The sequence below is a fragment of the Bufo bufo genome, chromosome 7 (genome assembly GCF_905171765.1).
Source record: "Bufo bufo chromosome 7, aBufBuf1.1, whole genome shotgun sequence".
In the NCBI taxonomy this organism is placed as follows: domain Eukaryota; kingdom Metazoa; phylum Chordata; class Amphibia; order Anura; family Bufonidae; genus Bufo; species Bufo bufo.
Genome location: NC_053395.1, coordinates 199,091,941 through 199,542,167, shown reverse-complemented (window position 1 = coordinate 199,542,167; position 450,227 = coordinate 199,091,941). Strand labels below are relative to the sequence as shown.

The window sequence follows — 450,227 nt, the reverse complement described above, 5'->3', positions numbered from 1 at the left end:
TCCCCGGTGGGCCAGTCCGAGCCTGTATATAACAGCTTTTGCTTTTCTGGTGTGAAGGGCTTTATTTTTGTGACCATGCGACTGCTATGGGGCCCAGGGCAAGAGGGGGCCCAGTCTTAGTTGGGATCATCTCCTCTTCTACTAAAGGTGAAAACTTGGTCAGGACTCTACCCTCTAAAGCAGACGTCCTCAAACTGCAGCCCTCCATCTGTTGCAAAACTACAACTCCCAGCATGCCCGAACAGCCTACAGGTATCAGCCTACAGCAGGGCATTGTGGGAGTTGTAGTTTTACAACAGCTGGAGGGCCGCAGTTTGAGGATGCCTGCTCTAAAGTAACAACTTTTAGCAAAGGAGGCAGTGGAAAAAATATCCCAAGGGTCATTGAAAAGGGTTCAATGTCCTGTGGGGGAGGGGGGGGGGGGGGGGGGGGAGGCGCTGGTTTGGTCCTTGCTATGGGGCCTTTTTTTCTCTATGTACGCCACTGATTTTTATATTTTTATATTTGTACTTTCACCCTTTGGGGAAAAAAAAATAAAAATAAAATTTTCAACTTTAATAATACTACATACACTTAGAGGGCATCTGTCAGCAGATCTGTACCTATGACACTGGCTGACCTGTTACATGTGCACTTGGCAGCTGAAGACATCTGTGTTGGTCCCATGTTCATATGTGTCCCCATTGCTGAGAAACATGTTTTATTATACTTAAATGAGCCTAGAGGCTCTGCTCTCTCTGCAACTGCCGTGCCCTCTGCACTTTGATTGACAGGACCAAACAGTGTAATGTGATTACATCTAGCCCTGTCAATCAAAGTGGAGAGGGCGCGGGCATGGGAGTGACGTCAGCTTTCCTGATATGTCTATTGTAGAAGATACTTGTATTCACCATTTTTTCTTCAAACTCTTTGTGCTGTTCCTCCTTTATGCCTCCTACAAATTTATGAATGGATAACCATTTGTCTTATAAAAAGGGGTGGGTCCCATCCTCACTCTGTCAGCACTGATTAGATCGTGTCAATCTGTTTAGCGACACCCCCCCCCCCCCACCACCACACTAGTAACACCCAGTTGTCAATTTTTTAAAAAAATTTCAAGGAGGAATAACAGAGGAAGAACACAAAGTGTTCTAAGAAATTATTCTCCATGGTTACTGGATTTTTTTTTTTTACAGGGGGAATTAAAGTATTTACTAAAACAAGACATGTCAGTAAAGGGGGCAGGTCCCAATTTGTGAATGAGGTCCTCATTTAGATCTTTCTAGAAGGCTCATTCAGTTTTAGCTTCTTAATACAGCTGCAAATCCAAGCCAAACTATTGACCCAAACTGACCGGTATCAGACATCTCTAAGCTGCTGTGACCGTGGGGCATCAAACGCACAGTCGGGCTGAAATTTGTGGCTGTAATCCCGAGGCTAAAGTGTGGCTCCATTACAGCAGTCAGAATGAGCCTCAGGCCTGATTCACACGACCGTATCCGTTTTTACAGTCCGCAGATCACGGCTCCACAAAATACAGATGCAGTCTGTGCGCTATCCACATTTTTTTTGCTGTCCCATTAACTTCAATGGGTCCGTAGTCCGCATTTCGCAGGCATATTCTTTTTTTTTTTTTTTTTTTTTTGCAGAATAGACATACGGATGCGGAAAAGCACACGGATCATTTATGTGCTATTCGCCTCCGTATGCCCATTCTGCAAAAAGGTAGAACATCCTATACATGGCTGGACCATGGACCCATTGACGTCAATAGGTCAGCAAAAAGTGCGGATGCAACATGGACAGTATTTGTATTTTGCGAATTCACAATTTGCAGACCGCAACATACATCCAGTCGTGTGCATGAGGCCTTAGGCTGTATAGTCACAGAGTTTATTTAAGTTTTTTTCTTTTTTGCTTGTTTTTTTTAAATAAAAACATTTAAAAAAAATATGTCACAAGACACCCTGTGTAAACACAGCCATATTCAGTCACAGTGATTTGATACAAATGCCACTATTGACACCACACGTATTGCAAAACAGTCGTTTATTGTATCCGTGCCACACAAACTAGTGAAAAAAACTACCCTTTTCACAACATTTTTGCTTTAAATAAAACAACTTCAAGTACAATTGGTACAAAAAATGTCTGATCTCGTTGCCTCTGACAGGCCACCATACCACACAGTAGATAAAACACAGTGGTTACAAATGTCTTTGTGGTGGTTTTTTTGTCTTAGTTTTTTTTTTGTTTTTTTTTTTTTTTCCTTTTATTATCATCATTTCAGTGGCGAGGCGAATGACGGGAAATGCATCTATGAAAAAATACTGCGTGTAGGAAATTTGTCACACGTTTAATTTCACATGGATACAAATGATTATACTTTTTTTTTTTTTTTCAGGCCTACTTGGCTTCAAATGATATGACAAAAAATGAAAATAAAATAAATCAAATATTATAATAATAATAATCATAGAAAAAACATGAAACAAAATAATATATATATAAAAAAAAAAAAAAACAAACAAAAAAACAAAAAAAAACAACACAATGTCATATCCCCTACACCCTGTTTTGAAGGCAGGCACTACCAATGTCAGGGAGACGCCACAGTGTTTGTAGAGGATACTGTACAGGTTATAGGTTAATATTCACCTAACTAAAATAAAATGCTACAATCCTTCTAAAACAGACATCATACCTGATGCCAGCAAACAATATGTACACATCATACAGATTTAAACAAGACTTAATATAAACAATAGTGAACACTATATACATAGTTTTCCTTTCGTCTTCACCATCTTGAAATACAATTTACCTATATGAGTGATGCAGCAATGAATATATATAAATGTTCTTGTAACTTTACAGTAAAGTTCCGTTCCAGTGCCGTTTCAGCACTTCTGTGTAAACAGTTTTACTTGGCTTGTTTTATTTTTATTCCATTTTTTTTTAATTTTTATTTTATTTTTTTTATTTTATTTCTTAACATTCTTGTATTTTCAAGAGTTAAAGCAATTTTTTTTTTATTTTATTTTATTCTCTAGTCTTCCTTTTCACAGAAAACGAAGATTCGGTCTGTTGTTTAATCATAAATAATTCATAAAATTAAATACATTCACTAACAGGAAGCTACAAAGTAATAAAAATATAACAAAATAATAATATTAAACAATAAAAAATAGATATTTATTGAAAAGGAATGGGTAACCATGTCCTCAGTACAGCTCTGGTGGATGAAGAATCAGTGCGTTTCGATATATTCTATTACCTATTGCACTATGACACCCTTTTTTTTTTTTAGTTTTCGGTTTTGACTTGAGTGTACGCCCCCCTGCGCGACAGGACAGGAGTGGTCGATGAAACGTACACGCAAACAAAATAAAACTAAACAAAAATGGAAAAAGGGTTATCGTCATGGTAGGATTGAGGTTGTAACCTATGACTTGTATTGATGACGCCTCGGTCTCGGATGTGTAGCTATCATGCACATTGCTGGTCTTGCTGTTATCAGGATAAAGTATCGTCAAATGGTTTCAAGTCATGTGGAAAATTTCCGTCCATCTTCTCTCAAAATGTATCCGCATTTTGTGTCCAGCTCTGCCGATTTCAGAATCGTCTTCGTTAAATGTTTCACAGTTGTTAAAGACAAGTCTGACGTCCAGTGCAAAAGCCTCAAAATTTGGGTATCTGCAGAAGTATAAAATATATCAATATCACAAGTCAGGCGCCCTCGAGGGCAGGCTCCTCTCTCCTTCTGTACCGGTTTGTAACGTATCTTGTTCATGCTTGTTGTACTTTTTTGCTTTATGTATGTGCACCCCTTATCATATGTACAGCGACACAGAATAAATGGCGCTATAATAACTAATAATAATAATGGACCTATAATGGCTGAGGGTTCGGTATACTGCATGTTGTAATTCTTTTATTTGCTGTCCGTTTTTTACAAGTGCCACCCGGTCTAGACAATTGCCTCTGAACTAAACATTTGCACTCTTTGCCACTATGCAGTAATGCTGTGGGTCTCTGCACCATGTAAATACAACCTTACAGTTTGCCTTCAGTTTAAGGCTTATTGCACACGAACGTGTGCGCTCCATGGCCGTATTGCGGACCGCATTTGCGGATCCGCAATACACGGGCACCGTACCGTGTGCATTCCGCATCACGGATGCGGACCCATTCACTTCAATGGGTCTGCAAATCCGGAGATGCGGAAAGGAACCCTACGCACGGGTTTCGTCCCGTACTTCCGTTCTGCAAAAAGATAGAACATGTCCTATCTTTTTGCGGAAACGGCCGGATCGCGGACCCATTAAAGTGAACGGGTCCGCGATCCGCTGCGGCTGCCCCACGGTGGGTTGTCTTGCATTGCGGCCCACAATTTGTGGGCCGCAGCACGGCCATGGGGTGCACACGTTCGTGTGCAAGAGGCCTAAGCATCCTCTCCTGTCTGATCTGATATCGGGTATGGAGAGATGTAACTGCAGAAGATATGAGGCCCAGCAAGCACCGTCTTTTCCAATTACTCATTGGGCATCCTACCCAGCATGCAGTTACATTTCTCTACACCCGACATCAGATTGGCCATGGGATTAGGGGGCACTTCTCCAACTGTGTATGAAATGTGCACTCCATACAGGGGAGCTCCTAGCCTTTCTGCTGCCTGAGGCGAATACTGAAACGCCGTCCCTCCCTCCCCAATGCCAATTTCTTAACCTAACCCCTTCCCTTCAGCCCATGGCCCTTCGGCTGCCCCTGCCTGGTGCTTCCTGAGGCGATCGCCTCACCTGGCCTCATTGGTGGTGCACCCCTGACTCCATACATACAGTAAGGTCCATACTTACTGGCCATTGCTCAGTTTGTCTCTGATGGTTGCAAAGTCCATAGGTTTCTTGATGACTTTTTTGTAACCAGGAACCAGTTTCAAGTTAACAGGAAGCAAAAAAGGCCAAGCGTCCTCATGAGACTCCATTTCAGACAAGATTATACTAAAAAAAAAGAATGACATTAGCATGTGATATACATGCAAAGAGGAAAACAATATTAAACAACATTTTTATCTACTTTTCAGAGTCCGAATGGTACTAAGCCACATTGGGCCGCTGGTAAGAGGTAGCTTATCTTTATGATCAAACACTGCTAATCTCCAATTCCCCAAAAAATCCTACGTGGTAGATATTGTCGGTGCATTATTTATATGAAGAGTCAGCAAAACTGAAGAGGCCCAGAAATGCTGACTGCTGGCAGGTACAATTACAAATTGTAGATTTTGACTGATAATTATCAAATATCTATAAGGGCTCATGCACACGACCGTATGTATTTTGCAGTCCGCAAAACAACGATCTTCAAAAAGAACAGTCCTATCCTTGTCCTTGTAATGCGGACAATAATAGTACATGTTCTATCCGTTTGCGGAACGGTCATACGGAAACGGAATGCACACGGAGTAACTTCCGATTTATTTGCGGACCCATTGAAATGGAAGGTTCCATATACGGTCCGCAAAATAATGGAATGGAGATGGAAAGAAAATACGTTCGTGTGCATGAGCCCTAAGGCTGAGTTCACATCACTGTTTAGCTTTCCGTTCTTCTGATCCGTCAGAATAAGAGAAAAAAAAAAACGGATCCTGTAAAAAAAACGGAGCCTGTTGCATCAGTTGTCATCTGTTTGAGCCATTTCCGTCTGAGATCCGTTTTTTAGACGGAAAAAAAGTATTGCGTGCAGTACTCAGGCGGAAATGGCTCAAATGGATGACAACTGATGCAACCGGGACTGTTTTTTTTTACAGGATATTGTTATTTATTTATTTTTCCTCTTCTTCTGATGTATCAGAAAAATGGAAAGCTAAACGATGATGTGAACTCAGGAGTTTCAGGGGTAATAAATATTTATGGGGCGTCCAAACAAAGCTAGTTACAGTATTTATATGAGTCACCTTTAATATTTATTTTGCCTTTAAAGGGATTTTCCAGGATGGGGTATTTTTTTAAAGTCAGCCCCCTTGCATGTGGTACCTAAGGAAGGAATCATACTCAACTGCTCCCTGCCGCTCGGGCCCTGAGCACTGGCTCTGTTCATTGATCCTCTGGTCCCTGGCTTGTTTACTTCCGGACACGCGCAGGGCTGCAGTCGATGACTCACCTCAAATAGCACTTGATCCAGCAGAGATGTCCAGCTTAGGGACACGTCACCACTGAGGCCAGTCACTGGCTGCAACAGCGCACATGACCCCTTCCGTATCAAGGCTGGAAGTAGACAAGCCAGGGCACAGGACCAGAGCGTTGGGGAGCAAGTGAGTATCAATCTTTCCACATGTACTACAGGCTAGGAGCCTTACTTTAAGGGTCCATTCACACGTCCGTAGTGTATTGCTGATCCACAATACACCCGGCCGGCACCCCCATACAACTGCCTATTCTTGCGGACAAGAATAGGATATGTTCTCTTTTTTTTCCGGAACCGCGGACCGGAAGTTCGGGGCCACGCTCCGGAAATGCGGATAGCTCACTGTGTGCTGTCCGCATCCATTCCTGCCCCATAGAGAATGAATGGGTCCGCACCTGTTCCGGATAATTGCTGAATGGGTGCGGACACATTCTACGGACGTCTGAATGGAGCCCAAAACAGACCCAATCCTGGAATACCCCTTCAATGATTCCTTTATACATTTTGCCTCTGCTCTCCGTATCAAAAGGAATTACAACCAAAAATGTGTCCTGGAAAAGACAGATAACATTTCTTACCTACAGAGACCCAAATCCTTAGAGTCGTCTTTGACTGGGGTTTTAGATTTCTTGGTGGCTGGGGAACTTTCCTGTTTTGCAGGACTAACATTATTTTCATCCGCTTTCCTTTTTTTGGAGTCCTTGCTGCCTTTTTTGCTAGAACCTGTAGTTGCATCTTCATCTTCGGCATCCCCTGATGCTTTCTTTCCTTTTTTCGGTTCAGAGCCTTTCTTCCCTTTGAGACTGGCCTTCTTCATTTTTAAAGTATGCCCACTTGCCTACGATACAAATACATATTACATATAGGCCACTGAAACCATAAATTAAGGTACCTTGTGGTGGCCTCTAGGCCTAAACCCTGTATTGAACTCTGCAACCCCTCCACCATCATGGTTGACACAAAATAAGCTGCTTTTACAATCACGTTGTGTCCTTGTTACTGCATATATCTCTGAATCACTGTCACTAAGGGCTCATTCACATGACCATATGAATGGGTTCTCAAATTGCGGAACAGGTGCGAACCCTATTCATTTCAATGGGGCCGCAAAAGATACGGACAACACACAGTGTGCTGTCCGCATCCGTAGTTCCGTTCTGAAGCCCCACAAAAAATGTAGAGGATTTCCTATTCTGGTCAAGAATAGGCATTTTCTGTATAGCGCCAGCCCTGTGCGTTCCACAAAATGCAGAACGCACACGGCCGGCGTCCGTGTTTTGCCGATCTGCAATTTGCAGACGGCAAAACACCGCACTGTCGTGTGCATGTACCCTTAGTGGTGTGTAGGAGAATATGTCTTACCTTAGCAATACAGGCAGGGCAGAACCAGTCGCCTTCTGGAATAGCTGTGATTTTGGGCCGATGGCAGTAGGTGTGACAACCTTTATCACAACCGTCACATAAAAGCAGCAATTCCTCGTTGTCACCTTTGCGGCATATTTGGCAGTACTGCAACAGATATAAGACACATGGGAATAAAGCGGCAGCGCCATGGACACATGAAGGGTCGAGTTATATCAAGTGGATGTACAGTATGTATGATAATCACACATCCTAAATATTCAGTATCTCATATACAGGAAGATAAAGCAACATTTATAACAGTGACAGGGAGAAATATATTCAAATGTACAGAATCCTGCTATTCTAATTCTGACAGCAACATCATTTTTTTATATTGCAAAAGTGAAAAAAAAAACAGGCCAACAGCTAAAAGAGCATATTAAAAAGAGACAAGCTTTGGAATGATTGCCTGACTGGCGATCTAAGGCCGGATTCACAGGTCCAGAGGCCGTACATGTGTCCCAGCCTAAGACACAGTCTTATTAGACTAGATTTCGCCCTTTTTTTCACTCACTAGTTGAGTATAAAACGTAACTTTTATTTCAACAGGTTTTTTAATATCTAACATTAAATATGGAAGTGATATTTAAAATACTGCAGTAGGATTCACAGTATTATCAGCATGTGCATTAGGTTAGTATACGTCTACTGCCTGTGGTCTCAGCGGTGACACTCTAAATCTCTCTCCATTAGTTGCACTGGAATATTGCGCGCATACACCAGCACTACCCACTCCTATGTGGTCTATATACTAATGTTTCCCTGCCTAACTATGCTCCTGCTGCGTTCTCTAAAAACAGCTAAACGCTGCCCCCCCGACATGTTTCACCGGAAAACTGGCGTCTTCAGGGGAACCCAGGCAATGTTTGACGCGGGGCCCGGCGAAGACAGACATTTATAAATACTCTCTTGATGACGTCCTCTCTTCATGTGCCAATAGTGTATCTCGTCTTAAATGTGCAAACCATCTGGAGGTTGACACTCTATCATTGATAAGGTAGCAGTGCGGCAGCCCTCCTTACCTCTCCTCCCCCTCTATCCGCCCCTCTGCTCTCTCCCCTCCAGCAATCATTGCGCTATTGGACTCCTGTACTGCACTTGAGTTTTCGCGCATGCGCTGGGACTTAGTATTCCTTTTTACTACTAGCTCCTTTCTGCGCATGTCCGCCTGTTTGGATCTTATACCGGCGCCTGCGCTAGAACTTTATCTTATTCCTCGCTACTATCCATTTACTGCACATGTCTTTTTGCCCTTTATACAAGGATTAGAGGTAGATTTGTTACATTTAGTTGCCACTTATTATACTTCATTGTAACCATATATCCTTCTTTTAATTACAGATATCACTGGCTATCTTTTTGCGCTTATGTTATAATATATGGATACAGTTAGCTAGTTGGATACTTAGTTGATATTAGGAGGCCATACAGTGTAGGTTACAACTGGGTATTGCTTGATTCGTCATTTCTCTAAATCTTTTTACAGGAGAGTTAGGGGTAGGAAATACATGGGGGGGGGGGGGGGGTATATTCTCCCACACATATCTTTTAATTAATTTATCAAGCTGAAACCACAGCTTCCTTTTGTTTTTCTTTCGTGATTAGGTATAAAACATTGGGATGTCAATTTATATTTCTGGGGGATATATAGTTAATTCTTTTCCCCTCTATGCCTCCTTTCCACTCTCTATAGTGTACACCTGTCACTTTATTATGGAATATGGGACTATCACTTCTCTTTTATATTAAATAAATATTTTCAATGTTCTTCCACATCATTTTCTTTTTTCTTTTCTCGATTATAGAGGTCAATATCATCTTCACTCTAGTATCTTAGTCCAACACAGCCTTTTAGAATATCGATTCTTATTTCCAATAGTCACCTTTTATTTTATTTTGTGCTTTTTTTTGTCACCTGCATTCTCTGTTTCTTCAGCTAATTAATATTTTAGTACAGGATACATGATCCTCAGATCTCTCTGCACGAAACTGAAAAACATTTCTATAGTAAAAATATTGTCAAAATCCACCTCTTTTATTGTTTCAGAGTTTTCTTCCTTTTATTATCAATATACATATCTTCAGGGCTCGAGTCCTGCAGGAACGTGTGGGAATGGCGTTCCTGCACGTTTTTCATAGCAGGAACGCCGTTCCCTTTCAGGGCCGGCCGTCTTTAACGCCGGGCAAAAGGACCAGGAAGCGGTGAAGGCTTTGTACTCACCGCTTCCTGGTTCTCGGCTGTCGGCTGTGCAGGGCTACGCACAGGCATGAGGGCTGAGGCGCTCTGTGACGTCACGCTGTGCGCAGCCTTCACAGCACAGCCGACCGCAGGATCATCGCGTAGGAGGAGAGGAGCGGCGGCGGCCAGGAGAGCAGGAGAGGGTAAGTGTTTTTTTTATTTTATGAGGCTGATGGAGAGGCACTGACTGGGGGCTGATGGAGAGGCACTGACTGGGGGGCCTGGGGGCTGATGGAGAGGCACTGGGGGGCCGCTGGTGAGAGGCACTGGGGGCTGATGGAGAGGCACTGGGGGCTAATGGAGAGGCACTGGGGGCTAATGAGAGGCACTGGGGCTGATGGAGAGGCACTGGGGGCTGGTGAGAGGCACTGGGGGCTGGTGGAGAGGCACTGGAGGCTGGTGGAGAGGCACTGGGGGCTGATGGAGAGGCACTGGGGGCTGGTGAAGAGGCACTGGGGGCTGGTGAAGAGGCACTGGGGGCTGATGAAGAGGCTACTGGGGGCTGCTATGAGGCATGGGGCTCTTATCTGAGGTCTGATTGGGGGTCATTCATATTGGGGTCTGATCTGAGGTCTTATTGGGGTCTTATAAACATTGGGGATCTTATTGGGGCTGTCAGCTGAAGTCTGATTAACATTGGGGGTCTGATTGGTGGTCTGACCTGAGGTGTAATGAATTTTTTTTTTTTTTCCGGAGCAGCTTGGAGAAAAAAGGCCTCACAGTCTCCTACACTCCTTCTGCCCGGCCAAGCCTGTCAGCACCCCTGAGGCCAAGCCTTTCAGCACCCCTGAGGCCAAGCCTTTCAGCACCCCTGAGTCTTCAGAACTGTAAGTAAATTATATATAAGGGGAGCTTATAATATAAAAGAGACTAATTACGCCTGAACAGACATATAGCGCAAATTCCAGTTTTTGTTTACGTTTTATGTTGCACTGAATTTTCAGCAAAATATATATACACTGCTCAAAAAAATAAAGGGAACACTTAAACAACACAATGTAACTCCAAGTCAATCACATTTCTGTGAAATCAAACTGTCCACTTAGGAAGCAACACTGAGTGACAATCAATTTCACATGCTGTTGTGCAAATGGAATTGACAACAGGTGGAAATTATAGGCAATTAGCAAGACACCCCCAATAAAGGAGTGGTTCTGCAGGTGGTAACCACAGACCACTTCTCAGTTCCTATGCTTCCTGGCTGATGTTTTGGTCACTTTTGAATGCTGGCGGTGCTTTCACTCTAGTGGTAGCATGAGACGGAGTCTACAACCCACACAAGTGGCTCAGGTAGTGCAGCTTATCCAGGATGGCACATCAATGCGAGCTGTGGCAAGAAGGTTTGCTGTGTCTGTCAGCGTAGTGTCCAGAGCATGGAGGCGCTACCAGGAGACAGGCCAGTACATCAGGAGACGTGGAGGAGGCCGTAGGAGGGCAACAACCCAGCAGCAGGACCGCTACCTCCGCCTTTGTGCAAGGAGGAACAGGAGGAGCACTGCCAGAGCCCTGCAAAATGACCTCCAGCAGGCCACAAATGTGCATGTGTCTGCTCAAACGGTCAGAAACAGACTCCATGAGGGTGATATGAGGGCCCGACGTCCACAGGTGGGGGTTGTGCTTACAGCCCAACACCGTGCAGGACGTTTGGCATTTGCCAGAGAACACCAAGATTGGCAAATTCGCCACTGGCACCCTGTGCTCTTCACAGATGAAAGCAGGTTCACACTGAGCACGTGACAGATGTGACAGAGTCTGGAGACGCCATGGAGAACGTTCTGCTGCCTGCAACATCCTCCAGCATGACTGGTTTGGCATTGGGTCAGTAATGGTGTGGGGTGGCATTTCTTTGGAGGGCCGCACAGCCCTGCATGTGCTCGCCAGAGGTAGCCTGACTGCCATTAGGTACCGAGATGAGATCCTCAGACCCCTTGTGAGACCATATGCTGGTGCGGTTGGCCCTGGGTTCCTCCTAATGCAAGACAATGCTAGACTTTATGTGGCAGGAGTGTGTCAGCAGTTCCTGCAAGACGAAGGCATTGATGCTATGGACTGGCCCGCCCGTTCCCCAGACCTGAATCCAATTGAGCACATCTGGGACATCATGTCTCGCTCTATCCACCAACGTCACGTTGCACCACAGACTGTCCAGGAGTTGGCAGATGCTTTAGTCCAGGTCTGGGAGGAGATCCCTCAGGAGACCGTCCGCCACCTCATCAGGAGCATGCACAGGCATTGTAGGGAGGTCATACAGGCACGTGGAGGCCACACACACTACTGAGCCTCATTTTGACTTGTTTTAAGGACATTACATCAAAGTTGGATCAGCCTGTAGTGTGTTTTTCCACTTTGATTTTGAGTGTGACTCCAAATCCAGACCTCCATGGGTTAAAAAATTTGATTTCCATTTTTTTATTTTTGTGTGATTTTATTGTCAGCACATTCAACTATGTAAAGAACAAAGTATTTCAGAAGAATATTTAATTAATTCAGATCTAGGATGTGTTATTTTTGTGTTCCCTTTATTTTTTTGAGCAGTGTATATATATATATTTTTTTTTTTTTGGGGGGGGGGGTCGGGGAGGCAGTGGATCTTGGGTGAGTTCCCACACTTTTTTTCCCAGGACTTGACCCCTGCATATCTTAAATTATTAGTTTTAGAGCGGTGTCACAGGAAAGACGAGTATGTGAACCCTTCATTAAGTCCAAATGGTGACAGACGATAAATCCATTTTGTCTCCTCTTGTTGAAGCCTTTCCTTGATGTTGTGATCTTACATGTCTAGCTAGAGGCGTGTCCTCTGCGTTGTTAATGCTGCTGAGATGTCTAGATATTCGTCCTCTAAGTTCCTGTATGGTCTTCCCTACATACAGTTTCGGGCCGGTCACATTTAATTATATAGACAACTCCTGTTGACTTATGTAGTCTCTTATTTGATACTTTTTCCCATCTACGGGATTATTGAATGTTTTGGTTGGTGTCATTTGGTTACAGAAGGTACAGTCACCACAGAGGAATGATCCTTTATTTTCAAGCCATGTCTCTATTTTCTTCTTCTACCGTACCTGAAAATGGCTCTGTACTAGGGCTACTTTGAGGTTTTTCGCTCTCCGGAATGTTATACTTGGTCTTGTTGGTAGTACTTCATTTAGATCGTTATCTGCTTGTAAAAAATGCCAGTGGAGCTGTAGTGTCCTTTGTACTTTCTCACATTGTATGTCATATGTGCCAATGCACCGTATGATCTTGTTATCGGAGCCAGATTTTAGGTTTGTCAAATGTTTCTATTTCTATCCATACTTTTAGCTTTGTTATAGGCACGATTGAGACACCTCTTAGGGTATCCTCTGTCTATAAATCTTTTATACAGAAGGTCACTCTCCTGCTCGAAAGCTTCCATAGTAGAGCAATTGCCTCGAGGTCGTAGGTACTGTCCTACCGATATTCCCTTCTTGAGGGGGGACGGATGAAAGCTTTTCCAATGAAAGAAATTATTAGTAGAGGTAGGTTTTCTATATACAGAGGTATATACACTGCCGTCAGGCTCCATGGTTATCTTTAGATCCAGGAAGCATATACTTTTTGACTGAATCTCAGCTGTAAATGATAAACCTACTGTGTTGTCATTAAGATGTTCGACAAATTCGAAAGACAGTGAATCAGTGTGTCCCAAAAAATTAGAATTTCATCTATATAACGCCCCCAAAACAAAATGTGATTTGTGTATTTTTGATATTGTTCAGTGAACACAATTTGATCTTCCCACCACCCTAAAAACAAATTCGCAAAACTCGGTGCACAAATCGTCCCCATGACTGTCCTGAAGTGTCATTACCATTGTTATATAGTCATCTTTGTCCATGAGCACAACATTTCCTCCTTTATCTGAGGGTTTGATTATTAATTGGTCATTCTCTGTTAGGTCTCTCATAGCCTTCCTCTCCCCTTCTGTTAAATTACTCTTTACATTATTACTTCTTGTTTTTATTTTTTATAAATCTTTTTTTGTAAATCTTCTGTCTACAAACATCTATTTACTGAAGGGTGGGGTAAATTTGGACTTTGGAGTAATAGTACTAAATGGAGGGGTAGGGGATACTCTTTCCCCCAATCCTCCCCTTGATAATTGCTCTAGAATTTCTAGAGCTGCTGTTTCACGTTTCTGTATTTCTCCACAATCTCTTTCTTTATTTTTATGTTCTTTATGTAAAGCTAATTTGCCAGCGAACAGATTTAAATCCTTTACCTACATTAGGCTACTTTCACACTAGCGTCGGGGCTCCTCTTGTGAGCTCCGTTTGAAGGCTCTCACAAGAGGCCCGAACGGATCCGTCCAGCCCTAATGCATTCTGAGTGGATGCGGATCCGCTCAGAATGCATCAGTCTGGCAGCGTTCAGCCTCCGCTCCGCTCAGCAGGCGGACACGGTCAGGTGTACGCCTGGCCGTGCGGAGGCAAACGGATCCGTCCAGACTTACAATGTAAGTCAATGGGGACGGATCCGTTTGAAGTTGACACAATATGTCTCAATTTTCAAACTGATCCGTCCCCCATTGACTTTTAATGTAAAGTCTGGACGGATCCGTCTGAACAACTTTCAGACTTAGAATTTTTTCTAAACTATAATGCAGACGGATCCGTTCTGAACAGATCCAAACGTCTGCATTATAGGAGAGGATCCGTCTGAGCAGACACCAGACGGACCCGCTCTGAACGCAAGTGTGAAAGTAGCCTAAAGCAATCAAATCTATGGGCTGGTGTTAAAGACAGTCCCTTTCTTATTAATGTTTCATGTGCCGATTGTAATGTTAATTTAGATAGATTATTTGCATTTTTTTAAATCTGTTTCATCAGCAGTTAAGTTTTCTGACGGTATCCCCACTTGTCGCTGTCTCTCAGTTGTACTCCTGGTACTAAAAAAAGAGGGGGTTGGCATCATATTCGGATATGATATATTTGTGTAATACGCCCATCACTCACTAAGAGGGGTCTGTTTTGGTATATTCTCCAAACTCACAGCATCATTGTGGTTTTTGATGCTGTGAGTTGGGTCATTAAACCCATGGCTGAGCTGGGAAAAATTCGGACTCGTGAATCTGGCCTAAGGTTAATCGAAGGCGGAGTACACTAAAGCGAACCTGAAGTTTAAAATATATCAATAGAACCTAAGATCTTGCGGCAATCTCTCACTGTTGGGTAAGTTGAAGGACACCTGACAGCAGATTTGTACCTATGACACTGGCTGACCTGTTACATGTACGCTTGGCAGCTGAAGGCGTCTGTGTTGGTCCCATGTTCATATGTGTCCGTATTGCTGAGAAAAATACTGTTTTAATATATGCAAATGAGCCTCTAGGAGCAACGGGGGCGTGGTCATTACACCTAGAGGCTCAGCTCTCTCTGCAACTGCCGCACCCACTGCACTTTGGTGAACAGGGCCAGGCAGGTGTGATCACATTTACATTACGTGGCCATGTCAATTAGAGGGAGAGGGGGCGGCAGTTGTAGAGAGAGCAGAGCCTCTAGGTGTAATGGTAACGCCCCCGTTGCTCTTAGAGGTTCATTTGCATATAATAAAATATAATTTTTCTCAGCAATGCGGGCACATATGAACATGGGACCAACACAGATGCCTTCAGCTGCCAAGCGCACATGTAACAGGTCAGACAGTGTCATAGGTGCAAATCTGCTGACAGATGCCCTTTAAAGACAAGGAAAGATATATTTAAAAAAATGGGATAAATCTATATTAGGGTTATTAACTTTAGAAAAAAGACGATTGAGGGGAGAACTAATTACTATGTATAAATATATCAGGGGTCAGTACAGAGATCTATCCCATCATCTATTTATCCCCAGGACTGTGACTGTGACGAGGGGACATCCTCTGCGTCTGGAGGAAAGAAGGTTTGTACACAAACATAGAAGACGATTCTTTACAGTAAGAGCAGTGAGACTATGGAGCTCTCTGCCTGAGGAGGTGGTGATGGTGAGTACAATAAAGGAATTCAAGAGGGGCCTGGATGTATTTCTGGAGTGTAATAATATTACAGGCTATAGCTACTAGAGAGGGGTCGGTGATCCAGGGAGTTATTCTGATTGCCTGATTGGAGTCGGGAAGGAATTTTTTTCCCCTAAAGTGGGGAAAATTGGCTTCTACCTCACAGGTTTTTTTTTTGCCTTCCTCTGGATCAACTTGCAGGATGACATGCCGAACTGGATGGACAAATGTCTTTTTTCGTCCTTTTATACTATGTTACTATGTTATATTAACATAGGCAATCTCAATGAAATATGCAAATTGATACATTTGATTCGAGATACTGGTATTCAGAAGGAAAAGTACAAGCAGGTTTATATTGATTTGGATCATCGGTGTAAGATATATATGACTGACAATAAATTGGAGACATTGTCGAGGGGGACAAAAGAGGGGAGAACTAGAATTATTATGATTATTTTTTTTGGAGGGGGTGCAGTACATTAAGATATCTGAAGTGTTTGTTGAATTTTTTGTAACTTTACTATGTGACCATTTATTATTTAATATTCATAAACAAATATTAAGGGGAAAAAAATGTAATGTACAGTATGGCCCTGGCTCGATACGGTCACAAGCAAGTCACAGTAAAATGTAAGATTACATACAATGAAATCACATTGCAGCAATCCCATCGATTTCACCATGACTCACACATAATTACATCATGAATTCCAGGTTATAGAGAACCTCTTATATGGCTACATTCTACCCAAACCTGTACTTCAAAAGGGCCTGTCACCTCTCTGGTTTCAAAAATACTTACGTTCTCCTGAAAATAACAATTCAGTGGCAGACTCTGTAGAGACACATCCTATTGACAGGGGAAATAGTATCACCCAGCTGTCAATGTATTTATACATTTCCAAGTGGTATAACAGAGGAACAACAGAGCTCAGAGCTCTAAGAAAAGACAATCCAAAATACTTATATTATAGGGAATGCAACAATGTAGTAATCCAGACCCTATTTAAACCAACCCTTCTAAGGACCAAAGGGTTAGGAGGTAACAGGAGAGTCTGCCTGATAACTTACAACTTTCATGATGGATTTCTCCCAAGCAATAGATTTCTGCAGCTGCTGAATGCAGAGTGATACTTGTGCGGCACTTCGGGCCTCAGACAGCGCTTTCCTCCAGATCTTCAGACCTGGAGCAATGTCATCTTCAGTCCTGCAGAAAAGATAATTGATAAAAAGAAAAACATGAGACGAATTGAATTTTTTACCCAGAAACGCACATACAGTCAATGACGATCATATTAAAAGCCAAGCAGCGACGAAACGTAGATAAAAGCCAATATGTGCAACGTTAAAGCGAAAGAATCGAATGCAGAGCACAGGTTGACTGTACGCTGAGAAACGTAGTGATAATCATATACAGGTTAGGTACAGGCTAAGCACTGACTGCAGCATTACTGACATACAGAACAAAAGTTATAGTACAAAGCACCATGCAGGATTACATGATTGTAAAAAGACACAGGAAAAGCTACAGAAAAAAAACAGGCAGGAAATAACACACTCCGCCGAGCACAGAAACACAGCGATTGGTTATATATAATATATATTAATTTCAATGACCTACCCGTCACCATCACCACTAATAGATGGTGCAGGAGCAGGGACAGTAACTGTGCCCACATTATCCAGTTTGATCTGAATGGTGGTACTTAAGGGGCTCTTCAGATACCTTCTCTCAATGTTCCTCTCCAAGTCAGTCAGCCTGGTTATGGCTATATCTAGTGGGTTGTCACTCTTCCGTTCTATAGCACATGCATTGCAGCCTTCATCTCCTGTGTGGTCTCCATCATGTTCCTTATGCCATTTGGCAACAGGTTTATGTTCGTGATAAACCAAGTCTTCCCTCTCAGAATCGAGCTCCGGGCACATCCAGCCCTAAGCAGCAAGAGAAACATTAGAACAAGTTCTACCATTCATTTTCTGCTACATGTTTAATGCGGAGGTGGGGGATGGGGGGGTTTATAAATCAATGTACAAAGCAAAAAAAAAAAATGGCGGAGCCACCAAAGTAGGGGGTGTGGGCCAAATGTGGTAGCTCTCACCATCCCTCATGTGGTTGAGGTCATCTCACGGTAAGTGATAATGGCAAGGGACCATGAGAAGGTAAGAAATATGGGCACACAAGATGTGTTCTACAAGGCGATAGAAGAAATATTCATTAAGGGGGAACTCTCTTGGTATGATAGGCTACTACTTTATGATGATGGGGGTCAAACCTCTCAAAATGAAGGGGCTGCACTGCTGATTTTGTTTTTGTTTTTTTCTGCATAGTGCTGCTTCTGGCCACCAACGAAGAGGACATCTACATAAGCGCCGTGTCCAATTTATTCTTAGAATTAGCGGGGATCCCAGAGGTCAGACCCCACCAATAACCTTTTAATGTGGTAATAGCCCCTTTAAGGAAGATGGACACTTATGCAACACTTTTTTCTCACTGTTCCAATGCATATTCAACACAACCACATTTCATATGGTCTTCATTAAGGACTATTTGCAAAGTAGATTTAAATCAAAAGAAAAAAAATTGAGTTGGAACAATCTAAAGAAATTTGTTTTGCAAATGGAAATATAAGCCAAAGAACATTTTGGGATCCCAAGGATGGGGGCTGCTATGTAAGGGTGGCTCCAACTCTGGTGGACATGGCCATGTATCTGAATGTATGGTTAAATGCTGACCTCCAAAGCCAGCTTCCAATGGGGATGCTTGCTTCTGCTAAACCGCATGTATTGGATCCTCTGGAACTCTGGAGGATCCATCTGACCTGAGCAGATATTCTACTCAGGCCTCCCGGTAACAGATATAAGAGGAAGAACGACTTCCACTATTATTTATGGGTGCATTTTTTTTTATTTTAGTGGGAAATGCTCTTTCAGACAGACACAAACGTTAAAGCTCACTAGTTCCTGTGAAGAAGTAATTGAACCCTTGAAGATTACTTTAAGACAAAACATTCAACTCTTAGTGACTAGCAGAAACTCTTGCCTTCACTTGCAGACTAGCAGAAGCCACTCGTCTCTCCAGATCTTCCACCTGCTGAAGAATGGCGATATCCACCTCCATTTCATGATCCTCCATGCACCAGTTCTCCACCACGTCTCTCGTCAGTTCTCCATGATCTTGTCCTTTTGTGTCCATTAACGCTAAATGAACGATAGAAATATAGCATAACTGAGGGTCATCAAGAGCATTCGTAAAAGTTCTATCCTTTCAGATTTACGTAGACCGCTATGGATGAATTAACACATGATTTAAATGGTCAACCTCCTGTTACATTTCATGTTGTCCAGTAAGAACTTGACTGCTGGAACCTCCACTAGAAGCTCTTTTTCTATCTGAAATTTGGTCTAGTTGAAACTTGAATGGGCTGAAGATATTTGCACATTTTAGTTCTAAAAGGTGTAAAATGCAAAAGAAATTATAATTCTTATTCCTTTAACCATCTCTGTGCCTCAAGTCTTGGCAATGTTATGGTAAATTGAAAGGACAAACTATATGAGAGATCACAACCTAAAGGGCTTGAAATCTGGGGTCCTAAGCAGGGGATCCCCCTTTACGGAATTCAACCAGAGAGTACTTTAAATTGAGTTTTTTAGACTTGACAAGTACTTTAAAGGGAACCTGTCAATATGAAAATGCTAATTAATCTTCAGGTAGCATATCATAGAGCATGAGGAGCTGAGCAGATTGCACAGCTCTAGAGGGCAGGCTGCCAGTCACTGATAGGACCTCCTCCTGGACTTCAAAGCCCGAATGAGCAGAAATGTGTATATATATATATATATATATATATATATATATAAAAAGAAGGACGCAACCATCGATTTCAACGAAACTTGGTATACACATCTCTTGCTACCTGGAAAGAAATCTTGTGGGGTTCACAGCTCTTTGGGACGTACCGTTCCTGAGATTTTCCCAAAAAATTACCTGCATTAGCTAATACAAGCCTGCAAGTCTTTCTCTTCAAATCCCAACTGCCATACACACGGTCACATGTCCCTTATCAGCCAATAGAATCTCGCAGGCCCTTAGTCTCCACATACACACAGTTTTACTCCAGGTTTTCATAACAACCCAGCCATTTTTCTTCACTGCTGTAGGTTAGCTTTAGGATAGGGCTACACGACGACATAAGTCGCACGACACATAGGGCACAGCTACACTGCGACATGTGTCACGCGACAATTTTTATAATGATAGTCGATAGTGTTGCACTGCGACTGTCGCAGAAAAATTCATCTTGGATGGATTTTTTGCAACTGTCGTGTCGCAGTCGCAGCATGTCACATGTCGCAGTGCGACACCATAGCCTATCATTATAAAAATTGTTGAGACAAAATGTCGCGCGACACATGTCGTTGTGTAGCTCTAGCATTAGAGGGGCAGGGCGCTGTGGAGGTCACTGTTAAAGGGGTGGGCAATGTGGAGGTCACTGTTAAAGAGGCGTTCACTGTGGATGTTACTGTTAAGGGGGTAGGCCGCTGTCGAGGTCACTGTTAAAGGGGCGGACACTGTGGAGGTCACTGTTAAGGGGGCAGGGGCCACTTTTAAAGGGGCAACTGCTGTGGAGGTCCCTATTAAGGCAGCGGGGTACTGTGGAGGTCACTGTTAAGGGGGTGGGCCCCTGAGGAGGTCACTGTCAAGGGAGTGGGGTGCTGTGAAACTCACTGTTAAAGGGACGGGCTGCTGAGAAGGTCAAAGTTAAGGGGATGGGCTGCTGTGGACGTCCCATTTTAAAGTGGCGGGGCACTGTGGGGTGTCAGTGTTAAGGGGTGGGGGACTGTGGAGTTCACTGTTAAAGGGGTGGGGTGCTGTAGAGGTCACTGTTATGGGAGATACTGTCGATATCTTTTAACGACACACACAAACATTAAACAAAATAGATGAAATATACCCGTGCGAAGCCGTGTTCTTCTGCTAGTTTAAATCAATAAATTACAAGTTTTACTGAATGTTTTCCCATAAAATTATATATAAAGCTGCTCAGCTCCTCCTGCTCTATAACATGCTGCCTTCAGCTCAGATACCAACATGTCAGGTTCCCTTTAAGTAATAATATTGCATGCTGTCTGAGAACCTGGCACTTACAATCTCTATTTTTTAGACAGGCTTGGGTGATGTAGTCTAAGTGCTTCTGAATTTGCTTCTGTAAAGACTTCTCTCGTATACCTCGAAGATTCAATACTTTCAAGAGAGATTTCAGATCGTCTGGATCTGTGATTCTCCACCAGCCAAACTGCATTTCTAGAAACCAAAAATAGCAGAAACGATTATTATTATTATTTATTATTATTAAAGCGCCATTCATTCCATAGCGCTGTACATATGATAAGCGGTGCACATACATAATACAGATAATTGCACTAATCATAAACAAGACGAGTTACAAACTGGTAGAGAAGGAGAGAGGGCCCTGCCCGTGAGGGCTTACAATCTACATGGTATGGGAGAAGGACACAGTAGGAGACGGTAAAGTTGGTCATGGCGGTATAGAGGCAGCAGGGTCACTGGTTGTAGGCTTGTCTGAAGAGGTGGGTTTTTAGGTTTCTTTTGAGGGATTCCACTGTAGGTGAGAGTCTGATATGTTGGGGTAGCGAGTTCCAGAGTATGGGGGATGCACGGGAGAAATCTTGGAGACGATTGTGGGAAGAGGCGATAAGAGGAGAGGAGAGGAGAGAAGGAGGTCTTGTGAGGATCGGAGAGTGCGTGTAGGGATATATCGGGAAAGTAGCTCAGAGATGTAGGGAGAGGACAGGTTATGGACGGCCTTGTATGTATTTGTTAGTACTTTGAAGTGAATTCGCTGGGCAATGGGGAGCCAGTGAAGGGATTGGCAGAGGGGAGAGGCAGAGGAGTAACAGGGTGAGAGGTGGATTAGTCGGGCAGCAGAGTTGAGGATAGATTGGAGGGGTGCGAGAGTGCTAGATGGAAGGCCACAGAGGAGAATGTTGCAGTAGTCTAGGCGGGAGATAATTAGGGCATGTACAAGCATTTTCGCAGATTCAAAGTTAAGGATAGCGCGGATGCAGGAGATATTTTTGAGTTGGAGGCAGCAGGTGGTGGAAAGGGATTGGATGTGCGGTCGGAAGGAGAGGGCAGAATCCAAGGTCACTCCAAGGCAGTGGACTTGGTTGACCAGGGATAGTGTGCAGCCATTGATCGTGATAGATCGCTCAGTTGGGGGGGGGGGGGGGGGGGGGGGGGGGTTGAGCAAGATGGGGGAAAGATGATGAATTCTGTTTTATCCATGTTAAGTTTTAGAAAGCGAGAGGAGAAGAAGGATGATATAGAAGATAGACATTAGTGGATTCTGGATAGTAAGGTGGGGATGTCTGGACCAGAGAGGTAGATTTGTGTGTTGTCAGTATAAAAGTGATACTGAAAGCCATGGGACTCTATGAGATGTCCCAGGCCAAAAGTGTAGATAGAGAAGAGCAGGGGACCGAGGACAGAGCCTTGCGGGACACCAACAGAGAGGAAATGAGACGAGGAGGTGGTGTGAGAGTGGGAGACGCTAAATATCCGTTATTGGAGGTATGATGTGATCCAGTAGAGGGCCAGGTCAGTGATGCCAATAGATAAGAGAGTTTGTAACAGAAGGGAGTGGTCGACAGTGTCGAAGGCAGAGGACAGGTCAAGGAGGAGGAGGAGGACAGAGTAATGTTTTTTGGTTTTGGCTGTCAGTAGGTCATTGGTGACTTTGGTGAGGGCAGTCTAAGTCGAGTGGTGGGGTCGGAAGCCAGATTGTAGGCGGTCAAAGAGGGAGCAGGAGGAAAGGTGAGAGGACAGTTCAGAATGGACATGTTGTTCAAGTAGCTTTGAGGCAAATGGAAGAAGTGATATGGGGCGATAAATGGACAAAAAAGATGGGACAAGTGAAGGCTTTTTCAGGATGGGTGTAATGGTAGCATGTTTAAAAGCAGAGGGGAAGACACCAGAGGTTAGTAACGATAAGGTTATATGCTTGACACATTTTAATCATGAAATAAATTTTTTCATATTTATCAGAGCTAAGAAATCAAAGATAACTAACTGTATCCAAGTGTACAAAGGCATATAAGTGGAAAATAATATAAAAAGGTAAAAAAAAAAGCAAAACACCGGCTTCAAAGTACCTTCTGGAATTGGTCGAGGGCTAGCAAAATCCACCTGTTTGGGTAACTCCACGGCAGGAGATGGGGTGCAGACAGATTTGTCACTTTGTGGCACAGGAGATTCACTTTTGCTGGCTTGAGCATTTGGGGTGATGAAAGCGTGCCCATTTCCTTCAGCCAATCCAAGTCCAAAACTTGGCATTGGAGAAGAAAAAGGGAGATTTCCTGGCGCTACTGGTGACGGCCATCCGTAAAACTGTAGTCCCATGAGAGGTAAACCAGGCTTCATCTAGATGTATAAATTGACAATTATAGATGAGATCTCATAAGAGATGATTAACTATTTATTCATATTCATTAGGCTACATTCACATGAACATATTTTGTTTCCGTGTCCGTTCTGTTTTCTTTTTGGCGTATTGGATGAGAACTCATTCATTTTAATGGGTTTACAAAAAATACGTACAGCCATTGTTACAATGGATCCACCAAAAAAAAACAGATGCCATACGGACGTCAGCCGTTTTTTTTTCGGATCCGCAATTTGTGGACCGCAAAACACATATGGTCGTGTGAATGTAGCCTTAGAAAAATAAAGAACTAAAAAAAGTCAGATAAAGAAACAAAATAACTATTTGCTGCCTACTCTTCTGCATCGTGTCTCTGCTGGAAAATCATTGTTTGGAAGTACACAAAAAGCTCATGACCTACTGCTCTCCCCTGAGAAAAATTGGGTCCCATGGCTTTGCTGATTAAAGGGTCACTGAGGTTTGATAAAATTTTTGATATGTCATAGAGACCTCTAGAACAAGGAGAGAGAAGCGCTTGGGCGTCACCCTCTCCTCGTTGCAAAGGATGGGATTAAGACGGGGCCTAACCACTTTCCATCATATCCAGTCCATCTCGCATACTATCCTGCAGAGGAGGAGGGCATGTTATGTGAGCACTTCTCTCTTCTCGTTCTAGCGATCAGTGGGGATCTCAGCCCTCAGACCCCCACTGATCAAAACCTTTGATATGTCTCTATGACATATTTTAAGTTTTATGAAAACTCAGTGAACCTTAGGTCCCATGGCTTTGCAGATTAAAGGGTCACTGAGGTTTGATAACATTTTTTATATATCATAGACACATATGAAAAGTTTTGATTGGTGGGGGTCTGAGAACTGAGACCCCAATAGATCTCTAGAATTAGGAGAGAGAAGCGCTTGGGTATTGCGCTCTCTCTTCACTGCAGAGGATGGAATAACTATGGGGCCTATTGACTTTTGATTATATACAGTCCATCTCGCTAACTATCCTGCAGTGTGGAGGGCATGTTATGGGAGTCTCTCCTCGCTCAGACCTCCACTGATCAAAACCTTTGATATGTCTCTATGACATATGAAAAGTTTTATGAAAACTTAATGAACCTTTAAAGAGGACCTTTTCATGGATTTTTTTAAGTTTAATTAAATACCTTTCCTTATGCTGCCACCCTGCCTGTTTTATTTCAAATACCGCTCGTACGCTCCGCTGTGCCCCCTTGCTGTTTTTCCGCCAGTATATTAATACTGAGCATCGGTACAGGGAGGAGGGGATGCCAGGGTTTCTCAATGGGTGTCTCCTCCTCCCTGACTGTGACGCTCTCTGCTGTGATTGGACCGCGCTACAGCCAGGGAGAAGGAGACACCCATTGAGAAACCCTGGCATCCCCTCCTCCCTGTACCGATGCTCAGTATTAACATACTGGCAGGAAAACAGCAAGGGGGCACAGCGGAGCGTACGAGCGCTATTTGAATAAAACAGGCAGGGTGGAAGCATCAGCGGGGGGTACACCGCAAGGAAAGGTATTTAATTAAACTAAAAAAAATCCATGAAAGGTCCTCTTTAAAGGGGTATTTCAGGGATCAGCAATCTCTGGCGTTCCAGCTGTTTAGAAACTACAACTCCCAGAATCCTCCTTTCACTTCTATGGGAGTTACAAGAACAGCCAAGTAAATGTGCATGCTGGGAGTTGTAGTTTCACAGCAGCTGGAGTGCCAGAGGTTGCTGATCCCTAGTGTACTACCATCTTCAGATGTGCCAAGCCTGATAAGTGCAGGTTGAACAGCATAGGATAAAAATTACATAAAGGCTTTGAAGGAACACTTCATGCAAAATTGACTGCAACAGGAGTATAAAGGTGCTTTCACTCGCATCAAAAATCTGCCAGAAAATATGCAGCAGCATGCAGACTTCCCCATGCTATCGTATAGGGCTGAAAAGTGTCAACCTGTGCTCTGCTGCGGAAAAACATTCTGTTGTGGAAATAATGATGTGCTGCAGTTTTTCTAAAGCAGAATGACTCCATTGCTTTTGATGAGGGGGGATGTAAACCACACAGAAATCTGCAACAAAACCTGCAGGAAAATATGCGCCTAAAAATCCGCACAAAAATTCTGCACCTACGTATTTTCTGGCGGATTTTTCTGCCACACGTTAAGGCATCCTTAGTACATTATGCTTTCCGCAGAGCCAAGGGTAGGAGGAGCATGACACAGTGATTCAAGATTTGGGGGGGTTACTATCTCTCCTAGGGGAGTGAGAAGGATTATAGGCCATATATGCTCCTCTGGAATTCTGGGAAGAAGGGCTGCAAATGAGCTCTTAACAAGCTCTGCCTCTAATGCCACCAGATGTAAGGCAGCTATGCTGTAAGTCAATGTTTGACCCTTTAAATAGGCCTTGAGATATGACTTGGACAGTAAATAAGCCAGCACCTTATCTGCAGACAGAGATAGTACCTCCCAAATCATGACTTCACCCGGTTAAGCCAGTGCTCTCTGCTCTGCACTGATGAGGGGAAATCACCCGAAACAGCTGGCTGCAGATGAGGTGCTGGCTTATTTATTATCCGAGTCATGTCTCAAGGCCTGTTTAAAGGGTCGCACATTAACTTCTAGGATAGCTGCCTTACATCTAGTGGCATCAGAGGCAGAGCTTGTTAAGAGCTCATTTGCATCCCTTTCTTCACAGCGATTCAAAGAACACCAAAGAGAGAGTCCTTGTGTCACACATAACCCCCTCATGCCCTTGTGTTCCTTTGAAAGCTGAAACCATTTCTACAGAGATGTCCTGAAAGGGCATTTAATTCTCTTAATTTCTTCATAGCAACAGACTACACTCTGACAAGGCTGAATATTGTAGTCTGTTGCCAAGGAAAGGCTTTGGTAGCAAATCCCTGTGCATCTGAAGCTAAACTTTAATGGTACCTACTGACCTGAAGTGGAGACATGGTGAATGGACTGAGTCCCAAACTATTCTGTACAGAAGAGGAGTTCATGCCCGGGGATGGCACTGGTGAAGGAGACTGAGATGGTTGCTGAGATTGGCTGGTAGTCGCTACTGACGTGGAATACTCTACGTGTGTTACTGAAGTGTCATCGCAGGGCGTCCGAGGAAGAAGACTGAACCACTGTCGGCTCTTGTCGGTAAGAGTTTTCAGCAGCTGTTCATTGGGAATTATGGGGGAGTGGTAAAACTTTCCAGCACCACTGACTATAGGACTGAATGGGTTCAAGTCTGTCTTTTCGGGGTTACATTGGGAAGTGCTGGCCTGCAGGTGGATGGGTGTGCTCCTGGCATTATGCTGGAAAGGCACAGGGCAGCCGTTTGGTGAAACACTTGCTTTTGGGGTTATAAAGTCCATCTCAGGGGGCATTTTGGCTACTTCTAGCAATTTGCTCAGTTTAGAAAAGGATCCAGGTTTTTGGAGAAATAAATTGGTGCTGTCTTTATCCTTGAGACATTTCTGTTCCGCAGCGCTGGTGTTCACACAGTTAGGTTTCTCGTCAAAGCTCTCAATGGCTTCTTCTTTTATCTGGATGGTTTCTACTTGGCGTTTCCTCTCCTTCTCTTTTGCCATTTCTTCTGGACCTATACATGGTTAATATGTAAAGACGCCATATAGATGGTAAGTACAGGGGTCAATCCATGATTTAGGATTTGTAAGACCACTGCAAATAAAACGTTGTTTTTTTTTTCATTTTCACCTGTATATAGATGTCTTACTTCAGCAAATGGCATTTATCATGTAGAGAGAGTTACTATAACCCACTTACTAATGTATTGTGATTGTCCATATTGCTTCCTTTGCTGGCTGGATTCATTTTTCCATCACATTATACACTGCTCGTTTCCAGGGGTTACAACCACCCTGCAGTCCATCAGTGGTGGTCGTGCTTGCACACTATAGGAAAAAGCGCCAGCCTCTCTGGTGGCCGAGACCATGTTAGTGCGCATTAGCCGCATGCACAGCAGTTCCTTTTCCGCCACCTCGTATCTGTGCTGCAGCAGAGGCCGTAACCCCTGGAAACGAGCAGTGTATAATGCGATGGAAAAATGAATCCAGCCAGCAAAGGAGGCAATATGGACAATCACAATACATTAGTAAGTGCCTTGTATTCACTTTCTCTACATAATAAACGCCATTGGCTGAAGTGACACAATCCCTTTAATGTTACACAACATTCTAAGGTTATACAGGGGTGAAGCAGTGGGGTGGTAATTGCAGGGCATGTTGAGGGATGCCAATGAGCTAACTTTGTCTTGACAGAGGCACTTACATACTGAGGGTATTTACATACTGGGCTAGGGCTGCAAACTGAATGCTTGTTCAGGGTGAAGAAAGGCAACTCCCAACATGTACATCTTACTGAGGGCTCAGATGTCATGTGAACAGAACTTATCGCATAAAGACTGCACCTCATCTAAATTTAAAGTGAGTCACCAGACAGGAAATTCACTGTTAAACCAGGTACAGTGTCTTGTAGGTCTAGCTCACCTGCATGTAATGATACCTACACTTAGCAATCGGTTTCTTCATTTTGGAGAAAAGGTAGTTTTAATCCACATGCAAATGAACAATTAAGTGCACTAAGGGTGGGCCCAAGCTACTCTGTGCACCCTTGCTTCTCCTGCCTCCTCTTCCAGCCCCTCCCTCTTCTTCTTCATTGAAAGGACCACATTGCTGCATAGTCATTTCGAGGGAGCAGGAGGAGCAAGGGCATCAGTTATGAACCAGTTTTCTAGTGTATATCTGGCGCAGATTGTGGTGCAAAGGTTATTTGCGCTGCAATGCAATCTGTGACTTTTCCCCGCTCCCACCAGGTCTAAAAAAGGGGAAGTGGCGTGGGCGGGGAAGCGGATGGGCCGGCAGAAAATGGTCTGAACATAAGCCAGCAAGGAACACTTAGACCGGCGGTGGATGCGGCAAAGTTATATAGAGGCCGGAGCCTCTACATAACTTCGGCGGATCCACCGCCAGCGCAAGGGGTTATAGACGCCATTTTAGACGCCGGCCTTAATAAATGATCCCTTAGGTTCCTAATTAAGCCCCTCACCTTCACCACTCTCCATGCCTTCCACAAATATGCCACCGCACTGTGGAAGAATCCAGTACCTACGCCGGTACCGATCTTGCCCAAACATCATAGAGCGCAAGGAATGAGATGATTCAAACAGCTTCTTCCTGTACTGGTTTTGTTGCTGTGAAAACAAGATATGGATGTATAAGAAGGGCTCTAGTGCTAGCATGTACAAAATCAGAGTCCTATACAGCGTCAGTCTACAGAACGTGACATGTTTTACAGGGAAGAACCATTTATTACCTTCAGAAGCTTTTCAATCTGTTTCTCCAGTTCTTCTACAGTTGCCGTCTGATCCCCATCGTCCTATCGTTAATAACAAAAAGTAGAAGGAGGTGAAATTACACACAGTCAACATTTGGGGTAAAGAAATGAAATGGACCACTGGAGAATTCTAAAAATTGACAAGCTGCAAGGTTGGTTTTTTCCAAAGGTGATAAGCTGGTGAGCTAAAAGTGACAAGTGCTCTCAGGGGTGTATGCGGAGGAAAGAGGACCCCATAACAGAAATCCATATGGACCACCCCCTGGTGAGGGCTGTCCGTCAACAGCTTAGCCATGCAATCAACGCCCCAACCATTCATTCTCCCCCCGTTGTGTGAAGCGGAGTTGGATATTTTACAGATTTCATAGCTATTACAAAGGATGAGGGGCCTGTTACAGGTTTTGTATAGGGGCCCAGAAGCTTCTTACTCGTATCTAATGGATCACTGGTAGGAAAGTTTAAAAATATATTTCAAACTTTGTCAATTCTATAAATATCTATTATATATTTGTTAATCCAGATAACTTCACACACAGTACATCAATGTCCTGTACCTCATCATCACAGCTCTGAGACTTTTTCCCTTTTTTATCGTCGTCCTCTTCTTCGTCTTCATCTGCTGGGTCATCAGTGTCATCCTCATCGTCATCATCAAAGTCACTATCTGTGCCCTTCCGTCTTCGTTTCCTGCCAGGTGTGGGGGTGCCCAATGAAGGGTGCTCATCTGCACCTTCGGGGCCTGCAATGGAGTCTCGCTTTCCAGTTTTCTTTGCATGTATTATTCTCAGCCTTTGTGAAAATTAAATATAACGATCGTGAGTTGGTTCTTTTAATAACGTTTCACCCTTTTTTAAATGCTGCTTATCAGCAAAATGCTCAGCCTTCTTGCCAGCCCCTCCAATTTACTACCGTCAGATCCCTATGGTGCTGTTAGTTCCTTTCATTAGACTTGTAATTAGACTGGGACTGGCAATAGGAACACACACACATAAATGTCCCCCTATTAGGCTTTTCTGACATTGGTCTAATGCTTATAAAATTTTTAAAATTAAAATAAATCAATAAATAAAATCAGCAATAAATTCTGAAACGAAACTTACTTGCGAAGCTTGCCTTCCACCATCCACTTGTCTCTCCTGAGATTGGACATGTGGTCTAAACTTTTGTCAATTTCACTACAATTGAAAATAAAATAAATGATTTCATATCTAATTATGAAGCAATGTAATGAATAGGATTCATAGAAGGACATATACCTAACAACACTTTTGCTGCAGGCAAGTTCATTAACCAGAAAAGCAAACACTGATGCCTTTTCTGCTGGGGTATGTGCTTGGAAGGATTTGGTCTTAAGACTTTCGGTGAATTCAGTCTGTCCACAATGCGCCTCCATATAGATCTGAAGGATCTCGGACACGTTGTCACGATTGATGCCGATGTTCATCAAATGTTCCCCAAGGGCGGTTTTGGCCTTAAAGAGAAAATAAAAAAAGGTAAAAACCCAACAAATTTCATAGTAAAGCTATAAATCTGGATAACCTTGATAGTTCACTAGCAGAGAATAAGTCTGGTCAAGAAGAAAATGTGGGCATTGGTGGTAAGGGCTGGCGCAGACTTAATATTGTGCATACCCAGCTTCACCAACAAAAAGATGAAGAAGGAGTTTTATAAAGGGGTCTCCAAGGACAGAGACTGTAAATTTCCCCTCCTTTTTGCTCCACCTCCTATTACACTCACTGTCTACAACAGGGATCAGCAACCTCCGGCACTCCAGCTGTTCAGAGACTACAACTCTCAGAATGCTTCCTTCCTAGTGACACAATCAGTGTAATATCTGGGTGGGATCAGAATAGTTTACTGGCTAATACCTCACATCTCGGTGGTCTAGGTTGATGAACGTGTTACTATTGATGTCCATTTTTGTATTAATTTCTAATTGCTGACAAAGCTGTAATATTTTACCTTGTATCCTGGTGGGACTCCGGGATCACACACGGCAGCAGATAGGAGTCTTACTAGCAAATCTAAAACCTCTCCCAGGCTCTCCCCCATATTTAATAAGCCTTCTTGAAAGATGTTTAAAGATGGGATATCTTTATGAATGTCAAAGTCCAATACTTTTCCAAAGTTACGGAGGAACTGTACCACCATGAGACAATTGGAGAATGTGCTACCAGACAGGATCAATCCTGGGATACGTAGCAGTTCTGGCAAGGGCTGAAAGAAGAAAGTGAAAGGTGATTAAGCATCACTTTAAATTGATTACATGTTATGTTAATAAGAAATAGCACAAAGTTGGCCTAGGGGTGACACGTTTCCTAATTTTGAGGGAAGATCTCACAATTTCATGTTGCAAAAAGTACTCAATAGCCGTCCATGAAGAAACCAAACCATAGGGGTACTATGAAAAACAATTGTCTACTAACATCATAAAAATAATTTATAAGGGTACAGCTAAGCCAGACAGATCACAATTTCCCAAGACAATGACATCTTGAAGCTTCCAATATCTTCTGTGAATGGATTGTTTCCACAATGGCATTAGGTTCCATAGATGAAACCTGTAAGTGGTTTGTACTAGGAGGTCTTCATGCGCTTACCTTCTGGTCAGCCAAACACATATCTTCAGTTGGCTTCTTCAGTTCCTTGGCCAGTTCCAGTTCTAAGCGACGTTGTTCAAGTTTACGCTCCTTATTCAGGCGTTTCTCATCTTGTTTTTCTTGTTTTAAACGTTCTCTCTCCTATAGGAAAAAGTACAATAAAATGTAAACCTTTGTTAACATAAAAAAATTTAAAAAATATTGACATTTCTAATGGTGACCCATTATTCCAGGGGTCCAGGAATGTGCCCAGGGCACCAATGGGGTCCAAACAAGGTACTTTTTCTGTATTCAGATAAGGAAGTGAACTGTATGTTTGTCCCATAACCTAGCTACAGCACCATTACAATGCCTAATAGCAACTTAATACTTTTGTACTTGCTCCCAGCTTGTCATTTCTTACATTGCCCTAACAGATAAAAAATATTCCTATAATGAAGCTTGATCAGCGGGAGTCCCATGGCTGGGACCCCTTTTCCTCCCTAATCTTCAGAATGAAGGAGCAGCGGCACCTTCCTGATGCTCTTGGCTACTGGATATGCAGGGAACTATGATGCAGCCGCATGCACTTTAAGAGATTCTGTCACCACGATCATGGACTATTATCTGAGGTAATGCATGAGTAGTACTGCACATAAATCCAGATTCCCATTTTTTTATATTTTCCTATTGCTCCCCCATTCACCTGCTGTCAGCTCTCAAAGCTTCACTGAAGTACACAGTTCAAACTGCAGGGGCATCCAAAGACCCTACAGTGAAACTTCCCGGTATCATGCCCTGCTCAGGCTATGTGCGGAGGTCTGCCAGATTAGCAGCACGTGTCTAGCCTTTTGTTCTGTTTTGTTTTGGAGTCAAGCTAGATCCGCTTCCCTTCAGGTGCACTGAGTGGGGTCGTTGGTTTCAGTTTAAATCACACCCACTCCTAGTGTTCCCTGCGGGTTATAGCTTCTGTCTGGCTCTGTGTTTGCAAGGAAGGAAGGATTGGCTGTTCCTGCTCAAAAGATAAGTTGGTTTTTTGTTCTCTTGTGGTTTGCTGTCTAGGCTGTTAGAGAGACGCCTGCCCCTCCAGGTTCGGAGGGAGCAGGCTGCCTCTGTTCCCCCTTTCATCAGCTTAGGGATTTTTAGGGTATTCTCAGCCCAGGCACGAGGACACGTTATTCCCACCTTAAGGGTCTGAACGTGGGCTTAGCAGATAGGGAGAGCTGGTAGGGGTTTATCAGGAGGTGACCTTGATCCCCAGCTTCTCGCCTAGAAACTTGTTTGTTTATTTATCTGTGTTTCTATATCCTGTCCGCCGTGACACCCGGTGGGCCGATGCCCGGGGAGCTGTCTGAGCCCTCCTCATGGCTGCCAGCCAAGTAAGTAATCATCTGACTTAGTACATATGCACCTGGCTTGCAGCTGCAGGTTCCTTCTTGACTCCTGAATTCAACTGTATTGCCATCCTGAGGCAACTGGAGTAGAATAACAGAACGTGGTGATGGAGCATCTTCTGGGGAGGTATTTTGTGCTGCTGGAGCATTATGTTGTGGTGCACTGTGGAATTTGTTTCCGCTGAGGCAGTATATTCTGCTGCACTGTGGTATTTGGCTCTGCTGGGGTGGTATTTTGTGGTGCAAAATAGAATTGCTGGCTCCACCTACTTGAGTTAGCCCCACCTACTTTTGTTGGCTTTGCCTATCAATTTGGACCCGCCTACAATATGGGATTACTTTTAGTTTTTTTCTGGGGCCACTTTATGTTCCCAGTCTGCCCCTGCTGGACTGCTGTTCTAACATATGGGAAAAGACTCCTGGGCACATGCGCAGCAGTCCTAGCAATGTATTTCAGTACAGCTCTGAGCGCTGACAGCGGCAGAACAGATAGCAGAAGCAAAATAAAAAACAGACTCCTTATCTGCACTACTACTCATGTATTACCTAAGAAAATAGTCGAAGATCCTAGTGACAGATTCCCTTTAAATATTACAGCTCCCTACACAGCAAGTGGCTGGGCTGGGAATCTCGCACGGTTCGCTCTCACCATGTGTCGCGGATCTAGAGGTCAGACCCCCACGATCACGTTGACTTTGACCCCCTTCACCTACCTCTGCCTTTTTACGAGCTTCTACAGCCTTCAGAAGCATTATGTGCTGCCTTCTCCTCTCTCGTTCCTAGCAAAACAAATGCAGAATAAGATACAGAAAGCCAAATTCACCATAAAAAAAAAAAAATTAAATAAAAAAAATTGAATACACAGGGCGTTTGGTGGACATGAAGCTGAGAGTTGCAGATTTAGCACTGACACTAGTCACAGTGGATGCTATCGATACAAGGCACATAAGGTCATGTTGTGCACGTTTTAGTCAAGGTTTAGAAAGCGGGTACACAATCATAAGCGGTAAAAGTAAAAGCAATGAAAAATGAAGACAGTGTAAAAATAAAATAAAGACTTGCACAAAGTATACTTATGTTCAGCTGCAGCATGATGTTCCATTGTGAGGTCACTAACAGGATAGAGAGCATAAGTACTGGCTGAAATGGGCTGGTCATCTCATTACCATGTTTAAAGGGTGTACCCACCTCTGAACGCCTCTTTACAGTCTACATGAAAGCCTCATTCACACGTCAGTGATTCACGGGCGTGTGCTGTACGTGCATTCTACTGACCGCACACTTTCCCATTCGTTTTAATGTGTGTATAATTTTTTTTTAGCATGGTCCGTGGATCCGTGGTTTCATGCTCTATTGTGTCTGTCCATTATGGTCCATGAGTCCATAAAAACATGGATGCAACCCATGTTTCATCCGTGTTTAACAGACTATTAGGCCTCATGCACACGACGGTTCCGTTTTTTGCGGTCCGCAAAAAACGGAAGCCTCCCGTGTGCCTTCCGCAATTTGCGGAACGGAACGGGCGGCCCATTGTAGACATGCCTATTCTTGTCCGCAAAACGGACAAGAAAAGGACATGCTATATTTTTTGTGCGGGGCCTCGGAACGGAGCAACGGATGCGGACAGCACACGGAGTGCTGTCCGCATCTTTTGCGGCCCCATTGAAGTGAATGGGTCCGCACCCGAGCCGCAAAAAATGCGGCTCAGATGCGGACCACAACAACGGTCGTGTGCATGAGGCCTTAGGAGGAGATGCTGTGGAAATTAATTTTCAGCTGTGCTGTGTCAGTGAAACACAGATGACAAACGGACCAAACACAGCTCCTTCACGGACATCATCACTGACCACCCCATCACGGACGTGTGAATGGGGCTTTACTTTGTACATACTTTGCATTACTGTACAGTGCTTGGTGTAAAGAAAGCAGATAGAGGCTTGGTAGAGGATTGCAGCTCTGAAGCATACAGAACTGTGAATGCAGCTCATGACTCAGGATTAGTACCAAATAAGTAATGTAATGTATTTACAAAGTCATTCAAGTTCTAAATGAGGTTCAAACCTGGTCACACCCTTTAAAATGTCCCATATAAGGGCAAAACTCATGCCAGCAGGATCTTCACCGATATCACTCGCTGAGCCGATAAGATGGTCGTGCAGGTGACATGCCCATTTCCAGCGCTTAATCCCTACTTTCTGGCAGCTCATCCGTCTAGAAGTCTATTTGCCTACATTGGAGTGCCGCCCTAGGGCCTGTTTGAAGAATATGCTAGAAAACTGCATAGATGGCAATTCCCTGCTACAACATTCTGATAAGCTGTGGTTTCTGTTTTTCGAGGCTGCTGGGAGTCGCACACGCCCCAGATTTATTCACACAGTCAGTGATTTCCATCATTGATTTTGAGTAAAGGGAATCGAGCTTTGGATTCGAAGTCCATTCGCTTCAAGCTTCTACTTAATGCTGCACGGAGACGGGTCTCCGTACAGCAATAATATGTATGGGCTCCGGCGAGGCGAAGTGCGTTATTCCCGAATTCGCACCAGACTTCAGTGAATAACTTCGACCATCGATTTTTTTACTTTTTAAACAATGTCACAACATGAATCCAAAGCCGACTTCGGATCCATGTTTTAAAATGGTTTTAAAGTTCAAAAATCAAATCCCGAAGTTATTCACCAAAGTCCCGCAAGACTTCTGGAATAATGAATTTGCCTCGCTCATAGATTTGGATGCTGTACGGAGACAAATCTCTGCACAGCATTCAAACGAATGGAACTAACTGTGAGCCAAAACCGTGTGCGCGTCTCATGCACACAACTATATCCATTATGCGGTCCGCAAACCACGAATCCGCAAAAAAATATGGATGTAGTCTGTGTTGCACCTACATTTAGTGGACAAGTATAGGATATGTTGTATCTTTTGGCGGAATGGAAATACGGATGCAGAAAGCACATGTGCTTCCTACATCCGTATGTCCGTCAGCTAAAAAGATAGACTATATCCGCAAAATGCAATGCAAGCAATGGGTCCGCAAATAACATGTGGATGGCACACGCACCACATCCGTATTTTGCGGACTGCAAAATAAAAACGGTCGTGTGCGTGAGGCCTTATACCTTATCTCTGTGTAGCCTGGATTGGGCTCACAATCACTGACCAAACGCTGACTGTGTGAATAACACCCGTCGGTGTGTGCTGTTCTCTGCAGCCACGCTCTAATACTCATAATAGTATATTAGGGAATGGCGTTATATGTGTATGCAAACATGAGGTCTGTTTATGAGGAATATAAACATGCATGAATGCAAAAAATAAAAGGATTATCCGACTGTGGCTCCTTGGATGCACTGCATAAAGTTAGTAACGCTGCACCGTGCAGGATTCCTCTTTTATGCTACGTATGCCTCTCGATAGATATAACTGGTGCAATGAATTGCTATATGATATAAGGCTCGGAATTTAGGAAGGAAATGTTCAGCATTTTCCAATGCAAATGTAAAGGGGGCAGGATCGTCTAAATATATACCTGTCAGCTTAACGGAAATAAGAGATCAGCAGTGTGACACGTATTAGTCTGTCCTGGGTTAATTAGCGGATGTATGCAAGGCACTGCGCTGTTAAGCCATGCAGGGGGAGATGTCATATGACAGCAGCCAGTGCTACACTTTATGCATTGCTAGGACAACCATATCACAACCAAAAAAAAATAAAAACAAAAAAAATCATGATGCGGTGTTAAGACGTACAAAAATAAACATACCCATACCATATCTAGTCTATGCCTCTCCAACTCCTGGTAGAAAGAGTTGGCACATCATTATGAAACAGAAATAAATGCAGATTACAAAATAACCATTTGTGAAGAAAAAAAAAAAAAGTCAAATTACCCCGAGAAGCACCCAAAACCAAAGCAAGGCAGGTAATACGGAAGCAGGAAATATGGTGCAATTATTATACTACTAGTCGGGTATCCCAATTATACTGCTGCTAGAGAGGAGTAGCAATAGATGCTGCATCCGGTGTACAGGATCGGGCAACAAACGGGAGAATGCTGTCTGTATCTGGGCGCTAGTGACATCACCGGAGAATAAAGAAGCGAGGCTCCTTTAAGGAAACAAGTGCAAAAGAAAACATGGCCCGAAGCGTCCAATCAGATCACATTCTCATAGGAAATGCCTTCCTTTGCACTAATCTACATAAATAAGAGCCACGGAGTCATGTGACCCTATGATGTCATTACTTGGATATCAACTTAGCTTCCAACTGGATGTAAGAAGGTGGTAGACTCTAACCGTATTTACAAATATATGTATTTTAAGGTAGCACTAATTAACAGAAGAAGAGTACAGACCTGGTGCTTCAAGAGAACGGCCTGCTGACGTCGCATTTCCTTCTCCTAATAAAAAAAATAATATATATATTTGTACAGTGAATTAAATTAATAATCATCGCTTTTAACTAAGTAGCTAAATAAAGGCAGTAATAGTAACATCTCCTGTGCAAAATCATTCAAACACTGAGAAAACCATTTTTTTTTTCATGCTGTCCCAGCTTTAACATACATGACTACAAAAAGTCCAAAAATGTTCTGCACATACATTAAACTCCAATTTCTTGTGCATAGGTCAAATGGTCCAAATTAACATGCTTTTGGAAGAGTCAAGGAACAGTGAATGCGACAAGTACCGAAGAAATCAGTTGTTGCTGTTCCATAGCTACCCAGCAGATGGCAGAGCAGAGCGGTATCTTACAGTGACCGCTGCGGACGTGAGCCATACTGGCGTAATAAAGCGGAGTTTGTCATTTGGCACAATGCGCTATGGTATGGGAAGGCGTTATCTTTAGTTTAAAGAACTGCTGGGTTACATTAGTTGGAGAAAAGAGGGGGGAAAAAATAAGCTATATTTTCAAGTTTATGTGGATTCAGTTTTGTTGCAGAAATTTCCGTTCCATTCATCTCAAAGAGGGCTGTAGTAATCGATGCGCTTGCCCTTTAAAACAACTCTATTTAGGTGAATGCAACTTGCAGAAACGTCTGCAACAAAATCTGCGCTTGTGAAGGCACCCTAAGGCCTCTTTCACACGAGCGTGGCGGATCGGCTCCGGATGCGTTCAGGGTGCGTTCAGTGAAACTCGCACCATTTTGCAAGCAAGTTCAGTCAGTTTTGTCTGCAATTGCGTTCAGTTGTTCATTTTTTTCCGCGCAGGTGCAATGCCTTTTAATGCGTTTTTCACACGCGTGATAAAAAACTGAAGGTTTACAACCATCAGTGAAAAACGCATCGCACCCGCACTTGCTTGCGGATGCAATGCGTTTTTCACTGAAGCCCCATTCACTTCTATGGGGCCAGGGCTGCGTGAAAAACGCAGAATATAACACATGCTGCGTTTTTCACGTAACGCAGAACTGATGCGTGAAGAAAAGGCTCATGTGCACAGACCCATTAAAATGAATGGGTCAGGATTCAGTGCGGGTGGTACGCCTTCACGTCACGCATTGCACCCGCACGGAAAACTCGCTCGTGTGAACGGGGCCTTAACGTTGCCAAAAAAATTGGACTTCTGTTCTTCTGTGTATCTGGAAAAACACTTTGGCCCAGATTTACTAATGTGTCTGCGCCTAGAATCTTAAAGTGGAGCAAATTGGTGTAATCTGGCAAAAGTAGGGTTTCTACAACTTTTTCTGACGTTCTCAAAATTAAGGAAACCAATAGTCAGTATAGAGTGTCTGTCCCTGCACCACATGTATCCTCCAGCCTGAGCCCCTGTGATAAATCTGTTGCAGGTCTACACAGCCTGACTGCATTTCCAGCATTTAGGCCAGGTCTACATGACGACATTTGTCGCGCAACATTTTGTTGCACCAATGTTGCGCGACAATTTTTATAATTATAGTCTATGGTGTCGCACTGCAACATGCGACATGCTGCGACTGCGACGCAACAGTCGTAGAAAATCCATTTGAGATGGATTTTTCTGCGACTGTTGAGTCGCAGTCGCAGCATGTCGCATGTTGCAGTGCGACACCATAGACTATCATTATAAAAATTGTCGCGCAACATTGGTGCAACAAAATGTTGCAGTGTAGTTGTGCCCTATCTGTCGCGCGACAAATGTCGTCGTGTAGACCTAGCCTTATAGAATTGGTAAATCTGCCCCATTATCTGACGTTCGCATATAGTAGTTCCAGTGATTTACATTGTTATTGTCTTTAGAACATAACGAGGGGGGGGGGGGATTTATCATTTCCCCTACACCACCTTTTTATGTAAAAATGGCACAAACCCCTGAAAGGAGAGGGTCGGGCCAAAGGCTCCGGCTTATTTATTTTCATTTACTCAAGTTTTTTGCTGCAAATGAAGACAGCTGCTGTAGATTTCTGTCTAGGCACATGGACTGCTGGAGGATGCGCCTAATTTACGTAAATCGCCAGTGTATGATAAAGCTCCCCCAATATTTAGCTCGACGTGTCTGCTTTTCCAGTTCTTTAGGCCTCTTGCACACGAACGTATTTTCATTCCGTTATTCTTGGGGACCGTATACTTAACCATTCATTTCAATGGGTCCGCAATAAAAACAGAAGGCACTCCGTGTGCATTCCGTTTTTCCATATTTCCGTTCCGCAACAAAATAGAACATGTCCTATTATTGTCCGCATTACAGACAAGGATAGGACTGTTCTATTAGGGGCCAGCTGTTCCGTTCCGCAAAATACGGAATGCACACGGACGTCAATCGTATTTTTTGCGGATCCGTTTTTTTGCAGACCGCAAAATACATACGTCGTGTGTAAGAGGCCTTAATCTCAAGTCTTAAACCCTCTAAAGTGCGCCGTAGTCAATTCAAAAATATTAAGGGCAACTATGGAGGCTGTCACGGGGAGCTTAATTAGAATTGGGGTTTGAGACTAACCATCCGCAAGTGCTGTATGTATACAAATGACTGAAGCTGGAATAATATACACACACAGCCTAAATCCATCCACTGGTTAGGTTACATTGTTACAGGTCTATGATTGTTTATACAGACGTCTACATACTCCTCTAGTCCATTCGTGCTCCCAGCAGGATATTTTAAGGTTGTCTTTTTTATTTATTCAGGTTAATTTGAGGTTATTCTGTTTTATCTGAATACAGTTTAAAGTAATTTCCTTGCTCACATCCACTCTTAAGGGTGTATTAAACTGAAAGATTTTCTGGCAGATGATCCCTAACGAGCATTACTATGAACGCTTGTTAGCAATCATCTGGCAGTCTAATACTGCCCACCAAATGCCCCATGAACAAGCGAACGCATGCTTAAAAATCACAATGGTGCCGGCGGCAGATTGTACTGTGTAATAGCGATCTGTATGGGAAAGAGCGATGGCATAGGGATCACTCCTCCCCATGCCACCGCAGCCGTGTCCTCCACTAGCTATCTGACGACAATCGTCTGCGGCATTGGGGTGTCTAATACATCCTTGGGCACCTAGGGGGTTATTTGTCAAACAGAAATATGCCTAAATTAGGCGTATTTCCGCAATCTGTGACTTCTCCCCCCTAATGCCAGATCTAAAATAGTGGGCATGGCGCCAGAAAGGGGATGGGCCGGCAGGCCCGTCTCATAAATTATTTTCTATGCCTGTTTTAGGCATAGAATTATCTAAATGTAAGACAGCAAGGAAGCTGGCTTACATCTAGAAGTTGGTTTACAGATGCCTGATTAGGCAGAAAAACCTATCTTGACCCAGGTGTTAAAACTTCACTTTTATTAGAATAGTTCTAAAAAGGTATATATATTTATATTATAGAGGGATGCAACATGCACCCTTTATTGAACTGAAACAACCTAGGAATGAAAAATTAAAAATACAATGCACCTCAACTCTGTTAGTGGGGATACTGCACTAGATTAGAGGGAGAGAGATGTGCACTATCTCTCAATAATTGTCCCTTAAAGACAAAGTGCTGCTGTGGCACACTGCCGTCACGCTGTCCGCGTTGATGCTACACACTAAAAATGGTGTATTGACAGCCTACTGAAGTGGTATGAGAGCAGAACACAAACCACTATGAGTGTGTCACATTAGTCGTGTGATTGGTTCACAAGCTGAATTGGCTGAACCGCACCAGGGATTCAGTGTCCAGCAACATGTGCCACAGTGTACTGAAAACTTGAACTACACCAAACACCATCGGCACCATGACCATTAGGTGTTGGTAACAATGAGGAGGTGCAGAGCAGTTAAAATCTAAGACTGCCCCCCAGGGGGGCAGTCTTAGATTTTAACTAGAACTTGCTCTATCTTTTTGCGGAACGGGGGGATCACGGACCTATTCAATGGGTCTGGATCCGTCCCGGAGGCCGCACGAACGTTCTCCGTGCATTGGTGTGCGCAGATTGCGGTCCCCAATGCACGGAACGGAACACATACGTTCGTGTGCAGGAGGACTAAAGATCTGATAGTTTGGGCTCCTGATACTGCGATCCAGGTCCCCCGACCCCCAATCTGCTTAGTGAGGCGGCCATGGTGGAGAATGAATGGAAAAATGTCCACGCATCTCTATTAATAAATTGTATCCATCAGAGAAGCAGTCAAGCTGGCTTTCTTACCAGATGGATTGGGGGTCATGTCAAACGATTTAACTTTAAGACTGGAATATCCAGAGCTCCTGCTGATGCTTAGGACTTGTCTCTTTTAGTAATGAAATAAAATTCTGGAGCATCTTTACGTCGGACTCTGGATTGTGCTATTCTTTTGCTATTCTACAGGGAAATTTTCTGAATAAATTGACATCTTGTTCATTTTTGACTGCAACTACGTTTTCATTTAGGTACATAGGTTTCAGCGCAGCAGAGCCGACTTTGATTTTGGTGGGATCAGGCAACTATATAGTTTGTATGGGGGGTCTCCCAACTGTCCTTCAATGGCAGTTGCAAGTAAGAAGAATTGGGCTGTTGGATTTCAACATGCTCAATCCTTTTGTTTTCAGAAGAGATCGGGATCTGTTTGGCAGATATGGTTCACTAGATATGCATACTGGGCAAAGCCAAGTGTGCATGTGTATGGAGCAGGGAGGGGGAGGTAGCGGTCTGCCAAACAAGTGCTAACTAATGTGTATAGCCAGCCTTAGGACTGTTGTTGGCGCGTGCCCATATTGCGTCCCGCAAACAGCTGGTCCGCAATATATGGGCCCCGGCCGTTTGTGCACCACATCACAGATGGGAACCCATTAATTTGGGTCCGCAATCCAGAAGGTGCAGTGCGGAACGGAGGCACGGAACCCTATGGAAGCACTACAAAGCGCTTATGTGGTTTTCTGTCCGTGCCTCCCTCCACACTGCAAAAATTAGAACATGGCTGGATCACGGAACCATTCAAGTTGAATGGGTTTTCATCCGTGTGCGGCAGCCATACAGATGGTGCCCGTGCATTGGGGACCACAATGTGCCCGGAACAGTCGGCAAAATCTTGGGAAGCCATCATTCAGGAAGTTCACTGTATATGACTATATTATTGAGCTCCCCCTAGTGGAGGCTGAAGGCAAACATAATTTCATCATGTAATTCTATGGCTGTGTACTGGGAGGTGAGAAATGTGTATCCCCAAAAATAAAGCTCTAACTGCCATAAGGAATATGCTGAGAAACGAATCAATCCAAATGTTTGGATCCACAGTCAGCAAAGCCGGACACTGTGTTTTAGCATTAATGAGACCCTCTTCTTAAAAAGCAATTTGACTGTGTGGCCCCGGGGCCCTTGTGCATCCTTGCTCTAGATTCTAACAAAAGCATGTCACTCCGTCTACACACCCTACCCAGTGCAAGTCAGATAGAAAATGGTTGCAAATGATGCTCTTATCTAAACTAACCTTTATTCGTTTCTCGGCCTCCATTATTTTGGCATTTGCTGCGTCTTCTTTCTTTTTCTTTTTAGCCTGTGCATGCAAAACAGGTCTCAAGGTCATGCAACAGCACAACTACAATCTGAACACTTTATCAGATGCTAGAGCAAGCCTCACGTCCTACTGGGTGACAGAACAATACAGTGCACAATAGAGCCGTGCTTCTCCTGCATGCTAATGCCTATAGTCCGCTTGCCAATTAAATAATGGGTGTGCGGCTAAAGGTGAGACACCCTTCATATTGACGCTCCGGCACCGGCTCATCATCCTGAATCAAACATTTAATATTAAGGGGTTAGATACAGTATAATGTGTTTCTATTGCATAACCCTGGCTTGGCGTTGTCATGTGCAATAATCTATCACCCGTAAAAAGTCTGTTAGGGTCCATTCACACGTCCGTAATTTGGGTCCGCATTCGTTCCGCAATTTGCGGACCCATTCACTTTCAATGGGGCTGGAACGGATGCGAATCCGCATTTCCGGTATCCGCATCCGCATTTTTGGGATCTGCATCCGCTTTTTCGGGATCCGCAATTCTGTTCCTAAAAAAATAGAACATGTCCTATTCTTGTCCGCAATTTTTCTATTATAGTGTCTGTGATGTGCGGTCCGCAAATTGCGAATCGCACATTGCAGGTGTCCGTGTTTTGCGGATCCGCAATTTGCGGGTCTGCAAAACACATACGGACGTGTGAATTGACCCTTAACATGAAGTGCACCCTATATGAGTCATGTCTGTGCACATTTCCCACGTAAAACGGCATTGGATGCAGTGCAATGAATCCACTGCCGCCGTCTAACAATCATTTTGTCTTCAGATCACAAAAAGAAAAGCTAAATGAACACTATACATTAGGCCTCATGCACACAACCGTATTTTGTTTCCGTGTCCGATCCGTTTTTTTTGCGGATAGGATGCGGACCCATTCATTTCAATGGAACCGTGTGCTGTCTGCATCAGTATGTCCGTTCCCTTGCTCCGCAAATATAATAGTGCATGTCCTATTTTTTTCTAGTTTGCGGACAAGGATAGGCATTGTTACAGTGGATCCGCAAAAAAAAAAACGCCATACGGAACGTCATCCGTTTTTTTTGCGGACCGCAAAACACATACGGTCGTGTGCATGAGGCCTTAGGCCTAGTTCACACGAACGTTTTTTTTGCAAGTGTACGGCCCGTTTTTTTGTGTTCCTTATACGGTCCGTATACGGAACCATTCATTTCAATGGTTCCGCATAAAAAACGGAATGTGTTCCGTATGCATTCCGTTTCTGTATTTTCGTTTTTCCGTTCCGTTGAAAGATAGAACATGTCCTATTATTGCCCGCAAATCACGGTGCTTGGCTCCATTCAAGTCAATGGGTCAGCAAAAAAAAAACAGAACACATACGGAAATGCATCTGTATGTCTTCCGTATCCATTCCGTTTTTGCTGAACCATCTATTGAAAATGTTATGCCCAGCCCAATTTTTTCTATGTAATTACTGTATACTGTATATGGCATACAGAAAAACGGAACGGAAAAACGGAAAGGAAACGGAAACACAACGGAACTCAAAAACGGAAAAAACGGACCGCAAAAAACTATAAAAGCCATACGATTGTGTGAACTAGGCCTTACTCCTCTCCATGTGTGAGAGCTGGACAGTAAGGGAGTCCCACCATGACGCTGTCTATTAGATTGCGTCCAAGGCACTGACCTAATAAATTGCATAGCTCACAATGATTCGTTGATTGTTAAAGGGGTATTCCCGTCTGGGACATCGATGGCATACGTCGCTAGGATATGCCATCAATATCAGATAGGTGTGAGTCCCACCTCTGGTACCCACTCCTACCTCCAGAATGGGGCCCCTGAAGTGAAGGGAGGGAAGCCAGCCACCCTCCATCCACCACTATGGGAATTCCCAAAATAACCAAGCACTGGCTCTGCTATTTCTGTTCTCGAGATAAGAGCGGGTCCTAGAGTTGGCACCTGCACCTATCTGACACTGATGGCATATCCTTTCCTGGTCAACCCCCTTTAAAGAAAGTGGGTAGTCTGTGATGAACTATTAGGCTACTTTCACATCTGCGTTTTTCTTTTCCTGGAATTGAGATCCAGCAGAGGATCTCAATACCGGAGAAAAACGCTTCCGTTTGGTCCCCATTCATTCTCAATGGGGACAAAACTGAACTGAACAGAAAGGAGTGCACCAGAATGCATGGGATGTGGCGCAAAACTGAACCGGCATGACACACAGTGCAAGTCAGTGCTGCCAGATCAGTTTTTTCTGACACCATAGAAAACGGATCCCGCACCCATAGACTTACAATCGTTTTAATGCGAGATCCGTCATTACTATTTTAAAGATGATACAACCGGATCCATTCATGACGGATGCAGCCGGTTGTATTATCAAAAACTGAAGGGTTTTTGCCGATACCTGACGGATCCGTCAAAAATGCAAATGTGAAAGTAGCCTTAGGGCTCGTTCACTCGAACGTGTGAAGCCCGTGCTGTGGACCGCAAATTGCGGTCCGCAATGCACGGGCACCGTCCGTGGGGCAGCCGCATGAGGATCGTGGACCCATTCACTTGAATTGTGTCCGCGATCCCTCCGTTCCGCAAAAAGATAGAGCATGTTCTATCTTTTTGCAGAGCGGAGGCACGGAACGGAACCCCAGGAAGCACTCCGTAGTAGTGCTTCCGTAGTGTTCCGTTCAGTGCTTCCGTTCCGCATCTCCGGATATGCGGACCCATTGAAGTGAATGGGTCCGCACCCGTGATGCGGAATGCACACGGAACGGTTCTCGTGTATTGCAGATCCGCAAACGCGGTCCGCAATACGGCAACGGGCAGCACGCGTTCGTGTGAACGAGCCCTTAGATAGCAAGGGACTCATGTACTGTTCTTGCACAGAGGCTCTATGTGGTATATGCTCACCCCACTTCTACTCTACAGGATCCAGTCTGGGTATCTCTTAAAGGCAATACTCTCCAATAAAAGATGAGAAACTTTGCAAATATTTTGCTTTCTTCCACTTGTTTTTAAGTGACCGTCTAATCTGGAGCTTAAAATCACATGTATTCTATTTATCCTCCGATCTTGATACTTGGCTGCCTTTTAGCTCAGCTCCATTAGAGCAGAGTTGTGATCTATGACTACAATTTAGCTACAGTGAGTGTAAGGTAGTCTGAGACACGCCTCCTATCTCCTCATTGGTTCAGGCTTCTGCTCCTTCCCCCCTGCCCCCTCTGATTGGCTGTTGTGTATAAACACAAGTCTAACCGGGAAGTCAGTACATGGAGGGCTGATTTCTTTTCCTGCAAAAGCTGAATTATGATAATTCAACTGTGACATGTTGTAAAAAGGGGGAATTTCACTTTAAAAATACTTCATGCATCTGTCACTGTGATAAACCTGGCCGTGTAAAAGGATATCCGCCTTTAGTGCTGCTGTAGCAGGAGTCCTGCCTAATACTAGTAATTAGTTTGTGTCAATACTAATTGTAATACACCTTTAGTGGAGACCATATCAAAGTGTCGTCAGTAGGAAGTGTCACCGATCATTTACGCACAATTATCTTCTGTTACCGCTCCTTATGCAAATGTATCCAGGTAAAAATATAAGTAGAGCTAAATGATACCGCTCACACGTATGGCACAATGCCCCAGTTTGCATAAAGAAAAACTCCAATAGCTGATGCTACGGTGTCTTTCAAATACAAACACAAAACTTTCAATGAAAAAAATGTTAAAATAAAATATAAACACATATAATAAAATCAAATATTACTTATACGTAATGTACCTCCAATATATATATTTTAAATATCTACATGCAAGCCGATTATAATCAAATATCCCAGGTGGCCCCATTAATTAAAGGGATTGCCTGACCAAAAATTTCGGTGAGGAGTGTAAAAAAAAAAAATCACTAATTTCATGAAGGTTCCACCCATGCAGCACCGTGGCTTCTATACCCATCATTTCCGGATGTGATGACGCGTCGTTCTCGTTCACGTGACCGTTGCAGTCACTGGTTACAGTGGTCACGTGTGCAAAAATGGCATGTCACTGCAGAGGCCCAGTGCCCACATGCCGTTCTTGCACCAATGAGCACAGCAAGTAACTGCAACCGGCCCATGAGCGGCAACACTCATTACCTCCGGTCCAGTAGGGACTGGAAATGGTCAGAACAGCATCCATAGCACTGCATAAGGTGTGGGACTCTTTCACACCCACCTCGCCTCTGCTGAATTTTCACTTTTGTTCGGACAATCCCTTAAATAATTATCGGCAGTAGACATCTGTGGGGCCTTACAGTTCCTTCATATGCCTCTGAAAAGCATGCCATGTAACATCTGAAGCATTGCCTCTGATATGTGCATGAGGACTAAGCCTGAATGTAGTAGATAAAGATAACAGCGGTCTGTACATACATGCCACGTGTTCCCCAGGTACCACCCTGCACTGTTCATATACAAGCCACAAAGAAGTGCAATACGACATATAAAATACGCAGTAAGATCAGAGCAGCAGATACTCCCTTATACCTCCAGAATTTGTTGGGCTCGTAGTTCTTTTTCCATTCGTATCTGCTCAATTCTCTTGATTTTTTCCTAAAATTGTAAGACAGAGTTATGAAAGAAAATTGTACATTAAATGCTATCACAATTTTACTATTCACTTCTAATGAAAAAAACATTTCCACCAGAAAATGCACATATTGTCCTAAATTTTTTTTTTAATTCAATGCCAATAGTTATTATTTGTAGTTTTTTCTGAGAAAGCATTAGCAGATGCCCTCATAGCTGCCATGAGGATTGTCACTCAGCTTAGATATACAGTAAGTAAGTATGTAAGTATACAAGTACAACGCTTGGTTTTCTCATCCGTATCATTGGTGGACACAGGCTTGACCATGGGTATAGCTCTTGCCACTAGGAGGCGGACACTAAGCACAAAGGTGTGAACTCCTCTCTTCAGCTAAACCTGTCCTACAGGAACTAAGCTAAATCAGTTTTAGCTTAGTGTCTGTAGGAGGCAGACCTCCCTGCTTTGCAGGTCTGCTAATTTTTTTCCTTTTTTTACATTTTTATTTTTTCTTTCTTTTTAGCAGGATTTCAGGCAGTCCTGGCTGATTGCATTCCCACCCAGGAGACGGGAGATCAGGGGGTCCCCCAAGCCTGCTGCTCGCTCCCGGTCTCCAGAAGTCAAGGAGGACCAGAGGTTCTTAAAGCCTCTGCATCCCACCAGGCTTCGGATCACCGCGGCCACCCACCACAAGTCCCCTCTGTTTCCGGTGTAGCGCCCCCCCCCCCCCCAAAAGGGGCTGCACACCAAAGGTGGTGATCAGGCTGGAGCCAGGGGGGGCAGAAGACGGACGGGTGAGTATTTCTGAACCCCAAAGTGCTCCCCTCCTTCCTCCACCCTCCCCTTCTTAATAACCTTCTGTGGCCTCCCCCTGGGAGGTCTTGTCCCCTCCAGGCGTCGTTCTCCGGTCAGGAGGGGGTGAGGGTGGGGAGAAGCACTCTATCCTGACCCGTCTCATCCTCGGGAGCAGTCGCTCCACGCTCTGGATTTGGTACAAGACGTTTGCATCTATCTGTCCCAGATGTCATCTTTCCGGCGGACGGATTCCCTGTTCGTCATTTCAGAGGGGCCGAGACGAGGGCTGGCTGCTTCTAAAACTTTCATTTCCCGATGGATTTGTTTGGCCATTGTGGAAGCGTACCGTGTCAGTGACTGGGCCCCACCCTTCCGGGTTACTGCTCATTCTGCTCGGGCAGTGGGGGCCTCTTGGGCAGTGCATCATGGGGCTTCGGCCCTTCAGGTATGCAAGGCGGCTGCCAGGTCGTCTTTGCACACTTTTGGTAAGTATAAAAATCTAGTTATTTCCAGCAGTCCCATAGCAGTCCCCATAAGACGCATACTTGGCCTGGCGATTGGCTAGGACTAAATTATGAAACCCCCTGCGATCCGACCCCCATCAATCAGTTAGTTATCCCTTATCCTGTGGATAGGGGATTGTAAGCCCTCGGGGGCAGGGCCCTCTCTCCTTATGTACCAGTCTGTAACTCGTCTTGTTCATGCTTAGTGCAATTGTCTGTATTATGTATGTGCACCCCTTATCCTATGTACAGCGCCATGGAATGAATGGCGCTTTAATAATAAAAATATGGGATATTACCATTGGCAAAACTCCTTTAAGATAGAGAGATGTTCTTTATCCGACTGTATATTTATCTATCTGCATTCAGGTTAGAAGGGGGAATTATTGCCCCGCCTTGGAAATGCCAGAAACCCACCCAGGAGTTTCAACCTGAACAAAAGCCACACTCATTTTTGGGCTGAGACCACTGGAATTTGATAGAATTGTCTCTGAATATTAGGCACAGTCCCTGCAATTTTTGGACTGTTGGCAGAACCTGCAATAAGATCTGTCAACAGCTGTAAGCTAAGAGGAGGAAAACGACCCTTTAAACAATTAATACTTAAAGAAGTTGTCCAACAAAAAAAAGATTCTGCAGCTTTCAAAGCAGCACCTGGATCCGAATACTTTGGTAACTGCATGTAATAAAAAATGTAGTATAGTTAGTGAGTTATTCAATAAAAAGTATCAGCATATCGCCACCTGCTGTTTGTTTTTTTTCTTATTTTTCTATCCACCTAGCTGACGTGGACACACATGCTCAGTTACATCCTTCAGGCTTCTGTGAGTTGTGATAGGGACACACCCCCTGAACTGCCAGCTTGAAAAAAATCTGATAAATAAATTGGAGCAATGAACGGGGAGATCTCTGGGTCCGTGTGAGGTACAGAGCTGATTCTAGCTTTGTTAGAAAGAAACCATCATGTGCTATATGATGCCTGATTTCCATTTTTTCATTTCCATATTTGTGGGATAACCCCTGTGACACAGTGAGAGGTTTGGTCTAGGAAGACAGGTATTTTCCTCCCAGCATGTGTTGCTGGGCTGATTTACAGCCAGGTGAGGTCAAATACCGGACCGGATTTTAAGTGCCAGTCTGGGTTTTGGCAGCATCTGGCTGTCCTTAAATAGGCAGCTGGGCTCAAAAGCCATATCTGTGTGCTGGGATCTGAGGCCTGTGCTGGGCTGGAGAGCTGAGACCCGTATGTCAGGGGAACAGGCCGCCTAAAGCCTGTATTTGGACGTTCTGAGGCAGAACTGCCACCAAGGTGACTTTCTGTTATATTAACTTGACATTGGGTGTGAAGTGTCATCTGTGACGTTTTGTTTGTGAATAAACACTGAAGTTTGAATTACGAACTTGCATTTTGCCTCTGTACTGCGCCCGCTTATCCTAACTACCATAGCGAATCCCCACACTCTTTAAATAAGTTTTGCTTCTGGAGGATTTGGGACCCATGGAATCAGTTTCGCACCTCCACATCTTTCCATGATTGGTTGACAACAGGTATTATTCCGGGTAATGGCTCCTGAATAATACACACGGCGGGGCCCTTCTATTCTATACCCCTCCTTTCCCCTTCCTTTTGTCTATGTCATGTCTTGGTCTGTCACGTCTTGTGATGTTTGCCCTTGTCCTATGTGGTTGTTGGTCTAGAATTTAGAGAATGTATACCATATGTGCTCTTATCCTCAATTCCAGAAGTCCCCATGGGCTTGTTACTTGCCAATAATGTTTTGTATTGCTAATTATAGACTGTACTACTACCTCAGATTTATTTGTATGGCCAGTTGTCGACCTCTGTATTTCTTATGTATATGTATTGGATATACTTATTCATTACTCATTTATATGCTTTAATAAAATAATGATTGAACCGTAAATAAGTTTTGCTCCACAGGCGCTTCCCTGTTATATACATGAAGGATTGCAGAGTTCTGCATTTTAAATGTATATGATTAAATAATATTTGCATATAGTAGAACATATCGATATCTAATGTCTAGTCTTAGAATGTTACCTGTTGCTTCATCATCTTAATTTGCTCTTTTTGTTTCCGTTTCTCTTCTGCCGCCATAATAGCTGGAACACAAACACAGGAACTTTTAGCATGAGACAGTTTGCAATGGAACATGTTGTAAGAAAGAACATAGGCTCCGTATTTCTACCTTGTTGTTTCTTTGCCTCTTTCGCTGCCCGCGCTTGTTCTTGTTTCTGAAGCTTTCGCAGAAGTTTTATTTGTGCAGCTTGCCTGGCGATTTCTATGAACCAGAAAAAAGACACAAAACCATGAGACGGGCACAATCCTACATGTTCCTGTGTGTACAGGTGAAACTCGAAAAATTAGAATATCGTGTAAAGTTCATTTATTTCAGTAATGCAACTTAAAAGGTGAAACTAACCTATGAGATAGACTTATTACATGCAAAGTGAGGTATGTCAATTGTCAAGCCTTTATTTGTTATAATTTGGATGATTATGGCTTACAGCTTATGAAAACCCTAAAGTCACAATCTGAGGTTCCCTTTGCTCAGGGGGTATGGATTAATTAGCTGACTAGAGTGTGACCCTTTGAGCCTAGAATATTGAACCTTTTCACAAAATTCTAATTTTAAGTTGCATTACTGAAATAAATGAACTTTTGCACGATATTCTAATATTTTGAGTTTCACCTGTATGTCTTTAGAGCTTCTTATAATCTATTGTAGTAGGCTGTTATCGCTAACTTTTAAGCTCGGCCTTCGGCAGAGTTCACAGTTTCCCTGAAAATTTGTGAGGGTCATTATTTGGTGTGGCTCCTAGATCACCCAGGTACAATCTGGGTATGCCGTTGGTAATATCTATACAGGAATATAGCAAAACAAAGAATAGTAACACATGCTAGGTGTTACTTGTTTTTTGGACTGGAACTGGACTATCCAGAAGAAACCCACATACACATGGGGAACATGAAACATTCCAGGTTATCAAACTGAACCTATAGGCCAGTGCTGCCAAGACTCGTTATGAGGGCTCATGCACATCACCATATTTTTGCATCCATGTCAGATCCCCTTTTTTTTTCAGATGGACTCCGCAAAAACAAAAAACAAAAACAGACAGCACACGGACGTTATCCATGTGCTGCCTGCCTCCATTTGTCTGTTCTGCAAATTATAGAACATTATTTTTGTTCATACTGCAGACAAGAATAGCCATTTCTAGTGATGTGAGTGAGAAAAATATGGATTGCACATGGAAGGTATCTGTATTTTGTGGATCCATGGTTTGCGGACCACCATACGGATACAGTGGTGTGCATGACACCGATCTCTAACTATTTAGCATGGAGCTAAAACACCTACCTTGTGCTTGAAGCTTTCTGAAGAGCTTAGCTTCATCGTTCACAGCAAAATCAGGGTTTCCCACATTTGGCGGTCGTCCTTTCCTGCGTCTCAGCCTTGTTTCCTCTCTAGCAAGCTGCCTCTCTGGATTAGGTGGTCGTCCCCTGCGTCCTTCCATTGCTCTGATACGTGGAACAATTTCCTCCTCGTTTAGGAGACACCATTGCAGTCCCTTAAGAAATAAAAAGAGGGTTCATTGTGACTATGGAAGAGCACCGCTGCCACCACAACTACCAGCACAATGCACATGCAGTGTAGATGCTCATGTTGTGCTTATTGCAGCATGTAACTCATCATTAGATATGTAAAATATACTGGAAAGGATTGTTGTGTTCAATAATTAAAGGGGTTCATTAGGCTTTTTAGTAAATCTGGCCTTTGTTCTGTCCTGTGGAAGAAAGATCGTTTAGTTAGTACATATCCATCCATTGCTCTGCCGACGTCGCCATCTCTGCTGCCCTCGCGCAGGCTGTGGGCTCTTCCGCTTGGGTCCCAACTGGATCTCTGCCCTTCTCTTCCTGTTCAGCTGTATAATAGTAAACGCAACTGGACAGGAGGAGAAAGGAAGACATCCAGTCGAGACCCAAGGGGAAGAGCGCGGAAGCACAGACGGGTAAATACTAACTGAACGATCTTTCTTCCACAAGACAGAAGAAAGGATAGATTTACTAAAAAGCCCAAGACTTTTCTACTGAAGATTTATTCTCTGGATAAGTCATCAGCATCTGACCGGTGAGGTTCAACACCCGGGCCGCTCGCCGATCAACTGTTTAAGAAGTCACTGGCGCTCACAGTAGTGCTGCAGCCTTCTCTCAGCTCACGAAGCACAGCGCCATCCATTTGATAGTGGCTGTTCTTGGTATGGCAGCTCAGTCCCAATCACTTCAATGGGGCTGAGCTGCACTTAAGTCATGTGACCGATGAACGTGACGTCACATGGCTTAGCCTAGGCTGCAGCTCTACTGTGAGTGCCGATGCCTCCACGATTGGTCGGGGTCCATGGTGTCGGACCCCCACTGATCAGATACTGGATAGGTCATCTGTATAAAAGTCTTGGAAAACTATTTTAAACAATGAATAAATAATGAAATGTATGATTTTGTTGCCAAGCAGGGATCCATTGCCAAGGCTATTATTTCCCGACCAGGGTTCGCTGGAGCCCAGTAAGGGGCTCCCCAAAAGACAGCAGCAGCAAAGCTGTCACTTCTACAGTAGGGAGTGGAAACTTGATTGATTTTGAAAAAGAATATTGTGCCTATGGCACCCATGAAGTAAAGATCTTCAGTTCTTAATTCCATAATCTTTAAAAACAGCATAGTCCGTATACACAAAAAAATGACACTTTCACACCTCAAACAAATTGCATTGTTCTTAACCAAGCTCAATGTGATTTGTTCGAACACGTAAGCTTCTTTTTCCTTACTCACTATGGTGGTTTTTATACATTACAGAATAAAGAACTCAAGATTATAAGTTCATGAGAGCTGGAGTGGAGAATATTGTTTTTGGAAATCACAGTTTCCTTCTATACCAATGCAGATTGCTTCCCTCCATCCAAGAGAATGGAATTAATGATGGTGAGCTGACTCACATTTCCTATTGTTGTAAGGAAAACCTATGTCAGCCTTCTCATTGCTCCTATGGCATGGCATGTTCCTCGGAATATAGAATTACAGAATGTTTAAGTTGGGCTTTTCATTACAAAAACGAAAAACTACAAAACCAGTGCTGAATAGATTGGACAACGAATACTAACAGCACCAAAAAAAAACACACACACTGACCGATAAGGGGGGTCCACTGGGTTCCATTGTGATATCCATACAGAGTCTTATCCCCATATTAGGCTTCTTTAAGACAGAAGTGGGAGCAGGGGTTCTAACATTTTTCAAGGCTATTCCATGGTATTAAGGTTGGAAATCACTGACCTATGCTAAAGCAATAAAACTAGAGCCTAATTCCACCCAAATCACCTCTTGGATACTGGGTGGAGATGGCTCACAAAGCACTTACATCTCTTTGAGATGACATAGATGTACAATAATGTAATTTAATATATAATTCATTAAAATAATGTGTTAATCTGTACAGATATCCCTTCTATTGAATTCTATACAACAGAAGGAAAAACTTCACCCAAAATATAAAGCACCAAGTAACATATAAAAAACTAAATGATGATGTTACCCATGAAAATGCTGTCATTATACCCCTGTATTGTGCATCGCTTGCCCTTGGTGCAAAAAAGAGAAATGGATCAAGTGATCTTGGTTTTGCTCACTGGCTAAGAAGGCTCAAGGCCATGGTCTGCCAAATACTCGCATTGGGATACAGGAGGTGCAGGACTCTAAACTTGCCCGGAGATCAACAAATGTATCTACAAGTTCACATCTTACACAAATCCTAATTTTAAGGTCTATCCCAAGGATTGATTCACTTAAAATAAAAAATATTACAGAAATAAGAAAGTCATAAATAACGTTTAAAAAGGCATATGTTATAGAAGCACAACATACAAACTGATTTCTTATTTTTTTGGCCTCTAATGATTTCATCGACATGCACAATTTATACTGAAACTTAAAGCAATGAAATCATGGAGCTCAGTAAAAAAAAAAAGGCGTAAAGTCTTTACCCAGTCTGTAGTTAAAGAGGTTTGCAGGAATACAATATTAATGGCCTGTCTTCACGTTATCTCATAAATATCTGATCGGTGGGGGTTCAATCCCTGCACCTCAGCCGATCAACTGTTTGAAGAGGCTGCGTCGCTCCGGATGTCCTCCTAGGCCAGAAACGTAACGTTCATTGGACACATGGCCTATGTGCAGCTCAGTTCTATTCAAGTGAATGGGCCTGAGATGCAATACCAAGCACAGCCACAATACAATGCACGGCGCTATGCTTGGTATGGTGTGAGGAGGCTGCAGCGCTCACTGGAGCAGCCTCTTCAAACGGCTGATCTGAGAGCTGGGAATCGGACCTCCACTGACCAAATATTGATGTCCTATCCTGAGGATAGGTCATCCACATCTTACTCCTGTAAAACCTCTTTAAAGGGAAACTCTTTTTTTAGTGGATTATTTTCAATTTAGGGCTAGTCAGTTTATGTCCACTGCCCGTATACTATCTCAATACAATTAATTTCCGGCATCAAGCATGTGTCATTCTCAAGGCCACCTCCATAGCCTATCGAAATTATTTTGCCAGGGGTCTGCAAATCTCAGCAGACCTGTAGCCAATGTGGCCAAAAAATATTTTTATCTCCTGGTCACAAAGATGGCCAAGTCCTATTTTTGTTATTGTTTTTTGAACCTGGTATAATATAATTTTTCCGGAATTTAAAGGGGTTCTCCTGTTACAGCAACTTATCCAACATCCACAGGATAGGGGTGAGTATCTGATCGGCGAGGGGCCAACTGCGTGCTCCTGTCAATTGCTAGAACCGATGGCCCATGTTTATAGCATGCGTGCTGCCGCTCCTTTTTCTACAGGAAAAAGCCAAGTCTTGTACAGATGCAGCCAAGCTAAACTTGATGGTTAACACGTTAAGTAAAGAATGTCAAGAAAAATATAACTTACTTTTCAATGGATTTCAATGTCTTTTGTCACGAGATAACCAAGATAACACTGTGCCATGTGTTCTCAGAGTCAAGTTTAGCTTGGCTACATCTCTACATTAAAACAACTTACAGAATGTGGATGGGGGTAAGCTGTTCTAATGGGACAAACGCTTTAAATTCTGCTTTATAAATTGATATCATAAACGGTGAAGCACAGGGGAGCTGACTAGTACTTCCTAAATTAGATTTGTCTATGCAGTTAATTGGTGTTCAGCGACTTGTTCTTTTTCACTGGATTAGCAGAACATAAAAATGCGAAGTGATCCTTGTGTCCTGTAAGTATTTACAGTGATCTATGCACTAATGTAAATCAAAAAATTAGTTTTTTACCAATTACATTATTGAAGCTCCCCACAAGTGTTAGATAGATGTTGGCACAGGTAACCATTTTCTACAACTACACTGCGTGCAGAATTATTAGGCAAATGAGTATTTTGACCACATCATCCTCTTTATGCATGTTGTCTTACTCCAAGCTGTATAGGCTCGAAAGCCTACTACCAATTAGCATATTAGGTGATGTGCATCTCTGTAATGAGAAGGGGTGTGGTCTAATGACATCAACACCCTATATTAGGTGTGCATAATTATTAGGCAACTTCCTTTCCTTTGGCAAAATGGGTCAAAAGAAGGACTTGACAGGCTCAGAAAAGTCAAAAATAGTGAGATATCTTGCAGAGGGATGCAGCACTCTTAAAATTGCAAAGCTTCTGAAGCGTGATCATCGAACAATCAAGCGTTTCATTCAAAATAGTCAACAGGGTCGCAAGAAGCGTGTGGAAAAACCACGGCGCAAAATAACTGCCCATGAACTGAGAAAAGTCAAGCGTGCAGCTGCCAAGATGCCACTTGCCACCAGTTTGGCCATATTTCAGAGCTGTAACATCACTGGAGTGCCCAAAAGCACAAGGTGTGCAATACTCAGAGACATGGCCAAGGTAAGAAAGGCTGAAAGACGACCACCACTGAACAAGACACACAAGCTGAAACGTCAAGAATGGGCCAAGAAATATCTCAAGACTGATTTTTCTAAGGTTTTATGGACTGATGAAATGAGAGTGAGTCTTGATGGGCCAGATGGATGGGCCCGTGGCTGGATTGGTAAAGGGCAGAGAGCTCCAGTCCAACTCAGATGCCAGCAAGGTGGAGGTGGAGTACTGGTTTGGGCTGGTATCATCAAAGATGAGCTTGTGGGGCCTTTTCGAGTTGAGGATGGAGTCAAGCTCAACTCCCAGTCCTACTGCAAGTTTCTGGAAGACACCTTCTTCAAGCAGTGGTACAGGAAGAAGTCTGCATCCTTCAAGAAAAACATGATTTTCATGCAGGACAATGCTCCATCACACGCGTCCAAGTACTCCACAGCGTGGCTGGCAAGAAAGGGTATAAAAGAAGAAAATCTAATGACATGGCCTCCTTGTTCACCTGATCTGAACCCCATTGAGAACCTGTGGTCCATCATCAAATGTGAGATTTACAAGGAGGGAAAACAGTACACCTCTCTGAACAGTGTCTGGGAGGCTGTGGTTGCTGCTGCACGCAATGTTGATGGTGAACAGATCAAAACACTGACAGAATCCATGGATGGCAAGGCTTTTGAGTGTCCTTGCAAAGAAAGGTGGCTATATTGGTCACTGATTTGTTTTTGTTTTGTTTTTGAATGTCAGAAATGTATATTTGTGAATGTTGAGATGTTATATTGGTTTCACTGGTAAAAATAAATTATTGAAATGGGTATATATTTGTTTTTTGTTAAGTTGCCTAATAATTATGCACAGTAATAGTCACCTGCACACACAGATATCCCCCTAAAATAGCTAAAACTAAAAACAAACTAAAAACTACTTCCAAAAATATTCAGCTTTGATATTAATGAGTTTTTTGGGTTTATTGAGAACATGGTTGTTGTTAAATAATAAAATTAATCCTCAAAAATACAACTTGCCTAATAATTCTGCACTCCCTGTATTATGTAATTATGTAAAATAATTAATTTTTTTTGCACTAAATTTCAGAAATCTTCCCCAATGTCACATAAATGGGAAATAAACAGAAACATTTGCTCCAACGGACATGCATGTATTCCCTAATACAGGGCCTGTGTTGGAGTTTCAGAGCTAGGGTAAAGGCAAGCAACGCCTAAAGGATGCTGATGCTTTCTGAAGTACGATGGCCCCTTCAGAAACACCTGGACACAGCCTAATGTGTATGGGCGCCTTCCAACTCTCCCCCAAAGACAGATGTCAGGGGAAAGAAAGGTCGGGCATGTTGAAAGTTATAGGAGCACAGGTTCTAAGGCACTTACCAGTCAAGAATATTTCTGCACACTTAATTTTGAGCAAAAACATGGGACTTTTTAACAGTTTCCACCACTCACAACTTAAAATAAAGGGGCAGATTTAACACATTTTATGCTGGAAAACTGGTGTAAATTATAACAGAAATCAACTCCAGCCTATAGCTGGTGTACAATTTTAAGTTTCCGGCATAGTATGAGACAACTTTGTGTGTGCCTCCTAATAAATTTGATGCATCTTACTCCAACTAATTTTTATTTTTTTTACTAAGACTGTCCTATGAAACTCCAGTCTTTAGTAAATGTGCCTTGTGGAGTTTTGCATCTTACACTTTTGCATCTCATATTGAACACAAGACACTCGCTAGCCTATAACTACCACCCGGTGTCATAGTAAGACGAATGGAATATGTTCCGAGCACGTCATTACCACTAAGAAGGACTCAAAAAAGCAGAACTCAACTTATACTTTACAAGGTCTCCGCAGTAATAAGCCACTAACGATGCCGCTCACGAACTATAAACTGAAGATCAAAACGTGAACTCCTATCATCTATCTCCAAGTAGCCTTCTAATCAGGACCGGAATCAAAGGCGCTGCATCCATCTTTAAAGCTGCCGCTTCACTTAGATGTCTTCGATATATCTTCTTTAGTTTCGCCTCTTATTATTCTGATCGTCCCTTGTCAGATCCTCCAGCGTTTTTCTAACTTCTAAGAAATCTCAATAAACTAGTTCATGATGTCCCTTTACATGTGGGCCCATTGGTGTAATGCACAACGAGTAATTGAGTCTGTTGACCAAATGTTATTAATTGTCATGTAAGTAGAAATTGGAGGAAGTCAGATCAACACTATTCAAAGGGTCTGAGATTTAGAAGATACAGAATTATAGTTTGATTCCCTAGTTACTATGGACCTTTACTATGAGATGTCTCAAGCCCTTAGTATTATTGTAGAGGACACTGAATCTACAGCTTTTTCAGCTTTCAGTCCTGGTGAAACAGCACCCACGTAGGACCCATGGAGAGGGAGGGTTTCATCCCCTTTCCACACGGTAAGAGAAGCTAGCATGAGGCTATCTGGTACCAGGATGGGGTGGGGAGTATAGTACTGAAAATTGTACCTTGAAGTCTGTGCCAAATACTTGTTTATATTGTCAGTTTATGTTGCTTTTGGGATTCAATGACACCTACATGCTTGGCTTGTATGACTTGCACCATCTGTTCCGTAGATACATGAAAAGCATAGGCTTATGCAAGAGGCAATTATGGATATTTTATTTTTATATTTTTTGGCACAGACAAGCTATTTCACTAGGGATAGCTCTTTTCGTATAGCAATATTAAACCCTCAATCAAAATTTCCCATCATTTTCTGTTTCCCATGACAATAATATTTTCACTGTCATTTGGGTAACTACATTAAGACTACATCTCTTATACGTCTCCTCCAAGCAATGAACAACCAGAAATATATCTGTGCAAAATAATCAAGATCCACTGATTTTATTTACACATTAAAATCCACATCATACCACTTACCATTTGTATAGGGTTATTGAACAGATAGCTAATTTAATTACCAGTATAAGATTTGCAGAAGTAATGGTAATTTCACTTCTTGCAGCCTAACCATTTTGCAGATTGCTTAAAGGAAGACTAAAAATAAAGAGAGACTCCAGGAAAAAGTTGGTGAGAATTGTGTGTTTTATTTCTTATCTGCGGCGGTTTAGTGGCGTTTCGGCCACCTAAGGCCTTTGAATTAAAGAGGAATGAGTGCTCATTTGGATAGACGTGCATCCGCACTGTAGGGTTCTGTTGTTTTCTGAAGGATTTCTACAATGCTGTTTGTGCCAGAATCATTCAGAGAGACAGACTGACAAACAGTGAGGGCAACTATAATCCTTTTTTTAACATTTATCATTCCCTTCAAGATTTAGTATTCCTTAGGCCTCACGCACACGACCGTGTCCGCAAAATATGGACAATTTCCATATACAAACTGCATTTTTCTCACTACCACTATGAACACTAACCGCGGGCTGTCCGTTTTTTTTGTCCCCCAGACCCATAGAAATAAATGGGGCCACGTGCAATCTGCAAAAAATGCGGATCAGGCACAGATACAAAATATGGTCATGTGCATGAAGCCTTAGGTTTACTTTTCCTAGCAATGAGTCCAGTTCCTGTTGGGGTGTCCACCATCCTAGTACATATACAGAAGTGGTCATAGGAAGTTTTACTTGCTATACAAAGAACTCCCTCTATGTGGTGCACAGACTTGTTTTAGGTCCAACAGAAAGCATAAGAAGACTGCACATGAGATCGGTGAACGTCAGATTAATAAAAAACAAACAAGACAAAGGGGAAATGTAGTAGTAATAAAGAGGATTCTAAGTCCTGTGCTATCTGTTGACCAACTGGAAGGCCTCGAGAAGACTTATACTGCAGTCAATGGAGATAGACTTTTATAATAAATTCAGTTGACTTTCCAAAATATTCTTTCACATGTCAAAGGAAGCAGCCACATTTGATGTCAATTCTTATTACAGGTACAGGACAAAATAGCAAACACTGACAAACATAGACACAAAACAGTACTAAAGACACACAGATAACGGCACGTTCTACTATACACATGAATAAGCGGAAGATATTGTGATAATATATCAAGTATCACAATGTCAAACAACTGAGCTTGTATTCCAACACATGAGCCATGTTCCCACTAAGCTGATCAATCAAGAAATTATATAAATCAAAATGAATACCGGAGAATCTCATGGTGGTCGTCACCCGGTTTTCAGCGCCAGCATTCGCAGACTGTTCAACTTGGAGGGAACAGTGATGATGAGAAGCAGAGAAAAGCCAGATTTCTAGGAAATATGACTTTTTACCTACATTTATACTAGATCTATGTGTTTTAAGGGGATACCTGTGGTCCATCTCTGGCTTCATAGAAGTCCCCCACTCTTACTTTTGCACTGAAGCTGAAATTGTCCCTGGTGATATCCATTATTCCATTTCTGCTGAGATACTGAAAAAATCACAGATTTTTTCACTTCAGGATTTTAAAGAATGACAGCCAGTTTGTTGCCCTTCTCCCCGTCTCTCAGACACACACACACACACACACACACACTAGGCCGGAGGGCCTTCGCATGTAACCACATATACAGAACACGAGGTAACAAAGAACCAAACTCAATGCACTACACTACGACATATAGGGGAGACACTGATATCAGTATTTAAAGTGTACATCCAGAAAACCGGACGTGTCAGAGAGACATATCAAGGTTACTCTTCCCAGAGCCAGTTCCTTCAGCTTATAGACATGGCAGTTATAGAATGGGATGGTAAGGAGTAGGTTTTTGGGGGAATTTCAAGGATTTTACAATGATGGCTTAGGGGATCTGCAGAAGGAAGGGGCTCTGACACAACGACACATTCATCCATGAAGCTGCATCTTAGTCTAACTCATTCTGATGAATGATAGGGATCGTGGGTTCAAACACCAACAGATTACACATTTATGGGCTATTTTGATATAGGACATGAATGTAAAATCCTAGTAAGCCCCTTTAAGAGCACAATGCTTCTTCCCAGTGGTATGGCAGCCTCCACACCCATTTTGTGGCATATCATGCCCCTCTCAACACGTCACACCCTCTCAGAGCATGTAGGGGCGCCAGGGCTGAGTCTGATGAAGCAGTGTCATGGCACCACACACAGTTAGAGCCCATGGAAGGCTGCTTTCCAAGAGAAATGAGCCCTCCATGCACTGTGCGGGAGATTTGCAAATGGGAGTTCCCCATTTTTCGGGAGAATTGGCAAATATGGCAGCTAGTAGCCTTTGGGTCCCAATGCAAAATCTGTAACAGGGCTCCCAGGGACCATGCGGCATTTATAACACTGGTGTCTTTTATGGGCATTAGAGCCCAGGTACAACTGGCATATCTGCAACGCTTGATGGCAATGCCCATGCAAATTTATTCTGATTGGTCAAAAATTTAGCTTTAATCTGTGCATGTAAATCCATCAAGACCCTAAAACCTACCAGCGGCTAGTAATGTTTTAGCAGACATGCCTCCATGAATTTATAAGTCATAGTAAAGGCCCGGCTGGTAGGGCTGACTGGGACCTGTAGTCCAACAACAAGAGGAAGTTAGTAAATTGCTCAAACCCTCTGTACAGAAGAGCGGACATAGCTGTACAGAAGAGCGGACATAGCTGTACAGAAGAGCGGACATAGCTGTACAGAAGAGCGGACATAGCTGTACAGAAGAGCGGACATAGCTGGTGACTACATCCATTATTTTAGTTGCCAGGCCATTTAGAGGTATAGACTACTGTCCGTCTAGGGGCACCTATATGTAAAGGAGAACTACTGGATAAATCTATACAAAATCCCCTAGGATGTATTGAAAACAATAATTTTTTTTTATATATTTTATATCTCTGCTAAAGTTTAAGGCTTCCTACAATAAATGCTCTACATGTGCCGCGCACAATGCTTTCTCCAACTCTCTGGTACCGCCATGCTATCATAGCGACACTGGACCTCATGGCAACCAATTGCATCTCTTCTTTAAAACTGCTATAATAAAAATGAAAGCTGGATTCTGTATGGTTACCAGGCATATTAGTGTCCCTATGATAACACTGAACTGCCATACCACTGGGAAGAAGCATAGTGGAGAATGAAGCTGCTTTCATACCTGCATCCTCAATATCTGAAAACTTTGCATATGGATGAGATTTTGTAATGCTGCCTTGCTACAGATCTTCTAGTCGTTCTCTATTAAAGGGGGTTGTACAAGGTTAGAAAAACATTGTTGCTTTCTTCAGAAAACAGAGCCACACCAGTCCACAGGTTGTGAATGGTATTGCAACCAGCCCCATCCACTTCAGTGGATACCAATGAATACCAGGCGCAACCCACGAACAGGCGTGTTAACCAAAGAGCCATTTTTTTTTGGTCCTGTATTAAGGCCTCTTTCATATGTCAGTGAATCGCGGACGTGTGCTGTCTGTGGTCTTCACAAACCGCTCACGTACCCACTGACTTTAATGTATGTATTCATACATCAGTGGTTTTCCATGGATCAAAGTTCAATGCTGACACCACGGAAGCACACCCTATTTTGTCCATGATTATGGATCCCTCACGCACATTATAGTCTATGGGTCCGTGAAAGCCTCAGGCACAACACGGATACCATCCGTGTTTGGTCCGTGGTTTTCACGGATTGTTGCTAAAAAATGCTCTGGAAGTTAGTTTTCAGCCTAACAGTGTCTGTGGAATACAGATGACCCATGGACCAAACACGGATCCTTCACGGACATCTTCAAGGATGACCCACTGACCATCTTGTCAAGGATGTCATCACAGATACGGATGTGTGAAAGAGGCCCAAGAGTCGGCTTGCTTCAACCAAGTACCGTCGTTTGTCTATATCATAAGAATTGAAGGGGTTATCCGTTAATTAATATTGATGACGTATCATCAGGATAGAGCATCAATATCACAACGGCGGGGGTTCGACACTCTGGACCCATGCCGATTAGCTGTTAGAAGAGGACAGCGGTCCGTGAGCGCCGCGGCCTCTTCCTAGGCCATGTGACATCACCGTACATCAGTCACACCTCTAGTTGCAGCTCAGCCCCTAGAGGTGAATGGCGCTCAGCTGTAATACCAAGCACAGCTGCCATACTATGTACGGCGGTGTGCTTGGAGAGATACTGGGAGCCAGCTGTATGGCGGTGTGCTTGGAGAGATACCGGGAGCCGGCTGTACCAGAATTGGACCCCTACCAATCATAGGTCATCATTGATCATTTCTGGATAACCCCTTTAATGATCTTTCCGTCAGCCTCGACCAGAGTCAATGTTAAAGAATACACTCTTCTGGGTAAATGATAAAAGTGTGGAAGAAATGTAATATACGCCCATATCCAACAAGACAGAACAGCACAAACATGTACGTAGGGGGGTTGCCCTCTGACTCCACCAGGTAGGTGTGACGCCGGACAGTTTTACCTTCATAACTTCTGGATATTGACGGAATTTCTTTCCGCATGGAGCAAAATAATTCACTTCTCCCTGGAGCCGTCCACCGACGTTCTTTAATCTCGTTTCTCGTTGCCAGCTATAGAAATGATTCATAGTGTTACATAAGATACAGAGGTGTCATACCTAAATCAGGTCATAGGGAAAGAAAACTCAACCTTTCATCGCAGTAATAGTTAAGGAAGTTGCAGAGGAGCGGACCGCTGACGTGTTCATATTTGCTTTAGTAGCTAGCACAAATCAACAGGTAAAGGAGATGAATAATTGAATTTTACCAAAGGTCTTCATTACTTGCATCCTGCCTGCCCGAGATCACTTTAACTAGCTGTTTTCACCTTGACATTTGCAAGGCCTCTTACTGACAAATGGCAATTATATCGCTAATACTATTTGCAGAAGTGTAAATCAGTATAGATGAAAATTGCTATGTTTTTATTACTTATGAGGTTGTAGCATCATCGTAATTGTACAGTATATAAAAAATACTTTCCACTTGTGCTTCCCAATTTCAGCTGTTTTTAGAATTATGGGATCCTTTAGGGCAATGGGAGCAGTGCTGCAGTAACCAGCTACTCCAACTACACAGTGGACAGAGCCGTGTATTTCCTGCGCCGGAGCTACTCCTTAACAGCAGATTGGCAGGTGTACAGGTGTTGGACCCCCCCCCCTCATATCTGAGTATCCAGTTGAAGTAACATTTCAGCTTGATATTAGCCTCCTTTAAGCATGGCTAATGTCTAGCCGAAACATTGCATCTACTGGATTGCTGCTAAAGTAATAAAGACCTCACTTTTTTAATTTTTACAAGACAAATGCTGCCTTTCTTCCTATTTTTTGATTTTACAAGGAGTGAATTTAGACCAAGGTGCACACTGAAATTCTCAATACTTGGACAATGGGTTCTGTATTCTTTTATCTTTATTTTTTATTTTTACGGATAGGTCATCAATTGTTAAATTCTGGAGAACCCCCTTAAAGGCCCATTGACAGGGACAATTATTGGGAATAAAAAGCGATCCCGATAATTGCCGCATGTAAATCTACCACCGATTACCCACCAAAAAAGCAAACAGCTGGTTTATCGTGCCATCTGTCATTTATGTAGCACTTGAAATCATTGTTTCCTGGCATCACATTGTCCTGTCTAAACAGGGATGCGCTTGCTGACAAACACTGAAACTGTATGGGGATGAACAATAGTAGCAGTGATCGCTCATCTCCTTACAGAAGTGATGATCGCTGCACGAAAATGAAGCTGATTGAGCTTGAAATCATTGGAAATGGACAGTTCACATCCTAATTATTGCCCCAAGTATTAGGGCCCTATGAGACTGAATCATTATTGGGGCAATTATTGGGAACAAGCATTCATAGGAATGCTCATTACCGAAAACTGGCCCATATAATCGCTCCACCAGTTAGCCGAAAAATTTGAGACTGCTCTTTTGTTGTCTGATTTGCATCTTTCATCGGGATGAATGATGCATTATTATCGGCAGCACATCTCCCTGTCTGATAATCATTAGAACTGAACGAGGCAGGCAAGGCTGCGGTAGCAATGGTTTCTCCCCCATGTACTTTTTATCGGCCCATGTAATAAGCCAATGCCAATGAGCGCTGAAGAACATCGGGCAGTCTAATAGGGCTCAGCTATCCACAATCTTCCCTTCGCTACTGTCAGCATGAACGCGCTTACCTTGGCGTATACAATATAATACAACTATCAATAACTGTTTTCTGACAGGCAATAATGAGGTTATAACAATCAGCTTTACTGTAGGCTGTAAAGCAAGATGCCTCTACCAGTCAGGAGAAAAGCCTGTAATGATGACATCAAGTGGCCAATGTGAAAACTACAACATTTCATAAGTACTCTCATACATTTAATAAAAAAAAATTGTTGTTGCTGTTTCATAAAAAAATGTAGTTAGATATATACTGTATGTCACTTGTGTTGATGTGCTTTAAATGACCTACCCATACTCCAATGGGATACGCAATTCACGCTCATCTGTTACTCTTCGCCGCTTGGCAGAACCTTAAAAAAAAAATGTAATGGAATAATTAAACTATTCTTGGCAATAATAATACTTAGGACAACTGTACCCCACATTACTAAATCATGGCCCATACTGGAACTCCATTGCACAGAGCTATAAAGTTTAACTATACTGTGGCTATGCAGATGGATAAATGCCCATTATGGGACAACCCCTCTTATGGATTCCGTCTTCCTTGCAGGACTGCCTATCCCATGAAATTTCTGCATCGATAAGATACCTGATAAAAGCTAAATGGTCCTTAAAAACATTGTACCTGCTCTATGCAAAATACTGTTATTTTGCCCCGTTGGCCAATTCTTCTGCTGATAGGGTCAATATATAGCAGTGGTGGCGAACCTATGGCACTCAGAGCCCTCTCTGTGGGCACTCACGCTCTGGAAAAAGTCTATGGTGTACCGATATGCCTTAGGCCTCTTTCACACTTGCGTTGTCCGGATCCGGCGTGTACTCCACTTGCCGGAATTACACTCCGGATCCGGAAAAACGCAAGTGTACTGAAAGCATTTGAAGACGGAACCGTCTTCCAAATGCTTTCAGTGTTACTATGGCACCCAGGACGCTATTAAAGTCCTGGTTGCCATAGTAGGAGCGGGGAGCGGTATACTTACAGTCCGTGCGGCTCCCGGGGCGCTCCAGAATGACGTCAGAGCGCCCCATGCGCATGGATGACGTGATCCATGCGATCACGTGATCCATGCGCTTGGGGCGCCCTGACGTCACTCTGGAGCGCCCGGGGAGCCGCACGGACGGTAAGTACACTGCTCCCCCGCTCCCCGCTACACTTACCATGGCTGTCAGGACTTTAGCGTCCCGGCAGCCATGGTAACCACTCTGAAAAAGCTAAATGTCGGCTCCGGCAATGCGCCGAAACGACGTTTAGCTTAAGGCCGGATCCGGATCAATGCCTTCCAATGGGCATTAATTCCGGATCCGGCCTTGCGGCAAGTGTTCCGGATTTTTGGCCGGAGGAAAAAGCGCAGCATGCTGCGGTATTTTCTCCGGCCAACAAACGTTCCGTACCGGAACTGAAGACATCCTGATGCATCCTGAACGGATTACTCTCCATTCAGAATGCATTAGGATAATCCTGATCAGGATTCTTCCGGCATAGAGCCCCGATGACGGAACTCTATGCCGGAAGACAATAACGCAGGTGTGAAAGAGCCCTTAGACTTAGACTTTTCCTACCAATTATCAGCACAGGGTGAGCTATGAACAGCACAGGCAGCGCACTGAATGTAGGCAGGATATTATAGCTAAATGATAAAGTACATGGAAGATATACTATATTGGACTGTAGTATTCAGGTTAACTTGCCGTGTTGGCACTTTGAGATAAATAAGGGGGTTTTGGGTTGCAGTTTGGGCACTCGGTCTGTAAAAGGTTCACCATCACTGATATACAGAATATGTACACTTTCTCTGGTGAAAAATACCCTTTAGATAAACGTGGAAGAAAATGCACAAAATCCTCAGAAAAAAAAAACGTTTAACAGAAGCGTCCTGACTTTAATAGGAATCAGAGCTACTGTTCATGTCCCTTCTTGCTGCGCAGTAACCACGGCTGTGGCTACATACACATTCCCTCCACTAAATGGGGATAAATCCACGTACAGATGCAGATATGTGGAAGAAATCAGAGGGTCAGCGGTGGATTATGCTGTGGATTGTTACGACAGAGTAAGGTTTTCCTTTAAACTTGGTAGAACAGTATATAAATGCTCTAGTCAATCGCTATGCTGAACTGCAAATAGCAAGGATTTCCCAGATTTAAGGTATCAGGCTGAATCAGGTTCTGGTAAATTACGATTTATTTATTTTTTTGCTGAGCCTTCACATACAAAATTCTGTCCGATTCTCCATAGAAACAGACTAGATATTGTCCTTTTAGCAGTAATGACCAATACTAACAAACTTGCAGATTGCAATCCATTACTAAGGACCGCATAACAAAAATATGTATTAGGGTAAGACCAGACGTGGCAGAAATTTACTTTGCTTCAAATTTGTAGCAAAACCCTTACTAAATTGAAAGGAGTAAAATCCATAACCTTAAAAGGCTATGTACACCTCTGGGGGCAATTTTTTTTAATTATTGCATTGTACTCATTTTGAGCTAAAGATAATTTTTACATCGGTCTTTATTAAAAATATGGCATCCTTTTTTCTGTACAGAGCTGACATGCTCTAATAGCACTCGTTGGATTTTCCGTCAGATCAGGAGCAGACAGACTCCTTATCTCTGCTCTCTGACATTATCAACACTCATTATAGCTCAGTTCTTATCTTACTGATAAGAATGTGGCTTAAATAAGTGTTTATGACCTCTTAGTAGTTTAGCGATAAGATTTATTAGATAACAGGCACAAAGTGAAAGTACTGGTCACACAGTTAGAAAAACAGTTAACCCTTTGTGACAGGACAGCTCAATATTTTTAATAAAGGTCAATCGAAAAAAAGATTTTTAGCCAAAAACTAGTAACATGCAATCATTAAAAAAATGCTTCCAAAGGTGTACATAGCCTTTAAGGCTATGGATACCTCTGGGTGCATTTTTGTATAGCATTTTACTTATCTTGAACTAAAAATAATTTTTACAATTGGTCTTTATTTAAAAAATTTCAACAGTTCCTCCTTTACTACTTTCAGTTTCACTATGCTGCAGGCTGTTCTTTCTCCTTCTCAGCAAAACTCATCAGAGAGCTGTTCTGATGGCTCGATCTCTAGCCCTTATCTTTACTTTCCTGACAACTCATAAACACTTAAGCTGATAAGATGATGACTTGAATGAGTGTTTATGAGCATAAGGCCTACAGATCGAGCTGTCAGAGCAGCTCTCTGACGGATTTTGCTGAGAAGCAGAAGGAACAGTCTGCAGATGCAGTGAAACTGGAAGCTGTAGAAGAAAACCTGTTAAAAGTTTTTCACAAAGACCAGTTAGAAATGAATATTTTTAGACTAGGATAAGTAGAATACATTAATAACACAACAAAATGAGCATTCTGCAGATCTGAAGATTTAGCCACAGGATCTGGATGAAATTTGTAAAATCTCACCCACTTGCCTTGTACTGTGATCTGCTGTGGATTTTAGTCTGCCACATAGGAATTCACCCTTATAAATGACTATCTAAGAAAATGGTTATTCTTTCTTTAAAGAAAAGTTAGTCATAATAAACTGGAAAGGATTTATCAGCATGCCAAGAGAAGATACAGAAAATGATTCAAATATGAGATACCGCATGGCGTGCTGGGGCTGAGAGTGGCAGAGGAGCTGTGGAAGTCAGAGGACGCTGTATCGGGGCACAGGGCGGCAGGAGCAGAGCTTGGACTCTTTATCACTTGCAGGTTCAGGGGTGTGGAGTGGGCTGCGATGCTGTTTGCTGTGCTGTTCGTAGATGGAGTCGTTTTGTTGAACTTCACTTTCTCTCCTTCAGTGTCACTGTCAGATTCATCCTTATCATCATCATCTTCCGATCCCTCCGAGTCAGATTCTGAATTGCTGTCGGACTCTGTTTGGGGAAAAAAAAAGACAAGTCATATTCACCTCCTCGGGTTCTGACTTCTGCATAGTATGGGGTAGAGATGGCGCCGACGCCGGTCATGAGCGTTCAGGCTGTGCCTTACAGCTGTCTCTTGATAACTACTCCTATCATCTTTAGCTATTTCATGGACCAGAGAACATACCAGCCGAGGAGTCTGTGTACCCTGCTTACACAAATATCTAGTGAGGCATAGGACTATAGGACTTTCCACAATGTAGCTTACACCTATTACATTACTTCTTATACTGATACATTTACTTACAGGTGTTGATTGTGAAAATTACTAAGTATGATAAAATCCAGGGTGGAACTGTTCTGTGAATGTTTTTTTTTATCATGTGTAGATGGGTTTCCATCCTTATGTACTACCTCCTTGGAGATTCTGTACTAATCAAGCCTATGATGCCTTTAAATCACCAGGACCCTTTTGATATCAACTAGTTCTGTCTGTTGAAGGGACTAACTAATGTAGTGCCTACAGTGCAAAGCAATGGCTCACTGAGAAAGATACTGCTCAAATCATTTCAGTGCTACCCAAATTCTTCTGTACAAGGGAACGCTTGATGGAGCACGTCATGCAAAAAGCAAATGATGATGGGAAGAATACTTGCTAAAATGAATCATCACATGCACTACATCCAAAAAAGTCCCTATATCGGATGGATATGGACTACGAGGTCTAGAAGTCAACCAATCTTCACAAAGCTAGTATGGAGGAAGATTAGGTCTTTAACAAGACGACCACTTAAAGTCTATTCCTAGAGTCACTTGTGTAAAGGGGTTGTCCACTCCTTTACAAGTCATGGCCTATCTTCAGGTATTTTTCGTATTTCCTCTTGAACATCCACCTCATGTTTACAGTGTGGGTAGTCACACTGGTCAGATCCTACAGGCGGAGTGATTCCTGCAGGCTAGCCAATAAGAATCAGCACTAGAAGCGGCTTCTTCTCCCCAGCACTGGACACATTAGGTGGATGTCCTAAGAGAGAATCAAAAGAAAAACTGGGGGTGCAATGTCTAGACACGGGAGTATTATTTTTTTTAAATATTCCAATTGAAAAATGTAACACTGAATAGTTGGACAACCCCTTTAAGCAGTACCCCTGTGTTTGTAGTAAGGGGAACTAACAACTATGATCATGTAGTTACCTGCAGTTTTGTAAAATTAACACAACTGTGCGCCATCACGCTATGGCCTTTGGGTCTTTTGCAAAGTCATATTTTTTAGTCCTAAATAACAGGTCAGGAACCTGAGACCAATGGGTAATAACAATGCATAACATGTATTTAAACCGTCAGTACAATTCTACGTATGAGTGGGTTACAAACCAGACTGACTGTCTGAATCATCGTCTTCATCCTCTTCGTCTTCCTCTTCATCATCCTCGTCATCATCCTCATCGTCATCTTCTTCATTGGAGTCATCGGAGTCCTTGCTGCTGGGGATATCCGAGTCTGTTCCTCGGAACTTGTCCAGTAAAGACTTTGCAGCATTTACCTGGTGGGAGGTTTTTATTGCTGGTGAGTTATTGTCCAGGGTTTTCTCCTTACAGAGACTATGTAATAAAGGGGATCCGCTTGGCCCAAGGACTGATTTGCTGGATGAATTCTTTTTCACACAGGAACTCAGGTTGATTGGAGAGGAAAACTGGGCGCTAGTGGAAACCACTATATTTTCACTCAATTTATTTTCCCGCTTTGATTTAGTGGTAAGCGCCAGGGGGGCATCCTGGATAACACAGGGAATGACTCCATTTGGCTGGTGATTTCCCAACAGAGCGTTTGTTAGGAAGCGATTGGAGTGACTATTCTCTATGGATTTCTGTTGGTGAGATATGGAGTTAGAAATGGGACTGGGAACTGGTGGTGATAGAATTGTATTTTTCTGATGCTTGGAGCCGTCCTGGGGCTTGTTTAGTTGTGCAGGGAATGCTTGTTTGTGGTGATCCTGCAACGAAACAGATACATGATTAGGAAATAGATCAGCAAAACACAATATATGGGCCCCTTCCTTTCCAGTAGCTTATTATAGAGCACATCCTTGATGTCTCCCTAGCAGAAGCTTTATATAGGAGTCCATTACTTTGATGAATTACAATCTCCCAGTGATGGTGAGCCATGAAACTCATAAGATCAGTCCCAGTGCTCAAACCAGCACCTGGATCTGAATACTTTTGTAACTGCATGTAATTAAAAATTTAGCATAGCTACTGAGTTATTCAAAAAAATTATCTGTATAGCGCCACCTGCTGTTTGTTTTTTTCTTATCTCACTGAGAAGGCTACACATGTTCAGTTTCATCCTTAAACTGCCTTCTGAGCTGTGATAGAAAGAGAGCTGCAGCAGAATGGACACACAGCCTGAGCTGCAGCAGAATGGACACACAGCCTGAGCTGCAGCAGAATGGACACACCCCCTGAGCTGCAGCAGAATGGACACACCCCCTGAGTTGCAGCAGAATGGACACACACCCTGAGCTGCAGCAGAATGGACACACCCCCTGAGCTGCAGCAAAATGGACACACCCCCTGAGCTGCAGCAAAATGGACACACCCCCTGAGCTGCAGCAAAATGGACACACCTCTGAACTGCAGCAGAATGGACATACCCCCTGACCTGCAGCAGAATGAACACACCCCCTGAGCTGCAGCAGAATGGACACCCCCCCTGAACTTCAGCAGAATGGACAAACCCCCTGAGCTGCAGCAGAATGGACAAACCCCCTGAGCTGCAGCAGAATGGACACACACCCTGAGCTGCAGCAAAATGGACACCCCCCCCGAGCTGCAGCAGAATGGACACACACCCTGAGCTGCAGCAGAATGGACACACCCCCTGAGCTGCAGCAGAATGGACACACCCCCTGAGCTGCAGCAGAATGGACAAACCCCCTGAGCTGCAGCAGAATGGACACACCCCCTGAGCTGCAGCAGAATGGACACACACCCTGAGCTGCAGCAGAATGGACACACCCCCTGAGCTGCAGCAGAATGGACACACCCCCTGAGCTGCAGCAGAATGGACACACCCCCTGAGCTGCAGCAGAATGGACACACCCCCTGAGCTGCAGCAGAATGGACACACCCCCTGAGCTGCAGCAGAATGGACACACCCCCTGAGCTGCAGCAGAATGGACACACCCCCTGAGCTGCAGCAGAATGGACACACACCCTGAGCTGCAGCAGAATGGACACACACCCTGAGCTGCAGCAGAATGGACACGCCCCTTGAGCTAGAAGGGCCATGAATGGAAAGATCTCTGGATTCACGTGAGGCACAGGCTGATTCTAGCTTTGTTAGAAATAAATTGTCATGTACTAATAATTATTACATAGGCTGTATTACACCATTATTATTTGACAGCTTTTCTGACCAATCATTGGCCATTTACACACACAGATCTTTTGTTATACACACACCAACTATTGGTCTGATTGGATGGAAATTGTGTTGGTGTAATACAGCTCTTAAGGTCCTATTACACCTGCAGATGAAGCCGGCGATTGTCGGGAAGGAAGTGTTTCTTCCTGGCAATCGCCTGCTTTGCTAGAGGAGGAGATTGCTGCTATTACATGCAGCGATCTCCTTCTATGTAGGGGGAGAAGCAATCGCTAATGCCATCGCTCGTCCCCATACTGAAGCACTGTTTGCTAGCAGCAGATTGTAATTACACAGCACAATCTGCTGCCGACAAACGAGGATTTTTAAACCTGCAAAAAAATTCTGATTACCCGATGAATGCCTGTTAGCGATGATCTGAAAGATTATCTTCAGGTGTAATAGGGCCTTTAGTCATGGGATAAACCCTTTAAATGCAACTTAAGCAGACAATAGGAAATAAGTCCATTTGCCTTTTAGTCTGACAATGGGCTCCCTTACCTACAGTTGCCCATAAGGGAAATACCGGTAAAAATAGAGTTTTTCAACATAAATTACTAATAATTTGGTCCCACTGATTACCAAGCAGCAGATCAAATGTTTAAGGGTGTTACCATAGTGGGAGCAAATGACTCTGCAATTGACGGGGAACCCTGTTCCCCATATGAGTAGATCAGTACTATAAATGATGCATCACATGTGGGGGCCCTGTTACAGATTCTGCATTGAGACCCAGCATTAGGTTATTAGCTGTTGGATATGGGATCAGACTACACAGGGTTTGTTTGTAGTCTGTTACCACGGAGACATATACACTCACCTAAAGAATTATTAGGTACACCTGTTCTATTTGTCATTAATGCAATTATCTAGTCAACCAATCACATGGCAGTTGCTTCAATGCATTTAGGGTTGTGGTCTTGGTCAAGACAATCTCCTGAACTCCAAACTGAATGTCAGAATGGGAAAGAAAGGTGATTTAAGCAATTTTGAGCGTGGCATGGTTGTTGGTGCCAGACGGGCAGGTCTGAGTATTTCACAATCTGCTCAGTTACTGGGATTTTCACGCACAACCATTTCAAGGGTTTACAAAGAATGGTGTGAAAAGGGAAAAACATCCAGTATGCGGCAGTCCTGTGGGCAAAAATGCCTTGTGGATGCTAGAGGTCAGAGGAGAATGGGCCGACTGATTCAAGCTGATAGAAGAGCAACGTTGACTGAAATAACCACTCATTACAACCGAGGTATGCAGCAAAGCATTTGTGAAGCCACAACACGCACAACCTTGAGGCGAATGGGCTACAACAGCAGAAGACCCCACCGGGTACCACTCATCTCCACTACAAATAGGAAAAAGAGGCTACAATTTGCACGAGCTCACCAAAATTGGACTGTTGAAGACTGAAAAAATGTTGCCTGGTCTGATGAGTCTCGATTTCTGTTGAGACATTCAAATGGTAGAGTCCGAATTTGGCGTAAACAGAATGAGAACATGTATCCATCCTCTGATGGCTACTTCCAGCAGGATAATGCACCATGTCACAAAGCTCGAATCATTTCAAATTGGTTTCTTGAACATGACAATGAGTTCACTGTACTAAAATGGCCCCCAAAGTCACCAGATCTCAACCCAATAGAGCATCTTTGGGATGTGGTGGAACGGGAGCTTCGTGCCCTGGATGTGCATCCCTCAAATCTCCATCAACTGCAAGATGCTATCCTATCAATATGGGACAACATTTCTAAAGAATGCTATCAGCACCTTGTGGAATCAATGCCACGTAGAATTAAGGCAGTTCTGAAGGCAAAAGGGGGTCCAACACCGTATTAGTATGGTGTTCCTAATAATTCTTTAGTTGAGTGTAGGTCTGTATAGGAGCTGTAGATGCAAAATAGTAGGCATATTTTTAAAGAGACCATTTGCAATGCCATTTAATTTTTCCTTTTAGATGTATTAGAGGGACAAAAATAATTGGTTGCAAGAATGCACATAGGCCTAACATTGTACACTGAAAGAACCCAGCATCCACAATAAATACATCAGTCAAAACAGCCTAAGGATGAAGCGTATCTGAACTTATTTCTAGGAAATTGGCAAGCCAAATCCAAATCCCATTTTCATGGCGATTTTAGAACACAGGGCACAATTACTTCTATATTTATCATGTTACGTTCATAATCTGCCAAAATATTATGCAGGATCTGTAAACATTTACAAGTCAAGGTTGCGATATCTATACACAAAAATAAACAATTTTATACAAGTTATCTATGCTGCCAGTTATCAATAATGCCATGGGCAAAATGTAACCCCCAGTCGCCAAGTGCTGCATCTACCACACCATTGCAAAATCCTTCCCAGATCCCTGCTTGTTGTCTGTGTATGGATGCATTCTTTATATACGGAATCTGTCAGCTTTACTTACATACACTGGCATATACTGTAAAGGACGGAAGAGGATGCTCTGAGCTGTGTCCACCCTACACCAAAATACTTCATAGTCTGGGAAAGCTGGGTAAAAACCCATGTAATGTCAATATAAGGAGTGGGTATGACTGCTGGGACCCTCACTGATCCTCAAGGTAAAGGGCCCACAACACTAGCTAAGGGTTCACATGGTTTACTGCACAGTGACACTCCCGACCAGTGTGACGCCAACACAGCCCTATTCACTTCAGTGGGGCCTTTGCAGTTACTTGACCAGCAAGTGGCCAAAAGCACTGTTCTACAGGAGAAAAGAAGGGACCAGAGTCCTTTCGTTCTCGATAATGGTGAGACCTCCTCGATTATAATGCTAAGGCATATCCGTCAGTATTCCATAACATAGGAAACTCCCTTTAAAAGCCACAATGTAAAATACCTGTTGGTTTGTCGCTGTAATTCTGCAAATCTTTCATTGCATGTCTACAAAAAAAAAATAACTCAACACCGTCCATGTCATCCTTCCTAGATAAATGGCTCCTCGCTATGAATAAAATGACTTAAATTCCCAGACTGTGCGCAAGACTTGATTGTACTTAGTGAGGACGAGCCTCCTTACTGATTTCGACAGTGCTGAAGAGGGCAGGCTTGGTTAGGGCTAAATGTCTCCCGTGGGGTAATTTGAGGTAGCACCATGTCCAACTCAGTTTATCTTTTACAATGTTTGAATAGATGATTTTCTGAAGAGTCATTATCTGTTGAGATTATTGCGATGATTTACGAGCTCGTCAGGCCCACGAAGGCAATACAGCCATTTCCTCAGCAAATAATTCCCATTTTGAGAGAAGTTTCAGCCATGGTGTCAGCAAAGAAACAGCATGGTAACAGGAGGCCAGTAATGAGGCATCTTTCTGCTTTATTGGCTCAGGACAAAGGGCAATCAGATAAAGTGCTTACTTCTCTCCAGCCTTGTCCCCTTGCCTTTGCAGACAGGGGATGGTAATGTTCTTCAAGATGAACTCTGAGCTAAAGTCTTGAAGACATTCTTGTAATTCCTGGGGAAGAAAATGTCTATCATTTTTTTTTTTAAGAATCTGTATAAACCCTTAGGAATTTGTATTGATTTCTCAAGACTTCGCATGAAACAAACGATGACTTCATACTTATAGGACAAGGAGACCAAGGCTTCAGGTTAAATATTGTCTTCTCCTGGGCCACCGCTGTGAACACAAGTAATTCCTAAGCCAAGAATGTGTAAGCGCCACGCCATGATCACAGGACGTTCACCAGTTATCTGGTGACTATAGTTAACGAGTTACCAAGTGTATGTTTTTAGTATCTTAACAAAATAACAAGCTCATTTTTAGGCTTACATCCCCATTCGTAAGTCCAAAGAGGACACATAACCGTCCACAACCTGTCTCCTCCAATACATCCTTGACCTGATCTCTGGTCCTCACACAACATCCTTCTCTACCTACTTCTTATCTGCTCCTCCTACAATCGCTTCCATTTTTCTCCTGTGCTTCCCCTGTACTCTGAAACTCTCTACCTCAACATATCAGACTCTTACCTGCCATCGAAACCTTCAAAAGAAACATTAAAACCCACCTCTTCAGACAAGCCTACAACCTACAGTAATCCTGCTGCAATTATACCGCCATATGAGCAGCTTCTGCCCACATAGATTGTAAGCCCCTGTGGGCAGGGTTCCTTCTGTGCCAGTTTGGAACTTGTCTTGTTCACGCTTACTCTACTTGTTTTGCTTTATGTACATGCAACCCTTTTGATATGTACAGCGCCATGGAATAAATGGCGCTATAATAATATAATAATAATAATAATAATAATAATAATAAGGATTTATGGCTACATTTATACTTCCTAACTTGACGGTCACTCACCATTTTTATGCTGCATTTACACTGCATTTCTGTGGGAAAAAAAAGTTTCCTGGCATATATGTCAAATGTTCACCCAATGGAGGCCAAAACTGTCTTTTTTGGCCTCCATCTAGCTGGGATACATCTTTCTTTTTTTCTTTTCTTTTTTGGAAATTGCACAGGCCACAGTCTATAGTGCACTGGGTGACAATGGCAGCTCATCCCGTATAATCTGCTATTATCAAAGGGAAGGGAGATCCTTTGGGCCGTGTCTGGTCTGCTGTCCTAAGCTACCAACAGTCCATAGTAGAAATGCAATTACTGCAGAGCAATGGCCCTTTTACATTGGCAGATACAGTAGGCAATTATTGGGAACAATACATTCATTCCTGATAATTTCCTGGTCATCAAAGGAGGTGAGATTTGCATTTAAATGTAGCAGTCACCTCCACTGAATGGGGAAGAGTGATCACCACTGTGATCATTTGTTCTCATAGGGAATTATTGTTTCTGGGCAGCAGGTCGCAGTTTACACAGGATAATCTTCTGCCTAGAAACTATGATTTAGGTGACATTCGCAGCTATGCTTTCGCCTGATGAATGAGCGTTTGCAAATTTTTTGGGTGATCGGTGGCACCTTAAGACAGGGCAGTTATCGGGAACGAGCATTCCTAGGAACACCCCTTCCCGATAATTGCCCTGATCATTGCCCTGGTAAAGGGGCCTTAAAGGGAACCAGTGAAAACCAAAATGGCTCCTAAACTGCCCACAGTACCTTACAGGTGATCTGGTTCAGTCATCCAATCTGATCGCTGTAAAGCAACTTTTATTCCGCCACTGGCTGAATGCAAATGAGGACCTTGAGGCCAAGGAGGCAGCGGCTTTCACACTTGAAGTCAAGCTTGCCCTTTGATGGGCTTTCTCGTTTCATGCACGGTTCCTTCTTGAGATGAATGAGGGACTGACACCTTGGGGGGCTGACACCTTGCACCTCTGCCAATCCTCTAATTGGCAATAGCTCCGGAAGCAGACAGCTTTGTAGTGGACGGAGGTCATCACTGCAGAGCTCCTTCTATTGATTTCAATGGGAGCAGTATTAACGCTCCCTGCACTACAGTTGACAGAGCTATGTAGTTCCTACAATGACTTCCAGCGCCGGAGCTACACCCAAACAGCAGATCAGCAGGGGTGCAGGGTGTCAGACCCCTGCCGGACAGTTAGTAATGGCCTATCCTGAGTATAGGCCGTCACAAAATAAAAGCTGGACAATCCCTTTAATTCTTCTATGGATTGTCTTCTATGACCACAGACTAATACATGCAGAAATCTCTGAACTAAAATTGAAATTCCAATTTTCTGGGTAAGAAGTTATTTTTCCTGTGCTCATAAAGTGTCCTGTAGAGAGACGTTGAAGGGCACAGCAGGAGCCTCCGAGCTATTTTAAGGAGAGCGCTCAGTTATGGATATCTTGTGGCGATGCTGCATTTTTAACATTCGTATTTTTAAGAGCTACAGAGAGCAAATCTACGCCGGCCGTTTACAAGTCATCTTAAAGTAAAACATCGGTCACAAAGCCGCAACAGGTCTTCAGGTAGCAAGTGATAGTATCACTTACAAATCATCGTCCCTCAAAGAACAGAGCAAATTCCAGGTTCTTAATCCATCTCTGACCCCAGGTTCACCTTTTTCAATTTTACTAAATTCTTCAGTTTATTAGCACATTTTGAGTTTTTCTAGATATGAGGTTTGTATGTAAAATACCTTGAGCTATAAAAATATATATATACCGTATATATGAATGACTGATACACGTAAAGAAAACATGCTACAATTAATCCTCTTCAGGATGGTGAAAGTTGTATTTTTTAATGGTACCATTTTAGGGAATATAAGTGATACTAACTTTTATTAGAGGGCTTGTCCCACGCAAAATATGATACAGATACAGCGTCTGGATCTGAATACTTTTGTAATTTGCACGTAATTAAAACATTTTGTACAGCTGCTATTTTTCAGTTATTCAATGAAATCTATCTGTAACTCTTTTTTATTTTCTCTGTCTTCCTCAATTGAGGTGGAAGCACATGCTCAGTCCCATTCTTCACCTGCTACCAGCTGCAGCAGACAGGACACGCCCCAGAGAAAGGACCTGATCCTGAGCTGCCAGCTTGAAATAAATGTAGCAGAGCAAATTAATGAATGTGGAGATCTCTGGTACAGGGCTGGTTCTAGCTTTGATAGAAGGAGATTGTCATGTTCTATATGATGTCTGATTCTCATTTTTTTACATTAATTATGGGATAACCCTTTTAAGTTATTTTATGTCTTATTGTTGTTTTATTGCCACTGTTCTCTAAGCAGAATAAATAACAAGTTGCATTTCTTGTACAGGGTATATGGCGACATCATTCACAGGGTCCATTTGATATACGCGCCTAGACGGTTCCCGACACATATGTCAATCATATTCATGGGCTCCCATTCACACAACTGGTATTAGCTATTTTTTTTTTTTTCTGCACAATAGCGTACCTGAGAGGCATTCATCTGAGGTATATGCTGGGAAATCTTCCCGATATATGCTGTTGATGTACAGCGTGAATTATTCCTAAGGACATGGTCACATGTAAAGTAATTTTCTGTCCGGACATACGGATGTCGAAAGCACACGGATCATCCATGTGTTTCCGCATCCGTAGGTCTGTTCCACAAAGAGATACAACGTGTCCTATTCTTGGCCACAAAATGTGGTCAACAGACTCACTGATGTCCATGGGTCAGAAAAAAAATGGATGCAACCGTATTTTGTGAATCAGCGTTTTGCGGACTTTAGTTGTGTGCATAAGGCCATACATTGCAACACATATTTTGATTTGTTCCTGATATAGTATAGGCTTCAGAGCTGAAATCTCCTGACATTTGTTTACAGGCTCAGTGCATCCACAGACTGAGCTGCAGTGATTTGCTTTATAGGGGTGCAATGAGAAGAGTCTGCAACGCACTGATGTATGTCACCTCTGAGTCCATTCACAATTACTACGCCATCCAGCTAAACCTCCCATTTTACACATACATGATTTAGGACATAGTCAGTAAAGGGGTTATCCTGGAAAAGATAATGATGACTTATCCTTAGGATAGGTCATCATTATCACATCAGCCGGGGGTCCAAGTCCCGCCACCCCCGCCCACCGATCAGCTGTTTCAGAAAGCTACTGCGCCGAATGAAGCTATGGCGAGCGATGCAGGCTCCTGGACAGCGCTGTACATCATATAGTGGCCATGCTTGGTATTGCAGCTCATCCCCATTGATTTGAATGGGAATGAGCTGCAACTAGGACACATGACTGATGTACGGTGACGACACCGGCCTAGAAAGAGGCTGCGGCGCTCAGGGAGTATTCTAACAGCTGACTGGTGGGGGTCCTGGGTGTTACACCCCCTCAGATCCGATACTGATGACCTATCCTGAGGATATCTTTTCCTGGATAACCCCTTTTAAGCAATAATTACAACAGTGGATATATATAGGACAAAACCCTATACATTCCTAGAGTTGCTGACATATTTTAAGCCAAGATGCAAATTTATAGCAATGGGGAAAAAAAAGGTGAGTCTTCCTACCCTTTTAATTCTCAAGTCGCTGGGTTGTGGCATGGGTTCTTCAGAGGTATTTTTGTTTCCTGGTTTGAGTCCATCAGAAGAGGGGGCTCCATGCTTCAAGCTGGCATCCTTACTGGATTGATTAAGCAAACTAAGAGGTTTGGTAGTAGAGACCAGTCCTGTACATTGTATTACACTTGTGTGTTTGTTCACAGCCTCCTCCTTGGCCTGAGAGCTTTGGAATATAAAAGGAAGATGCTGGGACAAAACCTGAGGATGTTTTGGCTGGGACTGGAATGGTGAGCGGTTCTGGGAATCGGGAACAAGAGGTAACTGCTGGTGTACGCGTTTCTCCGGCAACTTCTCCGGTTGGTTTCCATCTGGTTTCAGGTCAGGGATGTTATGAATTAGCACCTAAAAAGAAATGAAAGAAATGTCATATTTCTTAAAGAATAATGACATGAATACGCAGCTGTGTTCCTTACTCCGGCCCCGGACTCAGAAATTTTTAGTAAAGTAAAGTAAAAGTGTTCCTGGTTAATCTTTCAGACTGGATTAAAAAATGTAGAAGTCACACGCCCGTATCGATCTGCCACCACTCCTATTCCGATGCATTCCTCTGCTCACTACTTCCTGGCCCCTCTCAACACCGAAATGTGCCAATCACTGGCTGAGTGATCATGTTTCCTGTGTTAAAGGGGTTGTCCCATGAATAATTTTCAAACCAGCACCTGGATCTGAACACTTTTGTAATTGCATGTAATTAAAAACTTAGCATAGTCATTGAGTTATTCAATAAAATGGATCTGTATAGCGCCACCTGCTGTTTGTTTTTTCTTATTTCTTTGACCTGCTCACTGAGATGGCCGCACATGCTCAGTTTCATCCTTCAACTGCCTACTGAGCTGTGATAGGGAGAGCTGAGACACGCCCCCTGAGCTGTGATAGGGAGAGCTGAGACATGCCCCCTGAGCTGTGATAGGGAGAGCTGAGACACGCCCCCTGAGCTGTGATAGGGAGAGCTGAGACACGCCCCCTGAGCTGTGATAGGGAGAAAAGACACTCCCTTTGAGCGGTCAGCTTGATATAAATCTAGGAGAGCAATGAATGGGGAGATCTCTGGATCCATGTGAGGTACAGGGCTGGTTCTAGCTTTGTTAGAAAGAGGTTGTCGTGTACTATATGATGTCTGATTTTCCTTTTTTACATTAGTCATGGGATAACCCTTTTAAAGGTGACCAGGGAGTAGAGACCATGGGTAGGGGAGACCCAGGAAGCATCAGAGCAGAAGCTGCAGGTGATCATAAGGTATGACTTTTTTATATTTTTTAAACTACTCTAAACATTTTAAAAAAATTGTAACTCACTACTGTTCATGGGAATATTTTTTTTTAATATAAAAAAGGTCAAGAAAATGAAGCATTACTCACCTAAACAATCCTTCTCTCTGGCTACAGAGTTGACCTGCCATTTCCTGTGTGTCTAGCTGGTACCAGGAATTAGAGGGCAGCGGCAGAAAGGCAGCGGCAGAAAGGCAGCGGCAGGGGATTGGTGAGGTAATGCTCTTTTTTTAAAAATTGTTAACCCACCCATGTATGTGGTGACAAATTCCCTTTAAAGTCCAGCTGATCATTTGGAATGTTCTATAATCAATTTTAAATTACAATTTTCCAAATTATGCAAACAGAAAGGTCAAGTTTAGTGCAAAAAATAATGACTTATTAATAATAATTTATGGTGCTTTTTCTTTGAATAACTGAATGCCAGTCACAGACCTGGATTAAGACGTTCACTAACAAATGGTAGTGAATTGATTAGCCAATTGGTGCCATCTAAGGAACATTATCAGGGTAATTTGCTACATTCGATATTGATTTGCTTGCTAATAGACCAACACTCAAGAGGCAGTGCTTAGCTTCATGAATTGTCTTTTGAGTGCTATGAGTGAGGGCTACTAGTTTACACTACACATCACTTAAGGCTTCTTTACACGAGACGATGATTGGGGCAATTATCGGGAAGGAGCATTCCTAGGAATACTCCTACCTTGTGTAAGGGTGCAGAGAGATAACTTATTGAACAAGCAAATGCCCATTCATTGGATGAAAGAATCACTGATGGGGACATCTAAATCATTGTTTCTTAGCAGCAATCTGCTGCCCAGAAGCAACGATTCTCTATTGGAATGAATGATCACAGCAACTCTCACCTCCTCTGAATAGCAAGCAATTATTGGGAACTTGATGTATAGGCCCATGTAAAGGGGTCTTTAGACTTTGTTGCAGCAATTTATCAGGAGAGATAAATCGCTGTGAAATCGCTTATAAGCATCTGAGTTCACATTCTAATTGATAACTTGGTAGTTGTTTGTGTGGGACCTAAAGAAGGTCCTGAAGGAGAACCTGTGAACACGTAGAAGCTCCCATAAAACATCACTACTGAATCTCAAGAGTTGTCTCCAATAGCCTATCCCTTCTCGTACTATATGCCCAAGTAGGGGTGTTTGTTAAGCTCTCGGTACCCTCCTTAATATTGGAGAGCCTCATTTACCTTGGCTTTTGGGATCTGCTGACCTCGCATGTCAATTGAAGACAACACAAACTGATTGCATTCAGTAGGTGGCATCTGAATCTTCATTTTCCTGCATTAGCCCCAGCAGATAACAGATTGTTGGTCCTCCAAGCACAGGCAACCCCTTTAAAGTCAATCTCTTGCCACCTAGCTTTTGCAGGAGATTAGACCAACCAACTTTTGGAAGATTACAGGGAGGATATGACCTTGTCTCCAGTGGTCTTAGCATAAGTAATGAGAAGCTGGTTGGCTCCTCTAAGCTCTGCATCCTGCATGACAAAATAGTTTTAACCCAAGTGAGTAGTTTGGAATGTATGGAGCTGAAGTGCAGAGGGTGTCATTATGCCACTGTTCTTAGACAGGTCTGACCAGTAACTCAGAGACTAGACTTTCTTCTATGCATATGAGACCAAACTGAAACATTCCATTCTGTGCATTGGGCAATACGATTTGTACAGTGGGAGATAAGATTTGTACCTTGCTCTTATTTTTAGTTTGTGCTTCACTCTCAGATTCAGAGTCGTCATCATCACTCTCTTCTATGCTTTGGTCATCTTCCTCCAAGTCATCAGAATCACTGCTACTGGCTCCATCACTTGACGTATCGGATGAGGACCCGGAGTCGCTGGAACTGGAACTTTCAACTGTTTTTTTCCTTTGTTTTTGCTGAAGAAAATAATGAAAATAATAAGTGATGTTCTTATCGGAGTTTTTCAACTGCAGTATGCTCATCTTAAAGACTTATTCCCATTGCACACATTTATGAAATACACTGCGTGCAGAATTATTAGGCAAATGAGTATTTTGACCACATCATCCTCTTTATGCATGTTGTCTTACTCCAAGCTGTATAGGCTCGAAAGCCTACTACCAATTAAGCATATTAGGTGATGTGCATCTCTGTAATGAGAAGGGGTGTGGTCTAATGACATCAACACCCTATATCAGGTGTGTATAATTATTAGGCAACTTCCTTTCCTTTGGCAAAATGGGTCAAAAGAAGGACTTGACAGGCTCAGAAAAGTTAAAAATAGTGAGATATTTTGCAGAGGGATGCAGCACTCTTAAAATTGCAAAGCTTCTGAAGCGGGATCATCGAACAATCAAGCGTTTCATTCAAAATAGTCAACAGGGTCGCAAGAAGCGTGTGGAAAAACCAAGGCGCAAAATAACTGCCCATGAACTGAGAAAAGTCAAGCGTGCAGCTGCCAAGATGCCACTTGCCACCAGTTTGGCCATATTTCAGAGCTGCAATATCACTGGAGTGCCCAAAAGCACAAGGTGTGCAATACTCAGAGACATGGCCAAGGTAAGAAAGGCTGAAAGACGACCACCACTGAACAAGACACACAAGCTGAAACGTCAAGACTGGGCCAAGAAATATCTCAAGACTGATTTTTCTAAGGTTTTATGGACTGATGAAATGAGAGTGAGTCTTGATGGGCCAGATGGATGGGCCCGTGGCTGGATTGGTAAAGGGCAGAGAGCCCCAGTCCGACTCAGACGCCAGCAAGGTGGAGGTGGAGTACTGGTTTGAGCTGGTATCATCAAAGATGAGCTTGTGGGGCCTTTTCGGGTTGAGGATGGAGTCAAGCTCAACTCCCAGTCCTACTGCCAGTTTCTGGAAGACACCTTCTTCAAGCAGTGGTACAGGAAGAAGTCTGCATCCTTCAAGAAAAACATGATTTTCATGCAGGACAATGCTCCATCACACGCGTCCAAGTACTCCACAGCGTGGCTGGCAAGAAAGGGTATAAAAGAAGAAAATCTAATGACATGGCCTCCTTGTTCACCTGATCTGAACCCCATTGAGAACCTGTGGTCCATCATCAAATGTGAGATTTACAAGGAGGGAAAACAGTACACCTCTCTGAACAGTGTCTGGGAGGCTGTGGTTGCTGCTGCACACAATGTTGATGGTGAACAGATCAAAACACTGACAGAATCCATGGATGGCAGGCTTTTGAGTGTCCTTGCAAAGAAAGGTGGCTATATTGGTCACTGATTTGTTTTTGTTTTGTTTTTGAATGTCAGAAATGTATATTTGTGAATGTTGAGATGTTATATTGGTTTCACTGGTAAAAATAAATAATTGAAATGGGTATATATTTGTTTTTTGTTAAGTTGCCTAATAATTATGCACAGTAATAGTCACCTGCACACACAGATATCCCCCTAAAATAGCTAAAACTAAAAACAAACTAAAAACTACTTCCAAAAATATTCAGCTTTGATATTAATGAGTTTTTTGGGTTCATTGAGAACATGGTTGTTGTTCAATAATAAAATTAATCCTCAAAAATACAACTTGCCTAATAATTCTGCACTCCCTGTATCTATAGGATATACCACACATCTGATCAGTACAGGTTGCACTTCGGGGACCCATGCCCATGTTGAACCTCATCCAGTCTTGTCCAGTCACAGAATGAATGGAAATGTGGCTCTTTCCAGTCACATCCGGGAGTTAGGGTATGTTCACATATGAAGCAGCAGATCTGGCAGGCTGTTGTGGCAGCGAGCAGCCTGATGGATTTCACCTGATCCGGCATTGCCAATTCCACAGTTCATTGCCCATTGACTATCATGGGGTTTGGCTGCAATCCTGCCGCTTGCTGGCATAAATGCTTTTCCTCATACATGGCCCTCTTTATTAATTGCACCATAAATGCAAATGGTACATGGCTTGCCAAGGAGGAGGCAACCACTGAACTTTCCTTCAGGAGGAGTTTAACTCACCGCTCTGAGTCTCTTGACTCTTCAGAGTCAGAGTGGTCTTTCTCCAGCGTGGTCTCATGACATATGCCTTATCTCTGTACAAAATTATTTTTATAACATGGCGCCATGCCCAATTTCAATGCAAATTAATGACATACACTGAGACCTACACTGTTATGAATGAGTTTCCTTATTTTCCATAGATTTCTAAAGGATTGAAAACTTTTTAAAACCAGTACATTCCAATGTCTGAATATAGCCATACAGAAAGTTTTTGGCTAACTGTTGTAAAACACCATGATAGTCTACATGACAATGGGGGGAAAGTTTTAAGCAAGTTGCATGTTCCATCCATTTTCGACCCAAGGATGGTTGCATGATATCTAAGAGCACTTTTTCTGAGGCATACCATGGTGAAAGGACTATGGCTGTCTTTCCTTTGTGGCACTCTCCATAGAATATTATGACTAATGTCATCACCCCTTAGGCCAAGTTCACACTCCAGTTATTTCTATCAGTTATTGTTAGCCAAAACCAGTAGTGAAGCCTACACAGAGACCAGGTGTAATGTAAAGACCTGCACCTATTCTGTGTTTTTGACCCACACCTGGTTTTGGCTCACACTAACTGATCTGAAAATAACTGGCCAAATAACTGAAGTGTGAACCTAGGCCTTACAGAAACATATTTTGTGTATTTCCGGTGAGCAGACCAAACCTTATCTTTATTCTTTTCACTTCTGCCATCAGATTTGCTTTGCTCCTGGCTGCTTGCACGGCTCCCCGCTCCGGAGCTTGCACTCTTCACCTGTCCTGGACTATTAGTGGTAGTGGTCGATAACACAGAGGTGCAGTTACTGGTCACTAGTGTGGGGCTGGCTCCATTAACAGATCCATTCATACCTATAACTATAAAGAAAACCAAGTTACGATACAGATAAAACCTACAAACGAAGGCCTCATGCACACATTTTCAGTCTGCATCCCATGCGCATTTTTTATGGATCAGATGCGGACCCACTCATTTTAATGGAGTTGCAAAAGATGTGGACAGCACGCGTGTCCTAGTCTTGTCTCTTTTGCGGACAAAAATAGGCATTTTTAACATAGTGCAGGACCTGCAGAAGGGGAAAAGCGGGATGCACACAGACGGTATCCTCAAAAATGGATATGGTCATGTGCATGAGGCCTTAAGAAATGGGAACATACTGTAAAACAGAAAATAAAAAAGCTACATAAAAGAACGAGAAATATACTGAGTGCAATTACATGTACATTCTGCTGTGTAAAGAAATAAATAAAATGTACCCAAGACAAACACTAATTACATACATCTAGCTTAACTAATAACTGTAATTAGCATAGTAACAAGTGGCTGATGGATCAGTGATAACTGTAATTATAATGAAGGTTTATTTTATTAAAACCCCCACATCATCAAGTCCAAGGATTGACACAGAGTCTCCACCCAACCAAGACACTTGCACATATCATGCCGTACCCTTCTCGGTTCCTCCACGGTTGTTCTTCCCAGCACCTCGCAGATGAAAGGAGGAGTCATGATTCTGGGATGGGGGAGTAAATATGGGTGGGATTCCAAGCAACGGGGGGAAAAAAGCAGCGCGGGTGTGCGGATCTGTCGCTCTCCACCATTCTGCACCTCGGTAAAAGGGAAATCTTGTGGTTACATGTATCACATGGAAATCATAGACAGTGCATAAGTCATTTAAAATATACCATGGAGCTGATAGAGCCTCACTGGACCCTTCACTGTCAGACAAACAAGGCAGCCATTTTGCAATAATGAGAATAAAAAAAAACCACTTAGGAACTAGCGTATAACATGTGATAATGATAACCTGCACTGAATAAGCACAGTTAGCATATGGCAGACTTCGGGTTGTTGATGGTGCAGTAAGTAATTGAGATGAAGCTACTGTAGAAGTGACAAGCAATATGGTGGCCCTAGGACCTGCATGACTTTGATAGCAACAAGTTAAGGCCCTGCTTGCTCTGCTTATTCCCATGGCCGGACCCTCACCAGTGGACGACATGAAAGAGGAGGCCTCATTGAAAAGTTCAAAATAGTGTCGGGACAAAACCACTGGGCCAATTTCCCACCACCTTGTTCACTGCAAACAATTCATAGCCACCCATGTAAGCACAGTGGATGAGACCAACCAGGGATAGGATGGACACCCTTTCTCTAAGGTCACCGTATAGCACGACATGGACTACTTCTATGGTAGGTATGCCTTTGACACCACTGATTGCTATTTTATGACATCAATACCTGGCTATTATGTTAAAAACAAAATTTGTATAAAAAAAACAAAAAAAAAACACATATAGCTAAGACCTGGAGTTTATAGCACTGTGGCCTCCAGAAACCAATCCAGAAAACTTCTAGGGCCCATTACTTTATCCCCAAGCAAGGACTAAAAAGACAAGCAAGTAAGAAAATCCACACGAAGCGGGTTGTGATGACTTGGCATGTTTTATTTTATTATTACATCAGTAAGTAAGTTTCCTGCTGATATTCCAGGAATGGATGCGTTATAACGGCTCGTGATTTGTGACACCCTAATAGAGCCTGAGTGCTTTTCTATGCAGAATCTGGACAGAGAGAGATCACAATTTCCATAATAATTTTTTTTTTGTGTGCGCTAAAATAGGCCGGCAATGACTGATGATCAGGGCTGGGGTGTTACACAAGACACCTCTGAGGCTTTCTGTACATATAAAGGAGGAGAACAGTATAGCGCATAGATTCTGCCACTGTACAAAGCCTATTAGTATGAGGCTGTAGATTACACTATATACAATGGCTCCCTAAAGGGTAGTACATACTCAATGATTTCAAATGTCTTTGGAGAACGGCGGTAACAAGTACCATTCATTTTCTCCAAAGAGGACGAAATAAGTAGCAACAACAGCTGGAGATTTGATAGCTTCAGAGATTGTGTGTGTAAAACCTCTAGGGTGCCCGCGGCACAACATAATATGCCCTCCGAGGTAGAACAACATCTCCGTGTATAACTAAACTTTCTTATATAACTTATCAAACTAAAATAAGCTGTCTCAGAGGATGCAAGAAAAAGACTTCTCCTGGGTAAGCGATACTAAAATTTTCATGCTTCTTACAAGGTTCAAGACGACTTCTCATGCCGAATAGGAAGGATATTTTTAGGACGTCGGCTTCGATTTGCAGGAATCTGCTAATCAAAATGTTCTCATGTGAGGCAAATAATACTCTCTCTTAATTCTACTTATCCCTTTCGTACTAAATCTACAGAATCCTAGTTAGTAATTTCTTACACATATATATCGTTTTTTGACCCATTGCAGCCGCCTTAGGGATTGTGTCGTAGAGTCGGAAGATTTACCATTCAGCGGTTTCAGAAAGTCATATCAGCAGTCACCCAGCTTTTACCCCTGACCTCTCAAAATTTTACCTACCTAACAAGCAAAAAGGGTACCTCACCAGTAGGTTAAAGGGGTTTTCCCATCTCAGACAATGGGGGTGTAACACCCCAGAGTGGTGTTACCACTCCTTCACCTTGCTACTGTCTTTATTGGTCTAACCTCATGTCATCTGGTGCATTTTATTCCAGGTCCTCCACAATGTGCATTCCTAATCTGTTGGTAACTGTTATGTTCAAATGCGGCAGGTGGCAGCAAATATGGCAGAGATATCTTAGATAGAATGGAACCTTCCATTCCATTCTAACCCCCATCTGGAGAGAAGTGGGCGAGTCCCACTTCCTGCAGGAAGTGTGGAGACCAGTTCTAGTCAGTCTAGCTTACCCCCTTGCTAGGGGAGGGATGTACTGGGGCACATCTCTGCTGGATGTGCCCAAGCCAGCCAGAGCACCCTCAGCTCTGCTGGCCATGGAGGCCAAAGCTTAGAGCCTCCCTGGCCTAATCTAGAGACAGACCATACAAAGAGAAGTGCAGCATACAAGAAGAAGCAAAGTTATACAGTCAGCCTGTCAGTACAGCAGAGCCAGAGAGAAACAGATGTAGCAGAGTCGAGTTTGCCTGCCAGTTTAATGCTAAAGCCTGCTGGGACCAAGACAAAGTTTTTGAGAACGTTTACTCAAGTAAAGCTGCTGTTCAACTACATACAAGGTCTGGATTCAATCTTTCTTTCAAATCCCTCAGCTATTCCCCCTATTTATTGCTTCGGAGCCAAAGCCTGAGGTCCAGCCATATCCAGGTAGGAGCACTGTGATACATAAAAATACATTTTAGGCCGCAACATACCACTTGGCATTTCCAACACCTGGGACGAGTTTTTATATAGAGGGCCCTAGGGGGAGGCCGCCCGTTGCAGGGGCATATCACTAAGATTTGCCCCTATTGTCTGATAGGTGTGGGTCCCCCCTCTGGGACCTACAACGAGAACTGAGCAGGAAGAGCTGTGGCTGGAGGTCCCTGGATTTCCCAGGATCCGTCCACCAGCAAGCGCTGCTCCTATAGAAGTGAATGGGAGCGCACCGTGCACACGTGGCCCCTGCTCCCGTTCATTTCTATGGGAAAGACGGAAATAGCCGAGCCAGTGCTCAGCTATTTTCGGTGGCCCCATAGAAATGAATGGAGGCCGGCTGCGCATGCGCAGTGCGCCCTCCATTCATTTCCCCGCTCCATTCTCATTGTAGGTGCGGTTCCCAGAGGTGGGACCCACACCTATCAGACAATGGGGGCATATGCTTTAAACAATGTAGGGAGCATAGGCTTCGCTACAGGGGGGTAAGGGGGGACCATTGCCCTAGGTTATTCCTTGCCCCCCCGCTGATTCCCCTTTAAAACGCTGGCTGTCGCCTGTCAGTTTTGCCAAACTGAAAGTACTGCCCATGCTGCCCACCTGCTTCACTACGGGCTCCTCGGCAGCCAAGTGAATCTTCCCCCGCCCACCTCAGCTGCTATTGGCTGGGAGTGAGAGGGCAGCACTGCCATTGGCTGCCTGTGTATTTCAGCCTAGCAGGGCCTGCAGAGGCAGAAAAGAATGCGGCTTGGGGATTTAACATCAGGAAACATCGTTGCGCGCCCCTCCCCCTGCCACCACGCCTAGAGAAAGAAGGCACAAGGACAGAGCACATCAGAACTGTTAGTACCTTTTCTATCTGCGATGCACCCCTGACCAGCGCCCCCTGCGTTACATGCACCCCTGACTAGCGCACCTTGCGTTACAAGCACCCCTGACTAGCGCACCTTGCGTTACAAGCACCCCTGACTAGCGCACCTTGCGTTACACGCACCCCTGACCGCTGCACTCTGCGTTACATGCACCTCTGACTGCCGAATTCTGCGTTACAAGCAGACGTCAGGAGAAGTGAACAATATAGGACAACATATATAAACGGAAAATGCAAATGTGATCGCACACTACATCCAGCACTCTGCCCTCCATGCTGGATGAGACATTGGTTTATATTTTGGCCAAAGCATAGTAAGCCACTCACCGCGTCAAGGTCGTCTCATGAGTGGTCCCTAACTCTTGTTCCTACCTGTTCATGGGCCATGACAGTAATGGCACCGGACGGGGTTACAAGCAAAGTGTACTTGGCTTGCATGCTGACCTGCATTCCCTGGATTTTATGTGGCTGTCATGGCCCATGAACAGGTAGGAACAAGAGTTAGGGACCACTCATGAGACGACCTTGACGCGGTGAGTGGCTTACTATGCTTTGGCCAAAATATAAACCAATGTCTCATCCAGCATGGAGGGCAGAGTGCTGGATGTAGTGTGCGATCACATTTGCATTTTCCGTTTATATATGTATTTTGCCATAGTGATCTGCACCTACAGGCAGGTTGTGCTGACCCAACCCCTTATTTTTTTCTTTATAGGACAACATAGCTGATTTGAAAAAAATTCTCCAATTCAGCTCACTTTCCTATTCAGTTATGTTGTCCTAGATTGTTCCCTTCTCCAAACTCTTCACCTTTTTGTGAATAAGCCTGTGAGCGTCTGTTCATTGGTCTTCTTTAGTGACATATTTAACCGTGGGATTATTTACACAGACCTGGTGTTTTCTGAAACTGCTTTAAACTATAAGGCCTCTTTCACACAGACGTCGCTTGTGAGGGCCGGACAAGATGCGGGTGCGTTGCGGGAAAATGCGCGATTTTTCCGCCCGATTGCAAAGCGTTTAATGCGTTTTGCACACGCGTGAGAAAAATCCGCATGTTTGGTACCCAGACTCGAACCCGGACTTCTTCATAGAAGTTCGGGTTTGGGATCGGTGTTGTGTAGATTTTATTATTTAATACAGAATGCTAATTAAATTAGGGATGGAGGGGTTTAAAAATAAAAAAAATTAACTCACCTCATCCATTTGTTCGCGCAGCCCGGCTTGTCTTCTTTCTTCTTCTTTGAGGACCTGGGACGTCACTGCGCTCATCACATGGTCCGTCACATGGTCCATCACCATGGTGATTGACCATGTGATGAGCGCAGTGACGTCACCAAAGGTCCTTTTCGTCTCAGGTCCTCAAAGAAGAAGAAAGAAGACAAGCTGGGCTGCGCGAACAAGTGGATGAGGCGAGTTTAATTATTATATATTTTTTTTAACCCCTCCATCCCTAATTTACTTAGCATTCTGCATTAAGAATGCTATTATTTTCCCTTATAACCATGTTATAAGGGAAAATGATAAAGATCGGGTCCCCATCCCGATCGTCTTCTAGCAACCATGCGTGAAAATCGCACCTCATCCGCACTTGCTTGCGGATGCTTGCGATTTTCACGCAGCCTCATTCACTTCTATGGGGCCTGCGTTGCGTGAAAAACGCACAATATAGAGCATGCTGCGATTTTCACGCAACGCACAAGTGATGCGTGAAAATCACCGCTCATGTGCACAGCCCCCATTGGAGTGAATGGGTCCGGATTCAGTGCGGGTGCAATGCGTTCACCTCACGCATTGCACCCGCGCGAAATACTCGCCCCATGTGAAAGGGGCCTAAAGAAAAGTTTTCGAGAGGGTTTCTCTCTTTCTCAGGTCTGAAACAATACCGAGGAAGAAAGGAAAACTCTTGAAAGCTTGTCTTTTAAGTATTAGGTTAGTACAATAAAAAAGGTATCCCTGCATACCGCAATACTCTCGTATTTTGTAATCTTATTTATATATACTTATTTCATTTTTTTCAGTAGTGGTGAAAATTATTAGTGCCCCCCCCATTTTTGACTGTGGTATCTTATGTATTTTTTTCTTATATAAAGTCAAGAAGACCTGACTCAGCAGTGGCAGAAGTCTTATTATTACAGCAGCAATTGACTTCCATTTGAAAGCTTCTGTACGGCTATACGGGGTAGACTGAGAGTAGTCTGAGCCCTTGGAAAAAAGAGCAATTGGTTCCTATTGGGGGCCCTGAATTTAAAGTAAAATGTGTGCTGATGGTCAATGGGCTCCCTGGCACTTGTAGCCTATGGTACAATTTGACCATTTTGTGCTTCGGTTTTAAGACGGACATACACATAAAAGCCATAATGAATCTGCAGCAAAATCTGTTGCACATTTGCAGCAAACAACAAACCTGCTTATCTATGTATACTGGTTGTATAGTATGTATACTATGCTGGAATCTGAAAGAGCTGGGTGACAACATCTGTGGGATGCAATACAAGAACTGGACATGGGGCACAGAGGTTTATCTGCATGCTACAAGGATGATGACAATAAAGAGCAGGAACACAACAGGGTTATATATGATTGCCTCGTGGTGACCGGCATTGCTCTGCAGGCGCTCATTTAAAATCCGAACTGCAGGAGCTGAAAGCATCAACTCCTCGTGTCGTTTTATGTCCTATGTCCGCAGATTAACAAAGCCGACTAAGCAGCTAAACTATATTCAGAGAGGTCAGTATGTAATTCAGGTAAGTGCAAGAAATCAAAGAAGATAATACACATGACAAATACAATGTGATAGTAAGAACAGCAGCATGTTAGGGCTCATTCAGACAGCCGTAAGTGTTTTGCGCTCTGCAAAAAAAACACGGATACCGGCCATGTGCCTTCCGCATTTTGAGGAACGCACATGGCCAGCGCTATATAGAAATGCCAATTCTTGTCCGCGACATGCTCTATATCATTTGCAGGGAATGGTGTGCTGTCCGCATCTTTTGCAGCCCCATTGAAATGAATGGGTCCGCACCCGTTCTGCAAGATTGCGGAACGGATGTGGACCCGTACATACGGCTGTCTGAATGAGCCCTTACTCAACAATTTAGCAGGATTAACTCATAAAAAAATAAATTTAAGGGTTTGTCCAAGTTATTTCCAAAATTATCCCCATTCCAGCAAAGGCTATAAAGTAAATAATCACCCTATACTGTTCCATATTATGACCATCTAGGCACCGCATGTGCTATATTGTGGTGGCTCCGTGGGGTACGGTATTCTCCCCAGAAGCAATGCTCCCAAGGCAGAATATCTTTGTAAGGCTGCTTTAAGACAACCATGATACAAGTGCTTTTCTGGCCATTTTACAAACTTAATCCTTCCCGTGGTTCATTAGAACAAGAGTCAGCACCTCCAGGTCCGGTGAACTGTGAGAGTACCGAGTGTTGTCTTTGTCCCCTTAATAACCTGCTCCCCCTCCCTGCATAATGACCTATGCACAGGTCACAGAGCATTCCCACAACATTCTCCAATAGAAGTCAATGAACACCTGCACAGCACGGTGGTGCAGCGCTGGGGTCCTAGGTTCGAATCCAACCATGTACAACATCTGCATGGAGTTTGTACGTTCTCCCTGTGATTGCGTGGGTTTCCTACGGGTTCTCCGGTTTCCTACCACACTCCAAAGACGTACTGATAGGGGACTTAGAATATGAGCCCCATTGGGGACAGCTGGATGCTAATGTCTGTAAAGTGCTGCGGAATATGTCAGCGCTATATAAGTGCGTAAAATAAATAAATAAAATCAGATTAGGAAAAAGTAGTAAAAAGTATAATAGTAAAAGATATTGCTGATACTATTCCTTTTAAGGGAGCTGTAATAGCAGGAGTATTCGTCACCCGGCTTACCAGAGACAGATGATGGAATTAAGAAACAGCAGATGTGACAGCAGATGACTCGTGGGCTTTATTTTAGGTGTAAATTTGCTTTAAAAGTGTATTCTAGCCATAATCCCATGGATAAGGGTAAAATTATTATATTAATTGTGGTCTGACCACTGGGATTCTTATATGCGATGGATATGGGGGACCCTTGTTCCCCTATCACGACAGCTGTATTAGGGCAGAGATGTATCTAGTAGTAGCGGAGAATTCACACTGCTGCTGCATACAGCTCTACAGCGAGTTCAGAAACAGCCACGTTATATGTTAATGGCTGGAGTACCCCTTTGCTTATCTAGACCAGTGTTTCCCAACCAGTGTGCCTCCAGCTGTTGCAAAACTACAACTCCCAGCATGCCCGGACAGCCGGGCATGCTGGGAGTTGCAGTTTTGCAACAGCTGGAGGCACACTGGTTGGGAAACACTGATCTAGACCACCAGAGGTTACAAAAAAGTGTTGGTATTATTATATACCATGATATTGAGCGATATTATATACTAAAATGTTTAGTTTCAGTATTTACCTGGGAAATGTGCTAACTGGGGATGTGCTGCTAAGGCTGTGGGTGCACCAAGCGTTCCCAAACCACCAAATTCGGAATGTCCTGAGCTGGCTGCGTGCAGGCCGAAAACTGGGTGGCTGATCATTGGAAAGGCACTGGACAGATTGAATGGTTGATCTCCAGAAGCTCTGAACAAGTGTCCTAGAAAAGCAGAGAGAAATACACCCATTAATTAATATCGTCGCACACAAGTAAATACATTTAAGCCCATCTCCACCATCCACCATGGCTACCAAGTCCAGGGACCTCGATAGTCAACATACACATAGGCATTACTTCCAACTAACCGGGAAATTGCCAGTTTAAAAAAGTTGTATTAGAAAAGTATGGGGTTTTTTTCCCCAGAAACAGCGCCACTCTTGTTTGTGGGTTGTGACTGGGATTGCTGCTTAGGCCCTTTCAAAAACAGATGGTTTTCCTAATCTCTTACAACTCTTTCAAAACATTATTCTTTAATCCCGCAACTTGAATTCCCCTTTAATAGTGAATTAAATGGGTCTCATCACAGACAACCTCTTTAATCTGAGTGAGATCCCAGGTAAACAGCCGATTTTGCCAGGGAAAGCGGTTGCTCATTTCCCCTACAGCGGCCTCTACAGGAGAAATATAGTATTACATGTGGCCATTCAAAGTAAATGCATGAGTCCACCACTGAGAAAACCAAGGACTCCATTCCATGACGCTATTATGCCCTAAGAGTATGAACAATGGAAAACCCCTGTAATAAATCAATTTTTACTGCTAAAAAAAATATTTTGCCAGCCGAACCTGCCTAACTTCCCGATAGTGTCCATCATATTTTTATTTCTTACCGAGTGGAAGCAGTACAAACCCAGACACTACTCGTGCAGAAAGATTTTTCCACCTTTTCCAATGTGCAATATTACAAAATAGGGATTCGATACTTAAGAACACAGGGATGTAATCTACAGATTTAATAGGATTAAACATTCATTGTCTTGAATGCGTGCCAAGTGTGCTGAGGTTATAGTTTATTATACAATATGCCAGATAAGCATGCTGGGAATTGAAGCTCATTGTCTAAAATGCGAAGGAAAATGCTTGCATGGCAGGCTGAAAGGAGCAGGCTAAGAAGAGCTGTAGGCTACTAATATTTTGCTTTATATTCTATATACCATTTTGAAGAAACCAATGAATTTCCTGCTTTTGGGGGATTACCATAAAACCTAACCTACAAACAGGAACTAGCATGCTGGGACCTGTTGTTCCCTAGCGTATGGCGAGCCGCTCAGAGACATGCCTTGTAGCTTCTGAACTCCGGTCTAAAAGCTCTTGTATATACTTGGATCTACCACCTATGGGGTAATTTATTAAGACCAGCATTTTAGACACCTGTCCTAATATCCCATATAGCTGGCGGTGGATCCGCCAAAGTTATGAAGAGGCGCCAGCCTCTACTTAACTTCGGCGTATCCAGCGCCGATCCAAATGTAAGCCAGCTTCCTTGCTGGCTTACATTTAGACAATTTTTTACTTCAAAAACAGGCATAGAAAATAATGAATGAGACAGGCCTTCCGGCCCGTCCCCTTTGTTGTCCACGTCTCGTCCACTTTTTTAGACCCGGCTTGAGCGGAGAAAAGTCGCAGAATAACCTTTGAGCCGCAATCTGCGCCAGAAATACGCCTAATATAGGCGTATTTCTGATAGTAAATGACCCGCTATGTTCACACTTGCGTGATGGAAGACACAACTCAAGGTCTGTCATAGGATGGATACTACCATGGATAATTCCAGCCTGGTGTCTATCTATTGCTTTGATGGGAAGTGTGATGGAGCCTCCAACACAGATGTGAAGAGAGACGAATTAATAATTGTCGAAAGTATCACAAACTGAATAATATTACAAACTGATAAACTAAAAAGTAAAATAAAAAGTATAACACTACCATGCAGAGCAGCATCACATTGTATAGGATCTATAGAAAATAGACAGATAGTCAGCACCTTCTGATACTTCTGCTGCAAACACCTCAGCTGAAACCGGGGCAACCCCTTTATAATAACATCTACCGTGCCCCATTGTTAAGGTGGTTGCCCTAGTGCCACTTCTATTGCCTATCACGGCCGGCTAACTTCATGAACTGTCCACAACAGTGCCGGCTGCAGTAGCCCCATAAGTGCCGGCTGCAGTAGCCCCATAAGTGCCAGCCATGGTACCCCAATAACTGCCGCGCACTGAACCGTCTATAGGTGCCACCATCAGAGGGACTGTAATAGAGCAAGATACCATCTTACTGACTTCTTCCATGGTCCTGTGATCAGTGCTAATGCCTGAAGCTCAGGGATGACTGCCTGAATTGAGGAAAAGTGGTATCACTTGATTTGGTCATTACAGACTAGGAAAAATTGGTGTTGCGCTTCACGAGTAGGTACAGTGAGGGTCTGCAATAACGGGTATTGCCCCAAATCTGTTCGCAGAGACGTCATCTGAAACGTATTCGTTCACACCCTCCACAATGTGGCAACTCAGAAAGACTAAAGACAAAAATCTGTGTTCTTGTTCTTTCCTTTTTTTTTTTGCTTGTCTTTTTCTGTTAATTCACGGCAGCTTTTATGGCATGTCTAGACAAAAGGTCTTTGCATCGGCTGAATCCTTACAGAACAACAACACTAATTATTCCATGGACTCTTAATACTTCTGTCCATCTGCCCACGGTGTAGAGCATTACAGATAATGCTAGTTATTGCGGTGACAAAGAAAATGCCTACTTAACTTTCATAGCAATTAGCTTTCATCTTAGCTGTATTCCTGTAAAGCGCTCTCTCTCTCTCTCCTGCTATAATTTATAGTTTGCAAAAGAGATAAAACATCCCCAGGAAATGGAACGATAAGACAACACAGCAAAAATATTGTTTCAGCAAGATGCTACGCTGCAAAACAGAGAGTGCTGAGTATTCTGCAGGTATAATAAAATCAGTGGATTAGTTACACCAAATATAATCCCCAAAACATGCAAAACAACAAGACAGATGGGAATACTACATTGATACTGTTGTATCTTAATCCCCCCCAAAAAATGAGAAAGAGCAGTGGTAGACAGTACGGATGATAGGTAGGGATGAGCGAATCGACTTCAGATGAAACATTCGAAGTCGAAACGCTCATCCCTGATGATAGGTAATCCAAAATTTACCAATGCAATGATAAAAAAAATATTGCAGCTCACGCAAATTCATTTGATGAAGATGAGCTGCAATAACAAACATAGCCCATGGACAAGAGAGAGTGCCGCTGGTCCTGGAAAAAAAGCAGAGCCTTGCTTTGTAATCTTTAAAATAAATGAGTCCCCTATTGGCACAATGGTAGTTTAGTTATTAGTCCTGTTGTAGCGTTAGGCTAGAGGAACAGCATGCCATAATTCATTGCATCGGCATAGCTGGAAACTGCCGGAGCACCGCCAGGCCCCTTTTACTAGAATGGGATCCGGCCTGTTTCCGGCATTAGTGCAAGCAGCATTTTTTGTCCAGCCGAATCCTGGCACTAATGCCGGAAACAGGCCGGATATCTGCCTTGTCCCATTATAGTCACTGGCAGGGAAAGGTAGTATCCGACTATGCCGGAGGATAAGATGAACTGTGGTGGACTACGCCAAATCCAGCATTGCCGGATTCTCTAGTTCACCGCCGGTTCCCCATTGACTGTAATTAAGTACAGTGGTGATCCAGCCACTTTCCAGTATAAATGCCGTGTTTCGGCCAGACAAAAAACATTGCATGTGGACAACAGCATTTGCTTGACGGAGATGTGAATGAGGCCTTCGGGGACATTATCCTGAGGATAGAAGATAAGCTGATATCTTTACATAACCCCTTTAAAGAGAATGTGTCATCAGAAAATGACCCATTGTTTAAATCACGTTTTTAGGTTTATGTTAACATTTTTTTAAAGAATTTTTGATGATGTTATTTTGAATTTTCCATGTCACTATAATTAAACAAAAACCATAAAATCCTTCAGTTTCCCCACTGGCCACTTAGCCTAATAATTGGCGCCACTTCTTGGTCTATGCAGATCACTTTACTGCAGTTATCTGCTTATCTGTCATTCTAATCCTGCCTGTAATGATATCACCTCTGTGTATAGATGAGGCTACTTTCACATCCATCTGGTATCTGCACAGACGGATTCGCACTGATAATGCAAACGCTTGTATCCGTTCAGAACGGATCCGTTTGCATTATTCTTTCAAAAAAAAGTCTAAGTCAAAACGGATCCGTACTGACTTACATTGAAAGTCAATGGGGGACGGATCCGTTTTCAATTGCACCATATTGTGTCAGTGAAAACGGATCCGTCCCCATTGACTTACATTGTAAGTCAGGACGGATCCGTTTGGCTCCGCATCGTCAGGCGGACACCAAAACGCTGCAATCTGCGTTTTAGTGTCCGCCTCAAAAGCGGAACGGAGACCAAACGCAGCCAAATTGATGCATTCTGCACGGATCCTTATCCATTCAGAATGCATTGGGGCCGAACTGATCCGTTTTGGGCCGCTTGTGAGAGCCCTGAGACGGATCTCGCAAGCGGACCCAGAAACGCCAGTGTGAAAGTAGCCTGAGACAGGATCCACTATTCACAATAGGTGATTGTCAGATCTTATCTAATCTCTCCTTGTACAATGGCCTCTGCACAGGTCACAGAGAATGCTAGAAAACTCTCCCATAGAAGTCACTGAGGTCCTCTCCTGACCATTGTGTCTACGGCCATGGGGCTGCTGTAAAGCAATTTTCTTAATGCTTTCTAAATGCTGTTAAGAACAGCTCGGGTAAGATGGCCGCCATGTTCAAGAAATAAATAAATCTGCAATCAGAAAATAAAAATAGATTAGAAAAAAGGGGATGTCGCGACGCTGTCTGGTTTTATCTAGCAGATAACATTTTTGGTGACACATTTCCTTTAAATCCAATCAGGCAACATGTGCACGGAATTTGTATAGTTTCCCTCTGGTTGTGAAGATCTCCAAACGTCTAAATCATTTCTGTGGACACTATGCTAGTGCTTTTAAACTGTTCAAACATAAATACATTAACTTCCACAGGAAAATTTTTGCCTGGGATCAATAGTGAAATGTCTCCCCGATTTCGTTTTCCAAATTGCGAATAAGAAAGTGCAGGGATGGATTGTGGAGGGGCCAAAATTCTGCCGTTGAAAAGACGCAGTCAGGGGAAGGTACCTCAAGTGCCTCATGGATGGTAGACCCCTTGGTCTGGTTTATGGGGATTTCAGGCATCTGGTGGGAGATGCACATAAAGCTAAGCTCGATCTGCATGCCTATGGCGTGTTCAGTGGTACTGCATGGTAATTGCACAGTACTCTAATGTGTTCTTCTACTGAACATTGGAAGACCCTTATGCTTCCCGTTACAAATGGTCCCAGGGAGTGAAAAAAAAAAGAGGATCCCATTGAGTCAAAACTGAGAACCATGTACTGTGTTAAAACACATTTTTAAAACTTTTTGGTGATGTTTTTATACTAATTTTCCATGTCAGTATCGTCCCACTTCTCAGCAGTCATCTTATGATCATCACGGGCAGGATTACATTGAATATTCAGATAACACAGGATCCACCACTGACAATAGTTTAATGGTCACAGATCCGACCCTCCTGCACAAAGCATGCCCACAACACTTTCTTATAAAATTCAGGCAAACTGGTCACCCACAGAAAACAGAATAAAACAAATCTGAAAATATACACTTTACACAATAATGAACGAAACAACAGAGAGTGTACACGTACGTTTTTAAATTGTTCTGAGAGTAAAATATGATCGGTGAAGGTCAGACTCCTGGAACCTTTGCAATCTTCTGTTTGACGAGGTTGCGGCCTCTTCCTAGGCCCAGTGAAGTCCCATTCATCAGTCACTTGGCCCATGTGCAGCTCAGTCCTTTTCAAGTGAATGGGCCTGATCTGCAATACCAAGCCCAGCCACTATACATTGTACGGCGCTGTGCTTCATATGCAGTGAGAAGAACATTCAGCATCTTCAAAAAGTGGGTGTATTAGGAGTTGGACCCCCACAATCTAATACTAATTAGCTATCCTGAGGACAAGCCATCAATACTGAACTCACGGAAAGCCCTTTTAACACAATAATTACGCAACAGGTATTTTTTCACTAGAGGTAATCATTGAAATGATGTTTCTGCTCTTCCAAGCAGCGCTTGAGCTAATTAACCTAACTCTGTATTCTAGTAACACCTCTGATCTTGGAGTCCTTGACACAAACACATACTTGAATGCTCCTTGCCAGCATAAGATGCACTTAGGCTTTACTACAAGACTCAGGCTATAGATAGCATTCAAATAAAATGCTTAAAAATATCTACATAAGATTTCTAAACTTGGCATAAGAAAAGTTTTCTCCCCTGGGTCCCCTTCGATCTTCAGAAGCCTGGAGCGCAGAAGACTCTTTAATGTTTCCCCAGGCGCCATGGTTTGTCAACAGCTCGCTTCAGTCAGTGGATTAGGAGGAGTCCGGGGCGATTGGACATCAATGTTTTAGTCCTGGAAAACCCCTTTAAGAGGGCTGTCTGCTTAAGGGATTATCTGAAGCAGAAAAACTTTTGCCTAAAGGCTGGGAGCGTGCTTGAAAATAATAAAATAGCATGCTCATCTGTTTAAGGAGCTGCCAGTCTCTGTAGGCTTCCAGGCAGCATCTAAGCCCATGACTACTGCAGCCAATCAATGGCCACCGCAGTGATACTGCCAAGACTGGTGATTGGTTGTCCGTGGTCAATAACCACTGCCTGGAAGTAAGCAGAGACCAGCGGCCACTGGATCTGCAAGTATATATTATTTTATGAGTATATATTATTTTATCATTTTCAAGTACTCCCAGCCTTTAAGCCACATTTTTCATGAACTGGACAACCCCCTTTCATCCAATTTTCCTACAGGGACCCCCTGGTTACAGAGTGCCCGCTGCTGGAACCCAAATGAACAGCTGTGATCTGTGGGGAAACCCTGATGTAAGTGTTCAATTCCTCTGCAGTGCCTCCACAGGGGAAATGAGGCATTACACAGTTTTCATGTGTTGGAACCTCCACAGCAAGATCTTTTTAGCAGCTCTTGGCGCTGGCTAACAGATCCTAAAAGAGGGAACGGCTATGTTTAGGTTAACTGCTGTTAACTGCTATGTTTTAATAATTTACCTTAGATACTTTATGTATGTCCAATAGATTAGAGGCTTTCCTCTGTTTTCTGATATAAAACTATTTATCAATTTCATATCTATCTATCTATCTATCTCTGTCTCTTCTGTCTAGTTGCTCAGTTGGGTGAGATAAAAGAATCCAGAAAGCTGTATTTGTTTCTGCAAAGTATAGTATAGATTTTTTTGGACAGGTAGGTTTGGTAGAAGGACCTACCATTTCATACCCTCACTCCAGTATATCACTTTCCCCAGCCTGAGGACATCCCAGGTGTTGTTGGGGAATAAATAGAGGTCTCGGAGCTTCTGTCGGGATCAGAGCCTGGTGGCTGTTTGACCATGTGACCGTGCAAAGCCAGACCCCCCCGACATCCTGAAGGCTTAGGTGAGAGAGAGAAGTCTCTGTATAGTTAGCGCGCAGACGGGACGGTGTTTCCTTAATGTTTGGTTATGCTATACAGTATGTGCTGTGGCTTCACCCAAATAGGTGAAAAATAAATAAACATTGTTTGGACTTTAAACTCCCAAAGAGTCCGTCATTGCCGACCCCACCGCAATAATGCAAACCGGCAACAATATACAGCATATATACAAATACATTTTCTCCACTGGTTCATTCTAGGTATACCAATATACAAATCTTCTATTTATATTAGTAAACTTTGTGCTCCTTGAATTCACCTTTGTTTCTGATGTATGAAGGATCAGGCAGGTTAACAATGAAAGAGAACCTTGTTGTGCAACTTCCCGGTTTCACGTCAAACATAGCAGAACTTTGCGGGGAGCTCAGTTCTTATACTGTATGCTGTGTTTTTATTCTCACAGAGGTGGGGTGATGCACACACCCAGAGCACTTCCTCGCACAGATGAATAAACAGCTTCCTAATTTCATTGCCACAATATGAAAGCCCGTGCTTGTGTAAGTAGGGCAATTTAGAAGATATCCTTTGCATAAAAGTAAAACAGGTAAAGTGACTGTAATAATTATTCAATGACGGAACATGCGGAATATGACCAACCTATATTATGCATGGTATCATCATCCATCATACAAAACTAGTGCAATGTTCATTTTAGAAAACAAATTGTGATTAAAGCATTTGCTTAAGGCTTCACGCACATGACCGTATTTTTAGTCCGGTTTCTGATCCATATTTTTTGCGGATCGGATGAAAAAGATGCGAAAAAAAAAAAAAGATAGAACATGTTCTATTCGAATCCGTTTTGGGGCCAAGAATAGGCATTTGTAACATAGTGCCAGAGCTGCCGAAGTGTGGGATGCACATGGCCGACATCAGTGTTTTGCGGACCGCAAAAATGTATACGGTCATGTGCATGAGGTCTGAAGGGAATCTGTCACCAGCGACCTATCAAACTGTTTGCATATACACATAGCTGTGGTTCACCTGATCAATCTGCTGTTTTTCTTTTGTTGATCCAAGGCTCAGTTCTCGAATCATTATACTTTTTCTTAGTATGCAAATTAGTATGCAAAAAGGAGCAAAGCTTGGGTGCAACAAGAACAGTGGTGACGCCCTTTTGCACCCACTTTTTGTGGCCAATCCCTCCCTCACTGCTTTGCCACTGCCTGGCCCTGTCAATCAAAGCAATGAAGGAGGGGCTGGCCACTGAAAGGTGCAGAGCTTGTGCATAGCTGACAACTGTCCCAAATTTGCTGACACTGTCCCTGCGCTGTCTCGGTCCAAAAAATGGGAGGGGCTAATGCAAACACCGCCCACAAATTTGATGTTTCTGAGCGGACCTGGAGCATTCCCTGGGCGGGGCTCATTACACCAAAGGCCTAATTTGCATATTGAGACAAAGTATCACAACTCTAGAGCGGAGCCTTGGCTGAACAAAGGCAAAACAGTGTTTTAATCAGGTGAACCACCACAGCTATATGTCTATGTAACCAGTTTGATCGATAGCGACAGATTATTTAAAAAAATAAATTGGTCATCTTATTTTGTTAGGAGCCATAAAATGATCAGCCCCATACCTAAATCATGCAGAAAAAAAGGTCTACTACTTAAATGAAGTCTTAACAGATGACATACCCAGATTCAAGGGCGTAACTATACCCATAGCAGCTATAGCACTTGCTATAGGGCCCGGAGGCTGAGGAGGTGCAAAAACTAGTATCCCGTATGGTGGCTTTTTGCTGTAATGTGGGTCTTCTGATATATAGTCCTATTATGCATACCTTTAATTATTGCTACTTATGCTGCTGTTTACATCTTCTTACACTAGGTGATGAGGGTCCCATCCAGTGTCGTATATAGAGAAGTAAAGGCCCCATAGCAAGGATCAAACCAGGCCCCCCACACAGGACAGAAGGGTTTCCGTCTTAACCCTTTTCAAGGGACATTTTTTCCACTGCTTCATTTATTAAAAGTTCTTCCTTTAGAGGGTAGAGTCCTGACTAAGTTTGCACCCCCAGTAGAAGAGGGGATGATCCCAATTGGGCCCCCTCTTGCCCTGGGCCCCAGAGCAGTCGCATGGTCTGCCGCTATGGTAGTTACGCCCCTGGTCCCATCTTATTTTGTTATGGGGCCCTATGAATTATAGTTACGCCCCTGCACCAGATCATCATAGCTGATCTACTTCTTCTTATAATTTGTTTCAGAGTCTCAGAGAGGAAAAGCACACAATTAGTGAGTTGACTTGGTGCAATGAAATAGGATGAACGTGACCCGCTGAAGATCCTTTCTGCTGCAGAGGCCCAGACAATGGAGACTGCTCCTCTCCCCCTCCCTGGCATCATTTATTGAACTCCTCAAACAATTTATGCGCCTGGAAGAGCTGATCATTGATTAACATAACAAAAACTGACCCATTTCTCACTACCTGGTGTACTTGGAAGTCTTTAAGAGAAGATCCTAACGTTGCCTGCAGTCTCCTCTGTCCTACCATTCCTTCCTATCCGCAGTAAGGTCATATTACACTGCGATTAGACAGGCTCAGTTCTCTTATGGCAAGACCGTATAATGGTTCTAGGGTTATCTATCTCCTTTGGTCCCATTTAAACAACTATGCTTAAAGGTGTTTTGCAAATCCCTATTGTTTTTAATAGATATGCTCATGTAGTCGCTTACTTCATGCACATATTCTCCATGCTCTTTCCTTTTCAATTTGACCTCCTGACCTGTTTTCACCATGTAAATAATCCCTCCGCTTTGTTTCCATCCTGTATGTAGCACTTCCTGTTCCTGTATCCAACCAAACCCATGATGCACTTCTCCTTCCTCTTTAACAGCCCCGCCCCTAACAACACCCAGCTCCTCCCACCCAGCTAGTTACATAGACACGCCCCTATCACTGCCCCACCCATAGACATAACATCACAGGAAATAGGAAAGAGATGGTCATGTGATCACAGCCCAGAACTGGAGATAGCAGCAATAAAGGTAAAATAAATAAATTACATAATTACAGCTACTTTAATATAGGACTATTTTAGAGGATGTTGATGCAAACTAGAAAACCCTTTTAAAAAGGGGTTGTAGAAAACTCTGCCGCTCCCGTGTTGAGTAGAGATGAGTGAATGAAATCCAACGAAGTGGAATTCGATCCGAATTTCAGGATAAATTTGATTCGCCGCGAAGCCGAATTTTCTTGTGCTTCGTGGTAGTGAATCAATTTAACCTAAAATAATGTGAAAAAAAAATAAAAAAATCATACTTACCTCCTCCATTTGCTTGCGACGGGCCGGCCTCCACCATCTTGATTGATTTTCTCGGCCAAAATACCGTGCGCAGATGCTGCGATCATATATGAACTCGGCATCTGAGGGGTAAGCAGAGCAAAGCAAAGCAGCCGAATCGAATTTTCCAAAACTTTGCTCATCACTAGTATTGACTATTCCTGCATTTCTCCCAGGCGCCATTGGCGAATCGACATAGGACTGCTGTAGCCAATCACAGGCTGTAGCAGTGATGTTTTGACAAGTCATTGGATGCAGCAATCACATGTCTCCGAACAGAAATTGGCGAGGGAAGTTTTGGCACAGGGGCGGCTAGGTATTGCTAAGGTGAGTATTACTCCTTTTGGTTTTTCATACCGTTGTCAGGCAAAAATCATGAGGTTAGAAAACCTCTTTAAAGAGGACCTGTCACCGCTCCTGACATTCCTGTTTTAATAGCGTCATGCATTCCCCATGTAATAACAATTCTGGAGCATCTATTCTTATGACTCTATGTTGTGTAATTCCTTTATTATTCCTGCTAGAAGTTATGAATGAATTGCTATTAGCCTTCAGTAAGGGTACAGAGGGGCGGTAACCAGTTGGGGGTGTGTACCTGCACAGACTCGCTCTATCCAATCAGTGCTGCCATTTTCAGACTGTGCAGGGACACACCCCCAACTTGTTACCGCCCCTCTGTACCCTTACTGAAGGCTAATAGCCATTCATTCATAACTTCTAGCAGGAATAATAAAGGAATGGCACAACATAGAGCCATAAGAATAGATGCTCCAGAATTGTTAGTAGGTGGGGAATACATGAAGCTATCAAAATAGGCATCTCAGGAGCGGTGAAAAGTCCTCTTTAGGGATTTCAGAATTTATAGACAGGGTTCACATGTTAACCAATCCGAAGATACTCTCTTTGGAGAACCCAACATTGTCCATGTAATACATGGACGGCCTCTAGAGTCATGCAGTGCTTAATTTCTCCAGCAGAGGCGCTCTATCATTAAAGGAGATGGCGCATGTACAGTACAGTAAGGGTCTGTCTGGGGTTCATCTCTCAGACAGATGTCATCTATATCCCGTTCCTCAAAACGAATGACTGTACACATTGTGCTGTATGTTACAGCGTCCCCCACCCCCCGCTGTATCTGAATTTGTCACCAATAAGTTGCCGGTTTGCTTTGATCTTTATGTGTATAGAATTTAAATGGCATCATTAGTCATCCGCGGATACTTAATTAGCCGATATGCAGTCACTTGAAGGAGCTAAAGGACAGGAAAACATCAATTTGCACACAAGATACAAATACCTTTAAAGGTGACTGCATCTGCTAGAAACACATCTGCATGGAGGCGGCAGGACCATTAAATGGCGCACGGGAAGAAGAATTCGAGGTCACTTTGGCTGCATTGCATGAAAGAATCTCTTCTTTGTAAACTCATAAATTATTTGTTGGTGTGAAGATGAATACGCTGCAGTGAGCCAAGACGTGTACCAGAAAAGACATATCAGGTTTATCTCTGAATCCAGCCGAGGAAATCAGCTTCACATCACAAAGCAATCGCTCATTACCGCTCCAAAATGTCAGATCTGGGTGCAAAATGGCTTCTATAATACACTGATAACACCCGCCCTTTCCCCCGCTGCAGGGTAAAATGGCCTTAATTATCTCCGTACTGGGGGGGGTCATTGTGGGAGAAATGCCCCTGTGTGCAGGAGCAATGCAGTATATACAGTACTTACACATGAAAAAACTCCTATCCATATGCAAGGGACTTGGGGGCTCATTTAGACGCTGGTCTTATTAAAGCCCCTGCGCTGGCGGAGGATCCGCCAAAGTTATGAAGAGGCGCCGTAATGTAAGACAGCTTCCTTGCTGTCTTACATTTAGACCGTTTTCTAAGCCTAAAACAAGCAAATGGTAAATGAGATGAGCCTGCCGGCCCGTCCCCTCCCCCGCCACGCCCACAATTTTAAAACTGGGGTGAGCAGGGCGAAGTTGCAGGTAGCGGCACAACTAATCATTGCGCCGCCATCTGCACCTGAAATACGCCTAATTTAGGTGTATTCCAGTATAATAAATGACCCCCTTAATTTCAAAATAAGGGTCAGTTTACACAATGGTTTTTAGTGCTGTTTTTCACACCAAAAATCGCCCCTTAAAAACGTCCCATTAGTTTCAATGGAAGGCAGAACTTTCTTTTTTTTCGCCGCTGAAAAAAAAACTGCGCAGGAAATAAGAAGCAGCAGGCTCTATCTTGGAGTAGAATCTGAGCTGATCCTCCCATTGAAATTAATGGGAAGCGGAAAAAAAACACGGCAAAATCAGCGCTGATTCCAAATTCGTTGTGTGAACACCCCCTAAGCGTTCTGCTATGCAGGCAGTAACCTTTCTTGTGAAAAACGGCTCCTCTAATCCTGAGACATGCTTCTTTTTATTTTTATACATAAAAGGTTTTCGGTGCACCAAGGGCGGGGCTGCTCCGTTCTGTGCACGTGGCAGCCCCTGTGTCTTCACTACAGACCCTGAAATCTCAAGGACTGTCAATCAAACAAAAGGGAGGGGTGTACTGGGCAGCATTACTAGCGTCTGGCCCTGTCAATCAAAGTGAAGAAGGCGCGGCATTTGCAAAGAGAGCAGAGCCTCTAGGTGTAATGGTAACGCCCCCGTTGCTCCCAGAGGCTCATTTGCATACATTAAAACTTCATATTTCTCAGCAATGCGGACACATATGAACATGGGACCAACACAGATGTCTTCAGCTGCCAAGCGCACATGTAACAGGTCAGCCGGTGTCATAGGGACAAAACTGCTGACAGATGCCCTTTAACCCAACCGATTATCTAGGGTACTATAATATATCATGTAATACTGTAAGGGACTCTGCACATTTCTTATTTGCTGGATATCGGCTATAAGCGTTAAAAAAATTAATATAACTATATCATTAAAAATGCATCATTTTCAGGATCCACCTGTTCTCCGGGTGGCGCTTTTATACTTCTCATTCAGGTCCGTAAAAATGCTGTGGTGACTAAAATGATGCTTTAAATCTTGGGGTCTACTGAAGGACTCTTGATAATGTCTGCCTGTGTGTTATCTCTGATAGTTGTAATGGACCTAGAGGAAGCATTCTTTTCAGACTAATGCACTGAAAGCCATAAAGCCTTTGTTTTCTATTGAATGCTGAATAATCTTAAAGGGGTTGTCTAGTTTAGGAGACTGGTTTTCCTATTTTCTATTAGTAAAGAGTTAATAAAGAGGGCGCAGTTACAAAAAGCATCTCCTACTCTGGAGGACCTGTCCTGTCCTGTCCTTGCATTTCACTAACAACCCATTGATTAGAATGGACACCGTGTAATGCCTAATTTCCCCCTGCAGTGGCGCTCCACGGAAACTGAGAGTCTTAAAGGGTCCTTCTAACAAGTAAGGGTTGTCCACATCAGGGAACTACCTTAAAAGGACACGAAAATGAATAAAACAGGAAACTAGCAACACTTAACATGATATCTTCCTCTCTTTTTTTTTTATCATTTTATGTCGCATTTGGTTATTGAGAAGCAGTAAAAGAAAACCTCTTTGTTCAAGAGGAGCTATAACCATTCCTGACATGTCTGTTTTAGCAACTGCTTTCATCTCACACTTCTGCAGCATCTATTCTTATGACTCTATGTTGTGCTATTCCTTTATTATTCCTGCTTACTAGCAGTTTGCAATGAAGGTCCAGATGGGGGTTACCAGTTGGGGTGTGTCCCTGCACAGTCTGACACTATCTAATCATTGCTTCCAGTGTCAGACTGAGCAGGGACTCACCCTCAACTGGTATCACCTACCTATTGGTAAGCATTGCTGTCAGGCTGCTCAGCCATGATGGCAGGAGCACAACATTTCCATCTATTGTAGAGCAGTCTAGTGCACAGTGAGCCCCCCCCCGGCAGCTCTGCAAATGGATGCAACCAATGCTGCTCATATTCTAGGACAAGTTGCTTGCGACCATATTAAATTATTCTCGGCGAATCCTTTCGAGTCTTGTTGACTGATTTTTTTATTTTTTTATTCTCTTGTTCATTTCAATGAGTAATGAGTCCCTTTAAATTGAGTCCCTTAAAATTGTCACGATTCTTTAGTTCTCAGAATCAGCAGGATACATATATATAGGATAAAACGTACATTTGAGCCTGTGACGGCGAGCTTGCTTCCTCAGCAACACTAAGTGAATTTATGCTTGTTCGTCCTGTACGGGGAGGATGTATATTAATGGCCGTTTCCATTAAGGACTTCTGCTGACATCAGTAAGCACTTTGCATGTCAGTAAAAATCTCAGGATCTTTTTTTTTTTTTTTTTTGCCTAAGCTGCTAACCTGTTTCCTCGAATAGAAAATCAAAAATAAAATCAGCAAACAGAATTGCTTACATGTTCCTTTAGCGATATAAAACGACAGCGCTCAGAGACATGCAGCTACGCTTGCGCATTAGACGGGGGAGGGGAGGGGAGTGGGTGTGCAGAAAGTGTTTGTTTTTCCTAAATTAGCTCTATGTACAGTGCGCTGCCGTTCAATGCTGGAGTAGTTTTATGGCACGTCAATAAAATGCCAGGATGTTTAATATACTACTTCTGTCGCTGAAAAGGTCCTTTGAGAGGAAATAAAACCGCTTTTATGGTAATATCAGAAGCAAAATGACAGAACGAGAACCAAAAATACAGAACAGAAAATGATATAGAACGGAAATCTGAAATCAGTGCCTCAGCGGTAGAGTTTATTTGGGGCCGCCGTCATAGTAAAATCATGCTGGTCGCATGCCTAAAATTAGAAAACCATGCTTGCTTCTGCAGCGAGCCCCTGAGAGCCAGTGCAGAGGATGGGAGTGCTAGTGGCCCTGATGAGGTGTTGTGTCAAGGTGCACTCCCTCAGGCCATTGCCCCCGGCGATCGGTGCAGTGAAAATGTAGTACTGAGGAATGAAGCCAGAAGAAGGCAGTATAGAGGCAACAACAAGTTCTTTGGATCAAACAGTTCAGTGTTTTATTCACACTTTAGGCAGGTGACAAAACAAGCAGTCATAATGAAACAAAAAGTCACCTTGCGGTGTTGGTGGTAATTCACACCATGCGGCAATTCTGCCTCAAAGAGTCCTTGCTGATAGCAGCACCAACCTGTTTTCACACCAAACAGGTAGCAAGCCTTCATCCAGACACAAGGCTCCCAGATCCCAACACAGAGACCTCGCTTCTGAGCCCAGCTGCCTATTTAAGGACAGCCAGGTGCTGCCAAAACCCAGACCGGCATTTAAAATCCGGTCCGGTATTTGACCTCACCTGGCTCTAAATCAGCCCAGCAGCACATGCTGGGAGGAAAATACCCGTTTTCCCAGACCAAACCTCTCACTGTGTCACACACCAGATGAGGAGGTATGGTGGCAGGTTGGATGGAAAATTGATAGATATAGGCATCCACCAGGGGAAGCAGGGAAACCGTCTGCTTTGGGGCCCAAACCCACAAGGGGCCACTCAGGAGGAAGACTAAAAGATTTTATTGTCAGGGCCCCCTCAACAATGTTATACAATGACAATATATACAGAGACACTGTAGAAAACGGACAGAGCAGCTACCGGGCCTTCTCTGAGAGTCCAGTCTTGACTAGCCACAGGAGAGGGGGTTGCACGCAACTTGGGGGGTTGCAAAGAAGTTTCTGGGGGGGAAGAATTCAAAAATTTGCTGTGGGGCCCAGTCAATTGTAGTTATGCCACTGGTGTCCACTGTGTGATGCAGGCTTGAAATTAGTATGGCCTATGGTTATTGTAAGTGATGGGTGTCTGACCTGTTTTCCCTCACCAGCAGAAGGGTCTGTGAAGCCATTGTTGACTCTGCTGTTTGGGCACACTAAAGCTTCTTGGAAGTAGTGTTCTTGATTCTGGCAATCCCCTGGGGTAATGGTCTCACCGGAGAACTGGATATAGTCCCTTGGAGTAGGAGGTCTGGCATGTGCTTCCTTACTCCTCTCTGTCTGGACTTGAACTCCCCCTCCTGGCAGGAAGTAGAACCAGCCCACTCCTGCCAAGAGGGGAGGAACAGGGGGTTAGCCCTATTCCTGACAACCATACCACTTTTTGCTAGAATGAATGGCACAAATATAATATAACAATGTACAATTAAACATTATAAAATATTTGCAGAAGTCTGGGGAATTACACTTCCTTATATATATAAAAAAAAAACAACGCACATGTCGACATGTCTGTCTGATATTACCGCTCAGTTCCACAGAAGTAGATGTGACTAAGCAGCAATTCCACATACAGCTTGTGGACTGGTGTTACCCTGTTTTTGGAAGAAGGCAGCCACTTTCTAATCTTATACAACCCTTTTAAGCTGTAGGGGTCATCTCAGCAGACGCTACCCTAATAAGCATCATGCTAACATACTTACACAAACATGCACAAATATAATAATAATATAAGGCAACAGTTTTGGTGTAAGCAAATAATATTTCAAATGCATTATAGGTCTACACATTTGCTGTGTTTTCTTGGAAACTCACTTTTTAGGAAAACTGCAGTGCAGGGTCTGAGGGGCGGAGCATGACACAGGGATTGTCTTTTATTCTTTGATACCTAGTGTCATGCACCACCACCTGGAAAACCACCAATCAGCAGGTTGGAGGAGATGTGGCGTGGATGAGCTACACTACCAGGCACTGCCACAATCTTATAGGCATTCATGTGCTGCATTAAAGGGGCTGCAGTGCCCCAGCGAGAGGCTCCTGACAGTAGGGGGTGCTGGGGGTGAGATGACCATAGTGTAGATTATATATTGATGGCCTATCCAATGTAATGTCCTGGAACACCCATTTAGCTGAAGAGCAATTCCACAAAGAATTGGGCACCAGAGTAGTCTGAGGAAGAAGTCAGCACCCCTTGGGACTTCGAAACGCGTCTGGGAGGAATCTGGACCCCACATTACCACCATTGTTGGAGTACGCAAGGACATCTACAGTTATACCTTCTCATCAATAACTTCCTAAGTGATCAACTCGTCCTACATGTGAGTTCATGCTCGAAAACTCCTTGGAGTGATACACTCCCATTTTCCACTTAATCGAAAGTAAGGAGAAACCGAACACGTGGGACGCTGAGGAAACGGCGATTAAACAAGCCACACTAAGAAGTTGGAGGTAAGGGAATAAGATAGCTCGAAAATAGGTGGGACGCCACCTAGAGCTAATAACTCCTTTAATCCGATAAGTTTAAAGAACTGTGACATAAGAATTATTGTGACTTTCCCAAATATTCCAAATAACAGTTCATAACTAATTCGAAAAGCCTACGATTGTATTCTAGTAATGAAAATTGACGATTATATTATATCGAAATAATGGTGACTCTCGATTAATTCTCATCGATAAATTCTCATAGAATCATCGGTAAATAACAAATATAGTGTTATATTGCCGACAATTTAATTTTCTGTGGTGAATCAATCAGAATATGAGAAAGTACCTATTTGCTGTCTGACGTGTATACATATATACCTTGAGTGATTTTTTACTGTATCGTCTTCTGTGACGTTTTATCCTTATGTTATTTAATTTCTGTACAATTTACGTATCTTGTACGATATTTTAATCATTTTAATATGATAATTACATCAATAAAGTGATTTGTTTTGAGCAACTTTCCAGATATTGAGTGCCATATCTCCATTATTATATAAATTATAACTCTCTGGTGTTTTGGAGTTCACACTTAGATATTGAGCACCTCTCTATCCTACGGAGTGGTAGAGCCACTCCATTCTGCAAATTTTAAAACTCAATATGCCTGATCCTTTCTTCCCGCTGGCATCTGCTGTCGAGGAAAGTCAGGAAACCATCATACACATTAGATGACTGGCTGGTCCCGCTGACATTGGTCTAATGTGTATGGACGGCTTAGGTGCCTTTTAGGTTTTTCACTACTCCAACCTGTGAAATATATTCAGTAAACTGTGCTTTCCCTTTAAAGAGGTTCGGAACTTTTCTTAAACAAGGTAACATTTAATGCATTTCACTTATCCATTCCAGGCGTTTCATTACAAAAAACTCTTTATTTAAATGTAACTATTGAAATACTCCCTAATCCCCGATGAAACACATTCCTGTGGGCAGAGTTTACTTCTCAATAGGTATATTAAGCTCATGATTAATGTTCTAGCAGAGAGCTGACATTTTAAATACTGTTTTTCCTGTAACGTTGATGAGACTTATTCCCTTCTGAAATGTCACTGTGAACAGGCGGCGCACGCACAGAAATATACGAAAATGCAGGTAAATAAATGGCGACTGCACCGTGTGTTCGATGGGATCTAGAAACCGTACAGAAGTATGCAAGCTTTTAGGATTTTTCACAGGGGTGGACGTGACATTTGGGAAGCCAGCGGTATGGAGCGGTAAGGAGCTGCCATGGGGCCTAGTTGCTAAGGTGACTCCTTGCCTCACAGATAATGGGTCCAGCTGCTTTTTCTAGGTCAGAACTCTGTACTGATACATTTATTATTATAACCTTATGACAAAGCTTTGTTTTTTGTTTTTATTTTTAGATAAAAAGCACAAAAATCTCCTGAACAGACATAGATTTAAAGGGAGTCTGTCAGCAGCTTTAAATCTGCAGAACTGCTGATCGTGCTAGTTAGGTACACATACAATCATGGCAGTGTTTATTAGGCTACTTTCACACTCGCATTTTGCGTGGATCCATCATGGATCTGCAAAACCGTATTCGTTACAATAATACAACCGCATGCATCCGTCATGAACGGATCCGTTTGAATTATCTGTAACATAGCCAAGACGGATCCATCACGAACTCCGTTTTCAATTGTGCCAGATTGTGTCAGGCGGACAGCACAACGCTGCAGGCACTGTTTTGGTGTCCGCCTCCAGAGCGGAATGGAGACTGAACGGAGGCAAACTGATTCATTCTGAGCGGATCCTTTTCCATTCAGAGTGCATTAGGGCAAAACTGATCCGTTTTGGACCGCTTGTGAGAGCCCTGAACGGATCTCACAAACGGAAAGCCAAAACGCCAATGTGAAAGTAGCCTGAGGTTTTATTGCACCAGGTAGCGCTCCTGCAAGTGCACAGAAGGCAGTCCCCTTGCTGTGAAGTGCTTGGTAAGTGCTATGACTGCTATAGTATCCAACCAGGGGATCACTACCAGGCGTGGATCGGCCATTGACTCTACAGGGATAAAATTCCAGAGGGATGGTCAAGTTATGATGTCTTAAGGTGAGCTTGCCCCAAAAACTATTCAGTAGCTCAGCATTCCAGGCCTGTGTGCCACTAAGGAACTGAAAGCCAGCCAGGGGCGGACTGAGAACATAAAGTGGCCCTGGAAAGAAACTAAAAGTGGCCCCATGTTGTAGGTGGGTCCAATTTGACAGAAGATAAAGCGACAAAAATAGGCAGGGCCAGCAATACTATAGTGCAGAACAAAATACCGCCCCAGCAGAAACAAATACAACAGTGCAGCACAAAATACTGCCGCCCGCGTCCAGTAATAAACTATTAATCGTCCTGAGGACGGCAATACAGTTGAATTCAGAACAGGACCTTGGGCTGCTGGCCAGGTGCATAAGTGTCTGATGCTACTACATTAATGCAGAGAGCATCAGATTTGTATGTACCTGGACCAGAGGGGAGAGGGTGTGGAGCAGCTCAGAGAAGAGAACACTTCACAGTAGGGACTGAGGGAGCGGTTCCTGGCAGAATGCAACTTCAGTTTCTCAATCCTGCTGGTACGCTCCATATCTCCGAAAGATATGTTAAAAAATTAAACAGCACAGAATTTTAGAACTAGAAACAACATTATCTCAAACCGGGCACACATGCCTGTATATTAGCAAACTGCATTCCCAGCAATTCTCTAGTTCAAAGATTTTGGGTAAAAGGGGAAAGCAGCACTGCGTGACATCAACGCCAGTTACACAAGGACACCAAGCATTAGGACATGCTGTAAACTGTGGCTCGGTAGCCCACGTCATTGACAGTCAGCCCTGGTGTACAGTGTTTCTTCAGACTTGTCCAAGAACGCTTACCACAAATCGAGGAGCTCAGAGGGGTGACTCCTGTGGAAAGGCCTCCTTTAGTCACCACTGATGCTACAGATGGGGTAGAAGGTGAGGAAGAAGTCACTGCGGATGGGTTTGATGTTGTTATCCTCTCTGCAGACTCCATGTCTGAAAGAAAGAATTAAAAAAACAATTAAATATATTTCAACAGAGAAACCTTATGAAGGCAATGGTATGAAGCTAAGGACATACTCCATGTCAAATGAAGAAGACCAGCCATGAGGCATGAGTGAAGCTGGCCATATACACAGTCTAGGAGTTGCGGGAGATTGGACAACCAATTGTCTATAGACATAAGAAGATCCCAGACGTTCCCCATCAATAGTCATAAAGGCATATCCCATGGATATTCTATAAATGCATAAGATGGGAATACTCTTAAGCTGGGATATCAATGCATCTCCATGGGGCTTTTCATTACTCCATTGGTCCCACCAGATACGCTTATATGTGGATTGGCAAATTATTTCTTTATGGCAATTTAAACATGTATACTTTACATTACACGTGACTAGAAGACAGAGACAGATGCTGGTGACAGTGACACTTATAACTCATAAAAATAACACATATCACATTCCAGCGTGGTCCGCTAACCATAATCTCCATAGACTTTGGATGTTCTGCTGTTATAGTCCCTAGGTCTGTGTGTTTTTCCTCCAGATAATCCACATTTCTCGCATACTCTTAAAACATGCTGCACATCGGATTACTGGCTTCCTATGAAACCGTACCATGTGTGAGTACACGTGTATTAGGAAAATTACACGGTTATCTGTCTGAGGACAGGGACCACTGCTTACACTTGGCGGGGGGATATCTTGGCACTGTGTAGCTGATGAGTAAATAATATCCTCTTATCACTAAGGAAGGCTGGTCATCCAATGTACCAAAGGTTTCATTTAATTTGCCTACATACTGCACATACAGGGAACTTTCCATACAGTAGCCCAAAGTCAACTGAAATGACCTTGCACTGACAGACTAGCCATCAGGTTTCACCAAAGGAGGGGACAGGTCGTGGATGGAAGAAAGGTGGAAAGGTAAATTGATGGCCCTGTTCACATCACATTTAGAGACTACATTGGAGGTGTACATTGTGAGAATCTTCCGATGTCTACCTTTGCTGGAAGACTGCAAGGCATCCCACTGTATAGGCATACGTTACGGCAATGGGTGTGGAACCAGTGTGTCAACCAACAGATTTGACTTTGGGCTAATTCCAAGGGCATTATCCTGGCATTTCCCTGGTATTCAACCTTTAGCCCCTGTACAGGCATCTGGACTTTGTTGCAGGGGAACCACCAGGCCACTACCTCTTGGAGCAATCTCTGTGTGATTGACATCTGACCCACGGGGACCAGGAGCACTGAGAAAACAGGCAAAACTGTAGTCAGGGACAGGCCAAGTATGAGCAATCTGACAGACAGTCAGCGGTTAGTGCAGGAAGCAAAGGGTCAATATAGAAGTCAGGCAAAGGTCAGGCAATGGAGGGTCACAGTCCTGTAAATGGGCACAAAGTTGGGACATGGGCAGACAACGGAAGCAGAGGGTCAATATAGAAGTCAAGCACAGGTCAGGCAGTGGAGGGTCACAGTCCTGTAAATGTAACAACGGAAACAGCACACCTCTTCAGGACACTAGCAAGCTAAGAAACATATTGCTCAGACATCTTGTCCTGTGGGAAGGTGCCTTAAAGGAGCTTATCCCATGAATAATGTAAAAAATTATTTAGTCTCTTTCTAATAAAGCTAGAACCAGCCCTGTACCTCACATGGATCCAGAGATCTCCCCATTTATTGCTCTGCTAGATTTATATCAAGTTGACAGCTCAGGGGAGTGTCTTTTCTGCTGCAGCTCAGGGGGCGTGTCCATGCTCTACCTATCACAGCTCAGGAGGCTGTTGAAAGATGAAACTGAGCATGTGCGGCCATCGCAGTGAGCAGGTCAAAGAAATAAGAAATTAAGTGGCACTATACAGATACATTTTACTGAATATAACTCACAATACTACAATGTACAATATTTTTCGTGAGACAACCCCTTTAAGTCCTAAAAGGTGACCAGCTATTGGCTGGTGTGAATTACGTTCTGTGTGCTGACCCTTTAAGAGACATGAGGACTGCTTTTTAATCTAATTTTTGTATGAGCCATTTATATATGATTTTTAATCAAATTTATCATGTCCTCCCTTAGATGACTCATATTTAATGCTTTTAACTTCAATGCCCTGGTACTGTATTTTTCATCTCCAAGGCATCCTATATTCAAGGCAGAGATTAATCATTATACGAGTAGGTTGTTATTTCTCTGAAGCCCCCCCACCGTTATGGCAATGGCAAGTGTGTGGTCACTGACGCCCATGTGACGTGATGGGGCTCATATTGTCCGGTTTGTCAATGAAAATACAATTGAATTACTACTGCAGTTTTGTAGTTAGAGTTCCTCTTTATAAGGACAACTACACCATATTTTAAATATATTTGCATATAGAATACATTGCAGAACATATTACCATTGCAGAACGTCCCCCTTCAGGCGTTTTTTCTACTGAGATGATACACATGCTGTAATGTATATCAGTGTCCTGCACTATATCGACAGTATATATGTATGGTGTCCAGCAGCTGTTTATGCTATGGAGAACATTAGCACATCAGTCATGCCTCCTGATAGCTCAACATATGGCTGCAGTGTGGAGGATTAAGAGACAGGACTTTGGAAGGTGAAATTAAACTTCCTATCATCCGCAATAAACGCGCTTTCACCTTGTAAAGTCCTACGAGCGAGCAGCAACTTTCAAAGCCATCAACTCAGAAATGCTGGGTACTAACTGGAAGAGCACATGGCAGCTACATACAAGTGGACTTAATGGGGTTCTTCAGGAATTTAGGATGAATGTTTGATTAGCGGGGTCCGACCTCCAGAACCCCTGTGGATCAGCACAATGAATGAGCCCTTCAGATTCCCTCTATGCTGCAGGATCAACAGGATAGGTGATAAATATCAGATAGCAGGGGGTCCAATCACAGGGACCCCCCTCCTGTGATCCTGAAAACAAGGGGTCCTGAGTCTCATCTGTGCATGGAGCAGTAGTACACAATTTAGTTCTTAACTCATTTATTTCTATGGGGCGGTAGATTGACGTGCAGTACTGCTCCATTTAGAGAGGAGACCCAAAACCCCTTGCTCTTCGGGTCATTGAAGGTCCCAATGTCTGGACCCCCCAGTATCAATCACCTATCCTGTCAATAGATCATAAATAATCCCTTTAAAGTTTAAAGGGATTGTTCCATTACGAAAACTTATCTCCTTTCTAATAGTGGCTGATTGGTGGGAGTTGGACTGCTGGGGTCCCTGCCAATTACCAAAATGTGAGACTGTTCTGCTTCCCTGTTAGAATGGGGAAGGGGGGGTCGGATATAGCCAAGCGCTTTTAGGTCCCTTTCACACAAGCGAGTTTTCCGTGCAGGTGCGATGTGTGACACGAGCGCATAGCACCTGCGCTGAATCCTGACCCCTTCATTTCAATGGGTCTGTGTACATGAGCGTTGTTTTTCACGCATCACTTGCGCGTTGCGTGAGAATCGCAGCATGTTCTATATTCTGCGTTTTTCACAGCAGCCCTGGCCCCATAGAAGTGAATGGGGCTTCAGTGAAAAACGCATTGCATCCGGAAGCAAGTGCGGGTGCGATGCGTTTTTCACTGATGGTTGCTAAGAGATGTTGTTTGTAAACCTTCAGTTTTTTATCAGTTAAAACTGACTGAACTTGCTTGCAAAATGGTGCGAGTTTCACACCACGGACCTAATCCGTCACGCTCGTGTGAAAGAGGCCTTACTCTGCTATGTCCGTCAGTCCCATAGAGTTGAATGGAGCAGCTGACAGGCATGCGTGTCTTCCTCTTCATTCAAAAGGGGAACATGGTTTCCCATTCTAGTAATTGGCTGGGGGCCCCTGCGTTCAGACTTTTATGCCCTATTCTGTGGATGGGGGATAAATTGTCGTAACGGGACAACCCCTTTAAGATGACCATACACCTTGGAGACCTCTTGGGAGAACAAGCTCTGACATCAAGTGAGCGTTGGGACGCCCTCATACACATTAGATAAGCCATCATCAAGTAACAGATCAAGACGACCATAACAAGCAGCGTTACAAAAAGACTTACAAGAGCCGAGGGTGTCTGGTCGGCGGGCGCCATTGTTCTTTTGGTAAAATACAATATGTGCCATGTAAAATCTTAAGATATGTTGGAAACGTCTATCTATAGTTCAATTAAAAAATACTGCACAAGTTATTGTAGGTGCGAACTGCAAATAAAGCTGGTCAAAAAAAAAAAAAAGCAGCCTGTTACCCAAAGCAACCAACCAGAGCACAGCTTTCATTTCTTAAGCTGCTCTGGGTAAGTTAAAGCTGCGCTGTGATTGGTTGTTATGCGCACAGTTTTTTTCTGTTAGTTTTGAATAAGGAGGCTGATCTGGGGGGAGATTTATCCATATGACTTATTTAGTAAAAAAGTAAAAATGGTGTAAACGACTCCAAATTGATTAAAAAAAATATATAGCGCACATGCAATCACAATTTTGACACAACTTGCAAAACATGTAATTTGGTTCGTCTTTTCTCTGCGTCCTGGCTGGCATACCTTACATCACCATTTTCGCTCCAATAAATGGCGCAGATGAAAAACTGGGTGCATTTTACAATTCTTCTTAGCCACATCCTATTCTAAAACTGTTGAGGAAGGTGCAATCCCATAATACATGTGGCACACGCCTAAGGCTACTTTCACACTGGCGTTTCTGGGTCCGCCTGTGAGATCCGTTTCAGGGATCTCACAAGCGGCCCACAACGGATCAGTTCAGCCCCAATGCATTCTGAATGGATAAGGATCCGCTCAGAATGCATCAGTTTGGCTGCGTTTGGTCTCCGTTCCGCTTTTGAGGCGGACACCAAAACGCTGCTTTCAGCGTTTTGGTGTCCGCATGATGATGCGGAGCCAAACGGATCCGTCCATGTAAGTCAATGGGGACGGATCCGTTTTCACTGACACAATATGGTACAATTGTAAACGGATCCGTCCCCCATTGACTTTCAATGTAAGTCAGGACGGATCCGTTTTGACTTAGGCCTCATGCACACGACCGTTGTGTGTCATCCGCGTCAGTTCCGTAATTTTTCACAGTTTAGCGGAGGTCCCATTCATTTCTATGGAGCTGTGAAAAAAAACTGATAGTCCTCAGTTTTTTCTCTGTGTCCGTGATCCGTGATTCCAGTCCGTCCAAAAAATATAACCTGTCCTATTCTTGTCAGTGGAAAACGGAGGACGGACGCATTCAAGTCAATGGGTCAGTCAAAAAAACGGATGCACAACTGGTATGTCATCCGTGTCCGCGTCTGTTTTTTTCTACAAGACCTTGGTGCAATAAAATTACACTTTTCATTAACCTTCCTCTTTTTTTCCCGTCAGACAAAAAAAAAAGGAAGACACAAGGAAACACAACTGAAGCCAAATCGGACACGGACCACTGAGGCCAAATCACTGACAGTGAAAAAACGGCCTTAGGCCTCATGCACACGACCGTTGTTGTGTTCCGTGTCTGTTGTTCCGTTTTCCGTGATTTTCTGCGGACCCATTGACTTTCAATGGGTCCGTTGAAAACTCAGCTAAAACACCGTTTGTCATCCGCGTCCGTGATCTGTGGTTACAGTCCGTCAAAAAAATATGACCTGTCCTATTTTTTTCACGGAAAACGATTCGTGGACCCATTCAAGTCAATGGGAGCATGAAAAAACGTGGAGGCACACAAGATTGTCATTTGCAAGGCACTTTTTTACTTTCCTTCATGTCTGGTGATCCTCCAAAAATAAAGGAAGACACACGGAAACAAAAACGGAAACGGATCACGGAACAACGGAACACCATTTTGCGGAACGGAACACAACAACGGTCGTGTGCATGAGGCCTTAGACTTTTTTTTTTATGAATAATGCAAACGGATCTGTTCTGAACGGACACAAACGTTTGCATTATCGGTGCGGATCTGTCTGTGCAGATACAAGACGGATCCGCACCAAACGCGAGTGTGAAAGTAGCCTAATACACTTATTGGCGCACCAGAATTTGCTACATTTTGCTTAGGGTGGGTTCACATCACGTTTTATGCTTCCGTTTGACGTATACTTTAGAAAGAAAAAGGATACAATAACGCAGAGCACCGCGGTCTTGTATCCAGCACAGTCTGGTAAGAAACACGTAAAGACTTTTTTTTATAATGGAACTCTAGGATGAACGGGTGCCACTGTATGGCATCAGTCTGAAGCATCCGTGGGACCCAGGGGTGTAGCTATAGGGGGTGCAGAGGTAGAAGTCACTACCGGCCTAGGAGCCTGAGGGGGCCCAAAGACCCCCTCAGAAGACACGGGTATTATAGAAAGTGCCTGCTGGTCACGTTACACCTCTGGCTGGAGGGAAGGGGTTAGGTCAAGAATTTGGCATGGGGGGAGGGGGTGCTGTTTCAATTTTTGCCTCAGGCAGCATGAGGGCAATGTGCTTCCCTGGCCACAAAGCACTGAGGGAAAGGGGGGCCCCAGCTGAACTCTTGCACCAGGGCCCATCAGCCTGCTGGGACCGTACCTTTATCTACATATTTCTGACACCTCGTTTGACACTACTTTACACGTGACAGTTTTGTGGCATTTTTGCCTCAATTATCGCAAAGCATGCAGCAGTTTTTAAAAGAAAAAAAGATTTTTCCAATAATCTTAGAAGGTTACAAATACACCCTTAGGAAAAAATAAATACTTCATTACAATTAGGGCCCATTCAGACGGCCGTAGTGCTTTGTGGATCTGCAATTTGTGGATCTGCAAAACACGGATAGCGGCCATGAGCGTTCCACAATTTGCGGACCGCACATAGCCGCAACAATAATAGAAAATGCCTATTCTTGTCTGCGATTGCGGCCAAGAATAGGACATGTTCTATCTTTTCTGCGGAGCCGCGGTACGGAATAACGGATGCGGACAGCACACAGTGTGCTGTCCGCATCTTTTGAGGGCCCATAGAAATGAATGGATCCGCAGACCTTCCGCAAAATTGCGGAACAGGTGCGGATCCATTCATATGACCGTGTGAATGAGCCCTTATTTGTATGATGCAACATGGATAGTTTATTAATAAGATTCTCACATTCCCCGATCAATAAAAGTCAGGGTTTGTAGAAGAACTTTCTTTTTCTGGCAGCTTTGTGGCCTTTTTGCCTTGATTATTGAAAAACATGCAAGGAAATGGGTCCACAACATTTTTATCTGCTAGCTAAAACCAGATAACCAGAGATTTCTAATCTGTTTTTATTTTTTGATTGTTGATTTTTTTATTCTATTTTCTGAACATGATTATGGGGGCGGCCATATTGCCTGAGCTCTTTTTAACAGCATTTAGAAAGTATTAAGAAAATTGCTTTACGGCAGCCCCATGGGCCATAGACACAATGGTCAGGAGAGGACCTCAGTGACTTCTATGGGAGAGTTTTCTAGGCATGCTCTGTGACCTGTGCAGAGGTCATTGTACAAGAAAAGAATAGATAAGCTGTGACAATCATCTATTGTGAATAGTGGATCATGTCTTATCTCTACACAGAGGTGATATCATTACAGGCAGGATTATAATGACAGATAAGCAGATAACTGCAGCAAAGTGATCTGTACAGACTAAGAAGTGGTGCAAATTATTGGGCTTAGTGGTCAGTGGGGAAACTTTTTTGTTATGTTTTTTGCTAAAATATAGATAAGGTTTCATTCACACGACCATGTGTGCCCCGTGCTGTGGACCGCAATTTGCGGTCCGCAATGCACAGGCACCGGCTGTGCGAATCCGTGATCCGCGATATACGGCAAAAGATAGGACATGTCGTATTGTTTGTAGTGCGGAGGCATGGACCAAAAAGCCCACGGAAGCACTTCCAAGGACTTCTGATCCGTGCCTCCACACCGCGCTGAATCTTGAGGATTGCGGATCCATTCAAGTCAATGGTTCCACATCCGTGATACGGGATTCACACGGCCGATGCAGACTGCAATCTGCGGTTAGCAGCATGGGCATGGGGCACACACGGTTGTGTAATGAGCCCTTACCTGGAAAATTAAAAATGACATCATCAAAACTTCTTTAAAAATGACACATTCCCTTTAAAAGAAAAAAAAATTGTAGAACTTTATTTTTATGCAAAACCTTAAAAATGAGTGTGTGTGTGGTTAACCAGCTGTGAATGTGTGGTTAACATGTGGGGGATGAATGTAAAATAACAATGTGCCTCAAAACCGCACCCCTCAAACCATAACCGCATAATAAAGGTCTCTGGTTTACGCTTATGTTCTTCGCTCCGACACTTTGAGTAAGAGATGCAATTAATATTCAGCATTAGAGAACACATGGGGCCAGATGCATTATTAATGTAGTTAAATGGTATCTACACTTCTGAATCTACTTAGGAGGGAATTACATAAGTAACAGTTCCATAAAATGTCAATATTCGGAAATGCAGCAGGGCAGCCAAGGGATGAGCGACTGCTGTTTGTGCCGATGTATAATCTACAGGAAGATGGCTGCAGGTGCAGGTCTCATCATACAGCGTCCGAGTAATTCCTCCATACCGAGTTATAAATAATGCTGCTGTACACCGCTGTCATAGGGCCGAATACAGCCAATAACTGTCTCCACTCCTGAATAATAATAATAACATATACTACACAAGTTGTGTAGATCACAATGCTGTAATACACTGTCCAGAGTGCCTAACAGTGCTGCCATGTACTACCTAAATAGTAGCGCCACACCGTCATAGAATGCTCATAGTGACAATGTAACCGACATGTGTAGCAAATCCGCTGCACAAGAAAATCCAACACAGATCAAGACAGAAATATATAAAGTTAATAATAATAATAATAATAATAATAATAATAATAAAAAATAAATAAATACATTTCTCCTTTAAGCACCTGCTCCGTGTGAGGATGCTTCACCTCTTTACCCCACAAACACATCATTCCTTCTGATTCAGGTTGGTGACTGCAGTTTCAGCACTTCTGCTCCATAAATCAGAAGCTTTACCTGACCTGCCCGGATGGCCAGAAATATATCACACATCCTAATGCCGTATATATTTTAGAGAGATTCTCAAAGTCATCGTGGGCTTGGAGTTGGTGCCTTATGAAATGCCCCGGCAATCTGGTTATTAACTCTAGTAATCCCTCCTGCTCCGCAAGGATCACCTCTGTGCTTTATTGTACGGAACGCAGGACTGCTGCGGAGAGCTACCAGCTGGCATCATCTGATGCCCACAACGTGCCCTCATCACGATATAAATGGTGTAAAGCGGGGGCCCTCTCTCAAAGTTGGGAACCAAAAATAACTAGGGTCAGTAATTAAGCAAATCAGGCATTTATTAGAACATTTCTTGGGAATATGCGAGACGTTTTATCATCAGCCTTCACGCTATTTTAGAAGGAAATTGGTTTTCAAAAATGTGAGTAATGAATAGAAAAAGTGAATATGTTCTCTGCTAAGAGCAGAAGCCTCCATTGGGGGGAGGGGGCAGAAACTTCACCAGAGATATACATTTAAGGCCTCCTGCACACGACCGCTTTTTTTCCCCGTTTACTGGCCGTTTTTTGCGTTCCGTATACGGAAACATTCATTTCAATGGTTCCGCCCAAAAAACGGAATGTACTCCGTATGCATTCCGTTTCCGTATTTCCGTTTAGGCTCCATTCACACGTCCACAAAATGGGTCCGCATCCTTTCCGCAATTTTGCGGAATGGGTGCGGACCCATTCATTCTCTATGGGGACGGAATGGATGCGGACAGCACACAGTGTGCTGTCTGCAGCTGCAATTGCGGAGCGCGGCCCCGATTTTGGGTCCGCAGCTCCGCAAAAAGATAGAGCATGTCCTATTCTTGTCCGCAGCTTGCGGACAAGAATAGGCATTTCTATGGGGGTGACGGGCTGGTGTGTTGCGGACCCGCAATTTGCGGGTCCGCAACACACCACGGACGTGTGAATGTAGCCTTAAAGATAGAACATGCATCCGTATGTCTTCCGTTTCCGTTCCGTTTTTTGCGGAACCATCTATTGAAAATGTTATGCCCAGCCCAATTTTATCTATGTAATTTATCTATGTAATTACTGTAAACACAACAGAAACACAACGGAAACAAAAAAACGGAACAACGGATCCGTGAAAAACGGACCGCAAAACACTGAAAAAGCCATACGGTCGTGTGCAGGAGGCCTAAGGCTACATGCACACGACAGTTGTTTTTTGCGGTCCGCAAATAGCAGATCCGTGTTCCTGTTTTTTTTACATCCACATCCGTTCCGTTTGTCCGCAAATTTTGTAGGCTGTGTTTCTTTGTGTCTTCAGGTTTTTTTTTGCTGTCCGCAAAAAAAACCTGAAGGCTGTAATTCTTGAAATTTAATATATACAGGTTTCCCAGCAACCATCCGCAAAAAAAAAACGATGCGGATGACATACGGATGGCTTCCGTTGGTCATCCGCATTTTTTTTGCGGACCCATTGACTTCAATGGGTCCGCAAAACGTTTATGGCGGACAAGAATAGGACATGCAATACTTTTTTTGCAGACAGGAAACACGGACAGCGGACGCGGAAAAGAAGTGGATGAGTCCACCGCATTTTTAACGGATCCATAGAAATGAATGGGAAACCATCCGATCCACAAAAAAACGGAACGGAGGCCGCAAAAAACCACTGCTGTGTCCATGTAGCCTAATCCTAATTAGTTCAAGTATAGGTTTGTACATTGCTGAAAGCATGCCGTGTCTCCCCATCTCTGCTTTATTATTAGCCTTCATACAGTCCAGGCCTTGCTGCATTAGTTTTTAGTTTTTAGTTTTTTCTTCCAAAAATGAATTTAGGTATAGAAGAAGCAGACAATATTGGCAGAATTTAGTGTCAGGCAGCTGCTTAGAAAGCCAATACAATGATGGAATGAATAACATGAACGCAACAGAATATGACTCAATATTAAAGGGGTTATCTATGCCCGGGCCCCTCACACAGACAGTACTTACCTCGCTCCCTGGCACCAGCGTCGCTTCTGATGCCGACACGTGGGGGGGGGGGTTTGGGCAGCCAATAGCAGGCTTCGGTGGGAACGAGCCTCCCTAGCGTCACCCGCAATGCTAGGGAGGCTCGTTCGCGTCGCGGCCTGCTATTGGCTATCTCCCCCCCCATCGCCGGATGTTTTCATCTGTGCGACAGGGAGAGGCAGCGGCAGCCGCGCCGGCATCAGAAGAGACGCGGGTGCCAGGGAGCAAGGTAAGTACTATCTGTGTGAGTGGCCCGGGCATAGATAACCCCAATAATATGGGGTCAATTTTAGCACTGTAACTGGAAGCGCCATATAAAAAGTATTATGGGGTTGTTGACTTGTAGGGTTTAGAAGGTGAAAGTCGCAAGTATTTATATTACCCTCACCTACTGTGTCCTTCTCCCATACCTCGTAGATTGTAAGCTCTTGCGGGCAGGCTCCTCTCTCCTTCTGTACCAGTTTGTAACTCGTCTTGTTCATGCTTAGTGCAATTGTCTTGTGTTATGTATGTGCCCCGCTTATCCTATGGAATGAATGGCGCTTTAATAATATACAATGATAGGACTATGGCTCTGCTACAATAGAGTATGTGGCTTTATTAAAGAGGCAATTCTAAGAAAATGGAACTGAAAGCACTGCTATGAAAACAGCGTTGTGATTGTTAATGTTTAGGGGAAGAACCCTGGCGAATCCATGATGGACTGCATATGCTGAGGTTTAGAAGACACTTAAAGGGGTTGGCCACTTTCTGGTTATTGTTGCCCAAAGTGTATATAAGATGACTATATGGCACTTACTAATATAGCCTTTGTTGAAATTCTGCACCATTTTCTATATTTCATAAGGTGCACAAAGTCTTTTGTGCTGTACACACAGAGGTCTTGTCCATAAAATGGCTGCTGATGGAGGGTCACGTGACCAGGCACATCACCTCCATGTGGGGTCTCCTCCATTCAGATACACTGCCCCACCTTCTGCACTTGGTCTGTTTGGAGTGTAGTGCAGGTGCAGAGTGTTTGGATGGAGGACACATCACATGGAGGCGATTTGCCTGGTCACATGACCCTCCATCAGCAGCCATTTTATGGACAAGACCTCTGTGTGTACAGCACAAAAGACTTTGTGCACCTTATGAAATATAGAAAATGGTGCAGAATTTCAACAAAGGCTATATTAGTAAGTGCCATATAGTCATCTTATATACACTTTGGTCAACAATAACCAGAAAGTGGCCAACCCCTTTAAATGTATAGAGAAAGTGCCAGGGACTGCAGGGCTGTTGTGCAGGAGTTTTTCCTGATTGGCTAGTATGCGGCTAGTGGGCGGGGGTAGGGATTAAATACCTGGAGTCGCAGTAATCTTGTCCTTTCTGATGCGGCAAAGAAGTTGTCTGCTCACCCTTCCTTTATCTGGTTGCTGTAGGTTCTGGTTGTGTGTGATTTTGTTCTCTTATTTTGTTTTTTGCAGGTTTTACAGCTTTAAGGGGTTTTCCGGTTTGTATCAATATCCTTTAAAATAATCGATTATGAACGCCGGTGTAATGTTGTAATGTATTTATTTTCCCTTTATTTTCCCTTTATGGATGTTATGTCCATGGGCGGGGCAGTGATAGGGGAGTGTCTATGTAACTAGCTGGGTGGGAGGAGCTATAACCTAGCTGGGTGGTGTTAGGGGCGTGGCCGGAGCTGTGGCAGAGGAAGGAGAAGTGCATCATGGGTTTGGTTGGATACAGGAACAGGAAGTGCTCCATACAGGATGGACACAAACCAGGATGATTGGTTTACATGGTAAAAATGGAGTCTGTAGAGTCCAAATTGAAAAAGAGAAAGCATGGGGAAGATGTACATGAGGTAAGTAACTACATGAGTATATGCTGTAGTATAGAATACCCTTTTAAAAGAAGAAGGTGTTAGAGTCATAACTACACATTTGCTGCTGACCCAGCAGCTCAGCGCTAAAGAGGGATTGCAAGTTGGAAGCTCAGTGTGCATTTGTCTTGTTAATAAAGCTGTAATCACTCAAACTTTATTACAGTGTGAGTGTTCTAGTTGTATGGAGGGTATTTGTCACGGAAGGTGTACAGCAAACTAAAAGACACAAAAGGAAGATCCGACTGACTGGATCCAAAACTAAGGAACCAAAGGGATAGCCCTGCAACAGACCTGGCTCTCTCCCTAACTGCTCACCCTATGCAAAATTCTCAATGGTAGAAGATCGCATATCCTTGTACCTCGACTGTATAACCCCTGAACACCCTATAATAGTGAGGGGACACGACCACCGGCTCCCTACACTAGATACGGAGGGAGTCAGGGTCACCTGGGATCCAGCAAACAGGAAAATACAAATGAATGAACAAAACTTATCTGTAGAAGACTCAGTAGTAGCATCCAGCATGCATACACTCCAGGAAGTGGTATAAACCGCAAAGTGATGCAGTATGGGAAGGGATTTAAAGGGATGCAATCAGTGCAACTACATGACAGCTGAGAGAGGCTAACGAGATGAGGAAATTAAAGCAAAACAAAAGAAACCTCAAGTGGGAGGTTCTGAAGAACGTCTGTCAGAGCTTCTCAGATGTCTGGTGGTGACAGTATTGCTTATTTGCTTATTTTTGGTTTCTGTTATTGCAATGTTGTAGAAAGGGGGTTATCAGTCCCTGCTGTCTAAAAAGACTGCCGCATACCATGAAAACAAAGTGTAAGGCTGAGTTCAGGCTCCCATCATACAGGCATATTTTATTTTAGTGTCAATATTTCAGGTGTTATACACGGACCTTCTATACGTCTGCTGAAACAGACTGGTGATCTATGTCTAGTTCAGAACCGAGGGAGGTTTGGGTTCGGCAGCAATAATATGTATTGTGGACGTCTACAAATTATACTCATTATTCCTTCTTTTCTAGAATTAAAACCTGCTTAAAAAAATAAAAAAAATAAAAACAAGGGAGACCATGATTGAAAGTTCTATGTGACGGAGGGTTAGAGGTGCTCTTGTCTAAAAATATACTGAAGGGTAATGCAAAAAGATTAGCCCGACAAACTAATCAGACCAAGGACTGTACAATTGACTGCAACCGTAGGAAACACATCTTCATTGCCAATAAAAGAATGGATTATTCACTGTCTGGACAGATAGATGGCGGAATTCACTGCAGAGGGGGCACGAATGAAACAGAAGCCGGATGAGAAATTGGATTTGACTATCAATTTTAAATTGAAGAATTAACAAAAGAATGACATGACAGCTAGATACGGGGTGAGGAAGGATTTTTTTTTTTCTCCCTTTGTGGTTATATTGGCAGATGGCTCACTGGAGATTTTGCTATGCTTTCCTCTTAATCAACATAACACATGTCTAATTAATTACAGGCCGAACTTATTGAACCCATGTCCTTTTTTAACCTCAGCCCATTATGGCTTACATTTGTGGGTTTTTTGGGGGCACTGTAGATCAAAAATCTGTTCTTAAAAAAAATCACTTCAACAATGTTATTAGAACCATTTTCAACTTCTCATCAAGAAGAAAAAAATTGATTTTCTTCTCTCTAACAGAAAATGCAAATCCTAATACAGTAAGTGTTAAAAAAAAAAAAAAAACAAGCCACAATATTGGTGTGGGAAATGGGAAATATAAACAAAGAACTTAAATTTTCTGCCCTGTTGGATCCACTTCTGGTTTTGGTTAAAACAAAACAAACAAAAGAAAGCATCAAAAACTGCAAGTGGGCTTCCACCCTTTAGACCTTGTTCACATTTCCGTTTTTTAACTGACGTGTGTCCGCATTTTCCACAGATAGCGCATGTACCCACTGATTTGTGTCTGTTTACACATCATGGGTCAGTGAATAAAATCATACAGACATGCACTACTTTGGTCAGTGATGTGGACCAAACTGTCACGCTTCGGTGTGGGAGGGAAACACCACACTGAGCACAGGAGGGAAGGGGGGAACAGGGAATCAGGCCTGAGAACTAGGGAAGGAAAATGGACACCTCCTAGTGAAAACCCTAACCAAAATCCTGACTGACTACCAGTATAAACAGACCCCAAAGGTAGGTAAGTTCCTACGCAGGAATACCTAGAGTCCCATAGGACCCTGGTACTAATGGCAGGGACGAGACTACCTGCTCCTCCAAAAGGAAGGACGAACAGGAGTTTCCTTCAGGCCTAATACAAACAATAGGGAAATGTAACACACAGAACCCAAACAAAATACAAAAGGGAAAGGAAAGACTTAACAAAGGAGCAATGGAAGCACCAGGAACTCAGCCGAGATCCAAACACAATCTATTCAAACAGAAGCTATAAACCGCACAGCATAGTGGGAGAAGCAAGTATAAATAGAGAAGGTTAAATGACCCTAATAGCCACAGCTGGGTAAAGAAGGTGCGGCAAGCACCAGAAACAACACAGACGTCATTTGATCCAAACAGAAAACATGTCAGAGCAAACCACGTGTTGCCAGTCTCACAGATCTCCTACCACCTGTCGCGGGAACGTCCGTGACACAAACACGCCCTTTGAAATCTATGGGTCCGTGAAAAATCACAGACACAGCACAGATGGCATCCGTGTTACATTGACCACTGATAGGAAATGCTTTGGAAATTAATTTTCAGCTGAACAGTGTCCTCGGATTAAGGGTGACACCCGGAGGGTAAAAAACGGACCAAACATGGACTTCCACGGACGTCAAAAGGACACGGAAATGTGAACAAGCCCTTAGGCCTCACTAATACAGCATGCAATAGCCATAGTTTCTCCTCGCAGATCTTGTATGTTTTAGGTATTAAACATAGAAAAGGGGAAATATCAAACTGCTCAAATGCTAGTTTCAAGAAGCCCTACGCAAATCTCTCCGTGCCAAAAATGGAATGGAAATAAAGGAAAAAACAATCCAAAATGAAGTAAAAAAACAGGGAAATGAGCTAAATGCATTTATATAAATATACTAGAACCCTCTGATGGCTACAAAGCAATCAATGCACATCCGTATAAATGAGTCGAAATGGAAAACGTAATGATTTGGTTTTTTTTTGTGGAATGAGAGGATCCTTGGACCATGTGATACTTTGAATAAATATTTAAATGCACAAAACAATTTTTTTTTTCCAAATAACTATCATTAAAGGGATCTCTCCACGCCGTATCATTCTTTCGGTGACAAGCTATTACTTAACACCCCCTTCTCCCTCTCACCGCGCTCTCTATTACATCTTCAAGAAAAAAAAATAAAGCTCCTCAGTATTTACAGAAGCGGCCGGATAAGCTTGTAACGTCATGCATTACCAATGCTATTCCACACAAGCTTCAACTTTCTTCCACTCACATTTCAAATGAATATTATTAAGACCAAGTGTGCACAGCTGTCAAGGTCAATGGAAATATAACATTCTCAGCCAAACAAAATGTCATTTGTATGCAGCAATCTGGACTTGACGGAGAGGTGGATGAAGCTTATCAGGATGGGGCGGTGTGACATCACTTTCGAGTAAATGGAGAGCTGACCTCTGCGTGCCTGCATTCATGATGTGCCGCTTTCTCGCTTCTTTGTAAGATTTTACTTTTTCGTGTTTTTCTTTTCGGGGCTCTTGTCACCTCCCAACTAAAATGACTCTAAGTTGAATTTAACCTAAAATATATTTATACGTGAAGGCAATCAAAATCCATGAAGCATTAGGCGATACAAAATAGCCTTGTGGAGCTCTGTAACAGGGGACTACACTCTTTCCAACCATTTATCCATTATGCAGAACCAGGTCAGTCTGAAAGAGGACCTGTCATCTCTCCGACAATATCTGCTCTTAGAACTCTGCATTGTGCTGTTTCTCTGTTATTCCTCCTAGAGAGGTATGAATACATTGACAACTGTGTGTTACCATTCCCCTTGTGTCAGTGAGTGTAGGGACACACCCCAACTAGTAAGATGCTGTTGTCAATTTATTCAGTTTTTAGTTTTTAAAGCCCAAAGTCTCTTTTTTTATATTTTTCTTGCCATCCTCAGCTGAGGGGTACAGGATTAAGATAAGGTGGGCCAGACTGTGTCTAAGTGTGTAGGGTGTATTAGCAATGTGCCTCTCACTGCAGTAAAGTCTCCATCAGCCTTAAACAACGAATACCTTACTGACTGACTCCAGAGATTCTGGACCTTCTAGTTCTTTCTTTCTCTTTCTAGAGTACTGTGAAGTAGATATAGTTTCACCCCTGTGGATCTCTCAGAGATAGTGATTCTCTAGAAACCAGGCCTAGTTTTCTGGGGAGTGAGAACATGTAGCTTCCTATCACGTCTTCAGCTAACACTAGAGTGAGCTAGGGGAGGACTAAGTCCAACACCTAACTTCCTACAGGGGCAGTGTCAGGATTATTAACCCCGACTGGTCCATACAGAGATATGCTAGTACATTAAGAGGTGTTAACATATCAAATAACATTATACAACAGGAACAGTTTTCAAGTACCCTATTCTGGCCTCTCCCCCTCTACCAGTCTGCCACTAAGTTAGTAATATTTATTGTACTTGTCTTTGTAGTGTATTATATATGTATACTGCTTTTCATATGGACAGTGGCCTGAAATGAATGGTGCTTTAAAATAAATATTAATAATAATAATTTTTGCAGACTGTCATGTCGTGGTCGCAGTAACTTTTGGTTCATAACAAACCCACATTCATTAATCACAATGTAGCAGTGCAATATTGCAATTTTATGCCACATTTCCAGGGTTGGACTGGCCCAGTAGATTACCAGAGGATCCTTCAATGAGCCCAAGCTCTGACAATAATGGACCCCTAATAAAACAGGGCCCTTAAGGTCCTATATACACAGAAGATGGGTCTTCACAATCATTTCCTCTGGTGGGCCCAAGGAACTTCAGTCCGATGCTGCACATTTCCACAAGTTGTCGCCATGTAGGTCTAAGTCTAAAGAGCACTCTTGTTAGCTCAGTGTTTGATCACATCTGGCACTATTATTTGGGGGATCTCGAAGAAAATGTTATTTGTACAGCTTTTTTTTTTATTTTTATAGAATTTCTCTGCTTACAGTATCAGTTACAGAAAACCAGAATATTAATCCCCGAGTTACATTGTAATTGTATGCTCACATGTTAGCACCTGCCTTTCTAGGACAAGATCAATTTAATCAAGTATCAATCATACAATCATCCTATCATTTCACCATAGGAGGAAATCACAGCATGTGGAAAGACGCATGGAAACAGTGGAATCATACACTAGACGGTATAAATAGCTGCAGACAATGGCATGACGGCATGAAGGCAGCACGTGAGCCAACTCGCACACATATAGGGATCCAGAGGGCCTCGTCACCAAAACCAATGCTTATCCTCAACCTACCTAAACCTCGTTTCTGCTGTATATGAGGTGGCACAGTCAGTATTTTTTCTTCTTATGGCTACATCTTCTCGCTTTCATGTGGCCATGTCTACTCGGCATGCTAACAGACCAAAGATGTTTCCTATAATTTATTTTCTCATCATAATAGACAGAAGAATAAGACAGACAGATTGCTATAAAGTAAAAGTATGGGTAGTTGTAGCCTTCTCCAAGGCAACTAACGGCAACTAACGGCAGTGGGGGATGTGTACTAGGATAGTGCACAAATATGATACCTCTTGGTGCAAATACACGACCTCAATGGATGTATAGAAAAACAATTTTTTTATTTTGATTGGTACAGAGCGATAACGCGTTTCGGAGTGAATATACTCCTTAACACACACAAAAATGGTGGGAGTAAAAAGGAACGACATAATTTAAGTGGCGAACTGATAATAATAATGTTAATAATGATGATAATAGTAGTTATAATGATACATGATTATAATCGCACAGGAAAATGGTGGGAAACAAAAGGTCATTTCAGTATTTCAGATGTTTGATTAGAGGAACGAAAATGATTCAAATGGCAAAATAATAAAAGATAATAAATAAATAATAAAAATAGTAGTGATAATAATACATGGTTTATTTCCATTATTCAATTTTTATTAAATTTTTTCCTCTCCTTTCATTCATCTCCACCCCCCCCCCCCCCCCACCTAGTTCCCACAGTCCTCATCGTCGTCCCCATCTAGGAAAACCAGCTGCAGCTCTCCCGGCCACCTAGCGCATAGACAGCGTTAGGCAAGGAGAACTCCGATCTTCATGCCAAGTCAGCTGTCGATCTCAAGCCCCGCCCTCCGCCCCTCTGCTCTAGAAGGCGCGCTGCCACACACGTGGTAAGACGCGCCACCCGCAGCAGCATGGATCCCACAGGTATTTTCCCCCAGATCTCACCTTCCTCCTCTGCCTTACAGAAGACCCCAGCATACTAATTAATGTATTTTTTTTAGTTTCCATTACTTCAATATGCCATTTTATACAATCATCTTCTCCTCTCATATTATTATATTAGTGATTTCCCATCAGCAGCTCTACATAACATCATTGTTTTGCCATTCCTCTTATTCCAAAATATGTTTTGTCATACTGCCTGCCTTTAATTGCTCCACAGCTCTGTGATCAGCCACGCTATCTACACCAACTCAGACCCCAAAGGTAATAATAACATCCCCCGTTCTACCTTCTTTCTTCTTGCCTGCCCCCTCATCCTCCATCTAGGATATCGGCACACTATACCTACTACACAGTTACGAGTATGCTCCATTCCTATATTACCCCACTATATCTAATTCGCCTCCCTAACCCCCATCTCAGTTGGTGCGTCTGGTAATTCACAGCCCGGACCATCTCCAACCTCCCATCTACAGTGGTCCTCCCTTTGACCTTACAAATCAGTCACGCCAACCTCTTTTCCATTCCACATATATCCTAAACGTATGCCTATATGATCAGTCATTCCACATTCCAAATGCTTGAATTATCCTTTTCCTCCCACCATTCCCCTATGTGCTTTCAACCATGTATTATTATCACTACTAATTTTATTTTTTATTATTTATTATCTTTTATTATTTCGCTATTTGAATCATTTTCGTTCCTCTAATCAAACATCTGAAATACTGAAATTACCTTTTGTTTCCCACCATTTTCCTGTGCGATTATAATCATGTATCACTATAACTACTATTATTATCATCATTAATATTAATATTATTATTATTATTATTATTATTAATATTATTAGCAGTTCGCCACTTAAATTATGTCGTTCCTTTTTACTCCCACCATTTTTCTGTGTGTTTTTAATCATGTATTATTATTATTATTATCATTATTATTTCTATTTTGCTATTCGATTTACGTATCATGGTTTACGAATTCATGCGGGTGCCCCAGTGGGCTGGACCTATGCGTCCCTAGTATTGTTTATTGTTTGTCCGCTCACGTACTATATCTAATGATGCAAATTTTTACGTCTTCAACCATCTTTTTATGTATTGAATAATTTTTATCCCTTACTATTATTTATGACATTTTCTTATATATTTATTACATTTTCTCTTTAACCCTCCATCGCCATAAGTCACCTTTCACTATTATTATGTGTTTTTTAGACTTGAAAAAGGAGTATATTCACTCCGAAACGCATTGTCGCTCTGTACCAATCGAAAATAAAAAGATTTTATATACACCTATTGAGGTCGTGTATTTGCGCTGAGAGGTATCATATTTGTGCACTATCCTAGTACACATCCCCCCACTGCATTCTACATCACTCTTCTGGAGGACCGGCAACTCCATTTACAAGGACTGAGAGATACCGGCAGCGCCGACCCTTCGCCCTCACGAGTGTTGTGCCTGCGTATGCACAACGCCAAAAGGGGAGCATAACGATTGACACGTTTTATTCATAAACATCGTTTTATCTACATACTACCCTATGAGCGCTTTTCCCCTTTCTGCCACATTTATTGTAATATAACTGTGAATACATTTTAGGAAGCTAAATGTCTCATGAGAGGCTAGTCTGGCGTAATGTGTCAGTACAAAATGCAGTTTTTACTAGAATGTCAGTCAACAAAATTTATAGGAAAAAAAAAATAATCAGCTCTCATATGGAATCATACAATAAATCACAATCTGGTTAGGGATTGCAGGGGGTCTGGTTGCACCCTGAGTGGACCCATAAAGATTTTTTTTTTCCCACGTCAAGAGATCAGTTCTGTAAATGAAGCATATAGGTGGGGGCCCAGTTGGGTAGAAACTGTCAGGTTCAACTGATATTCATATATTGTGTATGGTCAGCTCTAGAGTAGCCATGAAAATCGTCTGAACCCACAGATTTTTAAGGGATCGGCTGACTTTTTAATGAGCACAGTGGTGTCCCAACTATACCTTGATAGTGGATGTTGGGGGAAAGAAGGATACAACATGATGATTTCACCATGCCAATCCTTAGTTCTAGCAGGGTTTAAGCCAATGTCTAGTGTTGGACTGAGCTTCCTTGTGGCCCCTGAAGCTAATGACTCTGAGGGCCCACCATCAATTTGTACACGACATGTGCATGTCTACTTCTAGTTTCACTGCATGAGAAACAGACATTAGGGGTAAGCGATTGGCTCTAAAGCAAGCTCCAAATTGAACAGATTTTGGCTGGACCTTAGGAGCCCTGTTGTATTAGGGTACATTATTGTATCAGAGCCAGGGCCCATTGGTGGATCCCTTGGTATTCTGGCAGGCTGGTCTGACACGGGGAACTTAAAGTGGCCCCATGTTGTAGCTGGGTCCAAAGTAACAGAAGGTGGAGCCACACAAGTAGACAGGGCCAACACATGTAGGCAGGGACAACAGAGGTAGGCGGGCCAGCAATACCGAAGTGCAGAACAAAATACCGCCCCAGCAGAACCAAATACCAATGTGCAGCACAAAATACTGCCTCTGCAAAACCAAATACCACAGTGCCGCAGTATGAAACTATATCATCATCTTAAGGATGGCAATACAGTTGAACTCAGGAGGGCACCTGCGGCCACTGGCCAGGTGCACAAGTGCCTGATGCTCCTACATTAATTAATGCTGAGGGCATCAGATCTTTATGTACCCGGCTGGCAGCCATGAGGAGGGCTTGGGTGGCCCCATGGGCATTGGGCTACTGAAAACACATGCTCAACTTAGCCTGCCACTTTATGTAGTCAAGAAGAAGATGCTCTCCCCGACTAGTGCCCCAAAAGCCTTCTTCTTTGCCAAGTTTTTTCAAAACAAGTAGATATTTTCTTAAAAAAAAAAAAACATTTAATGTTGGATCTACTTTCAGTAGAAAAACAAGCTCCGCATTGAAGGGTTAAAAAAAATAATAGCCATCACACATGGTACCATGACTGGAAGCCCAGCACTGATGCCTGACACAGATCTCCTGGGGTGAAAGACTCATGAAAATATGCCCTGAATATATTCTGTCTGTCACTATCAAAGAGTACATGGCTTTCATCACCATTATCCAGACACGTATCAGGCAGCGTTAACACATCTGATTATTCTACGTGAATCCCTGTTTCTACATAACAATACAGAGAACAGAATTTGATTGCAGCTTTTTTCGTATCATTTAGTAGAAGTTGTATTTTTCTTCATCTCTGGCAAACTGCAAATAAGAACAGACGGTCACCACCAAAATAATCCCTGCAGCAGTAATTAGTAAGGATGAATGGTAATTAGACATTAGACCAAATGTCTCTCTATCACTAGCCTTTTTGTCAGGACAAGCCCTGTCGCCTGCTGCACTCTCCGTCTCCGTGTCAGAGAACCTGCGCCAGTCACGGAAAAAAAAAATATATACAATTTTCAAAACCCATGTGCCACCTCGTTTTCTCTATCTGCAAATGCCAAATCTGCACTACAAACAAACTTGAGACGGCAAGCTGTAATGCGAACGGAATTCCAGGAAATCATTACTGAGTGTTGCTAACTTGTTTATACCAATGTTTTCTCGTCAGATATTTTTAGATTTCAAGTTTCCACTGAGGAAAACCAGAGAATGAGGTTTACAATAACCATCAACCTGGTGGTTCCCAACAGGGGTTCCTCACAAGGCTAATGTTTTTGTGCTTCTTCCCACTGCGCGCGCGCAAGTATCATTCTGTGACATGTCCAGTGCAAAGAAGTTTATCTGTGGCGTAACTATTGCAACTGTGACCCCCCACATCATCACCAGCTTAGTTCAGAAAGCCCACAGGCCCTCCTGTCACATCAGACTCCGGCACACCAAGTTCTGATGTTGCCCAATGTGGCACATACAAGGTCCTGACACTAGGCAGCATCAGAACTTGGTGTGCTGTGTTGCATACCAGGTCATGACAGAACAGGAGAAAACAGATGCAAAGTGTACAAAGCCAGTGACCTAGATCCCAACAAGAAGGATCCATGCCTAGGTCCTACAAGGGCATAGGAGGTCTCCAAGACATGTCCTTACCCTCCAAGGGAGAACCAACCACAAGACTATGGTCATTTCTACGTCACTCACCAACTCTATTGTTTAAAAGCAAAAATGAGCATTGTATAGATGTATAAAGATGTAATAAAATAAACCAACTGCATTTATGTATATTTTACCTTGAAGAAAAACAAAAACATCCAACACAGCTAAACTGGTCTGGTCACCTCTTGATTTCGACACTCTGATCTTTCACTCAGTATATTATACAGTAGACTGAACATCTCATTCCCAGTTAGGAATCTATCAAACCACTTATCTCACTCAACCAATGGTTAATCATCCATCAAACATGCGTGTAGGTAAGTTACCCACCAGATGCTGTTCCTGATGCCAAATGGTAGTCTGAAAGCATGAATGTAATTTTTCCCCAAACACTTTGGAAAGGAGGGAAAGAAATCGACCTCACATTTGGAAAAAGGCCTTCTCTCTGTTTTCCTTATGTTGTGTCACTTTTCGTAGAAAACTTTAAATTTACAGGTTTGATGTCTGACTTAATTGAGGAGTCTAACATCTAGGACCTGAATTAATTTTTATATTTTATAAATTACTTATTTTTAGCCTTGTTTTCTCTTTTAAAAAATTAATTTGTGGGGGGTTCCCCGAGATCAAAATTTTAGGGCTCATTTATCGGGTAATTGGGATCTTTTAACATGTTCCTGGTTTGTCGGTGGCAGATCGCGCCGTATAATAGTCGCTCTGCTGCTGACAAACAATGAGACAGTATAGGGACGAGCGATGCATTAGCGATCGATTGTTCCTATACTGAGGAGGAGATCAATGCATGTATTAGCAGCGGTCTCCTCCTCTAGCGAGCAGGCGATTGACGGGAGGGACCGCTTTCCTCCCGACAATCGTCTGCTCTATCTGCCTATGTAACAAGGCCCTTAGAATTTATGTTAATACTATGGATATTATATACATTCCTAATCTATTCTTAAAATTCTTTCTCTCAGGATATCAGGATATTTTTACTTCCGTTACTTAAAGGGCATCAGATGATTCAGAATCAACCATCACTGTCGCTCACACACCCAAACAGACAAAAGGTTGCATACTTCAGCACCTATGTCAATCACAAGAGATCCAAGCCCGTCAGTCTCCAGTGTACAAACCATTAACCAATAGTCAGATAGACCAGATTACAAACAAGAACGCAGCATGTCACAAGGTGTGATTGATGGAAGAGCGGCTGCTACAAGCTACATGGGGAACATTTTAAATATTCTGTGTAAACTTAGATCCCAGCGTGCTTGCTATAATTATCATTTCTGTTTATGAGGCACTAAAGGCAAAATTTGATATCATTAAGCAAATCTAAAAATATATAAGGCACTAATTTGAAAGAAATAATAATTGTGTATTAAAATAGCTGACATATTGTATGTGCTCTACATATTTGGGAAAGAGCAGCAATCATAAAGATTAATGTTCTTCTTTGGTTGCTCATTTTTCTGAGCTTGTGGTTTGCAAAGCTCAGTAGAAGGAGACACCAATGGGTGACACAAGATGATAGATGCCACTATGAAGATTTGAGGAGTGACTTACTACTCAGCAGAGTGTCACAAGCAAGCCTGCTAGAGTTAGGAATATGGCAGACAATGTCCAGAGACATGGGCTTATTTCTAAGCCCATTGGAGGTGGCATTGGCTAGGAACAGAACAGAAATGTCTGTCTCCTTGCCAAGGCTCTTTTTAGTTAGGTAATTGGTTTAGCTTGAGATGGAACAAGTGCCTATAATCTTATTTCACACATAAATGTACTAAACTCTACGGGGAACATGGAACGCGACTACTCAAAGGCTGTACATACAAGAAACAAGAAAGGTCTAATTATCCAAAAACGTGCTTGGACCATGGACCAGAAGGTGTAAATTTGAACATATCCTTTTAAAAGTGTATGGTGAACCACAGAGGTTCAGATGTTGGGGAGACCTTGGACTCTTGTCAAAACCTTACGGAGTATACCTTGCTTTAGGCTTGAGTTTATTGCATGGATATGTTCTAGAATATTGGTAAAACGAATAATGAATACTTCCTAATAGATACTGTTGTAGGTATTCCCTACATTTAAAGGGATTGTGCCCCAAAACACATTCTACATTTTTCAAACCAGCACCTGGATCTGAATACTTTTGTAATTGCATGTATTTAAAATATTAGTATAGACGCTGAGTTATTCAATAAAATGTTTTTATATAGTGCCACCTGTAGTTTGTTATTTTCCTTTTTTATTGTCCACCTCTCCAAGGTGGTCGCACATGCTTATTTTAAATCTTCAACTCTCACAAACCCTTTCTACTATTAGAAGTTATAGCAGTTACACAAAAAGAGCTACAACACAAAGGGCATGCCTCCTGAGCTGACAACCTGAGGAGAATCTAACAGAGTCATTGGAGTAATGAATGGGGAGATCTCTGGATCCATGTGAGGTACAGGGCTGGTTCTAGCTTTGTTAGAAAGGTATTATCATGTACTATATGATGTCTGATTTCCACTTTTTACATCAATCATGGCATAACTCCTTCATAACTTTAAATATTGGCCAGATTGTCCGATGTTCTTGTCACAATGTATATTCAGATTTGTCTGGTTCCTCTGCGTCCCTCCTAAGCGAAAACTATCACTCAGTGGTACAGATATTGAAGGCCTGTGACCCCCGCTGATCAGATATTTGAGAAGGCACTGACATTCTTGTGAGCGTTGTGGCCTTCTCCGTGCTCATTAAGCACAGCGCCGTACATTGTATAGCGGATGTGTTTGGTTTCGCAGCCCAGCCCCATTGACTTCAATAGGACTGAGCTGCACCTAGGCCATGAAACCGATGAATGTGATATCATACAGCCTAGGAAAAGCTGGAGAAGTCCGCGGCGCTGCTGCAAGCGCCACTGCCTTCTCAAGCAACTGATTAGCGGGGGTCTCAGGTGCCAGACCTCAACCGATCAGATACTGATGACCTATTCTAAGTTTTATTTCATTATATTTGCAAACTAACAAAATAACTTTATACGTCCCCAAACAACCCCTTTAACAAGAACCAGAACGTTCTACTTTCAGCCAGGGTGGATTTGATTTAAATCACTAGTCAGTAAGGCTTGATTTAAATCATAGTTTTCTACATAAAGACTAATTCTTGCTGGTATAACTTATAATATGCAAGTAGATGAAGATTTTTAGAATAACAACTTTCATATTAGTTTGATTAGGTTGATTCTGTATTCATAGGTTTGTAGAAGTTATGAATAAGGTCTTTTTCTCAACTCTGTTCATGTTATAACATTTTTGCTGTGAAGAAGAGGCATGTGATCTCTGCTGAGTCAAATTCAGTTTTGAGAACTGCAAAAGTAAAACAAGCATCTTGATAATATCTTGTAGGTAATATCTTGTAGGCAGAGAAACTGCCCAATAATCTTACAAAAACCTCTGGAAGAGCATGACATTGTGAATGGATTAATGGAGTTTTTTTAACTAAAAAAATTAAACATATACAGCCTTATTCTACATAATAAAAAAACTAATCTTTATTTCATGATGGAATAACTTTTGGATTGTAATATATTTTCCTCAAAAAGCATTTTATATAAAAAAAAATCCGATTTAAATAAATAAATCTGATTTAAATTAAAAAAATCCGATTAAAATTTTAAAAAATCAGATTTTTTTGATATTTTTTAAAAAAAATTCATTGATTTTTATCCACCCTGCTTTCAGCTGATATTTTCAATCTATTTAGTTAGCCATGGTATCATCACATGGTGTCTGTAGACATTAAAGGTCTATATAAATAGAAGAGTATCACTCTTGTCATTGATGAACAAGATTTTGCTAAGCAGAATGTTTGGGGTGACGCCCAGCTCCATTGTTCTTACACATGTTCTGAAAATGTCTTAATTATCATAATTACAACTTAGTAAATTTAATTTACCATTGAGCAAAATTCATAAAGGAAGATTTTTTTTCTGTTTAAATATAAGGGCCCTAGAAATTCCTAAAGAATATGCAATTTTCCAATGAATACAAGATTCATGCACTGCTGCAAAATCTTCCTGAAATTAGAATTGTGATCCTGAAGTACGGTAGGTACTTGAGAAGTTTGCCAAACTGTAGACTTGGAGTTAAACAGTGCGCTTCTCTCAATTTATTTTATTTTTTTGCTTATAAAATCTAGAAAAGATCTTATCTTACTTAGCTCTTTATATTTTTGTAACTGTGGAGTGTGTGAATAAAACTTTCCTTAGGCTACGAAAATGAAAAGACGGCCATTTAAAAAAGGCAAAATTGTCTATTTTTAATGGTTGTTTTTTTACGGATGCCTTTCTGGAAAACGGACAATAAAATTGATCCCTTTGAATTGTATGAAGTCTGTTAAAATAGACAGAATAGGACATGTCCTAATTTTCAATGGCCACTGGCCGTTAAAAAGGTGTTAATGTGAATAAAACCACAGACTGCAATGTTTCTGAAAACGGCAGTGTGATGGCCATTAAAAAAACAGCCAACACAAGGCCATGTTTAAGTATTGTGTGAATATACTCCATTCACACGTCCGCAAAATAGGTCCGCATCCGTTCCGCAATTTTGCGGAACAGGTGCGGACCCATTCGTTTTCAATGGGGCCAGAATGTGCAGTCCGCATCCGCATTTGCGTATCCGCACTTCCGTATTCACACTTCCGTTCTGCAAAAAAATAGAACATGTCCTATTCTTGTCCGCAATTGCGGACAAGAAAAGGCATTTTCTATGAGAGTGCCGGCGATGTGCGGTCCGCAAAATGTGGATCGCACATTGCCGGTGTCCATGTTTTGCGGATCCGCAAAACACATACGGACGTGTGAATGGACCCTTATACTTATTTTTTAAAGGGCATCTGTTGTACCTATGACACTGGCTGACCTGTTACATGTGCGCTTGGCAGCTGAAGGCATCTGTGTTGGTCCCATGTTCATATGTGTCCACATTGCTGAGAAAAACGATGTTTTAATGCATGCAAATGAGCCTCTAGGAACAACGAGGGCGTTGCCGTTACACCTAGAGGCTCTGCTCTATCTGCAACTGCTGCGTCCTCTCCACTTTGGACCTAAATTTAGCCATTTCACTAGTGCAAAACATGCCCTGTCTAAATACAAAACAGTTGTCGTTCATCGTTAATAGATCTGTTTGTATAATATGTAGTCATCTACTCGTTAACTCGTTGGGGGAGTGGCAATAGGTGTGTCTTTGAAATGTACTTATTTTTTTTCCATTGGCTAGCTTGAAACAGAAATACGTTACCGGATGTGGAATAGGACATACAGTGGGTGGCACAGTAGATGGTTATGAGGTGGTGTACACCCATCACCACAACGTCATCCATCCATTGTCACTCCTTTCATTCCACCTGAAGACCAACCTCTCGACCAAGAATCTGTCCACCATCTTTACATGTATTAACAATGAACGATTTAAAAACGAACGAGGGACGATCGCAGATATGAACGAGCAAAGGTTTCGAATGAGACGCTACGTCTTCGATCATTTATTGTGATCTGTGGGACATCTGCTAGTGTAATAGTACCTTTAGGCTTTGAAGTCAGATTATTTATCTGGTGGATCTTTACCTACCGTAGGTCAAAGCAATAATTTAATATAGGTCAATATACATAATCCATACACAAAACATTGTGAGTTATATGTACAGCGTTATCCTCTTCATGGCCAGGGGGCACTGAAACTCTGCAGACTCCACTGTACGCTTACAGCAATGTTATAATTAAGACTAATTATAAAGATGGCCGCATTGTTCTATTTTTCAGGATAAGACTCTTGTCCCTGGTGTTTTTCGGTAAAGGTTGCAAAGAAAGGGTTAAACTGATTAAGCCGCCCAAGGCACTCTACTGTCTGGCACAGTAAAGCCTCTTAGTGGCCACCAGTCAGAAGTGCCTTGTAGGCTCTGAATAATCCACTCCACTAACTTGTATTCATCCAAAAGCAAGTTACCTAAAGCCCTGACACCCCGGTGTGATATCGCTCTAATTATACGATGGTCCTGATTTATCAAAACTATTGATAAAAAGAATCATTCAAGAGGACCTGTCAGCAAAGACGCACATTCAGCTTGGTTATTAAGACCGTTTTTAGAAAAAATAAAAAATCTTGGTATTTGTTATAACAAAACACTGTAGACATGATCCAATGTTACGTATTGATGTATGTATATATGTAAAGGGAATCTGTATGCAGAACTGAGACACTGGCCACCATTTATCAGTGCACCTAGACTGTGGTGTAAATTGCACCAAAATGTGGGGTAATCTGACATATCTAATCTTAGAGAAATGTTCAGCAACTAATCTGAAAAAAGCATGATTTAACTGAAAGGGGACATGGCTTCGTGGAGAAGGGGACAAGATGGTGCCACAATCTTGGTGTAAAATTCTGTCTTCATAACGGATGCAGCCGGTTGCATTATCCTAATGGAAGCATTTTTGCCGAACCATGACAGATCCAGCAAAGACGCAGATGTGAAAGTAGCCTCAGTCAACCAATAGTTGGTATAGAGTTACGGTCCCTTTAAGGACAATTTAGCAGGCGATTGCTCGTCAGTGAAGGAGACTGATGCATTTACATGCAGCGATCTCCTCCACAGCCTGGGGAGCAGTGTTCACTAATGCCATCCTCATTCCCGTACAGAATCATTGTTTGTGGGCGGCAGAGCCAGAGGGGAAAAACATTCCCTCCCGTTTCACTCATTTATCTGGAAATCAGCGACACCTTTACACCGCCAGATAATCGCTAACGAGCATTCCTATGAGCACTTGTTAGCGATCATCTAGTCAATTCTCGGCCTGTGTAAAGCGCCCTTTAGATAAAAGTGTCTATCCCTCCACCTTATCATCCATCCCCTCATGATAAATTTACCCCTATGTATTTTCTGCATAAATACATGCCACTTTTTACTACCACCTGAAAACTAATGGCCATTTTTTGTCGTGAGCAAATCGATTCTTATGAATCCATTCATTCATCAAACGGAGGTTCTTGAGCAGAGAGGGGCCCCGCTGCTCAAGAGGCTCCTCCTCTCCCTTGATTGACAGCGCCGGACACCTCTCCTGATCTCGGCAATCTCACACCTGCACCATTGCTCTGAGTAGCAGCACAAGCACAGAGGCTCCGCTGCTGCGATCGCAGATGCCCAACTGTGCATGTGCCGCTCCACTTCCGGGTTTCCTCTTGAGCAGCCCCCTCGCTGCTCAAGAACTTCTGTTTGATGAATGAATTGATTTGTATGAACCGATTCACTCATCTCTAAAGACTGGACATCAGTGTTCAGGTGGTAGTGAGAACTAACATCTATTTATGTGGAAAAGACAAAGGGGTAGATTTACCATGAGGGAATTTTTAAACGTCAGTTTTGCTTGAGTCTGTGTTGGTGTACAATGCGCTGAATTTATTAAACATTATGCGCTGTTTGATAAATTTTGCAAATTATTTAAAAAAACAGGACTTTGTTCTAGAGATGTTATTCCAGTTTTTTATACCATCCCTGTACGGAAGTAAAATGCTGATTTTTAAAAAGTCGCAATTTAAAAAATTCTTGCATACACTGCATTAACATGGCTAGCCACGTTCACTTTCCCGTCCACTTTTAAAAGATAAGTGTACAAAAAGAAAAGAAAAAAAATCACCAAAAGTTGCAAATTTGTGTGCAAAAATTGATTTACTGGCAGCACATTTCTCATGCAGGGGATTGGTACATTAACCCCATAATATACTAAACACAAAAGACCAGTTTAAAAAAAATGAAGGTTTTTCCATATATTATTTGTATGTTTTTTGTTTTTTTGATGGGGGCTTTAGAGGTCATCATTTATTGGAGAGGAACTATGTACAGCAGATTGTATACTAGCGTACATTTGGCCTAGAATAAATGCAGACAAATATTTTAAGTTGTGCACCTCTGCACGTGTTCCTCCCCATGACTTGTGCAGTTTGTGAAAGGGCACAGTTAATCTGAGGACAGAAAATCAAGTCTCGATTGCATAAGTTCAATGCTTCAGGAAGTTGACAGCTTTGACTGATTTCAAGACACAATGGATTTCAAGACAATTGCAAGAAAAATAGTCGATCGTTTTGAAAAGCGTTTGTGGGGAAGGTAAAATACATTCCATAGTTGGAACCTAATGCTGTATTAATAGGCTATTCCCTCGTGAACCACTCCCCAAAAATACCTAAAAAAAAATGGCGTGCATAAATTATAAATGAGCATATTATCCACAGTATTAGGGCTCGTTCACACGAACGTGTGAAGCCCGTGCCCGTGCTGTGGACCGCAAATTGCCGTGGGGCATGGGGATCGCAGACCTATTCCCTTGAATGAGTCCGTGATCCTTACTTTCCGCAAAAATATAGAGCAAGTTCTATCTTTTTGCGGTGCGGAAGCACGGAACCCCAGAAAGCACTCCGTAGTGCTTCTATAGTGTTACGTTCCGTTCTTCCGTTCCGCATCTCCGGATTTGCGGACCCATTGAAATGAATGGGTCCGCATCCGTGATGCGGAATGGCCACGGAACGGTGCCCATGTATTGCGGATCCGCAAATGCGGTCAGCAATACGGCAACGGGCACCACACGTTCGTGTGAACGAGCCCTTAGCCAGAGGAACATTCACACTGCAAGCTCACAAGGGCCACTGATTAGAGCCACCCCTATTACATGTAAGACACCTTACACGTGGCTGCATTTTGGATCCACTTTGTACGGATCCATACTGTGGTGCCCATCGCCAGATGTGGACTCATGCTGTAGTGTTACATAAGTGTGACTTCAATTTTTATGAAACCATGAGATAAATGTAGCTTCTTCCATCGCTATATTATTATAGACTCATTCTCCAGGGAGGCTCAATTGCATGGCACATAGAGTGTCTATGACAGACCCGAAAAACCTTCAGCTGCAGTGCGGTAAACATACAAAAGTGTGGTAAACATACAAAAGTGCGGTAAACATACAAAAGTGCATACTGTACGAGCCAACGCTTCTGGATTGTTTGGGGATCTCATGGAAAAAGAAGGGAATCTATTAAAAGGGTTTTCCTAGACTTTAATACTGATGACCTATCCTCAGTACAGGTCATCAGTATCTGATCAGTGGGGGTCCGACACCGGGGACCCCTGCCAATCAGCTGTTTGAGAAGGCATCGGTGCACCTGTGAGCGCCGCAGCCTTCTCTCTGCTTACAAAGCACAGCGCCGCACATTGTATAGCATTTTTATAACCTGATGTGAATCCCTGAAATGCGTCGTTCTTTTGCAAATAAAACAAGGAGATTTCTTCAAAATAGCCAAATACGATCTACGCAATTTATTGATACAACACGAATCTCATTTGGTTCTTCCCGTGCCGAGGGATGATTTCACCTGGTACATTGCATAGCGGCTGTGCTTGGTATCAACGCTCAGCCCTATTCAATTCTATGGGCTGAGTTGCACCTAGGCCATGTGACCGATAAACATGTCGTCATTGACCTAGGAAAAGCTAAGAGAAGGCCGCGGCGCCACTGCGAGCAATGCTGCCTTCTCAAACTGCTGTTCGGCTGGGGTCACGGTATCAGACCGCCACCAATCAGACACAGAAACCTCTTTAGCCTATTTTTGCACATAACAGTTACAATTTCTTGCACAAACTACATAAAAGTGTAGAGAAAGGGTATGGGATTTAGGCCTCCCAACCATCGACAGGTTCACTATCATTTACACAGCGAATTGATGGAAATTACTGTGCATAATCTAGGTTTGCTGTTCTGGCGCATGGACAGGCAGAGAGGCACCAATAAAGCATGCACCTCTTATTGAATTCAGCACGTCTTACTGCAGCTTACTTCAGAAATACGGTAAATCTCCCCTACGGCTCTCGAAAAGTTGGAAATTATTTCCAACATAGAACTTAAGCTATTTTAACATCTGCGTTTTCCGTTCCGGTTTTGAGATCCGGGAGAGGATCTCAAAACCGGAGGAAAACACTTATGTTATGTCTCCATTCATTGTCAATGGGGACAGAACTGAACAAACCGGAACGGATTGCACCAGAATGCATTCCGTTGCGTTCCCATGCAACATGGGAAACTGATCATGCCGAATCTGGCATCAAAAACTATGTACGTCAATAGTGCCGGATCTGTTTTTTTGCGTGCCATTTCCGACGTCCATTGACTTACTATGGTATTTGATGCCGGATAGCATGTTCATTTTCAATATAATATAACCGGATCTGTTCTGAACGGATGCAGCGGTTGTAACATTCAAACGGATGCGTTTTCCTCCGGTTTTATGACCCTCTGCCAGATTTCAAAACCGGAAAGGAAAATGCAGATGTGAAAGTAGCCTTACCCTGCGCTAATTTCTGCTAAACCGATGTCGGTGCCAAAGGAGTAAGTGACTTGTGAGAGGCTGCTGACAGGTGACTCCCGGCGCCTTTAAGGAATATCGGGTTTATTTTTTAATATTTAAACATATTGAATGACAATACCGACAATGGGTATTCTACTTGCTTAGCATGACCCTTCCAGACCCTCATTGCTCAAGGCCAGTGCTCTACCCGTTAGGCCACAAGTCCATAAAATGAAGGATTAAAGCAAAACGCAACTGAACAGAACGGAGTGCTCCAAAATGCGTTCTGTCCTGGGATGCGGAGCAAGACGGATCCGTCATGACCCACAATGCAAGTCAACGGGGACGGATCCGTTTCCTCTGATACAATCTGGCACATTGACTTTCAATCTAGTTTATGACGGATCCGTCTTGGCTATGTTAAAGATAATACAACCGGATCCGTTCATAACGGATGCAGACGGTTGTATTATCAGTAACGGAATCTAGCAAAAATGCTAGTGTGAAAGTAGCCTAAGGCGATGTTCACATATATGTTCTTTATATGCATTAGGAAAGCACGTATACCAAACATATCCATAGGGCTCTATTCACCTGACTGTGCACGTTTGTCATTTGCAAGGCTATTATTTGTTATACTCTTTTTTACCTATTTAAAAAAAAAAAACTTGACTAATTATGTCTGGCTATACAAAAGCACCCCGCAAAAAATTTATAAATATGGACACATTTCTTTTTTTTAACATTGAAGCCTAAGTATAGATCTGTCTACCCTAAAAGGGGTTTTCCCATCTCAGACAACGGGGGCATATCGCTAGGATATGCCCCATTGTCTGATAGGTGTGGGTCCCACCTCTGGAGCCCCCTCCACTAATTTCTATGGGGCAGTAGAAAATAGCCGTTATTTCCATCGGCCCCATAGAAATGAATGGGAGCAGTGGCCGCACAAGAGCGGTGCACTCCCATTCACTACTACATGGAGAGCGCTTGGTGGTGGCCGGACTCCAGAAAACCCGGAGTCCAACGGCCACCATGTTCCCTGCTTCGTTCTCGGGGACCCGCACCTATCAGACAATGGGGGCATAACCTAGCAATATGCACCCCCATTGTTTCAGATTGGAATACCCCTTTGAATTACCCTTACCTGAATTTGGTTAAGGATTCCAATTTCTCACTATTTAACAGGTGAGCAAAACCCTTGCCATCCTGCAATACAAATCACAACCACTGGGTGGCCACCAGGACACATACAGAATAAGCATCTCATGATAGAATATCACAAAACGACATATATACAGTCCTTTTTGCCTCTCATCTGAGTATATGTTGAGCCAAGAGGAAAGGTATGGAGGGACAGTGGAACTAGTAACAACCTTCTGCCATAGGTAAATGCCAGGAAATCTTCCTCAAACGCTATGTGAACAAAGTCTTACTGTTCTGTAGTAAAGGGCAAGTATTTAAAGCAGTATGGGTGCTATTAAGGACCCAAAATTTCAAGAAGACAGCAAAAGACAGTACATTGCACATGCTTTTTTTGCTATTTTCTACTGATAGGCAGCATTGCATGATCAGTAATGAACTGTTTAATAAAATCAAATGACACTTACTGTATCATGATAATCCTACATGAGCACTGGAGATGTTCATGGGTTCAGTGCAGAAGCTTCAAATCTGTCCTGTTCAGGGGCTCGGGGCTGTATCCCCTTCTCTAAGACAGAGAGAAAGAGAGCAGGAAGAAAAAGACTCATTGACCGTCTTCTATAGAGAACTAGATACAACTTTATGTGAGCACTTGCCAACTTCCTGAATGATTTAAGTCAAACGAATGTATTTATAAGGTATGAAAATTGCTATTTGCACAACACCTCAACAGAGCTGAACATACTGTATGTTGCACAATTTGCAGCAGAATACTAGCACGTCTCCGTCTTAATCTTACTAGGGGTAGGACGAAGAGCGTGACAGTGCAACTTCCTAAAATATAATAAAAAAAAACACTGCAGAGACGAAAGAGTTATTGGCGGCCCTGATACCATTATCAAGTACCTGGTTACATTCTAGTTTATCTTACTGCACAATGTTGGAATTTGATGCTGCTATGGTGGCTATTACACACGAGCGTCCGAGCAGCGGTAACTGCACCACATTACCCACCGCTAATTGCCAATCTGTACCTGTACATGCTTTGGTTTTCAGTTGCAGAGTGCTGCCCCATGGTGCTGTTACCACAGGCCGGCCACACGTGTAATAACACCCTATGGGACTAGTAATGCAGAATTAATGCGGTTTCTCATTTTATAAATGAACCTTTTATTTTGATATTACAGTGCAATGGCTTAAGAAAAGGGGTCTAGGTTTCTTCAGTAGGTCTAATTTAAAGAGTTTGTCCCACCAAATATATTCTGCAGTTTTCAAAGCAGCACCTGAATCTGAATACTTTTGTAGCTGCATGTAATAAAAAATGTAGTATAGTCACTGAGTGATTCAACAAAATGCATCTGTATAGCGCCACCTGCTGTTTTTTTTTTCTTATTTCTCTGTCCACCTCGCTAAAGTGGAAGCACATGCTCACTAATCACTTCCATCCTTGCTTCCTGAGCTGTGATAAGGAGAGAGCTGCAGCATGAAGGAGACGCCCCCTGAGCAGCAGCGGACGGGACATGGCCCCTGAGAAAGGACAACTTCCCCCGAGCTGCCAGTTTGAAATAAATCTAGCAGGGGTGTAGGAGCAATGAATGGGGAGATCTCTGACTCATCTTGGGCAGAATGCAAACACACACATGGAAATCAGTAAGTGTCCGAAAAAAATCTTATCTGTACAGTGATTTGTATTCTGGGAAGTGCAGGGTGACACATGTTAATACACAGAAGGTCTAGGAAATATTCCAGAAAAGATGAGAAAACAGTTGTGGAAATTGAATGGGTTACAAGACATTTTTAAGGCCTTGAGACTCAACCAGACTACAGTGATAGTGACTAACTCCAAATGGCGGTCGGATCTTCCCTGGAGTGGTCGGACTGTTAAATTTACCCTAAAGCCTGAATTACACTGGCAGATTTTCTGCCAGATGATCGCTAATGAGGGTCCGAGGTAACACTCGTTAACGGTGATCTGGCAGTGTAATACTGCCGCCGATTACCCAATGAACGAGCATAGGACAACCGTGATCTTTTAGCATGCCGAAAGATCCCGATTTGCCGGCAGCAGATCGTGCTGTCTAATCACGATCTGCTGCCGGAAAATAACTAGACAACAAGGGGACGAGCGATGGCATAACGATCGCTCCTCCCCATGCTGTGGAGGCGATTGCAGCATGTATTAGCAGCGGCGGTCTCCTCCGCTAGCGAGCAGGCGATTGCTGGGAAGGAACGATTCCTTCCCAGCAATCGCCTGCAGGATCGGGCTGTGTAATACAGCCTTTAAGGCACAACAATAGAGCATGACAGAATGTATAGAACAAGATATTAAAGATATAACAACATGGAACCTCACCTACAGGAAGTGTTTAAGACTGTATTATAAGGAATGAACTGGGAAAAATATTCATGGGATACTAAAAAACCTGGATATTCCTCAATCTGAACAGACAAATCAACCAGTGGAACTTTTTGGACAAAAGGGTCCTATTTGGAGGAACTTCGTAAAGGCTTTATGCTACTTTTATGGGGGAAGAAGTCACAAATTATGTTGCATGCAATATTTGTGACTTTTCACACCTTGTACCACTTCTCAAAAGTGGCCAAAAAAGTGACCACATTTACAGTCATGTGAAAAAATTAGGACACCCTTTGAAAGCATGTGGTTTTTTGTAACATTTTTAATAAATGGTTATTTCATCTCCGTTTCAACAATACAGAGAGATTAAAGTAATCCAACTAAACAAAGAAAACTGAAGAAAAGTCTTTTCAAGATCTTCTGTAAATGTCATTCTACAAAAATGCCTATTCTAACTGAGGAAAAAGATAGGACACCCTCACATGTATTCCCTCTTAAATTGGCTCAGATCTCACACAGGTATATCACACCAGGTGCACATAATTAGTAGATCGTTACTCTGCATGTTGAATGAGGCTTGCCCTATTTAAACCTCAGACATTTAGTTTGGTGTGCTCCTGACTGTTGAAGTGAGAGTGAGCACCATGGTGAGAGCAAAAGAGCTGTCAGAGGACTTCAGAAAAAAGATTGTAGCAGCCTATGAGTCTGGGAAGGGATTTAAAAAGATCTCAAAAGATTTTGAAATCAGCCATTCCACTGTCCGGAAGATAGTCTACAAGTGGAGGGCTTTCAAAACAACTGCCAACATGCCCAGGACTGGTCGCCCCAGCAAGTTCACCCCAAGAGCAGACCGCAAGATGCTAAAAGAGGTATCCAAAAACCCTAAAGTGTCATCTCGAGAACTACAGCAGGCTCTGGCTACTGTTGATGTAGAAGTACATGCCTCTACAATCAGAAAGAGACTGTACAAGTTTAACTTGCATGGGAGGTGTGCAAGGAGGAAACCTTTGCTTTCCAAGAGAAACATCGAGGCCAGACTGACATTTGCCAGCGATAAAGTTGACAAAGACCAGGACTTCTGGAATAATGTTCTTTGGACAGATGAGTCCAAAATTGAATTATTTGGACACAACAGCAGAGGACATGTTTGGCGTAAACCAAACACAGCATTCCAAGAAAAGAACCTCATACCAACTGTGAAGCATGGAGGTGGAAGTGTCATGGTTTGGGGCTGCTTTGCTGCAGCAGGACCTGGTCAGCTCACCATCATAGAATCCACGATGAATTCTACTGTGTATCAGAAGGTGCTTGAAGAACATGTGAGACCATCAGTTAGAAAATTAAAGCTGAAGCGGAACTGGACCATGCAACATGACAATGACCCAAAACATACTAGTAAATCAACCAAAGATTGGCTGAAAAAGAAGAAATGGAGAGTCCTGGAATGGCCAAGTCAAAGTCCAGATTTGAATCCCATTGAGATGCTGTGGGGTGACTTGAAAAGGGCTGTACGTGCAAGAAACCCCTCAAACATCTCACAGCTGAAAAAGTTCTGCATTGAGGAGTGGGGTAAAATTTCCTCAGACCGATGTCGAAGACTGGTAGATGGCTACAAGAACCGTCTCACTGCAGTTATTTCAGCCAAAGGAGGTAACACTCGCTATTAGGGGCAAGGGTGTCCTATCTTTTTCCTCAGTTAGAATAGGCATTTTTGTAGAATGACATTTACAGAAGATCTTGAAAAGACTTTTCTTCAGTTTTCTTTGTTTAGTCGGATTACTTTAATCTCTCTGTATTGTTGAAACGGAGATGAAATAACCATTTATTAAAAATGTTACAAAAAACCACATGCTTTCAAAGGGTGTCCTAATTTTTTCACATGACTGTAGGTGGAAGGGGCAGGACCTCCACAGAACAACACATGTATTATTCCTTTGGTCAGAAACCTTTGCAATTTACAGCATAAATCCGCTGCAAGACATATTCCAACAGAGTGCGAATTAAGGCGATTCAAGTAAAAATAAAGATTACATTAACCGGGGAGTGAACAGTACACTTGCATGGTGACCTCCTTTTCATGTTTTCAGCTGCAGACCCACTGCTTCCCAGGCTCCTCTTCTGCCATCCAAGATGGCCGCACCGATTCTCAGACTACCTGATGCACTCCGTACATTTCGTATTCTAAGACACTTCCTGCCGCCCTCAGATTGACCAAAACGTCTCACGTCCAAGAGCAAGGCAGAACAAGTATGAAGTGTCTTGGAATACTGATGCACAGTATACATGAGTCTGAAAAGCGGTGTGGCCATCTTGGATAACAGAAGAGGAACCTGAGAACCAGCAAATCTGCACCTTAAATGGTGAAAAGGATGTCACCATGTAGGTGCTCTGTTTGTTCTCTGTTTATGTGAATTGTTTTTCTTAAACCGGAGGGACACTTTCAGAATGGTGTAGGAAATGTCCACCTCAGTATATTCCCTTATTGTTATTGAGATGAAGGAACATACTGTGATCCACCATAGGTAGTCATGTGATGGTGTGACCAAGACTTCGCCATCTCAGGACAACATTAGCAAACCATGAATTAATATCACACAAAAACGGTACTGGCAATATGACTTTCTATACTCAAACAAATAAAAAAATATATAAATATCCACTACAGACACCTCTGTGACCTCTCCTTTTTACCCACCCGCAGTTTGAATTACATTTTTATTTTCTTAGTTTTTTCTCTTTTTTATCTCTATACAAGCTGCAACAATTCCCCCACACCCTTTGCCGGTTGATGTGTCTTTATGCCAAATTAAACATAAAAAAAAAAAAAGTGTCAGTTTTACAGTTAAATTGTGAAATATCTTTGCAGCTATTGTCCTAGTTCTGCACAACAAAGAACATTTCCTGTTCCTGAGACCAAACCTAAGAATTAGCGGTGCTTCTCCGGGCCTTGAAAATCACTGATAGAAAAAGAATTCTACACCCTTCAAAAATCAAAATAGGTATTAAAAGAAAAAAAAAATCTTGATATAGAAGCTGAACAAAAGGTTCCCTTGCAGCGAGAGCATGACAGCAGGAGTGTGCGCTGTGATTTAGCGCCGACTTAACCGTCCAAGCGCCTATTAATAGTAATAATATTTAGTATTTATATACCGTCTCCCGTTTACTGAAGCACTTTGCAATTATGCTTCGCAGGCACTAATGTAGCTCCCTCTAGATTTATGTCATCCTATGTCTGCGGCTCTGGGCTGAATGGCAAATACTTATGTATGTAATAAACAAGGTAAGTGACCTGCCCAAATGTACAGGGAACTGTATGTCTTCATTCAGGTGAATCACAGTAGAAGCTTCTCACAGACAACACCCTCTCAGATAAAATAACAATGCAAACAGGTCAAAAGACAGAACTTATTTAAAGTGGAACGTACTATAAACGTCCACAGCTCAGCTTACAGTATATAGTATCTTCCATCTAGCTATACTACACAGGTCGATTCTGAAAAACGAACATCCAGCATATCCTACGGATACAGGGGCAGATGGGGCTGTAGGCCCTCCATGGTGCTTCATACTATGTGGTTCTATATTACAGAATATTTTTCCTTTGAAGTGATTACCTCTGTAAGGCCTCATGCACACGAACAGTGGCGGATTATAATAGGGGCGTTCGGGTCGGCAGCCCCAGGCCCGGCATCGCTGGGGGGCCCAATGCCGACCCGAATGCCCACATACTGCGGCGGGGCACAGGAATACATAGTTCCCTGCCCCACCGCCTATCACCGCCATAGGCTTCAGGCCTAGTAGGCCTGAGGCCTATGTGTAAGTAAAAGCCCGGGGAAGGCGTGCGTGATGATGTAATCACGTGCGATGACGTCATCACACGCCTGTGCCGGGGAGCAGGGCTTTGATGTATGCGTGCCTGCCTCACCATCACGGACATAGGTAAGTATTAACCTTTAGGGTTTTTTAGTTTTTTTTTGTGTGTGTGCCAAGTTTGGGGGCAAAGGAGGTCATATTACTGCAGGGACAGTGGGGGCAAATAATTACATGGGCGCAAATGACTTATTGGGGGCAGTGTGGGGGCAAATGACTTAATGGGGGCAGTGTGGGGGAAAATTACTTAATGGGGACAGTGTGGGGGCAAATTATTTAATGGGGGCAGTGTGGGGGCAAATTACTTAATGGGGCAGTGTAGAGGCAAATTACTTCATGGAGCAGTGTGGGGGGGGAATTACTTTGTGGGGACAGTGTGGGGGGCAAATTACTTTGTGGGGGCAGTGTGGGGGGCAAATTACTTTGTGGGGGCAGTGTGGGGGCAAACTACTACATGGGGGCAGTGTGGTGGAAATTACTATATGGGGAAATTACTACATGGGGCAATGTGGGGAAATTACTATATGGGGCAATGTGGGGGAAATTACTATATGGGGCAATGTGGGGGAAATTACTATATGGGGCAATGTGGGGGAAATTACTATATGGGGCAGTGTGAGGGAAATTACTATATGGAGCAGTGTGGGGGCAAATTACTATATGGGGGCAGTGTGAGGGAAATTACTATATGGGGGCAGTGTGAGGGAAATTACTCTATGGGGCAGTTTGGGTGAAATTACTATATGGGGGCAGTGTGGGGGACGTTGCTATTGGGGAGGCACTGTAGGGGCCTTTCTATTACAGGACATATCAGGGGACATTATTTTTGAGGACACTATTTAGGCAATATTACCTGGAGCACAATATAGGATGTTATTATTACTGGGGGTACTCTAGGGGACATTATAGCTGCTGTAGACAGACACTATAGGGATCTTTGGGTTAGTTTATCAAACTGGTGTAAAATAGAACTGGCTTAGTTGCCCATAGCAACCAATTAGATCTCACCTTTCATTTTTGACAGCTCCTTTGGAAAATGAAAGGGGGAATCTGATTGGCTGCTATGGGCAACTAAGCCAGTTTTACTTTACACCAGTTTGATAAATGACCCCATTATGTCTACTGGATTATGTCTACTGGGGTCACTATTTTTTCAGCAGTATAGAACCTGGGACATTAGGGAGCACAGTGGGCACGGTATTGGGAGTGGAAGCAGAATGACATTGTTGGTACACCAGGGTGGGGAGATTGATGGAAAAATAGAGAAATCTAACGTGTCTGTGTAACAAACTCTGTAGAGAAGAGATGCGGCTGAAAGCATTTGTAATGGTGGTCTGGGTCAGACGCAGGAGAAGAGGACAGAGAAGGTCTACATGACAGCAGATGTCCCTGGATGTAAGAGGTATGTGGTGCTGTATTCTCCTCCAAGTCTTTTTTTATTATAATCATATGTATTTTAAATTTGGCAAATTTGTAACAGCCCAGATAACAGTGATAACTTTCTGTGTACAGATAACGTTGTAGATGTTCCCTGCAGTCCTATGTAACACCCCACATAACACAATAATTCACTGTTATGTAGGTTGTTACATAGGACTGCAGGTAACATCTATGACATCTGTACTCAGAGTTATGAGATGGTGGGGGTCCAACTCCTGGCACCCCCGCCAATCCGCTGTCCGCTGCCAGACCTTTCATTCCACAAAATGCGGAACGCACACAGCCAGGATCTACAATTTGGGGACCACAAAACACAGTATGGCCGTGTGCACGAGGCCTAATATTGTGAATGCCAAGTGTACGGTAATGGCGCTATCCACATGTAGTTCAAACTATATGCATTTTTTCTAAAGCAATACATGCTTTGGGGAATCTGGCCCTTCTTCAGATACACGGGATATATAGACATATGGTACTATACATCGAATGTATATAGAAAAATAGTGCCAATACACTGAACAGGTGGTCAGGGTACAGAGTGTCTGTGGTAAAACCACAATTAACACATTTTGATGTATAAAAATATAATGTATCAATGCAGAATATGAGCACAGAAACATTGATTCAAGTGTTGATAAAATAATAAATAGTTCTGTGTAACTATGTATATAAATAAATAAATAGTCTGACTATTGCTTGGCCAAAGGCCATTGGCCTATTTGGTCGCATGTGTCTGTGAAGGTTCTCATTTATCCAGGTCATGGTATATCTGTAAAGAATAAATCAAGGCAACTGGACTTACTGTAGATTTCTTGAAAACGTTTCACTCGTTCTTCCAACGAGCTTTCTCAATTCTGAGAATTCTTTCTCAGAATTGAGAAAGCTCATTGGAAGAACGAGTGAAACGTTTCCAATAAAATCTACAGTAAGTCCAGTTGCCTTGATTTATTCTTTACAGATATTTGGTCACATGCTTTTCTCCCCTACCAATTCAAGGCTCTGACATCTGCTAAATATGCGCATATGCAGTAGGTCCTGGCCAATTACTTTCTGAGGCGAGTGATAGGCTAAGCAGGCCATTCCTGGCATTGCCAGCATGCCGAGCAGGAACCGAGAGTGGAGAACAGCAGGGAATCCACAGCAATTAATAATTACTCTGAGAGAGAAAAAAAAAAAGATAAAAGATCTAAAGATAAACTTTCCTTATTCTAATCCTTCTCATTCCTTATCAAGAATTTTGTCTTTGTTTTCTATAGACTGCTCGGGAATGATACCATAGAATATGTTTTCCTTTTCTTTGCCCTATTCGTGACATTTTTGCAATTTAACAGTGTGCAAAGTATGCATGTCTACGATGGGTTATTTATTGGTTATCACTTCTTGTTACTGTGGAGCTCCTTCTTGTTACTGTGGAGCTGCAGACACTCAAGGAGGAAAGCAAGCAAATGGAAATGTCTATGACACTATAGCACCGGCTGCACAATTAATGTGCTGTCCAGCCTTAAACGGATTGTCTAAATTACATTTTTATGTTAAACATATTTTTATTTTTTTATTTTGATGACATTATTTTTAATTTTCCATGCCATTAATCTATGTTTAAAGAAAAAACATAAAATCCTGAAGTTTTGATACCGGCCACTAAACCTGATAATAGGTACCACTTCTTGGTCTGTACAGATCACTTTACAGCAATGATCTGCTTATCATTATAGTCAGGATCACAATGACAGATCTTACCTCTGTGTATAGATAACACAGGATCTACAATTCACAATAGATTACATCACAGCCCCATGGAATGTCATTGTGGCAAGGGCATAAGCAAGATCCGATGAGACACATTCAGAGAGGGAACTGCGGGCATTTCAAAGGTTGAATACTTTTTGATGTTTTAAGCAATTTGAAGCCTCCTGTCCCATTGTACTTAACATCAGAAAGCCCCAGGGCCATATACCCTACAGGGAAATTTCCCAGTAGGTTGATGCCCAGGGGGGTGCTTAACCTGTTTTCAACTACTAATCTGATACAGATTTTTGTTGCCGAGGATTTTGCTGCGTGAACCTAGCTTCAGAGATGGTCGACCCTCTAGATCCCTCGCTATGACTCAAAGCCACTAATAAACAGTACCACTGGCCAGGTACATAACGGTCTGATGCTCTGAGCCTTAATTAATGCTAAGAGCATCAGGTACTTATGCACCAAAGTAAGAAGCCGCAGGTGCCCTCCTGAATTCAACACCATCAACATCCTCAGTATGGTGATAGGGCACTATTTTATCCTGCACTGTGGTAATTGGTTTTGCAGGGCGGTATTTTGTGCTGCACTAAGTATGGCTGGCAACACCTACTTCTGTTGTCCCTGCCTACTTATGTCTTGTGCTGTCCCTGCCTACTTATGGCTTGTGCTGTCCCTGCCTACTTATGTCTTATGTTGTCCCTGCCTACTTATGTCTTATGTTGTCCCTGCCTACTTATGGCTTGAGTTGTCCCTGCCTACTTATGTCTTGTGCTGTCCCTGCCTACTTATGTCTTATGTTGTCCCTGCCTACTTATGGCTCCTGTTGTCCCTGCCTACTTATGTCTTATGTTGTCCCTGCCTACTTATGTCTTGTGTTGTCCCTGCCTACTTATGGCTTGAGTTGTCCCTGCCTACTTATGTCTTGTGCTGTCCCTGCCTACTTATGTCTTATGTTGTCCCTGCCTACTTATGGCTCCTGTTGTCCCTGCCTACTTATGGCTCATGCTGTCCCTGCCTACTTATGTCTTATGTTGTCCCTGCCTACTTATGGCTCCTGTTGTCCCTGCCTACTTATGGCTTGTGCTGTCCCTGCCTACTTATGGCTTGTGCTGTCCCTGCCTACTTATGGCTTGTGCTGTCCCTGCCTACTTATGTCTTATGTTGTCCCTGCCTACTTATGGCTCCTGTTGTCCCTGCCTACTTATGGCTCGTGCTGTCCCTGCCTACTTATGTCTTATGTTGTCCCTGCCTACTTATGGCTCCTGTTGTCCCTGCCTACTTATGGCTTGTGCTGTCCCTGCCTACTTATGGCTTGTGCTGTCCCTGCCTACTTATGGCTTGTGTTGTCCCTGCCTACTTATGGCTTGAGTTGTCCCTGCCTACTTATGGCTCCTGTTGTCCCTGCCTACTTATGGCTCATGCTGTCCCTGCCTACTTATGTCTTATGTTGTCCCTGCCTACTTATGGCTCCTGTTGTCCCTGCCTACTTATGACTTGTGCTGTCCCTGCCTACTTATGACTTGTGCTGTCCCTGCCTACTTATGACTTGTGCTGTCCCTGCCTACTTATGGCTTGTGTTGTCCCTGCCTACTTATGGCTTGAGTTGTCCCTGCCTACTTATGTCTTGTGCTGTCCCTGCCTACTTATGTCTTATGTTGTCCCTGCCTACTTATGGCTCCTGTTGTCCCTGCCTACTTATGGCTCATGCTGTCCCTGCCTACTTATGTCTTATGTTGTCCCTGCCTACTTATGGCTTGTGCTGTCCCTGCCTACTTATGGCTTGTGTTGTCCCTGCCTACTTATGTCTTGTGTTGTCCCTGCCTACTTATGTCTTGAGTTGTCCCTGCCTACTTATGTCTTGTGCTGTCCCTGCCTACTTATGTCTTATGTTGTCCCTGCCTACTTATGGCTCCTGTTGTCCCTGCCTACTTATGGCTCATGCTGTCCCTGCCTACTTATGTCTTATGTTGTCCCTGCCTACTTATGGCTCCTGTTGTCCCTGCCTACTTATGGCTTGTGCTGTCCCTGCCTACTTATGGCTTGTGTTGTCCCTGCCTACTTATGTCTTGTGTTGTCCCTGCCTACTTATGTCTTGTGTTGTCCCTGCCTACTTATGTCTCCTGTTGTCCCTGCCTACTTATGGCTTGTGTTGTCTCTGCCTACTTATGGCTTGTGTTGTCCCTGCCTACTTATGGCTTGTGTTGTCCCTGCCTACTTATGGTTTGTGTTGGTCCTGCCTACTTGTGTTGCCCCATCTTCTGACAATTTGGTCTCGCCTACAACTTGAGGCCACTTTTAGATATTTTTTTTTTTCCAGGGCCACTTTAAGTTCCCATGTCGCCCCTAGACAGCCCCATTAATAAATTCTCCCAAATGTAAATATGCTCACAACATTGCCATTCACCAAGGTGAAATATTCCCACCATATTATAGTATATCCTAAATCCAACAAGGGCCACACACTGTGACAAATATAGACTAAAATGTATTTATAAATAATGATCTAAACATAATGGCTCAACACCAGTAAGGACTGCTCAGTTGGGCATCTGGGCGTCTAGGCCGGAAGGGTCTCATACTCAGTTGGTCCGATCCAGGCCCCCAAACACATTAGTCTACTGCCGGTTGTTGTATTTGGCGGGACCAGATGTCAATCCATTTTATATAGGGCCCTCAAATTCTCCCCCTATAGATAATGTTAGGGGAGAGAAGAAGAAGCCAATCCTTTTCTTCTTTTGGGAGATAAGTGACTCCTGGCAGCAGCTTTCACTTCTCTCTCCATAGAACGCACATGAACTGAGTGTGCAATCATACAGGGGAGTCAGGAGAAAGAGCTGTCGATCAAATCAGTTTGTCCGACAGCTAATTAAGGTGTATGAGCATCTTTATAGTGCAGGGTCTGAGAAAACATGCAATAGATAAGTATGATAGATACTACTAAACTGCTATACTTTAACCCAGTACCAGTGCATCATATCTAGGGTGATTGACAAGCGCTCCATGATCATTGGCCCAAGGGTCAAAATTACTCTCGGTCCAACCCTAACTTAATACCCACTTATCCCAGGATACATGCTCTGTCAAGACCAGACTTATGCCAGGCAGACAGCAGTGAGAGGTTAGGTGATTGATATCAACACTATTGTAACGAGACCAAATTAAAGACCGACAGCTATCTCCACCAACTCCCTCAAACACATTCGGTTCTGCCGAACATGTATATGTATTCAATGGGGAGAAAGGAGAACGCCGTTGCCAGACACTTCTGGCAGCGACTTATCTCCTGGGAAAACAAAAGGATTGTCTGAAAATATTCACTTCGCCCGATTCTTCTCTCCCCTGACAGATGATGTCGGGAGCTCTCTATGCATTAGACAGTCAGCCAAACAGTCATTCTCGGCAGGCTCGGCCAATAGTACACTAATATGTATGGAGACCTTAAAAAGAACCTGTCACCAGGAAAATGCATTGTAATCTGTCAACTCCATGATATAGAGCAGGAGGAGCTGAGCAGATTGATATATGGTTTTATAGGAAAAGATTCAGCAAAACTTGCATTTCATTCATTAAAGCTCTGCTCCTTCTGGGCTTTGAAGTCCAGGAGGTGGTCCTATATGTGACCGCCTCCTGGACTTCAAAGACCCAAATGAGCAGAGATTTAAATGAATAAATTACAACTTATACTGAATCTTTTCCCCATAAAACTATATATCACTCTGCTCAGCTCCTCCTGCTCTATAGCATGCTGCCTGCAACTCAGACACCATGTCCACCATGACAGGTTCCTTTTAAGGCTGTCGAGTCAAATCATGGGGCAATCTCCATTGTATGGTCTAGCATAAGACCTTTGATTACGCCAAATGGGACTATTCATAGTATATCTTGCCTTACATTGGGCTAGGTCATTTATTTAATTTTTTTTGGCAATGACAATGACACATAAGACAATAGTATTTCCAACAGTTTGACAGCAAATGAAACATAGGTCTAACTCCCGTAGCATACGCTTGACCGAAACGTGAAACAACAGAAAACATAATCATAAAAAATTGGTAGACATGTTGTATTTGATTAGTATTATGGTATGGATGCAGCTTAGGGTGCATCCATTTTGGGGCGCCCTTGTCCTTATACATTATTTTCCCCCCCTTTAAAATGTAAAGTGGAATCCATATTCCCTCCTCCCTCCCCCAAAAGTATCTATTCTCCCTCAAAGCCGCTTAGGCTAGTTTCACACATGTGGTGTGAATTCCAGCAGGCTGTTTTGGCAGAGAACCGGATGTTGACAGAATGCTCGCCAGCCCCATTAAAGGGAACCTGTCATCAACGTTATGCTACCCATACTAACGGCAGAATAAAGTAGAGACAGGAGAGTTGATTTCAGCGATCTGTCATTTAAAAGTTAAATGTAAGTGGTTGCCGAGAACCAACATCACAATCATTGCAGACTGGGCCTGGAAAAGAGTCACGGCCACCTGAGAAGAGTCCTGGTCATTCATAAATTCCTGCTCTCCCTGACCACCTGCTGATGGCTGACAGTCTTCTACCTAGTTTTCTCCTTTTCTTTCTAGGAGAGAACTGCCAATCATCAGCAGATGGACGGGGAGAGCAGGAGATTATGAATAACCAGGACTCTTCTCAGGTAGATTTGACTCTTTTCAAGGCCTGGGCTGTAATGATCATGATGCTGGTTCTCAGCAACCACTTACTTTTAGCTCATAAGTGACACACCGCTGACATCAGCATTTCTGTCCCTCAGTGAGGTCAGCATAAAGTTGATGACAGGTTCCCTTTAAGTATAATGGGGTCGGTTGGAGATCCAGATGCATTCTGGATCGGTCAGACACAAACCGCTGCATGCTGCGGTGAGCAGGTGTAATTACAAGCTGTCCCTTTCATTTCAATGAGATGGCTTGTTCCTTTTCAAGTGTATAGGAATGAGCTGTCCTATTGAAATGGATGGGAGGGCTTGTAATTACGCCTGCTTACCGCTGCGCTGTCGACGGCGAGCAGGAAAAGAAACAAAGGAAGGCTATGCTCGCACAGAGCATGGCCTTCTCTTCAACCAGCTGATTGGCGATGGTGCCAACCGATCTGATATGATGACCTATCCAGAGGATAGGTAATCAATATTAAAATACCGGAAAAGCCCTTTAAGGAGACCAGTCCTGTATGGAGACTTACTCAAAGTACTTCTTGGTATGGATACTTATTGACAATGCTTTATGGGAAACGAATACCCCAAAAGTTATCTTCCAAGAAAGAGAGCCATCTCGTCAGCTCTAATTAGTGGAAGTTGCTTCTTATGAGTCAAAATCCAACTTTACAGCAATCCTTGGAATATATATATATATAAGGGAATATAGCCAGACGAGATAAAGCCAAAGAAAATGATGATAAGTCCCATTAACTACGGTATATAGCAGACAACCTTCTGGCAATATATACAATGTAAATGCTATAAACCTAATCTCTATATACCTTATTATTCAATAGCTACCACAAATGATGAATGCAATCTTTAACACCACCAAATGCTACAGAATATAATAAATGGAATGCAGTATAACAATGTCACAAATATGACCTCAGCCGACTTTGTCATGAAACCTTATAGGCTTTGTGAAAAAAAAAAAATCCTTAGGTTGCTTTATTAAATTAAAAGCTGAACAGCAAAGTGGGCTGATAAAATATGGAGTAATTATAAGTGTAAGCAACATAGAAACGTGAGATAAAATAAATCGGCAGTTTCTGAACCATTAAAATTCACTGTAACCACTAATTAGATGAAAACATTAAGGCGAAGGTTACAGAAATGAAATCAAGAGGAGCAGTTTTATTCTTTCTCCTATGAAAATAATTATAGTGTTATTTTCAACCCAAATGCGCTGAAAAATAAAACCTATTTTTAAAAGAAAAATATTTTGAAATGGTTGGTGAAATATTGTTTGTGCTAAAGGACAACAAATTTCACCCATAGTAAAATTATAAAAGCGTTTCCATATTTACAAAACATTTGGATATATTTCATACTGATCAATATAAACTAAGCTTCTTTTTGTAGCAGATATCCAAGGGGAAGAAGCCTAAATTGTAATATTTTTCATAGAAATTTTTTTTACATTTTTTTTAGAATTTACATACACTCCCAGGAGCTGTGAATAATAGGTAGTCAACGCTCCGGAATACAATTATTAACACATTTTAAAGCAGAGAAACCTTAAAGGGATTGTGCCACCATTAAATGCTATTTTCATATAATTCAGCATGAAAAAAATAATTACTTATGTCATTTACTCTCTGTTTACAAAAATGCTCCAGTTGTGAGATATTCTCTTTACTTAATTATAATGGTGCCCCTGGTGTTTATAGTAATGTGTGCGTCCACCTACTGAGCTGGATGAGCATGGTCGCACTGTTCTATCCTTAAATTACCACCAGCTGTATCTACTGAGAGAAGCTGTGACAGTTACAGAGAGAACTGCAGCAGAAAGGAAACACCCCCGAGCAGTGATAGGGACAGGGCTGCAGCAGAAAGGAAACACCCCTGAGCAGTGATAGGGACAGGGCTGCAGCAGAAAGGAAACACCCCCGAGCTGTGATAGGAACAGGGCTGCAGCAGAAAGGAAACACCCCTGAGCAGTGATAGGGACAGGGCTGCAGCAGAAAGGAAACACCCCCGAGCTGTGATAGGGACAGGGCTGCAGCAGAAAGGAAACACCCCCGAGCTGTCATAGGGACAGGGCTGCAGCAGAAAGGACCGCTCCATGAGAAATGACACATCCCCCGAGTTGCCAACCTTTAGAAAATCCGGGGGAACTTATGTGTATGGTGGCAGGTCAGCCGGCATATGTTCGAGCTTTTGAGATTAGCGGTATCAGAGGAGTACACATTTATGGGACAATTGAGGCAGAGCTGTCATATGGGTGTGTTGTAGGTGCAAATATATGTGTATAGCCAGCTTTAGGCCTCTTGCATATGAACGTATTTTCATTCCGTGTTGGTTCCATTATTTTTGCGGACCGTATACGGAACCATTCATTTCAATGGGTCCACTCCGTGTGCATTCCGTTTCCGTATTTCCGTTCCGCAACAAAGTAGAACATGTCCTAGCATTACGGACAAAGATAGTACTGTTCTATAAAGGGCCAGCTGTTCCGTTCCGCTAAATACGGAATGCACATGGATTTCATCAGTATTTTTTGCGAATCTGTTTTTTTGCAGACCGCAAAATACATACGGTCATGTGCAAGAGGCCTTAGTTTGCAAATATATTTTTATCATTGCTTTGAAATTTATATTAAATTGAATTAACTTGGGAACTTAGCAAGAATGACATCTACAAATGCCAAATCTAGTATCTTCTTGTGTGGCAGTTGGAACTTCAGAGCAGCTCATGCCCTAGAGCCAGGGTGCCATTGCTACCTTTGCAACTCCTATGTGAAGTAAAGGTCAAAAGGCAGGCAGCACTCACTGACTGCAGAGGCATCCAATTCCCATGTCCAATTTAGGAGATGGGGCATCATTTCCTTCTAGCAAAAAGTCTGTATGCACCCCCAGGGACAACAACTCCTTTTAAATAGTTATGGAATAGCATTTAAGGAAATTCCTTAAAGGGGTTTTCTTATCTCAGACAATGGGGGCATATCGCTAGGATATGCCCCCATTGTCTTATAGGTGCGGGTCCCCTATATCGAGAACGGATCCCCGAAAGTGAAGGAGAGCGCACTGCGCAACCGCCCTCCATTCATTTCTATGGGGCCGCTGGCTCGGCTATTGCCTTCTGCCCTATAGAAATGAATGGGAGCATGGGCCCCGCATGCGCGGCACGCTCCCATTCACTTCTATGGGAGAGGCGGGGATTAGCACTTGGTGGTGGACGGACCCCGGGAAATCCTCCAGCCACAGCGCTCCCCGCTCAGTTCTCAATATAGGTGCGGGTCCCAGCGGTGGGAACCGCACCTATCAGACAATGGGGGCATATCCTAGCGATATGCCCCCATTGTCTAAGATGGGAATACCCCTTTAAATATAATTTAACAAAATTTATCTGTGGAGCACGTGACAGCAGAGCACTGGTCCTTCCAGCACCAAAACCAGAACCATTCAGCACCACATTTCTACTGGACCACCTAGGCCGGCGAGGGTGAACCTTTTAGAGACAGAGTTCCCAAACTGCAACCCAAAACCCACTTATTTATCGCAAAGTGCCAACACAGCAAATTAACCTGAATACTACAGTCCAATATAGTCTATCTTCTATGTACTTTATCATTTAGCTATAATAGCCTGACTACATTCAGTGCGCTGCCTGTGCCGTTCATAGAGCGCCCTGCGCTGATAATTGAAGGAAAGGTCTAAGGCATATTGGTACACCATAGACTTTTTCCAGGGTGCGGGTGCCCACAGAGAGGGCTCTGAGTGCCGCCTCTGGCACCCCTGCCATAGGTTCGCCACCACTGACCTAGGTCTTACTGGAATTTTCCAAATAAAATCTTACATATCATTATTCTGAGGGCCAGGAAGAGGCTTAAAGGGGATGTCCATGATTAGAAAAACATAGCTACTTTCTTAAAGATGCAATGACAATCTTGTCCATGGCTTGGTATTGCACTCAGCAATACACCCAATCTGAGGACAGGTATGGCACTGCTTTCGGAAGAAAGTAAACATGCTTTACTGATCCTTTACAGCCCTGGTAACTTGTAAATGTTTAGCCCCGGGGAAAAATCTGTGAGGCTACTTTTACATCTGCGGCACTACGATCCAGCCGCCAGTTCTGGCAGAGAATGTCGACAATTGGCCGGATACAAAGCGCAGCATGCAGCAGTTTGTGTCCGGCCAGTTCTTAGCATTTTTGCCAGAATGCGGCTTCATCTCCGCCAGACACCATTATACTTAATACATACCGGTTGCATCTGGCAGTGACGGATCCGATTCTGCCGAAACAGCCCGCCGGAATACATTCCGCAGATGTGAAAGTAGCGTAACAAGGCCCCTGCCAACTGATGTCTTCTTATGTGCCGTCCATTCCGATAATGCACAGTACAGTACTGACTGAGGATCTCATGCAAAAGGTCTGCCCCAGCAATCAATAACCTTTATGATCGTCAAATCTTTTATCGTTTGTAATAGGTTCGCAATGGGAAATGTATTCTGTGATACCTGCACAAGAAGAAGCTAGAACAGTGTGTACACAGTGTTTATGTGGGTGAATAATGATGTCATTAAATGTAACAGAAAATCCTGACACTGCTACTTCAATTGCTACAACTCATATATATGATGACTGTACTTATGGCGCGCCTCCTCCTACAAAGCCATGACTTAAATTGATGATGAAATTTTTTATATATTTAATCAGAGGAAATCGTTTCACTTGAAAGATATTGCAGCTGAACTTCCTGGGATTGGTGCTTGAGAAACTATTTACCGTAAGTCTAAGCATAGACTACGCTCGGTCTCCTTCCTTCTGTATCGGTGGCCTTGGTGTACGGCAGCTAGGAGAATGAATACGTATTGTAACGCAAGAGCAAAGAACTGGACTTCACCTTGGGTGGTCGCCTTTCCTAATTACTAATGAACGCTGTTGATACTCAGTTACCCCCAAGACTTAAAATAAGGCTTGAGCTGCATAACAAATGTAAAGTTGCAAAAAAATAGACTAGATGCTGGAAGAAACAATTGTGAACACCAACCGGAATACAGAACAAGAGGCAAAATATACCTGGCAACCAGAAGGAAGTTAGGACTGGAAATATAAAGGCTAAACAATCATCAAGCTAGGCCAAGCTAGGCAATAACCAAATCTAGAATCAGGTGCAAGGCAGATGAATAGCAGCTGCCCAAACAAGGGTAGTAACGAGGTCAACACAAAGCAACAGGGAGATGCTGCTCATAACAGGATGACAATACAGAATACATAAGCCCAGTGGACAGAGCGCACACCTTGCCCCATTTCACATTTTTGGCTAGACATGAGGTTGAATTCTAAAAGTGGGGTCAAAATTATTATTCATCAGAAAGTCCAAGAGAAATAAGAAAAGTTTCCAGACATTTTTTAACCTGGACTGACTTAAAAATCTCCATATAGAAAAACGATACTTTTATACATAATTACATTACTGCACTGTGTCACATAAATTCTAAAGAATTACAGACACATTTTTTAAAGGGGTTGCCTACTTTATTTATATTGATGGCTTATCCTCAGGATAGGAAATAAATAGTTAGGAGCAGCACATCAGTACCTCAATCTGGATTTTCAGAGTTGCAACAGCCAATCAAAAACTCCTGATCCATCGGAGTCAATATGATAAAGTCCACAAAAAAAGCGATGGCAGCATCTCCAATCCAACAGGCTTTATTCACACGTGGTGCATAGAACAGTACAAAACGTCCACAAACAGCAACTTTTCGGCTACATAGTAGACTTTATCAAGCTATTTTTGAAGTGTCAGACAGGAGTATATAAAGCACACTTAGACCCACCTCCCATATCAATCTACCAATAACACGATATATTGCAACATATTATCACCTGTGTTATTAAAACCACCAATGGGCATTATACCTATCATAGACGTCATCACCTTTCACCAATCAGTGATATACCCATTACCTCTGTAATGATGGCTGCAGTTAGGCGCTTGTAGCTCTTTTGGAGCGTGCGTATTACGATCAGGGGAACGCCAGGATGACATGGGAGCTCGCGTGGTGGGGCGCCCAGCTGCAGCTATCCTTACAGAGGTAATGGGTGATGACGTCTATGATAGGTATAATGCCCATTGGTGGTTTTAATTAACACAGGTGATAATATGTTGCAATATATCGTGTTATTGGTAGATTGATATGGGAGGTGGGTCTAAGTGTGCTTTATATACTCCTGTCTGACACTTCAAAAATAGCTTGATAAAGTCTACTATGTAGCCGAAACGTTGCTGTTTGTGGACGTTTTGTACTGTTCTATGCACCACGTGTGAATAAAGCCTGTTGGATTGGAGATGCTGCCATCGCTTTTTTTGCTGACTTTATCCTCAGGATAGGTCATGAATATCAGATTGGCGGGGGTCCAACTCCCGGCACCCCCACCTATCAACTGTTTGAAGAGAAGGCAGTGCTCGGCGAGTGCTGTCTCCCTTTTTTTTGTTTACCTACTCGCCATAGCAATCGCAGAGACGCGCAGGTGTAATTACACCTAAGCCATACCATTCACTTCAATTGGATGACTCCTTCCCATTCAAGTGAATAGGAAGGAGCGTCCCATGGAGTGAATGGGGCGGCTGAGATGTAATTACACTGCATTTGAGACGACAAGAAGGTAAACAATGAAGGGAAGGCAGCACTTAAATAAAAATAAAGAAATAAAACGGACAACCCCTTTAAAGGTTCTCCAACATTCCATTAAAAATTAAGGGGGTTTCTCACTTCAGCAAATGACAATTATCTTGCAAAGTTAATACGAGGCACTCTGCTGGGCAGATGCAAGGTGTGACAATGTGCGCTGCCATGGTCCCGGCCACCAGAGAGGTCAGCACTTTTTCCTATAGTGTACAAGCACGGCCACCGCTGATGGACTGCAGGGTGGTCGTAACCCCTGGAAACGAGCAGTGTACAATGCGATGGAAAAATGAATCCAGCCAGCAAAGGAGGCAACATGGACAATCACAATACATTAGTAAGTGCCTTGTAATAACTTTATCTACATGATAAATGCCATTTTCTTGACTTGACACAACCCCTTTAAAGGCCGGAATGCATTTAACATAAAAAGAGAGCCATTCACCTTTTCCCTGTTGCTCCGTTCCCATGCTGCTCCGGCACACACGTCACCAGTGAGGGCAGTGAGTTGCTGCAGCGGTGGACATGTTGAGCGATGGGAAGTGAAAATACAGATCCAGTGACATCACTTAGATCTTCCTACCTCATTAGAGTTCACAACTTTCAAATTTAAAGTCTGAGGTCCCATTTAAAGGGTCCGAGAGAGTGGGCAATGATTGGGGCTCTGTCGGGTTGGTACTACGATTGATCCTCATACACTTTACTTGTTGATCGGCAGCACATATTTATAGATGGGCCATTGACAAACAAGGTTTTAAGTGCCACATTAAAATGCAATCACCCAACAAACAAAAATTTGGTTGGTGGCACCTTTGCAAAAGCCAATGACTGGAAAAGAGTGTTCATACAGATTTACAACTCTGATAATTTCCCTGACCCTCAGTACATGTAAAAAGGCCTTAAAGGGGTTGTCTGAGATTTTTAAATTGATGACCTATCCTAAGCATCAGCTTTTTGAATAAGCCATGGTGCTCCGGTGAGCGCCACGACCTCTTCCCTCTTCCTAAGCCATGTGATGTCACGTTCATTGGCCACACGGCCTAGGCGCAGCTCATTCCCATTCAAGAGATTGGACCTGGGCTGCAATACCAAGCACAGCTGCGAGGAGGCCACTGATTATTTTCCTTTGACATAAGTTTTGGGCTTGGGCTGCAGAATCCACTGTCTCTCAATCATTCCTTATAGGGTAAAAAGTGATATTGTGACAAGCATAAAAAATTCTAAAGTTGTTTGAATTATAAAAATTTTAAGGGGTTCTCCACAAATAATATAACATGGCTTCCGGCAACCTGTCTTAGAATATGAACATGACTGGTTGCCACCACTTGCCGAGGGGGCTGAGGCTTCACACCACTCTACACTCTGGCACTTCCATATATCTTACACTTTGGTGAGCGTCCCTGTCAGGCTGCTCAGCCATGATGGCATATCGTAGTCAGTATGATATCATCACCATCTGTTGTACAGCAGTGTAGTGATGCCCTGACCCCCACTAGGCAGCTCTGCTGCTCACATTCTAGGACAGGTTGCTGGCGGCCATTATGAATCACTCCCAGAGAACCCCTTTAGGTAGCTATTTGTACATGACTTAGCCCCAGCAGCTGAATATAATATAGCAAAGCACTTTTAGGATATTTGTAGCTAAATAAAGGGCGTTCCCTTATTTGCTATAAATACGTTTTTCAGGAGTAAATCTATAAATGTGGCCTTAAGACAAAAAAATAAGAAACTATGTAATATACTAAACTTTTTGAATTTATTATGGACCCAATCTTGGCTGCATATGCCCTCTGCGCCACTCTGTACATCTATAGTGATGGCGCGTCAGGTGACCACGGTGGCCAATCACTGGCCATCCTTGTGAGGTTCCCCTTTTATGTTTCTGCTGTGGTCACTGATTTGTTTTCACTTTCGGAGGGATAACCAGGGACACAGTTTTACATTCTAGAAAACCCCATTTAGGCCTCATGCACACGACCGTTGTTGTGTTCCGTGTCCGTTGTTCCGTTTTACGCGATTTTCTGCGGACCCATTGACTTTCAATGGGTCAGTTGAAAACTCGGATAATGCACCGTTTGTCATCCGCGTCCGTGATCCGTGTTTCCAGTCCGTCAAAAAAATATGACCTGTCCTATTTTTTTCACGGACAACGGTTCGCGGACCCATTCAATTTAATGGGTCCTTGAAAAAACACGGAGGCACACAAGATTGTCATCCGCGTCCGTGATCCGTGTCCGTTTTTTTCCTATCATTTGCAAGGCAAACTTGACTTGGATTTTTTTTTCATTTTTCATGTCTGGTGATCCTCCAAAAATCAAGGAAGACACACGGAAACAAAAACGGAAACGGATCACGGAACAACGGAAACCCGTTTTGCGGACTGTGAAAAAATACGTGTGTGCATGAGGCACTGAGAAAAACATTAAGGCCTCCTGCACACGACCGTTGTGTGCATCCGCGTCCGTGGTTCCGTTTTCCATTTTTTTTCGCGGACCCATTGACTTTCAATGGGTCCGTGGAAAAATCGGAAAATGCACCGTTTGGCAGCCGCATCCGTGATCCGTGTTTCCTGGCCGTGAAAAAAATATGACCTGTCCTATTTTTTTCACGGTCAATGGTTCGCGGACCCATTCAAGTCAATGGGTCCGTGAAAAATTACGGATGCACACAAGATTGTCATCCGCGTCCGTGATCCGTGTCCGTTTTTTCCTATCATTTCGATGGCAAACTTGACTTAGATTTTTTTTTTCATTTTTCATGTCCGTGGATCCTCCGAAAATAAAGGAAGACCCACGGACGAAAAAACGGTCACGGATCACGGACCAACGGAACAAATACTGTCGTGTGCAGGAGGCCTTAGACTAAGGCTTCTGCACACAAATGTTGTGCATCCGTTCCGTTCATTGGGGACAGAAATTTGCGGTCCCCAATGCATGCGGCGGCCGGGACGGATTGAGACCTATTCAACTTAAATGGGTCCGTGATCCGTCCGCAATGCAAAAAAATAGAACAAGTTCTATCTTTTTGCGGTGCGGAGGCGGTTCCGATCCATGGTTCCGATCCATGAAACACGGTGCCCGTGTTTCGCCGGACCCGCCGTATGCGGGCCGTAATACGGCCACGGGCAAGCAACGTTTGTGTGCAAGAGGCCTAACATTGTAGCTCCTCCGCCGGAAACAGCTGATTGAGGAGAGGAAAGTGCACTCCCCCCCCCCCCCCCCCCTTCTGTCACCTCTCAACAAGGTATCATTGTTCTATAATACTTCACGCTAAGAAATTGTATAAAACATCAGTCAAACCTCATCGAAACCCAAAGCAAAACACATCAAGACATAAACAAAAATCAAATCTCCTTATTAAAAAATAATCAAAAACTTTCATTCTGTAAAGAGAAAGTATCCGCGTCTAGCACACTCACAATACACGTCGTTCCCTTTAAACTACAACAGAGACATTCCAGACGCAAAAGATGAAAAAGAGAATGACAAATCCCTCCTCCCCCCCCCCCCCCCCCCAGGTAAAAAAAACAAAAAAAAAACAGAATAAAGAATTGAACTTCTTGCGGTGCTTACTGTGGCCAGTGGATTACTCAGGATGTAGCCATTATTGAGCAGGCTGGGCACTCCAGAACAAGGCGAGAGAGGTCTTCAGTGAGGAAGGAAGGATGAAAGAACACACATTATTATTATGTCCTACTTTTCCTGACCCCAGAGGTCAGCAGATGTCTCAGGGAGCGTTATATTAAATGCAGGCGAGCAGAAGCCATTGACAATGATCTGCTTGTTTGCACAACAAGTATGCATTTAATGCAATCCGCTTCTTGTATCTCCCTGCCTGTGTCTCTCTCTCACTCAGAACATGGCTGTCTTATTCAGAGATTAGCAATTATTGTAATGAGACACTGTCGGATGAGGGTCAAATAGTGCTTCCTGCAGTTTACACATCTTGATTTCCTGGTAAACAGACTGAAAGGCAGGTGGAGCAGTAGGATTAGCTGCAAAGGGATAGTGCTCACATCAGCACAACTCAGATAGGCGGGTGAGATGGTGAAGTGTGCAGCTTTCATACATTCGGTTTAAAGAAGGGGGGCGAAAAAAAAAAAAGGAGAACAAAAAAAAAAACGTTATAGCCTCTCGCAGCAGGAAAGTGCATTCAGGACACAGCAAGACAATGGTTTCTGTCTGTGTGCACACAAGAGCATAGACTCACACACAGGACCAAGCTACCGAGCTAGTAATTGGGTGTGTTTTACAGCCCTGTATCTCTGCCTTCTGTCTGTTCTTGTGTATATGACATGCCAGGGGCAGCTCGGGTTACACAGATCTGGATGAAATCCATTCTGGCTGGGTTCGCACACAATTTCGTTCCTTTCTACAGTCATCATTTTCAACACTATGATGAACAGTGATCACTCGGAAATTTTTGTAACACCTAATACCGCCGATTAGGACGCAGCAATTTTTTTTGCAACCATCAATCACTGTTAGTTCACGCACCATGGCGCGATATGGATCCGTGCTGTGATCTCCTCTAGAAGCAATTCTTCTACGAGAAAATAGGGCGCCCCACAGACGCACCATACAGTCTCACACAGAGTAGTAATACAGACCTATAGGGACTATAAGGTCTGGCCACGCAACTTTCCCATCTATAAGCGTATCGGCCAGGTTTTTTGGAAAGACTTCAAGGATGGAGGACCCACAGGAGTTCTCTCAGGGGTGCACCTAGCCTTTCTGCTGCATGAGGCAAAAACTAAAATGCTCCCCCCCCCATGTTTCTTAACCTAACCTCTTTGCCACAATGAAAGCGCTCATTGCCCATGGCTCTTCCGCTGTCCCCTACCTGGTGCTCATTGGTGGTGCACTCCTGAGTTCTCTACACTGGCAGCACTGGTGCCTTGCAACGCTGGGGTCCTAGGTTAAATCCGACCAAGGACAACATCTGAATGGAGTTTGTATGTTCTCCCCGTGTTTGCGCGGGTTTCCTCCGGGTTCTCCGGTTTCCTCCCACACTCCAAAGACAGACTGATAGGGGCCTTAGATTGTGAGCCTCATTGGGGACAGCTTGATGCTAATGTCTGAAAAAGCTCTGCAGAATATAGCAACACTATACAAGTGCGTAAAATGAGTAAATACACAAATATACTCTGCTTTGTCCAGACGAACTTCGGGCACAAGTCAACATTAATGCAGGAGCAATTCTGCTCAGACAGCAGTTCTTTAATGATGAGGAGGTTAACACTTTCTTTGGCTACTTTCCCTGTTCTCAGTTGGGCCCCACTCCGCTTAGCTAAAGGTCCCCCAACTTGGGGTCATTCAGCCATCTGTGTGTTGCCCTGTCACGTCACACAAATGGCAGTAAACGAGACCCACCATACGCTCAATACTGGTCCCAGCCCACGTTGGAGACACAACGTCACCACACGTCAACACCCCACTCAAGTTAGTGAGGTCGGCACATACCTCACTCCCGTTAATCATGGCAGCTGGGTCGATACTCGACAATTCCATATTGCTCAGAAGAGTACTACATACCCCATACCTTTCCTAACTTCACCACTAGACACCCCCACTTCACCAAATGATCCTCAGGGTACTGTCAGCTCCCAGCAAACCCTGCTACAACGACAACAACCCCTATAGACATTTCATGAAACATAACATCACTACACAGGCGAAAAGTGGACTAAACTGATACGTAGTCAACATCCCTCAATATACTATCAGCAAGAGGGGAGTATTAAAACATAAGGGGTATCTAATGGGTATCTCTTAAATGTCTAAACACCGAAAAATTTCATTGAAAAAAGAACGTCTACAAGGCCAGAAGTTGCATCAAGAGTGTAACGAGCCTGCGGGGCACCTACAGCGTGTCACACAACCTTTAGATCACCTGTGGGGAGACCCTGCTCCAAGTCCATATATCTGATTAAGGACATGGTTTGCCCCTCTATGGTGACAATAATTTTTTGACTAACCTGCCGAGCAGCAATTATATGTCCAAGACACAGAATGACTACACCTCCACAGGGTAAGAGATTATCTTTTCTATCATGTATTTGGTTATCTTGTTTGGTTCAGGGGCAGAAGTAGTCGCAGCTTCGGCCTGACTGTGGTCTGATATAGACATATTTTTTAAAATCTTTTTTTCAATTTAATTTTTGTGTTTAGACTTTAAAGAGATTTGGATGAAAAATATTCTCGTAAAGGAGCATAGTAAGGTGGGACTTGCTTTCCACCCATCTTATACAAGGACCCTAAGGCTGGGTTTACAATGTGCACCACAAACTAACACTGGGTTCACACCTGAGCGTACCGAAGGAGCGCTCTGTATGCGCGATTTTATCGGGCGTTTACAGACGCGGCTCCGGCAACAAGCAACACCCATTGTCGCGCGTTCCCGGAAGTCTATGTAAGGGAAGGCGCGACCATACGCCCCAAAGAAGCTCCTGTACTTCTTGGGACGTAGGGCGTTTTGCAGCACGTTCGTACGCGCTGTAAAACGCTCAGGTGAGAACCATGCCCATAGGGGATCATTGGTTCTTGCCTGTTGAACGTTTTACAGCGCGTAGGAACGCGCTGTAAAACGCTCAGGTGTGAACCCAGCGTTACAAGTGTCCTGATATTTCTTTTTTTACGAGAAGGTTCATTTCAGCTTCACATTTACAAATAGTGTCTTCTCGGCCAAAAACCATTCATATCGCAATCCTGCTGGTAATGGCCATCAGCAAAACTTCTCTAGATATGAACTTTACGACTGATAACCATATTTACCTATGCACATAGAAATGATATGTACAGATAGTGCTAGTCTTTTTGGCCTTGGCGGGCCAAGAGTCACCTGGATCTCCCAGGCACTAAAGGTCATGTGCCCCTTACCAACCATTATGGCCATGGTACATTGGATTTGGATAAATAAAATGCATCTGGGGAGCAGTTCTACATTTCGGGAGCTATTTTATTGATCAAGGGGCTGGACGCAAGCTCTGGATAATGGCCCTTGGGTTCTGTCCTAATTCCCAAATGGTTAATCATCTCCTACTTTTTGGACATGATTGCCGTAAAATACATAAAAAATGTATTTAGCCTGTACTGAAAACTTTGCTCATTTCCCGTACAGTCCGAGGGTTAGGGAACTCAAAGTATGACAGTAAGCATGTTGTGACCAATGTATCTCCATCGTGTCCATCATCCTGAATGGACTGTGCAAAGCTGAACAGCATTCGATCTCACTAAATAGTGCTGCATCGGCAAAGGATAAATCCAATGCTCGATATAAAGAAGATCCCAGAAGCCGCTGTATAATCAGAGTAGACTTATATTTTATTATATTCAGCAAACATTACAGGACGCATTTCGGCCCATCTCAGCCTATTTCAAGGCTGGGACGGGCCGAAATGCGTCCACAAATCTGTTTGTTGAATGCAATAAATTATAGGGTAAGTCTATTCAGACTATACAGCGGCTCCTGGGATCTTCTTTATATTGAGCATCATCTCGAATGGACGCCTTGTGGTATCCCAGAACCTCATAGCCAACAGGGAAGGCTTCAAGCAGTGGATCCCCTCTTTTTGTTACCGAGGATGAGCTACTAATAAGCGTTGTGCTATTTTGGTTTTCATCTTTTTAGCTGTGGTATTTTACTATAAATAAGTATAAAACAAGCAGCAAACAGGATTTAATCACACGTTACATAGCACAGAGGTTGTACTAATGACATCTTGAAATGCATTCATGGGGGATGGTGGTCACAATGACCAGTCAGGAGAAGAAAACAAAGACACAGAAAACACTGGGAGTATCTGAGCCGTATTAGCGCAGAGGCCCTCGCTACTTAATTATCTGGAATCTCATAGAGGTCTGATCACATCCCAGTTAACAATTAAATGATAATAACACAACCTACCGGGAGAAGAACACTGAAAGGACTATTTTTATCCGGCTTGGCTGGGGACTACTGTCTGCAACGAAATACCTAACAAGACCCGATGGGAAGTCTCAGAAAAGTCCGTGATTCTAGATTTCTCAGTTAAATAAAAAAAAAAAAAAACATTACTGACGCTTTTTTTTAGAAGAGGTTGGGGAAATAAAGTAGACATACCGTAGGTTTAATGGAGTTTTCCTTTTGCGGAGGTGAAAGGCCCCATGTGTTCATACACCCCGTGCATACATTCCTGTATGAGAATTTGCTTTCACACTATAGTTGTGATGGCTGCAACAGCGCCACCTAGAGGCTGAAAGAATAACTGCCCTATGATATGCAGTGCGCAGTAACAGTGATATTTTGATATCAGGAATTACAGTAAATCTAATTTCCCTTAGATAGGGTTGTTCCTCTATTATATTTCATTCAATGCATAGGTCGTGAAAAATGAACAAAGTTCACCATTTACTAACTGTTAAAAAACGATCCAGTAAAGAGTTATGATATCTTATAGGTAGCATGGCAGTATAACTGAAAAGACTCAGACTACCGTGTCAGCTGCCAGAGGGATATGGAGACTGATTTTGTTCAGAATACCCTCCCTCCCAGCATCACAGATTAGAAGAGATACCAAGGGGGACACATGAGGTAAACAAATTATTATATTCTGCTAGAAAAAACATAAATAAATAAATAAATAAATCTGTCACCGGTTTCATGCTGCCCTCACTTTTAGGTCCTATCATTTCCATATTGATGAGCTCAGGGCTCTCCCCGCCTCTGACTGACACTTGTTTTTCCAACTGTATCAGCAGCAGGTGGGCGGGGACAGCCAGAAGCTCATGAATATTCGGGACTCATCACTATGCACTGGAGCTGTTCAATACAAGATGTTGGCAAAACGGCTGGGTCAATTAAAGAGAGTGACCCAGCATTTTGCTATGGTGATCTGTCACTTGTTTGCATTGCTCTTAGTTAGGACACCCCAAAACTGGTGACAGATTCCCTTTATCTGCCATAGCCGCTGGGTGCCTGCTGTCTCATAATCCCTGTGATCAGTGGTGATACCGACTGCAGACATTTAACCACTCAGATTGCCGTGGTCAAATGTGACCACATCATCTGAGAGAGTGCGCCAGAGCCTGTACTAGGCTTCCAGGTTCATTATTAGTATATCCCAGTTCAGGCCAGCAGGTGGCAGCACTGAGCTGTGATATAGTGATTTCTATATAGAATAACTAGCTGAACACCCGGCATTGCTCGGGTATTTATTTATTGCAATTTTATATTAAAAAATAACAGTGACTTTCACAATGGCCGCCTCTTTAACGGTGACCAACCCTTTAACAGTGATTTTCACAGTGGTTGTCCCTTTATTAGTAACCGGCCCTTTAACAGTGACTTTTCCAATGGCCGCCCCTTTAACGGTAACCGCCCCTTTAACAGTGACTTTCACAGTGACTGCCCCTTTAACGGTGACCACCCCTTTAACAGTGACTTTCACAGTGACTGCCCCTTTAACGGTGACCGCCCCTTTAACAGTGACTTTCACAGTGACCGCCACTTTAACAGTGACCGCCCCGTTAACAGTGAATTTTACAGTAGCCGCCCCTTTAACAGTGACCTCCACGGTGACCGCTCCTTTAACAGTGACTTTCATAGCATAGTGTCAGCCCCTTTAACAGTGACTGTCCCTTTAACAGTGACTTTCACAGTAACCGCCCCTTTGACAGTGACTTTCACAGTGACCGTCCCTTCGACAGTGACCGCCCCTTTAACAGTGACTTTCACAGTGGCCGCCCCTTTAACAGTGACCTCCACTTTAACAGTGACTTTAACAGTGACCGCCCCTTTAACAGTGACCTCCACGGTGACCGCCCCTTTAACAGTGACTTTCACAGTGACCACCGCCCCTTAAACAATGACCGCCCCTTTAGCAGTTACTTTCACAGTGACCGCCCCTTTAACAGTGACTTTCACAGTGACTGCCCCTTTAACAGAGACTTTCACAGTGACCGCCCCTTTAACAGTGACCGCCCCTTTAACAGTGAATTTCACAGTGACCGCTGCCCCTTTAACAATGACCACCTTTTAACAGTGACTTTTACAGTGACCGCCGCCCCTTTAATAGTTACTTTCACAGTGACCGCCCCTTTAACAGTGACTTTCACAGTGACTGCCCCTTTAACAGAGACTTTAACAGTGACCACCCCTTTAACAGTGACTTTCACAGTGACCGCTCCTTTAACAGTAACTTTCACAGAGACCGCCCCTTTAACAGTGACTGTCCTTTTATAACAGTGACCTCCACGGTGACTGCCCCTTTAACAGTGACTTTCACAGTGACGCCCCTTTAACAGTGACTTTCACAGTGACCGCCCCTTTATCAGTGACCACCACGGTGGCCGCCCCTTTAACAGTGACCTCCACGGTGACCGCTCCTTTAACAGTGACTTTCATAGTGACACCCCTTTAACAGTGACTTTCACAGTAACCGCCCCTTTAACAGTGACTTTCACAGTGACCTCCCCTTTAACAGTGACCTCCGTTTTAACAGTGATTTTCACAGTGACCGCCCCTTTAACAGTGACCTCCACGGTGACCTCCCCTTTAACAGTGACTTTCACAGTGACTGCCGCCCCTTTAACAATGACCGCCCCTTTAACTGTTACTCTCACAGTGACCGCCCCTTTAACAGTGACTTTCACAGTGACCCTCCCTTTAACAGTGACTTTCACAGTGACTGCCCCTTTAACAGTGACCGCCCCTTTATAACAGAGACTTTCACAGAGACCACCCTTTTAACAGTGACTTTCACAGTGACCTTACCTTTAACAGTGACTGCCCCTTTAACCATGACTTTCATAGTGACCGCCTCTTTAACAGTTACTTTCACAGTGACGCCCCTTTAACAGTGACTTTCACAGTGACCGTCCCTTTAACAGTGACTTTCACACTAACCGCCCCTTTAACAGTGACCGCCCCTTTAACAGTGACCTCCACGGTGACCTCTACTTTAACAGTGACTTTCACAGTGACCACCGCCCCTTTAACAATGACCGCCCCTTTAACAGTTACTTTCACAGTGACAGCCCCTTTAACAGTGACTTTCACAGTGACCGGCCCTTTAACAGTGACTTTCACAGTGACTGCCCCTTTAACAGTGACCGCCCCTTTATAACAGAGACTTTCACAGAGACCACCCTTTTAACAGTGACTTTCACAGTGACCTTACCTTTAACAGTGACTGCCCCTTTAACCATGACTTTCATAGTGACCGCCCCTTTAACAGTGACTTTCACAGTAACCTCCCCTTTAACAGTGAACTCCACGGTGCCTGCCCACTCCACAGCGTCCATCCCTTTAACAGTGGCCGCCCCTTTAACAGTGACCTCCACTTTAACAGTGACTTTCACAGTAACCGCCCCTTTAACAGTGACCGCCCCTTTAACAGTGACCTCCACGGTGACCTCTACTTTAACAGTGACTTTGACAGTGACCACCGCCCCTTTAACAATGACCGCCCCTTTAACAGTGACTTTCACAGTGACCGTCCCTTTAACAGTGACTTTCACAGTGACTGCCCCTTTAACAGTGACCACCCCTTTATAACAGAGACTTTCACAGAGACCACCCTTTTAACAGTGACTTTCACAGTGACTTTACCTTTAACAGTGACTGCTCCTTTAACAGTGAACTACACGGTGCCCGCCCACTCCACAGCGTCCGTCCCTTTAACAGTGAACTCCACAGCGCCTGTCTGTTTGATAGTGGCCCGTGCCCCCCATGCATGTAGCAGTGTAGTTGTGCCGTCATACGTCATATGACTGAATATTTCAGAACCTGCGACTTGCTAAAACCTGTGATCAGTTGGCCACTATATAAGTACTTTCCACTATATAGTGGGAGGTAGGGTAAAAAAGAGTTTGCTAATATACTTTATTAAAAAAATCTGAATGGTAATGTTTTTATAATGAGCCCCGCCCCCTCAGCCCCTCTGTGTGCAGCCAGTTCGTCCATGGCTGCATGCGACATGGAGGAGCTTTAGAGAAAGCTCGTCCATGGCTTTATTCTAACTGCACATGAGCTACTTTTCCTAATAAGAGCAGCGCATGCCCAGTCTGCCCCTGCCACTGGCGCGCTCCCAGTTCCTACTCTGTCTCTACAACCGGCTTACTCCTGTCAGAGTTCAGAGCGGGAAGAAAAGTAAGAGCGTGTTGGATCAGACGCTCTCTTACTTTTCTTCCCGCTCCGAACTCTGACAGGAGTAAGCCGGTTGTAGAGACAGAGTAGGAACTGGGAGCGCGCCAGTGGCAGGGGCAGACTGGGCATGCGCTGCTCTTATTAGGAAAAGTAGCGCATGTGCAGTTAGAATAAGGCTCAATTCACACCTGAGCGTTCTGAAAGGAGCGCTCTGTATGCGCGATTGTACGGACGTTTACAAGCGCGCATACAGAGACAAGTGTGCACACAGTGTCGCGCGTTCCCGAAAGTCTATGTACGGGAACGCGCGACAAGCGCCCAAAAAAACGCTCCTGTACTTGTGTGAGCGTCGAGCGTTTTACAGCGCGATCGTACGCGCTGTAAAACGCCCAGGTGAGAACCATTCCCATAGGGAAGCATTGGTTTCTCCTTGTTGAGCGTTTTACAGCGCGTAGGAACGCGCTGTAAAACGCTCAGGTGTGAATTGAGCCTAAAGCCATGGACGAGCTTTCTCTAAAGCTCCTCCATGTCGCATGCAGCCATGGACGAACTGGCTGCACACAGAGGGGCTGAGGGGGCGGGGCTCATTATAAAAACATTACCATTCAGATTTTTTTAATAAAGTATATTAGCAAACTCTTTTTTACCCTACCACCCACTATATAGTGGAAAGTACTTATATAGTGGCCAACCCCTTTAAGTGAAAGGCTGGCAGGCTTGTATTGGATAATGCAGGTCATTTTTGGGGAATATCTCAGGAACTGTATGTCCTAGAAAGCTGAGACTCCCACAACAATTCTTTCCAGGTAGCAAGGGATGTGTATACCAAGTTTCGTTGAAATGGATGATTGCATTTTTGAGTTTTCGCGGAACATACACACATACACACATACACACATACATACATACATACATATGTCCTTTTTTATATATATAGATCAAGCAATTTCCATTATTCTGTATGAGTTGCAATCTAATGATTGCAAGTTGTGGTCCACTTGGGGGCCTAACAAAGCGTAAAAAAAATGTAAAAAAAAAGTTTTTAATTATATATAATAAATATATAACAAAAAATAAATAAATAAATCACCCTTTCCCCAAAATAAAAATAAACACAAAAAAAATAACATAGTGGACATCGCCACATGCAAAAACACTTGTATTATTAAAATATAAAAAATAAAGTTAGCCCATACGGTTAAAGGCATAATGGGAAAAAATAATTTAATGGCCAATGCACCATTTTTTCATCACTTTATTTCCCAAAATAATTTAATACAAAGTGATTAAAGAGTCATACACACCCTAAAATTATTGTCAAAAAGTACAGATTGTGCCACAAAAAATTAGCCCCCACATATCCCAGTAGACATAACTATATTAATCCCTTCAACCCCGGGCCTGTTTTTACCTTCCTCCCCAGGCCTTTTTTTAGCACATCTGACATGTGTCACTTTATGTGGTGATAACTTTAAAACGCTTTTACTTATACAGGCCATTCTGAGACTGTTCTCTCGTCACATATTGTACTTCATGACAGTGGTAAAAATAAGTAAAAAAAAAACATTTTTATTCATAAAAAATACCAAATTTGCCAAAAATGTTGAAAAATTAGCAAATTTGCAAATTTCAATTTCTCTACTTTTAAAATAGATAGTAATACCTTCAAAAATAGTAATTACTTTACATTCCCCATATGTCTATTTAATGTTTGGATCATTTTGAAAATTACATTTTATTTTTTGGGGACGTTAGAAGGCTTAGAAGTATGGAAGCAAATCTTGAAATTTTTGGGAAAATTTCCAAAACCCACTTTTTAAGGACCAGTTCAGGTCTGAAGTCACTTTGTGAGGCTTACATAATAGAAACCACCCAAAAATGACCCCATCTTAAAAACTACACCCCTCAAGGTATACAAAACTGATTTTACAAACTTTTTTTTAACCCTTTAGGTGTTCCACAAGAATTGATGGAAAATGGAGATGAAATTTCAGAATTTCACTTTTTGGCAGATTTTACATTTTAATCCATTTTTCCGGTAGCAAAGTAAGGGTTAACAGCCAAATAAAATTCAATATTTATTACACTGATTCTGCGGTTTACAGAAACACATGTGATCGTAAACTGCTGTACGGGCACACGGCAGGGCGCAGAAGGAACGCCATATGGTTTTTGAAAGGTAAATTTAGCTGAACTGTTTTTTAGATGCCATGTCCCATTTGAAGCCCCCCTGATGCACCCCTACACTAGAAACTCAAAAAAGTGACCACATTTTGGAAACTACGGGATAAAGTGTCAGTTTTATTGGTACTATTTTGGGGTACATATGATTTTTTATTGCTCTATATTACATTTTTTGTGAGGCAAGATAACAAAAAAATGAATGTTTTGGCACAGTTTTTATTTTTTATTTTTACAGCGTTTAACCGAGGGATTAGGTCATGTGACTTTTTTATAGAGCAGATCGTTACGCACGTGGCAATACCTAATATGTCTACTTTTTCTTATTTATTTAAGTTTTACACGATAATAGCATTTTTGAAACCGAAATAATGATATTTTAGTGTCTCATAGTCTGAGAGCCATAGCTTTTTTATATTTTGACCGATTCTCTCAGGTAGGGTCTCATTTTTTGCGGGATGAGGTGACTGTCTGATTGGTACTATTTTGGAGAGCATACGCCTTTTTGATCACTTGCTGTTGTAATTTTTGTGATGTAATGTGCCAAAAATGGCTTTTTTTTTACACTTCTTTTTTTTTTTTACGGTGTTCACCTGAGTGGTTAGGTCATGTGATATTTTTATAGAGCTGTTTGTTACGGACGTGGCGATTCCTAATATGTATATATTTTTTATGTATTTCACTTTAGCACAATAATAGCAGTTTTGACACAAAAAAATGATGTTTTAGTGTCTCCATGTTCTCAGAGTTATAGTTTTTTTTGATTTTTTGGGCGATTGTCTTAGGTAGGGGCTCATTTTTTGTGGGATGAGGTGACGGTTTTATTAATACCATTTTGGGGGGCATACGCCTTTTTGATCGCTTGGTGTTGCACTTTTTGTGATGTAAGGTGACAAAAATGGCTTTTTTTTACACAGTTTTCATTGTATTTTTTTATGGTGTTCATCGAACAGGGTGGATCACGTGATATATTTATAGAGCTGGTCATTACGGACGCGGCGATACCTAATATGTGTGGGGTTTTGTTTTTTTTCTGTTTTTTATTATAAAATAAGGGGAAAGGGGCGTTTTTTTCTTTTTTACTTTATTAATTTTAATACTTTATTAATTTTATAAAAAACACTTATTTTTTTACTTTTTTTACTTTACTTTATTTATGACATTCACTTTTGGGGGTCTGATCCCCTCTGCAATGCATTACAATACATCTGAGTCATACACTAACAGGTTGCCTAGGAGACCCAGCCTGAGTCTGAATCTCCTCGGCACCCGTAGAAGGCAGTTCCCGATACCGTGCAAGGCATTGGGCAGCCTCTGCACGGCATCGGGCTGCCTTGTGTCTCATCCGGTCCCCGCCACAGCAGCGCGGGGACTCGATGGGATCACTCACCTGACAAAACCCCTTCTATGTCGCGGTCAGCGCGGACCGCGGCATAGAATGGGTTAATCCGCTGGCATCGGCTTTTACAGCGAAGCCGGCGGAAACAGCAGGGGCCCGGCTACCACGGACTGCCGGGACCCTGCAGTGATCGCGCGCGCACAGCTCCGGTGCCCGCGCAATCACTATGACGTACTATTACGTAAAATTGCGGGAACTCAGTGTTTCCCATGACGTAACAGTACGTCAAAGGTCAGGAAGGGGTTAAAGTTAGAATATGGCCATGAAAAGAGAATAATTTTTGCTAAGTTTTTTTTTTCTTCCAGTATTAAAATGCAAGAAAACTATACATATGTGACATTGGCGGATTCGTACTGACCTGGAGAATGAAGAGCACAAGTCACTTTTACCGCATAGTGAAAGCTGTAAAAAAACAAAACAAAACATAAAACTGTGGTGGAATTGCGTTTTTTTCCAATTCCACCCCACTTGGGATTTTATTCCTGCTTCCTACTACATCCTATGTAAAATCAAATGGTGACATTAGAAAGTACAACTTGTCCCACAAAAAAACAAGCCCTCGTACAGCTGTGTGAATAAAAAAATAAAAAAGTTCTGGCTCTGGGAAGGCAGGGTGTAAAAAACAAAACGTAAATACGGAAAATTGCCACATCAGGAAAGGGTTAAAAGTGACTGAAATACTTTTTTATAATTTTTTTACTTCCATGTATCCCCCCTTGGTGCTTGTGGTAATCTGTGCTGCCAGGGGGTGAGCTCTGATCAAAATCAGTCTCCTTTCCCCTCTGGCAGCTGACAATACAGTCCTATAGGAGTCTCCTCAGGTCGGGTTCAAATCACTGCTATTTTTTTCCATTGTTCTGAGGAGCAGAATGACAATAACGGAAGTGACAGAAGTGACGAGAACAGAGCTGAACAGACTACATTCACTACACTGGAGTCCATTCAGTTTATGTTTGGAATCCTGGACAAAAAAGTCCTGCATAGAGGACACTTTCAATGCAATCTGTGATGGAGGTCCCAAGAGCAGTCTCCAGATGTGAACTCATCTTCTTCTCAGCCACCACAGAGGCTCTACCTCTTCCCTGACAAGCGGGCAGAAAGCTCTCAGGCCCTGCACTAGGCATAAGACAATATCGTTTGTCTAGAGTGTTCCTTTAAGCCTTTATAACAGGTCATTTGTGAAATAACCTCCAAGAAAACTGCTGAATCCCCAACTAAAAATGCCCCCTGCTGGAACTCATGACCCACCGATGCCATGATGGACCAGCCTGCGGACACAGTTACCTGCTTGCTATTTTATACTGGGGCTTGAGAATAAATTATGGCTGTACAATGGCAGCCATTATAGGGGCTTGAGTTGCATTATTGACTTTTGCCTAATTTTAATCCCTTTAACTATTTTTCACAAGTCATGTAGTTGTAACTATTGGAGTACATCACTTTTTTTTTGCACACAGATGCAAAAAAACATGTGTTCCTCTGTACAAAACAGTTGTCACACAGATGTCCAGTCCAGACCATAGAAGGCTATGGGCGCTGCATTATGGATTGGTAACACGGTCATTAAAATAAGCTCTATGAGTGTGACCATCAAGCGTGGGTTTCGCTTGTGGTTTATATCTGTGATGTTATGTGCAGAATATTCACCACAGGATGGGATTTTTCGACCGCAGTTGTTGGACGTGGTTTTTACAGAAGCTGTTCCACAAACAAATATTTAAAATATGTTTTCCGAAAATACATGCCAGCTAATCAAGGCAAAACATTTGCAAAAAATAAATGTGTCACACTGTGTTTTTTCAGTGCTGTAGTGTTCTGGCTTTGTGCAGCTCCATATGTGATCACACCATAAGAAGCTGTCAAGGTTAATACAAAGTTTTTCACATTGCTGTAAAGCTTTCAGCAAAAACAAAAGGGGGTCAGATGTAGCGAAAGATCGACGCCACTTTTATGGTGTAAAAAAAGTTGCAAATTAAAGTGCGTGCCATATTTGTGCTAAAATTTTGCATTTTTAAAAGCTTTGTAGATTTGATTTTTGTTTTTGGTGCACGTCGTGATAAATTCTGCGCATTTCACTTCGATGGACTTTAGACTAAGGCTACATGCACACGAACGTTGTTTGTTTCCGTGTCCGTTCCGTTTTTCTTGCGGATAGTATGCGGACCCATTCATTTTAATGGGTCCGCAAAAAAACGCGGACAGCACACCGTGTGCTGTCCGCATCAGTATGTCCGTGCCGTTGCCCTGCAAAAAAAATAGTGCATGTCCTATTTTTGTCTAGTTTGCGGACAAGGATAGGCATTGTTACAATGGATCTGCAAAAAAAAACGGATGCCATATGAAACGTCATCCTGTTTTTTTGCAGACCGCAAAACACATGCAGTCGTGTGCATGTAGCCTAAGGCCTCATGCACACGACCGTGCTGTTTTTTGCCGTCCGCAAAAAACAGAAGCCGCCCGTGTGCCTTCCGCAATTTGCGGACCGGAACGGGCGGCCCATTGTAGACATGCCTATTCTTGTCCACAAAAAGGACAAGAATAGGACATGCTATATTTTTTTTTGCGGGGCCTCGGAACGGAGCAACGGATGCGGACAGCACACGGAGTGCTGTCCGCATCTTTTGCAGCCCCATTGAAGTGAATGGGTCCGCACCCGAGCCGCAAAAACTGCGGCTCGGATGCGGACCCGAACTACGGTCGTGTGCATGAGGCCTAAGACTGGTATAGAAAATGCCAGTCTTAGAAAATCTGTCCTAGAGGGCTTGTTCACACAGACCAGATTTGGCTCTACTTTTTTGCCCATTTTTTTATTTTGTTTTGCAAATCATAATTTGGGAGTTAAACATAGGAACCGTGTAAGGCCTCTTTCACACGACCGTTTTTTTTTTTTTCCGTTTTGCGGGCCGTTTTTTGCGTTCCGTATACGGTCCGTATACAGAACCATTCATTTCAATGGTTCCGCAAAAAAAAACGGAATGTACTCCTTAGGCCTCATGCACACGACCGTTGTGTGCATCCGCGTCCGTGGTTCCGTTTTCCGTCTTTTTTCGTGGACCCATTGACTTTCAATGGGTCCGTGGAAAAATCGGAAAATGCACCGTTTGGCAGCCGCATCCGTGATCCGTGTTTCCTGGCCGTGAAAAAAATATGACCTGTCCTATTTTTTTCACGGTCAACGGTTCGCGGACCCATTCAAGTCAATGGGTCCGTGAAAAATCACGGATGCACACAAGATTGTCATCCGCGTCCATGATCCGTGTCCGTGATCCGTGTCCGTTTTTTCCTATCATTTCAATGGCAAACTTGACTTAGATTTTTTTTTTCATTTTTCATGTCCGTGGATCCTCCAAAAATCAAGGAAGACCCACGGACAAAAAAACGGTCACGGATCACGGACCAACGGAACCCCGTTTTGCGGACCGTGAAAAAATACTGTCGTGTGCAGGAGGCCTTATGCATTCCGTTTCCGTTTTTCCGTTCCGTTTTAAGATAGAACATGTCCTATATTTGGCCGCAAATCACGTTCCGTGGCTCCATTAAAGTCTATGGGTCCGCAAAAAAACCGGAATGCATACGGAAAAGCATCCGTATGTCTTCCGTATCCGTTCCGTTTTTTGCGGAACCATCTATTGAAAATGTTATGCCCAGCCCAATTTTTTCTATGAAATTACTGTATACTGTATATGCCATACGGAAAAACGGAACGGAAACGGAAACACAACGGAAACAAAAAACGGAACAACGGATCCGTTTAAAACGGACCGCAAAACACTGAAAAAGCCATACGGTCGTGTGAAAGAGGCCTAAGGCTGGGTTCACACTTGAGCGTTTTACAGCGCGTTCAAACGCGCTGTATAACGCTCAACACATGAAAACCAATGCTTCCCTATGGCCCTGGTTCTCACTTGAGCGTTTTACAGCGCGTTTGAACGCGCTGAAAAACGCCCTACGCTCAAACAAGTTCTTGAGCTTCTTTGGGGCGTTTTGACGCGCGTTTGTGGCCATAGGACATTGCAGTCAATCACACAAACGCGCGTCAAACGCGCGTTTACTATTGCAAAAAACGCACATAAAAACGCGCGACAAAAACGTGCGTTAAACGCGCATATCAAATACGCTCAGGTCTGAACCCAGCCTAAGGGAAAGACTTAGGAGGAAATTCATTATTTCCCCTATGCCCGTTTTTGACTTAGAAAGGTCCAAATCCATAGGATTGCCATTGCAACAATTTTAGTCACAATTGGCATTTTATGCCAATTTTTACAAAAAGGACGCGGTGAGGGCAGAGTGTGGGCAGGGCCATTGGCCCCAGGTCATTCATTATTTTTTATGATAGAAGCTGGAGTAAATAATGACTGAAATCTACAGCAGTTCATGGCAATTTATTACATGGCTCCTTCGGCAGCGCAGGCGCCATCAAGACTGGCGCGGCAGACGCAGGTCTTGATGAATCAGGGCCTTACTTGTTGCGTTCACCATTTGCACCAAAAATGCAACAGAGAACAAAGTATTTTATGTTTTATCAATGATCAATCCTTGCATATACACCCTGCGCTGAGTTTCTGCCTGGGCAGTAGGTTATCTTGTACTAGATTCTCTGCTTTTGCTTGGCAACCTAAAAACAAGGCTGATTATTTCGCCCTCCCTGCATCACGCTGCAATGCTCAGATGTACTGACGGATAGCAGTGTTTGCCAATGAAAGACTTAGGTATATGAATATTCAGATCACGCTATGCTATCTACATCGTTCAAGTTCATTTCTTAACATTGCTGTCACCGGTCTACCACTGGAAACATGGCAAAATGACCGGGAAAGTCAGCTACGCGATTTTCCCCAGTCACATGGTGGCACCGAGGGGATCGTTAATGCTTCGTAGACTTAAATCTGACCATGCCAGTCTCTGCACGGGTCTCCACTGGGGGACTAGAAAATTACATTTTAAGCTCCACAGGGAGCGATGCAAATGAAAACACTCTGTGTACAGTTTTGTGTAATATGTTGAGACGACATAAATAAAATATTACAATCACATTACAAACAGGAACATTTCTGACATTTTGTAATTTTTGACAAACTATTGTATTGGTTTTTATTAGATTTTAGGGTACCACCCCCGCGGGTATTCCTTCTATCCTGCAGATGCTCTTTTAGGGATACCCCATTGCTAGCTGTGAAAAATGTTGGATACATAACCACAGCAAAAATGTAGATAGCACATGAAGAGTAATGCTCGGGTCAGTTATTGTTGCAATTTTTTTAAACCATAAAAAGGTACAGATTTAGGTAACATGAGTTCGTAGACAAAGCTATGCTCACCTCTGAACATCACCTTCAGGAGAGGACTTGACAAAGACCCTACAGGGAAACTTCCTGGTGGGTGATGCTCAGGGGCCATCCTGAACCGTCAGAGCCTTGTGTCTCCGCCCCCTCTCTCTCCTCTGGCTGTCGCGACTTCTGTGAGGGATCCTTATCAGTGCTGGCAGCGGGGCAGAGAGATTCAATGGTGTGCCCGCTCCCTCCCTGTGATCCACTTCAGTATTCTTCTCCTTATTCATGCAAAGCAGTGCCAGGGTCAGTAAGTGTGTGCCCAGATTATTGTTGGGTGGCCTGAACCTATACTTATGCTGCCTCACACCACCGTGCTGAAGCCAAGCTCAGTGACCCCGAAAAAAAATAAACATCTCCCACAAATAAAATGGCAGAATTGTGTTTGTTTTCCACCCCACAAAAACCTTTTCTAAAGTGTTTGAGTACGCTGGCCCAGATTTATTTATTAATAGCTTAGATACATATAGCTTAGATATAGATATTGCTTAGATAGATGTAGGTCTCATGTAGCTTAGATACATATAGCTATCATATAGCTTAGATACATATAGCTGTCATATAGCTTAGATACATATAGCAGTCATATAGCTTAGATACATATAGCTATCATATAGCTTAGATACATATAGCTGTCATATAGCTTAGATACATATAGCAGTCATATAGCTTAGATACATATAGCAGTCATATAGCTTAGATACATATAGCTTAGATATAGATATTGCTTAGATAGATGTAGGTCTCATGTAGCTTAGATACATATAGCTTAGATATAGATATTGCTTAGATAGATGTAGGTGTCATATAGCTTAGATAGATGTAGGTGTCATATAGCTTAGATACATATAGCTATCATATAGCTTAGATACATATAGCAGTCATATAGCTTAGATACATATAGCAGTCATATGGCTTAGATACATATAGCTGTCATATAGCTTGTTGCACTGTGATGATATTTGGTTCTGCTAGGGCGGTATTTTGTGCTGCACTGTGATGATATTTGGTTCTGCTGGGGCGGTATTTTGTGCTGCACTGTGATGATATTTGGTTCTGCTGGGTGGGATTTTGTGCTGCACTGTGATGATATTTGGCTCTGCTGGGGCGGTATTTTGTGCTACACTGTGATGATATTTGGTACTGCTGGGGCGGTATTTTGTGCTGCACTGTGATGATATTTGGCTCTGCTGGGGCGGTATTTTGTGCTACACTGTGATGATATTTGGTACTGCTGGGGCGGTATTTTGTGCTGCACTGTGATGATATTTGGCTCTGCTGGGGCGGTATTTTGTTCTGCACTGTGATGATATTTGGCTCTGCTGGGGCGGTATTTTGTGTTGCACTGTGATGATATTTGGCTCTGCTGGGGCGGTATTTTGTGTTGCACTGTGATGATATTTGGTTCTGCTGGGGCGGTATTTTGTGCTGCACTGTGATGATATTTGGTTCTGCTGGGGCGGTATTTTGTTCTGCACTGTGATGATATTTGGCTCTGCTGGGGCGGTATTTTGTGTTGCACTGTGATGATATTTGGCTCTGCTGGGGCGGTATTTTGTGTTGCACTGTGATGATATTTGGTTCTGCTGGGGCGGTATTTTGTGCTGCACTGTGATGATATTTGGTTCTGCTGGGGCGGTATTTTGTGTTGCACTGTGATGATATTTGGTTCTGCTGGGGCGGTATTTTGTTCTGCACTGTGATGATATTTGGTTCTGCACTATGGTATTGCTGGCCCACCTACTTCTGTTGCTCTTGCCTACTTGTGTTGCCACTTTTTTTTTTTCAAGGGCCACCGTAAGTCCTAGTTCGCCCCTGACCATCTAACAGTTTTTAACTAAATATAATCTGCACAGTTATAGCCCATGTTATAACCAGAGCTGCTGGTTGCCATTGGAAACAGTTGACAAGTTAGTTGACACACACCCCTAACAGCTTAGTTGAGCACCTAAAATGCTGTGGAACAGATAGGGCAAGGCCACACATGGCATGTTTCTTGCAGTGGAATTGTGTGCAGAAAATCTGCAACATTTACAGCGGACGGGAAGTAGATAAGATTTTAACACATCTCATGCACGAGCTTTACAAATTTTCCGCAACAATGTCTGTACATGATTTGACATGCCGTGTGGGTTTTAAATCCGCAGTATGCATATTTATGCTGCAATTTCATCCAATTTTTGCATCAAAATATGCATCGTTTGGTGCAAATTTTGCTGCTGTGGAATAACATCAGATATGCTATGTATGGGCATACCCTAAGAGATTTCAGCTCTGAAGCCTGCCTATTTGTGATCAGAGCTGTAGACTATGTACCAGTTGTGTGCCTCCAATATTATGAAAAGGCATATGGAGGCAGGTTTAATTGGACACAGTATTAAAGAGCTACCCTACCCTAGAAGTATTGTGGATTAATTCTATATAGTCGCTAAAACAGTGCTCCAAATTGAACATCCACACAACTCAAATATTATTCTCATAATTCATGAAAAACTTAAAGGGGTTCTCCAGGAATAAGGACATTTTAGCAAGTGCCTACAGCCTGCCTCGCTAAGCAGAAAATTCCTACTTTTTTACCTGCTTCCCCTAGTCCTCTGTACTGCCTCCGCGGCATCCATGTTCCATTCCCTGCAGTGTTTACATCCGGCGCATCATGGGCATGGTGATATGCTCCACTGCAGCCAATAACTGGCTTCAGCAGTGACTGCTGACGCCAGTCATTGGCTGTGACCCTGACCATGCTGCATCGGATGTAAACACTGCTGGGACCGGAACATGGACACTGCAGGGGCGGTGTGGAGGACCGGAGCTGCGGGAAGCAGGCAAGTATACATTTTCAGCTTAGGGAGGCAGGCTGTAGGCACTTGCCAAAATGTCCTCATTCCTGGAGAACCTCTTTAATGTTCTCAATTCTGAAGTCAGAATGATTTTTCATGTGCCATTGCCACCATTACAAAGACGGTCTATGTGCACTACTGAAGACTTTTTCTGAGTCCAGTATCTGATTATCTGCTACGATTGTGATGTTGAATGGTAACAAATAAGAAATATGAAAGCGAGTTCTATATGATTCCTGCAGAAGGGAACAAACTTTCATCATGAACCTGGATCATTTTAGTGCCACAGAGATGACAATTATCAATAACTGCTGTTTATGGCCATCGATGACCACTTTTATTTTTTTATTTTTTAAGTCCCATTTGGATAACCCTGCTGCATGGAGGTCAGTCAGAGGTGCAGAAGTACTTTACAGTCCATCACAGTAAGGAATTCCCCTGTGTGATCGAATTTCCATAAGCTCCCATCCTGGGCCTCAATTAATTTACTTGGGTGCCACGGCTCACGCAGACTTTGAAAACAAAGCTCTTTCATTTGCAAGTGTCTCATATGCTCTGAAATGCATTAATTATGCAACACTGGTATATGAAAGATCACCTGCACCTCTACAAACCGTGGATTTATACCGTATTATACCAGAAGCACTCCTGTAGCTCGTGGAATTATTTTACTTCCTTATATCTTAGTCAATCAATTAGTTTGCTTTATAAAAAACAATTATTATAGGTGATGATAACATTGTTTCTCATTTTCACAGCTGATGAAAAGGCTGGATGGTGTGGGGATTCGCTCTGGTAGACAGGGTGTGCGGACGCAGTACAGATGCAAATTACCAGTTCTTAAATCAAACTTCCGTGTTTATTCACACATAAAGCAAAAACAAAACGTCACTTTGCAATCTTGGTGTTAGTTCACACACAATGGAAAGTCCACATAGCAAAAATCCCCTTGTTGGCAGTTCGGCTCCAGCAGTCCATAGCAGGCTTTTAGGGGGCCTGTTTTTATTACAGATGGGTCTCAGCCCTCCAGCCTGGCACAAGCCTCAGATCCCAGCACACACACCTCCTGAGCTCCACTGTCAGACTGAGGTAATCCTCCTCACCTGGCAGTGCTGGCTGGTTTTTAGGTCTGGCAAAACCTGGGTCTGGAACATGGGGAGTAGTCACCCACCCAGCACTTTGACTACTCCCAGTAAGAGCCGTCCCGGATCAGCTATACAGCCATACTAAGTATTAAGCTGTCAAACAGCAACTGCTGCTGACACATAAAAACCGGCTCTTACTCCACCCAGGCCAGGAACCTCGGTGACACGTACCTATCATCCACAATGATTCCTTGTACCTTCTTACAATGGTACATTTTCTTACCTACAAGCTTCAATTTTCGTAAAGGAATACTCCAGACAATATCGTGTCTTGTTTAGTTCAAGCCCTTAAGGGATCCTCTCATTGGCGTTCTACGAATCCCGTTTGTCATGAGCTCCCCCCTTCCCCAGACCTTGCACACTATATATCAGTTTTGTACAGAGGATTCCTTTGTAGAGTCTATTTAAAACATCACCAGCAAACCGAAGTTTTTTCTATTTTTCATTTCTTACAATAACCTATCTCCTAGGAGGCATTCACACGACCGTTCTGCCGCCATGGCTGTGTTGTGGCACTGGCCATGTGAACTCTACATCGCAGTTTGGACACATTGACTTGAATAGCTTTGCGATCCGCAAGATACGGCATAAGACAGGACATGTCCTATATTTTGCGAAGCGGAGACACGCACCCGAAAGCCCTTCCGTGTCCATGCCTCTACTTCACAAAAGACAGAACATGTCCTACGCTGCGGAATATGGTGGCGCTATATCAATAAAGATTATTATTCCAAAACTGCATCAGGAAGCTTTAGCATGTGGCCCTAATACTCAGGAGATGCTACAACCGGAAAAGGGAAAAAGAGTGTGCTTCAACATAAAATAACAGTCACACAGAGGGACAGTATGGGTCCATAGCAGGCCATGGGTTCCTTATTACACATCAGTAGAATGGTCATGTGCAAGAGCCCATAGACAGTCTGGGTGCTGGGGACGTGATGTCTGACAACTTCCTTGAAAGGACTGTGGTTGTCAGGCACTACATCCATAGAGATAAGTTTGTCAGTCGGCGCTCAGTTGACCAGCTCGGGGCTGGATTGGCACCGTGCTAACAACAGAGAAGGAGAAAAGCAGCTTGGCAGCGGTCTCGCCACTCCATTCTCCATCGCTGGATGAGTAATTAATCAGGTATTTCTAAAAATAAATTCACACCGAGAATCGCTTTAAGTGGAAAATTTGCTGGTTGATAAGACTGAGCGGGACAAAAATATCAAATTATAAAAGAAATGTGTTTGCTTTTCTATGCTGCTCCGTGAAATGCTGACAGGCTGGGAGATATTAAAGTCCATATTACGCCTACGATATCGAACCTCTGTAGATCTACTGAGCCAGAATGGGATCTCCATATAACACATACAGAAGAATACAAGACTCGTTGTTGTCCTCTGGTTTCATTTACTTGATTTTACTAAGCCTGCAGACACACCAAGACATATGAACCACCTGGAAGACGTGTACATGTAGTCTATCAACACTTAACCTTGTGCATTCCAAGTAATCCAGTAAAACGATAATGAAACCTTGTGATATGGTGCCGAGGTACAGGTTGGTCTACATGGTGACTCGGGGTCACGCCACATAAGATCACAACTAATGATAGTGAACACGGTTATGTTGCAGCCTGCAAGTTACCTCGACATAAGAATGGGCAGAAATCCAAGCCTGCTTACTACCATGAGTGGAGATTGGCGGTGAGACATCTGCCATCTAAGGGTACGGCCACACATGGTGGATTTTCCCCAGTGGAATTCAGTGTAGGAAATTTACCCCATTTACAGTAGCAGTAAAGTGGTATAGAGTTTGGCCTCATACACACGACCGTTGTTTGGGTCCGCATCCGAGCCGTCGTTTTGGCGGCTCGGATGCGGACCCATTCACTTCAATGGGGCCGCAAAAGATGCCGACAGCGCTCCGTGTGCTGTCCGCATCCGTTGCACCGTTCCGTGGCCCCGCAAAAAAAATATAGCATGTCCTATTCTTGTCCGTTTTGCGGCAAGAATAGGCATGTCTACAATAGGCCGCCTATTCCAAAAAACGGCACGGTCGTGTGCATGTAGCCTTTCACAAATCTTCTCCGCACACTGCAGACATTTTCCACAATCCTCACATAATGACATATGGCGTGTAAATCCACAGCATGGCAACTCTGGTTGCAGATTTCTGGCACAGATTGTATCCTGTTGCTATGCAGAGGGTAATATCTGATCCAAATCCACAGTATTTCTATACCAAAATCCACACTATTTGGTGCCAATTTTGCCACTGCAGCTTTCAGCCAGATACACTGTAGATATTTTGCTGGACTTGCTGTGTGTTAAATGGGTTGTCTAAGATTGATATTGATGGCCCATCCTAAGGACAGGTCATCAATATACAGGTCATCAATATTAGATTGGCTGGGGTCCAAATCATGGCACGCCCACCGACCAGCTGTTTGAAGAAGGCCAGTGCCATAACGTTTGTCGGTTACATGGCCTAGGTGCTGCAACACTAGCCACAGGCACTATACAATGGAAATCCCTTTAATGTTGTCATGTAGTTATAGCCTAAGTCTTTTTTTTTTTTACAAGTGTAGTCTATCTATCTATCTATCTATCTATCTATCTATCTATCTATCTATCTATCTATCTATCTATCTATCCCATATCTATCTATCTATCTATCTATCTATCTATATATTATCTATCTTATATCTATTTATCTATCTATTTATCCCATATCTATCTATCTATCTATCTATCTATCCCATATCTATCTATCTATCTATCTATCTATCTATATATTATCTATCTTATATCTATTTATCTATCTATTTATCTATCTCATATCTATCTATTTATCCGATATCTATCTATCTCATATCTATCTATCTCATATCTATCTGTCTCATATCTATCTGTCTCATATCTATCTGTCTCTCTATCTATCTATATATTTATATATCTATCTATCTCATATCTATCTATCCGATATCTATCTATCTATCCAATATCTATCTATCTCATATCTATCTATCTCTAGAGAGAGCGATATCACGTGCAGTTTTTTAAATAGTTTTTTTATGCAGTTTTTGTAGGCAAAACAAAAAGGAGATGTGTAAATTATTCCTCAATACTTTTCTTTCCTTTGAATACCCCCTTCATATAGCACCATACTGAGCTCTATAAGGTTGCACACAGAGCGCCTATTTCTCTCTTTCTACTACAGAGATTCAAAGACTCCATGGGGATCCATACAGCTTACGAGCCTGGGTTAACACACTGTTAAAATCTACTGTAAAATCCACTGGAACTTCTTACATTCTTACATAATATTAACATGCATATTTACATAAGTATACAGTGCATTCAGAAAGTCTTTAGATGCTCTCACTTTTTAAATTTTTTTATGTTGCGGCCTTGTGCTAAAATAAAAACTAATTCTATTCCCTCCCCCCTTTCCCCCCTCAGTCTGCACTCCATACCCTATAATGACAAAGTGAAAAAAGAATGTTAGAAATCTTTGCTAATTTATAGAAAAGGAAAACCTAAAATCTTGCATTGACATAAGTATTCAGACCATTTACTCAGGACTTGAAGCATCTTTGGCAGTGATTACAGCCTCCAGTCTTCTTGGGTATGATGCTACAAGGTTTACACACCTGGATTTGGGAATTTTCTGCCATTCTTCTCTGCAGATCCTCTCAAGCTTTGTCAGATTGGATGGGGACCATCGGTGGGCAGACATTTTGGAGGTCTCTCCAGAGATCTTCAATTGCATTCAAGTCAGGGCTTTGTCTGGGCCACTCAAGGACATTCACAGAGTTGTCCCTAAACCGCTCCTGTGTTGTCTTGACTGTGAGCTTAGAGTCATTGTCTTGTTGGATGGCAAACCTTCAGCCCAGTCTGAGGTCCAGAAGACTCTGGATCAGGTTTTAATTAGGAATATATCTGTATTTTGCTCCATGAAGCTTTCTTCAACTCTTAACAGTTTTCTTGTCCAAGCCACTTAAAAACAACCCCACAACATGATGCTGCCACCACCATGCTTCACTGTAGGGATGGTATTGGGCAGGAGATGAGCAGTGCCTGGTTTCCTCCAGACATGACGCTTACAATTGAGGCCAAAAAATTTCATTTTGGTTACATGATACCAGAGAATCTTATCTCTCACAGTCTGAGGGTCTTTTAGGTGCTTTTATTTTGCATCCTCCAGACAGACTTTTATGCGTCTTTTTACTGAGGAGAGGTTTCTTTCTGGCCACTTTGCCATAAATCCCAGATTGGTGGAGTGCTGCAGTGATGGTTGACCTTCTGGAAGTTTCTCCCATGGAGCTCACCCAGGGTGACAATTAGGTTCTTGGCCCCCTCTGTTACCAAAGCCCTTCCACCCAATTACTTAGTTTGGTGGGCTGGCTGGCTGGCTCTACGAAGAGTCCTGGGTGTTCTAAACTTCTTCCATGTAAGAATTATGGGAGCCACTGTGCTCTTGGGAACTTTCAGTGAAGCTGAAATATATTTGACCCCTTCTCCAGATCTGTGCCCCACAGAATCCTGCCTCTGAGCTCTACAGGCAGTTCTTTCCTCCTTGTGGCTTGGTTTTTGCTCTGATATGCATTGTCAGCTGTGAAACCTTATATAGACAGGGTTGTATCTTTCCAAATCATGTCCAATCAACGGAATTTATCACAGGTGGACTCCAATCAAGGTGTAGAAACATCTCAAAGATGATCAAGAGAAACTGGAGGACCACAGAGTTCAATTTCAAATGTCATAAATACTTATCTCCATGTAAATTGTTAGTTTTTCCCTATTTAATAAATTTGCTAAATTTCTAAAAATTCTGTTTTCACTTTGTCATTATGGAGTATAGAGTGCGGATTGATTGAGGAAAACTTGATCTAACATCACAAAATGTGAAAAAATAGCGTGAAGACTTTCCGAACACATTGTATGCCAAGGATTCTACCTTCTACAGTACAGTAAATAAAAACTATGACAAAATCCTCTACAAAACCTCAGCTACCACCACAGCACATCACACGAGGACACAATTACCAGATACACACCATAACAAATATCCCATAATTACTATATCAATTAATGAGCACAAAAAAACAACACATTAAAAAAATCAGTGCTGCACGTCTGTCTAGTAGAGAGCAGGAAATAAACCACCTCAGGAGCGTCTCCTTGGGGAAGAATACATACAATGTGGAATGAATGTTTTCCAAGGCCCAGCACATAAATGGGCAGGTGGCTCATATTTCTTATTAATCACCATCACAACACAAATTTTGCCTTGGCACAAACAGAGGGCAGTGAAGAAAATTATCCCTTACCGGCACTGTGGTCAGAATAGAAATATTCACAGGCAAAAATACAGCGGTGAAACATAGCCATATTACCAGTCAGGGATTTGTCTTCCAGATTTAAAGTGTTGAAATTAATTTGCAGTCTAGTGCAGGCGAGTACTTTTTATGGTAATTTACTCAACATTGGTTCTTATTAAGTTGGCCCAGACAGGCAGAGCATGGTCCTATAAATGCACAATTAGGTAACCGAGAATCTCACACAAGACAGGGCTGATCAATACGATGAGTAGGCCTACCTTTGAATAAATCTGTCACGTTAAGCATAACGTCTGAGCTCCAGGCAGCGTGTTATAAAGCAGGAGGAGGTGAGCAGACTTATATAGAGATTCAATATCACTTCATACTGTAATTAAGTATAATTTTTAATTCCTGCTCTCCTAATACAGCCTATTAATCAAAATGGTATGTTCTTAAAATTTTCAGCAGACCATTCCCTGCCTGCAGCATTATTTAAGTGTCCAGAACCTATTCAGCTCCCCAAGATGTGTCTAGAGCAGGGGTGCACAACTTGCGGCCGAGGGGCCACACGCGGCCCTTTATAGCATTCTGTGCGGCCCCCAACCATCTGGTAATAGACATGCTTGTCATTGGTTCAGTCTGACAATGTGGCCCCCAACCAGAAAACGTTGTGCACCCCTGGTCTAGAGACTTAGTAGTTCATGAATTAGAAGATGGCGAATGGGGATAGGAGGGGTGTGCAACTGCAGTTTGTCATTTTATGTTTTAGTGAAACAACATGAGGGGTAGAGAGAAGGAGAGACTAACACAAGAGGAGAAGATGGGACCCTGGCTAACAAGTAGGGTCTTATTGGGCCAATTTGAGCTTTTCTTGTAATTTCAGCCCACATAATACCTTCATATATTGCCCACATAATATCACCTTAAATAGTCCACATAACACTACGATATAGTGCCCAAAGACTATGCAGAGTCCAGATAATACTCCTTTAAAAGAGTTGTCCACAACAGAAAAGGACAGGAGATAAAAGTATGATGGGACCTCCACAATCATGATAACGGCTTTCCCGAGTTCCCACAGTGAATGGAGCAGTAGTGCACATGCAGGACCAGCTCTCCATTCACTGTTTATGGGACTGCAGAGTGCAGTGTTCCGCTATCTCCAGGAATCCTACAGAAGTGAATGAAGCCGTGGTCATGGATGCGCACTGTGGGGGACATTTAACAAGCTTGGCGTTCCCTAATGTCAGTCTTGATCCCCTTGCGCTGGAGTATGATGCACCTAATTTATTAAGAGGCAGATGCCACTTAATAAATTAGGAGCATCTCTGGTCCCTCGCGTGCCAAAGCTCAAATCTACGTCAGCCAGTGGTTGGCATAGACTTAAGCTATAATTTACACCAGTTTCTGTCGCAAGTTAGGCTACTTTCACACTTGCGCTTGATCGGATCCGTTCTGAACGGATCCGATCATATTAATGCAGACGGAGGCTCCGTTCAGTACGGATCCGTCTGCATTAATAACTTAGAAAAATTTCTAAGTGCGAAATTAGCCTGAGCGGATCCGTTCAGACTTTCAATGTAAAGTCAATGGGGGACGGATCCGCCTGAAGATTGAGCCATATGGTGTCATCTTCAAGCGGATCCGTTCCCATTGACTTACATTGTAAGTCTGGACGGATCCGCACGCCTCCGCACGGCCAGGCGGACACCCGAACGCTGCAAGCAGCGTTCAGCTGTCCGCCTGGCCGTGCGGAGGCGAGCGGAGCGGAGGCTGAACGCCGCCAGACTGATGCAGTCTGAGCGGATCCGCATCCATTCAGACTGCATCAGGGCTGGACGGAAGCGTTCTGCTCCGCTCGTGAGCCCCTTCAAACGGAGCTCACGAGCGGACAGCAGAACGCTAGTGTGAAAGTAGCCTAATAGTAAATCCGGGAGACCACAATCGGCTCTGCCCCTCCTGATAGTCTCCACCTTTTTCTCACCACTTAAAAAGGCTCATATTATGGCGCAAATATGGTGTGCACCATAATTTGCAACTTTTTTAATGTCACAATAATGGCAGAAATAGCATAATAAAAGCCCCGTCATTCGCATAGGGGACTTGGGGACTTATGTTCCTGTGATTGGTGGGAATCCCAGCAGATCATACATTTATTACTCACCCATTCCGTATGAACAGAGCAGTTCAATTTCCAATAATACCGCCATACAATGCTAAAGAATACTAGCTGCTAATAAAATAGAGGTTATATGGGTCATCAGCAAAAAACTACTTATTTGATTCCATTCTAGCAAGAAAGGTGCTATAATTGTAGAATAATTGTAGAATTGCAGTTCGGCCCCCAAAATGGGCGCTTCTAGTGTTTTTTTTTTTATAGTAAATGTAAGGATACCTTGAACACAAAAGGCAGCGTTCATCCATGTAAAATGCAGAAGAGCAAGGATAAATGCTTAGCATCTGCAGGGGAGGTGGATGAGACCTAACAGCAATAACATAGATGCCAAGATGACAAAATGACGGCTGAAAAATATTGTTGAGACGCGCTGTGCATGGAAGGGAAAAAAAAAAAGCGGCTACCAGAGAATTGCGTTAATTTATCTCCGCACTTACCGCTCCGATGAGGTAATGGATATGGATGGACAAATGTATAAATAGAATGCAAAGAAGGATCTGTTTAGCTGGCAGTAATGTGATCTGTGACATCGAAAACGTGCAAAGCACAAATGAGAATCCATTTGGAAGACATATCACCTACAATCAATTTCCTAAAGGTCAATACCAAATGGAAAGCCAATTTTTTCTTCCCCCCCCCCCCCCCCCCTCCCCAACCTCAAAGCGTTGCAGCAATTTGCATATGCAAAAAAATATATTTAAAAGATGCGCATAAAGATAGCAGTAAGAAGAATTAAAGGCATTACCAGCACGGGAGACATTATTTTTTTTTAATCTTTAATTCATAAAGAAAGCCAATTCCACAGAGACGTACACAGAGGCTGCAAATAAAATGACAAATGATTAATGACAGAGGTGTCGCAGAGCTTTCGTTTCCAGGTTTTTCAGATTTTTACTTTCACAAAAAGGTCTAGAGACAAAATCGCTAGCTTACTATTTTCGTGTACTCTTAAACTTGGCAAGGGGATGTAGATCGAAATCACAAGGCCCCATAATCATGGAGCAGAGTTTTGGAGGTGCAACGTAGGCAGCGGCGGTCACAAAAAAGGCGCTACTTTTTTTAGGCAGTGCAAGCTGGATCCAAAAATCACAAGACCAAGTGCCTCTGCTTTACTGGCCAGACGAGCCTAGTGATTTGTGATGAGCAGGGGGGATTCTGAACAGGAGACTTGGAGGATGACTCTCTGTTTCCAAGTCTCTAACTCTCACAGTTGTGGTATTGAAGGATGCAAACAGAGGCATGGACCCCATAGCTGCCGCGTAGTCAGCCTCCATAAAAGTAGTTTTCTTGGTGTTTAATATTGATGACCTAACCTTAAGATAGGCCTTTAACATCAGATTAGCGGGGTCCAACACCCAGCAACTCCACTAATCAGCTGATGATTGAGTATGCCTCGGCTCTCTTCGGAGCTTACCTCCTCGCAGCTTACCAGGCACAGCGCTGTCCATTGGATAGTGGCTGTGCCTGGTATTACAGCTCATCTCCATTCACTTGACATGTGACCAATGAACGTGACATCACCTAGGAAAAGTCCTGAGCACCGCAGTCTTTTCAAACAGCTGGTCGGCAGTGGTGCGTGGGTCAGACCCCAGCCAATCTGGAGGATAGGCCATCAATATCAAAATTTTGGATAACCACTTTAAAGGTACACCCATGCTTTGGCTAGAAGCATCCACTAGATGCAAGGACCTGGGGGCATTATCTTGGAAGCAAAGGTCCCCCATTAAAACCAAATTTAAAATTTGTATAAGGGTTCTCTCAGGCCAACAATGAGCGCGGATTGACGATATTGAAGGGGACGAACGACTGCCTTTATGCAAGTGTGTGATACATTTGCAAAGAAGCAAATGCCCAATATATAGCCCATTCTATAGGTTTCAAGATCCGCAGTGTGACCTGAAGTCCATACAATGTTTTTCGCTGCCTGTGGATTTGCCATTCTAAACCTACCCACCTGCTGTATGATATAGTGTTGCACTGAATTCTGTGAGGGTGAAAAAGAAGACACCACAGCTATCACTATGGGGGCATAATTATAGCTTGAAGCACTATTATTGGGGTCAAGAGGGTGGCATTTTTATTACTGGGGAATTATTAATATTGGGGCACTGTGGGAGGCATTATTATTACTGGGGGAGTTATAGGGACACTGTAGTGACATTACTATTACTGGAGGCACTGTCGGGGCATTATTAATATTGGGGCACTGTGGGGGCATTATTAATACTGGGGGAATTACAGGGGCACTGTAGGGGAATTATTATTACCAGGAGAATTATAGGGGGCACTGTAGGGGCATTACTATTACTGGAGGCACTGTTGGGGGCATTATTAATAGTGGAAGCACAACAGGGCATTGTTATTGCTGGGGTTGGGCATTACTGCTACTGGGGCACTATACGGGGCATCATTATTACTAGGGGAATTATAGGGGCACTGTAGGGACATTACTATTACTGGAGGCACTGTTTATGGGCATTATTAATAGTGGAAGCACAACAGGGCATTGTTATTGCTGGGGTTGGGCATTACTGCTACTGGGGCACTATAGGGGGCATTATTATTACTGAGGGACTTTTTCTACAGTATATTTTTAGGAGGCATTGGGGAGCAGAGCGGGCATAGTATTAAAGGTAGCAACAGGATGACAATGTTGAGGCACCATGGTTGGGAGAATGATGGAAATTTGAGGACTGTAAGCTGTGTGTGTGTGTGTCAAACTTTGCAGAGACGGAACATGGCTAGAAGACGTGTTGTCTGGTCCTAACGAAAAAGATGAGGAAAGAGGACATTTACATCACAGGAGACGTCATTGGATGTAAGACAGAGGTATGTGGTGCGGTATTACCCAGTATGTATGGTAACGCTGAAAGACCAGGCAGGATGCTGAAGGTAGGACTGGCTCTTTGCTGTGGCCTGTGATTCAACTCCTCATCCCCTTTCTCCAGGAGGACAGAACGTGGCAGTTGGTACTGGTCACCACAGAAGGGCAGCTTCTAGGGAGGTTTTTATTCTACTCGGGCAGTACATTGCAGCACAATATACTTCTGGTATTTCTGGCCCCGCCTACTTGAGTTGACCCTGCCTACTTGTGTTGGCCCCACCTTCTGTCACCTACAACATGCGGGCCACTTTTATTTTTCTTTCCAGGGCCACTTTAAATTCCAAATCCGCTAGAATCTACACCATCCTGTGGAATTGCATTTTAAGCATTTAGGGAGTTACCGTACATCTAGCCGCCTGCCATGCACACAATTCCCTGCAGCATCGCTGCAAAGTAAAAAAGCACATACTCCATTTTTCTAGCAGCTGTGATCAGCTCTTAAGGGCTCCTGGTAATTACAAGGAAATCCATATTAGCGACATACAGGAAGACATTTTGGTTAATATGAGATGCCCTTTATTAAAGGCAGCCATAGAGGTAATGATTTTCCTAACAGTTTAATCTTATGGGAATGAAGTTATATTGCACTGAACAGAATCCTGTCTTATGTCTCGATCCTTGGAGTGTTTTTATGACTTTGTCAGCTTTAAAATTCATGTCTTAAAATAAAAAACACACTTACTGTAACTTACCTTTTTTCTAACTGCAATGCAAGGTGTTGTGGAAATTTTATTATGCGGACATTTTACTTTAGGATGTGTGTGTGTTTTTATAGATTGTCATCTGTCTCCCTGTGTCGGATTTAGCCAGAGAACACTCTAGCAGAGGGTACTTTGGCTGAATCGGGACCAGTGGTAAAACCGTCAGTATGAAAACCTTCTCATGGGCTTGGAGACGTGTTCTCAGTGTGTAGGGGGGCGTTTGCCGGTTTGTGAGCACTAAGTGCAATGCACTGGGCTTCTTCCCTTCAAATGTCTATACACATTAGAGAAGTGAAGTCTGCATAACGAGAGATACATATTATACCTCTGCTGCGGCTTCGCTATCCCTTTCTGGATACATATCTGCTTTTAAGACATGCATATCTGACTTGTCGGTATACTCGTACCGTATACTGACAATAGCCGTAGCAATGTCTCGCAGATAATCTCAAACCTATAGGAACCAGTAGAATGATCTTTATTAGATACTGATCACTTCTGAGCAGTATTGAATGAGGTCCATGCTGACAGTGATGGGGGGTGGGCGGCCACCTGGCTGGTCGGACAATGGACATGACTCATCCTTCCTTATACAGGGATGGGGTGTGTGCATTGTGTGTCCAGCCACATTGATTGCCCCTCCCTGTCCTTTGACATGTCATCACTTCCTGTATGTCATCACTTCCTGTATCCTTGTCTTGGGCCAGCCCCTTTTACACCTTTTGTGAGTAAATAAAAGGAACAGGTTGAGCAGGGAGGGGGGGGAGTTGCTCAGAATTCAATCAAGATGGTAGCACCTGGGTCTGTCTCTGACTGCGGCTGAGGGAAAAGAGATTTACCTATTTCTTTACACAAAGTTTGATGCGAGCGGATTACAACTATTAATATTTCTACAACAAAGGGCATTTACCATACAGGTATCCAAAGCAGCTACAATGGAGCCCATGATGGTGGCCGTATCTGATTGCCCATCTGTCTTTTCCATTAAAAACCTGTACAAGGCTTCTTCGCCATGGAGAACTCCGCATTAGTAAAAAAAAATATAAGAAGAAAGATGCCGGAGGGGCACACAAGAGATGAGCAGGTGAATCCACAAGCACCGGGCTTTCCTGTTACCAGGATGGCGACATGAAACACCGCCAGGGCCTTGTTTATGATCCTGCTATGGGACGCGCTCTCCTCCGTGTCTGCCTCTGCAGCTTTGATGGGAAGTAGCCGCCATGTTGCTTCTTCCAAAAAGTGTAACTAACCAGATATTTCTGTAACTACCATAGACTTCAATGTAGAGCTGCCAAAATGTGCTGCCACCTCTCCACTTATGAGGCTACAGCGAGACACCATAGAAAGACAGGTAGATAGATAGAGAGATATGAGATAGATAGATAGAAAATAGATAGAAAATAGATAGATAGATAGAGATAGATAGATATACAGAGAGATAGATAGATAGATAGATAATAGATAGATAGATAGATAGATAATAGATAGAAAATAGATAGATAGATAGATAGATAAATAGATAGACGATAGATAGATAGATAGATAGATATACAGAGAGATAGATAGATAGATAATAGATAGATAGATAATAGATAGAAAATAGATAGATAGATAGATAGATATGCGATAGACGATAGATAGATAGATAGATAGATAGATAGATAGATAGATAGATAGATAGATAATAGATAGAAAATAGATAGATAGATTTACATGCTTGAAAAAAGCTCCATATAAGAGCTGAAACATTGCATATTTATGGACACTTGAGAATAAATCCTTGATTTTCATAAATGAGGTTGGAGTTCTGTGATCTCTTCTTCGATATAGATATATAGATATGAGATGAATAGATAGATAGATAGATAGATAATAGATAGAATATGAGGTACATGGAGAGACACTATCCAGCTCCTTCCGAGGTTCCAGAATGTTTCTTAAAATAAATAGATGCACAGAAGTGTTAGATGGAAGGACATCCAGTCTATCTGCTCACATAAATGAGGAGCGCACACACTCAGCCTTTGAGAATACAATATTCATTTTGCTGCAGAAGAACAGACATTGCATAACAATGAGATTTGCTAATGAAATCAACCATCAACCTGGAATACATATGTATTAAACCAAGACCTCAGTGTCATTTTCTTTTTGCATCATTTCTATGCTCGCTCAGTTTTTTTCCCCATCTAAACCTTTCAATATTTCTGCCTCTATTGCTCCAAGCGAGACATTTTCTCAATGCAGTGACTTTCTACATTTACAGGGACAAAATTGCCAATTGTACTTATGCATATTGGAGTTAATAGTAAGCAGGTGGGGGAGGGGGGCTAGTGAAAATAACAACAATGGAGGCTGAGTGGAGAGCTGGGGGAGGGTCAAGATGCTGCCCAAATCTGGGTTATGTACTAAGCAGCACTCAATTCCCGCGTCCCTTTAACCCTTTTATACAACAGTGGATTATCCATCTGACTGCAAAAATGAAGGCGCAAAGAATGAAACCACACAGTGTAACACTCAGTGAAGCATATAGTAATTAGACACGTTAAAACAAATCTCCTTAATATTATTTTATATGCTCTATTTAACTACACATTCATTTTTATGTTATTTTGGTTCTCTCAGCCTGTGTAAATAAAGTTTATTGATAAAGCCACAGGAAGTAGTCACATTTTTGTGATGTATGTATTAGTTTGGTGCCCAAACTCCTTATTTCAAGAACTGTAGTTTAAGATGCTTATGTACGGTATGTTTTATACACTGTGTGTCTGCACATAAGGATTGCCCACGTCTTCTGATGACTTTACTTACATGTTGCTGGAGAACCCCTTGAAATGAGGTTTGTGTCACGCTATCTATAAGTTATAATCCACCATAACGAGTCAGATTAGAGGATGACAGATTGTCCTTCTTACCTCAACAGGAAGAGGAGAATAAGGGTCCTATTAGACTGCACGATTTTCAGGCAGAATGAGAGCCGATCAATGATATACATGTTGATCGGCGCTCGTTTGCATCAGCCTATTGCACAGGAAAACCTGAAGTGAAAGGGGGAGTAATGATCGCTACTGCAATTGTTCTTCCACCATTAAGTTCTAATGATCGGCAGCACATTCCTGATGACACATGAAATGAAAGATGCAAATCAGCGTTTGATCGTTTATCGGTTGATCAACAGCACAATTATATGGACCGCCTCTGGTGGCTGCTTATCTCTCTTGAGATCATAAGGATCTTCTTTCCCCCAACATCTGCCATTGGGGAGAGTTGGGATACTCCAAAACACATTAGATGGTCAACCAGTCCCATCAAAATCAATAGGTTTGTTGACATTCATCTAATGCACTGGTCCCCAACCAGTAGCTCAGGAGCCACATGTGGCTCGTGGCTCGCCATGGTAGTCCTGAGTTATGACCATGTGTACTGGCAATTGACATAGTTGCAGACCTATCTTAGATTTACCACCAAACAGCGCCAATTCAGATGTATAATACCAGAGTCAAATTTGATACTGAAATATTTAGCAGAAAATTTATTTATTTATTGCAAGTTTATGTTTTTTGTTTCTCCACATTCAAAATGTCTTTCCTCCATTTTTGAATTGCCTGTTGCTCCTGACCATCACTGAAAGTTGAATGTGGCCCACAACATACAAAAGCTTGGGGATCTCTATGTGTATGACCTCCTTCACACATTTAGGCCACATGCACATTGCAGAGCCTGTATAGTGGGAACCAGAGCCCTAGGACCACATTTATTTATTTTACCCTCTTACATAGTGCCGAAATATTTCACAGCGCTTTACAGACATTATCATCACTCGCTGTCCCCAGAGGAGTTCTCTATCTGTATATCTTTAGAGTATGGGAGGAAACACGGGGAGAACATATGAACTCCATGCAGATGTTGTCCTTGGTCAGATTTGAACGTAGAACCCCAGCTAACTACTGAGCCATAGGCACTCTGCACGCAACCACATTGTGTCTCTGTATGGTACCGGATTATGGAGGTGCTCGCTCCTAGCAGCGATGCTTCTAGGGGGGATTACTTCTGTAATACAGAATCTGGATCTCATATGTATTCAGATCCATAAGAAGTAACAGTATGGTCCTAAAGACTTCATATGCATGCCCTATTACAACTGTGTAAAACACATAACATGTATGGAGCTGTAATACAGTCATTGCATGAGCCAATAAACAGAAATAATAAAAAAAAAAGCAATGATGGAGATTTACTAAGCTAAATGCTCTAGAATTGTGGGTCAATCAGACACTTTTTGCACACCCCTAGACCAGGAGGCCTGGCTTTCAGGTAAAAAGGTCATGGCTTTACGAGAAGGAGCATGACTTATAATGCTACAACGTGTGCCAAAATTGTGCTACTAAGTAAGGCTACTTTCATACCTCCAGTGTGAATTCCAGCAGGCTGTTCTTGCAGAGAACCATCTGCCACAATTCACCATATCCGGCACTGCTAGATGTAAACGAAAAGTCCGCCGGCCCCATTAAGGCTACTTTCACACTTGCGGCAGAGTGATCCGGCAAGCAGTTCCTTCGCCAGAACTGCCTGCTGGATCCGGCAAAACGTATGCCAACTGATGCCATTTGTAAAAAAGAGATACTTAATCACCAGTCCGCAATAGATCTGCTGCAGGTCCGAGGAGTGTTGTGGGATTGATCACACTTTCATAGAATGTACATAAAGGATTCGGACCGCGCGTGTCGTAAATAGACGGTATAAAACAGTTTTTTTTTCTCTTTCTCCCTTCAAAAAGGTACCGAGGTCTACAGATGTCCTAATTGTGGATATCCTGCAACTTATAAAATAATACAATAGTGTAATACAATAGCATGCTACGGTTTTATCTCCGGCCCAAAAAACTGAAGACTTGCCTGAATGCCGGATCCGGCATTTTTTACCATAGGAATGTATTAGTGCCGGATCTGGCATTCAAAATACCGGAATGATGGATCCGATTTCAATACATTTTTTTGACTGATCAGGCATTTTTAAGACTGATCAGGATCCTGATCAGTCTTACAAATGCCATCAGTTGGCATACGTTTTGTCGAATCGACTGAACTGCTTGCCGGATCACTCTGCCGCAAGTGTGAAAGTAGCCTTAGTATAATGGGATCTAGCCAAGATCCATATGCAATCCAGCAGACAAGCGGAAAACCGGACAAACACAGACCGCTGCATCCTGTGGTTTGTGCCTGGCCAATTTTCCACTTGTCTGCAGGAACAGTCAAGCCAGAGTTTCAAACCAGAGGTGTGAAAATAGTCAAGGGCAACCATTGGGTGGCCCAAAGTTAAACATAAATGTCTTCTATGTCTTTAAAGAGGTTTTCCAGGATTCCTATGTTGCTCATGAAGTTTCTTACCTTATCTACATCTTCCCTGTGCTTTCTCTTTTCCACTTTGGACTCTCCTGACCATTTTCACCATGTAAACCAATCCCTCTGGTTTGTTTCCGTCCTGTATGTAGCACTTCCTGTTCCTGTATCCAACCAAACCCATGATGCACTTCTCCTTCCCCTGCCACAGCTCCGGCACCGCCCCTAACACCACCCAGCTAGTTTATAGCTCCTCCCACCCAGCTAGTTACACAGACACTCCCCTATCACTGCCCCGCCCATGGACATAACATCACAGGAAATAAGAAAGAGCTGCATGGACATGGTCAGGTGAAAAACCCCTTTAATATGCATCAATTTTGTTATCCAGCCTGAGCCCCTGTATTACTGTAAATTTGGCTCTTATTCACACTGTCTGGTCTAAGTTTATGCTTTAAAAATATTAGACAGGATTAGTAAATCTGCCCAGCGTAATTCTATGAAACACAGTATTAAAATTGCTGTGACACAGGACAATTGGAGAAAGCAGTTAGAAATGCAACGCCAACAATGCAAATGTATATGTCACTCAGGGTCTGCAGAAAACTGGGTGATTGTCCTTAAAGGGGTTGTCTCATCTCAGACAATGGGGGCATATTGCTAGGATATGCCACCATTGTCTTGTAGGCATGGGTCCCACCACTGGGACCCGCACCTCTATCGAGAACAGAGCCCTGAAAGTGTTGGAGAGCGCACTGCACATGCGCAGCCGCCCTTTATTAATTTTCTATAGGGCAACTGCAAGTAGCCGAGCCTGCTCAGCTATTTACGTCAGGCCCATAGAAGTGAATGGCAGCGGTGGTCGGTCCCATTCACTTCTATCGCTTGATGGTGGCCGGATGGGAGTCCTCCAGCCACCACTTTGCGGGGCTCCGTTGCCGATATAGCTGCGGGTCTCAGCGGTGGAACCTGCACCTATAAAACAATGGGGGCATATCCTAGCGATATGCCCCCATTGTCTGAAATGAGACAACCCCTTTAAGTACACTGTAGAGACTGCCAGTAGTAGTCAGACATACAGAATATTTCTGCTGTAAAAATGTTTTAACACCAGAAAGCAGAAAATAAGGGTCAGAACCCATAACCTTTTTTTTGCATGGGTCAATACAATTTATGCACAGTCAAATAAAAGGTTCTGCAACCTATAATCAAGTATTTAGAGTGAATTAACCGGTTATCACGCTGTGATTTCACTGATGAGCCGATTGATATTTGTGAATTACGGTTGGGATGTGGAGGATTCTTCTATATCCCTGATCTCAGTCTGACATTGGGGGGGGGGCAGTCATGCCTCGTCTGACAACACAAGGTTTTATTCCAGGTCATTTAAATGCAGCGATTATTGATACTGGGAAGTTTCACATGCAGCGTTACATCTCGGATGCAGGGTTTATTACGCTGCTGCAGGTTACCATTCTTTATCTGTACAATTACCTGGACACCTGTATTCCAGAATCCCCACAATGACTGGCAAGGCAGGAGGCAACAGATTTGCTGCCATGACAGAGCTGCATGGTTAAGCCTTCTAGACCCATATGTTCAGCCTCACAAAGTCCATATGTGCACACGTATTATGTTAATGCTCACACAATATGTCCATGCACTTGCATAAATCATACATGTGAGGATACTTGATACTTAAAGGGGTTGTCTTCCTTCAGCATATGGCATTTATAATGTAAAGAAAGTTAATACAAGGCAATTACTAATGTATTGTGATTGTCCATATTGCTATCTTTGCTGGCTGAATTCATTTTTCCATCACATTATACATTGCTCGTTTCCAAGGCTTATGACCACCCTGCAATCCATCAGCAGTGGTCGTGCCTGCACACTAAAGGAAAAAGAGCTTTTTCCTATAGTGTGCAAGCACAGCCACCACTGCTGAATTGCAGGGTGGTTGTAAACATGGAAACGAGCATGGGGTCTGATCTGAGGCATGGGCATATGATCTAAGATATGGAGTCTCATCTGAGAGAGCTCTTTTTTATAATAGGGCTCTTATCTGAGGTCTGACTGTGGGTCATTCACATTGGGGTCTGAGCTGAGGTCTGATTGTGGGTCTGATCTGAGGTCTTATTGGGGTCTTATTAACATTGGGGGTTTGATCTGAGGTCTGATTGAGGGTCTTATTAAAATTGGGGGTCTGATTGCTGGTCTGATCTGATGTCTAATGAAAAATATTTTTTTCTTATTGTCCTCCTCTAAAACCACTTCTACTTTGAACTCTCCTGACCATTTTCACCATGTAAACCAATCCCTCTGGTTTGTTTCCGTCCTGTATGTAGCACTTCCTGTTCCTGTATCCAACCAAACCCATGATGCACTTCTCCTTCCTCTGCCACAGCTCTGGCACCTCCTCTTACAACTACCAGCTAGGTTATAGCTCCTCCCACCCAGCTAGTTACATAGACACTCCCCTATCATTGCCACGCCCATGGACATAACATCACAGGAAATAAGAAAGAGTCGCATGGACATAGTCATGTGAAAAACCCCTTTAATATGCATCAATTTTGTTATCCAGCCTGAGCCCCTGTGATACTCATTTCCAAGGCTTATGACCACCGTGCAGTCTATCAGCAGTGGTCGTGCCTGCGCACTAAAGGAAAAAGCGCTTTTTCCTATAGTGTGCAAGCACAGCCACCACTGCTGAATTGCAGGGTGGTTGCAAACATGGAAATGAGCATGGGGGCTGATGTGAGGCATGGGGTCTGATCTGAGGTATGGGCATATGATCTAAGGTATGGAGTCTCATCTGAGGTCTGAATGGGGGGCTCTTTTTTATATTAGGGCTCTTATCTGAGGTCTGACTGTGGGTCATTCACATTGGGGTCTGAGCTGAGGTCTGATTATGGGTCTGATCTGAAGTCTTATTGGGGTCTTATTAACATTGGGGGTTTGATCTGATGTCACGGCCTATGGTGTGCGCTGTGACACTGTTGCTTCACTTGCAGTTGCCCGCGGCAACGTGTTGCTGTGTGTGCATTCGGTGGCAGTGTCTCGGCCTTCTGGGCGATTGCTGTGACATGGTTGCCACGCATGTTGTTGCCTGCGGCAACGTGTAGCTTTCCATGCTTGTGTATGCACTTCCCCTTTAAGTGGCTTCCTCCCCTTGTCTGGTGTTGGAAGGGTTAACTCCCTTCCTAGTGTTTTAACACTGGGTTTATGTGTGTGTGGGTGTGGCTTCTTGGGCTATTTAGCATCTGCTGGATGCCTGAAGCTGGGGGGTACTCCAGCCATTGTGTATGCTGGAGTTATCCTCCTGGTCTTCATACGCCATCTGTCCAGTGAGGGCCACCCTTGTGGTCATAGAAGATAGAAGATGTGTGTCTCCTTCCCTTCCTGTCCCTATGTGTATGGAGTGGGTTATGTTCAGGGTGTTTGTATGTCTAGTTGGTGTTACATGTCTGGTGGTGTTGGGTGCATTTTTACTAGACATTCCCCTGTCATGTTTATTGCAGCTATGGGTGTCCTGGGTCCCTGTTGGTTGTGGTGTGTGCTGTGTCCTCTTATGTTGTTGTGGACACCAGCACTTGTGCACGGGTTCCAGTCAGTGTGTCTGTGGCAGGTAAGTGTGTAGTAGGTTTCACTTACCTGCCATCTCCATAGCTGTATGTGTTCCCCCCTCCTTGCAGCCTGGCCTCAGATAGAGACTCCTGTTCCTCCATTACTGGGATGAACAGGTCGTCTCTTCCCTGCTCCTTGGTGAGCAATTACCAGGGCGACTTAGGGTCTTTAGGTGTCCTGAGTATGAGTCGTCCTACCATCGGGGTCCACTCATACGGTGAGGAGTCAGGGAGAGGATTAGGGATGTTGTAGGAGGTGACCTGCTTCCTTATCTCTCATTTTGGCCAGGCTGATCCCCTTTTTCCCTTTGATAGAATACCGTCACATCTGATGTCTAATGAAAAATATTTTTTCCTTATTGTCCTCCTCTGAAACCTAGGTGCGTCTTATAGGGCGAAAAATACTTCAAAGTACTTCAAGCTGGAAGCTCAGGGGGCATGTCCTTTCTGAGGGAGCATTTGCTCTCTGCTGTAGTTTTCTCCCTATCACAGCTCAGGGGGTTTGCCCTTTCTGCTGCAGCTCTGTCTCCCTGTAACTGTCCCAGCTTTGAACAAAAGATATCGCTGGTGGCAGTGAAAGGTTGGAACTGAACATGTACGACCATCTCAGCAAGGTGGACAGAGAAAAATGGAAAAGAACAAACAGCAGGTGATGCTATACAGAACGTTGTTGGTTTGAAGAATGGTGACTAATTTTCACAGGACAACGACTTTAGTTTCATAGAGAGCCAAATAACTTATCAGTATTTATCACATTTTGGAGTGTGGGAGAACATTGGAGAACCTAGAAACAAGCCTCACAAACACGAGGAGAGCATACAAATTATATGTAGATGTTGGACTTGGACGGACTTGAGCCCAGGACCAGCTCTGCAAGACAGAAGTACAAGCCACAGATAATGCACTATATACACTCACCTAAAGAATTATTAGGAACACCATACTAATACGGTGTTGGACCCCCTTTTGCCTTCAGAACTGCCTTAATTCTACGTGGCATTGATTCAACAAGGTGCTGATAGCATTCTTTATAAATGTTGGCCCATATTGATAGGATAGCATCTTGCAGTTGATGGAGATTTGAGGGATGCACATCCAGGGCACGAAGCTCCCGTTCCACCACATCCCAAAGATGCTCTATTGGGTTGAGATCTGGTGACTGTGGGGGCCATTTTAGCACAGTGAACTCATTGTCATGTTCAAGAAACCAATTTGAAATGATTCGAGCTTTGTGACATGGTGCATTATCCTGCTGGAAGCAGCCATCAGAGGATGGATACAGAGGATGGAGACTCATCAGACCAGGCAACATTTTTCCAGTCTTCAACGGTCCAATTTTGGTGAGCTCGTGCAAATTGTAGCCTCTTTTTCCTATTTGTAGTGGAGATGAGTGGTACCCGGTGGGGTCTTCTGCTGTTGTAGCCCATCCGCCTCAAGGTTGTGCGTGTTGTGGCTTCACAAATGCTTTGCTGCATACCTCGGTTGTAACGAGTGGTTATTTCCGTCAACGTTGCTCTTCTATCAGCTTGAATCAGTCGGCCCATTCTCCTCTGACCTCTAGCATCCACAAGGCATTTTTGCCCACAAGACTGTCGCATACTGGATGTTTTTCCCTTTTCACACCAGTCTTTGTAAACCCTAGAAATGGTTGTGCGTGAAAATCCCAGTAGCTGAGTAGATTGTGAAATACTCAGACCGGCCCGTCTGGCACCAACAACCATGCCACGCTCAAAATTGCTTAAATCCCCTTTCTTTCCCATTCTGACATTCAGTTTGGAGTTCAGGAGATTGTCTTGACCAGGACCACCCCCCTAAATGCATTGAAGCAACTGCCATGTGATTGGTTGACTAGATAATTGCATTAATGAGAAATAGAACAGGTGTTCCTAATAATTCTTTAGTTGAGTGTATATATATATTTATTTATTTATAACCAACTGCCTAATATTGTGTAAGTCCCCCTAATGATATCAAAACAGCTCTGGCTCATTGAGGTGTTTAAAATTAACTTTTTCAGCAATTTGTGCTAAAATAGCTCTTCTGTGGAAACAGACAAGGTGGACTAGCCTTCACCCCCCATGTGCAAAGCTGCGTCTTGGGTGCACATGTCCCTGGCTTTGATGCACCGCTTTTACTTGTTGACAGGTTTTGGTAGGTTCAAACCACTACATACTGGGAACACACTACAAGGCCGGCCATTTTGGAGATGGTCATCTAGGCATTCAGATCCTTCTGCTCACTCAATTTTTCTGCTCCCTGCGCATCATGTTCCAAAACTCACAGTTCACCTAACGCCTAATATTTGATCCTTATCATGTATTAACATTTTTTTTAAAGTTTACACTGAAAAGGGTTCATCCCCCGATTTTTGGTTAAACCTATATACACCTATAGGTACTAACATGTCAGGTCCAATATTCCGCTATCACAACCACCATCGGATGGTTCCATAGAACAAATCATTACGATATTTATAGAATAAACTGGTGTTCGGCTCAGGATGCAATCCATTTACGCTACATCAGCAATAACCGTAGAGAATAGTTACTGTAATGGCGGTAGACAACAGCTTTATTGGGACTGTACATTAATGAAAATAAATCATTTACAGCGGCTAATATTTCCATTTAAAGAGAAAATCCTATTAAAAGCAGCTGCGCGGTGCATTTCTACAAATACCAGTGGCTATAAAAGATCACTCCTAAAATAGTGGCAGTAAAACATGTTTATGCTGCTTTGTAATGAAACAACTCAATTTGTACTGAATTATGGGTCTGCCATTTCTCTACTTTTAGGTGATAGAAAGGAAGGACAATTTATTAAAGCGCAGGAGAACTCTGGAACGCTGGAAGGTCACAGGCAGCGAGCAGAGCTGTGAGCAAACACAGCAACGAAGCTCCAAAGCTGCCATTTTTCTTCCTCGACACAGACTCCATCTGCCACAGACCCATTTGTGGCCTCCGAGTCAGAATATCAATGATATCTAACCATTCGGCTAGTCTGCTTTCACCTTGACATCACCTCTGAAATACACAGAAAGCTCAGGCTCTGCATCAAGCTCTGGGCACCGGCTTTATCTGAGGATTTCAGTGTCATCCACATCTACAGAGTCATGTTAACACACAGACGTTTATCCCTCATCAAACAAGAGCGTACAGATAGCTGAGTGACATAGATAGATAGATAGATAGATAGATAGATAGATAGATAGAGAAAGATATGAGATAGATAGATAGATAGATAGAGAGAAAGATATGAGATAGATAGATAGATACAGTAGATAATGGATAGATAGATAGATAGATAATAGATAGATAGATAGATAGATATGAGATAGATAGATAGATAGATAGATTAATAGATAATAGATAGATAGATTAATAGATGATAGATAGATAGATAGATAAATAGATGATATATAGATAGATAGATTAATAGATGATAGATAGATAGATAGATAAATAGATAGATAGATATGAGATAGATAGATAGATAGATAGATTAATAGATAATAGATAGATAGATTAATAGATGATAGATAGATAGATAGATAGATAGATAAATAGATGATATATAGATAGATAGATTAATAGATGATAGATAGATAGATAGATAGATAGATAGATAGATAAATAGATAGATAGATATGAGATAGATAGATAGATAGATAGATAGATTAATAGATAATAGATAGATAGATAGATAGATAGATTAATAGATGATAGATAGATAGATAGATAGATAGATAGATAAATAGATGATATATAGATAGATAGATTAATAGATGATAGATAGATAGATAGATAGATAGATAAATAGATAGATAGATATGAGATAGAGTCCAGAAAATGTGAACAGTACTGCCGAAAATGTGAAGCTTGGGTGCCAGCGGCTGATGGAGCGATCCTCCTCCAAAATGATAGAAAACAAAGATATCCACGGCACTTCCTTAAGCAGAAAAGTGTATATTTATTCACCAATCGCTTGCGATTGGTGAATAAATATACACTTTTCTACTTAAGGAAGTGTCGTGGATATCTTGGTTTTCTAGATAGATAGATAGGAGATAAATAGATAAATAGATGGACAGAATGAGATCAATAGATAAAATGAAATGCATAGATAGATAAATATGAGGGGGCTCTCTCTGGCCATCGGCATCCTGCAAAGCAAATGGCAGCTGTGGGCCTGTAATCATTGGCCATTTTTCCCATTATTATATTTTTTTAAATACAATTTGTCCTGCAAAAAACAAAAACAAAACCTCATACAGCTGGGTCTTGGACCGAAGGTGAAAAAAAAAAAATACTTGGTCAGGTGACCAACAGGTCTGGTTGTTAAGAGTGGTGGCCTATCATCCAAGTTCATTCCTCTTCTCCTAGATTCTATTTTATGTGCTCCGACCGTCTACTCTTAAATTGGTTGTGATATCATTAGGATATGCCACCAATGTCAGATAGGTGCAGATCCCTGCTATCTCCAGCAGTCCCATAGAAGTGAACAGAGCCTGGTGCGCTCTCCATTCATGTCTATGGGACTTATGACCATTTTCAGAACTCCCATAGAATGAATGGAGAACATGCTGTGCATGAGCTGCGCACTCTCCTTCACTTCTAGAGGCCCGTTCTGGAGATAAGTGTGGTTCCCAGAGGTGGAACCCACACCTATCTGACATTGGTGGCATACCCTTGCAATGACACAACCCCTTTAAGAGTAGAAGGTAGGAGAATATAAAATAGAATCTAGAAAAAAAGGAACGAACTTCTGTTACGTTCATCACTATCTGTATGAATCCATATGCAGTTACCTCCCCCTAGTGGCGGCTGCACGCTGCCAAAATTATTCCATGCAGCCTGAACATCAGAGCTCCACTAAACAAGTACAATATCACATATATCAGCACAGAATTTTAGACAGAATGGTGGACCTTAACTTTAATAAAGATGTAGTTAATTTGGTGAATGGGGCCGTCTCTTTTTTTGACATATAGAGTCTATGATTTCTCAAGCTCTGTGTTTATAATTTTCATGGTGTACCACTTTATATATGTCATATTAGATGTATCTCTGGATCCACACCAAGCAAGATAGAATAGCGGAGTGCCATGGCCTAATTCACTCATGAATACGGTGTACCAGAGGCTTTATTGTGCAGCACATTAATACACCCCAGTATGAAGAAGACAGCCACATCTTGTGACATTCTGGGAATATCCTACATTAGTAACAAAACAGAAAACGATGCACAAACGTGTAGTAATTATGTGCATGATTATTAACACGGCTGGAAACCGCAATTAGTTTGTTAGCTTGGGGCAACTGATAAACCAAACATTACATGATTAATAAAATACCTACAGATCCAAAAAAAATGTTTCCTTGATTAGGTTGTGTCTTTTATAACAAATATATTTGCATTCATTTATTTGTTTATTTATGTACTGAGTGTATACAAAGTAAATAATGTGTGTGTGGTCATGGGACAGATACATAGATGATAGATGAGGTATTAAGATTCTGAATAAATGACCCCAATAGTATATATATATTACCAAGTGTATAGATGGACGTGTACATCAATGTATACATTGTAAATCTGTGCATATATCTGTATAGTGACAGTTATATAGTTCAATATATATTACTATATAGTTAGATATAGATATCTACTATAGATAGATATTTATCCTTAATATAAATAACAGTATATATGTGTGTGAATACATAGCAGATATATAGTGATGTCATATAAAATAACTGTGTATATGTGTATATATATATATATATATATATATAGAATTTTCCTTGCAGCTGTCGCCTGTTTTGTATATTTTCCTGAGCACATTCATCTATGATGTTATGTAGAAAACATTGCTATAAAATTAGGTTAAACCATATTTTTTCTGCTTGCAGGATTTCAGTAATCAGTGTCAACGCAAATGACTTTATTTTGTGTCCTGTCTGCGCAAACATATACACATAAATTGCCATTTTAATTAGAGGAGCTAATTACTTGTGACTATCAGCCCAGCTCATGGATCTCCAATCAAGGGCGAGAGTCGCAGCTGGAATTTGTGGTGACATCAGTCAGACAGCCTTTGCTGGCAAATAAATCATTTATCAGGCTTACTGTACAGATGGCGAATAGAAGGGCTTAGATGCTTGACATTGTCTGTTGTGGGTTATAGTATTAACAAGGTCTATAAATTTTGTGTCTTGTATTGCTTGACTAAAGAAAAAAAAAATCATGATATATACGTGTATATGTGTGTGTATATATATATATATGGTATATTTATACAAATACATTCTTCTATGTATTATAATCCCTACCCCTCCTCCCCGTCCCTCTGGCCACCCTTTACAACACCTACCACACAAATAGAGATTCTTATTTAGAAAGATTGCTTAGAAAGCTGAATACATTATTTCCTGACGTGACTAGAAATTAGCAATCCGCTGCACTGTAACAATTCTGGCTAACAGAGTGTTTTCATCTAATGTGACTCGCATATTAAACTGACACCACAAACAGGCGCAGTGTGAGTGGTGCTAAAAGTAACATATGTATAGGTAGTGATAAACACAAACAGAGCCGGGCACCAAGCAGAGTGTATGAACGCCCAATACCCAGGGTGCTGGATGTGCGATCCTCGTTACGGGCTTGTCTCTGTTCCAGGGCCATGGTTACTGTATAAACATTGTCACATAATGGGCGGATTCCTATGACCTATAGTATGCAAGCCATATCCTTGAAATAAACGCACAGCTTTTAGGTGGTTTTTAGGTTCAATTTCTTAATATAGCTCTACAGGAGATTGAATCTGTTTTTATGATACTGAGTGTCAGTACTTGCTATATACACCTTTGGGTGCTATTTTTTTTTTATTATTGCATTGTAATCATTTTTAGCTAAAAATAATTTTTTCAATTGGTCTTAATTTTAAAATATTGAGTCCCTTTCTCTAGACAGCCTTGAGATTCTCTAGTAGCAGGCTCCGTATTTTTATTGTTGCCCATTGGGCAACTTGGCTGACGGCTCCTTATCTCTGCTCTCTGACCTCCTAAACACTCATTATGGGTCAGTTCTTATCTTACTGATAAGAAAGTGGCTTAAGTAAGTGTTTAACACCTTTTACTAATTTCGAGATAAGGGTTATTAAATGACCGGTGTTCTAACAAATTTCCCTACCCGTGAAATTTCCCTACCCTCGTCACTTCCTGTTGTGACGCAGCCGCACCGGACATGACGTTCCCAGCTTTGGAAGGAGGTGTGCCGCGCAGGCGCACAACGACGGGGTAGGGAAATTTCACACCAGAGTTGGGGAGAAGGGGCCACATAATGCGCTTGCGCCTTACCTCTCAGCTGGACACCGGCCGACACTGCGCATGCACCGGGATCCTCGGCAGCAGTTAGACGGTATCGGAAAAAAAATGGGCCAGTGCGCAAGCGCGGCTAACTACTCCCATCGGGATACACCGTGCGTGCGCACCAGCAGACAGGGAGATCTCTTATACCGAACATCCATCTGATCACCGCACCTGCGCAGTGTGGGGGTAGGGAGATCTGATGGCCATTTGTTCTGTTAAATCTCCCTACAACTCACTGCGCATGCGCGGTGTCTGATCATCTGGAGCCAGCTGAGAGGTAAGGCGCAAGCACATTAGGTGGCCCCTTCTGCCCAACTCTGGTGTGAAATTTCCCTACCCCGTCGCTGTGCGCTTGCGTGGCGCGGCACACCTCCTTCCAAAGCTGGGAACGTCATATCCGGTGCCGCCGCGTCACAACAGGAAGTGACGAGGGTAGGGAAATTTCACAAAACACCGTCACAAAGTGAAAGCACGATTTACACAGGTAGACAAACAGTTGACCCTTTGGGACAGATCAGCTGGCAACTTTTAATAAAGGCCAATTGAAAAAATGATTTTTACCCAAAATGAGTAAAATACAATCATTAAAAAAAAATGCCCCCAAAAAGGTGTACACAGCCTTTAAATAATACAATTCTAGATGCCTGCAGCCACCACTAGGAGGAGCTTATCAAATTCTGTTTATTAAGGTGTTCACTGTATTAAAAGGGTTTGCCCCAGGTATTAAATATTTATGACCTCTCCTCTGGAAGGTCATTCACATCTGATTGGTGGGGGCCTTACTCCCGGCACCCCCACCAACAAACTTTCAGAAAGGACTGTGTTGCTAGGATAGGGGATGTCTCTGATCGGCAGCTGACCAAGTGCTGGGTTTGTGTTCCCACATTTGAATGGAGCGGCAGACATCCATGCGTGTCCATCGCTTCATTCATCTCTATAGGACTGCCGGAGATAGCCCAGTGCTCTTCAGTTATCTCCAGTAGCCCCAGAGAGTTGATTGGAGCAGTGGACACACATGCATGGTCTGCACTCCATTCAAACAGGGAACATGTGCTCCATTTTTTTTTCAAGTACCCCAGCCTGCCGCTCCGGTACTCCGCACTGCCTCCCGCATGTCCGTGTTCTAGTCCCCATGCGGTGTTTACATCTGCCGGGGCATGGTCAGATGCTCCACTGCAGCCAATGACTGCCTTTAGCAGTAAGGTGCTGCTTGCGACCATGCACCGCTGAAGCCAGTCATTGGCTGCAGAGGAGCATGTGATCAGGTCCATGCTGCGGCGAATGTAAACACTGCACGGGGACTGGAACAAGGACATGCGGGGAGGCAGTGCGAGAGACCAGAGAGGCGGGGAGCAGGTAAGTATGAATCTTCTGTTTACGGTGGCAGGCTGGGGGCACTTGCAAAAATAAAATTATTCCCAGAGAACCTCTTTAGGGGGTTGACATCTGTCTATTTGGCCTATTAGAGCTCTAGTGGGCGCAGTGTGACCATGCATTACACGGATGGCTATTCGTTAAATGTAAGCTTAGAAACAGCGGATCTCCAGGGGTGCGAGAAGCCAGACCAGCGGTAATCAGGTGCTCATTGCACTGACTTCTCCTTAAAAAGGGGTTGTCTTGAGTCACAACCTCTGTAACCTCCCCTAGTGGTGGCTGCTGGTAGTCAAACTTTATCTATATCAGAAGTAGTCCAGTGCTCCCCAAAGACTGTAGTAGATGAAAAGATGATAATCAAATTGTAAAAAAAAAATAAAAAATCCTATAATTTCACCATATGGGTGACCTAAATCATCCTGAGCTTCCTGTTTCATGAATATATCAGAATTACAGAATTAATGTGAAACTCACAGAGCATGGATGGTAAGAGATAGAGAGAACCTAAAAATGCAAGTCTGCCTAGAAATGCAGATGCATACAGTCTGGAAAGCTGGCTGACAACTCCATGTTGCACAGTTGTTGTTACTGGTTGGTAGTCAACTAACAGAATACAAGGACCTAAAAGACTCTACTCATAAAGTCCATCGGCTTCTGACAAATTCTATTTGGTCATATTTGTATATCAGAATGTAGGCTGACAACCAATACGGCTGATTTTCTCTCTCCTACAAAAGGTTGTCACCCTTAATTCCAAGCGTCATGCACGGTGCATCTCTTTAGATGCATGGGTAACGCCCTCCATTCCCATACTGGTTCCTAATCAGGCAGATTTACATTTAGAGCTTACAAACTGTTGACTGACAACCTACTATTGAAGCTGCTGACCTTATTAGTTGTCAGACGAATTTACATTTGCATATTTTACTCTTTGGTAAAAATACTGATTGTGTAAAGGAACACACAGAGGTAAACTGATACGCTGTATTAGTGCAGGGGCTGGGAGGGCGGTGCATGACACAGGGGTTCCTGAATTCTTTGAGTCAGGCACCGCCCCCTCAGGCCCCGCATTAGGCACAACGCGATGCACAGGCTTTCCCTGGAGAGTTCCTAACATAGTTTGTAACAGCTGTGCGCAGTGGTTAAACACGCAGAGCCGGAGCCACTTTTGACGACACCTCTGCTGAAATAACAGTGCTTTGCTGAGAATATTTTCATGAAAGCTGTAATTGCACCCTTCTGGCTGCAGCAGAATGTAGTTCTACAAGTTAAAATAAATATACAATTACTACACCCTGCTATAATAATTACAGACTCTGACTTGCCACAAAGGCAATGTGAGAATTATATTCTAACAAGTTTAATACAATTTGAGAACGTCAGAAATTAAAAATTTTGCTTTTGAAATGCAAGCTATTTTTATCCATGGGTCTAAGCACAATAGTCCAAAATAGTATAGTCTCTGGCGACATAATGAAATGTTCATTCGGAGCTGTACTACAGGAAGTAGCAAGAACAGGCAGCCATTTTTGCAGGGTATGGAGAGCTGCCTTTGGTCACTCAGACATACATCTGTATGCAAGTATATAGATGCTCTCTCCAGTCCACGTAGGTGACAACGGATTGGTAACCATGAAGACAGCACTATTTAATGGCTAACTGCCTGGTAGGGTAAATCAGGGTGACTAAAACAAGCCCTTTCTCCTTGCAATTAGTATTACCAATGCAGAGGAATTGTTACTTTTAGTTATATGAAAATCAGGTGCACGGAGCACCACTTCTTCTCTCCTCGGAGCACCGCTTGTAGCACAAAGGGCCTGGCCTTGCCCCTTAGAGCACCACTTCAACTCCACCTCCCCCTGTTGCCACTTCCGTCCAAGTGCAATTGACAGGGCCAGGCATCCTCTCTCTTTCGATGCCTGGCCCTGAAATCTCGCGCAGCAATACCATTGGTGCATGTGCAATGAGATCTTCACTATATCGGCACATCAATCCTCACTGTTCTGATGCCTGCTCCTGTCAATTGCACTGGGAGGGGAAGTGGTATCAGGGACAGGCGGAGGTGAAGTGTTAGTGCTCTAAGGGGCAAGGCCAGCTCCTTGGTGCTACAAGAACCTCATTTGCATATAACTAAAAGTAAGAAATTCTCTGCAACAGTAATACCGATTGCAGAGAGAAGGGGCTCATTTTAGGCACCATGATCAACCCTAAAGGCTGTATGCCTGGTTTAATAGGGTTTCCCATGGCCAACAGCTATTTCTTCCAACCCCTCAGGCACATGCATGCTTGGCTCTTCTGAACATGTATCTACTCTCAATAGGAGAGGGGAATAAGCTGCTGCCAGACACCTCTAGTATCAGCTTATCTCCCTTGAGAACAAAAGGCTTGGGTATGTTAAAAATCCCAAATGCCCGACCTGTCTCTTAGGCTGTATGATGTGACTAGGAAGGCCCCCCCCGACACATTAGATTGTGGGTTCAGCTGACAAACCATGACCAGTAGCATCTCAGACATGACATCCTACTGACACCCTCTAACCATGCAAACTTTTGTAAAGAAGCCACACAGACGGCCGCCTGAATAGCATGTCCCCTTTTTTTTCCATGATTTACAAAAAGGACATGAAAAATATGGGGTTGTGTCTGAATGTCATTATATTTTTATGGAAATTACGCTAAAAATGTAATCGCCTTAATAAATGTGCCCGACAGTTGATGGATGAAATGTAGAAAACTAGCACAAAGTACAATATAAATTAGACTCTGGTGGACCTGTGACTGGGCTGACCTGACGGCCACGTGTGCCATTTATAAGCATATGTTAGGTTTATTAAAAACAGGCCAACTAGGCGGCCCATCGCTTCACCTCCTAGACCGAAATTTACATTAGCAAACACAGAGGAACAAGGTTGAGGCATGAATTTGTAGAATCAGCGAAGACTATTGTAAAAATGACTAATATGTACACCCCTGTAAGTATACACACGGCTCTAGCTAAAACCTAAAAATTACTGAACCTTGGAAATCAGGGGGGCTGCCTGGGTGAAAATGTGGGTATGTCCGCGTTCTGCTCTGAACCTGGACAACCCCTTAATTGGGTTATTTATTTTTTTAATGGATTTTTTCAATAAATAATTATTGTTAAGGCTTTATTCACACGTCCGTTTTTTCTTTCCTGATCTGTTCCGTTTTTTGCTGAACAGATCTGGACCAGATCTGGACCCATTCATTTTCAATGGGTCCTGGAAAAAAACGGACAGCTCAATGTCAGATTTTTTTCAGGACCCATTGAAAATGAATGGGTCCAGATCTGGTCCAGATCTGTTCAGCAAAAAACGGAACAGATCAGGAAAGAAACAACGGACGTGTGAATGGACCCTAAGGCTACATTCACACGTCCGTGGTGTGTTGCGGACCCGCAAATTGCGGGTCCGCAACACACCAGACCGTCACCCCCATAGAAATGACTATTCTTGTCCGCAAGCTGCGGACAAGAATAGGACATGCTCTATCTTTTTGCGGAGCTGCGTACCCAAAATCGGGGGCGCGCTCCGCAATTGCGGCTGCAGACAGCACACTGTGTGCTGTCCGCATCCATTCCGTCCCCATAGAGAATGAATGGGTCCGCACACTTTCCGCAAAATTGCGGAAAGGATGCGGACCCATTTTGCGGACGTGTGAATGGAGCCTAATAGTCCAGTTTGAGTGCCGGAATTTTTCAAAATTTTTGGGAATCTATTGAACCTGTTGCCAAATCAGCGTTTCCTGGACACCGAGTATGGACATTTCCTATGGACATGCTGTTACAACATAATGTGGTGAGTGGAATTTTTCCTTTTTCAGTTTTTTTTTTTTGTATATCCAGCCTCAGCCCCTGTGATAAACCTGGTGCAGGCACCAGTTTTATCCCATTGACATCAATGGAGAGGTGGCCGTTCTTAGTGGTGACCCTCTTGATTGAAGTCTATGGGAGTTACGTAATGAGCACTGCTAAGCATATATACAGCGTGAGGGGCCTAGTCCACATATCCAAGCTTCTGGATGACTCTGGTGTGAAGAAGGGGAAGGAAAGAATGTTATTGGGGATAACTGCAGTCACTCTGCAAGTTACCGTTTTTGAGCATATCCATTATGTGAATGTCGTCCAAGACTGCAATTTCATGCTTATGGGTGCAGCATGACAGTCTCCATATGGGTCTACTTTCTCCTGGGAGAAAAGCCCCTGCCAGATATCAGAAGTGATAGCTGTCGGCCAAACAAGCGTTCGGAGGTCAGCTATCTAATGTGCGGGCTTTGAGACTATGGAGAGAAAGGTAGAAGGGATAATTGACCACCAGGCACCTCTACTGCTACTAATCTCCAGGGAATCAATAGATTCAGACAGAAGGCGATGCAACTTGTCCAATTCATTTCCCTTTGACATCAGATACATTATCGCCTTACATGCTAAATGGAGCATTGGACTGGTCCAGCATTGAGCTTAGGTTCTGACACTGCAATGATACCACATTTTTGGGTATACACCCTGAGAAAAATAGCCTGATCTATACATGTAACCACAGACTTCAGGAGTCCAACTTACGTTTTCCCGTGGGCTGCGCATTTCAATACAACTACAGCGGGGGAAAATATATTGCAAAACATACATTCTTGGGGGGGTGAATGGCAGATGCCTGCAGCCTGTATACTTATATTTTTGCCTTTCAATATTGGAAAGCCTCTGACGAAGGGGGCATTCACATGAACATATTTTCAGTCCGCAAATCGGAGGCAGACCCATTGATTTTAAGGGGGCCGCAAAAGATGCGGACAGCACACAGTGTCCATTCCGTGGCCCTGCAAAAAAGTAAAAATAAAAAGATAGAACATATTCTATGCTTGTCCGTTTTGCAGACAAGAATAGGTCTTTCTAACAAAGGGCGGGACGTGATGATCAGCAAAATGCATAACGTACATGGTCGCTATCCGTGGTTTGCGGATCCACAATTTGCGGACCGCAAAACGGATACAGTCGTGTGAATGCCCCCTTAGCAGATCAATGGATTTAGAGTACTATGGGTATTCTGTTCAGGAGAAAATAGAAAGGTTTTATTAAATTTCACCGTCGCAGTATTGTTGAGAGGCCCCTGCGCAAATATCCCTGCAGGAATCCTGGAGACATCCTGAAGAGCCCTTGTTACTTTCTATATAAGAAGGCACACAAAGCACATATATAGTACATAGCCCTCTCTAGATGCTGCATTCCTTAGCATAATCTTTTGTTCTTCCTAGCAAGCTCATTTTAACCCCATGGCTGCCTGCGAGGTCCTGAGTGTAATTTGCGAGCAATGTGTTATTTGTCTCTTCCTGATTAACTGGGCCCCAGTTCAAAGCCTGCCATACATTTGTCAGCATTTGTGAAAGAAAACCAGAGCAGAGTACATGTGTCTTCAATATGCCGGTGACAGAGCGCTATTTTCACTTGTAGACCTCTTACCATGTGGAAACAAGGAGAAGAGGCCAGTATTGTGACGGGGTGACGGTACTACAAGTTATGACTTATTCCTCGCCACAGACAAGAGCATTTGGATTGAGTTAAATTCCGAGATGAACAGAAAATGTACTCATGGGAACCTTAATCTATTCTTTATGTTAGTCATGTTGTCTCATATTTGTAGAAATCAGAATGTAACTTTTTTATGTGTTTTGCATTATTTTAGAATGGCACAATATAAGTATTATTATTATTATTATTTTTTTAAAATAATTTAAAAATAAATAAAAAAATAATTTATATTGTGAAGATAGTGGGGTTAGTTATTTATTCCAGTCTTAAATTCCCCCCTACACTGCCATAAAAACGACTCTAGCCCCTGGAGTAGTCCCGACCCCGGTACGGTCTCCAACACGCCCCCGCTCTAACAAACTGCCGAACACAGCATAAAACCCCTACCAAATGTTGTCAGCGGACGGTTAAAAAAGGGACTTAAGACTATTTTTATGACTAAAATAGTCGCAAGTCTCTTAATAAATGACCCCCAGTGTAGCATGGTGGCAGGTACTGAAGGGGTGTATATCTCACCCAGAATGCTCAGATGGGTGAGGTAAAAGAATCCAGGAAAGCTGGGTGATTTCAGCAATGTGTAGTTTGCTGAGGCACTTTCTTTAACTTGTTTTATGGGCCTGGATTTTTATGGAATGGTGGGTAGGCTGATAGAGGGACCTACCATTCCCTCCCCAGTCCAGTACAACTATTTCCCCTAGCCCAAGGCAAACCCAGGCATAGCTACTGGGATCATTACTGGGGGAATAAATACAGGGCTGAGAGCCTTATTCAGTGTCAGAAGAATGGAAGCTGTATCACCTATTGGCTGTGTAAAGCTGCCTGTGTTGCTGAGTGTTTTAGGTGAGGAAACCTGTGTTTAGTTAGAACCCAGACGGACAAGATATATTCTTTATGTTATATGTCCTGTTGCCGTGTGATTCATACCAGTGAATGTACAACTTGGATGCCACTATTTTGTTTTATTTTGGAAAAAAATAAATATTATTTGGACTTTTAAACTGCGGGAGCCTGTGAGGTGCTATTGCCAACCCTGCCACAAGTATGGACCCACAACAATAGATACAATTTGAAAGTCGTTTTAAAGGGGTCATCTGGGCATTTAAATAAAAATGTCTGGGAATGGTGTAATATAAAATAAGTAATAATCTTGAGAGATAAAATGTGACAATTTAGTCAATCACTTCCTTCAGTGATGGCCCACCTCAACTGGTGATTGGCTGGGCAGTCACATTTTCAGTTCTGATATGAGAGGGACTGGGAAGTATAAACTGGGAAGCGTAGGGACATGAGCGGCAGTGTTTGCTATGGTATTACTTATTTGGTGATTTTATACCATTCCAAGCCATTTACCAAAATGTTATTGACCAGATCACCCCTTTAATGTTGATCTCTTGGGGGAAAAGTCCTGTGTAATAGTGCACGCGTCGTTCACTGATATGGAGGTGTTGGCTGGATATAGGCACTGCATTACAGATCCATACAACAACTTTTTATAAAACTTTGTTGATAATTCCCGATTTCAGTTATTTGACCATCGCTGTATAGCCATTTTTATAGTTTTTGGAAAGTAACTTGATACGAACACTGTCCCTTTGTTCAACCTCAAAGAGCTGTAATTACAATTGGCAGATGCTTTGTCTGATCCCCCACTTACTAATAAAATGATTCTGCAGTTTAAGGTGGCTTTAGACTCTCGTTCCCAACAATCTACCTGTGTAAAGGTGCAGCCGATCGCCAGATGAATGAGCGAAACACTCGTTCATTGAGTGAAATTTGTGGAGGTGATTGCTGCATGTAAATGTGCTGCTTCACCCCCACTGAACGAGGCTTCATTCCCGACTATCTGCTGCTCATCTGCCCGTCTAAATCCACCTTTAGCCTACATTGCTAGACTTCATCCCAACTTTTCTCAGACGTTACTGATAGACGAGACAAAATATTTTTTCCTTAGAACATGGCTCACTTTTCTAACATATGAGCAACATGGCTCAAATTTGTCAAGATCTGGCTTATGAGTGTTTGTCTATATAGTTCACACTTTTTAATACTTTTTTCATAAAGTTTGGATTGGGTTATCGTTACCTCAAGTGCAAAAAAGTGATGTGAATAAAAAAATTCAATAGTATGTGGTCTAAAGCTGGCCATATACATTAGTCTTTTGTCGGCCGTACGCACTGGGTTCGCCGACAAACTAAAAGGTATATTAGACAGGCAGATTTTATGCCCAATGATCGTTACTGATCATCTGGCAGTCTAATACTACCTCTTAATGCCCGATGAAAGAGCAAACGCTCATTCATCGGGCAGTCCAGACCTTTCAGCATGCAGAAAGATCTGGATTTTCCGGCAGCAGATTGCGCTGCCTAATAGCGATCCGCTGCTGGCACTCCTCTGTCCTGCATGGGAATGAGCAATGGGATAGCGATCGCTCCTCCCCATGTTGCGGAGAATATTGCTGCATGTAATAGCATCCGTGTCCTCTACTAGCTATCTGACGGTTGACAATCGCTAGCAGCATCTAAGTATCTAATACACCCTTAAAGCGTGTGGGGAGCTCCTGACTCTCCCCGAGATCATTGGGAAGCATCGGGCAAAATGAATATTTTCACACAATCCTATTGTTCTTCCGATAGATGTGTCTGGCAGCGGCTTTCTCTGCTCTCCCCATAGAATACACATACACGTTTGGCTGGGCTGAAAGTGTATTTGTACAGGGAAGCTGGGAGGGAGTTGGAAGAGATAGCTATTGAATGTGTATGGGCAGCTTAATGCAAGCCCTACCAAAAAAGTAAAAAAAAAAAAAACAACTCAGAGCCAAAATACCCTGCAGGGCCAAGAACAAGTGCTCACCCCCACACCAAATCTCCAGACTGCCATTCAAGCATCTCCAAGATCTTGACATCTAGGTATTGCTCCTCTGTAAGGGTGAGCTGGTTTTGCAAGAGATGAAGAACCCCAGGGCCACATAACCTCTGTCTAGACCAGTGGTGCCAGAGGGGGCGCTTAGAGCCCTCTCTGTGGGCACCCGCTCCTTGGAAAAAGTCTAAGATGTGCCAATATGCCTTAGACTTCTCCTTCCATTCATCAGCGCAGGGCGCGCTATGAACGGCACAGGCAGCGCACTGAATGTAGGCAGGCTGTTATAGCTAAATGATAAAGTACATGGAAGATATATTGTATAGACTGTAATATTCAGGGTAAATTACCCTGTTGGCACTTTGCGATAAATAAGTGGGTTTTTGGTTGCAGTTTGGGCACTCTGTCTCTAAAGGTTTCGCCATCACTGGTCTAGACCATCAGGCTTACCATGTTTTTCAATGGTTGGTCCTACTGGAAAATAAGATAAGAAAATATGGTAAAGCCATCCAAATTCTTCAGACTATGAAAGATCATCTCAGTATTTTTCAGCTAAGGCTTCGTCCACATCTGTGTTCGGTATTCTGTTTTGGCAGAGAAGCAAACTACTGGAATTACAATATCCGGCGTACGCAGACACTGCCGGACTCCATTTACTATAATAAGATCCGTCAGGTTTCCGGGAAGAATGCAGTGGTATTTTTCCATCAGAAAACCATCATTCTTGCTGGATCCCGTTACAGTGAATGGGTATCTGACAGACCTTGGCAGTGACCAGCTATGCCAGATATAGTAATCCCAATAGTCTGCTCCTCTGCCGGAACAGACTAGTGGATTTACCGAACGCAGAGGTGAAAATTGACTCAACTTCTCATTCACAAGCCCGTGTCTGGGAATGGCTGCCCTTGCCTTCCATATGTGGCCCATCCTCGTTCTACATATAAAATAAGCGATCTGTCCGAACACTCCCCTTTATCTATTTTGCATTAGAAGGGTTGCATGCCTGACTTGTGATTGTCTTATTCAGCTCACAATGAAGCAAGCATTCAGCTGGCACAAATCCACATAAAAGAAAAAAGCAAACAGAAAAAAGCCAAAACACTGAAGGGTATATAAAGGACTGGCAAATTATAGAGAACGTCTCCGTTCAGATGTATCTTTTTTATATCATCATCTGACAAAATATTGTTGAGAAGTGAGGGTTGCAATGCAATTTCCACACAGTTAAATGAGCTTTGGGAAAGGTGTATCATCCTCCGAAGATCCCGGTTAGATATTATGTGATACAGTATTAATTTAATGGTATATATTGTAAAAGCTTCACTACGCACTTTACTGACATCAAGTATATGAATACACAAGGGGATGGAAATTCTGTACAGGTACGTCTAAGCCTATATTTGAAGTTTTCCATATATATGAAGAGGAAGAAGCACCAATATCTAGGATATATATGACTGACAGGGACAGGGAGGCTCTGTCTGTTGGGGGTTGCTGCTATAAGACGACAAGGCAGTCACACAGAGGCCGGAGAAGGGGTCTCTGACCTCCAGCAGGCCACCTTCAGTACAGACACACTGACATGGACCATATACCGATGAACTGATTACTATATTGTTATTGCTATCAAGCAGCTTTTATGAAGACTAAAATCGAAATATTATTTTTATAAAATTTTTGGTTAACCCTCCTGATTTATCCCTCACTCCAATCAACACATACACTACATTTGGAGAGGATTTTAGATTTTTTTTCCCCACATGTATTTTACAATCCCTCAGCACTTTTGAATATCAAAGCCCATTGGCAATAGATTTTTACTGGTGGGTACCTTCGTTTTAAGCAACTTGTGACCAAAGTCGAACAACTATGGACTGGAAGATGCCTTCCATACTTCATACATTAGTAGAAACATAAGGGATGATATATCTTAGCCCGGTGGCTGCCGGATCTACCATAGCCTGCCGGCTGCCGGAGGCGTACGCCTTGTCACAGGCCGTCTGTGCATTTAGGGACGTAGATTTAAAGGGGTTTTCCAAGACTTTACAACTGATGACCTATCCTCAGGATAGGTCGCCATCAGTATCTGAACGTTGGGGGTCCGACACCCAGGACCCCTGCCGATCAGCTATTTGAGAAGTTAGCGGCGTTTGCAGTAGCGCCGCGGCCTTCTCTCAGCTTTTCCTAGGCCAGTGACATCACATTCATCGGTCACATGGCCTTGGCACAGCTCAGCCCCATAGAAATGAATAAGGCTGAGCTGCTATACCACTATACAATGTACGGCTCTGCGTTTGGTGAGTGAGGAGAAGGCCGTCTCAAACAGCTGATCGGCGGGGCTCCCATTTGTTGGACCCCCACCGATCAGATACTGATGACCTATCCAGAGGATGTAAAGTCTTGGAAAACCCTTTTAAGCGTTCTTCTACCCCAGAAAACTGGACGGAGTAAAAGATGATAAATGTGGTGGAGCCACCGACCCCCTCCCACCCTCGTCACGCCACTTTGCGGTGAAAAACATTTTGCTCAAGTGGCTTTGAAAAAGTTGTAAACATGCAGTTTGCGTTTGTTTCACACCACAAATGGCGTGTCCTAATAATAAATCTGGCCCATAGATCGGACAGGATTGGTTTCCCCTGTCCAATCCAATGATTTACCCAAAGTTTATCAGGAAAAAGGGCTGATAATCGTGACTGATAACTGTTAGACAACTGTCAGTCCCTGTCGGACTCCAGAGTGTTGTATTATAGTAAATTGGAGACGGGTGGCGGTACAGCAGACAGTTCTTGCGCCTTTACAGCAGAAGCATTATACAGATGTGCGGATAAGCAATCAATGCAAACATTTTCCGTCACTGTCATTTTTGTCACCATGTAACGTCATCACGCACGGGTGGTGAACAAGAAGGACCGGGGATCACTGGTGAGGAAACAGCACAGAATCAATATGGTAAGTATATTGCAGTATTTTATACTGTTCAACTTTGGATATGGAAAACCTTAGTTAGAAAACCCCTTGAAGTGATGTCACCACTTGTCACCATCTGACCTAAGGTACTATCTGATACTTGGACACATCATGCCGAAGTAGAGCATGGGCAGTACATTGCTACAGTATCGGGAAACCAAGAAAGGGAGGACTATGTAAAGGAAACCCAATATACAACAAGTGCCTGTTTGTATAAATGTTCACTTACTTTAAGATACGCAGTCAGTTCTGTGACATCACTCTTGCACACTGCAACAGAAATACAAAACGATTAAATAAGGAAATATAAAATTCAAACATTAAAACCAGCTGGTCGCAATAAAATTGCGAGATTAGTCACAAAGTTACTTTAGTTACTTTTCTTCTTGCACTTTGAGTCTTCATATTGCGGCAATGTCCATGGGGCTATGGTTCCCCGCCAACATGAAGTCGCTGCTGAGTCACATTGTGTCATTGAGTGTTTAAATAGAGAATGATTAGTAAATGCCTATACAACTATCACAAAAATGTTCTGGTCATGTTGAAAATTTTGCAATACTTGCTGTGGAGCCTTTGCCTCATTTTTATATTATTTTGAGAGAAAGAGCGAGTCTGTCAGTTCTCCAGACTGTAGTAAATAATTGTATTCCTCATACTATAACAATGCTGGAGCATCTTCTCTTATACCTTATATTTGTTGTACTGTTTCCCTGTTATTCCTACTGGAAATGTGTGATTAAATTGACAACTGGGTGTTACCAGTTAGGGGGAGGGGTGTCCCTACATACAGGGACACTTTCCAATAAGAGCTGACCGTGTGTGTGAGATGCCCAGCTGTCAATTTAAACCACAATTTTTTAAAGGGAATAACAGAGCAACGACACAATGCAGACTTTTAAGAAAAAAAATATCCAAAATATTTATTTTGGGGGAAATACAAGTATTTACTACAACAGGCCTTTAACATTATCCTATAACCAGTAGTTGCTGCACAGTAGCCTGGCAGTGTAGTCTCCTCCTGTCCTGCCTTCTAAAAGATGTGAGGCAATGTTCTAGGACAGTGTTCCTCAACTTCAGTCCTCAAGGCCCACCTACCGGTCACGATTTGAGAATATACCTCAGAATGAATACCTGTGGTAAGTCCTGATGCACTGACACTAATTATATCACCTGCTCAATACTAAGGAAATCCTGAAAACATGACCGGCAGGTGGGCCCTGAGGACCGGAGTTGAGGAACCCTGTTCTAGGATACAAAGCCAGTCTGCCCTACAGAAATTAACGATTATTCTGGTCAATTCTGGCCATTAAATGGGGCCGCAGGAGACTAACAAATCTCAGAAAATAACGAACACCTATTATGAATCTGTATGTTTTTATGTTGGCCAGCTACTTATTAAAAATGAAAACGGACGGGAGACAACATCAGTGCCTTTTACTTTTATTGCACCAAGTAAAGAACTAATCCAAAATAATCTGATAAATCTGAAATATGTACTTAATACATAATTAACAAAAAGCTAAATAAGGCCTCATGCAGACAAGGCACAGTGTGCTGTCCGCATCCGTATGTCATTCTGCAAATTACAGAACTTGTCCTATACTGGTCCGCAAAATGCAATCCATGAGCCGGGTGTAGTCAATAGGTCAGCAAAAAATGTGATGGCACATGGGAGGAATCCGTATTTTGCGGATCACAAAACAGATACGTCTGTGTGTATGAGGTCAAAATAAAATGCATAGTATGCTATAATAATTTATAACGTCACAACAACTAGCAAATGATCCAAGCAGCATAACATAACCCTGTATTTTATAAAGAGCATTTGCTCCAAAAACAAATGGAAAAAAAACAAACAAAAAAACCCCCCCAAAAAAAACACACCATTCAAGAGTACCTGAACTGGCAGAAAATTTTTCAGAATAAGCTCTAATGCGTGTATACATGAGTGATAATGCTATATCTGGCCATTATATAACTGTATCTCGCACTTGCTGCATCTATAATTCTCAGGTGTCTCTGAGCTGATGAAAGCTAGCTGCTTATCCTGCCTGCCCATAAAATACACATGGAGACAGCAGAATTTGCTCCCTAACCCTTTCTCATTCACCCAGAATCAGTCGGAAACAGCATACAGGACATCATAGAGAAGTACTGAGCAGTATAGATGTGAATAAAGCAGTTGGGGAGAGATAAAAGACATACTATTAGCTGCTGAAATATTCCTGTGCCATCTGGTCCATGTACACTTCCTCCCCACCTCCCTTCTCCATAGACTTCAACAGTATTAAGTAATTTGATCCTTTAGTGAGTAGACAGCCCATTTTGGCTTCTCAAGATGAATTTCAGATACATTTCAAAAAGAGAGGAGGAGTTAAGAAAAGGGGGAGGGGGATAAGAGCAGGGCCGGTACAAGGCAGGGGCCGAAGGAGCGGGTGCCCTGGGCGCTACCATTTGCGGACAGGAGGGGGGCGCAGGTGAAGTGCCAGCAGCAGTGGCGTCGCCAGGGGGGGGCCAGAGGGGGCCACGGCCCCCCCTACATCATGCTGTGCCCCCCCATGTGCCCCCCCAACTAAAATGACCCCCCCCCCCCCAAGTGAGCAGCCGCCGCCGGGCACAGGGAGATGAGCGCTTCCATTGCGCTCATCTCCATTGTAAACTGTCTGTGCCAGCGGAGGTGCAGGGGAGGGAGAGGCGTGTCCTTTCCCTTTCCTCTGATAGGCTGCAGGCAGGCACCGAAGTGGAGGAGAGGCCCCGCCCCCTAATTACTCCTGTTTACCTTTCTAAAGCTAAAGGACCTTTGATGGTCACAGGACCTTTGATGGTTTCGTCACAGGACCTTTGATGGTTTCATCACAGGTCCTGTAAGGGAACTGCACAGTGTAAAGTGTAGTTCCCAGGTTAGAACAGTGCATCTGCCAGGACCTGTGATGACATCATCTTCAACATCACAGGTCCTGCAGAATCTAGCAAAGGAACTGCACCAAAAATGGTGTAGTTCCTAGGTTTCAAAGGTACATCTGCCAGGACCTGTGATGACATCATCACAGGTCCTTCAACCCCTAACAGCAAGTATTAAAAGTTCACAAGCAGCTCTGTATTGATCCATACAGACTGGAATGGAGAGGTAAGAGGAGGTCCTCCACTTTTCATCATTTACCCCCCCCCCCTCCATGCCCTGTTTTTACTCATTGCTCACTCATGTATACTACTTCAGACAGTTACCACTACCTCATGTACCTCACAGTGACTATAATGCATAACTGACCACATATTTCTATAAACACTGCATCTACAGTATTATACCTTCTATGTGTCACATCAATACACTGCTCTGTATATATATATATATATATATATATATACACACACATACATGCACACACACTGCATATATTACACAGTATTATACATGCAATATGTACAGATATATAGTATATACCGCAGTGCACTGATATGTGAGGTATGAGGTATAATAGATGCTGTGTGTACAGATATCAGTACACTTCTGTATATACTATATATGTGAGGTACGAGGTATAATAGATGCAGTGTGTACAGATATATAGTATATACAGCAGTGTACTGATATGTGAGGTACGAGGTGTCAATACACTGCTGTATTTACTATATACCTGTACACACTGCATCTATTATACCTCGTACCTCACATATTACACTACTGTATATACTGTATACACTGCATATATTATACCCCGTACCTCACATATCAGTACACTGCTGTATATACTATATACCTGTACACACTGCATCTATTATACCCTGTACCTCACATATCAGAACACTAGGGAATATACTATATACCTGTACACACTGCATCTATTATACCGCGTACCTCACATAACTGTACACTGCTGTATATAATATACATCTGCATCTATTATACCTCTTTTGTGTGCCAGGGCTGTTTTGTAATCCCATTCCGGCCCTGATGGCATAAATTATAAAACGCAGCAGCAAGAATAGTTCATGGAACAAAGGGAGGGGCTATAAAAGGGGAATGGGGGCCCAATTTAGATTCCTGCTATGGGGCCCAGTGATTTTTATGTACGCCCCTGGCTGCAGGCACTAGGCCGGCAGCCTATCAGAGGCCGGCGCAATGACGTCATCGTGCCGCCTGAGCCTTACATTACAGCGTGGGATACAGAAGGAGGCTGCATCGCATCGCTGACACTTAGGTAAGTATAAGTGGTTTTTTTTTGTTTTTTTTTACAATAGTGTTACTGGCACATTGGGGGGGCTTATTACAAAACTGGCACATGATGATGGGGGGGACTTTATACTGGCACATGATGATGGGGGGGAACTTTATAGTGTCTGTGACTTTCAAAGTCCCACAGTCCTTTGTTCTATTGCTTTAAGTATATTCTTGTTTTGAAACAACATTGATTCTTTCTTAAAAACGGGGGGGGGGGGGGGGGGCGCAGTTTGCCATCTTCGCCCTGGGCACCAAATGGCCTTGTCCCAGCCCTGGATAAGAGTTCCGCTACATGGAGATCTTGGTCGCATGACAGCTATTGCACCCAACGATTGCAGTGGGATTGCAGTGTAGCAGTGCTAGTATAGAAATGAATGGGGTCGCAGTGTGACTCGCATGTTTGCCACGACCACAACCCCAGAATCTAAGAAAATCCAGCAGTGTTGGATTTTTTGCGATTCTGGGGTTGCAGTCACGACATAAATATGAAATGCGCTGTGAACGCATTTATTTATATTCTAGCACCGCTACAGTGCAATCCTTGGGCGCAACAAGGATCGAGGAGTAACCGAACACTACAATAGCTGATAACTTTAGAACAAAGCATATTTCTCTGATTTCTCTGATAAGATATATTACAAAGTTTCTCATAAATGGCTGTTCTTTTGATTTATGCAAAGTTGTCTAAAAGTACAATTATTATTTAAATATGAATCCTTCAGATGTTTGTCATTTATAAAAAAAAAAAAGGGTTTTCACACAATTTTTCTAGATTCCTGAAAAGCAAATCTTCTTATATATCAAGTATGAATGAAGACTGGATGCACACCTACACAACTAGGCAGACTTGCCGTTCAGAAAGATAGGAAAGGTGGATAATGATCCCTCTGGGAGCTGGAATGGTGGATATACTGGCTGCCTTCATCTTTCCCAGACAAGAGATTTTGATCCAAGAAGACCATGCAAAGAATTTAAAAGGAAATGCTCTTGAAGGAGGCAAATTGCAAGCTCTTGAGAACAATACCCTCACTTATTTTGACTCAAATCCTACAGATTGCCAATGTTTGTTTCATTCCCCCCCCTGTGACTAATATGTCCAAATAAATGAAATTATAACCAAGCTGGCATCTATTCTTTATAATTAGTGATTACATAATGCTTTCAGCTCAACTGTATTTAAGGCTTACAATCTTATGGCGACCAATGAAGAGTGACTGCTGAACTCCAGGGCAATGAAAGGGTTACAGCAGGCTGTAATCACCCACATGATACATTTTTTTTATGCAAAACAATCCATTTAGGGTGCACCATTAACTTGTCAGCCAACATCCCTGCTGTAAAGCATGCCATAAATAATCCCAGTACATCTGCTGCGTGTTAGCCAGCCCTGAAACACGGGGCCGAGAGCTGCAGAGCTGGCAGGGCCCAGGACTGTCTCTATGGCCGATTATCACAACACAGGACGAGCGATGGAATCAGGAAATTATCTATTTCACTGCGCAGGAAACAGGGACAATGCCAGCAACGTTTCTAAAATGGTCGTGAGAAGGAGACAGGACTGTTTCATACAATAACTCCAAAGACGTACTGATAGGGCTGATAGGGAACTTAGATTGCGAGCCCCATTGGGAAGAGCATGATGCTGATGTCTGTAAAGCGCTGTGGAATATAGTAGTGCTATAGAAGTGCATAAAATAAATAAGTAAATATAATGTGACCTTTTTTTCCATTTAGCCGTAAAGAGGTATTGATCTGATCTGAACAATTAGGCCTCTGAACTGAAGGTGAGCACAACCCATGTGCGCAGCCTCCTCTCCGTCCATCGCTATGAGGCTCCTGAAAATAGCCAAGCACGCCCGATCAGCTATTTTTTTGCAAGTCCCATAGCAGTGAATGGAGAGCAAACCTCACAAGTGCAACCACCTCTCCATTCACCACTATGGGAATGCTGGAAATAGCTGCCATTTCGAAAACTCCCTCAGCGGTGAATGGAGGGCTGCTGCGCATGCTCAGCTGCTCTCCCTTCACTTCGAAGGCTCCATTGTGGAGATAGGATCTCTGGGACCCGCACCTATCTGATATTTGTAGGGTATCCTAGCGATATACTCCCATACACATACACCTTCAATGGTCAGCTGTATGCTCGATCCGCTAACATCTCTCCTGACTATCCGATACTTGTACACTTTCGGTTTGGCTCAATGGGGAGAAAATAGAAAGATACCTTTGGCGGCGGCTTACCTCCTGGGAGAAGCAAAGGATTGAGGCTGACATTGCACACGGCCGATCTTTCTCTCTCCAGTTGTCATCCATCAGGGGAGCTCCCCCGCTACATGTTCTATTGTCGGGTAACAACACTTTAATGTGTATAGGGGCTGTTAGAAGGGTAAGTGGCCACTGACATCCATTCCTAATACATTCTAGAAGGACAGCACTCCACGAAGACAGTGTCCACCGCAAATTATATTGAATTATTTGCAATGGTCGTAAGGTGGCTCAAACTTTTTTCCAAAGGCATACATTGGCATAGTATAATTTTCATACATTCAATAACTCATAGAGGATATTGTAATCCTGCGGAGCCCGATCCTTAAATGGGTTTTCCAGTAAAAAGTATTTTTTAACAAGTTCCTGCAGCATGGTGTCATGCCCTGCTCAGGCTATGTGCGAAGGTCTGCTAGATTAGCAGCACGTGTCTAGTCTTTTGTTTTGTTTTGGAGTCGAGCTAGATCCGCCTTCCTTCAGGTGCACTGGGTGGGGTCGTTGGTTTCAGTTTAAATTACACCCACTCCCAGTGTTCCTTGTGGGTTATAGTTTCTGTCAGGCTCTGTGGAAGTAAGGAAGGAAGGAAGCTTTTCCTGCTCAGAAAAGATAAGTGGTTTTTCTGTTCTCTTGTGGTTTGCTTTCTAGGCTGTTAGAGAGACGTCTGCCCCTCCAGGTTCTGAGGGAGCAGGCTGCCTTTATTCCCCTTTCACCATCTCAGGGATCCTAGGGTATTTTCAGCCCAGGCACGAGGACACATTATTCCCACCTTAAGGGTCTGAATGTGGGCATAGCAGTATAGGGAGAGCTGGTAGGGATTTATCAGGAGGTGACCTTGATCCCTAGCTTCTCGCCTAGAAACTGGTTTGTTTGTTTTTCTATGTATTTGATATCCTGTCCGCCGTGACACATGGCCCCTGAAACAGAGGATTCATACTTACCTGTTCCAAGTAGCTCCGGTGCTGCCTCCGCTATCCATCTTTTGATCCCAGCACCGTTTACATCCGGCTAGCTCTGGGCATGCTCACATGCACCGTTCCATCCAATGACTAGCTTCAGCAGTGATGTGGCCACAAGCAGCATGTCACCACTGAAGCCAGTGATTGGCTGGAGTGACGTCTGTGACCATGCCCATAGCCAGCCAGATGTAAAAAGTGCCAGGACTGGAATATGGGGAGTGGAGGCAGCATGTAGGACTGAAGCAGCGTGGAGCAGGTAAGTATGAATCTTTTGTTGCAGTGGCCATACTGCAGGAACCTTTTAAAACATAATTTTTACCCGAAAAACCCTTTAAAGGAACCCATACAAACCTGCTGATTTAACGGGGTCAGGTTGATGATCATATACGTATAGGATTGTGCCGATTATTCTCCGACATATATTGAAATACAACGACTCAATCCTTCTTTTCCCATCCTCAACATCTGCTGTCAGGACACCACCATACACAAGATGGTTGACTGGTCCGGGTATGGCCATCTCTACCCCCCTCTTCCCATTGAAAACACATGCGCCAAGCCGAGTGTGCATGTGTATGGGGGAGTCGGGAGGAACAGCTTTTGGCCAACAGCTACTGAAGGTCTAGGGCAGGAATGGCCAACCTGCGGCTCTCCAGCTGTTGTAAAACTACAACTCCCACCATGCCCTGTCGTAGGCCAATAGCTGTAGGCAGTCTGGGCATGCTGGGAGTTGTAGTTTTGCAACAGCTGGAGAGCCTCTGGTTGGCCATTCCTGGTCTAGAGCAATCTTAGAAGGTTATAAGCACCGGATGGTGATCCATTAAATAACAGTTGCACACAAAGATGAAAGGTGTTCTCCCCCTACATGTTCTCTTTGATTGACCCTTGGTCCAATCCAACATGCGGAGTAAAAATGCAGTTCCTTATGAAAGGACAGTCCTATACAGGGTCTCATCGCCTGCCAGGATGGAACTCGATTTATCCAGGGTCCATGGTCTGCCTGGTTTGCACCTTGGAAATAAAATGACCGTGCAGCACCCATACAATACCATCCTACATAGCCTAAATAATAAACACACCGGTTGTGGGGGAGTGAAGCCTGGTGATGGGGGTCGCAGGGCAATTGTCCCTTTGTCTTTCCTATAATCTGCCCCTCCTTAGACATGTAAATAAGTGCAAATAAGTTTTCCGCAAAGACTCCCTGATCCTAAAGATGAGCTGGTTTCCAAAAAGAAGCTCTGAAGGTGGGACTTTACTGTAAATATCCGCACAATGCAGTGTCTGTAATTCAGTGGACACCAAAGGCTCATTTATCTGTGGAACAACTTTATGTAGAAGCGACCTAATTTAGCCTTTACTGAACATCCGCCAAATCTCAGCTCTGCAACGGGAAATCAAAACGAAATGTCATGCCGCTGTCTTGAGAACTTTTGGCAGAAACAATGGAAGATCTGCTCAGAAATCATAGTTTTGCTGCGTTTTACCAGTATCCATATTATGTTCTGTTTACAAGGACACACAATGGGCGGCAGCGGACTCCAAACACAATAATTATTAATGTATTCTCCTTGTATGACTGCATCAGTACTGGACCACCGAAAAATGGACTGCACATTCCAGATACTTAGAATTGAGCCAGGCCACCCTTAAAGGGGTTTTCCGGGAGTATATGGTTTTTCAACAGATATGCTTATGTAGTCGCTTAACTCATGCACGTCTGGCCCTTTATTTTTATTTTTTTTATATAATTTGGACAATCCTGTCCCTCTTGTTTGCTTCCATCCTGTATGTAGCAGTTGCTGTATCCAACCAATCCCATGGTGCACTTCTCTTTTCCCTGCCACAAGTTCTAGCACTGACCCTAACAACGCCCAACTAATGTATAGCTCCTCCCACCCAGCTAATTACATAGACACTCCCCTATCCCTGCCCCGCCCATGGACAAGAAATCACAGAAAATAATAAAGAGCTGCATGGACATGGTCATGTGACCACAACCCATAATGCGAGATAGGCACAATAAAGTTAAAAGAAACATACTGTAAAATTCCAGAGACCTTCAAAAATGATTATTTTGACATAAATTGGGAAAACCCCTTTAACCCTTTCCAGACCTCCGCCCTACATGTACAGTGAAGTCCGGTCTTTAAAAATGGCAGCCGGATGAGAACGCAGCTGGCGTCCATAGCTGCCGGGCTTCTGCTGTGTCAAACAGCAGAGACCCTGGGCTAATGTCTGCGATTGGCAATAACACTGATTGCAGACGTTTAACCCCCTCAGATATAGTGGTTAAATGTGACCACGGCATCTGAGCGTGCTAAAACCGAGAGCAGCGCTCCTCCTGGCCTAGAATGCCTCCCCCTTGCTGAGATCAGGGAAGCCGTTTGATAGTAGTAATAGGCCTGAGTCTGTAAAAGGCCTCCAGGCCCATTACTAGTATATTCCAATGCTGGCCTGCAGGTGGCAGCACTGCATTGGAATATACTAAATTCTGTAGTCTGAAATGGATAAAAATCTGTTACAGAATACAAATGGCATTCTAATGATTGATTGTTATAGTTAACTAAGGGTTTTATTATTATTTTTCAGTACTAAAAAACAAAAACTACTATATAAATGTATATGAATGAAGGGCACAGGTCAGTTTTACCGCATAGGGAACGCTGTAAAAACAAAACCCATAAAACTGTGGTAATGGCTGTGGGACTAAAAAAAATAAACCGTTCCAACAGCTGATCAGTGGGGGATCCAGGAGTCAGGCGTCCATTGATCTTATAGGTTATTTAACTCCCAGAAATCTCCATAAATATTTTATCTTGCCATATGTCTGCGCGTGTAAATGGATGAACAGCATCACGTTTTTAACTGCATTCAGATATAATATGATGGGACGATAAGAAGCCGCCGGAGGTGAATTTCTCCTCTCTCCCCGTTGCAAACATGCATGCTCAGCCGAGACGTGCTTGTTTGTGTACAGAGGAGCTGAGATAGCTATGGAAAGTGAATGATTGCTACAAGTTATATGACATTAAGCTAAACTGCTAGAGATCGTCCGTATTCTTTACTGCTGAATGTTCGGCTCCCCTGTCCTGTAAGAGGTTAATGCGATCAGTTGTACGTACTGCAGGAGAACGTATACATCACTGTTCCTGGCCCGACCCTGGAATTAATTTGCCAAATTTAAAAAAATAAAAAAATAAAAAATGAATTGTGGCAAGAGTGAAATCTGAGCTGTATCTATGGAGACAAAGCGCTGTTTATAGTGTAACTCCATGGATGTCAGGCGTACAGCCCCAACTCATCGCACTGAGCGTTTCCTCCTCTGTTTTTCTAATAATCCTTTTATGTAGGCCATTGAAATGGTTAATGCAGATCTTAGCACAGATAATATATAATTGGATCATCATCGACGCTGCCTGTTCCATTCCTCACCGTTTGGATGTGTCTGCATTTTCAATTTAAATGATACTTTTCTGCATTCTGCTCAAGCCGGCGGCTGCTCTGAATATATAAAACTATCTATAAAACATATTGTCCTTTGTACTAATCTTATATCTGGGGAAATACTTAAAAATAGTTATTGGGGGTTAGGACAAGCTCGGGCACAGTCAGCTGTACAACACTCACTTTTTTATTATCTGTTAGTCCTGTAGCGCCAACATATTCCTCAGCGTAGTACAAGGAGTGCGCTCATGTCAGTCAATACAGGGAGGATGACTACTGATTGGTCAGTGCAGCTTCATCAAAGACGCCATGCAGATGGGGCCCTAGTTGAATTTAAAGGGCATCTGTCAGCAGATTTGTCCCTATGACACTAACTGACCTGTTACATGTGCACTTGGCAGCTGAAGGCATCTGTGTTGGTCTCATGGTCATATGTGCCCGCATTGCTGAGAAAAATTATGTTTTGATATATGCAAATTAGCCTCTAGGAGCAACGAGGGCGTGGTCAGTACACCTAGAGGCTCTGCTCTCTCTGCAGCTGCCGCGCCCTCTGCACTTTGATTGGCAGGGGTAAGCAGTATAAACGTCATCACGCCTACCTGGCCCTGTCAATCAAAGTGCAGAGAGCAGAGCCTCTAGGTGTAATGGGAACGCCCCCGTTGCTCCTAGAGGCTGATTTGCAACTTTATTTTTCTCAGCAGTGCGGGCACATATGAACATGGGACCAACACAGATGTCTTCAGCTGCCAAGCGCACATGTAACAGGTCAGCCAGTGTCATAGGTACAAAACTGCTGACAGATGCCCTTTTTAAGCTGCCCATACACATTCAATAGGTGTTGGGCAAACAGCTCTGTATGGAGAGAGGGGAGAAAGCCACTGCCAAATACCTCCTGGGAGAACAAAAGGATTGGGCAATAATATTAATTTTGCCTGATCCTTTTCTCCCTCAACATCATCTTTCGTTAGGAGCTCCACTGTGTCCGACAAATCCACCATTCTAAGCAGGTCCGGCCAACAAAAGACTAATATGGATGGCCAGCTTTAAGCTAGTTTCAGACGAGAGAGTTCAATACGAGAAACACTCAGCATGTGTAAGCGGGATTTCCTTCTCTGACCTCTGCTCCTCTGACAGGATCGCACGGCATTATATAATGAATTGTAAGGCTGTGTGTCCCTGCCAGACCTCTATCTACTGAATTACACTGACTGTATTATGTCAGAACAAATCAGCAGATTCGAGGTCTGGCAGGGACACACAGCCTTACAATTCATTATATAATGCCGTGCGATCCTGTCAGAGGAGCAGAGGTCAGAGAAGGATAATCACACTAAGGGTCCATTCACACCTCCGCAATTTCGTTCCGCATTTTGCGGAAACGGCATTGCGGACCCGTTCATTTCTATGGGGCAGCACAATTGCGGACAAGAATAGGCATTTTCTATTAAGCGCCGGCGATGTCCGCGTTTTGCAGATCCACGGATCCGAAAAACACACACGGACGTGTGAATGGACCCTTAGACATGCTGAGTGTTTCTCGCATTGAACTCACTTGAGCACAATGCTTGTTTCTTAAAGGGAAACTTATCACAGAGACACAGCAGAGCAACATTAAAATTCATACTTATCTACGCTTTACCAACGGACAATCCCACCAGAAAAAAAAGGTTTTTCAAAATATGAAAAAATATAAAAATTCTAAAATCACCCCCTTTTCCCCAAAATAAAAATAAAAATACATAAATCTTTTTAAAAATTAACACCCACCACATTGTATGCAACCGTACATGGTGCCATTAGAAAGTACATCTTGTCCCGCAAACAACAACAGCCCTCATACGGCTATGTGAATGGAAAAATAAAAAAATAATGGCTTTGGGAGGGCTGGGAGTAAAAAATGAAAATGGAAAAAAACGGAAAGTCACCCGGTCTTGAAAGGGTTAAACATACAGATGAGCACAAAGCTTCAGAGGGGAAATGGAAAATCTAGACTACAGGATGAGGACTATTGTGTTTTCTGTGCAATGGAAGATTCTCCTACGTTACTGAAACAGTAAGAGATGTAGCAGCGCTGAGACGGACATGCGGTAGTATGGCGTTTGTCATTTAGCACCGCTCATAGTGACATCACAATGATATCAGTGGTTTAACACGAGACGTGCATTCACAGGACCGTATGTATTTTGCTATATGCAAAATGCAGGTCACAGAAAATACGGATGACATCTGTGTGATGTCCGTGTTACATCCGTTTTTTTGCAGACCCATTGTAACAATGCCTCTTCTTGTCTGAAAAACGGACATGAACAGGACATGTTCTATCCTTTTTGCAGGTCTGTGGAATGGACATACGGATGCATACAGCACGCGGTGTGCTGCCCGCTTTTTTTGCGGCCCCAGTAAAATGAATGGGTCCGCATTCGACCCGCAAAAAAATGCAGATCAGATGTGGAGCAAAAATACGGTCAGGTGAATGGGGCCTAATGCAGAGTATTTCCCCTGAACACAAGTAATACAGCCCAAATGGGGTAAATTCGGCTCAGCTTCATCCTTACAAATATACAAAGTGGCAGCCGATATTAGCTCGCCTTCCCTAAGGGTTGTCCCCTTTGAACAATCGCTACTTGTAAACAAAGTTGCTTAGAGGGGTTTTCCAAGATTTTTTAACTGATGACCTAACCTCTGGATAGGTCATCAGTGTCTGATCAGTGGGGGTACATCCCCCGGGCCCCTCGCCGATCAGCTGTTTGAGAAGGCCCCGGCACTCAGAGTAGCACCACGGCCTTCTCTCAGATCACCGAGCACAGCGCCGTACACTGTATAGTGGCTGTGCTTGGTATTGCAGCTCAGGCCCATTCACTTAATTGGGACTGAGCTGCTCCTAGGCCAGGGATCAGCAACCTTCGGCACTCCAGCTGCTGTCAAACTACCACTCCCATCATGCAAACTTTCTTGGCTGTTCTTGTAACTCCCATGGAAGTGAAAGGAGGATTCTGGGAGTTGTAGTTTCAGGACATCTGGAGTGCCGGAGGTTGCTGATCCCTGTCCTAGGCCATGAGACCAATGAACGTGACATCACATGGCCTAGGAAAAGCTGCGAGAAGGCCACGGCGCTACTGCTAGTGACGGTGCCTTCTCAAACAGCTGATCGGCGGGGGTCTTGGGTGTCAGACCCCCACCGATCAGATACTGATTGAATAGGTAAGTAGTCTTTTTTATTTAATTTTTTTAATTGTTTTTCAGGAAATGAGTTATTCATGAAAAATTAGACAACAGACTACAAAAAATCTCATCTGCTTTGACACTCAAGCTGGGTTCTTCATCCATGCCCAGACCCCCTCCCCACACAGGTCAGAGTGTTATATTTATGAAGGAGCGAGTCCTGGGGAACACAGGTCCTGTCCACAAAACACAAATCTGTTTTCACCATTTTTCTCTATAATTCTTCTAAATCCATATAATTAAATAACCTCTCGGTGACCGCCGTCCATTATATGAATTAGATTTTTTGTTTCATGGGGAGGCAATTTATGTATTCGCAAGTAAGAATATGATGACATCACAGACACTAGGTACGCATCACAGCTAATCACTGAATACACCTTTCCAGGGCCCGCTCTTGCTATAATTGCGTCTAATAATTTAGGAATAGTTTTTCCCTATTTGGTAGATAATGATGGCATTTTCTCCAGCGGCAAGCACTAGGATATTTCTGTCTGTCATGTAGATGAGCTCACTGTGCATAAAATGTGGGCATTTCTTAACACGGATTCGGGAAGTGTTAGTAAACAATGCCTTGACTGCAAATGAGCAAAATATGCATAAAGAGAAGCGTAAAAAAGCTAAAGTGTAAAAATAAAAAAGCTATGATCAAATATTTATATAGCGGCAGCATATACTGCAGCGCTGTACCAACAACAAGCTCCACAGTCCCTGCACCCAGTGAAGCTCACGCTCTGATTTCCCTATTTCATGCCTGCATTACAGCTCTAGGTGTGAATGAGCCCTATGGGTGTCTTCATCACATCTGATGTGACAACAGGGACCTCATAAAAAATATAGCATGGGCCTCCAATTGGCAGGACCTGAAGTCTCTGCAAGGAGATTCTGTCAGCCATTCCTACTGTACCGCATTAAAGTCAATGAGATTGCTTGGATTTGTCAGGTAACAGATCCGTTATATGGCTCTGCATGCCGGTAGTGTGAACAGAGCCAAAGATTTACCATAATTCTCAGTTTTTTGGAATAGACCAGTCTTTGCAGATTAATATAAAAGTTACATTAAGCGCCCATTATTCTCTATATATTGCTTACACTGCGACCCTCTTGAATTATTTTCTGGTATTTTTTCATCAAAATGGCTGCTCATGAATATTTATTAGAGGCCATGCCCCTGCTCAGTCCTACATGGTAACAGCTGATTGGTCACATCCCTGTTCAGCCCTATAAGGTAACAGCTGACTGGTCACACCCCTGCTCAGCCCTTTATGGTAACAGCTGACTGGTCACACCCCTGCTGAGCCCTACATGGTAACAGCTGACTGGTCACACCCCTGCTCAGCCCTATATGGTAACAGCTGACTGCTCACACCCCTGCTCAGCCCTATAGGGTATCAGCTGACTGGTCACACCCCTGCTCAACCCTATAAGGTAACAGCTGACTAGTCACACCCCTAATCAGCCATATATGGTAAAAGCTGTCTGGTCACACCCCTGCTCAGCCCTACATGGTAACAGCTGATCACACCCCTGCTCAGCTCTATATGGTAACAGCTGATTGGTCACACCCCTGCTCAGCCCTACATGGTAACAGCTGATCACACCCCTGCTCAGCTCTATATGGTAACAGCTGATTGGTCACACCCCTGCTCAGCCCTATAGGGTAACAGCTGTCTGGTCACACCCCTGCTCAGCCCTATAGGGTAACAGCTGACTGGTCACACCCCTGCTCAGCCCTATAGGGTAACAGCTGACTGGTCACACCCCTGCTCAGCCCTATATGGTAACAGCTGACTGGTCACACCCCTGCTCAGCCATATATGGTAACAGCTGTCTGGTCACACCCCTGCTCAGCCCTATAGGGTAACAGCTGACTGGTCACACCCCTGCTCAGCCCTATAGGGTAACAGCTGACTGGTCACACCCCTGCTCAGCCCTATAGGGTAACAGCTGACTGGTCACACCCTTGCTCAGCCATATATGGTAACAGCTTACTAGTCACACTCCTGCTCAGCCCTATAGGGTAATAGCTGACTGGTCACACCCCTGCTCAGCCCTATAGGGTAACAGCTGACTGGTCACACCCTTGCTCAGCCATATATGGTAACAGCTTACTAGTCACACTCCTGCTCAGCCCTATAGGGTAATAGCTGACTGGTCACACTCCTGCTCAGCCCTATAGGGTAATAGCTGACTGGACTGTCATGTCACCTCATGTGAGGAAAGAGGAATAAATCTAAAATGTTAACTGGCCACAAAACAGACCTGACATCAGGAATTGCAGCCATATTCATCGTCCCTTATTTAAAAAACTTATGGGTGTAAAGAAAATCTGCCTTAGTTTCCCAAAGCAACCAATCAGATTCCACTTTTCATTTTCCAAAGGACCTCTAAAAAAATGAAAGGTGGAATCTGACTGGTTGCTATGGGCAGCTAAGCCAGTTTTTCTTTACAGCAGTTTGATAAATCTACCCCATGTGATTGAATGAACATGCAGACAGAGATTTGTCACCGGTTTCTGGGAATTTATTGGACCTCATTTATCAAAACAGTAAAGGGTCCATTCACACGTCCGTTGTTTCTTTCCTGATCTGTTCCGTTTTTTGCGGAACAGATCTGGACCAGATCTGGACCAGATCTGTACCCATTCATTTTCAATGGGTCCTGAAAAAAATCGGACAGCTCAATGTCTGATTTTTTTTCAGGACCCATTGAAAATGAATGGGTACAGATCTGGTCCAGATCTGTTCCGCAAAAAACGGAACAGATCAGGAAAGAAACAACGGACGTGTGAATGGACCCTAGGCTGTGTTTGTTTCACATAGCAACCAATTAAAGCTTAGCTTTAATTTTTTTCCAGAGCAGTTTAAGAAATGAAAGCTGCGCTCTGATTGGTTGCTACTGGCAACAAAGACAGTCTGTTAGATAACTGACACCTACTTTCAATATGGCTGCACTTCCTGCTGTCACAGTTACAAAAATGGCTGCCATAACATAACAGAAAAACACCAATAAATCTGTAAGCAAATAAAACCTAATTAACAAACGCTGGCCAATGCTCTAAGTTTTGATTTACTAATTTATTTTACAAATTTGTGTTTTGAGATAAAAACCTATAGTACCTTAGTCAAGGGGTTTTCTGGGAGTAGAATATTGATAGATCATCAATATCTGATCGGTACGGGTCCAACACCCTGCATCCCTGCCGATCGGCTGTATGAAGAAGCCTCTTCCTAGACCAATGACGTCACATTTATTGGTCACATGGCCTATATGCAGCTCAGTCCCATTCAAGTGAATGGGCCTGGGCTGCAATACTCAACGCAGCCACTATACAATGGACAGCGCTGTGTTTGGTATGCACCATGGCACCATGGCACCATGGCCTCTTCAAGCAGCAATTTATTGAAAACTGAAAACAAGGTGGCAAATGCTCATTTACATGCTTGTGAAGGAGGTCGGTACTGGAGATAGAAACACACAAGGGGAGATTTATCAAAACTGGTGCAAAGGAAAACTGGCTTTGTTGCCCATAGCAACTAATCAGAATCCACCTTTTATTTTTCAGAGCTCCTTGGTGGAATCTGATTGGTTGCTATCGGCAACTAAGGCAGTTCTACTTTACACCAGTTTTGATAAATCTCCCCCATAGTCTGCTATAACAAAGTGGTTACTGATGACATACTATTGCGCCTGTCTAGAAACGCCATCATGATCTAAACACTTCACAGTGGGGGTCATTTTTAAAGACCGTCATTTTACCCCCCCCCCCCCCCCCGAAGCCCTGCACCTGAGAACGCCATGACTCCACCCAGGTACGCGGGCTTATGGGTGGGGGTTTGCGTTAGCCACGTCCATTTTTGGCCCAGGACAGCGCAAATTTGCTGAGTCTCTGAAAATCATGGACAGTCCGGCCAAACTTCGGGACAGTTGGCAACTGTGCCCTCTGCGCTGGCCTAATTTGTGACAAGACTCAGGCACAGCAGCCCACGCCCAAGTCACTCCCAGGTGGCAAGCACCGGCGATCAAAAAGTCGCAAAACAGGGTCTTGATATTCTTTTTACGCCAAAAACGCATGGCGTATGAGTTGTAAAAATGACCCCCAATGGCTGTTGATCTATTTCAGCGGTAACTGTATATAGAAAAGGTTTCTGGAAACTGCTGAAAAAAAATTCTGTGCCAGAAAAAATCTGATCTCAGACATTTGCAATTAAATTCACTCACATTTCTTCAGCCTGTCTGTTTTGCTTAAATTATGCAGAAAGCAGCGAGCAGCCAGAGAACAATTTCGACAGTGCTGATAGCTTCAGCTGGAATGAATGAGGCTCAGAGCAAACACGGAGACCCGGATTTGCAAAAATAAATAAATAAATAAATAAAAAAGGTAATAATTTCAATATTGCCCAACAGCTCAGCTTCAAAGCATCCTAAATGGCATTTTCGTGCCTGGAACATGTTGCATTTGACCTGTAGCGCTGAGGATTTTATGCTTTTGTCCCCAGGGTTTCAAACTCTTTATAACAATCTCCTGGCCCAGAAGAAACTAGGGCTACAGAACGAGACTGGCACCGCAGACGAGGCAGCCCAGCCAGTGCCATTAACATAATGGGAAGGTTTAACTAACATTTAGGCCAGATATGGAAGTAACATTTTGAGGTTATTAAAGTTTTTCAACTCCCCTCATCTGTAGTTTAGAGTTTATTTCCACAAGTACATTTTAGGAAGGGGCAGAAAAAAAACATTTTGTTCTTCCTGCTGCTTTACACTGTCCGATTGTCGGGCAGATTATCGGGGACGGACGGGGAATAATAACCTCTTAGGTAGTGTTCATGGAGGTCCAAAAAAGGATGAACCCGCACTTTAAAATCACTATAGACAACTCGGCATAACATTAATTCCTCTGAACAACCTCCTTGTCGTTTAAAGGAAATGTCTCATCTGAAAATGACCTATTATTTAAATCACATTTTTACGTTTAATATATTTTTAAAGAATTTTTGGTGATGCTTTTTTAATTTTCCATGCCACTATCTATATTTAAATAAAAACCATAAAATCCTGCAGTTTTGCCGCTGGCCACTTAGCCTAATAATAGTCGCCACTTCTTGGTCTGTACAGATCACTTTACTGCAGTTATCTGCTTATCTATACACAGAGGTGATATAATTACAGGCAGGATTAGAATGGCAGATAAGACAGGATCCACCATTCACAATAAATGATTGTCAGATCTTATCTAATCTCTCCTTGTACAATGGCCTCTGCACAGGTCACAGAGCTGCCTAGAAAACTCTCCCACAGAAGTCACTGAGGTCCTCTCCTGACCATTGTGTCTATGGACCATGGGGCTGCCGTAAAGCAATTTTCTTAATGCTTTCTAAATGCTGTTAAGAACAACTTGGACAAGATGGCCGCCCCCATAATCATGTTCAGGGAAGAGAATAAATACATCTTCAATTAGAAAATAAATACAGATTAGAAAAAAAAATTGATTATGTGTTGCTATCTGGTTTAAACTGGCAGATACAATTTTTGGTGACACATTTCCTTTAAGAAAATATTGTGGAAATTAATATTGATTTCTTTGAGGTGTTGTAAAGCCATTGGACACTTTGTAATGTTACCAATTAATAATCAATGGATGGCTGCCCTGGGCATTGGCTGCACTTTCATTCAATAAACAAAGGAAGTCTATAAGTACAGTATGTTCCGTTACAGGGCTCTATACCGGAAAAGAACTGATCAGGCATATCCCCATGCATTCTGAATGGAGAGTAATCCGTTCAGGATGCATCAGGACGTCTTCGGTTCAGTCGTTTTGACTGATCAGGCAAAAGAGAAAACCGTAGCATGTTACGGTTTTATCTCCGGCGAAAAAAACTGAAGACTTGCCTGAATGCCGGCATTTTTCCCCATAGGAATGTATTAGTGCCAGATCCGGCATTCAAAATACCGGAATGCCGGATCCGTCCTTCCGGCCTGCGCATGTAAAAATGTGAAAAAAAATACAAGACGGATCCGTCTCTCCGCATGACAAGCGGAGAGACGGATCCGTTCTTGCAATGCATTTGTGAGACGGATCCGCATCCGGATGTGTCTCACAAATGCTTTCAGTCACATCCAGATCGGCGGATCCGGCGGGCGGTTCCGACGACAGAACTGCCTGCCGGATCACACTGCCGCAAGTGTGAAAGTAGCCTTAGATATATGAGCCGCACAAAATTTTTTCCATTTGATAGGCCACATTCATTTCAAATATGATACAAAAATACTCCTAATAGAATACTACACCCTATACCTATTCCATTCAGTGCTGCCTTCTCTGATGTAGACGTTCTCTTTCCACATCTTCTCAATTCGGCCCAGACCGCGTTGGCAACTTCTTTCAAGTGTGTCACATCTATGCAGACTTTGTCACACGTACATCTTAGATTTCTCACTTTTCCATCATCTTTCCCCTCCTGGTGCCTGCGTCTTTCAGACCCCTGCTCTAAGTCTAACTGCACACTATGCGTATTATGTGATGTTTTTCATACAGATTTTCATGCAGAAAAACTGCAGCATAAGGCCTCAATGCACACGAACGTATTTTGTTTCCGTGTCCGTTCCATTTTTTTAGCGGATAGGATGCGGACCTATTCATTTCAATGGGTCCGCAAAAAATGCGGACAGCACACCGTGTGCTATCCACATCTGTATGTCCGTTCCGTAGCCCTGCAAAAAAAATAGAACATGTCCTATTCATGTCCGTTTTAGGCATTGTTACAATGGATCCGCAAAAAAAAACGGATGTCATACGGATGTCATACGGTCGTGTGCATGTAGCCTAACACAGTACCAGAAAAGTGAACAAGATTTGCCAAATCTTACACTTTGCATATTTTTTATGTGAGGAAATTAACCTGCGTGCGATTTTCACATCTGCAACATATCAATTGTTACCGCACCTTATGTAGAGTGGCTTTCCCCATATGTTTCAATAGGGCTGTTGACATAAACAGAAGATCTGAACCAAACTCTGCATGCAAAAAAAAAAAAAAAAGCACCAAAACCTGCGATAAATAGCGTAAATTTACGTGTATGTTTTATGTCGTTTTGTTGTGGATTTAATGCAGATTTTCTACACTCAAATATGCATTGTGTGCAGGTAGCCTAAGGAAATATGCCACAGCAGTGTTACTTTTTCTGTGTTACTGATTTCTGTGTCGTTTTCACTGCATTTCCTGTAAAGCCTCATGCAGACGTGCGTGGAACATGGTCTGTGAGATACCGGACTGGCATTGCAGGAGTGTATGGCGTAATAGCAACCAATGACACCGTGTGCTCCTGCAATGCCAGTCCGGTATCTCACGGACCGTGTTCCACGTACGTCTGCATGAGGCTTTACTTGTGGATATTGTGGTAGATTTTGATGCGGATTTTCCCCAAATCTCACCCTTGAAACCTGCACAGACTATCCGTACAAACAGTTGACATGCTGTGGATTTCAAAATCGGCACCCCAGGTCAATTCCTGCAACAAAAAAAAAAATTCTGCACCATGTAGACGAAATTTCAAAAATTGCATCTACTTAGTTGGAATTGTATTAAGCTGTGGAATTTCTGCACAAACATTCACGTGAAAAATCTGCTTGTAATACTGCTTGTAATACGCACCGTGGGGGTCATTTATTAAGACCTGCATTTTAGACGCCGGTCTTAATAACCCCTACGACTAACCCCTATAACTTTGGCGTATCCAGCGCCAGTCTAAATGTAAGACAGCTTCTTTGCTTTCTTACATTTAGACCATTTTCTACACCTAAAACAGGCATAGAAAACGATGAATGAGACAGGCTTGCCGGCCCGTCCGCTTCCCCCGCCCACCTCTTTCAGACCTGGGGTGAAAAGTCGCAGATTGCAGCCCAAATAACCTTTTGCGCCGCAATCTTCGCCAGAAATACGCCTAATATAAGCATTTTTCTGGATAGTAAATTACCTCCTTGTGCATATACCCTAAGGCTGTGATGGCTAACCTCCGGCACTCCAGCTGTGGCAAAACTACAACTCCCAAAATGCACACTTTCTTGGTTGTTCTCAGAACTCCATAGAAATGAATGGAGCATGCTGGGAGTCGTAGTTTCACCACAGCTGGAGTGCCGGAGGTTAGCCATCCCTGCCCTAAGGCTTCATGCACACAGCCATATACAGTACATCTTAAGGTCCACAAACAGCAGATCCACAAAATATGGATACCTTCAGTGTGCATTTCACATTGTTCTCGCTCCCATCTATAGAAAGGACTATTATCATCTGAAAAAACGAACAAGAATAGGACATGGTCATGGTTAAGACGCTTTGTCGAAACACCTAGACCGTTGTATACTCCGAGCAGCCTTTGGATTTTAAAAGGATATAATAAAGAAACTGGATTTTACCCGCGGTCTGTTTGCTGGATCTTCCTTGGTGAGATTTAAGAATAGGACGTTCTATAACTCGTGGAATGGCCACAAGGATCCGCCCAAAAAATGTGGACGTGCGCATGGCCCCAAAGAAATGAATGGGCCGGTGTGATATCCACAAAAATCATCTGCATGAGACCTAACGTCTGACTGTTAGAAGGACCTTGCAGTTGTGGTGATTTTAAGGCGTAACTCATTTGTAGAGAAACATGTCGGTGGCAGAGCACTAAATTGGAGGAGAAGGGGCATCATGAATATTTCTCTCCTCACAGTCTCTGTTTTAACAGCGGCGCCTGAAATTTAGAAAAACAAGTAAGACCTTATGAATAATGAATAACTTTCCAAGTTGAAGAAAGTTTCTTCAGGCAAAAGATATTTTTCCATTTCAGCTCACAGCTGTGAAGCATTAGCGTGCCTCTGCATTTCCGTGTCTTTTCAACAATCTTCCAAAATTGACTATTGGGGTTTGAACTTTCACTGCTGTCTATGATGGACGCTGCAGACAGAATCCAGCCGCCATCATGTTCAGGTTCCTCTCTAAGAGCATCGATTAGGTTTCCAAGTTGGACTTTTAACTGGTGATTTAATAGAAGGTCAGAGCAGCATGACTGGCTTCGTTACCAGTGACATGTGGCAAATTTGCGCATGGAGTTGTTGCTGAGAAAGAACAGACCTGCATTTGGTTTCTACAGGCACAGATGTACATCTCAAAGCTACATTGTATCTTATGGGTCAGGGACATAAATCGCATCTACTATATGAATTGGCATAAAAAATGAGTAAAGATATCATCTTCCCCAGAGCCATAGACATATAATGGACCGATTGGGTTTGCCGGTGTTTGCTGCATAGATTAAAGGGGTATTCCGGTTGGTTGAAGTTATTCCCTATCCACAGGATGGGAGATAGCCGAGCGCTGCACTCGGCTATCTCCGCAACTCCCATAGAAATGAATGGAGCGGCCACGCGCATGTGTGACCGGCCGCTCTGTTCATTCTCGTGATTGGTAGGGGTCCCAGTGGTAGGACCCCCACCGATCTAATAGTTATCCCCTATCCGTTGGATAGGAGATAACTTCAACCAACCGGAATACTCCTTTAAGTGCCCAAAATCACCCAATTTTCTGCAGGTCCTGAATATACCCATTGTTAATTAGTGTTGATCACGAATATTCGAATTGCGAATTTTAATTGCGAATATCGGCACTTTGAGAATTCACGAATATTTTGAATATCGCCAAATATTTTCGTAATCGCGAATATTCGATTTTTTTTTAAATACCAGTTCATGCGAATTTTTAGGTGAATATTTATGCAAATTTTATGCGAATTTTCGCAATCAAGAAAATAATGCATGGAGATCATGAATTTGCGAATTCTCGAATATATAGCGAATATTCGCCCAAATATTCGCAAAATATCGCGAATTCGAATATTGCCTCTGCCGCTCATCACGATTGTTAATGTTAAAAGGATGCATCTCTTCCGACCTCTCTCTGCTATTAGGCTGGGATCACACATGCAGTTTTTGGTGCAGTTTCTTGAGTCACAGCCAGGAGTAGATTCCATAGGAATGGGAAATGTAGAGGAAGTGTTTATACTTCTGCTTCCTGCTGGATCCACTTCCAGATTTAGAGCAGAAACGACATGATGTGTGATTCCAGTCTGCACGATAGCTGTATAGTTACACAGTGGATCTATGACCACTGGAATGCCCTGGACAAAGGGGTCATCCCACTGTCCCTCATGTCCCTAAATGACTGAACACAGCGGTCAAACGTAAGAGTCCAAAGCTACTCACAGCGGACTTGGCCCTTTAAAGACAAATTCTTCTGGCACAGACAGTATTCTATCATAAACCTGGCTCAGGATTTACCCTACTCCAAATTTAAAAAGGTCCATGAGCCAGAATAGTACATTTGGCTATTAAAGGGGTTGTTTCATTTCATGGCATTTAAAACAAAGGCACTTACTAATGTATTGTGATTGTCCATATTATGGCCACCGCTGCAGCGCAGATACGGGGTGACCAGGATGGAAGCTGCTGCGCACGCGTGCCTGTGCACACTCCCACATCGCCTTTTCCTATAGTGTGCAAGCACGACCGCAGCTGCTGGATTGCAGGGTGGTCGTAATCCCTGGAAACGAACAGTGTATATTGTGATGGAAAAGTGAATCCAGCCAGCAAAGGAGGCAATATGGACAATCACAATACATTAGTAAGTGCCTTGTATTAACTTTCTCTACATGATAAATGCCATTTGCTGCAACAAGACAACCCCTTTGATTCATATTCTTAGTGCAAAGTAAATCTGTCCCAATGTGTGCAAAAAATACCTGAAAAACTGCAGCAAAGAAAAAAAGGTGGCAAAAAAACCCACTTGCATCTATTCTAGCATTTACAGGTTAAAAAAAGCCAAATTGTATTATATAGTAACATAGTACATAAGGCAGAAAAAAGACCTTTGTCCATCCAGTTCAGCCTGTTATCCTACAAGTTGATCCAGAGGAAGGCAAAAAACCCTGTGAGGTAGAAGCCAATTTTCCCCACTTTAGGGGAATAAAAAATTACTTCCCGACTCCAATCATACTAGAGTATTTACTCTAGTATCTATATCATTTATCTATCCATCTATCTATCTATCTATATCATTTTTTTCATGAGAGGAAAGCGCCGGAAAGTACACATTAAGCTTTCCAGAATTAGCCCCGTGCTTTGTAAGCATCAAACTCGTAAGTGCCAGAAGGTCTGTAATGGATTTCAGACATACTGTTTGTTTTGGGCTTTTATAAATGTGAGGCACATCTATGCCATCACCAGTAAAGTGCTCCTGCCAAGAACAATCTTGTTATATTACAAAGATAACATATTAAAACATTAGCGACTCTGGACCATGCGCTGGGATAAGTATGTGCCTCAGAAGCCATAGTCCTAAAAACACATAGCGTATACTTTTCATTTTTATTTATTAATTTTTTTACATTGTTTGGCAAAACACATGAAACATTATATCTAACATATGCCCCTTGTGTCTGCCACAAATACCCACTGATACAAGTGAAACTGAGTGTGAACATAGCCTGAAGCTGACCATAAACATTCAATGAATGGCTATCCATCTAATGTACTGTACATGGGGGTGTTCCAAACTTCCCCTGACAATAGATCTCAGGAAAAAGAAAGGTCCTGCATATTTGATTTCAGAGATACCCGATCCTTTTATTCTCAAGATAGTTAAAGGGGTTGTCTCATTTCAGGAAATGGCATTTATCATGTACAGAAAGTTTAATACAAGGCACTTACTAATGTATTGTTATTGTCCATATTGCCTCCTTTGATGGCTTGATTCATTTTTCCATCACCATATACACTGCTCATTTCCATAGTTATGACCACCCTGCAATCCATCAGTGGTGGTTGTGTTTGCACACTATAAGAAAAAGAGTCAGCCTCTCTGGTGGCCAGGACCGTGGGAGCGCACATAGGCTGGTGCTTTTTCCTATAGTGTGCAAGCACGACCACCGCAGCTGGATTGCAGAGTGGTCATAACCATGGAAACGAGAAGTTTATCATGTGATGGAAAAATGAATCCAGCCAGCAAAAGAAGCAATATGGACAATAACAATACATTAGTAAGTGCCTTGTATTAACTTTCTCTACATAATAATGCTATTTACTGAAGCGAGACAACCCCTTTAAGCAGTTGCCAGATGTCTGGCAGCGGCTTATTCCCCCCTCTTCAGTGAGAGCACGTGCATGCTCGGCTGGGCTTCCATACATATGACGTAACCCTTTTTAGAGCCTTTTCTGTTGTATTTGTACCAGTAGTGACAGATGTACCTATTTTTTCCATTTCTATGACTATGGATGGACAGTAAAGGGCCTATACAGTTGCATGGGCATCGTATTACTTCTGTGAACATCTCAGATAAAATACAGCATTGTGCATTTGCCTTATGGCTCGCTTCCTACTTAGCACCTGGTGCAGCACAGGGGTCTATATTTAGGCTTTGTTTGTGCCAGAACTGTCACTAGATCCAAAAGATACCAATAAAAAAAAAATACAATTATGGGTGGCAGATATGGCATACCACATCTGCAGTGGGAACACTATGTTTTGGACAATAGTCTGGGGTCGTCCAACAATAATCAAGGTTAAACAGAGTCCAAGGTGTCTGCCGGATGGAAATTGATGACTTGTTGTTCCCCCTCATGTGACCACTGGAGCCAATCACTGGCCTCAGTAGGACTTTTATAAGTGGCTCTTTTTTATTTTTTTCCCCACTCTCCTCCTTAATTCATAACCCCTTTAATTACTTATAGCCTTTGTCTCATGGCAGACCACCCCTTAAATACGAGAGCCGTTTTGCTGTGATCGGCTGATTGTCGCAAATCAACCTGAGACCTCCGATAAACAACTGATTTTGCCATATAGAATTGCATGGTGGTGCAAAACGTGGACCACCCAACTCCACCAGAGCAAGAACCGTTGCTTGTTAGTTTCTCTCCGCTACAGGGGGTTCCACTCTGAGGTTCCTATGTACTAACTGGGTATCTGCACACAGGTTGTAAACACATAATGTGGTATGTAGACCATACTTGTCTACGACTACTATAGCCATGACAAACAAGCAATTAGGGAAAGAATCAGAGGCGGACTGGCCCTGGAATTTTTTTTTTAAGTGCCCCCATGTTGTAGGAGGGTCAAAATTGACAGAAGGCGGGGCAACACAAGCAGGCAGGGCCAACACATGTAGGCAGGGACAACAGAAGTAGGCGGGGCTAGCAAAACCATAGTGCAGAACAAAATACCGCCCCTGCAGAACCAAATACCACTGTGCAGCACAATATACTGCCGCCCGTGCCACAGTATGAAGCTGTTTGACCATCCTGAGGACGGCAATACAGTTGAATTCAGGAAGGGACGTGCGGCCGCCAGCCAGATGCATAAGCTCCTACATTAATTGGCTGTTGCCCGTGAGGAGCACTTGGGCGGCCCCCTAGGCATCTGCCCACTGGGAAATTTCCCTGTAGGGTTTATGGTCAGTCCACCCTTGGAAAGAATCTTAGTCTATGGCACAAAAAAATCTAATGTTCTGCAGGTCAAAATATGTTGTGGAAAGATGAAATATCCTCATTTGGTAGCAAGGAACCACTGCAGAGCATTGCCAGCGAGAAGCCACTCATCAAGAGCCTCTAGTTTACTGTATGGTTGCTTGTACATTTCACAAGAGACTCGTACCTCTGAAAGCATAAAAGAAAAGTAAATCACTACGGCGAATGTTTGCTGATTTTAGCAACTCCATAGTCAACGGTTTACCGCAAAAAACCAAGAATTATTGTCTGCCTACCTGCAACGGCATAAACCAGTGTAATGAGCACAGTTAATGGCCTGTGGTGTTTATCACTGATGAAAATCTTTGCAACAAATATTAATACGAGTGACGTTGTTTTAGAGCTGGAGGTTGGAAAAAAATATTGCACATTGTAACGAAGTTTTATTGGTAAATCCAATTATTATGGCTTCTTTTCTACAGCGGTAAGCTCCTGCAATATTTATAATAGGTTTGTTACTGGTGTGTTAATGAGCGGGACACTCTGAAGAATGAATATAATAATCATTTTTATTCCGAATAAAATCAAGTCCATATTACTTCACCGGCCTTGTATACCGACAGGCTAAAGAGAATATGCATAAAACAGGTCAGGGTCGCAATTAGCATACAAGGCAGGTCAATTAATATGCAAGATCCTCTGGCAGAAAACACTACTGAGTTTAAAGGGAACCTGTCACCAGTTTTATGGTGTCCTAACTAAGGGCAACATAAATAAGTGACTGATTCTCTTAGCACAATGCTGGGTCACTTTCTTTAATTGACCCAGTCAATCTGCCAACATCTTGTATTGAAAAGCTCCAGCTGATAATGATGAGTCATGAATATTCATGAGCTCCTGACTCTCCCCGCCCACCTGCTGCTGAGTGACAGTTATTTTCCATATTAATCAGCAGCAGGTGGGCAGGGGAGTGGCTATATCTCTGATTAAATATACGCTGGACTCACTGACATCACGCTGGACTCAAATCAGCTCATTAGCATGCGGCATCTTTTTGTGCATATTATGAGGTAACCATCTGTCACACCAGTAAGTGAAAACATCTAAGGCACTTTTTAGTAGTTAATGATTGGATATAATTAGTTAGATTATAATCAAATATCCACATGACAGGTTCCCTTTAAGTCCTGGTCATATACCTGTCACGGCCACGGTTATGGTCGTGACTCCTTGGGAGTCGCATACAGTTGCCCGCGGTTTTTGGTTGTTGTGTCAACCGCAGCTGAGGCATTATGTAGTTGGCCTCGGTGCGGTTGCCGCGGACAACAGCCTTGTGTGCGGTTCCCGGGGAGTTGTGTTTGGATGCACGTTTGTATGTCTGGTGTGCACTGTGTTTTATGTTTGTGTGCGCACGGACATTATTCCCCGCACTGTGGTTACCCGTGGCAACCTTAGGTGGTATTATGTACATGTGGTGGCAGTGTCCCGGCCTTCGGGCTGATTCCCTGGACACGTGTGCCACCCATGTCGTTGCTTGCGGCAACGGCCACAGTGTGATCTGTTGGACACTTTTCCTTTTTGTGAGTTTCCCTTCTGTGGTGTGTGTAGGGTTAACTCCCTTCCCAGTGTGTGTGTGATGTCACTGGGTGTGTCCTTCCTTTGGGTGTGGCCACTTTGGGCCTATATAACCTCTCTCTGTGGCAGGGCTCAGGAGGTTGCTTCAGCATGCTTGCTGATAGCAGCCTCCTGTGTTTTTCCATCTGCCTGTGAGAGCCACCACTGTGGTCATAGATTTAAGTTTAAGTTTATGTTTATGCCTTCTTGTATGTCATGTTGTATGTGATGTTCTGTTGGGACCTTCCTTGTCATTTTTGTGCAGTTTACGGTTCTGGATTCCTGTTGCTCAGGGATCCAGTCAGCAAGGCTGTGGCAGGTTGGAGGAACTTCTAGTTCGCCTGCCATACCCGTAAAACTGTTTGTGTTCCCCTTTTTCCCAACAGCTTGGCCAGTGAGACTCCTGCTCCTCCGCGTCTAGGAGGAGTAGGTCGTCTTACCCTGACTCCTAGCGCAGGGACCGGACGGAGGGTGAGTTAGGGATCCGAGGTTCCTGCGCATGGGTCCTCCTACCTTTAAGGTCGGCCCATGCAGTTAGGAGTTAGGGTCAGGGTAGGGACGCTGTTAGGAGGTGACCTGCTCCCTATCCTGTTCTCCTGGCCGAGTAGGCCTACAGCATCTGGCATTGCACGGCTGAGGATTTCCCCCATCCTCAGCCGTGACAATACCTTCTACAGCTGACACCTGAACTATTCCTCCTAATACACATGCACACTCGGTTTGGCCAAGCATGTATGTGTTCTCAATAGGGAGAGAGTTGATGGCCACTGTCAGACACTGCTGGTGGCCGCTTAACTCCCTCCAGAACAAAGGCTCGGACATGCTGAAACTCAACATGCCTGATCCCTTTTTTCCCCCAGACATCCGTCGAATGACCATCAGCCGAACATCTAATACATGTTAGATGGTCGGACAGGTCCGAGTGAGAAAATGTGTATGCCTAGCTTAAGAGACAAGAACCATGGCTCTCGCAGGTCCCCTGTGCTGCCCTATCTAAAGCTTTCACATGTGGCACGTTTGTCACAGACATTTCTGGAAAATCTGTTTCATGCAGATAAATCAGACAATCAAAGTTCTGCAACCAAATCTGCAAATTTGAATTCAACCTTAAAGAGGTTGACATTTCTGTTTTAGTAACTACTGACCTCCCCGTGTAATAACAATTCTAAAGCATCTACTCCTAGGACTCTAGTGAAGGTCCAGATGGGTGTTAGCAGTTAAAGGTGGTGGTGGGGGGGGGGGGGGGCACAGTCTGACACTATCCAATCAATGCTGCTAGTGCCAGACTATGAAGGAAGACACCTCCAACTGGTAACACCCATCTGGACCTTCATTGCAAACTGCCAGTAATTAATTCTGGATAGTAGGTGTGTTTGGTAAGGCAGCTTAGCCCTATTGACTTGAATGGGACTGAGCTGCACCTAGGCCATATAACCAATAAATGAGCCATTACTGGCCTGGGAAGAGGTCACAGCGCCGCGACCTGTAAAAAACAGCTGATCTGCGGGGGTGCCAGGTGTCGGACCCTCGCTGATCTGATATTCATGACTATCCTGGGGCTAAGGCATTGATATCAGAATCTTGTGAAACAAATTGACTGAAGTGGGAGAAACAATCTGGTCGCACAATTCTGTGAACTTGATGTTACATAATATACGAGCCCCTTAATGGCAGCTTCCACTGTACTGCCATATGGCAACACCAGAATACCGATTGTCTGCATCCAGATTTAGAAGCTATTCCCGTATGCGTTTTTTTTTTTTTTTCGGAATACATCTATGATCTTTTGATAAATAGTGACTAAAAACACATGTAGATCCAAAAACATAGGACGAGATATAAACACCAATTAAACCTTCCGACTGCAGAATGACGCATATAACGTATCGCTCGGGCTTTTAAAAGAACAAAAACAAATTACGTGTCGAGAATTCTAGCATCTGGAGGACAAATGACCACAAAAAATCCCCACATCTGTTGTCATATATCCTATATGTTTGTTTTAAAAAGTAATTACTGCTAAATGAGTTAACCCTTAAAGTGCTATACCATGAGACAGCACCGTAATAGCACATAATTAGTCACGTTCATATGTTACTCAGGGTCCCGGTGTTATGGACCTACGGGCACTCCGTGTGCCAACATGGTTATACTGGACAATACTTATACTGGACAATACTTATAGTGGACAATACTTTTGTAATACGGCATGCAATAGAGCACGCCACATTTTCTTACAGATTCATATAAAACCAGAGGCTCACAAAACTATACAGATGCCATATTAGGGCACACAATTTATTGATTGTGTGAATGGGGACTAAAATATTATTATATTATTATTAATATTATTATTAATTAGATTATTATTCATTATTATTATATATCAGAGAATAAGACATCACCAAGCTTACTCCATACAACTCCCTACCGGTTGGCATACTTTGCACCAAGATTTTTCTGATTGTTGTATTTTCCTGCTAAACCATGATATCCTTGTCTAGTGAGGAACAAAATATGTCTAAGGCTACATGTTGTGTTTTGCAGATCCGCAAAACACGGACACCGGCCCATGTGCGTTCCGCAATTTGCAGACCGCACGTGCCGCGGCTGTCGTAGAAAATGCCTATTCTTGTCCGCAATGGCAGAAAAGAATAGGACATGTTCTATATTTTTGGCAGGGCCGCGGCACGGAGCACGCGTTGTACTGTCCGCATCTTTTGTGGCCCCATAGAAATGAATGGGTCCGCACCCATTCCGCAAAATTGTGGAAACGAATGCGGACTCATTCATACAGTCGTGTGAATGTAGCCTAAAACACGTAATAAATGTGGTGCAACAAGGCATACCTGCCAATTTTGGGGGCAAATTGAGCCAGAATTCTGCTGCATTATTCTTAGCAGATCTCTGCCATATACTATTAAAGGACAGAATGTGCAACACTGAAAAATGAAGCCTCTTGCCTCTTCCGAGCAGCTGCCAAATTGCCATTTATGGGGCCCCAAGTTAAGTCTGGCGGTCCCTATCGCACTGCCAAACTTTGCCCCTTTGCACAGCTAAGCTTCACCCCCATCAGTCCACTAAGCTCTGCTCCCGTCAGACCACCAAGCCCCGCTCTCAGCTTAGAAGTGCAGCCTGGGCATTTTTGCTACTGCTCCACAGCTAGGAAGGGCCCCTCCTTGGCCTCCGTGCACTTAAACTAGATACACAGATGGTACATCCACTAATTTAGTCGTTTTTTCAGCCAACCACTTGTGGCCAGCAGGGAGCCCCCTAATTCCCTTAAGCTTGGTTTGCGTGGCCCGTCACTGCCGGTTCCCTGTGGTCTGTAAGGGCTCATGCATAAGAACGTATTTTGTTTCCGTCTCTGTTCCGTTTTTTTTCTGCAGCTCGTATGCGGAAGCATTCACTTTAATGGGGTCACAAAAAAAAAAAAACTAAATTACTCCGTGTGCATTCCGTTTCCGCAAAAAAAATAGAACATGTCCTATTATTGTCCGCATTATGGGCAAGGATAGGACTGTGCTATTAGGGGCCAGCTGTTCCGTTCTGCAAAATACGGAATGCACGTTGACATCATCCGTGTTTTTTGCGGAGCTTTTTTTGCGGACCGCAAACTACATACGGTCGTGTGCATGAGCCCTAAGTGTGAGGTCTCGTCTGCCCTCACTGGCCTCAGTGGTGACGTGTCCACAAGCAGCACCCCTTTAACTCTTTAATCTCACGGTAGACTAAGTAAAGGAGTGATTGGCATCTAATAATCTAAAAAAAATAAAAAAAATCATGCTAGCTGTGAGAAGCAGTAAATAAGTGCTGATATTAGCGCCATTTTTTAACTTTAACAAATAGTCTAAAACGATGCCTCTTTGGAGACCACGGACATTTGCTTAGTAAATGTGGGCCTAAATGCCTTCTGTCCAGACATTTAGAAATGTTTGTGCGGGAAACAAGAGGTGATGCCATGACGATCGGCTGGGGAGAAGAAGTAATGTCATTTTCACAATTGTGTTTGATGCAAAGCAGAGCGGCCGTTGACTTGTAGGAATTCAGGATTAAATGCTTCCAGAAAGTAGGTAGATAAACTCCAGGCTCTGCAGACATTCCCAGCAGCATCGCCTCATGTTAGCTAAATATCTGACAGTAGGACGGAATTGCCCACTAACAATGGAAAGTATTCGACCACCAAGGCCAAGCAGGTTATTCCTCATGTTAAAGGGGTTGGTCCATAGGATATGCCATCAATGTCAGATAGGTGCAAGTCGCACTTCTGGGATTTGCTCCTAGATCCAGAACGGGGGCCCAAAAGTGAATGGAGAGCAGCGGCATACATGTGGCCGGGCTGTATTCACTGCTGTGGGAGTCCTGAAAATAGAGTGCCGGCCCAGCTATTTCTGGTAGTCCCATAGCGGTGAATGGAGCGGTGGATGGAGCTTGCAGTCTGCTCTCCATTCACCACTATAGGACTTCCAAAAATAGCCTTAGCTATATTCCAAACTCTCATAGCGATTAATGGAGAGCATGCAGAGCATATGTGGAGTGCTCTCCTTCACTTCAGGGCCCCGTTCTCTATATAGGAGCGGGTCTCAGAGGTGGGACCCATATCCTAGCGATATGCCATCAATGTCCCAGAGGGGCCAACCCCTTTAAAGACCAGGGATTAGCGCAATAAATCATATTACATATGCTAGCTTTTTTTTGTGGGTTATCTTTTGACATTTGATACAGGTTGTATATTGTATAGAGCATTTCCAGGGCATTATAGATGGCTACACCTGCATATTTGTCCCACAAACATTTTTTTCGATATTTTTCAAACCAGCAGCACCTGCATCTGAATACTTTTGCTATTGCATGTAATTAAAAATGTAGTAAAGCCACTGAACTCTTCACTTAAATCGGTGTAGCTTCCCATTCTGTCGGCTCTTTTTCAAAATTCCTTGTCCAGCTCACTGAGATGGAAGCCCGTGCTCAGTTCCATCCTTCAACTTCCACCAGCTGCAGCAGAAAGGACACGTCCCCCCGAAGAAGGACACTCCTCCCTGAGCTGCCAGCTTGAAATAAATCTAGCAGAGCAATTAGATCAATGGATGGGGAGATCTCTGGATCCATGTGAGGTGCAGGGCTGGTTCTAAGTTTGTTAGAAAGAGGCGCCGTGTACTATATGATGTCTGATTTTCATTTTTACATTATTCATGGTTTAACCCTTTAACTTATCCGCTATGGGACTGCTAGAAATAGCCAAGTGGTGAATGGAGGGTGGCCACGCTTTCAATGGGCGCTCTTCTCCACTTCAGGGGCCCTTTCTGGAGATAGGAGCGGGTCCCTTAAATATAAAGAGTTAGGCCTCATGCACACGGCCGTACCGTGTTTTGAGGTCCATGATACGGATAGGACATGTTCTATTTTTTTGTGGGGCAGCGAAACGGAGGTACAGAAGCAGACAGCACACAGAGTGCTGTCCGCATCTTTTGCAGCCCCACTGAAGTGAATGGGTCCGCATCGGAGCCGCAAAATACGCGGATCGGATGTGGACGAAAAATACGTTTGCGTGCATGGTCCTATCCTACCAGTCAGTGGGTTCAATGGGGCCCCATGCTGTGTGTGCTCTGCGTCCCCTTCATGGTTCAGCACGGCTCCATACTTTTAGTAGTGACTGTGCCTTGTTTTACAGCTCAGTCCAATTTACTTGAATGCAGAAAAAAGTGCGAGGAACACAATCTGCCAAGATCAGTAGGTGGAAATCTCTAATGATGACACATTTTGGAGGTCAAGACTCAAAAGCTTTTTTCAAATTAACGGGACATCAATGACACTTCATCACTTGGCCAGAGTGGAGGGAAGCTACAAAGTGTCACCCTCGCTCTGGAGGACCTGTCCTGTGTGACACAGACAATATGCTGATTGGAATGGACACTGTGTAGTTCTTAATTTCCCCTGCGGTGGCGCTGCAGGAAAACTGAACACTTACTGTCAGGATTCCTGCCAGATTACAGCTGATTGCTGAGGTATCCAGCAGGAGAACATTTGGTGATCCTATTTTCAAGGGACTCTTCTAACAAGTAGGGATTGTCCAAAGGGGAGAACCCCTTTAAATACATGTCATCTTATGTACAGTTTATTTTGATTTTATAATGTGTGTGTGAGCGCATATAAATTTATAAAATAACAGACACAAACATACAGGGGCAGAGAGATATTAAGATAGAGAGAATAGACAGATTGAATGAATGAATAAATAAAAGGATAGACAGGGGACAGAGAGACACAAAGGTAGAGAGGATAGATATAGATAGATAGATAGACAGACAGACAGACAGACAGACAGACAGATAGATAGATAGATAGATAGATAGATAGATAGATAGACAGACAGACAGACAGATAGATAGATAGATAGATAGATAGAATTAAAGGGGTTCTCCGGGCTTTTAATATTGATGACCAATGTTGGACTGGGGTACCTAGGGCCCACCAGTAAAATTCATTTTGGGGGCCCACCGTACGGATACATTCAAATAGGCTGGTTGAGGTGCTGTACATGTACTGTATGTATGTAGTGCAGGGGGTGGGAGACTAGGGGCCCACTTTGCTCAGGGGCCCACCGGGGGATTCCCCTGTACCCCTGTGGGCCAGTCCGAGCCTGTTGATGACCTATCCTCAGATTGATATCAGATCGGCGGTTGTCCGACACCTGGCACCCCCGCCAATCAGCTGTTTGAAGAGGAGGCGCGCGCCGTGCTATTCATTTTAATGGGACGGATCGCTCCTATACAAGTGTATGGGAAAGATCTGTCCCGTTGAAATGAATGGGAACGGTTAGGTGAAATTACACCTGCTCACCGCTGCAGAGGCGACGGCGGGAAGGTAAACAGTGAAGAGGAGGCAGCGCTTGCACGGCGCCTTCCTCTTCAAATTGCTGATCGGCGGGGGTGCCGGGTGTCGGACCCCTGCTCATCTGATATTGATGACCTATCCTGAGAATAGGTCATCAATATTAAAAGCCTGGAGAACCCCTTTAATGAATAGACAGATATGAAAGAGAGAGAGAGAGAGAGAGAGAGAGAGAGAGAGAGAGAGAGAGAGAAAAAGAAAGAAAGAAAGAAAGAAAGAAAGAAAGAAAGAAAGAAAGAAAGAAAGAAAGAAAGAAAGAAAGAAAGAAAGAAAGAAAGAAAGAAAGAAAGAAAGAAAGAAAGAAAGAAAGAAAGAAAGAAAGAAAGAAAGAAAGAAAGAACAGGGGCAGAGAGAGATAAAAATAGATACGGTAGATAGATAGATAATAGATAGATAGATAGATATGGGAGAGTGGGATGGATAGACAGAGATAGATATGAAATAGATGGTTAGATAGGCAGATATGAGATAGACAGATCTATATGATATAGCAGAGAGTATATGAGGCACAGATATCAGACATACTGGAAAACTAGCATCAAATACAGTGAAATGTAGAAAACAGATCTAATCAACCTGAACCAGAATATCCTTGTTTTCCATTTAAACACAATTCTCAGAGATCTCAGCTGTGACCCATCCTGTCTGGAGATAAATTATGAGCACTGCCCACAAAGATGATCCTTGTGAAAACCCTGTAATATACAATTTTCTCACATGCAATTTCAAAAATAGAACGGAGCAAAACACGAAGTCGGACGCCAGCAGACTGCACAAAGGTTCCTGAGCGGCATTTCAGGCTGTTTTCTTCCTTCTCCCTGTGTTTTTTTCCCCCCTTTTCTTTTCCGCTAGAGATTAATGTGTCACGGTGACCTTTACATGTTACTTCTTCAAAGCCTCTATCATTTGGCGCAGCATTTAGTCAAAATTAAATATTTAAAATTACAGCCGTCCTATGTTGCCAACGCAGCTAAAAATGAAAAGACCTCTCCGTTGCAGCAGTGACCAGACTTTAAATGCAGGTAGATCAATATAATAAAAAAAAAGGGAAGGGGGGGGGGGGGTCCAGGCATGTGTGAGCGCGGAATGGTCGATAATAGCTTCGATCACTATCTGCTAGCTGTAAGCAGCTGTTCTTAAATTATGAATATGCAACCAATTCATGTAAAGAGCCAACTCCCAGTACTATCTCCCCATACTGGTCCCAGTGGCTTTTGTTTGTTCAATCCGTTATCTTGGTTAAAGATACGAATAGTCGGAAGCTTTGGAACAAACAGCAGTAGAGTATTGGCATTTCGTGCGCGAGGCCCATTATCACAGTGGGGATTGTCAATCACTGGAACATCTCAGGCAATGACAATGATCTTCTAGAAGAAGAAAAAAAAAAATTCTAAATCTCCGCAGTAGACTTACAGCCTCTGCTGCCAACCTAATGCTTTTCCGCTTCAGCCAATGAGATTCTGTCAGCCCTGACCCGCTGAAAGACTTGCATGGAGCTTCAAACATTTAAAAACATCAATCATAAAAACAAAGACAGGACATTGAATTATACAGTATTAACCTCCAGGGTTTGCATACAAAGACCTTACATTTATTTATGTCCCAGTGCGTTAAGAGCTTCAGTACACCGTTCTTTACACCAAACCGGCTGCCAATTTGATGAACCTCTCTGCCCTCAGCAGGAGTGCAGCGTCTTTGATTAATGAGTGCATGCTGGTGGAAAAGTGTAAGGATGCAAAACAAGAAGGGGGGGGGGGGGGGCACAATTATTTTTCTCCGCACTCATTGGGCCAATGCAACACTCTCAATCTTCGCTTTAAAAATCATTTTCGCTATTTAAATACGCCAACATGGCTTAACCCACCATCGCCCAAATTTACTTTCATTCCCTCGCGGGAGTCTGTGGGCTTGACACCTCATTAAATATGGTCTAGGTGAGAGAATGCACCACAGGGAGCTTAAAATTAATGAAAATGATTAAAGGGGTCTTCCGAGACCCTTACCAGTATATACTGATGACCTAGGCCAGGCATGCTCCACCTGCGGCCCTCCAGCTGTTGTAAAACTACAACTCCCACAATGCCCTGCTGTAGACTGATAACTGTAGGCTGTTCGGGCATGCTGGGAGTTGTAGTTTTGCAACAGCTGGAGGGCTGCAGGTTGAGCATGCCTGACCTAGGCCATCAGTATCTGTTCGGTGGGGGTCCGACACCCGGGACCCCCGCTGATCAGCTGTTTGAGAAGGCACTGGCACTCACAGTGGCGCCGTGGCCTCCTCCCTGCTCATCACGCACAGCCACATCCATTCGTTAATGGCTGTAGTTGGTATCCCAGCTCGGCCTTATTCTATAGAGCTGAGCTGTGCCTAGGCCACGTGACCAATGAATGGGACATCACTTGGCCTAGGTGTCGGACCCCCACCGATCAGATACTGATGACCTATCCAGAAGATGCCCTAGGCAAGTGCCCCCACGTGCCTTGCTGTAAATACGGCACTGTACATAGAGGATTTCTTTCTATAGTTCTTAGTTTTAAGGGAATCTGTCACCAGTTTTATGGTTGTGACAGATACACTAAACAATATGCTGGGTTTCTAAAATGTATAGTGTGCAGCTTCAGTATTGGAGTCTGCTCAGTACACTGCATGTGCAGGGTCAGAGTGGCCCACCAGAGTACTAGAAGATCCTCTGGGGGGTCCAGACTCTGATCCCATAGTGGAAGGTCAAAGGGAAAAATAAAAAAGACATTTTGAGCTGCCTTTGGAGCCAATCATGCCACAAGTATCTGTATCTTTGAATCAAAACCTATTAGACTTTATTGATGATATAGGGGTTGGGCCCCAACAATAAATTCCTCTGGTGGGCCCAAGGAACCTCAGTCTGACATTTTGCATGCACTTGAGTGTCCTTATATTCATGAGCTCCTGGCTCTCTCAGAAATATCAGCTGTAGATATGATGTGGATAGAATTATGAACGCCTCCCATAAAGATGGGACCACCTCCTTGACTTCAAAGCCCAGAATGAGCAGAAATTTCAAAGAATAAATTGTATAAATAGGTTTTACTGAACCATTTCCCACAAACGTATATAATCAATCTGCTCAGCTGCTCCTTCTCTATAACATGCTGCCTGTAGCTTACATTTAATTTTCATAGTGACAAGTTGCCTTTAAAGGGGTTGTCAGGTAGGTCATCAATATCAGATCGGCGGGGGTCCGACACCTGGCACCCCCGCCGATCAGCTGTTTGAAGTGAAATGAATGGGATGGCTTGGGTGTAATTACACCTGCTCACCACTGCAGATGCAACGGCGAGAAGGTAAACAGTGAAGGGGAGGGAGCGCTGGCACGGCGCGCGCCTCCTCTTCAAACAGCTGATCGGCGGGGGTGCCGGACTGATATTGATGACCTATCCTGAGGATAGGCCATCAATAAATATAACTTGGACAACCCCTTTAAGAAAGGAAGTGTCGGGATATATTTTTTTATTTTTTTGTGCCTTTTCTATATTTTCCATTTCTTTAGATTTTATGAAATTAGCACTCCTACTAACATTTTTATTCTCTAACCTGTTAGAAAAGTACATGATGTAAACTGTAGTAAATGTAATCTTCTAACCAGTGACTGTATTTGAGAGTTATAACCTCCCTTCTGATCCTCAGCTGTGTCATGTGACCAGCACTCTAATCTCCAACTGACACAGGACAGAAAGTTACTTCTCTATTCATTACTATGAGACTGACATTGAGGCTCCCATACGAATACATAGAGAAAGTATGTTCGTGTCCACACATAAGATGCTGTTTTATTTGGAGAGGCAGAGTGTTGGTCACATGACAGAGCTGAGGATCAGAAGGGAGGCTATAACTCACAAATACAGTCACTGGGAAGAAAATTACCTACAGTTTACATCATGCACCTTTGTAACAGGTCAGAGAATAAAAATTCTTCTTTAAACAGATTTCAACGTATGTTTGCATTGTTGTTTGATCAGAAACATGTGAAAGCTTTTGTCTGCTGCTCACAAATCAGCTGATCAGTAGTAAAACACATACAAGATGAAAATGAATTTAAATGAAGCATGCGGCATCCTATCACCAGAGTTGTATGCAGTCAAGACCAGCTAATGGAAATAACCAACAGTGTTCCAAAAGTTCTGATAATAGATCTCTGGGCTGAGTCTAATTTGTTAGTTAGCAGCTCATCTAAAGATGAGCTCTGCCTTGCAGCCACATTATATAGAAGAGTGCGTCTGAACTGCAGTGTCAGCAGTTTTATAAAATACAGATACAATATAGGCAGTACTGAATTTGTCATTTCACTTCTTGAGGATGCATTGTTTCGGCAATGTGACAGCTCCGATTATGCAGTAGGTGTACCTACAGTCCTATATAAAAACCCCAAATAACACGTGGCTATCTCTTGATGAGCTGTGCCAAATGGCAAAGTCGGCTCGACTGCATCTGAAACTCCACTCAGTAACAGTGCCAATAAGAAGTCTATGGGCTAAAGGCAGGCTTCCATAAAAGGAGCATCAATATCCATATTCTGCTATGATGTCAACATGCAGGGCGGCACAATGTCCGTCAGCAGTGGTGCAAAGGTGGTAGCAATTCTCACTGGACCAAACGCCAACCCGTTAAGTGATCCGTGCATCCAGTAGGCAGATACTTCATTACTCACATCTCGTTTTTGTGTGCCTTAAACCACGGATGCCCAACCTGCGGTCCTCCAGCTTTTGCAAAACTACAATTCCCAGCATGCCTGCACAGCCTACAGCTATTATGGCATGCTGGGAGTTGTAGTTTTGCAACAGCTGGAGGGCCACAGGTTGAGCATCCCTGATAACAGATGCCTTACAGTAGCATCCATCAATGGGAAAAAAAATATATTAAAAAATTGAAACATTAAAGGGATTTTTTAAGATATTTTAACTGATGACCCATCATCGCCGATCAGCTGTTTGAGAAGGCAACAGTGCTTGCAGTAGCGCCTCGGCCTTCTCCAGCTTTGGCCTAGGCCAGTGATGTGCTTTTCATTGGTGACATGGCCTAGGTACAGCTCACCCCATTGACGTGAATAGGGCTGAGCTACGATACCAAGGACACCCACTGTACAATGTGCTACTGCAAGCGCCAGTGCTTTCTCAAACAGCTGGTCGGCAGGGGGGTCCAGGGTGTCGGACCCCCACGGATCATATATTGATGACCTATCTAGAGGATAGGCCATCAGTTAAAATATCTCGGAAAACCTCTTTAACCTATATGTTTTTTGCTAGCGTCTGTAGGATGAAAAAACATAATGTACTACGTTTTTGCATCCATTATTTCCCCAATGTTTCTGTTAAACAAGGGACAAAAACGTGATGTGAACAGCCCCTTAGAATGTATCTACATCATCCACATAAATATGAACGTACAGTATATGTTGGTAAGGTGTTTAGCACTGGGCCAAAACTTCTGACACCGACTTATTTTCAATCACAAACCCAGATTCAGTGGTTGCTTTTATGTAACATAAAGAAAGAATTGGGAATAGAAAAGTCCATTGTTCGTCTTCTTATATGATCGAGTGGAGCCGTCGCACAACTTCTATTTCTATATAATCTCTCACCAGCAAAAATGAAGGCTCCTTCCCTTCTGATGTGACCTTGTACCATGTAGCTTTCACACAGTATTTAGACTGAGAATGAAAATTACATTTGAGTATTAGCCATAAAACTCTGCCTTCCAGACTAAACTATTAGTATTCTTCTGGAGAGGATGTCAGCAATTTCATGGCCGATGCATAAATGGAAGACTTCTACATTAAATATGTCCTTTTCCCCCAATAACCACACCATTTCGGAATCCTTAAAGAGCACTATTCCCTAAAAAAACACAATACAAATTACTTGAACAATATAAAGACATCATTTTTCCCCAGACTCTGGAATGATAAATCTGCAACATTATGTAGTAAAACATTCCTGGTCGTCCCATGTGTGCCCTAGAGAAGTCTAGGGAAGCTGGTTAAACACTGGAAACTGCATTGGAGAGGTGGCCACTCGTGTGCATTGAAGTCAATGGGGATTATAGAATTAATGAGGGAGGGCCTGAGTTTACGTAATTTTCATTGGTTATAACAGAGAGTTCATTGTGAATGCACAGTCACATCTCTGCTGCTGACACCTATGATCTGCTCATTCTCCACATCAGTGTACACACCCTGCTCTGTATACCCACTTTTTGGGTACAGTCACACATATTGGGTGTGCAGCAGATGTATATGAAATCCGCACCAAATAGTTTAGATTTCGGTTCGAAAACAATTCAGATTTGCTTCAGAGTTCACGCTCTTCATTGCAGAAAGGTGAAATCCATGGCAGATATCTGCAAACATAAACTGACATGCTGTGGAATTAAAAGTTATGCATGGCTTTAACGGCGGACACTCTCCACAAAGTGTGGAGGAGACTTTTTTTAAGCTTCGTCCATTACACCGTCACTGTAAACACTGTAATTGACATGGGCATATGACCACCTTCCACCGGAACTGAATTTAATATACTAAAAGATTCATGATTTTCCCCTGTAGAGTTGTTGTGATAACCAAAATTTTGATTCGGTTTCGATACCATAAAAAAGTATTGCGATACTCGATACCATTCGATACAACGCGGAAAAAATAAAACACCAAAAAAGCTGCGTGCATTCTGCATTTTATGGAACATCCGGACCATAATTGAACAGTCCTATCCTATTTTTTTTGGGGAGGATGCAAGGTGATTAAAAAAAATTGCGAATCGTGCGGTTTTTATTTTTATTTTTTTTTCTGTTATGGTGCTCACCGCATAGGAGCTTTTTTAAAATATTTTAATAGTTTGGACTTTTCAGCCTTGCGATATGTAATATGTTTTTTTATTGTTTATATATTTTATATGTAAAATTGGGAAAGGGGGCGATATATACTTTTTTTTAAATTTTATAACTATTTCCCTTAGGGGCTAGAACCTGGGATCTTTTAATCCCTTGTCCTATTCACCCTAATAGATCTCTATTAGGGTGAATAGGACTTTACACTCTCCCTGCTGCCCTGTGCTTTGTGCACACAGCAGCAGGGAGATTACCATGGCAGCCAGGGCTTCAGTAGCATCCTGTATGCCATGGCAACCGATCGGAGCCCCAGGATTACACTGCTGGGGCTCCGATCACAAGTTGCCACTGCCACCAATGAAGAGGAGGGGAGGGGACCCTGTGGCCACTGCCACCAATGATTTTAATACTGGTGGGGTTGGGGGGGGGGCGCACTGCGCCAAAAATGACTTTAATACTGAGGGGTGGGGCGCACTTCTCCACCAATGACTTTAACACTGGGGGTGGGGGCTCACTGCGACATCAATGATTTTAATACTGGGGGGGAGGGCGCACTGCGCCACCAATATTAATTAACCTTTAATACTAATACAGAAGGCGGGTACCGCCGGCACCCGCCTCCTGTATTTGTATTAAAGGTTAATTATCATTGGTGGCACAGTGGCCAGGCAACTGCTATGCTGGCTGCTTAACTCTGGGGAGGACACTCAGGAGGAGGAGGCCGCTGCCGTTCGCCGAGCTCACTTGCTCAGACGGCGCAGCTGTGTATTCCCTCCCCCGTCCCGCCTCCTGCTTTAATTAATAGAGGCACATTGATTGGTGGCAATGGTGGGGGCTCAGCGCAGCGGCGTCATACCCTCCCTCCTTCTCAACTGTCTGCGGGCGCGCCGAGCACCATAAGAGGAGGGTCTAGTATCGAAAAAATGAACATCCTGATACCGAATCGATACTGGCATAAAAGTATTGATTGGGTATCAAAAGTTCGATACCCGAAACAACCCTAGTTCCCTGTGTGTTTTCCTTTGGTCTCCAGACCAAAGCTGAGCAGTTTACAAGCTTGAGGTGCAGATGTGCCCCAGGATAGGTGATCTGGTAAAATAGTTCACGTAAGGTTTCACATGTGGCTGTCGCTAAGACTATCTGTAGATTGCCCGTCCTGATGGTTTGGGAGGGAATGTGGGGCACTTAGTTTCTTCACTTCTCTGTAACGTGGCTCCCATTTTTGGATGAGCCAAACCTAGACTTTGTATTTTGGTGGATGCTTGAGCAGCAGCCTAGGCCGCTGCCAGAACTCAGACAGGTCACCTAAGCTTCGTCAAGGGGTAACCATTTCTCCTTGACTTCTGAAAGTTTGGAGGGTCTGGCAATAGGTGGCCATCCTTTTAGAAGGCCTGCAATAGACCCCTTTGTAGTGCACTTTTTTGGGATTCAAAAAAAACATTTTTGCAAACTTTTAATTAAAAAAAAAAAGTTTCTATAAGATATCTATTATATCCAAACAGACTTTTTTTTCTATCCCTTCATACTTCAAATTTATAGTTTTCCTACAGAAGAAAAGCAAAAAAATAATCACGTGCATTTTTTGCAGAGCCAGTTCTACTGCCGATATTGTTTTTTACCATCTTGATTCCTCTTCTAAAGTGAAATGGATGTCAGTAGATTTCTGCCTGGAGTTAAATACAGTATTGATCTCAACGAGATATCCACAGACCTTTAGAAATCAATAGGAGACCTGCAGACCTTCATTCATCGAGAGGCTTGATCTCAATAATCATAATGTACATCTAGATGCTGAACAGGACAAAGAAGCGCATGATGTAAAGAGCACACAGAAAAATTCTCTCCAGTTCAATTATTCAGTTCCAAACGCTTCCTGAAAGCCACATGATGGGAGTGACTGTATTAAAATGTAAATCTGTGCAAACTGAATCTTTCCATTTATACATTGTTATTGCAGATATAGTTACAATCATTGGGCCCTCATGAGGGCCACACCAAGGTGAACAACATCCTCACTTTTGTGAATCCCACAAATACCATATTGTATACAGTCTAAAGCTGCCCATATATATTCGATAAATGTTAGGCCTGTTTCACACTTGCGTTGTTGTTGTTGTTTTTTCAGTATTGAGATCAGCAGAGGTTCTCAAAACCGGAAGAAAAAAAACCCGTTTCCGTTTAGTCCTCATGTATTCTGAAAGGAAAGAAACCCGTCCAGGATGCATCACGAATCTTCCGTTCCATCAGCATTCTGTTTTGTGACCGGACACAAAACCGGGGCAAGCTGCGGTTTTGTGTCCAGTCATAGAAATGGAACAAACTGGATCTGTCACTAAAAACAATGTAAAGTCAATGGTAACACAACCGTTTTTTTAGGATCCTAAAAAAAACAGATCCGTCACCCATTGACTTTCAATGTATTTAGTGACGGATCTGGTTTATTTTGTTTTGATTTCACACAACAGCATCCTAACGGAACGGATGCCTCCTGATGTGCAAAATCAAAATGGATCTGTTTAATTCTGGTTTCGAGATCCTCTGCCGGATCGCAAAACCGGAATTTACAACGCAAGTGTGAAACAGGCCTTAGGCTACTTTCACACTAGCGTTCGGAGCGGATCCGTCTGATGTTTCATCAGACGGATCCGCTCCGATAATGCAGACGTTTGCATCCGTTCAGAACGGATCCGTCTGCATTAAAACTTAGAAAATTTTCTAAGTGTGAAAGTTATCTGAGCGGATCCGTTCAGACTTTACATTGAAAGTCAATGGAGAACGGATCCGCTTGAAGATTGAGCCATATAGTGTCATCTTCAAGCGGATCCGTCCCCATTGACTTACATTGTAAGTCTGGACGGATCCGCTCGCCTCCGCACGGCCAGGCGGACACCCGAACGGTGCAAGCAGCGTTCAGGTGTCCGCTCACTGAGCGGAGCGGAGGCTGAGCGCTGGCAGGCGGATGCATTCTCAGTGGATCCGCCTCCACTGAGAATGCATTGGGGCCAGACGGATGCGTTCGGGGCCGCTCGTGAGCCCCTTCAAACGGTGCGCACGAGCGGACACCCGAACGCTAGTGTGAAAGTAGCCTTAGCCGAACCTGCTGATTTTGGTAGGACTGACCAACTTTCTAATATGTATAGGGGCGTCCAAAATCAAGCCTAACCGGCAGAACTGGGAAATGGACTTCAACTTCCCAGTTCTTTTGTTCTCAGGGAGATAAATTGCTGCCAGAAAAGTCTGGCAGCAGTTTCCCGCCTTTTACTACTAAGGACACATGCGTGTTTGGCTAAGCCAAGTACACATATGTGTGGAGGGCTTGGGAGAGATAGCTGTCCGACTAGTGTGTGACAGTTTATGTACATTTTATGTATACCTACATGATCTGCCTGCACCACCTAGTGGTGGCCTCAGGCAGCCAGAATTTTACAGCATATGAAAACAACATGGTGCAAAAAGGTGGACATTTGCCTTAAATGGGTTGTCTTTGATTTTCAGATTGATGGCCTATTCTCCGATTGATTGGTGGGGATCATTTCTGGTGAGCATGGTGGCCTCCTGGCAGCTTACCAAGAACAGCGCCATACATTGTATAGTGGCTGTGCTTGGTATCACAGCATGGCCCCATTCACTTGAATAAGACCGATGTACGTGACGTCACTGACCTAGGAAGAAGCCGCGGCCCTCTCTGGAGCGCAGCATTGTCTTCAAACAGCTGATCGGCAGGGGTCCCAGGAGTCAGTCCCCCATCGATCACATGTTGATGGCCTATCCAGAGGATAAGTCATCAATATGAAAATTGAAGTATACCCCTTTAAAAGTGAACAAAATTGGATCCTAATAAGTAAAGGCATTCGGAAGATGATCAATTTAATTTCTTATTGGGTTATGTAGGTCAACTCTATTCCGCCTCTCCTTCCTTCAAGAGACTTAGAAATTTTGGTGGACAGCAAACTAAACTGTAGAAAGCAATGTCAGGCAGCTGCTGCCAATAAGATAATGGGTTGTATCAAAAGGGGCAAAGATGAGAACATAGTCCTGCCAGTTTACAAATCGCTAGTAAGACCACACATGGAGTACTGTGTACAGTTCTGGGCTCCTGTGAACAAGGCAGACATAGCAGAGCTGGAGAGGGTCCAGAGGAGGGCAACTAAACTAATAACTGGAATGGGGCAACTACAGTACCCTGAAAGATTATCAAAATTAAAAAAAGATGACTGAGGGGAGATCCATTTACTATGTATAAATATATCAGGGGTCAGTACAGAGATCTCTCCCATCATCTATTTATCCCCAGGACTGTGACTGTGACGAGGGGACATCCTCTGCGTCTGGAGGAAAGAAGGTTTGTACACAAACATAGAAGAGGATTCTTTACGGTAAGAACAGTGAGACTATGGAGCTCTCTGCCTGAGGAGGTGGTGATGGTGAGTACAATAAAGGAATTCAAGAGGGGCCTGGATGTATTTCTGGAGCGTAATAATATTACAGGCTATAGCTACTAGAGAGGGGTCGTTGATCCAGGGAGTTATTCTGATTGCCTGATTGGAGTCGGGAAGGAATTTTTTCCCCCCTAAAATAAGGAAAATTGGCTTCTACCTCACAGGGTTTTCTTTCCTTCCTCTGGATCAACTTGCAGGATAACAGGCTGAACTCGATGGACAGATGTCTTTTTTCAGCCTTATATAAACTATGTTACTATCCCCCAATACTGTATCTTCTGTATCAACCACACTGTTCTATTCTGTGAGGTTCACAGAACAATGTTACAAAAAGCATTTATAATATCATGTAAGAATCATATTACCTATGTTAATATCAAACTCATAGATCATTTCTAGGGTATATTCACACTTGGCAGATTTGTTGCAGAGATATCTGCAACTGTATATCATTCATCTGATTGGGATTTAATGAAACTCATGCACATACTGCAGAAACAACCCATTCCGACGTATGGAACTAATTTTTGGTTTCGGGAATTTCTGCAACAAATCTGCCGCATGTGAATTTTGCCCTAAAGGGGTTGTCCAGTTTATAAAATGCTTTGTAATATGTCTTATTTCAGGTGTGTGGGGGCTAATAAAGCAGAAGGGTCTCTGCACAGGAGGGACCCACCGCTAGCATCTACTGCCGGGAGCTGAATCCACTATGGTTCATGTCTCATTGAAAACATTTGACAAAGGAAATCAATGAGCCCCCTGAAGCTGCTTTCCCTGTACTGCTGTGGGGGAAGTATCATGGATCTCATCCCTGCTAGCAGATGTGTGTAAGGGATCTCACTATAGACAGGCAGATACTAAATAATATTCCTAATAAATAACAATAAAATCCTCTTATTTGATTTTGGAACCGCTGGGTGATGCAGATTTTGGCACAACTGTGGAAGTGCTGCTTTTATTACTTAGATAGATTTTACTCGATAGATAGAAAGATAGGAAGATAGATAGATACAGTAAATAGATTTTACTCAGATAGATAGAAAGTCAGAAAGAAAGATAGATAGATAGATAGATAGATAGATGATAGATAGATAGATATCCATAGATAATATGAGATAGATAGATAGATAATGGATAGATAGATAGATAGATAGAGAGATAGATATAGATCCATAGATAATATGAGATAGATAGATAGATAGATAGATAGATAGATATGAGATAGATAGATAGATAGATAGATAGATAGATAGATAGATAATAAAACCCCCTTTTTTTTATAGTTTTGACTCTGGATCAAAGGCTGATACTGTGGAAGTGTTGCTTTTACTTCTTAGATAGAAAAGTAGATAGATAAATAAATAAATAAATAAATAAATAGATTGATATGAAATGGAGGGATAGAGTTAGAGATAGATAATTTAGATACGTAGACAGTCAATATACTGTAGACTAGAAGAAGATATCTAAAGAGAAGCCCTGAAAACCTTTTACCTTGAGCAGGACAGCTGGACGGATACATTTGCTATTGATTATTTCTGTGTCATTACATCTGGCAGTCTTTTTCTGGAATCTCATTTCAGCAGTAAAACAAGCAAAAGAGGCACACAAGTAATTAATGGGGAATTCTCATGCAAGCACTTTCTCATCAAAAACACAGCAACATAAATAATAAAGCTGTACATAAAATGTATACTTAAAGGGCAAGCACCCCTTTAAATGTTCAAAAATGATGTAAAGGATTTATCCTGTTAAGGAAAAGACGTCTGATTTCTCAAGATGGTCTACTCATTTCCTTCTGTGTTTTTTTCTTCAGTTGCATTCCTGGTCACTCGCACAAACCTCAGTTTATAAATTCTTTCTGCTTTTATATTTTGCAACAAATTACATCAGCTTGTCCAACGCCGCACAAAAAGACTCATTTACAGATGTTCCAAATTATGAACATAATTGTAAAGAAAAATAATTGCAATCTGGGCTGCACAGAACATTCATCCTATAGCCTGTTGTGACAAATGGAACCAGTCAACCTCAGGTTTTCATCTTGATCAGTTACTCTCTGTGGCCTGGTTTGCATTTTTATATTGGTTCTTTAAATAATATCTACATTGGTGTTTTTTGTGTCTTTCACAAATATAGATTGTGTGTCCCCCTTTTAAATACATTAACACTGAGCAGACACAGCAACAACATCACTTTGCCTAATCAGCTTCTTCTCTAGTGTCCCGCTAGTCAGTGCAGGCAGGCAAAACAAGCCCTTAACTTGTTTAGAATGTGGCAGAGTTGGAGACACTCATTCTTTTATCTAATAATATATATACATATATATATATATATATATATATATATATATATATATATATATATATATATCTAAAAGACTGCATGGATTAATACAAGTTCACAAACAAAAGCTTAGTAAGCAAAAAACATCTTCTGGATCTCTGAGAATGAGCTAAAATCACGAGTAGAGGTGGCCATACAACTGCAATAGCTGTTCTCCATACACATGCACACTTGGTTCAGCTGAGCATGCATGTGTTATCAATAGAAAGCTGCTGACAGGTGCCTTTGCAGTAGCTTATTTCCCTTGATTACTAAGGAACAGGTAGTTTTCCATGATATCGGAAACAAATGTTGACCAAAGATTTAATACACATTAGGGCTCATGCACATGACCGCGTTTTTTGTCCAAATCCGATCTGCATTTTTTGAGGGTCGGTTGCGGACCCATTCACTCCACCGCATCTGTATGTCCGTTCTGCAGCACCCACAAAAAATAGAACATAAAACAGACAAGAATAGGGCAGTTCTTTAGAAGGCAGGGCGTTCAGTACTGCAAAATGGGCAAACCACATGGCCAGAAACTGTGTTTTGCAGATCGGACCGCAAAAACGGCTACGGCCGCGTACATGAGCCCTTAGATGGTTGACTAGTTCTAAAAACAGCCAATGTTAATCTAGTTTGTATGACCACCTTAAATTGTCCCATTACATATGACAGGAGAGGAGACTGCTTCTCTTGTCTTGGATAGCAAGGGCCAACACTACTGAAATGGTACTGTTACCAGTGATTACACGTAACAATATCCTCTTGATATTGAGAAGACAAAATGATCCATAAACACATAGGGGGTAATTTACAAACAGATTTTGTCACACGCCATGTTGCGACAGAATCTGCGACTTCTTCCCCGCTGACGCCAGGTCTAAAAAAAGAGGGCATGGCATGGGCAGGGACAGGGCCCGTCTCATTCATCATTTTGTATGTCTGGTTTAGGTGTAGAAAATGGTATAAATGTAAGACAGCAAGGAAGATGTCTTACATTTAGAATCGGTGGTGGATACGCCAAAGTTATATAGAAGCTGGTGCCTCTACATAATTCCGGCGGATCCACCGCCAGTGTAGGGGCCTAATAAATGTGCCCCATAATGTCAAAAACTTCCAGTTTGGGAAAAGATTCAACCCACAGGGCTGGGGATACCATACACTATGATGGATGCAGAGAAAAGTCTGAGAATGGATACTAAAGTCGTATATAAAGACAGAGTGAAGACATACACATATGTACAATTATCCCTATCTTGGATATTTTTTTTAGTACTATTCTTGGAGATGACTATAAGAATATGCAGTAATAAAGCTCCAAGGCTCTGTGTTTACAAGGTGTTTAGTTTTATTAACTAAACCACTTGAAGAGCCACATGGGGCCAAAATATTGAGAACATTCCCATTTACCTAATGCAACAGCACAGTTACTTATTCTACCAGACATGATTTCAACATATTAGGAGGAAAAAAATTCCTTCCTGACTCCAAATATCATTTACCCATCTCCAGCGTCCTAATAAATATTATTCCACTGACTGGATCATGATAAAACACAAGTTCGGCTTCAAGAAGGACAACATCTCTTGCATACCTACAAGGCTTGCCAACAGGACGACCACTTTTTTATCTCAAGTGCTTTGAAGACAGAAGCGAATTGCTTAAATACCAGTTCTCCAATGTATTCCTGCTACTTGCCTGCCTTCATACTATTAGAATCTCGGGCTCTGCTCACGCTACCAAGAATTGGCTAGTTAATTGGCTTAATGGCTAAATTTACACAGTCTGTACTGCTATTCTTGCCGTCAAAAATATCTGAACCCTCAAAAGCCCGAATAAAGGCATCAGGGTCCATCAGGAATTGCCGGTTAGCACTTCCAACGTAGCTGTTGTAGCTTCATTGTAAACTATAAACCTAATGTGAACAGAGCCTTAAAGGGGTTTTCCAGGCTGCTGATACTGATGACCTATTCCCAGGGTAGGTCATTAATATCTGGTCGGTGAGGGTCCGATACCCAGCACCACCAAAGATCGCTGTTCCCTGCAGCAGCCGACACTGGAACTAGCACTTTGAATAGAACAGGAAGAACAGCTCCATTCAATGTGTAGTGGCCGTGCCGGGTTACTGCAGCTCAGCTCTCTTCACTTTCTCAGCTGTAGTACCCCGGGATGACCACTACACTTTGAACGGCGCTGTGCTTCCTGTTCCATTTAAAGTGCTAGTTCCAGCCCCAGAGGATCCAGGTCTGGGTTGTTGGACCCTCACTGATCCTAAGGATGGCTCATTAATGTCAGGAGCCTGGAAAACCTCTTTAAACAAAGAGCTGAATGCAGAAAGTATGCATTGATATTGGCCCTTTACTATCACTTTATTAAATGAGTTGCTTTCCCTTTAGTTTAGATAAATCTAGACTTATTTTTTTCCGCTGTGTTATAAATGTGGACAATTTGCTGTGTCCATGAATATACATGCAGCAATAGCTCGCGCCGTCTGCCTCTCCCGTAATAAAGAGATTTGCAGATTTCTAAGCCATTTAACAAACAAAACACCATTTCGGCCCAGTTGTGTGCCAAATCACTTGGAAACAACAGCACTTACTGAAAATGTACTTTTATGCATTGATCCCATCTACCCTCGCTGACTTCAGCAAAACACCAGGAAAGTCAAATTACTTACAAAGCAGCAATTCTGGAGAGGTCGCTTCTACAAAACTTGACTCATTTGTCTGGAGCTGTAAATATTAGTTGTAATGATCTGCTCTGAATAGATGAACGTTCTGTAATCCACGGGACTGAAACAGAAATGACGCCAAGGATTTAGCTATACCTAGGGCCTTCACAACCCCAAAAAAACCATTGTGTGGACTTCACATGAAGCAAGGGTGTGCTTCCCCCGTTTACCACCGCTACGTCACCTCTTCTTCATCATTCCTGGGCTGCAGGAAGGAAGCTAGGGATGGTCAGTGAGTTCTGTTAGGACATAGAAAAACACTTTTCCTCTTTTGCCCATAATTCACAAGTGCCTTTAACGACAACGTACGCAGTCTCAACCTTCACTGTGATCCACTGTCTCTCCTTCACCTAAATCTCACAAATCGTCCCTGTACAAGCAGAAGTGATCCAATCAGCTACAGGGAATTTAGGCTAACCACCAATGACTGACAGTTCCCAAAACCAGAGACCACTGAGATGGACTGTTGTGATTGTACTGATACACATCACTAGAGAAATACACACCTTTACAGAGCTTAGGTCTCCACTCTTCTGATACAGAGCTCTAAATCCCCAGTTCAGGTATAACATCAAAAGATAAACTTCTTACACCTGCCACTAGAGGGAGCTGATAAGCCTACTGCATACTGTGTTATTGTTGAGTTCAATGTACAAATAGTATGCAACAAGCTATGTAGCTCCCTCTAGTGGTTGTTGGAAAGCACACATTTTATATTTTAAAGAGGTTTTCCTAGTAAAAACACATCCTCCATCGATCACAAAAATAGAGAATCAGGAGTATCATATTAGAATGCAGCAGTATTGCACACTACTTTATTCATTCCATTGGTAATGGAAAAAGCCCTTTAATTCTACATTTATGCAGATGATAGAGAACTTTGCATTTGCCTTCAGAATAAGGACGGGACCACAAGGAAACATTAGCGGTGACATGTGTTACGCGGCCAAGAATTGCAGCTTTCCAAAGCTACCGTACTGTACACTGCAACATAATGAAAGTGAATGGGGTTGTGGTGTGACTCACAGATTACCGCAACCAAACAGTCACAAGAAATCGAAACCTACTGCGTTGGGCACATGGACAGATGTGAGGCAGCACTGTGAAAGAAATCAGTAATACATAAAGAATAAAATAAAAAATAAAATAGTACACAGGTTGGGTATAATCCATTGAGTTCTGTTTAAAGGGAATCTGTCAGCAGGAAATGACCCGTTAAACCAGGCACAACGCCTTGTAGGGCGAGCTCAGCCGAATGTAATGGTATCTGTCACTTAGCGATCAGTTGCTTCATTCTGAAGAACAAAAAGTACTTTTAAAGGGGTATTCCCTTCTCAGACATTGATGGCATATCACTAGGATATGTGATAAATGTCAGATAGGAGTGGGTCTCCAGAAAGGGCCCCGCACAGTGAAGCAGAACAAACTGTGCAAGTGCGGCCAACTTCCATTCACCTCTTGGCTATTACTGGCAGTCCCATAGCGGTACATGGAGAGATGACGATGGTGTGCTCTTTATTCAATGCTATAGGACTTCCGCTCGGCTATTTTTGGAACTCCCTTAGCAGTGAATGGAGAACACGCCACACATGCATGATGTGCTCTCCCGTTCTGGAAATAGGAACAGGCTCCAAAGGCTGGACTAGCACCTATCTGGCATTGATGGCATATCTTAGCAATATGCTGTCAATGTCTGAGATGGGACAACCCCTTTAATCCATGTGCAAATGAGCAGTTAAGCGTACCGAGGGTGGGCCCAAACCATTCTGCTTCCTCTGCCGGCCCCTCTATCTCCTTCTTGATGGAAAGTTAAGGTATCAGCATAGTCATCTCATCTGACCCTGTCAATCAAGGAGAGGGAGGGGCTGACAGAGGAAGCAGGAGGAGCAAAGGTGCACAGAGTGGCCCAGGCCCGCCCTCGGAGCACTTAAAGGGGTTTTTTGAGATATATATTTTTTTTTACTGATGATGACCTATCCTCAGGATAGATCATCAGTATCTGATTGGTGGGGTCCGACACCTGGGACCCCGCCGATCAGCTGTTTGAGAAGGCAGCAGCAGTCCTGTGAGGGAGAGACGGTCTTCTCACTGCTTTTCTGAGGCCACTGATGACACATTCATCAATCACGTGGCCTAGGAGCAGCTCAGCCCCATTCAAGTGAATAGGGCTGAGCTGAAATACTAAACTCAGCCGCTATACAGTGTACGGAGCTGTGCTTGGTAAGGAGCTGATTGGTGGGGGTCCCAGATGACGGACCCCCACTGATCAGATATTGATGACCAATCCAGTAAAAAATCTTGGAAAACCCTTTTAACTATTGCACATAAATTAAAAGTAGATTTTCTCCAGAATGAAGCAATTGATTCGTTAAGTGAAGGGCATCGTTACATTCAGCTGAGCTAGCCCTACAAGGCGTTTTACTGCTGACAGACTCCTTTTAAAATATATAGAAATAAACAAGACCTTAAGAAACACTTGTACTATTCAGTAATAGCCTACAAATATAGACAATTTATTCATCATACTAGTAATACACAACACAAGGTGATGGCTTCCTACAATGGACCCCTGCCGTATATATATTCTTGCAGAACCTTCACTCAAAATGAAGTCATGCAAGGTGCAAAAAAAAGGAAGAAATGAAATCGTTAGCTGCCTACGATCAGTAAACAAGAATCCTAACAAGTCCTAACACCTCTTTGTTCTAACCAGGGCCATCAGCCGGAAAGAAAAGATCATTACTTTAGAATGTGATCTTCCAGGCCTTGTGTAGCTACAGAAAAAATAGCAACAAGATATTAACAATTGCAGTTCAAGCTGGGAGTGACTGTTCTGTTTCAATTCAATGACACCACTAATGGCTTCTAAGCAGCTCCCTGAAATCTAGCAGCTGTCAAGTCAATGCATCACAAGAAACGGTTATGCACTCCCATAAGAAAAAGCAACACATCAGGATGTTTGGCAAAACATCTGCTCCTCTCCATTGCAGAATCACAATGCATAGAAACAAAAAAACCACAAAGGCAGCAATGCAATAAAATAAAGATCTATGGATCGTATCAGCAAGGATAATTGCACAATAATTCACAATACATATTTGTATATACAGTGATCCCTCAAGACACAATGGCCTCAGGATACAATATTTAGAACATACAATGGTCTTTTCTGACCCCTCATAAGTTGAAACCAGACTCAACATACAATGTCTCCGACTCAGATCCAAACAATCCAGGCCACTTCTCTGGTAAAGTAGCGGTATTAGTTGCTAGTTATCAGCTATTCCTGACTGTTATATGTAAGAACTTGTTGTATCTGTCTTAGTTATCTGCTTATTTTTCTTAAATTCTAATTTTCTCTTACCTTGGATGACATTTTGGAGCTTTGGAACCGATTACTCAATGGTTTCAAAATACAACATACAATGGTCGTCCCGGAGCCAATTAATATTGTAACTTGAGGGACCACTGTACCTATTAATCCCATAAGCAACTAGAAATTGGTATCTCTGCAGGCACTAAAATATTAGGAGGACATTACTCAGTTTTGCATGATGGCATCTATACTGGAGAGAACAATTAAAGAGGTTGTCTCACCTCCAACATTGGTGGCATATCGCTAGGATATGCGACCAGTGTCAGATAGGTGCGGGTCCCACCTCTGAGACTGGCACCTATCTCTAGAATGGAGCGCCCAGAGTAAAGCAGAGCGCACTGCACATGGGCGGCCACCCTCCATTCATTTTTTATGGGAGTGCCAAAAAGAGCCTAGTGAGCTGCTCCCATGGTCCCCTAAAAATCGGGGCCAACACTTCCTCAAGATAGGTCATCAATATTAGATCAGTGGGGTTCTGACTAGTTGTTTGAAAGAGCCACAGTACTTGGACAAGCCATGTGGCCTCCCCACAACATACCAAGTATGCTATATTGTATAGTGGCTGTGCTTTGCAGCTGAGGCCCATTCACTTGAATGGGAGTGAGCTGTACATAGGCCCCGTGACTGATGGTCGTGACGTCACTGCCCTAGGAACAGACTACAGTACTCGATGGAGCACCAAGAACTCTTCAAGCACATGATCGGCAGGGGGGCCAGAATTCGGACCTCCACTGATTTGATATTGATGATGTAGTCTGAGATAGGTCATTTGTCAAGCGACAGGTACAATTTAAATAAGGGTATATAAATATTGCCCCTAAACAGTAAAATCATTCTTAGGGAGTTAACATCATTGTTCAGTAGTGGAAATTTTCTTTAAGGGCCAAAGGAAGGTAAAGTTATTTGATTCCTCTTGGATTCAGTAGCATAATGTTGGTACTAGAACTCACTTCTGTAGCTTGGGATATGCACAGGGAATATTTTGCGTACGAGGAGGTTCTGTGACACTTACCTGTATACCTTATATCCTGTATTTGTTACACAAAGTATAATACATAAGAGCAATAGCCAGTGTATCACAGCAATATTATTCATTCCATGGAACAAGATGTACAAGTGATGATATGTGTCACTACTTCTCTATCCAAAAAGAAGTTAAAACATGGTGTCACGATGACTGGAGGCAACGTTATTTTTTGAAGTGGTATTCCAGGATTTTACAAGTCATGGCCTATCAATGGTTGATGGGCAGAGGTCTGAAACCCTGCACTCCTGCAGATTGATCCGTTGTTTCGGAGTAGCTCCAGCACTGGAACATGGTGGCAGGACTGCATATCTCTGTCCAATGTGAAGTGCAACAAGGCTCCCTTTCACCTCAATAGTAGCAGTTAGTGCTGAGCTATGCGAAGGATTCAAAGCAGAATTTGGTCCAAAGTTTAGGGAAACTTTGATTCGCAACAAAGCCAAATTTCCTTGCGAATCAGGTTTTCCTAAAATAGCAACTGCACGTGTTAAAAAGTGAAAGTATGAAGCCCGGGAACGCGAGATCACTCATAATGGCGTGCAGCCAGCCAATCCGTAGATAGCCATCAACTGTGATGTCACACTGACGGTCGCGATAATAGTGACGGGTGTCTGCTTTAAAACAACAGACACCATGGCGCCTGCTGCACGTGCCAGCGGGCGCCATTTTTAAATGCCCGACTGCTGACATAAATCTTCTGATTAGGCAGAGTGGCCTGGGTATACCTGGTTTGCAGCGATTTGTGAGGAATACATTTGCAACAAATCGAATTTGTCGAACTTCGGTAAAACTGCCGAATCGAATTTTTCAAAACTTCGCTCATCTCTAGCAGAAGTGTAGTTCCGGATACAATATACGCCACTAGAGCTACTGTAGAACAGCTAATCGGAGGGGATAGCTGAGTGTCAGACTTCCCCCTTCCCGCGCCTATCCTGGGTATAGGCCATCACTTGTATGGTCCTGGATAACCCCTTTAAAGTGTAAGTACAGTCATTTTACCATACTGTCTGCAGATGACCAACACGAGGGGGCAGAAGGAGTAGCTACATGACTGCAGAATCCGACTGTTACAATCTGCAACACTGGAGACATATACTGTGGGTCTGCATAGGAGTTGTAAACACAAAAGAAAATAATATTTTGAGTTGAGACGATTTATAGAAAGATTTTTTTTTTTTCAGAGATGTTAAATACAAAAAGAAGTTGCAAAATTATACACTAAAAGTTCCAGTTATTCTGTATATTCCCTTTTATGGAGATTCTTTAGATTATATTTCCTACACAAATATTTGACTCCTTACTAATATTGTACAGGTTCTAACCAATCGACCTGTGCAATATATACTGTAGATCTAATGGTGTACAGTATATATTTTTCCATTCTTGACAAAAGAAACATAGAAAGAGTCGGCTATAGATGAAGGCCACTGAGGCATTTCCTTATCTACAGTTATATTTTATAGTTTACAGTTTTCTAGCATTTTTTTTTTAGTTTTGAATACAATCTTCAATGTTTTCCATCATGTCACGGAAAGGTCTCTTCATTGTTACTGCCTAGAACTGCAGAAATTTACTGATACACTGTCGAGATTGAATATAACACACAGGTCCATCGAGTTCAACCTTTCATACGTTCCCAGAGGACACTAAACACATCAACAAAGGGCAGATTTTACCAATTTTCACTTGTAAAAATAATTAATATGATAATTTTATTCTTCATGGATCAATATGCTGGGGCACATGCTTTTCTATAAACCTATGATGATGGAGCTGAGCCGCAATCCCTGAGCTAAGAAAACAGAATACAGTGATCTATAGAGAAGGCTCTAAAAAAATATCACATGTTTGCTCTGGTAAATTGGCACAAAATGTTATAAGCCATGGCAGCCAGATCAAGGTTGGTGAAGGCCCCTTGGCAAAAAAACATGTTAGGGGGCTTCCTCCCCAGTAACAGTGTCATATAATGAGTCGCTTGAACCCAACATTAAAATGAGTCTGTCACCTCCAAAATCAATTTTAAAGTCAGCATACCACCATATAAAAGTTAGGTGCCCTGGAATATAACCATATCTTTCTTGAGAGCATGTGGTCCTCTAATCCTGAGAAATGCTTGGTGGTTGGGACCACTCCGTCTTATGCACCATCGCTCTGCCAGTGATGCCACACAGGCCTTCACTCTTGTTTGACAATCCCTGAAATATCAGAGCTGGTACAGATGACATGATCATGAACAAATGGTTTGTTCCAGATCATTGCCCTGTCTATTGGCCCATGTAGATGGGCCATCTTAGTAAAAAATTCCCAATATCCACCATACATGTACTTTGGATGTTGGGTCTTTAAACATGGCATCCACTCAGGAGCTGAGCAGGCGCCATAGCCGGTGGGTGCCTGGTGTTTTACACAGCAGCCACCCTCCGGAAGTGTCCATGACTGGGAACATCTCCAATCACAAACATTTAACCCCTCAGGTGCAACCATGGCATCTGAGCAGTCACATGGAAGGAAGGGCTCTTTCCGACACCTGAATGCCCCCACAGCCTGGGATTTTCATAGGAACAGCGATTTTGCCACAGACTGCAAGAATAAACTAATGTTTGCAGGTTCAAACACCCTAGGGAGGGGGCTAAAAATAAATATAAAATACATTTAAAAAATATGAAAAAATGATTGAAATAATATATATTAAAAAATATGAAATAATAATTGAAATAATCCCCTTTAATAAAATTAAAAAAGAAAAAAAAAAGCCCTAATATTTAAAATATAAGTATCCCATACACTAGACACTATAATGAAAAAACAAATCAAAATGGCAGAGCCACTGTTTTTTGGACTTTGCCTCCCACATAAATACGAATAAAAAGCAATCAAAAAGTCATACATACCCCAAAATAAAATCAATAAAAACTACAAATTGCTCTGCAAAAAATAACCCGTTACATAGCTCAATAGACAGAAATATGTTATTCATGTCAGAATATGGTGATTAAAATAATTTTAAATTTTTCTTTAAGGTATTAAAACATAAGCACTTTATAAGGCCCCTTTCACACGGGCGTTGCGGGAAAATGTGCGGGTGCGTTGCGGGAACACCGGCGATTTTTCCGCGCGAGTGCAAAACATTGTAATGCGTTTTGCACTCGTGTGAGAAAAATCGCACATGTTTGGTACCCAAACTCGAACTTCTTCACAGAAGTTCGGGCTTGGGATCAGTGTTCTGTAGATTGTATTATTTTCCCTTATAACAAGGTAGAATACAGAATGCATAGTAAAACAGCGCTGGAGGGGTTAAAAATAAATAAAAAATCATTTAACTCACCTTAGTCCACTTGATCGCGATGTCGGCATCTCCTTCTGTCCCCTTTACTGAATAGGACCTGTGGTGAGCATTAATTATAGGTAAAGGACCTTTGATGACGTCACTCCGGTCATCACATGGTACGTCACATGATCTTTTACCATGGTGATTCACCATGGTAAAAGATCATGTGACGTACCATGTGATGACCGGAGTGACGTCATCAAAGGTCCTTGACCTATAATTAATGCTCACCACAGGTCCTATTCAGTAAAGGCGGCAGAAGGAGATGCCGACATCGCGATCAAGTGGACTAAGGTGAGTTAAATGATTTTTTATTTTTTTTTAACCCCTCCAGCCCTATTTTACTATGCATTCTGTATTCAGAATGCTATTATTTTCCATTATAACCATGTTATAAGGGAAAATAATAATGATCGGGTCTCCATCCCGATCGTCTCCTAGCAACCATGCGTGAAAATCGCACCGCATCCGCACTTGCTTGCGGATGCTTGCGATTTTCACGCAACCCCATTCATTTCTATGGGGCTTGCGTTACGTGAAAAACGCAGAATATAGAGCATGCTGCGATTTTCACGCAACGCACAAGTGATGCGTGAAAATCACCGCTCATGTGAACAGCCCCATAGAAATGAATGGGTCAGGATTCCGTGCGGATGCAATGCGTTCACCTCCCGCAACGCATCCGCGCGGAAAACTCGCTCGTGTGAAAGGGGCCTAAAGGTGTCACTGTGATCACACTGGCCCACAGAATAAAGATAACGTCATTATCATGCTCTAAAACACAGTAAAAAAGAACGGATGACTGGTGCAATTTTAGTCTCCCTAGGAGCAATTTTTTTCACCTATGCGCTATTACATTCTTTTCAGCTTCCCACTATATCATACGGAATATGAAATGGTGCCGTTAGTAAAAATTTTGCCGCAAAAACAAGAAGCATAGATTGCTATGTTAATGTTACATTTTTTAAAAACGAAAAGAGACAAGGGAAAGAAATGGATTACTTTATTAGGTACTTTATTAGCTAAAAGCGCAATCACCTGGAGGCATCTGTCATTTGTAGTCCTGAAACAGATTCCAGGCCCTGTGTCCCATCACTCATACTGAAGTTCTATCACACTGCACAAAAACATCTATGTTTCCGTAAAGGGGCTTTCCAAGATTTTTTAAATGCTGACCTATCCTCTGGATAGGTGCTCAGTATCTGATCGGTGGGAATCCGACCCATCGGTCAACATGGCCTAGGTGCAGCTCAGCCCCATTGAAGTGAATGAGGCTGAGCTGCGATAACAAGCACACCCGCTATACAATGTACGGCGCTGTGCTTGGCGAGCTGAGAAAAGCTCAGCGCTACTGCGAGTGCCAGTGCCTTGGCAGGGGTCCTGGCTGTCGGACCCCCACCGATCAGAAACTGATGACCTATCCAGAGGAAAACCCTTTTGAACTGGAAAACCAGGACATTTCTAAGAAAGTTGATAGGACCCTCCAAAAATCAGTGCTCCATAGCAATATGGTTCATCTAACATGATGAATTAAAGATATCCAACACATAAATGCATGAGTAGTTTTTTTATTATTTTTTTAAGGAAAAAAATAAGGAAGCAGTAAGGAAGTAGCACTCCACTGAGAAATAGAAGTCAGAAGCCTTGGGAGTAAGCTGAGGTACCTGTACACATGGGATTACCTCATATAAGCTGCCAGAGCTGTAATTACTATACTTTATTTCCATTGTATATAGTGCATTAATTATAAAAAGGGCTTATACAGTGCAAGTAAATAGTATTTCATACCCCCTTCACAAACAGCGGCAAGTGCTGAACAAGATATGACCCCCTGAATGACGAGATGAACTCTCAGCACATCCGCAGCCGAAATCCGAGTGTCAGCCTTAGATTTCTGCAACGGATTATTTGCAACATACTCGTCATGATATAAACGTGTGAACGTAGCCCAATAATTAGACATACTTTTTAGGTGTCTGCACCGAAGAACTTTTAAAAGAAGCTTACATTCCATTTCAGTCTGCATATTATCTTGAAAGGGAGAGCAATTCACTAGTAAATATATTAGAAAGGTCTAGAGGTTTTCAATGTTCAGTCATTCAGCTTCAATTAGTACATTAGTCTAGGCAAACCCTTGACAGATCTTTAAAGGGGTTGTCCTGCTATATATATTGATGACCTATCATCAGGATAGGTCACCAATATCTGATCGGCGGGGGTCCTACACCCGGGCAGCGTAATGAAGAGGAAGGAGCGCTCCCATGGATTGCCACCAACTGTTCAAACACCTGATCCCCGTTGATCATATATAGATGACCTATCCTGACGATAGGTCAACAATATATAAGGCAGGACAACCTAAAGGTTCACCACTCTCAGAGTTCTGAAAACAGCCGAGCTGGTTATTTTCAGCAGTCCCATATTGGTGAATGGGGACATGGCTGTGCTTGCGCAGTGCACTCTCCATTCACCGCTATGAGTCTTCTGAAAATTGCCAAGCACACTCGCTCGGCTATTTTCGGACTCCCATAGCGATAAATGAAGAGCACGTCGCGCATGCACAGGGTGCTCTCCTTCACTTTGGACTCCCAGATCTCTACATAGGAGCAGGTCCCAGAGTTGGGACCCTCACCCAGAGTTGGACTGACCCACCAGAGTACCAGAGGATCCTCTGGTAGTCCAAAGCTTTAATGCTATAAGGGGCCCCAAAGATCCAAGAAAAAAAGATTATTTTGGAGCCAATCTCTTGCAACTAGGTTGTATTTCTTTGACTGAAAGCCTATTAGACTATATTGATAATGTAGGGGTGGGCCCCGAGAATAATTTTCTCTGGTGAGCCCCAGTCTGACCCTCCCACACCTATCTGGCATTGATGGCATATGCTAACAGTGTGGGGAGAAAAACTCCACACTAAACCCTGGTAACTAGGGAAGGAACAGGTCACCTCCTAAACAACCCTAATCCGGGCCCTAACTACCTATCAATATGAATAGACCTTGAAGGTAGGAATATTCATATGCTGGATACCTAGGCCCTTATATTCCTATAAGGCCCTGGAATGAGGTTAGGACCAGAGACAACCCTTTCCTCCCCAGATGGACGAATGGAAGTCTCTGCCTCAGGCCCAGATATAAACAACAGGAAATATAACAAACACAAAACAATAAGAAAAGACAAGACTTATCTGAAAGTAGAAAACTGACAACTCCAGAAGCACCACAGAGTACAACCGACCAGCTAGTTAGAACGCAGGAAGAAAATCTATAAACCGCACCTCCAAGAGTGAGAAGCAGCTACTTATGGGAAAGGTAAATTACCAACAAGCAACACCTGAAGCAAGGGGTGTGGCATTCACCAAAACACAGACACAATAAGAACCACAGTGAACTTGTAAATTTAACCCACGAGTTGCCAGTCTCTCCGATCTCCTGGTACCTGCCACCGGAACATCCGTGACAATGCCATCAATGTTCCAGATGGGCCAACTCCAACCCCTTTAAAACATGAAATTAGGCAATAAGCCACTTTGCATAATTCTGGTAGCATTTTTGTGGGTAATCTTTTGACATTTAGTACATGTCCCATATCATACAGAGCAGGCATGCTCAACCTGCGGCCCTCCAGTTGTTGCAAAACTACAACTCAGAACATGCCCGAACGGCCTACAGCTATCAGCCTACAGCAGGGAATTTTGGGAGTTGTAGTTTTACAACAGCTGGAGGGCCGAAGTTTGAGCATGCCTGATATAGAGGATTTCCAGGGCTATTCCAGATGGCTATAGTCGCACATTTAACGTATCTCTCCTAAAGATTAGCTTTAAAAAGTCTTCATTTTAAGGGTTACTGTGCTAACAAAATTGATGTTTCTAAATTACTGTGTCTGATCGACTTTTTAATTCCATTTTAAGATCTTAACTATGAATACAATTTCTTGTGATAAATTATTTACATAGACAAACTGCTCCAAACTGCACCCAGGAAACACATGAAAGCTCACAGACTTTAATTTAGATATAGTCACTGCTTGTATTAGTTTATGGTTAACATCAAAAATTGACTTTCAACAGAACAACCTCCAGTGAGTTAACAAATATAAAAATCCATTGTTCAAAGTTTGAAAATCAATGCAGCAGTCATAGAAGAGTATAAAGTTACTTGTGCCATTGACTTCAGTGGTGAGGCACTGTGGTAGCTGTGTTGGGGAATTTCCATCTCTACCTCTGGTCCTTACAATTTAGGGATTGAGGGCCGAGCCTATGGAACATCACTGATCACCTTGGCTGCTTCTTAGGTCAGCTCCATAAGGGCAAAGATGTGATCTGGGAGGCTACAGGGCCTACTGGGGGTCTAAGGTAGTCTGAGACACACCTTCTGACTCATCATTGGTTCAGGCTACTGCTCTCTCCTTTCCATTGACTGCTATGTATAAACACAAGTCAATTATAGGCTCATCATACATAGTCAGTGTATGGAGGGATGACTTCTGTTATACAAGGGCAGAAAGAATGGATTACTAAACCTCTAGTGAAAAAAAAAAAAAAAAGATCCAAGCGAGTGGGGCTTGGAGGGTCACTTGCTGACCTGTTCCATGTGCGCTTGGCAGCTGAAGGCATCTGTGTTGGTCCCATGTTCATATGTGCTGAGAAAAATGAAGTTTTAACACATGCAAATGAGCTTCTAGGTGCAACGGTCCCCGTTGCTCCTAGAGGCTCATTTACATATAATAAAACATCATTTTTCTCAGCACATATGAACATGGGACCAACACAGATGCCTTCAGCTGCCAAGCGCACATGGAACAGGTGAGCCAGTGTCATAGGTGCAAATCTGCTGACAAGTGCCCTTGAAGGATAATAGTTTTGCCTATAGTACTAAATTCAGTTCCAATCTATGTAAATCTTCTAGAATAGAGATTGATTAGGATTTCCCCGCTCACGCCAGGTCTAAAAATAGGGGCAGGCCACCAGGCCCATCTCATTTCTCATTTTTTACGCCTATTTTAGGCGTAGAAAATGTTCTGAATCTACACAGGAAGCTGGCGTAGATTTGATTTGGCGGTGGATGCGCTCAAGTTATGTAGAGGCCAGCGCCTCTACATAACTTCAGTGGATTCACCACCAGCGCGGGGGTCTAAAACGCCAGTCTTATTAAATGACCCCCTTATTGTCTCCCTCTACACAGGACCAATACAGGATTACATAACAATGTATAGTTAGTTTAGCAGCATTGTTGCTTTGCAGCACAAGGATTCTGGTTTTGAGTCTGACCAGGAGCCACATCTACTTGAAGTTTGTATCTGCTCGCATTGCCTGTTTTGGCTCCTTTCATGAATTCTGATGTTGTGGGTTATTTGGCTTTCTAGGAAATTGGCTCTAGTATGTTTGAGAGATTGTGAGCCACACTGGTGACAGATGTATATGTGAAGTATTGCTAGAGTGTTGCAGAATAGGTTTGCACGACATAAGAATAACGGGAAATAAATAAAACTTCACTACATTTACCGCTGCATATATAGGGGAACTTTCATAGCAATCTGCTATGTTATGAACGTGTCACTGGCTCTTTATCTTGTCTATTATAATGGATCGGTAAGATTTTCCTCCATGTATAATTTATAACAATCTGCGCCAAATGATATTTCACTATTGAAACATTTTCCTGTATCTAGAATTTCACATAATTGGCAGAGAAATATTATTTCTGCCACAAAAGATATGCTCGGTTTCCCCCCCCCACTCAACAGGGAATTAAGAAAGAAGTATCAAATACGTCTAGCTAAATTTAAGAACACCGAGCTCTTCTCTTGTGCGAAACATAATCTCTGATAATATTTTTACTCGTTTCTTGTGATTTGTATTAGATTTGCAAACGATATTCAGGACTTTACCTGATTACAGGCAGAACATAGGAAATACAGCGGTGTTGCCCTTGCAGAGTAGACACAAATCTAATTTTATAAAACTAGTAAAATTCCAGAGGCTTACCTCATCCTCGCTTACAAGTAAATCATACCCTACTGTTCATTAGGCTATGGCTACAGAGGCCCTGATGCCAATATCATGCCAGTCACTGCTGTTTCAGTGGTCGAACAACTTACCCATTACTCTGGATAGGCAACATTGCTAGAAGACAACACATTTTAAAGGGTGTGATGCAACACCTATTTTTGGAGCTCATGCAATCCTGAAGCACTATCCTTCAGTGACGTACCTTCAATCGAGGCAGACCATGAAACTTCCATGGGTCTGGGGGGAGGGGGCCCAGCGCTGAACTCCTTTCTCTCCACAGTCACAACTAGGGGGAGCTCAATGCAGAGAGATTATGTCAGCTTCCAGTCAATAAATTCCTATGCGTTGAGCTCCCCCTTGTGGTGGCTGAAAGCAGCCAGCTTTATAGTAGAAGGGAATCAGGAGATTTATCAATGTATTTTTGCCAGTTGTCTGGTGTAAATACATTGGAAAATCTGGTAATCAGAATGAGCGCCATATTTATTAAGCCCCTGTTCCACTTTTTTCCAATATAGAAGTCAGATAAAGTGGATGAGGTGAAGGGAGACTTTTTTATTACAATTTATTTAAATTAAATTTTAATTAATTTTTACTTTCCTACGCTTAATAAAAAATATATATATATTTGTAAAAATCTGGGGCATTCCACTTTGCACTGCCTCGGAGTGATTGTTGAATGCGTATTGGGAAATTGGGTGGGGCAGGGGGCCCATGCTAAGTTTTGCTATGGGGTCCCTATGAGATCTTTGTATGCCCCTACTAGATTTTTGGCGTACTTTTGTTGCAGATTTGGTCACAAAGGGGATTTGCGTCCGAAATTGTGACAATTCCTCGCTCACGCCACTTTTCCGAAGTGGTGGGGAAAGGGGAGCGATGTGGGCAGGGAAGTGGGCCGGCCGGCCAATTTTATTTATCGTTTTCTACGCCTTTGGCATAGAAAATAACTTAAATCTACGCTAGCAAGGGACCTGGCGTAGACTTAGGAAAGTCGTATGGCCTGTGCCTAAGTTGTGTAGAAGCCGGCGCCTATACATAACTTAGGCGCATCAAGCGCTAGCGCAGGGTTATTAAGACCGGTGTCTAAAACGCCAGTCTTAATAAATGACCCCATCTGTCTTTATGGTAACTAGTAGTTCCCAATAAATTCGTAATGCCCTGGACCAGAAATTGTGTCATTTTCTAAAAAGGGAATCCTTCTAGGATTTCAGATCTCCTGACATGTCTGTTTCAGTTAATACACAATAAATGCCCATAGCATACAAACCGGTTAAGAACCAGGGATCAAGAAACTTTAGCTTCAGTCCCTGAGATAATAACTACACTCTTCCAAGGGAGATAATAACTATGCCAAGCATAACTGAAGGGCTGTGCCTTCACAACATGCCCTGCACCAACGCCATGGTATTCCCTGTCCTAGAGCTGTGGGCACAAGTACAACTATTAAGGTAAGTAACAGACGCTTCTCATCCAAGCTTCTCCATGTGGCAGAGCCAAATTTGCCAGTTGGCATAACTTTTAGATGACCTGATCATGGTTTTCCCCAGGACTGTACACAACCCTGCTGACTTATCTTACCTTAGAAATTCTGATCAATCGAGTCACAAGAAAGGGAGAGGAATAGAAAAAAAGAGCACCAAGGAAAAATCAAAGGGGATTTTAAAAGAAATTAAATGACCAATTAAGCAAAAATAAAAGTCCAGGTGTGTCACTGTAAATTCCCCAAGAAAGCTGGCAACGAATATCCCCTTTGAAAGGCAATTCCACAGAGAAATGATCGTTTAAAAACGAGGCTAGTGGTGCAACTGTACAAATAATGAATGCGATATTCCTAAATCCGGTCATAGACCTTAGACAGCTGTTTGCTGAAAGCTTGTTCAGACCACAGCTTTTTCCTCCGGACCACATGCCTGCTCACCAAGTGTGTGTGTATTCTCAATAAGGAGAGGGGAATAAGGTGCTGGCACACACCTCTGGAGGCAGCTTATCTCCTTGAGAACAAAGGATCGGACATGTTGAAATCCAACACGCCTGATCCTTTTTTACCCTAATATTTTCTGTCGGAGGAGAGTTGGTCCTAAAATTGTCTCTGTTCTTCTTTTAAGTCCTACCACTACAGACTACCATAGATTTCCACCAAAATACTGGACAGTCTCATGCACTGTGTATATTATTATTCCCAATATAGAATGCCTCGATAAGTTCTAATGATATGAACAGTTTCACACATGATTAGTCGTCTACTGAAAGTCATGCACGCACATACAGGCAACCAGATGTTAATAGTCTGCACACAGAATTCATCAACTGATCAGGACTAATTATATTGTCAAAAAGTTGACATTTTTAAAGAATACTGACCTACAACCGGAAAAAAAAATCCACAGAAAATCTCTGGAGAATTCAAAACATTTCATTGGGTTGGATCCAGACACCTTAACATCACTCCATCTATTATATTTTATAGATATAATATATTTTCCGTGTACTTTCAAGGCCCGAGGACAATATCACCCAGACTACAATGGTACCGCTACACCTTGCAAACTGTGTAGACTTCCTGATCCTTGGAGATTGAGCAAGTGAGGCTTATCAACACAGACGACCTTCCACCCTTTACCAAATTTCAGTTGACTAAGCAGGTAAGCCATGTCAACACAAAAGAGCTTCTGCCCATTACAAATTTTTGAGTTCTTTTATTTCCTTAAGCTGTCACACTTTTCAAATGTTCATCCGATAATGCTCACCTCACTCTACTTGTAATATAAATTATCACCGTCCCTGGCCTGAGGCCTAACCCAAAAAAAGGGGAGTATTCTGTATTTATCGTCACCAGTACAAGTGTATGAGGCTGCATGAAGAACAATTTCTCTAGTAGATGGTCACAAGTACAAGTGTATCAGACTTCTTGAAGAACAATTTCTCTTGTTGACAGACCAGGGAACACTAGACTAGGTAACCTAAGCCTGGTCACCTGGACAAAAAGAACAGGAAGAATGCCAGGTGTTACTGACTTGTGCATACTTCTTTACTCTACGTGTGCAACAATATAGACCTGAACTTCGAAACTGATGGCTAGAATGAAGGCGACTACCTTGGTCGACACTGCAAAATATTTTCCAATTTATTTTCTATATATAAAGCATTTATAGGACACTTCCCAGTGTTTAAACATATGCAGAAATATTTATTTTTAGATCAGTGAAGCCAACCAAGCCAATCAAGGTTCATTGGAAACCCAGGGCTCCTGGAACACAGCGACAAGAGCTTGCACCTTAATTATATAAATCTTCTCAACAAGTATATATATGTGTATACGTCCCTGAATATACAAGTAAAGAACTGCCTGATTGGAACGTTAAAATGAAAATAATAATTATTTATTGTATTGTTAATTGATAAAACAGGAATCAAATACGAACACTCATGTAAAGAGCGTAACAGGCAGAGTGTAGCCCCACAGTATGCCGGAGAAGTATACGCCGTATGGCTTGTACTTCCTAACCCCACATTTATTGGTGGAGTATCGGAGGACGCAATGCTTCTACACTCTGCAGAAATCGTAGCACCGATAATTTTTGTGTTAGCCTCAGTGCTACTGTAGGGCATGGACCAAGATGCCTCCTGTAATGACTGGCAGATACCTTGCCCACTATCCAAGAACTGCCAAAACAGGGCTTAAAGGCCAGGGCAGCCAAGGAGTATGTCTGTCCACAGTACTGCAACTCACTATGGACAGAGCTAGTTAGCTAATTGAGGCATACTTTCTAGATGGTAATCTCCCTGCCTATATGCCCTCTCTCATCACTACCTAAGCTCGACGCGTTTCTGTGCGGTGGTGGGCCCGCACTTCATCAGGAGCAGAGCAGATATCGAGGTAAGTAATTTTCACATAATAGATTCACCGCACAGAGTGGCGTACGGCATGGGCGCTATAACGGCCGTTCCGGCCACCCGACCGCCGGCTCTAAATAGCTGAGACTCCTCCCTTCAGCATGCGGTCACTGAGGGCAACCAATCGCAGCAGAGGTGTGCCTCACCTCTCCTCCCGCTGCGCGGTGTCCTCGTAGGCAAGATCACCGCTGAATACTGTTGCAATTAATTTGATATTGGCAACTAAAAGTATGGGGGACATCAAGGCGGCTAATAAGCTAGTGATTATATACTGTACACTTGCTGTGTACCAGCTGAGGACATTATATATATTCTCCTAGTGCACTGATTGCTCCCAGGGAAAAAGTGGCAATATGTGATAGAGGGCGATAAATTGTAGGCCTATATATGTACAGCTCATATAGATACAACGACAGAGCATGTAAAGATGAATGCATGAGCGCTCCTGGGAACCGAATATAAACTGTCATTGTGGCGAGCAGACACCCTAACAAGGTATTAAGGGCTAGATATGGCTAAAGAAGGCGAGCATGCCACCTTCCAATGTGCGGACCAATGCCACATAGAAAAGGGCACAGAGTAATCGCATCCGAGAAAGGTGTCACCATTCTGCGGTTTGTATAATATGACCTATCTGGAAAGCGGTAAATAGGGCTCATCCCAGATATGTTCATATAATACAAGCATAAGAAATGGCATCATTTAAGCCCTGTGGTTTAACAGTCCACATCCGAAAGATCCACTGAGCCTCTTTCCGTAGCAAAATAGTATCTACATCCCCCCCCCCGTGTGGGTCGTGTCACATGTTTGATGCCCTGAAATTTCACAACCTCACTTAGTCCGTCATGGCAATCACTGACATGACGTGCAATCGGTGTGTCTGTCCTCGTTTCTAATATCAGAAAGATTCTCGCCAATCCTTTTCCTGAACTCACGCTTCGTCTTGCCGATATACTGTTTGCCACATACACAGGTTAGGAGGTAAATAACTCCTACCATTTTGCCATTGATGAAGGATCTCAGACCGTATGTTATCCCTGTGCTGGTGCTGTTGAAATATTTTCCTTTCCTGATATATTTGCAAAAGGAACATGCTCCACAGCGAAACGTCCCTTTGGCTTCATTCCTCAACCAGGAACCGGTTGATTTGGGGGCAACATACAGGCCAAGTACCAGATGGTCTCTAAGGTTACGGTTTCGTCGATAGGTAATGGAGGGATGGTCTGTCAGTAAAGGCCCTATGTCTGGGTCTGATTTTAGAATACCCTAATATGCTGTAATAGTTTCTTTTATCTTGCGGTGAGAACTATCAAACGTGCCAATGATCCTGCACGTGTTTTCATCATCCTTTCTGACTTTGGGGCACAGGAGTTGTTCACAATTACAGCTTAGTGCATGTTGATATGCACTTTTTACTGTATCCTGTGGATAGCCACGGTTCTTAAACCGGGCCTGCAGGTCCCTGGATGCCAACCTGAAGTCTGCAAAAAATGCATACAGTGGAGGATGCCCGCAGCAGCACTTGTGGTCTGCTGCGGGCATCCTCCACTGTATGCATTTTTTGCTGGGGATTGCCCTTAGCAACAGACCACAAGTGCAGTATCTGCTCCCCCGAGCATAAATGCACAACTGCATTTGGGGTTGAGCATTTCCTGCCTTTTAAAACCACATATTTTTGTCATTTAAATCGTATAGTTCTTTAGTTGCACCTTAATGATAGCCTTCAGGTAATTGTAGGATTTCCTCAAAAGCCACCATTTTCGAAGTGCCTCCCAGATTGAAATATACAGGCTTAGTACATTTACACAATATCCTTATAAAGCTTGAGTGGTGGGTGTGAGAGTGTCTAATAACCTGCCCCTACAAGTGCCACCAGACTGAAAAGCAGTAACCACGTCATAATACATGTAGTAGAAAACTAAAAACAGCAATTAAAAACTCCTACATTTCTTATGTTGTTTGAGACCTTGTTTAAGACGTTGGTCATTAAACGACACACCAGATTTTACGTGAACACAGCACAAATTATACATGACCTCCTAGTCTTTGTTTTGATAAAATGATGATATCATGACTGACTGAGCAGAACCTTTATGGCAGGTTTCTAGGTTCAGCCTCGTGTCGTATAGGCCAGCATTGACAGTGCTACTACCAAATGACTAACGTCATCGTGACAAACGGGAGAAAGGCGCTCATAGGGTAAATCCATCCAAAACATCAAATCTGTAGCAGACAGTGATAGGCGGAGGTTAACCTTAAAGAGTTGTGCAAATATTAGGGCCCTATTACACTGCATGATTTCGGGCCAATTATCAGGAATACAAATGTTCATTCCAGATAATCGTCTCATATAACCGAGCAGCCGATGGACTAGCAAATAAGCAGTCATCGGCCAATTGGCATCTTCATCAGGATGAAAAATGCCCAGTTATTGGCAGCACATCTTACTGTTTAATCAGGCATGTGAGGCCAATAATGAATAGAGCAATCCCTTCTCCCACATTCAGTATGCATCGGCCTGTGCTATCTTCCATCGGCGCTCACCCTGCCTGAAGATCGGGCAGTGTAATACCACCCTTAGCCACAACTCTAAATAGCGCTTAGGATAGATATCGGTAGGTGCTACAAAGGTCACACAATTCTCTTCTCTCTGGTGCCAGCAACGTCGAGAGGATGCAACAGGATAATTGCTGTGTGGTCAGTTCAAAGAAGGCTACAATCAGAGGACCTGCAAACAGGCAAAGGCCGCGGCGTAGCTATAGGGGAAGCAGGGGACGTGTCTGCTTTAGGGCTCAGACTCAGAAGGGGCTCACCCAAAGATTAATTGTTAGGGCCCCCTCAACAGTATTGTACAAGGACATTATATACAGTGACAGTATATACAGTGTAGGAAATGGATGGAGCAGCTGCCGGGCCTGGTCCGAGAGAGCGATCTTTACTAGCCACAGGAGTGGGGGGTTGCATAAAAAGAGGGGGCTGCGAAGAAGTTACCAGGGGAAGGGGGGCCCCATTCAAAAATTTGCTGTGGGGCCCAGACATTTCTAGTTACGCCACTGGACACAGGATCTACCAAATGGCACAATCCAATGTGGAGTTGATGAATCTATATTTTAGTCTTTAAAAACGAGGCATTTCGGACCCATAGGCCTCCTTTTTCAAATTACAAAGACAGAGCATGCTGACCGCGCAGCAATTATCCTAAATGACTAAAAGTCATAAGACAGTAAGGAACAGACCCCTTATGACACAAAATTGTCTTCAAGTCAGCATTACATAAGGGGTTGTAGTCCAACAAGAGATCTAGTTTGAGAAGTGGGTGAACAGTAAATAACTGGTGGTGAGTAGTTGGGTTATATGGCCGAGCAATGGGCTATTAAGGGATACACAGGCATCTCTGTTTAAAATGCATGTTTTGTACTATGTCTATCACAGAAACAAAATGTATTAGATACCATCAACATAACTAATTGTTATGTTTGTCATGCATTTTTTTCTGTAATTTTTTTCAATTGAATATAAATGTAATAATCCATTTAATTTAAATTGTGTTACATTTATTATAATATATAGTATACATATATTTGAATGCATATATATATATATATACACGCACACAAAATATAAATATAATAAATTACAAAGGTCTTATTACTGTCTGAAAATGTATCAGTTTACTGATTTGTTTACTACTGAAAATAAGCCAGTTTTTTGTTGCATTTATTTTATTATGCATGCTTTGCATCACATTTCCAAACTGTTTTACACACTTTTCTAAGCTTTATGCGCCTTGGCCAACAAGGGGGCGTGGTTTCTTGGGAAAGGGGTGTAGCCTAACGTTCGTGCACCAAAAATGTGCAAAAATTTTTAGAGTAAAACTACGTCAACTTACAGGTAGAGTAAACTTAGACAAGGCATTTGTTTGAAGGGGGGGGGGGGAGGCATGAACAGGATTGTGCACCAAAAGTGCTACGCTATTAGTAAATCTGCCCCAATGAGACAGAAAGAAAAAAATAAATTAAATAAAATTCTCATCATTGTCTGTTACTAGCACTTCGTATTTATGAGCCATAAAGTGCTTTATTAAGAGCAGTCACGTGACCGGCAGAACTTTTTATAAGACAAAAAGTAGGTATTGTTCAGGAAACAATTTTAAGAACACTAAAGTTGATTGTATTCTCTTCCCACATGGGCTGACAAGCCTGGTGTAGCCGGAGGAAAGGCTGTGTTTTTCTAAAGAATTCTGCATACAGCTCCCTGCTTTTAAACTCCGATTTCACAACAACCACCCATGAATTAACCCCTGCATTCCCAGCAAGTGCTAAACGAGATCTGGGGGGGAAAAAAGTGGAATCCTCTGTGTAAAAAAAAAAAAAAGGCTGATGGAATTCATAGAAGAGGTTAGTTAGTGTATACATAGTTGATCCTTTAACCCTTACAGCACTGGGGCCTAATACAAAAATAAAATAAATAAATGTAGAGGAAAATATATATATATATTACACGTCTTATAAAATGCCACCCAGATGACATGTATAAAATAAAAAATAAAAAACACATGCCTTTCATCAGACATGAAACAATTGGAGCAATGCATTATACATTAAACAATTGAAGGTCAGCAGCAGAAAAAAAAAAAGAAAGAATAAAAAAAAGAAAGGGAAATAAGTTATGTGCAGCCATCTGCATCACACAAGCAAATACAAAGAATGTGCATAAAATAATGAAATGTAGCTAATTAGCAAATCTTATTGCATTTTCAAGCCATAAAAAGTGACAGGTTTGCAAAAACACATTTAAAAAAAAAAAGGGACAATACCATTTCACATATGGTGCAGTATTCGTACACCTGTTGTGAATAAATCGAGAAATTTATTGGAATAAAAAATAAATCTTTTTCTGACCCGAGTAAAAACAGATAATTTTTTTTAATAAAAAAAAAAAAAAATTATAAAAAAAATAAAAATCTGTAAAAAGCTAAACTTTAAAAGATGTCACTATGCGTATTGTAAACTTTGGTCCGGATAAATATAAACCAGTGATGATTCTTGGCTTCTGATCTGCAAAAAGTCTGAGCTGCTTCCCCCCCCCCCTCCCCTCCCCAAAAACATTAATAAATAAATTAAGGAATCTTGCAAATAAAATTAGACAAGATGGCGAGTAGCTTGTTGTTTAGAGAGCAGGGGAAAAAGGAGGAAAATGGAGGATATTGTTATATACACAAAGGGATAAATTTCAACAACTCAACCAGTCAGCAGCTGCTATTCTGTTCAAGGAAGGAACACAAAAGAGTAGGAGAGAAGAAGAGGGCAGTGCAGGAAGACAGCAGTGATCAGATGCTCCATATACAGGACCCGTGTTCACCCCCCTGATCCTTCCTATCAATCCATATTACCCTCCTGGCATCAAGCCTAGAATTTGTATGGTTGTTGCGGTGATTTTGGCACAAAAATCACTTTATAGGTAGGCTTACCTCGCTTAACCCCTGAGATACTAACCACTATGCAAAACAGAAGGTGGGGTTATATGCTTTTAGTCAACACCCCTTTAACCCATATACGTGTAGCTTTAAATAGATAGGAATGAATGGGACATTTGGGGGGGCTGGATAAGCCAATCGACAGCATTACCAGCAGTTTACGGTTACTGGCAGATGTTCCTGGCATTGAGTTGCAAGACATATGGGATTTGTGAAAACTGAATTACACTTAAACACTGGACCGATTCTCTCGACAACAAATGTTCCCTTGATATCTGCAAATCCCGAGGAACTGCAAGGAAAATGGACATACGCGGGGGGCAAAAAAAAAAAAGCTATTTATTTAAGACCGAAAAATGCTTAAATAATCCATATTTTTGTTTTTTTTCTGCTTAAGAAATTGGTTGAGGAAACGTGTCTACAACGGGTTACCTTCCATGGCTACCACAAGATAGCCCCTTGAGAGCGAGAAGGGTCAATAAGTGTTCTATTGCCAGGAGAGGATATGTTTGGGAGCTGGGTGCCTCGTACCTTTGCTGAGAGGCACCTCAGGGAGGGGCGGAAAGGGAGCAGTAGGGTTAATATGGGAATACTGAAGGCAAGGTCCCATTTAGCTAGCAGGAGCCTCTGGGAAGAAAGGCAGGAAAACAAACAGCAGATAGCAGAGTGCAATGCGAGAGATAGGAGAGGGGCACAGGGAGGGCATGCATTCACCTTCTGGTGTGCCTCCCCCTCTGTAGACTACAGCACCCCTACTGATCCCATAGAGAACTGTGTAACAACACAGGGAACCCCCCATGTATCCAGACAATCCTTCCCTTGCTTGTTGGGACCCTTCTAAGTAACCCCTTGCTGTAATTGCCTTGCCCTGCTGCAGCTTAGTGGTCACTCACCTTATGTCCAGGGTCTCCTCCTTGCCAGGGATTCAGGGGGGTGAATATTTTAGGGAGAGGTGATGGAAGGTTATCTCTGCTTTTCCTTGCCAGTCTCTTTTTGTGTGCCGTGTGTCTCTCCAGGAGCTGTGGGAAAGGACATAAAGGAAGAGGGTGTAATTGTGCTCCCTCTATGTGTGTGTGTCTGTTTAGTTCCTTGCAGCAGATTGAAGGAGATTCTTCTCAAGGTTTTTATTCAGCTTCACTTCAAGGCAAAGCTTCATGAACCAAAAGTGACGTCAGCCAACAAGCCTCTAACAATGAAACTTGCTGTTAACCAGAGAGCCTACAAAAGGAGGAAAAAAATGTTTATTTGCTTCTTTTATTTCAAGTTTATCTATTTCATCTGTACTGACAGAAAGCAAGACACCGTGTCAAACCTATCTCTCATCAAAAGATACACCGAAGAAAACATTGTGTAAAAAAGAAATGAAATTTAAGTTACTTACAAAAAAGTGCACATTACCTCTGTACAAAGTAGAGAACGTTCACTAGTACACGGTTTATTTTCACTTAATTATTATGTTAATGTTAAGTAATAAATACTTACCTATTAATGTGAAAAATAAAGAAATAGTAAAATAAAATATGTATTAATTACCACAATGTATCAGGACATTTTTTATTACTGTAATGAAATATTTATTCTGGACATATTGCTTTATCATATTATAGAAAGGCGATTATGTTTTGTTTTTAGTTATATTATTATATTTGTTTTGCTAAGAATCACCATAATTAATTTTTGTCATTATTTCTTAATGATTCATTTACATTGTCGTGACAAGAAAGTTTTAAAACAACATTTGTGTAAGGCGTCATGCACACGAACGTATTTTCTTTCCGTGTCCGTTCTGTTTTTTTTGCGGACCGTATACGGATTCATTGGGTCTGCAACAAAATGGGTCTGCAAAAAAAAAAAAAAAACAGAAGTTACTCCGTGTGCATTCCGTTTCCTTATGTCCGTTTTTCTGTTCCGCAAAAAAATAGAACACGTCCTATTATTGTCCGCATTATGGACAAGGATAGTACTGTTCTATCAGGGGCCAGCTGTTCCGTTCCGCGAAATACGGAATGCACACGGACGTCATCTGTATTTTTTGCGGACTGCAAAATACATACGGTCGTGTGCATGAGGCCTAAGGCTCACATATGAGGCTGGGTGCACGCAACATTCGACGATTACGTTTTGGAGGGACTGTCTGAGAGATCTGTCAATGACTGCTGTGGTATATATTGAATACAGTTGTATTAGACCTCTTTCACTCATCCGTGACAAGATGGTCAGTGGTTCTTCCATGAAGATGTCTGTGAAAGATCCCTGTTTAGGCCTCCTGCACACGACCGTGGGTGTCCCGTTGCCGTATTGCGGTCCGCATTTGCGGATCCGCAATGAACGGGCACCGTTTCGTGTGCATTCACTTCAATGGGTCTGCAAATCCAGAGATGCAGAACAGAAGCACGGAACGGAACCCTACGGAAGCACTACGGAGTGATTCCGTGGGGTTTCGTCCCGTACTTCCGTTCCGCAAAAAGATAGAACATGTCCTATCTTTTTGCGGAATGGCCGGATCGCTGACCCATTAAAGTGAATGGGTCCGCGATCCGCTGCGGCTGCCCCACGGACGGTGTTTATGCATTGCAGCCCGCATTTTACCATGTGTGCAGGAAGCCTTAGGCCGAATGCACACGGCCATAGAGCAGGAGTGCACAGCGTCATTGGTTGCTATGACGCTGTGCGCTTCATGCAGCCGCTGCTGTACAGTAATACACTCGTATGATCTATACGAGTGTATTACTGTACAGCAGCGGCGGCATGAAGCGCACAGCGTCATAGCAACCAAGGACGCCATGCGCTCCTGCTCTGAACAGGAATTCAGCCCGGCATACCACGGACCGCTCTCGGCCGCGGAATATGGCCGTGTGCATTCGGCCTTAGTCTGTATGTCCATTTTTGTTGCCCTCCACGCCCATATTCCACAGACACTTTTAGGCTAAAAATACAGGGGGTCATTTATTATCCAGAAATATGCCTATATTAGATGTATTTCAGGTACAGATTTGCGCCGCAACCTATGACTTTTCCCCGCTCACGTCTAAAAAAGTAGGTTTGGCGTGGGCAGGGAAGGAACAGGCCCCCAGGCCTGTCTCATTCATCATTTTCTATGCCTGTTTTCGGTGTAGAAAATGGTCTAAGGCCTAGTTCACACGAACGTGTGTGATCCGTGGCTGTATTGCGGCCTGCAAATTGCGGGCCGCAATACACGGCCACAGTTCCGTGTGCATTCCGCATCACGGATCCGGACCCATTCACTTCAATGGTTCCGCAAATCCGGAATTGCGGAATGGCCGCACGGAACGGGACCCCTTGGAAGCACTACAGAGTGCTTCCGTGGGGTTGCGTCCCGTACTTCCGTTCCGCAAAAAGATAGAACATGTCCTATCTTTTTGCCCATTAAATTGAATGGGTCCGCGATCCGATGCGGCTGACCTACGGCCGGCGATCGTGCATTGCGGCCCGCAATTTGCAGGCCGCAGCACGGGCACGGGTCACACACGTTCGTGTGAACTCGGCCTAAATGTAAGACAGATAGAAAGCTATCTTACATTTAGACCAGCGGTGGATGTGCCGAAGATATGTAAAGGCCGGGACCTCTTCATAACTTTGGCAGATCCACTGCCAGCTATAGGGGTTATTAAGACCGGTGTCTAAAATGCCGGTCTTAATAAATGACCCCCCTCAGAGTATATATCCTATCAATGGCCCATGAAAACCACGGACCAAACACAGGTGGCATCCATGTTGTGTCCGTGGTTTTCACAGACCCATAGACTATAGTGAGTATGAAGGATCCGACAAAATAGGGCATGCCTTTGTGGGGTCATTATGGACCCACAGTTTGTGGAAAACAACCGATGTGTGAATCCACACATTAAAGTCAATGGGTACGTGAACGATCCGTGAAGACCACAAACAGCACACGTCCATGATTCACAGACGTGTGAAAGAGGCTATTCATCTATGCTTTTTAATACAGGTGAGACTGAGCTTTCCCAATGTATACCAGACAAATGCATTCCAAAAGCACACCCTCTTGGCATATATTTATCTGTAAGGGTGGATTCACACATTGTATATTTGCTGTAGAAGTTTGGTTGCAGAATCCGCACTGAAAATCTGCAACAAAGCACGGTATAATGTTAGTGAGTGGAATTTCAACAAAAACCCAATTTACTCACAGCCTAAAAAAAAATCCACCGTGGATATAAGGCATGATGTTTTCGCCTAGCCATAAAGGGTTACAGAGCTTTCACAAAACTTTTGATATGTCATACACACATATCAATGGTTTTAATCAGTGGTGTCTGAGGACTGAAACCCCCACCGATCGCTAGAACGAGGACAGAGAAGTGATAACCTAAAATGTCAACAGAAAGTCTACGGGATCGTCTAGATTCCAGCTCCTGCAGCGAGGAATGAGAGGGTGCCATGTGAGGGCTTCTCTTCCCCTCTTCTAGCAATCTTTGGGGGGCTCAGCGCGTCGACCTCCACTGATCAAAACCTTAGAAATCTTGCTTTGACCTATGGTCTCTGGGTGACGAAATCATTTTGTCATTGCAGTGGTTGCTTATTGCTATCAATATATAAAAAAAATCCCACACAAACACCACATCTCCAGAATGCCTACAAGTGTATGAAGTTGCATCCAATTAAAAATAAAAGACCAGGAATAAAAAAAATTTTTTTTTTTAAAAATGGCTTCTATGAGGCTAGCCTAAAACTTTTCATTTCTTCAAACTTTCAGATCCTCCCAACTTAAAAAACAAACCCTCATGAGAATGGATTATATAATGGGGGTGTCTTGTTTTTCCAAAATGTCCTTGATCATAAATAAAGATTGCACTCTGCTTGACTGTTTTTATGACTGCTGTGTGTAAGTGATACCGTAGAGAAGAGAAAGCAATGAAGAGAATAAAATGAAAGGTCGTACAGAGAGAGAGAGAGAGAGAGAAAAACACCAGTGATCAGCAAAAAAAAAAAGCTGCGGCTGCCGTGAGTAATGCTTTTAAAGTTGATCACATTCTGTCCTATTGTGTGTATTAGTGTTGTGGACCTGCCAGATTGGCTATAAATACAGAAATAACGCTTCACTTTCTACCAAAACAGGAAATTATCCCTCCTCCATTCCTCTGTCTCAGTCACTGGCTCTTCCCAATCCATCTCTTGTGCAATTTAGTGAAGTAAGGTCACATACTGCTGCACCTCCCAGTTAAACCCTCTAAGCAGTGATGGCCCGCGAACACATGCGAGCTGCCATCTTAACTGACAAGTCCGGCGATGCACAGGTAAGTCCTTACCTTTGCCTGTGCGCGAGCCGGTCTGAAATGAAATGCGGTCACCGGGAGCAGCCAGTTCCGAGAACAGCCGCCGGGGGCCTTCATCGGGCTGTTCTGCACCCGGAGACCGCATTTCATTTCAGACCGGCTCGCACACAGGCAAAGGTAAGGACTTACCTGTGCATCGCCGGACTTGTCAGTTAAGATGGCAGCCTCTAAGGCTACGTTTATATCTGTACTAAGGGTAATTCGGAAGTCTGTTCCAGCAGAAGAGTTACTGGGTACCGCCGCACACTTTTGGATTCCTATTAAGGCCTCATGGACACGATTGTTTTTTTTTTCCGTTTACGGACCATTTTTTGCATTCTGTATACGGTCCGTATACGGAACCATTCATTTCAATGGGTCTGCAAAAAAAATGAATGTACTCCGTATGCATTCCATTTCCGTATTTCCGTTTTTCCGTTCTGTTGAAAGATAGAACATGTCCTATTATTGCCCGCAAATCACGTTCCGTGGCTCCATTCAAGTCAATGGGTCCGCAAAAAAAACAGAACACATACGGAAATGCATCCATATGTCTTCTGTATCCGTTCCGTTTTTGCGGAGCCATCTATTGAAAATTTTATGCAGAGCCCAATTTTTTCTATGTAATTACTGTATACTGTATATGCCATACGGAAAAACGGAACGGAAACACAACGGAAACAAAAAACAGAACAACGGATCTGTGAAAAATGGACCACAAAACACTGAAAAAGCCATACGGTCGTGTGCTATAGGGGATTTGAGGGGGATCCGGTGGCTTTCCGGCATAAATGTCGACTTTCAGTCTGATAAATACCGCTGTGGCATTTGTCCGGCATAAAGTCGTTAAGCCGCCGGATCCCCTTTGGATCCCATTATTGTCGATGGGTATTCGGCGGCGGCCGGCAATGTACAGCAGTATCCAGCATAGCTGGATACAGTGACTCCGGTAATCTGTTCCTCTGTCGTAATTTATGCTGGAAAGCCACTGGATCCCCTTCAGATCCCATTATTGTCAATGGGTATCCATCAGCAGTGATGGCCAGTTCGCATGCGGGCTGCCATCTTTTTTCACAAGCCCGGCGAGGCACAGGTAAGCCACCGGGGGCCTTCATCAGGCTGTTCTCGGAACTGCCTGCTCCCGGTGACCGCATTTGTTTTCAGACCGGCTCGTGGCACAGGCACAGGTAAGGGCTTACCTGTGCCTCGCCGGACTTGTGAAAAAAGATGGCAGCCCGCATATTTTCACGGGCGAACAATGCGAACTGGCCATCACTGTCCATCAGTATCCGGCTATGCTTGATATGGTAACTCCAGTAGTCTGTTCCTCTGTCGTCATTTATGCCGGAGAGCCACCGGGTCCCTATCGAATCCCATTAATGTCAATGAGGGTCCGGTGGTATCTGGCTATGGTGGATACAGTGACTCTGTAATCTGTTCCTCTGTCCTCATTTATGCCAGAATGCCACCGGATCGAATTAACCACTCCATGGAATGAATGGCACTTTAATAATAACTAATAATAATAACTTTAGTGCAGATGGATGTGAACCTACAATAAACTTATCAATTGTGGCTAGATTTTTTTTATTTATTTTTTAGGTTCACACTCAGGTCATATTAGGATTAGGGTTAAAGTACATGTAATTAATTAAAACACTGAACAATAAAAAGAAAATGAAGCTATAGAATTCATCAAATGATCAAATGTCAACAGCTGAAGACAAAAATAATAGAATAAAATGTATGTATATATATATACACATACACACACATGCGTGTGTGTGTGTGTGTGTGTGTGTGTTTTGTTTCCTGTTTGGCTTTGACTGTGATTTTAATTGTGCTGGAGGATCTTCATTAGTATTAGCACATGGAGAGATTGTACAAAGCTCCTTCATTAGAAAAAAAAACTGCCTTGCAGAGTAGGTCTTTTGCATGCAATGAGAATGTCAGCCTTACCTCGGTCATTTTGTAACATAATAAGTGTAAGCACAATGATTGCAATGCAGAAAGCGGGGGAAGGGCAAAAAAAAAAAAAAAAAAGAGAAAAAACAAATCCTGTTTTAATGGGGTCGTTTGAAAAGAAAGATTCTCATTTCCTAGTCAAAACAAAATGGAATCTCAAATTCTAGTGTGCATCGGGAGAACAGCGATATTTAAAGAATGACATGCATTTGTAATTAATATTTTTTCTTTCTTTTTTTTTTTGCATTATATATATATTTTTTTCATTTTTGCACTTATATCCATGAATGTGCTCACATCTTAACAGCATCTGGGCTTGCATTTATTGATTTTTTTTTTCACTGCCACATTCCCGGAATACAGATTTTAATCATTTCAGTACACCACACTCAGTAATTTCATTAAAACTGGAACCTTCCAGCCCTGGAAAAGCATTTAATTTCAATGACACACGATTCCTCTCTTAGTAGCAAAACTGTCTCAACAGTAAAAGCTGGCCTAAGGTTCAAATGCATAATTTAATCCCGAGTTTCCATGCTTTGAATTCCTTTGAAGATATAATTTGACTAACTACCTAATAACTTTTAATAAGGACAACGGTTTTGTTATAAGATGCCATTAAGTGTATATTTAATTAACTCCTAGGCCGCGCTCTGTATATATTGCACTGGGTCAGTACTTTTTTAACCTCAAAATTTTGTAATAATCTTCCAGACTGTAAACTGAAGTCTGTCGGTATCAACGTCAATATAATTACTTGTCTTGTGTGCAAAACATGAAATACGGAGGTTGCTTCATAACCATCCTCAGAATGGGTCCAGGCTGGTGTTGAGCGAGTATGTTCGGCCGAACAGCAGTTCAGCTCGATCATCGCTATGCTCGGCACATCGCAATGTTCGGCTGCATACTGTGTATGCTCGAGCACAATTCAACACAATGAAAATCTTTTTGTCACCCTAATGATAATGATCTAGGTGCGCAGGTCCACCCGAGCCATCCAACAGTTATGAAGCAACTTTGAGGTTTACTGGCTCTCAGTCAGATGAGAGCTGGTTTTGAATGTCTCATAGCGCACAAGGCTGCCATTGTAAGGTGTACTGACTGAATCTGTCTCATGGATAGATTGTTGGCTTGCACATACCCGGCTTTTGGCAAATAGCCTTTGTGTGGTTGTCTATTGTATGTCATAGGTGATAGGAGTCCAAGATGCATCCAGACATCCTCCCCATGATGTTTCCAAACCATTTTGGTGGTGTTTCTATCAATTTCTAACCTATTTCTGTGAACCAGACACCCTCTCCTCTCTAGAGCAGGGGGTACCTGGTTTAATGCTTGGGTTCTCCCATTGACTTCCATTGTGCATCCCGATGTGTTCGGCCCGAGCACTTTGGTGCTTGATCAACACTAGTCCAGGCCTTTAAGATGGCCATACAGATTAGTTGAAAGTTGGACAAGCCTGCCGATATCAGCAGGATTAGTCTAGCACAGGGGTGGGAAACCTACTGCACTCTAGCTGTTGTGAAACTACAACTCCCAGCATGCATATTTGCTCTGCTCTTCTCGGGACTCTCATGGAAACAAATGGAGCATACTGGGAATTGTTGTTTCACAACAGCTGGAGTGCCGCAGGTTGCCCACCCCTGTCTAGCATCTAATGTGTATGGATAGGGGTGTGGGGTCTGTCCTGACTCGATCCAGATAGCACATGTTGGGGGAAAGAAGGTTTGGCCATGTTCGATTTACCCACTCCCCATTGAGAACACATAGACTTGGCCGAGCTGAGCATGCATGTGTGTGTGAGAGTAGAGAGGACTATCTACTGGCGAAACAAGTCACACAGCTATCTAAAGTGTATGGCCACCTTTAGTCCTTACAGTGAGATGCCTTCCTATTCAAGTTTTCATTTGTTCTCCTGGGAAGAACAGTGTGGAACGCTATATCATTTAGGAGGTTAGGAGTATAAAGGTTTCCTAATAGTAAAATGATTTAGTTACATAGTTAGTAGACAAAAGACACGTCAAGTTTAACCTTATATACTGAAAACCCCGGGGTCAATAGATTTTTTTGAAAACTGGGTTATTCCATAGGAAAGAATGGGAACACTTATGGACAAATTTGTAATATGGTACCTACAGAATTCTTTAAGTCCCTGCAGGATCTCTCTATACCTCTCATTCTACATGGATGCACATTGTTTCATGCTCCAATGCATGTTGTACTACAGCCCCACGGACCAAGCAACATGAAAGTAGGATGAACGATCATTACAATCGTTCATCCATCATGCAGTTTGTATGTTGTCAGCAGCACATCCCTGTTTACACAGGGAGATGTTCTGCCAACAAACAACATGAAAGCTGTGATCACCCGATGAATGAGCGTTTTCGTTTGTCAGGTGAACAGCGAAAATTTTAGAAAGGCCAATTATCAGTGTTACAAATCGCGGATGTGAGTCTGCTGTGCCTACTGAACAGATTTGGCTTGGGGGTACGCCTAAGGGCGTTATACCGTAGTCTTCTGTTCTTCCCCCTTTAACCCCTATACAGGGTCCTAGACTCAGCCACTTCCTCCTGGGGTAGGCTCTATCGAGTAGACTTCTGACCCAAAGTGATCAAGAGACACAGATGTGAAGAACCGAGGAGTCAAAACCGTAGTCAGGTGTCACGGGACGCCGAGGCGCTCGCTCTCCTCAGCGCCGTCGGCATCCCGTTTCTTTGCAGGAGCGAGGACACGCACAGCGTCCTCGACTCCTAGGTGATAGGGGGCAGCTCCTCCGCGCGGCCGGCGTCCTCAGTTCCCCCAGCAACCAGGGGAGGTCTGAGCACCGAGCTGGGCACTCGGTGCTCAGCTGTATTCCCTAGTGTGGGTCATGTGACGCTGGCCACGTCACATGACCCCAGCTAGCCAGTATTTAACAGGCAGCCTGCTGGCCACAGGTTGCCTGTTAATTAGGTTCCTGGTGATTTTTGGTTTCCTAGTATACTTACCTGATCCTGTGTTCCCTGATGATCCTCTGCCTGCTCCTCCTGTACTGCGCATCTCTCCTGGTATCCTGACCCCGGCTTCCACCTGATGATTCTTTGCGGACTCCTGTTGTACTTCATTACTCCCTTGGTATTTGACCTCGGCTTCTCCTGACTATTCTCTTATTCTCTGCTTATCCCTTGGTACTGCGTAGCTCTCTAGGTATTGACCCAGTCTGTTCACGATCCGTTATTTGTCTTGTCTGTCCTCCCTGCACGTATCCTAAGTTAGGGACTGCCGTCCAGTTGTCCCCTGTCATCAGAACTCGCGAGGCAAGTAGGCAGGGTCAGGGGTGAGGGTGGAGCGCAGTGGTCAGTATCCTCCCCCCTGTGTGTATGTGTACGTGACCGTTACATCAGGGACAAGGCAGGCAGAGTTTGTGCAATCCAAAATCAGTGTGAGGGCCAGGGTAGGCAGCACAGAGTCAGTAAAAAGAAAAAGCAGAGGTCAAGTCAGGCAGCAAAGGGTGAAATCCAGTGGTTGGTACATGGACAGTCAAACAGAACACTGATGCATCTATGCAGGACACTAGCTTATGAGAACCTATTGCTCAGGCACCCTGCCATGGAGAGCCATAGTCTCTGGAAGATAAGGGTGCATGCGCTGGCCCTTTAGAAGCTTGAAAGAGAGTGCACACCCTATGTGCAGACAGAGAGAGTGCAGGCAGGAAGCAGGCCTCAGCCTGCACGGAGTGGATGAACCAGTACTCGCCAGGAGTCGGGCCCAATAAGCAAGAGGATAGAATCAACAGCGGGTGTGGACCGCAGCACAGAGAAAGAGAGAGCCAGGGGAGCCCTCTGGTGGCCGTGCCCACAGGAAGGAGTGAGATGGCAGTGGGGACGGACTACCAGGATAACAATCAGGAATGAACATTCATAAATGTTTGCTCCTGATCCCCATCCAGTGTAAAAGGGCCCCTACACAAAATGATTTATAAAGTGTGCAAATCATTCAGGGTATATTGACACATGGCAGATTTGTTGCACAAATTTCAGTGGCTGACATTCAGTTCCATGCATCTGAAAGGGCTTGTTCCTGCTGCAGACCTATGGATATCTGAAAGTTCAATTTAAATTAATAGCACAGTTGCAGAGATACAAAAATCTGGAACAAATCTGCCATGTGTGAATATCGGGGGCATGTGTGGGCTCTATTCATTAAAGGGTTTCTACCACCTCGTTTTCACATAATTAGCTTTCAGACACTAGCGATCCGCTAGTGTCTGCTCTGCCAAACAATCCTAATATAATAGCTTTTGGTGCAGCCGTTTCGGTAAAAAAAGAACTTATATTGATATGCTAATGAGCCTCTAGGTGCTATGGGGGCGTCATTATCACCTAGAGGCTCGGTCTACCTTCACAAAATGCCGCCGCCCAGCGTGTCCCTCCAGCCCGACAATCTCCTCCGGAATGCGATCCTTCCCTGTGAGCCAGCGGACGAATTCTCGCGCATGCGCCGTGCGCGTCTGTATTCGGCGCATGCTCAGTGAATGTCTGACCGCTTCCCTGCTCAGACATCTCCACTGCGCCTGTGCCGATGACATCATAGTGCTCCGAGGAACAGGCGCAGTGGAGATGTCTGTGCAGAAAGCGGTCAGACATTCACTGCGCATGCGCCGAATACAGACGCGCACGGCGCATGCGCGAGAATTCGTCCGCTGGCTCACAGGGAGGATCGCATTCCGGAGGAGATGGGCGGGCTGGAGGGACGCGCTGGTAGACCGAGCCTCTAGGTGCTAATGACGCCCCCATAGCACCTAGAGGCTCATTAGCATATCAATATAAGTTCTTTTTTTACCGAAACGGCTGCACCAAAAGCTATTATATTAGGATTGTTTGGCAGAGCAGACACTAGCGGATCGCTAGTGTCTGAAAGCTAATTATGTGAAAACAAAGTGGTAGAAACCCTTTAAGTCAAATGCAGCACAAGAAACCAACATATAAGGCTGAGTTCACACGGGCGAGTATTCCGCGCGGCTGCAATGCGGGAGGTGAACGCATTGCACCTGCACTGAATCTGGACCCATTCATTTCTATGGGGCTGTGCACATGAGCTGTGATTTTCACGCATCACTTATTCGTTGTGTGAAAATCGCAGCATGCTCTATATTGTGCGTTTTCCACGCAACGCAGGCCCCATAGAAGTGAATAGGGCTGCGTGAAAATCGCAAGCAAGTGTGGATGCGGTGCGATTTTCACGCACGGTTGCTAGGAGACGATCGGGATAGAGACCCGATCATTATTATTTTCCCTTATAACATGGTTATAAGGGAAAATAATAGCATTCTGAATACAGAATGCATAGTACAATAGCGCTGGAGGGGTTAAAAAAATAAAAATAAAAATTTAACTCACCTTAATTCACTTGATCGCGCAGCCCGGCTTCTCTTCTGTCTTCCTCTTAGCTGTGTGCAGGAAAAGGACCTGTGGTGACGTCACTCCGGTCATCACCAGTAAAAGATCATGTGACGGACCACGTGATGACCGGAGTGACGTCACCACAGGTCCTTTTCCTGCACACAGCAAAGAAGAAGACAGAAGAGATGCCGGCTGCGCGAGCAAGTGGATTAAGGTGAGTTAAATTTTTATTTTATTTTTTAACCCCTCCAGCCCTATTGTACTATGCATTCTGTATTCAGAATGCTATTATTTTCCCTTATAACCATGTTATAAGGGAAAATAATACAATCTACAGAACACCGATCCCAAGCCCGAACTTCTGTGAAGTAGTTCGGGTTTGGGTACCAAACATGCCGATTTTTCTCACGCGAGTGCAAAACGCATTACAATGTTTTGCACTCGCGCGGAAAAATCGCGCATGTTCCCGCAACGCACCCGCACCATTTCCCGCAACGCCCGTGTGAAAGAGGCCTAAGAATATTTCTAGTTTGTTCTAATTCCCATTTATGTCATTGAGGAGGAACTATTTATGTATAGATCATTCTTGGTATGGCTGGGGGTCCCAGCTGCCGAACTCCCACCAATCACGCTTTTTTGACATGTTTGATGGCATGTCATATAAGTGTTTTCTGGGAAAACCTTTTTAAAATGCAAAAGAAAGTCATGTACGTTCACAATAGCAGAACAATCTAAAGGCGTATGTCAGCCTGCCTTTATATGGTTGGGAATAGATTGAAAGCAGAAAATTACTTACACTCATCATTATATGTTAAGAAGGTTGGATTGTAAAATTACTGATGCAGAATAAATCATTTTTGGACACAATAAAACAATATGAAAATAAATATGCTGTCAGGAATTGTATTGATTTTACCCTCATTAGCAATTTAAAGAGGAATAAGCCTTATCTTCTTGTATTGAGATTGCGAATTGTATTAAAATGAGATGTAATAGAAGTGTACAGGAACTAAGTGGATAAAAAACATACTCTCTCTGCTGTCACTTTATAATTGGTGTGCGTCCGACCTCTGGGACCCCCACTGAAGGGGTCAGTCTTGAATCAGAACCCCCGCAGATCAGCGATATTTCATTACTTTATTAGATGGCAGTATTGTCACTTTGAGCTATGCTGTACCCCAGAATAGGGTACTTGCAAAATATTTTTTTTTTGTTGTTGTTATTTAATGTTCTGATATATTATACTACCCGTAGAGTTGTGTTTGGATTAGTCAGGGTTAACAATCCTGACTCTGTCCCCGTAGAAAGCTAGGAGATGGACTTAGGTCTGCTCCTAATTTGGGGTGAATCTAGTGTTAGCTAAGAAAGAGAGAGCAGCTACTGTACATGGGCTCACTCCTTAGAAGACTAGCTCTGAATCCCAGAGAATCAATATCGCTGAGATATTTGCATCAAGAAAGGCATCTCTACTTTACAGTACTCCAGAGAGAGAAAGAAAGAACAAGAAGGTCTAGAATCTTTGCATGACCGAGCACTGGAGTCAGTCAGTAAGGTATTCGCTGCTTAAGGCCTCATGCACACGACAGTTGATTTTCTCGGGCCTCCGTTCTGTTTTTTTTGCGGATAGGATGGGGCCCCATTCATTTCAATGGGTCAGCAAAAAAAAAGCTGATAGTTCATCCGTTTGTGTTCCGCATCCGTTGTCCGTGTTTCCCTTCAGCAAAAAAAATAGCGCATGTCCTACTTTATTCACATTTGCGGACAAGGATAGGCATTTATTACAAGGGATCTGTGGAAAAAAACGGATCCTCCAAAAAAAACAGATGCCGCATCAGTTTTTTTTAGCGGACGCACAATTTGCGGCTGCAAAAAACAACTGTCGTGTGCATGAGGCCTAAGGCTGATGGAGACTTTACTGCAGTCAGAGAGACATTGCTAATACATCCTTTACACTTAGACACGGCCTGGCCAGCTGTATCTTAACCCTGTGGCCCTCAGCCTGGGAATTACAGACAAGTTTTGAAAGAACTTTATTGCCAGCCTTAGATTCTGCAGAGAGAGAGAGAGAGAGATAGATAGAGGGAAGGAGTACTACAACCCCAATTATTGCTTACATCCATACATTGCTATTGGAGAAGATTTGTACTGTGAATTATTTGGAACTGTGGTTTGATATCATTGAATGTGCTACAACTCCCATTCTGCGCTTTAGTAAAGGGACACTTGTCTATTTTCTACAACTGAACAGATTACTGACTCCAGCACTATTCACCGGCCACAGCACCTACAGTCGTGGCCAAAAGTTTTGAGAATTACATAAATATTGGAAATTGGAAAAGTTGCTGCTTAAGTTTTTATAATAGCAATTCGCATATACTCCAGAATGTTATGAAGAGTGATCCGATGAATTGCATAGTCCTTCTTTGCCATGAAAATTTACTTAATCCCAAAAAAAACTTTCCACTGCATTTCATTGCTGTCATTAAAGGACCTGCTGAGATCATTTCAGTAATCGTCTTGTTAACTCGGGTGAGAATGTTGACGAGCACAAGGCTGGAGATCATTATGTCAGGCTGATTGGGTTAAAATGGCAGACTTGACATGTTAAAAGGAGGGTGATGCTTGAAATCATTGTTTTTCCATTGTTAACCATGGTGACCTGCAAAGAAACGCGTGCAGCCATCATTGCGTTGCAGAAAAATGGCTTCACAGGCAAGGATATTGTGGCTACTAAGATTGCACCTCAATCAACAATTTATAGGATCATCAAGAACTTCAAGGAAAGAGGTTCAATTCTTGTTAAGAAGGCTTCAGGGCGTCCAAGAAAGTCCAGCAAGCGGCAAGATCGTCTCCTAAAGAGGATTCAGCTGCGGGATCGGAGTGCCACCAGTGCAGAGCTTGCTCAGGAATGGCAGCAGGCAGGTGTGAGCGCATCTGCACGCACAGTGAGACGAAGACTTTTGGAAGATGGCCTGGTGTCAAGAAGGGCAGCAAAGAAGCCACTTCTCTCCAAAAAAACCCATCAGGGACAGATTGATCTTCTGCAGAAAGTATGGTTAATGGACTGCTGAGGACTAGGGCAAAGTCATATTCTCTGATGAAGCCTCTTTCCGATTGTTTGGGGCATCTGGAAAAAGGCTTGTCCGGAGAAGAAAAGGTGAGCGCTACAATCAGTCCTGTGTCATGCCAACAGTAAAGCATCCTGAGACCATTCATGTGTGAGGTTGCTTCTCATATCAAGGGAGTGGGCTCACTCACAATTTTGCCCAAAAACACAGCCATGAATAAAGAATGGTACCAAAACACCCTCCAACAGCAACTTCTTCCAACAATCCAACAACAGTTTGGTGAAGAACAATGCATTTTCCAGCACGATGGAGCACCGTGCCATAAGGCAAAAGTGATAACTAAGTGGCTCGGGGACCAAAATGTTGACATTTTGGGTCCATGGCCTGGAAACTCCCCAGATCTTAATCCCATTGAGAACTTGTGGTCAATCCTCAAGAGGCGGGTGGACAAACAAAAACCCACTAATTCTGACAAACTCCAAGAAGTGATTATGAAAGAATGGGTTGCTATCAGTCAGGAATTGGCCCAGAAGTTGATTGAGAGCATGCCCAGTCGAATTGCAGAGGTCCTGAAAAAGAAGGGCCAACACTGCAAATAATGACTCTTTGCATAAATGTCATGTAATTGTCGATAAAAGCCTTTGAAACGTATGAAGTGCGTGTAATTATATTTCACTACATCACAGAAACAACTGAAACAAAGATCTAAAAGCAGTTTAGCAGCAAACTTTGTGAAAACTAATATTTGTGTCATTCTCAAAACTTTTGGCCACGACTGTACATCTCCTGACTGACTGGCAGACATACAACATTCATATCACCAAGGGCACCAACTACCATCAAGCAGGAGCCCCAACATCAGGGTGTGCGCCAAGGGAAGAAAGGGTGCATCCTCCTGTCACTAACCTGGCCCTACGAAGAATCGATGCAAGGATTGCCACTGTGATTTATTAGGATAACTGTTGCAGTCAGAGCTACTACTACTCCCTTTCTCTGCTCCTCTCCTCCCAGGCCGCAGCATATGCAATGGATGAAAACCCTAAGAAGAGGGCTTTACATAACTAGTTTCCAGGGTGAATGTTAGCTATCAAGTGGCATCCCTTCTTCAGTGCAGGAGTGCATAACATAATAACATAAAGCACTTGCCATCAGTGGAAGAAGGAAGATGACAGTAGGAACTGTTTAGAGGTGGGTACCTGTCCCCAGACCAAAGACGTTGGGAGAAAGAAGGGTGGGGGGTGTTAAATTTCAGCGTGCCCGAATCTCCTGTTCTAAAGTGACTGAGCAGCCTTTTCCCCTTGAACTAATGAGGAACAGCTTTTCGCGGAAGGAACATTTGGCCGTCAGCGATCGAAAGTGTATGGCCAGCCTTAGAGATAAAGAACAATCATTAGAACGTGTTAGTTTTATCACTTGGGCAGATATATCATATAAGCCGTCTTATATAGAATAAATGTTATCTGTATATCTTTCCAGGAAAACATAATGCCCTACAGTTGTGATAAGAGTCATTTTTTTATCATTTCCACCACAAACAGAACCAGGGCCATAAATCAATTTTCTGGTCCCTATTGCATATTCATTATTACAGTCATTACCATAACTAGCCTTATTTCCACTTGTGCATAATTTATGAAAGGTTCAGGGCGTCCACATGGAATATTTAGAGCGGCGCCGCTTTATTTATGAAGGAGGTATCTCTACAGCCGTCACAGATGATTCGACAAACACCTGGAGGTGATGGCGTTGAGATGCAAAAATCACACATCTACTACCCCTGACCTCTTGTCGCATTTTAAGCCCCTGTAAAAATTTTATAGCTCCATGTATTTGGCTGGTGACAAGAGCAGTTATGCTGCATTCTAAAATATGATTTACCGAATAATATGACAAGGCCACAGCGGCAGAATCCTGTTTAAAATACAAAGCAGATGCATTACAGTAGGTTTCAGTCAAATATACTGCCCTGCGTATTGAATGCATTCACTGGCTTTGGGGGATGTCGAGCTGTGGTTCCCAGCTGCCACTCTCCTGCTCCTTTTCAAGATAAGGCCTCAGTCACACGTCCGTGATAAGTGACAAGATGCTCCGTGGTTCATCCATGAAGGATCAGTGTTTGGTCCATATGTCTATTTTTTTCCCACTGTGTGTCATCCATGTACCACGGACACTGCTCAGCTGAAACTTAAGTTTCCAGAGCATATTCTCGCAACAATGGAACAAACACGGATGTTTTATATGTACTGTATTATGTGTTGTTATGTATTTCCCCGTTTTGGCCGAGGAATAGTTGCCAATGGTTGGCTAATCACCCTGTTTCTCCCCTCTTGGTTTGGCAGGAACAGAGCTAACCACCCGGTTTCTCTCCTCTTGGTAGGAGTGGGCTGCTCCTACTTCCAGCCAGGAGGGGGGAATTCCAGTTCAGATAGTAAAGAGAGAGGAAACACATGTCAGCGCTCCTACTTCTGGAAACAGTATCTAATTCTCCTGTGAGACCATCGCTCCAGAGAGATAATCAGAATCAAGAACACTGCTTCCAGAAAGCAACAAGACAGCAGAGTGATCAGAGAAATTACAGCTTTACAGACGCTGCTGCAAGGTGAGGGACTACCGCTCAGACACCCATCACCCAAACCACCTCTAGGCCAGACTAACATCCAGTCTGTATCACATTGGGCACCTATATCCACAAGTACCTGCTAGGGCTATAAAACTACCATCCAGCCATCCACCGTATCTCCCCATCTGGTGCCAGAAACTGTACTTTGTACTCTGCTGGAGCCTGGAGGTGCCACAAGTTATATTTTGAACTAAGTAAAGATAGATTATTATATGTTTACTTCTGGACTCATTCTTCAAACTACCTTTCCACTGGAACGATCTCCAGGGTGCAATGGCCTAAGGGAGTGCAACATGACAAAACACCGCATCAGGGCACTACAACTCCCATCCACTGCACCAGCTCCTCAGGGGCTAACTGCATTGTGCCCAACGTTTTCACAGACATATAGGGATCCCACTCAAGTGAAGGATCTTCAATCACAGACAAAAAAGGGCATGCTTAAAAGGTGTCACCACGGACCCATGGTCCATGGGAAACCAATAATGTGTAAATACACATAAAAGACCACAGACAACACACATTCATGAGTCACTGACGTGTGAAAGAGGTCTATGGCTGTCTCATGTTAAAAAAAATTAAAACAAAAACAGGCAGGGTGCCACGTGCATGAGGTTATAGACAAAAAGGTATAGTACATTGAGGTTAGCAGAGTATTGTATGTTGTTTGTGTAATTTGTGGTGTGTGTGTACGGTTTATATGGACATAGGGGAGATGGAAAAGTATACTGAACTTCTACGACCTTTTCACAAAAAATTTAAAATTTATATCTGGTATCTTAAAAAAAAATTACTAAATCAAAACCTAACAATAAATATGTCACTTCACACTAGCCACATACCCTAGTTGTGTGAGTGTAGATTTATTTTTTAATTTTAGCTATTTTTGACACATCACAGATGTATTGCCAAATAAAATGTTGTTGGGTGGTGTGAGACCCCTCATTATCAGCTACCCAAGCTTGCAGCAGTGGGGATGTGGGTTCGAATCTGACCAAAGGCAACATCTGCATGGAGTTTCCATGTTCTACCTGTGTTTGTGTAGGATTCCTCTGGGTTCTCCCACACTCCAAAGGCATACTGATAGGTTAATTGGCTTCCCATGAAATTAGAAGTAATATTTAGACTGGATGCCCCTCTGGGGACAGTATCTGATGTGATTGATGACAATCTCTGTACATACCTGAAGATTATGTTGGCGATATATAAGCAGTAGAAATCCACTTGGCTCTGTACTTCATCAAGGTCATCGAAGTCTTACATACTTCTTATGACATGCCTGTAAGTTCTGCAATAAACACTACCATCAAACAGCCTCACATAACTCTCTCAATCAGACCATCACTGTGACCAGAGAGGTACCGTAAGTGGATGAGGTAGTCAATTAGTGAATCACACATTACACTACAACGCTCTTCTGTGGGCATCTTTATCTAGGCCTATTATGCAAACAATACAGCTGTCAGGCTGTTATCCTAATTCTATAATATACTACTATACTAGCAAATAACAAATTCCTCTCACTGCAGCAGTAAACTGACAATGGATTCCCTATTTACATAAAAATGTTATCTCTCCGTGCTGACCTCTACAGAAAGACTTAGATTTAGCAATTAATTTTCAATTATATGGTACTGCCGAAATTAAAAAATTGTTTTCTATGAAGAATGAGTAAAAAAAAAAATATCCCACCAAATTCAGTCTAATGTACATTGCAGGGGGTGTTCAGGCATCTTGCAGATTGTAAGCCCTCGGGGGCAGGCTCCTCTCTCCTTCTGTACCAGTTTGTACCTCGTCTTGTTCATGCTTATTGCAATAGTCTGTATTATGTATGTGCACCGCTTATCCTATGTACAGCGCCATGGAATGAATGGGGCTTTAATAATAAAAATTAATAATCTATCAGCTGTCAAGAATGAATTGGCCATGTTGAATTTTCATAGGCATTTATTTGTCCGCCACTACAGTCCAACCTGAGACAAGTGCCATTGATAACCCTAGCCTTCTACTAGAGCCCATAGAGACTGATATGTTAATGGTGGTTCAGGGATGTTAATTGCCAACCAAAATATCTTTTGCTTGGCAGTCATCGTATGTGCTTGGCCAGGTTTACTACATTGTCTCCTATTTGTTTATAGCCTTGGCTTTTTCACATGTAATTGGTTACTCTTCAATAAGCAACTCTTGATTAATCCTTACTGATAATCCCACCGATCAATAGAGATCTGTGAAGGTCAAAGGTATCACAGTGGACTGATCCAAGATATAGCTTGTGGCTATAAGACTATCCGGACAATGCTTTATTCCAAATTATTACCATAGGTCCTCCTTAATTTCATAGTGTCTGTGTATGCTAAACAGATATGGAACAGTGAATAGGTCCCATTGAACGTATCGACCATTGAGCAAACTACCCAGAGATGTAATAAATCTCACAGATGCAGTGCAAGAAAGACGAGCGTGTAGTCAAAGTATGAGACCTGTCACCATTAATCACTGGAAGGCATAGAATAATATAAAGCTTTTTATCCCTGACTACCGCACAACTGCTCAGGTTGGAAGATCACATTTATGCTTTTCCCATGTTGCTCTACTGTGACCATAGAAGGCTGGCGCTGCCCAGTACTGGTGCCCATAAACATTACAGGAAAGTCAGACAAACTTGCCAAATACCACAGCGCAGCATAAAATCCTGCCAACCCCACTGCACTACGGTCCAAAAATTAAAGGGTTATTCCCATCTCAGACAATGGGGTCATATCGCTAGTATATGGCCCCATTGTCTGATAGGTGCGGCTCCTCGTAAAACTGAGCTGGCAAAGTGAAGGAGGGCACACCACGCATGCGCAGCCGCCCTCCATTCATTTCTAGGGGGCCGCCGAAAATAGCCGAGCGCAGTATGCCCTCCTTGACTTTGCCGGCTCAGTTTACAAAATAGGTGGGACCCACACCTATCAGACAATGGGGGCATAGCCTAGCGATACGTCCCCATTGTCTGAGATGGGAATACTCCTTTAAGGATCCGCAAAATACGGATACCGTCTGTGTTGCATCAGCATTTTCTGCAGACCTGTTGACTTCAATGGGTCTGCGGTACACATTTTGCAGACGAGTATAAGACATGTTCTACCTTTTGCGGAACAGACATATGGATGCGGAAAGTACAATTATGCTTTAAAGAACAATTAAAGTGAATGGGTTTGCAAAAAAAAAAACATATTTTGCAGATCTGTGATTTGTGGACTGCAAAACGGATACAGTCGTTCGCATGGGGCCTAAAAGGAGTTCAAAATCTCTGATCCTTTTTGTTATTGGGGAGATGAGCTGCCACCACAAGCTTGGCCAACGAATATCGCATGTGAATGTCCGGCCTTACTTTACAATGAATACATCACTTTGATAATAAATATAGATCCTACACAGTACACACAACAGCACATGAAGCATAGTGGTGGGCTCTGGTATAGATTTGGGGTCCATTTCTGAAAACATATGAAATAAGAATGTATATTCTTAACATGTGTAGAAACATTCCATAATTATTAGGCCTCAATCACACATCTGTATTTTGCATCCAATCTGCATTTATTTGTATGGGTCCGTGTGCTGTCCGCATCCATGTGTCTGTTCCGCAAATTATAGAATATTTCGTATTACTGCAGACAAAAATAGTCATTTCTTGTAATGAGAGTGAGAAAAATTGCACACGCAAGGTGTCAATTTTTATTTTGCGGATTCGCGGTTTGTAGACCGCAATATGGACACGTTTGTGTGTATGAGGCCTTTAGATAAAACATTGTCTCTTTAGGTAAAACATTTTTAATTTGGATTATTAATTCAAAAGCCAAGTCATCTGTAATCTGTCCTTTTCAGGTAAAGCGGTACTTACGTTTTTGATAATATAGATAATAATAATCTTCATTTATATAGCACCACCATATTCTGCAGAGTTTTACAATTAGGAGGGTTCATGTAAAAAACAAAAGACTTCACAAAGTTACTTGCTAATATACAACTGAAACCCTACGAGTGAGGGCCCTGCTCACAAGAGCTTACAATCTATGAGGAAGTGGGGGTGACATACAAGGTAGTTGATTGTTATATGAAGTAGTCCAGCCATATTTGTACTGAAAGGAGAGGTGCAGGCAGCCTATCTGCATGTGCTAGTGCTTTGGGTGTAAGAAAGTCAGAAGATCAAGTTTAGTTTGGGGGGAAGGGGGGGGGGGGGGTGTTACTAGGGCAAAAGTCAATTTAGGAAGCATGATAAGCCTGCCTGAAAAAATGTGTTTTTAAGGCACATTTGAAGGTGGGAAGTTGGGAATTAACTTGATATTCCCAGGCAGAGCATTCCAGATAGTAGGTGCAGCTTGAGAAAAGTCTTGAAGACGGGAGGTGCAAATTATGTAGGATGTTAATCTTAGATCACTGACAGAACGGAGAGCACGAGTAGGGTGGTAGACGGAAATGAGGGAGGAGATGTATGGAGGTGCAGCACTGTGGAGAGCTTTGTGGGTGAGAAGTGTGAACTGTATTCTGCGGTATATGGGCAACCAGTGAACTGACTGACATAGGCTACAAGTCATCAGTATAGCGGGTGGATAGATGAGCCTGGCTGCAGCATTTAATGAGGACCTTTCATCGGTCCAAACATTGTGAACTAAGTATCATGACCTATACAGCGGCGCCCAGGGATCTCACTGCACTTACTATTATCCCTGGGCGCCGCTCCGTTCTCCCGTTATGTCCTCCGGTATGTTCGGTCACTTGGTTATAGTAGGCGGAGACTTAGGGGACTTGGTTATAGTAGGCAGAGTCTGCCCTTGTTCTGCTGGGCGTCTCCTTCTCCTAGGCTGTAGCGCTGACCAATCGCAGCGCAGAGATCACAGCCTGGGAGGTTTTTTCTCCCAGGCTGTGAGCTCTGCGATGCGATTGGCTAGTGCTACAGCCTAGGAGAAGGTGACGCCCGCAGAACAAGGGCAGACTCCTCCTACTATAACCAAGTCCCCGAACATACCGGAAGGCATAACGGGAGAACGTAGCGGCGCCCAGGGATAATAGTAAGTGCAGTGAGATCCCCGGGCGCCGCTGTATATGTCATGATACTTAGTTCACAATGTCAGGATCGGTGAAAGGTCCTCTTTAAGACTGAAGGGGGAGAGTTTAGTGATGAGTTACAGTAGAATATAGATGTATAATAAAAGATTAGCAAGTAGATACATACATATGGGATGGATAGATAGTTTATATAGAATATGACTAGATATGAGGACCTGTTAATTTAATATACAGTTACCTGGCACTTCCATGCCGGTTACTCCCAGAGGTATAGCTGAATGTCCTGGGTCTCATTACAAAAGTGATACTTGAGCCTAACAACAACTGGCACAATCAGTCAGTTACATTCTTATTACATTCTTATGCAAGGCACCTACAGTACTTTTCCAGCTGGCATTTTGATGCTGTATCACCTTACATACATGTACACGGGCAATATAGACCAACTTCTTAAAATGCCATTATGTTGCCACAAATCTCTCCCTGCATGTGCCCTATTTGGTAAATACATCCCAACTTTCATGCTGCCCATAATTGCAGCACCTTTTTACTGTTTTAGGTAGAGATGTGACTTGTTTTGCTACTTTTAACACTGCATTTGTAATCTGCCTAAGTCTTGGGCAAGCAGTAAGATGCATTCACTTTCCATTTTAGTTTTACAAACTGGTGCACATGGTATAAATGGCAATCAATTCCAGTGCAAAAGTTTAATAAATGTTTACTATTTTTGAGTAAAATGCACCAAAAATAATGCATTGTGGGCCATAGTGTAGTCAGTGATGGGGCTTATGTTGTTGTATGCCTAATGTGTCCAGGGTCTCTAACCCATTGACTCATGCCTGCAATCTTGTGCAAGGAATGTGATATTTAATGGTTCGGTTATTTCAACACATGGTTATAATACCCGTTTTTAAGACAGCTGGGGCAGAAGCACTGCATCCTGCTCTATATCATGGGCCTTAGTGTACCTGAGTTTTCAGAAAAAGTTGGCATAATGGCTGTGTTTCTTTGTACAATCAACTGTAAAGGAATTGGCGTTTTTTAGGCTTCCCTAATGTCTCTTTCAGCCACAGTGCTGGAGTCACGAACACAAGGGCCCAGCCGCCAAAGCACCCTAAGCATACACATTGCCATCAAGGGCACCTCAACTTCCATCTGGCTGGTGTTCCCTGCAATAGAGAGTGCCCCGGAAGATTTAGTGGTCTTCACATCCACTGCACACCAGCCCCAGGGGACAACTTAACTGTGAGTACTACTACCCTCCGCACCTCATCACTAGTACACTCACTCAACCTGTGGCTCGGTCGTCACATTAGGTACCCATCTGCAGAAGCCACCTTGATGTTGGTTGATGGGCCCGACATACGTTTGATCAAAAATGTGTGCAAAGAGCTTCCATTTCTCATGTATAGCAGGTATAGTACCACTTTAATCTAGAAAAATCCCTAATCCTTAGTTCTATTATTTGAATGCATATCAGTATGCTTCCATACGTATTTTGCTTGCTGTCTTTAGGTCAGCTTTATGGATGTGCACCTGTGACTTCTGATGTGCTAGTCGAAATTTTCTTGCAATGCTTTTAGCAATTTAGAGGTAAGGTTTATTAGATGATCGTCATAAAGTGAAAGTAAAAAGTACGATTCACACAGCTAGACGAACAGCTAACCCTTTGTGACAGAATGGCTCAATATTTATTTTTTTAAAAGATTTTTAGCCGAAAATGAGTAAAATGCAAGGTGTACATAGCCTTTAAGGGTATTAAAGGGGTTGTCATATCCCCTTCTTCACCCAGGCACCCTCTCTGAGTGGAGCATCGGAGCATTTCATCTCTCCATGTGTGGCTCAGCCAAACGTGTATGTGTATTTAATGGGGAAAGGGGAGAAGGCCACTGGCAGACACTTCTGGCAGCAGCTAATCTCTTGAGAGAACAAAAGTATCAAGCAAAAATATTTATTTCGCCTGATCCTTCTCTCCCCGACATCACCTGTTGGAGGAGAGTCGGGAGCTCCCGATGCCCCATAGAGCGTCAGCCAAACCAATTATTCTCAGTGGGTTTCACTATTCTCAGTGGGTTTCGCCAACAATACACTAATGTGTAAAGAGGCCTAAGACTGCATGTGATGATGGCAGTACCAGCCTCCATCTACTGAGTGCACATCCCAGCACAGACCTTGTCACTCTCGAGTCACTTTTTTTCCTGGTGGCAAACCATGATTGATAGAAACGTCTAAACGCAAGAATCCCTGTTTTAGAATTAAAACTTCAAAGGCCTGGCTTTCTGTAGAGGCCACATAGTTCTGGTGCCCAGGGTGGGGGAGAATTGTTTGTACTGCCGACTGCTTGTTGATTGATTATTTTACTATATGTATTCATTATTTACGTCCGCTTGAAGAAACATGCTAACATTCAATTACTGGTAGGATACAGATTTTGGAAAATTTGAGATATAAAAGGGGTTGGATCAGGAAATTTCTGCGACAGGAGTAGAAATTTGGGAATGAGTCTACGCGGCAATAATAGTTTCCATATTTGTTTATACTAAAATAGAAAATGGATCTCGGAATAGGGAAGAGGCCAGAGCCACTGCGAGGGCTAGGTGGAATAAAACAGAGACAAAGAGATACACATACAGACTGGCTTTTTTGCTCATTGCATGTCTTATGGCTATGTTTCCTGACACTTAAAGGGGTCCTATCCCCGGTCCTGACAGGTCTTTTAGTAACTACTTGCTACATTGCTACCAATAGCAGTCTGTGCAGGGACACATCCCCAACTGGTAACACCCAGCTGGAGCTTCATTGCAAGCTGCTAGCAAATAGTGTATAACCTTTAGCGGGAATAATAAAGTAACGACACAATATAGAGTCTTATAGGGGTTTTTCTGGTTCGTGCCATATCTTGCTGCTTTGTATTTGCGGCCTTCATACTCCATTGTGTGCAAATACTCCATTGTGCCGGTGACGTGCCAGGCTTCTCATCACTATGCTAAGCCGAGACGTCCGCCTAGCACTGAGTCTGGTGACATCACCGGCATAGATGGGTCTTCTGTAGCGCTGCTGGAGGCTGTTTCAGAGGTGGATACTATGCAAAGTAGCAAAGTGCATGCCTCCCATGTTCCATACACAGATGCAGAGGGCTGGCAGGAGGCAGTACAGTGATCAGAGAACGGGGTTGGGGGCAGCAATTTAAAAAAATAACCAGCGCAGCGGCAGGGACCTGCAGGAGGACTGAAGGATAGAAAAAGAGGCCAGGAAACCATCAGGAGAACCTTAAAGCTACGGGGATAGGTGATTGATAATTTAAATTAGAAAGACTGCGAACCCGGATAACCCCTTTAAGAAGAGATGTTCCAGAATAGTTATTACATGGGGAATGTAAGTAGGGTAGTTACTAAAACAGGCATGTCAGGAGAGGGGATGGGTCCTCTTTAAATCCTGAATAGTCCCCTGCAGGGGGTTTGGCGGACCCCCCTTCTACAGATACATAGTAGCAAGGTCACCTGACTAAATTAGAACCCCATTTACTGGTGGTGGGGGAGGGGGTAGAGCCAAGCAGGGCAATTAAATCAGTAATTGTCCATCCGACAGCTATAATGCGAAACTTCCGGGATCAAGGAGGTCATTTAATAATCCTGCGCCGGCCTCTACATAACTAAGGCGCATCCACCGCAAGCCTAAATCTACGCCATCTTCCTTACTGGTGTAGATTTGGATAATTTTCTATACCTAAAACTGCCGTATAAAATGATACATGAGACGGGCCGGCTGCCCCACCCAATTTTTTGGATCTGGCGTACGTGGCGTGGATGGGGAAGAAAACGCAGATTCGGCCACAAATCTCCTTCGCGACCAAATCTGTGACCGATATAAGTAAAAAATTGGCGTATACCTATTCATAAATGACGCCCAAGTGTCCCCATGTGGATCCTGCTGTCAGACTGCATCGTGAGCGGGCATCCTTAAAAACATTCAATCACATTTCACTACAAAACAAAAATTATTAGTTTTTGGTGAAACTTGATTTGTCCTTGGGGGGAGGGGGGTACAGAAGAGTAACAGGACCTCATAGTCGGCTCCATCTGCCATTGCTTGCAAAGACTGTAAACCTGGCAAAGGCCATTCTTACGTCAACGCTGGCAATATATTTATTTTACTTATTTATCTAGCGCTGTTATATTCTGCAGTGCTTTACAGACATTAGGATCGAGTAAGGATCAACCGATATAGATTTTTTAGAGCCGATACCGATAATCTGTGAACTTTCAGGCCGATAGCCGATAATTTATACCGATATTCTGTGAATTTTCATTTAAATTTTTTTTAAAAATTCCTACACAAATCTGGTGAAAATGAATATGTTTATTGTTAACGTGTAGCTTTCTTTTTCATTTATACTTAATATTTTTGTGTTTTTTTAAACTTTTTTTTTACTAACTTTTAGCCCCCTTAGGGACTAGAACCCTTGTCCTATTCACCCTGATAAAGCTCTATCAGGGTGAATAGGATCTCACACTCTCCCTGCTGCCCTGTGCATAATGCCCACGGCAGCAGGGAGCCGACTATGGCAGCAGGGCTTCAATAGCGTCCTGGCTGCCATGGTAACCGATCGGAGCCCCAGGATTACACTGCTGGGGCTCCGATCGGAACTGCCACTGCACCACCAATGAAATTACTTGGGTTGGGGGAAAGGGGACCCTGTGGCCACTGCCACCAATGATTAATACTGGGGGGCTTGGGTGGGGAGGCGCACGGCACCACCAATGTTTTAATACTGGGGTTGGGGGTGCGCACTGCGCCACCAATGAAGATAACGCTCTCATTAATTCATAAACAGGAGGTGGGAGCTGGCTGCAGAATCATCACATGGCCGGCTCCTGACCTTTATGAGCGGTAGCTGCGATCCGCGGCAGTTAACCCCTCCGGTGCCTCACCCGAGGGGTTAACTACCGCAGATCGCAGCTACTTGTCATAGTGGTTGGGAGCCGGCTATGTGATTCTGCAGCCAGCTCCCACCTCCTGTATATGAATTAATGAGAGAGTTATCTTCATTGGTGGCGCAGCGGCCACAGCCCCTCCCCTCCTCTTGTCTTCTCACCTGTCATTGGTGGCAGCGGCAGCAGCAGCACAGGGGGGAGGGAGACACTGCTTCCTTCTCCCCTGTGCTGCTGAGGGAACACAGAGAGCACTGTCAGCAGCGCGATCCTTGTTCCCGATACGTTATCGGTATATCGACAAAATAGATGCCGATACCGATAACGTTCAAAATCCTGAATATCGGCCGATAATATCGGTAAAACTGATAATCGGTCGATCCCTAGCATCGAGCTGTCCCCAATGGGGCTCACAATCTGAGGTCCCTATCAGTATGTCTTTGGAGTGTGGGAGGAATCCGGAGAACCCGGAGAAAACCCACGCAAACTTGGCGAGAACATACAAACTCCATGCAGATGTTGTCCTTGGTCGGATTTGAAACTTGATCCCCAGCGCTGCAAGACACCAGTGCTAACCACTGAGCCACCATGCTGCCCAATTGGAATATATATGGCGAAAAAGATGAGCCCCATAATCTTCCCAAAAAGTGCAATAACATTTAAACTGTCACAATACTTTCACTGTTGCTATAGGAACAGCATATCATACTTCACGCACAATACGCACAGCGTTGTAAATACTTTTTTACCTGCTGGCATTTTTTGGCTAGAGGCAAATTGCAAAATGTAGGTTTTGTATTTTTCCTGAAAGAGATCCAAAGGGGTTAAGATCAGTAGCTTCCAATGCAACTTTTGATGTTTGTAAAATGATTGCCGTTCTGGGGCACTCATCCATTTTTTTTTTCCTACTGAAAGCTTCAGTTTTAATGTCAATTTATTCCTAGGCCTTTCTATTAAAATCAGTAACTATGGAGACAATCTTTTTTGTGCTAATTCGTCAGAAAACTATTCATCCTGAAAGGTGCTAGATGAAAAACACGAGGCATGAGGGGCATTTTTTTTTATTATTGATTTAAAGGGACAGGACAGTCATCGCTACAGATAATATATATTCATGATTGCCTTTTAAGAAGTTTGGGTTCCTGTCTGCATTTTGTGGGTAACACTTTAAGGCCTCCTGCACACGAACGTATTTTTTTGCGGTCCGCAAAAACGGGTCCCGTTTTTCCGTGATCCGTGACCGTTTTTTCGTCCGTGGGTCTTCCTTGATTTTTGGAGGATCCACAGACATGAAAAAACTGTCGTTTTGGTGTCCGCCTGGCCGTGCGGAGCCAAACGGATCCGTCCTGAATTACAATGCAAGTCAATGGGGACGGATCCGTTTGACGTTGACACAATATGGTGCAATTTCAAACGGATCCGTCCCCCATTGACTTTCAATGTAAAGTCAGGAGTTAATATACCATAGGATCTGAGTTTTCTCCAATCCGATGGTATATTTTAACTTGAAGCGTCCCCATCACCATGGGAACGCCTCTATGTTAGAATATACCGTCGGATTTGAGTTACATCGTGAAACTCAAATCCGACAGTATATTCTAACACAGAGGCCTTCCCATGGTGATGGGGACGCTTCAGGTTAGAATATACTAAAAGAACTGTGTACATGACTGCCCCCTGCTGCCTGGCAGGTGCTGCCAGGCAGCAGGAGGCAGACCCCCCCCCCCCCCCCCCCCCCCTGTAGTTAACACATTGGTGGCCAGTGTGGCCGGCCCCCCCCCTCCCTCCCCTGTAGTTAACTCATTGGTGGCCAGTGCGGACGGCCCCCCCCCCTCCCCTGTAGTTAACTCATTGGTGGCCAGTGGGCCCCCCCCTCCCCTGTAGTTAACTCATTGGTGGCCAGTGGGCCTTCTCCCCTCCCTCCCCCTCCTAATTAAAATCTCCCCCCTATCATTGGTGGCAGCGGAGTGTACCGATCGGAGTCCCAGTTTAATCGCTGGGGCTCCGATCGGTAACCATGGCAACCAGGACGCTACTGCAGTCCCGGTTGCCATGGTTACTTAGCAATTTGTAGAACCATTATACTTACCTGTGAGCTGCGATCTCTGCGTCCGGCCGGGAGCTCCTCCTACTGGTAAGTGACAGGTCCGGCCGGGAGCGCCTCCTACTGGTAAGGGACAGGTCATGTGACTTTGGTCGCACTCCATGATGATCACAATGTCGTCCTGCAGCACACCACATAATGATTGTGAATGTGATTTTGTTGCAACACATAGTTGCAACGTGACATTGGCAAAAAATCTAAACCTGCTTGATTATAAATTGTGAGCAACTAAGACTCACTTGCGACAACTATGCATTTTTTCTACTGTCTAATGTGCGGAAACATAACCTTTTCTGATCTGAGGGACACACTGTGAAACTGTGCCACTCCCAGGCGGGTATTCCCACATACCAGGTGTGGTCTGCACTAGGCATACATACAGTAAAATTCTTGCTTGGATTATTCCTTTTATTTTGGAACTCATACAGGCCAGTAATATCTCCATACCAATGCCAGCTACACAGTGCTCCTCATCAATGCTTTCATGGCTGGTGGCTACACAGAATGGTATTGTGTGTTGCAGATTGTGCACCTCTGGTTTAATGGGTGTTGCAAATCAAAAACTGCCCAGTTGTAGCCAAATCGTGCCGCAAAATAGATGTGTGAAAGCAAATTGCATACAAATTGCAAACATTGTTGGACTGTGCGACTTGTATGTGACTTGACCTCAGACTAGTCTCTAGGATATGCACAAACTTTGCCTGCCCTGACCTTGGCCTGTTACCTGACTACGAACATTGCCTGACCCCTCTGTACTTTGCACTGATGTTTCTGACCCCGTGCGTCACCTGCCAACTACAGGTAGCTGCCTGGTGGCTCCCCTGCAGCACGGACCAGATCCCTGTATAGGGGTCAAAGGGTGAAAACCAAGGAACTGCCAGGATAATGCCCTTAGAGATAGCCCAAAGCCAAATTGGTTAGTTGTACATATACCAAAGGGAGAGAAACAGAACTGGATCACACATCCACATGCTATGCTTTGATCTAATTAAACTTGCTTCTAAGCGCAATATTTAGTGTACAGCCCCGTATACTACATGATATACAAGAGGCATTGGTGTACATTGTGATCAAAAGGCATAAGCCTACTCACCACGTCCAGGTTGCCTCTTAGAGTGGGACCTACTCTAAAATAGGCACGGCACAGTGAGTTGACAACGTGGCATTGCCCTAGTAGGCGGCGGGACCCAGGAGTCAAACAGCAACCCTACTATCTGACTATGTCACCCACGGTACTGGGTCCCACCGACCCACCAGCACAGCGCCACAAAAACAAAGGCCACCACGCAGTACTGTACAATCTGAATAGTTGTCTAACACAACATGTCCTATGCTATCAGGAACTCCAACTGAGAGCTGGCAGGTCCATTCACACTTATATGCAGACTCCTGCTAAATGAAAAATCACCTGTATCGAATGGGAGGAGTGCTAATACCAGAAATGAAGAAGAAAGGCTTAATATACATATAACTCAGTGCAATATTTAGTGTACAGCCCCCTATACTGCATGCTATACAAGAGGCATTGGTGTACATTTTGAACAAAAGGCACCGCGCTGTGCCACGCCTAGTTTAGAGTAGGTCCCACTCTAAGAGGCAACCTTGACGTGGTGAGTGGGCTAAAAGGGAACCTGTCACCTCTACTATGCTACCCTCACTGAGCGTTTCTAAATGTTCATTGTGTTACCCTAAACATATAAATTACACTTTTAATTTCATTTGCAGACGAATTCAGTAAGTATTATGCATTTTTGTACTTCCTGCCTTTTATGCAAATTAACATAAAAGAGTCATATCTTGCTTGTGTGACCAGAGAAGAGTCATATTTTCAAGCTCTGACTCATCACAGGTTAATTTTCATATGTATCAAATAGTTTTTTTACACAATAAAAGCACACAGAGCTATGGGGACTGGGTATTGCGGATGTGCTAGCGGCCATCTAGCAACCCATGTCCTCAGCTCTATACACAAAATCCTGGTGACCGTTTCCCTTTAAGGCCCCTTTCACACGAGCGGGACGGATTAGGTCCGGATGCGTTCAGTGAAACTCGCACTATTTTGCAAGCAAGTTCAGTCAGTTTTGTCTGCGACTGCGTTCAGTTTTTCTGTTTTTTCCGCGCGGGTGCAATGCGTTTTGATGCGTTTTTCACGCGCATGATAAAAAACGGAAGGTTTACAAACAACATCTCGGGCGTTGCGGGAAAAGGTGCGGGTGCGTTGCAGGAACATGCGCGATTTTTCCGCGCGAGTGCAAAACATTGTAATGCATTTTGCACGCGCGTGAGAAAAATCGGCATGTTTGGTACCCAAACCCGAACTTCTTCACAGAAGTTCGGGCTTGGGATCGGTGTTCTGTAGATTGTATTATTTTCCCTTATAACATGGTTATAAGGGAAATAATAGCATTCTGAATACAGAATGCATAGTACAATAGACCTGGAGGGGTTAAAAAAAAAGAAAAAATAATTTAACTCACCTTAATCCACTTGATTGCTGTGTGCAGGAAAAGGACCTGTGATGACGTCACTTCGGTCATCACATGATCCGTCACATGATCTTTTACCATGCTGATGGATCATGTGATGACCGGAGTGACGTCACCACAGGTCCTTTTCCTACACACAGCAAAGAAGGAGACAGACGAGATGCCGGCTGCGCGATCAAGTGGACTAAGGTGAGTTAAATGATTTTTTATTTTTTTTTAACCCCTCCAGCGCTATTGTACTATGCATTCTGTATTCAGAATGCTATTGTTATAAGGGAAAATAATAATGATCGGGTCTCCATTGCGATCGTATCCTAGCAACCGTGCGTGAAAATCGCACCACATCCGCACTTGCTTGCGGATGCTTGCGATTTTCATGCAGCCCCATTCACTTCTATGGGGCCTGCGTTGCATGGAAAACGCACAATATAGAGCATGCTGCGATTTTCACGCAACGCACAAGTGATACGTGAAAATCACCGCTCATGTGCACAGCCCCATAGAAATCAATGGGTCCGGATTCAGCGCGGGTGCAATGCCTTCACATCACGCATTGCACCTTCGCGGAATACTCGCCCGTGTGAAAGGGGCCTAAGACTTTTGATTAAAATGTACACCAATGCCTCTTGTATATCATGTAGTATACGGGGCTGTACACTAAATATTGCGCTGAGAAGCGAGTTTAATTAGATCAAAGCATAGCATTGTGGATGTGCGATCCAGTTCTGTTTCTCTCCCTTTGGTATATGCAAATTGGTTAGTTGGCACAGTGGTTCCACAACCGCTGCCTGTTACAATTGCAAGTACCACATAACTCTTAAATTGCAATATATCTGTTTGTTTTGATTTATTTTAAAGCAGGAATATTACATAGTAAAAGAGTAGGCTACAATCAAGATAGAGTGCAACTTTTTTTTAATATGCACCCCTTCCTGATTCTGGGGTGGGAGGATGGGATAAAAGCAGGCAACTGTATAATCAGTGTGTTAATTAGTGATTAGTTATTAGTTCACCGCCAGGTCATGGGATGTAGCCTGCTGAGCATGCAAAAGCACCTATTCTATACAATGCACCCACTAGTGTCCATGTATACGTGTAACACTTGTTCTGCCATTATATTCATGAACCAGAATGCACAGGATGAGCACAGCTACAGGTTCTATCCAGAGCGAAGTCCTGCACTTAATGGAAGAGATGGGGACAAACAAAACAATGGGGGCCCTTTATTAAGACCAGCGTTTTAGACGGTCTTAGTAACCCCTATATCTGGCGGTGTATCCGCCAAAGTCATGTAGAGCTGCCGGCCTTAGCGTATCCAGCACCAGTTCCTTGTTGTCTTACATTTAGACCATTTGCTATGCCTAAAACAGAGGTAGAAAACGATGAATGAGATGGATCTGTCGGCCTGTCCCCTTCCATGTCACTCCCACTTTTTTAGACCTGGCGTGAGAGGGAACAAGTGGCAGATTGCGGTGCCAGTAAGCTTAGCACCGCAATCTGGACCAGAAATACACCTAATATAGGCATATTTATGGATAGTAAATGACCCCAAATGAGTTTAAATGGTAACATTTATTTTTGGAAACATCAGTAAGCAAAGCTGACTCCATAACTAGAGATGGCCTTGCGGTTCGCCTGGCGGTCGTTTCGCGGCGAACTTTGCTCGTTTGTGGTTTGCCGAACGGGCGAACATATGGCGATGTCCGCCGGCACCATATTCTTTTACATTGTGAAGAACTTTGACCCATGACACATCCATCAGGTGGTACAGGACAGCCAATTGAGAGGTTTCAGCACATGGACATACCTCCTACCCTATAAATAAACCCGATCTGGACGCCATTTTACATTCAGTCTTTTGCCAGTGTAGGGAGAGGTTGCTGTGTGGAGCAGGGACAGGCTGTTAGGGACACCAAATGCTAGCTAATAGGGCCACAAAAGTCATTTTAAGGACTGTTATAGGTGTGCTATCGATATGTGTGACTTACTTATAATATACCTTCTAACATAGAAAGTATATTATAGTGCATTTCTATTGTGCAGCAGTTGTGTGCGGTTCTGCTGCGATACCGCAGCTATACAGAGGGGAAACACTCTTGGAACAAATAATTTCTCCTGGTGTGATATACCAGTTGCCTCCCCAAAAAAGTGATTGAGGCAGGGGTGTGATATACCAATAAAATACTTTCTATATAGTGCATTTGGGTAGTGCAGCATTTGTTTGCAGTTTTGCTGCTGTAAAATTGATATCCAATGACCGTGTAATCTACCTCCAGCCACATACTTGTTCTTTTCTGTCCGGTGAATGAATAATTGTTGTGGCCTGGGAGGAATTCAACACCAGTGACAACCACGAGTTATCGAATTTCATTATCATTAGGGTTTTTTTCAAGAGGGGGGATTTTGCTAGCCATGTTTTTAATCCAATTTAATATTTTTAGTTCTTTTAAACATATGTATTTGACCTGTATTTGTACTGGCCTGCAGTACAATTGATATCCATTGACCGTGTAATATACCTCCAGCCACATAATCACTTGATCTTTTCTGTCCGGTGAATGCCTAATGTTTGGGGCCTGTAGTCCAGTGGCCTACACTAAAATTTTATCCATTGATCGCATAATGTACCTTGAGCCACATAATCAGAATTTCTTTTATGTCAGGTGAATGCCTAATTTTTAAGGCCCATAATCCCGTGGCCTAAAATACAATTTTTCTAGGCTCCAACAGGGCACATTTCAGAGAATTTGCCTTTAAGACGCATAAAAATGTCCCCCGATTAAGATACATATTTTTTTGTTGGAATTTTTGCCATTGATCCCCCTCTGGCATGTCACTGTCCATGTTGTGGGACTATGTGTGCACTTCTAGTAAGTATTTGGTGGCTGCAAATATGAGCTGAAGGTTTTTCAGGTTCGCCTGCCATTAAAGTGAATGGGGCCCGCTGCGAACATTTGATCGCGTTTGCGAATTGTCCCGGCCGATGTTTGTCCACCACTACCCATAACCGCACCCTGGAATAGTTCTTTAACTTCTAGAAATAATGAAGGTTTATGCCTCTGCCCATAGTGTATAGAGGAAAGGTCTATTGTAATATCTGTGTTTTCTTTTAACTCCTATGTGCCAGTCACGATATTATTCATGGTTAATTATTGCCCATTTACTTACCTTATAAGCACCTCTTGTACACTTCAAGAGGCACACATTTTGTACTTCAGTTATGTAAGATTAACGCAAGAAACTGCATATTTAGAATTCCCAACGTGAAGAAGAAAGGCACAATAGATATATGTCAGATGAGATAGATAGAGAGATACATACATAGAAAGATAGACAGACATAGATGGTAGATAGATAGATAGATAGATAGATAGATAGATATGAGATAGATAGATAGATAGATAGATAGATAGATATGGGAGATAGATAGATAGATAGATAGATGGATGAAGAGACAGATAGATAGACAGACATATATAAAAGATGGACAGACAGACAGATAACAGATACAGTAGATAGATTGATAGACATAGATGATAGATAGATAGATAGATAGATAGATAGATAGATAGATAGATAGATAGATAGGAGATAGATAGATAGATAGATAGATAGATAGATGGATGAAGAGACAGATAGATAGACAGACATATATAATAGATAGATACTGTAGATAGATAGACATGAAATAGATAGATAATAGATAGATAGATAAATAGATAGATAGATATGCAATAACAGATACTGTAGATAGATATGCAATAGATAGATAATAGATAGATAGATAGATAGATAGATAGATAGATAGATAGATAGATGGATGAAGGAAGAGACAGATAGATAGACAGACATATATAATAGATAGATGGACAGACAGATAACAGATACTGTAGATAGATTGATATATATGCAATAGATAGATAGATAGATAGATAGATAGATAGACATATAGATACTGTAGTGTATTTTACTTTTATGTGATAGTTACAAACCAGGGTGGACTTTGGCACTGCATGGGTTAATCAGTAAACATTTCTGTTTGGGGACTGTGAAGTAGGTCTGTACTTTCACAAAGAGCTCAAGAATCTTTAAAAAAAAGTGTCCCCTTTGTGTCCCCCTCACTTCCCAGCTAATCCCATACAGACCGCAGCTCCAGGCTCTCTGTGCTACTATTTAGTTGCTAGTTTGTTTTGAACAATATCAGGCGCAGACATTTGACATGTGATTGCTTTTCTGCTTTGAATGTAAATTGTACTTTTTGTACAAGTGAACACATCCCCCACGGGTCTCTGCCTCTGGATCCCAAGAGGATTTCCACACACTGTGCACTGCTGCCTTCCAGGGCATTGGAAAGTCAAAAAAAAAAAAAGAAAAGAACTAGAAATATATAGTATTCCCCCTATAAATCACAGGCCGCTGTGCACAAATGTTACAAGAGTTATAAGAAAACAATCAAAATAAAGGATCAGTAAAATATCCAATCGGCAAAGTACAGGAGGGGATCAGGTGCCCTTTTCTGAACTGAGGACATATTCACACACACTGCAGCAAAAACGCAGGCTCCATTGAAGTGAGTGAAGCTAGCTGTAATACCAGACACAGCCTTTGGACAAGAGTGGCGCTATTTCTGGAAGAAAGCAGCTATGTTTTTCTAGTCTCATACAATTTTCTCATGAACAAACCCCAGTCTCTAAAGAAATATGGACGTCAGGGAAAAGGGACCAAACCGAAAAGCTGCTTTGTACGAGTCCCTAATATTGTATCACATGGACATTCATCTCAATGGCTGACATGTAATAATACATGTCCCCTAAAGTTATGAGGGGGGGGGGGGTTGCCAGGAGCAGGACCATGGGGTGATCAACTGAGCCACATTTTGTCTCACGAGACAACCCCTTTAAAGTAATAACTGAACTTCCAGGAATTTTCTAAAATTCAGTTTTTACCAAAATCTCTTAAAAGGGACCGTCTGAGATCATCATGTTCATGGCCTATCCTCAGGAAACCAATATCAGATCGAGGGGTGGGCCCCAGATAACCCCTTCCATTGTGAGGACGTAGAGCATTTCACATCCTCTGTTTATTATATTTATTATCTCTTCTTACAAATGAAGACAGGAACACTGAGACGATCGAGGAAAATGAGGCATCCAAATAGCAAAAAAAAGGAGGGGGGGGGGATTTATATTTTCTATTTCAAATCAGTAGCCTTGACATCTAGGTGACACCATGGTGCCAGCGCAGAATGCAGATGAGTTCTACTCCAGCAAGGCAACTTATTTGCATCTGGTGCTAATAAAATGATAGTTTGGATGAATGATAGATACAAGTCGCCAGGTCGGGTGTAGGTGGTCAGGCGCAAGACTCAAAACTGAATATAAATAGAAGGGAAAAAAGCGCACACTCCAACCTCGGCCAGTCATTAGTGCTCACCGCAAACCCATCATAGTCTCTGCAAAGCATATAGATTACATAATAAGTGTTGTAATATACAATGTATAGTATGATAGTACATATAGGTCCTCCTTCATATAGGGGGTCATTTACTATTCTGAAATGTGCCTAAATTAGGCGTATTTCAGGTGCAGATGGCAGTACAACGTTTAGTTGCGCCGCTATCTACGACTTCGCCCCCCGCTCACGCCAGGTCTAAAATTGTGGGCGTAGAGTGGGCGAGGAAGGGGACAGCCGGCAGGCCCGTCTCATTCATCATTTTTTTGGGCGTAGAAAATGGTCTAACTGTAAGACAGCTAGTATGCTGTCATACATTTAGACTGCCGCTGGATGCGCTGACGCCTCTTCATAACTTCGGCGGATTCGCCTACAGCGCAGGGCTTTATTAAGACCGGCATCTAAAACATCGGTCTTAATAAATGTGCCCCATAGTCTTCTGCTTCTGCCAATTTTAGGTGTTGTTTCTCCTGAATGATAGCCATTAGGCCTCATGCACAAAACCATAGTTTTGGTCCACGTCCGATCCGCATTTTTTGCGGATCGCATGCATGCCCATTCATTACTATGGATATGGAAAAAATGGGGACAGTGTCCGTATCTGTGTGGCTGTTCCGCAAATGTTAGAACATGTCCTATTCTTTCACCTATTTGTGGACAAGAATAGCCAATTCTAGTAAAAAAAATGCAGAAGGTATCTGTAGTTTACACACCACAAAACGGATATGGTTATGTGCATGAGACCTTATGCCGAGACAACCCCTTCCAGAATACAGCCCCTGATTCCGCCTAGGGAAGGCACGCTCAGCCAGGTATTTCCCCTGCAGGGGCCGCTATGGGGGAAATGTAGTGTTACATGCAAGTCATTCAGATGACAATCCTACTAGTAATACAAGGATGGGAGAAACTTAAACAATGCAGCTCTTAGTTCTGGCTCATGGAGGGAGGCCCTCTCTATGAAGTCCATATGTCCTACTAGGCAGGGGTTGTCTTCATGTCATAACCCCATTAAAGCTTACATATAAGTTGTCAATTAGCTTCCCAAGTCATCTTAAAGGGGTTTTCTGAGATTTTTTTTTTAAATATTGGCAGGGAGGAGGGTATAGTATACAAAAAATCGTGCATTTTCCCGCGACGCACCCACATCCTATCCGGCCCTCACACGCGACGCCTGTGTGAAAGAGGCCTTATAAGTGCAGGTATACTATACAGTACCAGGGCACTGACATTACAGAAAGTGCTACCCAGCTTTTCCAGGTGCCCGTAAGTCAGGTTTATCTATATAGGCAGGAAGGATTTCTCACCGTCTTTCGAGGCAAATCTGACATCCATCAGTGTGGGAGAGCTGGATTAAAAGTCTTTTGGCTCTGTACACACTGTGCAGATAATATTACTCTTACATTGTGCAAGTAATTCAGCTTTGCCAGGATCCTGAAGGGCACATCTGCCAAGTGATGGCACTATTTAGGAATGAGGAGAGAGGTTTGTCTTGCCAGATTTATTATTCAGCATTTTCCATTATAGTTCCAGATGGTGGTGGTTTTCCTGTGTCCGTGAAAAAAAAATACATGTGTCCGTGTATTTTATGAGGCTTGTGATACTTGACTAAATTGGTGGTAATTATCATCATTTTACAGCTCACAGTAAATTCTGGTAATGACTTCCTGTCAGTACATTGAGCTATAGACATGTATTACTTGTAATTTATCATTCATTAAGGTTTTCCCATTTGTCTGTAAAAAAATGTTGGCTGTCCTTGATTTTGGGATAAGTTGTCCAGAAAAAGAAAAATTCTGGTTGGCAACCCTGGTGGTATCCCAGCTTTCCCAGGACCCTGAAAAGCAAATCTGCCTAGCTTTGGCCCTATTTAGGAATGGGGAGTGGGATTTATCTAGATGGATTTGGTATTCTTCAGTTTATTACAGTTTCACATGGTTGTAACCCAGCTTTCCCAATTCCCCAAAAGGAAAATTTGCCTAGCTATTTAGGAATGGGGATGGGGATTTATCTTGGTAGATTTGGCATTCTGCAGTCTATTACAATGTCACATAGCAGCAACCCACCTTTAGTACCATGAAAGGTAAATCTACCTATCTATTACAGTTTCACATGGTTGTAACCCATCTTTTCCATTTCCCTGAAAGGCAAATCTGCCTAGCTATGGAACTACTTAGGAATGAGGAGGGGAATTTTCTTGGTAAATTTTGTATTTACTTTAGTGTATTACAGTTCCACAAGGTTGTAAGCCAACTTTCCCACAATCTTGAAAAGCAAATCTGCCTAGCTATGGCACTATTTAGGAGTGAGGAGGGGGGATTTTTTTTTTAGGTAGATGTCATATCTAGCATATCCTATTACAGGTCCATATAAAGTTTTAACTTGCTTTCCCAGGACCCTGAATGACAAATCGGTCTAGCTATGCTACAAAATGGAGATTTGTCACTGGGATTCTTGCTCTGCTTTTTTATGTTCCTGGATAGCAAAGCCAGCTACTTATTCTTCAATTTACAATTCATAAACAGGCTGATCTGGCATTCTGCTGTTGGGAAAGCTGGGTAACAACCTTTGTGGGGTGGTGATGGGGGCATATTGGTTTTATAACATACACACAACGCTGCCCTGATACATTATGTAAATCTATCATATGGTGCCGAGGCAACATAATCTGTTGCCACCAATGCAGCTCAACACAACTTTCCCGGGATCCTGAATGCCAAGTTGGTCTATCTATATGAAAGGATTTATTACTACATAACTAAGTACATTTGGAATTCAGCAGTCTGGGAAAGCTAGGTAACAACCACTGCAGAGATGTAATGGAGGTCACACATTTAGACTGCCGCCTAATGCGCTGACGCCTCTTCATAACTTAGACGGATCCATTGCCAGCGCAGGGCTTTTTAGACCGGGGGTTTTTGTACTGAAATACGCTTATATTAGGCCTAACAGTTGCGCTGCTATCTACAACTTCTCCTCGCTCAACTAGGTCTGTTTTAGGCGTAGAAAATTGTGTAAATGTAAGAGAGGTCGGAAGCTGTCTTACATTTAGAGCTGGTGGTGGATGTGCCGAAATTATGGGGAGGCCTGCACCTCCTCATAACTTTGGCGGATCCTCCACCAGCTATGGAGCTTTATTAAGACCGGAGTCTAAAACGTCGGTCTTAATAAATGTTCCCCTATATCCATTATTATAGCACAAGGACAACCGTGAGTATATACAATATATGGAGTGTGATCTCCAGAATATCTCCACATGTTACCCAGCTGCTGAAAGGCAAATCTGCACAATTATGTAGTGAAGAGAGGAGATATTACTGTGTAACTAAGCAGATTAGTTTCTAAGATGTATGTATTATGGGTGGTACTGTATATATAATACAGCTTGTACTATTGGCACCAGAGGCAGGCTGGGACGGGGGCAGGGAGGCAATTGCCCCCCAGGCCGCCCTAAAAAAACGGCAAATAATTTTTTGATTTTATTTTTTTATTCCTCAGGGCCGTACCGCCGATCACCACAGGCGGTGCGGCCCTGGATGTAATTGCGGTGGCGGGCAGTAGATGAGCGCTCCCATTGTGGAAGCGCTCATCTCCATATTCATCTGTATCGCCGTCCTCAGGACAGAGATACATATGCCTGTGCTGCGGCAGGGCAGGGGAGGGAGAAGCGTCTCCCTTACCTTTTCTTCTGATAGGCCACAGGCACTAATGCCTGCAGCCTATCAGAGGCCGGCTTAGGTGGCGCGATGACGTCATTATCATCGCGCCGCCTGAGCTGGGCAGCACATACCGGGGGACACAGGCCGGAAGAGGCCTGCATCGCATCGCTGCTGATGGAGGTAAGTATTAGTGTTTTTTTTTTTTCTTTGCGGGGGGAGCTGGCACTATGGGGGGAGCTGGCATTTCTTACAGCCCCATTTTTTGGGGGTGGCATTCTGGGGGAATTTATTTCTTGCCCATTTTGGGGAGGCACTATGGGGGCATTTCTTACTGGAACATTATGGGGGGCACCATGGGGGAGAGAAGCACTATGGGGGCATCTGGGGGCTCTAAAGGGGCTTTTTTTAAATTATTATTGGCACATTATGGGGGGCACTATAGGGAAGAGCGGCACTATGGGGCATCTGTTGGCACTATAGGGGCATTATTTGGGGGCACTATGGGGAAGTGGGGGCTCTAAAGGGGCCTTTTTTATTGGCACAATATGGGGGCACTATGGCATCTGGTGGCACTAAGGGGGCATTTTTTACTGGCACATTATGGGAGGCATTATAGGGGAGAGCGGCACTATGGGGCATTATTTGGGGGCACTATGGGGGAGTGGAGCACTATTGGGGCATCTGGTGGCACTAAGAAGGGGCATTTTTTACTGGCACATTATAGGGGGAGAGGAGCACTATAGGGGCATCTGCTTGGGGCACTAAGAAGGGGCATTTTTTTACTGACATATTATGGGGAACACTATGGGGAAGGGGGAGAGGAGCACTATGAGGGCATTTACTGGGGCACTATATAGGGGTATTTTATACTGGCATACATTATGGGGACATTAGCTCAACAGCGGGCGCTAAGCGGGGGTATTTCATGTACTGTCATATTATAGGAAGAATTATTACTACTAGGAGGTATTATGGGGATCTTTACTACTACTGGGGGGCTATGAGGAACATGATTACTAGTATGGGCACTATAGGGGCATTATTACTACTAAGTGTGCTCTGGCAGAGAATTATTTCTATTGGTGGGATTTTGGGGAGCACTGTTACTTTGGGGGGCACCCTGGCACAGTATCAGCTTAGCACAATTATTTTTGGGGGACATTATCTTTATACTATTAGTGTCTGGGCGCAGTTATTTTTTAGAGCACTGTGTGCCAATAATTGTTGGAGGGGGCACTATCTGTGTGGTAGTAGTATTTCCAGGGGGACTGTTTCTGCAGTATAGTATTGGGGGCACAGCGGGCACAGTATTGGGGCACTATCTGTGTGATAGTAGTATTTCCAGGGGGACTGTTTCTGCAGTATAGTATTTGGGGCACAGCGGGCACAGTATTGGGGCACTATCTGTGTGATAGTAGTATTTCCAGGGGGACTGTTTCTGCAGTATAGTATTGGGGGCATAGCGGGCACAGTATTGGGGCAGTATTTCCAGGGGGACTGTTTCTGCAGTATAGTATTTGGGGCACAGCGGGCACAGTATTGGGGCACTATCTGTGTGATAGTAGTATTTCCAGGGGGACTGTTTCTGCAGTATAGTATTTGGGGCACAGCGGGCACAGTATTGGGGCACTATCTGTGTGATAGTAGTATTTCCAGGGGGACTGTTTCTGCAGTATAGTATTGGGGGTGGCAGGAAAGGGTGTTCAGAAGATGTGAAGATGATAGAAATGTGGGAAACTAATGTCTGTTTGTCAATCTCTGCAGAGACGGGAAATGGCTGAAAAATCCTCATGGCAGTCTGGTCTGAATGGAGAAGATAAAGAAAGAGAACGTCTACAACAAAGGTGACATCACTGGATGTAAGAGGTATGGGGCGCTGTGTAGGAGAGGAGATGCTCCGGCTCCTCCCCCTGCCATTTGTAGAATGAGAATGCAGAGCTGGGCGAGGACGGCCAAAGGGGGCAGCAGGCCATGGGCGGGTGGCAGATGGTGGGGGGAACCACAGGCCCTGAGCAGGATCTGGGGAGGGAGGAGAGCGGAGGAGCTTCCTGGCTGTAGCCTGCTGTTTATTGTATAATGTGAAGCAGGCAGTGCAGCCAGGACAGGCGCCTCCTCTCTGTATGATGTGTAGAGACAGGCCGCAACTATAGAATGTCAGCTGTACAGTGTTTGTCAGGAGTGGCCTATTATATGTAGGAGGGGCTTTTAATAATGGGTGGGGCTAAAAATGGGCCACTTGACTGGATTTGCCCCCCAGGACTAAGGCTGCCAGCCCTCCACTGATTGGCACTATGACTGCTACTGTTTATTTTATAACAATTGGTAACTAGGAGATTCCTTTCAACAAAATGGCCATGCACAAAAATTATCCAGACTAAACCGCCCCCTCATTCTAATCTTCTTAGCTCACGTGCACTAGCATCAGAGGGGAAAAGGATGAGAAGACATGGCTGCAGCCTGAGAGAACAATGCACTGCTGTTCTGCTTTGTTTTTTTATTGTCTGCAAATGTGAAAATTACAAAAAAAGGACAAAACATGTTTTTGTTGGTTGGTTGTTCTTTTCTCTGTTTGGATTCTGGTTTAGTGGCCCTTTAAAGTGGCTCTGTCCCCTTAATCAACCCTATACAACCAGGCATATAGCCTGGTAGGGTTGCTGGCACGGAATAAAACAATACCTATCTTTTATCTTTAGGTAGTAGCGTTGTGGAGAAATTTGAATGTTTATAAATATGCTAATGAGCTATTGGAGCACCAGGAAACGGGCTTATGCGATTCGAGCCACCAATCCAGCGTGTTCCATACTGACGCCCCTCTCCTTCAAATCACTGGAGTAGTGGGACATTTAACCAGTAAGTTAGGTTATATATTGTATAACGCACAATCCCTTTAATGACATATCTGCCTAGTTACACTGCAATAAACCATCTGCTCTTACATCACTTCATATCAAGGAAGGGTTGTCTTTCAGCGGTTGGGAAAAGCTAGAAAGATAACCCTCATAAGTGACATCTGGATTTCAGAAGGAAATGCTTTTTTATGTGTGTATGGAGTGTAGACTTCATATGAGTTGTGTCATACAGTAAAATGCAGCTTTTATGTAAAAAAAAAATAGAATTCAATGCTAGAAATCACAAGCAAAAATACATATTATGTTATCTATACTGCCATCTAGTGTTCATTTCACAAAACTGCTATACGATGGATAATATGTAAACACTCAGAATTTATTGATCTGAACAGGCAAATTTAGCTAAGAACAAAATAAAGCCCTTCTTTAAAAGCCCCCATATACCACCCTCACAGAGGCAGCATTGTTTTCTGCTTAGAGTCATGTGTAATTCTAAATAATGCATCCATCTTCCATTTACATTTATGGATTCTCCATAAACAGAGACATACAGCACTGTTCATACTAAGCCTCCTGGTTCATGTATATAATGTCAGAATTACAGAAGAAGCTCACAGTGATATCATGATAGTGTGACAATATGCATGGTGATGTCACTGCATAGAAGTAATTAAAAATGTAATTAATGCACTCTTCCATTGCCCATAGATGGACCCCTTAGTTATTGGGGCCCCATAGCAGCTGCCTACTACTCTGGTAGTTACACCCATGAATAGCTTGTAATCTTGAGATGCAGTCTGCATCCAAACTTGCAGTCACAATTCTACTGGAAACAGTCAACAAGCTTGTTAACGGACACTTCAGTAGCTGAGCTACTGTAATTCAGGGGAAGTTATAGTACTGAACATTACCTGGCGCTCATCTCCCTCCTCCTGTTTATGGAGCAGGAAGGGCTCTTTGCTTCTGTTCACATCATGGTAGAGCCCTAAAATTGCTGTATATGTCAGGAAGGACTTTACTCACCCAACCGGCTTCCCTATGGCTGGTATAGATCGGTATAGAATAGCATAGTCTGCAGCATTATTCTATGCATCGCCATCCAGTAAAAATCGTATATGCCGCACTGCATACACTTTTTTTTTTTACCATGGGAGCCTGTCGGAGATGTTTGCCATTTCCTATACAGACGTCAGGGCCTTCCCATATGTATGTGCGATACTGTAAAATCCTCCTGATGTATACCTGAAAGGCACAAACATGGTGAAGCTATCCCATATACATGGCAACATGGAAGACTTTGACAGACCTCGCTCTGGTGGAATAATCTCTGCAGTAACATTAAGGCTCTGTTCACATCTGCATTAGAGGTTCTATCAGGAGCCCACACTGTAGATTCTGACATATTTGACAGGAAGAATAGAGCAGCATGCCATGTTATTTTTCCTACCAAAATGATCAACACCAGGACCAAGTCCGATGGACCCCATCAGAAGTCAATAAGGATTGTTGGGCGCGGTTGATGTTGGGCTCTCAGTTGTTTTCAATATTCTTCCTCGGGCTAACAGTTGATAATGTGGCCATACTCATGGGGATACCGGTCAGTTCAGTAAGACTTTGCAGGTTTGCCATGCAACGTCTTCAGTGCAATATGTCTGTGAAGGTTCTCATTAACCCAGGTTATAGTATTTCAGTAGTAATAAGTCAGAGCAACTGGACTTGTATTTTCTTATTACAATTTTTTATCTACATCAGAGTTTGCAACTATTGTCTTCAGCCTTTATTATTACTTATTATTTACCTATTTTTTTTTCTATTGTCTGCCGCTTACAATGCTGTTCCAACACCTCTCCCGAGGCATTATAATCACACCTAATAGCTTCAGTCATGCAAATGCCAACAACATCTTAGCTCCATGACTGAAGTAAAAGTAACTAGTATTTAATGTCAGAGATTTCTCGTAGAAGACAATCTAATTGAGAAAGCCAGTCGGATGACTAGCGAAACGTCTTCAAGAAAAATAATACAACAGGTCCAATTGCTTATTACTACTGATACGTCTTCTGTGAAGCATTATGGGCTATGAAGAAGGACTGTAGGGGTCACATCTGCCATGGGGCTCATGCACACAACGGTAATTGGCCCGGGAAGCAAAGTCTGTGTGTTGGACACATAGTGACAGCGGCTCCCCTGACTCGAACTGACTGCATCATAGTGATTTATGATAAGTCAGTATCTATATGATAGCGGGGCTACTGCAGTGTCCTCTCATCATCATGTGAGCACAGTACAATAGCACCGCAATCAGATACAAACTGATTGTAACATAAGTTACTATGGCACAGTGTCACGCCCTAATGAGGGAGGGAAACCCCCACACCAAATATAGGAGGGAAAGGAAATAAGGCCTGTAAACTAGGGAAGGAAGATGGACACCACCTAGTGAAAACCCTAACCAAAGCCCTGACTGACTACCAGTATGAACAGACCCCAAAAGGTAGGGCGAGTTCATACGCAGGAATACCTAAAGTCCTTTCTAACCCTAAAGGACCCTGGTACTAATGACAGGAATGAGACCAGTGATGGCCAGTTCGCAGTGTTCGCCAACTAACACATGCGGGCTACCATCTTGACTCACAAGTCCAGCAATGCACAGGTAAGCCCTTACCTGTGCCTGTGTCGGGAGCCGGTCTAAAACAAATGCGGTCACCGGGAGCAGGCAGTTCCGAGAACAGCTCGATTAAGGCCTCATGCACACAACCGTTTTTTTTTAAGGTCCGCAAAAACGGGGTCCGTAGGTCCGTGATCCGTGACCGTTTTTTCGTCCGTGGGTCTTCCTTGATTTTTGGAGGATCCACGGACATGAAAAAAAAGTCGTTTTGGTGTCCGCCTGGCCGTGCGGAGCCAAACGGATCCGTCCTGAATTACAATGCAAGTCAATGGGGACGGATCCGTTTGACGTTGACACAGTATGGTGCAATTGCAAACGAATCTGTCCCCCATTGACTTTCAATGTAAAGTCAGGAGTCCCTATTATACCATCAGATCGGAGTTTTCTCCAATCCGATGGTATATTTTAACTTGAAGTGTCCCCATCACCATGGGAACGCCTCTATGTTAGAATATATCATCGGATTTGAGTTAGATCGTGAAAACTCATATCCGACAGTATATTCTAACACAGAAGCGTTCCCATAGTGATGGGGACGATTCAAGTTAGAATATACTTTGAACTGTGTACATGACTGCCCCCTGCTGCCGCCTGGCAGCACCCGATCTCTTACAGGGGGCTATGATACGCACAATTAACCCCTCAGGTGCTGCACCTGAGGGGTTAATTGTGCGTATCATAGCCCCCTGTAAGAGCTCATGTGCTGCCAGGCATGAGGGGGCACACCCCCCTCCCTCCCCAGTTTTAAATTCATTGGTGGCCAGTGGGCCCCCCCTCCCTTCCTCCCCTGTAGTACTGTAGATTCATTGGTGGCCAGTGGGCCCCCTCTCCCTCCCCTGTAGTACTGTAGATTCATTGGTGGCCAGTGGGCCCCCCCCTCCCTCCCCTGTAGTACTCTAGATTCATTGGTGGCCAGTGGGCCCCCCCTCCCACCCCTGTAGTACTGTAGATTTATTGGTGGCCAGTGGGCCCCCCCTCCCTCCCCTGTAGTACTGTAGATTCATTGGTGGCCAGTGGGCACCCCCCCTCCCTGCCATTGGTGGCAGCGGAGAGTTCCGATCGGAGTCCCAGTTTAATCGCTGGGGCTCCGATCGGTAACCATGGCAACCAGGACGCTACTGCAGTCCTGGTTGCCATGGTTACTTAGCAAGTTTTAGAAGCATTATACTTACCTGCGAGCTGCGATGTCTGTGACCGGCCGGGCGCTCCTCCTACTGGTAAGTGAAAGGTCTGTGCGGCGCATGGCTTATAGCACAGACCTGTCACTTACCAGTAGGAGGAGCGCCCGACACAGACATCGCAGGTAAGTATAATGCTTCTAAAAATTGCTAAGTAACCATGGCAACCAGGACTGCAGTAGCGTCCTGGTTGCCATGGTTACCGATCGGAGCCCCAGTGATTAAACTGGGACTACGATCGGAACTCTCCGCTGCCACCAATGATGTCATCAATGAATCTACAGTACTACAGGGGAAGGAGGGGGGGGGCCCACTGGCCACCAATGAATTGACAGTACTACAGGGGAAGGAGGGGGGGCCCACTGGCCACCAATGAATCTACAGTACTACAGGGGAGGGAGGGGGGCCCACTGGCCACCAATGAATCTACAGTAATACAAGGGAGGGAGGGGGGGCCCACTGGCCACCAATGAATTTAAAACTGGGGAGGGAGGGGGGTCTGCCCCCTCCTGCCTGGCAGCACATGATCTCTTACAGGGGGCTATGATACGCACAATTAACCCCTCAGGTGCAGCACCTGAGGGGTTAATTGTGCGGATCACAGCCCCCTGTAAAAGATCGGGTGCTGCCAGGCAGCAGGGGGCAGTCATGTACACAGTTCAAAGTATATTCTAACTAGAAGCGTCCCCATCACTATGGGAATGCCTCTGTGTTAGAATATACTGTCGGATCTGAGTTTTCACGAAGTGAAAACTCAGCTCTGAAAAAGCTTTTATGCAGACGGATCTGCGGATCCGTTTGTATGAAAGTAGCCTACGGCCACGGACCACGGAAGCGGATGCCAATCTTGTGTGCATCCGTGTTTTTTCACGGACCCATTGACTTGAATGGTTCCGTGAACCGTTGTCCGTCAAAAAAATAGGACAGGTCCTATTTTTTTGACGGACAGGAAACACGGATCACGGCCGCGGATGAACAACGGTGCATGCGGTGAAAGTCAATGCGTCCGCAGAAAATCACGGAAAACGGCACAACGGCCACGGATGCACACAACGGTCGTGTGCATGAGGCCTCAGCGGCGGCTGTTCGTGGAACTGCCTGCTCCCGGTGACCGCATTTGATTTCAGACCGGCTCCCGGCACAGGCACAGGTAAGGGCTTACCTGTGCATCGCCGGACGGGTGAGTCAAGATGGCAGCCCGCATGTGTTCGTTGGTGAACACTGGGAACTGGCCATCACTGAATGAGACAACCTGGTCCTCCAAAAGGAAGGATGAACGGGAGTCTCTCAAAAAAACAAGGAAATGCAACACACAGAAAAGCCAAAATACAAATGGAAAGGTAGCACTTAACTTCCAAAAAGCTATGGCAGCACCAGGAACTGAGCCGAGATCCAAACACCAGCTATCCACAGGTCCAACGGAAGCTATAAACCGCACAGCATAGTGGGAGAAACAACATTAAATAGGGAAAGTTAAATGACCACAATAGCAACACCTGGAGGTAAGGCGTGTGGCCAGTACCAGAAACAACACAGACGCCTATTCATCCACAAGGTAAACATGTCAAATCAAACCACATGTTGCCAGTCTCAAAGATCTCCTGCCACTCACTGTCACGGGGACGTCCGTATGTCGCAATACGTCCGCAACACACGGACCGTGCTTTCCGGTCATGAGCCCTTAAAGGGGTTGTCTCACTTCAGAAAATAGCATTTATCATGTAGAGGAAGTTAATACAAGGCATTCAGTAATGTATTGTGATTGTCCATATTGCTTCCTTTGCTGACTGGATTCATTTTTCCATCACATTATTCACTGCTCATTTCCATGGTTATGACCACCCTGCAATCCAGCAGCAGTGGCCGTGCTTGTATGCTATAGGAAAAAGAGCTGGCCTCTCTGGTGGCCGGGACCATTGGAGCTCACATAGAGTGGTGCTTTTCCCTGCAGTGCACAAGCACAACCACCACTGCTGGACTGCAGGGTGGTCGTAACCATGGAAACTAGCTGTGTATAATGTGATGGAAAAATGAATCCAGCCAGCAAAGGAGGCAATATGGACAATCACAATACATTAGTAAGAGGTTTGTATTAGCTTCCTCTACATGATAAATGCTTTTTGCTGAAGTGAGACAACCCCTTTAATGTCACTCATGTAACCCGCTCCAATGTATGCTCTTTTTTTTATTTTCCCAGTGAGATACTTTTAATTAAAGTCTTATTTAAAAAAATAAAATAAAATAACAGAAGATGTGTCAAATTTATAAATAGGTGCAGGTCTCATCATAACTTTGCCTCATGGTTATATAGTCTGTGTGCCCCAAAAAAAATAAAAAAAAAAATAAAAATATAAGCCACCAATCAGATAGCGTAGATTTGCGCTATAATTTACACCAGTTGTTAATTGCGGTATGGTTTTGTGGGTTACTGCATGGTCATTAACAATGCACAATAAAAAAAAAAAGTTTGTAATGAGTTACTTGAATACCAGTACAACTTGCAGGGCTGCACAGTCCTCACCGCCCCACAGCCGCTTCTCAACTGCTGCAGGGCCACGCCTTTTGGCAATACCGTCATAGTAACGGCTGCTGCACACGACCGTATGCATTTTTGTGGTCCTCAAATCAAGTGCTTGTCGCCATGTTTTTTTTTTCTCTTGCAGAAATGTCCTATCACTGTCCGGATGTTGCGGGGCCGCGCAACAAAATTACATATGCGGACTTGCGGATGCGGGCTCATGCACACGGTTGTAGCTTTGGTCCGCATCTAATTTGCATTTTTTTTAGTCCACTCTGCAACCACCCCCCAAAAAATCTGCGATATTTGGACCACAAAAAACAGATACGGTAGTGTGCAGTGTGCTGGAGGCCACACCGTTAGAAAAAAAGTGTTGAGAGCAGAATAAAAAATGGAAATAAAGTCACATTTTTGTGAAAAAAATTACTCTTGTTCAAAAATGTGTGACTTTTGTACGTTAAAAAACTAGCGTAGTGCCTCAGATAAGTTCACCCCTTTGTGGTTCTCTCCTGTGACTATAAATATAGTAATAATGGGCGTATTATACCCGGATAATCTGCAGGGTAAACAAGATTCCACGGAAGGTCAAACTGATTATCCTCTGGATGCGCGGCTGAGGTGTGCCTCCACTACAGGTGATATTCAGTTACTGGCAGTATGGATTACATATCCATAATTTACAGACACAAAATGCAGCCCAGGTGATATTAGATTTGCCGTCTATTCATAAAAGCCAGAAGAAATCAGTCATTGCCAATAGAACAATGGTGGGCTTACACATTCCGATAGGCGGGCAGGTTATTGGGAACGGATGTTCCTGCAAACGCTCATTCCTGACAATCTGCCCGCCTAAAAGTGCCGCCGACCACCTGATGAATGAGCCAAACGCTCGTTGATCGGGTGAAAACTGTAGTTTGTGCAGGCACCTAAATTATGGTATCTGGGCAGCAGGTCGTAGTGTCCAAACAGAGATTTACTACCCAGAAACAATGCAGTTGTAGGAGGAGGAAGGATCGCAATAGCCATCACTGGTCCTCATACTGTGGAGGGGATCGCTGCATGTAAACATAGGTTTCATCCCCAATGAACGTGCAGCCGGTTGTAGGGAAGGAACGCTTCTTTCCCGATAATTGACTGCTACTCTGCACGTGTAAATCCACCTTAACGCAACAGTGGTAATACTGACACCATGGGCACTGAATGGCATGATCAGCCATATGGCAGTTTTAAAGGGGTATTCCTATCTTATAAAGTGATGACATAACGCTATGATCAGCGGGGCTCCAAACTCTGGGACTCCCACTGATTGGGAGATCAAAATGGCTGCAGCACTGGTGTGGCGCAGTGTCCCTGTACAGTGGCACCCTGGTCCCCCGGCTGTGCACATCCATTCACCTGGACACATCGGGGGGCATTGTGCAGGGCAAAACAGTGAGGGGGCACATTGCTCAATCAGTGCTGCAGCCGCATCATTCTCATAATAGGTGGAGGTCCCAGAGGTCAGCATACGCTAGCCATGGCATTACTTTATAACAGAAGAATACCCCTTTAAAGCTTAATTGCTGTATAATGACAAGCTTGACAAGTTTCTACATAGAAACATAGAATGTGTCGGCAGATAAGAACCATTTGGCCCATCTAATCGGCCCAATATACTGAATACTATGAATAGCCCCCGGCCCTATCTTATATGAAGGATGGCCTTATGCCTATCCCATGCATGCTTAAACCCCTTCACTGTATTTGCAGCTACCACTTCTGCAGGAAGGCTATTCCATGCATCCACTACTCTCTCAGTAAAGTAATACTTCCTGATATTACTTTTAAACCTTTGCCCCTCTAATTTAAAACTATGTCCTCTTGTGGTAGTTTTTCTTCTTTTAAATATGCTCTCTTCCTTTACCGAGTTGATTCCCTTTATGTATTTAAAAGTTTCTATCATATCCCCTCTGTCTCTTCTTTCTTCTAAGCTATACATGTTAAGGTCCTTTAACCTTTCCTGGTAAGTTTTATCCTGCAATCCATGTACTAGTTTAGTAGCTCTTCTCTGAACTCTCTCTAGAGTATCTATATCCTTCTGGAGATATGGTCTCCAGTACTGCGCACAATACTCCAAGTGAGGTCTCACCAGTGTTCTGTACAGCGGCATAAGCACTTCACTCTTTCTACTGCTTATACCTCTCCCTATACATCCAAGCATTCTGCTGGCATTTCGTGCTGCTCTATTACATTGTCTTCCCACCTTTAAGTCTTCTGAAATAATTACTCCTAAATCCCTTTCCTCAGATACTGAGGTCAGGACTGTGTCAAATATTCTATATTCTGCCCTTGGGTTTTTACGCCCCAGGTGCATTATCTTGCACTTATCCACATTAAATTTCAGTTTCCAGAGTTCTGACCATTCTTCTAGTTTTCCTAAATCCTTTTCCATTTGGCGTTTCCCTCCAGGAACATCAACCCTGTTACATATCTTTGTGTCATAAGCAAAAAGACAAACCTTACCAGCGAGGCCTTTTGCAATATCACTTATGAAGATATTAAACAAAATCGGTCCCAGTACAGATCCCTGTGGAACCCCACTGGTAACATGACCTTGTTTTAAATGTTCTCCATTGACTACAACCCTCTGCTGTCTGTCACTCAGCCACTGCCTAATCCACTCAACAATATGGGAGTCCATGCTCAATGACTAACCATGCTAACATCATAAAGGGGTTGTGCAGTAGCTTAACCACCTCAGCCCCCAGTGCTTAAACACCCTGAAAGACCAGGCCACTTTTTACACTTCTGACCTACACTACTTTCACCATTTATTGCTCGGTCATGCAACTTACCACCCAAATGAATTTTACCTCCTTTTCTTCTCACTAATAGAGCTTTCATTTGGTGGTATTTCATTGCTGCTGACATTTTTACTTTTTTTGTTATTAATCGAAATGTAACGATTTTTTTGCAAAACAATGACATTTTTCACTTTCAGTTGTAAAATTTTGCAAAAAAAACGACATCCATATATAAATTTTGCTCTAAATTTATTGTTCTACATGTCTTTGATAAAAAAAAAATGGTTTGGGTAAAAGTTATAGCGTTTACAAACTATGGTACAAAAATGTGAATTTCCGCTTTTTGAAGCAGCTCTGACTTTCTGAGCACCTGTCATGTTTCCTGAGGTTCTACAATGCCCAGACAGTACAAACACCCCACAAATGACCCCATTTCGGAAACTACACACCCTAAGGTATTCGCTGATGGGCATAGTGAGATCATGGAAGTTTTTATTTTTTGTCACAAGTTAGCGGAAAATGATGATTTTTTATTTTTTTTTTTCTTACAAAGTCTCATATTCCACTATGTTGTGACAAAAAATAAAAACTTCTATGAACTCACTATGTCCATCACGAAATACCTTGGGGTCTCTTCTTTCCAAAATGGGGTCACTTGTGGGGTGGTTATACTGCCCTGGCATTCTAGGGGCCCAAATGTGTGGTAAGGAGTTTGAAATCAAATTCTGTAAAAAATGACCTGTGAAATCCGAAAGGTGCTCTTTGGAATATGGGCCCCTTTGCCCACCTAGGCTGCAAAAAAGTGTCACACATCTGGTATCTCCGTACTCAGAAGAAGGTGGGGAATGTGTTTTGGGGTGTCATTTTATATATACCCATGCTGGGTGAGAGAAATATCTTGGTCAAATGCCAACTTTGTATAAAAAAATGGGAAAAGTTGTCTTTTGCCAAGATATTTCTCTCACCCAGCATGGGTATATGTAAAATGACACCCCAAAACACATTCCCCAACTTCTCCTGAGTACGGAGATACCAGATGTGTGACACTTTTTTGCAGCCTAGGTGGGCAAAGGGGCCCATATTCCAAAGAGCACCTTTCGGATTTCACAGGTCATTTTTTACAAAATTTGATTTCAAACTCCTTACCACACATTTGGGCCCCTAGAATGCCAGGGCAGTATAACTACCCCACAAGTGACCCCATTTTGGAAAGAAGACACCCCAAGGTATTCCGTGAGGGGCATGGCAAGTTCCTAGAATTTTTTATTTTTTGTCACAAGTTAGTGGAAAATGATGATTTATTTATTTATTTATTTTTTCATACAAAGTCTCATATTCCACTAACTTGTGACAAAAAATAAAAACTTCCATGAACTCACTATGCCCATCAGCGAATACCTTGGGGTCTCTTCTTTCCAAAATGGGGTCACTTGTGGGGTAGTTATACTGCCCTGGCATTCTAGGGGCCCAAATGTGTGGTAAGGAGTTTGAAATCAAATTCTGTAAAAAATGACCTGTGAAATCCAAAAGGTGCTCTTTGGAATATGGGCCCCTTTGCCCACCTAGGCTGCAAAAAAGTGTCACACATCTGGTATCTCTGTATTCAGGAGAAGTTGAGGAATGTGTTTTGGGGTGTCTTTTTACATATACCCATGCTGGGTGAGATAAATATCTTGGTCAAATGCCAACTTTGTATAAAAAAATGGGAAAAGTTGTCTTTTGCCGAGATATTTCTCTCACCCAGCATGGGTATATGTAAAATGACACCCCAAAACACATTCCCCAACTTCTCCTGAGTACGGAGATACCAGATGTGTGACACTTTTTTGCAGCCTAGGTGGGCAAAGGGGCCCATATTCCAAAGAGCACCTTTTGGATTTCACAGGTCATTTTTTACAGAATTTGATTTCAAACTCCTTACCACACATTTGGGCCCCTAGAATGCCAGGGCAGTATAACTACCCCACAAGTGACCCCATTTTGGAAAGAAGAGACCCCAAGGTATTCGCTGATGGGCATAGTGAGTTCATGGAAGTTTTTATTTTTTGTCACAAGTTAGTGGAATATGAGACTTTGTATGAAAAAAAAATAAAAAAAAATAAATCAGCATTTTCCACTAACTTGTGACAAAAAATAAAAAATTCTAGGAACTCGCCATGCCCCTCACGGAATACCTTGAGGTGTCTTCTTTCCAAAATGGGGTCACTTGTGGGGTAGTTATACTGCCCTGGCATTTTCCAGGGGCCCTAATGTGTGGTAAGTAGGTAAATGACCTGTGAAATCCTAAAGGTGCTCTTTGGAATATGGGCCCCTTTGCCCACCTAGGCTGCAAAAAAGTGTCACACATGTGGTATCGCCGTATTCAAGAGAAGTTGGGGAATGTGTTTTGGGGTGTCATTTTACATATACCCTTGCTGGGTGAGAGAAATATCTTGACAAAAGACTACTTTTCCCATTTTTTTTTACAAAGTTGGCATTTGACCAAGATATTTCTCTCACCCAGCATGGGTATATGTAAAATTACACCCCAAAACACATTCCTCAACTTCTCCTGAGTACGGAGATACCAGATGTGTGACACTTTTTTGCAGCCTAGATGCGCAAAGGTGCCCAAATTCCTTTTAGGAGGGCATTTTTAGACATTTGGATACCAGACTTCTTCTCACGCTTTGGGGCCCCTAGAATGCCAGGGCAGTATAAATACCCCACATGTGACCCCATTTTGGAAAGAAGACACCCCAAGGTATTCAATGAGGGGCATGGCGAGTTCATAGAAATTTTTTTTTTTTGGCACAAGTTAGCGGAAATTGATATTTTTAATTTTTTTCTCACAAAGTCTCCCGTTCCGCTAACTTGGGACAAAAATTTCAATCTTTCATGGACTCAATATGCCCCTCACGGAATACCTGGGGGTGTCTTCTTTCCGAAATGGGGTCACATGTGGGGTATTTATACTGCCCTGGCATTCTAGGGGCCCTAAAGCGTGAGAAGAAGTCTGGAATATAAATGTCTAAAAAATTTTACGCATTTGGATTCCGTGAGGGGTATGGTGAGTTCATGTGAGATTTTATTTTTTGACACAAGTTAGTGGAATATGAGACTTTGTAAGAAAAAAAAAATAATAATTCCGCTAACTTGGGCCAAAAAAATGTCTGGAGCCTTACAGAGGGGTGATCAATGACAGGGGGGTGATCAATGACAGGGGGGGTGATCAATGACAGGGGGGTGATCAGAGAGTCTATATGGGGTGATCACCACAGTCATTGATCATGCCCCTGTAAGGCTTCATTCAGACGTCCGGATGCGTTTTGCGGATCCGATCCATCTATCAGTGCATCCGTAAAAATCATGCGGACGTCTGAATGGAGCTTTACAGTGGGGTAATCAATGACAGGGGGTGATCAGGGAGTCTATATGGGGTGATCACCACAGTCATTGATCATGCCCCTGTAAGGCTTCATTCAGACGTCCGGATGCGTTTTGCGGATCCGATCCATCTATCAGTGGATCCGTAAAAATCATGCGGACGTCTGAATGGAGCTTTACAGGGGGGTAATCAATGACAGGGGGGTGATCAGGGAGTCTATATGGGGTGATCACCACAGTCATTGATCACGCCCCTGTAAGGCTTCATTCAGACGTCCGGATGCGTTTTGCGGATCCGATCCATCTATCAGTGCATCCGTAAAAATCATGCAGACATCTGAATGGAGCTTTACAGGGGGCTGATCAATGACAGGGGTGTAATCAATGACAGGGGGGTGATCAGGGAGTCTATATGGGGTGATCCCCACAGTCATTGATCATGCCCCTGTAAGGCTTCATTCAGACGTCCGGATGCGTTTTGCGGATCCGATCCATCTATCAGTGCATCCGTAAAAATCATGCGGACATCTGAATGGAGCTTTACAGGGGGGTGATCAGGGAGTCTATATGGGGTGATCACCACAGTCATTGATCATGCCCCTGTAAGGCTTCATTCAGACGTCCGGATGCGTTTTGCGGATCCGATCCATCTATCAGTGGATCCGTAAAAATCATGCGGACGTCTGAATGGAGCTTTACAGGGGGTTGATCAATGACAGGGGGGTAATCAATGACAGGGGGGTGATCAGGGAGTCTATATGGGGTGATCAGGGGTGATCAAGGGCTAATAAGGGGTTAATAAGTGACGGGGGGGGGGTGTAGTGTAGTGGTGCTTGGTGCTACTTTACTGACCTACCTGTGTCCTCTGGTGGTCGATCCAAACAAAGGGGACCACCAGAGGACCAGGTAGCAGGTATATTAGACGCTGTTATCAAAACAGCGTCTAATATACCTGTTAGGGGTTAAAAAAAACACATCTCCAGCCTGCCAGCGAACGATCGCCGCTGGCAGGCTGGAGATCAACTCTCTTACCTTCCGTTCCTGTGAGCGCGCGCGCCTGTGTGCGCGCGTTCACAGGAAATCTCGCGTCTCGCGAGATGACGCGTATATGCGTCCAGGCGGAATGAATCAACCACCTCCAGGACGCGTCTGTGCGTACAGCGGTCCGGAGGTGGTTAATATTGATGATTTATCCTCATGATAGGTCATCGATGTCAGTGAGACTCCAGCACCCCTGCCGATCAGCTGTTTGAAGGGGTGATGGCACTCGCGCACACTTTGGGGGAGATTTATCAGACTTGTGTAAAGTAGAACTGGCTTAGTTGCCCATAGCAACCAATCAGATTCCACCTTTCATTTTTCACAGCTCCTTTGGAAAATGAAAGGTGAAATCTGATTGGTTGCTATGGGCAACTAGGCCAGTTCTACTTTACACCAGTTTGATAAATCTCCCTCTTTGTCTTTTTCAGCTTCTTCTCCCTTTCACTTGAATGGGACGAGCGGTTGGAATTACACTGCACTGCCTCTACAAAGGAGACGACACGCAGGCAATTTTGAAAAGGAAGCGGCAGTGGCACAAGCGCCGGTACCCCTTCAAACAGCTGATCGGCAGGGGTGCTGGGAGTCGGACCTCCGCTGATCTGATATTGATGGCCTATCCTGCGGATAGATAATCAAAATTTGGCCAATGCACAACCCCTTTAAAGGGTTGATGACCTATTCTCTCCGACATCCAGGACCCCCACTGATCAGCTGTTCGAAAAGGCCTTCTCGCTGCTTTCCCTAGGAAAGTGATGACACGTTCATTGATCACGTGGCCTAGATGCAGCTCAACCCCATTCAAGCGAATAGGGTTGAGCTGTAATACCAAGCACAGCCACTATACAATGTATGGCGCTGTGCTTGGTGAGCGCGGAGTAGGTAGCAGCGCTCACAGAAGCACGAATGCCTTCTCAAACAGCTGGTCGTGGGGGGTCCCGCGTGTCAGACTCATACCAATCCCATACTGATGACCTGTCTAGAGGGTTGGTGATCAGTATCAAAATCTCAGAAAACCCTTTGGTTGCTGTTAGTGAATGGAAACTCACTTATGATCATATCAGGTATTCGTACATCTGAGTCTGCAACAACTGTACCCGGCCTAGATAATCCTCTGTGAGCTAAAGGCATAGTGTACATGGCAGTCCTGTTTACTACAATCTATCAATTTAGGTGAAATGTATCAGCCTGCTTTGCTCACAGACAGTTTGCCTGGCTTGATATATTGTAGCAAACACTTACCGCATTCAGAATATGTGCAGGTGACTGGGGAGAACCTTTGATCCTCTGTGGTGGAGGTTCCTTCAGGAGCTTCGGTTGCAGAATTTGGCAAAAATAAATGAATAAATAAACAAAAGCACAAAATATTGCCGGATGCAGTAGTATTATCTCCATCAAAATGCTGATACGTTGGAAAACCCACCAAACCCCATTTAGGGTCCATTCACACATCCGTGTGTGTTTTGCGGATCCATGGATCCGCGGATCTGCAAAACACGGACAGTGGCAATGTGCGTTCCGCATTTTGCGGACCACACATTGCCGGCACTAAGAGAATATGCCTATTCTTGTCCGCTATTGCGGACAAGAATAGGACATGTTCTATTTTTTTCAGGATCGGAATTGCGGACCCGGAAGTGCGGGTCCGCAATTCCGTTCCGCAAAATGCGGAATGGAATTGCGGATGTGTGAATGGACCCTTATAGTGATTGGGATCCGTCAGGCGCTGGCAGTGTCTGGCATATTCCAGATCCGGTGGTTCCAGAATTCTGTTACTATACTGGAACCAATCACTGAAATAAAAGCGCTGATGTGCGCTTCTCTGAAGTTACTGAAATACAAAGTATATTAGGACAGTTATAGAAATGTTAATTGTACAATAAAATTCAATTAACTGGATTGGTGTCAGATGGGCCAGAAATGCTGATAATCCGGCACTGGAGAAATATAGCCCCATCTCCTTCTCTGTACTGTAATAATCTATTCAGTCTCCATGCAGGGCCCTAAAGCCCTCCTATGGGGCGCAGGAATGTCTGCCTCATGGGACACTTCAACGCAGTTTTAGAGGTCTTGGGAAAGTCGTCGCTCAGCAAACTGCTGAGGGATGCGACGTCCAGCCATACAATCACTGAAGAGGAAATGTAGCATTAGGGCTCATGCACAGTTTTTTCATGCAAAAAATACGGCTGACGTCCGTGTGCTATAGGACATGTTCTATTTTTTTGCAGAACGGACATGCGGACATACAGAAACAAAATGCACCCGAAGTACCGGTAAATTCAGTTTTTTTTTTGCGGACCCATTGGAATGAATGGTTCAGCATCTGGTCCGCAAAAAAAAAAAATGGAACAGACACGGAAAGAAAATATGTTCGTGTGCATGAGCCCTTAGGCTGTATTCACACGACGGGCGAACTGTAAAAACTGACAAAATGGAACATGTCCTATTTTTTTTGACAGTCATTATTCATGATCATGTGACTAAAGCCTAAAATAGGACTTATGGAGAGGGGTTTTCTTTCTTTTGAATGTTGTGGACGCTTTAGTGCAGGCCCCCTCAATAGATAACCAAAGAGTCCAGAATATAAGAGTCCTGGCATTATTGGAATTTTCTGAGCAATGATTTAGCAAACTGAAAAATGAAAGCATCGTTGAATATACATTCTGTCAGTGACCACCATTGCCCCCCAAGTCTTCCCTTCCTAAAAACAATGCTAGGTAATTATTTTAGATTCTTGGAAATCACGACCGTCATCTCTGAGCTTCTCCAGAACGAAATATTAATGTATTTTTGCTGTCGCTGATGTTCCATTGACCTAAAATCCACATATGGCTCTGGTAAGGAAGGCGTGACTCACATGAATAATATGTTCCCGTCATCTGTTATGTGTAACCTGCTCCGGCTCCAAATTCCAGAGGCAAGAAGCCGCTCTCCCTATTGTCATCCGTACGTTGTATAATATTTATTTAGAAGATAGAGAACAATGTATCCCCGACAGAGGACAAACAGAATATTACTGGACGAGGACAGGAGGCAGATAACAGGTTCGAAGGGCATGTGCCCCTACACTAATAAAAATAAATTGTCTGACTATGCGACTATTTTAGATTTGTTATTTGGAAGTGAAAAACAAGCAAATGGCAGACAGACCGCAACCAAGATGCAGTTGCGCAAGACTTAAAGGGTAACTGTCATGTTTTCATCAAAAAATCAATTTTAGCACATGTTACTGCTGCAGCAGCAGCATTATGCAAAAAGCAATCTTTAGTTTCTTTACATACCACAGTTTTCCTTGAGTTTTTCCCTTAGTTACGGCTGTTTAAACATTTACAATATGAGGACCTTCTCAAGATGGCTCCTCTGCCAGTTCTCTGAGGCCAAAACTGCTTTCCCTCACTTCCAATACACACTTGCTGTAGCCAGCAGCTCCCTGACAGCCAATAAGATTGGATTACTGAGAGACACACCTCCTCACTCTGAAGCCTAATGCAGGCATGCAGTGTGGAAGACCGCCCCTCTGTCTTCTGTTTATACTAAAAGGAAGACAGACAAGCCCTAGTAACGGTCTTTTAAGGGAGCAGTGGAAAGGGACGGGGACAATAATGAAAGCTATTATTATAAGGTAATTACAGATCTTTTGACAATCATTGACAGACTAACTCAGGTATACATGCCTAGCTCTAATAAATTAGCAAAAAAAAATATAAATGACAGTTACCCTTTAAGGCTGTATTACACCTTCCGATTTTTTGGGCAGATGATCGCTAACAAGCGTTTGTAGTAATGGTCGTCAGCGATCATCTCGCAGTGTAATACTGCCGCCGACTACATGATAAACAAGCAAATGCTCGTTCATTGGGCAATTGTGATTTTTGAGCACGCTTAAAAATCGTTTGCAGGCGGCAGATTGCGGTGTCTAATAGCGATCGCTCCCCCCCATGCTGCAGAGGAGATAGTTGCATGTAATAGCAGAGGTCTCCTCTCTCAGCCAGCGAACACATGCGGGCTGCCATCTTGACTCACCCGTCCGGCGAGGCACAGGTAAGCCCTTACTTGTGCCTGTGCCGGGAGCTGGTCTGAAATCAAATGCGGTCACCGGGAGCAGGCAGTTCCGAGAACAGCCGCCGGGGGCCTTCATCGGGCTGTTCTCAGAACTGCCTGCTCCCAGTGACCGCATTTGATTTCAGTCCGGCTCCCGTCACAGGTAAGGGCTTACCTGTGCATCGCTGGACGAGTGAGTCAAGATGGCAGCCTGCATGTGTTCGCTGGCGAACACTGCGAACTGGCCATCACTGATCAGGCAATTGCCATGCGGGAACGCTTCTCTCCCAACAATCGCTTGCTCAATCGGCCTGTGTAATACAGGCTTTACACTGTGGCCTATGATGGCAAAGTCAAGTGCAGTTTGCAACCCGTGACCAGCATTATTATGCACACGGTGCAGGTTTTCGTGAAGAAAATATACAGCATAAGGTTATGTTCTCTCTGCAATATCCGCCGCGTAAGCCTCAGCAGATACTGTTTTTCACTTTGAAAGCTGCGGATATAGCTCAAATGAGTGGCACTAAACCGTGAGATGACACGTGCCACGGGTTTCACCAGCATCTGTCTAGATATGTCTCTTCTTGGCGCGGCTACAACCTGCTGGTCGTGCGAAGGACAGCGCGGCCTCCCATTCCAAACAATGGGAGGCAGACACCACACAGCTACCGGAGGAATTCTGGAACGGAATCCACTCCAAATGATGGATGAACAGACCCTCTTTTTGACCCAAGTCCCTCTTTGCCCTTTAAATGTCCCTCTTTTTGATCTGGAGTACAGATTTGCATTATTACAGTCACAATATTGACCCAGAAAGTGTTTCTCTGGATCCTCTCTGTATATTTGAGCCCGTCTTATACATTATTTCATTATTTAATTCAGTTGGGATTTTAGAAATTTCTATGTTCAGATAGTTTTTGCGCCATTTCGTAAGAGAAAACTATTGAAGTGTATAGATATGCAGAAAAAAAATGGATCTTTCACACAATGTACCATAAGTGTCCCTCTTTGACCAACCAAAAAGTTGGAATCTATGAAGTAGTAAGATTTTCAAAATGTCATGTACATGGGGGGGAATTTTCAGCGTTGAAACTTACCCGCGGTGCAGATTTTGTCATCTGTAGCATGTGAATTGTTTATGCAGATTTTTAGTGCAGATTTAAAATTTTTCTGCAAAATTCCGGTGTCTTGGTGAATTTGCAACAAAATATACAAGTAGCACATGATGATTTTGGTGCAGAGACAATCAGCATTAACTACACTCCCGTGTGCATATACCCTAGATCTGTGATGGCTAACCTCCGGCACTCCAGCTGTGGTAAAACTACGACTCCCAAGATGTACACTTGCTTGGCTGTTCTCAGAACTCCATAGAAATGAATGGAGCATGCTGGGAGTTGTAGGTTCACCACAGCTGGAGTGCCGGAGGTTAGCCATCCCTGCCCTAGATGCCATGTTGCAAAGCGACATTGCAATCTACATGTCAAGCGAAAAGTGTAACTCTTATTTATATCTCCTTCTTGTAAGGCTTATTGCACACGACAGTATATTTTCACGGTCCGCAAAACGGGGTCCCGTTTTTCCGTGATCCGTGACCGTTTTTTCGTCCGTGGGTCTTCCTTGATTTTTGGAGGATCCACGGACATGAAAAAAAAGTCGTTTTGGTGTCCGCCTGGCCGTGCGGAGCCAAACGGATCCGTCCTGAATTACAATGCAAGTCAATGGGGACGGATCCGTTTGACGTTGACACAATATGGTGCCATTTCAAACGGATCCGTCCCCCATTGACTTTCAATGTAAAGTCTGGAGTCCCTTTTATACCATCGGATCGGAGTTTTCTCCAATCCGATGGTATATTTTAACTTGAAGCGTCCCCATCACCATGGGAACGCCTCTATGTTAGAATATACTGTCGGATATGAGTTAGATTGTGAAACCTCATTTCCGACAGTATATTCTAACACAGAGGCGTTCCCATGGTGATGGGGACGCTTCTAGTTAGAATATACTACAAACTGTGTACATGACTGCCCCCTGCTGCCTGGCAGCACCCGATCTCTTACAGGGGGCCGTGATCAGCAGCACAATTAACCCCTTCAGGTGCGGCACCTGAAGGGGTTAATTGTACTATCATATCCGCCTGTAAGAGATCAGGGCTGCCAGGCAGCAGGGGGCAGACCCCCCCCCTCCCCAGTTTGAATATCATTGGTGGCCAGTGCGGCCCCCCCCTTCCTCCCTCTATTGTAATAATTCGTTGGTGGCACAGTGTGCGCCCGCCCCCTTCCTCCCTCTATTGTAATAATTTGTTGGTGGCACAGTGTGCGCCCCCCCCCCCTTCCTCCCTCTATTGTAATAATTCGTTGGTGGCACAGTGTGCGCCCCCCCCCCTTCCTCCCTCTATTGTAATAATTCGTTGGTGGCACAGTGTGCGCCCCCCCCTTTCTCCCTCTATTGTAATAATTCGTTGGTGGCACAGTGTGCGCCCCCCCCCCTTCCTCCCTCTATTGTAATAAATCGTTGGTGGCACAGTGTGCGCCCCCCATCCCATTTTCCCCTCCCTCTATAGCATTAACAACATTGGTGGCCAGTGTGCGGCCTTCCCTCCCCCCCCCCCCCCCCCGATCATTGGTGGCAGCGGGTTACTAGCAATAGTACAATAGTAAAAGATTCATACTTACCTGGGAGCTGCGATGTCTGTGTCCGGCCGGGAGCTCCTCCTACTGGTAAGTGACAGTTCATTTAGCAATGCGCCGCACAGACCTGTCACTTACCAGTAGGTGGAGCTCCCGGCCGGACACGAACATCGCAGCAGCCACCAGCAGGTAAGTATGAATCTTCTACTATTGTACTATTGCTAAGTAACCATGGCAACCAGGACTGTAGTAGCGTCCTGGTTGCCATGGTTACCGATCGGAGCCCCAGCGATTAAACTGGGACTCCGATCGGAACTCCGCTGCCACCAATGATTGGGGGGGGGGAGATGGGAGGCCGCACACTGGCCACCAATGTTGTTAATGCTATAGAGGGAGGGGGGGCCGACGGGGGCGCACACTGTGCCACCAACGAATTATTACAATAGAGGGGGGGGGCGCACACTGTGCCATCAACGAATAATTACAATAGAGGGAGGGGGGGGGGCCGAACTGGCCACCAACCTATTATTACAATAGAGGGGGGGGGGGCCGCACTGGCCACCAATGATATTCAAACTGGGGAGGGGGGGAGGGTCTGCCCCCTGCTGCCTGGCAGCCCTGATCTCTTACAGGGGGATATGATAGTACAATTAACCCCTTCAGGTGCCGCACCTGAAGGGGTTAATTGTGCTGATCACGGCCCCCTGTAAGAGATCGGGTGCTGCCAGGCAGCAGGGGGCAGTCTTGTACACAGTTTGTAGTGTATTCTAACTAGAAGCGTCCCCATCACTATGGGAACGCCTCTGTGTTAGAATATACTGTCGGTTCTGAGTTTTCACGAAGTGAAAACTCAGCTATGAAAAAGCTTTTATGCAGACGGATCTTCGGATAAAAAGTAACCTACGACCACGGATCACGGACACGGATGCCAATCTTGTGTGCATCCGTGTTCTTTCACGGACCCATTGACTTGAATGGGTCCGTGAACCGTTGGCCGTGAAAAAAATAGGACAGGTCATATTTTTTTCAAGGCCAGGAAACACGGATCTCGGATGCGGCTGCAAAACGGTGCATTTTCCGTTTTTTCCACGGTCCGCGCAAAAAAAAGGGAAAACGGCACAACGGCCACGGTCGTGTGAAAGAGGCCTAAAGCTGGGTGAAAACTAATATGGCTGCCATGATGGTCAGAGGTCGTTACCCAATTTTCCATGACTCCTGAAAGCATATCCGCCTACTAATGCTGTAATCCGTAAGATTTAGTGATTTAGTGCTCAAACAAAACACGAGCCCAAACCTCTGACACAGAAGGAAGCCTGAGTTCTAGGCGTGGTGGGTCCTGTCTACACAAGCCTTCAGAGAACCGACCGGCTGCCAGAAACAAAACAGGTTCCATAAGAATTGTTTTGGACCAAACGCAAGATGTGACTTCCCCCAAAGTAAACGGAATTAAAAGAGCACACGAAGACAACCAGCAATGGTCGGTACTGCGGATACCCAGTACTGAGCCTGGTACCTAAAAGGGAGCCCTGGGAGGGCATTTTTGATGGATTCTTCCCTATTAAAGTTAATGAAGTGGATAACATACCACATAAACACCACAAAAATGGGAGGATTTCTGCCGCAGATGTGTTGCGGGAGTGCAATAAATCCACAAGAGGATTAGCTCCATTCTCATCCTTGGCTTTTCTGCGATTCTGTGCTACTAATTCCTGCAGATTATTTAGTGGTGTACACAAAAATGTCTAAATACACTCCTCAATAGAGATGGCCTTGCGGTTCGCCCGGCGGTCGTTTCGCGGCAAACTTTGCTCATTCGCGATTCGCCGAACATATGGCTTTGTCCGCCGGCACCATATTATTTTGCATTGCGCCGAACTTTGACCAATGACACATCCATCAGGTGGGACAGGACAGCCAATTGAAATGTTTCAGCACATGGACATACCCCCTACCTTATAAATAAACCTGATCTGACCGCCATTTTACATTCAGTCTTGCCAGTGTAGGGAGAGGTTGCTGTGTGGAGAAGGGACAGGCTGTTAGGGACACCAAACGCTAGCTAATAGGGCCACAAAAGTCATTTTTACCCCTTCCCGACATATGACGTAATAGTACGTCATGGCGGCAGGTGTTTTCCCGCATTTTGACGTACTATTACGTCATGGTGATTGGGCGGGGACCGGAGCGGTGCGCGCCCGACCACTGCAGGGGCCCGGCAGTCCCTGGTAGCTGGGCCCCCGCTGTATCGGAATAACCCCTTCTATGCCGCGATCAGCGCTGACCACGGCATAGAAGGGATTTGCAGCCGGTGAGGGAGCCCATCGGGTCCCCGCGCTGCTGTGGCGGGGACCCGATGGGTGAGAAGGCAGCCCGATGTCGTGCAGAGGCTGCCCAATGCCTTGCACGGCATCGGGACCTGCCTTCTACGGGTGCCCATGAGATCCAGCCTCAGGCCCGGTCTCCTAGGCAACCTGTTAGTGTATGACTCAGTGTAATTGTAATGCATTGCAGAGGGGATCAGACCCACAAAAGTAAAGTCCCAGAGTGGGACAGAAATAAAGTTAAAAAGTTCTTCATTTAAAAAAAATTAAGTTTCAAGTAAAAAAAGAAAAAAAAATACCCTTTCCACTGATTTTATAGAAAAAAATTGAAAAAAAAAGAAAACACAAACATATTAGATATCGCCGCGTCCGTAACGACCGGCTCTATAAATATGTCCCATGATCCACCCCGTCCGATAAACACCAAAAATAAATAAAACAGTGACATAAAAAGCCATTTTGTCACCTTACATCACAAAAATTGCAACACCAAGCGATCAAAAAGGCGTATGCCCCCCAAAATAGTACCAACAAATCAAACCGTCACCTCATCCCGCAACCCTATCTAAGACAATCGCCCCAAAAATTTTAAAAAATATGACTCTCTGACAATGGAAACACTAAAATATGATTTTTTTTGCTTCAAAAATGCTATTATTGTGTGTTAAAGTGAAATAATAAAAAAAAAAGTCGATATGTTAGATATTGCCGTGTCTGTAACAACCAGCTCTATAAAAATATCACATGACCTAACTCCTCAGGTGAACACCGTAAAAAAATAAAATAAAAACATGCCCCCCAAAATAGAACCAATCAAGCCGTCGTCTCATCCCGCAAAAAATGAGCCCCTACCTAAGACAATCGGTCACAGTATACATATTAGGTATTGCCACGTCCGTAACGACCTATTACCTATTTATCTATAAAAATATCATGTGACCTAACCCCTCAGGTTAACGCTGTAAAAATAAAAACTGTGCCAAAACAACGAACAATGAATGATCAAAAAATCATATGTACCCAAAAATGGTACCAATAAAAACGTCAACTCTTCCTGCAAAAAATGAGCCCCTGCACAAGACGATTAGCAGAAAAATAAAAAAAATATGGCGTTCAGAAAATTGAGACACAAAAACATATTTATTTTCAAAAATGCTTTATTATGTAAAACTGAAACAAATAAAGTAGACATATTTGATATCACCGCATACGCACCAACCTGCTCTATAAAAATAGCGCATGGTCTAACCTGTCAGATGAACGTTGTAAAAAATAAAAACAGTGCCAAAACAGCCATTTTCTGGTTACCTTGCCTCACAAAAACCTAATATAGAGCGATTAAAAATCGTATGTACCCCAAGATAGTACCAATAAAACTGTCACCTTATCCCCTAGTTTCCAAAATGGGGTCACTTTTGGGAGTTTCTACTGTAGATGTGCGTCTGAGGGGGTTCAAATGGGAACCTGGTGTCTAAAAACCAGTCTAGCTAAATCTGCCTTCTAAAAACCATATGGCGCTCCTTTCCTTCTGTGCCCTGCCGTGCGCCTTTACATCAGTTTACGACCATATGTGGGGTGTTTCTGTAAACCGCAGAATCAGGGTAATAAATGTTGAGTTTTATTTGGCTGTTAACCCTCGATGTGTTAAAGAAAAACATGGATTAAAATGGAAAATCTACCAAAAAAAGTGAAATTTAGAAATTTCATCTCCATATTCCTTTAAATCTTGTGGAACACCTTAACGGTTAACAAAGTTTGTAAAATCAGTTTTGAGTAACTTGAGGGGTGTAGTTTCTACAATGCAGTCATTTATGGGGGGTTTCTATTATGTAAGCCCCACAAAGTGACTTCAGACCTGAACTGGTCCCTAAAAAGTGGGTTTTGGAAATTTTCTTAAACTTTTTTAGAATTGATTCTAAAATTCTAAGCCTTCTAACGTCCCCAAAAAATAAAATGACATTTGCAAAATGACGCAAACATTTAGTAGACATTTAGTAGACATATGGGGAATGTCAAGTAATAAATATTTTATTAGGTATCACTTTCTGTTTTACAAGCAGAGAAATAGAAATTTCGAAAATTGCGAATTTTTCAAAATCTTTGGTAAATTTGGGGATTTTTTCATAAATAAAAGGTGAAATATATTGTAAGATACTCTCCTGTTCCGCGATCCACTGGGGCCCGCATGTGCCTGGGGAGTCTTCGGTTCAGACTCCTTTGCGGGTAGACGCGGTAGTGCATCCGCATGGTCGCCGGAGGGAAAGACCGCTGGGGTCTCGGAGGCAGATTGACCGGACTGGTGGCGGTCCTGTCTCCGGTATCACCTGCGGGTTCCATGCCGACGCGATCGTGTGGACTACCTCACATTTCTAAAAATGAATGAGGCATGGATCTCGGAGGAATTCAACACCTGTGACGACCACGTGTAATTGAATTTCACCTATTACCATTGTTTTTTTCTTCAAGAGGGGGGTTTCGTTAGCCATGTTTTTAATCCAATTTTATATTTTTAAGTCTTTTGAACATATGTATTTGAAATGTATTTGTACTGGCCTGCAGTAAAATTTATATCCATTGACCGTCTAATATACCTCCAGCCACTAATCACTTGATGTTTTCTGTCCGGTGAATGCCTACTGTGTGGTGCCTGTACTCCACTGGCCTGCAGTTAAATTGATATCCAATGACCGTCTAATATACCTCCAGTCACATAATCACTTGTTCTTTTCTGTACGGTGAATAAATAATTTTTGGGCCCTGTAGTCCACTGGCCTGCAATAAAATTGATATCCAATGACCGTCTAATATACCTCCAGCCACATAATCACTTGATGTTTTCTGTCCAGTGAATACCTAATGTTTGGGGCCTGTACTCCCGTGGCCTAAAAAATTTTTTTTCTAGGCTTCAGCAGGGCACATTTTTGAGAGTTTCCCTTTAAGATGCATAAAAATGGCCCCTGATTAAAATACATATTTTTTGTGGGAATTTTTGCCATTGATCCCCCTCTGGTATGTCACTGTCCATGTTGTGGGATGATTTGTGCACTTCTAGTAAGTATTTGGTGGCTGCAAATATGAGCTGAAGGTTTTTCAGGTTCGCCTGCCATTAAAGTGAATGGGGCCCAAACAGCTCTTGAGATACTTTGGAGAAAAGGCCATACCTCTGGTTCTACAACCAAACCAACGTAACGCCGAGCTGTTAGTGTACCTAAAATGAAGACTACAGGGGTCCAGCTACTGTATAGAATACCACATCACATCCTAATACCAGGAGTAGGACTGTTGTGATGTTCCCTTGTGAAGGGCTCTTCGTGGAGTTGCCCACGTGGTCTCCAGACCAATCTCTAGCTGTTGTCGCATCTGAGACAAAAGTGGGACTCATTGCTGAAGAGGACAGTCCTCCATTCCAGTCTTAATGTGCAACATGATAGCCTTTAAGAGCGGTGGCGTGAGACCAATGGAACATCTATAGATTGACGTCTGTCTCGAAGTCCAATGTCGTTCCGCCCTAGACTTGGGATGTGATGTCCAAGTTCACTTGCAGTTCAGAATGGATTCTTCTAATCAGACGATCTGTCTGTGCAGCGGTTTGCCCCTCTGCACTTTTTGCTGTCGTTCCAGTTCATTATCGTTCTCCCAACCACCGGGACACGCTATCTTGAACAACAATGACATCTAGGCCTAGGCTCAGTTCAAGGATTCTTCCCTCACAGTTTGTCATAAGTGGTGATAACCAGCAAGTCGATGAACAGGAGGCATCGCACAATCATCCAACACAATTTTTGTGGCTGAAAACCTTTGCGTTCAATCTGGCTTTTATGCCTCTCCCACAGATTGGAGCTAGGTGCTTGAAAATGTGATCATATGCAGATTTTAGTGACACCTGCAACTTCCTTGATTTGCATAACTTTACATCTTGTCCTTCCTGGTGCTGCAATTTCAATATTGAGGCGTGTATGTGAATGGGGTTGCGAAAACAACATTCACTTGCATGGGTTGTAGATCAAGCACGGGCCTGATGCAGATTCTGGAGTGGAATCTGCACCGAAAATCCTCCTCAAATCTTCAATGTGTGAACTTTGCCTAAAACTTGCAGAGCTCCCGCTGAAGGGCACACACCATTAGAAAGTAATGGCTTATACCACCATGATCCTTAGAATGAGGGGTTAAAGGGGTTGTCATGCACCTAAATACTGATGACCTATCCTCAGGATAGATCATCAATTTCAGATCGGTGGGTGTCTGACACCCAGTACCCCACCAATCAGCTGTTTCGAGCAGCCACCGATGCCGCAAACTACACAGTGGATGGTGCCATTAGCAGAAGGTTCGGTCCACTGTGTAGAGCCCGTGCCAGGGTCCTGCAGCTCAGCTTCCTTTCAAGTGAATGGTAACCGAGCTGCAGTATTCTGGTGCTGGAAGCTTTCAATACACTGTATAGTTTCCTGCACCATCAACTACCTGAAACAGCTTGATTGGTGCGGGCGTTGGACAAGTCATCAATATCAGAAAACCGCACAAACCCTATAAAGGGGTTGTGTCACTTCAGCAAATAGTAGAGAACATTAATACAAGGCACTTACTAATGTATTGTGATTGTCCATATTGACTCCTTTGCTGGCTGGATTCATTTTTCCATCCCATTGTACACTGCTCGTATCCAGGGTTTACGACCACCTTGCAATCTAGCTGTGGTCGTGCTTGGACTTTATAGGAAAAGGCGCCGGCCTCTAGCGTGTCTGGGACTGTGGGGGCGCACATAGGCACGCATGCATATCAGATCCCATCCAGGACACCCCAAATCGGTGCTGCAGCGGTGGCTGTGAGACAACCCCTTTAAGCACTGCAGCCCTGTCACTGTGCAGGCAACTGCAGCACAACCCCTATTCAATGTGGGGACAGATTGCTGTATCCGAATCAGATTTCTTTAATAACTTCCTTAGGCCTCATGCACACGAACGTATTTTCTTTCCGTGTCCGTTCCGTTACTCAGTGTGCATTCCGTTTCCGCATTTCCGTTCCACCAAAAAATAGAACATGTCCTATTATTGTCCGCATTACGGACAAGGATAAGACTGTTCTATTAGGGACCAGCTGTTCCGTTCTGCAAAATACGGAATGCACAAATACATTAGTATTTTTTTTGGATCCGTATTTTTCGGACTGCAAAATAAATACGGTTGTGTGCATGAGGACTTAATAATATGGGCTGCGTCTAACTGTAACATGTATGTCCTCCGCGGAGTTCTTTCCGAAGTTTCTGCAAATATCGCGAGAATTACTTTGTCTCGCCTGTATCACGTGTCAGTTCATTTGTTGGCATAATTTACTGTATCAAAATACCAAGCCAAGTTCAGCTTCGTATTTTGATACAGTAAAGCCTCATGCAGACGTCCGTAGAACGCGGTCCGTGAGATACCGGACTGGCATTGCAGGAGCGCACGGCGTCATAGCAACCAATCACACTGTGCGCTCCTGCAATGCCAGTCCGGTATCTCACGGACCGTGTTCCACGAACATCTGCATGAGGCTTAATTTTTACGAATAAACAAACTGATACATGATACAGGCGAGTATGTCTCGCAATATTTTCAGAAACTTCGGAAAGATATCCGCGGAGGACATACATTTTACAGTAGGACGGAGCTCATAGTATTAAGAGAGTTTTTAAAAGAATCTGGTTCGGATACAGCAATCCAAACCCGATTTGCACAACCCTAAGGGCTCATGCACACAAACGTGTTTTGTTACCATGCCCGTTCTGTTTTTTTTGCGGATAGGATGCGGACCCATTAATTTCAATGGGTTCGCAAAAAATGCGGACAGCACACCGTGCCAACATACATGTGGCTGCCGCAGATGGATCCAGACCCATTCAACTTGAATGGGTCCGTGGTCTGTCCACACCGCAAAAAAGTAGTGCATGTATCTTCCAGATTCCCATTCAAGTGAATGAGTCCGCATCCGTGGTGCAGTGTGCACACGGCCAGGGCCTGTATATCGCGGACTGGCTGTTTTGGGCCGCAATACGGGCACGGCCAGGCACTGGCCATATGCATGAGGCCTAAAGGCGCAAAAAACAACAACAAAAATGCCAAAAAAAGAAATTGGGGGGCGATTTATCAAACTGGTGTAAAGTAGAACTGCCTTAGTTGCCCATAGCAACCAATCAGATTCCACCTTTCACTTCTCAGAGCTCCATCGGAAAATGAAAGGTGGAATCTGATTGGTTGCTATGGGCAACTAAGGCAGTTCTACTTTACCCCAGTTTTTATAAATCTGCCCCACTGTGCCCACAGCAACGGGCCTGCAATGAGTTCATGAGCGACATACTCTTTTGGTGTCACCTATCTCACAGGAAACAAAATGCTGTTATTGCATGGCCATCCCACACTGCCTGCAGAAGCTACCACTCTGACTGAGGACCCTCCACAGAGGACACTTACACTTCAGAGAACATACCTTCTCACTTCCGGGCAGTGGCCAGTAACAATCATGGCGGACAAGGCGTTCGGTACCCGGATCTAACAGGACGTCACGACGTGGGAGAGAAGAAGGCGGTGAGAAACTAGGGAGTCAGCTGACCGGCGTGTCGGGGCCTGTACACAATAAAACGGAGACGCCATTTTTTGTTTATTTTTTCTTCAGGACGGGCCGAGGTAGGTGACATAGTAGGCCTGGGAAAGCTGGGTGGTATGCCGCTGGGTACACTGGGCGGCTAGTAGCTGTAGGGTGGGAACCCTGACGTTCATTTTGTGCCTGTGCGTTTTCTGGGTCTTCTCCAGGGCTGATGTTTACCTCATGGTGACAGCTCATGCAAAGGAATGTAGACTCCAGTATCGACCCCCCCCCCTTCCTGCATTTAGTTAGAACCTACTGGGGCTTCTGCAAAGAAGTGGACTAGTCCACTCTTCTCTAGAGGGGTGTTGCGATGTCAGCGTTTGAAGGACGGAGGTCCATTTTTAGTATCTTGTTATTGGGAAAGCTGGGTGGCAAATGGCTGGCTTTACTCGACCTCATGGGCTTGTCATGCAGCTTTCCTAGAGCTCTGGATAGCCCTTTGGGAGTCATTTGGATAAAGCCTATCCAGCACTGTGGGAAAGTTGTGTGACAATCCCTGAGCTGTTTGGCTGTCGCCCTTTTTAGTGTATGGGTTGTCACCCAGCTTACTTCAAGCAGCTAAAGGTGTATTTGCATCTGGGAAACCTGGGTGATGACCAATATGGTGTCTCATATAGAGGCCACAGGGTGTGGTGGTTATATCTGTATCTGGGAAAGCTGGGTGACCGCTGATATGGAGCCTTTATAGCGCCCGCAGGGCGTCGTCTCGCAGTTTTTAGCCGTGTTTGTGTAACTTTACAGACTCAGTAACTTCCTGTAAGTGCTGTAATGGTGGCCGGGTCGGTTGCCACCCTGTAAAAGAAATGTAGGTTTGGGAAATAATCTGAATATAACTTTGCACGACTTGAGTGTTTGGTGGTGATTATGGGGGTTTGGGGGTAAAACTATAATTGCGGTCACCTGCCTTCTGTAGGATTTTTAAAAAAATTAAGTAATCCTGCAAAAAATGTAACAAAGTTTTAAAACCGATTGCATTGATCATAAGTGTAGCTACCCCGAGCCGCGTCCCACACTGCACTGTAAGTTTGGGATGTGGGCGGTAGATCTAGGACCGCAGGGTTGGCGCAGGAGCAGAGTGCGCACCACCAGCTGAACGGCTCCGCTGTGGAAAATTCACAAATCTGGTGCAATATAAATTGTGGAAATGCCGCTGGTTGCCCCAAACTTCTTCCACTGCAACGTGCTGCGGATTTTAAATCCGGGCCGCACGTAGTTATGTGCAGATAAAGTTATGGAAAACTTCTGCAGAGTTTAAAGGGGGTTGTCCAGGATTAGAAAAAAAGTGACTCCCACAAACTGCACCGTCCCTGGCTTGTCTGGTATTGGAGTCAGAGGTGCAGAGGGTGGCGCTGTTTTTGGGTGAATACAGCCATGTTTTTCTAATCCTGGATAAGGCCTTTAATGCTGTGGATTTTCTGCACACACTTCAGGTTAGGTGGTAGGACTGTACGGGGACCTGCACACTGTGCGTTATACAGGACCATCAAAGTACTTCTGTGCGGAGACTTGCGTGCCGTGTGGATTTTTGAAATCTGCGTCATGTCAATTGTTCGTGTGATTCCGCACCTTCTATAGAGTGGTTTTCCCTGTAGACTTTTTTGTTAACCTAAAAAAAAAATCCGCCCCAAAACGACATCAAATGGTGCAGATTTGTGCTCATTTAAGGGTACTTTCACAATGGTGTTTTTCTTTTATGGCATAGAGTTCCGTCCTAGGGGCTTAAAGGGATTCTGTCATCAGAAATGAGCCCTATAAGCTAAACATATGGCGATGTCCCTTGTAAAACAGAATCCTAAAGCGAGTTTATCAAATGCCCCTGTGGCTCTATATTCCTTAAAAAGCAGTTTATATCACCCGTCAATCACTTAAAGTGTCCAAGGGGACGTCTCATGGTGAAAGGTGCCCGGCTGCAGCCATGTCGTTTAGGTGCCCAGCGCCGCCTTCTCAGCTGAAATCGCTGCCCTCCCTTTCATGCGATCCGCCTACCTCACGTCATCACTGCCTCACTAACCACCGCTCGCTTCATCCAGATCCCACGCACTAGATATATCCTGATGCGCCCGTGCGGATTACTGGCAGCGGCCTCGTATAGCGAAGTGCGCATGTGCCGGCCGGCGCACTTCGCTCGAACCTCCACTGACTGCCCATCCCAGCCATCCAACCTCCTACAGCCTGGTTCAAAGCTCGCAGGATCTGGATGAAGCGAGCGGTGGTTAGAGAGGCAGTGATGACGTAAGGTAGGCGGATCGCATGAAAGGGAGGGCAGCGATTTCAGCTGAGAAGGCGGCGCTGGGCACCTAAACGAGATGGCTGCAGCTGGGCACCTTTCACCATGAGACGTCCCCTTGGACACATTTTGAAGTGATTGACAGGTGATATAAACCGCTTTTTTAGGAATATACAGCCACAGGGGCATTTGATAAACTAACTTTAGGATTCTGTGTTTTACAAGGGACATCGCCATATGTTTAGCTTATAGGGCTCATTTCTGATGACAGAATCCCTTTAATACCGGAAAAGAACTGATCAGTTTTATCCCCATGCATTCTGAATGGATAGCAATCTGTTCAGGATGTCTTCAGTTCAGTCGCTGAACGGCGTTTTGGACGGAGGAAATACTGCAGCATGTTGCGGTATTCCGTCCAGAATTCCGGATCAGGTGCTGCATCCAGCATTAACTTACTTTGAAATGTATCAGTGCCGGATCCGTCCTTTTGGTCTGTGCATGCGCAGACCGTTAATGTGGGAAAAAATAGAAACGGATCAGTTTGTCCGTATGACAAACTGAGACGGATCCGTTCTTGCAATGCATTTGTTAGATGGGTCCACATCCGTCTACAAATGCTGTCTGTTTGCATGCAGATTGCCGGATCCGGCAGGCAGTACCGGCGACTGAACTGCTTGCCGGATCACTCTGAGGAAAGTGTGAAAGTAGCCGTACACACAGCAGTGAAGTGCTGCATAAACAAAAAACCTCTTGGTTGTGTTGGCCATTGACGCATGTATGGGCACCCTGGGTATTCGCTCAGGATGGCAACAAATGGTATGTATCCACACCTGTGTCTAACGAGTTACTTAGATCTTGAGAAACTCTCTGGTGCGTTTCATCCAGGCGGCACAGACTTTGCTGGGCATTGAAGTATGTGGGAAGAAGGAACTGTCCAAGGATCTGCAAACAAAAGTCCCGGTCCCTGGGATTTTGTGTGTAGAGCTGAGGACATGGGTTGCTAGATGGCCGCTAGCACATCCGCAATACCCAGTCCCCATAGCTCTGTGTGCTTTTATTGTGTAAAAAAACCCGATTTTATAGATATGCAAATTAACCTGAGAGTCCTGTCCCTGAGAGGAGTCCAGCGTGAAGGAGCCCTGCATCCTCAGAATCTCCTCCTTGCTCCCTGACGTCAAAGCTAGAGCGCTGTAATCTCACGATGCGTGAGCTAGTGCATGTGCAGTCCGTTCCCTGAGGCTGATGCCAGCACAGGGAAGGAACACTATGACGACACTGCGCATGCGTTAGCTCATGCATCGTGAGATTACGACGCTCTAGCTTTGACGTTGTGGAGCAAGGAGGAGATTCTGAGGATGCGGGGCGGTGCTGGGCTCCTTCACACTGGACTCCTCTCAGGGACAGGACTCTTCTCAGGTTAATTTGCATATGGGTCAAATCGTTTTTTTGACACAGAGCTACGGGGACTGGGTATTGCGGATGTGCTAGTGGCCATCTAGCAGCCCATGTCCTCAGCTCTATACACACAATCCCGGTGACAGGTTCCCTTTAAGGGTCCATTCACACATCCGTGTGTGTTTTGCGGACTGCACATTGCCGGCACTAATAGAACATGCCCTATTCTTGTCCGCAATTTCAGACAAGAATAGGGCATGTTCTATTTTTTTCGGGAACCGAAATGCGCACCCGGAAGTGCGGGTCCTCATTTCTGGATCGGGGCCGCACATTGTGTGGCCCCATAGAAATGAAAGGGTCCGCAATTCCGTTCCACAAAATGCGGAACGGAATTGCGGATGTGTGAATGGAGCCTTAGGCTACTTTCACACTTGCGGCAGAGAGATCCGGCAAGCAGTTCCGTCGCCGGAACTACCTGCCGGATCAGGCAAAATGTATGCTAACTGATGGCCTTAGTAAGACTGATCAGGATCCTGATCAGTCTTAAAAATGCCTGATCAGTCGAAAAAATGCATTGAAATGCCAGATCCGTCTTTCCGGTGTCATCCGGCAAAAACGGATCCGGCATTTATTTTTTCACCTTCTTTTCAGTCTGCGCATGCGCATACCGGAAGGACGGATCCGGCATTCCGGTATTCTGAATGCCGGATCCGGCACTAATACATTCCTATGGGAAAAAATGCCTGATCCGGCATTCAGGCAAGTCTTCAGTTTTTTTAGCCGGAGATAAAACCGTAGCATGCTACGGTTTTCTCTTTTGCCTGATCAGTCAAAACGACTGAACTGAAGACATCCTGATGCAAACTGAACGGATTGCTCTCCATTCAGAATGCATGGGGACATACCTGATCAGTTCTTTTCCGGTATAGAGCCTCTGTGACGGAACTCTATGCCGGAAAAGAACAACGCAAGTGTGAAAGTAGCCTTAGGGCTCTTTCACACCTGCGTTATTGTCTTCCGGCATAGAGTTCCGTCGTCGGGGCTCTATGCCGGAAGAATCCTGATCAGGATTATCCTAATGCATTCTGAATGGAGAGTAATCCGTTCAGGATGCATCAGGATGTCTTCAGTTCCGGTACGGAACGTTTGTTGGCCGGAGAAAATACCGCAGCATGCTGCGCTTTTTGCTCCGGCCAAAAATCCGGAACACTTGCCGCAAGGCCGGATCCGGAATTAATGCCCATTGGAAGGCATTGATCCGGATCCGGCCTTAAGCTAAACGTCGTTTCGGCGCATTGCCGGAGCCGACATTTAGCTTTTTCAGAGTGGTTACCATGGCTGCCGGGACGCTAAAGTCCTGACAGCCATGGTAAGTGTAGCGGGGAGCGGGGGAGCAGTGTACTTACCGTCCGTGCGGCTCCCCGGGCGCTCCAGAGTGACGTCAGGGCGCCCCAAGCGCATGGATCACGTGATCGCATGGATCACGTCATCCATGCGCATGGGGCGCTCTGACGTCATTCTGGAGCGCCCCGGGAGCCGCACGGACTGTAAGTATACCGCTCCCCCGCTCCCCGCTCCTACTATGGCAACCAGGACTTTAATAGCGTCCTGGGTGCCATAGTAACACTGAAAGCATTTGGAAGACGGTTCCGTCTTCAAATGCTTTCAGTACACTTGCGTTTTTCCGGATCCGGAGTGTAATTCCGGCAAGTGGAGTACACGCCGGATCCGGACAACGCAAGTGTGAAAGAGGCCTAAGGCTGTAAGTCAGGAAAAAGATATCAAGATATCCAAATACTGTATCTGGAACTGACAGACGGTTCTGTAACCACCGTGCCCTGGAGAAACCAAGGAAGGTTCACACAACCGCCAGGAGCCTTCGTCAGGAAGCTTGGATTTCAGGAAAGTGGTGCGACTGTCTGCGCGCACAGTACGGAACAAAGGGCTGCGTGGTGATCGTGCCGGGGAAAAGTTGCAACCCAAATGCAATAAAACCTTTGCTAACCATATGCAGAGAAGCCTCAACTTCTAGACCAAAGTAATTTGACATGATGAGCACAACCTTACAGTTGCAGCTGTTGAGGCCATGTGTGGGGAAGCACCTCTACCATGAGGCGTTATGAGAATATTCGGGATGAAGGCTGCACTTGGACTTCACCATGGTGTCATTCTGGTGAAACTTGGTGCATCACAATTTAGACACTTTTAAAGCAAAGAGGAACAGGCCACTGTGCTCTGCCTACTTGGGGGCGGTGGCTTCAGATGTGCCATTTTGGGGTAGAACTTTGGCATGAAATTGACGTGAATGGATACGCCAACCATGTGCTGCCTGCACCCATATGTCCGTTCCACTGGCACTGCAAAAAAAATAGAACATGTCTGTATTGCAGACAAGAATAGGCATTTGTAACATAGTGCGTGGGGTGCACACGTCTGGGATCTGCGGTCAGCCGAAAGTAAAACTGAGGCAGTCATGTGCACGAGGCCTTACTGATCTGTGACTTTGTTGCTAAAAAACAACCCTGTTTGCCGACTTTTTTTTTTTTCATTAAGTGACCTTTTGTGCAGATATAGCAAATAGTAAGGATTTATACCGATTTGATGTGGCAGTAATCCATGTGACCCATGTTTACAGGGGGTGTCCAAGCGGAAGTTAATAAAAAAATTATTTTTTTTTTTAATTATTATAACATGGGATAATAAAAGGTAATCACTGAAGGTATATTTGCAAATGATCCTTGCTAATGTATATAATGTATCACTGAGGGCAAGGACCTAAAACTTAACTTTTATTTATAATCACAATAAAATAAAATGGGAGCCATCATTTGGCCCCAGGAACACCTCTCTGGATACACAGTTGGCAGAGTGAGAGTTTGTATTAATTCTACTTGCGGCTCGGTATGTATGATCCCACATAGTATCTAATGGGAACAACACAGGACGCAGTGGTGCAGGTAATATCAGCGCATGTGTTGTGTCACCGTATGACTGTCAGGCAACTGTGATCATGGTCTCATTGATTGGTTTGTTTATAACCCCCTCTGTTTCAAACGCAGCATTTCATGAATATATGGTGCATGTAATATTAGTCCTTGCACTGTTGCATAGTTTTAATGCTAAGGCCTTGTGACTTATGTTGTTTCTATCTGTTGGTTACAACTCTGCGGAATAGTTTTGCCATAAACTCTGTATCTTAGGAGTACGTGTGTACCACTGGTTCCATTTATGTGTTTTGCCCCTATATCAATGCGCTGTTAGTCCATTAAGAGGCCGCACACTTGTTCTGTATTGACCCTCTTAGGTATTGTACCCTGATGAACCCTCTGTTGCATTAAGAGGGGAAAATGTGTTGGACCTGTCAAATTGGGATACATCTTGTAATTGGGTCTTTTCAAGGACAGTTCAGTCCTAGGTACGCGGGCAGAGTACACCTACCATTAAGGGAGCATTCACACGACAGTGTTGGTTTTGCGGTCCGCAAATCACGGATCCGTGGGTTCCGTATGTCTTCAGTTATCTTTCCGTTTCCATTCTGTAAGTCTGTATAATATGGACGTGGTGCTTCTGTGTGTCATCTGTTTTTCACTGTCTGCCAAAAACTGAAATGGGGGTTTCCTAGAATGTTTTCAGTCCAGGGGTCTGCAATAAACGGATGACATACGGATGCATTTCCGTGTGCTATCCGTTAAGTATAGGACATGTTCTAAAATAAAAGGAACGGACAGCACACGGATGACAATGAAAGGCATTCTGCAATTTTTGTGGACCCATAGAAATGAATGGGTCCATGCATTGTCCGCAAAAATTGCGGAACTGACGCGGAAGAAAAACACGGTCGTGTGAATGCTCCCTAAGGTGCATCTCTGGGCTGAGCAGCTGTGGAGGGAAAGTTCAGGGATAGTTATTCCCTGTATCCCAGTTTCTCAGCCTTTTACCGCCCTTTGTTTACCGTTGATGGCTTTCTACGCACCAATTAGGATGCCTTATCCAAGTTGCTGATCCTCTGCCGCTTTTAGGCCCCTTTCACACGGGCGAGTATTCCGCGCGGATGCGATGCGGGAGGTGAACGCATTGCACCCGCACTGAATACCAACCCATTCATTTCTATGGGGCTGTTCACATGAGCGGTGATTTTCACGCATCACTTGTGCGTTGCGTGAAAATCGCAGCATGCTCTATATTCTGCGTTTTTTGCGCAATGCAGGCCCCATAGAAGTGAATGGGGTTGCATGAAAATCGCAAGCAAGTGCGGATGCGGTGCGATTTTTCACGCATGGTTGCTAGGTGACAGTCTATTCACTGTATTATTTTCCCTTATAACATGGTTATATGGGAAAATAATAGCATTCTGAATACAGAATGCTTAGTAGGTGATCAATTGAGGGTTAAAAAAAATAAAAAAATTAACTCACCTTCTCCTCTTGTTCACGTAGTTCCCGGTCTCTTCTTTACTTCTCAAAAGATAAACTATCGGCTAGGACCTGTGGTGATGGACCATGTGATTGGAGCATGTGATCTGACGTCACCAAAGGTCCTTTAGCCCACAGCTAATCATTAAATAAGTAAAGTAGAGACTGGGAACTCCGCACAAGAGAAGGAGTTAATTTTTTAACCCTCAATTGATCACCTACTAAGCATTCTGTATTCAGAATGCTATTATTTTCCCTTTATAACCATGTTATAAGGGAAAATAATAAAATCTACAGAACACCTAAACCAAGCCCGAACTTCTGTGAAGAAGTTCGGGTTTGGGTACCAAACATGCGTGATTTTTCTCACACGAGTGCAAAACGCATTACAATGTTTTGCACTCGCGCGGAAAAATCGCGGGTGTTCCCGCAACGCACCCGCACATTTTCCCGCAACTCCCGTGTGAAAGAGGCCTTACTCTGAATCTTACCACTCTCAGTGGTTGTCCCACCCTAGCAACTTATAGCCTATACTGGGTGACCACCTTCTGCTCAGACCACCACTGATCATAAGAATCAGAGGCCTGAGTTCCTGTGTGAAAATGGAGCCATCGGGCCAGATTTATCATTACACTTACATCTTCCTCCACTTTTACATATGTCCAAAGTCCCTTTTGGCAAAGTCAGATTTATTAATGGTCCTTGAACACTGTGATCAATGTGGTTTGACTGTAGCAGTTTATCCTTCAGTAAGCAGCTTTACAAAAGTCGCACGTCTTTACAAAAAAGTCGCATGTTCTATTAAAAAGTTGCATAAGATGAGCATGGTCCTCACAAGTGAGTGCGCAATTTTTTGCGCATTTTTAAATTGTCACAATAGTAAATCTGTCTAGATTAATTTACATAAGAAAACACGCCAACTTTCAGAAAACTGGTGAGCATAGCACAGAGCCAATAAAAGTCGCAAATGTTTGCGCAGTTTTAGCAATTGCCCAAAAATCAGACTTTTACTCCATTATTTTGACTTGAGCTAATGATGAATCTTGCCCATTGAGTGTAAAGTACAGCACAATGTGTTTGTATTTGGGTATTTTCCACAATGAATGGAGAGGTAGTCCGAACACATGACCAGCACTCCAGTCATAAGGGGGGCTTGGGTCTCTAGTGCTTGATCATTGGGACCTCCAGCGATCAGACTCCAACACCTTTCCTGTGGGTAGCTAAGTTATGGACGGCCGACCAATTTAGAGGGTTTATACATATGGCGCAGACTATGGATTCTTTGCTGTGCTTATTCATGGATTTTCGGCGGTATTGATGTCCTGCGCTCTCTTGGTGCTCTGTTCCGTTAAAGTGCACCCCCGTACAAGGTGGCGGCTGCTGCTTTCTACCACGTCATGCTTGTGAGCCTCATGGTAAGGTCTGTTCACTCTTCTCGAGGGAGGAGAATGAGCGTCTTGTTCTTTTGCTGAAGCTTCTGGTGCCAGAGATCAAATGTCCAGAGGCAGAGAGCGAGCGCCTGTCCTTCCCCGAGAGCAGGAAGCCGCGCGCTGCTCATACCGGGAAGCTGTTTATATTTAACTCACCGCCCCATTCCTGACAATCCTGCCGCCCTGCTCCAACAAGACGCTCAGGAAGACATCTGCTCTGGGCTTTATACTGGTAATTTCCTAGACGCCACAGGCTGAGTGGGGGCTTACAGCTGGACGGCGTGCGGGGGTCCAGGCGTGGATTTTCAGAATGTCGCTGTTTGGTCTTTGTGTTAGGAGTATCAGAAACTACTTGTTCTTGTATCTTGTAACACGACTGTTTTTTTTCTTTTAGTCTTGGTGTTTTCTCGTGTTGCTATCTTAGCCAGAAATGCAGATCTGCGCCTCAGTAATAGGAACGCTAGTGTTTTACTGAAGTGCTTACGAGACAGTGTAAAGTTCATATATGGCCTGGGGTCTGTGCGGCAACGCCTTGGAAGACGCAGTAGCAGATTTAGTTGTTTTTTTTTTTTTTAAACTTTCATATTAACTGCTTCACATCCATTTGTCAGGAGGCGTAGTCTATTAATGTGTAAAGAAGTCACTGATAACTTGTGTTTAATTAACACTTTTACCGACTTGGACATAGATCGCTATATAGACAGGTTCCCTATGGAGGTCACTGTTAAGGGGGACAGCTAAAGAGAAAATGAACAATGTGTAACTGTCGGGGTATATAAGGCTACTAGCAACTTCCCAGTAAGGAAAAAATGTAATATATTTTATTTTTTATTTAAACACATTACATGGTATAACTTTTTTATTTCTTTTTGTGTGGGATGCCTCTGTGTGAAATGGGGGCCTATGGATACAGCTGGTCTTGGTTTAAAGGGATTGACCTATCTGGGACATCAATGGCATCTAGCTAGGATATGCCATCAATGTCAGATAGGTTTTGGAGGTGGAACCTGCACCGATCTTCAGAAGTAGAACTCGGAAGTGAAGAGAGCACACCGCACATAAGCGCTCTGCTCTTCACGATGTTTGGAAATCCCATAGAAGTCAATGGAGAGTGCACTGCACAAGCGTGGCCACCTATCAATTCACCAATGTGGGGCTGCTGGAAATGGCTTGGCTGTTTTCAAAGCTCCCATAGCAGTAAATGGAGGGTGGCCGCGCATACACAGATGCTGGATGTTCATTTCCAGGGGGCCTCGTTCTGGAAATGGGTGCAGGTCCAAAATCTGGGACTTGTTCCTGACATTGATGGCATGTCCTCATGATATGCCATCAATGTTCCAAATGGGAATACCCCTTTAAGGTTCCTGTCTGGACAGGTCGGAGTTCTTCTTTTGTCAGTTTTAGTGCTTCATTGCTTTTTTTTTTTTTTTTTTTTTTTCCAAATCGCCGTCAGTATTTTATTTGCTGTAAAGTCTAAAACATAATGCGGATTTGGCAAGAGCAGTATGTGCTGTCAGTATGATCAATAGTCAACGTTTTCTGAAATAATCTATGGTATCTGCGAGGGTGCTCAGTGAGGGCTACAACGTGGTATCCATTGGGAATCTTTCCAAGGTCAGGATGTCTGTGTGGGGGTTACCTGATACATTTCTGACTCCTGTTTATAGGCCATATGTTGCATATATGTAATACTGCAGCCAATAAATTGCACAGAAACACATGGACACGGCTCTCGCTCATATGAAGAAAGTTGACATGCCTGTTGGCTTAGCTGAATGTGCATGTAGCACAGGCAGCATGGTGGCTCAGTGGTTAGCACTGGACTGGTCCTAGGTTCAAATCTGACAAAGCACAACATCTGCATGGAGTTTGTCTTCTCCCCGTGGGTTTTCTCCGGTTTCCTCCCACACTCTAAAGACATACTGATAGGGACCTTGGATTGTGAGCTCCGCTGGGGACAGTGTGATGTCTGTAAAGCTCTGTGGAATAATTTGGAATTATTTAAATAAAATGGAGACATAGCTGCTACTACACAGCTGATGGCAGCTTGTCTCCCCAAGGACAAAAGGATCTTCGGTGTTGGTCTGGAGGCCCCCCGATACACATTTGGTGACTGGCTGGTCCCAGCAAAATACATGGGCCTGGCAGATGCACAAGGGCTTGTCCAGGAATACATAATTTCTGACGGACAAACAGCCTGCCACTCGTACTGAAAGGACCGTACTTGCCTTCTCCCCACCGCTCTAAGCTGGCTCCTGTGTCTACATTTTCCCATTCCCCCACCCTTTTTTTTTTTTTTCTTCTCCCCTGCCCCCGACATGGTCACCTGATCCTCTTCAGCCAATCACTGTGTCCACGAGAGACCTGTCACTGCTTAAGTCAGCGATTGGCTGAAGAGGATCAGGTGCCTATCCCGAGGAGGAAGAGAAACTGTGGACCCAAAGGTGTAGATGCAGGAGCCAGCCCAGAGGACTGAAGCAGCTTAGGGCCTGTTCACGTCAACTTTTAGGCCTCTTTCACACTTGCGTTGTCCGGAACCGTCGTGTACTCCATTTGCCGGAGGTGCCCGCCGGATCCGTAACACCGCAAGTGAACTGAAAGCATTTGAAGACTGATCCGTCTTCAAAATGCGTTCAGTGTTACTATGGCACCCAGGACGCTATTAAAGTCCTGGTTGCCATAGTAGTGGGGAGCGGTATACTTAAGTCCGTGCGGCTCCTGGGGTGCTCCAGACTGATGTCAGAGCGCCCCATGCACATGGATGACGTGATCAATGTTATCATGTCATCCATGCGCGTGGGGCGCCCTGACGTCACTCTGAAGCGCCCCTGAGCCGCACGGACAGTAAGTATACTGTTCCCCCGCTCCCCACTACACTTTACCATGGCAAACAGGACTTTAGCGTCCTGGCAGTCATGGTAACCATTCAGAAAAAGCTAAACGTCGGATCCGGTAATGCGCCGAAACAACGTTTAGCTTCAATGGGCATTAATTCCGGATCCGGCCTTGCGGCAAGTGTTCAGGATTTTTGACCGGAGCAAAAGGCGCAGCATGCTGCGGTATTTTCTCCGGCCAAAAAACGTTCCGGTCCTGAACTGAAGACATCCTGATGCATCCTGAACGGATTTCTCTCCATTCAGAATGCATGGGGATAATCCTGATCAGGATTCTTCCGGCATAGAGCCCCGACGACGGAACTCTATGCCGGAACAGAACAACGCAAGTGTGAAAGAGCCTTTACCTGTTTATAAAGTAGATACGTTAAGACATACAGTAAAAACATGCAATTTTGTGGATTATTTTTTTTTGCAGGACAGAAAAGTGTGGTATGCTACATTATTCAGTCCTACAAAGAGTACAGAAACGTAAAGTGAACCCGAGTCAAAAGTATGCACTTTCGAACAGTATTTGTCCATATGTGGTCCATAGATACGTCCAGCTATGTCTCTTCTGTTTACAACACTTAACGTACAGCAAAAACGAGATGTGAACAGCCCCTAGGTATGGTCCCTTCTGTAGGAAAGCAGGCTGCCGGCACCTGTTAAAGTTGGTTTACAAGGCCCGAATATCAGGCCAATTATCTACAACGAATGTTCCCACTTTTGTCAAGCTTTGCTTATTCATGGCGGTGAAGTGATCAGAGGTGCGGACACCTCAATCATGGTTCCTGGGCAGCAGATAGAGCTGTCTAAACGGCGATATTCTGCCCAGGAGCAATGATTATGTATGAGGACTAGCGATGGCAGCAGTGTTTGCTTGTCCTCAACCTGTGGAGGTGATCGCTTGCTGTAAATGCAGCGCTTTATGTCCCCTTAATCAGCTGTCAGGAGGAACGCTTCCTTCCCGACAATTGGCTTCTCATTGCTGCATCTAAATGCAGCTTTAGAAATGATGTGCTCTCAGACAACCCCTTTAAAGGGAACCTGTCACCAAAAAATCGCTTATCAAGCTGTTCAGAGTACCTTATAGTGCTACATAGTAGTGTCCTATTGCACTTTTTTTCTTCATTTTCCAGCATTTAGCCTCATTGAGAAATCAATGTTTTATTCAGCTGCTGCCCCATGCTTCAAGTCAGGCTTGAAGTCAAGGGGGCAGCGGCCTAGGCGTCTCCAATCCTGCCTCCCGCCGCCTTGATAGACACGCTGCATCTCAGTGCCGGGACCGCGCTCTCAGCCCGCATGCGCAGTAAAGGGCTGCTGTAGCGCGATCCCAGCTCGTACACTCAGCCGGCTTCAGTCTCGCTACAGCGCATGTGCCCGGCATCTTCTCTACCTGCGCATACAGCAACTATAATGTGGCACTTTTTTAACATTATAGTTGCTATATGAGAATAAATGATGCTGGAGGTGCAAGGGTTAAAGTGCCACATTATAGTTGCTTTTATAGCATAATACATGTAGATGGAGGTGCCTGTGTATTATATTTGACACTTTAGATGAATACCTGTTGCTGGAGCTCTCTGGGAGGAGGGTGACCCTTGTGCCTAGCCTCTGCGGCGTGCCCGAGATCACGCTCTGTATGCGCAGGTAGAGAAGATGCCGGGCGCGAGTATGTAAGGCAGGCGCATGCACGAGCCGGAGGCGGGATCGCGCTACAGCAGCCCTTTACTGCACATGCGGGCTGAGAGCGCGGTCCCGGCACTGAGATGTGGCGTGTCAATCAGGGAGGCAGGATTGGAGACGCCTAGGCCGCTGCCCCCTTGACTTCAAGCCTGACTTGAAGCACGGGGCAGCAGCTGAATAAAACATTGATTTCTCAATGAGGCTAAATGCTGGAAACGAAAAAAAAGTGCAATAGGACACTACTATGTAGCACTATAAGGTACTCTGAACAGCTTAATAAGCAATTTTATTTTTTTTGGTGACAGGTTCCCTTTAAGTAACAGGCCCCAATTTGAAATGATGAAATTAGATGAAACTTTGCTGGAAGTGAGACGGATCTGAGCGATTACAATCTCTGTGCAACAGGAAGTAAAGAAAAGCGTGTTATGGTTGAACGTCGTTCTGGCTGCACAGTATACAGAACTCTTTAGAAGCTGGCAACCCTGCCGCTTGCTATGACCGGTGAAGGAACCTGCAAGAGCTTATGTAATGTCTTCTGTACCGAGCAACCTGAAACTGACACTGCCTTCTCAGTAGCTGTTTTGATCCGGGTGTCCTAGATAAGATGCCCTCGGTCTGCTAAGTTTAGATCTGAGGTCGTCATGAGTGGTTCGGGTATATATTTGTAAGAGTCTTCATATTTATTGGATGAGCTGCTTTTTGACTATATGAAAGGAGTTGTCTCTCTCGTACTTGATCATGTCCTGGTTTCCCACTCCCACTGGTGTTGGGACGTTACCTGTCGTGTTATGGAAAGTGGGTCAGAGTAATGCAGGCGTGCACTGAAGAGGTGGTGAACGTTCATGACAAAACAGATCTCTTACAATAACGGAGTGGCATGCATTATTTCTTGTGTAGCGCCAACCTATTCCTCAGCACTTGCGGTCTCCAGTGGGGCTCACAATCTGAATTCCCCATCATAGCTTTTGGAGTGCCGGAGGAAACCCACACAGACGCCAGGAGAACACAAACTTAATGCAGATGGATGTCCAAACCTAAGAGACCGGCTCTCCAAGGCACCAGTGCTAACCATTGAGCCACTGTTGCAAGGACCTGTAGGACTTGAGTCTACGAATGTCTGTTCCGAGCAAAATCGCAACCCGATATGAGTGGCTCTACTAAATCTGTAGATGGAAGTTGATGCTTATTATTCAATTCATATGGTCTTGAAGTTCAGTCACAAGAGTCCAGAAGGAAATGCTCTTAATCTATAAGCGTTTTTTTGTTTTTTAGGCACGAAAATGGAACCCAAGCCATCAAGATTGCCCCGGCGGATAACTGTTCAGCCTTCCCCCTCATCTCCCATAAGTGCTCGAATGCTGAGAACCAGCAGACTAGGCGGCCATAGTGAAACCTATCGTATGAGAGACGGCTCACTGAGACGTGATACGGACTTTCAGGTAAGATCATGAGTGAAACCTTTTGTGAGCAGGTGATTTGGTGATCTTGTGACCCTAAACATGCTGGCTGAACATCTGAGGTTTAAGCTATACATACACGGTGCAGTTCTGACAAATGCCGTTTTCAGTTTAGCCAGTTTAGCAGCCTCATTAACCCCTTGTGTTCTGCAGCGTTAGAATGATTTAAATAATTTCAGCTAGCTATAATAAGAACTGCACTGTGTCAGCACCCTAAGGGTGCTTCATAGGCGGCAAATCTTGTTGCAGAGATGTCTGACTAAAGATCAGTTCCATTTCTCTGGGTTTCTTTTGCCATGAAGCACATGGATTTCTCCAAGCCCTGTTCAAACGAATGGAACTGATTTCTGCAACAAAATCTTGTCACATGCGAAGGAAGAATTGTGACTATTGCAGATCCTGAATCCATAGGCCAGGAGTCTCCTAACCATGGTCTAGCAAGAAATCCAGTCTCGTCCTTCTCATTTTGAGTTTTTGAGCTGATGCCGTGGACAAATGACATTGCGTGCCACAGAGGTGTGCCACTTATGTGGCCAGTGATTGGCTGAGCGGTTCAGTCTCAGCAGTTTATCGCTGGTTGAGAGGGGAGAAGAGCAGCCGCAGGGAATCCATAAGGTGAGTAAAGACTGTTTGCCATTTTGCCTTGTTTTCGGTTAGGATTGCTCCCCCGAGAATACCCCTTTAATGTGTAATCTAAATGGTTTTATATGGCAGCCACAAAAACCACATGGGACAGTAGCTGAATGAGAGATCTTGTTCTAAAGTCGTCTTTAGTGAGATGGAATCTTTCACCATGAAAATGTCAAAATCCATAGGCAGCATGTTGTAGAGCTCAGCACATTGTTGTACTGAATCCTTTCCCATGAAACTAACTTGTGTTTTTTATATGTTTAAATTCCTGCTCATTCTGGGCTTTGACGTCCTATTGGTGACTGCGTTCCCTCGGACTACATATACAGAGATAGTTGTCAATCACCGATAGGACGTCTCCTGGACTTCAAAGCCCAGAATGATTAGGAATATAAATGAATAAAATACAAGTTTTACTGAATCTTTTCCCTCAAAACCAGAACTATCTGCTCAGCTCCTCCTGCTCTGCTACCTGCAGCTCAGACACCATGTTCAACGTGACGGGTTCCCTTTATAGACCTACTCCTGTCTTGTAAAGTGATGGCATATCTTTAGGATATGCTGTCACATTACCTCTGGAGGTCCAACCTCTGGATTCCCCACCAATCCTAAGAATGAAGATACTGGTGTAGTACTGTTTCCTGTCCCCAGTTTCCTGCACACCCGGGATGGCCGAGAGCGTGCTGTGCAGGTGAGATGTGTGGGGCAAATATAATAAAAATTTTCTCCCATCTGTGTAGTACTGTAACTTTTTGATGCAAAAATGCATCAATATGTAGTTGGGCAAGTCCCTCAAGCCAATGTTCCTCAACCTTTGCCTCCCCAGTTGTGGAGACAATATAGCTCCCATCATGCCATGGCGGGCTAAGGCTATCGGAGCATGATGGGAGTGCAGTCTTACAACAGCTGGAGAGCTATAGGTTGGAAATCATTGCCTCAAGCCATACAGATAACCTTTCTAGAAAACTGCTGACCTGTCTAAGATCGGATGGGTGAGGGTCCGACTGTTGGCACCCCTGCAGCCTCTTTGTTTACATCGGTTCAGATATACTTTTAGTAGAGTTGGTGCATGGCATTGCAACTTTGTTCTTCCATTCACTGGAACCTCACCGCCACAAACTGATCTTATTTTTGGGTGGGCTGACTCATCTCTCCCTGTGATCAAGTAAATCAGGCAAAGCTGCAGTGCTGTGCACCAACTCCTGTGAACAATAAGGAGGCTACAGGGTTGCTGGGAGTTGGACCCACACTGATCTGATACTAATGGCCTAAAGGTAGGAAAGCAATCAACTCCTTAACGGGGTTGTTAACATGCAATTAAAACAATCTCTGCCCCTCCCCCTGCTCTAAGGAAGTGGATACAAGAGCTGCCATGAGTGCTGGTAGAATCAACAGCAACTTGTAAGTGTAAAACTACAAGTCCCCGCTGTATAAAGACACTGCTAATACACACAGGATCTTCCCACTACCTTCTTGTGCAATGCTCTCTCTAGTCTGTCAGATCCTGTGCCCAGAATTGTCACTGCTGCAGCTAGCCAGTATGTGCAGCTGAAGGGGTTAAGAATCTTAGGAGAGAGAGAGCAGACGGCAGTGAAGGGGGCGTGGCCAGCAGTGACATCTCGTTTACAAGCCTGTAAACGAGATATCAGAGCAGGGAGAGAAGCTGACATCACAGGTCATGTGACCCTCAGTGAAATCTGAGAAACCAGCCACTGGAGATAGTGAGTTAATTGGAAAGCTGTTACATTTGCTTAGTTAAAAACATAGAAAGAACAAAAAAATAACTGACAACCCCTTTAAGGACACAGCCCTATTTCACCTTAAGGACCAGGCCATTTTTTGCAAATCTGACCAGTGTCACTTTAAGTGGTAACTTTAAAATGCTTTTACTTATCCAGGCCATTCTGAGATTGTTTTTCGTCACACATTGTACTTCATGACACTGGTAAAATGAAGTAAAAAAAAAAATACATTTTTATTTATAAAAAAAATACCAAATTTGCTAATTTCCAAGTCTCTCAATTTCTCTCCTTCTATAATACATAGTAATACCTACAAAAATAGTTATTACTTTACATTCCCCATATGTCTACTTCATGTTAGGATCATTTTGGGAACTGCATTTTATTTTTGGGGGACGTTATAAGGATTAGAAGTTTAGAAGCAAATCTTGACATTTCTCAAATTTTCAAAAACCAACTTTTTTAAGGACCAGTTCAGGTCTGAAGTCACTTTGTGAGGCTTACATAATAGAAACCACCCAAAAATGACCCCATTCTAGAAACTACACCCCTCAAGGTATTCAAAACTGTTTTTACAAACTTAACCCTTTAGGTGTTCCACAAGAATTAATGGAAAATAGATACAATTTCCAAATTTCACTTTTTTGGCAGATTTTCCATTTAATTTTTTTTCCCAGTTACAAAGCAAGGGTTAACGGCCAAACAAAACAATATTTATTGCTGATTCTGTAGTTTACAGAAACGCCCCATATGTGGTCGTAAACCGCTGTACGGCGCAGGAATGCCATATTTTTGCTGGACTGGTTTTTTGACACCGTGTCCCATTTGAAGCCCACCTGATGCACCCCTAGAGTAGAAACTCAAGAAAAGTGACCCCATTTTAGAAACTACAGGATAGGGTGGCATATGATTTTTGGTTGCTCTAGATTAAACATTTTGTGAGGCAAGGTAACAAATGGCTGTTTTGGCACTGGTTTACAACCTTCATCTGACAGGTTAGATCATGTGGTATTTTTATAAAGCAGGTTGCCACGGACACGGCGATACCTAATGTGTATTTTTTTTTTTTTTTTATGGCATTCACCATGCGGGGAAAGTAACATGACCGTTTTATAGATTAGGTTGTTATGGACGCTGTGATATCAAACATGCGCAGGGCAAAGGCATTTTTAGGAGTTCCGGTGACGTACCAGGGCTCTCCATGGGGCTGACAGGAACCCCGGTGACGTCACCGGCACTGATGCGCAGAATTTAGCTCTGCCCTAGCCAGTAAAACTGCTAGGGCAGAGCTAAAGCCCGCCCCCCAGAGCCGGTGACGTCACCAAACACACTGCCGGGCGGAAGTTACCGCCCGGCAGTGTTATTAAAAACAAAAAAGCCTGTGCACTGTTGCTCCGATGCTAGCCTCAGGGGGGCTGTCTGGGTGAAAAAAAGGGTATGTCTGGGTTCAGCTCTGAACCCGGACAACCCCTTTAACCTCTTCCATACAGCGGTCCCTACGGACTGCGGCATGGAAGGGGTTAAACGCATGATATCTGTGAAAGCACTCTGCAAACTGCTTGGCCATCCTGAGAGAGGGGGCGGGCGGATGATCGCGTGCCTGCCCCCCCCCCCCCTTCCCCAGCACCGCCCTGATGATCGTGGCCCGCACTGCCGGGTTCTGGAAATACATAGGACATACCGGTACGTCCTGTGTCCTTAACGATCGGGAAATCAGGGCGTAGCGGTACGCCCTATGTCGAACAGGTTAAAGAGGACCTTTCGTGTGTGTGGGTTTTTTTTTTTTTTTCCCTTCAAATATCTCTCCTGTGCCCCCACCCAGTATGTTAATACTGAGCATCAGTACAGGGAGGAGTAGACGCCAGGGTTTCTCAATGACCACCTCCTTCTCACTGCCTGTGCCGCGATACAATCACAGCGAAGAACGTCAGCTAGAGAGGTGAGAAGGAAAGGTGTTTATCTAAACAAACAAAAAAACATGAGAGGTCCTCTTTAAAAACAAACCTCTAATACCTTAAAGGGCTTTTGTCACCCCACTAAACATTTTTTTTTTGTGTACTTATAATCCCTATCCTGCGATATTGCTATACATTGTTAATTTTCGTTCAGTAGATTTGGCAAAAAACTTACTTTTGATATGCTAATTACCTGTCTACCAGCAAGTTGATTCGGCACAGGCGCTCCGTGATGAGGAGGCTCTCCTCCTCAGCACTCCCTCAGTGCGCCTGCGCCGATGACGTCACCGAAAGAAGACTTCATCGGCGCAGGCGCACTGAGGGAGTCCTGAGGAGGAGAGCCTCCTTATCTCAGAGCGCCTGCGCCGAATCAACACAGGTGCGTGATTTTTAAAATGCTGACCCGGCCGAAGGAGGAGGAGATCGCGGCTGGCCCTGTCAATCAACGAGAGGGGGCGATTTTTTGCAGCTGCAACCAGCAAGTAGACGCCCTACTTGCTGGTAGACGGGTAATTAGCATATCATAAGTTTTTTGCAGACTCTACTGAGCGAAAAAAAATTTAAACATAATGTATAGCAATATCGCAGGATAGGGATTATAAGTACACAAAAAAGTGTTTAGTGGGGTGACAGAAGCCCTTTAAGACTTTTGCATGAAACTCTTTTTGCTTGCTGTTGGACTTGTGCACATTGATATCAGCTGTCTGTTTCAGTGAAGCTGCAGTGTTTTTTTTTTTTTGTTTTTTCTGATTCTGTATGACTGAAGCTTACTGTCTGAATAGTGGCATAATTGACTTCTAAGCCTGCGTGTAGGTACAAGAGCGGATTGTAATGCTTCTCATTCATTCGTGCATAAGAACATTTATTTTTGAGTTCTGCAGACTGAAATGGTGTGATATAAATGGTCTTAGATCGAGTTTTTGTTGCCCTCCAAAAGCTTGCTATCTTTGACTGTCCTGATCCCTTCCTTTCCACCAGAGGTTTTGTATGGAGGCTGAAAATTAATGGGAAGATGTTATCAGAAAACTACATATTCAAATATTTTTTTAATCTGTGTAGATAACGCAGGATCTGTGGTTCACCACACATGTCGCAGCTTATCTACTTCCCCTCCCTGCATAGTGACTTTTGCACAGAGTACATGGCAGGTCTACAAAACTCTTATAGAAGTCAGTGAACATCTCATGTCCTTTGACCTATGCCTGGGTGGCATATCTCAAAGTGCTGTTAGCTGCTCATGCAAGTTGCCTGCTCCCATAAACGTGTTTAGAAAATGGATGTGAAAAATCTGCAAACACAAAATGCAGATTTAAAAAAAGTGGTGGGTTCAACATCATCTGATTTTAACTGGTGAAAGAAAAAGAGAAAAATTTGCAACACATTCCCTTTTAAGGCTACTTTCACACTGGCGTTTTGGCTTTCAGTTTGTGAGATCCGTTCAGGGCTCTCACACGCGGTCCAAAACTGATCACTTTTGCCCTAATGCATTCTGAATGGACAAGGATCCGCTCAGAATGCATCAGTTTGCCTCTGTTCCGTCTCCATTGCGCTCTGGAGGCAGACCTCAAAATGCTGCTTGCGTCAATGGGGATGGATCCGTTTTTTGGCACAATAGAAAATGGATCTGTCCTCCATTGACTTTCCATGGTGTTCAAGACGGATCTGTCTTGGCTATGTTAAAGATAATACAAACGGATCCATTCTGAACGGATGCAGACGGTTGTATTATCAGTGCAGATCCATGACTGATCCGAACCAAATGTGAGTGTGAAAGTAGCCTAAGTCTCCTTGCAGATGAAATGTGATTTGTGACTCTTGTTATCCAGGATTCCAGCCAATTGCGGACATCAAGCAGAGACTGGACCTTTAGAGAGAGGGATGGCCTTGAGCGTTCCTGGAAGACGCCTCCTACTTACCAGCGCTGCTCAGGAACTTATGACCTCCCTATATCTGGTAGCTACTTGGCAAACAGGAGTAGAACTGTAAGTAGCCTGTAATTTGACTTTTTGTTTGTGGTTGCAACATGTATACTTCACAAACTATGCATCATGCAGGGAACACGCTCTGAGAAGCGGACATTTACAGAAGGACACGTTCCCTTTCGACTAGGACTAGAGATGAATGAATCTGTTTGTACGAACCAATTCATGAAAAGTTCACCTGATTGACAGGTCTGACCACCTCGCCCCTGCGCCACCGCTCGGAGTAGCGGCACAAAAGCAGAGGCTCTGCTTCCTCTTCTGCAGCGGTGACTGTTGAAGTGGCAGGGGGACATTTGACAGGATTTGTGACAGTCCCTCACAGGTGAAGAGCGAATCAATTCATTCATTACCAATTATGACACCTGGATAACGTTCAGTAGACATCATCTAGTGGACACTTTTAATAGTGTTCCTTCATGTCGGAGCCTTGCGCTAATTCTAGAAATGGAGCTGATGTCGTGACCGCCTCAGCTTTGTAGATGGTGCCATGATTTGTATTAAGGCAGTTTTCTGATCCTAATTGCACATCATGGTTCAGAGCGGGGACCTTTATGTAAGATGCTCTAAATGCGCATGTGGCTGGCTGTGAAGCCTGAGGTCTTTGTCATTTTAAAAAGGTTGTCCAGGATTTTAATACTGATGGCCTATCCTCATGAATGGAATACCCTGTTAGTGTTAAAAATTAAAACTCGGCATAGGACATGTTGTACTTTGGCCTTAAAATGTAATAGGGTTTACCCCCTCTGAGACGGCTCACTTCAGAATGTGCAACCTCCAGCATGCCCGCTGATCTGAAACTATAAATCGGATTGCTCCATTTACTTATACTTCTAACACTCATAGATTTGCCTGCTGGGAGTTGTAGTTTCACAACAGCTGGAGTGCCGACTTTTTCTGATCCCTGCTCTAGGGTGAGCGGTTGATCATGTCGATCCTGCTCTTAACAGCTGATTGTCTATGTAGGGGGAACTTTTTGCATGGTGGCCATTCAGATGAATGGTAGTCTATGTAATACAAGGACAGCTTGAGTCCTCCAGAAGGGAATCGCACGTAGAGTGGCCCTACATTCTGCCTCCTATATGGGGCAGTGTTCTACCTGAGGACCCTCCCTAGGAGGTCTATGGAGTGGTTGTTATGAGGAGAGTGCAATACACTCGCCCTATGTAGCTGAATATTAAATATCATGGTGAATTGAATCAGGGCTGTCTGCGTGCAGATACAGAGCACAATGCTTTAGCTATGATGTGGGGGCACTGTAGAACACCACTACACCCCATGTTCTTCTCTCTAACCTCTGGAGTTTGTGGCCTAAAGATGTCGAAATTTTTGCATAACTAAAATGAAGCCATAAATGAGATAGTCACTGACTTGAGGGGATTTTGCCCCCCCTAAAAATTAATCCTGTGTGACCACTAAAGGATCTTCTGAGTCCTGTGACAAGCCTAAAGGGGTTTTGCCACTTCAGCAAATGGCATTTCTTATGCAGTGTTTCAATATGCCCCCATTGTCTGTGGTGGGAATACCCCTTTAAGGATTTCAATTTACACCTTACAGAGGAAAGCTGAGGTTTTGGTGGCATCTGAGTGAGCAGCCAAGTCTAGTCAGATCTGCTGCAGGTATTTACATAGTCTATGATATACAGAGCTGTGCGAGGCAGGAGCGTTGTTCCACCATCACATGTTTAGTGTAGACTGCAGCTACTACTAATTTTATCTAAAGTTAATACAAGGCACTTACTAATGTATTCCGATTGTCCATATTGCCTCTTTTTCTGGCTGGATTCATTTTTCCATTACATTATACACTGCTCGTTTCCATAGTTACAACCACCCTGTATTCGATCAGTGGTGGTCGTGCTTGCACACTATAGGAAAAAGTGCCAACCTCTCTAGTGGCCCTGCAGTCCAGCAGCATGGCTGTGCTTGTGTGCGCTTGCACGGTCCCGGCCACCAGAGGTCAGCACTTTTCCCTATAGTGTGCAAGCACGACCACCACTGATGGATTACAGGGTGGTTGTAACTATGGAAACAAGCAGTGTATAATGTGATGGAAAAATGAATCCAGCCAGCAAAGGAGGCAATATGGATAATAACAGTACATTAGTAAGTGCCTTTGTAATCACTTTTTTGGATAGAATTAGTGGTAGCTAATGGAGCGGGGAGCTGTGGCTGGGGTCCATCCACCAACAAGTGTTGCTCCCATAGAAGTGAATGGGAGCGCACGCGTGGCCCATGCTCCCATTTATTTCTATGGGGCAGATGGAAATGGCCAAGCCAGTGCTAGGCTATCTTCAGCGGCCCCATAGAAATGGAGGGTGGCTGTGCATGCGCAGTGCGCCATCTGTTCATTTGCCTGCTCCGTTCTCATTGTAGGTGCGGGTCTCATAGGTGTGACCCGCACCTATCAGACAATGGGGGCATATCCTAGCGATATGCCCCCATTGTCGGTGATGGGAAACCCCCTTTAATGACTCTGCTGATTTGTCATTCAGTCCACAGCATCCTCTTCCGCCCAACCTTCTTGGTATGATCCCTTGGAGAGGTCTCAGAGCACTTACACAGGATTGCATAGTCAGCAGCAAGACTGGGATTCTAAGAGACCGAAGCTATCTTATTCTGGACGTACCCCTCTGTCTGGTGTAAGAGCTACCAGTGACAGCTACACTTCCAGTCCAGGTATGTACAGGCTCTGCCTAAATCACAGTGGCTGTGGTATCTCCAACAAAAATACTGCAACCCCATGATTTATGTAGTTTACAGGCTAAGGTCTGCTTCTTCCATGTCTTTCACACGCAATTCGGCTTTCCAGCCTTAATCTCTATCCTGTGGAAAAGTGATAGTCCAGGAAGCTGGGAACCCCCCACTAATCACCAGTGGGGAACTGGTGAGGAGGAGCAGGGGGCTTTTGAGTTCTCATCACCATTCCACCAGATGGGGAGCAGCAATCTTAGGGGAAAGAGCCAGAGAAGAACCCCCCCCCCCCCAATGAATAGAGTAGCAGGTACCCATAGAGGTGCGGCAGCAGTCATGAGCAACCTACAACTCCATTTGTTTCGAGGGGACTGGACACCCTATTCTCACAAGCTTGCACTTTCTAGGAGTAAGGCCTCATGCACACGATCGCTGTGTGTGGCCGTTCCGTTTTCCGTGATTTAATGCAGACCCATTGACTTTCAATGGGTCCGTTAAACTCGGAAAATGCACAGTTTGTCATCCGCCTCCGTGATCCGTGTATCCTGTCCGTCAAAAAAATGACCTGTCCTATTTTTTTGACTAACTGTTCACGGACCCATTCAAGCCAATGGGTCCGTGAAAAAACACTGATGCGCACAAGATTGGCATCCGTGTTCGTGATCCCTGTCCGTAGGCTACTTTCATACAGACGGATCCGAAGATTCGTCTGCATAAAAGCTTTTTCAGAGCTGAGTTTTCACTTTGTGCCGCACCTGAAGGGGTTAATTGTGCGTATCATAGCCCCCCGTAAGAGATCAGGAGCTGCCAGGCAGTAGGGGGTGGCCCCCCCTCCCTCCCTTTATTGTATTATCATTGGTAGCCAGTGTGTGGCCCCCCCTCCCTCTTTCTATTGTATTAATATCATGGTGGCCAGTGTGCGGAGAGTTCCGATCGGAGAGTTGGTGGCAGCGGAGAGTTCCGATCGGAGTCCCAGTTTAATCGCTGGCGCTCCGATCAGTAACCATGGCAACCAGGACGCTACTGCAGTCCTGGTTGCCATGGTTACTTACCTGCTGCGCTGTCTGTGACCGGCTGGGAGCTCCTCCTACTGGTAAGTGACAGATCATTAAGCAATGCGCCGCACAGACCTGTCACTTACCAGTAGGAGGAGCTCCCGGCCGGTCACAGACAGCACAGCAGGTAAGTATGATGCTTCTAATATTGCTAAGGAACCATGGCAACCAGGACTGCAGTAGCGTCTCCGCTGCCACCAATGATCGGGGGGGGAGGGGAGGCCGCACACTGGCCACCAATGATATATTAATACAATAAAGGGGGGGCTGGGGGGGGCTCACACTGGCCACCAATGGTTATACAATAGAGGGAGGGAGGGGGAGCTGCACACTGGCCACCAATGATATTCAAACTGGGGAGGGAGGGGGTCTGCCGCCTGGCAGCCCCTGATCTCTTACAGGGGGCTATGATATGCACAATTAACCCCTTCAGGTGCGGCACCTGAGGGGTTAATTGTGCTGATCACAGCCCCCTGTAAGAGATCGGGTGCTGCCAGGCAGCAGGGGGCAGTCATGTACACACAGTTCGTAGTATATTCTAACTTGAAGCGTCCCCATCACCATAGGAACGCCTCTGTTAGAATATACTGTCTGATATGAGTTTTCACGATGTAACTCAAATCCGATGGTATATTCTAACATAGAGGCGTTCCCATGGTGATGGGGACGCTTCAAGTTAAAATATACCATCCGATCCTATGGTATATTAACTCCTGACTTTACATTATAAGTCAATGGGGGACGTGTCCGTTTGCAATTGCACCATATTGTGTCAACGTCAAACTGATCCGTCCACATTGACTTGCATTGTAAATCAGGACGGATCCGTTTGGCTCCGCACGGCCAGGTGGAAACCAAAACTACTTTATTTTTTTTTTCATGTCCGTGGATCCTCCAAAAATCAAGGAAGACCCACGGACGAAAAAACTGTCACGGACCAACGGAACCCCGTTTTGCGGACCGTGAAAAAATACTGTCGTGTGCATAAGGCCTAACACTATTGTATTTAGTACTGTGCAGATTAAAGGGGTTTCCTGGAACTGTAATACTGACTACTTTATTTTATGGGCCATTGTGCCCTGGAATAGACGCAGCTCCATATACTGGCTAGTGTTCAGCAAGTGACATCTACACAGTTAAGGCAATTTAACAAAGGATGTAAGCCAGCATTTTCAACTACAACCGTGGCATTTTGTGCAGAAATTTGTGTTTTCTTCAGTTTTATGCTACTTTCATCATTTGTGAAAACGAGTGGGAGCAGTGTGATCTGATCTGTGTTCTGGACTGCCTCTGCACCTTCAGCCAGCTGATGATTGGTGTCTGGATTTGGACCCCTACGATCGGATATTGATGAGCTATTCTAATGCTGGATTTAGACTTGGCTATTATGTGCAGATGACTGCAGAGCGTAGAACAGAAGTGGTGTGACCATATAGGAGTGTGCATTATAATACTAGCCAGCCTTAAGGTGGATTTAGATGGTCTGATCAGGAAGGAACGTTCCTGCGCAAGCTCATTCCCAATTATCTGCCCATGTAAAGGTGCTGCCGACGAACAAGAGAAACGCTCGTTTATTGGGTGATCCTGTCATCCGTGCAGGCACCTAAATGATCATTTTTGGGCAGCAGATTATAATGTCTAAACGGTGATCTGCTGCCCAGAAACAATGCATCTCTGAGGAAGAGCAATATCCTTGATAATCTTTATACTGTGGAGGTGATCGCTGCATGTAAATATAGCGGTCCCCTCCACTGAATGAGCAACTGACTCAGGAAGGAATGCTTCTTTCCCAACAATTGGCTGCTTCTTGGCACATGTAAATGTTCTTTTAGACTAGTAGGCACAGGGGAATTCTAGCCTTTTAAAATGGCACGTCTCCTAGGCCTTTTCTGGCATTTCTATTGCAATGTACTCATCAAGTGTATATGGGTATTTTTTATTTTCTAGAATTTTAATGGGCATCATCCTTAAGAGTTCATTATCACTTTCAGACACGCCGAGCAGGTATGGGCGCTTTCCTAGGACTACTTCGATGTTTCATTCTGATATAACAAGTGAGCGAGAAAGGAGGTCAGACACCTCTTCACGTGGACTTACGGATTATGGACATAGAAATGGTGACTCAGCACCTTCGTGTAAGTGATCTGGTTACAACAACAAAGTTTGCAGCTTAAATTCCAGGTCGGACTTGTTTGTGCGAATCTCCTTTGTGTTTGGTTGAATGATGCGTTCACCATTTTAATGTTTCTGTACATAATTTTACATAAGTGAAGATTGCATTTAGCCTGGACACAACCCAAAGTGTATGCATTAAAATGAATCTCTTGCTAGCACTCTGGAGAGGGATTCATTCTCGCACATGTACTGTGGGTTGTAACAATGTACAGCATGTGATCCTGGAAGTGCTAAGAGCATGTAATTGGACGGGGGGGAGCAGCCCCTGCCGGTAAGCAACTTTTAGTAAGTACCAATAAAAATGGTACTGTAAGGGTCCATTCACACGTCTAAGTGTTTTGCAGGTCTGCAAAACAGACACCGGCAATGTGCGTTCCGCAATTTGCAGACTGCACTTCGCTGACACTATAATAGAAAATTGCTAATATTGTCTGCAATTGCGGACAAGAATAGGACATGTTCTAGTTTTTTGCGGATCCGCAAATGCGGATGCGGACAGCACATTCCGGCCCCATTGAAAATGAATGGGTCTGCATTCATTCCGCAAAATTGCAGAATGGATGTGGACATGTGAATGGACCCTAAGGGTTCATTCACATGTCCGCAGAATGGGTCTGCATACGTTCCACAAATTATGGAACGGGTGTGGACCCATTCATTCTCTATGGTGCTGTCTGCGTTTCCAGAGCATGCCCCTGATATACCGGTCCGTGGCTCTGGAAAAAAATAGAACATGTCCTATTCTTGTCCACAATTGCGGACAAGAATAGGCGCCGGCCGGGTGTATTGCGGATCCGCAATACACTACGGACGTGTGAATGGACCCTAAACAAGGGGGGGGGGGGGGGGTTCTTGATAACAGCTTATATAATATATTCTGATTTATGATAGTTTTCAAAAAGCACTCCTACAAATGTTTGTTCTGACCTGTTATGGCGGATTTCGATGGTCAGAGTAGTGGCCGATTTTCAAAAGATGGCATGCTTTCCTGGCTGCTCCTTCATTGAGTGAAGCGGTGCATTTTAAGGTTGTTTCAATACCAACATTTTGATTCTGTTTCGATAGCATAAAGTATTGCCATACTCGATACCACGTGGAAAAAAGCCGTGTGCATTCCGCATTTTATGGAATCCAATATTTTTTATTTTTTTTTTGGAGGGACAAGGTGACTAAAATAAAAATGGTTAACCGTGCAGTTTTTTTTACAGAGAAAGAAAATAGTCTGTACAATATACAGCAGTCAATAAAAGTATTACCAAAGCATTACATGATCGGTCATAGAATTAATTCCATGAAGACCATATGTAACATCAAGCATATTAAAAGACATACATAAGATCAAGTAATATTATTACACAGTATACTTTGTACAAACCAAATTTCCCACCAATACGGTTTATAAACAAAAGACCATCCCTCCCTACTCAACTAAAGCCCACCCGAGCGATGGAATGGGTCTGACCTCCAAAATTGGTTACATTATCAATACTTCAAAAGAATAGCCCTTGGTGTACTTCTCTTATCCTTTTTTATTTTTTTTTATATTGACAATTTTTATTGTTTTTCATATTCATTGGATCAAGCATTGTCAGATATATAGTATATGAACTTTTACAAAATAAATGCCTGAAGTACAAAGAGCAATTGAATCTCTTATCTGTTTTAACAGGCCACTTCACACCCAACTTATGTCGCCTCCTAGATTTGTATTAAACGTTTACTTTCATTGGTGGTGCAGTGCGCCTGCCCCTCCTCTCCTCATTGGAGGCAGCAGCACAAGGGGAGGGAGAGACTGCTTCCTTCTCCCCTGTGCTGCTGAGGAGAACACGGAGCGCGCTGAGAGCAGCGCACTTCATGTTCTCTGATACTAGACTGCACATTAGCGACGCCTAGTATCGAAAAATGGCAAATCTAGGTTGATACCAGACAAAAGTATTTAACTCTAAACCTGAAACAACTCTAGTGCATTTACATGCAGCGATCATTTCCACTAAATGAAAACAAGCAATCGTTACTGCCATCGCCCATCCTCATACAGGTGCGTTGTTGCTAGGCCACAGATCACTGTTTAGACGGCACAATCTGCTGCCCAGAAACAACAATTTATACTTGCCTGCACGAATGAGTTTCACCCGTTGAACAAGCATGCTGATCACTCATTAGGTGATCGGCTGCACCTTTTGGGGGGCAGATTGTCGGGAAAGAGCGTTCACAGGAACTTTCATCCCTGGTATTCTGCCTGACAAACCTAGCATTAGAATAGAAAGGTACATGATATAAACTGTAGTTAAGGTAATTTTCTTACTAGTGACTATGTGAGTTATAACCTCCCTTCTGATCCTCAGCTGTCATCTGACCGGCACTCTGACTCTCCAAATAACAGCATCTTGTGTGGACAGGAAGACAGTTTCTCTGTATACCTTTGGGAGCCTCCATGTCTGTCTCATAGGAGTGAATAGAGAAATAACTGCCTTCCTGTCCTGTGTCACTTGGAAATAGTGCTGTTCACATGACACAGCTGAGGATCAAAAGGGAAGTGATAACTTCCATATAGTCTCCGGTAAGATTACCTTCACTACAGTTTACATCATGTAATTTTCTAATGGGTCAGAATTTTTATTTTTTTGTGGGAGTTCTTTAACCCCTTAAGGACCCTTGCCGTACATGTACGTTACAGCTGGACGTGACTTGAGGACCAGTGACCTAAATGTACGGCAGGCTGATTGTGCAGGAGCTGCGCCCACCCGATCAGCGGCCTGGACCCGGCAGTCACCTGATCCACCCCCTCACTTAAACGCCATAGAAAAAATTAAATAAACTGTGCTAAAACTTTTTTTTTTGTCACCTTACATCACGAAGTGCAAAATTAGCCCCTACATAAAACAATCAGGCAAAAAATAGTCTTTCAAAATATGGAGATACTAAAAAAAATCTAAAATGCTTTATGTAAAACTGAAACAACCAAAAAATACCTCGCATCCGTAACAACCTGCTCTCTAAAAATACCACATGATCTAACCTGTCAGATCAACATTGTAGAAAACAAACTCTGCCAAGATATATATAATTTTTTTTTTACACCTTACCTCAAAGTGTAATATAGAGCAATAAGAAATCATATGTACCAACAAACCTGCCACCTTATCCTGTAGTTTCCAAAATATCCTAGCGATATGCCCTAATCTGCAAGATTGGAATACCTCTATGTCCATACACATGTGTTATAAAATACAAGCCCCATACAAATGTACCAGAAAATCCTCAGCTTGCTCTTTCATGGAAAAGCCATGTGTTTTCTCCACAGATTTCAAGCCTTCAGTGATTTTCCTTTTCTGATCTGTTGGGTCCAGCTGACTGCATAATTTCTTCAGTTAATTACATTGGACAAATGTTCAGCAGAATCTATAGAAGAAAATCTTCACCCATAAATTTTTATTTGTTTTTTTTTCATGTAGATCTTCAGGATAGAGTTTCTTCATATGCACAAGGCGCAAGACCAAAAGAGAACTCTCAAAGCACAGTTCGGCTTAACACGTCTATCAACCACCAGTTGCCTTCTCAGAGTTCCTCATTGCTCAGAGATTCCAGCAGAAGTTCAAGATCAACTATGTCTAGAGACATACGCTCCCCACAAAGTTCACTGGACTTTCGCCATACATCTAGTAGAAATGAAGGAACAGCAAGAACTGCATCAGGGAGAGTATCCCCTGCCCCACCAAGGTCTGCAAGCGAGCAGAATACGGATACTGAAGGCAGACGTACAACAAGGCACTTGCTTTCTCGCCTTGCTTCTAGTATGTCTTCCACCTTCTTCTCTAGGCGATCAAGTCAAGATTCCCTAAGCGGAAGGTCTACCGAAGCAGAAGAAGCACACTCAAGTTTACAGACCGCTTCTCAGCCAGTCGCCATAACACCTGCCAATACACACACACCAGAAACTAGGCCTTCAGAGCAATCTCAGGGATTTGCATTTCTTAGGCGGCGGCGATGGGGCTTGTCATCAGTGTCTCCAAACCAGAGTTCTGATTCTGATGCTGAAAGCTACAGGTCTGAAGATTCTGAGACCAGGACTTCTGGTTCATGGCTGCCTTCATCTTTAAGGAATAGGTGCACACCCCTGTTTTCCAGGAGAAGACGGGAAGGAAGAGAAGAACCATTCAGAGCATCATCTACCTCAGATTCTAGCAGGATGCAAAGTCTTCTCAGGAGGGCATCTCAAGAAGATTCTTCATTAGATGAAGTTCACCCTGTCCCAAGAGCTGGCAGCTCTTCACCCCTGTCTTCGGACTCTCTTAATGGCTCTGCCCAGGCTGCGTCTCTAGCAGAATCCCTTTTCAGTAGGAGAAATTCAGGAATATCAGGCATGCTTCCTAACTCCTTTTTACATTTCTCTGTGCCAGCCGCACTTGGGAGCTCCTTATCAGACAATGTCATGATAACCGTAGACATTGTTCCCTCAGGTAGGACAAGTGATGGTCAAGAGACTGAAAAGTCTGCGAATTCAAGGGATCCAGAGAAGCTTAAGAAAATTCAAGAGAGGCAAGTATTACAATAAGAATGTCTGTGTGTGGATTCGTCTACATTATCCAAACTATGATAAAAAGCAGATGCATTAATGCATCAGGTCTTATTTGGCCCCCTTATCTGAGGGCCGCATCAACTAGCGGGAGATGTGCTCAGGTTGAGGATATATTGTTTTTATAGGACTTGATACCTGTAAACTAGTGATGTCCCTAGTCGTGTGAAGGGTATTTAACGGGATTGACATTGACCTACAGGGTAGCTTCCTATAGGTCATTCTAAAGCCTATATTAGACAGGCTGATCAGCAAGCAATTGTCAGGAGTGAACCAATAGCTTACTAGCTAGTGGAGGAGATTCCCGATATTACATGCAGCGTCCCCATGCTGTATAGTGGTTTGCCGATGACAGATGGTAATTAGACAGCAGGATCTGCCGTCGGCAAGTGCTGATTCCTATACAAATCTGTATGCAGAAGTGCTGTAAAGTCCTGCAGCATTTACAGACCTTTTTATTTTTTATGGAGCTGATTGAGACAAGCGCACCTAATAACTGTACTGACCGAAAAGACTGCTTTTATGCTTCTGGAGGAGGGCTAGTGTGTATACTTTCTCCTAGGAAGCTTTTGCCTGTACAACTCCCTACACCAACTGGATCTCCAAGGAAAATGAATAGCTTCCAAAAGCTGTAGGATTTGATTCAGTGTTTTTGCATAAAAAAAATCAAATCTGATGGCTTTTGGAAAATTATTCGTTTTCCATGTAGGGAGTCTTGCAGGCAAAGCTTCCTAGGAAGAAGTATACACACTAGTTCTCCTCCAGAAGCATGAAAACAGTCTTTACGGTCAGTACAGTTTTTTGGTGCGCTTGTCTCAATCAGCTCCCAAAAAAAAGTTTGTAAATGCTGCAGGACTTGACGGCACTTCTGCGTGCAGATTTGTATAGTAAAAGCTGTTCCTGCATGGGTGAGGAAAGCAGGATTTGAAGGCTTTCTGCCAGCAATTAAATAGTGTTTTACATGAATACTGATCTTAGATGATTGTATATTTGCGCGCAGTGTCTCCCCATCCATCATGTGCTGCTCTCAGATTGAGGTAACTTAGGAAACCTGAGAGCCTTCTTTAATGTGTAACCTTGCCAGACTGTGCCTGAGGGAATGGCATAGAAAGGTAATATGGACGAGCAGTCATGGTTTTGCTGCCAGTTGAATCTAAGCTTGGCTGGCACAACACTAAGAGCATGTATAGCGAGCACTGTTTTATTTTTTATTTTTTTTCCCCCTCCCCTCTCCACACGAGTTGCTCGGTCACTCTGGACTTCTAGTATAACTCGATGTTCTGATAGTCATTTCTTGGTGACAGTAACGTTTAGGGTTTCTTTGAGTTTTCAGAGCCTCCCCCCCCCCCCCCCCCCCCCCCCTGCAAAAAAAATAAGTGAAGGCAGGGATCAGTTACCACTTTAGGCCTCCACATCGGTCTTTGTTTCTGGGGCTGCACTGATGTCCAAGACTAACCCATGTCCTCGTTGCTGCCAGTCACTAGCTTCAGTGGTCACAGGGGGTAGATGGGCATCTTGGTGCTGCAGAGACTAGCACTGTAGTGTGATAATTTTAATAAAGGGTCAGAATTGTAAAGTGATACCTTAGATTCCCCTTCAGGGTTCCTGACCACTCCTTGGTCAATGATATGGCCACTGTATGTTGAGGTGAAGGAAAGAGCAGCTGGGACCCAGAAAGCCTCATAATAAAAGTGAGATTGTGGGTTTTGTTTAGAAAAGGCTGTACCCTTTGGAAAAAATATGGTCACACAATTCCTTAAGGCCCAATTCAGTTGCGTTCGGAATCCGGTAGCCTGATGCAGCTGAGGATCAGGTTCCTGGAGCTCACGGTGTCTGGCATTGCCAGATACTAAAATGTACAATTGGATCACCATGGACTATAATGGGATCTGGCAGAGATTCAGCTGCTCCCTGGTAAGTATGCAGGGGTTCGGCCGGACAAAAAAAAGCTGCGTGCAATTTTTTATTTTATTTTTTGCCCAATTCCTGGCATATTTGCTGGGCAGCAACCAGATCTCTGCTAGACAGTATTATAGCTAGTTGGAATAGCAGGCATTGAGGTAACATCCGGCAGGCTGTTCTCCACCGGATGACACTAGTGCAAAAGAAACCCAAGTAGTAATCTGTGATGAGCAATGAGATGTCTTACATGCTCCTGTATTTTTAGCCTTCTTCTGGAGGACTCTGAAGAGGAGGATGGTGACTTGTGTAGAATCTGCCAGACTGGGGCAACCACTCCAACCAATCCTTTTATCGAACCGTGTAAATGTTCTGGAAGTCTGCAGTATGTTCACCAGGACTGTATGAAGAAATGGCTTCACGCTAAAATCGATTCTGGTGAGTCGTCTCGTATATCAGTTTATCAGAACATCCTGCCAATTGTGGATTGGTTTACATTGTTTTAAATCCCTGCAATAACTGGCAGCCTCTGCCCTCATAGGTTAGTAGTTATTTGGGCTGTAGCATATAGTGTATCAAGGCTTGGCAGTGCTGCATGCAGTGTCCAGGTGGGTTTTTGGGATGGCCTAAAGAAAAGGTTTGGAATGATACAAGAACGTTGTTTCAAGTGAATTGGGCAGGTGACAAATCCATGTAGCTGGGAGCTGCTGTGTAGGAGAAATCGTAGAGATGTGGCACTAGATCAGGCTTCTGGCCTCTTCCTTCTGGAAAGCTTCAAGGGTCCCAGAAGCCAGACAGTGATTTTATCCATATAGAGATCTAGCTATAGACAGTGGATATGTCTACCCACCCCTGTTTAAATGTCTGGTGTCTGTGATGTAAAAAAATGAGACTAAGATAAGTCCTTTCAGAACTTTTTCCACCTTTAATGTGACCTATAAACTGTACACCTCGATTGAAAAACTGATCTTTTTGGTGGAGGGAAGAAAACAAAAAATTAATGTGGTTGCATAAGTGTACACACCCTCTTATAACTGGGGCTGTAGCTGTGTTCAGAATTAAGCAATTGCATTCAAAATCATGTTAAATAGGAGTCAGCATACACCTGCCATCATTTAAAGTGCCTCTGATTAACCCAGGGCTCGACAAATCCCGGGCGCCAGGTCGCCATGGCAACCAGGAATTTGGTCCTGGCGCTTGGGTATTTGTCAGCCCGTTTTCAAAGATGCGCTCTCGGCGCGCACCATGGTTTCCTGAGCCGGCACAGTGGAGAAGGAGAGGAGTCCCTCCCTCCCCACTGTGCGCGGCTGCCGCTGGCCACTAAGAGCAGAGTAGGAGGAGGAGGGGAGGGACTGTAGCCACTGCGCCACCAATGAATGTGCCGGCCATATCCCGGCCCCTATGACTGCACGCTGTGATCCGCGTGATTAACCCCTCAGTTGAGGGGTTATTCGCACGGATTACAGCGTCCTGTCAGAGGTCGGGTGCCAGGTTCTTCAGTCTCGACTCTCTGCATCAGTGGGCAGTTCCGATCGGAGTCCCAGCAGTGTAATACTGGGGCTCTGATCGGTTACCATGGCAGCCAGGAGTCACGCTATTGAAGTCCTGGCTGCGATGGTATGTTAGTAAGCAGCATTATACTCGCGTGCGCCGTGGCCGCCGGTCGCTCCTTCTGTCTGTGCGGCTCATTGCTAATGCTTATAGCATTAGCAATGCACAGCATAGACCTATGAGAAGAAGGAGCTCCCGGCGATCACGGCGCACGTGAGTATAATGCTGCTTACTAACATACCATCGCAGCCAGGACTTCAGTAGCGTCCTGGCTGCCATGGTAACCGATCGGAGCCCCAGCATTACACTGCTGGGACTCCGATCGGAACTGCCCACTGCCACCAATGATGGGGGGAGGAGGAGGAGGGGGACCCTGTGGCCACTGCCACCAATGATTAATACTGGGGAGGGAGGCGGGGTGGGTTTGTTACCAGAGGGGGCTGATAAGAGGGAGGGGGGGGGCTGATCAGATAAGAGGGAGGGGGGGGGGGGGATGAGAGGGAGGCTGGAGGGGCTGATGAGAGGGAGGCTGGAGGGGCTGATGAGAGGGAGGCTGGAGGGGCTGATGAGAGGGAGGCTGGAGGGGCTGATGAGAGGGAGGCTGGAGGGGCTGATGAGAGGGAGGCTGGAGGGGCTGATGAGAGGGAGGCTGGAGGGGCTGATGAGAGGGAGGCTGGAGGGGCTGATGAGAGGGAGGCTGGAGGGGCTGATGAGAGGGAGGCTGGAGGGGCTGATGAGAGGGAGGCTGGAGGGGCTGATGAGAGGGAGGCTGGCTGCCATGGTCAGCTCCCTGCTGTGTGCACAGGGCAGCAGGGAGAGTGTAAAGTCCTATTCACCCTAATAGAGCTCTATTAGGGTGAATATGACAAGGGTTCTAGCCCTTAAGAAGAAAAAAAAAGTTTAAACACCCCCCCCCCCCCCCCCCCAAATATAGAAAACAATATATTGCGATATACATGCTTAAAATTATATCGCAATATAGATTTTGACGCGTCTCCGCCTGGCTCCTAACTTTTTTAGCTGGCTCCTAGATTCCAAGGAAATTTGTCAAGCCCTGGATTGACCCCAAATAAAGTTCAGCTGCTCTAGTTGGTCTTTCCTGAAATTTTCTTAGTCGCATCCCACAGCAAAAGCCATGGTCCACAGAGAGAGCTTCCAAAGCATCAGAGGGATCTCATTGTTAAAAGGTATCAGTCAGAAGAAGGGAGCAACAGAGTTTCCAAGGCATTAGATCTACCATGGAACACAGTGAAGACAGTCGTCATCATCAAGTGGAGAAAATATGGCACAACAGTGACATTACCAAGAACTGGACGTCCCTCCAATTGATGAAAAGACCAGAATAAAACTGGTCTGGGAGGCGACCAAGAGGCCTACAGAAACATTAAAGGAGCTGCAGAAATATCTGGCAAGTACTGGCTGTGTGGTACATGTGACAACAATCTCCCGTATTCTTCATATGTCTGGGCTATGGGGTAGAGTGGCAAGACGAAAGCCTTTTCTTACGAAGAAAAACATCCAAGCCAGGCTACATTTTGCAAAAACACATCTGAAGTCTCCCAAAAGCATGTGGGAAAAGGTGTTATGGTCTGAAGAAAGCAAGGTTTAACTTTTTGGCCATAATTCCAAAAGATGTGCCATGTTTTTGCGCCAAACATATCACCAAAAGAACCCCATACCCACAGTGAAGCTTGGTGGTGGCAGCATCATGCCAAGGGGCTGTCTTTCTTCAGCTGGAACTGGGGCCTTAGTTAAGCTAGAGGGAATAATGAACAGTTCCAAATACCAGTCAATATTGGCACAAAACCTTCAGGCTTCTGCTAGAAAGCTGAACATGAAGAGGAACTTCATCTTTCAGCATAACAACGACCCAAAGCATACATCCAAATCAACAAAGGAATGGCTTCACCAGAAGATTAAAGTTTTGGAATGGCCCAGCCAGAGCCCAGACCTGAATCCAATTGAAAATCTGTGGGCTGATATGAAGAGGGCTGTGCACAGGAGATGCCCTCACAATCTGACAGGTTTGCAAAGAGTGGGCAAATCTTGACAAGTCAAAATGTGCCATGCTGATAGTCTTTTTGGGTAGGAGTCCGAGTGCTGTGATAAAATCAAAAGGTGCTTCAACAAAGTATTAGTTTAAGGGTGTGCACATTTATGCAACCATATTTTATTTTTATATTTTTCTTCCCTCTACCTAAAAGATTTCAGTTTGTTTTTCAATTGAGTTGTACAGTTTATAGGTCACATTAAAGGTGGAAAGTTCTGAAATGATTTATCTTTGTCTTATTTTTTTTACATCACAGAAACCTGACATTTTAACAGGGTTGTGTAGACTTTTTATATCCACTGTATATATCCTAGCAACATTTCAACACTTTATAATGTGGGACTAGGACGTTCCCTCTGTCTTTTTATAAAATGGCTTTGTTTTCCAAATACCAGATGCTAAGCGTTTCCTGCAGTTACTTCTGACATTTGATTTGGGTTGCAGGCATGTAGACTTGGGATGTACTCCCCAACATAAGTGAGACTGCCACCTTTGCTATAAGATTTTTGGGATTTGTGGTCTATCTCCTACACCTTGACAGGTGCTGCACATTGCATCAGATTTGGGGGGGGGGGGGGGGGGGGGGAGGAGATAAAACTTGATGGGGTGATGCATTTTGTAGATGGATAGATTGGTTGTAGGAATACATAGAAAGCCATAAGTCTCAAATTAAGTTGTGGGACATCTCTTCATTGCAGGTTCTAGTCTAGAAACAATAACTACATGTGAGTTGTGTAAAGAGAAGTTGGATCTCAATTTGGAGGATTTTGACATACATGAACTTTACCGGGCCCATGCCAATGAGAGGGTGAGTACAAATGTCACTTGTTAAAGGCTCCACAGCATTAATGTGGTAAGATTGGTAATATTTAAGGGGTTGTCTGGGTTCAGAGCTAATAACCCATTTATTCAGCATTTCGTGCTCTGATGCTTCTCTTGCACTGCATCACACCAGGCAAAGGCTGTTTTGTTTACATACTCGCTCTGCTTGGGGGAGGCTTCTGGTGGCATCACGGGCACTAATGAGCGTTCTATAGTGCTGCCCTAGCCAGGCTAGGGCAGCACTATCGAAGCCTCCGCCAAGCATACTAATGCTGAGATTTGGTAAGTCATCGGAGGTAAGGAAAAATCCCTTTCCCTATGCGATTCACCCCAGGGCAAGGGAGAGCATTGGAGCATGAAATGCTCCACTCGTTCATGCTGAATTGGTGGTAATGTCAGGGTTCAGCTCTGAACCCGGACAAACCATTTAAGTTGTACCCTGGACTTTGCAGCCTGCTGGCCTTTAGGCTCCATTCACACGTCCGTGGTGTGTTGCAGATCCGCAACACACCCGCCCGGCACCTTTATAGAAATGCCTATTCTTGTCCGCAGCTGCGAACAAGAATAGGACATGTTCTATCTTTTGCGGAGCTGCGGACCCGAAGATCGGGCCCGCGCTCCGCAAATGCGGATGCAGACAGCACACGGTGTGCTGTCCGCATCCATTCCATCCGCATAGAAAATGAATGGGTCCGCACCCGTTCCGCAAAATTGCAGAACTGATGCGGACCCATTTGCGGATGTGTGAATGGAGCCTAAGGCTCTGCTGGCATACCAGGAGTGTCTCCATTGTGAACAGGGCCTTAGGGCATACTGTGATGTAGCTGACTTGTAGTGCAGATTCTGAACCCATCCATGGAAATTTACAAGGCAAGAGGATGGGGTTTTCAGAGCTCTATCACCTTACAGTAGACACTTTGCACATTATGCCACTAACTCTTGCACTTGACTGTTCTTCCTTAGGCTGAATATGAATTTATAAGCTCTGGTCTCTATCTGGTTGTTTTACTGCATCTATGTGAACAGCGCTTTTCTGACATGTTGGGAGCTGCAAATGAAGCAAACACTCGGGTTAGAGTGAGTTCATGTATTTTTACAACATTACGTTTTCACTTCTTGTGCTTAGTAAAAAGGTTACAATACAGTTATTAAAGGGAGTCTGTCGCCACACTTGGACATTATAGACCGCTTACATAGCATTCTGGCATACCTTTTAGATGAATCAAATGGTACCCTTGTTGCATTCTTATGCGGTAAAAATATTTTTTTTTATTTTTTTTTATTAATATGTAAATGAAGGCTCGCAAGAGCCCAGGGGCGGCGTTAACTTCATTGGGGCCCAGGCTACTCATCCTCTTTTTTTTTTGGTAATATCTCCGCTCCATCCTCTGTCTGCCCTTCTCTTTTGCGTCCTCCTCCTCTCCCAGCAAAATACCACACCTGCGCTCTGCCTTGCTTGGCCGGAGCATGCGCACTGCAATGCCCTCCTTCTCCTGCGCGACTCTGATCCGCCTCCTTGCAGCTGGGTTCACGCCGTTGGCCGGAGCATGCGCAGTAGCTACAGTGATGCCGTGCCCACAGTGGGCATTGCAGTGTGCATGCCCTGGCCAAGTGAGGCAGAGTGCAGGCGTGGGATTTTGCTGGGAGAGGAGGATGATGCAAGGGAAGAGAAGGGTGGGCAGAGGATGGGGCGGGGATATTAACAAGAGGATGATCTGCCCGGGCTCCAAAGAAGTTAACGCTGCCCCAGGGCTCTTACATATGAATAAAAGCCTGTTTTTGCCACAGGTGAACTGCAGAAGAATGCAACAAGGGTACCATTTGATTAATCTAAAGTTATGCCAGAACGCTATGTAAGCGGTCTATAATGTCCAAATGTGGTGACAGACTCCCTTTTAAAATAACCAGTTGCTGCCATTCTGCATGATCTGTAAACCTGGATTCACTGTTAGTCAGATTATACATCCTTATTAATGGGCTATGTTGCCTTAACTGTAGGTTAAATTGCCCCGAACTCGCAGCATCATAGGTTGGGTTTGGGTGAGTGAAGCCCGCAATCAGACAGTGAAGCGTCCAAGTAATAAAGGTGCTGGATTGCCGAATGTGCATTTTGCACTGGTATGCTGAACTATAAAGATGCCTTTTGACCATTTTAGTTTAACTAGTTTTGCTATTTTTTTCTTATCTGTGCTGGAAACCTGAAGGCTTAGGGAATTAGAAACTGCTTGCTTTTAAAGTCTGACTAATAATTGCAGTGTAATTGCTGGTGAGTAGGTTGTTTTTTTTAAAGAAGGAAGTGACTGGTTTAAGATGGAAGGAAGTTGCAATGAGTTGAAGGGGAATAGGAGGCAGGGCTTAGGGTGAGATGTTGAATGGCATCATACATGACTATCCACATCACCCAGTAGAGTAAGTGTGAGTTCACATCCACTGTTTTTCCATACTTCTTATCCATCAGAAGAACAGACAAATGGAGAAAACAGACTCTGTAAAATAAAGATCCTGTGCATCAGATGTGCACATTTGGTAACTGAGCCATTTCCGTTTTGCATGCAGTGCTTTATTTTCCATCTAAAATAATAAATCTGAGTGAAATGGCTCAAACTAATGACAACTGTGCATAACTGATGCATGGAATCTGTCAGAAGAACCGGAAAATAACTATGTGATCTCTTCCTAAGTGTATAGTGTAAGTGACAATCTGATGTCATTTTTTTTTATCTTCATGCTTGCAATAGGACATTGTGCTGTGACAAACCAGCAATAAAATGCATTGAGAGGACTTGAGCTCATGCACATAATGGAGAGGACTCAAAGACCATTCCTCTTAAAGCATTTTACTGTTGGTTTGGGGGAGCACAGCATCAGTATGCAGGTTAGTACGAAGATAAAAATGACCTAACAGGACTCTGCATCACTTACACTATACAGCGCTTGCTCTAGTTTGGGAGGTGTCTTGGAGAATCCCTTTAATATAAATGCATTTCTAACCGTACTTAACTTTTACCTATCGGAATACCCCTTTATCCCTTATCCACAGGATACGGGATAACTATCAGATCGATGGGTGTCCTACTGCTGGGACACCCCTTATCTCACAGGGGTCCCATGCCCCCCTGAAATGACCACAGCAGCCAGTCGCACATGTAATGTGGCCCCTCCATTCATTTCTTTGGGAGTTCCAGAGAGTGGATCGCTCTACTCGGCTTTCTCTAGAACTCCCATGGAAATAAATGGTGCAGGCGCACACGTGTGTGACTGGCTGCTCTGGTCATTTCAGGGGAGCAGCAGGGGGTATAGGTCCCCCCTGTTGAGGTCGGTAGCAGTCCCTGCAGTAGGAGCCCAACCAATCTGATAGTATCTTCTATTGATAAGGGATAACTTTTTTTTTTTTTTTTTAACCTATCAGAATACCCTTTTTAAAGGGTTTGTCACGCTTTAGCAAATGTCATTTGCCATGTAGAAAGTTAATACAAGGCACTTACTAATGTATTCTGTTTGTCCATATTGCCTCCTGCTGACTGGATTCCTTTTTTCCATCACATTTATACACTGCTCGTTTCCAGAAGATATAAATGTCCTGCAGCGGTAGCCGTGCTTGCGCAATATAGGAAAGCCTCTCTCATTGCTTGGACTGAGTGTGCCAGTGCTTTTTCCTATAATGTGCAAGCGTGACCACTGCTGCTGGATTGTAGGGTGGTCATAACTCCTGGAAACGAGCAGTGTATAGTGTTGGAAAAATCCAATTTTTTTTTTTTTTTTATAATTGCCACTTGTGTGCAGTTTTTAAAACACTCCTCTTCTGTACTTTTTTATCTTTTCAGTTCATTAACCTTGCCAGGACCCTTCAAGCACACATGGAAGATCTTGAAAGTAAGTTGTCACTTGTTTAGTCCCAGGCAGACACCAGTCAAAATGAATGATGTAAGGCGAGCATAGCAGTCCTATTTCTTATATGCAATTTCATTGGGATACATCTTTGCATTTTGTGGTGTACTATATCATTATAGGAGTTGTGTAATTGGAAGTGTAAGCTGTGTATATCCTATGTAGCGTAACCCCAGTTTTCTGGCTTGACTGTTTCTAAGGTTCATGCTTTTATTTTCTCTTTTTAGCATCTGAAGATGATTCAGAGGATGAAAGGGTGTGAAGATCGGCACATCAATCTAGGACTTAACGAGGCCTTCTAAATTTAAGTCTATCTACTTACATATGTACTTCATTGCTTCTATTTGTTCAGACTATGCCTAAGCTTGGCATTCCTGTCGCTCACTGTTTTGCTATCTGTTGCACTTGAGCAATGTTCTAGTCTCCAACAACAAAAATCTCTCCCAAGATCCAGCTTGGCCTCTTGAACCTTTAATTCATGCTTTCTGCCTTCATTTTCTGGAAGCTGTGACTGTTTGCTGCAATATATGTCTTGTTTTGTTTCCTTTTTTTATGTGTGATGTAACCGGAACTTTTGCTCTAACCATGTTTTAATTCAGCCATGTCACCTGCACATAGTGAAGGGGGCACGCAACAATTTGAGTTTACCTAATCTGTTTTCTTGACTTGAATGGCCTCATGAGGCGCCATGATACTGAAGGCCTCAGTCATAATGGGCCAAGCCAATATTCAGCCTACCAAACTGCCTCTGCTCTGTAATTAAAGGGTACTCCACGAAGAGTAGCGACTTTATTGTGTGAATCAGGGGGAGGGGATAAACTATTATAAAATATATCAATGTGGTTGTTTATGGGATGAAGCCCCCCACGCCTTATCTTGCAGGCTCTTGTTTTATAGACCGTCTTTGCCTCCAGTGTTGACTGTTTAATATGAGGTTTTGTACTTTTCTTTTTTTCTTCAGATCTGCCTTCTACTGATTTAGTATGAGGTCATTAGTTTGAAGCTGTGACTCTGACTTTTTTTTTTTTTTTTTTCAGATTCAGTATATAGCACATTTTACAATACAAAAATAACTGAAAAAAGAAAAATGATTTTAAACACTTGTAATTGCTAAAATTGTAGACCCCTGTATATTCACTTTAAATGCACATTGATGTTTTAGTGGTATGGTAAACAATAAAGACAATGTATGGATCTGCTGACTCCTTTTATTTGCTAACACATCCTTCATAAACTTCACATTTACAATGTAACAAACCTTGATCTTTTGCAACCCCATTTAAATGAATGGCTACACATCCAATCTACAAAATGCTGATCAGATACGGACCGGAACTACAGTTGTGTATGTGAGCTCTTAGATCAGGGTGGGCAACATGCGGTACTCTAGCTGTTGTCAAACTACAATTCCCAGCATGCTCCATTAATTTCTGAGCAGAGCAAGCATGCCTGCTGGAGTCGTAGTTTCACAACAGCTGGTGCCACAGGTTGCCCACCTCTGCCTTAGATGTCTCCCGAACAGTCGTTTACCTATTCTATTCCTCCTGATCACCCCATACACATGCAGGCTTGCTTTGACAGAGCAGGGTATTTAACCTTCCTATTGATGTGCAGTACCTTGCATGTCACTTCTATAGTCCTTGCACCTAATGAATCAAACCTTTGTAAGAACCAATTCTGATTCCACGTTAATCTTGTAAGTTGCACTGGAAACCTGAGATGGACTTAAAAGATGCGTTATCTACTGCAAGCAATGTCATGGAGTCTTAATGGGTTTTATTCTTGGACAAACACATCAGCACATAAGTGATCAGATTGTTGGGGCCCACAATTTTTGAGAACAGAGGTCCCATGCTTGTGTCACCCATTTGAAAGGACCTGAGCTCAAGCAGGTGCAGCGCTGTACCTCCGGCAGTCCATAGCATTGAATGGAGCAGTAGTGTGCGTGCTCAACTGCCACTCCATTCAAATGGGGGTTCTAGGAGCCAGACCCAATAACTTGTAACCTATCCTGTAGATATTGAGAAATTGGCATTCTGGGAACCCATTAAGAGGGCTAATTGGATAAGTTTTGGCAAATTTGGCTATTTCACTGAACTTCGAGAAGAAAATTGATTGCATTGCTTTCTATTGTATGCAGCAGGAGCAATGATGGGGAATGGTGATCATGCTGCCCCCTGTCCTTTAACCCCCTCAGATGCTGTGTTCAACGCTGATTGTGGCATCTGTGACTCATTCAGCTGCTCAGGTGTTAATTATACAAATTTTATTTAGTTTTTTTAAAGTGTAAATTTTTTACTTTCAGCTACCATTTTAGTAAAACTTTAATTTGTACCACACAGGGCGAGGAAATCAGGCTTTGACTTTTTTTCCCTGAAATTCGGATCGAAGTCTACTTAGGTTTCCTCAACACTAGTCAGAATACCCATTTTCTATAGATAATTTTAGGCATAGTCTTCTGTCTCCATTGTGTCTACCAGAACGGCATCATCACTGTATGGGAGGACTTCAGCCCTGTATAGTCCATTGGACCAGTTCTTCTTCCTCTTGTAAAATACTACTGCTAGGGATAATCCTAGGACAATTATGGCAAATGTGGTGATCAGAGTAATCATCAAGGCTTTCTTATCTGCAAAAGAAACACAAGCAATTGTGTATAATGGGTTGGTTGTGAAAAGGTAAAAAAAAATCAGCTAAATTTTAGTATCCTCAGCAACAGATGTGAAACACAGTATGTATAGCCCATTATGCTCCTAATCACACACTAACACCTTGCTACCTAAATGTTCGATGATCAAATCTCAGGCTTGGAATGAAATGGTGGAGGTTTGTGAATGGCACAGTAAACTTTTTTTCATTTTGTCCACCATGACAGCTTAACCATGAGATTGACCCCTTGACCTCTGTAGGGGCAGGAACACAGTTTAAAAGGCCACCACCCACTCTCACCCTCAGTGTTTCCTGTCCCTTTGGGGCACCTCACTGAGACCTCCTGTGGGAGGTGAATATTTTTTTGTTTTTACGTGTTAGGCTTTTGCTCTGCCCTCCTGTGGGTTTATTCTAAAGCTGAGGACAACATATGGGAGTAGATCTTGTCCCTGTAAATTGGGGGCCTCCTTCTCTCTTTCGGTGAAGCTGACCGTGCAAATACAGGACATGCTGCACACTGACCTCAGCGTGAGGCTGCAGTGCTGTAACCTGTTGCTGGCCTGTGTGTGGGGGCAGAGCTTGGAACCCACGTGTGCGCGCGCTCTGACTGATGCGACGCCAGCAGGTAAAAAAGCAGCAAATTCAAACAGCACACCGCTACCTCCAGTGTGGTGTTTCTTCTCCATAGGATGTCAGCCGCTGCAGGCCAGATGGATCTTACAGACCCCCCCCCCCCCCCCCTCCTCTCGGCTACTCCAACCGTGAGTTCCCCTCTGGGGAGTATGTGTATCACTTTTTGACATGCTTATGTGTATGGTCTCCTGATACCTGGTTGCTCCTCCCTCTTATAGGGAGTTAAAGAGCCCAGTGTTAAATCCAGAGTCTCTAGATGTGCGACTTGTACAAAGAGACTTCCTGAAAACCATAAAAAGCTCTGTCAATCTTGTATTAATGAGCTTGTAAAAGAGCAATCATCGATCCTTATGGAAGTAAAACCCATGATCCAGAACGAAATAAAATCCTCCCTGGCCTCCCTCAGATCCGTTCCTCCTGCTCCACCTACAAAAAAAATAATCTAAGGTGTCCGTTCCATCCTCCTCTGAAGCAGAGGACATGGAAGCCTCTAGACAGAACATTGATATGGATGTTCTGTCAGAGGGAGAAATTACGGAAGATATGGAGGAATTATTGGGAGCTGTAAGAACTACCATGGGCATTGAGGACATACAGAAGAGGAAATTGGGGAGGTGGAGCTATCAAAAAAGGCGGGAAGGGCAGAGGTTTCCTGCTCAATCCCCAGAATAAACAATCTGACAAACTGATGCCAAAGTTGGGAAGGTTGAGAAGTTTTCTATCCCAGTGGCAATCCCTGGGCCTTGGACATTATTAAAAAACGGTTACAGGATAGAATTCTCCTCAACCACTCTAAAGAAATTCAGAATAACCTCAGACAGCCAGAGCGTGTTAGAAAAAGATTTGGCAGGGAGCCCTCGAATTAATAGACTCAAGTCGCTGAGCTAGAAAAGGGAAAATGTTGTTATGCAAATATTTTTCTAGTCCAAAAACCCAGACTGATCTTCCCGTACCATTATAAATCTAAAAGGGTTAAACAAAGCCATTACCTATAGAAAATTCAAGATGGAGTCTATTTCTTCCATTATTCCTCTAATCAAAAACGAAGCTTTCATGTCATCCATAGATCTAAAGGACGCCTATTACCACGTCAACTCTCGTTCGTAGACGATGGTGTGGTAAACCATTTTTCAGTTCACTGCTCTACCCTTCGGGATATCTTCCAGTCAAACGGATTACCTAATTCACCAATTTAGGCTGGTTAATCTGAAAAAAATCTTGTCTAGCACCATCCACTCAAATAAAATTCCTAGGGGTGATGCTAGATTCTATTACCCAAATGTCATCTCTACCAAAAGAAAAGTTGGTATCATTCAGGGGAAAGCTAAAGCGTTTCCAATCCCAAAGTCGGTGTTCTATCAGGAGTACCATGAGCCTTCTGGGAACGATGACCTCGTGCATCACCGCAGTGGCATGGTGCCAGGCCCATACCAGGATAACGCAATCCTGGATACTAGGGAAGTGGGACAGAAAACAACCTTCCCTAGAGAAAAAGATAACCATCCCCTTTCGTGTAAAATCAGATTTGAACTGGTGGATGGAAAAAAAATTATCTGTCAAGGGGCGTAACCTGGTTAAAAGATCCAGATAATTACAGACGCAAGCGGTACGTGATGGGGAGCAAAGGTAGCCTCCTCAAACTGCCAAGGAAGATGGTAAAATGAGATGGGACAAAGATTATCGAATTACCGAGAATTGAGAGCTGTCTGGGAGACAAAGTATCCCAAGAACTATTATCTGGAAAACATCTAAAGATATTCTCTGACAATGTGACAGCTGTGGCCTACCTAAAACACCAGGGGGGCACAAGGTCTCCTAACCTAGGCAGAAAGAAACATACTGTCAGTCACAGCAACCCACCTAAAAGGTTCAAACAACATATAGGCCGACTACCTGAGCAGGAAAATTTTAGACCCAGGGGAATGGTCCCTAAATCAAGAAATTTTTCAGAGAATTTCAAAAAGATGGGGAGTTCCTCAAATAGAACTATTCGCGTCAAAGAACAACGCGAAGGTGGGGCGTTTCTGTACTCTAAATCCCAGAGAAGAGCCATGGGCAGTCTACGCCTTTTCAGTCAGGTGGACCTGGAACCTCGCTTATGCTTTTCCTCCCTGGGCCCTAATCCCGCGGGTACTGCAGAAAATAATAGCCGATCCTGTAATAGTAATACTGGTGGTTCCCTATTGGCCAAAAATAAATTGGTTCCCCGTCCTGAAGGAGTTAGCCTTGGAAGAGCCTTGGAAAATACCTCTCCAGAAGAACATTTTATCATAGGGCCCCATCCTTCACCAAAATCCCAGCCTGTTCAAATTATCAGCATGGATCCTAAGCGTGAGATCTTAGAAAGTAAAGGTCTTTCAGATAAGGTTATTAATACACTAAAATCCAGTAGGAAAAGTGTTACTTCTACAATCTATCTCAAGATCTGAAAAAATACTGCAGTTGGCTGGCACAAGATTCCCCAATGAATTCTACCCCGAATATCGAGAAGATTTTAGATTTTCTCCAGAGGGGGCTGGATATGGGCCTCACACCCAGTACACTAAAAGTACAGATATCCGCCTTGGGGGCATGCTATGATACAGATTTAGTCAGCCATAGGTGGATAAGAAGATTTGTAAGAGCTGCTTCTAGATTAAGGCCATCTATAGCGCCAAGGATTCCCCAGTGGGATTTTAAACCCAGGACATTTCAATTAAACATCTTACTTTCAAAGCTGTGTTTCTAATAGCTATAACATCAGCTAGACGCCTGGGAGAGATTCAGGCTCTCTCCTGCCAAGAGCCCTATTTCTCTATCTTTCCAGACAGGATAGTTTTGAAACTGGATCCGGGTTTTCTTCCGAAAGCCGTCACGGATTTTCATAGAGACCAAGAAATCGTCCTCCCCTCTTTTCCGGGAGATGTAAAGAGTTCATCTAAGGAACAATTTCAACTCCTGCATGTCAGGGAGACCATTAAACAATACCTGGCGACAACAACATTTTTTCGAAGGGATGACAATCTCCTTATTCAGTTTGCTGGACATAACAAAGGTAGAAAAGCGTCCAAGGATTCTATAGGTTGCTGGATTAAGTCAACTATATCCAGGCCTTACTAGTCCCACAAATATAAGAGACCATTCCACAAGAGCAGTGGCTTCTTCATGGGCCGAAAGAGCGGGCGTTTCCCTGGACAAGATCTGTAGGGCTGCCACCTGCTCTAATGTAAATACATTCATAAGACACTACCGAGATTATAAGAGGGGCTAGAGTATGAAGTAATACTCAAAAAAAAATTAAAAATTTCAGGGCTGCACCTACTTGGTAATTTGTAAACACTGAGGGTGAGAGTGGGTGGTGGCCTTTTAAACTCTGTGTTCCTGTCCCTACAGAGGTCAAGGGGTCTATCTCATGGTTAAGCCGTCATGGTTGGATTCAAGGAAACAGAATTAGGGTGGGTTCACACTAGCATTAGAGATTCCGTTATGGCTTTCCGTTATAACGGAATCCATAAGACGGAAGGGCGGATCCGTTTTGCTGCCCATACACTTGCATTATGACTGAATGCAAAACGGACGCCTTTAAAAGGCATTCAGTTTGCTCCGTCCTAATAGAAGTCTATGGGAATCAAAACGGATCCGTCTGGTTCCCGTTATGCAAGACGGAAAACAAAGTCCTGTCGACAAGACTTTGTTTTCCGTCTTGCATAATGGGACCCAGACGGATCCGTTTTGTTTTCCCATAGACTTCTATTAGGACGGAGCAAAACGGAATGCCTCTTAAAGGCTTCTGTTTTGCATTCCATCCTATGGATTCCGTTATGTTCCGTTATAACCCTATTGGGCAGCCAGGGATAGTAAACTATGGTACTAAGTTAAAAAAAAAAACAAAAAAAACTTTCTTACCAAATGTCTTTGTGTTTCCTTTTGGGGTATCTAATGAGAAAAATAAAGAAAAATATTATAGAAATATACGCTAATATATACACATACATATACTGATTTTCTTTCCATGTGTTCTGGTTTTTTTTTTGTTTGTTTTTTGTTGTGCTTCCCATATGCTGGAGCATTCACTTCAATGGGTCAGTAAAAAATACTGAAATAACTCCATGTGTATTCCTGTTCCGCAAAAAAGATAGAACACGTCCTATTTTTGTCCATTTTGCATACAAGGATAGGCATTGTTACAATGGCTCCGCAAAAAAAGAAAATGATGCAATACGGAAGTCACACGGACATCATCCGTATTTATTTATTTTTTAGCCGACCGCAAAATACATACGCTCTTGTGCATGAGCCCTGAAGTGCCTGAAAACAGTGGTGATGTGCTTTTCAGTGAACGCTTTCAAATTGACTTATTGGCTGCACAGTTTTTCAGATAAACAGCCTTAATGCCCCTCAAACTGTGCGTCCATCAAGCAATGAATCTGAAAACCGCTGCAGGCAGCATTTAGCTTCCTTGCAGCCACGTGGATCCTTTACCCCAGGTCATTCACAGTTTAAAATATTTTACCGAATTTCTTTGTGTGTGTGTGTGTGTATATATATATATATATGTATATATATATATATATATATATATGTATATATATATATATACACATATATACACACAATCAGATTAACCCCTTAAAAGGGTTTTCTTTTTAAATTTTTTAAAACTGATTACCTATCCTCTCGACTGTTCTGAGAAGGCAGCGGACTCCTGTTAGCGCCACGGCTTTCTCGCAGCTCACCACTGTACATTGTATAGTGGCTGTGCTTGGTATCACAGCTGCTCTTAGACAATGTGAATGATGTCACTAGCCTAGGAAAAGCAGAGAGAAGGCTGCAGAGCTCACAGGAGCGCCGCTTCCTTCTTAAACGGCTGATGGGGGGTCCTGGGTATCACACGTGCTTTTTTTCTGGCACATGGACCATGTGCCAGAAAAAAAAAATCGACATCTGCAAGGTGTAGATTTCTGGTGTAATTTGCTCCAGTTTTCTGGCACAAGTATTGTTATATTTATTCAAGCCCAATGGGCCCTGCCTAACCACTCTTAGCAAAGTGGCGGTCCTTTTAAAAAATTTTTTTTTTTTTTTGTGTGACATCAGTGGCTATTTTTTCATATTTTTCCTGCAGTAATAAACGTGTCAATAGAATTACTTTCATAAGGGATAAATTGTAAAAAAAAAAAAAAAAAAAAAGCCCAGCATATAGAATTTACCTGTTTGTTTTTAACTTTTATATGTTCAAAAATGCTGCCGACAGATACATTAAACTTTGTGGTAAACTATTGTGAAGTCTGTATACACAGGGGGTTCATGTGCCGGCCTAAGTCCAAAGGAAGGCATTTCACTAACTTGTTGCGTCATTGCCTGGGTGCCAGAAAATGAATGAGCTGATATACAGGGAGTGCAGAATTATTAGGCAAATGAGTATTTTGACCACATCATCCTCTTTATGCATGTTGTCTTACTCCAAGCTGTATAGGCTCGAAAGCCTACTACCAATTAAGCATATTAGGTGATGTGCATCTCTGTAATGAGAAGGGCTGTGGTCTAATGACATCAACACTCTATATTAGGTGTGCATAATTATTAGGCAACTTCCTTTCCTTTGGCAAAATGGGTCAAAAGAAGGACTTGACAGGCTCAGAAAAGTCAAAAATAGTGAGATATCTTGCAGAGGGATGCAGCACTCTTAAAATTGCAAAGCTTCTGAAGCGTGATCATCGAACAATCAAGCGTTTCATTCAAAATAGTCAACAGGGTCGCAAGAAGCGTGTGAAAAAACCAAGGCGCAAAATAACTGCCCATGAACTGAGAAAAGTCAAGCGTGCAGCTGCCAAGATGCCACTTGCCACCAGTTTGGCCATATTTCAGAGCTGCAACATCACTGGAGTGCCCAAAAGCACAAGGTGTGCAATACTCAGAGACATGGCCAAGGTAAGAAAGGCTGAAAGACGACCACCACTGAACAAGACACACAAGCTGAAACGTCAAGACTGGGCCAAGAAATATCTCAAGACTGATTTTTCTAAGGTTTTATAGACTGATGAAATGAGTGAGTCTTGATGGGCCCGTGGCTGGATTGGTAAAGGGCAGAGAGCTCCAGTCCGACTCAGACGCCAGCAAGGTGGAGGTGGAGTACTGGTTTGGGCTGGTATCATCAAAGATGAGCTTGTGGGGCCTTTTCGGGTTGAGGATGGAGTCAAGCTCAACTCCCAGTCCTACTGGCAGTTTCTGGAAGACACCTTCTTCAAGCAGTGGTACAGGAAGAAGTCTGCATCCTTCAAGAAAAACATGATTTTCATGCAGGACAATGCTCCATCACACGCGTCCAAGTACTCCACAGCGTGGCTGGCAAGAAAGGGTATAAAAGAAGAAAATCTAATGACATGGCCTCCTTGTTCACCTGATCTGAACCCCATTGAGAACCTGTGGTCCATCATCAAATGTGAGATTTACAAGGAGGGAAAACAGTACACCTCTCTGAACAGTGTCTGGGAGGCTGTGGTTGCTGCTGCACGCAATGTTGATGATGAACAGATCAAAACACTGACAGAATCCATGGATGGCAGGCTTTTGAGTGTCCTTGCAAAGAAAGGTGGCTATATTGGTCACTGATTTGTTTTTGTTTTGTTTTTGAATGTCAGAAATGTATATTTGTGAATGTTGAGATGTTATATTGGTTTCACTGGTAAAAATAAATAATTGAAATGGGTATATATTTGTTTTTTGTTAAGTTGCCTAATAATTATGCACAGTAATAGTCACCTGCACACACAGATATCCCCCTAAAATAGCTAAAACTAAAAACAAACTAAAAACTACTTCCAAAAATATTCAGCTTTGATATTAATGAGTTTTTTGGGTTCATTGAGAACATGGTTGTTGTTCAATAATAAAATTAATCCTCAAAAATACAACTTGCCTAATAATTCTGCACTCCCTGTAGGTCTGAGCTATGATTTAGGGTCCGCCTACACATGTCATGCAACATTTCATGTAATGATTACACTAAAAGAGAAAAAGGCTAGCACAAATGGCAATGAATATAAACTTTATTATAATCTCAAAAAAAGACAGAGAATCCGATAAAAAACAATGATGAACAATACAATGGTGGATGAAGGACACACAGGATAAAAACGAAACACCACACTGGACAATATGTAAACCAATACTGACAGGGTAACAAAGGTACTAAGTAATAGGTAAATAACCCAAAGTGGGCATATAATACGTGGACCCAGTCAGAGCCGTCAACACAATACTAAAACCAGATACAGTACATGAGTATAAAGTGCATGGTACATTGTACATGGATAATATAATGAGCGGTTCACAGAAAAAAAAAAAAAAAGACAAATACCAGAATGGTGTATATGACCCCCTGAGGAAGCTTACGCGAAACGTGCATTAGGGCTCTCTGGATCACCATTCTGGTATTTGTCATTATTTTTTCAGTGAACCGTTCATTATATTATCCATGTATATTATCCATATTTAGCTAAATCCATGTCTAGCCAGAGCTGCATTAAAAACATCCAGCCAACTAGTATCCTGCTCTGTACTAAATGGGAACTGCACTAACAACAAAATGCCGACATGCTGCTTCTGTACATGTGCGGCTACATGGCCACGAATCATGTAATTCAGGAATGCCCAACCACTTTCTGAGTTTTGGAAAAACATCAGAACTTCGTCCATTTCCGTAACTTTGGCTTCCCTGGCCGGTACTTACTGAAAGGCTGAGATGGAACAACCCCTTTAACTAAAGTTAACTAATCAGATAAATCCCTTTGAAATCAATGGTAGCTTTATTGGAAATAGGAAAACATATAAACAAATGCCAATGTGAACAAAGCCAAAAAGGGCAATGTAAGCAATCTGTTCTCATGTGTACATTTATGTAAAACATAATATCATGAATAATAAAAGTGAAGGCTGCAGATACTCACATTTGCACAGGACTGCTGATGCAGTGAAGTGATCGCAGTCAGTGACGCCCCACAGTCCGCTCTGTGTATTCATTTCCACACAAGTGTCTAAGTTATTGTCGGCTAATTCTACTTGTCCCCAATTTAAGAAGGTCACTTCAGACTTGTCCAACCATTTCAGGGAATTGTCTGCGAAAGATACAAGAAGTCTATGTCAGTAATGTCATTGTATATTTAGGACCAGGGATGGGATCAGATCCGAGGCGATCAGCAGAGGTTTACTTGATCCCACAGGACTGTGATCCTTTCCCGTCCATGGCAGTAAATATAGTATACAGTCAGGTCCATAAATATTAGGACGTCGATACAATTCAAACATTTTTGGCTCTATACACCACCACAATGGATTTTGAATGAAACGAACAAGATGTGCTTTAACTGCAGACTGTCAGCTTTAATTTGAGGGTATTTACATCCAAATCAGGTGAACGGTGTAGGAATTACAACAGTTTGCATATGTGCCTCCCACTTGTTAAGGAACCAAAAGTAATGGGACAATTGGCTTCTCAGCTGTTCCATGGCCGGGTGTGTGTTATTCACTCATTATCCCAATTACAAGGAGCAGATAAAAGGTCCAGAGTTCATTTCCAGTGTGATATTTGCATTTGGAATCTGTTGCTGTCAACTCTCAAGATGAGATCCAAAGAGCTGTCACTATCAGTAAAGCAAGCCATCATTAGGCTGAAAAAACAAAACAAACCCATCAGAGAGATGGCAAAAACATTAGGCCTGGCCAAAACAACTGTTTGGAACATTCTTAAAAAGAAGGAACGCACCGGTGAGCTCAGCAACACCAAAAGACCCGGAAGACCACGGAAAACAACTGTGGTGGATGACCAAAGAATTCTTTCCCTGGTGAAGAAAACACCCTTCACAACAGTTGGCCAGATCAAGAACACTCTCCAGGAGGTAGGTGTATGTGTGTCAAAGTCAACAATCAAGAGAAGACTTCACCAGATGTAAACCATTGGTGAGCCTCAAAACCAGGAAGGCCAGATTAGAGTTTGCCAAACGACATCTAAAATAGCCTTCACAGTTCTGGAACAACATCCTATGGACAGATGAGACCAAGATCAACTTGTACCAGAGTGATGGGAAGAAAAGAGTATGGAGTAAGGAAAGGAACTGCTCATGATCCTAAGCATACCACCTCATCAGTGAAGCATGGTGGTGGAAGTGTAATGGCGTGGGCATGTATGGCTGCCAATGGAACAGGTTCTCTTGTATTTATTGATGATGTGACTGCTGACAAAAGCAGCAGGATGAATTCTGAAGTGTTTCGGGCAATATTATCTGCTCATATTCAGTCAAATGCTTCAGAACTCATTGGACGGCGCTTCACAGTGCAGATGGACAATGCCCCAAAGCATACTGCAAAAGCAACCGAATAATTTTTTAAGACAAAGAAGTGGAATGTTATGCAATGGCCAAGTCAATCACCTGACCTGAATCCGATTGAGCATGCATTTCACTTGCTGAAGACAAAACTGAAGGGAAAATGTCCCAAGAACAAGCAGGAACTGAAGACAGTTGCAGTAGAGGCCTGGCAGAGCATCACCAGGGATGAAACCCAGCGTCTGGTGATGTCTATGCGTTCCAGACTTCAGGCTCTAATTCACTGCAAAGGATTTGCAACCAAGTATTAAAAAGTGAAAGTTTGATTTATGATTATTATTCTGTCCCATTACTTTTGGTCCCTTAACAAGTGGGAGGCACATATGCAAACTGTTGTAATTCCTGCACCTTTCACCTGATTTGGATGTAAATACCCCCAAATTAAAGCTGACACACATTGTTCGTTTCATTTCAAATCCATTGTGGTGGAGTATAGAGCCGAAAATGTTACAATTGTGTCGATGTCCCAATATTTATGGACCTGACTGTATATGTCTCATATACAGAGCCATAATACATCACAATATATGGCGCAGTGGTCACAGGTGCTCGGCCAGTTTCATAGGTACAAATCTGCTGACAGGTGCAGTGGTCACATTGTGTAGGTGTCTTACCATCGCTGTCATAAAACATGCCCAGTAAGACTTCTCTCGGACCTTTCCACTTTGTTTGAAACGTTTTAACCAAGAATGAATTCTCCTCCTTTGATCCAATGCTTATAATTTCAGCGCCATTATCTGAAGGACACGTACAGAAAGACAGACATGAAATAAATGCATGGACATACAAGGTATGCTCACATTTCTCACACATTTAGTGGCTTCATCGTTAGATTTAGTTTACTGTAAAGGGGTTGTCCCGTGAAAAATATTCTACATTTTTCAAACCAGCACCTGGCTCCGAATACGTTTGTAATTGCATGTAATTAAAAATGTTGTATAGCCTGTGAGCTATTCAATGAAATCGGTCTATATAGAGCCACCTGCTGTTTGTTCACTTCCCTGAGGTGGTCGCACATGCTCACTTCCATCAGCTGCCACCAGCCAGATCTACTGTTAGAAGTTATGACAGCTGCAGCAGAAAGGACATGCCCCCCAAGCTACCAGCTTGAAATAAATCTAGCAGAGCAATGAATGGGTAGGTCTCTGGATCCATGCGAGGTACAGGGCTGGTTCCAGCTTTGTTAGAAAGATTGTCATGTACTATATATATACAGTATATATATATATATATATATATATATATATACACACACATAATTTTTCTTTCTCCAGTCATCCTATAGTACTTATTATATATATTTTTAAAATTAAATATAAATATTTTTGTCTCTTTCGGAAATAGGCACACTACCTTCCTGTTTTGTCTGTCTAGGCCAGGGATGCCCAACCTGCGGCCCTCCAGCTGTTGTAAAACTACAACTCGCACCATGCCCTGCTGTAGGCTGATAGTTGTTGGCTGTCCAGACATGCTGGGAGTTGTAGTTTTTAAACAGCTGGAGGGCCGCAGGTGGGCATACCTGGTCTAGGCGGTCCATCACGGTGTGTGTGTGCTGTATGGTAGATGCAATAAACTGGACCTTATGGTCAGAAGTGTCCATAGACAGTCTGTAGGAAGTGATTGAGGGCAGCGCCTCCCCGGAGATCAGGTAGTGGCAGGGAGCTGAATACAGAGACATATCTATGCTTACACTGTTACGACCAGGTATAATCTGCCTGGTACGACGTAAATCCACTGCCATTTTTAATTCTTACACTCAGTTCACACCTGAGCCTTTTTTCAGCGCGTTCCTACGCGCTGTAAAACGCACAACAAGGAGAAACCAATGCTTCCCTATGGGAATGGTTCTCACCTGGGCGTTTTACAGCGTACGATCGCGCTGTAAAACGCCCGACGCTCAAACAAGTACTTGAGCGTTTTTTTGGGCGTTTGTCGCGCGTTCCCGTACATAGACTTTCGGGAACGCGCGACAATGTGTGTTCGCTTGTCTCTGTATGCGCGCTTGGAAACGCCCGTACAATCGCTCATACATAGCGCTCCTTTCAGAACGCTCTGGTGTGAACCCAGCGTTAGCGTTACAAAGGGGAGACAATTAGAAATTAACTATATCATTTCTAAAGGTTTTGGATGGTTGGGGCTACAGTTAGGTTGCTGATAACATGAAGCAGGACTACCTGCAGTACGTATACAGTGATGTCAGCTTTCGACAAGCCCTACAATAGGCTGATTAAAAAAACACCCATTCCCGCTGGGACTCCCATCGACCATCTGAAAACTGTCGGGAAACCTGGCAGTAGGTGTTCAGTTTCCCTGCAGCGCCACCATTGGAGAAACTAAGCATTACATTGTGCCCATTCACTTCAGTGGGTTGTTTGTGTGATGCAGGACAGGTCCTCCAGAGTCAGAGACGTTCTTAGTAACTCTCTTTTGACTCTGACCAAGAAATGAGGATCCTAAACAGAGGACCCACCTCAATTAAAAGAATTGTCCTATGGCAAAAACGTATACCCTATCCACAGGATCGGGACTAAGGGGGTCATTTATTAAACAGAAATACGACTAAATTAGGCGCATTTCTGGTGCAGATTGCGACTTCTCTCCATTCACCCCAGGTCTAAAGAAGTGGCGGGGAAGGGAACGGCATTTTCAATTTGCAATTTTTTGTATAAAAAAAGGCGTACAAAATGGTCTAAATGTAAGACAGCAAGGAATCTGTCTTACATTTAGAAGCGACGGTGGATCCCCCGAAATTATGTAGAGAGGCCGGCACCTCTTCATGAGTCCGGTGGATCCACCGCCAGGTATAGGGCTTATTAAGACCTATTAATAAATGTGCCCCTTAGTGTCTGAGATAGGGAATAGGTGAAATGTCTGGTGGAGGTCTGATCATATGGAAATGTGCTTTCTAAACTGGACGACCCCTTTAACGTGTAACGTGTTACCAGATACCTGCTTCTGACTAGCTGGGAGGTGACACGTAATACCCCATATGTGATGTCACAGAACCAGGATGTCTTACTTTTTACCCCCACAAATACTTTTTGATGCTTTTGGGGAAAAGCTTTCTAGTGGATGTAATTCAGTTCTGGAACTCTGAATTCCGGACACTGATGATCTAATTGAACAGGACTTGTCATTGCGACAGATAACGGGAATTTAGGATTTATTTATTTTTTTAAAGGCATGAGTTGCGACACTGATATTTTTCTCGTCTGTTGGCAGACAGGCGAGTAATGTCCTTGGTCCATCTCCAATGAAAAATACTTCGTATTTTGTAAAATACAAACCCCACAGCTCTACAATCTTTCAAGCTTGTACAAAATCACGTCATCGTGGGGCTTCTTACCTTTGCAAAGTCCTCGCGCAGGTTCAATGCTTCGCAAATTCTCCTTTGTTACATCGACAAGTGTGTAACAACTGCTGTTAAATTCCTCCCATAATTTAGAAGGACACGCTGCATAACAGATGAAGACACAATTTACGAAAAAAATCATAATAAACATAATTACTAGCAATAATTTATAACAGGTCTATGATTTGCTAAGGGCGTAAGGCGTGCTACCTTCTTGTATGTTCGTGGAGAGGTTCGGTCACATCCCCTCGCTCTGGTGGGGGCTTAGAAATAACATGTGGCTGGTAGTTAATTGCATAACTTTTTAATTAATTTTAACAAATTTTTTTTTTTTTTTTTTTTTCTTGTTCTTCTGCATTTTGGGTTGGTCAATGTTCCACAAAATTATTATTATTTTTTTTTAAATGGGTTTTTCAGGATTTAGATGAATTTTCATTACATTTTGCTGTGATGATTAGCCACTGTAATCACTTTTTAGCATTTTCAGCGGCGCACCAATTGTTGGGGACACGGCAAACCACGAACCCTTTGTGTGCCTTTTATAAAAGGGTCATCATATAAGGGGCAACCCATTCTTTCCATCTCAAGATCACCTTGTCTGGTGAAACATGCAGTGTTTGAGAGTCAGGTTCGTTGAGAGTCATGACTGTTTAAGGACCCGTACACACATAAACCTGCTTTGGCAGGTTTTTTTTGCCTCAAAAATGCCATAAAAAAATAAAATAAAGCACCATTGTTTCAACATGCTGCATTGAAAAAAAAAATATATATATATATACACACACACACACACACACAAGACACATATGTGTCCATTTAAAATTTCACATTGATTTTCAACTAACATATGCAATTGCCATTTTCTTGCGCATTACAAAAAAAACAAAAGACATGTAAAAAAAAAATTGGCAAAAATCTGGAAAAAACTGTGTGGGTGAATCCAGGCTAACAGTATTAGATCTGACCTTGTGGAAAAAAAAATATATATATATTTTCAGGGATCCATATAATGCTCTGCTTATATAAATTTCTCTTTTTGCTTTCCGTCAGAGGTTCCAGTATATTTGATGGCAAGATTAATATAATCTGCAGAATTATTCTTGCTGACAGAAATACAATATGTAGTGTCACATTGATCCGCTGGTCTCTTCCACTCACTAAACTGTGCGGACGTCTACATTTCATGTAGAGAAGTGGTAATGAAGCAGCAAAGTGATGGCGGCAGGGGGCAGGTTTTTTTGAGCAGGGGCAGCCTGAGCTTGTCGAGGATGGGAATTCATGGGCGCGTGTACACACAGTAAATTTTTTCCAAAGGTGACATAACAGTGCCAGCTGCGCTAACCTGACAACACAGACTCCACCTTTTTATCATCTCATTTTTAGGTTCAAATTTTGTGCTCAGTAATTTCTTAATACATCTTTTTGGAGTAGGTGGGGGTCTCCATGATTTACATATTGATGACCAATCCTTAGGATAGGTCATCAATATGAGATCGGCGGGGGGTCCCAAAAGTCAGACCCCCGCCAATCAGCTGTACAAAGAAGCCTTGGCCCTCCTTTAGAGTCTAGTCCTCTTTCTAGGCAATGTAACATCATGTTCACTGGTCACATGGCCTAGTCGCAGATCAGTCCCGTTCAAGTGAATAGCAATCACAGCCGCTATCAAATGGATGGCGTCGTGTTTGGTATTGCAGCCCAGGCCCATGTGACCGAAGAGCGTGATGTCACTGGCCTAGGAACAGGCGGCAGTGGGCCTCATCAGACAGCTGATCGGCGGGGGTACAGGGAGTCGGACGTCGATCTCATATGGATAGTAAATCTGTTCCAGTATTCAAGTTTTTATATGAGTGTAGGTTTACACCTCCGATTAAGGGCTCATGCCCACGAGCGTAAGCGCTCAGTGCCTGTGCTGCGGACTGCAAATTGCGGTCCGCAATGCACGGGCTCGATCGTGGGGCAGCCGCATGCGGATGGCAGACCCATTCACTTGAATGGGGTCCAAGATCCGCATCCGACGGTCCGTGCCACCAAAAAAGTAGTGCATGCACTACTTTTATGCAGAACGGAACCCCACGGAAGCACTCCGTAGTGCTTCCGTTTCTTGGTTCCGTTCGGTACCACATCTCCAGATTTGCGGACCCATTCAAGTGAATGGGTCCACATCCGTGATGCGGTTGGCACGCAGCCGGTGCCACTTGTATTGCGGACCCGCCGTATGCAACGGGGCAACGACAGTGGGAATGAGCCCTAACTTAACAGATCTGGCCTTTAACATCGGATCCCATTAAATATAATAGGATCCAGCCAGTTTCTAGCATGAGTGCTGGGTTTCGGCCGGACAAATAAACGCTGCATGCATTGCTTTGTGTCCTGCAAAACCCATTATAGTCATTGGGGTCCGCCGGCATATACAGTAAGCTTTGGCAGGCTATTCTCTGCTGGGTCAGGTCAGTTAGTGCTAATGCACACGAACGTATTTTCTTTCTGTGACCGTTGCGTTTGTTTTGCAGACCGTATGCGGAACCATTCATTTCAATGGGTCCGCAAAAAAAAAAAAAAAATGGAAGTTACTCCGTGTGTATTGCTTTTCAGTATGTCCATACGTCCGCTCCGCATAAAAATAGAACATGTCCTATTATTGTCCACATTATGGACAAGGATAGTACTGTTCTATTAGGGGCCAGCTGTTCCGTTCTGCAAAATACGGAATGCACACGGACATCATCCGGACCGCAAAATACATACAGTCGTGTGCATGAGCCCTTAAACAGAGGTGTGAACCAACACTAACCTAGTAACAACAGCCATGTTGTATCACTTACCATGTCGTTCTTGTCCAGCAACAGACTGACCAGACAAACAGCAGACCGCAGAGCACAGACAGATAAGAAGCACAGTCCTTGTTTGTCGATTATTGATCTCAGCAGCCAGACAAGATAACGTTCTCCTCATCCCGGCCCTGGATGTACCCCTATATCTGGAGCAAGGACCCCTATCGCAGCAGAGCTCTGGCCGTTGCCTGGAATCTAACTAAATATCAATTGCACAATAATGTAAAAAAAAAAACTGTTTGTGAGTGACTAGGAAGGAGGGGGACGGGATACGACTACTCACTCATCTGTAAACATTTTTGTTTTAAAGAGATATTACACATTTTATAGACAAGTAGGTTTCGAAAGGGAATTTGCCTACCTAAAAATAAAAGAACATTAAACATAAAACAATACAAAATTCTAGCCACACTCACTCCACTATTGCGGGGGTTGTCCCCCATAGACCTACTTTTTGCCCCTTCTATCAAAGCTTATGCCATAAAGGTGACATATCAAGGCATCATAAAAAATAAAAAATAAATCTATGACATCATAAAAAAATTCAAATTAAGGATCTGGGAGGACTACTGGTCCTCATTGAAGAGATCCAGGTTGTGTATGGAGACTTAGCAATGCTTCATGGGAAAAGTATGCAAATTAGTTCCCTGCAACGAAGAAAAATTTAAAGGGTTATCCCACTAGAACGCATCAACGATCCTTTAAAATCTGAGTGGTGGGGGTCTGACCTCTGGGAATCACCAGGGTTTTCCCCCCCTCCAAATGAACGGACAGATGGTCACTCCATTCAGCTCTATAGGACTTCTGAAGAGAAGCCGATTATAGCCCTTAAATTATACCCAGTGAATTATTCATAGAACATCTATAACCTTATGTCATTTCCGCCCATCCTGCTCTTTCATCATGGCAAAATATATCTATGAGCAATTGGAGCTGACCAAGGACAACATCGGCATGGACTTGTGAATGAAACCCACGCAAACAACATCTCCCAGTGTTTGCGTGGGTTTCCTCTGGTTACTCTGGTTTCCTTCCACACCCCAAAAGAAATAGGTAAACAGGCTTCCCAAAAGACTGTGTCTATGAGCCCCACTGGGGACAGGGAGGACAGAAGGAAACAAATGTCTCAGCTATAGTCAATAATATTTCTTTGTAGGAGTTAAACCAAATAGTAATGTTCAGTAAAAGATTTCAAATAGATTTTTCAAATTTGCTTTGACGAAAGAACTATTTTCTGTAGAGTGTCATGGAAATCTAGTTAAAGAGGTTCTCCGGTAACCTAAAACTGGCGCTTTGGTTCAAGAGCAGAACTCCCTTCTCCACTTCTGGTCCACCAGAGGTGTCATGTGAAGTCTATACTCACATTACTGTCGCTGGCCATTGATTGCCTGCAGTAGATGAGGTGGGGCACCATACCACGTCCAAGAGATAATGCAGGACTGCATCACTGACTTACCTATATAATTTGGCTGAACAAAAAAACAACAAACTTTGGTGCTACAGGAAGAGAATCCCACATCACAGATGTCATTTCCTAAGGTACCAAACGAATGCCATCAGGCAACAACAAATCCACACTGCCACCCTCTATAAACCTGTGTCTCAAGGTATTGCACATATCTAGACACCCTGATATTTAACAACTGTCTGCCCCACTCGATGGTGTCCAGGATCCTTATTCTAGGCCGTACTCATCCAGACATCACGTCAGACCACATTACTGCCGTCTCTCTTTCCAAGTCTGACTTCATCAAGGCAATCGCTTCCTAACTTTTTTTTTTTTGCATAAATCATTCATCATGTAGAATCGACTCAATATATTAATACTTGTACATTCAACA

General features: G+C 43.5%; 3 protein-coding genes across 23 annotated transcripts; 1 reads left to right on the top strand and 2 right to left on the bottom strand.

Moving 5' to 3' along the window:
• Nucleotides 1-2,011: 2,011 nt before the first annotated feature.
• On the bottom strand, nucleotides 2,012-314,119 carry BAZ2B (bromodomain adjacent to zinc finger domain 2B). 18 transcript variants are annotated; one of them, XM_040441910.1, is made up of 38 exons: nucleotides 313,928-314,119; nucleotides 237,708-237,748; nucleotides 152,034-152,134; nucleotides 116,512-116,652; nucleotides 95,531-95,710; nucleotides 87,440-87,592; nucleotides 86,657-86,847; nucleotides 83,699-83,887; nucleotides 80,672-81,064; nucleotides 70,694-71,312; nucleotides 69,059-69,331; nucleotides 65,736-65,796; nucleotides 63,729-63,837; nucleotides 51,735-51,945; nucleotides 50,559-50,651; nucleotides 50,411-50,472; nucleotides 47,011-47,076; nucleotides 42,438-42,503; nucleotides 36,936-36,980; nucleotides 36,345-36,377; nucleotides 33,295-33,360; nucleotides 31,209-31,349; nucleotides 30,571-30,825; nucleotides 29,865-30,079; nucleotides 29,709-29,783; nucleotides 29,163-29,397; nucleotides 28,588-28,650; nucleotides 28,321-28,465; nucleotides 26,199-26,854; nucleotides 22,979-23,246; nucleotides 20,952-21,107; nucleotides 18,846-19,003; nucleotides 17,427-17,737; nucleotides 16,877-17,012; nucleotides 7,525-7,671; nucleotides 6,741-7,000; nucleotides 4,836-4,979; nucleotides 2,012-3,675 (listed from the first exon to the last, which is right to left on the bottom strand). In XM_040441910.1, exons 4-38 carry the CDS (start codon nucleotides 116,648-116,650, stop codon nucleotides 3,522-3,524), a joined length of 6,468 nt encoding a protein of 2,155 aa, XP_040297844.1. In that variant the 5' UTR covers nucleotides 116,651-116,652; nucleotides 152,034-152,134; nucleotides 237,708-237,748; nucleotides 313,928-314,119; the 3' UTR covers nucleotides 2,012-3,521. The 18 variants fall into 18 exon arrangements, with proteins under 18 accessions (XP_040297844.1, XP_040297861.1, XP_040297847.1 ...); XM_040441927.1 differs by lacking the exons at nucleotides 237,708-237,748; nucleotides 313,928-314,119 and adding exons at nucleotides 60,622-60,723; nucleotides 175,885-176,181 and having other exon boundaries at nucleotides 36,351-36,377; nucleotides 86,657-86,841; XM_040441913.1 differs by lacking the exon at nucleotides 152,034-152,134.
• A 72,868-nt stretch (nucleotides 314,120-386,987) lies between these two features.
• MARCHF7 (membrane associated ring-CH-type finger 7) lies at nucleotides 386,988-430,756 on the top strand. 4 transcript variants are annotated; one of them, XM_040440314.1, is made up of 12 exons: nucleotides 386,988-387,102; nucleotides 402,363-402,529; nucleotides 408,701-408,856; nucleotides 411,348-411,531; nucleotides 414,593-414,736; nucleotides 418,232-419,137; nucleotides 419,237-419,315; nucleotides 421,520-421,689; nucleotides 425,551-425,660; nucleotides 426,638-426,751; nucleotides 429,499-429,547; nucleotides 429,790-430,756. In XM_040440314.1, the coding sequence occupies exons 2-12, from the start codon at nucleotides 402,371-402,373 to the stop codon at nucleotides 429,822-429,824; spliced, it is 2,106 nt and encodes a 701-aa protein (XP_040296248.1). In that variant the 5' UTR covers nucleotides 386,988-387,102; nucleotides 402,363-402,370; the 3' UTR covers nucleotides 429,825-430,756. The 4 variants fall into 4 exon arrangements, with proteins under 4 accessions (XP_040296248.1, XP_040296247.1, XP_040296245.1 ...); XM_040440313.1 differs by having other exon boundaries at nucleotides 418,232-419,315; nucleotides 426,638-426,745; XM_040440311.1 differs by having other exon boundaries at nucleotides 418,232-419,315.
• A 1,184-nt stretch (nucleotides 430,757-431,940) lies between these two features.
• On the bottom strand, nucleotides 431,941-448,608 carry CD302 (CD302 molecule). Its single transcript, XM_040440315.1, has 6 exons — nucleotides 448,378-448,608; nucleotides 445,550-445,657; nucleotides 442,818-442,940; nucleotides 440,770-440,937; nucleotides 436,730-436,759; nucleotides 431,941-432,191 (listed from the first exon to the last, which is right to left on the bottom strand). The coding sequence occupies exons 1-6, from the start codon at nucleotides 448,505-448,507 to the stop codon at nucleotides 432,007-432,009; spliced, it is 744 nt and encodes a 247-aa protein (XP_040296249.1). The 5' UTR covers nucleotides 448,508-448,608; the 3' UTR covers nucleotides 431,941-432,006.
• Nucleotides 448,609-450,227: the final 1,619 nt, after the last annotated feature.

Coding starts and splice junctions, on each gene's coding strand:
- BAZ2B (XM_040441927.1), bottom strand. CDS start 116,650: ATGGAGTCTGCAGAGAGGATAACAACATCAAACCCATCCGCAGTGACT. Junction 95,711..116,511: donor TCTGAGCTCCTCGATTTGTG/GTAAGCGTTCTT, acceptor CTGCTTTTCTAG/GACACTTGTTCAGAGCTTCT. Junction 83,888..86,656: donor GTGAAAAGAATAAAGATAAG/GTTTGGTCTGCT, acceptor TATTTTCTTCAG/CAAAAACAAAGGAAAAAAAC.
- CD302 (XM_040440315.1), bottom strand. CDS start 448,507: ATGAGGAGAACGTTATCTTGTCTGGCTGCTGAGATCAATAATCGACAA. Junction 445,658..448,377: donor TGCTGGACAAGAACGACATG/GTAAGTGATACA, acceptor TCTGTTATGCAG/CGTGTCCTTCTAAATTATGG. Junction 432,192..436,729: donor AGGAAACACAAAGACATTTG/GTAAGAAAGTTT, acceptor TTTCTTTTGCAG/ATAAGAAAGCCTTGATGATT.
- MARCHF7 (XM_040440311.1), top strand. CDS start 402,371: ATGGAACCCAAGCCATCAAGATTGCCCCGGCGGATAACTGTTCAGCCT. Junction 408,857..411,347: donor TGGCAAACAGGAGTAGAACT/GTAAGTAGCCTG, acceptor TTTGTCATTCAG/TCCACAGCATCCTCTTCCGC. Junction 421,690..425,550: donor TCACGCTAAAATCGATTCTG/GTGAGTCGTCTC, acceptor TCTTCATTGCAG/GTTCTAGTCTAGAAACAATA.